At 39.6% G+C, this 513,941-nt stretch overlaps 4 protein-coding genes and 2 long non-coding RNA genes across 28 annotated transcripts; 3 read left to right on the top strand and 3 right to left on the bottom strand.

Moving 5' to 3' along the window:
• Positions 1-41,800: 41,800 nt before the first annotated feature.
• STAG2 (STAG2 cohesin complex component) lies at positions 41,801-123,421 on the bottom strand. Of its 4 annotated transcripts, none has more exons than XM_074835255.1 (34): positions 123,203-123,421; positions 84,492-84,636; positions 82,389-82,467; positions 81,122-81,283; positions 78,323-78,419; positions 76,912-76,988; positions 75,260-75,464; positions 72,833-72,984; positions 70,364-70,437; positions 70,126-70,249; positions 68,886-68,984; positions 68,709-68,788; positions 68,075-68,182; positions 67,118-67,229; positions 66,375-66,492; positions 65,535-65,638; positions 64,570-64,662; positions 64,298-64,387; positions 63,045-63,248; positions 61,439-61,509; positions 60,928-61,015; positions 60,744-60,824; positions 57,509-57,601; positions 54,801-54,975; positions 54,249-54,388; positions 53,017-53,118; positions 50,732-50,880; positions 50,056-50,184; positions 49,510-49,715; positions 48,892-49,081; positions 48,693-48,806; positions 46,960-47,086; positions 46,550-46,627; positions 41,801-43,707 (listed from the first exon to the last, which is right to left on the bottom strand). In XM_074835255.1, the coding sequence occupies exons 2-34, from the start codon at positions 84,533-84,535 to the stop codon at positions 43,684-43,686; spliced, it is 3,789 nt and encodes a 1,262-aa protein (XP_074691356.1). In that variant the 5' UTR covers positions 84,536-84,636; positions 123,203-123,421; the 3' UTR covers positions 41,801-43,683. The 4 variants fall into 4 exon arrangements, with proteins under 4 accessions (XP_074691356.1, XP_074691359.1, XP_074691357.1 ...); XM_074835258.1 differs by having other exon boundaries at positions 48,693-48,776; XM_074835256.1 differs by lacking the exon at positions 123,203-123,421 and adding an exon at positions 121,845-122,031.
• A 2,449-nt stretch (positions 123,422-125,870) lies between these two features.
• LOC141927887 (uncharacterized) lies at positions 125,871-152,644 on the top strand. 2 transcript variants are annotated; one of them, XR_012624615.1, is made up of 5 exons: positions 125,871-126,195; positions 136,308-136,362; positions 144,576-144,615; positions 151,678-151,720; positions 152,480-152,644. It is a non-coding gene; the product is annotated as an uncharacterized LOC141927887 (long non-coding RNA). The 2 variants fall into 2 exon arrangements; XR_012624614.1 differs by lacking the exons at positions 151,678-151,720; positions 152,480-152,644 and adding an exon at positions 139,192-139,367 and having other exon boundaries at positions 144,576-144,599.
• XIAP (X-linked inhibitor of apoptosis) lies at positions 133,417-154,382 on the bottom strand. 5 transcript variants are annotated; one of them, XM_074835250.1, is made up of 8 exons: positions 154,249-154,382; positions 152,002-152,126; positions 142,351-143,257; positions 140,693-140,792; positions 138,721-138,799; positions 138,032-138,065; positions 136,447-136,671; positions 133,417-135,022 (listed from the first exon to the last, which is right to left on the bottom strand). In XM_074835250.1, exons 3-8 carry the CDS (start codon positions 143,222-143,224, stop codon positions 134,829-134,831), a joined length of 1,506 nt encoding a protein of 501 aa, XP_074691351.1. In that variant the 5' UTR covers positions 143,225-143,257; positions 152,002-152,126; positions 154,249-154,382; the 3' UTR covers positions 133,417-134,828. The 5 variants fall into 5 exon arrangements, with proteins under 5 accessions (XP_074691351.1, XP_074691352.1, XP_074691353.1 ...); XM_074835251.1 differs by lacking the exon at positions 154,249-154,382 and adding an exon at positions 153,367-154,183; XM_074835252.1 differs by lacking the exon at positions 154,249-154,382 and adding an exon at positions 152,653-152,672.
• A 4,856-nt stretch (positions 154,383-159,238) lies between these two features.
• THOC2 (THO complex subunit 2) lies at positions 159,239-214,303 on the top strand. Of its 11 annotated transcripts, XR_012624609.1 has the most exons (41): positions 159,239-159,412; positions 166,315-166,373; positions 168,631-168,722; positions 169,967-170,018; positions 172,218-172,288; positions 173,054-173,175; positions 173,985-174,118; positions 175,778-175,944; positions 176,573-176,665; positions 179,101-179,256; positions 182,704-182,876; positions 183,013-183,208; positions 184,936-184,977; positions 185,688-185,729; positions 186,957-187,087; positions 187,175-187,276; positions 188,469-188,553; positions 189,550-189,643; positions 190,110-190,190; positions 190,456-190,552; positions 192,378-192,495; positions 193,234-193,413; positions 193,980-194,144; positions 194,816-195,091; positions 195,521-195,662; positions 198,066-198,223; positions 199,556-199,684; positions 200,205-200,336; positions 200,424-200,608; positions 201,352-201,536; positions 201,827-201,929; positions 202,308-202,744; positions 202,934-202,992; positions 204,432-204,548; positions 208,701-208,838; positions 209,188-209,257; positions 209,332-209,489; positions 210,126-210,202; positions 210,305-210,352; positions 211,050-211,089; positions 213,444-214,303. XR_012624609.1 is itself a non-coding variant. In XM_074835244.1 (40 exons), exons 1-39 carry the CDS (start codon positions 159,351-159,353, stop codon positions 210,330-210,332), a joined length of 4,827 nt encoding a protein of 1,608 aa, XP_074691345.1. In that variant the 5' UTR covers positions 159,239-159,350; the 3' UTR covers positions 210,333-210,352; positions 213,444-214,303. The 11 variants fall into 11 exon arrangements, 6 of the variants coding, with proteins under 6 accessions (XP_074691345.1, XP_074691343.1, XP_074691346.1 ...); XM_074835244.1 differs by lacking the exon at positions 211,050-211,089 and having other exon boundaries at positions 204,513-204,548; XM_074835242.1 differs by lacking the exon at positions 211,050-211,089.
• Positions 214,304-223,846: 9,543 nt separating this feature from the next.
• Positions 223,847-380,466, bottom strand: GRIA3 (glutamate ionotropic receptor AMPA type subunit 3). 5 transcript variants are annotated; one of them, XM_074835240.1, is made up of 16 exons: positions 380,191-380,466; positions 379,327-379,485; positions 345,738-345,977; positions 310,346-310,533; positions 292,144-292,197; positions 290,484-290,645; positions 286,638-286,805; positions 283,194-283,298; positions 281,746-281,853; positions 280,361-280,567; positions 270,159-270,535; positions 262,522-262,720; positions 247,108-247,355; positions 246,434-246,548; positions 227,091-227,338; positions 223,847-226,494 (listed from the first exon to the last, which is right to left on the bottom strand). In XM_074835240.1, exons 1-15 carry the CDS (start codon positions 380,279-380,281, stop codon positions 227,093-227,095), a joined length of 2,667 nt encoding a protein of 888 aa, XP_074691341.1. In that variant the 5' UTR covers positions 380,282-380,466; the 3' UTR covers positions 223,847-226,494; positions 227,091-227,092. The 5 variants fall into 5 exon arrangements, 4 of the variants coding, with proteins under 4 accessions (XP_074691341.1, XP_074691342.1, XP_074691338.1 ...); XM_074835241.1 differs by lacking the exon at positions 246,434-246,548 and adding an exon at positions 229,569-229,683; XM_074835237.1 differs by having other exon boundaries at positions 227,121-227,338; positions 380,191-380,444.
• Positions 380,325-382,549, top strand: LOC141927884 (uncharacterized). Its single transcript, XR_012624608.1, has 3 exons — positions 380,325-380,388; positions 381,787-381,894; positions 382,423-382,549. It is a non-coding gene; the product is annotated as an uncharacterized LOC141927884 (long non-coding RNA).
• The last annotated feature ends 131,392 nt before the right edge of the window (positions 382,550-513,941 follow it).

The raw sequence follows: 513,941 nt of genomic DNA, 5'->3' as shown, positions 1-513,941 counted from the left end.
TGGCTAATCATACTCACTATTAAAAATGTAGGTCATGTTTCCAATTTGATTTTGTCTGGCTCCAGATTCCATCCACTGGATCTCGTTTTACTTTTCAGAGTTAAGTTAAAAAGCCCTTTGGTACCCATTATTTTTTCCCTGTGTAAGTGTTTATTCTCTGGAGTCAAGTTGCCTCTCAAATATTTTGTTTTGTTTTTTCTAATAGGCTTCACTGAACTCTAAAAATTCACAGGGTAAATTGTTTTCTCCAGTCCTTCTTGTCTGTGTATTTTTATGCTACCTGATATCTATTCCAGCAGGGCCCAGCCCCTTCTCATGGTGCTGACAATGCATGCGAGGAGCACAGGGGTCTCCACTGCCCTGGAAGCACATACTGAATTGTTTTCCTGTTATGAACCTCTGGTCTGTAACGAAGTCTCTCCTTCCCAGTACACAACTGTAGGGTGAGGCAAACTACATTGTGCTGAAGTTTCATAAATACAGAATTCAGTATGTACCATTTGATCCCAGTGGAACCAGTTTATTGTATAATCCACATTTCTTTTATGACTGCGCTCACCTCATCATCCTATACTATCAATTTGTGGTGATGCTCAAACTGCTTCACCTGAAACCAGACATTGCTCATGGCAAAATAAAAATGCACTGTGTGCACATTCCTGTTTCTAGCTTGTTTCTAATATTGAGATTCCAATTATAAGTCTACCTATAAGAGCACGAAGGGAAAATATACAGATAGATTTTTGTAACAATTTTTAGGTTTTACGTGGTTTATTAACCAGGTTTAAACTAAATGTTAGACCAAGTAGTTCAGTACAGCCCTGCATGTATTCTTTCACTGCACTAAGGAGAGATTTGCAGTTTCATAAATCATTCAAAATCTATTGTGGCGATGTTACATTGGTCTCAGTACTGAGAAATAGACACACACTTCCATTCTGAGTATTTTGTATAGAGAGCACTCTGGCAGTGGACTTCACTGCATGCTCATTTCACAAGCCAGGCTGTCAGCAAACCAGACACAATCTCAGTAAGGAAAAAAGAACATGTTCTGGTTATACTAATTGTTCTTTGAAAGTTTGCACACACACCCCCACATATATGTGGTGCTTACGTATTTTAAAATACCTGTGCGTACTAAATTCCTTTTTTTTTTTCTGACAGATCCTGAAAAACGTCCTCATTAAGGTTTACCTCTCCCCATTGATGAAAGACTGCAATAGAGTTACTTTGCTTTAGCCCAGTAAAGAAAAATTGCATTGGACTCAATGCCAGACTGTACCATCAGATCATAAGCTACACTGATAGTAAGATGATGAGTAGTTCTGATCCTGTTCTGACTGAAATCAACAGCAGAGCTGTCCTGCTTGTAACGAAAGCGAGAGCAGGTGAAACATCTCTCAGCAGACAACAGGAAGCATGTGCTTTTGGAGAGCAGCAATCTTTAGGCAAAGAGCACCCAGCATTCAACTTCTGGTTAGACCCTTCCTGTGCTGCACTACACGTAGCACAGATTAGCACAACCCTGCACATCTGGCATCTCCAAGCCAAGGACTAAACCCACATCCTTTTCATTTCACTATTGATTGCAGACTAAATCAAATACAGTGAGAGAAAAGAGCAAATGAAATTGAGCTGGCCAAGACAATAACATTTACATGCCAAGAGAGGCTCTTATTCCTCATATCACTGTCACGGCTCTGTGCATTTAAGGCTGTTCCCTAAGGCAGATGTGGGTTTTTCAAAGGTTAGAAGCTAAGCAGATGAAGTCTGGGTGATGCAGAGGATCCACATAACTCTAGGTCACAGCTTTCAATCCATACCAGATGGGTACCCTCTGGGAGCCAGCACTCCCATGGAAGTGCCTGCAGAGAACCATTTTCCCCTTGGCTGGCATGCTTTGGCAAGTCCCAAGCGTGGCTGAACCCTCCATGTTAGGGTCAGGGTGAGCCAGGACAAGATGAGGAAGGCTGCATGTAGTGGCTTTCTACTCTATTTTAAGATAAATAAAAATGCCTCAGGCACCAAGACACAAAGTCTGCAAGGCTGAAAGGAAATCATGTGCCTTTGCCTCCCTTGATGGGTCATTGGACCATGGGTTACGCCCACTGGCAATGACCAGTGGGGAGCAGGAAAAAGCTTAACGCACCAAAGATGTCATCCTCTCTAGTGTCAAAGGGGAAGTTTTATCTGGAGATGAAACCTGCTGCTTGACTTGGCAATAACATACCCATGAAAGTTTGCTACCAGGTTTACGTGAGGTGGGTCCCAAGTCCCAGCCAGGGTAAAGATCTCCCCGCAAGGCTGCTACCCCTGTGGGACTGGATCCTAGAAAAAAAACTATAAAGTACTTCACATTTGAGTCTTGTTTTATTTGTATGTAGTCATTGTGGCTTCCACGGGGGTGGTGTCTAAGTATCCTGATGGTGTTTGGAGATAGCATCTTCATCCTGACCTCCTTGCCTGGGTGAGATCAGGCTCCCCTCTCCCTGGGACCTCATAACTGCAGGTACCAACAGTCTTTTTTCTGAGGAAACTGTCTTCTTAAATATAACTGAAAATCCTCGTTTCTAGTGGTACAAAGAAAATGCGTATGAAAAAATGGGAGACTAGATTGGTTAGATACATTTTTTTGCCCAGTGCTTATCACAAATCCCCTTACAGCAAAAATGTTAGCTGTGTCTGAAGAATTTGCACTCAGGCTTTCCAACCTGTAGTTCAAAAAATGTAAACATCAGGCCATTAAGATTTAATTGCTTTTTATATTCTCTGTGGAAGCTTTTACTATGAACTATTCATAAGCATGCTCAGGGCTGTCCAAAAAACGCATTAGGGCATTGCTTACAGAGGAATGAGCTCAGGAACATTTTCAGGCACCAGGTTGCAGTGACCTGCCTGCCAGAGAGACCCCAGCCCTCCGGAGAGACCCCAGACCTCCGGAGAGACCCCCAGCCCTCTGGAGAGACTCCAGCCCTCCAGAGAGACCCTAGCCTGTCAGAGAGACCTCAGCCCTCTGGAGAAACCCCAGTCCTCCAGAGGGACCCCAGCCTGATGGGCAGGAGCAATATAGTGGCAACAGGACAGTCAGGGACCACACTGGTGCCCGGTGAGGAAAAGATGCCATCCATCCCTTTGTCACTCGGACTATAGCAGGCACATTATTCTTTTGTTGCTAGACGTAGGTGTTTGACTTCAATTGTCCGCTCTTGTTTGACAGATAAAACAGGCAGAAATCTCCTGCCTGAAATTTTTTCCTACCTCAGAGAGCTCTACATCAAATATAAGGGTTTCCCCCCCCCCCCCCAAGATATCGCAGTGCAAATTTTAAAGCAAAATACAATTCTGATTTTACCTTCATTTAATTAAATTTTACATAAATAGTTCATAAGATACTTGCCTTTTTGTGTTGTTGAAACTCCTTCTTTACTGTTCTTCCTGCAGCATTCTCACCCATCAGTTCTAATAGACAGTAGCATAATTCTGGCAGATTTTAGGGCATCATAATTTTTTTTTTCATAACTTTTCCAAAATTTTCTGTTTTTACAAAAATTTCAGAGATGTAAACCTAACTTCTTTATGATAGCATGTATACCAACTGAGAAATTACTGAGAAAGGGAAAAGCAAATAAAAGTACAAGAAATGAGATAATTCTAGATAGCATGTCTCATTTAAGAGAAAAAGGGGAGAGTCACAGAAAAAGAAAAGAAAACCAACAAAATGTGTGCTTTTCCCTTGACTAAGCCATGTCCAGAATACAAGTCAGTGGAAATGCTCCTCTTAGCTTCCAGGTATTTGAGGTCAGATAACTTCATGGGGTATCACATTTTCAGCTCACGCCTCTTCTATCAGTTGTGCCCCCCTGAATGAGTCATGTCTTTCTTTTGTAAGAGTGTATAAATGCTCCCAATTTGACTAAGGTCAAAGTAATAACATAGTAAAATAGTAACATGGTAACACAGGCATGAAACCCCTTCCGATTCAGCATCTGTAACACACTCATGTGCCTTAATCTTCAAGAAGAAAGGACTGATACTTAAAAAAAGTCGCCATGTTCCTAACTAGTCACAAGGAGGTGAAAGTAACTTTTATGAAGATAAGATTATGTGCTTTCTTTACATGTGTTTAAATGTCATTCTTCATTTCCAATGGCAAAGGTATGTAGGGACAAAGTATTTATAGTATCACCATAAAAAAAAGAAGTATCTTAATCCATTTGTTCTACACAGTTGGTGCTCTATTAATGCAGTATATTCACTGCTGCCTTGATTGGGGGAAATCTAATAACATGAAACTAGAGCACTAATTTTTGACCTCTTCTCAGTTTCCTTCAAGGGGTAAAGAGCGGTTTTACTGAAGCCTTTTTAAATTACATTCACTGAAAATTATACAGTAAAACTCATTCAGAAGATTATTTCTTTATAGAGAAAATGTGAAATTACCTAAGCCTAGAGTAGCATCGGGAACAACATAATGAACCTTTAGTACCGCAATCCAGATCACCTACTAGTAGATATCACCATTTCTTCAGAAAATAGCACCCACTAGTATATAATGTGCATCCACCTTTTTACTGCCCAGAGGTAAGATTTGTTTCCTTCCCTTCAGCTCATTTTCCCTGTTAGTACAAACTCTACTTCTCCTCTGTCTCTCTTCCTCTCACTGAACATTACCTCCCACACCTTCGCTGTGCTGCCCTCAGCTTCAAAGAAACATAAACCTCCAGACAGCTATAAGAAATAAAGTCAGTTCTCCAGTAATAGCTCCTGATCTAGCTGAGATGGTGGCATTACTGTATTTTCTCACTGTATTTAGCTTCCCTGGCATTTCCCCCACGACAGGCAACATGTCCCCTTCCACTGTGATATACTGCAGTCAGGCTGAGCAGGCACAGGTACAGGAAAGGCACCATTGTTTTCTCTAGTCCTACCTATTTATCAAAGTACTTTTATGGTCCCTGTCCAAGCTCTATCTAACCACTACAGGCAATTAAAGGCTGGCTCTACGGGAGAAGGATTTAATTTTGCAAGAGAACAAGTAGAACATCGATACCTCTCATTGATTAAAACAAGCAACCAAGCCAATGCTGGGCACATGTCCCTCACCTTCCTGGGTATGCTTTGTCCAGTTAGACAAAACAGAGATCAAAACTGCATCCAGGTCAATGGATGAAGACTGCTGTATCACCACAAACTACAGAAGGAAAGCACTTTGGGTAAAACAATTCTGAGAAATAGGTATTTGTGAAAGAATTTAAGATCCCTCCATGTAACATGCAACACGTAGTCTTGCATATACATTTCTAAACAACTTGTATCTCGTATACAGATTTCAATCATTACACAGACTCATTTCCAGCATGCATTTGTATATGCAAGCCTATGGCATTTTCAGTTTGTTCTCCAGAGTCACAAGCTCGGACTGATTTTACAGCCTGATCTGTAATGATCACCCGGCAAACCATGTCATTTTATATGAAGACCAAGAAATTATTTTTGCTATCAAACAACTTTATAATCTTGTTTAAACCATTCTTTTGTTTCATTTCTTCATCTTCCCCTCAAGCAGTCTTTTGGTCCTTTTTTGTGTAGGCCTTTTATAGAGGTGAAATTAAACACAATGCTGGGGTTCAAACCCATAAGACTCATCTGCTGTGGCTGCTGAGAGATGTTCATCTAAAACATCCTCTTGATTGCCTGGGCAGGATGTGTGAGAAGAAAGGACCTAAGGTTCCAGATCAACTACCAAAAATTGAATAGTGGCCCAATTATGATCCAAAAATCAGAAAGGTCAACAGCCCCACCCTAAATGTGAGGGTTTTTTTTTTCTTGAAGTAGCAGTTCGGAACATAATTTGCTGACTGTCTTAACCATAATATTATTTAAATTGAGCTCCTTCTGAATGTAATTTACTACCAAAGTTTATTGAGCTTATTTTAACACCATAGTGGGAGATTAAAAATTAAACTATGATTTTAACTATTTTTATAAAGGTTACATTAGTACATTTCAATTCTTTATTGCTTTACTGAATGTCAAGGTGCTGAACACTCAGTGAAGCCTGACAGTGACTAAGAGATAGAAAGGTCATGTCGTGTACATTTGCTTCAAAAGTTCAACCTCTGTTTTACCTAGAAAATTATTCACAAATTACTGCCTACAACAAAAATTAATAAAAGAAGAGGTCATACACACCCAGAGCACCACAGCCACTACAGGAAATTCTGACATGGGGAAACCTGCCAGTCCCCGGGGCTGTCTTTCCATTTTAATTTCAGTGGTGGTTTAAGTTCACACACAAAGCTCACCTCTGCCTACGTGGAGTGATACGGTCATGCAGCAAGGTGCTTCACTGCCACTGCCTGAGCGCCTTCAAGTCGCAGCTGGAGTGTGAGGAGTGTGTCAGCACTCCCTTTGATCTCCAGAGCCCTGGAATCCGTCTGAGAGCCAGAGCAATAATAAATATTAATACACAAATTAACTATTAACAATAATAAAATACACAATTGGTGATAATATAGCAGGTGAAAACAGTAATAAATTAACATTGAAGAATGTGTCTGCCCTAGTCTTGCCCCAAGCACCCACACACATCTTTTCTTTGTCATTAGTGTATCTTAAGATAATCATTTAAAAATTAATTTAAAATATGCATCGTCAGTTGAAAATATTTTTTGTCCACTTCAAAAGAGCAAATTTGTCATAGCAGGGTTTAAATTGAATTAAGAAATGAAGTATTTGGTTAACAGGGCACTTGACTTTTATTACAGATGAGTATATCACTGTTATTGCAGTTTTAATCTTCCCAGGGTTCTTTTCAGGAGCAGCTCTGAAGTCATTAGCACTTGGGGATGTTTTCAAATTCAGGATGTCAGTAGAAGCAGTGCAGGGGGCTCATTTCTGACAGGAAAGGGAAAGAAGTGTTATGGGGTGAATCCACAGGCAGCTCAGGTTCCCCTGCACCTGTGGCAGCACTGGGGCTGCTGGGTTTCACTCCTGAGGCGCTGCTATGAGCTGTGCCAGCCAAGCTGCTCACCACTGCATCACAAGGCACCATGGGGTCTGATGGGGGGCTTCAGCTGAAGGAAGGAGTCATCTGCAATGGCTGTACAAACAAGTCTTCTGCCAAGAGAAAGATCATAGTCAATAGTTAATAGTCAATAGTTTCTGCCCTCCCTCCCCACCGAGTCCTGCGTCTTTGAGCCCTCTACCCCACTGTGGGTGGCTGAGGCATCAGGGCTGTCTTGCAGCCTGTCCTGTCCCTTTGGCACCCACCTGCACAAGGCACAAGGCTGGGTGCATGCAGGCAGCCCTCCTGCAAGCCCTGAGAGCAGAGGGGCCATCACTGCCAGACAGCTGCCCTTTGCATGGGGCACCGAGAGCCCGGGGCAACACCATGTGCCTGCAGCACCTTCAGCAACTGGAGCAACAACCTGCAAACAGAGTCCAGCAACATGCCACCTATGCAGAGCTTCCCAAGCCCTGGCTTTAAAAAAAAAATGCTTTAGTGATAGTGTTCATGCTATGGGAGCTGGGGCTCCTGGTAGGGTGAGCTTTTTGGTCACTTCTCCCCTCACACCATCACTATGGATATAAGGGAGAGAAGAAACCAGAAACCAAGGGAATTCAGCACAACTGGCTGAGAACACAGCTCAGCAAGACGTAAAAACCCACCCAGGGCCAGGCAGCGTTTTGGCTGTGCACTGTGATTGCCTGTCCACTCCACATCGTGTGCTCTGAGTGGTCCCCAGGAAGCAGTTGCTCACCTTGCTTTTTACAAAGTGTGGTTTACATTAGTTTATTTTTAATTCTGTTGTTATGAGGTTTGACACAAGGGCAAAGATGATCAACTGAAAATATGAAGTGTCGCACGTCCACACGATGGAGGATGCAGAGCTCAGGGCCTGTGAAAACCAGGGTACCGCAAGTTTCTAGCACGTTCTGCAGAAGACGGTACACGACCATCGCTGAATGCACTGAGCTTTGCTTTCAGCTAAACCAAAGCTGGGTTGCTCTTGTTATTTGAAACGGCGGTTTTCTCCAGTGAATGAGGAGTATATTGTTCTATATTTCTTATGATGCCTTTTTTTTGGCCATTTTGTTTCTATATCTGGCTTATCTTCCCATTTTTCCTGCCTAGTCTTCTACGTAAGTTTTCTAGGGCCCTGAACATTTCTGTACATTATCAGATACAATAGCCTGCTACTCTTGAATGCGCTTAAACTTGGGAAGTTTATTCTCAATTTGACATTGCAAGTGAATCAAGAAAATTTTTAGCTTGAGAAGTCTTTCTTTTTGAATTTCAAATATATAGAAGTCCTATCAGTGAAACACATAGGCCTCATGGAAATGCATGAGCCAAAAAGCTAAAATTCAGTAGGTGCTTTTTCTCCTGTAAAATTTGTTCTTCATTACAACAATGCAAAACACTGGAAATAAAAGTGAAGAAGAAAAATTAGAGTCTGGTTAGCAAGGGGGGATATAACGTAATACCAGTCACTATTATACTTCTGTATGCTGCTTAATGAATCAATGTTGGCAGGAGAAAAGATTGCTGGAGCCTGAGGCATTTAATAACAGCATGTAACATAACATGCATTTCCCTTTAGGTGTCACTCTAAAAAGTTGATATGAACAATTTCTAGTTCTAAAGTAATGAGAGTGGAGGGTGATGCTGTCAAGATGATAAATTTTGGCAGCACAGCGTGACGCTGCATGCAGACAGCCAGTTTGTTAGGCGGCTGGGCATGACGTCCCGGCGCAGCGCTGGGGGCAGGATGGGTGTCCCCAGGCTGTGTGCCCGGCGGTGAGGACAGGAGCGTCCTCCTCACCGTGGGCACTGCCGGAGACCCGCCACCACCGCCAGCTGAAGAGATGTCAGATGGGTTTAGAAGTGAGCATGTGAGCTCCTCATGCAAGATGTAACTGAAAGCACGTAAGCATCAGCTGCTCCCATCAGGGCCTGTACAGTCTAGATACAAAATGGGAATGGACATTAATAAAATGCAGTGCATGGAAATGCCTCCTGGTTAGCAGAGATGCTGCAGGTGCTGCATGGCACAACTAATACCATCTGCCTGAAAAAAACCCTTAATAGTTGGCCCCATCTTCATGATGTATCACAACTCACATATTCCTCCCATCCTGGGACTTTTGACTTTTGTTTGGCCTCCACCTGGCAGCTTCCCCTGTACAAATTCAGGACCCCATGGGTGCTGTGATCACCCCTGAGGTGCCATTGTTCCTCCCCATTTGTGGCTGCCTCCTGTATGTCTGGGTGTGCTCTCCAAAGCATCCACATTGGTATGTACAGCCTGTAATCAGCAGTGAAATACTTTAGGATTCATTTCAGTGAAGGATGTAAGGCTTGAATTTTATTATATTGTCTAGTAATTAATACTAAGAAGAGATCCTGCACAGTGTAACAATAGCTATGAAATTGCTTCAACTACATGGGATGCAGAGAGAATAAATGGGCATGATACAATCGTTATTATTATTTTTGCTTTTTTTACTTCTGCTCTGCTAAATCTTGTAACATCCTCATGAACTTATTTCCTTTCAAAATGACTTCTTGGCAGAGAATGGAACTAAATCTCTAAACGGGACATCACGTCATTTCAGAATGAGTCAAGGTCAGCTGGTTCATTTTTTCAGTACAGAACTCCTAACTGGTCCCTGCTAGCCAGGGAGAAGCTGCCTGTGCTGTTCAGTCTGCCAGATGCCATGTCTGTGCAAAGATGGAAAATAAACAGGCGCAAATGGGAGGGTGCAGTGCAGTACCAGAAATACCAAGTGACCTGGTGTTGCAGGGGGATCAGGTTTAAAGACTAATTTCTTATGAGCTGCAGTGAGAGAATCTTAATAATACTGTGATGGCAAAGGAGCATTGCCTTGCTACAAATCTCCTGTGCTCTTTCAAATACCAGTTCCACAGTGACAATAACCGCAGCCGCTGGTTTGTGTCCTTTGACTATGAGCCAGTTTATACAATTAATAACGCATCCCTGCCCAATCAACAGAACGATCCGTCCTTGCCCCCAGGTACTAATCATGTGTCAAGACAATTAATTGCAGCGATGTACTATGTGAGGAAGGTTGCCCTTAATGTAAAATGTGGCAATTTTTCTGAAGGGCCCAAGGCAACTATCATCTGAATATTCTCCCTTACAGTAACACTACGCTCATTAAATGAGAGAGGAGAACCTAGTCAACATGATACCTAAAGCCAAACCTCCCTCTGGGTTCAAGCCCATGAGATCCAGAGCACCCTGTCACCTCCCACCGAACAGAATCATGCTCTTCAGCAAAGGTTACAATTTTCCACTCAGATTGGATCAAAAGTCTCTGGATAGCTAAATTTAAAAGCTGATCACTGCAAAGGATTTTTAAGATTTTTTTTTTTTTTTCTCCCACCAACTTTGCTAGTTCACAAGAAGCATTTTTCTCACAGAAGCTTGGTCCTGCACCAGGGAAGGCTTCCCATTGATTTTCACAGAAATATGATCAGATCTTCCATTAGTCATCATCTTGGTGGGCATGTAATTGGGTGCAGATGAGGGGATCTAGCAGGGTGCCTGAGGACACAGACTTTGGGCATAAAAATGAGTGAATATGACAAGGTGCTTGTTGTTTCACTTTGTCTTCTCTTCCTCTTCTTTCTCAAAGTGAGAGGGGAAAATCAGACTGAGTCCACCCAAGAAGGGCAGAGCTGCTCCCAGCGACGCCCTCCCCACCACGATCGCCCATCATCAGCTTCTGGCACTGCTCTGTACTGCACACTGCAGCACAGGGACACTCCTTCTCAGGGCCAACTCACATGGTCGCAGTTAGGCAAGGAGCACCCACAAGCCCTTTGCCCCGTCTGCAACTGGGGCTACCTGGTCGTTGGCAGGATCCTGGGTGGCAGGATCTGGGTGGGAAGCACCCTGGCAACAAGAACCACGGCAGAGGGCTTGGGGACTGGGAAGTTGCTATCTCACCACTGCCTCACTTTGTATTTTGATTTTTCACTTTGACTCATCGCTCCCAGTCGTCATTGTCATCAATAATAAGAGTTGCTGGGGCACATTTTACAAACGCGTGTGCTTAATCATCTTGATATCTGAGAGGAGCCTTGTAGATAAGAAGGGCTGTTATCTCCATTTCACAGAAGCAACAAGAACTCTCCAGGGCTGCACAGAATGACTGCAGCTGCACAAGGCTCTGGCAGTGGTGTATAGATATCCCATTGTGCAAAACCGAGGGGAGAAAAGCCCCTCCAGTGCTGCAAGAGGTGGATTTAACCTCACATGCTGCTCCAGGACCTGGTGACTTCCACCAGGTCCTTCCACTACTGTAGACTCAGGATAACCTTTCCCTACTTTTTCATACCTTTCCATGGCTCATCCTCACCAGCAAATGACAGAGTCAACCTTCCTGGCTTCTTTGGTACATGCTATCGCAAGTCAGACCCTGCCTGAAAAGTGTTGCTCTCCTCCTTGTCCTGTTGTGAAAGGCCACCCATCCCCTAGTCATCGGTTTCTCTCACGTACAACAAATTGCACTCATAATGGGAGAGCCCAGGCAGAATTCCCCTGAGATTCTGAAATGACATTTTTCAGGATCTGACAATAAAACACCACTTGTGCTCTGCCTCTCATCTGTTCACCCTTTCAGTTAAGCTTTCACCCCGTGCATTAGAGAAATGAGTCATCTTTACCATCTCTCATGCACTCACATTCTCAGTACCTTGCCTTAATCTTCAGTTTTTCACTATCACCTGAAATATATGCTCCTTAATCTCTAATATTACTTTATGGGGAAAAACGACTGAAAAATAAATCACAGTTATAATGAGAAGCTTCCAAAGACTCTAATCCTAAAACGCACTCCTGTAATAACACAGGGGAATCTCCACGCTCAGTATTAAAAGGATAATTTTTCAGTGCATCCCCAGTTTCACAGGTACATACAGTTCTTCATTTTCACCTGCAAATGACTCCATAGATTAACAGGGAGACAAAACCCAATCAAGCATGTCTGTCATTGCGATTACGGCCTGGCTGTAAAGCAATTTCACAGAATGGGAGCGGACCATGATATACCTATCACAGCTTAAAAGCCTTCCTCATTGCACCAGATTTACATAACTTTATTGAGTGCTGTAGATTAAAGGTTCAAAAAAATCATATTTGCCCATAGGGATGGGAAATGAGCAAAGCACTGACACTGGAGGTAGTTCATCATTTGAATTGGGTTTTGCACCTGCAGAATTCCCCTCCTTCTATTTGGCAATACCCTGTGGCATGCACAGACCCAATGACTGTAGGGGACTATTTGTGTATTTGTATCTTATCAAATAAAAAATAAAAGTAAGTTGGAAAGGCTGAATTAGAGACCCCAATATTGCAGTCTGACTCAGGCTCTGGAGTTCGTGGGAAAAATGCAGCCCTTAACCAAGATCCACGCACTTCCCTCTGCCTGAAGATCTTCCAGAGTGACTTTAGCACACCTTCAAAAATCCCCCACAATGGCAGTTTTAAAGCAGGTTGCCATGTCCAGCCATTTTCAAATTCTGACATGGCCTCAAATCCTAAATCTGACTTAAATTTTTTTCAAGCATTTTCTGAAAGTTTAACGTAGAAACTTTGACTTTTTATATAAAAACTGAAATTTTTATTCCTATGAAAACACTAAAGGATATGAGAGTTGACCTGGCTCTGGAATAAGAGTTCCTGCTTATTTTACTAGGAAATTAGCAGGTGTCCAAAAGCTCCTGAAAGTGCTGCAGAGACCATGCAGCTGCAGGAAGCCCACCTCTCCTTCAGACACAAGAACCTGCCCCAGCTCCTTACTGCAGAGCCACTGGGTTTGGGCTGCTCCGGCCCAGGCAAAGCATGGTTGGGCAATGCTGTGCCGTGCTCCCAAAAAAGAAAGAAAACTGGGGCACGAGTCACAGCAGGAGTCTCTCCATACTGGCAAACTGAATGTTTTCCTTCAAAACTCCCAGAATAGCCACCCCGGATTTGGTCAAATCAATGCAGCTGAAGGCACTCTAGAGACTTTCAAAAAGCTGACCACATTTCATAAAGAATGGCTTAATCATGCCATTTGCAGAGAGAAAGACACAATTCTTGGTGGTGTGCAGCTTGTTCCCGTGAAGGCAGGGAAAAACCCAGGGCCAGGGCTGCCTCTCCAGTGTGGCTGCTCAGAGGTGCTGCTTTTTATTCCTTATTACGGAAATTCATTTTTGCCCTCTTCAATACAAAATGGAAATCTGATGCCATTTCATTTCGCCTTTTTCCAGGATCCTGATTCTGAAAGGCTAAAGCTGAGCTCCCTTGAATGACTCTGATGCTGAAACACGTACACAAGTACTTTGCTGAATCAGGCCCTCTTAAAGTATAAGGGGGAAGGTATTCAAGCTTTCTAATCCAGCAGCACAGCAGGGAAACTGCTTGTCTCTGCGTGATTGTGTAATTGCTTTTCAAAGAGAGAAGCAAGTTTCTCTATCCACGTAGCACTGCTAAACCTCAGAAGTCACTTTGGTCTCCTAGCCTAACTTTCAAGATTATTTGTTATGGATAAAAGGAAAGACACTTCTATTTCCATAGCTGACAAGTTTTGCTTCAGGGCATGCATTTATTTTCCATGCTGTTGATCTCTTCCTCCCTGTATCAGGCTAATTCATCAGATTAATAAAGGACGATTTAGCTTCCTGCAGGGTGTTATTGATCTCTCAGGGAATGTGGCAGTTGTTTGCCGTGCCACCTTTCCCCTGAGCAAAGAGGATGATTTTTAAACATTTCTAATGCTTGAAGGCTGCAGCTGGCTCTCACCAAGCAACTATGGAGGAGCAAAAGGCAGGAGGCAAACAGGAAATGCAAAATGTATCGCCTGGATCCCTCTGCTTTCCCCTGTCTCTTGTACTCATCGGTGTGTCCAGAGCACACAAAGCCACAGCAAGGAAGTGGGAGTGAGCAGCTCACTCCAACGCAGGGCTTTAGAGAGACAAAGCTCATTGGGCTGAGCTGTCACACACTTTTAATCCACCAGCACTATGGATTATTTGAACCATGCAGAGTAGTTCATAGATGATAAGGTCAGAAAGGACCCCTATAATCAGCTCCTGTCACACACCCCAGCCGGGTTGCTCCTGGCTCTGAGCCCCTGGCAGTACTTTGGCACGCTGTGCGGTGGCTGCCCCTGCTCACCAGGGCACCCTTCTTTGCTCCGCATTTGCCCACCTTCAGCTGTCTGAGACAGGATCTTCTTCTACCTCTGACAGCATCCACCAAAGCTGCATTCCCGTGCGCCTCAGAAGGCACCAGGGTTTCGGCAGAGGAGCCCCATCACGGTCAGGTGGAGTGAGGTGGAGTGAGGCCCAGGACACCTCGCCCTCAGCTGGCCCTGTGGTCAGCCAGGCACGGCGGCTGCACGGCTCCTTCCCTCTCTGCCAGGCAGAAGCCGCCATGCACGATGCTCTCCTATCTCCCCTCAGGCCCTGCCACAGCAGCAGCGGGTTTCTTAAGAGACCAGAAGAGGACATACATTTCAGAAATACTCACATGCCATCCAACACAGAAACAATAGCATCTCCTTCCCAGTGCTGCAATTACCCTCTTGACCCCACCAAAATTATTCCTATACCTTTAGGCTACAGTGCTGGATGAGGCGCTTTAATTCACCATAATCTCTCAGTCGTTCCCTGGTTTCCTGCTTGTCTGGGCAGAAATCCCTGTCCTGTGAACACAGCCTGGCTCTGGGCTTCCAGGGTACAGGGCTTGATGTTTGACCTTATCAAAAAACAAACACTATTGTGCCAAGCTACAAAGCCCAAATGATCAGCCTTGGTGACTTACTACCTCATTCTTCACCTTTCTTCTGGTTTAAGATCATCTAGGAATGTTCCATTTTCTCCCCAGTACCCTGACAGACATGTTACATCATGAAAGAGCCAGACCTGAGCCCCACCAGAGCTGGGCAGACACAAGCCTGCTTGCTCCCCCGTTTGCAGCTGTGTTGTGAGGCTTGTAAATCCGCTGGTTTGAAATCCACTCAGTATGTACTATATTAATTTTATATAATTCTAATTCCTTAATCAATAGCTTTGAAGAATCAAATATCTCTGTAAATTACAACAACATTATTACCTTTAGCAGTCTAATTTGCAATCTCATTAAAAAGATATCAAGTTCTTTTCTGTAACCCTACAGTGATGGAACAACTCTCCATCCTTCATTAGTCATACCCTTGGACACGCTGTTACATGTTTGTCTAGGACTGGTGTCAAGCTGGGCCGTCCCTGGCTGGTTTTCAAATCCTGGCACAGCAGCAGCTTGCTTGCTTTGCCGCCCAACCATGACGACCCAAGCACCACTGAAAATCCTTACAACCAGTTCAGAGACTGTGGGGCCAGTACTGGTGACCAGTCCCCTGGACCTCCTGGTGCAGAGCATGCAGTGGTGGCCTGTGCTGTGCTGCACGCGCAGGGTCACCATGGGACTCTCCATCTCATGGTTTGACTGCAGCTGAAACTTGTTTTCCCCAAACATGACACATTTATTGAATGTTTCTGCATGTATCGAGTGCCTTTTCTGCATTATCAATGGCTTTTCTGCAGAGTTTAGCTGGTACCTGACCAAATAAATGCCTTTTCTTCCCAATATATTCTGAAAATTACTGAGCTCTGCTTGTATCATTTTCCTTCCCATATGAAAGGAAAACCCATTTTCTCGAATATAGAAGAGTTTTGGAGCCAGAATTAGACAAGGAAATGTTTCAAAAGAAGGGGCTGGGGACTGCTTTCTCCCAGCAGCGGGGGCTCACTGGCAATCTGTGCAGTTAAGCCGGATGACTAAAGACTGGACCCACCCCAGAAAGCTGCCTGCATCTGACCACTGCCTGCACCCCCAGTTCAGGCACATTTCTCACCATTCCCTTAACCCGGCAGTTTCCAGTCCCACTTAATAAAGCTATGTTTATTTATCTGGCTTTTGGCATGACAGATAAAGCTATGCCAAATTTCAGTCCATAAATCTGAGTAAGTAGCTTGGATGGGCATAGATTATAAAGGAAAATAACTGCAGAGAACGTATTTTGGAAAAAAAATTAAGAGCCTTAAAACTGATTTGCTGACAGGGTAGACCTTGATGTCATCCTTCTATAAGTGGGTTATGATTGTTCTTGCAAAAGCAAAATGATATGCAAATATATCCATCGAGTCCTGCTGCTTCCAGTTTTATCTGACTTTTTCCTAGTCTTTTTTTCCCTTCCCCTGGAGTCTCCCAGAAGCTGACGAGATGTGTTTGTCCTGTGTACAAGGCCAGGGAAGAAGAGAGTAGAAAAGGAGAATATCCTGCACTATACCTCCTCTTGCAAGTTTCCTGATGGTTTATGTCTGTATCACGAGACATAGGGTTTCATTTCTGCCCTTGAAAAACAGATCAAAACCCATTGCCAGTATACATTCTTCCTTGACAATTTTTCACTGGATTTGGAAAATATGGAGAGTTTCTAGTCAGCCAGTGTCCCTCCTACAGTGACAACTTTACTGTCCCAGGTGGTTTGGATGGAGCTAGCAGGACTCACCAGGACTGCCAAAAAGCCTTCCTCAAACCCACAGTGATTTCTAGCATGCAAACCAGCAACGCTCTCCTACAGGAAGGAAAATATGGGTGGCTTTTTTTAAAACTATTTGTTATCTTTAGGGTCCCCAGAACAAGACTGTGCTCAAGCTGAACCTCAGTTCAAAAATCATGGGGTTTGTGCTTAGAGGTTGATCTGACAAATCTGTACCTGGCGAGGCACCAGAAGAACCTCGCAAGGGGCTGGGAGCCCTGTGCCAGGCCGCTCTCCCCACTCGGAGGGATTTTCAGTCACTGTGGGTGGGTGCGAGGCGGGGGCCCAGGCTGGTCCATGCCTTGCAGGGTGGCTGGCACTTGGGCTGCCTCTGGGCAATGTGCGAGTGGCTCTGTGGGAAGCGGCTGCTGCTCCTAATTAAATAGCACAGATCCATTCCTGCTCATCAGTCTGATGGCGGTAAGCCCTTCTCCCGCCTCAGGTGCTGGAATTAATGCTGCTGCGAGACAACATAAATTGCAGCTTGAAAATGGCAGATCAGGTGTACACTTACTGCCATTAAAAGGCTTTAAATTGGTTTAGAATTGAAAAAGAAAAAAAACAAACTACCATAAAAGATCCCAGTATGGTTGTAAAGGGCTGAATGCAAACGACAGAGCGAAGTTGAATTCAGCGTGAAGTTGCTTTAGGACTTTGCAATGCACACCCGCAACGCCAGCCCTCAGCAAGGGACACAGGGGCTGGCTCTGCTTAGCAGCCAAGTTTTAAAGCAGTGTTTAATTAAGAAACCTGGCTTTGAAATACTGGATGTCTCTTGCACTACTTTAAGCCTGATTTTGTAATGTAGGATCAAAGTATTTGAAGCCTTAAACAGGATCAAACTGCAGAAATTTTGGACACTCTCCACCCGGAAGGATCTAAGATCTGTGCTGTTAATAATTATTAATACATGAGTAACCTGTTACATGATGGCAAAGTGAATATACTGCATCCATATAGAAATACATACATTAGGTCTATGAGCTACAATAATGTTTAATAAAGGATTGACGAGCTTTTCTGAAGTTCCTAAAATTCAATCTACACTAAGAATATTTCTGTTTCAAAACCACCAAATAGTCATTAGGTAAAAATCTATAAATAATTTTGACATAGAAGTCAGAACCCAGACTTCCATTCTTCCAGAACAGCCTAGGCCCACCAGCCATGGTCGTCCCCTCCCAGTCCAGTGAACCTCCTCCTGCTGCCAACTGCGGTGGCTTAGATGGGAGCAGGGCGAGAGCTCATGCCCAGGGGAGCCCAGAGCCTGAGAGTGAGGGACATCGCCAAAAATGGGGGATGTGAAACTAGATCATCTTGGGCAGGAATAAACAATCAACTCTGGGTGTCTCACACCTGTTACAAACACCAGTTCATCATGAGAACGGGTGATGGACCAGTCTCATCTCCTCAGTCTTTCAAAGGAGGGCTGTACCCTTCACTGTGTTTTTACCCACTGTGTTTTAACCTGTTGATATCTGGGACATCAATGGTTTTTTACTATTTTGCATTTTGTGAACCCCTAAACATTTTCCAGCTGAAGAACAGACCAGCTCACAGGGAACACAACCCCAATGACCATTGATTTGCTCTCCTACCTACCTTTCATGGAAGGGTGGGATGAGAAGGTAGCACGGCGAACTTACAGCAGGAGGATGATGGAAGTCTGGAACACAATGCTGAAGCCATCCACTCTTTCTAGTGTCATGGAGAAACAGGAGAAATGTCTCTCAGCTGCTCAGCATTTCAGGTCAGTGCTTGGGACCCTCTCATATCGTGGCTGTGCCACCAGCTTTCCCCTCTCCAGGCTGGCCAGGGACACCCCTCCTTCCACCGTGGAGGCATTAGCACACACCTAACGCTGGAAAGCACATCCTAGGGAGGCCTTGGGGAGCACTGCAGGAATAGCTGTATTTTACTACAGAAACAGTGAGCAAAAGAGAATGACCAGAAAAACCCATGAGACATCAAGGGAGAGAAACAACAGTGTTATAGGCCCAGTTTAGCACCCATTAGCTGGACACTGGTGTAACAGGGACTGAATGATTCTCATATAACATTTTCTTCTGAAACATTAGCCGCAGACAAAGATCTTTCTCTGTATGAATTATGAAGTATTATTTCATGTTTAATTGCATTGATTTGCATTGAAAGCTTTAAACATCAGCCTAATAATTATCTTAAACCAATTTGTCATCCAGAATACAATAAACCATTATCTATGCTAGTGCTTACAAGGAGTTGATTGTCCTGCATCAGAGGAACTGGAAGAAAATAAACAGAAACACTTAAAATGCCAGAGTGTGTGTCCAGGTTGCTGCATTTAGGGAAAAAAATTGTGAGAATGATTGCCAGTAAAGATGATGGTAGAAAAAAAATTTCACAGCCAGTAATGGCACCTATTTATGGAGAAATGTCCAAACAGTGCTCAAGCACTGGTACCCGCCAGCACCGAGCTGCCCTGGCTGGAGCCATGGGGTCACCCTGCTGCCCTCTCAGTCACCACAGAGTTCTCCTGCAAGCCAACACAAGTGGAGTTGTGTCCCAAATCCTCCTCTGTGGAGCTGAAACCAGCCCTGAGTACAGTGGGTGTGTGGCGGTGGTTTGTGTTGTTGCTGGCAGCATCAAGACTGGCCGCCTTTCTGTCTTGTCACCCCCCTTTCCCTCACGCGCTGACCACGATGACATTTCTGCTTACAGAGAGAACATCAGAAAATATTTTTAATAAGGAAACTTCACACTGCTCCAACCCCTGCTCTTAGAAAAGATCTAACTATTTAAAACCAACACCAAAAAAACCTGGCTAAAGGCATGGAAAATTTTGAACAGAGCAATTATAGCCTCAGCAAGCTAGGAGACACCATGACAAGGAGACAACAATGCAAGACACATTATAGGAGAGCTGTTGGGTCAGGGTTACTGAACAGGGCTCCCCCCCAGCTGGGGGGGACAGGCTGTGAGTCCCTGCAGCCAGGAGAGGAGGTGAAAATGATGTGTGCTCTGAGCCCCCAAAATTCCTACAGGAGCAAGGAAGATGAAGCAACAGAGAGCTATAACAGGATTTGAATATTTTAAACTCCTTTGACAGCCACGAACTGTAGTGCAGCTTATCTGTGTGAAATCTTGCAGCAATTGAGCGCTTTACAGCTCCCGGCCCAGGGAGCAGACATTATGCAGTGCTTAGCTTGCAGCATCGCACCCAATTTTACTACCACTGCAAAACTTCCCACCCCGCAACCAGTTTCAGCGTAATGGTCTTTATTTTGCAGAGAGTGATCTTGAAACACACACAGCGGTTTTTAGGGGCAGAATGAAAGCCTGATGTGACTCACAGTGGTGTTCTCGGAGTGTGTTTCCAGGGCTGTCCTCCCCACCAGGAAAAGGCACGTCACGGGGCTGCCAGCTGGAGGGGCAGCCCTTGCCCTGCTGCCCCGGGAGCTCCAGATTTGCAGATTACAGGGGTGCTCGGCCCAGGGACAGGGCACACACCAAGGGTGACAGCCCCTGCCCTGGGTGCAGCCATCGTCACCCTCTGCTGTAGGTCTGAGCTTTCAGGTGGTGCTTCTTCCCCAGCCGGGAAGCCCTTTGCACTGCACAAATCCACTGATGCCTCGGGATTTTGAGTTGATTTCCTTGAGCCGCGCAGCCTGGCAGAAGGCACCACTCGCCCGATCGGCAGGCTGGGCAGCAGGGCTGTGCCGCGATGCGAGCGGGGTGGAAGCAACAGCGCAGGAGCGTCTTCCACTGGGCTAGGGCCTCCTGCTTTCAGCACAACATTCATTTCAGCCTACAGCCCTTCATATAAAGTATCATCAAATAATTTACAGTACGTGTCAGCTGCAAGCTACAGCCAAAGAGAAGGTTTATTTAAGATACCATGTGGATTGTTATACAAGATCCTGATGGATTATTCCTATCTGAGAATTTACAGATACTGCAGGAGCGTGGCCAACAATTTGGATTAGTTTAGATTAAACTCAGACTGGGTTGTCTTTTCTCCCTTAGGAAATCTCAGCCCTAGGTCTACAGACTTTTTTTAAAGGAAAGATATAGACAAAAACAACTTTTACGCTTTCCAGCAGGCACCTAAAGTGCTTTTTCCATCAATCACCTTTGATATATGGAGGCAGAAGTGCAAGTTAGTTCATTAAGAGCACTCACACATAACTGGGTACATTTACATATTAATCAGACAGCTGAGCTGCTAATCTTTCTATCTTATGTGCATCTGTAACCATTAGTCAGAGCTGGAGTGCTGTTAAATACTCCAGGTACCACCAAGTGCTCTAAAATCAAGATGAGTGCAGGTGACAGGGAAGGGCTCATATTTACAATGCTCCCATAGAGCCAAGCACTGTTAGCTCTGCAACAGTAATATAAATACATATATCTAACACTGGGAGCTTTAATCCAGCAGGAACCCTAAGTGAGGCGAGGCACTCCCACTGCCTAGAGACTTTAGTGATTTCCAGGGAAAAGGCTGGTTCCAGTTCAGCCTTCTCCAGGCTCTTCGCTGGTGTCTGAGCGGCACGGGGCACCCGGCCTATGATGCACCCTGGGCACCAGGAGACCCTGGCAGATGCTGTGCTTGGAGGTCCCCACGGGCACCAGGAGCTAATGGAGCAGCTGATGGGGGTTTCAGCCAATGCACTGCATGCACACATGGGCTTGTGACAAATTAAAAAGTGCCGGTTTAGGTGTGTGTTTCTGTGTTCCCCCCTTCCCTGTCTTTCTTAACACTGTTTTGTGAAACTTGTCCATGTGTAATGATGGTGAGCTTCACTGCACACTGCTGCTCATACCATCTGCCTCTTCCTCCTTTTCATTCTTTTTTATTTTGGAAAAGCTCCTCAGAAAAAAAGCAGCTCTCTGCAAGTAGTGTACCCACTTTAATGAAACTAACACTTCTCTGATCTGAAACCAGGAGACAAGGGAGCCATTCACACCAGCGCGAGGCAGAGGGCCAAGCAACCCCGGTCACTGCACCATTCTGCCTTTCCTGGGGCCACACAAAATGCTGCACAGCCCCACCAGATGGGGAGGAACCAGAGTGGACTTTTATTTGACCTATCAAAGGGACTAAAGGAAGACAGAGAAGTGGCTTCCCTCCACCCCTGACAGCCCACGGTCCAGCCCTGAGGGGGAGAGGGGCAGCAAGGGCCTGGGGCCACCCCCCTGCCCCAGCAGCTGCCCCTCACCCAACACCTTAACCCAGTGCTTGGTGGGGTGGGAGAGCGCAGCCCCAGTTCTTCTCACTGTCCTGAGTCTTTTGCAAATTCCAGCTGGTTTTCTGGACAAGATTTGGTCCCTGAGTAAAACAGTTGCAGCAAAAGGGGTTGAAACAATGAGGGCACGTGTGGAAATTATGCTCCAAATTCAGTAATTACTGAGATGAACAACTCACATAGAACTTGACTGAGGATGCGGTGACTCTACAATCAAGCTGTTGCTCACTGTGGCACACCCAGCACTTGTCTCAGGTACAGCGCAGCAGTTGCTCAGTTTTTTGTTTTACCTGTTCACTTGCCAGTCCAGGGTCTGCAAATCCACGTCCTCAGCTCCCCTGCTCCCTCCCTCTACCACCTCGCACGCAGGTCCCGACCTGGCTTGCATGGCACCAGGCTTTGAGCTGCTGCATTAACTTCTCTGCATCCTCCAAGAGCAGAGAGCCTCATGAGGTTTAAACTTTGGGCGAGAGCACACCGTCTGTTCCTTAGCACAACGCACCTCGCAGCCGCCTTCACCCCAGGGCCAGGTGCCCAGCAGCGAGGGTGCCTGGTGAGCAGGGGCAGCTGCTGCCCATCCGTTACGCACCTACAGCTGCAGACTAAAACAAAAAATACAAACATGTAAGAATTGCCCTTGCCGAGGAAGCGATCTGTGGTATCACTTCCTCTTTGCAGAACTGTCACAGTTTACGTTTCCTGGGCTTTAATTAAATAAAGGAAAAATAACGTGGGTGGCTGCAGCAGTAACACAGGCTCTGCAGAGCACTCTGACGTTCCCTGCTTTGGGGCTTCAAGTTTTCATTTGCCACTTTCTCCAGATTAAATGGACGTAAAGGTTAGCCAGACCCCAGGGAATGGCTTTCTGCTTTTGCCATGAGACATCACCAGAGTTACCTGCAGCTCTCAGCACTTGATACGGCACCGGGCTGGCTTTGCTGCCTGGCCCCAGGTGCAGTGACCCAGCTGCACTGACACTGCGCTCCCCGTTGCCACCCCAGCACCTCTCCCTCGTGTCCAAGCAGCACTAACCCTCAGACCAGTCCCCCAGACCACCACCAGCAAGCTCTGTGCTGCCCTCCCCACTCCCAGCCCACAAAGGCAGGAGGGTACCAAGGTGCTTGGGGATGCTTTGGAGACTGTGAGCCTCAGCACAGGCCCTGCCATCATTCTGGGCCCAAACCCAAGAGGTTTTGCAAATGGTTTTGGTTCTCAGAGGAGAGCCCAGACGCCCCACTGATGCCATTACAGCCCTACACACCCCATCCCAGCAGCTGGAGATGTTAAATGCTCCTATTCCTCACCCCATGGAAACAGGAGGATTTTGGAAACCGACAGCAATTCATGCTCCTTGTCTGGAGAGGCTGCATGCAGCAGTGGTGCTTTACAGCCAATGGATCTCTCCTCCATCTTTCACTGCTTTTTATAATGTTTTATTGATTGGTTTTGTCAAACTATTTTATCGATTGAAAGTATTTCCAACCTCTGCAGTCTGGACATAAATATTAAAGAGGCGATAAAGAAACACAGGCTTTACGATGGAGCCCTGGCTCAGCCAAATCTGGCTAGAAACCCAGGCCTGGCCCAGTGGCCTTGTTTGACCCAGGCCAAAAAGCGGGAGAAAGGCTGCCGGGACACACTAACATCCATGTCTATATTTCTACCTCCCAGACAGAGGCACAAGCACAGCAGCCTTGTTGAAGTCAGCTAAATGAAAGCCTCAGCCGTGACTAACCCTGCAGCAGGGACGCGTGCAGCAGATGGGGCCACCGCCGCTGTGGCTGGGGGACCCAGCAGGTGCCTGGGCTGTGACAGAGTGAGGCCATAGCCAGAAAACCCCCAACTGATAAACCCAACCTGCTCACCCCCTGGAAAGTCCAGGGGCAGTTTCTCAAGGATGCAGCACATGGTGCTCGCCCTGTAGCTGTGACACACTCATCCCCAGGCTCCCACACAGATCTGCAACCCACTTACACCTTTCTCCTGTGCAGAGGGAGAGGGAGGGAAGGCAGTGAGGAGCCAGCGCTGGCACCACGTGTTCCTACCCAGGACATTGCCTGTGCACCACAAAGCCAAATGCTCAGGGAGACATGGGGAACAACCAGGAGCCTTATGAAGCTTCAGAAGCAAGCGTAGCTCTGTCCCAGAACAGCCCAGCACCTGCTCAGCCACTGTCTGGGGATGGTCTCACTCACAGCTGTATGGGGTTAATTTGATGAAGAGGGACAGAGATTTCAGGGGAGGGACAGTCACGGGCAGGGTAGAGAGGAGAAGGCTGTGAGATGGTGCAGCGGGTCAGGCTGGGATGTCAGTGGAACGAGGGACCAGCTCCGAGAGCTGCCCCAGCCCGAGGGGTGATGTGTGGCCCCAGGGACAGCATGGAGCAGCACATCTCATGAACGTGAGCTCTCCTCATCACCTTGCAGTGGGGGCTTTTTCACCACCAGCTATTTCATCCATGGACTCCCCAAGGACAAGCCCCCTGCCCCTCATTGCTGCCATGTCGCTCTCCCCACACAGGCAGAACAGGGCCATGCGCAGACCGGATGCTGGCAGCTCCCAGCAGTGAGGGGGACATGGAGGTGAAAGCACAGTGAGGTTGCTGCCTGAAATACCACCCTGGCATATTATTCTTGTCACAGATCTCCTGCTCTCACCACAATGGCAGGTGGATGCTCTACCTGCTGACATGGCCACTGCCTTGCTACCCACCCTCGGTCACTTGCCTTGCTTGAACAGTCCCATGAGTGCCAAGGGTGACTTGGTGCTCTGTTAGACACAAAGGGTTCAGGCTGGCCTCTATATGGGATGCAGCCCATTAAATCCTGGTTTGTCTGGCTCAAAACCAAGAGGGACATGCCCAGGGTGAGATGTCACGCAGCTCACTTTTGAGTCAGGATTATTTATTCATCACATTGCTTTTAAAAATGAGCTTTACGGTTTGGTTTTGACTTCTAGCATTTGCCTCTCTTAAGAGCATGTGAAAGAGAAACACCACAACGAATGCAATGGGGCAAAACCTCCGGCCCCTGTAACACCAAACCACTGAAAGATGGTCACGTTTATCACATTAATGCAGGGAAGAATGTCTCTGCTCCTTCTAGAGTGGCAGGCATTACCATGAGGAAGAGCTGATTAAACCAGAGAGGAGAGTGTGCATGATATAAGGACTCCCATTTCATACATGAACCACCAACAAATAAATAAAACAGACCATAAAAAGCATATGACTACCCCACTTTCTCATGCAAACCCCCAGCTAGAAAGTTTTACCTTTGCTGTGGTTCAGCTGTTTGGTTTAAGCCGTGGAAACAACCTTTCTTCAGATGAGCCATGCCTCTGGCTGCTGCTTCATGCTAACAGCATATACTGGTATCTTTCTATAAAATCCCAGCTCACACAAGCAAGTCACTGGGGGTTTACCATGGGGTAAGCTAAGCATGGTCAGCCACAGGCAACGGCTGGCCCTTGGTCCTGCTTACCTGTCTCGTGGGAGAACTGAACACAGCTTGTTTCCACCTGGAAGCTACAGTGGGGATTTGGTGGCCTTTTCCACCCACCCGGCACAAACCCCCCTTTCCTGCAGAAAGGGGAAGCTTAGGCCCCTGCTCATATTGAGGAAACCTCAATTTCCATTACATTTCATCGGCTCTCCGCAGCCGCAGAGATTGGCATCCTCCTCCACCTGCCCGCGAGCCCCAGCAGTGCTCTGGGGGGAAGGAAAGGTCCAACCCTCACCTGCGTGAAGGAAATAGAGTTATTTTTTAATCATTGTTAAGCACAGTTATTTAATAGCTTCCAAAAGCTCCTAAGCTCTGGTCTTACTGCTGCCCCTCAGTCCTCAAATTAAATTTGCACTAGCCACTGCTGGGGAGGGTGGATGAAGCTCTTTTTTTTTTTCTTTTTATCAGGGAAGAACATACAGCCAGAAAATGTAGTGGCAAAGCCAGCTGTCCTTTAGGCAGCGATTTCACAGATAAGTTACTCCCCAGCTGCACACAGTATAGATCTGATCTTGCAAGTGGTCCCGTGGGGATGCGTCCCGCTCCTACGCAGAGCGGTGCTGGTAAGGACAAATCAATGCAATGCTACGGCAAACAAAACTCATCTTAACGCACACGTTTTTTAGCCTTGATTGAGCCTCTTGAAATCAATAGAAATACTTCCTCTGCCACGTGTGTCTGCATCACGCTGATCCCTGTGGCTTGCAGGGCGGCGCTGTGGGGTCCTCCGCTTCAGGCTGCACAAACCCAGGGGGTTCCAAAAGGCCCAATGCTGGGTATCGCCTCCAGGGGTGGCAGCAGAGCTGCTTTCTTGCCCAGCTCCTTTCTTCTACCTTTTCCATTTATTTCTATAAATGCTGCAAAGTCTCCTGCGGTTCTACCAAACTGTGACTTTATCCATGTGGAAAGCAGACACAGCGCTTCTCTTTCCCCTCCAGCATCCTCCTGTGCCCACGATGACCCAAAGCACAGAAGAAATGGTCCTATATGTTTCTGGTGGCTGTGGGTGCCTGGAAGGGCCCCGGGATGGGCAGGAGCCTGTGGGCTCTGGGGTGCAGGCTCTTAGCTCGAAGCAAATGCAAGATTGCGGATAACTTTTTCTCTGTAGCACGAGCTAAGTTGAACTTTACCACATTACTGCATGTTACTTCATTAGTTTTACTTAAATAATAAAAACCTAAGCATTCCGCCCAAAAGAAGGCTCCTGTGACCACTTTTAATTTCTTGTCAGGGCCAAAAGCTTCAAGCCCTGACACAAAGTGCGGGCAAAACAGATCTTTCCAAAAGCTCCCAGCCAGCTAAAATGCGCCTGGGCCTTCCCCAGAAAGCGCAAGGGCTGTATCCCTGACTCTATCCTCTGCCAGATTTCAGCAGAGTAAGAACCACTCTGTGACAAAAATGTGATTTTTGCCTCTTCTCTGAAGCAGCTCTCATTCCCCGAGGGCAGACGAGCAGCGGTGTTTCCACCTTTGGGAGAGGGGAGGTGGTCAGAGGCACTGCCCAGCACTGCAGCCCCATCGCAGCCCCACAAGCAATGGGCTGGGGAGCCTGCTAAGTTCCTAACAGGATGGAAATCTAAAAAAATACAAACAAAATAAATCACTGAACAATTTCAAAGCCCCAGATAGGGTTTCCAGGCTCTATCTTAGCCAGTTCAAAGTCCCTGTGCAGTTTGGGAGGGGGGAGCGGCAGGGGAAGGTGTGGGTTCCGTGGGGGTGAAAGTAAACCTTCAGAAAGTTAAACACTCTGGGGAAAGGATGGCACAGCTGATGTGCTGCTCTGGGCAGAGGGCTCAGGGCTGCTGCTGCCACGCCCAGACACTTCTTGCTCCTCCGTGCAAGCTTTGATGGCATCTGATGCTGCACCGTGCCTAAAATATTTTAAATGGCCCAGCCACGCCAAACGGCTTGGCAGGGAACAAGGGCCTTGCAGCACTGCAGATATATCATGTCGCTACTTCTGGGCCATTCTATAAATACGCTTTTTCTCTGGAAATAGACCTCAGCAGCACCGAGACCAAATCTCTTCCCAGCACTTCACCTCTCTCTTCCAGAGCCAGCCCCTCTGCTTCCCTAGAAGATCCTCTCCTGGATTAAAAGCTGGTTCTCCCCAAATACAGCTGTTGAGGGAGCTGGGGGCAGCCAGGACAGGGGTCCTTCCTTCCCAGTGAGCCCATTCCCCCAGCATCTGGCCTGCAGCAGTCACACACTGTGAGCTGAAATGAGATTTAGGCATATTTCCTAGCGAGAGGGGCCTTAATTTCAGGTATCCTTGGGGCAATTTTAGCACCTTTCCCAGTGCCAGAAGAGAAACAAAGCCCTTCTGGGGGGACAATGGGACTATTCCAGCATGGCTGCCCCCCTTGCTTTGGGAGTGTTGCTCTCAGGCCCTACCCAGGCCCCAATTGCTAGTCCCCGACACCCCAAAACACCCCTCTCCAAGTGCCAAGGGGACAAGGTAGGGCACACCGAGGAGAAGGCAGCAGGTTTTACGCCCCCTCCTCCTCCATACAAACTAAAGGCAGCTCAGAGCACAGCATGTCCTGAAGTGCACCAGCAGCCAGCTCACCACGGGCTCAACCTTGGTGCAGCACAGACACCACAAATGCAAAGAGGTGAAGCTCTCTCCTGGGGAGGTTTGGGTGTTCACTGCTTCCTTCCTTGCCTGACAGCTCTGCAGCAAGCCGAAGCCAAGAGAGCCTCCTGCCACCTCTTCCCTCTGGGACACAGGACACGGATTTACCACCAAGCAGCACCTAGTGCAGTGTCAGATTTATACAGCCTGAACCCTTATTTACACTTCAATTTTGTCACTGCTCGCCCGCAAACACAAATCACATTGCTTTCCCAAGACATTCTCAACAGCAAGGTTGCACACGTTTTCTCCCCTGGCATTTAAAGATGGAGTGCAGCCATACTAGCAGCTAGATATTAAAAATAAATAAATTGGGAAAAAACCAGGAGCTAGCAGCTCTGATTCAAGATGAACAGATATTTGGATTTTCAAAGAGATAATGCTTTGACTTCAGCACACAAATGACTGATCACATTTATAAGACTGTTCATCTGCTTTGTACTTGAATTAGATGATGCACTTTTAAAAACCCATCCCCAGGCAACTTCTGGGCCTTTTTGGAGATCTGGCATAAAAACACCAGACAGACGTGAGTCACGTGCCAAGCAATGAAATGCAGTAATCACTCACCAAGTGCCATCTCTCGTGCCTGGTGCTTTGAACAGTTTGAAACAGAAATGCAAATATATATTTTTTATTAGTGATCCAGCTCAAACCACTTCAGTTTAATCACAGAGATGCAGCGTGAGCAGTTCACCAGAACAAACGTTGACTCAGGTGCTTGAAAGGGTGCAGAAGCCTACAGCAAGAGGGAAACTTTTTTCCCCCCAGAATTGACACATTTTTTTCCTCCCCCTCCCAGAACTGTCAGGAAAAGCCATGAAATCTTTCCGCAGACTTTTCTCACAAACCCAGAGGACTGGGGGTTTCCTCGTGGGCCAGCAGTGCCCTGTGCTGAGATGATGGGAATATTCACAAGGGCACAAAAAGCAGGACAGATGGACAGTGGACCATGTGGGATGGACAGATGGACACCCCTAGGACTGAGCCAAGCCTGGCAGAGTATGAGTGTCAGGAGGTACGTGATGGGGACTTACCTGCCCATCCCCATCAAATACTTCTGCCCTGCGGACGGTGCCCTCCAGCCTTCCCCTCACTTGCAGCCTTTCTTCCACCAACCTGCAGCCCATTTCTCAGGACAGACCTAAATCCATTATCCCTCCTCCCGTGAGGTGGGTTGGAAATGGAGAGCTGCTGGCTGGGTGGAATTCCCCATGTTCCCTGGGGGGCCCTTGCCCACCTGGGGCAGCCCCAGGATGCTGTCAGGGAGAGAAAACACTGTTCTCCCCAGCAGAGAGAGACCTAATTGCTGGGCTGGAGATGCTTCACTAAATCAATTTTGAAATCATCTCACTTCTTTCTTAAAAAAAGCTCTTGGCAGTTTGCACAGCTCGTTACAGGTTTCAGGGCTTTGCAGAGGCGGAGGCCGCCTGTGTCTACATGGAAGAGCAAAGAGGAGGAGCAGGAGCCAAGAGACACTGCAAGGCGGGGGCACAAGTCCCTCCTGCTGCAAGCCCTGCACACTGGCAAGCTGCAAGCTCTGGTTTCCACCCAGGTCTCAGCTGTCCACCCACAGTCGTCTGGCTGCGATATCGGGGCCATCTGCACCCACTGCCCTCAGCCGCCCTCACCCGCACCCAGGGGCCTCCCAGGAATGGCTCCACATGCGCCGGGAGGCTCAAACCAGCCACACTCGCTTGCCGGAGGGGCAGTGCCCATGGTCCCTGCAACACCAGCAAGTGCATGTCGTGCTCGGGAAGGGCTGAGCATTCATCTACAGCATCGCACAGGGCTCGGGGGCCGTGAGCCTGGAGCAGAGCCAGAGCCTGGCACATTCATCGGACAAGCTTTTCTCTCGCCTGCTGGGGTTTGGACTAAGACCTACAACCAGTGAGACAGGGCCTCTCTCATTCATCGGATACAAGTGGGATTTTGTGATGGAAGAGCTTCAAAGAGCTGTAAGAGACCAACTGCGATAAGCGTTACAGCCCCGCTGCCGGGGAAAGCTTTCCCAGCCAAAGGGGCCCATTCCTGTGTGGGCAGGAGCTGCCTTTCCTGCCTTCATCACCTACCTGAGCAGGGCTCCTGCTGTCTCAGCATCAATGATCAGGTTTCTGCAGAGCTTTTTGCTTTCTGTGTAGCTCTGCAACTTCCTCTTCCCTTCTATTTTAGTGACTTCAGATTTTCCACCCAACACTAGTTTCCTTCAAAGCCCAGATTTTACAGAGCAGCACCAGCAGTTTCCTCCTCAGTCATCTCTCTCTCTACTTGCTGGCAGGTCCGTTTTCCTTAAGGGCTACTTTTCCTGGGACATGTACAAGTCCACCTAATTGCCAGATAACCAGCTTGACTGGTATCAACAAATTTCCCTTGTTTTGCCCCCTCTTACAGTAGGTTTTTTTTCCCCTAACCTGTATCTCGTTTTGTTCCCATCCCTCCTCTTTTCCACTTCCAGGTCTGTCCCCGCAAATGCAAGTATGAGACTCCAGCTCACTGCAACTGCACAGCCCAGCCCACAGCTCACCCCATGATGCCACACTTCGTACCACGTTGGTTTTTCAGGTGGATGCCCTGTACAACCTCTAGCACTCCCCACCTTCATTTATGGATGCAAGATGAACACAGAGCTCCACTGTGCTGCAGAAAAATAGCAAAAAAAGAGTGCAAAGGCTCTTAAATGAACAAAGCCAATTAGAGGTGAATCTGATACTGCCCCTCTACTCTCACCCTCTGTTTCTTTTCCATCTGTTCTGAGGTCATGCAGCTGTGGCACATCACTGCCTCTGGGCTAGGTGGGCTCCCAGAAGTTGGGGAGGCACGAGCAGGGGGCTGTAGCCTCTGCACCTGTCCATGGAGGGCACTCGGTACCATTGCGTGATGCTGCTTTTGTACAGATGTGCCTGGATGTTGTGAAATAACCCCCAAATTTAGAATGTCTGTGTTCTGCTCAACTGTGTGACATCACATTATTCGGGTGTACACATGCAGCACTTGTTCAAGAGGAAGGATGATTTTAATCTGCAGATAAACTTTGAAAAGTTTTAGAAGGCTTTTGTGATACACTGGAAGAGATGATTAGGAAATGACAATTTAGGTGAGAGGCTCCATGTGGCTTCCATCAGCCTTGCAGAGAAGCACAGACTTCACCAATACTGCAAGATACTGTAACGATTCCAGCAAATTTATCCAATGGCTTAGACACCATTCTGGCACCGGAGAAGACGTCTGTAAGTCAGATACCTGCTCAGCAGTCCCCGCAGCTCTGCCTTCTGTCGAGCAGTTGCAGTGACAGAGGATCCTGTTTTTGCTAAAATTCCGCTTTGGAGCGTACCGAGCAGCCGACATCACCTGCTGAGCAAGTAACCAACCCTCTCCGCACGCTAGTCTCCGATGTTCACATCCACAGTTCCCACACAGGAATGCTCTACCTGCTGTAAGATGGGGCAGCACCAGACCTGTGGTCCCACCAAGACAGCCCATGAAACCATTCACAGAAGTTCGAACCCCCACCTCTTCCTCCAGGGCCTCCATCTCTGCTGCACAACCTTTAATGTCCCGCTGTGAGAAACTGCCCCACTTAATGCACGACACCTCTTAAAACAACGTAAGCAGAAGCCTCTCCATCTCTGAATTGGATGTAATGGGGTGGTGAGAACTGATCTATACAGAAAGCTTCCAACACAAGCCCTTCCTGGAGCACTACCACTGTCTCGCACATCCTTTTGAGGAGGGCGGTAAGGAGCAGTTTGAAAACCCTCCGACCACCCCTGGAGTGAGAACCCACCGGCAGAGCCACCCTCTCTGGGACACAGCAGAGGCTCTTCTGGGTCCCACTTTCCTCCACTGATGAAGAGGACACCCACATGCTGCCACGGCTCCCCAGCCACTCCCAGCCCATCTCCAGTAAACTGCTCCCTCCTCCCCGGCTCCCCAACCCAGCGCTGGCCCCGGGGAGCACACGGATGCGGAGCCTCCAGCTCAGCTCCCATGGCCGCAACGCTCCACACAGCAGCACTGAAGAGATCCTGTAAAACATAAATCGAGGCTTACGGAGCCAGTTACATCAAGTGTAAAATGGAGGCAAAGGAAAACTGAGTCATCCAAGGTTTTATAATCATCCCTCAAGAAAAAAGAGGGGTTTGCTCCCAGTTCTTCTAACATTTCTTTTTATCGCTGTAACGATGCCTTGCTGATTGGAAGACCCTGCAGAATTTTAGCCTGGCTTAAAACAAATACATCTACAACACCGAGGAGACTTCAACTGCCACTGAGAGAGGATGGAGACAGAAAACATTCATTATTTAGTGGAAAGCATGCAACATATGATAGATCCTAAACTCCTTTTTAAATGACACTAATTAGTCCCAATCGGTGCAGGAGTCGGTAATACCTGGGTCCTGACACCAGCTCAGGACCTGCACGCAAAGTCAAATGAATTCCAGTTTAAAACCATTCAAATTTTAAATAAAAATTGTGGGGACTTTTTTGTCTTTCTCTACACCAAGAACACATTTGACAGTTACTTGTGCAAATGTCTAATGAGTTAAAAAACTGTAACAATATTAGAAGGTTGAAGTAAGGCAGTGAAAGAGTCAAGGACAGCACTTTGGATAGGCTGCCAATTTCATACCCAAGGCTGAAAAGAACTGATTAAGTTAACTGCTATTAATGAAACGATATATGTGTATATCTTATGTCATCATCTAATATATGGCAGTAGCCATGTAGTTTCATGTTACTGCTTTTATGCTTTACTGGTATCCACTTCACAGTGCCTGCTGCTTGAGACGCCAGTTGGGGCCAAGACAATGGGTACTAGCGGCAAGGGTGGGTGCTCCCCCATGACACCATACTGCAAGGCGTCTGCCCTACTGCTAAGTCAGGCAATCAGAAAAGGGGGAAAGAAAAAAAAAAATCAGTATTTTTCAGGCTGAAAAACTTTGCAGCCATGACAAATCCATTCAGAAGAGACACACAAAAAAAACAAAAGGAAGTTTGGAGAAAATACAGGAAGTTGGATGACTGGCTTCTGTGAAACTTCCATCCCAGATTCCTGCTGAACATGTTCAGACCTTTGAATTTTTTTGGTTTGGTTTTTTTTTTTTCCCCCCCTCTATCTGGAGGGCCACTGAGAGGACACAGTAAGACATGCTAGTAGGGAAAACACAGTCGAAGAGAGGTTGATGCATACCTCCTTTTCTTCCTAATGATTCGGGAAGAACCTCTTGCCAAAGCCCCAACTAGAGAGCACTCCACTATGGTGTTTTAACTGAGTATTATCTTGAGAAGGGCCCTACAGGAGAAATGGGGAAGAAAGAGTTGTCCCTGTGATGGAAATAGAATAACCAGCTTAGACAGCATTCAAACACCACTGATCCATAATGTGCATTACAAGAACCTGAAACAAGCCCAAATACCTCCCCAGAAGGCATTACGGTGAGAGTGGGGAATTCATGTCGTGGTTTGAGTCTCTTAAGGGAGCCCTTCTGCTGGCCAACATCTCTTGAAAACCAGCAAGATGACCACACTACTGGAGCAAGTAACTTTATGCTGTGGAAGCACAGGCGTCTATCGGGCTACTGGAGGATCTATAAATGGAGATAAAGAGTATCTGCACAGCATAATGCACCATGACTTACACTTCTGGGTTATTCTGTGTCCTAGAATAAATTTAGCTACATTTATGCTGCACTTAAGCCTGAACAAAAAGTAGTCTCTTCCCCAAATTTCTGGCCAAACGAAAGAATAATGAAGTCCTCTCCCCACGAGCTGAACATCACTTACCTGACCTTTTCTCTAGTGGTAAGTACAGCAATCTTCACCACAGTGATGCTCCAGCACTTAAAACATATTTTCCATTACACATCTAAACCAGAACATCTGTAAATCACATCCTGATGGTATTGAAAAGTACAGTCTGTTCTCAAATTTCTCAGCCACTAAAACCATGTAAACATCTCCTGTTTCACCTTTCTACTCTGCCGGCTCCTTTATTTCTATTAGAGGCTCCTGCAATTTAATACTTTCTTACATATTAATATTTTCCTAAGACAGAGAACTCGGCCCATTTTCATCTAGCAATTAATTCCTTTTAGCTCCAGAGGTACTTGCCATTTTGTTCATTAACACAGAGGTAATCCTCCATCTGCTGAAAGGTGAAAGCCTCTGCAGAGGCGAAGGCTGCTGGAGCACGCTGCAGAGCTGTTCTTGGGAGAGAGGAGCTTTAAGCACTTGGTACTGAAAACAGTGCTCCTGGGATCGGTCAGAGCCCTCCACACGCACCCTGCACAGTCCCCTCCGACAGCTCCCACCGCTCAAGTGACACGGGGGAAAGATAAGTCCACAGACATGCTCGGTAAAACATGGTGGGGAAGCCCGAGCGCTGCTCTCACAATACAAACCCTGAAGTATCCTTTAAGAAGGTTATTTTCTTCATCGCTATTCTTCTTCTCTATGAAGAGTCTTTTTAACCAATTTTATCTTCACCCTGAAATGGCTTATCATGACCTTCTTTCCTCGGAAAAAAGGATTTTTTTTGTTACCATAAAGCAACAAGAACAGCTCTGCTTATTTGTATGTTCTTGTAGAGATTTACAGTTTGTGAAGAGCTGTAGCTACAAAGCGATAGGAGGAAAAAAACAGAGAAAGGGAAAAAAAAAACCAAACCACAAAACCAAAAAACCATAGACCTTATTCCAGGCTGCAGACAGCTGTGACCAGGCATGGCAGCGACACTGACGTCAAGGGGATAGGATCAATTCTAGCCTCAAGAAACATCCAGGCTGTGTACGTGCAGATGGATGAGCCCTGCAGAAGGGGACATGCCCCACCACACCTTTTACACTCTGCTATTGTAAGGTGTGATACTTGGAGTTTACACACAAGTATAGAGTTAACTGGAAATATTTGAAAGAAAAAAGATCATTTTAATATATTTAAGTCTTCCTGTGCTCATTAGCATGATGGAAAGTGGGCTGCCTGCAGGGCCGGGGAGGCACCGACCGCACCTCGCCAGACCAGTGCCTCTCATTCCAGTAGAGTAAATACCTGCTCATGCAGATCAGGTGACCAAACAGGCATACATAAGATATTAAATACTCCCTCACGTAGTGATATATTAATATGGTGTACAGTAAAATATATTTGCCTCATAATTCTGGAAATGCCTGCTGAGAGTCAGTTGAATATGAAAACTGCTTGATCCTGGCTTAAGTAGATTAAAGATGATTCCATTTCTTCACAGCAGCCTGCCTGGCCAGCAGATGGAGATGGCACGGTCCTCTGCTCCTGCCATGCCTGGAGTTGCACGTCAACTGCTGGGCCCCCAGTTCAAGAGAAGTGTGAGGAACTGGGGAAGCCCAGCAGAGGCTACAGAAGGATCACGGCAAAGGGCACATGACCTACTTGCAGAGGGCAAGGTGGGCTGGCAAGCGGGGGCAGCCCCCTGGCAGCTCAGGTCCCAACAGTGGGGGCCAGGCTCCTCCTGGCTGGGGCAAGCAATAGAGGTGGGCAAAGAGCTGCAGCTCAGGGCGCTCTGCTGGGACATACACAGAACTTCAGAGCCAGGAAGGCAGTGCACAGGTTACTGCCATCCCTCACAGTGTTTAAGGCTCAGCTATGAAAAAATTGTTCTGTTTAGGCTGACTTCAACTGGCTGACTTAAACTTTCAGAGGGATGCTGGACTAGATGATCTCTACAGATCCTTTCCAAACAATATTTCTATGATTCTACAATCTTATTAAAAATTATAGCCCAGCTGGATGTTGTAACAAACATTTTGTTGCTCTAACAGTATTTTGGATGTCATCAACAAATACTTGCAACTTTTCCTCAATGTGGTTGGAGTCTAGGGGCTGTCTTAAAAGTCTCAAGTTCTCAATACTATGGTTATCTTCACTCAGTAATGTGCTAGGTGTTAAGCTATACTGAAGGAGCGTTAAAAAGCCTTGGTTCTCCAAACAGGATTTAAAAAAAAAAAAAAAAAAAAGGTATCAAAGATAACTAGAAAAGCTCCCAGTGTTTTGGAAGGGTGGCAGAATAAAATACCTGAATCTCAGCCAGGGATAGTAGCACCAGAAATAGAAGTAACTGAAAAAAACCACCCAATGTTTGAACAAATCAAAGAGGCCAAATTCAATGAATAAGTTACCACAAATTTTCTATCCAGATCTGATTCTCATACAAAGACAGGGAAATCTCACCCCTAAATGCTATGGTACTAGAATGAAAACAGAATTAATACCTTGACTCTTGCAAAAGCTACAAGGCATCACTTCGAAAATACCATGTTGATTTGAGCTGCATGGTATTACTAACCTGAGCTTTACTTTGCATAATTGCTAGCATCATCCTCGGAAAGCAGAATTCTTTGTAATCAGCTGTACCACGAACATATCTGCTTTGAAAGACAAGGCTCAGTTCCCCAAATCATTCAATCCAAATTCCAGTAACACGTACACTCCTTTGTACCTTAAAATTGTATAGAAAAAGTCTATCATTACAAGAAAGAATCACTGTTCTTAAATTCAGGAAATCGTCATAGTGTTCAACATATGCAGATGAGAGAGGGTATCTCTTGGTATCTGCTTGCCATTTCAGCACCCCTAGACACACACTTTTGCCTACAGCAGCACCTGAGGATGGAGACAGTAATGGACTCGTATTGCTCTCCTGACCAGTTACATACAGAGTAGAGTAAGAGGGGCCTTCTAAATTCAGGCCAAGAGTGCAGAAAGCAAGCAGTGACATTTTCAGTTCTCAGTTTTTGAAGAAGTCCTCCTGAAATAAGTAGGACTGAGTCTGATCTGAGCTTTTTGGGTAAAATGTTAGTAGTATAAACATCCCCAGTCCTCTCCCCCAGCAAGTCCTAAACAGGTAAGAAGTGTACTTTATGATGTGATGCAGAAAATAGTTTTATTCCTAGAATACAGTGGTCTGAAAGCCTTGGCCGAAAACCAAGCTGGTTTATTGCTCTAACATTTTTCTGATAAAAAATGAATTCTCTCACTCCCTAGGCAGGTGAGACATGACTGCATGTGCCCAGCTCAAGCTGACCACGCTAATCAATTTAGAATGAACTGGACAGCAAAACTTTTTTGGTATTCTTTTGGGTGGAGTCAGAAGGTGGCTGACCCAGGGTTACAGGACTGGCAAGGCCAACTGGCAGCTTTGTGACTAATAATTAATTACTCCTTTGGAGAGGAAACGGGCACCACACACGTCTGACACCATGGAGAAGGCAGAGCCCGAGGAGGAACCACACTGTGGCCGTCAGCCAGGGCCCAACATGCTGACCCGTCAAGAGTATCTTGTTCTCCAGATGTTGTTCTCTTGTTCTTCTGGTGTAAACTAGATCTGGTGCTGTGATTTGTGTGCTCATGTGTTTGTGTTCTGTAGAACAGGAGTCGCTATCCACCCACAAGATCTGTCCTGCCAAGTTACCACGTCTTTGATTATACATCACTGAGTGGTCTCGTTCTATGGATGACTCCACACACCATTCATTTCTGGTAAATGAGTAAGAGATGAACAGCAAATCAAAATTTAAAATAAAAGAAAAAAAAAAAGAAAAAACTGACTTTCCTTGAGGGTAGGGATTTAAGAAAGTCTAAAAGACATGTCTTTTGAACTTTAATAATGGATCAGGTGACCTAAATCTAATACTGGTAACTAAAGGAACTGGATGTGAAGAGACAATGCTTCTAAAACGTCTAAATCCACAAAACCTGTGGACCTGTCAAAATCTGTGACAAATCAGTACCATGCCACAACAAACAACCCATTCTCTTTGGTTAAACTCAGCACAAATCCCAGCAAAAGGAAGATAATGCAAACAGCTGAAATCACGTCCTCGGGAGTCTTTCTGTTCTGCAGGGCACCACTTCTTTCTATCAGATCTACAGATCCAACCCAGGTGAAGTAGAGAGCTATGCGAGTTAAAATTCATTCTGAAGCGGAAGATGAAGTGTTGCAAGGTTTAAAAAAAAAAAAAAAAGGAAAAAGAAAAAATTTGTAACGAAAGCAACTTTAAATAGAACATCTGTTCCTTTTAGCTTCATGGCACTTCAACCAAGCTGCTTTCACCAAGTACAAGCTACAGATATGAGCAAGAAAAAAAAAAAAATAGTTCCTGAACAAGGAAACCTACTGATAGTCCAAATGTGTAGGTTTCTCCAGTTACAAGCATTTACACAGTATGCCCTTAAACCATAACACCATGAGTACCTCAAACAGGATGAAAATGACAAGATAGTGTTTTCACTGACAAAGCCACTTCCCTAATCCACACTAAGTTTCATAGAGCACGGCTGTAATGGAAGACTTTGGTTTTAAAAAAAAAAAAAAGGCCCCAAAAATCCGCTTTTCAAGATTCAAAAGATTATAAAAGCCAGCAACAGGAATAATGAGAAGACAAGTTTTGTCAGTTGATACGCAAGAACAGTTGTGTAAAAGATAGCTTGGTATTTTAAGATGAAAAATACAAAAAGCAGGCTAAATATAAGATATGCCACATCTTTTAAGTGCTTTTGTGCATGATACGAAAAACAAGTGGATGTGGTTTGCTTTTTGCTTTTGGTGGAGTTCAACGGTCTAAAAAGAAGAAAACAGAATATAAACCTGTGAAAAGAGTGTATTAAAGTGAGTTAAACTGTGGTTTAACTGCTATTAAAAAAGCAACAGCAAATTGTGTAGCTTCCTGGAATGGCCGTATGGCGTGGTAGAGTAAGAGGTTTCACGTGGACCTGCCAACGTAGTACTCAAAGGCTGAAGCCCTCTACCAGGTAACTACTCAGGCTGAGCAGCGCAAGATCAGAAGGCTGAGATGAAGCCCTGTGACGTGTACCACAGCTCTGAGCCAACCCAAACCAACTCGGAACTGCATGTGCCATAGCACAGGTTGTATCAGCTCCCAAGGAAGCGCTGTCTTACAATGCCTGTTGACAGATGTTACAGGCAATTCCGAGAGAAAGGTACGTGGAAGAAAGTTTAAGGTAAGATCAAACGTATTGAATAAGCAGTCTAGAGAAGGACTAAGTAAGCACAAGGACACCATCCCTGCTAGAATTCTGACAAATAAATCACACAGTATTAGTATCCAGAAAAAAAACCACACCTCTCTCAAAGGCACTCTTAAAGAATAAACAGGACATTGGTCACTTATTCAAGAGAGCATTCCAGGTATGTCCCCAGGCTACCAAATCTGAAACAAACTGCTGCTGTTCACATTGATCTGACCTGTCATTACCCACCCCAACACATAGGAAACTGTCTTCATCAAACTAATTAATCAATTTCTCCAAAGTTGTGTTGTATTACTTGTATGCTTTCATAAAGTAGCTACCAACTTCACATCCCCTAATTTGAGATGTTCTAGGACCCCTAGAGGTTTTATCATTTTGATTTATAGTTTACTGGCTTTTTTAAATAGCTTTTCTAAAAGTAAAGAATTCAAGCTGTTATCAGCTGAACACAAATTTCAGTTTTAAAAATGGTAACTACAGCTTTTTCTTTGACAAAAATAGTTAATACAGGCAAAATATGATGGCCTTTCCTCTTCTTTTCCAATCAAAAAAATGCTCAGCAGAAACTGCACAATCAGTTTTGGGAAGCGTGATTACATTACAAAGAACTGTACATACTCTCCAGAAGAACAGGGCAGTTTTCACGCGGGGTTCTGTCAGCCATCCATCCAATCACTTTAACATGCTTTGGAGCATTTTTCTGGGCATGGTTACAGTTTCTTACCACTGTACTGCCATTATGATTTACATCTCTAAAATCTGGCAGTAGCTACAAAAAAATTAAACAAAAAAAGCAACTGAATCTCTAGTTGGAAGGCACACATTTACAAAGTCTGTAGTAACTCAAAGCCTAGCTGTTAAAAACTTTTTAAAAACATGAAAATTAAGATTTAATCAAAGAAATACACTCAAGAAAGCTCAGCACCATGAAGAAGGGATACAGGAGAGAAAGCTGAGGAAAATGACAGGCACAATTGACACTGAATTGTTACTTTTTTAATAGAGTTATTATTATAGATTAGCATTGTCCTACATACCTTGTTTTCCAAGTACATGTCATCACCTACCTCCAAAGATATGATCCCTTTTGGATGCCAATAAATATCAGAAATTAAACAATCTCAGTACTAGAGATTTCTTAGAATTATGAAAAATTAGAGAATGGCATAAGCTGCATCTCAGTATCATAAATTGATTAAAATTAAATTAAAGCAGTTAAGTAATTTTTAAAGAACAAATCTGTGTTTTATCAGAAGAATCCTGAAGCACAAATTGACAATTGTGACAAATGCTTCAAAGGATGAACAAGCCCATGACATTCATCAGGCTATTAAAAAAACCCCAAAACGGTAGCTATAGGTTGAAAAGCAGCAACACTATTGTGAATCAAAGCACCTCAAAAAACTCAGTAGACTTTTTATGGGTAGAAAGTTAAAGTTAATAGTACTGGTATCCTGAAATCTCATACTAGGACAAGTGTATATGTAAACTGTGAGGAAAACAGAGAGGAGTAAATTTTAATGAGGCAACTATTTAATTATACTGAGATTAGAGAAGGTGGGGATTTACTGGCTCTAACAAGCTACAGGAATCAGCACCACACCGTCCAAAGGAAAAAACAAACAACAGCAATCACTAACTTCTTACATATTATCTTTGGTTGTTTAATATCAAGAAATACTTTTTACAGAATATGTGAAGACTATTCCTTTGAATTTCATTCTGTGTCAGTATCTTCTCTGTGGCCTCTTTGGTAAACTAGAGGACAGGCTTTACTTTCTCAGAATTGTTTGCTGTTTTCTACATTTTTATCACATATCTCTTCAAAACCCAAGTTTCGATCATTTACAGGCTTCTGTACCAAAATGGTATAACTAGAACAGACTTTACATTGTATAGTGAAGGCATTTGTCTTGTGTTATAAACTTAGAACCTACTAAAACCATTTTCCACAAGATACTATTGAGCTTACAGCAGGATTTGGAGACAGGAATGAACATTTGTAATAATAATTAAAAAAACACATCCAAAGTTACATTAGCAAGAATTAGAAGTATAATATCTAAAACTTTAAAATTACTCCTTTAAAAAAACCTTATAACTGAAAGGAGTTTTCAACACAGCCAGAGCTGCTCAGTAGTTGAGGAGAGGGGAGGGGGAGGGGAAGAGATGTTTAGGGATTTTCCCCTCATTTCCTTGCTGTCTTGCCAATTAAGCTTAGAATGTTTATCACATGTATGATAAACGTAAGAAATGGAAAGTGGCATACACTTTTAGTGGTATTTCAATTGGACTATAAACAATATCTCCAATGTCTGAATCAAAAGCGTTCTGAATAATGTCAGATAAAAGTTAATAGGAAAAAGAAACCAACAGAAAGACTATTGATACACCTTTTAAAAACGTAACACAAAAATAATTAACCATTGATTTCTTGGCATGTAAAAGTTCTATACAAATTTTAAAAATTTTATTTGCAGGTACTAACGTCTTGAAAAGCTCACTCTGTATTTACACTAATTCTTTTAACAAGTTTATCTCAAATTAAAGCATATTTAAAACAATCATGATTGCATTAACTTTTCTACTTTAAATTATTACCCAATTAGTGCTTTATTCACATTTTAAAAACTTGTACAATTTATTACAAATATAAAACAGTGCAGTTTTTCATACATTATCCCAACTCTGAGACAAACACTTAAAAGACATGGAAAAAGATTTTGTTTTCTATAAACATAACATTTGCATTACTCATCCCCTTTCTTCACTGTCCTCCCCTAACCCCGATTTAAAAAGATCAAACATACAACATACTGTAGGTTTATTTTTATTCAAAAAGTTACTGTCTCAAGACATAAATACAAATCAGAAAACAGTACAATTAGGACAATAGAATGTGGAGGACAACAGGTTAAGGTAAATATATAAAACATTTTTAGCTGGTTGAAAACAAAGCTGTAAGAACTGCTTTCACAAAGAAACACTCCTTCAAGAGTAAGAAAAATCAACTTAAGTTTAAAATCATATATACAGTCCTCTCAGCAGTTCTATTAAATGCAGTGGTGTGAAAAACAATATAGGCAGTACTTTTAGACATGAGAGTATTTATTTATGTAAAATTAGTTAGGCAGATCTAGTTTTGAGTTTGTTGTTACCCCATGACTTAGTAAAATAATTATATTTTATCATGATCCTTTAGATAATCTATGGTTTTTGGCTACCACAGCCGAATGTTTAATTTCTGAGTCTAAAAACAGGAAGCCTTTTTGTATTCACCCATTTGGGGAGATTCTTGTATTGCAAGCATATTAAGGCATGGAATGATTAAAATAATATACCTCAAGAACTGAGAGACAACTGACAAAAAATATACATATGTAATATAAGTTAATATTTCCTTTAAAATGATGTCTAGCTGCCTAAGCCTTGCAAAATGAGTTGATGTCAAAATGGCATAGAACCACTTTCTGTTTTAGACCAAATTTAATTTATTTGTGAATGGACACAAAATGAAGTTTAAAGCTTAGCTTTCAAAGAATATTATGGGTTGTTTATGAATTTCTATTATCCAATCTAATTTACATACAGAGGAAATGTACTGTAACCTGTTAGAAGTATCTTTAACCTGAAGACTGCTTGCAAAGACAGATAGATAAAACAATATAAAATACAAATTTAAAAATCATTTTTAAAGCATGAATTCTCATGCTCTTCTATTTTTAAACATTGTTAAACTTTCAATATATTTCTGAAACCTCATAATTTTAAGTTGGAATTTAAAAGTAAGAAAAAACTAAACAAACTGCGCAATTATAAAATCAGCACCAATTTATATATATATATAATTTTATTTAAAATTTAGATCCCTATTCCCACACTCTAATAAGCTGTATAATTTTTGTTTAGAATTTTTCTGCAAACATACTACAATAAGCTTCTTTTATTTGGAGACAAAATACAGTGGCACTACTGGAAGGAATTTCACAACATTACATTTTTCTTAAAGGACAAGCAAACTTTCAGGGTTGGTAATGGGCAAGCATGACTGAGACCTGTTACTTTCTGGTAGTTCATAGTTTATGGACCTTTCTGAGAAGGCTAACATGAAGCTTTTGGAATAAAAGTGTGTTTTAGATTAAAAAGCTGTTAAAATTCTGTTTTATGTATTTTTTTCCATGATTAATTAACACAAACCTTCTGTTGCTGAAGTTTGCATTTAATTTAAAATACTGACACTTCTGGTTCTATCACTGTAAGAAAACCAATCCATCTATTATTTCAGTTCATGGATGTAAACAGCAATCCAGCAGAGCTCATGATTATTTAGTATAGCCAGCAAATGTATAGAGAGGGGCTCAAATCTGTACCAAACACCTCTCAGACTGTTAGATTAAAACTCAGAGGGAATACTTCTTATGATCCAGAAATAAACTGATAGCACATAAATAAAATATTGATTTTTTTTTCCCCGAACAAAAAGTGTAGCTTATCCTCAAATTGTTTACTTGTCCTTTACATTTCTTTTTTTTCAGGCAAACAAAACTGCCCCTTCAATGCACTTGATCTTGAAAGCATGTCATTCTCCTTAGAGAAAAATCTGTTCAGAATTTCACTGTATCTACCACAATTTTGTATTGAAAAACTTCCTCTTCCACTTAGAAAATGACTTCACCACTGATTTATTTGCTGCTCTGGTATTAAAACATTGACACCCCAAGAACCTAAAAAAAAAGTTAGAAATGGTGTCAATTTGTAGTCTACTACACATTTAATAAAAACAAAGCAATTAGTATATGATTTAAGATTAAGACACTTCAAGATATGTTAAGGCATCGTAAGTTTATTTTTCTTCCAAACCAGATTCACCACACTTCTGATTTGATACGAAAAGGGCACCTCATTCATTAGAAAATATTTTTCCCACACTTGGCATTAACTAGATCCAGGAGGAATGTGATAAAGGCTGTGCTTTAATTATTTTAGGTAATAATTGCAAAATAATTTTTAGTTAGTTGCCTAACTTAGACTTCTTTGACAATGGCATTCTATAGGCCTTAACTTGAAATCAAACGTGTACATTCCAGCAACTAAGTCTGGGACAAAACATTCTATACATTGGCTGCTGCTGTGTTCATAAAAACAAGAGGTCATTTCGCAGCAACTAGTCAGGACACAAACCTAATATTTCCTATTAAATATATCAAGTCTGTCAGGAAGACAGTGAAAAAAAAAAAATCAAACAATAATCAGGTAAAATCAAAATACTGTCCTTCAGGAGACTGTGTGATTAAGTGAAGAAAAACCTTTCCTGAAACAAAAAAAGCAGTTTCCACTTCCCATGTGGGAGCAAGCCATATCGTTTTCTATGTCCGTGGAAGTAGGTATCACCACTGATATGCCAAAAAAACCCCCCAGAAGATCCAGATCTCGTGACTGTCCTAGCTTCTATAGGACTTTATAGAATCAGGAAGAGCCATGAGAGACTTAGTTTTCCTGAACCTTAACACTGCTGTTCACATTTATCTGTTTACAAACCAGTTTTTACTGTTCTTGGTATTAAATTCACTTTAGATGCATCATACAATATAGCGCACCAAGACACAACTGCCTCTGGTGCCAGCAATAACTGGACACATCAAAAAAATGAGGAGACAGACTAAAATTTTGATCATAAACCGTGTGCATCTGAATAAATTAAACAGCTTTATTATGTCTAGGTCTATTAAAAACAAGTGCAACAACTCCAAGAATAATGGACCTCTGAAATAAATTACATGAATAAAGCAAATTAACTTTATTCAGAGAAGGTTTTTTGCATTTATGAAATTGAGTTTTTTACATTTAAAATACTGACTGATAGTCTGATTTAATACGGATTTGTGTTGTCTCCTAAACTATGAGCAGAGCTTTCCCTGTTTAGGCAGTTAAATTCATTTAGGTGGGATTTATGTTAAAGAGCAGCTGTGTTTTGTAATGCTGCTGTTTGCTGCAGTCCTGCTTCCAGGATCACCACCCTTACTGCGTCCTGCCCGGGAGAAATGTTTGCTAGATGGTGCCCCCTTGACCGGAGCAACTCATTTCAGTGCACCACTGCTCCCTCCTCGCAGAGGAGCGGTACACAGCTTGTTCTGCTGGCACAGAGGCCGCCCACCGCTGGGCGCCCCGAACGGGCTCCAAAGCTCGCAGGGCAACGCGGCTGTAAGCGGCTGCCATCATGTGGTGATACTCCCACACTGCAGCTAAGCAGTGCCTAGCTAATCCTGGGCTCACGGGGGATGATGAATGAGAAAGAAAGTAACAGGAAAGGAACCTAGCTAGCAGTAAACTTACTAAAACTATACTTCTTTAGTTTGAGGAACTGAAAAGCCGAAAGGTTTCTGAAATCAATGAAATACACCTGTAGAAGATCAAATTTTCAGCACTGTCAGAATAAAAAGTGACTGGTATTTCACAGATCAATCAATTAAAAATCAAGAAGGGGAGGGGAAGAACTATTTTAAAACAGAACGTCAGAAAACAGGTGATATACTTTCTTGGTGTTACTTCAAGAACAGAACACACAACAGCTAGATGCACAACCTAATCTGATTCATTACTAGTAAAGCAAAGGCCTACTGGTACAAAATATATGAATTTGCATTTAAAACAGTATTTAAGACTTCTTTCTCCCATAACAAGAACAGATTCACGCTGCAACAATACTGTAAAAAAAATACATAACCGTCTTCCAAATTCCACCAAGCTGTCCAAGATTCCCAGGAAGCCTTGTTGTACTGTCCTCTGCTGGCTTGCTGCAGCTTGTTATTTCCAGTGTAATTTTGTACCAGCTACACAAGGTCAAAAATGGCTGCATACATTACAAGTGGTTCAAGACAGAAGGAATCCCTCATGCAGATTTTTAAAAGAGAATAGAGACTGCAGATTTATCAAGTCGGAAAAAAGGGCAACTGCAAGCAGAAACTACAGACTTCGGATGTTTTGGACCTAAAACTTTATATGGAAAGAAAAAATACCTCTCATCTCTATAAACAGGTATCTGTATTATCTCTATTTTCTCCATTATCTTACTTATGCACAAAAGCAAATATGCCAATAAAAAAAAAAAAAAACAACAACAAAAAAACCCGCAAACCATCCAATGCTGACAATTGGTAATGACATCAGAGTCACTCAACTAAGCTCATCACAACAGGAAACTTGCCTTTAATATTGTGTATGCACAGTTCTGGTTTTTTTTAAAGCTCTCTGCCACCAAACCTCTGCAAGGGTCTTTTCCATACCAGATGTGTTTTCTTCTCAGATTCAAAGGCTTTTGATTTTTACATAGCAATATATAAAGTATTAAGAACAAAAATCCTATAAACTTGCAGAGAACATTGACTACTTTCAAATTTATGAAGCTGAATTACAGCATAAAATATTCCACTGACTGTACCAGTCTGCCAAAATAAGCTAATGAAGACAACCTAAAGATTGCATTCTTTCCATTTAAAATTTGAAGTAAGATAGTATTGTAACCTTAAGACTAACTTTACATTATTTTCCTTATGCAAGTTAACCTACCGATTCATCCATGATTGAAGCGGGGTCAAAGAAATCTGGTTTTAGTTCCGTTCTTTCTCTCCTGTTCTTTGATGGTGGCTTTAGAAAACAAGCAAATAAACACGTTAACTGTAATTTCATAAAGAATAGAGTTCTTAAAACTGTAATAAAGCTGAATTCTCAAGGGATAAGAATTTACATGGGATGAATGTTCATCTCACATTATTATTACAGGAAGGGTTCTTGCTTTTTGTACGGCAGTTTGAACAGATGACACTTGTATAAAGGTAGTGGCACAGCCATTTAAGAATCCAGAGATCAACAAGAATGACTTTTCTGTATCACCAAAAGGAAAATTTGATTCAAATATCCTACTTTAAAAGCATAAATACAAATCCAAAATCCACTGAAAAGACAAGTAAGGTTCTTACTAGGTCTATGTCCATGGTGTCAAAATCCATGCCTTCATTGAGATCTTCAATCCGCCCTTCTGATGACATCATCACATCTTCAACAATTGGCTCTTCATCATCTTCCATTAGACTTGTGCCACGTCGACTGAAATGAAAAGAAAAAGCATATTGTTTAGCAGTAAATCAAGTTAAGTTTTATCTGAATATTTAAAAAGATAACGTTCAGCAACAAACTCCCAACAAATGATAATTCCATTAGATAGAAAAGAAATTAACTAATTAAATAAATGCACAACTACTATTAAAGAAAGCTGTTATTTAACCAGCTAAAAGATACTAAGAGAGTGAGGGAGAAGGACTAACAGAGATCAACTTGTGGAACTCTCTGGTACATCTTTAAATGGGTATTCTGAGAGGCTGTGGGAATCGATAAGCAGATCAAACCCACACCTAATTCAGACATTTCTATGCAAGTATTTATGCTCAAGTAAGAAAGAAATTAAATTTTGCCACCTAAAGAAAAATTGTTCCTGCCTTATGACAAGGCAAGGAAGAACGTCTTTGCAGTAAGGTGGATGCATAAACCCATTTTCAGACATTCTCTCACAGTCCTTCATCCTCTTTCCTCACAACTTCTACAAGCAACATCAGACCTTATATGAGAAAATTAAGGAGTCATTCTAATTATACTAATTGGTGTCACTATATTGAAAAAAAAAAAAAGAAAACCCAACCCCTCCCAAAAACCTCCACTGAAACTATGTTACACAAAGTACTAATATTAAAGAGTTAAAAACAAGTAGGAGAAAGATGTAAAGCTCTTCAGTATGGCCATGGTTTTAGTTTACAACTTGTACTTTTCTTCTGTAGCGCCACACAGTCATTAAAGCAGACAGCTCCTAAAACTAGCCTTCCCCTCCAGCTCAGGAACATGATTTCATTAATGTGCATGTCAAAACGCATACGTGATGAATCACAATGACGTAAATGACACTGCAGTAAGAATGTATGACCTCTGAAGGACAACATTCGTTTAAGAAACATTTGACTGTCTTCATCTTTGTTCATTGTAAGGAGGACTTCACAAGGTTTTTGTGTGTTTGTGTTGGGAAGGTCTACACAAGAACTGGTACTACAAGACTCCTCTCAACTTTGGTGTCGGTTTAGGTCAGACTAAATCTGTACTGATCACAGACATGCTGAAGACAGCAGTTTCTTTAAAAGGAATGCTTTTTTCAAGTAAAAAAGCAGCTGAACTCTAAACTGACAACTCAGAAGTCAAAGGAGAAAGAAATAGAATTAAACTGAGCAGAAACTTTCTGCTTCACACACTGAACACCTATTTCAAACCTCATTTTTAAGGTTCTATTTCTAAATATGATTCTGCAGTTAGAAATACATAAAAAACATTTCACATGTTGCACTGGCGCTATATATATATATATATATATATATTTGCCACAGATAGCACTCAGTTCAACAACCAGTTCCCTTTGTTACAAAGCTCACTACTAATTTTTCTGGAATTTAAATTCAAAAATATGCAAGAAACCAAACTGATCTGTTCTGCTAAATGCATCACAGTGTACTTTTACTATTGCTTTTCTAAGGAAATTTAAAATTTTAAAACACAGGAAAACACTACTCAAGAACTAGAACATGTAACCCTCTTAAAAGATGCAGGAGTAATACTGCAATTAATAAACCCTCCCCTCTTCAAACGACTGAAGGAACATTTCGCTCTCACTCACATAGCGTGTTGCAAGTTGGTTCTCAGCTTGACGTAGTTCATCGCTGCCCTCTCCTGTTGTTGTCGCGCGGCTTCTTCCTGTTGCCTTTGAGCCAACATCCACGTTACTTGCGTGCTTAAAAAGACCATTATTCTATTTTAAACATGAACTGGGTTTGTGTATGAACACTAACACAAAGCAGACCTACTCATCTACGTACTTGTAATCGAGTGGAGCTTGATGGTGTTCAGGCTGCATAGGATAGACACCCATATAACTTTCTTCAGGTCGCAATCTCTTGGGCTCCCTCATTATTGTGGAAGTAAGCTGAGGTGTCTGCATCATGACCGGTGTGTGCATTGTCTGCTCCCTATTCAGCCACATACTGTCACTACTGCTGCTTTCTTCAGCTGGAAGGAAACACAGGACATCGGTACTTTTTTTCAAACTAGTCTAAAATGGAATGTTTAATCATGACTTAAATGCATGTACTTTCTGCTTACGGAGAATCAGTTTCTTTACTTTTTGCCACAAAGTCTTACGTGTGCCCCAGAAGGCCTGGATTTATAACCACTGGCTAGAGTACTTAAAATACTTTTATAGCCTGTGACTTAACGCAGCGTAGGGCCTTTATTTCCTTTTGTGAATCAGTGTTATGTTATTCAGGCTCTTCAAATGAATAGTTTTCCCACTAAGACATACACATGCACAGATGTTATCCTGTTTTAAAAAAATACATTAAAGCATACAAATTCACTCAAGCTAACAAATAGGAATCAACATGTGTAGTTTATATGAATATGTACTCTAGTAAATTTTAAGATAAGAAAAGTTCTACCTTCAGGGACTTTCCGTTTTCCTGTTGCTGGCTTTGTCTTCTTATTTCTTACTGTAGATCCTCGACTACTAATTCCACTAATCACTGACATAGTATCATCATCCCCACCAGCTAATAGAGAGTTTCTGTAGGACATGAGAGGAAGCCACACATCTTCTCTTCGTAGAGACATCTGAAAGGTCATAAACTTCTCCAAGTAAACATACCTTTAAATAGAAAAGATAATTACAAAGATGCAAAATACCTGTAACACTATGTTAACATCTCAAGATAAGTAACTACTGCAATTAATACCCAATGCCCCTCATCTAGTTAACAAAGAGGCCCGACAACAGCAAATCCAGAATATGACTTCTGTTTGTCCACCATAAAATAACAAAAGACAAATACAAGTTAAGCTTTGTGATTATACTTGACTGCATTAGTGTAAAATTATCTTGATGTGCCGGAGATTCCACTTTAGGTGACTGCAATACACATTAATACATATTTATTCAAACGCATCTCCTTTATTGTTATCATTATGAATATTAAGAAAATACTTACACTGTTCTTTTGTCTTGTCTGAGAAGTTTGGAGGAGAACTCGCTCAGAATATCAAGAAATGCCAAATTTAATGGTGGGTGGCTCTCACCTTGTGGATTAGGCTCCTTAAAAGCAAATTCTATACCATCCCTAAGAAAAAGTTAAAAATTAAGTCACATAAAGCACAAACTGAAGAAAAAGTTCTAAGCACTGGAAGCTATCAAAACTGAACCCCTTTCCTCTACATCAAGAAAGCAGTAATTCCATGTTTCCACATTCTGGTAAAAAAAGTGAACACTATTCATACTTTGAATCTGGATGCACTCTTTCTGTCATGATGTTTCTACTTTGCATTTAAAGTCTTCTGCATGAGGCCAACACGACCACCACTGACAATGAAGTGGATCAGTTCTTACTGTTATTCATAAGACATTAAAAATACTTTTTCATGACAGCATCAACACTACTATCATTTACAGGCTTATACAATGATGCTGAAGAACATGAACATTATTTAACATTTGGGTTTAATTCAGGGACAAAACTGCAGTCATCTCCTAATTTATAAATGGGCTATATAATCTCTAGTACTGATGCCTTTTGTATTAACAAGCTGATTTTGAAAGACTGAAAAGGTATTTTAATGTTAGTGAAAAAGCATTTACAAAAAGGAAAAGAATACAAAGCACACAATTACTTGTGTAACATAGCAATAGCTTCTCTTGTTTTCAACTGATCCAGTCCAAACGTTAAAGCAAAACGTCGAGCAAGTTCCTTTATGCCACTGAATGTCGGTGATGATCTGTCAAAATTATAACCATTTTCTTGAATCATTTCATTGAAAAGCTGTATGAAATAAAAAGGGAGAATTTCATTTATTAAAAGATTATGCCAAACTTTGGACCAACTGACACAGAGCTAAGTTTCAGTAAAGAAGTTTTTTATAGCTTTTTTTTCTTAATTCAACAACCCCAAAAGACAAACATGGAGGTTTAGGAAAGCCAAGTCAAAGCTGCTCTTGAATAGTCTGCACTTCAGAGTTAATCCTTGAAATGCACACTGTCCAAGCACACGTCAAACTGGATGGATGACAGATTTCAGCACTTCCCTAAATGAGGTGTTCTAGAGTTGAGAATACTAAAAATTAGTAGGATTCCCTACTAATTAATGATACACTAACAGAAATTAAATAAATGTGGTAAATTCTCACCTGGTCTTTACTATTACAGTTTGTCAAACTACTACTTTCTAATTCTTTTTTTTTGTATCTTTTCAAAAATATAAGTACAATGAAGAAATTCATGGAAATATCTCTTCAGAGAAGTTGCCAAAGACAGCAGAAACTCTGCAACTGAGGATCAGACTTTTCACTATTCATCAATAGCTGGCAAAGCTGAACACTCTGAACTTTAGTCTTTGCTCAATCCTTTTTTCATCCTACTGAATTTGACTGTAATTCTCTTCAACAGTCTATTTTTCTATTGTTTTCTAATTTTGTCTGACACATTCACCCTTCACTCTCTCATATAACACAGAATAAACCGAAACCAGACATACTCATGCTATAAACATTAACTTTTCATTTATAGATATGATTTGGCCCATAATTGCATACTTTTCTTTTGTGTTGTACAGCTCACTGCAACTTAGTTATTCCTTTTATCCACTATCACTTCTTGTCTTTCTTCTCCAATTAGTTTCTTTTTTAAGAAGTCTTCCTGGAAAAAATGCTAGTTACATGTTTAACTTTACATATGGGGTTTTTTTGTTTGTTTTATAATACTTGAGTCACCTCATGTTACTATTCTTATTTCCATAGTAGGATTGTGTAACTGCTTCCCCATTATGTGTGTAATTGTACTTACTGCATTCACTTCCTCTGTCTGCCCTTTAAAACATAAGGGGCTGGTTATTCATGAGACAGAAAAGACTAATAAGGATATCATTTACCCAATATCACAAAAATTTGTGAACTCTGGTGAAAAGTCAGCAAAAACTGCAGGAGTATTTAGTTGCATATTTTATGTTGCAGTTCCACCAGCTAAAGTCATGCTTCTATCAACAGAAAAGGCCTCATCTTCCCTTGTATTGGCAATATCCATACAGATAAACCAGTTTAGGGCCTTCATTAAGGACTTCTGGTTAGTTCTCAACCAGGATCAGTATCTAGATCTATATCCACTATTTGGCTCTATGATCTCTAGTCAGAAAAAAAAGGTGCGGGGAAGAGAGAGGACACATTGGGGTACATTTTTCCTTTCAACAACAGCAGAGATTTATGTTGGATTACAGTGGTTTGCAGAGATACGGCTTTATAGTTCTGACTCTGTAAATAAAGTTCATGCAGATGGTTCATGTGAGCAGATGAATCCGACTCTGACCTCGACTGAATTCATCAGGTCTCCACACAAACAAGCTCATTTACTGAAGAGAGCATTAAATCATGTTTTAATTTCAAAGATGGGTGAAGCCCCTACCAAACATTAAGAAATACTGAATTACTAAAACTTCCCATTACTTCTCAGAATAGTTTAAAAAAAAAAAATTCCCCAAAACACAAAAAAACCCGACAACAAAAAACCCCAAAGCAAAACAAAAAAAACTCCCCACAAACAAAAACACAAACCCCCACCACACAGGCAGGAAGTGTTTTCCCTTGTTTATCTGTTCATGAATAAGTAAACTAGCAGTTTCACAACACACTTCTGAGTACGTGACAAACTATTGTTTTAAGAGTTAAGAAGGTATCACAGAGTTACATTTATCAGCCTCTCACACTTTTTGTAGCAGAATACTGGTTAAGTACAGAAAGACTTCTGGCAGTTTTTCAAATAGTTGCAGAAAATATGTTTCAATTTAGATCTATTTATCCCTACTTTCCATAAGAATTTCTTCATTAATACCTCACACTAGATATTAAACAACAGGATGTGATCTACGCTATCGGATTTCATGCATAAAAGTATTGTAAATCATTCTTACCTGCTGCAAGCTAAGAATAAGCGTTTTAGCACACTGGATTTTGTCTATTTGTCTTGTTTTACTCATCGTTTCTTTAATAATGTCACCATAGTCATTGTAATACTATGAAAAATAAAAAAAAAGTTAACTTTTGATTTTAGTTGAAAACATTACAATTACTGAATTCTTCAGAAAACATCATCTAGGATTTGCTATTTTAAAAAAAATTTTGAACACTTCAAAAGGAAAAAACAAGTTCATGATTACATTATCAAAATTATATTCTAAAACACCTCCAAAATGATAAAAAAACCAAAACCTCAAATAAGAAAGAGTATATCCACTTCTTTTCATTCTTGTCATTAGTATTACTTTAGAGGCAGGATGACCTATTTATCTTCAAGGCCATGACACATTTGTTAATGACATGTGTTCACCCCTTCAGGGTGTAAGATTAGAATCTCATGTTTTTAGTAACTCCTATAACTTTGGTGCAGAGTCTTCTATTTTCTCTGCTGACAGGAAGCACTTAGGTATAGCATCATAGCTATAATTTTTCCAATGAAGACAGTTGCCTGTTCAGTTCTTTAAGTATTTCAGGTTCAATAAAGTCCCAATTAGTTACTTAGAGATTCAAAATATATGTAGGGCACTCAAGACAGAAGCAGGCTGCCCAAATTTTAAATTTTTTTTAAGGAAGTCACCAAGGAGCAAAGTTCTATCATGTTCACAAAATGAGAACTCGTATTACTGTGCAGCTGCGAATCCCAGGAGCCAAGAAGGCATTTTATATTTAAGAAAGATAGAAACAGGTATAAAGATCGCGGCGGGTAGGGGCTGCATTTTTTTTTTCTATTTGACAAAGTTTAAGCTGAAATTATTTGGTAAGGCTAGACATCATGGAGTTGATCTTTGTGAGAAGATTCTCAAAAAACCTGCTACACTAACAGCTGAATTAAAAATATACCATCAATCAGGATAAGAAAATTAATTAAAAACAATGTAAAAATAATTATTATGTTTCTTTCCTCCCTCCCTGCTACCCACACACTGGAACTGTGAAACTCATTTCAGTCACTTCTTCCCTTCTTACAGAAAAAGAACTTTAAAGACCTACAAACTACCAACTCTGGAGTTTTAAATTATTCACATTTTGAATCCGTTATCTGATAAGGTAAAAAATAAATAACAATTAAAAAATCCACAGCTACTGTATTCTATTATCAAGTGTCACTGCGAGGCTTCAGACTTACCTTCATATATTGCTTGAAAATGTCTGCAGCTGTATTCATTTCCACCACAGTATATACAATGAGTTTACAGAAAGCTGCAAGTAGATTTCTTCTTTTGTGCAATGCTTCAATTTTGCTAGCTTCGTCATCCTGCTGTCCATCTAGAAAGAGTTCAGAACATGAAAACTGTCGGGTTTACATACTTCATATATAAGCATTTATATATAAAGTGAGGTGTGCTAATGGTCAGGAATCAGAAAATCAAATCTCAATTCTGACAGCAGTGCACTTTATTGCCCACTGACAAGTCTCTTTTCCTGATACAGACACATATATATTTGTGCCTATTAAACCAAACCTTTACCACGATTATCCTACATGTCCCCAAAACATAAAATGCTTTAATTGACTGCTGATATTTTAGGGACAAACCTACCTCTGTGTCCATGCACACCTCTCAATGCCAGAAAAAAAGAAATACACACACACCCTCACCCCAAAAAAAAGCACAGGCAAACAAATACATTAGTTAGAAGGCAAATAATATAAAGGGAACATAAGTTTTGTACAAACCTGCACTATTGTTATCATCATCCTGATCAATGAAGACATGATCTAAAATAAAACTGAGTAGTTCAGATTGTAATGAAGAATCAGGAGTGTAAACAAGTGGCTCCAACATGTCACGTCCTCCTGTCATAATCTGATGACTGAAGATCATCAACACATCACACAGAATTGTGAAAGCCTATTAAAAGGAAACCTTAGTAAGTACTTGCTTGGAAACTGCCTTTTATTTAGAATAATATATTTCTACTTAAATTTCTTGGAGCCCAATGGTGTACCCAAGCCACTTAAGTCCTAAACAACTGTACAGGCCAACTGGAGGTCAAAACATGCATAGTTTCTTACAGGAGGTTGCTGTATGAAGACTGAGTCTCCAAAGAAAAACACTGCACAGATGAAGCCAACTAAACATCAAAACACTGTGAGATTAAAACATGAGGAGCCTCAAACTCCCAAATTCTGCTTGACAGATACTACAGTAGGTAACTAGAGAACTTTTAGATACCATCCATGGTATAGCCTCCTTTTTTAAGACTTTTCTTTTTCTAAAATTGTTTCAATCACATTTGTAAAACATCTAACAGATGAGGTCATTCAATCTCTTTATGTCTTGCTTCCAAAAAAGCAACCACCTCTTCATTTTGCTGGCTAAGTTGTGCATCTGACATCAGATTTAAATGTTTGTGCTCCACCTCCCTGGAAAGTTCAAATGTATCAGTACCTAGACTGACATTCTTCAAACTAACAGACCAAGGCAACACACTGCTTAGTGCCACACCTCATCTCTTTGACTCTGATCTCTTAAGTACTTCCATTTTGACAAACAGATCTGTTCTCGAACTTCTCAATGCAAGTATTGCTAACTTTCTGGTTACAAAAATATATACACTCCTCAAAAGTCCCTTTTAACCTTTCATGACATTAGAGAAGGAAAAGCAGAACCATGACTACTGTACCCTATGTGACTGAGGAAGTTCTAGTTTCTACAGCATTCACCTAAGAGTTATATAGCCTTTTAAAGAGACCTACTCAGAGCTTCAGTAATTTTTGTTACTTGCACTTTCCCACCCTACACCTTGTGATTTTGACACGAGATAGCTCTCCAACATAGAACATTGCCTATTCAGTTCCAGTATTCTTGTTATAGCAAGTTTCAAAAGCTGCAGTTGTGCGACTCAGTGGACCAGATTTTCAACTTCAAGGTCAACCATGCTATTATTACCTTTAGCAGCAAAACAGCTCCTGGCTTTTTATTTGTTTAATTAAAAAGTGTACCCAGAAGATAGTTTGGTCCTTCCCTCAGAGAGATACTTCAGTTTTTTCATTTTAGCATTCTGAAGGTTGTTAAGGCATTTATTTAGAATTAATCCTGCTATCAGTAACCTGTGCTCTTCACCGGAATCTGAAACTCCTGTGAGTGTCCCGGCTAGGGAACTATTTGACCACAGACTTGGCCCCTACAGTTTAACCTTTTCCTTTGACCCTGTTACCCTCAGAAGTCAAGACAAGTGTTTCCCAAGATGATTTCTATTCTTTCTGAAACAAAAGAAAAATTTTAAAAACAAGCAAACAAAAAAAGCCCCCACAACCCAAAACCTTCATCCCTGCATTTTTCTTCAAAAAAGCCAGGACTTTTGTCTCCTGCCTGAAATGTCAGGCACTACTTGCATGGACTAAATACCTACATATTTTATATCTACCAAAGACCTTAGTTCCAGCTAAAACTCTCCCCCAACAAAGAACAACTATAGGAGGGACTAACCGTAAAACTGGTGAAGTGAAAACTGCTTATATCTTTTCTGAGCAGTACATCATTGTTGAGGCTTCCAAGCATTTGCTAGAATGGTCTCCAAATATCTCTAAACAATACTGTTAACAACTGACCAGTGTTTGAGTGTACCTAGGAGCGACCACAAAAAAGAAACCCACTTCCCAGCAATAAAATCCCCTAGGTTACAGTGCATACGTGTGCATGCATAAACACACACATACACACACACTCATGTTAAGTAACCATTCTTTTTTTTCCTCATTCAGAGATCCCCAAAATCCTGGGACTCTGAAGAACTGAGGAATATATTCTGTATGCAGCATCATGGTGAAGGGGAACAGACAGAGAAGTTGCCCCTGTATGTCCTCACAGGCTTACAGCAAGAGGAGGAAAGCTGTTTTCACAGTTCTTGAGTGGATGGGCACATACATATCATAGTACAAATGTGGAAACATAAAAGCATTCAAAGATAGAACTAAAAAAAAAAAATAGTTTCTCTTTTAAATAGCTATTCCTAGCTCTTCCAGCTCGGAGTCTGTGAATCCACAACTGGCTCTATCAGAGATGTGTGTGCTTACCACATGGTAAGCAAGAGCTTTGAAATGGAACTCTCCCACCAAACTTACAAACCAGAAGGCTTCTACAGTGTGCCTACCCAGTCATTGCGTAAAGAAACAAAAACCCCCTTTGAACAGAAGTTTATGCTGCCTAAAATTACTAGAAAGAATCCAGTTTAAATTGATTCTGAAATCCTACCTAAATTATCTAAAGGAAGGCAAGCATACAAGTACAGTATGTATTCACACTCCAAGGGCATTCAGCCTAAACATCCAAGATACACCAGATTCCCACCTATGTGCTACAAATATTAGCAAGAGGAACTTTTCAAATGCTTTATAAGTACAATATTAGGAGACTACAAGAATAAACAACAGTCACTAACCTGTTCCTTAACAGCAGTGTTTACATTGGTCAGGTAGTGTTGGCAGATTTGACAGAACACTCTCATCTGCTTCTTTAGGCGTAGAAGATCCTCCTTTAAAGAGAAGGATTTCATGTAACAGTTTTGCTTGATTTTCAATTTTACAGTCACATTTAGCATATGTGTTTTCACAGAGCTATCCACCACAGACCTCATACATAGTCGTAACGTTCAAGTCCACTGCATTATTTAAGAATTACTATTACAAATAAAATTAGCAAGCAGCAACTTCCTCAATTTTGTCATTCTATGTACCGCAAAAAGAAATGGAAGCTGGGATGAAAATAGTGAAGTTATTTATTAAAAACATAGTAATAAAAAACCCCACCCCACCCCCCCAAAAAGAAAACCAAGCCAAACACACCAAAAAAACCCCAAACATCCCAGAGCATAAAGCATTTTTTCTTTAAAATACCTGTATTTTCAACCTAGAGGACAGATTAGGTAGCTGTTTCTAACTAAAACAGACAAGGCTATACAGTATTTTATTTCATTTTTTAACTCACTGCTTGGGCATAAAGTAAAATGTCACATGAGAGTTGGGGTTTTCCTCCCCTTTTCCATTGGGAAAAAAGAAAAAAAAAAAAGTAGCCTTGCAAGTGTTACAATAACTTCCAGAAAAGTAGATCATTGAGTCAATGAAGTACCAAAATGGTACAAAAACCATCCACATGTGTGGCATAGCTGGTGGTACTCAATCATGTGAAGATTCTAGCACATGTAGAACTGAGGAAGTCATTACAAAAGATCAACTGTGTAACCAGCATCAGTCCCAACAAAGAAGAAATACCCCTGAGAAGTTTAAAAACTATCCATGCAATCTAAATCAAACAAGTCTCTCCAAGAAAGCAGGTAACACACTGGTACAACGTGTCATTTAATCTCAACAGGAATCACAAAAGCAATAGCTGCCTCTTGACTATAAGTGTATGATTTTAGAACACCTTCACTATGTAAAACCTTTTCTCTCAACATTTACCATTCAGATTACTACACTGACATTAAGAGAATTAGATGGGAATGTCTTCTTTCCTTCATACAGAATTATTCATTTAAATTTTAATAAAAATCAAACTATTTACAAAGTCTTTTGTTTTAGCAGTCTATACTATGAAGCTCATTCCCATAGTCAACCTGTTCACAAAGAGCATGCAGTTCGCAGTTAATTTTGTCACAGATCAAAAAAACAAAACCCAAACAAAATCTTTAGGCACAGCATATTTCTGTCAGTTCTGGTCTGTACTTCAACTTCTTTGCTGTTACGTTCCATTGGCATTGAACAGAAATCAATGGAACTTCCGTACGTACCTGGTAGATTTGGCAGCAGTCAAGCAATTAAATATAATAAAATAGTTGCAGTTCAGAAGTTAAACTTAGGAAAGCTTTAATTTACCAAATTTTATTATACAGGAGCAGAAAATAATCCTAATAAAGGACCACTTTTCAAAAGTTCTTTTCATTCCTGCTGAAAGTATTACAAATTACATTTTACTGCAAAATAGCTAAAGTAATCTTAATTTCTAACCTAACTTTTCAGTATTTGGCTCAGTTTCTGCTGTCAGGCTTGTGATAAAGGTTTAATCACTATTACAGAAAATTCAAGACTGCTGTTTATCCTTGAAAGAATAAGCTAACAAAGCCTCCAAATCTTTCCCTCACATAAGTGGTTCTCAACAGTCTATGTATCCAGATCATATCTGATATTTTTGGTTTTGGAAATGTTAAAAGCCATTAAAACCTAGATGGCAAACTAGCTAGCCAGCTAGTCATGAAGACGTTCACATTTATTTAACACATCTTCAGATTGTAAGTACTGAATTAGTAAGGCCACAATTACTCACTGGACTAATGAAGTCTTAATATAATAGGAAAAAATGAAAAAAAAAAAGATTTAAAACCACCATGATCTCAAAGGTGTTCTGTTATAAAAACCGTTAGTACAAGTTGCATAGCATGCTTCTCCACTCCTGTATGTACCAGGAGCTCATACTACCACACCCTAAGAAGAAAGAAAAAAATTTATACATCCTCAAATTATAAGTTTATTGCAATAATGCACTATTAATTACAAATTATTGATTATAAATTATTAATGTCATGAGTTCCCCTTGTTTTCTCCCTAGTAAATTGTGACAGATGCCTACAACTTCTTTTTCTTAAATTAATTCTAAGTATGGCAATCAAAGTGTTTAAAAAACCTGAATAATTTACTTATTTCATCTGACATAAATAAAGGATGTGTTGTCAGTAACTCCAACAACAAAGTGCAACTCCAGCGTAGATTTCCAGCAAAAGAGCACAAAATGTACCCTTCTTACAGGAGAAGGCTTCCAGAAAAAGTGTGTTTATAATTTTGGGTTTTTTTAAAGAAATCAAAATATTTCAGTGCTTACAAACTTCATTCTAAATTGTCTAGCCTTTCAAAAACCATCTTTCATTAGGCTGTTCACACAGCCAACCACCTAATCACCCTCTTCAAGCAATGCTGTCCAGTGGATACAAGAAACCTTAATCCTTCCTCCAAGATTTTTCAAGAAGTGAAATTAGAAAGCTGACATTTGCCAGAGCTTTGCCCTTCAAGATTACTATACATAGAACCAGAACAGGCTCTCCATTATTCCCTATGAAAGTTTGTAATTTATCTTAATCTTTTCATGTCTTTATTTAACAACACATTTAAAAGACTGACAAAGAGCAAAGTATTACTGCTCAGTATGTTGCAGAGTACTACAACAGTATGCAAATTCTTATATCTCACAGACTTTGTCACTGATACTTCAGTTTGCAAATTCAAACCCACTACTTGAGAATAGTAAGACTGACTATACTTTTTTTTTTTTTATATAATTGGTATTCTAGCCTTCCTTATCATTGTCACTGTGCCAGACTAATACAGGCATTGCATTTATTTGCTACAATTACTTTAAAAATCTGTCAAATTAAACATAATATTGACATTTAAATAATAAAACCATAACAATTTAGATAAATACTAGGTTTAAAAGTCAAGCATTCCACTACTAAAACTATGACTTCTGAAGAACTTATTAGAAAAGCAGATTTAGGCAGGTATTGGTATAAAAAAAAAATTAAAAAAAAAATCTTAGTCTTAGTTAATTCCATTGCAGTTCCCACTTGATGACACTGCAGGCATGTACAAATGTTTATTTACTAATACAAGTGGAACAAGGCATACCTTTGTGGAACTGCTTTCAGTAATTTTTGCTAGCTGCCAAAGGATTACATAATGAGTACACTGCAGTGCATGAATAACAATCTGAAATCAAAAGAAAAAAATGCATTAGATGACAAAGACCAATAAAAGACAGCAATAAAAGCTATTTATTGTTGTACCTGAAGAAAACATTTTAACTACAGACCTGTTCTGGCATGTCTCCATTTTCAATGCCAGTTTTCAATAACTTGTAGTTGCAGCCAAACAAGTCCCATCTTGATAGGTCATGAGCACTGGAAGCATTAGAAATGTACCAAAGATGTAATTTAACTAACACCATTTCTGCAATTTGATATTAACAACTATTAAAAGCTTAACTGGTCTAAAAACTAACAAATAAATAAGCAAACAAATCCCTCACAAATGCCACCCCCCAAACCCCAACAAAAAACACTCCCAACTACACACACAACAAAAAACCCCCAAACCCAACACACACAAAAAAACCCCAAAGCAAAAAAACCCCAGATTTCAGTTTTGTATATATTTCTTCATATATTCAAAATGCATCATGTTTTGCACAACTCTCAGTCATTCCCACTAAACAAAAAAAACCTCCAAGTTGCATTAAAAAGTTAAGGGATATCAAATTAAGACAGACACACACACACACACACCCCCCAAACCCCAACAGATGTTCACAGACGCCTACTCACTTGTGAAAAGCAGTGATTCTCTTCAGTGTTGACAAGACTTGATATGCATCATCTTCATCAGGCTCCTCCCCCTATTTAATAATCATATAGTAAGATATCCCAAGCAATGTATGCTAGGCAATCTAGGGAATTTAAGATTAAAAAAACAAAACAAAACCAAAAAACACAACCATCCACTGAACCCAAAAACATATCCTCCCCCCCACCCCCAACCAACCAACAACCACCAAAAAAGAGAAAGAACTGCATCTAAATTATTTATCTATGACACATTTGTTTTTAGAAGAGTTAAAGAGTTTGAGAGAGAAGGTAGCAGTTCATGTTTAGAAACAGCAGCACAATGAGAAATAGGGGAGGGGGGCGGAAAGGAGGGAGAAGGAAAAAAAGAAAAAGTCTAGGATAGCAGAATACAATGTATTATGTAGGTGCTTCAATTTTCTCTGAAGAATCCAGCAGAGGCCACTGTCAGACAATAGATACTGGACTAGATGGGCCACAGGTCAGTACCTCAATCTTACTTTAATCACAGAAAAAAGTCTTTGAGAGAGGTAAGGGAAGTATTTTGTTCTAATCTTCCTACAAGTTCTGTCAAACTTGCATTTGGAGAAAGAAAAGGAGTAAAAAGGAAAGGGCCCAGAAAGTATCTATTTAAGTACATAGGATAAACCATCTAAGGTCACAGAAACTCCTCAGTGTATCAGAGATACTGCAAGTCCAATGTGTTTCACTGTTCTGCAGTTGCACAACCTTATCAAAGCACTATGGATTTCACCACTTCTACCAGAGCATTTGCCATTTTCCTTCAAGCCAACTGTCTTGACATTTCATTTCCTTCCTTTACCTCTCATTCTTTCTTTTTCTCACAAAGGGAGAAATAAACTGATTACCAGGCACACTTCTTACATAGTCCACGTGTGTCTAGGGTTTCTAGAGGGGAGTCTAGTTAGGACAATAAGCAAGAGGAACAGGAGCAAAGCTTGATAAATAAATCTGCATCTGAGAAGTGTGGAGACTAACATTGTCAAAGACACTTCCCATGCTCCTTATCACAGAAACAAGTTTTGTCTGAATGTCAGAGATCCCACATAGTGAAGTTAAATACTGGATCAGAAAATTCTCACTCTTCAGATTAGCACAGTGTGGGAACAAAGTGATTTTTAAGCTATTAACTGCATCTGCTTGCCTTCAGAAAGGGAGGGGGAGTGTTTTCTAGAGATTCTGGTATTTAACAACAGCAACATGCAATCACAGGCAAGACTAAAAACACTAGTATGTCTGAGGAGAATCCTAGTGGAATTACAATGCTACATCTCTCAAAAACATAAGCTTCAAAACCTAAAGGTGAAAAGCTCATATAATTTCGTAGTTTACCTTAAACAACTCAAATTCCCAAAAGACTCACTGTCCTAATATAAAAGAACAGTTGGAGTTCACACAATCACAGCACTGTTATATTATTGTGCTTGACTTAACAGTTTTGAAAGTCAGAGGGAAGTTCCTATCCCTAACTCATTGACTCACACAGGAAGGTAGAAAAACATACTGGAAATATTTACAAGGGCAGGAAAAGTTTATCTTGTACATTAAAGTTGATCTTGTACAATACCTCTTGCAGGAAGTCTTCAAGAAGTCGATTAAACTTGTCTGCCAATTCATCTATTAACTGACTTCTTGCAATGTCAACCCTGTTAAATATTGTGAATTCTTCATTACAGAGAGCGTGGTATGTTTTCGAACAGGCTTCCAAAACATCTATATCTGTGTGCTTCTCCACAATGTCTCGGATTTGTCGCAGTAAGGCATCCAAATGCTACAAGAAAGATGAAGCATGGGGAAAAAAAAGCATTCTTACATACATATACACACACACGTACTTTTTTTAATAAACATTAAGGAATTTTAAAAGATAAATTCAATTTATTACTTTTGTAACTATGATACAGAACACGAAACACTTCCAGAAAGATGGTGAAGCTTTTGAGTAGATTAAAAACCTATTTAGCAAAAATTAAGTAGGAGCTTGTCAAAGGCTAAAGATTCAATCCATTTTAAAAAGTCATTAAAAATTTGCAATTGTCAGTATGGTTTTACTGAACACTCAAATTTGCAATGACAACTGAACAACACTGAAGCATTTATCTCCCACTCACACAAGCATTTATACATGGTCTTAAAAGCTGTATAATTGAAGATTTAGTTTCATAACACTCAACTGTTGGCACTGAAACCAACTTCAGTTGTTCTTACATGTTTCCCCTCAACTCACTGCTAGGCTATGCTGTCAACTAAACATTTTATTGTTCTTTTGACCCTAATGATTTCCAGTTACTTGCTTCACAATACAACAAAATAGTGCATCTGAGAAGGAGAATAGAGAGATGAGAACAGCCTACACCAACTTCATCACTGTAGCAGATAAAACAAGAGCAGTAACTATGTAATTTGTGATCTGATAGTTTTCCCCTTTTTCATGAAAGGAAGACGGTGATTTATTAGTTTCAGTGATCACAAAACTCATCAAGCTCTTTCTACAGGCTTTATCTGTCAGGCAGCATACTTCAAACATAACCATAACTCAGCAATAAAGGCTCTTGCATAAAGTTCATCTAACCGGCAAGATTCTCTGTTAAAACTCACCAGACAGGCCTTAGAAACTCAAACTTTTAAGTATCTCCAAAACCAGCAGCCAGTCACAGCTCTGAAGTCCAAGTCTCATTCTCAATAGGGGTTATGATAAATAAAGTCTCACTTTCACAAAAAAACCCATACCTACAATGGCAACTGAAATTCCAGTAACGTAGCCTAAATTCTGGGTTTTCTCCTTTTGTGTTTGTTAAGTGTTATTGAATGTTACCTTACCTTTTCTAATCGCCCTGTTGTATAAATTTCCAAATCAAAATACTGTGGCAACTGCAATAAGTTGGTGACTTTTTCTGCATCTACAGAATACTGTAAAATTGACAGGGAAAAAAGTTTAAATGAAAAAGTCTTGGACAACACAATTCATTATAGAACAATCAAATATCACTAAAGACTAATAAAATAAAATGAAGACCTGTGAAAGCCATACAGTTAATTACCTGTTAACATTTCAACAACAGTTCAGCAGCAAGAAATGGAATTAAACCTACCTTTGCTAGCAACTGAGGAAGTGCCACTGCAAAAAGTTCAGTAATTTTTGTCCTATCATCCAACTGAGTTTTCTTTTCCTTTGCTGTCAGCACCTAAAATATTGGTATTGTGAGGATTTTACAACTAAAAGTTCTGGTGCAAAGTTTCATTGTCATTAATGAATTGACAATTAGCTACAAAGACCTTCTAATATCACTGTAAAGTATCAATGTAAAAAAAACCCAACCAACTCCAACCCAACCATTCTGCACTCAAAGAATGCAATTCAAAGTTACTAATACTATTAAGATGATATTGAAAACAGAAGAGACAAAGGTTTATCTTCACTGCAACAAAATACCATGATCATAATAATGCTTTTCTTGACAACACAAGAACAGCAAACCTTTCAGCTTACTCTAATTTTTTTAATGGTATTTAATCAAATCATATGTCAATCTGATCTTTATAAAAGTTTTCAATCTGTACTTAAATGGGTTTCTCACCAAAAGCTGGACCAGTCCTGAAAGCAAGTTCCCTTCCCTGCTTAATGTCCCAGTAAAAAGAGGGCTGCCTAAACTCTGTATCATCAAAGAAAAGCCAATTGGTGGACTCTGCTCCTTCCAAAGAGAGTATGAAGTATATGCCCTTCCCTCACTTTGCTCTTTCAAATTGAAAATAGTTTCAGCTTTTCCAGACATTGATTTTTGTTCTCCTTTCCAACCAACACTTCTTTCAAAATCAATTTTGTATTACCTTTAATAGTAAAAACAAATGCAGTAGCCCAAACAGTACTAAGCACGTGCTAAAGTCCAGAAAAAGTGAACTAGCCAGGGCAGCCAGATACTGGAAGCTGTGGAGATCGAAACTGAATTTCTGAATTCAGTCCCTTCAGCAGCAACAGCCTACAACCTTTTCCTTCTTCCCACACTGTCCCCACATAGCCATTCCCACATCTCTAGACAAGTAGCTTCTTGCTTCCTACCCTTTTCCCTGTTCCTCTTCCCACAGGAGGATGACATTCAGCTGCTTGCCGAATTGTACAAAGCATTATTTCAATCAGCGCGCTTTCCTGTCTATCCGTTAAAGCTGAAATTTAAGAAACAGATGTTACTACACAGCTTGATTTTTTGTTTTCCACAAGTATTAGTATCTAAGGATCAAGATATGTTTATTTTTTTTAAAAGGAAAAAAGAAAAGCATTTAGGTCAATAGCTCATTTCCAGGGGTGGGGGTGGCACAGGGGATAGAGAAGATAAGCACCTTATAAAACAAGACAAGAAAATATTTAAAATTGAGGGAGTATCACTGGATGAGTCACAGAACTGGATGAAACAAGTATCAAGTTTTATAATCATTTTAGTTCCTTTACATTTTTCAGAGGTCCATTTACTAGGACCTATGAATTACAAAATTATGCCATGGAGTTTGGTTTTACTGTCATTAAAGAAATGACGGTATTTTTCCATACAATAGTTTTAACACTCAATACACGAACCAGTTTCACAAGCAACTTAGTTTCTCTAATGCCAGAAATGCAGTCTGAACCTGTGGAACAACAAGGAACCTGGACATTGCATGCTTATTCCCTCTCTTCTCCCTCTTTTCTTCCCACCATTGTTCTTCTGTGTCTTATTTCCAAACCAGAAGTGACCTCTTTCTATTCTTCCTCACATTTTATAATTAGTATTAGTGATTTATTCCAGTCATGTAAAAATAAGAGAATATATGGGGACTCATAAATGTAATCGTCTTATTTCCTTATACATCACAACTAACAGAAACTACACAGCAATATAAAGAAAGATCTACAGAAATCTCTTACGTTCTTCTCCATTGAGAGGCTCCTCCAACAGAAGACTGTTCATACATTCCCAGTCCTTCAAGAGGTCTGTTGCACAGTCCCACATGCTGTCCACAAGATAAGCAGCATGTTCATGCAACTAAAATGAGAACAGATTAAGTATTTTTCTTTATCAGCAATAAAGTTCATTACAGAACTTTCTATGATACAAGGTATTTTTCTTGCTTGGCTCCTGTCTGTGGCAAAAACATTAAGAAAATTTTGCAAGCTTTCTGGTTCAACAGAAGCATCTCTTCCCCAACTGACTTAACTTGGGGGATAGGAGAGCGTGGACGGGGGGGGGGGTGTGTTGCTGCTTTCGGGGTTTTTTTTCCCCTCCCCCATTATAAGTCTCCTAAATCACCATTTCCTTCCACCTATATATTAGCATGAAGAATGACAGAAAAGTATTTGTCAGAGCAGAGCTCACAGCCTGTCTGAACACTGTGTACTGGACAGACCCTTCAAATAAACACAACCATACAAAATAGGCTTTCGACCCCCCGCCGGTTGCTCAAATAACAGAAAAACCAGGAGAGATTCGTGGTTATTAACCAATGAGTGGGGAAAAGGAAAACAACAATAAATTAAATTTTAAAAAACTAATTAAAACAAAAAAAACCTCAGTCATGCAAAAAACCCCCAAAACCAAGAACAAAACAAAAACCAAACCAAACCAAAACCACACACCACAAAACCAAGAATATCCCTGAAACTCAACTTACTTCACTCTCCAAAAAGAAAAACACTAATGTCTTCACAAGATTAGCATTCGGACTTTGTCTTCCCCTCCTTTTAAGTATTCCATCATCTTCAGGATCTCTGCGGCTGAAAAGCCTAAAAGAAGTATTATTTCAGGACAAGTTTCTTCTTCATTGCCATTGCCAGTCAATTCATACCAAGATACTGTTTTTTACAGATACACACTTAATAGCTTGCTGCCTGACTCCACATTTTATTTTGAAAGGAAGTAATTTGGGACAAGTATCATTTGAACAATTTCATATGTGCTGAGTTAGTATTTCACTGACTGTTTCCAGTGGAATGTATAATTAGAACAAAATACTTTACAAACATCAGTGATAATTGCAGGTGCTCGAGGTCCCATGCTCCTCCTTCAAACTACATTTTCTGAACCTTCCCACATGAGACTTTAAAGCAACAAAGAAATACTGGAAGAAGGTCTGAAAAGTATTAGATGGAAACTCTATTTTCTTTCCCTACACACCTGATAGATGTGTTGGATTATTTTTTTTGTTGTTGTTAAATAGAAAAATACTTTATGAATATGACCCAACTCTGGTGGGTGGGAACTACAAATGGGAAGATACTTGTTACGATGCAAGCACAAGTTTTAGGTACCAAACTACGTGAGCATTTTAAAATGTTTTACAGAACACAGGAAGGATGGGAAAGGAGAAGACAGAGGAATGTTTTTATTATATTCCCTGTAGGTACAAGCTTTTAAAGCACAGCTTCAAAATTACTCTCTATTTCCCATTCAGAAAAACTACAACAGTTCAAAAACTACAGTAGCGTTAAATTTTCTGTAAGTTATTTCTTAGGGCCACTTCATTATCCAGTTTTCCCTTTGCTAAATTAAAACTAACGAGAATCATAGTATTAACACACACACTAAAATCTACAGAAACAAGAAGTTACCTATAATTTCTCCATCTTACTTTTTATAAAGAAATTCCCCTGCAGCAACTGCTACTGGCCGATGAGCTGAATAAACCAGATGGTAGACATTTTCACAGTCTTCTGCAGTCAGAACTTCTTCACTACTCCTAGGGGTGGGGATGGGAAGAAGAAAGAAAAGAGTCTGAGTCAATAGAGTATGACCTCTAATGAGGGAGATGGAAATTAAGGAGAATCTAAACCTTTTCCTTCAATTTATCAACCTGAAACCCAAAACAAAATAGTTTACTTCTAAAGTCTTCCTAAACAAAAACTAATGATAAAGTGTGAGTGGTGGGTGTAAGGTTATGCTCAAAAGTTTAACTACTGTGTGATGTTCAATACAGCCAATATTTCTTCAGTTCAAATATTCCATGATAGCTTCAAATTAGGGAGGCTGAATTCTAAGTTTCTAGTGTTTACACTTACTTAATCGTGGTAGGTTAGTAACAGCATTGTTCTAGCCAGATTACTTTTGAAATTCCAATTTGTTCAAGTATAAAATGCGTAGACGTTTCTCTAGACTTTGGATTATCTGAATTCTGTCAAGCTGCTGTCCTAACCCACAGCTATAAGAAATACTTTTAAGCTTTAATATTTGTTATAGGTCAGATAAGGAGATATAAGGGTACTTACTGTAAAACAAGAGTGAGTAATTTTATTGCTTGGACTGCAACATCATATTCTTTGTCAAGAGTCATAGACACAATTCTATCCTAAGAACACAAAAGAAAGTATTTTCAAAGAGGAAAGAAGTGTAATACAACTTTAAAAAAAATTCACACATACTTAAGAATATGAAATTACACTAACCTTGAATCGACTGGTGAAGAGTTCCAATTTGGAATTAAGCTCTTTATTATAGTAAAGCCCTTGCAAAGCAGTTAGGCATTTGAGTCTTACTTCTCCTTGCTAAAATAAAATTAAGAACTGGATTAAAAGTCAAGTATAGAATACAATGTGATCTTCAAATCATACAAGACAAGCTTCTTTTGCAGTCTGAATTAATTCAAAAGAAAAGATTAAATGTTGTCAAGAATATGTCCTTGTTTGTAAGAAGGCAATGAAGGGGAAAAAAAAAACCCAAACACCCCCCCCAAAATCTCAGTGTCTTACTGAAGTTACTGTTAGTCAAAATACACTTGTTTCACTGTTTAAAGATGTATTTTAAATGCTCAAGACATTTCTAATTAGAATTCTATGTGTTTCCTTTCACTTAAAACTGGCAACATCTATATCATTAACAACCATCTCTTGTTAAGATTAGAATTACCAAGTAGATACAGAGAGAAATATTCCTCCAAAAGTACAAGATCTACTTTAGCAGAGAACATGTTCTAAAGCATAGATACAGAAATACTTTTCAAAAGTCTAGGCCAGCTGACTTCACACAGTTTATCATCACCCCAGTGCCAGAGGTTATTTTTTTTGGATGCCAAACCCATGAACAGCACGGCATGCAGGAGCATTCCTCATTTGTTTCACTTCAAATTCGATAACTTGAAGTCTCCAATGCAAGAACTCTGACAAGTGCAGACTCAACAATGAATCAAGGAGTTATTTGTAAGCTCTATCTGTTGACCACTCCAAGCAGAGAATAATCTCTAGCTGGTAGCTGATAAGTAACAGCTTGAGGCACTCATCAGCACAAAAGAGGACTTTTCCCATGCTTTTAACAGCTAGCTGAGAATGCTAACAAGTTTCTTAACCTGGCAAAACAAAGAAATTGTTAAGCTACAGGAGTGGACTACTCCATGTGAAATGCATAATAGTTAAGTATTATAAAGTAGAAGACTGTATCAGCATAAACAAACAGAAAAAGCCATTTCCTTACAAATCACAGTTCCTTAAAAATCTATGTATATTCTCTAAAATATTCAAAAGATTCAAGTCTATTTTATATGTATGTTGAAATGCCAGTGCTTCCGAGTGATAAGAAAAGCAGTGACCAATTAAACCAGTTACAAGATCAGAACTTAGTCTGGCAAGATCAACAACCAAAACCACGGAGTTATGCTTCACGATTCTGTTCCGTTTCTGCAGTGCAGCTTACCTTATCATGCATAGTCCACCCTACATATTTTAAGTAGCTGTCATTGAGAAAGGCGTCACTGTACATCTTCATCCATATTCCAATCTCTTCAATACAGATAGCTCTTATTTCAGCAATTGCATCTCTGTGGAGAGAAATGGGACAACAGAATCAAACAGATGAATAATTAGAACTAATTTGTCACCAGCTTCCAAAATAAATTAATGAAGCTACAAATTACTTACTAAGAGAAACTTACCGGTATCTATGCACAAAAACACCTTTAAATATTGCATTCATCATGTTTTCTATTTCATCCTGATTTTCCTGAAGCTGAAAGAGTGAACAGAGTACATAAACAATGAGCAACACTTTTACAGTCACATCAGATGGTGCTGATGTTAGACAAACTAAATTAAGTTAACACTTGCAAGTGTGGCCATTAAATCCTTTCCTGAAATATTCACAAATCTGTTTCACAGTACAGTATTCTATTAATTAAGGAATTGTATCTACCACAGCATAAAATTTTAGTAATTCTGACCACTGGAAAACTGTTCTTCAACTGTAACAGATATCTTAAGAAGGAGCTTGCAGAAACCCGAGTTATTTATAAGAAAACTTGATTTAACTTTCTAGTAACTTTTCAAGCCTGATGTTCAGTTCAATTTTTAATACTTACTAAGTTTTTATGTACATGTACTATTAGAACAATACCCAAATCATGTGAACTGCATTACAAGGAGTCTTTTCTGTACATTAAAGAATTTGTAATCTAAACAGACAAGATACAGATGAACAACTTTGCAAATTGCTACCTGAGCAGCATATACTCTGTTTTGAATACCTCTCCCCTCCTCAGCCATCACTTAATTATGAAGAAAAATATGCAGAAACTAAGTAAGGTATTGCAGAAAAAATTACTTTAAGAATATGGAGCTGAAAAATAACGGGGGAGACAAAACCACTCTCAGAGTAACAACACAAGAGCAAGCCATGCAAATCAGTTGAAAAGTGAAATATGCAGTGTTTTAAAACACAGAAAATTGTATTTGCTTTGAAAGTGCAAGAAAGTCAGTTAAAAGATTTGAAATAACTAAATATTATCAACAGATAAGCATATTCGTTTTGCAGTTTGAACTACAAAGGTAGGACAAATTGAGACGTTAATGAGAATAGTCAAGGACTGAGGAAGTCAACATTTTGGTGGATCAGACTGAAAAAAACCCAACCAAAGGCCCCACCACTGCCACATGCACCACCACCCCTCCTCCATCCACCCAGAAAACCCCACAAAGAAACCACCAGAGATACTACCCAGATGGGGGGGTGAGGGGGGGGTGCACTATGCACACATGGGAATGGATATAAAAGGTAAAGGACATCTCCTACAGAAGTTCAGGAAAACATAAGAACTAACAGAAGAACGAACAACTTCCATAAAGCTTTAGGAATCTATGGAAGAAAGGAAAAACTGTAAGAAAATACAGTAAAGAAAAACACTAAGCACCAGGAGAAAAGCACTAACAAAGCAAAACATTTAACATGTTCTGGGCCTAAATCTAACACCTGCCCACAGTAGCCTCTGAAGAAGAAAGAGGGGGTGAAAAATCCAAACTATTAAAAACAAAAGACATCTTAAAAGAATCAATTATTAATTTTAGTACCGGATAAGGTTGTATTATAAATGAAACAAAACCTGAAATCAAACAAACAACTGAATGTTACTTCAAATATTACTTTCATTTAGTACAAGAAAACCAGAAAAATCAAAACCAAAACTAGAAAAGCTGGCAAAAAATCCTAAAAGGCAATATAGGTAAGAGCAACTGAGATTGGGAAAAGTCTTGACTCTCACATCACTGCCTTTTCTGTATATCTATGTATTACTTATAATAGGACTGGTCCTGCATACGCACAACTACATTTAATGGGTGTTTAAGGGATCAATCTCAAATGGCAAGATCTTTGTGAGATGAACAGAAGACAAAGTTGTTAATTGTCAAGTAAAGTAAAAAGGTTAACAGGTAACGGCACAAAAGTTGAATAGCAAAGGTAAGATATTTCCTTTGATCAGGAGAAACTTATTTCTAGTATCTAAACCAAAAACCAAAACCAAACACTAGTTTCCCTAGAAAATAAAAACTTAAACCTGAATGAATTGGGGCTTTCAACAAGACAGCACTGTCAGCAATGAATCAGCAAGTCCCTTTTACACAAAAAGAAAGAAAATAGAAATAGACTGCATTTTCAATTTTGATAGTGTTCTCTGTAGAAGAAAAAACCTTATCTAAAGCCTTTAATGACACTTTCTACTGAGATCAGTATTGACATCATAAGAGCGCTATTTTGCCCCAAGATCATGGGGTTCTTCTCTAGAAGACAAAAACACTCAATGTATGGTAACTTTTGTTACATATTTGAGCTCACTTTAGGAAACCAGTCTAGAAATACAACAAAAAAAATATCTATTACTGATTGCAGTCTCTCTTAATAACTTTACTAAGACAGCACTGTCTGAAAATTTTTTTATGAGTCTACATTTATCGCTTCTTAGAGAAAACCAGACAGTAAGGAGCACCTTCAGAGTAATTTTTTCAAACATTAAACATAAACAACGAAACAGGACTAATAACTACCTTTACAAAAAAATCAAATTACAGAATGATATTATTGTCATTTATCAACACTCATACTATGCACACCAGCTACAGACAGTTGCACTAACCTCCTTTCTTTTCTGCAGTAGGAGTTCCAGCCTATCATTAGCTCTTTTTCCGATTATTTTATTTCGTTCTGCTTCATACTGCCGTTGTGTATTGTCCATGTTGATACTAAGATTTAATGCCACATTCACTAAAGCAGTCATCAGCTTCATGGCTACAAAAAAAGTGAAAATAGTAAGGATTATTTAAAAGGTTACCTGATCGAAGAAAAATGATAAACTAAAATCTTGACCCATCCCCTTCTGTCAACACTTTCTGTATTTGTGAAAATATATTCACTCTAAATTTCTTGATACGCAAACTTTAGCACTAAGCACTGGATCATTACTTATCAACACAACAGATAAAACACTGATGTTTTGTTCTTTTCTTTGTCAGTTTTTTAATACTGTAAGCAGTATTATTGAATTGAGATATACGATATGCTTCCCCCACCCCCAAAATGAAGGTGGAACATAAGATTTAGAAACATAGCACAGGAAATATTAAAAGGATTCCATTATTAAAATCAGTTAGTAAACGGATTATTACCAAATCATTCAACCTCAAACATACAAGAAGTTTTTCTTCAAAAAGAAATGTCTTAGACAACCAAGGCCACCATGTCACACCATTCTTTTTCCCTCAATTTAATTTTAATTTTCTTTAAATATTCCTTTATTTGCAGAAGCAGAGAAAGGATATTAGCCAATCAGAAGCCAGAGAACTGACCAAAATGTAAAATACACTTGGGTGGGATTTTTTGTGTGCTTCTATTTCTGAATCAACCTTTTTAAAAAGGGTGCACATGGATAAACGTAATTGCAGAAACCAGGAGGTGGTCACTAGTATACTTGCTTTTCTTATGAACTTTTGTAACAAGACGACATGAAAGGGCTTGCATTGGCAGAGCATACACAGGACGTTATTAAGCGTGTATCACTAGCATAAAGTTGATGAGCAAGGCATAAAGACATGCAGATACATTGAAATATCATCACACAGAGTGATCTCCAAGGATATCAGGACAAAAAGAACAAGTCTGAGCTAACCACAGAAGCCAAGATTACTGCAAATAACAGTAAATACGGATACAAGTATTTTGTTGGCTGCCTCTATCCTGTATAAAACACAATCTTCAAGAATACAAACTGTAGTCTCACATGAAATGCATAAGTAATTACACAAAATCAACTGAATTGACTACTGATGTGAACAAATGTCAACAGACTACTGATAAAAATTGTTTTGTGTGATGAAATTCACATGGAACTTCTGCAACTTTTATGCAGGCACAACTCAAATTAAAGAAAAAAAAGTATAAAAACTTGGGTTTTAAGAACTAAAAGTTGTGTTAGTCATATGGTACAACAGTCAAAATGATGATAGAGCAAAAATTGGTATATTCTCCTGAGGTAAAAGGTTTTGTTCCTCTCTCCATAATAAATGCCTTGGCTAGTGGGAGTCTCACAGCAGTAGCCTGATGCACAGTGTGCTAATGTATATTCAAGAGAGATGATCGATGAAACAGAACAACTGATCAGACAGTCAGAACCGAAGCTAGCTGTATATCAGCCAGTTCCAATGAAGCTAACAAGAACTGTTTCCAGTGTGGCAAAAACTCAGTTTCACATACAGTCTAACTTCACCTTGTTCAGACTAAAATTGCTATAATAAGTCTTACATAAGTGGACTGCTGCACAGTGCCATATGAGACCCTTCTTTATCAATCAACACAGGTTTAGGACTTCCTTATCCAAAAAGCTTATCCTCTGTCCCTATAAAGTATAATGATGTATTTATTTAAAACACTCCATACTTAAACTCATAACGGATTTCTTTGAAATTTAATGGATTGGGAAAAAAACAAATACGTAAAAAAGGACAATTACTTAAAACTATACAGAAATTTAGTGACTGTATCACTGATGAATCATTCTTTAAAATTACTTCTAATGCAATGAATGGAAATGGTAGTTTCAATTACATTGTGTCATGGTCTCAATATACAGTACAATTGGAATTTGTAGCAAAAATTGCATCCAATCTGATTCCTGTCTGACAATGCAGAGCATAAACAGGTTCAACTGCATTTGAGGTTAAAAAGATACCTACACCCTTACAATGACCACAGACAAACTTGTAGAATCAACTGAAAAGTTTCCTCATATTTACTTTTTCTACTGTTAACTATTGTTGAAGCTAACAAAAGTGAAGTTCTATACAGCTGGTAAAGAATGCTTTAAAATAATGCTGTGTTTTCAGTAATGAAAAACCTATAAAGACAAGATAAGAAAGCTGTACCAAAAAAAGTTGCATTAGACGAAAACTGTATCACACAATGAAACACAAGTTTAATGTCAAATACCAAGTTCAACCAGAACAATTCTTTCCTGTGCAACACAAAACATAAAATGGAAGCAATACACAGATAAAAATAATTCACTGACCTGCCAGTGTACTAGTGTGCCGAAATGCTCTGACTTGTGAGTCTGACAGCCCCGTAAGCAGTGAAATGACAGTATCCATCATATATTCATCATATATGATGCTATATTGACATTGTCGGACGAGTACTCCAATGAACTCACAAAAACTGGATTTGAACTTCTTCCACTGGGGACCAGCCATAGTTAGCGGGTAATCTCCACTATCCTATTAAAAAAAAAACCAAACAAAAAAAAAAACACAAACCAAAAAAGGGAAACAGGAAACTTTTTCAAATGTCTTAAAAATTATTTTATTAAGATTAAAAAGAGGTGAGTACAACTTTAAAGCCAAAATCTCCGATGCCATAAAAATGATACATCAGAAGAACATGATTCCACAAATACACATCTACTTTGCAGCTCGGGCTTATTATATGCAGAGGCAACATTCTACAAGTCCTACCACAAAAACCACACATAACCAGATATACTAACTACTAATTTCTTCTTTCTGTCCTACCCCATAAAAAAATCTAAAAGTAAGAATAAATTTTAAAAATTAAAAAAATTCATACCCCTTACAAATCTGCTTCAGGTTACACTAGAACAAAAGAACCATCAGATGAACAGTTGGCATGTTTAGGAACACTCAGTTCAGGACCATAACAAAGTTGACAGGGAGATGCTGACAGACTGAAATTCCTTAAGTCATAAAATGACCTGCTATAAAAACCTTTTAATATAACAAATGTGTGTTCCTCTCCTGATTTGGGAACCTTTACAAATAATGGTAAAATGCCCGGGGAAAAAAAATAACAAACATTTGTATTAGTGCTGCTGTGATCAACTTTAAGAAGATAAAGAACACTACAGGTCGAAGACAGAGAAAGTAACCATGAAAAGGGATTAGAAATCTGACAGTTGTTAATTGGATTTCTCTCACAAGAAAGAGTGAGCATAACATAGTAATAAAAAAACCCCGAAAAAACAGTCCCAGCCAAAGCATTATAAATTTCATACAATATTACCTTAAAATTATTTCCCTATTAGACAAGTTTTGGGAGGAGGTTTTAAAGCTACCTTTACGTTCTTTGGAACACAGATGGAAAGGAGTAACACTCAAAAATAAACCCCCAAAGAAGAACACGACCCAAAAAACCCAATGCATTTCATTTACCCCAACACTCAGAGGAACAGAAAGTGACAATTTAAAGGAAAAGAAAGTTATAATCCCCATGAAAAGCAAAGCGTTAGTCTTCAACTGGAGAATAATGAAATTCAAATCCCCACAATTTGTAGATTAATGAATGAACAGAAATAAATTTAGCAATCATTTTAAAAGCCAAAGACTTAAAGGCCTTACATACACAGCAGGAACAGGGAGGCATCCCACACAGCCCCACAGTAGTAGGAGTTCCCACTATTCAAAAACTGAAAGCCGATACTGATTTCTTAAACCATTAATAAAACAAGTTATATACATGCAGAGCTTACTTCCTAGTCTTACAAGTTCACTGAAATAAGGGAGTTCTATCTTCTCATTCATAAAAGTCCTGTCATTTTGCAGCTGACCTTACCCATGAAAGAAACCTGTAGCAACGTGATCCAGTAAGATTAGGACAGGTAAAATAAAAAGTTAATATCAATACATTATCAGAACTTCATTAAATTACCTCATCAAATTCTTCAGTCATTTTTCGGATTATTTCAGAATTCTGCATATGTCGGAACATCTCTGCTGTAACGACTCCTACAATTTAGATATTAGATTATTGGCACTTTCAGTATGAAAGAGGTAGATGGCAGATGACATGAGTCCTGCTACAATATAAAAATTAGCAATTTTCAGCTAACCTACAGATTATACATGTATTTTTTTAGGAAGTTACGCAGTTTTTATTTTAGCATCTATGTATAACAAGTGCTTGGCACCAAAACTTTTTTTTTTTTTAATATATAGATGGGTTTTATTATTATCCATCTTTAAAAGTGTGTTTGTGCGCGTGTGTACACAGACATCTAGAATTTACTCATTCACTCGTATTCAGAAGTCAAAGACACTTGTGCCAGACCTCTTCATCAGCCAAGAGACTACATTAATCTGAAGTGGCCTTTCAGGACTCAACATTGTAAATGGTATAAGACAATTTTGAACAGTTCTATTGCTACACATTATGGTCTGCACTGTAATAAAACACAGTGATTTCACGCAATTTCTATTTGTCTTAGTCTCAAATTGTTAGAGTAAATGGTGATATAAAACACAAATAGATCTAAAGTTTACTGCAACTATACTGCAAAATTCATGACAAAGATCATCTCAGAAAGCATTAAAAGATTCTGTAGTTTTATCTGGTAACAATAATCAAAAGGTCACTGCTCTTGAAAGCATGGATAACCTCTGAGGAATGCTGTTAGCTTTCTGGAGATTTATGCACATTAAAAGTTTATCAGAACAGAGAAACGCTTGAGCAGAACAAATGACATCCAGTCCTACTCTATCAAGCACAGTGACACTGCAGGGTAAGCTACCTTCTCTTCAAAAGGAGGTGAGGGGAAAAAGAATGGAGGACATGGAAATGAGGAAAGACAACCAGAATATAGAGAATAAAATAAAATATGGAAATACAATCTTACTGTAGACAGGCTACCATGAAGCTGTCCATAATCTCTTTTAAATCAAGTATCTCTACAAAAGCTATAAAACAACCTTAAAACACTTAATGATAAAAAGTAGATAAATCCAAACTAGAATTCTAAGACTGAACAAGCTAAATTATCAATGTTAGAGAGGTGGTTTTCTGAAATAATAGCAGTAGCAGAGGAAGATGAAGTGTTATGCACCAGTACTGCATTTTCTCTGGTGTGAATACAAAAGGCTTAATCTCCATTGTTAAATATAGTGTAGTATTTCTAAACCTCCTGCTCCCACCTTCACAAATACTAGCTTAACTACAAGACCCTAATAATGTAAACAAGTCGCAGGGATGGAACAGCCCTACAGCATATGTACTGTAAAAGCAAAGAATGAGAATCATACTACAGTATTACTTAAATGGATGAGTAAACATTCCAGTATCTTACCTTTGCAGCCTGAACACTGAATAAAGAAGTTAATGAGATCAAGAAGTGCTATATCTCTGTCATGTTTGTATGACTCTATCCAGTCATCCACCACAGACTGAAAAGAAACAAATATAAAGCCACTTTTTAGTTTTCATGAATTGAAAACAGTTCAGTGTTATTTAATTGCTTTCCAGTAAGTGGTTCTTGTTCCTTCCATAAATAACTTGAACTCTGTAGGTTTTTGATTATACAGAACAAAATGTTTGAATGATCCTCTACTGCCATAGCATCAGTTTTCAAGAAAATAACTTATTTTATTCTATAAACATATACAAGCACAAAACTGACACTTAAAGCACAGGAATACCATATAGTCCTACAGTAACTTTTCTTGAGGAAGAATGTAAAAATAATTGGTATATTTTACAGAAGCAGGTTTTATCTCCCACCCCCTCACCCCCAAACTAGTGATGCTTCTCTAAAAATACTATTTAGGTGTTCAGTTTCAAGAGCTACAACTCTCTGTACTCTTCAGAAATGTTGCCCCTCTGATGAAGTGTGCTCCACGCACATTAGCCATAACAGGATGAGCAGCACTGCCCTACACTGCATGGACATTAATCACTCTGTATTCACTAAACCAAATAGGAACAAGAGCATTTTACTGAAAAACCTTAAAGGGAAGCAAATTAATAGGAAACCTGGGATAATGTTTTGAGAAAACAGAATTTACATGGAATTATGTTTAAAACATCCATGTGTATTGTACAAACTGTCTACTGCAGAAGTCAAAACATACATCATACAATTAACACAGGCACAAGAGACTCAGTTTAGCATCAAGCTCTCAGTTTTGATTTTCTCAGTATGTTGATACCCTGCCCTAAAATCTAGGGTCATTCTAAATAAAGACAGATAATGCAATAGTTCAGAACTTCCAAAAGACAACTGGACTACGCAGCATCTCCAACGCTTCCTGTCTATACTCTTCTCAGTGCTTACTCTCACAGGCAATAATGCTGTGAGGACAAATAAAACATCACCATGCAGAAAAATTTCTGAACATTGATACAGCTAAATCCCTCTTCCTTAAATTTAAGGCTGTTTGTAGTATGATGCACAACTTCCGTCAGAAAGTCAAAAAGAATGAAAAAACTCAAAGTGAAACTGTCATAGTCTTCCCAGTAGGATCAGAACCTAGAGAAATAATTTAGGAAACATCTTAAATTAGGCTTATAAAGGTCACTGTGCAAGAACAGGACAATGCTAGCAATTAGACAAATATTTCAGACAGCCTTGTTTTCAGAATTTATTTATTTTAAAGAACCTCCAGCCAAACAGTAGTTTCTCGAAAAATTTTGTCTCAGTGGATTAACCAGCTGTTTTTGCCAGAGAATAGACACTAACTCAGAAGTGGATATGGAACAGTATTTAAAATAAAATAAAAATTATCATCAAAATGTTTTCAGGTAAGCAAGCTCTGAGGGCCACAGAGAAAACTTTACACTGAGTGCTGAAGTGGACTTTACTTTAGAAATACCTTGAGAATTTTTTTATGCCTTAATTTTGACAAAAAATATCGACTAAGATTCACTGCAGTACCTAGGTATCAATCCCCAACTCAACAGAGTAATCAGGCCTGGCAAAGGTCCATTTTGCTCTTGGAAAGCAAAAGAATTTGACTATATATCCTTTTAAACAGTTAAATTGTCATGAAGATACAACTGCTGATAATTGCCTGAAAATGTAGCACACAGAAACAGTTAGAAAAGTATAGTTTTTCCACCTGCTTTGAAATATGGCAGAACAAAACAAATGACGGATGTATCAGAATTTCTCTGTACAAAAACATCAAAGTAGTCTGTTCTTTTTTAAAAGTCTGAACTAAATTTCTGCCAATGTATTCAGGCTTCAAGGTTTCCAGCTCTAAATGCAGAAGGCCTGCAAATCTTGGGAGGACTGCATACAGACCCAGCTTTCTGCGTGTGTATCACAGAAGCTGTAAACTCTAGATTTTCAATCCCAAAGATAGTCTTTCTTCGAGGCTGCTGAGAAGTCACCAGTGAGTCAGCAGGAAGGCTTCATGGCTGACAGGCTTACACTTTAACCCTATCTCCACTGGAAGATTCACAGAGTCAAGAAAACGCTTTACTGATTTAAGTGAATCTAAAAAGAAAAAAAAAAGTAGTGCTGAATTTCTTACTAGACTGACTTCAGTCTTATTAGCGGAGACAGTGTCTAATGCCTAGACTTCTAACAGGTTAAAATTTCCTGACCCAAATTCCACCCAATTAGGTCTTGCAATATACATTAGCTAAGTCAACTTAGGGGAAGTTTCAAGAGTAGCCCCTAAACTGTAGCTAGTTGATTTTACTTTGGGTGACGTAAGAGAAATAATTATTTCTTTTCAGATAATCTGAGCTCTGGGAGGATCTACAAACTACAGATTCCTTGTTAAACCACATCTGATTTAGTTACAGCCACACAAAAAGAAGTTTAAAGTCATGTAATCTAAAATAACCTTTCTTCATTCAGGATACTGAAAATTCACTTTGAATCATCATTTGAATTTCTTTGTTATATATGTGATTATTCATGCCTGACATTTAGAAATGAAAAAAATCAGTTTGTTCAAATTTATACCTTAACAATGCAAAACCACTTTTTAAAAAAAAATCTTAATCTGGAACTAAAAACTACAAATTGAAGAAAACATATTTACTTTAGGCTTCATTTTATTAAATCATATGTACAGGAAAATATTGTTATATTTAAACTGTATATTCATCCAAGTCATAGAGATATCCCAAGTCTTACCTGCATAGCACTCTTGCCCATTTTAACTACCTCAAACAGCATCATGTTTTCCACACCATTCTGTTGGTGATGTCCATTCATCCGATTCGGACCACCAGGTTTCCCTCCCCCGTTTCCACTTTTCCCCTTCTCTGCTGGTCCTTTTTTTCCTTTTTTACAGGTCTGCAATCACACACATGCACAAGAAGCTTTAATTGGGTACTATGTAGCAATTTAAAAAACCCCAAATTACTATTCTTACCATGACAACTATACACAAGGCCTTTTGTTTTCAGGAACTAGAATTTAAAATCCAAAGTTGAGAATAATAGCTGATCCTGACTGATACAAAGACCAGCGAGAATTCTACAGGTTAGCAGCTAAAAATGCAATTAGTGATAGTGTATGACACAAAGATTCTTCTCACGTTTAAACTGTAAAACAGATTATACAGATTTTATTTAAAACATCTACAGGCACGTCCCTTAGCACACAGCACAAAGTCTCCTCTGCAATTTATTAACCTTTTGGTTTTTAATTTGAGCACATATTGGCAAGTTGGGGTGAAGAAGAACAGACAGGTGCCTTTGTATGTGATTTCCCAAATCAAGTATGACTTACAGAAAGGAGAAAGAAAAGAAATTTAAACAGAAATTAAATGACTGTTGTATAAAACTATTTATCACCACCTCTTAATAACGGGGCACTCTGCACTGGTACAGGTACACAGGGTGCCTGGCGAGGCAGCAGCCTGCCTGTGCCATGGCAGTGAAGGAGCTGAGGGCAGTGGGTACCAAGCCAGTGAGGGGGCAGAAGCCACCCAGGCAGGGCAGGGAGGACACCTGTCAGATGAGGGGAGAGAAGGGCTATTAACTGGGTTTAGACCTCCCCACCTGGGTAGTGTAACCTCCCATCTGCAACCTATTAAAAAACACTTTTAATTGAATTATTAGTTTCTGTTCACTTATCAAATTAAAAGAGAGCCAGAATTAACGACACTAACCAAAAGAGACTGTATTAGCACCGCATTTAAGTATAGGATGGAACACACACGGAGAGACTAATCAAATAAAAGCTAATCTTTTCCTCCCCCACCTCCCTCATGCCTTCATAGATCTACAGAAATATCATGCGAATACTCCAGATGAAGCATTTCCACACAAATACAAATATGAACTCTTCAGAGAACACTCGCATTTCCAGAAAATATTCCTAGCTCATTCAGCTTCAAAACAAGTCCAATTCATAACAGTAGAAGTGTTTCAGTATCCCTATAAACTGAACATACTTTTCCTTTGCCTTGTTTTTGGTTTTTTCCTTCAATATCCTCAAAGTCTGTATCAGAAGAGAAGTGTGTTTCAGACTCCCTGCAAGGATAAAAAGACAAAGCATTTAACATTTCATCAGGATCATTCTTAAATATAAAGTCACATTATGCTCTCAGTTCAGTAAGTCAACTCTAACAGTGAAACTGCTTTTTTCTTCTGTTTAAGTCTACTGTCGAGGAACAGATCAGAGTGTATCCTCACACTCACACCCTATCCCTTCCTCCTCCAAACAATTTAATTGCCAAGAAAGCCATACAGTAAGGCTAAAAGGCGTGACGGTGGGTAGAAAATAGCAACAGGTTGGGAAGGGAACCTTGCTTTGATTACACCATCTCAAAAAGCAAAGAGCACTATAAATACTTAAAATTAAAGAGGGGGGAGAAAAACAACAGCAAAAAAAAGAAACCACCACCTTCCCTTACAACCAAAATGTCTCAGCAGATCTCTTCATGCTGTTAGAAACCACGTAGTTAAGAGGTATGCACTTATGTTGAAAGGTACAGAAAAATCTTTAGGTGACATTTCTCCATCAGAAAGATAATCTGTAGTTCTATTTAGGTTTATAAGGTAAAAAGTTGTTAAACAATATATGAACTTTCTCATTTGTTTGATTTCCTACCTACATCATTAAAATATGCTGCATCAACATACAAATCCTTCATTGCCAACATTGAGGGGGAGCCCTGGGGGGTGGTGGTGAGAAATCACCTGAATTATTGATACAGAACGCTTAGCTTATATATTCTCTATTTCTACATTTCCTGTAGAATACAACTTAAGTGATGCTACTAGATCTTGTTTTAACACATGCACACAGGATGATGAATTTCAGCTGCTATCACAAATTTCTGATACACAATTCCAGATTCAATTAACAATGCAAACAAAGATGACCAGGGGGCACAGGAGACCCATTCCCATGTATTTATTTATAGCATTCTAAAACAATTCAGAAACTTCAGGTGTCTCACTATTGCAAGTGTCTGAAAGGAGCTTTCTGCCTTTTAACATGTATTTTGCTATTTCTGGTTTTGTTGACTATGTACTCTGATATTGACTGAAAAACTCTCCAACCTTGGGGGGAAAAGAAAAAAAAAATGAAAGGAAAAGGTGAGAAATATTTCTTCTTCAAAACTTCCTTGGTGTTCTTATTTTAACAGCATGGGACACAAATTTCAAAAATTTCGCTAAGCAGCAAACTTAGTGAACAGAGTAAAAAACCATTATAAACCATCTCCCAATTTACCTTTATTTCTCATTAAAAGGAAAAAAAACCCCACACAACCTCATTGATACAGAACCGAATCTATGTATTTTTTTAGATTTTATACCAATTTAATCAATTTCTACAGTCTGTTGAAAGGTATTTGTGCCAATTTCTTGCAAATTAAAAGGTGAGGTGCTTAAAATAATCACTTTACTTCTCTGTCCAAAATGTAATCAATACATGATTTTAAATCATGGAAATTCAAATGTCTGTTTCTTAAGAATTGTAGGAAAACTACAGAGGTAGTAAAATGTCAGAATCACCAAGGGACTGATGCCTCAGAAAAGCTAAGATTTGGCTTTAACTAAAGCATTTGGCATTAGGCATTTTAATATTAGGCGACCTGCGCCAGTTATTAAGGGGAAATACCTCAACTACTTCCTCTCCCTGGAAAGAGGCTTTAATGAAGGAAACTTTTTTTTGTAATCCTAATCAGAGTTTCTTATTCAAACATTTCAAAGACAAAATCCTGAGAAGTACATCACAAACAAAAAAGTGCCTGTCACAATGGCTTCCTACTAGCAAAGTTTAAAATAATTTAAAATAATCATTTCTAGAATATTTAATTACTGCTGAATGCTCAAGAAAGAATTCAAACAATGCTTTATCTAATTACTGCTGAATACTCAAGAAAGAATGCAAACAATGCTTTATCAACATCTCAATGGGAAAAAAATCGAGAACCCTATTCCATCATTTTGTATCCTTGTTTTCAAGAGAAAACCAACAGTATGTATTAACGCTAAAAAGAGCCAGTACATTTAAAAATGAAACTACAAATTCTTAAAACACTTACTGAAGGAGAGTAAAATCAGTTGGTATTTCTGGAGCTGCTATCATTTCTTTATCATCTTCTGGAACACCACTGTATTAGAAAGATATTCAAAAACCAGTCTGAAGTACAAGCTTACTTTTCTTTCTTCCTTTGTAGTGGACAACTTCTGTAATAAAATAAAATAGTAAATACAGTGAAAGTTTTTCCATATATGAAGGGATAAAGAAGTTGAAAACACAGAAAATTTAGATCACACCACCCTCTGTTTCCAACCAAGCTTTTTCCTGTTTAAAGATTTTATATATTTTGACTCCTCCCACAATCTTACTACTAAGTACCTCCACAAATGTTAAAAGCATCACAGTAAAATAAAACACAGAAACATTTGGCAAAAAAATATTTTCTGAATAGGATGAGTAAACTGGAATGGTTTTCAATTAACACCTTGCAAGTCATAGCTTTTATTTCTAACTCTATACTAGATTAAAGTTTGAACTGTAACACCATGCACCGCAGAGCCCAGACTTACCAACGCTAGGATATTTCTGGTTAGCCAAACCAAACCAGATTTGAAGTTAATTTAAAGCACAGTATGTGTACATCTAAGGACATTCTATATACCAACTCTGCATCTCCAATTTGTAAACTTCCAGGACATTTTCCATAAAGATAAGTTCTTATAACCAGCTGTTTCACAACTCCCTGTCTTCCAGAGTTGATAAACAAGGCTTACATCAGTTTTAACATTTAAAGCGTTTGGCAAGACTCTAAGAATATCAAGGAAGATAATACTATCCACATGTTATAACGAAAGCTATCAGAAACAGCAAAGTGTTTTATCAAGAAAACAACGATTGTGAAATACTTGTTTTTCAACTTAATTATTACATTGCTACCTATTCACAAATTTTGTTATTTATCTAATTTTCCTATGTTTAAGGGAGAAAAAACTCACTGGGTACTTCAAATGCAAGATTTAACCATGCAGGCTAAAGTCTTCTATGTCAATTGTCTGCCCCAGGCTAACTTTTATACAGTTAAATTAAGAAAGCATGATGTTCAGGTATTTTAAAGACACAATAGTAAGGAGAAAAACCTTCAGAGTCAAAGGCTGCTGACTCTACAGCTTGCTGGAGTGATTAGGTATTTGAGGGAAAGATTCAATTTTGGCATGCTAAGCACATGTTGCTTAATGCCTGGTAGCTATGCTTCAGAGACTGCATTTCAATCAAGGATGTAGATAGAGGCCATACATTTTTTTTTTTTTCCTGCAAGTGCTTATTCTGAATGCTAGGGGCCACTGTAGCTTCCAGAATTTAGAGAGCTGAGAGAAACCATAAACCTTGAACTTACTGTGTTCTCTTTCTTCACATTTCACACAATTACATAAAAGCAGAGAACCAGAGCGGAAATAAATAGTGGCAAAAAGGGAGGAGGTTCGAGATAGGCTGGTGAATCTCAAGATAGTCTACAACTACTACAGCACGTTCCATCCAGAACACAGCAGAAGATAAAAAGCTTCAAAAACACTGCTGCTGCTGCAGAATGGCAGCAACCTTTGTCACCCCATTCCTCCCTTCTCTAAAGCCACACAGGCACATGACTGGTGCGCTTCATCCTCTCCCGCTCCATTTACACACTCTCTTCAGCAATCATTCACAGGCAGGGTAACATCCCCTCCCCAGCCATTTATCTTTGTAGGCTCTCTCATTCAGTATCACCTGATTCAATTCCCCAATAAAATGGGCAAAAAATACCTCAAGATTTTTTTCCCCTGGGTTACCAAGTTAAACTGGTTCCACAGGAGGTAGCCAGAGCCAATGCATGGGAAACACAAGACTTCGTAGACATGAGCAGGGGAGGGAAGAGTAAAACTCCCTTCTTTAGTGGCAAGGAGCTACTACACCATCCAGGCTGCCTGTAAAACTATATGTTCAGTTGGTGACGTATCAAAATGCTCTAAGCTTTGGATTATATTACATATATATAGATATAATTTTATTTTTTAATATTTGCTCTGATTCCTGTCAGTAACTTGAACTTGCAAACATATCATAGCACACTTCAGTGCCTTGGCCATCAGGCTAGCACCTGCTCAGGGGTGTACCTCAGTAACAGGATGGGGGGAAGTAAAAGAAAACAGAAAAAAAATTTAAAAGAAAGACATCTAGCCACACAAGTCCTTTGCACTGGGACTGAATCACAAGCATGCCCCCAAAAAAGCAAAGATGCAAACTTCAATAAACAAAGTGCTCAGTTTCAAGTTCAACCTGTCTATCAACATGTAGTTGTTTGACTTTTTCTAGTTTACACTTTTCAATGTTGAGAAGCCACATATCTACTAAAGTGACAATCAGGATACTTACATGCAAACTTTGCATGACAGCTCATTAATACTACCTATTTACAATACTAAAAGCACCTATTCTGTAAAATTTGAAAGTAGTGAGAAACAGCAAGTTAACCACTTGCGCACAGAATTAACACATTTTTAGTTCCCTTCATGAAAAGCAAATCCATTGTCAATAAAGTTTCTTGCAATCACTGAAATATTTTAAAGAAAAAAATAGTAACAAAACTATGAAAAAGGATGGAAAATCATTAACATATATATCCTCTAAATCAAACAAGTCAAATAAATCACTTGACAAAACTAGCTGGCTGCAGTTCATACCAACTTGACCTTCCTGTAAGAATCGTTCATCTTAGTACAAACTACAAAACATGAAAGAAAACACGGCATTGTTTGGTCAGAATCACCTCATAAAATAGGCAAGAAATACCAAGTCCTTGCTAAACGCTGAAGCATTAAGCTACTAAAATTTATGTTCCAAGAATTGTTTTTCTTGAAGGAAAAAGAAACTTGGTCCTCACAAGTGCAACTATATACTGGTGTTATGGAAAACAGCAGCTGCAAGTGAATGCCTTGCAAGAATATATGAGGTAAGACTGTAAGGGATCTCCAGCGTCAAGCTCAAACTCCAGCAAAGACCAAAAAACCCCTTGCGTTTGTCCCAGTAAAGGATAATTTTAGAAGATTTACATACATCCAGAACATGACACAGACTTGATTCTCAACCAGCAGGGACAACCTAGCCCAGCAGGTCATCTCTGGCAGTGGCCAACAGAAGCTGCTCAAGGAGGAACATATTTGCTTTGTTCTTAGTAGCAATGTTTTCCCTGAACACCTTCCCAGCACCCAGAAATAACTCTGGAATTTTTTCAGCCAGAGAGGCTGTCCCTATACTTTATAACCCCTTATCAATAGTTTTGCATTAATATTTCCAATGACTCTTTGAACTCAATATTCAGCAGCTATAGTATTTCACACAAGAACTCCCACAGCCAAACCCCATACTACCAAGAAGCACGTTCTTTGCTTTGAATTTATCACTTTCCAATTTTATCTGATGTTCTCTTGTTTTGGTATGGGAAAAACTGGCACTGGTCTTTCCCTGTTATCCCTAATCTCAGTAAATGCCTTCTGGAAATTCAAGACTAGTGTCAGCCATGTTTTCTTCCCGCAGATGCCTGATGACTCACTCAAAGCACCTGGTTTGGGAAGTCAATGGGAAAGGAAAATGGCCCATATAAGCATCCTATCAGAACTTTTAAAGTACACCAAGTTCATCACAGTGCAATCTGACAAGAGGTAAGTGAAATTCATGCAGATGCCATTCCAAACAGTGAAAGTCTACCGTTATCTAGTAAATGTGCTCTCATAAACAGATTAGATTATTTTAGTAAGTTAAACCTAAACTGAAGTGTATCATAAAAAGCAGCTCCTCTTCAGTTTTTTGCATGTTCACTGATTGCCAACTCTAATTTTTCCAAGCAGATACTGAAATCTCTCAAGTCTGTGAAAACTTTCCAAAGTCACTCAACTTTGTGAAATCATAATTAAATTATTAACTATAAAAAGAAAATGTATCCTGCTGAAAGATCACAAGGTGGAGCTCTAGCCTAAAGCTAACTGAAGAAACTCCAAAAGACAGGTCATCCAGAGGTTGACCTAGTTATTTCTGTGCAATAAACTTTATAATAGATTGCTAAAACTGCAATAATACTGCAGCACATATCCTTTAGATTTATATTTAGATTACATAAAGACACTAGAAGATTCCTGCGTCTTTTCTGAAATATATGCATATACATGTTTGATTCAATGACTCTGTGAAAGATAGAAATGCATACAGCTGCTGTAGCACCACTAGTCTCAGTATTTAGTTTTTAAAAGTAAGCAGAAGAATTTCAAAACAAATTTTAATAGCAGAAATAATGTATCCCTTTATTGTACCTTGCCATTTAAAATTTTGCTAACAAAATGTTAATGAACTAAAAAAACACTGGAAGTATTCCAGGAATACTAATCATACCTAATGTTGCCAACTCTAGATGTAAGAGGAGTTTCTATTTAAAATAATTTGACTGATAAAAGCAAGAGCTAAACATGAAACACTATAAAGAACTCAAATGTATCTTCACTGAAAAACAGATTTAAATTTTAAATGGTTATTCGTCCCTAATACATGAATAATTAATTTAGGTACGGTTGTGATTAACTCAAATATACTGTCCAAATGTTGAGTTTTGGCAAAAGTTGACAAAATTCACCAGCACAATTCACACAACAACACATATGCTATCAGCAGCTGCTGAGTGCTACCTGTCCTCTCACAATTTGTGTTACATGCACAAACAGGCTAAACAAACATTAATGTAATTCAGCAGGCAGTCTCTGTTAAGAGTATATGCATAAATATAATACATACAAAATGCAAGGAATCACAAGATTTGTCCCAGAAGTTTGTGTTTCATACACTTGTGTAAACACAGTAACTAGGGTATTACTTAACGAGCTCACAGCAAGGTATTTCGGGATAGGTGGGTTTTGATTTGGGGTAGGTTCCCTACACATGCACTTTGTTGTTGCTTGGCGTCTATTATCTGGAAGTTTTATAAGGCAAATTAGTAAGTTGGTTATCATTTTTCTGAGAAAGCAGAGATGCAAAGTTTAAAAACGGTTATGTGGTCAGGACAAAGATTTTGGAAATCCGGGATGGCTGTTCAGAGAGGTATTGATTTTTCTCTTTAATTCAGTTAATCACCTGTAAAATCAAGGACCTCACTTTCTTAATTCAGAAAATTACAATTCCTAAAATTGTGATGCTGAACTGTGTGGCTAAAGTTCATCCCTGAATTATTTATCTATCCATGAATGAGAGATGCTGATGCTTCAGAACCAATTACACAGCAACAACAGTTAAAATGCTAGTCAGGTAAAATTTAAATAAAGAATCAGAAGTATGTCCAATACCTTGCCTTAACTATTTTAGAAGAGAAAGCTGTTATCAACTACATTGTGCCCTTCACCCCTTTTCTGAGAGACCAAACCTTTCATTTTATAAAATAAAGTTCGGTTGGTTGGGGTTTTTTCCCCTGAATAAGTATGCTTCTTCATATTACTTTTGTATTTATTTTCCTAAGTGCATTTTAAAGTAAGATTTTGAGCAATCGCATGACATTCCCTAGAGCCCTGAAAGAGTATGTTATTTCTGTGTGTATTATTTCTACTAATATTACACAATCTAATATTTTAGCTGCCAACAAGCTTTAAAGCAATTCTGTAATTTGAGTAAAATACAGAAAACATACTTCAAGTAGCATTCTGCATTGTAACAACTGTACTTTAACATGATTTAGTTGTAACTGTATCAGCAGTTTTGATCATATTATGATAGCATAATCAAGACTAAACTGAACAATAATGCAATGAATACCTTTAGATGTGTGGTTATTTTTGTGCTGTTTGCTTAATAAATTAGTTTTGTAATTCATTTACAAGAAGACCTGAACTAGACACCATCAATCGACATCCTTCCATGCTTACCAACAGAGACACGATCTGTGTACACAGTAACAGTCCATGCTTGCAAAGTCACTTAACAGTTAACACTCCAGCAAAGAACTTAAATGACCTAATTTATACAGGCTTATCTTTTCACTCTCTTTCTTCACAATTTTTTTTTCCTAAACTTCCAGTTCTTACACCCCCTCCACACCACTTCTATCCACACATCTCTCCTTCTCTTCATCTTTCAGAAAATGAAAAAGCAATGTCACAGTGACTGTTGATATTATGCCATCACACTGCCATTTTTATTCCCTGCCTGCTCTTTATTCAACTTTTATAATATTTGCTCTTTAGTTCATGCAACAAGTCTGCCGATTAAGTGGGAAAGAGCCATCTCAGAATATGCCTTTCTGACACCGTGGGCTGCTGCTGAAAGCAGTAGTCTTCTTCCCACTCCCCAAACACGCAGGGAAGTTTCTGCTCCCTTCCAGCACTCAAATGAACCAGCAGCAAGCAAATTATGAAAACAAAACCCATTTCCTCTGCCCATGATTAGCTCTCCATTGGATCAGCCAACTGAATCAACGCCTCCTGCAGCCCCACCAGTCATTAGATGCAGTACCCGAGGCAGCTGCGCTACCCCTTTACAAGGAAGCCAATGAGGAGCTTTGCCAATGGCAGCGCATCCCCAGCGGGGCCAGAGCTCTGCTGCACCGTGGGACCAGGTAGGTCGAAGAGAAAGGGCTAAGTGGGGTCCTTGCATAGCTACTGATAGCAGTCCTACCCTTCCCTTGGGAGGGGCCACAGCCAGCAGACTGCTGCTCTGTGGCTCCGGTGGGGCAAAGCAGGCAGTGAGGCCCAGATGCCCCACTGGGCTCCCACTCCTGCCCCCGGCGACCTGCCGAGGGGAGAGCAGCCCTGCAGGGAAGCACCTAACCTGGGACCGGCTTGGCGCAGGGAGACAGCATGTTCTACCTGTAATTTCATCACGCACCTGCCCAGTCTTAGCTGTCTCCTTCTCAAAGCATTCTCCTCATTCCTTTTTCATACGCATTTCCTGCATTTTGATTATATAGCAGACTGCACACACACCTACGGGACCATTCGCTTCTTGCCAGCCCAGCTATCAGCTGATAGTGCCCGCCAGAACCCGAGAAGACACCAGCCAGGAAACAGCCACGTGCATGGAAAACACAGGTCCCCAGAGGTAATGCACACATCAGTAAACAGAAAGCAAAATTCATTTTCACAGTTTAATGCTGTGAAAGCAAAAGCTTAAACCGGCTTTATTATGGGAAAAGAAAAAAAATATTTTAGAGGCATATGAAAAAAGTCAGGCTAAAACCTAAAGTGAAGGTTGAGACTTTATCCCAAGTTTAGAAACTTGAAAAGTGAGTAGCATACAACCACCTCTGCACCACCCTAATAACCCTGCCAACCTCAAATTCACCATCAAATAGCCCCCCTCTCATTAGAATTTTTTTTTTGGACTTCTGCTGTTTTTATTAAATAAATATGTGGAACAACTATTACGGAAGGAAAACAGCTTGCTACAGCGCTTCACAGTCATAGGATTACTCATTAAAGTACCATTAATATCATCAATACCTTTAATGCAGTAAGTTAAATACTATTCTGAAATATAAATACGCTGCTATGGTCTGAATCATATGAGGTTTTTGCAAGAAGTTGTTTAGTAATTTGCACTGTCCAGTAAAATGTGGGTTTAAAACACTTGATATAAGCATTACAAAATACTGAAAAATCAATCAACTGTGCAATAAATGCAACTATTGCCCTTATTAAAGGAAAAAATACCTGTATTACTCTCTAATGATTCTGCCCAACAGTATCCCTGAGCTTTGCTAAAACACACCTGAAATTCCCATACATCTTTAAAATGGTTTGGTTTTGGATCTCTTAAAAAAGGCAAAGGTAAGATAACAAAAGTAGAAGTTGCACCTCATTGTGTCTGTCACATCCTTCCCTGCCAAAGAAGAGATGGCTTCCAGATGTTGCAGTCTGACTGCGTGGAAAATGAGGCTCTTAGGAAGAATAAAAGCCAAGTCGGATGACAACCAAGATTTAATAAAAAAAGAAAAAAAAAAAAGCCACATATGCCTACTTAAAAAAGCTGAAAGGGTAGTACTAGTTCATTTGTGATACAAGGCAAGCACACCTCCCAGCTACCTAAATGCCCTAAATTTCCAAACTACAGAATAGATCAATATGCCCCTTCACACAATGATTTTTCCAAAATGTCGTCCTTTGCACATCCCCTCAAAATTTTGGCTCTTGTAAAAGCTAGGGATGAAGATGCACATACACTGTCCACAGCAGGCAGGTAACGAGCTACACAGTAAAGCCCAGAACAGAATTAGCATTGTTCAGATGTGCAGCCAACAGCGACGAATTACTTCAGTACACACGGCAGAGGCAGGGTTTTCCAACTGACAAGGTATCCCATCTGGCAGGCTCTATTTTTTGTTCTTCCACCGATCAATGTGAGCCTGCAAGTTGCCTCACTTTACAGAAGCCTAGGCTTCCCCTCCCACCATATAGGTTTTCCCCTTTGAAAAGTCCAGGTCATTAGGGCTTTGTGCCCAAAACTTTGCTTGGGCATTTCTAAGAACAACAAACAACAATTGCAAGTTCTGGAGGGGGGACTACACAGTACATACTGCAGTAGCATCAGCTTACTATAAGATACAGTCAATATTAGATGACTGAAATAAGGGAAAACCCCATAAAATAAAGCTACTGAAGAGTGGAAAGCAAAATCTCTCAAGCACATCTCCCAGAGTGAGCTCCTATCAGCCCAAGTCACAGCACACTTTGAAGAACCCCCTGTACTCCTCTGCACTGTGATCCCAAGCCTTCTAAGAAGAGGAGAACCAGCTCAGTTCTGTGTTTTGTCAGCTGAGATCCACCAGAGTTTATTAGCTGAAGCTTCACACTACATAAAAATGGCTGAACTGCTTCCAGACGACAACTCGAGAGTAAGTCCAGCACAGAAACAAACAGAAAAGAACATAAGCACAAGTCAAACTGCATTAGTCTTAACTGGATCTTTACAGTAATAAAAAGGTTTTTTTAAAAAAGGGGAGTGGGGGTGGTTGGTGTGCAAGAATGCTTCATGCCCCATTCCGTCCTGCTTGCTTTCGCCGAACCAGCCCAGCTTTTTTTGTAACAGGCCTGGACTACAGAAAGGGCATCACTTTCTCAGATTTGCTATGGGCCACCTGGAGGAATGCAGCTGCTCTGCACCCCAACGCGGTGTGCTCTCCTGTCACCCCTCAGTCAGATGACTACTGTCAACATCAGTCTCATAACAACAGTATAAAACTATTTATAGTGAAGCTCCAAAAACTACCATTACCTTGGCATTTGTGTAAACAATCAAGAGCACTCGTCCATCCTTCCCTGGCTCAAATGAAAATCTATGCCATCAGAAAGGAAAAGGACTATTTCAGAAAAAAAGGAATAAATATTGTGCCGCATCCAAACCAAGCAGTATGACAGCTAAAACCTAAGCCTTTCGTAAGTGGATTATTGCTCTTTCAACAATCAATCTAAATAATCATCCTTACAAAATAAAATTTGAGCAACTACTCATGTATGCAAAAGTTGGCTTCACCTCTAAAACAGAAGAAATAAAGATAAAACCCTTGTTATCTTTCATTAAAAAGTTATCTCTGCAATTCTGCCAACCTCAGAACATCTGTGCTCCATACATACTCAGTCATAACTTCAGGATTTTTAATACCCAACATTTTGTTCCTGTTCTCCCTCATAACATTTGGGCTAAAATCCCAATTGGTTTGTTCAGAGATTTGCAGCACTGAATACTAATTTCATATGAAACAGCAGTTGTGATGTGCATGGCTTTTCCACACAGAGAGAACTGAATATATCCACAATGTAGAATGCTAATAATTAATTAATGAATTCACTACCAGATAAATAAATACATATCATCATCACCCTCTCTTTCTTTATTTATCTTAAAACAGAGCCCTCTTAAAAGAATTTTGTGGGAGAGATGACTGGTGCCTCACGTATGGAGACCTAGAGTTAGCTACTGACATCCATTAAACATCCAGAGGAAGCCAGCACGGCCACTTGTATACATCTTAAGAACAGTGCAAAAATATTGGCATTATTCAAATCAATAACTTCTTTCAACTCTAATTGACTACTTGTGGCAGGTAACTAATGATGCCAACTGGGAGAGCTCTAACATACTATGCCTATTTCATGAAAGCTAATACAAAGAAAAAGTATCAAACCCAGTTTTTTTTTTTTAGAGACCAAACTCATTTTACTAAGTAAGCTGACAAATAGTGAGAAACTCTGGATGTGTATAAAATATTCTAAATCAAAGGTTAGTGAGACTTTTCCTTTTGAAATTATCTTCCTTTATAGGTCTCTCACATACTGTGCATTAGGCATCGCAGAGAGCATCCATTCCACACAGATCTAAAGTATGGAATGTACAGCTTGTTAAATCAACAAAAAATAAACCGTAGGTTTTGTCATTTAATCTAAAAAGAAAAAAATATTAAAAAGCTATACCCTTACATGTTTGTTCTTGAGTAAATTCATCATGTAAATAAAGCTACTAGCTCCCTCCTCCTTCAAAAGGCAGTTATAGCCTACAGCTGAATTTATATTTTGTTGAAAATTTACTGGTTGCGTTATGCAAGCATCATAATTTGTAGTAAATATTTTACCTGAGCAATGTTCAATACATAGAAAATATTTTTAAAACTACAACTATCACACTTATTAGCTCAGCAACACAGTAGAAGCTCTTGAGATAAGGTAGTTACTTTCATCCTTTTTCCTGTATTTTATTTTTATAAGAAGAGGAAAAAAAAAAAAAAAAAAAAGAGCAGTAGTGCCAGATGTCTCTTAAACAAGCTACATGTGCTATGATTCCTCCCCCTTCCCCCACTCCAAGAGAGGCATTCTGGAATGGGGTGTACCCTACAGCATCAGTGAGCTGAATGCAGAGAATTGCCCCGTACTCTTGGAATCACATGAAACTCACAGCAGATTTCCAGGGCTCCAAGGTACCAGCTGCTTACTAATATCCTCACCTCCAGCAGATAACAAGTCTCACATGCTAACTGCTGGGTTTTTTTCTTTTTCTTCCTACAGCTGGGACAAAAATGCAATCTTGGGCATAAGCGAAGAGTTTGAGCTACTGTTTTTACCGTATCTGAGCACAAAAAGAACCAACTTTTAGCCATCATAGTTTACTAGGTCCTTTAGTACAAGGCACAGCAAAACCCATTTTTCTCTGCTAAATGTTACTTGGTAAGTACATATAAAATGTGAAATAACGTTTTGTTGAAGTGTGGACTGTAGTTACAGTAACTACATTTTAATTCATGCAGTAGTTTAATACTTGCGATTTTGTGCAGCAAATCCATATAAATTTACTGCTGAATAACCCTTTCCTAGGACTCCTAACAGGCTGCTACCCAGGAGGGAAATGTAACTAGATCATATATTATCATTCCATTGAAAAAAAAAAAAAACCACACAACAAACCAACCAACCAAAAAAACAGATCAAGTTTTGACATTTCATACACTCTGGTTTACAGTCAGATCTATTAATGACAGCTCATCTTCACTGACAATTACAGTTAATGTTCTGAACTGCAGACACATAGGGAGAACTAAAAAGGTGACAAATCCCATTTTGCTGATTTTCGTAACATGGGTGGTAACCTCCAACAGCAGGATGAAAAACTCAACTGCCATGGCAGAAGTCACCAGAAGACAACTACCAAAACCTATAGTAGTCCAACAATAGCATGGAAAAATGCTTCAGTCACTCACTATAGTTTCAGCTTTTAATTTATTATCTGAACGGTATCATTTTATTGTGGTTTTCAGTTGATCATCATATTAGACTTATCAGTTTGAAATTACCTCTAATTATTAAAACAAGACTTGCTAGATTGCAAGCGCTGTATCTGTCACCACGCCTTCCCCAACAATTGTGGTTTCATAATTAACTGCATTCCTACTCTTAGCACAGGTTTCTCTTCCTCAGTGTTGTACCAAATACACATTCCTCATCTCCTCACACTCCAATCAGAAATGGGTAACTCAGCAGTTGGGAACACAACATACTGTTAAGTGTACAGGGCCTTTTCAGTCCTACTTTACTTTCTCTGACTTTTGTCAGTAAATAGTAATTCCAGCTATTTTAAACAGTTGGACAGAAGAGGTATTATTTAAAATAGGCAATACCTCTTTCAGATTTCTTTGATCTTTCTACTCCATTTTATGCTGTACAATGATGCAATTCTGAAATAAGTCAATATACTTTCTCTAAACCACATACTTAAATTTCTGAAATACAAAATTAAATCTGGTTGAATTCCCCATATTAAGTTATTCAGTCATCCTAGCTACTTATTTAAGAGCTGTGTTTCTTTGACTTAGTAAGTTAGCCATCAATTATGTAATTATTTATGGCTCCTGTGTTGAACTCTCCAGACTCTGCTCTTACTTATGGCTAACAGATTTTGTTCTCATACATTATTTTTACCAATGGCTTGTGATCACCACTCAGGATTCTAGCATCAAATCATAACATCCAATAGCAAATAAAGTCTTTCACCTGCAAAATCACTTACTACTTACAGCAAGTTCACAGCTCCTGAAACCAAGGTCTACTTAAAATAATTCAATTACATGTAGTTTGATATCACAGGGCTGGCTATTCATTATGGGAAAAAGGAAGAGACTAAAAATTAAGTAACTGGACTAGGATTCATGCATGTTTAAAATACCTTATACAAAAAATTATCTAGTATACTTAAGTACCATCAAGTAGCAAATTTCTTCAAGTCATGATTTAAATGCCCCAGGCACTGATTTCCTAAGAACACTGGATCGGCAATAAGCTATGTTATATTAATCTCTTTACATTGCTAATGCAAACTGCCAACTCTGTGTTCTGCTTACTCAAAATGCCACTTAATTTTTAGAATTGCTCTTACAATGAATAGGCAGCATAGAATTCTCGTGCTGTTGTGCCACTAATCAAGATATTACACATGTAATCCTGTTTCAAATAGGTTTGCACTCGTAATTTTCAAAAATTTAAAGGAAATTCCTATACAAGCATGCCACTGGAAATTAACATCACCTGACAAAAAAAGCTACACCTTTACAGTAACACAACGCTTTGACAGAAACACATTTACCATCTTTCCTTTACTTTTGTTCACCCATATACAGCTATATGTAATCCATTTTAATGTTTCAGAGTAAGGTTTAATAATTCCTCACGTAACCTATATGGAAAACCTCTCACTATTTCGGTCATGATCTATTACATAGGTGGCAAAACATAGGATACTAATAAATCCATTGATCTGAAGTACTATCTGTAATAATCCTACTGAAACACACTTATCAGATCTATCTTGGAAGACTCAAATGAAAATAATCAAAGGGGTTACCTCTTTCCAAGATTTTTTTTTCCCTCTTCCCACTGTTTTAGCATCATTGACCGCTGCTTTCTTGTGGACATCATATTAAGAAGAATTTATATATTAAGAAAACATTCTGTTCAGAGAAAGTCTCCTATCCCCCCCTCAACAAGCACACATGGGGCCATTAATATGTATACCCAATCCTGTGCAATTTCCTAAACTTCAAAGGTGAGACTAGCATTCCAGCCAGAGGATGCTTTCCTGGCATCAGACTGCCTTGGCCTTGAAACAATATAAACTGAGTTTTAGCAAAAGTTAGGGAAAGGGGTAGTAATATTCAATCTAATTGGTAGACAAGAACGTTTTTATCCAAGTGTAAATTAGGTCTGGTGGTTGTTCAGCTTGACCTCCACTTACTATAATCTTGCCCTAGGGTATGAAAATCCTAGATCATTAAATGCTATGAATTTAGTCTTGCAAGGAACCTAAAATGAACCTGCAATCAGAGGCACAGAGTTTTCAACTGCTGTTAAGAGTTGAAGAGACAACAGTCTTAATAAATAACACCATGTCAAGGTAGCTTTTTCTCTGGATGTTTGTCTTTTTGTTTGGGGTTTTTTTTCAAGAAACACAACTACTATATCTACTTTTAGCACATTATTTTTAATTTCAGGGTGTTTTTGAGATAAAGGGAAAGTAATTACCCTTTAAATTCAGAGATCAAGAGAAAAACAATCCACTTTTATATATTATTTCAGTTGGAAGTTTGGGAAGTTTTTCTGAGAAAAGATGGGTTAACGTAAGGCTGCCCACTTCTTTCAGTTATGAGAAACATTTTTAAATGCCAGCTTTCCTACAATTCCCTAGACAGTCAACAGACATTTTAGGAACTGCTACCAATTCATTACTGTGAAACAGATGCCTGCCAAAAAAAATTAATTACAGAACATAAATTTTATTACTATGTGAATTAACTTAAGACTTTATATGCTAAGCGTAAAAACTGCTCTAGAACCGCAGAATCTGGTATAATACACAGCCCACTGAGAAAACAAGGCATAAGAAAAAAAAAAAAAAAAAACACCACAAAAACAGAAAGGTATGTAAGCAGTTCTTGCAGCTGATCACAGCAAGATACACTTGCTAGGCCACAAACTAGGAAAACTCCTCTTCTGCAAGTCTTAGCTGCAGGGAAGGAACAAAGGTAAGAGCAGTAGACCAGCAGAGAAGCAGCCAGACAGCAACACAGAACCTTTAAAAAGGTCAGAGAAGACTGACGATGGACCACAGAACAAGCAGTAATTAGCTTCTTGTGAACTTAACTCACATGGTAAGGGAAGGTCTAAGAACATAGCTAGAGCATTTGAAGGACTAGAGCACAAGAATGGCAAAGTCATAGCTGTTGCAACAGCAAAAGAAAATGACAAGGTACAAACACCATCTGAGAAATTAAAAAAGCTTTAACAAGAACCAGAGATATCACTCAATTTACACTACTCTCCACAGGCTCCCAGGGAATGAACTCCAATTAAGATCCGTGTGTATTAATAAAAATAAGAAAGCATAGCATTAAAAACCAGATACAAGACTCAGCACTGAATTTGCACACACCACCAGTGACAAGCTCTGAAGAAGCTTTTTTACCCTGGTAGTAGTGATAAGGAGAAACAGAAAGTACTCCATCAGAATTGTTGTTCACATAGCTGTCTCCCAAATAAATGCAAAAACTCTTCACACCACATAGACATAGTTAAGGAAATAATTCTGGCATTTTACACTGACTACAAAAAAGCCAATCCACAAAGGACACCTCACCAGTTTAGGCATAACAGAATGTCATCAGGTTCTCTGTAGCATTTACAAATACTAGTCTCTTCTTCCCAAGCAAAATAATTGTATGTCATTCTCTATGAGACCATATAATGCTGTTATTAACTGTATGAGTATTACAGACTACAAGTTACATTCTACAGCAATGAAGGCTTAATCATTCTTTACAGTATTTCTGTATGTAATTCTGTATTACAGCCCAACTGAGTATACACATTTTAGAATTGCAATCACAGTTAGTCCCCTCAAACCCCCCAAGAAGAACACATTAGGGAGAAAATTAAGGTTGTTTTGACTCTGATAGGTGAAAAAACGTAGAGTATAAATTGAGCATTTTAATGATTTCAACATATCTTCACCCGACTTCCCCAAGAATCAATCTCCTTAAGTTTAAATAGAAGGGAAAAGATTATTTTGCAGAGAAAAAGACAATTGTCCAGCATTATTTCCAGAAGCAGATACCAAAATATTTTCACTTCCTCCAATAACCCTGAAGAAAGTGAAGTACTCATCAAGCAACTCACTTTACATACAAGGTGACTCCTTGGAGCAACACAAGCAGCAATTTCCAGCTCAAGGAATCTCCAAGTATTTGCTGGCTTGCGATATTTACAACCCTCAAGCACTAGCATAAAATGATGCCATTAAATACTTCCCCTTCACCAAAACAATATTCTTGTTCAAAATGGAAGCTAGTATTCATCAAGGGAGAGAAGACAAAGAAGTGCCCTGGCTGCCTGTTTAAACCAAATCTCTCACCAACTAACAAACACATCAAGGTTCACATACTATGGTGATTCCCTATCCCAAAATGAAAAGAAAGAATTTAAGTTCTGATACTTATCATTCCCCAAATTTACATTAAAATAACAGACTACGTAAATATTATTTATTTTTATAAATAAATCACCATTTTATATAAGCAGTAATGGTTTAAAACATGTCCATCTGCAGCACAGTAGTAGAATGCAAACAAAGTATGCCAATACGGATGTATGCTGTAAGTAACAAACAAAACCAAACAAATATAAAAAGATTGAAACCATGTTCTCATATATCACACAGTCTCTAATGTGCAATATGACATGCTACTCATTAACAGTTCTCATCTAGGCAACATGCATGCAAACCCCAGAAATTTTGGATGTGATTTTTTTTTAGTTTTCTGGAGCACACAAGACTGAAAGGGGGAGAAACAATACAAAGCACCTATCTTGGGTATCTTTTTTAAGAAACTGATCACTAGAAAAAATGAAGGAACTTTTATCTTGCCTAGGAAAAAGGAAGAAAAAGCATTTTGTAGAAAAATTCATTTTGTAAAAAATCTATCAACATTTCTGTCAGCAAGACTAACTACTATACAGAACTTATACTGCAATGACAATACAGGGAAAAAAAAAAACACAGCACATGAAAGAAGTCAACAAAAACTAAACACACTAGAGGGGCATCCTTAATAATGAACAGGACAGAAATAACAAATGAGAAGGGAAACACTATGTAGTGACCATGTTTAAATATTCAGTACTAATGGCTGTTAATCATATTCTGTAAGCAGCAGGATCAGAGGTGTGATGTTGCAAATGCAATAAATCCCCAAGGAAACAATATGTCTTCAAGATGTTCTCTAGAAACCGCTCATGGTTGATTAAAGCAGCATCAATAACACATATCTAGCTATGCACAGGCAGGTAACAATTGCTCCACACTGCTAGTGAGAGAGGAAAAAAAGTGAAAGACCACATGACTTGCGCTAACCTTAGCAATTAAAAGCAAACAAAAACCAAACCAGCAATACTGCAGTATTCTAGTCCACTCAATCACGTGAAAGAAGGGATGCACGTGCATTTTGTCATGAGTGAAGAGAACTTACTATTAAAAACATTTGTTAAGCCACAATTAGCAAAAACCGCCACTTGCACAGAAAATATCAATAATTCAGTATTTTTAATACAGACATAAAATCACTCATAAAGAGCAGTATTTTAAGAAAAATTCTAATATTTGCAATCTAACATATTAATTTCCAGTCATTTAAAACAAACCTTTCACTAACTTTTATACATGAGAAAGTTTTTATATTGGATACATGTTAACTGTTTTCCAATAAAACAGCTTGAAACCAGAAAGAATAATGAACACCCACAACCCAAAGCAAACTGCAGAGCTGGAATAAGAAGTATTCACCTTCCTGGTCTTCCCCCAGCCATTTTATAGCAGACAAAATTTCTGCGAAGTCTGCTCCAGTGCTGTCTGTATTTTCTTATGTGGGGAGAAAGAGGACAATGCATCATAACAGATGATGTCTAGTTCTCAAAACCTTCTTGAGTATTAACATACAGACAGCACTCACGCTTGCATCTCTAACAATCAATCTATCCGCCCCTGTAGCACATGTTCCCTACATCCTTTATGATCCCCTACCGATCAAAAGGAAATCATGAGCTATGCATTTTTACAAAATGATTTTTTTTTAGATTTAAGCCACTAAATCGCTAAGAATACTGCGGAATCCAAAACGTTTTTCTAGAGGCTACCTACATGAATCTCACATGCTTCAGTCATGTGAAAAAACATTAAGAACCCAAATACATACAATTTTTTTTCCCCATGATTGGACACTAGTGTGGTTTCCAGAAAAATGCCAGAACAAGTGCTACTGACAAGAGGATTTCTTGAAGGATAAGAGTTTTAAAATAGGTCTTTAGGCCGGGTATGCTGTGCACAGAAATGCAAAGTTGGCCAAAGCATAAGGAACTGGATGAACATCCACTGCAGTCAACCTATCAAGGTGGTTTTGGCTACTCTCAAGAACAACTGAAACATTATAGCACATACCAGTTTTAAGCTTCCCTCACTAAAACTACATAAACCAAACAGCAAAATCACCGACATTCACACATTCTTTTAAAATTCCTCCACTAGTTTTGCCCAAGTGCAGGAGCTACAACACTCATCTAACTTAACCCTAACGAACCCCACCTCCCTCAAGAGCTCAGCAACACGCCTGCTCACCAATTCATCTGTAGCCTTCAACAACCACTTTTCTAAGCTTGGGTTTTCACAGCACAGTTTATGTAGCACACATTATTGCACGTCCAAGTTAGATTAGAAGCAGTATGCATTACCAAAAAAGACAATTGGGTTAACAGAAAATTTCTTAGAAACATTTATTCAAGAGTAAAATACTGTACTTCTCGCTCTGAAATAATTAATCATTTCAATTGAAGTTGACTGGTCTAATGTGGAAACCTTTCCTCAGACAGTGAAAAAATTCATAGTTTTTATCCTCTCCATCAATACATATAAGAGCAAAGCAGAATTTTAGTCCAAGAACTGCTTTAAGAACTTGACTTTATGACGAAGTTGATTTTAGGCCTTCACATTTCTACGGGTAGGGAAATCTATAAAAGCCTAACTATGTATTTAAAAAACAAAACAAAACCAAACCTTTGTAATACTGCACAGGACATCTAATCAAGTATTAGTGAATGACAGAAAAGCAGGGAAAGCATTTTATTTCTCCCTTTCCAGCCTTTTGCCTTAACGTGTATTAAGTGATCAAGTCTACTTCCATAGATACAGATGGGTCCCTAAAAACCAGTGTGTCCCCCAGGCCTTCTTCAGTTGAGCATGTTTTTTAAAAGGTCCTGATGGAGTTTCCTATGCCTTGTCAGTGGTAGTTGTTAAAGTGGACCCATTAGCCTACATCTCCATTATTGGCAACTCCCTTGTTTCTACTGCTACACTGAAGACCACTTACCTCACAAGAAGAATTAGCAAACATCAATGCAAGAAAAAGATTATTTTTTTTAATGCAATTAAATAGGGCAGCACTACCATGTCTTTCACAGAATTCCAAAAGCCAGAGGAGTTAACAGTGTTAGAAGATAGATGCTATTCATAAATCTAAATATGTGGGGGCAGGAATGAGGGAGAAGGAGGAAACAGCTGAAAATGGCACGGATAAAGAATTACTTCAGGAAGGTCACTGCTATCAAATTAGAGTAAGATTAATATCAAGCCATTATGAAATGGACAGTGTTTACCTAGTATGTAATTTAGTCTTTATTAAGCAAAATTAGTAGTACTGACTTTTCTGCAATACCTTGCGCTGTTATTTTAATTAAGCTCTCAATGAAGAGAAGTTTAATATTCTAGTAATAATTCACAGTTATTGGAAATTTCAACAATAATATAACTTTTGAATTTCACTTTGTACCCCATAAAGCAATACAGGTAGATAACACACAACAAGAGGTATACTCACCTATACTGTCATCATAGAGACTCCACAAGGAACAATACTCAGGGGAAGAATAACCCAGTCTAAGTAACTGTATGGCATATTCAGAAAAAATAACCATCTTATTCCAAAATTAAGTCACCAAAGGAAGAGTCTAAGCACAGGAAAATCTAATTTACAGGACAGTCAAAAACTGCAGCATGATACTTAAACCACACCATCTTCCAGGTTTCTGAATAAACATCTGCCTCCTGTGCCAACAGGACACCAAAGTACACCAGGAGAGTCGTTTGACAGCGATACCACAATTGTTAATACTCGGACACAGTAGTACCACATTACCCAGTCACGAAAACTTGACATAGACTATGGCATACAAATACATTTCTGATAATTTTGCACAAACACATAATACCAGATCTGTTCTGGACAGAAGATACGCGATTCATCATTCTTTTTGAGAATCATAGGTTGATTTTACAAACAGGCAGAATAAGTTAGCGCCTTCCTAACATGTAGCTGTGGCATTTTTGATTCACTGACACTGAAGAGTGCTGCCAGGCCTTTTTCACAAAGGATGGGCACCAAAATATGATTGTTTTGTAAATTATAAAAACATTAACTGAAGCAATACTAAGACCATTATTACAGACAACAAAAGCCCTTACTTTATCAAGCACCAGTTCAATTTAGTGCTTTCTTTAAAAGAACACCTACACTGGAGGGGGGGGAAAAAAAAAGCCAAGAATGGAGAAAAGGGGGGAGGGGGGAGAAGAGATACAAAAAAAGGCACAGAGCACATAGCTTCAAACTTGGTATATTAAAAGGAAAATCAACCCTAACTTATGCAGCAGGAAAAAGTATCTCCAAGAGTAAAGATAAACACAGTATTTGTCCATTAAAACCAATACAGCAACTAACAAACCAAAATACTGTAGTATATACCCAACAGCAGTGCAAAATAGTATTTCTAATCATGTTCCCAAACACCACCTATATTTTCCTTAAAGACACTACTTAGTGCCTTAAGGTTGCATTTCCTTCGATGCTGATTTATCATTATACTACATCATTAAAATATTCTAAACAACTATTTTCTTACCATTTTTGACAGTTCTAATTTCTTGGTAATTTATATTTCTCTCAAACTAAACAACTTATTTTCCTCTCCTTTTGATCTCATTCCATGTATATCCATACAAAGATATTCCTTAGCATTGCTTTCTCAAGATTTGAGAATCTAGTAACAACACCGGTGAAATATATTTTTCAAGTAACTTTTTTTTCATGCCAGTAACGTTTTTTGCTTATTATCAAAAAATGATATTAACTGTTCTGATTTGCTATATCACTGCTGAACGTGACAGTTGCAACAGTTAAGTTTTTGTATGATGCCCAAAATAGCAGTATTTTTACAGCAATATGCAGCTTACACTGTTTGACATGTCTAACTGATTAATTCTATCATCTACGTGTTCCCTGAATAACCTGCAGAATCTTCCTCCATTTTATTTGGAGTACAATCTATTCACAGATTAGTGGCTCTGGAGAACCACTTAAATAGAACTAATATGGTAAAATTTTAGCAATCCAAGAACACAGATACCCCACATTTCTAACACTCTAGATAACAGAAACATAGAATCATTTAGGTTGGTAAAGACCCCTAAGATGATTGACCAACCATTAACCCAGCATTGCCAAGTTCACCACTAAACCATGTCCCTAAGTGCCATATCCAATCATTTTTTAACTACCTCCAGGAATGGTGACTCAACCACTTCCCTGGGCAGCCTGTTCCAGTGGTTGACAACCCTTTCAGTGAAGAAATTTTTCCTAATATCCAACCTAAATCCTGGCACAACTCGGGGCCATTTCCTCTCGTCCTATCACTTACTACTTGAGAGAAGAGACCAACTCCCACCTCACCTCAACCCCCTTCCAGGTAGTTGTAGAGAAGGATAAGGGCTCCCCGAGCCTCCTTTTCTCCAAGCTAAATAACCCCAGTTCCCTCAGCTGCTCCTCACAGGACTTGTGCTCTAGACCCTTCACCAGTTTTGTTACTCTGTACACGCTCCAGCACCTCGATGTCTCTTGTAGTGAGGGGCCCAAAACTGAACACAGCATTCGAGGTGCGGCCTCACCAGTGCTGAGTACAGGGGGACGATCTGTCCCTGTCCCTGCTGGCCACACTGACACAACCCAGGATGCTATTGGCCTTCTTGGCCACCTGGGCACACTGCTGGCTCATATTCAGTCAGGTGTTCACCAACACCCCCAGGCCCTTTTCCACCAGGCAGCTTTCCAGCCTCTCTTCCCCAAGCCTGCAGCGTGCATGGGGTGGTTGTGCCCCAAGTGCAGGACCTGGCACTGAGCCTTGTTGAACCTCATACAATTGGCCTCAGCCCATCGATCCAGCCTGTCCACATCCCTCTGTAGAGCCTTCCCACCCTCCAGCAGATCAACACTCCTGCCCAACTTGGTGTCTGAGGGTGAACTCAATCCCCTTGTCCAGATCACTGATAAAGACATTAAACAGAACTGGCCCCAGTACTGAGCCCTGGGGAACACCACTTGTGACCGGCCACCAACTGGATTTAACGCCATTCTCCAGCACTCTTTGGGGTCAGCCATCCAGCCAGTTTTTCACCCAGTGAAGAACACACCCATCCAAGCCCTGAGCAGCCAGTTTCTCCAGGAGAATGCTTTGGGAAATGGTGTCAAAGGCTTTACTAAAGTCTAAACAGACAACACATTCTACTATATTGTGATATATCCATGTTCTATATACTTATGTTCTACTATATTGTGATACACAAGTCCCAGTGTACAACCTGCAACACATACTCTTCAACTCTAAATGTCATTAAGTCTTTTGTGCAAAAATTACCAAATCCTAAAACTTAGGTACATATTTAAAACCATCATGCTCTACAGCCATTAAAGGTTTTACACTGTTATTATTGAAAACGTAGAATATAAAATGCATTACACATACATTATACAAACTCCCATTTTTAAAACTTGAGCACTTCCACTAGTTCCATTTACTTCCCTATTTCACAATCTTTGCCTTTTATATGCCTTTTCAAATTGTCATTCACCTTTAGAAAAGGAACCTGTTCAATGGCAACAACTTGGCCAAGTACTAGCGATTCCAAATTTTTTTCCAGTATTCCTTTCCATTATCAACTGAGAGCACTTTTTATATCAATTTGAACAGGCTGCATTAACTATAACTATCTTCTTTTTTGCTAAGTAATGAATGAAACTGCAAACAATAGCCACAGTAGTTTGATAAGGCAATAAAATAGATGGGTTGCTACCAAAAGGAACAGTCTCACCGCCCTCTTCTCCTTGCATTTACTTCTCGCCCCATCTCATAGTCAAGGGCACTTGTCAGACGCAACAATCTATTAACTTCTTTTTGAATGAATTAGCTTTCCAACAGTTTAGTAAGTTGAGCTGGCTCGACAAAAAGAGTCCTGTGGCTGGTGCAAGAAAACAACTTTTCAAAATCTGTGAGACACTACAGCAGACATGATCAACTGTCAAATTATGTCAAAGACAAAAAGAGATGTCCATACAGTTTTGGTAGGCTACAACTGCTTTAAAAGCTGTCACACAGTGCTCCAAATCTAGCTTATCCTCTCTGGCTATAGCACTATGATGCACACTTAGTACAGCACCCAAGTACCAAGTGTTATCTAGCCAGCTATGAAACATAGAAGCCTGGCCCCAACATGCTGCTTTTCCAACAATAACAAAAATTCGTAACTCTGTTTTGTGGTGTCTGAATAGATGTTCTCACAAGCCAGTAGTCAATCACCTTTGCCTAAACCCTATATAAAATGGCAATGAAAGCAGCGGAGATGTGACAGAAATAGAAAGACATTACATCCCTGCTGAACAAAGAACCACTAGCTCATTTTACCAAGTACAGCCAAGAGTGGTCTCATTTAGGTTCTATAATCCATTACTATTACAATGTTTCTTCAGCATATCAGACATGATTAAAATCTGCCATTACGCTGTATAAAGCCAGGACTAGCTTTATTCAATCACAGACAGCACTCACCACTGAGTAGCTTAATACTGTAAGGGTACATAATGAGAACTAGTTCTATTTCTAATGATTTTCTTCATTGATCTGTGTAGTTTCTAAAAGTCATACTATTACCAGAAAAAAAACAAAACCAAATTCTTTTTTACTGTCTTCATACGCGAGTTGATTTGACCAACATTTTATCACATGATAACCAAACAGAAATACAATTTTATTCCATTTTAACTAAGATCTGAAGAATTCTTAGAACAGTACTAGGCCTACATATGGGATATTTATGCACACCATTAATTTTTGTACAATACTTTTTTTAAAAAGTTAGCGACCTTTTAGATATTTAGTGAAGGTCAAAAGTCCCAGATCCATTTAATTTCTAAAACTACTCAACTGTACAACAAACAAAAAAAAGCCTAACTAAAACGCAAAACTTCATTAACTAAAACTCAACATCAAATTAATACATACCAACCAATTTAAAACTGATGAATTTGTTTGGTCAGAGACAAACTGCATCAGGAAGCAAAAAGAACTTCTACAGACTTTTTTTTCTCTGAAACTTACAGTCAGCTTTTGTGTTAGAAGTTACAATTCAAACTTGCTTACAGACTAATATAATATTGTTCTATAAATTCTGCAATCTATATATTCCCAGAGAGTAGACATCACTGTCAGACCAATTTTTTTACATTAATTAGGAAACTTCTCTTTCAACTCTCTGCTAAGTAAGACCAATATGGCCTATACACCACTTCGTTTTCCTTAGTGCTCTCTAAGTGTCTCAAGATGCAACACAATGCCACAGAAAAGTATCCAGGCCAGTCCTGGTGCAGAAAACAAGGGAACTGTTTTAGCACAGTACCCCACCTATAGCTGAGACAGCCCCGATCTCAACATTTCGTTTCTTCGTTACTAGTCCACACTGTTTCCAGCATGCAGTTTACTGAATAGACCTGTTCTTGCAAATTTTCATGTTTAACTCCCTAAGGAAAAGTTGGACAAATGACAAAATCTTGAAGCTTAAGTCAGAACTCCTGAAGTCTCTCTTTAAAAGGATGATTAACATGAGAACATATCCGATCCAATTTGCAAATACACACATTTCTAAATTAATGCATATTATTTGTAAACTACCTGAAGGAAAGAATATTTTACGATCTCTTCAAAAGAAAAACAAGCAGGAGAAAATCTGGGTAATACAAACTAAAACGTACAACTACATAACTTTCTGTAAAAACTGCCACTCAAAAGGCGCATTTTTATGAATTATAAATCTGTTTGTTTTAAATACATATGCTGATTTTTCAGACACTGCTGCAGAATAATACTTCCATACAACACACTGGTCATTTAAAGCTGATCAACAGCATAATAGTAATTTTCAAAGTAGACTATGGGATCCTCATAAAAATGTGCATAACTACTTTGGTTCTGGTGTTGTGAGAACGTTACTGTAATCAAAACACTAACAGCTTAACGAATTTGTCATACCAGTTATATTTAATAAATACCAGTTAACTGAAAACTGCCATTTATAATGCCAGAACACAGACAGGTAAAACCTTCATAACTTTTTAGTACAGGTATACAGTAATTAAAACAATTTCCAACTTAAGGCTACGTTTTAAGGTGAATGACAGACAGTTCTTCAGAAGTAAGCTCAGAATGAACATTATTCTCACAGCATTACTTGTTATGAATACACTATAGCTCTCCAGACTGGAAAGAAATAAGCTTTAATATAGCAGAAACAAAAACTAGCACAGAAAAGCTTGAAATACCACACACAAAATGAACGAAATGCCATTCTTTCCAGCAGTCAGCATCCTAGAACGCACAGACCTCCTGAAGAGTAGTACTATACTCTATTCATAACTTTTTTCTACACCACACTAAGCCAGAAGGGTAGAGTGACAAAAACGGTACATTAATAAGATGATAAAGATTATTCTTAACTACACCTAGTTAGAGCATTTCGTTCTTTTGATATCAAAAAAAAGTAGAGGTCATAACTGGCTGTTACTGATTTATACTGACAGAAATTGGGCTCAAATGTTAAATAAAGATTAGTTAATATTTGCAGAAGACTTTGAACATACAAAATGCTATGTAAGTAGCAAGTATTAAGTCTTCCCACACACTCATTTTGGCATGCCTCCAAGCAGGGAAGTCCCACAGAAACATTTCAACAGCAGTAAAGAGAAACAGAGCTCAGGCAATTGCAGCTATATTGACAACAGTCCTTCGAAGGAGCACCTGCAAAACTGCAGAGATCCAATGCCCACTAGCCATGCTCACTGTCTTTGAAAAATTCATCACCAAAAAAAGTAACTCCTGTTTCAACATGGCTTATATAAATGGATACTGAAAACCCCAAATCTATAATCCTCTGTGCAACCTAAAAAGATCTACAAATCTCCAAAAATTGTGTACATGTGGCTTTCCTGTTGTCTAGCATTTCTGACCAACTTCACAAAGCAAAATCACAGCCTACAGGGTAGCTGTCAAGATGGATTATTCACATAGAAGCTTATTTTTAACAAATCATAGCTTCTGCCTAGAGCAGACCAGTTTCCCCAGATCTAAATTCTAAAATGGTGAGGAATTAAGCAATGAATTACTATGTAATAGTTTCTGATCAATCAACAGTAAAACTCTTCCCGAACACCTAAAGAAGAAAGCCAGCGTCTTCTTAGCTAGTTTAAAAAAAAAAACAAAACAAAACAAAAAAAAACACAACACCACACCACAAAAACAGAGGATTCCACATTGTAAAAAACACTTGTTAGTTTTCTTCCAAGAGCAGAAGAAAACAAAGTGCTCTGAACTGAGACTAAAGTGAAGTAGAGAGAAGATGCAGGCAATGTGTTCAGGCATTATTTGGTCTATTTCTCAGTATTTCTGAAGGACAGTATCAATATTTTATGAGATTAAAAAAGGGTATGTCTGGTTTGATTATCAGGTACTCCCAGAGATGAGACCTGTAGCCTCAGCATGCCCGCAGAAACTCACAAGCCAGGAAGGAGATGAGTTGAGAGGGATGGGACTTAAGATCATTGCACAGGATGGTCCACATTCTGTAAAAAGACTGGAGACAGACCTCACATACAGAACTGGCACTGCAGCTTCCATAAACCACGGAAAACTCAAGAGTGCAAAGGCTCATAATAAGATCTAACCACAACAGGCTGGTAAGCATCCAACTGAAGGAGGAGGTCTAGCAGGGTTTTGACAACAGCATCTGATTAACCATGCTAAGGCTGGGAGAAAATCTTGAGGGGAGGAAACTCTTCTATAACCGTTCCTAAAATTTCTCTTACCCCTTCCATCTCATTCCAATACCTGCAGAACTTCTAACTAGCACGTAGCCTGAAACCAAAGAAAAATGTACATGATCTTCCTGTCTGCATAGATTAATGCAAATCAACAGCAATCCTGAATTTCCTCGCAGAGCTCTAATGGATCTACAACAGACTGTGTAACATTTCAGGGGAAAAAAAAAAGATAGATAAAACAGAGATCACTACAAAGATTAGAGGATTACTTTTGGAACTGGCATATCGCCCAAATGGTTTTTAAAAGTAAGATCAGGTAGAAAAGTAGCAGACAACGTAAAGTTTTCTTTTCCTGGTACTACAGTTACAGAAAATGTTGTCACTACTGTTGGACCAGGAAACTGATACGACACTTCAACTACTGAAAGGGGCAATCCCCCTCAATTCTGTTCTCCCTGGCCAAAAGCGCCAGTACCCTTTTCCATGCAGGAGCAGCACCCATTTGACTCCAGAGTTTGAACCCACAGACAACTACTCTTCACAGTTTAGCTCAAACCAGTACAGCTGTGGGGCTCAAATGGGCACAAGGCAAACAACAGAAGCACATGGTCGTGACACAGAGACAGGAGCACCCTGTGAGCGGCAGCTAGACACTGAACTGGCCTAGTTATGCAGCGAAGGCACATCTTCAGTAGCTTGAAGGGAACAAGTATGGAACGAAGCAGACTATGAAAGAGTGAGGAAACTCTGCATGTGGAGTTATGTTCAAAAATGCCTACCAGTGGCATAACTGCCCAATTCTTCTCTTTTACATCAGTTAAGTAACTAGCCTCTCCACCAACCACCCTCATAGTAAAGAGCAACTTTCCACTTTCAGTTGATTGCCAGCTTGATTTCTCTCTCCCAGATCCCCCCCGTAAAAGTCTTTAATGATTAATTTTTTCATTCCTAGCTTTATCAAACATTTAAGAGAAATTTGCAACTTCCACATCTGACAGGACAACGTATTCCAAGATGAAGATTCTACATAAAAACAGTTATTTATACTTTACGCAGCTAATAACTCAATGCCAACATATTACACAACAGAAGTAAAAAAGAGAAGGCGATGCAACTGGACACAGAACATACTCTTGAAATGGTTCGAGTAAGCATCAACATAAGCTTATACTTTCCTATCTTTCCCATCTTCCTTGGTATACTTTCCTTCATCCTGGTAATCCTACTTCATCTTCTAGAACGCTTAATTCCTGATATACTATCAAATTGTCCTTACTGTAAAGAAACTGAAAAACTTCAGTAAGTTTTTTAAATCCCCAAGTTACCAAGAACGTGGACTCAATCTTACATCCAAAAGAACTCTAAGAATTTTTCCATGCTTCTCTTCACTGGAGATAGGGGAAGATTAAGCCCATTTGTAGGATTATGCAAGAACGCATAAATCCTCTGTGTAAACAAAACTTCCCTAACCAGTTTGAATGCAAGTTACGCATCACATAGTTTATACCCCCTTCACACAAAAAGGAAAAAAATTGAAAATTCAGTTTTACTGATCCTTACTGCATTTGGGGGTGAATACGAAGAATCTTAATGCCTGATCTACTGTTTATGAAGAGGCTGACTTACTGCATTTTCTTCTATCCACAGTGTTACTGAACTGAAAGTTTCTAAAACTGTTTCTGACATTTTTATATCATACTGACATATACAACCTGTGTCTTGCCACCTTTGAAAATTTTTGCTTAGCAGCAACTACTGCTCTGAGGCACAAATATACTCTTGTCTAAGTACACAACTTTATTAACTTTCATAAAACCATTGCATTGCTGAATAGAAATTGAACAGTACAACGAGAAAGACAATGCAATGCAGCAAGAGAAATAAAATGCCTAAAGGCTGATTTTTCTGATTATTTTTCAACTGTCAAGCCACGGGTCTTCTAGTTTACAAAATCTGTTCTATTTCACAGTAGAGCAGTAATACAGCATACACACATTGTTACATCTACATTACTTTTTAATTCATAAACATTTTAAAAATTAAATACCAATATAAATGTGTCAGTTTTGAAAATACAGCTTATCAAAGTAAGTCAAATGGAAGCTCACTTAATAAAACAAGAGCAGCTTAATATGGAATATTGAAGACAAAAATGTAATCCAGCAGCACATGTGCGGAAAAAGCAAACATTTTTCCATTATCACTGAAGTATTTGCATTAATAAACCATTTCTATGTTTGGTAAATCAACATGCTGCAAAAGCCAGTTTCACCTTTTTTTGGCTTATTAGGCAAGTAACAACAGACCTATACCACAGATGCAAGAGAGATACTTGTGCAGCTTTCCCTTCTGGTTACCATAGTTTCAAATGAACTGTAGCTTTCTAGAAATAATACTTATAAGAAGGAATAAAAATATCACTGCTTAACTATGAAAACTGCAAGAAAAATAATTTTGATCGGTGTATGACAGACACTTAAGTGAAGAGGTAAATGCTTAGGAAAGGAAGTTTTATTTGCAAGACCTTGTCATAGACATAGTAGTGAAGCTTGAGCATGGACAGCAGAAGAATAAAAGAGAGTAAATGCGACCAAAGGGAAGAGGAAAGCAGGTACCAAAGAGTCATTCTGTAGGCATTCACCTCCCCCTCTCTTTTTCAATAACTCCCAATAAAAAACACAATCAGCTCTAAACTAGGTCATTAGCCTCCATCATCAAGGAATACTTTTGAAGCGCATACTAGGGGGTGGAAGGGCATGAATCTTCATGGGAATTTAAGATGACTGGAAGACCTGAAATAAAAAAAGCCCTTCCAATAAGAATAGCATAATATGTTGCCAGAGATACTGTGAAAACTCCATCCTCTGAGATATTCAAAACTTGACTGGACAAATTCCTGAGAAACCTGGTCTGACTGGACAAGTTTTAAGCAGGAGGTTGGACTAGACCTCCAGAGGGCCTTTCCCTCCTATGCAATTCTGTGACCTAGAACACAGCTTTTTCATTGTGGCATCATTTCCAGGAAGCAACTGCCCATCCACAATGCAAAGCTTTATTTTATGTGCAGTTAAAATAAAGTATTTTGGATATAGTTTTCAAACAGGTACATAAAGCAACAATAAAAATAAAACGGTATATGGCACCACACAAATTGGAACTTTCCTGTAAGAATATAGTTCCCATCCCAAAATCGTACAAAATAACAAAATTTTAGAAATACTTATGTTATTATCTTAAATTATGAATATCACACTCTTTCCTCTTCAGCTATATTTAAACTGTATTCTTTAACCTAAATCAAGATACAATAGTCCACGTCAATTCTACTTCCTACTCGTCTGCCACAAGCACAGCACTGCCATATGTAAACTGCAGCCACTGGTCATATTAGTTTTGAAAAAAAAAAAAGTCTTCATCAAGTTTCCCCAGCTTTGCCCTTAGAAAAACCATCATAATTAATCAGTTCTCTGTTTCTAAGAAGATTGGAAGAGAAATGAAAAATATTGCCAGCGGTCAGAGTGTACCACCTTATTACTCAAACTAAATTAGTTGGCCACTATATCCGTAACAGTAAAAAATATCTTATTCCAGGACTCGTCACATAAAACCACCTTCAAATTAAAAGCTAGGCACCTCAAATGCACGCTACATGAATTACAACACTGTGTTCCTGATACTTACTACTTACATTGGTTTTTTAGTAACTTCAGTTATCTATATATTCAACAGTCTACCTTAGATAATAAAGATAACATATAAAAAAAAAAAATGTGTCTTCAACATTCACACCCCTACTCCATACAAACTCTCCTCATACTGAACACTCCCTGCTGGAAATTTACACTCTGACAAATAAAATCAGCCAATAATATTACTTGCATATTATCTGCTTAAGACTTGATACGGTCCAAATTTCCAGAATTGATCCTTTTTAAGAGAATGAACTGGGAGTTTTACCTAAAGAAATAACAGGTAATTGCATGAAAGACAGCAATGCCTTATCTTGAACAGCTTATTTTTATTTGCAAACAAAGCCAAAGTCAATCTTTTATTCCCAGATAAGATGCTGCAAGGAAGACATTATTTCATAAAACTTAAGCTGAAATCCTAAGTAAAAAAAAAAAAAGCCATTCAGCCATAACCAAGAACTGCAACATTACCTCCAAATCAAAAATATTCATCTCCTTCTAGGCAGATAACATGTATTAAGCAAGAGGAAAATAACTACATTAAGTCCTCTTTGCTATGTGACTACATCACCATGCCTTCCCAGGAAGCACCAAATCGACACGCATGTACACTAAACGACGCCTGTCACTCAGTGGCAGTGGGGTACTACTGGGGAAGGGAGAAACTCAGGGGAAGCCTGCAGGTAAAGTTAGTTGTCCTGCAGATCACCCAAAGCTCAATCACTGGCCAGAAGTTGAGCAGCATTTCACCAACCCTTGGCAGCAACTTGAAGCCAATCTTGGAATGCAATCCCAACTAAATAAAACATGCATTCCTAAGGTTTGTTGTTTCTTTAAGTGGTAGGTAGTTTCGGAAATGTTTTCTGCTTTCTGAAATGTCAGTATATCTGATTTCTTTTCATTATTTTGCTAATAGAAAACCCTAAAATCTGAACTCCAGCTATAATTTTTCTTATCAATCTAGACCACTGCAGACATACCTATTACATGACAACATGCACCATCTGAGGCCTTTTTCAAAATATAAGCAAAAGTCATTGGTTTGCCCTGTGAACCCTAGAACAATGGGAACAGATGCAAAAATACTTTCCTAAGAGCCACACAGAAGCGCTAACAAAAAACTGCTGTAGAAAACAAATACTCTTTCATTGACTTCTAGCGCTATGCATATTCCCTCACTCTCCTTCAAAGACTAATCTTTACTCAAATAAAAGCACACAAAAGTAAAATTTTGTGTAAGAGCAGGACCAATATGCCATCAGATTCAGAGCTATAAGAAAATAAAATATTCATCTACCTAAAAGAAACCCAACCAAACAAAACCCAACCAACCAACACATGCTCTCATCTTTAGATCCTTGGTTTTGGGGGCTATTGTGATTAACTTCTCAATCACAGATCACAATCTACCCTCCAATATATGCCAATCTTCTTTACATGTACTCACTCTCCTGATTATATTCTTTTACAAAAATAAGCCCTCCAGAGGGGCAAGTTATAGCTAGTTACACAATCAAAAAAGCGTACGGAACAGACAGCAATACAGTACATACCTGGACATAGAGTTTGTACATGGATAAAGCAGTTACATGACAGCTAACGATTTCCCCCTGAAATCACAGTAAGACAAGAGGTAACTGCATATAAATGCAGTCCTATACATCCTTCATTTCTGCCTCAAATCGGGATAAAGAAATTTAAAACCAGCCTGTGCTCTTTCATACAACTCTGGAGCCAGTAAAGGCTAGGAAAAGCGAACTGTCATATGAAAGCCAAGGGGGCACCTTGGGGGATCAAATTTTCCAACATCCCTATCTCCAAAATTGGGTGCCAGATCTCTCCTCAGATCTGACCAGTTGAGGGAAACTGTGAGATGAAAGAAAAGAAACATCTTGCTTTCCCTTCTTCTCTACCCGAGATCTCACAGATCTGAGATTTTCTTAATAGTGCAACACTTGGTGATACAGAGATACTAAAAAGGGTTAGACTATACTGTGAAATATTGCAATGGCATAACCCATCAAATTTAGGACTCTGGTCTAGTCTTAGTGATCCCAGACATCAAGCTAAGGGGCTCAAGAAAAGAGAACACAGATTTAGTGTTGATACCTGAACAGCAAAACATCTTCCTTAAGATAGAAGCCAGTCAAACAACAGCCCCTCAAGCTTCCCAACTTGAACAAGTCAGCATTAGCCCTTCATTTGTCTGTGGTGATCAAAACGAGGACCACCTTCAGAAGTTTCCCTTATTTCATATTTATACTAAAAAAAAAAAATCCAACTTCACCAGATTTTTATGAACTGCATCATGAGGAACTTAAAGAAAATAAATTCTAATTAAAACAACATATGATTAAAAGTACATTTTAATGTACTCTCCAACTCTCAAAACAGAAGTTTTCACTGTATCACTCATAAGTAAATATCTGACCTTGTTAAGTCACATGAGATTTCAAGGCTTACCCTTAAACCACAAAGACACACAACTTTTGGAAAGCAGATTTTTTTCTTCTAATACAAAAAGCCCACTGAAGTCACTGGACTAATCTTTAAACATGAATCTGTTCACAGAATGGTGGGAGTTTAACTGGTTTACTCCAGAAAGCAGTCTTTTAGAAAAAACAAATGCTAGAGTAAGAGCCCCGTTATGCTGATGTAATACTGCAAAGGTTACCAAAAGGTTCTCCCTCCCTCCCAAGTTTCCTTTCCTCACACAAACCCCCAGTGCCCCTGCCCTTGCAGTCACCCCCCCAGCCCCCCCTTAGCCGGAGATGCACCCCCCGGCACACCCAGGTCCTACTGCCAGCCCAGACTGACTGTGACGAGTAACTCGGCACGCTGGGAACTTCCTCCTGGCAGGAAGGGCTCCGAGATCTTAACCAGGCCGTTTAACCTGCCTGTAGCCCCACTTGCTTCCACCTCTGTCTATAACCACCAGGACAGATGGGTCAGGAAGCAGAAGAGGGCCAGAGCCCATCAAACTGCAAGACTGCCAGGGCCAGAGACAGAAGAGCCATACGACCATGAAGAGCTCCCATTTTTACTTACCCCTTGACTTTAAAACTGGAGGCGATCTAAAACGTTGGATGGCGTTGAATCTAGACCAATGCAGTAAGCCTATATGTCACCATTTAAGTTTTTGTGATGCATGTGGAAAAGCGCTCTTTCCATTCCTCTGATTTGTTGTCTATAAGCTTCCTATTTTCCAACCTAAAAACTCCAATTTCCTGCTCACCCCAGTTTCCCAAGGACTGTTATCACTTCATTCTCTTTTCTTTGTCAATGATCCTCATATAAGGAAGCTGAAGTTTTCAGAATATGTTTTAAGTGATACTGAGAAAGTGAGCAGAGCTTATTTAAGAATATTAAACTGATATGTTGATGGCTGCTATCAATCACTTCTTTCGATTACAAGACAATTACTGAAGCAGATGAAGCTCTTGGAAATTCTAGCATCTAGCTGACAGAGACACAATCTACAACACATTCCTTTTCCAGTATGTTTTCTTAATTCCTCACACACACACACACAAAAAAAAACCACCCCAAACCAAAACACCCACCAAACCTACCATCAAAACCCAACAGTACCATTTTGGAAATTCATACCGACAATATTCCCCTGTTTTCAAACTAATCAGAGGAGAAATGGTCACACTGTAGGCAGAGATCACACCAAGTTCAAAACTTCATTTGCCAAAACACAGTACTCAAGTAACACAACCAAGAAGTAACCAGCAGAAATACCTGCTTACTTTTGGGGATTTATTTGGTGAAAATAAGCAACCAAAGTGTTTAAGGTTTCTGTACAATATACAACCTGTTTATGCTGGCACACAAGTTCCAGCAAACCTAATCTCTCCTATAGTATTTGCCTGCAGCAAAACAACCAAGACAGTAATGCCACAGATGAAAATGACAAATGAGGACTCTCACATCATTCTGAATTTGAACCATAAGTGACAAAGAGCAATCTAATTAAAAAGGTTCACTATGCTCTGATGTGCTACCATTATTTCATGATTTGACTAAGTCTAATGTAGTCTAAGTCCCACCACCAAGAGCACGCACTTTCAAGTGGTTTGTTGCCTGCAGCTATTTTCTACAGGAGACTGTAGCAGTATGCAATATTCAAGAGAGGCTGTCCACATTACTTTTTCTAAAAAATAATTCAGTTGCTGTTGATAAGTTATACCGAAACAAAATAAAACTAAAGAGACCACTTAACTGACAATTCTATTTACACTCCTTCCAAGTGGAAATTATTTCATTCTGCACATTTATGCCTTTAAAGACTTTAACACGTAAAGCTGGAATGCAATATATTTATGGAATTTAACTTAGATTAACAACCAGCTAATTGAATACTATTTCAAAAATGGAATGCTCTTCAAGTAGCATGATGCATTTTTAAACCAAATATTTTAATAAGCTATGAACCTATCAACATTTGTCATTTCACAAAACCCATTTTTTAAAAATATATTAAAATACCATTATTTCGAACCAACCTACTCAAACGAGTAATTTCAGCTTTTGGTTGCAAAACATCAAGACTTTTATGTCTAAAAGAAAAGATCTGTACATAAACTTTAACTATCTTCTTAAATACACGTTTAACAAACCCTTACAGTGGTTATTGACTTCAGTCAGTATTATCCTGCTGAAACACTAAATGGATGCAAAAGCTCCAAAAACATAACTCCAGTCCAAGTACATAAGTTGGGAGATATCTGAGCACTAGGAAGTTTCACTGGAAAATTAAAGTCTCTCCTATTCCCCAGTTCCATGCCTGAGTTTTTTGTCTGTTTCAATTTAAGCTTCTAGAACATCCAACCTTAAATTTACTACAGTTAATGTAATACAAACAACAGCAACAGAAATTCACAGATTTCTCTCACAGGTTGCATAAAACCCACCTGTAGATGACACCATAAAATGTAATTGGTTTTGCTAAGAAGGACCCACATGAGCCCCATCGGTTACACAGCAAGAGCTATCTGTTCGAGATGGGAATTAATTCGTATTTTTCTCCTTTGTATGTATTTGAAACTTTCTTAGTCTTTGCTTAATTAATCAGAACGGTATGGCGATTCCACCCCGCTCAGCTCCAGTGCTGAAAGCAGCGAGAAGGTGAAGGTTTATGCTACCAGCATGGCGGCTGTCTTCTCACACTTTGTTTCATTTTTGTAATGAAACTGTTATCACGGTTATAAGGGAAAAGAAACAGTGTTACCCAGCGAAGAGCCCCATACAAGACCGGTGGCATCGTGATTCTGCGACTAATCACCGCCAAGAGCTAGCCGCAAAATTAAGAGTTGGGGATAATGAGCTAGTAATACCAAGAAGACAGAGATTAACGTCTGACAATTGCACAATCACTCGTGGTATTTATTTACCTGCACAGGACCAGCCAGCATGCACATGGATATTGTGTAAGTCCTAGACAGTTCAACACCAGATAAACGCTCCAACAATAAATACATGAATAAACAATAGATTTAGGGAAAAGCGAATGTGAAAGGGGACAAAGGTGTTTCAAATGGCTGAGCATTATCACGGAGAAAGCAGTCATCAATCACAAACGAGGACCGAATTGCCAAGAGTGAGCAGCTAGACCCGTGCGTGGAGAACCCCTTCCTGCGGGGAACGCTCGGCACCCCGCTGTCTGGTCACGCGGGACAGGACTGAACACAACTCCCAGGCAGCGTAAAAACGGTCGTACAAGGGCTCCGAGGGAAGCGATCCAGAAGGCGTCTTCCTCCCCTTCCCCAAGACCCAACAGAACTGTGCAGACGTGGAAGCGGTCTACACGAGGTGACCTCTGCGCTGCCGCCAGCTCGCTGAGGCGCCCCCCGCGCCAGCCGCCACGGCCCCGCTCCCGGCGGAGGCGCCCGGGGGGGGGGGCGGCGGGGTCCGGCCGCGCTGCCCGCCGCGGGGCGCGGGAGGAAGCCACCGCCTCCCGCGCGGGCGCTGGCCAATGGGCGGCGGCGGCCCGAAGCGGCGGCGGAGCAGGCCCCGGCGGGGCCGCGCGTGACGCACTTCGGTAACCCGACTCCCCGCCCCCGGCGCGAACCGCCGCGCTGACACGGCCCCTCCTCGCCCCACCGGGGGCGACGGCAGCGGGGCGCGGCGCAACCTCGGCCGCCCCCGGTTACCTCCGGGCACTCCCGCGGCGGCGCGCAGCCGGGGCGGGCGGGGGGCGGGAGGGAAAACGCGGGGTCACACGGGCGGAGAAGGCGCCTAATGAGACCGGACACGCCAGGGTGTGGCTCCGGGCAGAGCACGGGAAGAGAGCGAGCGCTTACCCAGTGCGGCGGGGGGAGGCGGGGGGCAGCCGCGCTCCCCGGGCTGCCAAAAAAGTAATTAAAAACAAAACAAAAACAAGCCACCCACAGTAACTCCAGCACCGGACTCGACTCGGAGGTTATTGAAACTTTGTGCTAACTCCGAACACCGCATCCCGTGGGAAGACAACAACAGCGAGAGCCTAGCCGGGGCACTACGATAAATAAATAAAAGGCGGCGAAAGAGGGAGCCGAGCGCCTTTACTCCCCGTTCTCGGGGGTGAAAAGGAAACAAAAAAAAAAAATAGAGGTCGGTCGGTCCCGGATTTCACGGGCCGGACGGGTTATACAACACTACGAGCGAGAGGGGCAGGCGGGGAGGCAGGGCGGCGGGGGGCCGGGGCGCGGGCACCCAAAGCCACCGCAGCCAGGCACCGGGGGTGCGCTCAGGCAGGGGCAGAACACCCGAAAAACAGGGCCTCCCGGCCCAGCCGCTCTCCTCTCCACCGCCGCTCACTCCTCGCTCCCCTGTCCCTCCAAGCCTCTAGCCACGGCAACAACCACCGTATATATCTTTTTTAATTCGTGTAGAGAAAATAAGCGCCTAGGAAAAAAAAAAAAAAAAGGAAAAAAAAAAAAGAAACACTAGGAAAGCTCTCGCTTCCTACCTGGGCAGGGTTCAGCTCAGTTCAGTGCGTGCCGAGGAGGAGGGGGCAGAGGAGCACTGTCTAAAACAAAAGTGGCGCCAAAACCCCCCAGTAAGAAGCATTCTTCCTCCTCCTCCTCCTCCCCCCCTCCCCCACCAGGGCCGGCGAGAGCCCAGCGGGGTTCCTGCAACACGCGGCTCCCGGCATCGGGCGTCCCCGGCACAAGTTGGCAAGGGCCCTTTCTTTACAAAAAAAAAAAAAAAAAAAATAAAGCAAGCCGAACGGAAACTGCCACAACTCTTCCTCTTAGCGGGCAGCCGCCGAAGAGCTCGCCCAAAGTCACTCGGTGGGGAAAACTCGCCCCACAAAGGCCTTCCCCGAGCTAGGCGGGGGGGGGGGGGGTATCCGCCAGTTCTTTCGGAGGAGGCAGGGGGAAAGGCGCAGGTCAGTCCCCACGTCCTCACTTGGGCCGAGGCAACTCGCTCTCGCCAGCCCTCCAGCCCAGTCACTCGGGAACAGGCGGCCGGAGTTGCTCCAGCTCGGCCGAGCCAAGAAAGAGAGACCGAGGAGAGAAACCCCGCTCCTTCGGCACTTCCCTCCGCGGGGAAGACGCCGGGAGCGGGCTGGCAGGAAGAGCTCAGCTGCTGGGCGGCGGGAAGGAGGGGGAGCGCTGTCAGGGGTGGGAGTCCCCTCGCCCCGGCCGCCTCCGACACTCCACCCCGGGGCACCGGCAGCCGCCCCACCATTTTCTCCTGCGCGCCGCGCGGCCCAGCGCTCCCCCCCCCCCCCCCCCCCCCGCGCCCCGAGCGCGGCCCGCTCCGTCCGCAGCCGCTCCGACCCCCCTTCCCCTCCCTCCCCACCCCCGAACGGCCTGGCCCGGCTTGCCCACACACACCCCCCACACACACACAATGCCCGAGTCCTCCATCTTGCCAGCAGCCCCTGCTCGGCTCGGGAGAAGGGGGGAGGAGGAGGAGGAGAAGGTGGTTCTCCATTTTAGCTCGCCGAGCACTGGGCCCAGCCTGCCCGCGGCCGGCTCTGGGGAGGAGGCACGGGGGCTCCGGGCGGGCAGCGGGGGCCGCTTTCGGCGCCCTCTCGCTCTCTCACTCGCGCTCCCGCTCGCGTCCCCCCTCCCCGCCGAGGCGCGCTGGGAAGGGGGGGTGGGGAAGCGGGGGGCTGGAGTGTTTTCGCGGCTCGGCCCCGCCGTCCTCCATCTTGGCTGCGCGGAGTCCCTGTGGCCAGCCGGCCTAGCGCCCCGCGCCGTCCTCGCAGGCCCGGGGACCGCGGGCCCCGTCCCGGCCTCTCTCCGCAGCCACGCACCGCGATCCCGAGTCCCCCCTCCAAACTTCCAGAAGCTTCGCCGCCATTTTCTAACTTACCTTGCCCAGTGTCGGCGTAGGCAGCGAGAAGGCCCAGGCTCGTAGCTCCACTCCTATATCCCCGGCCCGGCTGCCGGTTGCGCGCCCGACCCGGCCCGGCCCGGCCCGGAGACTTGGCCGCGGAGGGGGGGTTTGGGGAGGGCGCGGGGCGCGGGCAGGTTATTTAATTTGGCGGCGGCGCTGGGGATTGTTTGGGGTGTTCGCTGCTCGGCGGCTCGCGAGCGAATGGAGGGCGCAGGCGCCACCTGGCGGCCACCGAGCGAGGCCCGCTCTCCTGGGCGTGGGGCGACACCTGCCGGCCGGCCGCGGCCGCGCCGCGCCGAGCGGGGTAAACAAGGTGCCGCGCATGCGCGCGCCGCCCGGCCGCTCCCCCGCCCCCGCCGGCTCGCGCGCGCGGGGCTCGGGGCGGGGGGGGCCGCGCGGCCCGGCGCGGGGCGGGGGGGGGGGGGGGAGCGGGGCCTCCGGGGACCGGCCTCGGCGGGGTTTGGCGGGGCGGCGGCCGCCGCCTCCCGGGCGACGCGGGCCCGGCCTCCTCCGTGCGCGACCGGTGGAGGAGGCCCGGCTGCCGGCTTCATTCTCGGGGCAGGATCGGGTAACCGAAACACGGCGACAGCCTAAAAAGGAGAGCGGCGGCCCGGCCCCGGCCCGCGCGGAGCCGCCGGGACGCGCCCGGCCTCGCACAGGCACACGCAGACGCGGGGCCTGGCGTCCTTCCCCACTGCGACACAGAAGTGATCGGGAAATAATTGTTCAGCTGAGGCAAAGTTCGGCCTTTCGAGAAATAATCCGTTAAGCGCTTGCCGTTTCTCCTCGCTAACCGGTGCCATTTCCCGCAGGCGCTCAGAGGCAGGAGCTGGCGGCAGGGGTGGGTGACGCCGAGGGGCCAACGTCCTCGCCCGTGCCAAGCCACCGCGGTCTTCTCCAAGCCAACCCCAGCCGATCGCTGGGTGTTGAGGAAGCGAAGCCGTGTGCAAGGGAGCCTCTGGTTGGGAGGGTAGATTGACGGTTGCCCACATGGATGCAGGGTGCCGTGCCCTGAGAACTCCCAGCCTGCGTGGCGATACAAACAGGCAACGTTTGCTGGCACTGATGGCATTTCTTGTGCTTAGGAGCATTCTCCTGAAACGTTTCCTGCTTCTGCCCATCGCTAAGTGCGTTCCCAGTTTAAATCTGAGCGCGATTCCTTGTTTCTCTGTGCGTGAAGATTCATGTGAACTTGATGACATATAAGCAGCACAGAATCTCTAAAGTAACCAGATACAAAATTTGCGATGCTTATTTTTCTATACACACAATTCAGTCGTTCCTTTACATTTTTTTCTCTGTATTGTGTAATGTTAAGCACATTACTCATGCTGAATAGTTGCACATAAGCTTATACTTAGTCAGCACAAAAATAGTTTTGTCCTGGTAATTAGTCTCTAATCATCCTCTTGTATTTATCTACTTCTAATTTTTGAGGAGAGGTTTAGCATAACCAAGCAGGCACTAAAGCTGGGTTACTTTGCTCACCTGCCTAACAAAGGCAGGACACTTAAGAGTATCCATCAGTTCCAGTCTTTTCAAAACTAAGATGAGACATTGCAGAGCAAATGACAATTATAATGGAAACTGTGATTAGACAAGGAGTTTTTAAAATATAAAACTAGTGTAATATGAGTTGATGTCACCGAGACATTCTAGATACAATCTGTCAGTACATGAGACACGTACAAAACATTATATTCTATAGCTTGAATTCACATTTCAGAATGTTTTTTTCACCTCCTGTCAGGCTGGGGAAAAACTAAGAAAATTAGGGGAAAGATTCCCTTTTAGAGAACACTTTAAAATAGTATCCTGAATGCCTAGTCGTAAAACTATGTTCAAGGTTTCAGTTACAGCTACAGGTGCTGCTACTGCTGATCTTTAATGTGAATCTGTTAATGTCTGTCTGGAAATTGTAGAAGAATTGTGAATAAAAGATAATTTGTTAAAGCAAACAACAAACAATCCCCCAACACACTAAATCTCAAGTAAGTTTTAAACTTGCCTATGATATATATGGTTGTTAAATTACACCTAGAAATAGATGGAAAGGAGCTGGATTGACTTGTGCCCTCCCTGTACAAAGGCAACTTCTGACAACTGCCAGATAGACAACTTTGCCATTAAAATAAACCACACACTTCCAAAACTAACATTTTGCCTACACGCAGAATTCCAGTAATGTATCCTTTGCTTGAGATACAATAGAGCTACTCATATTACAACTCAAATCCAAAACTTCGTAAGATTCTAGCAGTGTACTGTGAGAGCTGGCAGAAGCACAGCACTGAGGTAGCTTCAGAGTCAGCTGTGCATAAAAAGCCATGTATTAGCACAAGCATCAGATATTTGGTCTATTCTGAAAACACTGTAGTTCACAGTTGACCTCATAGCTGAGATTTTTTAGGTAACTGTTTAACAGAAGAAAATGTGACATAGTTTTTATGGTGTGTTTTTAAAGCAATGAGCGTGCAAGTGCTGACAATACCATGACAGAGAGTTCAGCCTGTTTCCAAAGCTGACCTGGACCTTGGAAGCTCAGATTCATAACAATCCTGGGTGTCCTGACTCACATGACAAAATCTGCTTTTTTAAACTTGTGACAACAAAACGTGGAAACACTCTGGAGACCAGACTCCAGGTGCAGCGGAATATTACGAACCGTTGGTCACAGAGCCTGTCTAAGAGGATTTTGCACTCTCCAGTTCATTTCCTCCCTCCCAGTTGTTCCATTCAGCTGCTTGCCTGGCCGCTGTCTAAGCAAAACTGTTGCCTCATCAGAGAAGGGGGGAGGGCCATTTGTTTTCTAAAGGGCTGGTTTATTTTTTTTTTTTTTCCCAAACCAGATCATTTCTTGGATGTTATTTAGAGTACAACTACATGAGCAATTCAGTCCACACAACTGAAGGTGCGGTGCACTCCTGTAGAGGCTGGGAATGTTTCTGCTCTGCTCCAGTGACCAGAAGGTAGGAATTTCTTAAGCCAGCTGTGTCCCGGGACAATTCCTAGCACAGCACCTCACTTGGATCATGCAAATAACCACCATAAACCAGTTTATATAGCACGCATCTAAGGGGAAAACGCATCAATCTCTTAAATGGGGGGTAGGAATACAGGGGGCAGAAAAGACAAGCTCTTAACCGTTGTATTTCTTGTCTTTATGGGGGACAAGATTGGCCCTCTGAAGAGCCTAACGTCTGCATTTCCCCATGAACTGATCATGCTTCTGGGACTGAGCCTTCCAGTGGGTACAACAGACGAGATGAAAAGCAGTTCCTCTGCTAGCACACTGCTTCTTTCTAAGCTAACAATTCCAGAATGGGCTTCTACCATCTGTTCAGACTTTGTGAAGAAATCAAAGAACATCCTGAAGTTTCTCTATAGTTTTAGCACTCCGGCATCCTTTCCAATACAATGAAAAAATTTAAAAGAAAAAGTGTTATCCAAGCATAAAAATGAAATAGAGATACTTTAAATTCTGACCTTCCTAGAAAGGATTTATATCTGATAGAAAAGTTCTGTGGAAAACTGTAGGAGAAAGTATTCTGCAGGACTATGCAATCTTTCTCATAAAAGCTACTCTTGAAGAGCTTCAAAGTCCACCATTTCTGATATTTAGCCCAATTTAGAGAGTATTTAACAAAGACTTTAGAACAGGGACTTTTACTATGCTTGATCCAGAGAGCGCTCTTGATCAGTCACCCAGTTAAGAAACTGAGCAAGGAGAGGGCAGATACCAATTCCATGTCTGAATTAATGGCCAGAGGTTCACCACTAGAGAAGATCAGAATAAACTCAAGCTGCCAGATGGCTGATTCATTCTTCCAGGCAGGAGATTCATGCTCATGCTGCTTTGTTTTCTTTGAGGGCAGTGGAATAGGAACCCCCTCTGCAGTTCCGTTTCCTCTTTTCTATTTAAAAAAAAAAAAAAAAAAAAAAAGCCACAATCCTTTACCATTCCTTTTATTTTTTAAATGGATTTGCTTATGAGAATTGGAAAACAAACCAGAATTTGAATATTGGATTCGTTCCAAGGTGAGGTTGTAACTTTGATGGCCTGTATTAAATAAGCCACAGTTATATTTTTATCTGTTTAGTTGGGTACAGAGGGGAAAGCAGTCTTCCCAATCAGATTTTGTTTCCCAGATTTTTGAAACTGGCTTAGTCACTCTAGGGAAATCTGCTCTAAATCCTTTTGGAGATGAGCTATTACATAAGAAACAAAAATAAAGACCACAAAATGGGTTACTTTCCCATAATTTGCAGAAGAGAGATTGCATATCGGTAGCTCCTTAGGCTTTTCCCTGTTCTGTGAATAGTTTCATCCTTTTGCAATTTACTAAGTCTCCCTTGTAAGCCCCTATTTCTTGCCAGGTCTTTCCAGAACACCTAACTCAATTCCGAATTTTCTTTGATTCAGTAAGTCTACCGTGCTCTCAGACCTGTAAAGGAGCACAGAATCACAGTTTGTCCCCTATCACTAAAAAAGGAAGTTTTAATGCCCCTTCGTTATCATCTCTAGAAATGAATAGAACCGCAGTGAGTCGCAAATGCCTAATTGCATTATCAGCAGATTTATTCAGTCGTCTGTGCCATGTGTTACCTGAAGCCCTGCGCTCATTCCCCTCTTTGAGGTGAGGTGCTCTTGCTGTATCTCATTCTTTGAGATAAAAATCCCTTAACCATGTTCTAAAGTTTTCATCACCAAACTGTGTAAAGGCCACACCAGTTATTGGTAAGAAATAATGAAAAGCCCTTCTCCTAGCTTCAGTCAAGAGAAGTCGCTTTCGTCTGAGGCGTCGCCTCACCCTATGTACAGGAAAGAATCACAGAATCATCTAGGTTGGAAAAGACCTTGAAGACCATCTAGTCCAACCATAAAAGAGTAAGCATTACCATTCAGGCCGCCTCTTCTGGATCCAGGACACAATCTGCTCCAGTTTCCAGGTGTAGGGAGGTTTTGGGAGACACAGCCAAGACATTCTTGTGTCCTCTAGCCAAGTCCAGGCAGGGTGGTCATGAATCAAGGACCAATTTATGAGTCAGGCACCATGACAGCATCACTGACAAAGTCTGTGGAAGAAGCACAGGAACCAGGGAAACATGTTTCAAATTGGGTAAGCTGGATAAGGGGCAGGGCATGGTTAAAGGCAGGAAAGAACAGCCTGTATGACAGAAAAAGGGCTGGGGTAAGAAGCAGACAAGAGCTGAAATAAGGTCAAGTGGGCCAAACAGCAGCAACTATCACTGAGCAGGGGAAGCAGCTTTGGCTAAGAGACAGCTAAAAAACAAACAGTGAAACTACACCGTGCTCTTGATGTGCAGGGCAACTCAGCCATCAGGAACAGAAAGCAGTTCTCAGATGGTCGGATTTCCTAGGGTCTCCAGCTCTGCTGAGACTCTGACATGGAACCAGGGGGTTTTGCCTGAAAAGGGAAGGAAGGAGGCTGGCTTGTGGTTAGATGAGATTAGAGTGAAACTGGAACAGAAACATTGTTATTCAGCTCAACCTCTGCCCAAGATCATAAAACAAAACAATTATAAACAATAAAGTCAAATACTTTTATGTTTAAGCTTTGAAGAAAATCCTCCATCAAATAAATGGGACAGCTCTCTTCTGTATTTGCAGGCAAAGACAGGTTTGGATGATGACAGTGGATTGGTTTATCTTGGTCTTTTCCCCACGAACTACTGAGGCTAAAACTTGGAGGGTTAAAGTAGGAGTATATAAAGTGGGTTGTTACGTGACAGGTAAGGTCAAGGAACAGATTACTCTTTCAGATAACAACCTTGCATGGTTTTCTGGGGCTGACCTACCACATTCCCAAGATCCTACATATATCCCTAACACGGTTTCCTTTTCTTTAGATTTCATCATCAACAAACTTTAAGGTCTCTTTCAGACAGTGCTTCTCAGAAGTCCCCTCCTTCCAATCATGTCTGGGGCTCAAGGCCATTCTTACTGCCTCGACTCTGACACAGTGGGAGCTGGAAGCAAAGCAAGTGTGATCTTGTCATTAGCTGTGACTTAGATTTTTTTGTAAGTGGCACAATGCATAACAAGTAGCAAGGAATACAACGGTTTACGACATCTTGGTGGCTTGCACAGATGTTCAAAACGGTTAAGATAAAAATACTTTAGACTGTAACTTCCTTTAGTATGATTCTGTAAGTCCTACAAAGCCTCAGTGCCAGCAGCTGTGACCAAAGTGTTTCCCCCCCATGGCAAAAGGACACTCGCCATAAGTGCGGAGGACAGCGACTCCCAGCCCCGCTCCCCCCGGGGTGTACCCTTATGGCCCTTCTCTGTACCACTGGTTCCAGCTGTGAGTCCAGCAGAGGTGAAGCTTGCAGCCTGGAACATGAGTCTCCCTTACAGAACCTTGCAATTGCTGATTAAGCCTTTACAAAGCAACTGTTATAACAAAGTTATAAAAGGGCTAAATTGTGATGCAGGGATAGGAGCCAAATTAATGTTACTTTTGGTACATTCTGTTTTGCAAAACACCAAAAGAGGCATTTGAAGCAACAGTTATTTTTCTGGTGGCTTGTACCCTACCAACAGAGCTCCCATACTGACTCCAATAACATCACACAGGTTGGATATGCAGGAAAGGGAGCTAAAGTCAATCCTAGACTCAGAAGCCTCTCTCTGTTATGCAAGAGTTAAAAGGAAGAGAATACTGTGGCTTGACACCCACTTTCGAAAAGCTTGTATTCAGAAGATTAACTGTTTGGCTTAAGTGATGACTCTCATACAAAACAAAGTAACATACAAGAAATTTCGTCAAGACTTTTACAGTGAGATCTAACTTCCTAAAATCAAAAAGACATAACATGAATACATTTAAATATCCTCTGTCTTGGTATTTTCTGGAAGTTAGATTAAATCCAAAATTTGCAGGTGACCATATGCGTTTCTACTAAACTTGGCTTTTCACCAATTATTGTAATGATTCTCCTAGATGTTTTCACAGTGAGACTCTGCAGAGGTGTTTTTCATTTTTTTGATAGTAAATGCCATTTTTTCAATCTAAGGACAAAACCCTAATTCAAGTATCTCTCCAATACATTTCCAGCAATTCTGACTTATCAAGAATTTTATCTCAGCCATCATCAATAGCTGTCCAGGCTATAAAACTGTACATTAATAATTATCCAAAAGCAACCAAGTAGTTTTCACCTGCCTTGAAATATTACATACTCGCAATATAATTAATACCATTTTTTCCCCAGACTTTCCTTAGGGTTTTGTTTATCCAAGTGATTTATAGCTGAATATATACTGACTTCTTGCTTGTCATAGGAAAAAGCAAGTTCTTTTGATAAGTTGGTCACAGAGCCATATTCTCTGAATTAATGTTCTCAGTTTTACTGTAATGTTGTCAGTATTGTTTAATCAGAATTCCTGGTTAAAAAAAAAAAAGATAAAATCTGAATTTCAGCAAAGGTTCTTTATTATCACAGGTCATTTGCCTCCTCACAGAAAGCCACATTATAATTATGGCACACTAATTGCTGTACAGCAGCACCAGTACATCTCTTGAAGCAATGTGACACAGGGGCACTCGCAGATGGCAAGATAGTTTCAACAACCTGAATCAGTGTGAAGGCATGGCAGGGTCACGGGGCAGAAAAGACTGTCTTGATCAAATTTCCAAACTACTCAGAAAAACTTACACATGTAAAACACGCAAAAAAATAGTAAGAGTATTCAGTTCCATGAGGGATGAAGGTGAACTCGGTAGACTGGCTCTTCCCATTCAACTATATGGAGAAGACGACCATCACCCTTCACAAAGCAGGTTCAAGAGCTAAGGCCGATCCGGCCGTTCTGCACAAGGCAGGCAATGAAAAGCCTCTGGGGCAGCAGCGGAGTCGCTTCCCGAGCCCACTCTTTGGCATCTAGCCTTCTGCTGACAGGAGTCAATTGTGCACAAAGCAGAGCGTGGAAAAGAACCCTGCGTAACAGCTCACTGCTCCCACACTTACTGCCGCAGAAAAACTCCACAAAAGCCAGAAAAATCTCCAACTCCTTCGGTCTATGAAGAGCCGACCTTCCCTTTGGGTAGGCCTTACACGTCATGTGCTAGAACTTGCACGCCTTGAAAGGCAGAACAGATTCTCCTCTGAGTAGTTACTAAATACTGTGGCAGCAAATGTCACCACCCCATTTAACATTTAATCCTAGTACACAACTCTTCATCTTGAAGCTTCACTTGAACATGGTAATTGAGTGTCTGCATTAACCTCCCACCCAGTTATAATCCAATTCTAACAACCCATTGTATTTAAATTTTTGTCAATTTCAAGCATAAAAGCTAACTTTAAAGACCCGTGTCTTCGGTTAACAACAATGCTTTGAAAACTTTTGACAATTTGTCCTATAGTATAGCTTCAGGCTGCACATCCAGCTAACAAAAATAAACATTGGAGCATTGTGGTCAAAACTAACTAGGCAATATTAAAAGAAGTGTTTAAATACTCTAATTTTTAAAAAAAAACTGTAATAATTGAAAATCTTTTTATTGTGCTATGAGCTTTGGATCAAGCCCCACAGCAAATTTAAAAAAGTAGACAGCTAAGTATCTGTAGAGATACAAGCGACAGCAACTAGTAGAGAAGTCAGTAGTATATTTCAAGCCCCATGTTTCAAGGCAGTGAGAAAAAGCTAAATGCATAACAAAAAAATTGTATCTATGCATTTTCCTTATTTTAGCCTTCTGTTCCTAAATTCAGCATGCAGTCTCCATGTTTTCTAAATGAAACATTTGCACAACACACTAAAAACCTTTGTAACTCTCCCACATATCTAGAGCAGCAAATAGTTCTGCCATTGCAAGTAAAATGAAAGTAAGAAAGATTTTACATAGAAACTACTAGAAGAAAGTTACCGAATACTGATACTTATACTCCATAGTTCTTCATTCCAGGTAACTCATAAAAATCAACTCCCAAGGCATCTTTGTTCTGCCACTAACCTCCTTTTCAAAGCACCTGTGCTTCTACTCCATTTATTTGCATCCTTCATTTCTCTCTTTAAACACTCAGCCCAGTATCAGTGTCCATAGAATTTCTTCTCTGCTTCTTTAAGATAATGAAAATCAAAGTAACCTGAAAAAACATCTTCCTAATTCAAGCTGTCAAAATTTGATGACTGTGCTAATTATTTTTTCACATTTAGTCTGAATAGAACTCTGATTATAGTTTTTTAAAAACCTAAACCTACAGAGCAGTTATTTTGTCTTCTTGCTTTTAAGGCTTTTAACCCTTTAATGTTCCTAAGTTATTAAAATCTGAATTGCCATTATAGCTGTATCCTTTATACCATTCATCAGAAAGTTACCATAAGGGACCCAGTATACCTTTTAATAGTTAACAAGCTTTAAGATCATGAAGCATTTTGCTATTTACTTGCATATTATTTGGACAACGTGTGTGTTCTCCATTTCAGTTCAGAAGGCACTACTGGTGATCTACTTCCAGGCCTTTCTTGGACAGTTTACATACTATGCTTAGATCAAAAATCGTCTCCTTACTAGAATTTAGTTCTGCAAGTTCTAAGTAAAATTTGGTCAGTCTCTTTCCCAGACAGGGCTTTGTCGAGCCACATGCCAAGTTCCGGAGCCTGGAAGTTGGATCCAGCTCACCCAGATAGTCTCTCTCACATGACTTGGGTCAAGGTTAGGTAACAAGCCATCTGCTTGAGCAAGTCAGCATAACACGCTTTGCAACATTAACTAAACAAGCTATTTCAGGCAAGATACACCAGCTCATAGGCAAACACCCCCCCCACCCCCCCCAATTTCCCTTGAAAAGTACAGAAAACCCTCCCTGCAAGTGAAAATGGGAGGTAGAAGAAAGCCTGTCAGAATTGTCAGTCCCTATCTGTCCTGAAAAATCCCCATACGCTTGAATTACCTGACACACTAAACTCTTCACAAAGGCACAAAAAGGCAAAATAAAACCTTTCTGGGCTGAATTCTTTATGTATTTCTAGTCATCAGGTATTCCTAAGAATGAAATCCTAATGTATTACAAAAAATAGCAAAATTAACATTTTAATTTTACCACTAATGAGCTTTAATTTATACAAACAATAGATTTTATTTCCTCTCAAATTAAAAACACTGAGGTTAAATTAATAAAAGTTGAGTTACAAAACAAAAAAGCAACAGAAAGCAACCTTCTGTTATGATTTTTTTTAATGTGAGAATCAAATATGTTGATCAAGGAACAACGGGGTTGGACTTTATTTTAAATATTTGTAACATTACACCACTATATAATCACAGTACTTATTTAAAAAAATATAAAAAGTAGACATTAAATTTCTGTGTACTGGATTTAAAACTTTCATGATGTGAAAAACTATATTCTGTATATTCTAAATCTCTTAGTGTTTAAGACTCAAAGATAAAAATATATACACAGAATATATTAGTAGCTCCACAAAAAAAGGAAGTCACATAATTAGAGTGATCGTAAACCAGCTGTAATTAAATACAAACCTGATACTTTTTAAACTGGAGAACTGAGCATCAGTCCAGTAAGAAATAGTTTAAGTATTTTAAGGTGACTAACTAGAAGAGTTCTGAACTTTTTAATTTAAATGCTGCAAACTGACAAGAAAAAATGGAAAGATTTCTACCATTACTGGTGAATTAAGAAAAAGAAAGAATTTTCATGGAGACAGAGTTTAATCTTCTCTTATGAAAAAACAGACCAACGAATAGAAACACTGCAAAGTTAGGATAATGCTAAATGTTAAAAAACACAAGAGAAAAAAAAATAAAATCAAACAACACCTTGTGTAGGGGGCAAGTTTAGAATGAGACTGACCACTCCTTTCTGGAAGGGCACAAGGTACGTAAAAACTCCTTCATTTCTGTTGAGTTCTCTTTTCAGGAATGAAATTAATGTGCATTTTATATACAGAGGTATTTTTGTGAAAAAAGGATGGCTAAAACCAGTTTACTGAAGCCAATTTATACATCTAAATCAGAAGACAGACATCGAGACAGAAATAGATCAAAACAAACTTACAAAGTATCAGTAGCAAACATAAGGAAATATTACAGCAGCAGGTTTACGCATATTCTCTGAATTATGTTACAACCAAAGTTACAGAAATAAGATAACATTTTCAACCTTACGTAATATTTTTGAGCAGATAAATTCTCAGATGTAATATACATGTATATAATAATTTTTTAAAAACACTTGTTATTTACAAATGTAATATAGGGCCAGACTCTTTATACAACTATATTTGCATACACTTCAGCATACAGAGTCCTACCAAAGTGAAGCAAAGGAATGATCAAATAAATAAAGCTTTGCATTACTTAGGCTTTCCCAAATCAGGTCAATGAATTGAGGTTACAGCATGTATATACTTGCCTTTCAATATTGATTTTTACATACAAAAAATTCACTTAAGGAAAATAATTTTAAAATGTATGTAGAGTTTGACAGCAGAAAAATCTCACTACTGCCATATGATTACATCCTGGAATTAAATGCATTTTTTACATTACATTACATATTTAAAGCAATAAAGCAGGAAACATTTGCATCCACAGTGCTGTTTATTTCACTAATACATAAAAATTTCCTGCCTTTTCATAATATTTGTACGACACAGAGGGCATTCATTAAGTGCTTCAGCACATTCCTTACAGGCAACTAGGTGACCACAGGGAATGAGAACAACTGATATGTCTTTAGCCATACAGATTTTACAAAGCTTTTCTTCCTGCAAGCGTCTTAACTTCTCTTCAGTACTGAGATCTAAGGAAAACAAACACATAAAAAGAAGTTAACATACTTAGTGACACTGATTTTTTTGTTTGTTTGTTTCTTTACACACAAGTACAATGTTTTCTTCGTATGATTTAGAGATCACACCTTTAAAAAGAAAAAAAAATTACAAGAGATAGGAAACCAAGCTGCAGCATGGAATCCTCTTTTTTTTTTTTTCCCCCCTCTCATCTCATTACATATCCCAGGCCAATGCAAGAAGGGAATTCAGCTATCTATATCTGCAAGAGCTTGAAATATCTATAGAATTTAGGATATGCATATTTCAATCAGGAACCATTCTTTTCACAGACTTCCCATTGATAACTTTCCCAAAACTTGTACAGAAGGTGAAAGAAAGGCTCGTTGATACTGATTAAGTAATTTGGATTTTTTTCCCCCCCCCGAGAGTTTCCCCAGTGAAAAGAATGAGGATGTGATTTCCTTCCTTGCCTCCATTTTCAAAATGCCCATACTTCAAAAGCTTAAAAATTTGTAATGCAGAAAGAATCAATTTTGCATTGTACATAAGCTCTTTTTATTCCAGTTATGCCCCATGTGAAAATGCAAACTTCAAACACCTTCCTCTGCCACTTGGGGAAAGCTCTGCACAGCCAGCCACAAAAATTATGTCCATCTTGATTGCAAGTTCTTTTTCCCCCATAATGTCCATTAAAAATCTTATTAAAAAGAGTGGGCTGGTAAGATCTCTGCCTATCATGCCAACCAGACAGTCTTTTCTCCTCCCTATGAATTCACTCATATGCTTGTCTTAAACTGCAAGTCTCCTGAGTCAGAGATCTTGGCTTGGGTCTATTTGCAGAGTGTGCCACACCAGCTTTCTGAGCATAACTTGCACGTCCCAGCATAGCTGGAATACAAATAATTGAAAAAACCCCACCATCTAGAAGTATACTTTTTCATACCGGCCAAGAAGGAAAGTGCTTCTATCCCATGCAAAATTTTATACTGAAAAATAAATAATCCCCTACTAAGATCTTTTTAATTTGAGCATACTGAGTATTGACAGTACGTTGCTGTGTCTATTTCATTTTGCCATCAGAGTCCCCACATCTACAGTTATTGTTTTTATTTTTAAATGATACTGTCATAATAAATTTGGCTTTTTAGTTAGCATGTATAACCTTTCCCAGAACCACACTAGACTATTAATACCTCAAAAGTGTGTAATACTGAAATAATTCTACTTATTTTAGAGATTATATTTACAAATGCTGCTGTGCTCAAATAACTTTGTTCAACTTTTTTTTTTTAGTGTCCAAAAAGAAATCTCTTGAATTTTAAGTTACAATACTGTAACTTCACCTCAGGTAAGACTTAGATCAGAGAGTAGAATAAACACATAACAATAAGCTGTATTTCACGGACTAAAAAGCTGATATGAAAGTACACACAGAGGTTTTGTAATTGAATAAGCTCATCTTGCTCAACTGGGATTTCAATTGATTCTTCTTCCCTTGTATTTTCTTTCTGAGCACTTAAGTCTGCTACCAGATCCTCAACAGATGTGTGACTTTCTCCAGACATCTGCAATTTCTTTTCCATGGTGTTTCTAATCTCAGACAAACTGAAACCCATGTCTATGGCACTTTGTACCAAAGGATTCTGTAAGAGATCAACTAAAACAAGAAATTAAAAAAAACAAAACAAAACAACAATTTAACAACGATTAATCTGATTATCAGACAGTATTCACTACAGTACTCTAAGACACCTTTGCAAATATCTAGCCAAAGGAACTGTGTTTCCAATTTGAGAATTTTGCTAGTTGTAAAAGCCGCATTGTCAAAACACCCAAAACTGTAGATTTGACATGTCTTCCACCCTAGCTTTCCCAGCCTCCCTTCATCTATTTATAATACAGTAATCCTCCAAGATTTGCTATTCAAATCAACTACTTCATCTTCTTAAATAAAATGTCTTATATAATTAACATCAGAAATTCCATAACTGAATGTTAACTGAAACTCATCCAAAATTCCAAGGCACAATAGATATGTAAGTATTTGGTAGCATTACATCAATTTTAATACAGTTCAGGGAAGGAAAAAAAAAAAAAAAGTCACACACATGTTTAGAGAAACCAATAAATAATTTGAATTTACAAAACCAAAACACAGCACCACCAGCAAGCAAGCAAGCCTATCCACATTAAGACACAACACTACTTTGGGAAACCATTTTTCAGTTTGCTAGACCTCCCCCTTCCTCTTCTCAATATAATTTTTTTAATAGATTTGTTAGAAGTACTGGAAATAAGGCACACTGCTATTACATGTAAATGACTAATTTCTTCTTTACTTCAGAAGATTGTTCAAAGAGCAAAACTTTTTAGCCTAATTTTCACTCTCATAAATGAGCAGTGTGTGAGAGATTTCTAAAATAGGTTTTGTGTAATCACTCCTATTAGCAACAGCTATCATTCCCTGGGATGAAGTTGCTTGACTGTTTTCCCACCACCCCTCTAACTGTCTTGTCTTTTTATTGCTTGGTATTTGCAAAAAACATTGCAGGAATGCGTAATACTGGAACACATAACAAGCTATTTAAGCTTTCTCAGCTTCCTAGTCCTTGCCATTTAACAGACCAACTCTTCCTGCCTCATGAAAGGCAACGATTGTTTCATTTCAGTATTCCTTAACATTCATCCCACAGCACTACTAATTCAATACTTGAGGCACACTTAGTAGCTATAAAAATAAGACTGCATCCTATACGCACTTCTTTCATGGTTTACAACCTTTACTTTACAATATTTATCCAACCATGATTAGATTTCCCCTAAGAGAAATAAAATTCACTCTGCAGTTCTTTAGAAGCAATGGAAGAGTATCGTCCAACAATTTGCCTGTCATGCTTTACTTAAAAATGTAATAGCATTTTTTTTTTAAATTAACCATTTCCTTTACTATACATGCAAATACAGATATTCCAAAATAGGGGGATTGTTTGTTTGGGTTTTTTTTTCTAAACAGATACCTTTAGGAAGTATTGTCCCTTCAGCAGCTTCTGTCTAAAAGTGAAATATAAACAGACAAAATTACAATTCTGGAGAAGGTAAAAGGAAACCTATACAGTTACAAGACAGAAAATAGCCATTTGATCTCAGTTATTTTATTGATTAAAACTATTAAATCTGCTCTGAACAACTGCAAAGGGATCAATGTTTTGTTATATCTTTCATATTGTTATAAGTTTTCATTTTAACTCATCTTTGCTATAATTGTATGATTTGATTGTTAGTCTATGGAAGAATTGTAAAATAACATCAGTTTTACTTTTTAGTAACTGCATACAAGTTTAACAATGCTCTACCAACAAGAAAAGAAAAATTATCTACTACACTTGCATGAGGAAATTATTAATCATAAACTTTAGGTTCCCAGGCTATATAAAACAAATAGTATTTGTTCAGTACCAAATACACAACATGTACAAGGGACCCTATCTGTGATCCATAACCCAACTAAGGAGAACTGCGAGGTCTATAAACCATGAGTGACAGAACCAAAACATACTCTGATGTCTTTCACTTTCTGCCAATGAAAGAAGCAGCAGGAGGATAAACGACATGCAGATAATTAGAAGAGTAACTTCATATGAAAGTTACATTAAGACTGTTTTCTATTTTAACAAAATGGTATTTGATTAATAAGCAAGACACTTACTGTTGAGTCCCTACATCCGTCTCTTAAATGAACATTATTTATAAATTCTAGCCCCTTTTCCTTTTTCACAAACGTGCACCTATAAATGAAAATATTTAGTTATAATAGAACTGCATAAGCAGCAAACAAAAATTGACTACATAACTTTGAAAAGCTTCGATACATTTCCTACATTATACAGAATGATTGCTTTTGAAATGTCTAAATGTTGAAACATCAGGAATGTCATCTGAATGTTTCTAAAAAACATCTTAATCACTTCAGCAGTACTTATTTTTTTAATATTTTTGGTGAAATGGAAAGCTAGAGTTGTGTGCCATGACAGTTGATGCCACAGGTTTATAAAAGTAAAGGCTTCAACAAAAAACAAACGTTAAAATGTTGGTTCTTTTAGTCTTTTACAATCAAAGAAAAGCAGTCACTGGTCAGACAGGTGTCTTACATGCTTTTTTTTCGTTATTTTCCAACCAGTCCTAGCCACTGGGCAGAGGTCTTCCCTACCAGAAGATATAACGAGTGCCATAACTCCTCGACAATAGTTCTCTAGCTTCAGCAGTTCCTTCACCTTCAGCAGTTCATGGACGCAGACATCCTGCTGCGAGACCGACACACTGCTGCTGAAGTTGATGTGCAAACAAAAACTCCATGTAAGACAGTTAATGATCTGAGAGGAACTAATCAAATCTGACATAATTTAAGCAATCTAAACCAAAATCAAACCTACATAAGGAGTGAAACATAGCAAGAAAATGCATCTTAACCATTCACTGCACCAAGGCAAAAGTTTGGAATGGCATCTCTTTCAAGTGGCAGAGACTAATAACTGGCTGCCAGCCACTACTGAAAAAAAAGTATCACCTAATGCATAAATACTAAATTCCAGCTTCTAGAGAGCCTTTCACCACAGGGACAAATTTGGCAGCTAATGCATAAAATACATTGACTTTATCAGTGTTATACAAGCAACAAAGTTTTTGTACTTGGACATCTTTTACCCACCTGTAAGAAACACTAAATCATATACCGTTCCTCCTCCTTTCCTCAAGACAGATCTTAGACAAAATTAGCAGTTTGTTTAAAAACTACTTCTGGGTCTGGAATCCTCAAGTCTTTAAAATTATGCAGAAGTATGTTTTGAATTCAATACCACTACTAACTTTTTTAGGTTTGTTTGCACCCTGACAGAAGTTTAATCATTTTGTATCCTAACATAAGTTACAAACTCTGGCATGTATGAAACTATTAAAATTACCATTAGAATGTAGCACTTGGATAATGAGGACAAAAAAAAAAAAGATCAGATAAGTATTCACAAAATTTCACGATTCTGCTAGCTGAGACATCAGTTAAGTCCAGACAGAAATCTTCTCTTCCCTTTAGTAATTCCTACAAACAAGCTGACATACAAATGATGCTGACTTAAAAGTAAAGTTATTCAGAAGGTACAGTTTCAGGGTAACTATTCAGACTGATCACTTTTAATGAGTTACTTGTGCCCTCAACCTCTTGAGGTTTACTTCTCTTTCCCAACCACTTTAGAAGAACTCCCTCCTACCTCTCAAAGAAGACATTAGGTTAATGTCCTCTTCTGAGGCCTCCAATATAACATTAAAGCCTATGTTGATGATTACACATATAATGGAAGGACTACAGAAGGTAGAACAGATGGAACAACAAAAATAAGGACCCCATGCAAAATATTCCTTAAAATCTTTTCTACTTATTGAAAAGGAAAAATATAAACCATGGAAGATAACTGATATTCCTTTGGTGCCTAAATGACAAAAATGAAAAAGGAGGAAGTGGAGGAGAGCAACTAAAAAAAAAATTCAGTTATTTTCATAAATTTAAACAACATTAAGCCATAGTCAACCTTCTAAAACCTTTATTAGTATGCTCTGTCATTAAAACATAACATACTGTAAATAAGACTCAGACACGCAACAAGAAAACAGTAAAAAAAATACCTTACCCAGGAAACCATTTGGCATGCTGATCCCATGGGTTTTCATTTTCCTTCCATTCTTGCAATCCTCCACCACAGTGGAAACACACAACATGATCACCATTACCTGAGGAAACACACAAGAATAAAGTTACATACTTCTAGTAGGCATAACAAGAAGTTTTCAACTAAAATGTTACATTGTTAAGTATCTGATTAGCAACTGTAACTAAAAATAATTCCATTTGCAAAGAGGACATAATACATATGATTTGAAACATGTTCAGGAGGGACTTGAGCTTAAAAAAATACAAAGGAAGAGGTATGTGCAATTTTTTAAATTTCATTTTAGCAAGTAATTATGCAGATAAAAAACGAAAGCTAAAAATAATCTATTATCAAGTAGCTCAATCCACTGGCAAACAAGCCATGAAGTAGTCTACCACAAAGAATTAAGGACATTTATGTGCCTTTTTGGTGCTCCACCATTAAGATTCACGGGCCCTACACAGCAGTAGCATAACCGACTGAGATGTTAGGAGAAATTGCATTCTCTCTGTTCTAGCACCACGCCTGCTGTAATCAAAGACTGTGCCAGAAACTGCTTAGATATTGTGTTTACTGAAATGAGAGGTGGTATGGACAGATTTTTCCTACTGAGCTAAATCATTCTAAGGCCACAGTAAACAATTTTCACAGAAGCCACTTGAGCAGCCATCAGGTCTGATAAGCTGGTGCCCATGTAGTGCCCCTCCACAATACAGATCTCACTTGGCTGTGAGAAGCTAGGTACTTTTAGGAATCCAAAAAGAAATCAATAAAAACAGTTCTACTGGGTAAAAATGTTGCACGTATATCACCCATACAAGAACATATCAAAGGTTTTAGTTATGGCCACAAGTAAAACAAATGGAACCAGATTAAAAAGTTCTTCTGAGAGCTACTAAGAGAGAAGCCAATTAAGATGAGAGCAAGAAATTATCCCGGATAATCCCCTTTTCTTTGTGACCTAGTAAGAGCAACATTTTGCACTCATACAGCATCTCTCAGTGAAGAATTTCAAAGAGCTTTAACAGCACTGTGCAATTCAATCTAATTGAGAAACCAATGCACAAAGACGTTGGAAGCTTATCCATGTCAAATACTACATGTCTAAAAGTAAAAGCCCTTCCACTGGAGTCACTGTCTTCATAAAGCTTTTACAGTAGTAGTAATGGTATTTGCTATTTTCGGGTGTCCCAATGCTATAATGCAAATGTGTTAACTAAATCAAATGTCAATGCATGGATTGTCTTGTTCCTAGGCTTCTGTACGGGCCCCAAGCCCACCAGCTAGACCTAAGGTAGATAGCTGGAGGACAGCATTTCATTTAAAAAAAAATACTAACTTCAGTAATTGTCATTGTGAAAGATGTATTATGAGGGTTTTAGCAGACAAGGAAAACACACTTTTATGTTTTACTACTAAAAATGAATTTATGACCAAGTTTATACTTAGATATTAAAAATACCTGATATAGTGTATATCATTTTACACAAGAACTACAAGAAGTAGTTTACAGAGTAAAGAAATTCTGACAAATCATTCCATATTAGAATAAAAAATGCTTTTTTTTTTTCCCCATAACAAGACACTCATATAAAATTTTTTGTAAAAGATACTAGGCATTTTAAGGTCCGGCTTACCTATGCTATAGAACCCAGCTTCAGCAAGTTGCTCCTTGTCAACAGGATATATCCAAGTTAAAAATGTTTGTAAACGTCTTCCATATTTTGCCATAGATGGATTCCTTGGATGCTGTGCATTGTTCAGACCACTTCTCCCAAGCTCAGCAGAAATAGATTCACTTGGAACATTTCCAATGTCCCGGCCCAGGACGAAAAAGCATTTGGGAAAATGCCTCTTGTGTTCTGACCAAGCTCTGTCACTGGGTTCCCAGTTTTTCAACTTTCCATCACAACAAAAACATGCCACTTGATCACCAACACCTGTATAATAGAATCCAGCATTAGCTAATTCCTGTGGTGTCAACTGGTCATTGAGGGGCCAGTTATAAAAAGACTTTAATCTTGTCTCTTCGCTGCACATAGCAGGGTTTTTCGGATACAAATTATCTGACATATCCACAACCTGCCTAGTTCTCAAAAGGTAATCTGCCTCCACATCAGCTGGGTCATCCAGAGCACACAGGAGGGCTGAATCGCTGGAACCATTTTCAGTTCTATGCTGGTGGTTCTGGGCAAGAGGATGTATGTTATTTTCCAGAAAAGTAGATTCAATAATAAATTTGCAATTTGGGGAAAGGTTTTTGTGTCTCTCAACTGCAGAATCCCCAGGTGCCCATCCTTCAACAGTTGTGCGGCAACTGAAGCACTTCACTTTGTCACCTTCTCCAGTATAAACAAAGCCAGCTCGTGCTAGTGCTAATGCTGAAACCGGGCAGCCAAGTGGAAATTCAACAAAAGTTCCTAGTCGGTAGTGTTCCTGTGCCCATTCCTGGCCATGGTCAGTGTCCGGAGTGGCACAAGCTTCCGAGTTACCTGGGACTTTACACGTCATCTCTTCATGAGTAGGGCTCCCCTTTCAGATTTCCTAAACAAAGAATAAATGTTTTCATTTCACAGACAGAAGAATAGATCATACCCGTAAGCAAGCCTGGAAACGGGCTGAATTAAACTACCCATCCTTTATGTATTAAAATAATGCCTCGTCCTCTTCCCTTCCATTTCACCCTTACTTGCCTCCCCTGCCATGCAGAGGCAACACCAGAACAAAATAAAAAATTCTGTAAAGAAAGGCAAGAAGATCACAAAGTTTTACAGGCCAATAAAAATTTACCTGGAAAACACACAGGTTTGTACTTTCAAAGCTTTAAAAGCATGGTGTACTTCTTAAAAAAACAAGCAAACATTGCAAGATTGAAATCAATAAAATATTTAACAAAAGCTCTGAGCAAAACCCTGTCAAAAGGCTTCTGAACCTGAAATAAGAAGTTACTGAATTTAAAATACTGATCTATCCCAGACCACACCTGCAAGATTTTACAGCCCAGTTCCGAAACACAGCTATCTTTATTTCTCCCTGTACGAAGGCCACGACCACCATGCCATGCCCATTACAGATGGGCATCAACTGGTATCAAAAAGATCAAAAAGAAATAAGCCTTTGGATTTATGTTATAAAGGCATACATCGTAGTTTTCCTTTTAGCAAAATATCTCACGAAATAAACTATCAGATGTTTCACTGGGGCATTTTACCAAAGTGCTTTGCTTTTAAGGTCAGCATCTCGGACTACCCAGCACCAGCGTTCATGCCCAGTACACAGCTTCCACTTTCCCATGCCCTGCCTACACTCTATATTAAAAGTTCCTGCGCCTCTGCCATCACCTCAGCTTTTTCTCCCTTCTCTCCCTGAAGGAACGTCGTCCTCCTTACCACCTGTCCCACACTCCTATTCCTGCCTACACTTTTCCAGTACCGACTGCTAGTCCTGCCCTGCGCCCTCCTGCACCAGAAGGCTGCTAAGAGCACCCAGACGAGCCCCTTCTTTCATAAGGATGAAAACAGGCTACTTGGTTCCTGCAGGTACTATGCAAGAACCACAAACTGACACAGTCATCACCTTCAGCCCAAGATGGATGAAGTCAAAGCACAGAAAAAATTCATCTCTGTCCTCACAAGTGCAGTGATATTATTGACTTAGAAAGTCTTGAGTAAAACACAGGCTACTGATGATACACATCTCAAACTTACTCCTTTATTGTTAAACTAAACTATTAAGAGACTGCCCAAATGGACTTCGTAGCACAAAGCAATAATAATTCAGCAATTAGCAAAAAGAAATGCATATAAGGAAGAACAGAATATGTATTTATTTGAACAACTGTCCTTTTCCATCTTCTACACAGATCCTGCAATGTATCTATTGCCAGTCCTCACCTGTATAAGGTAAGCTATCAGGCAAAAATCTAGCTCCCTCAATATGCTCCTCCCTCAACACCTGCATTAATATTGATTATACTTTCTGTAAGGTCAATGGAAATGTTATAATTGTAATAATTGCTTATATAATACCAGATTTAGCTTCTACAGGAAGGACAAAACCCTTTTTAAAGTTCAGAAGGGGGAGGGGAAAATTAAAATGACTACACATTGCAGGATCGCTCCATCCTTTGCCAAGATGACAAAGATAATTAACCTATAAGCAGGCTGAAAAACATGACATTAGACAGGCAGCATGCTTGCTTCACATAATCATGGATACAAAACTACTTCTGAGCACTAGCTTTAATTCCTTCTGGAAGTCAGTTCATGACTAATGTAATGACATCAGAAATTATACTGTGGTTTTCTGTTTTAGCTTAGCAAATTCAAAAATAGCTTCTGAATAAATTACATTGAATGACCTACAAATCTGACCTATATGCTTGTTTTGACTTTGAAGGGCAAAAAAAATCAGTAATTACAGGTAGTAATATGAAAGCTGTCACAATACATGTATTTAATATACATATGTATACTGAAAACAATCAGGTTTTATAACAAAAGTTTAAAAGTTCATGTTTATTTCCTTTTAAAGTCTTACTTTAAATCCTCTAGGACTGTTTCTGTAAAGATCTCAAGTGACCTCATAGATCTATCACCATTACTACTACACTGCACTCATAAAATACTTTGTATTACTCAAATACCATTAGCTGCATACTAATTTTTTTATCCACATGCCTAAAAGACTTTCTACAAGGCAAACAAAAGCCTACCACATATCCTTCATTGATTCCTTTTCAAAATGACCGTTGAAAGAATAAAAAATGCATATGCTTTCAATGTATGAATAGCAGTGTATCTTTACTATTTTACTTATATAGAAATGAGTTCAGAAACAGTGAAAAACCAACTTAAATTTTTACATATTAACTTTTCTGGTTTATATTTACTTTAAAATCAGCATAGAGCCTCCACATCCCTCTTTGATCTGCTGCAAATAATTGCAGCAAATCAAGAGACAAAGTACTCAGTCATCCTATGTAATTTGCCCTGCCTGTCCTTAGTGAAATCAGGGGTAAAGGCAGACCAAGGTTCAAGCCTGACAGATCTCAAGAATTTACTGGAGACAAAGATCACTCTTGGTTTGTGCTTTTTTGTTCCCTATGCCATGTGGGGTGACCACATATTACAATGACAACTACATGAAGTTAAAAAACAGTTAAGAGACAGAATTAATTATGCCCCCACTTCTTGTAAACCACCTACATGTTCCGTTTTAACCACCACTTAACTGCTCCATTATCAGAGCTCACCTTAAAATCTGTCATTCTTAAAAAGAAGTCTGATACAGCAGTATCATATGCATAAAGAATAAACAAGTTTAATATATATCAGATGCATATATATATATAAAAACTTAATTATAACATGAAGTCATTATTTTTCATAAGCTAAAGAAGATATTCTACCAAAGCAATTTGAACAAATATTGCATCTTAAGTAAGGCCCAGCTTCTCCAGTGCCCTCTGACAGGGATGATCTTCAAATCATACTTACACTGCATAAGCAAGCCTGGGTCTTGGAGTACTTTTCCAGACTCTTTCACTAAAACTCTCCACCTCCAACATCAGAAAACTTAAGAAAGCTCATAACATTTTCTTTTTTGGTAAATAAGCTGAAAATTCTGACAAACATCTACTTTTAGATAATTTCATTCCAAAACCCCACTTCTTTAAAGCAGGCTTCATTTTCAGAGTGCCTATAAACATACAATGTTTAATTGTACATTTTCTCCTCTTTCCCCAAACTAACTTCTCACCTTTAAAAATACAGGCTGCAGAACTCAAAATATCACGTAGGTGGTACGTCTCGTATACGACAGACTTTCCTAACGGAAATAACAGCATATGTTTTAACCTATTACTTAAATTAGTTTGTTACTAGTTTTACTCCATTTACTCTGTTGATCCTCTTGGTGTTTCCTGGAAAGATGCGTGTGTGTTTTAATGACACTAAGGAACTGCGAAGGAAACACCTGAGCAAAGACACAAAGAGGGAAGAAAGAGGATCAAGGACTAAACTGAAATACTAGAAATCAGGATGGAGATGATATTCAATTAACTGAGATGTTATTTTCCAGTTTTATTGATTACTTTTAATTAACTGTGAATGCTAGGCAAAAATAGACTAACAGAACTACCTAATATTCAGTATCTGTACCATCCTCAACTGCAATGGAAATCACAGGGTAATGCCTTTCAGTCAGATATAACAGCGGTATCTGAAGCAGGAAAAAAAAAAAAAATCTCTATGTACTGTACTGGAAGTTCTAACAATTGAGGGAAAATATAATTGGAAATAAGCATTAGGATAAAACTAAAAAAAAAAACCCCTATACATAATGCATCCATCACTCAGAACATTGAGATTAGTGGCTTTACTCTTTCAAAGAGTTTTTTCTACAGTGCTATGAATCCTTCAGTACTCCTTCTGCTAAGAGGATGAATAAAAAAAAATTATGTCCTCAACATGGTGGTAATCAAAATATCTGCCACATTTGGATTCTCTGGCAGTAAGCAATCTATCTTGATTCTCACAATGAAAACAGCATGAAAAGCACATACCAAAAGAGCAGTAAATACTGACAGAAGGTCCAATCACCACAGATCAATTCTTTAATAGGAAGTAACTGTTTCAAATTATAATCAACCACATTATTTAACCTCCATCTTTTGCAGCAGAAAGATTCAACCATCATTCTAGAAGTCTCTCAAAACCACGTATAAATACTACAGTGACAGAAAGCAGGACAAATCCCTTCCAGGTATCTGCTAGCTTTAACAATGCTCCATCCACATTTTGAAGCCTTTTCCTTACGACAGCCCCTCCAAACATAGCTAGTTTACATTTCAGTATAATTTTATCTAAGAGAAAAAGACATGAACATATTTACTAAGCATTGAGTCAAACTCTCCTCCTGTGTAACTACTGCTTTAAATACATTAGCACTATTTTAAATGCAACATCAAGTTTAACTATTTCTATTTCAAACAACTGTTAAAAGCAACTGTTCAAAGTGTAAAATTAAAACTAGCTTACAAATAGTATTTCTACACAGGTTTTCTAACAGTTGCCTTACTCCAACTAACTGGAGTAATGATTTAAAACAGCATCTTGCACCATAAGAGCAATTGGACAAACATTAACTGCAGAGGAAAAATAACTTAAGGTAGATTTTTGAATGGTTTACGGCAAAGAAACATAAATTCATAAAAAGCAACCAAGACGTGTACACAAGACTTCACGTATCAGCAGCAAACCCAAGTTCAGAGAATATACTTTATGTATACAGAAATTAATTAAGACCTTCTGAACAGATTATCACATATGAATTAAAAGTAGAAGGTCCAGAAGTGTCAAAAGTTCATCTTTACTTATAAAACTCAGGAGATTGTTTAAACTATTATTGAAGCATTAAATACCTTATACATGCAGTGAGTAAACAAAGCCTGTTTTAGCCTGAAAGACTTCCAGAAGCTCAGCCAAATTTAATCCTGCTTCTAAACATCTGAAGGTATTTCTCACAAGACACTTCCCACTTTCAAGCTGAAGTACCAATTTATATAGTCTATTGATTGTGTTTCAGAAGAAAAAGACAAGAACTTATACCAAAATGTTAACTTACTCAAAATGCAAAACTGTACACTGGTTTTGCAACAAACATGTTCAGTTCAGCTTTAAAAATATTAACAGGTATGATTTTAGGCAAAAATACAACATCATCACATTACCTAGATCTGAAATACTTCAAAGGAAAAGTACAGGACCTGCACTTCTCTTTCAAGTATATTTTATTAGGCATGACTATTTCCATCGTTAATCCTAAAACAGATTGGCATTATAAGGAGTTATTTTTAATTCTTCCGCATGACAAGAATGGCAGTAACCTCCAAGTCAGAAACCTACTTGCACAGCCTCGTGTTCCTGACCAAAGGGTACATAAACATGGAGCTTCTACTACTTGACATGCTGACTATGAGAGCAATGTCAGTGTTTATTGTTGACTGAATTTTGAAATGTGATAGTAGTGCACCAAGTAAATATCAAACAGAACATACTGTACCAGCTGACACCCAGATTATGCATATGTCACTTCACTGAATTTCACTTCGTGCCTGCTCAGCTGCAATTAGATCAAGGAAGGTGCATGTGCTAACTAGAAGGGTACTTATAAACACTAAAACCACAAGAAACGTAGGATTTATTTAAACAGTGCTTACAAAACTTAGTATATTTACATCTAATTATCAATAGCCATTAAAAAAAAAAATCTGCTTAGGGTTTTTTTTAACTTTCTTTTATAAAGAGGGTATGTATCTGTACAATGCCTTTTGATTCAATGCCAAAGCTTACATAAATCCATCAGCTCAGCTTCATTTGTCTGCTTTTCAAACAGGTCCTACTTAGCTACCCATCAGGGTTTATCATCATAGGAAGTCAGTCAGCTACTCAAGGTTATAGTAGGCTATTAGATCCTCCTAATTCTTGACTCTAGTCACAAAGACTTTTACAGTCTCTCCATTTTAGAAATAAACATAACCAGGCCAAAAGAAACACAGCATTTTGAGAATGATTTTCATATTGTATTCTTCTTCATGAAGAAGTCATATGGGTATGGAATAGACCAATAAACAAGAATGGATTCATGACAGTGCTCTCAGTAGATAAAAGTGGGACAAATTTGCATCTGCCAAGGGCAGAGAAAGAAAGAATTTTTTTTGGTGAACTTGCAAGACAAATGTCTTCAAAAGGACTTTAGCTGTATGTATGAGAAGGAAAGAGTAAATACCAGCTGCTATAGAAAAAACTTGCATGTTGTAGCCTAAGTAAATGGTCCTACAGAGATGTCAAAAGTCAAACATAAAACATAATCAATTAGAGCCATTAATAAATGTATAAATCAGTGTTATCTGAAGTGCCCAAGGAAGAGAAAGGACTAAAGGTCTGGAGAAAGCCATTTTAGATCTACCACACTTTGCTAAATGTTTAGTACAAAGCACAGTTGAAAGAGATGTTGGCATTTTTAATCTGGACACAGGAAAGCCTATCTAAAGCAAAGGTTTATTTCTGACAGCTGCTGCCCCTTAAATGAGTTGCCTACAGATGACCATACCTAAAAATAAGGGGGAGAAGGACAGACCAACCCAAAAAACCCCCCCCAAAACCACCAAAAAACCACCAAACTGACACAGAAAAAAATCTACCAAACCTCAAGCATACTGAGAAAGAGATGGAAAGATAAAAGGTAAAAGTAGAGATCAGGAGAGTCAACACCAAGAGCACAAGACTTCAAATAATCCCCCACCAAAGCAAACCAAACCAATTAAAAAGGAAGGAGCAAACCTGACAGTCTCAAGTTTCTCTGGCAGTTCCAGTAAGATGAATGTTTTATTCATGGCATAAGCAGGAATATAATGAAATATTTTTCAAGAAAGGCACTGTACTTGTGTAAATCGTACAGAAATCTGTGTATGGTTTAGCTATCAATTTTTAATTACAAGGTTGCTTGAATTGTATCATTTAATCTTATTGAGATTCTGGAAGTGTGTTTTCAGGCAAATCATAGGGAAAGAATAATTTTTTACATTTCTGACTTCCCCCCCCCCCCCGCACTTTTGAAAAATCAGATTATTAGTTTTTCCATCCTGTTTCGACATCCCCTACCAATATCTTCATTTGCTTAATTATTCTGTTCCCCTTCTTATAAAAGGTTTCTTACACAACTCACTGTGAAAATACACTTCCAGTTCAGTACTACAACACTACGATATATGTGGGGGGAATCAATTTTTTCAAAAGATTCATTTTTATATTGTACACTTACATTTTAGACTTACAATTCAAGCAGTATAAAAATCTACTTTCTACATTATTTTCACGTTTTAACTTTAGAACATTCAATTCATTAACTGCTGTATTATTAACAGGAATTTGATTCAGCTTCAAGTTCTTCCTCAAGAAGTTGAGACTAAACTTCTAGAACTTTTCCCTTTAATAGAAAACAGCTTGGAAGTTCTATTTTGTAAATTGAAGTGTACTTCCATCCATGAAAATCTACCAATACGTTTTGGGGGCTATGCAAGCTATGCAGTTCTTACCCCTGTAAAAGTAAAAATAGCAAGCTACTTTTGTCAACTATGAAGCAGATGAGTTAATAAATAAATAAATTAAAAGTTTAAATCTGTGATTATAAAGTGTACCACTATAGAAATGTGGTGAAATCTGAGTTATTGCTCTTTTGGCTAAGAAGCAAAAAATTACCTGGTCAATGGGAATGTATTAAGTAGAATAGCCAATAGTAAAAAATGCCTAGCAAAACCTGCAGTGCCCTTGGATGTATCTCCTTTCCTGGAGCTGTGCTCCAGCTTTTAGTGTTACATCCTTTTACAATTATAATTGAAGACAAAGATGTGAAAAGAAAGTGTCTTTTTTCAAGCAAACATAATGATACGAAGCTTCAGCTACAGCAACATGATTAATGCCACAGCAAAACTGCTGAGTCTTCTGGATTCTAAAGAAAAATTGTAAAACCACACAAGTACAGAGAACCCATCATTTCCTGCCTTGCCCACTGGTGAGGGTGTTCAGTTCCACCCAGTTAATACTAAGTGGCACTGGTGTGGTCAGGAGTTTATTATTCACATTCATTTAACTGCAGCCTGATGCAGAAGCAGCATTGTAATACTTTCTGGTATCACTAGCATGAATGTTTTGCCATCAAAGAGTGAGGTGAATTTGTATATATATTTTAATACACACACATATGTACATACACACACACACACACACACAACTCATTGTCTTGTAAACTTGGAAATTGCTCTTGAATTACCCTCTATATTTTAAGTTTGTCAGGAAATTGGGATGACTTGGGGATTAATTCTAGTTATAATATTGTACCAAAAGTGAAATACCAAAGTTGCACCTGTTGAAAACACTCTGCTTGCCTTTCTATTTAATAAGAAACTCTCTGAAACATAGAAGGGGAAGGACAACGAACTGCAAGGTATGTGTGGCTTCATTTTACATTTTATACGATAGGAGTGACATTCAGTTCAAGCTTTGCAGCATGCCTTCTTCAGTCTTAACATACTTTCAACCTTCACGCACAGCTACTTTTTTTCATGTACAAAAATCTTGCTATTTCTGGAGCCTGACTTTCAGTCATCATATTCAGAATATTTTGGATTAGAACCACAAGACAGACCACATGCTATGGCAAATAAAAAGCAGCAAAGGCCTGTACACTGTTAAGTCCTGAAACAAAAAAATGTAAAGGATACTTACAATAGTTTTTCCCTAAGAACTTAGTATCCAATCAGACCAAGTTTTGTAACAGATTAATCAGAGGAGATACTGGTTTCATCTCGATTTTCCACCAATCTTTAGAACAAATTCCAATATTTACATTCCTGTTGGTAGAAAAAACAAAGGTTAAACATCTTCCTTTTCACATAACCTTCAGCATAGTTTACTAAGGCACAACTCCAAAACTATGATTAAAAAACCCCCAACATATTAAAATTCTACTCCTTGGCCAACAAATCCAAATGAAAACATATTCTAAAGTTGAAAGAGTCTGAGGTCAGGGAATGTCTGAAATTCAGATGTTTTACTAAAACTATCATGGGATACAAGATTGGGGAGACTCCAGAAGATCCAAAGAGGGCAAAATACAATCCTTGAATTAAAAGTTAGAGGGCAGCAAAAAGGAGAAGCAGACAGAATAAGATTCAGTGATCCAGCATTCTCTTCCCTCTCCTAGGAAATTCTACATCTGATTGTAAACTGGATTTTCTGAAACTCTTCAGCTCCCTGCAGGTGCCTCACCCACCCCAGGAGGATAGCAACAGACATAGAAGCACTATCACAGGTATACAGAGGCCTGAAATGAAATCCATACTTCAGAAACCGAGATATGAACACACATTTCCTTACTGTTCTGATAACAAATGCAAGTCTGCCTCGTATCAGTGGGAGCAGTCAAAAAAAACCCACAACCAAACAACCCTCAACAGAATTCTTTCACTTTTGCTGCTGGTTACAAAGGGCAAGGTCAGAGGAGGTACAGAACAATCATTAACTTGTTCCTTTGCCCTTTTTGGCCAGTGCTGTAGGTGCCAAATTTTCTACAGAAAAAAGTAGTTGGGGGTTCTTTAAAGGGCCTCAAATAAAACCATAAAACAATTGAGTAGGTAGCAAAATGAAGCACTAAAGAAAATGAAAAATATCCAAATAAAAGTCTAATCAACAAATCCATCAAATGAAAATTTGCCTTCTTAGAATACTTCATTGTCTTCTCTGTTATGTGGTGATTTCACAATAGAGTACATTAATGTGTATCCTGCTACTCTTTGTTAAGGTATTAGATTAAAAAGAAGTATGACAAAAATGTTTTTTTTTTTTTTCTTCCCCCCACTTGGTTCCTTTTCCTTCCAAATTGGTCTACCATAAGATCTTGTAGCTTCTAATTATTTAAGAAACAAAAATCTTCCCACTTAGCTATATGAAGTACTAAAATCACAATGTAAGATTGTAGCAATGAAGGGATAATGAAAGAAGTTCTGGAAAAATACCTTAAAACAGTTACAAGAACAAATTTGTATTTTTAGCAGATGCAGATTAATAACAGTTAAAACTGACAGAAATTACCAAGACTAAAAATAGTTCTTGCATCCATTTATAGGGCTTCTATCAGGAAGACAGGAGCATCAGAGACAGTAGCGCAGAAGCAGAAATACACTGTTAAATATATCAGGGTTAACACATAGCCATTGTGCAAAAGAGAACTGCTTGAACTGGTTTGAATTGAACTGGTTTGAATTACAGCTGAAAAAAATATGTGAGTGAACTTCTTCCTGCAGAATTCTTTGTAAATACTGAATTCTTCCCGTAGAAAACGTAAACAAAACGGGATTTTTTATTAACAAGAAGCAGAAAGGGCGTTCTAGAAGGTGATGGGTCTATTAAAAAAAGGAAAAAAAAGAAAGAGTGGGCAATAGGAGACAATACTCAAAGATGTCAGAAGAACCAAAGACGGCCCCAAAAACGCAGACTAGCATGTCAAATTTTTCCTTATATAAGCAGAACAGAACACTAAACATTCTATTCAGAGGAAAGTCGCTTGTGGACCTCCAAGCCGGCAGCCGGGGCGCGGATCGCAGACCCGCCCGGAGGGGCTGCGGCTCCGGGACAGGGCCAGGCTGAGCCGGAGGGGCAGGCCCGGCCCAGCCCGGCCCGGCGGCGCGCCCCGTTGCCATGGCAACGCCTCCCCCGGCTGGCGACACTCCCCGCCGCCGCCCGGCAGAGGCCGGGGGCAGCGGCGTCCCCGCCAGCCCTCGGGACCGCCAGCATCATCTGCGGGAGGGCCCCGGGCAGCGCCGGGAGGGGTGAACCGAGCCCCCCGCCCCGCTCGGGGAGCTCCGCCGAGCTGCCCGGAGCAGCGAGAGCCGCCAGAGCGAGCAGCCGGAGAGCCCGGCCCGCCCACTGCCCCAGAACACCGACAGCCACAACCGTGCCCGCCTGACAACTCACCGCGCCGTGTCCCCCTCCCCGCCGGCACCGGCTGCCAGAGCCGCTCAGCAGCCAGCGCGCACCGAGAAAATGGCGGCTCCCGGCAGCCTCTCCGGCCCCTCTGCGCGCCTCGGAGGCGAGAAGGGAGCAGCGCCCCCTGGCGGGCTGGGGGGGCCGTGGCAGCCCGGCTCCCGCCGGCGGATGGCGGCACGTAGCGGCAGCAGCCTGGAAGCGCAGAGCGGCCGCGCCCGCCGCCGGCCCGCGCCTCACCGCCCCCCCCGCCCCACCGGCGGCCCGGCCCGCCCCACCCCGCCGGCCCGCCTCCGCGCCCGCCACCTCCCCGCCGCGCCTCAGCTCCTTCCGCTTGCCCGTCCCCTCCGCGCCTCAGCTTCCCCCGCGCCGCGGCGGGCCTGGCCAGGCCGGTGGCTGCCTCTCCGCCCTCAGCAGCTCGAGCATCATTTCACAGCCCCGTTCCCAGACGGTGTCTGGGGTGGAGCATGCGCATGCCAGCGCCCCCCTGCCCTCAGCGCTCGGCCCCGCAGTGACGGCTCGGTAGGACCCAGCTCTGTCAAACGCAGGGCAGTGCCGGGAGCGGAGCTCCCCCACGGCGGGGCACCACCTGCGGGGCCCTGGGACTCTCACGGGGGCTGTCGCTGGCCGGCTGACAAGATCGATACCAATAAAGTTACAAGTTTGACCTACATAAGGTGTGGTTCTTCAGAACCACCTTGGCTGAAATACCGCATGACAGTGCAGTTATTTATTCCGAAATTTATAGACTTCTCTTAACCGGCTGCATAAGGGAACTGAGAAATCCCCTACCAGACACTGATTTTCCAAGTACTCTCAGGAGACATGAGATTCCTACCAATGATACTTCTCGGTACATCTCGGGCTGTATTATAATTGTTCCTTAGTCTTTGCTCATAAATCATAGGGATAGTAAAGCAAAGCAGGCAGTGCTACTTATTAATAAGTTTGCCAGGGACTGGCCTTTTTTTTTCTTTGGATTGTGTTCTCACTAGCTATTATAAATCTAATGTATCTGGACTGGAATTTTCCAAATCAGCCAGAAACCTCAGGCTATTTTCTTTCGTAGTTGTAGGCAAAATCATCTAATTCTTTTCAAGATTAAGATCGTTGTTGTGCAACATTAAAATATTCCATTAACCTTTTTCTTCATTTTAGAAACCCAGGTGCCCTCATGATTGATTCAACAAATTGTAATGTAGCGAAGACACTTGGCTTGATGTAGGGGACCTGCATCCTGCTATCCTCAAGAAAAGTCAGCTACTTGGAGTAACGTTCTCAAACTTTGTTGGCTTTCTCATTGTGCCTATGATTAGTAGCAACTTTTCTCAAATCATGTGTCTCAGAAGACTTGAGACAGATAGTTTGGGACAATTTCAGGATAAGCAGTCTAATTATACAGTGTGCCAGATTGCTTGCATTGAAGCCCTTTTGGATAAGGATTGTTTCTCACTTTATGTTGTCCAGCACATACTAAGACACCAATTTGATTCAAACCTTCTAGTTATTTTAAGCACATATAGTAACTTCCATCCCTGTAAGTACTGAAATACTAACAAACTCCCTTTGGTCGATTAGGAAGAAATCATAATGAATATTCAGTAATCAAAAATAATCATTCAGTAATCAGGATGCAAGTCCTCATACTACTTGCTCTTCATTCAAAAAAGAATGGCCCACAACCTAAACCATAACATTTACTCATGCAGCCTAATGGTGATGCTGAGCCTATAAAAGATTTCCCTGAACTAAATGATAAATAGTTCAAAAGGTCGGAGACTTTTGAAATACATTGAGACTAATGAAAAACTATCAGAAAAGATACTACTACGGATAGGTTTTTGTTAATATTTCTCTTGAAGAAAACAATTTGACTGCAGTGCTATAAACCTTTTGTAATTTCATACTGCAAAGATGTGATAATGCCCATGATTAACTTTACACTAATTCATCTACTTAGTTTACAATCTAACTTAAGTCCTGCAGTTCTAATACTTACACTTGTCATTCTGCAAAAATTTTTTTTTTTTTTTTTTTACAGTGGCTCTTGAAAGTAATTGTATTCTTAGACTTGTTTCCATACCTCTGGTATCTGGTGAGGTTACTATGGCCCTCACTCCTTCATGAGAATAACATTTCCAGTCCCTCACTGGTAATGTGTGGGCCAATTTCTCAGGAGCTTGGCATTTCTCTCAATTTGAAATCTTCAGGGTATCTGTATAGAGTAAAACCAAGAAATGGAGTAATTTCTAAACAAGAAAACTGTACTGAAAATGCAGACCATTTTTCGGGGAAATACTACAAAAGTATTTCAGAGATGTTCTTTAACGTGAACAGAGATGGCCTCAAGAAATGTGCCATGGAAAAAAATCACTTTAATCACAGCTGACGGAAATTTTAAAACACACGTCAAATAAATTGTCTAAATCTCTTTGTCTCTTCTGTAATGTATGCACATACTATTTTTCTTTTTTCATTTGTATTCTTTATTTCCTTAAGAGAAAAAAAAAACAAATGTAAAAGGCTTGAGTATTACAGGCAATATTTGTGCAAGCCAGACAGAATTTGGTTGCCTAAAAATGCCAAGATGATAACAGTACATTTCACTATCTGAGAAATAGCTCTATTGCAGTAATGAAATTCACATCAATCTAAACTCATTTCACATCAGTCCAAAGCAAGATCATTTATTTAAGGATCTTTGGCATAATGTGACACAATAAGAGGTCTGTACCTTAACACTGCAATGTGAACGTGAATATTTAATCTTACAAATCCTTGTCATGCCACATTATTAATACATTCATTAGCAATGATTTTCACAAAGGCCATTGCTCTGTTGAGGTTTTGATATTTTTCCAAATGAAGCAGATTGTTTTTTAGAGGTTGCAAGATGTTTTTATAGTGACCCACTTACAGGTTTTGATGTCTAAATGGAAAAGTTTGGTAAAACAAACACAAAAAGCTCTATCACCAATACCTAGAAAACCTAGAAGGTAAGAAAACATAACAGAAAAGCATCAGCAATAAGGGCAGTAATGCTCATAAAACATTTATTTTCTAAGCAAGCTAGTTCTTTGTTTTCTGTTGAGTTTAATTACTTAAAGTTCAGTTTGAATAAAGTTTTGAATCAGTGAGTGAAAGCCAAAGAGTACAGTCGTACTGTAAAGCCAACACAAAGCCTTTGGTGACCCAACAGCATTAAAACTAATTATATTACTTCAAAGTACTTTTGATTGCAGATAGAATTGTACAATGGTGATACTTGAGCTACAGAAAGTAATTAAACTTTGAAGAATCTTTCAAGCAATATCTTTGTCAAGACAAACCGGATGTAGACAAATATTCATATTTACTGTATTCCCTCTTTCATTTGAAATGGAACAAAACTGTTGCTAAAATTTATTGAGTAGTCTGTATTAAAACAAACAAAAAAAATTAGTTTACCGACTTCACATATAGGTGTAGCCTCACTGAGTTTTCCTGCCTGCTTTTTTGTGGAAGGACTTGTAGCCAATACATTATGGACCTTAACTGACCACAGAGCAATTCCATACTTTGAGTATCTTTGTCTTAGTCTTGTATTTTATTCTCAGATAAATTGGGAAAAAAAAAAAAAGAGATTAAAAGAACCTTTAGTGAGATAAAGAAATACCTCTCTCAGTCTGATTTATATGCTTCATTAAATTATAATCCATGTGTTACCGTAAATTCAGTCTCAACCCTCTAAGACTTAGTTTGGAGTTTTTAGAAGGCACGCATTCTTTACTGCAGTGCTGGATGCACAGGGGATCATTCCACCTAACATGCATACACTAAACCAAAAGTTTATCCTTTATATACCTTAAAGACAGGAATATTCATCATTTTCCAAGAAGTCTCCACCTTTCTGCCTATCTATTACATTTACATAATGATGGCGTTGCAAAATTACACTACGCCTGTGTGGGAGTCTCAGGTGGTTGTCGGTGGTCGTTTGGGGAGTTAGCCCCCTACTCCCTTTTCCCTTTTATGGTCACGAGTCTTTCGAGGACAATTTCTTCTCCCTGGATGTTTCCCAGATCTGTTGTCCGGCCAAGATGTCCTTTCTTATTCACCTTGTTTGAGCATTTCTGCCAGGATGTATCTATTCTCAAGGTTAGGATATCTTCTCTGTACATTTCAATCACTCAGGCCTTGTTAAATACAAAGTTAAACATTGTTTGGTAAAAGAATTTCTTAATATTTAAGGCAAAATGGATCACTAATTGTTACAGGCCTCAACTTGCAGGCATCAACTAGCGGGCATCACCAGTTTTGCAGTTTTTTGGAGAATAACACTACAGGGTTTTGGGAAAGAGCAGAGCTTTATTCCCATTACAGAATTGGCTTTTAAAAAAAAAAACTCTCACTGTTTTCAAACAGTGAATCTGAATTTCGAGCTCTAGATTTGAAAAGTAACTTTTTAACTGTTCGTAACTGTCCACGTTCTTCTAGTGGATTGAGATGTAACTCGTGTTTTGTGTCACATACGCATTAAACACACCTAACACATTTTACCTATTTGCGTGTTTCCTGAACTACGTTTTTATATATTTACAAAGTCCTTGCTTGCACTATTTTTACAAATTTGGTGAAGCGAGCTGGGTGACGAGACCACACCCGGCTCTATGCTCCACCTCCCGTTACGAGGAGGTTCCCCCAACCCACAGGAATTTTAAGCGCAGGCCGGGCTGACCCCACTGGGGGCGCGGCCCCCGCCGGGCGGTGGTTGCTCGTCCGTGACTTGGGGGTGGCCTGAGGGGCCCTGCTGGCAGCCCGGCCGTAGCGGGGGCGAGGAGAAGGCCGAGGAGAGCGCCCGGCCTCAGGGGGGCGCGGTGCGGAGGGGCGGCGCTCCGGGAACGGGGGCCGCGGGGGGCGGGGCTAACGCGCAGGCGCATTGGGGCGGCACGCGCAGGCGCGTTGGGGCGGCAGGCGCAGGCGCGTTAGAGCGACGCGCGCCGTCTCCCAGGGTACGGCGCGTCCGCGTCCCGTGGTTCCTCGCGGGCCGTTGCGTCCCCTCTGACCCGGGCTCGTCGCTCCACCATCCGGGCTCTCGGCGCCACACGGGGAAGATGGCGACGCTGCTCCCTGCCGAGTGGATAAAGAACTGGGAGAAAGGGGGCAAGAGCGAGTTGTGAGTGCGGGGTCTTGGCGCGGGAAGGCGGTGGGGCGCTGCAGGCCGCCGGCCTGCGGGAGGGCGGGCGGGCGGGCTTGGGCTCCGCCGGCCGAGGGGAGCCGTTGGGGGGGCGGCGGAGAGGTGGGAGCGGGCGGGGAGGACGTTGCTCGGGGCTGCGTCCTTGCTGCTGCGGCTTAGGGACGAAACGCTGGTCGGGCGAAGGGCCCCGGACGCCCTCCTGTGCGGCTCGGCCTCCTTTGTCGGTTGCTAACGACCTCCGCCGAAACTCGTCCCCCGGAACCGGGCCTAGCTCTGCTGGCGGCCGTTGCCCGCGCCCCGAGCGCCCCCTTCCTGCCTCGGGGTCCGGTTTGTCGGGTGTCGGGCTCCTCTTTAGCCGCCCCCCCGGGGTAATACGGAGCCTGAAGCGTTCTGGTTTCGTTGGCTCCATGATGTTGACCTTTCTGGCAGAGGCCGCGGCCTCCGTGCCTGTCTTTCTACCTATTCCGAGGGGACTGGCGCTGTGTTCTTTGATTCGGGCAAGGTAGGATCAGCTAGTCGTTCCTGTTCATCTTACAAGGTAACCGCTATGCACCGAGGGGTCTGGTTGCAGCTTCCCAAAGCAATCCAGGTGTTCTAGGAGCTTTCCCTTGCAGGGCCTTCTGTGTATCTGCTTTAAGCAGTCTTAACTTGGCAGGTTCACTACCCGTGCTGTGTTTCAGGAGTACGTCTGTTCAGGGGTTTTTTAACCAGTTTGTCGATTTCACGTTACCGTGTTAGCTTGGACAAGGGTGTCCTGTGTACTAACTGTAGGTTTTTAAATGCCCTTATTTTAATTCTTCCATGCACTTCTGTTTTTTCCTGTAACTAAAAAACCTTACAGTTTCAAATATGGGTGTTTGGGGAATTCCTTTGAGAAATGCATCTTGATATTCACTCTTTTTGTTACTTTCTTTTGTTCATCTTTTTTTAAAAGGTTGTGCAACTATGGTAATGATCTTCACTGTGCATGAAGAAGAAGGTAGTGGGGTAGAGAATAGAGGACATAGAGCTTCCCTGCACAAAACACCATTCTCCCCAGACCCTCCATTTTGTAGTGAATGGGCCTCACTTTATAGCCATGTCATTTCTGACTCTTGAGTTGTGCTAGAACCATTATCCCATTAGCATGTAAGCTTGACATATTTTGATGTGAATGATACAAGGCCAATGAAAGTCTCTTCTGTACCTGCATTTCCAAAAAATAATAAAAGTGTTCCTGAGCCCCCAAACAATGCTGAGGTTTGCATTGCTTTTTTAATCTGCTGCTTAATATTTTATGGCCATAGCTGAATTTGCATTGAGCATGGCAATATTTATACAACAAGCACAGAGACCTTTTTATTGAACTTCGATGTTTAGAAACTTCTCTATGAATAACAAAGAATTAAATGTATACTGATACTTTTCAAAAATACACAAATGATTATAATGAAGCTGATTGCTTTTTTATACATAACATTATATGTAGATGCACTTGTTAGCTCTTCTGTAATTGTCATTAAGTCGTTTTTGCATGAAGTAGTCACATATGATTATGATTTTTATAACTTGCTCTGTTATGATCGCTCAGAATATATGGAGTTTGCGCAAGGACAGAAATTTCATAGTTGATCATACAATGGCAACTGCATTGTTTGCTTTGAATTCTCAGAACTTTTAACTAAGAGGCAAGTTACCTTAGCTTTTGACCACGATAAAACATTCTATGAATCTCCCCTCCCGCTAGAGCAGTACTTAACCCCAGTGGGAAGGAAGTGTTAAATCTGCTGTGGGACCAGTAAAACAAAATGATAGACTAAATTCCTGTATTTGTGACATTTACAATTCATTTGGAATACTGCTTAAATGCAGTTCCAGGCATCATTTAAAGAGTCGTTTGCAAAAGAGGCCATCCATTTTAAAAGAAATGTGATTGTGTCTGGAGAACTGTTATCAATTTTTGCAGTGATAGCTATATAAGCATGTGGAATATGTATGAGCTTACTTTCTAGAAGCAAAAGAATCTATCTGTAGCCCGCATCTAGAGAACTTTTTAGGAAACTAACTTTTTTTTTTAGGGTATCTTCAGTGTGTAACTTTGAATTTCTTTTTCCAAAACTTCCTGTCTCCTGTTTTACTGGAGGAAAATAAAATTATGATGCTCTCTTTCCAAAATGAAACACATTAAATATTTTTAAACATTATTTAAAGTAAAAGGGGAATAAATGTAATGAAATAATTAGTTTTACTGAATTACTTATCTAATGCAAATATGCCCAGAAATATAAATCAGGTCTAGGCAACAATTCTGGTCTCTGGGTTTGTGGTTCAAAGTTAAGACAATGCATTATAGCAAGTTAGAAAAGTAGGGAGGGGAAGGGTACTGTGAAAGGACAAAACGGACATTTCTAGCAAATACAGGATTTGCAAAAATTTTAGAAAGGGGTTTTTTTGGTATTTGTTTTTTTTTTTTTTTTTAACTCTATGGAAGCCTGGGCTAGTAAAGCCCATGTACGAAGTCAGAGAACATTCACTCTTGTATGGAGGGGTTTGTTTTGTTTTTAAACAAAATGGTGGGCTTATTCACAGGGAGACAAATACCAACTTTGTTGAAAAGTGAGGATTACAGCAAAAAAACTCCTCATAATCAGTAGAAAGAAAAGATAGGTCTTAATGGAAAAAAATATTTATTTGCTGGAGCATGAAATGGCTTACCTAATCGAATAGATCAGCCTGAGATGGTATTTTGGCAGTTACTAGTTACTTAAATAAAAACACAGATTTATGTTTTGGGGGAATATGAAACTGTATTGCAAGAAGTAAATGATTTGGTTTTATTTGGCATTTCAGCTTCTACTGTGATTAATAATAGATGCTTAAGATGATTGCTGTATGTTTTCTTATATTTTCTTTCTGAGTAGTATGGCGATGGTCTGCCTATACTTAAAAACATACAGGATTTGTAATATTGCTGTAGTCTATGGGAGATGCTGTTACGGGGGTGGGGGGAAGGAGAAAAAAAAAGAAAAGGATTGTTTTCTAAATAAATCAAAATATATCTAGAAATATATTCTAGAAATCTAGTAAGGAAATCAGTTTTAAACTGACTGATCTTTTGCTGTGAAAAATTTATATTGTAGAGCTTAGGTAGCAGTGACCACTTCCTAGAAATTATTCAGAGACCTTGTTCAAAGCTGTACATGCTTTGAATTTAATTAATCCAGCTACTGATGTATAATAATATATAATACAAATAAATAAACATACATCCTGTGGTAGTTTCATGTGTTCTGAGCTGCCAAAACTATAAATTGGTCAGAATGTGGTCATCTTATCTGTCATTTTCTATTTTGTTCAGACCTGTCTCTGTCTAAATACAATTTACTAAATTATGTGCATTTGTTTTGCTACTGCCAGATACTGTGTAGAAATCAAGTTGGGATCTGTGATTGCTTCTAATGCTGACCAGTCTAGACTCCTCGCAGACCTGTTTATGTGTACATGTACTGTCCTCCGTAGCGAAATTGTTTTGTGTAGTGTCTTCCACAGTAAGATGCTGTTCTATGGCTGTAGCCCACATGGACATTTATAATACACGTATAATGGCATGCGCTTGCTCTTAGACTGATACCTTGTTTTGTGATAGTTTAAACACATCAAGGGCCCTTTAGTGGGGAAATGGAGCTTTATTAATGTACTTGGCTGGCAGTTTATACAATATGTTAAGCCTCAAGATAAACTGAAGAAGCTTAACATTCTGTGAGTGTGAAATTTTAAGACTCGATCTTTCAAGCACTTCCAACACGTTTGTTACTTCACTTGCACGAGGAATGTCACAGTGTTGAGTTAAAGGGCTGAGAGCTAGGAAAACAGTTTAGTTGTAGTCTTGCCATCTTCACTGCAAAATGCAATCGATTGTACTTCAACTAGAGAACTACCCGCATCAGTTAAATCATGCATATACTTAAATGTTTGTAGGCACATGCACTTTGTGATAATTACTGTCATGTACTATGTGTGGGAGTGTAATTGAGGATGTTGCATAGGAGTTGGGAGGCTTAGGTCAGTTCCTAGCTCTGCCATGCAGACTTGCTTGGTAGGTGCTCAACACTGCTTCAGAGTTCGTTTAAGCAAATCTATCCCAATTTAGTCTAAAACATTTAGTTTTGAAACCTTAATTTTCAGAAGTGTTTCTGTGATTTTTTTTTAAAAAAAATATTTTACTATCTAGGTTATCCTATTTTTTTAATAGTATTTTACATGTATTTCACAGTTTTATCTTTGGATGAAGAGATGTAGGTTTTAGTAGAGTAGGGAAATTCTCCATCCTAAGCTTGGAGCAATGAACTACAATTAGGGTAATAAAAGTTTCAAATGAACTCTTAACAGACAGTTTGGGTCTGTTGAACTGAAAAGTGGACCTGATAAATTTCCGTTGTCCTGGGCATTAAGTGGGAAAGTATTGTGACTTTCTTCTGAGTTGATTAATTGGACTAATATTGACATTTTTATTATTGTGAAGATGCAAGAATTATGATTTTAATTTATGTTGCACTCAGTTGAGGCTGGATGAACTCATGTCACAGCTTGTTGGTACTGGAAGGGAGGGCTACTGCTTTGTCTTCCTTCACCAGGGCTGTCTTTACTCTGGTGCTTCTCTGACCTCCTGGTAAGCTGCTTCAACTTGCAAAGTTGGCAGAAGACTTGTTTTCTGACCACTTTCTGCCAGGTTTGTCAGTTTAACTGATTTAACTGACATGAGAGCTAGAGCTGTGTGGCCAAGAAGGGAAGAAGTATTGGTGAATGTGTCCATTTCTGCAGCAACAAGCCACTAAATCAGCTCAGCTGTACTGTCTGACAGCACCTTCAGAAAAGGTCATCCTTCTTTGGAGATAGAGTACCGGTATGAAAGAATATAAAGCATAATTATTAATGTAGATCCAAAGAGTAATACCAACATCTTCTTTTCTACTATCAAAATTTTCCCATGTAGACTTCCACAAAAAGAGAATTTTTACTTTTTTTTTCAATTTAATAATTCAGGGTTTTTTCATTAGAAATACAAAGCAAGTTGTTTTACAGACTGATTTTAAATAGGGTTTGTGTTACATTGATCAAACAGATTTGTGTCTTAAAGTAACGTGAAGTTGATAGTACTATTTTGGTATTGCTGGAAAGGGATTGGAAGATGTTAAAACTCTTATTTTTATATTAAGGTGTTCTTAAGTGAACTCTTCAACCAAGCAGACGGGCTTGTTGCTCATGTAACCTGGTTGATGATATCACCTCATGACACAGGGGTCAAAGTATGCATCTCAGTAGATAATTTTTTGGAATCAGACGTTTCACTTTACTGTTGCTTGTATACAGAGCTTAGAAATGAGTGCTTACAGGGTAACTTCTTTATGGAGGAGTAGTAAGTAAAAATTACAAAAATCTGACTTAGATCAACTTGATACACTCTGGAGACAGCTGGGGAAAAAAATCTATTGCTTCTTTAAAAAAAGTTGCACTTACCATTCATGAAAAATAAGAGAAATTACCTATTCCCCTATTTTGCTGTCTCTGTTCTGGTTATTTCCAAATATATTGCATTCTCTTCAGTAGCATTTAGAACATATTAGCCATACCATTGCTTTTAGCTGAGCTTGCATATTTCTGGTGATTACACTGTATGTGAAACCACCGGTTTTCCAGTTGTCTTTAAAGGGTTCATATACCTCGTATGTAGTAATTATAATACTTTGATTGCTGGAACAGCTGTTTAATCCTGATAGAGAGGTAATAATCTGTATAGGATACAAATAGAATGAGTAACGGATTGCTACAGAATCTTTTTTTTACTGTTTATTTTTCATGATAAGCCTCTAATAATTGTACATCCCTGCCTTTTTTGAGAACATGTTTAAAAATCACTCTCACAGGAAATTGTAGTCTTGCCATCTTATGTAGAAATACTGTGTGGCTTTGATACTGCCTTCAGTTTCTGCATGTGAAAGACTTTTTGATGAAAAATATGTGAAACTTTTGGTTAAAAATTTGCAAGTGTGAAGAAAATTCTTAAGATATTCATTGATGTCTGTTATAGGTAAATTGCTACATTTTTTAAAAATATTGTTAAATATTGTTGCTTTTGAAACTGCTTTTGAAGCCTCATGCCGAGGTGACAATAGTAGTAGAGGGAAAATCCTTGTAGCTCAGAAGCATGTCCATTTCTCCGCCCTCAGTATAGTGGAGAAGCATTTATTTTATGAAATGCACAGAACTATTATTTCATGGAAGAGTCTGTACAGTTTTTACATATGGCTGATGTGGCTGAGGGAGCCTCAGGAGTAACTAAAGATGATACGACAGAGCTTTGCATCCTATTGTGGATTCTCTTAGTGACTAGAATAGGTAAAATTCCATCTTACTATTGATAAAGCATTGCATCAAAAAACCATGCACATAGTTTAATGTTAAAATTTTTTTACAGGTCAGAGTTTGAAAACAATCAGAGTCATAGTATTTCTATGAAAACCAAGCATTTCCTCATTGGTTAGCAACAGTGAGTTAATGCTAGTACTTCCATGCTTCCTTTCACATACCAAAATTGACTAGTGTTCTCAGTTTTCTGGGTGTAAGCATGTGTGATGTTAGGAAGAATATTTTTTTAAAGTATATGAGATAGATATATATATATATGCGATCTATTGGGACACTTGTGTTTCTTTGCTGTGTAAATTCTGTGAATTAGTGTTTACTCCATGAAAAGTAAAATGTAGTCAGCCATTTAAACTGCCCAAATTTAAAGTTACTTCAGGTAGAACGACAACAAAAAAGGAGCCCCGAAACATTTGTGTGTGTATGCTAATATCTAACTTTTTACATTTTTTCATTTTTGTATGTTTCTTTTATTTCAGTGTGCAACTATGTCGCACTCTTGGTGAAAACAAAAGCCATGATAATACGGGTTTCAGAGGTAAGTTGTGTGGTTTTTTTGGTTGTTTTTAATTAAACAAAAAAAGCCTAGAAACAGTTGATCATGGTACCTCTGCATGTACCTGCTTGGAACATTTCATATATGGTGGCCATTAATGCTTGCTAAAGGTGGATACTACAAATAGTAAGGCAATATAATCGCCCATATTGAGGTTTGTCTTCAGACGTCCAGGTGAGAGATTTCTTAGACAGTAGTAAGTGATAGCAGGTAGTCCAGTATTTGGTCTGTGGTGTAGAAAATGAAAATCCATTTTGCAAACACAACATACAACTAGATTTTATTCTAAAAGTTAAATATGTGAACACTGATGTATGTGAGCGTGGTTGTATACTGTAAAAAGTTAGTTTTTACAATAGTACCTGAGTTACAGACTTTTTCTCCTTTGTTAGTGAAAGGCACTGCTCTCTTTGTTTTAAATTCTCACTTTAGGAAATCTTTGGTGATAAAAGAAAAATTAAATTTTTGTTTGTTTTGCTGAATCTGCTGGAAGAAAAGCTTCCATGTTACTAAGACCACAAATGTACTATGCTGTTTAGATGGTGTTTTGGGTTCTTGCTAAAATAATCATAATGGGCAATTATAATAGCAGAAAAGATAAACCAAAACATTTCATTGGAAGTTATAAATAATTTTATTAAGTAAGAAGAATTTATTATTCAACACAATAAAATCACTGTTCGCAAAGTTTTTGAAGAAAGGCCACTGGATGTTCTTTGTTCTAGGCAGGTTGAGAATTTCTATATGCTGTTTTTCTTAAGTTCTTGCTGTCAGGATCTAAAAGATCCAGTGGGAATGACTAGATAGATATATGCAGTGGCTGTATTGGAGGAATTCATAGGCAGTAGAAATAGTCCTTCTGGTGATGGAAAAACCCCTGAAAATGTGGATCATCTGGAGTGAGTACAGAGATGCTGACTGGTAAGAATTTATTTGAGTCCATGTGACCTGGAGCCAGTTCTGAAAACTGCACTGGCCCTTGCATTTCTGCCTTTTAGTTCCAGGAAAACATTTATTGAAGTCCAATATACCACAAGCTTACGGAGACAGGTCAGATTTGGCAGTGTACCTGTGTAACAATTCTCCACAATGCAGAGGCATGTCTGAGGCTACGCTTATGGCTGGTTTGGGTTCATCATAAATTATGAAACTGTGTGCTGCACCAAGCTGTACTCTTGAATTGGCCTTCAAAGTAGTAGAGTTATGTTTTACATAGGATTGCTTTAGGCATCAGTTCATCTGTATTCAAGTCTTTAGCAGTTAGTGTTCGTTGCCAGAAGCACTGTAATAGGTAAAATTAACCTGTCCAGTTAAATAAAGAAATAAATCTGCTTTTGATGCAGCTACAGTGGTCTGCAGTCACCAAGTTATTGAGTCCTTGGTTTAAGTCATTAAGATCTGTACCTTGTATACCCATTGTGTATATTGTTTATTGAGCAAACCGCATGGTACAAGTGCAGGGTGAAAGCATGGGGGTTTATTTTTCATATACTAAAAAGCATAACAACGTTGTGGTGTATTATTTAAGAACAAATCCTTACAAGTCTACCATAACTGTTTTTGCAACCACACATTGCAGGATTTTTCTTAATGTTTTTTTTTTCTTAGTGTTTCAGCTTAATATAAGATTTTTTTAAAACAGCATTCTGGAGTTATGGGAGACTTTCCTTAAAAAAATTAAAAAATCCTTGTTAAGCGTTTTTTTTTTTTTTTTTGCAATTAAATTTTACTTTGTCCTAGAGAAATGGTTTTTGAAAGCATATTTGTCATGAGATACAATTTGGGAAAAGTAGTGGAATGTTTTCTATGTATTATATTTTTAGATATATATGTGTATATATATGTATAATATGATATTTATGTGAATTATAAGTTAAAGGTGTCTTTGTTGAACCAACTGCCAAGACTAAAGTTATTATGTGCAGGATTTATGTGTAGTTTTTATGTCAAGTTATTATGTGCAGTTATTATGTGTAGTTTTTCATCCCATTTTATTGTTATTCCATAAACTCTCTAGGGAAAGTGGATCATCTCTTTCTGTGTGCTTGTGTGAAGTCTTAGATATTGATGCTTAAATTTAATCTATCAGCAGTAATAAGGTAATCCCCCTCATTGGTAAGAGAAGCATATCCTCTTTGCTTGCAGGGTGTCTGAAGTCTACAGCATTATTGTAAACATTTCTGTAAAAGTTAGACCAAGGATTACCTAACATGTTCCACAATCTGTTTTCTTTCAACAGATATCCAACAGGCTTTGTATGAGCTTGCATACCACGTTGTCAGAGGAAACTTAAAGCACGATCAAGCTTCTAATGTTCTTGGTGATGTCATAGTAAGTGTATATTTATAATAACCCCTTCCTTAGTAAACTTTTCGTTTCTTATAAAAGTCCAAATGAAAATCAAGCAGGGTAATATTCAACCGACTTGTTTTTCTGTGTCTAAAAAGTCATTCTTGTCAAGTCCTTTTTCTTGATTTGTGTGCACTTGAAATATATAGTCTGTCAGGGTTTTGTTTTTCCCCCCCTAGTTTTTGTGGTGAGGAATAGATATATTCATTTTAGCATAAATTAAAGGCTAAATAATTTTTAAAGGGCATATGAAGACTGGAAGTTTTTAATAAATGCTAGAAATAGATTTCACTTGCTTATGCAGGATGTCTGTAATGCCACCTACTGGTTTTTATAATTTATATCTTTCTTACAGCCTAACAAATGTGTCTGCCATTTTACTGTTGAGATGACTAAATCCCATGGCTGCCTTTAAAATAATGCAACAGAGTTATTTTTGTTTGAAAAACGCTTTTTGTAAAATGCTTTGAATAATGGAGAAAGTAGGGAAAAGAGTATTTTTCTCTAAACTTCTAAGGTTCCTAAATGTTGGTGTTAGTAAAAAAAAAAAAACCAAACAAAAAACAACCAAAAAAACCAAAACCTAAGTACAGCAAAAAACAACAGAAAAAAATCTGAAACAGCCCCTCCCCCAAAACCAACATTCAAAAAAACTTATGCAAATTATTTCTTATTCCTTTTAAGTTCTTAGATTGCTCTTTTGTCACGTATAGAACATTAAGAAAAAATAAGCTTTGCAGTAATCTATTTTAGGATAACCTTTTTAGGTTTTTTAGCTTCTGCATTGGGTTTGAGAGAAGTCAAGGCTGAAGTGTACCTTGCTGTTTGGGTAGCATGTGATAATGTTTGATCTTTAGTCACTGTAGGAAATTGTAATTTGTTTGGTGCCTGAGAAAGTATAGTTCACTGTACAGGCTTGTGCTGCTCTTGAGACAGGGTAGAGAAGTGGAGTAGTAACCAGAAAGTTTTGTCCTTGGCCACTAGGTACTCTTTTAAATTACATTGAAATGTTATTTCATTACATATCAATTATTAGTACAGCACTTATATATTAGTCAATAATTGAGCCTCTTCATTATTAACATGAATTATTATTATTATAATTAGTAAAAAAACAGTTCATCATAAAGTAAGTTCAGATTAATTGTTATTATGTAATGGAATAAAAACTTTCTAAGTGTATGTATTGGAGTTTCTGTATTCACCGTGATCTCTTTCCATTTTAGGAATTCCGGGAAGACATGCCTTCCATCCTAGCTGATGTATTCTGCATATTAGGTAAGCTGGGTTCCTTTCCTTTCATCATTGTAACAGATTTTGAGAAATAAATGCTTTGTGTGTTTGCTAGTTGACTTCTTCAGAAAATTTCCTTAAATCTGTAAAACATGACATTTCTTTACAAGATATGTGTTGATGCTTCCTCAGTGTATCTGTATCTCAGTTGTTAATGTCTTTTTGTTCTGCTTTGTTACAATTTCCAGAAGTTTACCTATTAAAGGCAGTGGAAATTGATCTCCAAGAATAGTTAAAGGAGCTAGCTTGTAAGAATGTTGGATGTTAGCTAATGGAATCAGTGACTTAGAGTTGTTATCGTTCTTGAAAATCGTCTTACTGGTGGGTAGATACTCTGCTCTTAGAATGTGTTCTGTAAATATTTTTATCTGTACAGTGACTGTAGTCACTGTGCATAGTGAAATGGAGTTTGCATTATTTGTCCAGAAATCTAAAGGCAAACGACATCATTTGCCAAGTTACTATCTGCCAACTAAGCTGGCTTTAAGGATGTGTACTTCTTATTCTGGTAATAACGTCTGGATTACTGTTGATCCAAAGCTGTTTCTTTCCTGTTTTTAGAATTTTAATCCTGTATACTTTTTCCCAGATCATAGTTTTAACTGCTTGCAGTTTCTATCTTGTTCTATGTGTGTCTGGTTTTTTTAAACAAATTTCAGCAAACACTTTTGACAGTCTGCCCATCACAGATCCTGGTTTGTTCTGTATACTGAAGGAGTGTGGCATCTTCTGTGCTGTGGCTGCCTGTGTGGAGAGGCACCTAATTAAGTTTGCATATGCAGTCTCGGTTCTGTAACATCTAAATGATGAATTTTGACTTTATTCATAGTGTTTCATTCTGTGCACTTGTATCATCTTTTTGTAATAACTAGTTTTTATAATGCAATATTACACTGATACTCCTTTGTTTTTTTAAGATGGGTTAGAAAACTTAGGTTAGTTGCTTCTTGAACTACTTGAATAACTGAAAGCAGTGTATCTGTGTCTGACTTTTTCCCTTCTTTTTTCTTTTTTATTTTTTTCTCCTTCCCCTCAAATTAGTATGTAGCCGAATGCTGTGCCTCCACTAGTAGCAGAGAAATAGTATGGCTAGGGAGCTAGGTTTCAAACTCTGAGGCAAAGGAGCATCTGACAATTTCTTCCTTGTTTTTAATGAGTTTCCTCTAGCACTTTTACCCTCTAAACAGTATTTGCTACTGTCAGGATTTTTTTTTTCTAATGTCATCATCTGGCATGTGTTTCAGTATCTTAGAATTTTGATTTATCCACTCTATCCCCTCACGCACATTCCCTGGACTAATTTTTTTCTGCAGATTGTTCTTTGGCTGACAGGCTTGGCTGCTAGGGACCAGACTGATCTTGCAAGTCTGCCTCCACTGCCACGCTGCTACATCACTGGTTTTCAGTTGTTTGGGGGCTTCTTTCTCAGATTTTTGTTGCTAATGTTTTCTCTATGGGTCTAGTTTATCTGTGGTTATGTGTGGGGTGGTTTTGGTGCGTTGTTTCTTTTTTTTTTTTTTGTAACAGCTGTCTTGCATTCTTTCATTGAGTTTTCAACTTCTTTTGGAGCTCCTTGCTTCCTGTAATGATGTGCTTTTTTAAACTACTTTAGACAGGTGTGCTTCCTTGGCCATTGTTTTATGGCCTGTTTTCCCACTTTTCCCACTTTTCCCGTTATGAATTGCATTCATAAATTGACAATGCAAAAGAAAAGAATGGAAATAGTCATACCTAGTGAAAGACTGCAGACCAGGCAGTAAATGGTAGTTACTCTGAAGACACAGGGTAAGAGGCTAGAACACTGCATTAAGGCTAGGATCATGCAGTTCTCTTCAGCAATTCGTATTTCTCTTATTTCGTGCTTATTATTGATTCTTAATACTAGCCATAAACCTTACTGCAGTAGAGAGAAGGACAAAAAAAGTTACGGCATTCCTCTGGTTTCTGTTTTACCTTTTCATGAGATTTGTGGGTATGTGAGAATTGTCATGAAAATATTATGTGGACCTCAAGGTGAATGAGTAGCTGGAAAGTGGCAAGAAGCTAGCGTGTTATAAACAAACTGCTTTGCATTGTGTTATCATTAGCATTTATTGGAATAGTTATAAAAAGAATAATAAATTATTATAAATTCCAGAAGTAATGATTTCTTTTTTTCTTCTTTTCCATTTCCCTTTATACTAGATATTGAAACAAGTTGTTTAGAAGAAAAAAGTAAGAGGGATCACTTTACCCAGCTGGTATTAGCCTGTTTGGTAAGTTGCACTTGGAAAGTCTTTTGGTAAAAGCATATGCCAAAATCTGACAAGAAAAATTAGAGAGTTTTGAAGCTTTTTTTTTTTAAGGAAGAAAAGACTATTAGAATGTTTTAACAAATTCCCAAATAATTTAAAAATGCATCTTCAAAGCATTATGGTAGAGTAATATAATATAGTTGTCCCTTGAATTCTTTAAAGAGTTTTGAGAGAACTTAAATTTTTCCCCTGTCAGTTCAACAGAAATTGTGCTTCTAAGGTGTGTTTTGAGTGGGGACTACTTCTTTATGCAACCTCCTCTGTCTTTAGAAGTGGCATGGAGTAGCCATGGAATAGGCAGTGGTGCTTTAGAAGAAGTGTGGAATAAGCTTGATTTGTAGGAAAATTCAGCATATGAAAATAAGGGTTTTCTTCCAGAATATGAGAGAAAGGGAATAAGCTTTGTAAATACAGAGTTCTTGGTAATAACATCCCTAGATGCTATGCAATGTATACTTTGTAATTGGCAGTTAGGCTCTAGGGCTTGTTTCTTCAAGGTGTTCTTGTATATAAAATCTACCACTGTAAAATTCCAATTTCAGTTAAATAGTTTCTCAGTTTTGTCCACTTCTGTGTTTGAAGCAGAATGCATTGGTATTGTGGTATATCATGATATTTGAACTTTTTTTTTGTAGTCAGAACACATATGTAGTCTGAAGTAATAATCAGATTGTTTCTAGGTCTTCGTAATTGACAAATCTGATGTATGGTTTTGGTGTTTTTCAGTATCTTGTATCTGACACTGTCCTAAAGGAGCGCTTAGATCCAGAGACACTGGAGTCATTAGGACTTATCAAGCAGTCTCAACAGTTCAATCAGAAATCTGTTAAAATAAAGACAAAACTATTGTAAGTTTTGGGGCAAGAGTTCTTTGGGAGTGGGTGGGGAGAGGCAATGGTAATTAGTCTGGTAACTATGTTTTCTAACAAAGTGTAGTGGTTCTTCTAATACTCCATTTTCTTTAGGAAATGTGTTTTGTTGCACTTTAACTTGTCATTGACAAAAGAGCCTCTTTAGCCCCCTTAGTTTTCAAACTTGAGAAATGTAAAATCTTCTTTCATGTCACCTATTGCTATGGCTTTTACTACAGTGATCCCATATGTGCAGATTAAACACTTAATATTTAATTTTATTTGTGACAAATGTGAATTTACAAAGTATAAGAAAACTAATAATTGTTGCATGAGTTAAGCATAAGCCTTTCTTTTCATAAATAAGCAAATGTAGTTATGTTAGTTTTGGGACCACAGGATATATTGGGTGTATGTTTGGTTTTTGTCTCTGCATCCAGTGTTTCAATCTCAAAAGAACACCACTTGAAACTAGAATAGGTCCTTAAGCACAGACTGTTACAGAGCAGTTCTCCAGTATAGTGTACAAGAACAAACTTTGCTGTTATGTATAAGCATAATCTTGCTTTTAGATCATTTGCATTTGAAATAAAAGAAGAGCTGGATTTGGAGAATGCTTGCTACCTTGCAGGTATTCATTGTATTGCATACTGTAATTTTTGCATTAGCTCAGGTAAATTACAAGTTCTTAAAAATATGTTCAAAACTACCATTTTGTATTACAAATTTAATATTGCTAAGAGCATAAATAAGCTTCACTGTGGACATGTGTTACACAATAGTGTTTAATTTCTGTTTATTTGCAGTTATAAGCAACAGAAGTTTAATTTGTTAAGAGAGGAGAATGAAGGTTACGCAAAGCTCATTGCAGAACTGGGACAAGACTTATCTGGAAATATCACTAGTGATTTAATCCTTGAAAATATCAAATCTTTAATAGGTAAGGAATTTGAAGGAATATGGGCACTGGTTTTCTGACAGAGGGTGTCTATAGACTATTGTTTGAGGTAACCTGTGGATCAAATAATACATCATACAGGCATGTAGTGTGATAGCAACACGGTAGATCACCTTGCATAGAATTATGACATTTGGAAGTTCCTGTTTCTGTGGTAAAATTAATTCTGGTAATGTTGTGTAGTTAAACTTAATTTAGATACTAAATTTACGGTACAGTCTCAGATATGCATGCTGTGATTTTGATTAATTTCAGCAGTATTTTCTGAGGATGCGCTTGTCATCTCTTAGCAGGCAGATTGGAGTGTAACAAAGTAATGCTTTTTGTTATTTTAAGGTACTCACTTCAATAAATGCATATGCTTTTAGTCTGAAAGAAGTTTAACAAGTGATTCCTTATGAAGAGAAATGAGAAGTAGTAAATGTTCTTCTTTTATCTAGTTCTGATTATGATTTGTCCGTATTTCTAAGTTGAGTCTTGGCGAAAGTGTCACAAAGAGCAAAATACATTAAAATCAGGAAATATCTGTAATTCCCTGTTTTACACTTCCTTTTTGAATAAAGAGTTATAGACAATATATTGATGTTTGCACCAGTGCCTGTTTCATATGGTGCCAGTGCAGTAAGGGTCAAAAGGCTACGCTACTATTTTATAAAAGATAATTTTTCATCTGTCACAGAGTTTTGCCTGAGACTGCCAAGTCCCTGTAATGATACTACTTGTTTCGGAAAAGAGCTAGACAAGAGGATGGTTTTGCTGGTTATTACAGTAAAAAAATACACACTCAGGTTGTGGAATTTTATTACAAAACATCTTTCTGTCTTCTGGAATTTTAAGAATTACAAATAGACTTCCTATAAATTGTCAATTCCTTCGAAGTACTGACTTGCAGTAGGTCCTGGTATAGTGGCAATGACTTTTGTGAAGGAAAGACATATCTCCGTAGTGGATGTGCCTGGATAAAACTTCTCATGGCACAATGAGGACAATAGTCTAGATGTGGATTCTCTTGATATAAGTAATATTTGTCTTGAGCGTGTCTCCTGGAGTTTTGGTGGAAAAGTTTATGTAGTAAAATACAGGTATGATTACAATACTGGCTTAAACTGATCTGTGTCCTTGCTCTTGCTTCCTTCAAAAAAACCAAACTGTTCTCTGTAATGGTAGCAATAACACTGAATTGACAGGAAAGTACAACCAGGTGGATCAGGGTCTAGCTCAAACGAGAACAATTTTTGGTATGTAAAATAATTTCTAGCTCGCTGATTAGTGTGACTGCATGAATATGTATGCCAGCACAAGGGGAGAGGAAGCAGGCAGTGCCTTTTGCTGGCACTGCAGTATTAGGGAGGTTGGGTTTTTACTTATTAAATGTTTGCTTTAAGATGGTAATTTCTAGTTCTTCTGTAATCTGAATTGGAAGTCCTGTTTTTTATCTTTGCATAGCTCAATATTCAACGTAAGTCAAAATGATCAGTGCTGTATTTACAGATGATACAGATTATTTTGCTGTAGATAAATCCTGGCTCAGTTTTAACTGAAAAGAATTAACTTAAAAAATGAATGCATTTGTGGTTTAGTAACAGAATGAAGATGAAAAATAGCAATGCTAAGCTTTTCTACTCTGTTCTTCTCCACTAGGATGTTTCAACCTTGATCCTAACAGAGTTTTGGATATTATCCTAGAAGTCTATGAGTGCAGGCCTGAATATGACGACTTCTTTGTACCACTGATAGAGTCTTACATGTACATGTGTGAACCTCAAACTCTATGCCATATCCTTGGGTTCAAATTCAAATTTTATCAGGTAATGTATTTCCATTCTTGATTTTTGTTTTTGATGGTTGGTTGTACTCGGTGTTAAACTGCAGTCAGTGATAACAGATTTTGCTGCAGATATTTATTTTTACATAGAAATTAATTTCTAAGTTGTAAAATTCCAGTATTAAAAGCAATTATTTCATGATTTGTGTGGAAGTCTCTAATGTATTTTAGAGGAGAACGCTTAGCATTTTCCAAAAGAGACAGCTGAAAACAATCTTGATACCTTTCATTTGAACTTCTGTGGTTATATAAGGACTGGCATTAACAAAGAGATTATACCTTCAAAATGAAAGACTTGTCCCCAGGAGTGAAGAGCATGCTTGCAGGGGAGTCATGGTTGACGTTTGATAAAATATTGAAGGGTTTTTTAAATGTGTGGCTGGGGATTGCATAAAAGCACCATAAGATATGAAGAAAATTGAATGGTTTTGTTTCTGAAAACTCTGATTGTCTGTTGCAGTTAAGTCTAGTGGCTTTGTAACAGCAGTTAAATAACAAGGAGAACTGTGGGTTAATATGTTTCATCTGAACTTTGAGTAACTTCTGTTTCATGACCACCTGCAGTGGCCTGTTTGCTTTTTTTCTTCAATTTGCAATCTTGTCCTTTTTAGGATCCAAGTGGTGAGACACCTTCCTCTTTATACAGAGTTGCTGCTGTCCTTTTGCAACATAATCTCATAGATTTGGAAGATCTTTATGTTCATGTAAGTGACAGTGCTACTCTGTTAAATGCCAAAACTAAGAACATTTTAACAAGGAAGCCAGATATTTTACCCTGTTCCTAAAGCTTCAGATTCAGGACATACTGTGTATATATACATTAATGTCTTTTAAAATTTCCAGAACTTTCTGATGCCACATATTCAAATAAATACACACTGAAATATGAATGCTGATAGATTTTCTTTTGAATTATCTGTGTAGTATCCTCCAGATTGTTTATCTCCTGCCTGAATAGGAGATAGGTAAAAGCCTGAGTTTGACTTAAATGCCTGAGTAACCTTCCTTAAGAACTAGACCCTCTTAAGTGTTTTTGAAAAAATAGTAGAACAATCAGCTCTTAATATTCTTTGTTTGGTTTAATAGTAGGATTTGGTTTTAAACTCTTACATATTCCTGAATTAGGCCTCTCATTCCATCTACAAGAATTCTGACCATTTGTTAGGGTGAGAAAGGAAAATGGAGTTACGTGTTCAAATATAATCAGAGCTATTTATCCTCTCCAGTCTGAGAGTCTTAACAAATAAACATACCAGTTTGGCAGATGGTAAACAGACTGTTTCAGTTGTCAACATAATTTTACATTATACACCAATTTTTAATTTCAGAATATCCATAGATATTTTAAGACTCTAAACTCTTCTGCTGAAACCAAGGAAATGAGCTCTAGCTAAAGTTATGGAAATTTTGGAATGTAGTCCTGCCATTAATTTGTGTGGCAGTTAATAGCATTAGTCACAATCTGACTTGTCAATAACTGTCTGTGGTTTCATGAGAGTATTTTGGCTAAAAATGTGTCGGATGGAGCAAGAGTAGGAGTGCAGGTCTCAGATAATTGGTGTGGAGGGAGGAGTGCATGATAATAATACTAGTTTGTTAAGGAATGCTTGTAAGCTTGCAAAACAAATGCTCAGACTCAGAATTACAGCGGCCTGTGCAATCTCAACTCAGACCTGTATAGGTATGGGGGTGTTTTCCTATAATCTCACAGCTAGAATGGTCACTGCATTCATTTGTACTGTTCACCTTTGTCATGTTGATTCTCAGTCTCATTTTTAATCTACTTGCACTCCAGAATCTCTCTGCCAGTCTCTGTCTTTGCATGTTTGGGATGGCATTTTTTTCCTCTTCTCAGTTCAGGCTTAATTTAACCTGCTATGGGAGTTTCAAGAAAATAATTAGCACGTAGGTGTTGAGTCTTAAGTTATATGTATTGTGTGGCTCCTATACAATAGCAGCTGTCAGGATTATCATTCATTCCAAGAATGTTCTCCCCACCTCTGCCCTCCCTCCCCATTCCAAGCCAGTAAGAACTGTCTTCTGTTTGTGTATGCATGCACACAGCCATATATAGTATGTATTGCATCCTGAAGATATGATTCACCCCTTGAAATTCCACACTAGGTATTTCTTGGTGAATCTTAGTAGGCTACCTGTGTTTTCAAATGAGATAAGTGTAGCTCTTTAAACATTTTACCTTTCCAAGTGGGATTCTGTTTTCCGCAAATTTCTATGAAATGAAGGAATTCTACTGTCTTTTCTCTGAAGGAGGTGATGCTTAGTCTTTCCTTCTACTGTCAGTTTGGGAAGAGAAAAAACCAAAATCTTCCCTTGTTAAAAACTGGAAGAAAAGGTTACTGTGTCAAAGAGGTCATCAGTCTGTAGTAAGTTTTGATTACTTATTTGCACTTAAAGTTTGAGTATGATTTTAGGAATGAAATTGAAGTTTGGCTTTGTCAGAAAAAGAGCTTTCCTTCTGTTTTGCAACTTGACCTTTTAATTTGAGTGTAGGGTTATTTATATTCCTCACCCTGATCATTCTCGAGTACAAGACTAGGCTGAGGTTTTATCATACTAGGCATCTCTTAATGTAAGATGGTTTTTAAGGAACAGATGTTACATGTGTTTAAGCCATATTGCCGATAAATAGGAAATTTGGTAAGTTTTAAATGGTATTCCTTTAAAATAAAGTGCAATCAAAATGTGTCTAAGTAGGTTACCTGATTTTTCGTGCTGAATTTTTGTTTTTTTGCATTTAGATGAGCAAGTGAAAATTTATGCTTTTGAATATTCACTTTGTTTTAAGGCACTGAATTTTGTAAATGTTATCATCAAGTATGTGTGTAACTGTCACCATATAGCTACAGCTGAATGGTAAATTGGAGAGGGGAAGGGCAATTTATACAACTAACAGTTGTGTGAAAGTAGAACAGTAGTATTTCCTATGAGTCCTTGATTTCAGAAGTCTGTTAATAGTGTACTTCCTTGTTGGAATGATGGTAGCAAGGAAAAGAATCTTTCAGGGAGTAAGTTTATCTGATTAGTAACAAGGAAGGACAAACTTCTGCTTCAGGCTCAAGTGATTGAAGTAGCAGTAGGTCACTGCTCTTCAGATACAACGTTTGTTCTGTTTTTTCAGCTTCTTCCAGGGGATAATGCTATCATTGAGGAACACAAGCGAGAGTTAGTGGAAGCTAAACAAATTGTCAGAAAACTTACTATGGTCGTCTTATCCTCTGAAAAGACTGAGGAAAAGGAGAAAGAAAAAGAGAAAGAGGAGGAGAAGACTGAAAAGGTGCGTGTCTGTGAATAGTTTCCTTTACAAGAAAATTATTTTAAATTAAACATAATAATTGTTATGAAAACTTTTTTGTATTTGAAACATAGGTATGTACTTAGAAGGCCTGTGTCTGTCCTGATTGCATTTCTGTAATATCACATGTGCAAAAATGTATGGTTTGGGGTTTGTTTAGGTTTAACGATCTTAGTTCAATGGCTGATTAACTTCTTCCCTCCCTTTTAATTTTACCAGCTCCGCTAAGTATGTCATTATATACAGCATTCATATACTTCAGTCTTCAACAATTGTGTTTTCTAGGACCGGTGATAGTATAATCCTAGTTGATTTCTTAAAAAGAAGGACGTTAGGAAGAGTTTGTTCCTTCTCTCAATCAAGAATTGGGACTTAAAGAATTGCTAGACTTATGCATACTGGTATAATTATTCTGCATTGTAGAAAAAGGTTTTAACAGAACCTTTTTAATTGTAACTGTCCTCTCTGCTTTCCATTAGATCTGTAATTTTGTATGTGTAAACATATACTCTTTATTTAAAGTGCTACTAGGTCATGTATTGTGCATGTTGCCCTTGATCTGATCTGTTTCAGTGTGTCCAAGCCTTACTTTAAAAACAAAATCTGTTAGCAGCCTTTCTGTTGTCATCTTCATTTGAGTGTCTAAGTACTGCTCAAACATCTTATTTAAAACAAAAAAAAATAAAAGCTTGGTATTTGCCTTAGTTGATACACTGGAGAAGGGGGAGAGGTCCACCAGTCTTGACAGTTTCTGTTCTTAATTTCTTGTATCATCCTGGATTCGTTATATCAATCTGTTTTGCCTACTTCTTCACATTTGTTCTACCCCACATTGATTCTGTACATCTCTGACCTTCCTTCCTCCTTCCATTTTTCTTGCCTAGCTTGAAAAAAATCTAATTTCATTTTCTTCCCTCAGGCAGCTGATCTAGTCACTGCTCTCTGGCTCTCAACTGCAGCCACATCTGCTGCTTAAACTGAGTCCTTTCACTAGATTTAAGTTTCTGAGCTCCCTCCCACTCATTATTTCAGTATCCCTTTTGATTATACCACATTGCTTTGGTCCACCTTCTCTGCAGTCAGATGAGGCTGCCTGGCGCACTCTGAAGCGTGTATGTTGCTGCGTTCTGATGCAGAACTAAACTCTCGATGGGACATGGGGAGTGTATATATTGCAAGTAATGTCAGAGGAATTAAGACAGTTTTTATGGCTAAGCTTTAGAATTAAGAACTAGGGAATTTTAAGCTCTAGCAGAAACTGCAACATTTTTCTGAAGGATTACAATGACAAGTAACAAAGCCTGAGCCTGTGTGATGAGAAAATGGAGAGCTGTACTTAAAAACAATTTCTGTGACTCTTTACACAGTTATGCAGTGCATGCTGTTTCTTGAAAAGCTTGTTGCTGTGTTGGTATTTTTGTATGTGATTAGCTGTGCAGTTCATAGCAATTAGTAACTACATGTAAAAGCTGTTGACAGTCTGAGTTACTTTGTATCCAGTATGCAGTTTTAATGTACAATTTTTGATACAGTACCATGGAATAAATACCTTGATAAATGATGTTTAATGATTAAGGACTTCTTTATTTTAAATCCATGAAGTGCTTGTTTTATGTGGTTAAAATTTATTGTCTCACGACATTAATGTGAATAATTTAGTATTGGCAAATGCATTATCAACTTTTGCCTTTTATGATGTATTTGACGTGGCAGAATAATAGGGAGATACTTGAGAGCTCACAGAACTCAGCAGTACTAGATTTGACAGCAGTTCCAGACTCCTCTCTGTGCTATCCATGCTTTCACTTCTGGAGAGTGTGTTTCAGAAGAGCTTGCTTACCTAGAGAGACCCAGTCCAGCAGCACGTGTGTGTGTGTGTGAGCAGCGATTGCTTTGGAAATGAAATAACGTACTAACACATAAAGCCTAGAAAGACTGTATGAGTGGAAACACGGATTCTGATATAGTTAGTAATCACCTGAAAAACCCAAATTGCCAAAAATTTGGTGTTTAGTATCAAACTTTAACTGGTATGTTCATACCAATTAAATAATTTTTATGAATTTTTTTTTTGGTAATAATACGGCTTTTAATTTAAGAAGTCTATTGTATTGAATATGGATTTCAGCCTTCCTACATATGCAGCATAAGTAAAGCTTTTAAACACACCGGTAAAGGATCAGCATACCATTTCATTAATGTGGTATATATTAACTTTGAAAGACAGTCCTTGGCATCAAAGGAACTTGAAGTAGTTACATGGTAAATAACGTTTGTGTGTGCATTTCTAATTGCACATGTATGTTTTTAATCTTTCGGAGGCTCATCTTGTTCTGATGTGCAGATATATATTTTCCCAAAGGAAAGGCTAAAATTTCATTACGACATAAGTTCAACATGAATATAGAGTAGATCTGTGCACTTTGTTTTGTTCTGAAACTGTTCTCTGCATGTTACTGTGTACTAGACTGTTTTCAAAACTGTCAGATGAATAGTTGCTGATGTTATAAAGAAGTTTTAAAAGGGGGGGAAAAAAAAATCCTTGCAAACTATAGAACCACAGAAGCATCTGCTTTGTAATTAATTTTTGTTCTTGTCAGTCTGCCTTGTCTGTTTGCATGATTTAAATAAAACTATTTTTTTACCTTAAAATGCTTAAATGTTTTGTCCTAGACTTGTACTCTTCCTTTGCTCAGTGTAAGCATCATTTTAGGCTTGGAGTTACATACAGTTAGTTTGCAGTGTACTATTCCTTACCGTTAGTCATTCACTGATAGACTTTTACCTTGGGGACCAGGGAAAACCAGTTTATTACGATAAAATATATCAATACCGTGCCCATGTAAAAATGCTTCAAGACATGATCTTAATTGTAATTAACTCCTGGTTTATGGCTATATTTGAAAGTGGGTATTTGGAAAACTTCCAGTAGTCTTGCACTTAAAACTAGACTCTCCTAGAGTTGATGCTAACGTGAAACTTATGATAAAGGTAAAGGTTTTGGGTTTGGTTTGGTGGTTTGTTTTTTTTAATAATTTGATTTTGCAAGAGAAATTTAAATCCAGAACAACACAACGGGTTCTTAAATGCTTGCATTGTTCTTAAAATGTCATGTAAAGAAACAAGCTGCAATAGATTGTGACATTTTGAAAAGTACACGATCAGATATATGTCAACTTCATAAACTTCTGGTTATAACTTTAACTTTTTCTTTGATCCAGATGTTAGATTCTATGTGGACTGGTTTATTATTGCTTTTGAAGTGTGCTTGTTGTCTAAATGCCTAGCTGAATTTTATTTTACATACTTTTTTATACATAGTTGAAATCCTAGGGTTTTATTCTAGCTGTGGATTACAGTGACATACTGCTTAAGGAGAAATATTAAGATGAGTATGAATACACTTTTTCATTGTTTGTTATCTTGCAGCCTCCTGATAATCAAAAGCTTGGTTTATTGGAAGCTTTATTAAAAATTGGTGATTGGCAGCATGCACAGAGTATTATGGATCAGATGCCTCCGTTTTATGCTACTTCACACAAGTCTATTGCAATTGCTCTTTGCCAGCTTGTACACGTGACAATTGAACCTCTGTACCGCAGGTAAAGTGAAAAGTAGAATTCTGTTGCTGCGTAGGGGAAAACTTAACTTATAAGCATGAATTCATGAATAAGCCTAACTGTATTGATACATTTATAAAATTTTCACTTCTGTTCCATGTGAAATCTTATTTTTCAGAGTTGGTGTACCTAAAGGAGCTAAAGGGTCACCAATTTCTTCTTTGCCAAACAAGAGAGCACCAAAACAAGCAGACAGCTTTGAGGACTTGAGAAAGGAAGTGTTCAACATGCTTTGTTACCTTGGTCCTCATCTCTCCCATGATCCCATTTTATTTGCGAAAGTGGTGCGCCTTGGAAAAGCATTTATGAAAGAGGTTGGTATGACACAACTGCTTGTCAAAACTTGAAAAATACCAATTCCTCTGATGTCAAAAAGTGCTCAAGTCTTACTAATTGTGTATATATTCAAATACTGAAACATAAAAAATTTCTCTGACTAAGGACAAATTTGGAGAATCTTACTTTAATTCTTGATCGTTTTTATGATCAATAAACATAAACATTTTAATGAACAACTTAAGGCACTTTAGCTTTATAACCAGGAGTATTTAGTGATAACTAATTTCTCATTATGGTCTTCCATCTGTTAAAACATTATCTGTGTATGGATATAATTTTTAAAAATGGACATATGATACTAATTGCATGGAAGCTTTTACATTATTAGAGTGACAGTGTAGACAGTGGGGAACAATAAACTAATACATATCCATTACTTAAAATAGTACTTTCTATTCCACCTGTTAGGTTCCTTGGGAAGTAGACGTTGTTGTATGTTTTTAATTAGTGGGGTGTCCCCCTGTCTGCCACTTAAAATGCTGCTATTCTTGAACAGTCTCTGGATGCCCACAAGGATGTGGAGATCTAAAACGCCCTATAAAGCCGGAAGTCACCAACTTTAGAAGTAAAATGGCCTCTTGGGATTTGTTGTTGTCTTTTGACCATATCTTTACCACGTATATGTTGACAGATTGGTAGCATGACCTGTTGCAGGTTGAATTTATATTCTGAACTCCCTTGGAATGTACTCAGTAGCTCAGACTGCTGAGGCTAGTGACTTCTTTTGCTACTTTTCTGGCAATTTGCTGTTTAACTAGCAATTCTTGTTTTATTTTCAAGGCAACAGTAGAGGTGTTGGGTTTTTTTTTTTAAATAGTAGCTCAGAGAAACTTTGGAATTCATAGTTTTTGAAATAATTTTTAAAATAATTATTAAAAACAAACGCACACCCCCCACCAACTTAAACATTTACAGCTGAAAGTTGGAGAGGTTGGTTGATCTAAATGATACTGGAAGGGAGATTTTTTCAGTTTTATAGATTTTTTTTTTTTTAATTTAAAGTATTTTTTTAATTTCAACTACAACTAACAAATACTGGCATGTTCAAAATTTACATACCACCTTAGGGGAAGCTTTCATGTCCAGCTGTTCTTGATGCAGAGCAAAGAACACAGATGATTCTTGGGATGGAAGATCTTTTTGTCTAAATTTAACAGATTTTGGAAAGAGTTTGCTTTCATCAGGTTCCAATATGTGATGATAGGGTAACAATAGCTACACTAAGTTTGGGTTCCAGGTAGTCTTTGTAATAAAATCATGGTAACTTCAAACATTTCCATCTTTCCCTACTTCCATATCTTTGTAGGAGTTATAATTTCTCAGCATCTTCTCACCCAGAATGATAAGATTTCCCAATGGTTAATACACTTGCTTTATAGCATGCTTATTTCTTGCTGGCCCATGAGTAAGACTGATATTTGAGTGATAGGCTGTGTTGCACTGACAGTGTAGCTAATTTGGAAATTATAATTTCAAGGGAGTAATTAATTTTACTGCTGTCAGCAGACTATTAGGACTACTTTGTAATTAAGTTCAAGTGCTGAAGTTTTGTGAGAAAGCCCTTGTTTCTTTGTGGATATGTACAGTAGAATGGAGATTACTTGGTTATAGGAATCTCGTGCAGTTTTACTGTAAATATATGGATATGATAGTTTAATGTGTTTCTGACAAGAATGAGCAACATTTTAGCTATTTGCTCTAGGTTGGAACTATGAAGAAATTCGTCAGTGACAGAGTGGTTAAGGTAACATAGGGAAAGTTACTTTTAATGCACTATTGCCATCAGCATGTTGTAGTTATGAAACTACATTTAACACACGGTAGAAATACTTATAACTGGAGATGATTTGACTGTAAGTTAACCCATACAGTAGTTTAAAAGTTAGACTACTAACATTGCACTGCAGCTTTCATGCTTAAGTGTACCTTTAAAATAATTGTGCACTTACTGGTGTGATAGCTTAATATGCTTTTCATGGTGAGTGAAACAAGAAGAGAGAAAAGAATGTAATTTAATAATGAAGACTAAAAGCTTAAGAAGGTATTATTGTAAGAGAAAGATGGGGAAAATAATCTATGGCTGTTGATAATTGGGTTGGATGTCCTGGGTGGTTTGTTTTTTAGGTAGAAGGTGAATGCTTAGGGCATTTTTTTTTTTCCTCTCTCCGGTAAGAAAATTCAGTATGTCATATATAATAGTAAGTTTCCTTGGTATTTTAGTTATTAGCTCTTTTTGAAGAAAAGTGTACAAAGCCCCTATATATGTAAGCAGTGCATTTCAGCTGTGCGTTTGAATTTCTGTTCAAAAATATCTTAATGCTGACAGATGTGGAAAATTAAACATCTACTAGGCATGTGGCCCTTCAGGTTTATGCTTTTGCTGAGGTAGCCTTGTTCTGAAACTAAGTGTTCGTGTTATTTATGCTACAATTGACATGATTGTCCTTGTTATAGTTTCAGTCTGATGGAAGCAAACAAGAAGATAAAGAGAAAATGGTGAGTTTAAAAGGTGTTAAATAACTGTACAGCTCTTCTTTCTCTGTAGAGTTTTATGCTTTAACAAATGTTATACACCTGTCTTGATTTTTATAGGCAAGTTTGAGCCAGAGTGAGGTTTTTGTATTCCTGTCCTTTTTTTTTTAAATTTTTTCTTTCTCTCCTGCATTCCTCAAACATGATCTTGTTCTTTTAGTCCAGTGCCTTCTACTTCTTATTTGCTCAGCTGGAGTACCTCCAGTTACTTATTCTATAAGTATTCTTTTCATGGTGGCACCTTGTGTTTTACAGAATTTAGGGGGGAAAAGCATAGAGAAGTAGAGAAATTAGAAGTAGGGGAGATGTTTAATAGTGCAATGGCCAGTTTTTCTTTACTGGCTAATTTATTTCTTTCTAAACTTTCAAGATTGGTCACAATGAAACCCAAGTGTTCAGTTGAGATCTAATTTATAAAAACAAGATTGCTTGTTTTGTTTTAATCAACAAGCAAGTTTTCAATATGAAGTTTGTGCAGTTTTCATTATTACTTATTACTCCTGTTTCTCACTTGTCATGATTTCGTGACTTCCTGAATCACAGAATTGTCTAGGTTGGAAAGACCTTGAAGATCATCCAGTCCAACCATCAACCCAACAATCATTGCAGAGAAAATGACTCTTCTGGTTTTGTGGGTTTTCTTGTTTTCCTGCTATGGTTTTTCTAACATAGCTCGATGAGAAAGAAAAATTTTTAAGGAAGGGGGAGAATAGGATGCTGAAAACATGGAAATTGGTACTGTGCCTTGGGAACATGTATAATGGCTTCAGGTTGTAATCTGGTATTTTGAAAATGGAAGTAGTGGCAAGGAATACCTTAATACACTGAAATCAATTGCCAAAATCTGTTTTCTCCTGTTGCACTTTGTGCAAGTCCACAGTATATCCATTTTTAAATGATTTATTTGATTTGAAAATATAAGTGCAACTTGCTGAAAACTTCAGCAGCTTTGCTCAAATATATAGGCAAATAAAATACTGACAGTGTATATGGTCCATAAATTATCTAATAAAAGATTTACAATGGGAGATATTTTTAAGTCCTTTTTAGATTGTTTGGTTTTGTTTAGGAAGTCTTAATCTTGTGCCAAACTTGTATTTTATCAGTCTACTGAGATGTGCATATCTGCATAGCATTGCTTCTGATCGTACTTACTTGATAGTTACCTCGAGTTCTTTGCCTTTATTTCAGGAGATACTGTTTAGCTGCTTGTTGAGTATTACCGATCAAGTCTTACTTCCATCTCTTTCTTTGATGGACTGCAATGCATGCATGTCTGAAGAATTATGGGGAATGTTCAAAACTTTTCCATACCAGTACCGGTGAGTAGGATAACTTGTTTCCATTCTTTGGAAGTGGTCTCTTGAACTGTCAGTACTAAAGATAGTTTTTCTTTACAATTTCTCAAGGTACCGTCTTTATGGGCAATGGAAGAATGAAACATACAACAGTCACCCACTTCTAGTGAAAGTTAAAGCTCAAACCATAGACCGAGCCAAATATATCATGAAGTAAGTTGTCTAATTCCATAAATAATTATCAACTGTGATACACTGTATTATTACATGTCACCAACTGAAGAAAAAAAGCCTTGACAAATACGTTCCCTTTCTAATGACTCAGTAATTTCACTGATAATACTTGTTCAGGAAGTATTTAAAGTCCTGTGATTAAAGACTGTCAAATAAGTAAGGATATAGACAGATTTGCCACCAACAAGGTTATTTAATCTGTGAAAAATGTCCCATTAAATTATTTAGAACATTTTCTATGGGTATGCTGTTGTTTGATAAATTGCTTTGCTTATGGAAATGTCAGTGTCCAGCGCATTTTCTCTAGGTATAGAGACTCTTTAATCTGAAGAGTTTCAAAAATCTTGTCATAGTTTCTGTATGTTTTAAAGTAGGGCAGTAAGTTGGATTGAATGGAATGATTCATTGTCATTTTCAAGCAGGCTTACAACAATTTCAGATTTACCTCAAATTTAACATCCCTGACATCACTGTCAGGGATTGGGGTTCTCTCTCCATTTGTTGTTGCCAAAAGCAAATGCTATGGTTTTATGATGTTGATAATTAGAACCTTCTACATAGTCAAGACAGAATAATTGCTATTGGGTAAAAGACTTGGACTTGCAGCTGTGAAAGCTAGAAACAATGATTTTGATTCTCTGCTGACTTCCTGCATAGCTGGCATAGACTGTAAAACATTACATCCCTTCTCTTGTGTGGTGGATTTCAGTTGTGCAGATGAGCCACACTGCTGTCAGTTGTTGAGATTGCTACGTGTACAATTTACTCTTGTGTATCAACTTCAGATTTGATATTAAGCTCGTATCTTCAGTAGGGAATGCTGTGGAAGTGTAACAGTGAAAAGGAGGTATTAACAGCATCACATGCTGGTTTTACATGGGGTATAGGTCCCACTGACAACTTCCAAATGCAAAGTGCTCAAAGCTGAGACTAGTGTACAATCCCTAGTAACACAGGGACAACTGGTGTGCTACTCTCTACATGTTACGGGATTATAAATTTCAGATTTCCAGAGGAGTGATATTTCTCTGCTTAAGATTTCTTAAAAATGCATCTGCAAGTGAGAATTTAATCTCTGCAACTAATAAAGGTGTTTCTTCACTGGAACTAACCTGTTGTTTTAATATTCTTTTAGCTTGTCTGTTGCAATAAAATATGTTCTGTTTTACAGGCGTTTAACTAAGGAAAATGTGAAACCCTCTGGAAGGCAAATTGGGAAGCTCAGCCACAGCAATCCTACAATTCTATTTGATTATGTATGTAGTTACATGTATTTGAATATAATCCTAAGAATAGGTATTAAAGTATAGGAAGGGACCTGCTGTCTTAGTGAGAGGGTACTTCTAATTTCATTATTTTATACTTTTGATGCAGATTTTAAAATATGGTAATTTGCTAGTAGTGAACAGGTCTGAGATTAAATATGACAGTAGCTCTTCAGTAACCACAACTGCACAGAAAATTGCATCCACTTATTAGGAGTAAAGTAATTAATTTGAGATAGCTGAGGTGGGTCTCTGAGGTACAGGGATGTGGTGATCAGGTTATGCAGAATGCAAATTCAAGTTAGGTTGCTTTGGGCAGTTGTATATGTATGTGATGAAGATATGTCAGGGTCATATAGAAGAAAACATAAAGCTTTGAAGTCTGAAACACACCTATGAAGTTGGGGAGGATTTTTAAGATTACTTGGTGCTTCAGAATGCTTGAGATGTAAAAGTATGTTGATGGACCTCCACCTTATTCATGACTGTGACTTAAAATTATTAATCTAACAGTTCTTAGATTTTTACTTGAAGAAATTAATACTGCACATGTGTGCCATGTATCAAAGAGAACATTCTAAAATTTGATTAATACATTTTACTTGTACTCTTTCATGACCTAACTTCATTTTTTTTTTAATAGTCATTATAAGTAGCAACAGAAGCTCTTACTGCTAAGGTTCAGGATTCTTAAGAAATCTTTGAAAAAAATGAGTGAAATGTTTTCACAATTTCATTTTCTGATAATTGAAAATAATTATACAGAATTTTACATGTTAGAGACATGTTTCACTGATATCTCTAAGGTCCTCGATAAATTAACGAGAGAGATTCTTTTGAAAGTGCTTTAGAACCTGCTGAAAAATTAATTGCAAAGCATGTTTTGTGTAGGTTTTGAAGATGAGCATTGTTAAATGGTTTTGATATATTATATGAAAGATAAGGAATACTGTTCCTGTTCAGCTGAATGTGTTTTGTAACTTTCAGATTTTATCACAAATACAAAAATATGATAATTTAATAACTCCGGTTGTTGATTCACTGAAATACCTCACTTCGCTGAACTATGATGTCTTGGCATGTATCCTTTTATTTAAATCAATACGTCTAGTTACTGATTGCAGTTGTAGCCAGATGAAATCTGTTGTCTGTGAGTAAATATTACTTCTTTTGTGTTCTATTCTTGCTGCTTTTTGCTGGAAATTTTTTAGTGAACTTTGCAAATACCTTTGCACTCTTAATGGGTTATAGAATTCTCTCTATTTTTCTTTCACACTATGAAAATTATACTTAATTTTTAAGGGTTTTTTACTGCTTTTCTGTTCTTGAAGGCATAGTGATCCTGGAAATAGTGAGGTACTGCTCTTGAAGTTACCATTTTTTTTTAATGATTTCTTATACCATAACTATGTTAGTGGGTCTGCTATATCATATTGCTATGCTTGCATATCATGTTCATATATTACAAATTGTGGAGCTGGAAGAGCAGGTCTGTGTAACTTGTTTTTACAAATTGAGGAAAAACATTCTCTTTAACTCCACTAAAGACTGTATCATTGAAGCTCTGGCAAACCCTGAGAAGGAGAGAATGAAGCATGATGACACTACAATCTCAAGCTGGTTGCAGAGTTAGTATTGTTTTATTTAATACATTAATGTTTAAAATACTTGACTTTCCCTATGATTTACTCTACTATTGATCATTATGATCAATATTTCACTTGGATCTACTAATTTTTTAAAGCCAGCAGAGAGCTGACAAGTTTAATCAATAGGAAATTTTTTTTCTTTTTATTACAAAAATTGCTATACATTCCACATGTACTTCATTAATGCTTATTGAATGATTAGTAACTCATGAGGTAGAGTCACAGCTGTTTCTCCTTGCTTTAGGTCTGGCTAGCTTTTGTGGTGCAGTTTTCCGAAAATACCCGATTGAACTTGCTGGCCTACTTCAATATGTAGCCAACCAACTGAAAGCTGGAAAAAGGCAAGTCTTGCACAAGTGATCTTTATAAGCTCTGTTTTTTTTTAAGGTATTATTTGAGCATTTGCTGATACATGGGCACTTGATGTAGTAGTTACTCTAGTAGTGGTAAAACTTCATTCATAATACCAGGAAGGTTAAGAAATTTAAATAGCAGAAAGAATAATATCCGCTTTAGTAAGTTATCTTTCCTCTAACTGTGTAGCTGTGACATATTATTTTTGAAGTACTGATTTTTCATCTGTAACTTAGTTTAATACAGCTTTCTTAACAGGTAACCAGATGGGGGGGGAAAAACCCTGCTGGTCTATAATATTGTCATAGAAACTATTGTACGTTATTTAAAAAATAAGTATCCGTGATATAAAAGGGTGTGACTTGCAGTTTTAGTTTTTTCTTTCTCATAGTGACTTCTCTGCAGGGATGGCTCTTTAACATTTTAATACTGTTTCAAATACTTTGTCCAATTTATTTAACGGCAGTTGAATTGCTTCTTGATACATCAGTGTTAATCATAACTCAAAAAAATTTTTTTAAACAAGGTTTGCCATTTGAATCTTCCTTTTGTCCTTCCATCATCATCACTTAGTATTATTATTTCATTTATTTATTTAATATTAGTATGTTATTTTTATCACATAGGTGAGTATCAACTTTTTTCTTTAATGAATGCCCATATGCGTACTGAAAGCTTACTAGTGGAGATAACTCCACATGTTATTTTGGGGTATTTATGTTGAGAAATCTAGTTTTTTCCCTTCCCTGCAATGTAGACACTCACTCTTATGTGCTCCCCTGTCCCAAATTTGTTTTGTAATCTGATGATGGTACAATCACATTGAGCTACAGAGGAAGGGTAAGTAATGTTTCTTGTATTTCCCCAGAATTAAGACTTTTGAGTGTTTTTGGGAAAAAAAAAATCAAATTATTTAGTAATTGGGATCATAGGAATAAAATGGATTTACCCCTATGACCAGTTTCATAGGACTGGAGTATTCAAGTAATTGAATTGGAGTATATGTTAAGGTTGCATAGTTCCTAGAGAGAAAACATACTTAGGGTTGGAAAAGCATAAACAAAAAGAAATAAAACCACCAAAATATAAATATGAACAATGTGAATTATTTAAATGTAAAACTTAGTTTTGGATGGCATGGATCAACACATTATAAGTAGGTCACAAACTTCCAAAGTTACTGGAAAACATTGCTGATTTGAGTGATCCATGGTACAATTTACTTCTGTTGAGGAAAAGTCATTGCCCATATAGAATTCAGGGCAGGAAGTAAAGCCTAGTCTCTGGATGGGATGATCATTGGGGTGTTTTGTATATTCTCTTTTAAGTATAAAATGTTTTCTGTGTTCCACCTCTCCAGACTAATTTTGCCAGTAAATTTCTAAGGTCATGTACTATTCTAGAAATTTTTAATAAAATTGAAACTATTCCATGTTCACTAAATAACTGTGGTGATAAGTATGAAGTATGCAAAACAACAAAAGGGAGCAATAAAATTCTATTAATTTGTTGATACTTAAAAGTTAATAGCACCACACTCACTATTATTTTCAAAAACAATGAAATTGTTGTGAAGGGGTTTTGAAATACAGCTGTTGAATGCCTGCATTGCTTTTAAATACTAACTTTTTATTTGCAATAAAGAAATCCTTGTGCACTCAGCATACTAGTTTCTTCTTCAAAAAAGAATTAAAATGTTATTTGTTTTAACGTCCATCACAGTGTTGCTTTGTACTGTGTATTGAATGTCATAGCTTCCACTTCTTAAACAAATTTTCTTGTTTTTACTCCACTTTTCTGTTTTCTGTGCAGCTTTGATCTGCTTATTTTAAAAGAGGTAGTACAGAAAATGGCAGGGATAGAAATTACAGAAGAAATGACAATGGAACAATTGGAAGCCATGACTGGTGGAGAACAACTGAAAGCTGAGGTGTGTTCATGTTAAATTTAATAATAGCTATTGCTTATTAATGGTGGTTCTAAAGACTCTGATTCATGAAATCTTGGCAGCATAGCTGAGGAGGGTGTTACCACTTTCATCAGCAAGCTTCCCACTCCACTGCACTTACAAGCATTGCAGACAGGCAGCCAAGACAGTCTATACATGAGCCTTAATTGTTGGGCTTCACAGCATCTCTCATTAACAAAAGCAGCCTTCGTTATCCAGTGTTATATGACAGACCTGTGGATTATAGCAGCCAGTGAGCTTGCATGTTGTGCAGTCCTGCTCTGGGGATAGCAGCTCCCTGTTGAATGGAGTAACATCTTAAACCATTTTAACTGCTAAAACTGTTGCATCCTTGGCATCAAAGACCTAGCTGAGTCTGACCTAGACTGAACTGTCTAGGAAGTTGAATAGCTGTATTCGGAAACAAAATCTAAAATTCCTGTACTGAACAGAGAAGAGACCTAGGTCTAAAATGCAGTGTCATGATGGCTGAGCTGAAATGTCACTTCTTGTTTACTGTGTAAAAGACTTAATTAATAACATGCAAGACCAGTTTCTGATTCTTACATCCTTTGGAGTACAGGAGCCAGAGAGTTTTATTGATGAACAAGAAACTGTATTGACATTAATTCATCAGTATTTTTGCAGTCAGAAGCACACATGGCTTCCATTTGTGATGCACTGTTTCCAAATTTGGGTAATGTTTTCTGTGTTATGCAGGGTGGATACTTTGGCCAAATCAGGAATACAAAAAAATCTTCTCAGAGATTGAAAGATGCATTATTGGACCATGATCTTGCCCTTCCACTGTGCCTGCTTATGGCTCAACAGAGAAATGGTGTGATCTTTCAAGAGGGAGGGGAAAAACATCTGAAGCTGGTGGGAAAACTGTATGACCAGGCAAGTAAAAACACTTGAATTTATAAGAACCCTTCCTTTCCTTTGGTAACTTCTAGTGTGTCAGCACAGTGTATAAGAATTCAGCATAATAAATATGAATATATAAGAATTTTCAAAATTAGTTGCAGTGATTTAATTGTTAAAATATATGGGTGTAGTCAATGTATATTATACTGACAAGTAACTTTTGAGTGAAAGATTAAAACATCCCTTGTCTTGAAAAGTTAAGTTCAAAGCAACCTGAAATTTTTTCCTGCCTTAGGCAATAGACACTAGTTTCATTTAACTCTGGTAGAACAGAATGCTCTTACAGTTCTGCTGGCTTTTGCAGGGTGTGCTTTTTTTTTTTGGAGTGGGGTGGAACACTGCTGATAGGGTTGAGTCAGCACTGAGTGACAGAATTATGTGGCGTGGAAAATGTACTATCTTCCCCCATGAGAAAATTCTTGCTGTACTATGTGGTGTTAACATTTTAAAAACAAAAAAGAAAGCTTTCAAGCTCTCCCTAACTTCACTTTTGAATGAAATCATACTGTTTGCTAACTTTCTGTATCTTTCACATGTAGTGCCATGACACCCTGGTACAATTTGGTGGGTTTTTAGCATCCAATCTAAGCACAGAGGATTACATTAAGCGAGTGCCTTCTATCGACGTTCTCTGTAATGAGTTTCACACACCTCACGATGCTGCATTTTTCCTCTCAAGACCCATGTATGCACACCATATTTCTGTAAGTAGAACTCTTCTGCTTGCCTGCTGTTAGTGCTGCTACACTGCATGTTATCAGTATGTGTGTTAGGTTCCTGCGAAAGTTTGTTTGCTAAATAAACCTTGGAGAAGCTTTATGAGTAGAGGTAGAAAGAGAAGCTGTGGGCTGGAACAGGTTATCCTTTATCTTCATAGAAAATATGGTCCATGCATCAGCTTTCACACAACTGACAGAAGTTGTGACTAATGAAGTCATCTCTTCTGATGATTTGGGTGATCAGTAGGAGTTCTCTCCTTCCCTGTTCCCCTGAATGTTTAAGTTCTGCAGTTGTTTTAGATGGATTTTTGCTGTGGAGGAAAATGTTGCAGCTGCCAGAAGGTGTGGTATCTCAGGAAGTGTCAGAATCAATTTGTCCCTGCATCTAAAATGTTAAATCAAGAGCAATTTTTACTTGGTGTAGTATAGCGCGTTACTGTAACAGGTAGCAGCATCAGTGAATACATATAAATTCATCCAATATGGATGAATGCTAAAAGTTCTGTGAGATGTTCTTCAGCGCTTTATGTACATAAATGATACTTCACATGTGCAAATGTTTGTTATGTAGAAGGGTTTTGGGGGAAAGTTAAATTATATTGTAGAAGTTAAATTATATTGTTTGTGTACAAAGTTTTCATTTTTTTTATCCACAGTCAAAGTATGATGAACTAAAAAAAGCTGAGAAGGGGAATAAACAGCAGCACAAAGTTCACAAATACATTACATCATGTGAGCTGGTGATGGCTCCTGTTCATGATGCTGTGATTTCTCTGCACCTTCCCAAGGTTTGGGATGACATCAGTCCTCAGTTTTATGCTACATTCTGGTCTTTGACAATGTATGACCTTGCCGTCCCACATAGTAGCTATGACAGAGAAGTCAATAAACTTAAAGTCCAGATGAAAGCCATAGATGACAATCAAGAAATGGTATGTTTATATAATTTTACAGTCCAGTTTAAACTTTCTAACCTTTAAAGACTTATTTTCGTAAAGCCGTATATTCAGGTTATTTAGATCTGGGAGGTTTTTTCTCTTGTTTCATCTGTTCTGATTTGTTACATTCACATAATTTTGATTGACTCTTCCTTATAATTCCCCTATTAAAAGTTATAGTGACTTCACTAAATCTGTTTCAGAAAGCAGTCTGACAGCTGGATCTGTCGTGTAGCTGTTCACTTTTGTCTTAACTCTAGTCAACCAGTGTTCATAAAATCAGTTGATTACTAGAGCAGAACATTTAGTGAAATAAAATGCTTTCAAGTGTTCTTTAGCATTATCAGGAATTTAACTGCTCTATGTATCTATGTATAGCAAGTGTTAGCATAATACTAAGTGAGTTGCACTGACATTTTATAGCCTCCAAATAAAAAGAAAAAAGAAAAAGAACGTTGCACAGCTCTTCAGGACAAGCTCCTTGAAGAGGAAAAGAAGCAGTTGGAGCATGTGCAGAGGGTTCTACAGAGACTGAAACTAGAGAAGGATAACTGGCTTCTGGCAAGTAAGTGTGTGTAGGGGAAACACTCTGGATGTTTTTGTAGTTACCACTGTCTCCAGAACTAAAAGTTCAGCCTGCACTAATACTCTTAATGTGGATTTTAAAATTTGATCTTTTTATATTTTGAGGGTTTTTAGCAAGGTAAACTTTTAATTAGAATGTAATATGTCTTTGCTGCAAATGCCAAGTAGTTGGTTTTCAGGGAGATGTTTTGTTTGTTTCCTGCAATGTCAAGACCTTTTAAATAATTGCACTAATTTAGAAAATAAGATATTGACCAATTGTTGTAATTGCAAGATGGCTTGCACTTATTTCCTGCAGTTAGAATGCTGCTAAGTTGGGATAATTGCTACACTGCAAGAAATGGACATGTAAATTCTCAATGAATGATTTGAGTTAACTTACTTTGAGTCCTGTGATTAGGAGCAATATGCCAGTATTTGGGCAGTAACATAAACCCTGTTCCAATGACAACATAAGTATAGTGCCAACCTGACAGCACCACGAAATGAAACAGCATGCAAAATGGTTCATGTGGCAGATATTCAGGAGACAGAGCAAACTTTTTTCTCTGACAAATCTTCTGTAATACTTCATACTGATTGTGAACTCTACTAGTACGGTTAATCTGAAATGTTTTTCTCTGGTCAGTTTTCTTCTCTGGAAGAACTTCCAGTTTGTAACTGGAAGTAGTTGTTCGTCTGTCCCAAGGAGCCTAGCATAATCCAGTGGAAAAGCGTTTTATTGTCCGACTCATGTAAGATACAGCCAACTGGTTTAATGAAGAAACGCTGACAGTTAAATCAAGAAAGGTTATTCCCTACAAATATTTAATGTACTGGTACAGACAGCTAATGAGCTACATGAAATTGCTGGTTGAAAAATTGCTACCTGACTGAAGTTTGGGCTAGAGCTGACCGATGAATTTGTCTGCTTAAGGAAGGACCAAAAGTGTGTAGAAGACTATTTGTGTAGATATGATTTATATATAAGCATGTACTCTTGATAATATGGGCATTTGTCGGGTAGAGGGAATAGCTTATTGTTGGCTCTTGAGTGCTCAGGCTTCAGCTGTAAGAAGTTTCCCAGCATTGCATCCGGAGACAAAGTTAACTTTTTCGGCAGTTTTCCTGTTAAAAGAAATTATCTGTAATTGTGCTATATGAGGAAATTGAACAGCACATCCACTGTAGTAGAATTTTTTACTACTATTTTTAAAAATATTAATATGTAATTTAGGTTAATTTTGTCAGTAGACTGGTAGTTTTAACAGCTGGAAACTGGCTATTCTGATTGGCTGCTCACTTGCTTTACTTTTACATTTTTGAACTAAAACTTACACTCTTGATTGTTCTGTGAGCTGTGATTCTCTTGGCTTGTTTTTTTTTTGTGTTTTTCGGGTTAAGTAGCAAAGGCTTGTTATATACTTTGAGGGGTGGATACTAAAATAAAATCATCACAAAAATTTTAATTAAGTAAAAGCTGACAGTCCTTTCTTGAACAAGCTTTATTCCATGAGCATCACAGAATCAAAGCAAGTAAATCCTGGGTCTTAGACTTGTGCCCTGCAGCCTGTGCAAGAATCCCAGTGCAAAACCACCAGTTGCCCTCATGAGGATCATGAATGTTCTTCCTCTGAAGGCATCCATTTGCAATCTTCAGTTCTGCGCTTTCATCCATATGTTTATTTTCTTTCTACCTTTTGTGCTGTACATCCCTCCCAGCTTGTTTTTATGTTCCTTGTTAACTGGACAGGTGCTGCCATGGGACCAGTTTGGGTATGTGTTTGGCTGTTACTCAATGGAATGAGTAACTGTTGAGCATACAGTGCAGTCTTTTACTCAGTGATAGAATTTCACAAAATGTGTGTGTATTGGGGTGGTGGTTTACTGAATACTGTTCCTCTGTTTAAATTCCTATAATTGTTTGGTTGATTGGAAAAATGATTGTTAAGGGATTGTATAGAGCCAGCATGTTCTTCCATTTCTAAGGAAACCAAGCTGAAAGTCAGCCCTATCTAGAAAGGAGAGAACAGGTGTTCTAGAGAAATAGCAGATGGTGTTCCTTTTGCTAATGTGCAGAATTTGAGCAGTTGGAGAGGTTTACCAAAGTTTTTTCTGAACCTGTTTTTTCCCCCATTGTGTAAGAGAAGAATTTTCCCAATAAGAAATAAAGATTTGCTACAACCACCCTCCTACCCTTCCCCCATCCTCAAAGTTAAGCCTATTTTGACTTTTTCTGAGCAGTGGCAAAGATATGTCTGGAATACATGCAGCCTAATGTACAAACTCAAGCATATGGATGTGTGATACTGGACTTCTGGGAAGAGAGCAGTTGAGTGTTAACCCATTAACTTACTTTTTTCCTTTTGTTTTTCTCCCAACCTCTTTTTTTTTTTTTTTGAAGAGTCTACCAAAAATGAGACTATCACAAAATTTTTGCAGTTATGTATATTTCCTCGATGCATTTTTTCGGCAATCGATGCAGTTTATTGTGCTCACTTTGTAGAACTGGTGCATCAACAGAAAACACCCAACTTCTCCACGCTTCTCTGCTATGACAGAGTAAGTAGCTAGAACTGTGTGTGTGCATGTAGTTGTTTTGCATGCTCATGATAATAATTTAGTATCCTCCCTGCCTCCCAAAAGAGCTAAACAAAATCATTACCTATATTTAATTCCAGAATCTGACAATCAAAAGTTCCCTTTTGTGCTTCATATTCTACAAACCCAAGTTTTCCTAGAGCTGTCAAGGTTTATTTTCAAGTTTTTGTTTTTTATTTATCTTAATGAGACTAGAATTTCAGAGCAAGGTCCTTAGCACTCATAGGAGTTGCAACCTTTCTGTGGCCTGCTTTGCTACGGCCTCATCTAACTCTCCCATCTTAGCTGTGTGGGCCCCACTGCTGTAGTACCAACCTTCCTATACTTGCCTCTCACAAGCAGCACCCTTAGGACCCTTCTGACCCTGGTGAATGGTACTACACAGTGGACTAATTTGTATCACTGCTGAGAGACAGACATGGGAAGGGGCTCCCATGGTCACATGAGGAGTACTTGTGATAGCAGTAGCAGCCTGACTTCCTTGGGTCAAACAGGACAGTTGGAGGAGGCAGTTGTTCAGGCTGTTTGCCGTTCGTATAGCCGTTCCTTTTTCTCCTGTGGAGGAAAAAGGTGGAGAACGTAGATGGAAGAATCTTGCAGCTGACTGTACTGTTCCGGGGTATCAGAACCGTTCTGGCACTTCCTGCTATAAGAAGTCAGATTATTAAATCAGTGTATCATCTGCACGGTTATAAGAGATTTGACTATGAGCTTTGATTAAAAGGATGTGTATGGGGCTGCATTTTAAAAAATGATGGTGAAAATTGTTTTCATATGAACATTCAATTAAGATTGTCTGGTTTTCTTTGAGCTCAGACATTAGAAGTAGGCATCTGCTTTGATTTCATGGGCCCAAAAGAGCATTCTTACTCAAATACTCAGTCTGTGTTCTAGGTGACAAAAGTAGGCAACTGCGTGAGCTCTATCTGATGGACCTGTGCAAGGCCAGGAAAAAAACACCTAGCCAAGCTGACGCAAAAGGATTTACCTGCTCAAATACATTATTAATTTGAAAACAAAACAGTTACATGATAATGAAGATACACTTTAACTGTGGAAAACTGTGTCAGCAGTAGCTATATGCAGTGCTTAGATTCTGGGCTAAATGTGAAGGACCAGCCGCTGGGTAGTAAGGTCTTGAAAAGAAGCTGAGAATATTTCATGAGAGCTCCTTTATATTTAGAGACCAACTTAACTGTGGTTTAGGTGAGAGAAATTTGGAATTCTTGTTGGTTCTTGTTCCTTTTGTAATTCAGTAAAATCATTTTAACTTTTTATTACTGCTCTTCACAGGTTTTCTCTGATATTATATATACAGTTGCAAGTTGCACTGAAAATGAAGCTAGTAGATATGGCAGGTTTTTATGCTGTATGCTGGAGACTGTAACTAGATGGCACAGTGACAGAGTCATATATGAAAAGGTACGTGAAGTTATTAAAACGAGTTTGCTCATGAGAATATATAAAGGCCACTTGTGTAATTCGGCCCAATAAAAATGGATTTAGTGGAATAAATTTAAAAACACTGATCTGAATTTTTCTGGTGGCTTAGTCTTAGAATTGAGTTTCTGTAACTTATGTAGTTTTAATATAAGTAATTTTGTATAGTGTCAAAAAAATTTTAGTAGCCAAAGAAATCTTACATTTCTGATTTCCTCATAGTTTGTCTTGCAGATAATTTAGAGAGCATATGGAAACTCTCATAATGCTCCTTGCAAAAGCCAGTTAAATTATGAATAACCTTATCTCTCACAACTAAGATTTCAGCACAAATAAGCTTTTAAAAAAAGTATGTGTGTAAGTCTTGTAAAGTGTGATTGTGTTTTAGTCTTTAGCAGAATTAGTGAAAAAGTGCTTCAGTTACTGTATTAACTTCTGCAAATCATTGTTTTCATGCTTCCTGAAAAATGTGTTTTTCTTTTTTTTTCTTATGCGCATGTAGGAATGTGGCAACTATCCAGGCTTCCTAACTATATTGCGGGCAACTGGATTTGATGGTGGAAATAAAGCTGATCAATTGGATTATGAGAATTTTAGACATGTGGTACACAAATGGCACTATAAATTAACTAAGGTAAAGAAAGATGCTGGAAAAACTTAAGGTTTTGGAAGCTTTAATTAAAAAAACCAACTTCATTAACTTTAACACTTTGTGTTCTAGGCTTCTGTGCACTGCCTTGAAACAGGTGAATATACACATATCAGAAATATCCTGATTGTGCTGACCAAAATCCTTCCGTGGTATCCAAAAGTGCTGAACCTGGGCCAAGCCTTGGAAAGAAGAGTACATAAGATATGTCAGGAAGAGAAAGAGAAGAGACCTGATCTATATGCATTGGCTATGGGGTAACAACACCTTACTTTAAGAAAGTGGTTAAAAGTGGATCATGAAAAGCTTCTAAAGACTTGGAACTGTTACAGTCCTAACGTTTGATTTTTACCTTATCACAGAAGATTTCGCTATCCTGCATTTCAGGGCTGGCAGTGTGAATGAAAACTTTCATTTTGTGCTGGATGATCACTAATTTTCTTTACAAGACTCTAGTAAAACACTTTAAATAGTAAAGATTACCACTCACAAGAGTGTAGCTTAATTTTAGAGAAATAGTATAGCAGCAAGTAGATAGGAAGGAGAGTAAAATGAAGAAAGCCAAGGGCTATTGATGCAAGACCACTTAGATTTTGGAAGTTTATATAATTCTAAAATGCTAAACTAAAATGCTTAGTTATGATTTACAACTTTCTGTGATGAATGCAGAATCATCCACGTGTGCTTGAGGGGCAATTCAGGTTGCCTTAACAGTTTTAAGTTTCGTAAGTAAGCTGTTTGTGTGTTTGGCAGGCGTGTGTTTGTGGTGTGGTGGTGGTGAAGAGGGTGTGGAGGTAGGGCTGCATCTGTGTCTAGTGGTTTGTTTGTTGTTTTCTTTTTTCCTTTTGAGCTCATCGATAAAGGGGAAAGAAACTGCATATCAGTTGGGAAAAACTGTGAAATAAATAACAGATGAACTGTTAGATTAGATCTTCATTTAAAATTCAACCCATGTTTTGCTTTATGTTTGTGCATGTTTAACAATCTGTGCGACTTGCAGCTATTCTGGGCAGTTGAAAAGTAGGAAGCCTTTCATGATACCTGAAAATGAATTCCACCACAAAGACCCACCTGCCAGGAATGCTGTAGCTGCAACAGTACAAAATGGGCCAGGTGGTGCTGGGATGCCTACATCTCTCACAATAAATACAGTTAGACTGGAAGAAGGCACTACTGAGGAGACTGGTAAACCTATGCTTATTATTTATTTATTTTTAAGTAGAATTCTGACAGACTACTGCTCAAAATTTGGCTTATTAAACTGAACAGAAAAAATTAAATGCGAGGCAAAATAGGGTCAGTGTGTGTTCTTTATTTGTAGTTGGTTTTGGAAGAGGGTGTTCGGCATTTAATTACTTATTTTAACTGTTAGCTACGCATGATCTTACATGAATATGCTTAGGTACTTGTTTTATTTTAACCAGTAGGATATATATTAACTTGTTGAAATAAAGCTGTTCTCTCTTTCTAAACAGATAAACTAAAGGAGAAGTCTCTGGGTGTGGTGAAAGTTATTAATAAAGCCGTCAACGCTACACCGAAGGTGACAACAAGCAATGGAAACAGTGCTTCTAATAGGTGAGAAACTACTCTTTGACATTCTCTATTTTCTTCCTTCCAAACCCCAGAATTACCCTTGGAACTGACCTGCCTTTTATTTTTTAATTTCAGATTCCCTATAAATTGTTTCTTCCAATTTTAATAAATGAGATTATTTCTTGCAAAATATACAGCTATACTGCTCTGACACTGTTGTTAAACACATTCCATTTTAGCTAAATAAAGATAAAACAAATGAGAATGTTTACTTGTTGCTTTTCTGGTAGAGAGAGCAAATCTGAAATCTGACAGTGACTGCTTCAGGAGGTTCTATCAAACCAATAGAAGTAAAAGTTCTGTGATAAAACGAGTTGGTTTTGTACGCATCCTAACTGGCCTTTTTAACTTTTGTTGCAGCAAAATTATTAAAGAGAAAGATGATAAAGAAAAAAGTGGGAAGGAAAAAGACAAAGAAAAAAAAGACAAGACTCCAGCTGCCACTCCAGAGATGAAGGCACTTGGGAAGGATGGGAAAGATAAACCAAAGGAAGAACGGGCAAACAAAGATGATAAAGCAAGAGAGATCAAGGAGAAAACACCAAAATCTGACAAAGAGAAGGAAAAAGTCAAGAAAGAAGAAAAAGCTTCAAAAGAAGAAAAATCCAAGACAGTTGTTACCATCATTGAGTCAAAGTCAACTGCAGAAAAGGAGAGAGAAAAGGAGCCGTCCAGAGAAAGAGATGTAGCAAAGGAAATGAAATCCAAGGAAAATGTTAAAGGAGGAGAAAAGGTGCCAGTAGCTGGGTCCTTGAAGTCACCCGTTCCCCGATCAGAAACATCAGAATCTGAAAGGGGTAAGTTTGCATATTTGATTTCTGCAACCTTTATAAAGAGGATCAAGATAGCTTAAGATAAACAAAATTTGCATAGTGGTAAAACTTGAATTCTAGCTTAAATTATTTTGGTACATCAGAAAGCCATATTATTAGATTATCCTCTTTTACATGTGTTTTAATAATGCTATTGTTCTTTTCTTTCCTCAGAACAAAAACGCCGCAAAGTTGATACACATTCTTCTCCATCACATTCCTCAACAGTAAAGGTTAGTATAGCCTGAGGAAGGCAGCACCCATGTTAGGCTCACAAGTTTGGGATGCCAATTTCGACTTCCTTCAAGTTTTGTGCCAAGTATACACTGGAACCACTGGAGGTTTTATGTTGCATTAGAAAATGCATTCCTTTTCTTTATTGGCGGACTGTCTTTTTTTCTATAAAAATATTTTTAATTAACCAAAATAATGCTTCAAGGACCTAGCACAAATTTTGTAAATAGTGTTTGGAAATTGCAAGAGAATTTTTACACAGAAGTGCCTCATTGTTTTAAGCAGTCAGTTTTTTTGGAGTGCAATGGTAGCTACAAGCAAATGAGTCTTTGCAGCAGAGTGGAGCATATTTTTCTGCACTTCTATTGAAGAATCTATAGCACTGAAGATTCCTGGATGATACGGGATGTACAATACCTCTGAATTCATCAGGCTTCTTGATGAGCATCATACCGATATGTGCCTTCTAAGGAGGAGTCTTGAAAGGAGTTCCATTTTAAAGTCTCCTTGGTGATCAGTTCTCCTGTAGTTGTGTATATTCAGTGCGCATGCAGCTTCTGTTGTACCTTCCCTTCGAGGTTTGTTTATTTCCAATGGGTTCCCACCATGTTGAGCCCTGCGTTACGATAAAACCAGATGTGGCAACCAAGCCTACTACCCAGCAAAGAGAAACCCCAAGCATTCAAGCGCAGCACAAAACCATGGGCGTAGCCTACTTGAAGACTCAGGGTAGCCATTCCTTGCTCCATATTTATTTTATTTCTAAACCATCTATGTTCATGGAATCTTTGAATTTGCAGTACGTTGAACATTTAAAACTGTAAGTTACTAATACTTCATCAAGAGCACTGTGATGGATTATGTGGGCCTTTAAACTTCACCATCTTACCAACTTTAGAACAAGCTTTTCTTTTTTTCTGTTTTTTCAGAGAGTACATCTTTTTCTACGTAAGATTTACTTGAAAGATTTAGGCTAATTTTGGAGAACTCAAATAGCTGTTACTAGTTTTGAGGAAGCAGGTGACAGTGATAACTACTCAAAATGATGAAGCTTTTCTTGCCTGGTTTTTGTAAATGGCAATGTAAAGTCATTCTAGAGTGACTTCTACCACATTTAACTGAAAGTGGAGAAGATAGAGGTTTAAAAACATTTTAAACCTTTCACCTGTGGTTCAGCTGTATTTAGAGTTAAGACTATTTTTTCTTTATATTTTGTCTTGGTGGGAGATTGTTTTTTCACGGTTTTAATGAAGAATTAGATATAAACACATTTTGTAGTTTACTTAATAATTGGGTCTAGAGAATAGATATGACTGTCTCTTTTTTTTTTTTCCCCTTCTTCTTTCTTTTTAAAGAATATTTCAGTTTCTAGCATTATTCAGTGTACAGTATTAACATAAAATTTATTCCAGAAGGAGTAGCTGTTCTTTGTTTCAAGGGTACGGCCATGCTTCCCAAAGTTCCTCTGGTTTCTGAAAACTATTCCAGCTTACGTGTCATCTCCATTCATTTTCTACAGGACAACCTCAACGAACTCAAGGACTCTTCAGCAAAGGTTTGAATCTTTTAGACACCACCAAAGTTTACTTTCATGTTTTGTTGCAGAGAGAACTTAATTTTTGGTCTTGTCACAAACCCCATCAGAAAATTCAAATTCTATTCCTGTAAGTGCTAGTGTAGTAACAGAGGGATTTTTTTCAGTCTGCTATATAGAATACAGGAGAGACAGATAGTTATGTGGAAGCAACATTACAAAAATCCCCTGAATTTACCATTCTGTCAATATTCTTAAGAGATTTTATCGTCAGTATCTTGTCTGGTCCTCTCTGAAACTTTTAAATTCATAGAAATGTCCTTATGATTAAGCATTTTATTTGACTGAAGAAGTAACAGAAGAGTTAAAACAATTCTTAGAATACTTAGTTCTTTTTTTTGATACCAATTAAAAAACAGTAGATACTTAAAACCAAAAATTTGAGACGTCTCCTGGAATATCAGTACTTTCCCCTTATACTGTTCTAGTCATGTTTTAGTGCTATGATACTACATTTCTGAACATCAGATAACCTAAATTACCATCTTTGTGAGTTTGCTTCCTGTAAATGCACTTCAGATTCAATAGCTGATGAGAATGTATGCTAAAGAATGCTTTCAAGAGTTCATAGAATCACAGAATCCCAGGTTGGAAAGGACCTGAAGGATCATCCGGCCCAACCTTCCTTGGCAAAAACATGGTCTAGACAAGACGGCCCAGCACCTGTCCAGCTGAATCTTAGAAGTGACCAATGGTGGGGAATCCACCACTTCCCTGAGGAGATAATTCCAGTGGCTGATTGTTCTCATTGTGAACAATTTTCCTCTTGTGTCCGGTCGGTATCTCCCCGGGAGTAACTTGTACCCATTTCCCCTCATCTTTTCCATGTGACTCCTTGTGAAAAGGGAGTCTCCACCTGCTTTGTAGCCACCCTTTCAATACTGGAACACAGTGATAAGGTCTCCCCTAAGCCTTCTCTTCCCAAGGCTGAACAAACCCAGTTCTCTCAGCCTTTTCTCACAGGGCAGGCTCCCAGTCCCCTGATGGTCTTTGTGGCCTGACAAGCACTGAGTAGAGTGGGATATGAGTTCAGTGACGTTTTGGAATATTGTATTTTAGACAGATTCTGCAGCTGTTATATTGCTTCCTTAAAATTCAACCACTTGCATAGTAACAGCCACTGTAAACTTGCTAATATATTAGGGTATGTGGCTAATAGGAAATGCATCAAATCTTTTAATGTTGCTATTAAGATTTTTTGATTGTGATCAGTTAACTAAATAGCACAAATGTTTATCACTTGGAAAATTCTGACCAGTTGGACTTTCTGGATAGCTTACGGGTTTGTCTAGGATCACTTACATTCACTTAATTTAAAAATGCATAATGGATTATCACTTCCTAGTCTACATTTAGACTGCTGTTTTACTTGTAGCTCTCTTTGTTTATACAAAGTCTTCAGAACACTTTATATGTTTTAATTCAAAATAGCTCAGATTTTATAATGGACACTTGCTGATGGGTTTTTTAATTGAATCTTTCCACTGCCAACCATACCTACTTATAGGGAGAGTGTATATAGGAAGCATCCTTTAATTCTTACAATTGATGAAATTAGTGTCTGTAGATTGAATACATACACTTTCAAAAAATTATTTATAAATAATTGTCATATCTTGTATACTTAATATTTTTGAAATTAGAAAACTGTAATATTTGTCTTGAGCTCACATCTATCTGAAGTGTGATATATGGTAGTCTGTATAATCTTGCTTTTCCCTCCCTTACTGTATTAGTCAAGGTTCAACTGGTTAATTGAAACTTCATTCAACTTTTCATTAGTTAAGCTAAATTTTTATTTAAAACTATTTGTTTTACTTATTAACATATTGACGTGGTAATCAAGCAGACAGTGGAGTTATTTGTAATTAAATGATCAACAAACAGCTTTATTTCTCTAGTCACTTGTAAAAGTGAAATTTTAGAACTAACTGTAATGTGCTTGTACAGACTTAGCTGGAAGTGTATGGCAGTTGTGTGACTTTTTCATGGATTTATTGTTTGCTAAGTGCTTGGGGGATGGGGGGTGTCCAACCCTTTCCTTCCTCTTAATGCTGTTTCCTATTCTTTACCACTTAATGAACTAATTTACATTCTTCAGTGCCATTCTAACAGACTTAAGGCAGTTCTTGACAATGTTCCCTATACATGGTGTAAGACAAGCTTGTCTTTTCTGCCATGTACTTGTTTGGGGAAAGGATATTCAGAAGCCTGTAAGATTTATGAGTTCAGCTTCCGCTGGAAGTTAGTACAAGTCTAGTGCTGTTACATACTTAGAGGCTTTCTTTTTTCCTGGTATTGCCCAGTTTCTGGGCTCAGACCACTGAAATGTTGGTTTGCATTGAAGGTTATAAAATAAATGGTGCCAGACTTGAGTTAGGTTTGTGTTTATTCTTTGGCCTTTGCCCAAGTTACACAAGATACAAGAGTGCCCAAAATTTGATACAGTTTCAGTTAGCAGCATTTCTAGAAGCAAGTTGATAAAGCCTGATGAGCTAAATCCAGCCTTTTTTTGCAAAGCGGGGTGAAGGAGACGTAGTTTTCTAAAACTCTGCGTTGGGATGATAGAAGAGCAGTGGAATCTGTTGTGAACAACCATATGAATTTAAGAACTGGAATAGGAGAAAGAAGAGCTACGTCTTTGCTTTCTCACGTGGAAAGCGTCTCTGGGAGACAGTTGAATGGGGCTGTGTAGAAAAAACAAGTCACTGTTAAAAGTTGACAGCAAAAAAGGGACCAAGGATAAACTTACTTGTGGAAAGGCAATGTAGGAGATAGAACAAGAAAAGAGGAGTGAAGGAAAAGAGCAGAAAGAAAAGTATCTAGTAAAAGGAGTGTTGAATGTTCAGGCTCTGGCATAGGAGAGTAACCTAACATTATCAGTGTGACTTTTAACATAGGACCAGTAACATCAAGTTTTGGTAAGTTAAACATTTACTGGAACTGGAGGAGGACAGGATTAATTTAATTAAAAGAATAAAATTATTTGAAATTATATTTGGTTTGATTCAAGCGATTTCTAGTTTGTTCTAAACTAATCTTCCACTTACTGCTTTCTCTGGTGTCCTTTTAAGTAAGATGTCTTTCTAAAAAGAAATACAGAGAACATTTTAATTAAAAGGTATATTTTTTTTCACAAATAAAATTGATAGCTTATGGAACTGGGGGAAAAAAATCAAAGTACACTGGTTTAAATCTGTGCTGTAACTTAAATATATAAAATACCATGGAAAGGTGTTTTTAATTTAAAATGTGCTCTTTTTGGTATTCTATGAAAAATATTTCTTAGAAAGATCTAACTATATAATTGTATTTGAAAAAGACAGAGTTAGTTATTGTAATGCATCAGTATTTATATAATACATGTGCTATCTTTTATATATATATACACACATGCAGTAGCATTTAGACTTTGTCAAGTGTCCTACCTGACATTACTGTGACTTTCTCTTCTCCTCCGACCCCAGTTTATATTAAAAATATTCAGCTTTGTGAAATTAGTATGTTACAGATCTTATCAAAATTGGTTAGAAGAGAGTGGAAAAACAACCTGGAACACATTACAGAGCAAAAAAAAATATATTCTATGTTCGGTTGCTTTTATCATTTGAAGTTTAGGCTTAAGGTGGAGTTTTGTATTATTTCAGATGAGAAAACACATTTTTCAAAGTATTGGCTTAAATACTTCATGGATTAAGATTATTCTTTAAAAATTAATTACAACCTATTTAAGCAGCTGATTCCTTTCATTAATTCTAGGCAACAGTGCAAGTGTTAAGTCAGTGCAGGAATCTGCATATCCTGTTTCAGTAGTACTGGTGTCTTGATTTGTTTTGATGCATCAATACTGGTGAACAACATTGTGTGTATTTAATATAAGTGTTTCAGTCAAGAGAAAGTGTTCTTGAATTTCCAGTGTTGAGAAAACAACGTTATAGGTTAAATTATAGTTGACAAGTTTGAAAGTGTCTTCAGTCACTTTTTTTTTTGGTAGTAAAGTATTAATGTTTTATTTTGCTCTTTGAGCTAGATCTCTTATGTTAGAGTAAGACTTTTTATTTACACATCTAGGAATACATATTAATAATTGGTGATATTGCCTTAATTTAACAGCACTACATTAACCACACTACTCCAACACTGTCCAAGAGTAAGGAGAGAGAAGTGGACAAGAAAGATTTGGACAAGTCAAGGGAAAGATCCAGAGAGAGAGAGAAGAAAGATGAAAAGGACAGGAAAGATCGAAAAAGGGTTGGTGAAATTTTTATGAACTAGTTTAGAAAGTTGGTATATACTTGGAAAGTTTTCTGTTCAAAGTCCTTGCAATAATAATTGGTTGCACAGCCTATCCAAGCGGAAGTGATTCATATCAGGGTTGGTTTTCTTCTGTTCTGCTACTTTTTCAAAGGTCGGTTTACAGTAGTGTATTCAAAACCTTTTCCTTTCAAAACCGATCTCAAGAAACTTTACCCAAGATGTAGTAACTCAGTTACATTTTCCATATTCAAAAATTAGTGCTCCAAAATAACGTTATAAGCAGGTGCTACTTCAGGAGTATGTTTTAATCTGCTAACATCTGCATAATTGTATTTGGTGCCAGGATCATTCAAACAGTGACCGAGAGGTACCACAGGATTCAACTAAACGACGCAAAGAGGAAAATGGGACAAGTACGTATTTTACTTTGTGTGTGGTTATTAGGCTTTTACTTGTTGTGAATTACAATTTTCTGTTGTGTTTTTAGCTGGTTCTTCAAAACATAGCAAAAGTGAAAGTCCTTCTGATTCCCCTCGCTTAAATGAAAAGGAGAAGGAGAAGAACAAATCAAAATCTTCAGGAAAAGAGAAAGGTGATTCAATTAAAGCAGAAAAGATGGAGAAGAGCTCCTCTGGTAGCAAAAAGGTAAAATAAGCTATTCTCATTTTGTTGATTTATTTGTTGTTGTTGTTGACAGAACAAGCTGATTCTTTCTTCCTAAATTTTATTGCTGCTTTATGGCCTAAATTAAACAGATATGCTGTGAATGTGTAGGAAAACACTTCTGGAAATTCTGTTAACTTGTGGCTCCAAATATTTCAGCAGTCACTCCTGGCAGGATAAATTGGAGGAATAGTTAATTTTGGCAGTAGGCTGGGAAATTAAGAACTTATACTTTAGGTTTTGAATAACCTAGAGTATTTGTAGACTGGTTTGGTGAGCAAGTATGTGAAAGCAGGGTTAATTTACATATCAATTAGTCTGCTTGTATTCAGATTTTCAAGTGCATGTGTCAGCGCAGCTTTTTTTTTGTGAAAACCGGTATGTTGTAGTCATATTTGTAAAACACCAAGTAATAGTTGCTGGTTGTAACTCTTTCATAATAGCGGTAAAACAGAGTTAGAATAAACTCAGAAATCATAGAATCTTTTTACCATCAATCTAAGTGATTTTTTTTTTTTAGCTGTGGCCAGTTACAACTTTAGATATGTATAATCCTTCTAATCAGACTGTACAAAGTATACTATAATAAACTATTTCCCATATGTGTATTTTTTAAAGGAATCAAGACATGATAAAGAAAAAGCAGAAAAGAAAGAAAAACGAGACGGTACTGGAGGGAAAGAAGAAAAGAAACAATATCCTTTTACACATTAACCTTTCAGAAAAATACAGAAAAAGAGATACCTTTTATTATATGTAGTAAAATTTATTTTTTTTTTCTTTAACATTGAATCTACTCATAAATCTTCAGACAAGCACAGATAATGAAGATTGTTCTAGTCAAGGTAAAATTTCTTATGATTTACTCTTGTTTGACTTGATGTATCTTGTGGCTCCTTTTGACTGGTAAAGGATATACAAACAAAACAGCTTGAGTGTGCAAGGGCTGAAATTACCCAGGGTGGGGTTTTGAGTGGTTTTTTGTTGTTTTGGGTGTGGTTGTTTTTGTTTTGTTGGGATTTTTTAATTCTATCCCAGTGAAAAAAAATTTTGCCCATCATCAGCTTATTGTATAGATGCTCAATTTTTTTTTTTAAAAAAAAAAGGGTGTATTGGGGGGTCAGCAGTGTTTGGTGTAGTTGCATGTTTGGCACTTTTTCCAACAAAGGTTGCCAAAGGTGAATCCATGTAATCCTGATGATTATCAAGACTGATGACTGACTTGTTAATTAAGAATATCTTGCCTAATACTTTGGAAACCCAATTTTTGTATCCTCTTCTTACTTTATCTTTAACAAAAGCACTAGCTTTTAAACTAAACTGCTATATAGTGTAGTAAGTCAGTTCACTATCTCTGCTTAATCTTTTATCTGATCAGATTTGAGAAGGAAGAAGCCAAAGGAAAACCTTAGTATGGAGACATTGACTATTTTCAAAAGAAAAGAAACCCTAGAGTATTTTGGTAACCCATGTTCAGACTGGAGCTTTTAGAAAAATAAATTGTTCTTTGAAGCTGATGGTGTTCTGAATTTTTTTTTTCAGACCTATGCAAATATGTGGAGACTTAAATTTAGTTTTACAGGTATGAGGGTGGGGTTTTTTTCTCCTCTGCAGCTAGCCTTTTTAAGACTTACGGAATGTTCCATTTTCAGTTATTTGGGAAGGAAAGTGTCTCAGTGAACTTAAATTAGTTAACCTGACCTACCCAACTTGAGTTACACCCCGCTGCCAGTCTTTCTACAAAGAGCAGTGGACAATTTTACATTTTAAAAAGTGTGTATATGTTGGGTAAATGTGAAAACAACTGATAGTATTCAACAAATATCAAAGAACATAGCTTCACTCTCTTTTTACAAATTGTCCAAGTGCTTTATAATTCTTATGTATGTTCTCTGTTTAGAATTGATGAATTGTTTGTTAAAACTTTGTAGATTCAGTGAGCACTCGAAGTGAACACAAGCAGAAATGAAGTAGAGACAATTTTTTTATTCAGTCACACATTTCTCACTGAGATTATTTCCTTTTCTAGAGTAATACTGTTCTGACTACTGAGCAACATGTAAGGCAGGCAGAGTTTTCCTCTCTATCAGACAAGCTGCTACTGTTACAGAAAGGGGGAAGACAACATTTTTGAATGCACAAGTCCTTTGTCTCAGATTTTAAAGAAGGATTGATAAGGCTGAAAATTTGTCTTGTTTCATGACTGTGTAGACTTTCATGTAGAAAGTGATGCTACCTTTCACAAATGCTACTTGTTGTGAATTCCATTTAAAGATGGGGGGAAATATTTTTATGGTGAGAGTACTATAACAGTTTGACCAGAGAGGTGACAGAACTGCCATCCTTAGGGTATTCAAAACCTCACTTGGCAGGCCACAGCCCTGAGCAGCCTGCCCTAGTTAATTCTTTTTGAGCAAGGGTGTTGAACTGGACAGTTTTCAGAGGTCCCTTCCAACCTCATTGTTTTTGAAATTCAGTTATATCATGTTTGAGAATACTTATGGTGATTTTATATAGCAAAACTTACTGGAGAGATTTCTTGGCTGTGGATTCTCAACTTAACATTGCTCCTTGTACTTTTGGGGTGGCCGAGGAAGACCATGACATAGTCCCAAGTTGTTCTGCTTGCCTCTCTCACAGGCACCAAATCTGAGAGGTGTAAATGCTTTGCTGTGGGGAATTCTTTTCCAAGAGGCCTAAGGTTTATAGGATGGTACACAACAGTTAGAGGAGTGTTTTGATGAGGGTCCAACAAAGCAAACAAAAACCAAAATTTGATTTCTGAAATCTGATCATCCGGAAGTGTTTTCTAAAAAAAGTGTCCACATGTGGATTGTGACCTCAAAGAGCAAAGGGGGGATTATTGGAAAAAGGGTCTCAAGAGTTTCATTTGGTGACATTGGTTGTTCAGCCACTGTACCTGAGGGCAAATATGTGGAGGGGTTTTGGGTAACAAAGTTCATGCTGATCTCATGTGCTCTTCGGAGGGTGTTGGTAGAAAAAAGGATAGGAGTTCAGGTTACTGCTGCTTTGTACCATTTATTTTTGTTTTATCTTCTTGAGATAATGGAAGATGCTTCTGTGAATAGCTTCCAAACTGAAAATTATGAGCATTCTTTTGAAATAATTTAATGGATTTTTTTTTTACTTATTGTCCTTCATAGCCATTATTATCTGATTACTATGGATGGATCCCAAGTTTTTTCCTATTTCTTTAAATGTTACTTTTGATAAAAAAGTCAATCTTGGTAGATGAAGTTCACTACTGAGGACTTGCAGCTTCTTTAATAATAGAGTATGTGAAGTTACATCTTGACCAGCAATTCAGTATAAAGTGAGGATTGTCATCAATGAAAAAAACACAACTGTGGTGTTATGACTGCATCATGATTTAAGCAGCAAGTGCTTGGGGTAAATGTCAGTTCCACAGTAAAATTCACATCCAGCTATGTAATGGGCTAAACTGGAGCACCTGGCCTAGAATACTGGCAACAGCCCATCATTTGCATAGTGAAGTATGAAAAAATCCTTTCATAGCAACACAGTTGTAGAATCTAATCCTGTGCTCCTGTTTGTAAAATTGTTTATAATGTTCTTCCTAACGGTTGATGTCTGATTGACTGCATTTATTTCTTGCCTAATTTAGAGATAGTAACATTTTGAGGGGGTTGTACTTCTAAAAGTTTCTACCTTCACAAGTGACTACTTTTCCCTTTTGTTTGTATCTTTAAATTAGCGTTTCACGACTTATATTGCAGTGCTCACATTAATATGGTTCTTGCTGTGGATTAAACAAGATAGGGAATGAAAGACTGATGAAAATAGCTTTATTTTCCCCCTCATTCTTTGAATGGTGAATGGAATAAAATGCTAAGTTGTGAGATCAGTATTCATTTGAACAACATCTAATTCCAACTACATATGCCTTCTTTGCAGGTGAGATTGGAATGGGAAGATATCCAGCTGTGACCAGAAATGTATTTTCCAGAGTATAGATTGCACAGAAACTTGTGAATGAAGAGGACCCATCTGCATCTCCTTAAATTATTCAGTTCTCTGCTTTATTTCCCCATGCTGAGGATTTAATTGTTGAGTTGTACATTACTGTATTTTAACTTGTTGCTTAGTTTCTTACACATTTATTTTCAGTACCTGGCTGAAAGTGTTACCTATTCCATATTTTAGCACAATGTGCTGCAAACAAACAGTTGCCATAGTGCAAATGAGGTTTCATGTGTACAGAGTTCCACTTTAGGTTGTCAAAAATACTGCCTGAGTTTAGTAATTCTTTCAATCTGAAATGCATTCTTTTAGATGTTTGAAAACCACAAATAAACAGTTATTTGAACCTTTTTGGATTTACCTCATTTAAACTCAGTTTTTATTTATTACTTGGCCTGTTTTTAATATCGGTGACTAAAAAAAAAAGTCAAGTGGGAGCACTGTTTTCATGCAATGCTTAGGGATTATTTGTATATTGTGTACAACGTTGACTTGTTGAAAGAAACAAAAGAATGAACCCTGTCCCTTCCAGCCCAACCTAAACCTGTGCTCAGCTGTCCCTTGCCACGCCTTTTGTTTGTCTTGTTGTTTTTAGATTGATTGGAAATGCTCTCTTCAAAACTGAACTAAATTAAGTTTCAATTACAGCTACAGGAGCTTTGTATTGCTGAACTTTAGTCTGGAAAGTTTCACAATGACATTTTTAAAAAAAAAAAAAAATTTTTTTATCTGCTGAATTCTACCAGTGTAACCTTTTTTCTAAATAAACAATAGTTTTCTCAATGGGTCGTAAATCATTCTCTGTGTGGTCACTTTATTGCTTTATGTATTGTTATAAAAATTTTATGTTAGTTGGAATTGTGGGAGGGTGTTTTCTGTCTTTGCTTGCGAGCCCCCTGCGCCTGCCTGCTGGTCAGCTGCAGAGGGTTAGTTATGTAGTGTGGTGCTTACTGTAAAGTGACAGATGGGTTACACTTCTCCAGTGGTTTCAAGAAACTCAGAGTTTGCCTTTCTCCATTCAGTCAAGTTTACATCTTGAGGCATTTGTCCCTCATCCAAAGCTGCTTAAAGTCTATGGCACTTTTTTTTTTCCCATTTCCTAGTTTAGTCAAATTAGATGGACTTAGAGTGTCTTGTAAATGTCTTAGTTTCGTTTAATGCCTGACAAAAAAGGGACTGCCTCGCTGCTGACGTGGCATGGTAGGTCACTTTGAAGCTGCTGTCTCAGATGTTCACCTGAGTAAGGAATCTTCAGATCTGGAAGTCCTGAAAGTCACATCAGTGATCAATTTCCAGCCCTGCTCCCTGCCAAGGTGTGAACTTCCTTCAGTAAAAATGATCACTAGTTTGTTTAAACTAGAAAATGTGAGTTGTGAAAGAATACCTGTTTGTGTTCTTTGGAAGAAAGGGGAGATTCCAATCTAGAGTCTAGAGACTTTGTTCACTGTTCGGTGATTAAAAAGGTATTATTGGAAGTTGAGCTTTTTTGGCCTGAGTACAGCAGTTTAAGCACCCAATGAATATGTATTCACTAAAAAGCAGGAGCTGCTGTTACAACTAGATTTGTGTTAAGTTTTGGAGATGGTGCATCACTTGTGCTCTTTCTCTACAGCCAGTTCTTTCTCCAGGGACTGCAGGACTGATTGAAACTTGGAGTGTGTTTGCTCCTTTGTTTGCCTGGAGCCCTGTGGGACAGGCAGCTTTCTGCAAACCCCAGCTGAGTCTTCCTTTGCCTCTGCAGTCAGCAGGTGGGATAGAAAAAGTGGTCACCTGGAGGGGGAGAGAAAACAACTTTTGGTGCCATTTACCTATCAAATCAGTTGAATTGTAATATCTGACCGCACGAGTAGTCCCTCTTCAGCCTTTGTGTTTATTGTATTTTCTCTCCTTTTTGAGTTCAAATTCAGTTCCTCATCCGTTTTGTAAGGACCTGCTTTCTATTCAAAATCAATGCAATAAAACTGTTGGGGTGTGGAGGAGAGGATCGGATGCCAGTCGGAGGCGTTTCACAATATTAAGACTGAAATATTAGCAGAACTGTAAAACCTCACATCCTTGGTTCTCACGTGGCTTCAGAAGTTTGTGAGCAGTAGCCGTGAGAGCTGTCACAGCTGCTGCCCAAAGACTGGCTTGAAGTTTTCCTCTTACTTTTAAAAGGCACAGCAAATACAAAGCTAATCATAGTCCCCTTAATCTGAATAATGATTTTAAAAGATGAAGTCATGCAAGTTAAGGACCAGTTTCTTGGAGGAGGTGTGGGATCTAAGTAGCTTGAAAGATTTAAGTGCTGCAAAGTGGTGATCTTGATAACCAAGACTTCTTGTAGGTACAACTTCTCCCAGTGTTCCAGTCCCCATGACACTGGAATTATTACATAAAGGAGTGTGTTCTTGTTTTTTACGATCTCTAACAGTAAAGGATGATCATGTTTTTCAAGGTTACACTTTCAGATTGACAAACAGAAAATTAATTCTGCCTGTTGGCCTGCTGTGGTCAGGATTACTACCATCAGTGCCATGCTGGTCTGTTGCCTTAACTCTGCTTACCTCTGCTAAGCATTACGGTTGTGGCAGCAATGATCCCCATAAATGCTTTCTGTTGGCTGTGTCTTCACAGAAAGAGGTTCACTGATGCTTGTTAGTGAAATTGGTGCAGATCAACTTAAGTTTACATGGGGAGATCAGTCCTTATTGAACAGGCTTGGGAATGGCGCTTGCTCATGGGGAAGTATATAAAATAGAGCAAACTAATTTTTAATGATTTTTCTGAGAAACATGCGTAATGGATTTAAATGGTCAATATTCTGTTTATGTGAACTTTTAAAAGCACACAAGGAAAAAAAGGTGGTGTTAAAAACTTAAATCCTATTTTAAATGGTAAGTTAATTGATGTATGCTGTGTTTAAACAACACTGGTTTGCTCTATATAGAGTGTCACATCTGTCCTGCTCTCCCCCCATGTCCAAAAAAAATCATATATGAGGAGCTTGAGTTTCTGAGGGTCATTTCTTTGTCAAGGAACTCTTTGGTGACAGACAGGAGTCTGTACATAAGTAGCAGATCAAGCTGAGGCAGGCTGTGGTTTGGCTCAAGAGTTGGTGTCTCTTTGAAGCTTGATGTTTGTTTAGAATTTGCCTATAATGACTACTTTAAAATAGTAAAATGTGTAAGGTACATTCTGTTCTAAACTCATAGTGTGTTTAAACAGCATTGAGCCTAATAAAACTTTATCATGAATTAGTTTTATCTGATGATTCACAAAATGTGACAAACAATGGGGAAAACATTATGCTGACAACATAAAGACTTTTTAAACAACTGCAATACAGCATTTTTTTTTCTCCTTTGAGAATTTTGTTTCTCTGTTTATAAAAATGTTTAACGTGCCCTTGTCTGTGCCTGCAGCGATGAGCCTGGGTGTTTTCAGAGGTGATGGGAATCTGGGCTATTGCCATGCCGGAGTGTGTGATACTGTTGCCACTAAAAGTAGATGATGGGACTGAGAGGAGATGAAGCACGTGCCTGCCTAAAATTACTGCCTTGTAAGGAGTTGTAACTTGACAGATTTTTAATTGCAGAAGATGATCTTGGCCCACAGGTACCGTCCACAAAGCAAAATAATTTGATTTATTCCCAGGAGTTTTTAGAAATAGATTTCTCGCATGGATTCAACATCAGCAAAAGCAAGCTATAGGTAATAGAATATTTGCTGAATGTAATGATAAAAACCTAAGTTTTTTATCAGGTATTAGTACTATTAAACACAGAGGCTTACTTGTTTTTTAAATATTGTGGGTTTTTGGTTTGTTGTTTTTTTGTTTTGTTTTGGTTTTTTTAATATAATCCAGAGAAAGGGAACTTGAACCAAAGTTGAGCGTCCCTGGTGCTCTCTGAAGTTCTGTTTGTGTCTTTAGTAATCTGGGGTTTGGGATGGAGGTATGTCATCTTGGTGTTTGAAAGTACTGAATATTAAGAAATTGTAGTGCTTACAGACTCAATCAGTAAAACTCTTCTGGTTAGCTTTATCCTTATTAGTTAGAGGTTATTTCGGAATGAATTAGAGAAGATTACAAACCCTTGTCCTGCAGTGCAAGAAAGACACAGACAAATTGGGAAGGGAATCAGGTAAGAGTTTACCCAGCTAATTAGAGGTGAGGGAGAATTACTAAAAAGGAGAGTAACCAAGCTAAATACTCAGGGACTTTTAATTAACTCATTAGGGCAGTCTAAAATGAAATGCTTCCATCAAAGTCACTCTAGTCCTTGGGATTTACTGGAGTGCGAATGAGCTTTGGCTGCCTGGCTGTGGGCATGGCAGCTGCCCGGGGCTGCAGCAGGGGAAGGCCGGGGCACAGGGCTGTTGCACTGAGGGGGGTAACCTGGGCAAAGACAAAGGCCACCCTGGGGTCTCGGAATATAGCATAATCTCCAAACAAAACAGGATCTGTCAGCCCAGGCACTTCAAGGTGAGTTGAAACAATCATCTAAAAGTCAACTTTGAGGAACAGTGTACCTGCCCTGGCAGGAGGGCTTGTCCCCCACCTGCGATGGCCACTGATGTGGCAGAAGCAGTGAGGTGCTTGCACGGGCCCCCTGAGAGGGGAAGGGACTGGGCTGCTTACGCTGACCCCATCACTGGGGTGGCAAGAGCAGAGATACACCAGCAGCAAACTGCAGCAGTCTGAAGGAAATGACTAAACTTTGTGAAAGCATGTGCTGTAGCTGAGATAACTCAGACGTGCTCTGCAATGTCCTGATTTCCCGAGGGAGCCATAGGAACAGTCTTTTGCCATGTTCATGCTTCTGGGAGGGTTTTCTCCCCCAAGAAGACTTTCCAAAAGAAAACTGGTCCTTCTTCCCTGTGTGGGTCTCTGCAGGGACTCAGCTGTGTGTGGAGACATCAGTGAGGTTTTAGGGGTGTTGGGTGATGGGAGTTGTATATAGAGTACAGCTCAGGGCAGGGGCAAGGCCAGAGGCCTTGAGTGGAAATAGGGGAGCCAGTGAGTCCTGGAGGGCTGGGGAAAGCACAGAAAGAAGGAGATTGTGTTTCCAGAGCTGCGTGGCTGTGAGGGCCACTGGTATGCTCATCAACCCCATCAAACCAAATTCGAGAGGGTTGTGGGCGAGCAGCCCCAGCAGTGCACCCTGCCTCTGTCCTGGCCCACAGCCCTGGGAAAAACCTGGTACAAGCTACCCTTTAATTGAAATACCCATTAATTAAGCCCTGTTTCTGGTGTGGCCTGTCTGATGTGATATTCTAATTCCTCTGTGTAATCTGCAGCATCTGTGATAGGTCACAGCTTCAGCTATTTTATAATCAGCTATTTTGCCCAAATATGGCAAACTTCCCTTGTTTAAAGGGCAGGGGAATATTAAATAAATACCATTTATATTTATTTGCCTTAGATCAAACTGTGGCTCTTACATTAATTTTGTAGGTTTTTGGTAATTAGCCTGCTCAGCCCATATTTGGAATTCAAATTCAATATTTGTTGAAAAGCTTCAAATGATTTTAAAATCTGCTCCCTGAACGCAGAGCAAACACCTCTCCCTTTCTGTAAACGCCAGCGCTGCACTGACAGCTGTCACGGCAGCATGGGCGGGAAAGAGTTGGTCAAATGGAGGTGGGCTTAAAAGGGTGCTGAACCAGGGTGCTGTTGAGCTAGAAGTGGGGGGCTGGCTGTCACCCGCCTCTCCTGGGGGGTCCTGCTGGGCTCGGGGCTCTGCCCGTGGGGGACACGTGCTGGGCTCCAGCTGGGTGAGGCTGGGGGGCACTGGGCTGGCTGGGGAGAGCCCTCAGCTCCTCGCAGGCCACACACGGGGTTAGGACGGGTGTGGGAAACCGCCGCTTCCCAGCCCGAGCAGCCGCTGCATGTCAGTGTTGCTCCGAACAACGGCAGCGTGAGGGGGACTGTGTCCTGCAGCTAAAGCCTGAGCTTTAGTACGGTGGGTTTTCTTGTGCTTTACGTAGATGGGCACCATTAAACTCATCGCCACAGCCATATGGCTGAACACAAACACGCTACTGGGCTCTTAAGGGCCAAAAGGGGGGATTTTCACACCAGAGAAATGGACTCCCAGACCCCCCCCCACCCAACCTGGCCCCTTGGCGTTCTGGCATTATCCCCTTTCCCTCACTGTCTGCTGTGCCCTGCTCTGTCTCTGCAGCGGGAACCAAGCCCTTGTCCCCGTCCTCCACTTGTGGTCTTGACCCCCAACCCACCATGCAGCAGCTCGCGGCCAGGGGCCAGGGCACAGGCACCGCTCCTGCTCTCCCCCACAGGCGCAGCTCTGCTTTTATATCCCTTTAATCAATTTCTTGTGTTATATCATACATTTCCCTGCTCATTACAGCATATCAAGCATCTGCCATGCACTCATTAATTGGTCAATTACTTTATTTATATGCTAAACATTATCTAAAGCAGCAGTCATTACCAGCGTCATGGCTGTGGTTTGTGTTGTGCATTTTTTATAGGTTTTATGTCCCTTACCCTCTCTTGCCAGCAAGGCCAGGGGTGCTTGTGTGGACCCCTGTTAACCCTTTGTGGCCCAGTCACCAGCTCAGCCCCATTCCTCGGCCCTGCGGTGCCTATGCAGGTCCCCACTCCTAGAGGGCAGTTCTGTAATCACCTGCCATGGTTCCCAGCCCTTCTGCAGAGCCATCTCCCTTTGGCTTTAGCTTGTTTTCTGCTTCTGCCTTCAGCTCCTCACTGCATCTTTCACACAGCCTAAAACTAGAATAAAGCAAGAAAGATGATGGGAGAATCCCCTGTAACTGTCTGCCGGGGCAGGCCAGGTGCCACTGTTCATCCTGGTTTCGATCCTTGTCTGCTGCTACAAATTGGCTCTGAGTTCACCTTTAGGTGTCAGTTCTGCCTGCTTGCTTGGAGATGTCAATAGCCTCTTCACCAGCTGGAAATAATGTGCTTCTGGAAGCTGGCTTGGCTCTCCCCCACCCCGTGCTCCATCGCTCTCATGGCGCCTTCCCTGCTCCTCCTGCCCCCTCCTGCTCTTCTGATTACAAGGTGCTGCGGAGAGGGATCTTGTCCTCTTGCTCTTCTGTAAGATGTCCTGTCAGGCTAAAATGCCATAACTGTCATAAATAATTTAAGGCTAACGCTTCAATGTTAGAAACTGCAATAAATAAATACTTGGTGTGTGCATGAAGGTTTCATTATCCTGCCTTTCCTGTCAGCCCGCGGAGGCACCGCCACCAGCACATCAGTCTGCCAGTGCCACGGCATCCAACAAACCCCGCGATGCAGGCGCTGCCAGCGAGCTGTCTCAGCTAGGCAGCAGCTAGGAGGGGGAAGCCTGCTAGCTGGGAAGGGCAGAGGTTTTGCTGTTAGGCTGGCTGTAAGGTGTGTACAGCAGCTCCTTTGCTCCGGCCCCTCTCTGGGTACCAGCACGGTGTCCAGCTGCTCCTCGCCTTGCGGGGTGGCTGATGCCTGTGGCTGCACCCAGGGGAAGCTGGAAAGCACTTTTGTTGCTGCTGTTGCAGTGATGCTACCACGTTACAACCCAGTCTCAGTAATTCCTCTATTGATGACTGATGAAATAAAAGACAAGAAAGCCAGAGCCAGAGCAGGACTGGGGTGTTGGTGAGGTGGGGTTTTAGCCAAGCCTGCCTCCCCACAGGGCACTGCACAGGATGGGGGGTCCCGCCATGGTGATGGGCTCCAGGGCTGAGCTGCCCTGACCCCGCCGGCATTACCCCATGGCGTAACGCCAGCCTGGGCCTCTCCTGCAGCCCCGGTGCCATGGGGACACTGAGCGCAGCTGCTGCTGCTGTGGGCACCGTCCTCCCTGATACCAAATTTTAGATGTATTATGTTCTGAGTTAATATTACTTTGAAATTTATGATATCCATGGAAATATTATCTCTATATTTAAGTCCTTTAGTTTAATTGAATAGAGCTATCATTAGCCAGAGCCTGTTTATGTATTGCTGCCTGCAAAATAGAGTCAATTTTCCAGACTGAGATGACGAATACGAGCACCAAAGACATTTTGTAATTTAATTTTAATAACCGTGACTTATTATTATTTTAATAACCATAAATAATAATTATTTATTTTTTTAAAAAAAATTGTTGCAGTGCTTTGCACAAAACCTTGGAATGAAAACTATGCCATAATAATACAGTGGGGGTTGTGTTAAACATTATTATTTTTTATTTTATTTTGTTGTTAGATCTTTGCTGTGCAGAGGACCTGCTATGGGATTGGGTTCTTTCAGGTCTGAATTTGAACACTGTTGAGCTACTTTTGCTACCACTGATGGCTCTGGAAACTGGATGAATTTGAATTTTTTTCCTTATATTATTTCCCCCAAAAGTCTAGAGGCAAAGTCACATTGAGGTGTGTTAGAGCACAGCGTTCCAAGGCTGTTGCACGAGCCCTGCTGCTTTCACTGCGATATGTGGTGGAAAGGTCAGGTTTTTGGCTCAACTGGGCCTCTGCAGCCCAGGGAGGCTCTGGGGTCCTGCCAGCCCCAGCCTGGCCTGGGTTTGGCATGACCCTCTCCTGTGCCTCATCTTCATGGCCATGACCCTGCGTGGGGGTGTCCCCCACCCTGTCCCTGTCCCAGCCAGACAGTCCCAGCCCTAATTGCCTTTTCCTGCCTGATGCATATTTATTAGCAAAACAACTCCTATTTTTCTAGCCTCTGGTGCTCGGTGTGACCCCAGCAGGGCAGCTGCTCAAGCAGGGCCAGGTTTGGCTATCAGTTTGGCATTGCTGTTCCCAGCAATGCTCAGTGCTGGGGCTCAGCAGACAAATCAATCCCTACTTGAGCATCGCTCGCCCCTGTGGCCAGCACAGGGCTGCAGGTTAAGACCACGCTCTACAAAAATGCCACACTGCCCATGTTGGCCTGGATGAGCGTGAAATGAAGGCTAAAGGGCAGAATAATATTTTTTTTTTCCCATGCCTCCCTGCATTCATTGTGTGGCCGCTTTACATATAAAGAGGCTCATTTCAGTGTGGGCTCCCCCAAGGCCAAGACGAGGGAGGTGCATGTCCCTGAGAGCACAGCACACTTCTCACCCCCAGAATAACCTGAAACCTTCAGCCTTGTGGGATGATTTAGGGTCAAATAATTTCTGCCTATTGCTCTTACTTAGCCCTTGCTTATTCCTGAGCTTATTTGGCTGTTGCTGAAGACTTGGCTGAAGACATGCAGGTGGGCTTGGTCCCCATGTCCCACCGCTGCGTCCACCTACAACGAGCACCAGTGGCTGTGACAGCTCTGTGGGGAGTGGGGCCAGGCTCAGCAGCCCCACAGCCAGGACCTGCCGTGTGCTGGACTGGGCAAGGTACCAATGCAATTGCCACACATGTTCTTCCCCACAGCTGGTGGCACTGCCATGGGGACACCCCATGCAGCTCGTCTGGTTGGGTTTCAGGGGGTGATTGGGCCAGCAGGTACCAAACTGGTCACTCAGGCCCCCATGCCCGCTGGCTCTGCGGCAGCACCACCTGCCTAGGACCTTCATGGCTGGATTTTTCTTTTTCAGGAGATGATCATTACATCCCTGGTCATCTGAGTGAAGTCTTGTGCTGCTCCAGCTCAACCCTCAGCCTGCACTGGGCACTCACAGGGCAGCATCACCCATGGGTGCCCCAGAGGGAGCCCAGTGGGAGCTGGTTACTGATGGGGCCACCAGTGTGGTTGGGCCAGGGGGTCCTCCAGAGGGGCTGCCCCTGCTCGGGTGTGATTTGGGTGCACACCAACTGTTTAATACCAAGATTACTTCTTATGGTTCATAGTTTGTGGTGACTTGGAAAAAACAGTCAGTGAGGTAAACTCAACAAATTAACAGTTGAGATTAGCTGCAATGTTGGGTGAAGGTTTTTTTTTTTTTTGTTGCTTTGTTTTGTTTTGAAAAGCATTGCTGAAAATGTGGGAACTGCAGGAGAATACATCTGTATAGGCAACACTTGAGGAATTTATCTGTCTATGCTGCTGCCCACTCCAGGGGCAGGGTGTAGCATCTCCCACCCTGGCCGCAGCCCCGGGGACTCTCCTCTGCCCCTTCCTCCCTCCCCGCAGGGTGCCCTTTGGGCCTGGCCAAAATCAACCATCACTCATCAAGAAAAAAAAAATTAGTTTGTTTGCAGGGTACCAAACCAGAAATACGCATTTCTCAGCAGCATCCTGGGTTCAGTGTTGTGGGTAAAGAATCAGCGGCACCTCTGGGGCCTGAGGCACTGCTTGGCTCCAAACTAAATACCTGTGGGGCATCCCAAATAGAGAGCACCAGGCTTGCCTGGCCGAAAGGCCATCAGTAGGTAGGAACTTTCTCTTCTTCAGTGAAAAGATCAGCAGGCTCTTTTATTTTTTTTTTCTTTACAGTTTTATTTACAAAATGTATTAAAACTCTTTGTACAACACCTCATTAAAATGAGGCTCAGTAATTGATGCCCACACATGCAGTTTATGCTTTTACAGCCATTAGTTTGCTTGGCAATTTTTCTGCTCACTGAAGTGCAGTTTCAACGACCAAAAATAGGAACTTAAATTACAAAAACAAAAAAAAAAAAAAGGAGGAAAGAAAAAAAAAGAAAAAGGAAAGAACCCCAAAATTCCCCAAAGCAAAACAAATGAAAAAAGTATACTGAAACAAATCATCGTGAGACTACTGCCGACCTTCCGATAGCTTGAAGTCGGTAGCCTGAATTGGTAAGCACTCAACACATTTTGTTTTAGCTTTACATGCAAGTTTAAAAAATATCGAACCATTTACCAAACTCCCTTCACTGGTGTGAAGCCTCCACTCTTAAAAAATGATCTCATAAACATACATCTTTTATACAGCTTTTAAGAAAAATGTTTGTTTTAAATACAACTCATAACCGCACAGCTTTAGCTCGCCCTTGCTGGGGACGTGATCGCGTTCAGAAGTTGAAAAAAAAATCACAGTTTCATGAAAAGAAAATGGAAACAAACCAACAAGTTTTTGTCAATATCTTGTTAAAAACTTGAACAATAAATTATTCTCCTATGAGCTTTTAAAATGATTTTATATTACATTTTGTTGGAAATACTTATTTTTAACAAGACTTTCCCCATATAATCTTTTTCTTTTTTTTTAAATCCTATTAAAAGTTCAAATCTATCATCAGCAAACTAAATGCCTAAGGGTCAGACTGGTTTAAATGAGTTTCTTTTTCATTGTATGTTACTGATGAAATAAAACTCTATAGTAAACTACAGAAAATACATATTGTCGATTAGAGGTAATTAGTATGCAGATATTCCATTGAACATTTCCCATGTGATTGACAATATGTTTAAAGGTGGTTTTTTTTTTTGTCTTTTACTTTTTTTTTTTTTTAAGATGAAGTTAAGTAGTTTCCAGGCAGAGGTTCAAGGCTGAAACGCTGCTGCTGTCTAAGACATTGGATGTGAGTACTAGTGAGCCCCTACCTGTAGCAGTGTCGGCTGGAGCGCGGCGTCCTCTTTACAGAGAGGGCAAGGACAGGAGCATCCTTTCACCAGTAGCCATGAAACAAGAGTTGGCAGGAGCTGATATAATATAACAGTACTAGCAGGAGTCATGTTAGATCGTATAATATTATTCTGGAACTGCAGCTCTAATTTGAGTTACTATCCTCTTTCCTTATTTCTGTTTTAAGATGACCATTACCAAGAAGCTTTAGCTGAGCACAGTGCTAGCTGTGAGAGAACTGGGGTGAAGCGAAAGCAGGCCTGGGAAAAACTAACCTGCACTTATCTTGCTTCATTGCTTGATATTAAACAGTGAATTAAAATGCAAATGCACAGCAAGAAAAGAGATATATGGTCTGAACCTAAACAGCAGGTAGCTTTTTTTTTTTTTTTTTTTTTTAAAAGCCACCCAATGTCATTTTAATAAAGCACCTGTAGGTATGCCTGATGATAGAAAAAAAAAAAAAAGTAATGCAATATTTTCTGCCCACATTTTAGCTACATTGTCAAGAAATTAATTTACTGATCTGGAAGCAAGACATGCAGTTCCACAAATTATTTTCTTTTGGATTTACAGATTCACAGTCATTGACCTTAACTGTTTTTTTGAATGAACAGATTATTTTCTTCAGGTGTTACACCTTTTACTGCTATACAGAATTGCTCAAATTAGCTGGAGAGTTTAAAGTGGCTTGGAAAAAAAAATAAATCACACCACTGGTAAGTAAATACTGAAACATCTTGACATCAGCTCATACAAGCAGTGACAGGCCAGTCCATGTTCGCGCGCAGCAGATTTCTGAGGCTTTGTGTCAGGAGGAGTTTCATAATTTGATACGATTGGGGTGGCTGATGAAACCGGCTGCGGTTTGCTTTCAGGACACAAGTTCATTTACTGTGCAGTGGTATCAAAGAATGGCTTTTGTTGCACTGATTTTTTTACAAGATTTTTTTTTTCACATACTTGAAACATCTAGTTACCAGTCTTTTCCTTTTTTCTTTTTCTATTTTCCTCTTTTCCTTTTATCTTTTTCTTTTATTTTCCTTTTTTCTTTTCTTTTTTCTTTTCTATTTTCTTTTTTCTTCTCTTTTCTTTTTTCCTTTTTTCCTCTTTTCCTTTTTTTAGTTTTATCTTTTTACCTTTTTACTTCTTTTCTCTTTTCTTTTCTTTTCTTTTCTTTTCTTTTCTTTTCTTTTCTTTTCTTTTCTTTTCTTTTCTTTTCTTTTCTTTTCTTTTCTTTTCTTTTCTTTTCTTTTCTTTTCTTTTTTCTTTTCTCTTTTCTCCTTTTCTTCTTTCAAGCAAAGCAAGAATATTTCGGTGATGGTTTGCATTGTTGTGAGTCTCAGAGTCTTCCATAAGGCACTGAAGGAAAAAATATCAGTTTTTCCTATTAAAAGTACATTGCACCATCATCAATGCGTGTCATGCCTGACACCTCGGAGAGAGTATGACTGGCTCAGGTGGTCCGAATCCGTGAAGTAGCCACATTCTCTGCTGCTTCTCCTCTTGCATGCTGTCAGGGTGAGGATCTATAATAAAATCAGAAAGATTTCATCACTGCCCAGCAGCGAGGGGCAGGGAAGCTCAGCCTGGGGAGAGGCACAGTTTGTGGGTGATGGGCTAACCAGGCTTTTCCAGAGTCGTTTTTGCAGCAACTGAACTCTACTTTTCACGCTTTAGAAATCATGATTTCTAGTGTAGACTTTTTGTTCTATTGTAGATTTTTTTGAGACTTCCTAAAAGCACTTACCTGACCTGATTATAGCTTAATAAATAAAGGGGAAGAGGTCACTAGCAAGAGAGATGCGCATTTTCATTACACTAATTTTTGAAGCAATTAACAAAATACTTTTATATGTACTGAACTAGCACAATGCTGGAGAGAGGAATTACTCACTTCAGCATGAAGCCAGCTATTGCTGTTTGTAATATAGGATGGTACCAAGCTTACTTCTGTTCAGGGAAGAAATTTAAATCACTTATACTCTGAGACTGCCACCAGATGATGTTTCAAAAGCACTTTTGCAGCAGTCCACTGATGCATACACAAAAATATCACACAGAGCTTAAAAAAAAAAAAAGCAAGAAAACCCAGAGGGTTTTAGTTCCCGGCCCGTAGCCGTACCCCTAGATTTTCACACTTTCTGTGCCGTACACATTGTAGCCTTCTCTGTACGTAGCGTAATTCTGGGTGTTGGTGGCAGGAGCAGGTTTGAAGTTCTGCGTGTTCTTGGTGAGTTTCATTCGCTTGGACTCGGCCCGAGACTTGTAGCAGAACTCGATCAGTGCCACCATCATGGCCAGCCCGAGGCCTCCAACAAGGATATAGAAAACCCCAGCAACATTGCTCAGGCTCAGAGCGCTCGTCTTGTCCTAAGAGAAACCAGCCATGCCGTTAGTTTTGCTGTGAGGAGCAGACAGACAGACAGACAGACAACAGGCTACTTTGCACTTAGTCCTAGCTGGATTAACTACACTCATGGCATTTAGTGTCCCACTCACAGATCAGAGCTGTCCCCCCCCGTCCCCGGCAGCCCGGGGCTGCACAGCAGTGACTGCTCTGTCTCCCACCCTTCGGTGGGGAAACCCTGGCTGACTCCAAGGCAACGAGAATTTTTTTGGCCACTGACTTCCCTGGGCCTTTGCTGTCCCAGAGCAAATCTATCTATGGCTGAGCATCTCTGGTGGCAAAGGCACCTTGGGAAAGCTCTGATGGGGAAAGCAGTGGCTGCGTAAAACAGCAGGTTTTACAGATGGCCATCATAAAACTAGAACAAGAAAAACCCAAAACACTACACACTTGGTTTTGGTGAATGTAGATACAATTATTGAGATGCTGCTAAACTTATCTACCTTTTTTCCAACAGTTAGGAAAAAAAACACCCTAGGAAGATGGTCAGTTACTTTAAGGTCAAGCAGCTGAGCCCTAAGCTAAACTAGCACCTTCAGCAATGGAGGGAGAGTGAGTTACTGAATAAAACCAGTCACTGTAACACAAAAAATGCTGGCCAGGGTTTATCTTCCTTCAATACATGTCAGATGGGCGAGAAGGCTTGCATTTTTAAAACCAGGATTCTGTAATCAGATTAAATAGAGCTGCAACCCTTTTGCTGCTGTGCGGGCTGGCTGGCTGCATGCAGGACTCGATGCTGGCAGGCATGGCCCCTGGCTGGGTGGCCACGCCAGCCACCCCAGTGGGACGGGCTGATGCCAGAGCAGCCTGCAGCAAGGGGCTGTGCCCAGGGCAGACACTTGCTGACGGAGCTCGGTTTGCAAGTATCTCCAGGGACAGCAAAGCTTGCATATAGTGAGAATAGTGTATGATCTACCTTGTAAGTGTCTGTGCTTTTCACAGGGAGTTTGGATAGATGCAGTTGTAGCAAACAGCCTGCCATTTAAACTAAAGATACTACTCATTTATACCCCTTTTCAATTACAGTTTCCTTCTGCAGCTGCTGTGGATTTGGATGTCCCATGATCCCAAATTTATCTCATACAACAGCTACAGGGTTGTGCCCTAAGCAACTTCCAGTCCGGTTGAAATCAATGAATTTTTATTATTGGCTTCAATGGAACTTGAAATTGTCCTCCGACACTGAGAGGGTGCTTCTAAATTATAGTTTTCTGTTTCAATGATTATAGAGAGCACCTCCAAAGGCACCAGGGGAGTTAGGCACTTGACTGCGACTGATTTCATCTGGAGCTGGATTTCTCCTCCTCTTGGTGCCTTTGAAATGTCCTTTACTCCAACAAGCCCAGCACTTCTACAGTGTTTTTCTCCTCAATGGCATTAAAGCATTAACAAAAAAAAAAAAAAAAAATCCGCTGTGTTATAACTATATGGTGTAAACAAATATTTCCTGCAATTTAAATATGCAGCTATGGGGTTGATCCACCTGTCACCTCAGGGGTGGGATCTCCACTGGGGTCTACAGCGGTCCTACACGAGGAGCTGCTGGAAGCTGGCTGGCCCTGCGGCATGGCTGGTGTGGGACAGGGCAGTACAGCAGCAAAATGGTTCAAAGCAGAATAAAAAAGAATATGCAATATTGATGTAATGAATTACCAATAGTATTTCTAGATTTTTTTGGTTTTTTTAAATCAAACCAATTTCAAACTGAATTGGGAAATAGGGCAGGAAGGGTGTTTTTCCTTATCATGGGTCTGTCCTGAAACTGTCCACCCTTAGCAAGCATGTGACTGTTTCCCAAACTGACATGTAGAGAATCTAAGTCACAATTTTGAAAGAAAAATGTGTTTTTTCAAGCTAAAAATAAGAAAAGATGCTGGCCTGAATAATACACATTGACTGTGCTGAAACTTGCACATTTAAATGAAGATACCAGCTTGGGAGACTTTGGGGGCATCTCTTTCCATGTTTTTCTAGCAAAATGCTCAAGTAGTAAAACATACTTACAACTACAGTCTGTTACTGCATAAAAAGAAAAATGCTGTCATGTTCAGAGACTTAATTATTTTTTCTATTCTTTTCTTTCAACCTTCAAAATGTAAATATCAACTTTTGAAAGTCATTCTTTGTATAAACAAACAGTGGGTCAAAATGTGATTGCTAATCAGTACAAAAAGACCTTCAGCGACTGACCTTACTTCCGGAGTCCTTGGCTCCACATTCACCCTTATCGTACCACCATTTGTTTTTCAGCTTGTCTAAGATGCCTTGTTCACTGAGTTTCAATACTGCAAGGTTTACAGGAGTTCTTCACGTGGGAAATAACATAAATAACATTATATTATGTTATTTTATGTTATTCAATCTTTAAACTACTTTAAAACTATACAAAGCGATAAAGCAGGGTTCCTGGCCACAAAGTATTTACACTGCAGGCAACTGGATCATCCCCTTAAGTTAACGCTAGAGCAACGCTATTACCAGGTCCTGCCCATATCGCTTTGAGTAATCGGCACTCACTGTTAAATGAAGGTAGTAGAAACAAAGCAAGTCCAATTTCCCAGTTTGGTACCATCACAGGCATTCACAGTAGCTTTACAGCTTATGGTGGGTTTGATCTAGCAGGACCCCTCATATTGCACTAACAGACAGCAAGCCCCACAAACGAGAAATTGTGGCTTCCTACAGTAAAACAGCACTTGGGGCTCCAGGCCCCTGGGCAGCCCCCCGCACCCGGGGCAGGGTGTGTGTGTGTGTGTGTGCACATCTGCAAAGCAAAAATCCCCGGGGTGGATGTCACGAGGGGAGATTTTGCCGGCCGGCACGGCTGTTTCCCTGCCGGCGGTGGCTTCTCCAGCTCCTGCAGCTGCCGCTGCCGGGACCATGCTCGGAGGCACCGCGCGGGCGGCTGCTCTCCCCTGGAGCTGCTGCATCTCCAACTCCGACGGTCCAGGGAGCTGCAGCAGAAAATAAGCAAATGCAGACCTTTATGAAACAAATTAGTGAACGTGGAAACACTGGCTGAAAGTGCCCAGGGTGGGAAATGTTGGCAGGATGAAGGGAGCTGCTGACACTGTGGTGCTGCCAAGAGCCTACAAGCCCAGGGGGACCTGAGCTCGCCCATCCCTTCCCTGTCAGAAAGCAGTGCCTGAGGAGCCCTCAGTTGAGTTTTGTCATTTCCATTTCCTCCTTGTGGGATGTCTTGGGGTTTTTCCTGTCTGTTTCCATGAGACAGGCTCCCTGCGTTAGGGACATCTTCAGTTCCTGCTCCTGCTTGAACAGCTTTGATGCCCGCTCCGTGGCTGTGCGGGGCAGACAGTGGGGAGGAAAGGGATGGGTCCTAATCTTCAATGATGCAGTGGCACTTTGCATGCGATAACTGCAGGCAGACACAGGCATGGCTGCCCTCAACATCCCCCGCTGTGGGTCCATCCACGCCTGTTGTCAGAGAGAAGACGCAGGAGCTCAGCCCATGTCTGCCCCTGTACTGGCCTCACTTCTCGCGCTCGCTGCTGCCTGCCTTTCTCGCACCCCTGCCCAAAGTGCAAGACTCTCTGCAGAGTGGAAGAGACTGAGGAGAAAGAGCAGCACAACCTATACAAAACACCTTAATTACAAGCTTAATTACATGGCAACATTTAGGGAACTGTCCACATGCCTCAAGCAGCAGGAGCGGCTGAGCCCTGCCACGCCTGGGGTGGATAGACACTGGAAGAAGCAGCTGGTGAAGAAAAGCCCTGTTCCCTCATCTGCCGAGAAACTGCCTCCAAGACGGCTGTGAGACCTGTCTGATCTGTGTTGAAAAGTGCTGCCCTTGGAGGTGGCATGTACGCTTCGGGAGGAGAGGGGGCTGAAGGTGCTGCCCTGGGGGCAGGCGGCAGCTTGGTTGGGACAGGCTGCGCTTGGCTGAGCCCAGGCAGGTTGTGGGGTACCATGAGAAAAATGAGCACGTCCAAGAGCTCCTGAGCTGAATGCCCCATGGGCTGCACCAACGTGACCAAACATGGCGTTACCGAGGCCTGTGGGGAGGGCAAAAGCAGGGAAAAGCCATCGAGGTGGGGAGAACCGCTGGTCCCTGGTCCCAGCAGCAGTGATGCCGGCTGGCCAGGCTGAGGCAGCACCACTCCTCCTGGTCTGCTGGTCTGACATCAGCCAAGACTTTATTTTTGTAAAATGGCTATTTTTAAGCTGCAGCTGTAATCTAATTAAGCATCAATCAGGGAAGGCTGTATGCATGCAGCCGGACACAGCTGACGGGCGGCGGTGACAAGCCCGCAGGAGACAGACCGTGTTTGCTGGCTCGGCCCTGGCAGCAGGCACGGAGCCCCACCATCAGGAGCCGTCGGCATCGTAAAAAGCCAGCTGTATCGCAGCTATGTTTGCATCCACCTATAGGTAGGGCTATAAAATATCAGCGCTCCACAGATACTGCAGCACCCTGGGTGCCGCAGGTAATGCACCTGCCCCATTGCTTTATGCCAGGTCCTGGCCAAGGCACCCCGGTGACAACCAGGCAAATACGCTACAAGAAGCCGTGAATGATTGCAATGCAAGTCAGTGAAAGCTGAGTGCCTTTACCTACCCATTACAAGCCCCAGAAGAAAGAGTGGTGTGGATTATTGCTTAGAGAACAGTGCTCTCATTTTAAATTTAATTTAAAAACTATCCAATCTGGAGAGATTTTATGCAATACATCTCTTCGCTTTGAAAAGCATTGTGCAGCTGAGAATACACGAACAATAGGGAGAAGGTTATAAACACCTTTTCTCCTATCTGCATATTTTATTGTGCAAATTTTCCCCTCACCCCAGTCCTATTCCAAACACTATTTTTAATTTGCATGCCTTTATAAACCCCCTATGGAGCACAGAGAATTTGCATAACATCCAATACATTATAGATTAGCTTTCACAACATTATACAGTATTGGGAAATGAGGAGGCTTAACATGCTAATTAGGGTGCTTTATTTTTTTTCAAAGCCAAGATTGCAGTTAATTGTGCACATGCAACTACCAAAAAGAAAAAAAAAAGAGTAGTAAACTAAAATTATCTTAACTAAACAGATGGGAATTTGCCTAAACTGGGGTTTTTACTATAGTTTGTCATGGCCCTATTTGTCAGGTGAGGTACTGCAGTACCTCAGCCTGGGGAGGAAAGCAGTGATTTGCTCTGTCCATCTGTCCTGGTGCGAGGAGCAAAGTGAGATGGGTGAACAAGTGCTGAGCAGCCGCTGCATGGTTAAGGCCCAGTGACCGGTGGAGCTGACGCCGTGCCAGGGTGCTCCTGTGCTGGGGGGCTGTAAGCCATCCTGCCTGCCATGGGGGCTGACTGCAGGTGGCTGCTACAAGATGGGTAAGTCATGAAAGGAGGGGCTGGGGGGGGGGAAAGTCTGACATGAAGCAGTAGCTGGTGCTTGTGTTCCCCAGCCTTAGCCTGTCCCATCTGCCCAGCACGCAGATGACCTGGAGGTTTGCCTGGGTGAGCTCCCGGCCTCCCTCGGCTCTGCTATTTTGCTGGCCAGGGCACTGGGATGAACAGCGTGTACCTGAGCGAAGAAACCCTCTCAATGTGCTAGAAAAGGCACTAATTTGTGGAGCATGAAATGAGGCTTGTTTGATCAAAGTCCCAAGGAACAATTTTGTCTGCTTCCAGGAAATTAATCCCAAGACCTCTTAATGCATGAACTGCTCCCCTAAGCAGCAGGATTTGAGTGACCTGTGGTGGGAGAAAGCGTGACACCTCTGTGGCCCCCAGTTCAGTGCTTTACCTGCTGGGATGCAATGTGAGCCGGTGCAGGATGGACTCTTCAGCTCCCAAATTCCCGAGATAACTAAATATATTGAAAAGTGACCCTGGCCGCTGGTACATTTTCTGATTGCTCATCTCTGAGTAGCTGTCTAGCCTTGTTCAATTTAATAGTCAGAGTCAGGCATGGCTTTGGCCGAGATCCCGACAGAGGTGCAGAAGGGCATGTCTGGATCGTGGTATTTTTCTTGCCGAGCACTCAGCAGTGCATGTTGAATGTGAATCCTCCACACTGCACCTCAGCTTGCAACGCAGCCCATCCCAAAAAAGGCCCTTGGGCAGCGCCAGCACCCTGCCCATGCTGGCAGGTCGAAGGCTATCAACTTGTAAAGTGTTTTGTTAGCTATTACACAGAGAAGCGTAGGGCTCTTCTGGGAGCGAGGGCCATTAGCTGTAGGAAGAGGATTTATCATAGCTTGCCCTGGCACTGTTTGTTTGAGGGGGGATTTTTTTAAATTGCCTTAGAGGCAGAGGAACGGAAAGACTAAATGACGTGTCTGGGTCCCATGGGAAGGCTGTGTGCCAGCCACCCACCTGCCTCCCTGGCCAGCTGCACCACCCCAAAACCAGCTCAGAGGATCATTTGCTCAGTTTCTGGGCCTCTCTCAAAAAAGACTTCCATTTCCTCATCTTTTTCCTGGGATAATTTTGTGCTTTCCAGATGCTTTTTTAATTGGATTGCTCTTGTTGGGCTGTACAGGATATCCTATGAGGTCCTCAGCCCTTTCCCGGGTGGCTTCAGCTGTTTTTCCTCTGCCTTTAATTTATGATGGGATTCTTTTTCACCTTCCCTGTGTGGTTTCCAGTCCAGCTCTCTAGTAGTTTTGTTGCTTTTATCAAAGTAAAATGTTCAGAGGTTTGAGAGCTTGTGCTCTCTTGTTGCGCTCTGCACACCCAAGAAAACGAGCTGAGGTAATTAGGATCAGGATGTCAGGGTTTTGGATGTTGTAAGATGGTATTCTTGGGCAGAAACTTGCAGTGTTTTTCTTCCTCACCACAATGGAAGGATTTTTTTGTTTGTTTTCTTGTGCTTTTCATCCAGATGTAGTAGGTTTGGCTGATCCAGGCTTAACCACATGAAGTTTGATCTGTTGGACAGCTTTACCAAACCCCACTAAGACTTTTTTTTACTGACATCTATAAATGATGGGAAGACTTGAGTCTAGAGAAACGGTACCAGGAGCCTCATACTGAATAGTATTGCCCCCAGTGGCAAATTAAGCCATTTGCTATGGTTAATTTATTTAAGAGAGGCATGACTTTATGAAGATCAGTGCCCATCTATTCTCACAGGCTTCACTTTATTGGAGTCTTCTGCAAACATGATTTTACACCTGGGACAGAGGTGGGTTTTATTGGTGTTTCAGCAGTTTGGTTTCTCTGCTCCCCTGGTAGAAGATCCCGCTCGGGTGCTGGCAGCATTACCTTCCCCTCTTCAGCCATCAGTTACTGCTAGAAAACAAGCTGTGCCAGTCTTTTTCCAAACGCAACATGACACCATCTGAAAGGGACCCAGCTCCTCTTCCCTTTGCTGTGTGGCCCTGGGGCCTCCTCCCTGCTGCATTTCAGCCCCTCTTGGCTCAGGATGCCAGCCCCAGAAGTCCTGCTGTACCCCTTGTTGCTGGTGGCTCCAGGTGACAAGACGATGCTGAGTGAACTGATTTTTGAGAAACAGCATGCATTCACTCATTAAAATGTCACCCCTGAACTAGGTCCCCAAAGCTTTGGGTTCAGTTTAAAAATCCTGGCCACCTCTCCCTTCAAATCCAGGAATCGCTACAGCACTTCTTTGTCAGGAAGGTTGGTCTTGCATAAAATACGGCATTGCTTCCAGGCTGAGTATGTTCACCATGCCGACGCATGAGATCATCCCTCAGAAGAGAGAGCTGCGATATGCTCTTTGTAGAGCATCTATGACATTTCTATTTCATTATTGCCTATTTTCCATCCATGCCATTACTATGGAAAAGAGGGAACACGATGATGCAGAGGCCATCTGCTCTCTTCTTACTTCTCTTTGAGACACCCTCACCCCGAGGGACTTCTTGCCCTGCCTCCTCTCACCACGGCACCTATTTCAGGTTAGTTGCAGTAATTTTTATCTCCATTGAGAAAACTGGTGGCATTGTAATATTTCTTTCTGGCCAGAAGAAGTTTGAAGTAGAAGAAAAGTAAATTAATCATCAAAGAAATAGTTCTTTATCAGTCCCAAATGTGAGAGGATACAACTTCTGCACCTCTCAAATTATAAATCATAACAGATTTTTCATTTGATTAATGACCTTTTAGGCTCATTTTCATGATTTCATTAGCACCTATAAAAAGTAGGTAATCCCCAAACAGATATTTTACCTAGTGCCATCACTCTAACTTCTACCGGCTTAAGAAAGAGACCCAGCAAGCTGAAGCCTCACATACAACTGCAAAACCTGGCCAGGCTGCTCTTTTGGCAACCTGATTCCAGTTACTGGCCACTGTGTTTATGTGCTGATGCTGCAAGCAGGACCCTTCCCTGAACAAATTCGGACTGCGGAGATCTGAGCAGCTTCTTGGAAAAGTGCTGTTAATTTATGAAAAGAACATCCCAATCTTGCCAATAAAGGGCCATTTTCCAGGAACAAGCGATGAGATGTATGGATGCTAGCAGCTTTGGGTGTTGGGGTTGGTCCTCACAAGTTGCAGGCGATACAGAGAAAGAGCTGGTGACCACAACAGGTGAGTTTTAGGAGAAAAAGTCACTTTGGGACTCAAAAATCTCACTCAATAATCTCTAGACTTTCGTTGGCTGCATGTAACCAGTGTTTGAGTGGCATAAAGTCTCAGCAACACCGTAGTTATGTTTATTACTTGCAATCAATAAAGATTTAAGTGGTGATTGGAACAGCTTTGGATAATTCACATCCCATTCTATGCTCTAATGGATGTAATATAAATGTTATACCCAAAAATGATCATTGCCAAGGAGAGCAAATGAACATGGCAGACAGCACACTGTTCCCTCAAACCAGATGAACCATTGCTCAGAATGAATTTAGAATTTTTAGATGCAATCTTTCAGAAAATGGAACTGCAGAGAAAAGGCGTAATAAGTAAAGGCTCTCCAAAGTACTACTTAAAGGGCTTCCTCAGAGTTATGCAGGATGGGGTGGGATGTGCATGGGTTGCACTGAATCTCTCAGGCAGTGAGGCTGCCTGTGGTCTGGCACCTTTCACCACACTGGTTTTACAAACTGTAGGTGTTCCTCCACCCAATCATCAGCTGGTTTCTGATGTTCTGTAGAATATCTGGGGTACAGGGTACAGTGTGGCATTTTCTCAGCACTATTGCTTGCAGCATCTTGAGAGTCCAAACGTAGCTTTTTTGGGGGTAGAGGGTGAAGAAATCACCCACGAGCTTGAAGGAAGACCAGAATAACATCAGCAGTGAGAGCTCCTCTCTGATCTTGAAAATGTCCTTTCTCCGCTTGTGCCCAGGGCTGAGGCTCAGGATAGCAGAGAAGAAGCTGCAGAAGAGCTGATCAGTGTTCCAGCCCAGGGAGGGATGCCTGGCTGCCTGGCCAGCTCTGGAGGATGCCAACTGCTGGCCAAGAGCTCCAACCATGCAGCTCCACTGCTCTTATGAGCAGGCCCCGCACAGGAGGGCTCAGTGGCTTCTGCAGTGCTACCCAGGCAGGACGTCTGTGTCCCCAGTGGCACCGGGGAGGGATGTGTGCCATCTCACCCAGGGACAGAGTTCACTCAGTGATGAATCTAACAAATTTAAAACCAGTGGCAACGGGGATCCTTCTCACAAGGCAGATGGATGCTGGGTCCAAACATATGGTAAACACGGCCAGCAGAAGCCTTGTCCATTGCTAACAGGTCTGGCTAAAATGCCAGAGATGCGACTTCCCCATGTACTTATTACTGCATCTGCCACAACACGAGATCCTGCGTGGTCACTAACATGCCCTTTTTCATTATTTCCCAGCAGTACAACATCAGATGGCAAATAACTCTGGTTGGAGAAGTGATGTGGAAATGCAGGCGCGCATCACTAGGGATGCGGTATTTACAGCAAAGCTGTTTGCGTTTTAATGTACCCTGGCACTGGCCATTTGGGTATGTCAGGGGAGGCAAAATCACAGCGCCAAAGACACCCCTGGGCTCCGGCTGTGTCACACCGCACGGGCGCGGAACAGCTGTAAATCTGGTCTAATATCTGGCTAGGCCACGTTTATTGCTGATTTGTGGGATCAGAGCAACAAAAAGCCACAGGAGGTTTCTGGCAATTCCGGCCCTCTGAAGATTGCAAGATTAATGAAGCGTGATGTCCTCCCTCCGAGTCGGTGTGTGGCCCTTGCCGAGCTGTGCAGTCAGACCATGAGCTGCATCCCTGCAAAGGCCTCTTCACCCTCCCATCCAAACTCCAGTGATGTGAAGGAGGCGAAAGTCCACGGTGGTACCAGGTCTTGGTTAGTACATTACAAAGTGATTTTTGACTTGTTTTATTGTTAATGCCTGTTATTTTTACCTAATCCCTTTATTTTAGAAATCTGACATATTTAGAGCACTCTCACCTCTGCAGCAGGAATTGTTTTTCTCTTGTTTCTTATGACCAAAGCTGTCCTTGCTGGCTGGAGCATCCCTGGGATTGCTGATGTCAGCACAACCCAACTAACAATGTTGTAATGTCAAAGAGTTTAGACGTTAAATGCTTGGATTTCTAAAATCCACCTCATAGTGTCAGAGGAAAGGCAAGTGCACTAAGGCACAAACAAACAAGCATTTTTTAAATTCAAAATGCTTCCTAAAATCCTTTAGGGTAAAACTAGTGAAAGCACTGAAATAATTGTTCCTGTTGGCATCACTGGCAAATCTCCACTAACTTCAGGGAAAGCAGAGTGGGAAGCTTGTTGCGGTCATGTGGGAAGTGTCACCTTCACCATGCTCTGAGAGGTAAATATCTGAAGGGGACAGGGAGAATGAACTTGAACAACTGCACCATTGCTTTGCACCGAGATTTCAGCCCCACGCATCCACGCAGAGAAACCCCTCAAAGCTACACATCCTTGAGCCGGCCTGCGTGGGCACACGTCAGCACCAGGCGCTGACAAATGCAGAAATCAAGCCCGGGTACTCTGCTTAATTTGACAGGATACCATAAAAATCTCACTAACAACCATCTTGGTATCATTAAAATGTAAAGATAGAAACAATCCAGGAAGAGATACCAAATCCAGCATTATTCTCTAGAGGACATTGCTTGAGGTTAAAGACCCATCTAAATCAAATAAGGCACTTTATTCCCCCAAGCTCTACAAATCCCAGCCTGATCTGTAACTATTGAATGGACTTTTTGTCAGATCTTGTTACTGAAATAACTTCTGACTAGATACAAAACCTGCGGGTGAATGCATTGTCCAAGTGCTCTGCTCTTTCCGAGATCAAATGTACCTGCCTGTCATAATTTACCAGTTTAGCAGTGTCTCCATACCACAGCTTCATGTTTTGCTATGCACTCACGCATGAGGGATGGGAAGATTTCGGATGGGTATGGGTTCAGTATTAAAACCCACTATGTTTGTTTAAAGACTACAGTTACCTGGTACTTCAAGCAGGAGTGAACAGAGCCCTGAAAATACGGGAATAAAAACATATGGACACTCACTATTCCTATTTGTTACCTTCTTCTCAAAATTGATCTCCTGTATTTCACACCCAACATTTAATATTCATGGAGAAAGCACCAGGCATTTCTTCTTTAAGAAATGAAAACTTGGTTGCTCTTTGCTGCCATTTCAGACCTGCACCATTTTTTCCCTGCCCTGGGTTACCAGCAGTTGCACATCTACAAGATTTAATATTTGAGGGACTGAAATGCTTTATGGATGGGCATAGGCAGGGATAAAAGCAAAAGCCATCTAGTTTGAAAAGACAAAGAGCTTTCAAAATTAGAAGATTAAAACTCAGCACCTCAAGCCCCATATATCCCCCAGCCACATAAGAAATACACTATGTGTTGATGGCTGGGATAGTGCTCAGAGGCATAGGGCAGAGAGATAAATCCCCCAGCAGGAGGACATTGATTTTCCTCAATAGCAGAGCCAGAAGCAGTTCCCATTGCTGGAGGTGCCAAGGTCCCGGGTGCCAGTGAGCAGCACCCCAGAACTGCAGCTCCCCAGCTGCCAGCGCTGGCCCTGGGCTCGTCTGTGGCCATCACCGACAGCTGGGCTGGGACCCTCCTTCAGGAGGTCACTGCACATTTCACCTCTTTTGTGCCTGTTGGTACTGAACGGTGTCATGGGGTGACAAAAATCTATGAAATAGCACACAAAGTAGTTTTTAAAATTTGTTCGTGCTGTGATATTGCCAGCAACAGAGCCAGCCACTGTGGGCAGTGGAGACAGGCAGTGGCTTCTCCTGCTGTACTGACAGGGTGCGTCACCTGTGAGGATTGTTTCTCTTCGAAGGGCATCAGTGACCCCTGCACAGGCACACCGGCTTTCGGTTCTGCTCTGATGGCAAATGCCTGGAAAGGAGAGGCTCTGCAAAGGGTGCTGCACACAGGTTTTGCAATGGCCATTTGAATTCTATGCAAACGACCTATCAGGGGATGGGGTTTTTTAGTTACAGCTGAGTATTTAATAGCTGCAATAATTCTCCATAACAGAACTTTGTTCTAGTCTTCATTACTGTGTTTTTCCATAAACAGTGTTCTTTTGGTCATTTCAAGGTTTCTTGCCTTTTCTTTTAGAGGCAGGTTGGAGCAACCACTGTATCCTTGTGGAATCTGCAGGGTTTCTCCTTGCAGTACGCATTTTAAATTCAGGTGTTTTAACTGATCCTGTATTTGCTGCAACGTGGAAGACATACACAGATGCACGATGCTATCGTATCATCTACACACATTCCAAATACACTTGCACGGAGCCAGATGTGTTACCAGCTGAGACTGCAGGTTCCTCCACTCTTCACAGAGAGTTTGCAGCCTGTGTTTGGAAGCAGCAACTGTCTCTAGGAAAGTGTATTTGTACGTTTCATAAATGTGGCTCAAACAAATTAAACTCTGTACTAACAGGATCATAATTTAATAGAAATGCCAAGTGCTAATGCAATAATACATGCCTATTGGATTAGGAAACACAAGCCGTATCAAGTCACTGTAGTTCATTTACAGCGGTGTCTGAGACTTGAGGTACAGATGTGGTGAGGGGGTGAGAGGAAGAGCTACCCAAACAGGGAGGCGTAATAAGGGAGGGCAGATGCTTAATGTCACACTCAAACCTACAACATGGATCTTTCCTGTCATTGCCTGGATCCTTTCTAACCTGGATGGATACGAGCAAGAGACTCAACTTACCTTGTGTGTGGGCTATCCCCTCACCTTCTCTTTCTCTTGCCTCTAGACACATCCATTATTCCCCCCGTCTTCTATGATTTATTTTCCTTCTGGGATGGCTTCTTCTGCGACTCCTGCTCTCAGGCTCTTCAGCAGGCTGCAGGTAGGTGCTGCTTAGTCCAAAGGCTACACAAGATATTCAAAGAACAGCTACGTTGCTTGTATAAAGCTAGAGGTGTCCGAGCCATGATTACAGTGCTGGCGAGCACAGAGAAATCCACCAGAGCAGCACAAGTGCCTGTGTCCACGTGAGCTCAATGCTGAAACATTAGAATTACTTTGAAGAAGAAGAAGAAAGGCATTTACTTTTCCCGTTGTACGTTAAGTGACAGCAGTTACCATTAAAGAGGAAACAGCCAAGCCCAGACCCCCAGGGAGATGTTCAAAGGGAGGGCCCTGCTCCTGCTGCTGGGAGCCCCACTTCAAGCTGCTGGTTTTCCTTTTTCAGTCCCAAGGAGCTCTGCCTTGGCTTTTCCCACACTGATGCCTACAATGCAGGATAAATGAATGACTCATGCAAGCAATTTATGGAAATTAACTATTAAGCACCACAGGTATTATCAAAATGAGTGCATGAGTCACAAGTCTTTCTCTAAGATTTCTTGCAGCCGTAAAGGCAGGATGTAGTGTCACTGCACGAGGCCCAGCTCTACTGCATTAACACGGCACAAGCATGTTTCCTTGTACACTCAGATCCAGCTTCGTCAGGGCAGAACAGCTAGTCCCCACAACACTAAAGGTTACACAGGCAAAACAAAATGGTTCTCATTTCTTAGATGCCAGCCCTGACTCCAACAGCTCCTTCCCAGCCTGGGCAACCTGCTCATCCCAAATTCTCGTTCGGAGTCTCCTAGTTACATTCCCAGGAAAATACCCTCAAACAATCTGCAAAACAGCACAGACATTTCTGCAAACCAGAGCAGGCTCTCTGCCCTTCTTGGCAATGCTCTAAGTGAGATGCTCTGATGAACTCCTAGAGCATTAAGACTTCATTATTGGCACAAAACATACACAGTATTATTTCCTAATATGCTATAAAGTAATAGCTGTCAATTAAACAAATATTCTGATGTCTTCCTTTTCAAGTATTATTTTGCTTTGTCACTAATTTGCACAATGCAATAATTTCATATTACTTTCCTAGCTCTGATCATGAATTAGCTCTGTGCTACTATCACTGGCTCTGACCAGCCATTTTATCTTTTTCCAGCTCATAACCCAGGCCTATAGAATGAGTGGCAAGTAAATTCATGCTGATGAACATAATTTCAAACAAATTGCTCAAATAAATTGTGCTGCTTCTTTTTAAGATAGCCATTTCCCCAAATGTTCTCTTTAAAGCACAACACGTTTGGCAATGGTGCTCTCTAGATGTCAGGTATCATCTAAAATAATGCATAACAGATTTCTTCTAAAAATATGCCACTTAAAAAAATTATGCTGCAAATGCTAACGGCTGTGCTGAAAATGTATCAAAGCAAAATAGCACAGAGAAATGGGGGAACAAATCCCATCTGTTAATGGCCACACTCACAGCTCAGAAGGGTTTGGGAATGTGATGCTTTATGGAGCATGGCTCTGAGGGCAGAACTCAACTAGCATGCCAGAAAAGTAATCCTACGATTAAAAAGAAACAACTGAAAATTGAAGTAGTATTACATCGCATGTCATTTCACAGATGTACTCCAAAAGAGATATCAGCCTAAAAAAGAATATATTAAAGAAATTAAGTCAAATAATTAGCAAGGAATCTTGGCATGTGAAGTTGGCGAGATGCTGCATTCAAACATTCTCCTTCTGTGTTGGTTGTCCTTAAATGTTACCGTGAAGGTATAAGAATACAAGAAATGTATCAACAGCAGAACTACAGAAATTCATTTTAGCAGAAAATTGTTCCTATGCAACTGAATAATTAGTTTCACTTAAGTCACTCAGCCTGCCACTGCCGTCTGCATCCCTTTTTGTCTATTTCTTGTTAAATTCCTATTCAGCCATCACTCAGCTCTGAGATGATAGGACTGTATAATAAACAAAATAATTAGTTTCCAAACTCATAATACACTGTAACATATTCCCTGGAATATGTTTTTTTTATAACTGCTATTTTGCATTCTCTCATGATTAAGAACTCAGCTCACATGTATAAGAGAATTTGAAGACGGTATAATTTTGCCATGAATCCAATGGATGAAACTAAATTCACACTCATTTAGGAGAGCTAAGTGAACAAATTTTGATGCACATACCAGGATGTCTGCACCAGCCAAGTCAGCCCACATGTACTGACATGCATCACAGACAAATTACGTATGGATGGAGCACGTTCCCCTTCAGACTTCTTAAATAAAGACCACTACCGAAATGGGGTAACTCCCTTCGCCAGGGCAGTACCGACAGCCAAGATACTGCAGGGCAGACTGGCACCCTCTGCTCCACACCAGCGCTGGCATATACCGGTAGCACTGAAAATGAGACATATGTCAGCCAAGGCCTTTAAAACAATCTTGTTAAAACAGCACAATCTCTTTAGTCTTAAATTACAAGTGGACCCCAGGAGCATGGGATGCTCACAAGACTAACCTTACAGTCTGTGTAACCAAATAGATTAAAAAAGTTGCAGAAAGTCAGTTGAACACCGTTTATTCCTCCTGCTGTAAGACTCAAAATCCTGGTGAAATTTAAAGTCACTGTTTAATTTTCCAATGGCGATGAAGATACGATAACAAGAGGTGCAGTCACAACTCAGAATCATTCATCACCAAGCACAGGTGAACCACATGCTAAACCGCAGGGAGGAAGAGGATGGGAGGGTATTTTCTGGGTGACTGGGTTCTTTGCGGTACAATGATGGGCACTGGCACAAGCAAACAGGCTGCATACTTACCTCTGGCTTTCAGCGCAAGCTAGAATATCAGATTGCACAGAGGAATTCAGCTTAAGAAACTGGCACCATCAGTCTGCAAGGATGCACAGCTACACACAACTCATTAGCAGTAGGCAGGAAGCGGCTGATTACAAACTCGAGGCGGCAGTTTCCCAAGCCTGGGTCTCTACTGGTGAAGCTGAGAAGTGGTCTGTCAGCTTAGCCGGTAGAGAGAGCTGCCCCGAGTGAGTAACGGTCCCTGTGCCGCCTTCTGTGACGGGGTGTGAGGTCTGCATCTCCACCTGAGGCACCTCCATCACCCCGTCCTCTCCGATTCCCCCCCAGCTACTGCCTCCTTTAAAGGAAAAGGGGAAAAAAAGAACAGTTTTGAAGCAACTCCTCTGAAATGCTCTATAAATGAAGCCGTGTTCATATAAACAATTAATCAGAGAGATGGAATGAGATGATGAGGGAAACTCAGGCTTCTGGTGGGAGGACGGAGAGGAGGAGAGAGAGGCCAGCGAAACTGTCAGGGCCGTAGCACCTGGGGGGCAGCCCTGGTGCTCAGCTACCCCGAGAGGGCAGCGGGCTCCCACGGGGCTGGGGCACAGCCTGAACTCAGCGTTAGTGGCCGATGATGGGGGTGAGCATTGCCAGGAAGGCATCTGCCTGTCTGCCGCAACGCCGTGGCATCACAGCCTGCAGCATTCAGTGCCTACAAAATGCTACCTCAAAAGCAAAACCACTTCGTAACAAAAAAAGCCCTTTGATTCACAACATCTCTAGAAACAACAGCTAACCCCTTCCCTGCCTCCCCTAGCTTAGCCTTCTGCAGGAGGTCTTCTCTGACCCACGTTCTCCTCCCTGGGGACTTCTGCCAGTTGAGCCGTGCCCCCGAGAGTCAACGTCTGTAGCTCAAACAAACAAGCAGTCCTTCATCACAGCGTGTTATGACAAACTGCAGAAAGACAGCGTTTTGTGATTTACGGATTAAAGCAGCAAAACACGCGTCATCATGTTTGCTCCCCTTCCCTCCTCACCGGACACCTCTCCGTGGCATCACAGCACACCTGACATTCACTGACCAGGGCCAAGGGCTTGCTAATGGATGGTATCGCTCTTTGTAAAAGGTCTTTCAGCACAAGCAAAAATAGAAGGATGGCTCTGCCCTAATTATGGCCATTTAAAAATCCTTTTTTAGTTTCCTTAGGGCTGTAAGCATTAGTTGGCTGGGTTTAATTCAATGAACTTGAAGCAATGAAGTTCATTGAAGCTGGTTTGTACAAAGAATTTTCTTTCATGGAGGCAGCATTAGACGATGCAGTGCTGAATCCCAGGAGAATATTAAACATTTAATATACTGGCAAGTGTAACATTATATAAAAATGTTGTGTGAAGGATGAGCAGCAGAGCTAAAAAGCATAAAAAAGCTCATGCTCGTTTCCAGGCTGCTGCTGAGCACTGCAGACCTCCAGTTATTGAACAAACACGAATTCCAGAGCTTTTCCTTCCTTTATTATTACACAGTGGCTTTGGCTAACATCAGAGATGAGCAGCCGAGTAATTTTCTACGTAGCCAAGTGTAAGCAACTCTTATTAACAGAATGCAGCAGTAATTTGCAGTAATTGTCCGAAACTGCAGTTTACTGAAAATACTGTTATTATTGATTTTGGACCAAAGCTGAAGCATTTTTATAAGGAGTTATTGTTCCTTAAGGAACTGGTTTTACTAGCTGTAGGAGAGTGTCACTATGAAGATTTATCTCAGTACTTTTCAGCATAACAATGTATTTTAAATTAATTTTCTTGGTAATTCCTGTACTCAGGGTGACCAATAGTACCCAGTCTACTCTAGCTACAGCTTCCCCTCACCAGGTTAAAGACTGCAGAAATTGCCAGTTTTACAGGGTAAGGTTGGCAATATGAAAGCACACTAGTTAACTTTTGCAATACAGAAGCTCATTGAAGCAACTTTGAGAGCCTTGCTACTGTACAGGCTGCTTGAAAGACTGGGGGAAGCCTCAGCTCAGCAGAAGGCAGTGACAGTTTTGCCACTGCTGTCACTGGAGCTAGGATTTTAATCCACATCTGTTTCAAAAGCACAGCAAACAGACTCTCCTGCACAGGTGTGCGCAGAGACTGGTCAGTGGCATACAAAAGGTGACGTTTGAATATTCTAGGCAAAACTACCAAAACTTCTTTCCTTAAGATTCATTTCCAGTTTAGTGCATCGATACACTTTCCTGTTGCAAGCAACCTACCTCTTGTTTCAGCTTCACCTATTGCAAGCTCTAGCATTAATGGGTGACTACCACCTCTGCTTAACATCATGTCTTTGCTGTGATTGTTGCTTGACTCATCTCTTGAGCCCATGCTGCAATTAGATGAGCAGCCACCCTTTCTCTCCCTGAGCTACAGACCCACCCAAGCAGCTCTTCTCCCAAGACCAGACTTTCTCCCAGGGGCTCTGGTGGCACCAATTCCAGTTCCAGACAGCAAAGCAGCACGTGCTGGTACTGGTTTCCTTGACCCCTCCCCAAAAGAGCAAAGGAGAAGGGAGCCCTCTTGCCTCCAGGTATGTGCTGGCAGGCTGATCCTGGAGAAAAAAGCCTCTCAAAAACCACTCTAGATCACAGCTAAACCGTGGAGAAGGACCGGAGCCTTGCCCTCAGGGGTTAGTACGGCGGCCAAATGTGATCACTGGTTTCTTGTACAGTTACAAGTACTGATTTGCTCTGCGTAGGTCCCACCAATACTGGACTTTCTATCTGTTAGTTAAATAAGGTTTCCAAGCTTGACCAAGCCTGCTGATGATATTAAATAAGACCATTTCTTTGAAAGAGCTACTGGGCAAGCAAATGGCTTTTTTTTTCCCCACCACAATTATTCAAATGGTATTAATCCGTATTTTTGTTGTTTTTCTTTTTTTTTTCCTTGAGAAGTAAAATAACAGCCTTGCCGATTACTCTTTGCTAAGGTACCCGATTGTGGTGACATTGAGGCTGACCTTGGAGTCACCTCCCCCGCTGCCGCACTCTCCTTTGTCGTACCACCATTTGTTTTTCAATTTGTCCAAGAGGCCTTGCTCATTCAGTTTTAATACTGCCAGGTTAACAGCATTTCTTGAAACGATAAAACATAACTTGTAAGAAAAAATGCACAAATGCTTAGGAAATCGTAACGTATAAAAAAAGGAGCACAAGAGGACAAATTGGCTAAAATTTCACAGAACGTGGAGCTATCAAAATGTCTGTACAGCAAATACAGGGTTAAATATTGGAAGGTGGCATGGAGGATAACATTTGCTCAAAACTGAAGTGTGCGGGATGGGGAAATCGTCTTTGAGAAAAAAAGTAACAAGAACACCACATCATGCAGTTAACATTCGTCACATATGGCAGGTTAACTCGGCTTTTACCATTTAAATTGAAAAAGCCATTGAACTGTAAAATTAAAACAGCAACAAACAATCAGAAAGGACAACACGAAGAGAACACTAAAAAAATGGATGCATTAAATAAACGAAACCATAATTTACCGTCTTATTTAACTCCATGGAATATTGAAGATTTTAAACTTTAAAGTTACCTCAAAATCCACAAGAAAGAAAATGACAACACAATACATCAGGGTAGGTGGAATACTATAACAACATGGATATTGTTATATTATTCCACCCACCTTAATGCTGAGCCTTTGGGTGTTGCTACACCATAGCCCTTGGAATCCAGGTTGCCTCCAACTTTCATGGTGTCGCAGGGCTTGCGCTGCTCGATGTACTCGTTCATCGTTGACTCCAGCAGGAAGGCAAACTTCCCCTTCGACTTCCGCACCCTCGCCACCCCGTCTGCTGTCGTTTTGGTGAACACCGAGGGCTCGGCCGACTTCATGTACGACCACATTTTCTCATAGACGGCTATTTTTGACCTCTGGGAGAGACGAAAGGAGGGAAATGAAGAGCCATGTTGGCAAGGGCACAAGACTGAGCTCCTTGGGCTTAGAGGTATAATTAACACCCTTTAACTGATTAAGGCTAACAAATAAAAAAGTCAAGGTAGCTTGGAGAGAGACATATTGCCCCCTGAACAATGACCAAACCATAAAATAGTTGGGGAGGGGGAAACATATCTCAGACATTTATTCTACTAATTGCCATGTAATTGGCAGCCCGGCACTCAGAATGAGAAATGGCGCGTGCCTGTCCTGGTGCCTCTGTTCCTGCTCTGCGATGGGTTTAGCCGCCTGCATGCTGCTCTGCTGCTGAACCAGAGGGAGGATGTTAAATCCTAGCTCATCCATCACGGCCAACAGATGCAAAAGAAGCCTCTCCTATTCGCACAAATCCTCAGCATTGGTTTTTGTGCTAACTCGCAGCTAGGAAGCACCAACATTTGCTTATTACAAGTTCCCAGCAAGGCAGGAGTCTGTTTTCACAGCAGCAATGGCAGGTCTATGATATAGGAGACCAGGGCAGCTCTAGTGGCTTCTAATAGTGATGCTCATATGAGGGATATAAATAGTAATTACAAAATCCTTTATAAATCAATAGTCAGACTTCCAAAATTCAGTTTCACATTTTCCTAAAGATAGCAAACACAAATATTAACAGTAAACTGAAAAAAATTGCTGGTTAGCTGCTTGTATGTCATGTATATATATATTCTTTTCCTGTTTTCCTCATTTTGAGCCTGAGCCAATCCTAACAGCCTCTAGCTCAGCATACAGGTTTTGTGAACCTGGAAATGTTGAGAAATGTGTTACTTCCCCTTCTCCCTCTTCCCCATCAGTAACATTTAAACCACCCTCAGATCTTAAAGCCACCTCCAGACTCTTAAGCATTTGTATCCTGGGCTACTGGTTAAACTTTCCTGCTTGGTCGACAGAAGGCAGTAATGCCAACTGTATTTCTCTAAAGTCTAGAAATCCGAAGGATTTATATAAGGCTTTCGGTCGAAGCTGTGGGTATCTCGAATTTATGCCTCCTACTCCTTGCCAGTTTCCTGTCCACAGCTTTCCTTGCAGAATGGGAATGAGGCAGGCAGTAGCTAAATCTAGTTCAAATTTAACAAACTTGTGGCAGAAGACTGTTAATGTCCGTCAGCTTGATGATCGAGACATGTTTCCTCCTCATTCAGGACAATTTAATGTGTTTTGAATAATGTAATGCTTAACAACCAGTCTCCAAATATTTCACAGGGAGTAAGACCTGACTTTACCATTCTTCAGATTAACGTGCTCAGCTAGTGTCGCTATGATGGATGGAGGGGAGCACGGAAGGGAAGATTTTATTTTAATTATCCTTCCTGATGAGCTGAAAAACAACTAAAAATGCAAACCAATTAAAATCAGCCCAATCGACAATAGGAAATCAGAGAGACAATAATACAGTGCAGCTTTGTAAGGAGCTGACTGGGTGGTGGGGTGTGAAAAACCAGCAAGGATTTCAACTGAGAGCACTTCTTGGCTAAAGATGGGCTGTACAGCTTCGTTCATCCAGCATCAGGAGTGAAGAAGCAGTGGGAGGAAGTGGGATATAAATGGGGCCTGAAATGGTCCTTACACAGGTAAAAGAAGGAATCAGGGGATTTGCCTGGCTTCTCCCTGCAATAGCAAACACTGAATAACCCAAGATGAGGCCTGTGGCTCTGAAGCCACGGGGGGAAGCGCAGCAGCCAGCTCCTGGTGGGAGCGGGTCCCCGCTGCCCTGCGCCCACACCACCTGGCACTGCCTCACTGCCTCTGCCAGCCCCCGATAGCTGGGGTGGGACAGGGCAGCTCCGAGCCCCAGCCGACGGCGGGACCGCGGGCTCTGCCCAAGGAGAGACGTCTCGCTGGGGCTCTCGGGCCGGCACCCACGGGCCAGCAGCTAAAACACGCTGGTAGCTGCTTTATCACCCATTACCTGAGGCGCCTCTCTGAGCATGCTGACCTGGGTCTCCTGCTTTTCCAACAACCCCCTTGATGCAGGTGGGCATTTTCCCATCTCCTTCCCTGCTGGGAGCTGCCGAGGGCATGGTAGTGCTCCGAGGCACCCATCACCTGCCGGAGGGGCCATGGGGACCCCAGGGCCACCAGAGATGCTGGGAGGTGGTGGCTGCCACCGGCTCAGTGGCTGCCACTGTCCTTGTGCCCTGTGGGCAGCAGAGCCCACACCTGTGCAAGCAGCAGCTCAGGCAGAGCACGCCTTGGCCCAAGGCACAGCATTGCCCACGGCTGACCTGCCTGCTCTTCTTGTGCAGCTCCCTCACACAGAAAGGGAACAGAAACAGCCTGGCTGGCCAACGCAGAGACCGCGTGAGCAAGGGCAATTCTGGCATGTCCTAGTTTCAAGGTGCTTGTTGTCCTCACAACCTTCGTTTTCTTTTAACATGAATAATACAAATGCACCTGCCCATTTATATTTGCAAATGGGCATCTAAGGGACAAAAGGAAGGTAAAAATACAGCTTTACTCTTTCTCTTTATATCTCTTAGCAAGGTAAAGTGGCCTTCAAAAATTGTGCATGCACTACGCATGCTTTTGCTTGTTTTCCTCTGCAGTGTGCCTTTAATTACACAGATAAACCAGAATTTCTTTTCCTTTTCATCTTCTAACTCACACCGGAATATCTGTCTTTAATAAGTTCTTTCATACTCTTTCCAGCTGGCCTGACTACCTAAAAGCAATTGCCAATACATCTGTGCATTGTTAATAATAACAGTTATCTGATGAGTGCCAGCAGCATGCTCAGGGCTGCAAATGGTCCAAACAAAGCACGTTCCCTGCTCCAAGGGCGAAGGGTGAATATCATCATTCATGCTTCAAAAAGCTGAATTCCACAACTCAAAACCGGATCTCTTTTCAGCTTTAACAAATAGCCTAAGCTTTATAGTTTGCTCCCTTCATTTAACTCTTTTGGATGATGTGGTTAATAAAAATCACTACATTGCTATATGATCATTGCCCACCTCTTCTTCTGCCAAGTGGTATTTTCATAATATCTTGTTATTATCAAATTAACGAAATTAGTATAGCAGTCTAGTAGAAATAGACAAAAATGCAAGCTAGAAATGAACACAGCAGGTATTGACTGGGAAAGGTTAAAATAAAATGCATCAGGTACGTGTTGGTTTTGGAGTGGCCAGAGCCTAGTGGGGGAGTCTGGGTGAGGACCCACGGATGGCCTGGGAGCGGGGACTGGGGAGGTGATGGGCTCCGGCCACTGCATCCTGCTCAGTTAGTGCTGCTCTTTGCAGCCATTCCCCTAAATTCAGAGTGAGGCCAAAATAACGATTTATGAGGAGGCTTCCAGATGAGCTGGGAACCCTGCAAACCCACTCGGAAATGCTTGAGGGCATTTTCTGCCCCAGGAGCCATATTTTATACCTGGTCAACAACATGAAACAACCAGTTGACAAAAGGTGGTCAAAGACACAATGAGATGAAATGAAAGACAGTATTTTGAGTAAATATTTTCCTTTTTCCAATTTTCTAATTGCCTCAAAAAAACCCACAGAAACCCCGAAAAGACTTTCTGAAAAGGAAAATTTCTTCCCTTTCTCAAGCTGCAAATCCTGTGCTGAAAGAACATTTTCACCCATCTGTCCTCCTCTGCAGACACTCCCAGCCCCTGCCAGAGCCTGCGTGCCCCCCCTGGAGTCTGACACCTGCGAGAGGGGCCAGGCAGCAGGAGCAACTATAGAGAAAGGATTTATACTCCAAAATAAGCTAAGGTCTGACAGAACTGCACTGCTGCTAGAGTTCAGCGACAGTAAAACATTCTCCCTCTCATTAAAGTGTTACTTTTAAAAAGATATTTAGAAAAAAAGCTTAAAAGCAAAGATTTAAACCAATTCAAACCCCATAACTGCAGTAACTCCCTGTGCTCTGCAACTCCTACTGCATTTCTTTGATATTGCTCTCAAGAAGTCTGTCACACACATTTCCTCGGGATTTCAAGGGGATATTATTATCATTTTTTTCTTAAAAGCAACATTTTCAGTGTTTCATCTAGGCCTTGGGACACATTAAAGTGTCTTTTCATTACTGCAGCCTTACTGCAGATATAAATAGAGCTGGCCTTTGCTTTGTCAATAGTGCTGGCTTTTTTCTTTATTTAGAGATGTTTATGCAGAAGAATGAGCCACACACACCTCAGCACAAGGGTGTAGGCAGCTCCCTTTCGTGTCAGCAGAGCCAGCAGCTCTCATGCTGAGGAGTCACTTCACTTGGCCCATTACTAACTAGTACTTAAATACACATTGCTTCTGGGTAGCAATGCGTTCATTTTAAAAGAAGGTGCCAATTCAATCAGTCCAGAATTTTAACACCATCTTTCATTCTAATTCTCTTAGTTTTGATGCGTGGTTGGCTCCAGCGCTGAAATGAAAAGTCAAGCAAACCCAGAGTGTGCCAGAGCATCAAAAAGCGCACCCGGATGGGGCTGGGCATGCGTTACCAGCAGCAGGAAGGGGGCAGGTTTACCTCTCAATTGCGGTTATTTCTTCAATCCATTCAACGACGACAAAAACCCAGCACCCGCAAACCTGGCTCCAGCTGAGCACAACCAGATGCCTTGGTTTCACTTTTGCACATTCCAAACCGCCTAGAGATATACTGCAAAACCCAGCACATCTTAGATGATTCCTTGACATTGGTTAAATTTAGCTCTAAAATATCTTTGTGACTGAAGCCTTCTCCCATTGACCGAATTACCTTTCCCCTTCTGCAGACATCTGTCTCACACTTCTGCTAGAAGTGACATTGTGTCACCTCCTCCACCACTGAGTAGTGGTGAAGCTATTATATTTGAAAGAAACAGCATTTTCCCTCTATAGTTAAAGGATGTTACAGGGATGTCCTTTGCCTATTTTAGAACATTTTGCCCTCTCTGCCACCTTCCCTGCAACCTGTAGGTCTTCTTCAAAATGCTCTCATGCACCCCATTGGGCTATTTTACTAAAATGACCAAAATGGTCCTTTGTTTCTTCTGACAGGCACCAGGAAATTATTTCCTAGCCATCAAGCTCAAAATGTTCTCTTACAGGTGATTATTGTTGATCATCCAGTCACCCAAATCAATTTTACTTTTAAAATTAATCTATGTATTCTCCCTTTTTTACTCTATGTTTAAAATTTTAGATTATACTCATGTTAATTTTTTTACCTCTGTCTTCAAATCTAGAAGAGTGATAAACAAGCTTAAAAAAAAGGAGGAGAGAAAGAGATAAGATCCCCCCAGTAATTCAGGTGCTGGGCTATAAGGAAGGACAGGAGAATGTTTCATGCTGGGCAGTATCAGTGTAAGAAATGGAACAGGCACACTGGAGAGGGAGAAGACCCAGAAGGAAGCCAGTTACAGCTGCCTGATCTCTCTCAGGGATGGGTCCAGACTATGTAAACTTTAATATACTTTGGAGTAGGTCAGTATACATTGAAATGCAGTAAATCCAACAGGGAAGAGCAGCAAATGGGAGACAAGTGCAAAGCGTACGGAGCCCCTGACCACGGCACGCATACAAAGGTAGGCAGAGACATCGATAAATGACCTAAAGCAGCAGAGTTAACACACTCCTCTGCTACACCAGCCCTATGACACTTTATAGCTCTTTAACAAGGGAAATTTATAGCCCTAAGTCAGACAGATGTTGCTGATACAAAACACAAAGGTCCGTACTAAAAACAGTGCAGGTATTTAATCTGAATAATACATGCTGCCTTTATATAGATGCACACCTCACTGATATGAACTTAGGTAGTTAAGTTTGAACCTCAGCTTCATTATCATCACTCATCGCTTTTCTTCCGCATGTGCAATTAGCTCTTCTACAGCAGCTAATGAATCCAGTAGCTTATGAACCATTAAAAAGCAAGTTACTAAACAGGAGTGAAAAAATCCTAGAAGACTGCCTTGGTACCACTGCTGTTGCCTGGCTTGGGGATCACTTTGAGATCCAGCGGTTTTAGGCAGTTGCTTTCTTGGGCTTTCAATATGGCAAACTGCAATGGAGTGTCTTGGTCTTTTGGAGAAGGCTTTGATTTGATGCCTTTCCGCTCCCCTGCAAGCTTGACGTCAAGTCACCCCTGCCACAGCTGCTTCTGGGAGGAGCGAGGGACAGTGGTTGGAGCCCCTAGACCAATATCAGCTCTGGAGCACATGGAGGCTGGCCTAATGATGCTACATTAATAATAAGAACATGATAAATATTATTAGTAAGGTCCCTCTGCCTGAGATTTCCAAGCTCTTTACTGAGAAGGTAAAAATAGATCTCATGAAGGCCAGAGGGCACCATTAGTCCCCTTTCCCAAGTGCAGACATGAAAGCAGAGATGTCATTTACTGAAGGTCATAGGGCAAAGTCTAATAGATCAATGTCACAGCTTTTAGCCACAGATAACTTGTGATGCCAGCAATTTACTTACCTATATGGACAGAAAAATCAATCCCATCATTACATGAACCTCTTGTTTTTATTACATTCTCACAGAAGAAAGTAGGTCAGATGCCATGAGCATGCACAGGGCATTTCTCTTTTAGCAAGATAACCCCCAAACCTACCAAACTCTACCCATGGTTTATGAATTTGTGGGATGCCACAGATAATCAAGGTTCAAGCATGAGTATGTAAACTAGTCTGCATATTTGCAGGAATACACAAATCTTTGGTAACATATGCATAAATGGAAAAGAAAGCGTGAACTGGTGAAAAATAGTAATATCCCAGAGCAAGGACGGGAGTCCAGCCAGCAGCTCATGGAGGAGGCGGTGGTGGGGAAGGAGGGTCAATGGCAGTGCTGCACACACAGGCAGCTGGGGAAGCAGCCTGCAAAAAAACCCTCCAGGCTTCAGCAACACTGCAGTTTTCTACACCTGACATATATAGTGGCCCAATTACAAAAGAAACTTTATCTTACAAAAATAATACAATATTGTAGGAGTTTTCTTTTGAGACTTTCTTCCTGTGTGTGATGGTCATTTTGAAAATGTGAGCATCGGCAGCAGGCAGGTAACGCGCTGTAGCTGCTTTAACAGACATCTTTTGTGGAGTGAGCTCTGCTCACACAAACAGACAAGCAAAGAGTCACTCTGGCTGTAACTAGACGTGGCTGACATGTCAGTAACAGTCTGAGCAGCAGAATGTAAATCAAGAATTTAAGACATCCTTTCCTGGCACAACATTGAACTTCAGACTACGTGTATATTCATCTCCTCACTTTATTGCTGCCATCCATTCCTCCCCGTTGCAGTACTGATGGGGAAATTAAAATGGAAGTTTTTACCAAGAGACAAGCTGCCTTTGTAAATCCTCTGTGATTCACGGCCAGAGCCGGCGCTCGGCCAGCGCTCAGCCCAAGGAAGCGCACTGCGAGCGCTGGGAGACAACCGGGGCTGGGTGGCAGCGCTGGGGATCAGGACGGCTGTGCTCTGCGAGCGTGTCTGTCTGTCTGTCTGTCTGTCTGCCTGCCTGCCTGGGGAGCAGGAGGCAGCAGGCACCCAAGCCTGCCGGAGGGAGGGATTACGTCAGCCTTCAGGCTAAGGGGCATCTTTCCAGCAGTGACATATTTAGTAGAGTAGGCTTGTCTGGGCAACTGAGCGGCACACCAGCCCTGCTCTGGATTTGGTCCGTAATAAATTAACAGAGAACGGCGTTTCCAGCACACGATCTGAACGCTGTCAGGTCTAATGAGTTTTCAGCTCCAGACAGAATAGGCCAATATAGAGGCAATGATGGAGAAATCCCAGTGGACTGCAAGAGGGGATGTTTCATATTCACATCATTAGTTTCTAAACCTTCATGTATTTTCTAATTATGCAACAGTAACAGTAGCAGCACTGTGAGTAATTTATCAGCACCCATGTATTTTAAATGAATCCCTAACAAGCATGTATTAATGTGACACAGCAGTATTACGTAAAGTAGGAGAGACTTGAAAAACCAGGGTCCTTGCTGTCTTGAGCAATGTCATTATCATTATCATAGAGCTGCTCTCCAAAAAGTAGAACATTCAAACAGCAAGTGATTTTCCCCTAGGCGCTCTCTGCTTGGCCTCTGTGGTGCAGACACAGTTACGGCGTTAACCCACTGCTAGCTGCTGTGCCAGGCTCCCCAGGGGCTGCACCCACCCGCCCTGCCTCACCCAGGGAATCCATTCACCCCTGTCGCGCAGCCGGCAACCCTGCTCTTACGGAGATCCACCTCTGAGCAGCATCCACACACAGGTGAGCTGGAAAGCCTAAACCACAAACATAAGTAGAGCTGATAGACAAATGCCATCTGTTATTGAACATAAAGGAGAGATTTATTCAAATATTTGTTATTAAGTGTTGACCGAAAGCTTCGTTAAATCCTGGCTTGATTGCTGAAATTAGTAAAATGGTTCAGCCACCTTAACCCCAGTACCATCCAAACATTTCCTTTCTAAGGAGCGGATGATAGATGAGCTGTTAATTTTAGTTCCCGTAAGGATACATTCTCCTCTCCAATCTATAGGCTTAAAGACATTAGATCACTTCATGGGAAACCATTTCTTTTGTAATTATGTCACATTTGATTTCCTGCTGTCTTTAAAACTGCCTGTTAGCCATGTGGCAAAAAGGAGGTTCAACAGATTAAGAGAAAAAACCACCCACAAATAGACCATCCCTCATTCATGCAACAGAGATGGCTGTGATCCCTCTGCACACATACATTCACAATTTAATATTTGTGCAGATCCCCACCTATATCAAACAGGGAAGGGAGAGAGAATATATGGGTGAATAAGTTTTTCACACTTTCTACGTTGAAAAACAGTTAAAACACATTACTTTCTCTGATTAATCGCTGCCACATTCCCTACCAAAGATCTATACAGCTCATATTTGAAACTATCACTTTTCTGTGATGTTCTGTTCTTTAAAGTCCATAAATACAATCACACTTCAATATTTTTGTCAAGCGTTTATGATGACTGTGTTGTTTTGCTCGATGCCAAGAACACAGAAAGCTTAACACTGCTAATCATAGTTTTATCCAAAGGCAAAAGCAAAGCATTTGTATGAATGCTGTGCTAGAAACAAGTCCTTCATCTTCACTAGCAAAGTAATTTTGAAATTAAAAATCAAAGTGTTTAACTACAGATGAAACCCTTAATGTTGCATGCAGAGAGTTCACTATGGTGTTTTTAATAGGCTCTAATGATGATCTCAATATCGTTTGATTGCACAGAATGCATAAAAATTGCACAGCAGCTATTGGTTCATAATTCAAGCCTTTTCCTTACCTAAACTGCTTGCCAGTAGAATTTATTTCCCTTACTTCTTGTCTTCACACAACCTTATCATCAGAGGAAAGCAAGGAGCTCTTTACCTTCTAACTGGGTGTAACACGCTAGTGCTTCAGAACGCATTACGGTCTTTATTTCTCCCTCCCTCCACCCTGTCTGTGTCCTATGGGCCTGTCTGCCGCAGCCTGCCCATACCGAGGGCCCCTGGGAGGGGCCGCAATGGGGAGTCCTCCCTGCACGCTGCCTGCCGCGGCGGGATCCGGCGGCCGTTTGCTTACTGGGGCCAGGAGGGACCAGGAGGTCACCAGTGTCACTGCAGCCCCACCTCGTACAGCCCGTGCAAAGCACTGTCTGAACATGAGTGGAGGTTTTAGTTATCCCAAGTGCTTTTAGTGGAAGGTATTTCAAAATCCTCTTGATGGGTTTTAGGAACTTTTTTAATTTCCAAGGAATTTGAGGTCAATCCATTCATTTGTTCTTTCATTCCTTTTTCAGATAAATGTTTATTTCCTGCTTTCGTGCTAATCCGTCTGGTGTTTTTTTCTTTTCGTCTGAGCAAACTGTTTTCTGTATCGGCTTTAGTTTTACCAGCTAAACAAGTTGTACTTAAAATTCTTTTCAAGAGATACCTCATCAGTCCTCTTACCATATTGACATACTTCTTCTGGTACCCATTGCCATGTCAAAGCACCTTTCCTCAGCATGGGCAACCAGAGATGCAGACAGAAACCCAAAGCCTCTTGCCAGAGCATACCATGCTTTTCTCTCTGCTCTTGCTGAACTATTCAGACTTGATGAAACCAAGAAAAGAGAAAAAGGGGGATTGTCTTAGGGGCCATCCTTAACATGACATCCTGTGTCCTAAAAATTGTAGTTCTATATCAGATTTTATGTATCTATGAAGTCCAGAAAGGCCTCATATCTGGACCTGGTTTGGAAAGAACTACTTTTTGAGAAAACTGATGAAGAGGAATTTCAAGTGTTGAAAGTGCCCACAAAGGTGTAAAAGAACAGTACTGCCTTCTTGCAAAACATTAATTAAGAGCAAAATATTACTGAAGTGTCTGGGCAGGCCATCCACATGCAAAAAGAAGTGAAGTCTTCACTCAGGAGGCACAAGGAAAGCATGTGCAGACTCCTCGGTACCCTCAAGTCAGCTATCACTCCCCTGTGTCCTGAAGCAATGGAGACTTTAGCCTTAGCTGTGAATTTCATGCTGTTTTGCAAAAAATTCCTAAAAATACTATCTGAAGTATCTAAGTTGTGCTTGAAGGCTGTCAGCCTGTTTGACTCCTCCAGGCACTGAGCCTAAAGTCTTTATCAACAGCAGGAGCAATGTCAGTGTCAAACTCTCTACCCAATACTCATGAACATCAGTGCCAGGTAGGAGTAACCAACTGTAAGAGCAGGAACCATTATGTCCAAAGGATCTTTGGCCTTTCTACTGAACCTCCTAACAGGCCTGGCAATCAATGCCATTTCCACCAGAAAAAATTGGGAACTGACTTCAGAGCAGCAAGTCATTTCATCTGAGGCACGGGGGAGCCATTGGATAGCGGAGTCATTTTGTCAGGGACACCCTTGAAACTATTGCTGAGAAAAATACATCATTCTACAATAAAATAGCGGTCCTTTGAGGCCTCCTTTTTCCTTAGTTTTAGTTAACAGTGATTAACTACATTGGTAATGGTGTGGTATGAGCCGCCTTCAATTTCTCACAAAAGGGAGAAGGGCCTAATGCAAGATCTTGCTACATGTTACCTGCCTCAATATTTCAACCTGTAAAGCCTTGTCACATCAGATCCATTTTGAGGACACCTTCTAAAATTTCAGGTTTTTGGTAAAGTGTACTTAGTGTGTCAGCTGTGTTTGTCAATGATCAAACACATACTTTGCAAGTTATTTTACAGAAGCCTCTTAACACAGATACCTGCTAACAATTAAAAGAAACCATCATAAATTCAAGAGCAATTTATATTTCTAAATGTCTAGAAACACGTTCTGCTTCTACGGAAGTTTAAACACAGCCAAGTTTACAAAAGAATTACTAATTGGTTGTAAAGGTCATGCCTTTCGAATATGTGCATATTGAAGGTGTGAAACCTATTAGACTCTGGTATTATACTTAGGCTCAGTGCTGAATTTGGATTAAATGGTGTTATATTGATTTGATGAGCTGCTCAGATATGCTGAAGCTTTAATTGAATGTATTAGAAGATGTTAATTCTAACACATACACCCTTGAAAGTAGTAGCTTAGTGATTTGAAATTGCTTTCTAGTACAGGCCTTTGCCAGTTTTCAAGAAAGAGAAAGAGGTATTTTGGAGTCCTTCATCTGAAGCGGTATGTTAGTAACTATCCAAGGAGAGGTTCTTTTCTTTTTCAGTATGGATGAGTGCCCTTTGAAAGCCAAAAGGGAATTGATGCAATCTATTGATTGCCATTTAAATGCCTTTATAAGCTAATTAGTGCAAAATGTAAAATGTTTCTGAGCAGAAACAAGCAACAACCATGAAAATACAGGAGGGCTCATTTGGTTCTTAGATATACTGGGGGGATGCAGAGAGTCATAGTGCCTGCTGTGAAACTCCTATAAAAAACAGGCTCTCACGTTGCAACTGTGAGAGCAATGTCACACTGACAGGAGTCATCGTGCACGCTTGAAACAGCAATGGTGTATCTAGCTTTAACCTACATAGATGGGATAGCGTCTATCTGGGAGACATTGTGATGTTTAGGGAAACATCCAAGGCTATAAAATAGGTCACTAGCTGGAGTCTGCCCAGGTCTGAAGTGGCTGAAAGTCATTACCATCTGTTCATCTGAAATGAGGTGCTGGTATCAGTCCAGTTCCTAGCAGATAGGTATCCACACCGTAAAAGAAACCTTCACAAGTGATCCTACTTGGAAATGGGGTTGGCAGAAAGGAGCCATGGACTGAAGGCTCTAAAGGAGCTCCTTCTAGCACATGCAGACAAGATGGAAACTCATTTATGTGTTGTGCCTCTATGATGCATTAGGAGGCAATTTTTCCTTGCTGTTGTCAGTCTGGCACATTTCACTGCACAAGAGCAGCCATCAATTCCTGACCAATATCTTCATTTGAGAAACATTTTAGCTTTATCTCTAAGAAGAGATATGCCCATACAAGCTTCTTTATGGGATCTTAGAGAGACTGTCCTGTGCCTTCTGTGTGAAGTCATTGCACAGCTACAAAGCCAAGTTACGGTTCTCGGTGCCTCTGCACACGTGCTGACCTCCTGCTCACAGCCAGGTAACTTCTCTAGGGAAGATTTAGCTACCTCTCACATGCCACAGCCAGAGTGTGTGTACGTACGCATGGGCAACCAGTGCAAGTAAGGATTGCACTCATTTGCTCATGTAGTCATCCCCGCAGTTAGAAGCTTCCTTTCTCACTGGGTAGATGATCCTGACCCACTCAGCCAACTGCTGCTTAAATTGGTTAAATGCTGGTGGGGAATAGGTAGAGGATGATATCCCCCTCACAGAGGAAATAAGCACCACACTGTACCCGGGAGGACTCACAGCTTTTTCTGACTCAGACCACTGTCACTCCCACTAATGCTCTGGTAGTAGTGAGAAAAGAGCTTACAGGGAGAAAAGTATCCCAAACCACAGAGCATGCATAGTCTGTGCAGGAGGCGCTCAGAAACCAAAGTGTCCTCTAAGAATTATTTGATGTTTCAGCCATCATCATCATCTTATTAAGTAGCTAATAAAGACTGTACAATGAAGTATTTATGTGAACACATGCATTTCATAGAATCACAGAATCCCAGCTTGGAAGGGACCTCAAGGATCATCTGGTCCAACCTTCCCTGGCAAAAGCACAGTCTAGGCAAGACGGCCCAGCACCTGTCCAGCTGAATCTTAGAAGTGTCCAGTGTTGGACACTTAATCTAAGAAAAAGATTTTGCCCTTCTCAAATCAACTAAAGAAGACTCTAATTACAACAGTTCCATGGCTGCATCACTCTATTCAAATTAATTACTCTGCAAAAGTTAATACAACTGAAATTATGTTGTGTTGAGCTTGAGAACGCTGAGGAGAGAAGCACCACCTAGGGCCCATTCTCCTTCCCACTTGGGCCATCCGGATCACCCAGAGCTGCTGTTACACCCTGCTCCACCACTATCAGGGCTCTGCTGACTCCTCTCCCTGCCTGATGGAGCTGGCAGCTCCTGACAGATCATCCTCATTTACAGCCCTGCTTTCTCCAGCACCAGGAGGAGTCACAGCTCATCTCAGGACTATTAACAGCGCAACAAGTATTCATACATTTACTAGACTTTGTATCCTTTCACACAAAACACTCATTCCTTTGAACTCTCCCTAAGAAGGGATTTCCTTGTTATGTCAAACTATTAAGGAAATGAAGAAACACCCCCATACAATCCCTCTTTCTGTATTAATGGTAACAAGATATTCAAAAGAAGATATTTTTCCCCCTAAGAACAGTATAGTGACTGTAAACAGCACCAGTATTTCTAATCAAGTTGTACTACCTCTTCTGACAGGTCCACTCAACTCATTTTTGCTGTGCAGATAATACTGTCTGAGGCTGATAATTAAACGGAATACAAATTTTTACACACTCATGTCACCCTTAGAAGGTCAATGTTTATCTTACAGAATTTTAATACAAACAGAAGCCTTTGTAACGTACCAGCTACTACAGTTAATTAACTACTAAGTATCTATTTTTATATAAAGACATTACATGTAAGTAAGGCAGAGTACAAAAGCTTCATAAAATACCTTTGCATTCACTTCCAGCTTTACATCAGATTTATACATAGATGTATCTGTGTGTGTGGTCGTGTATTGAAATTTTAAGTACATTCAAGGAGCCCTCAGTATTCATCAGCCTACAGCAGCAAGGTTTTTTTTGTCTCCCTCCTTCCTCACACTTGCATCTGACCAGTATGCATGACAGGCAGTACTGACCACTTTTCTATACAAAAAAATGTTGGTTTGAATGGCATCTGATTGGCACTGCTGAGAGAGAACCAAGAGCTCCCTGAAAAGGCTGAGCATTTCAGTTCACCCTTGGAAAGGCCAGAAATAAGAGCTTTTCAGGTCGCAACATTTTAAGATACATAAAAGTGGTCTGAGGTCATATTTAGACTTTTTAATGACCCTCACCAAACTCTCTGCAGTTCAGCTTGTGGCTTGGCAAGTGGAGAAAGAAAGGATGATCTTAAATGAAAGTGTATACTCCCCCCTACCCCCAAATACTGCAAACCCAGCATTTCCCTAACCAAGGTGAATACACACCAGTGTTCTGGGGTACAGAAATTTCACCCCTGACTGCTTGATACAGCCACAGCCAGATGCTGGCGAGCAATGAAGACACAGCAACAACTGCGTCAATCAATGTACCATACAGAAATGAATGGCAACACATGTCTCCCATCCCCCTTCTCATTCTGGCCAGTGAACACCGATGTAGGATGGCATTAACGGCTGCCAGCTGGGCAAACAGAGCAAGTAGGTCAAGAGCATCACTCCTCCAAGAGTTTTCTTTGATAAATATTGTGCTAACGACTGCATTATTGCTCATCAGATCAAGGTTCTGAAACTGGTGTTAAAAAAACCTTTCCCATGGCAGCAGAGGTCAGGTTTTACATCTTGAGATGTTTCAGGCTGAGCAAAACCACTCATTTTTGATAAAATGCCTTTTGATATTAAAATCTGCAGGCCTGTCCTGATTGCACAGAACAACTTTCACCTGAACAGCTATTACAGCTGGGTAAAAACAAATGACTGAATTCCATATATTAGGCACTTACAGTTTAGAAGAGCTCTAATGGAGATTTAACAGACTTACTCTGAAGAATTCTTTGGTTGAGCCTGAGTCCAAAGTGCCATAGGCTATTTCGGTTTGTTTAGCCAGGTCCTCTGCACTCTCTATGGGAGAAACCATCCTTTCCACCGTAAGGAAGGCAGCAAGATTAGCAGTGTAGGAAGAGATAATGATGAGAGTGAAGAACCACCAGACTCCTCCAACAATTCGCCCTGAGAGAGATCTATGGAAAAACACACATCATCAAATTGCTTTGAAGACATTCCTTGGCTTTTTTTTTCATTGAAAAGAAATTCACATGCACAACCCTTTTGCCCAGATCGTTCAGGCATCTGTGAACAGGCAGAATGTGAGCCAGTTCCTGATACCCTTCCTCACGAGAGCAAACTCAGTGTGCACCTAGTCTTGCCTAGTTAAACTCTCTCTCCAGTCTTTCAGTGAAAACAAGGACAATCAATTAAGAACTAATTCATCTGAGCCAACCCCATTGGAGTCTTGGAGAGGAACAAGCTCCCCTGGCTTCCACAGACCCTTTGCTGGAGAAGTCTTTTGCCAGAAGACTTTTGTCTCCTCTGCTTGCCCAGACTTTCCCTGAGGCTGGATTTGCCTGCTGTGATCTGCCAGCTTTGTGTCTCTTCGGGGGCTGCCCGGCCTGGAGGACACGAATGTACCTTTTACTGCACTGACCCTCAAAATGTTAAGATGTAGTAAACTGCAAAAAGGAATCTGAGTAAACATGCAAAGGGATAAAACAAAAGTGATCCAGTATCCTTCCCTCATCACAACCTAGCAGGAATTACAGACTGAATCTGCATACTGAAGTGAGGAAAGAGGCCTATTTGTTTTATGTTTTATGATAATTAAAATTTGCATGTTGCATTGTTCCAAGTCAAGCATATTCCTGCTTTACAACCACCAGAGCAACAGAAAGAAGCAGAAAAAAAATCCATGTTCTGTTTCCGTTGTGGTTTTTGTTTTATGAAAGGACACACCATAAGGACTATAAAAAAGCCTATTTGTAAATATATAATCACAAAACGCCTAATGGTCAGGAGGTCTAGATCCTGTCAGTAAGAGCTCTTAATGCTTTAAAGCAATTGAACATCAGACTCAAAATATTTGTTCAGGGCTGAAGGATGTCAGTGCCATGCCACTCAGCTGGGCGGGGAATTTCACTGCCGTGTACAGTGCTCATTCTTCAAACACAGCTTGTTGACCAGGAATCATTTCAGGAGCTGACACAAAGCTATTTCATATATTTTCCCTTAACTCTACTGATACCAGTGGAAGGAAGAATTAATCCCAGACACATTAAATCCGTGGAACCTGTGTGCTGTGGTCCTCAATTTGTGTGAAGGGAAGAAACAGAAAGCGAGAAACCTCTTACCTGCTTGTTTGTTTCCTTCAAGCCCCTCAGTGCCATCCCCAGACAGTGGGTACAAGTTGTCCTACCAACGGATGGAGACAGGAAAAAAACCAAAATTCTTGTGACATGCCCCCACCCCACCCACACTCGGGGTTATCTGGTAAACTGCCTAGTCTTGGCCAGAGCCTGATATTGCCTGAGCCATTAAAAAAATCCCATTAAATTATTAAGAAAAAAAGAAAAAATCCATCCAACATTAAAGAACACACCAAAGAAAAAAAATTGCCAACACAATAAAAACAGAGAGCGCAATCTGGAATAGGTGAGAGGAATGTGGAGAAACAAACGAAGAGGTGAAGTGCTGCTATTCTCCACTCTCTGCCCAAGAAACTGAAGCAGTAGCTCCCACTGAGAGGGCAGATGCAGGCTGTTTTCTATGGATTACAGCACGCACCACTTGCCAGCACAGTTAGCACCCCAGGGACTGCTGCATCAAAGTCTGTGCAATGTGCAAGGCGGTTCAGGTGGTTACAAAGCTTAGGGAAGCTTGAGGAGTGAAGCTTCACCTCTCTGTCCATCAGGAAGCAATGACTTTCCAGGTGTGAACTCTGAGAGACACCACCGTCTCTCTGGCCTGTGTGTGCCTCCTCAGGGCAGGCACACATCCGCTGGATCACCGACAAGCAGAGGAGGCTTCCCTGCCTTTCTTGAGGGCCTCCCAAGAGGAAAAAAGGCTTCCAGGTTTCAAACTGGGCTGTGCTGCAGCTGTGCTCACTAACAGAAGGCTACTGTGTAGCTGCAAAGGTAAGTTACAGAAATATAAATCCAGAACAAATCTCTCTACCTTGGTCTACGTTCTTTGTAGATATCAAGTGATTCTACAGACGGCTAAGGTCCTTTCTGGCCAGCTCCCTTACCAGTTAGGGTCTTGGTTTTAGCTACTTTGTAGAACTCGATACCCTACACAGCTCTTATACACAGCCTCTTATAAGGGCTGATGTAATTTTAGCCAGCTACAAAGCAGTGCCTGATGAACTTGTTGCGTAAAGCTCCCTTTGGAGCCAGCAGAGAGAAAGAGAGGAGACAGTCACCCTCAGAAAGAGATTTATCTCACTTGCTGTAGTGTGGGATAAGTCTGAAGGTGCCCATCTGTCTCATGACGTTGGAGGGAACAGAGACGCCTAACTAAAATGCAACTTATTGCTTTTAGATGGCTACATCAGGTGAAATTCATCTCCCTTTTGTTCATTCCTTCACTACAGACTTTCCATCTTCAGAGATGACCTGGAGTTGAATTCCTCCTCCCTGCAGCGAGGTGGACAGTTTCAGAGCCACACTGAGCAGAGGTCTGGCTAGCAGGTTCAGTGGATGAAACATCCACTTGTATACAGTAGGACCAGCTTTATCTGTGGTTTCCAGGCTCCCACGGCCCTTTTGCTTTACAGTAGGTCTTGAAATAGGATGACGAAAAAAAGACTTGCCAGGGTGTTTAGATACATTCAGTGGAACTATTGGGAACAAAATAGTATACGTTCATTCTTCCTGTAGTTTCCCATACGAAATGTCTTACTTGCGTTGGTAGCTGCCCCTTCTATTAGCAGGACAGATGGGTTGCTGGGAGGAAGATGTGCAGAAGACAAGCATTTTCCAAACCAGTGAAACCTCAAGCTCACACTGCTGTAACAATAAAAAGTCTGTGTCGAGCTGCATGCTCATGCAGAGAAAGGTAAAAATATCTTGCCCCAGAGATCTCGCAACCTGCATGAACCAAGTCAGACAGATACAGAACAAAAAATGGAGAACAGCTGAAAGGCAGGGGAAGGTGGGCATGGCTGGATGTCTTGATGAAAAAGGCACTCCCCAAAGGTCCTACATGCAAGAGAGGGGTCTTGCTAGATGAGGACCAGAGCTGTTCTCAGAAGAGTTGAGGTCACTTGAAGGAAAACTGGATGTCACTAGAGTTGTTTCTCCCAGAGTCTTCCAGTGAGCATGAAAAGGAAGATTAAACGGCTGCTGCTACAAAGCAGACTGGGCTGACATAGCTGTAATTGGTGGTAACACAGGATGGGGCAAAAGAAAAACAAAACAAACCACAAAGCTGACACTGAAGGAAAGAAAGACAGAGAGCCAAAAAACAAGAACATGGACAAGCATGGCCTGGCAGCCTCTTTGTCCAAAGGACCCCAGCCACCCCTAGTCCATCTGCTGATATGGAGACTCCTTATACCCACTGCAGGGGCTGGTGTAGAGGGATGCGGGAGAAAAAGGGTTAGTACATAAACACTGGGCTGGTAATAAGAGAATACTTGTATGGTTTGTACTGTGAACCACAGAAATGTTTGTCCATTACTGAGATAATAATTATAAAAAAATCGATCACAGCTTTTAATACCATGACCACTTTTTCTGATGAAGACATACCTGTCCAAGTGTGCAGTGTTGTAATTTAAAAACAAACGACTAATGCTTTATCCCAAGATGTCATTTTCCAAATTATCTCAACAAATACATACTTTGCATGACATTATTTTAAAGTGAATTACCGTGTTAACAAATGAGAGGAATAACAAAGACCTGGAATAACAGAATTATAACTCAATTATCAAAACAAGGTCAGATGGTGTTTTCAAAAGAAAGTAAACAGGAAGAATGCATACCTTGAGAGGAAATTTAAAAGGAAGCATGGAGTCAAATGAAAGCAAGTTAGTAACCAGAGAAAAACAAAATAAATATTCAAATTCACATTCAGTTTCCACGAGAATAATACATTCAAACAAAACTTCATCCATTTATCAAAATAGTTTGAATTTTGTTTCTACTCATGGCCATAAACCATATGTGGTTTCTTATAGTACACAGAAATAATAAGCTTCTCACACTACTCAATTTTTAATTGGGCTCTTCTGATCAATACAAGATGGCTGTTCTATTGACAAATAACCCTGAACAGCTTCGGTGTAAACTCTCCTTTTCTAGAACCCCTTCATATTCTGAGGACATGTTATCTGGTACCCGCTGAGCTGCGAGCTCAGTCCTGCCTCACACCCAGCCAGCCCTCCTCTACCTCTCCTGCCAGCCTCATGCGGCCCGGCAGCCCTCGCCTCAGCTACTCTACAGAGACAGAACACAATAAATAATAGCATCTAAAGTGCTGACTTGAGATGCTTCTATCATAGGAACTGGCAGTGGGAGTTTCAGAAATATCTAGTTACCCAGCTCATTGCTATTTTGAAAGTCCCACAAAGTCATTCCCATGGCCTTTAATAGGAGTCTCTTGATTCTTCTGCTGTGCAAATAGGGACCTAGAAATACACCCTCTTAAATGACCAACCTCAAAAGATAATTTTTAATGAACCCCCTGTCTTTTTCCATCAGCAATTAATTAATCTAGCCTCTTTGTTCCACATGAATAAAGAGCAAAATGGAAATACATGCTCTCATTGAGATTTCAAAGATACTTTTGCTCAGAACAGTGTTACAAATTTGACTGTTTTCTCCTGATTCCATTTGCTGTACACATCTTACATTAAAGCAAGTTTAATAATTTACTTTTGATCCATCAAAAGTGAATTTTCAATGCTTTAGCTCACTATGCAGAAAACACAGCAGCCTTTGATAGCAGAACAAAACTGCTGGCACAAATGTTGATTCCATCAAGGGATGCACTAACCCCCATCCTTTGGCTGCTATCTGATTCCGTTTAGATGACTCCTATTAAATACAGAGAGGAGAGTATAGGGATATATCCTCTGGAATATCCACACAGCATACTCACCGAGGATAGATCTAACTAGTCATTAGATGTCACAGCTGTTCCACACAAAGGCAGCTGAAAGAGCCTTTATCAGCAAGTACAAAAGTGATCTCTCCAGACTGCTTGTCGGCATCTCTACAAGTGCTGTACGCTCTCATATAAGAAATTTATTCAGACAAAACTCACAATGGAAGAATGAAGCCCCTTTTAATGGCAATAAAATAGTATGAAACATTCATATAGTCAATGTACTGTGAATGGTGTAACCTTACAAAGATACGTATTAAGATTTAAATACTTGGGAATAGTCCCTTGTACGGAAAAGAAATTTGACATTTAATCAACTTAAATCAACATGTCGGTCAAAGGAACAATGTTTCTAGAATTTAAACCAAGGTATTAAATTTATCTTTTTTTTCAGTAACAATGCATGTAACTGCCTGGAATCTGTTATCATGAAAGATAACAAAATAACTGGACAACGTCTTCAAATGAGGGCCATGTATTAATACTGAGCTAATAGCTTCTGATGGGCAAATCATCAGATAAAATAAATAGGTTTACTGCAGTCTCTTTTTTTTTGTAGGTATTTCCAAGGCACTTATCATGGTAGCATTGAAAAAAAATAGAATATGTTCCACTCGTTATATAAGGTAAATGGCTGAACATGTCAAAGAGTCACATGAGAGCTTAACAAAAATCCTATGCACTTCTATTTAACTGTCAATAAACAGAACTAGCGTAAACAGTGCAATGCCTGCAGCTTTCCATGTGATGTCCCAGTGCTTATTTCCCGGTCCTTTACATTGGGCACATACATGGTCAACAGCAATTTAAATGTTATCACTACTCATCATCTTTAACAACAAGCAGAGAGGCAAAGTTTCAGTACAGAATTTAGGTGTAAAGCAGAAACACAACGTACAAACAGGAGGAGAAGGCTAACAGCTATAACCATACAGCAAGGCAGCACACGCAAACACTGGTAACTGTGAAAACTAACGCATGGTCATATCCAGGCAAAAATGTGTGCGTGTTTTATGTAGGGCATACATGTGCATCTGTCGGTAAGTATGAAATCTAATTGCTGCTGTCAAGACTTAAAACATATGCATGACTTGAATCAAATAGCAACAGGCATAAACCAGTATCTCTGAAAGTCCTGGATTTTGCTGCGATCATTAGGAGATTTGAATGTGCAATGACTGTGAACTTAAAGGATCATTATCACATTACAGGTAAAATCATGATCCTTTCCATGAAACTTCACAGAAGTTTTATCACTTGCTTCAGCGAGGCTACTCCTATATGTACCAGGAATGTACTATATGTACCAGGAAAACCTGGTAACTTTTCAACGATTCAGGTATTGAAAAAGGTACACAAAGGTACACAAATATGGGGATTGACAAGGTGTATTTCAAATAAAAGTACTTAGTTAGAAAAGATCTGTCTCTCTTGCTTTAATTAGCAACCTTGTTAAAGGGAAAACTGCATTCTCTTTGTACTAAGCAGGTATTTTTAATAATTAAAATAGCTGTAAACTGGTTATTAAACTATTTTCACACCAAATATAACTAGTGCTCCATCACTAAGAAAGTAGTTAATTTTACTACTTATCACAGGCACATTACCAAAGTATTTTACCAGTGCAAATGTGGAAACATTATATATATTATTCAAAAAACATTTGTGGTATGCATTGTTCAATCAGAGAGAACTTCACTATTCTCAGGTTTTCAAAATGCTTCTTTAAAAAAAAAAATAAATTCTGTAGTAGTTAATACCAGTGCTCTCTGTTAAATTGGAACTAATATCAAACATGTTTTACTACAGCCTTATTCAGAAAGACTGTCTTCATGAATAAGAAAAATCTTTATGGAAAATGGCAATGCTTATTAGACCATATTGACTATGAACACAGGGACAACAGATTAGACTGGATTGAAATAAGAATACACATACAGGGTGGTACGCAATAACTGTTAGAAGGGCACATATGGAGACCTGAACATATGAAAGACAGTAGTAAGCAAATTAGTAATAGATGAAAGGATGGTTCAAGAACAAAACTAGATAAATTAGGCACAAAAGAAAGTAAAAAGAATAGCAGAAGCCATGACAGGAGTGGAGGTGTTTTAAAGTGCTGTTGCATGTGACTTTTTAAAATAACCAATTCTTATTTTGCAAAGCAGAATGTTATATGCACCAAGGAGATGACCGTAAAATGAGATATGCAGCAAAAACACGGTAGCCCTCCAAGCATTGCTGAAAACAGAAAACCCTATGCATTTTACAGCCTCAACATGGTGTATATAAGTTTGGCAGAAATGCATAGATGGCATTATAAGGCAATGCCACTCGCTCTGGAAGTGAATGTTAGCAAGCATGGTGGCTTGATGATGATGCTTAGCATTGAATGGAATGTCAACATAAAAAATTTGGAATTAAAAAGAAATTTGAAAAAGTAACATATATGCACCATGGCATCCGAAAATGACCATAAAATGCAAAAAGGTGATGGAGTGATATGGAACAAACCTTGGAGAAATATCGCATCCTTGCTGCATAAAGGCACCCAGGGAAAACCAAAGGCTGTTAAATATTCCAAACTCATTTGGAGGGTCGGGAGGATTCTGTGGGTCACGTGGTTCTTCACTGCTGTCTTCCAAGTGCCATTCATAAGGGCTGAATCTGCTGACTAGGAAAAGAACTACGCTGACGCCAATGTAAGCAAAGACTATACACATCCAAATTTCATAAGCCAAAGGATCCAGGAAAGAGAATACACCCGGTTTAGATTTCTGAGGCTTCTTGATCATGATGGAGATGCCCAGGCTCATAAAGGGTTTGGAAAAGTCTATGACTTCTTCTCGCACCAGTGTTATGGTGAGGGGGGCAACAGCTATATCTGCTCTCTGAAAAGGGAAAAGAAACCCAAGTTAGTTACAAAACAGTTGCAACATAATCACAATCTAGAGTCTCAGGCTAATGAATCAGATGATAAATTACAAGAGGGAGTAGGAAACATTTTCTTTGCAGCCTATTTTGCAGTCACTGAAGTTAAGGACTGCATCATATTTATCGAAAATTATTAACAAGAAAAATTACAATCAAATCAGTGCAAGGGCCTCATGACAGAGGCAGATATGTACCAACATACATTTATGTTTCTATAAGGTTAAAATGGATGAATAAACACTATGCAACCTGGACAATCAGATGGCAACTAAAATGATGTCATTTTCTAGTAATCGTCTGTATCCATCCACCTGTCTTGAAGACTTTGGGCAAATTGTGTGTTTGTAATATTTTCATTTTCTCCTTTCCATTCTTTCAGCAAGTTCTCTTGCCTTACTAATCTTTAAAAGGAACCTAAGAGAAGTAATCAGTCACTGAATTTCAGCTGCATTTGGGTGCTACCGCTCATATACTCCTTTGACACCCCACTGCAATAAGGGATAGCAGATGGTAAAATAGTGGGGTGATAGGAACTAGACAGCCCACCCTTTCTGTGGTCACTGAAGAACAATAATACAGATTTGTGAGTCCCTAAGAAGTAAAGAGCCTGGGTTATCTGAGAAGAATGCAAAGCAGTATTTTTCAGTACAATGTATGCCATCCTATTTTACAGAACTTGGCTCTATAGATCAGTGACACAGACCATGCTCTGGGGCTGGGTCATCTGGAAGCACAGTCTCATCTCATCTCATCTCATCTGTCATTCACCAGCATGTTTGCGTACCCTGAACCAATACCCTTCCCTTCAATCAATACAACTTTGCTGGATTCCATGCAAGCATAAGAATGTGAAGTAAAAATATTACTTAGTTACCTGATTAAAAATAACATTCCAGAATAGATTTTCAACACATTTAATTGTATCTGTATTTCTATGCCAGAAAGATTCAAGTCATGCTGTTTAGATAACCTAGCCTTGATTTAGCCAAGTACTCAAGTAGGTGTCAGCATTTGCAAAGGAGGGGACTACAATATTAAAAAAAAGCCCTTTTCATTTAAAAATTATTATGTGAGTCTACATACCTACACTTTTTTGTAATCTTCTGTTTTAAACACTCTTAACTATTCATGTTACTGATACTTTTAAAGATGCCCTTTCATTGGCAATGAAGAATTTCAGTAAGAAAAAATGATTCTTAGCGAAAGTTTAACTAGTAGTACCTAAACTGTGCACCTTTTAAATCAGGTTTTTGTTTCCCACTAGTAAGTATGTATCTCTTTCTGGTGGAAAAATAAAACCTGATTAAGTAGAAGTTTGAATAAAAGCTAATAGGAAATGTTAATAAAAAGTAATTAAAATCTGTGCCATAAAATAACTGAATATGCCTTTATGTAAATCTGATGGTGATGTATGTGACTTTCATTAATATCTGATTTGTTCTTCCTCCTAGATAGTTGGTTTGTTGTGGTTTTTTTTTTTTTTTTTAACTTTAATAAGCAGAAATGGCAAAGGCTTCTCATAAATTTAATCTCTGTATCACAGGCTCTGTGCCAGCTGGTGCCTCAGTGGCACTGTGCAGCCATGCTCAAGGCACTTTCTCGGTGTTTTACGGCTGAGGCTAATGGCAGAGCTGTTGGACAGAGGGGTGGCCCTCTGCGGCCCTTCCCACAGCAAGCCTTCCTCCGTGAAGGACCTGTCTGCACACACAACCTCTAGATTCGCTCCAGCCACTCAGGAATATCTTCCAACAGTTCGTACTGGCATGTGCAACTACAAGGTATGGGTACAAGCTCACTGCTCGGAATAATCAGACAAAGCATGCCTGTGCATGCAAGGACACCATGTGGAAATCATGGCCCTTGGTGTACCCTCTCACAGCCCTCCTCAGCCCCTCTAGACATTCATGTATACTAGGACATTGCCCTTCCCCTTGAGGAGAAAACCCTCACCTGATTTGTGGTCACGTACAGCAAAAATCTAGCTTAACGTGGCTTGAATATAAAAACTGAAAGCACCGGCTGCCTTTGCATGCCTGGGTATTTACTGGCTTTGCAGATGAATGTGTTAATCACATAAGTAACAGAGAGACTTGGGGGGACAGAAGTAAAGTGTGGTAAAGGGACAGAATGATGCTGGGACTTGTTCACCGATGAAGTCCCCTGAAACATATACTTGTCCTGTAGCTCCTGCTTGTTGAGCTACTTTTAAATATTAGATGTCTGCAGTCAGTAAGTATGAGATGCACACAGAATATCAGTTTTAAATGTAGTGAGAGTCCATGGCTGGCTGGAAGACTAAGCACTTTGACCATGGCTACTGTATTTCATGTTGAACTAATGAGGTACTTACAAATTAATCCTTATTAGAGCAAGCTTAATGGATCAGGGCTCCTGCAGAGACCTAGCAGTGATGCCACAGAAGTGAAGCTTAGGTGGGAGGCAGGTGCCTGACTGCGTGGCACTTCTGCACTTGGACAGCCTTGGAACAGCTCGTCAAGGTAGGAAAAGGCTGGTTCAGCTATAAGAGCACTTAGTTTCTGAAGTGTTTTCCTAGACTTGGGAGAAATTTAATTCTCCCAAAGTAATATTTTAATTGTCAAAGTAGACATGGTGGAGCTCTTCCTAAGCGCTGATGCAGCGTGCAATAAAGTCTGTATCTCCTTCATGAGCAGCTGAGTTCATGCAGAATGTTCCTGTGGGGTCTTTGGGGGGATGAAACTGATGCTGTGTTGAAGCCCAGATGAATCAGTTTTTAAAGGCTTGACTGTTACCATGTGCTCATTCATATCATACAGTACCGATTGCTTTGTAAATGTCTTAAAATTGCATTTTAATATTACAAGGGATACAAATATTTATTTTTCTGACACATTTCTGTCTTCCTGTTTTCCTAGCATTTTTGATAGGCATTCAATATATCGGAAACACAAACAAACACCCTCATGCCTTAAATGAATATGGCAGCAATTGTTCTCTGTAGAGGGAACAAGTGTGGGTTCAGACACAGGGTCTCAGGAAACCACCAACAATCAGGGCACTGAGAGTGGACCAGCTACAATCCAGCACCCGAGCCTGGTTCCCCACCATTTCCCTGAATCTTAATTGCGCTAGACAGGTTAAAAAACAGACTGATCTTTGCTTATTTATTTAGAGATACAGTATTTGAAATTGAGAGCTTATGGAGGGCTCTAAGCACCCTAAAGGAACATTAATAATTGCAGCACAGTTGTGAATCTCCCTGTTATGGCTGCAGATAAGCAGAACCCATAAAAATGGAGCTTGATTAAGAAGAACACAACCACAACCATGCCCTTCCCTGTGCAGAACTGAAGCGGGGTTTAAGAACCTCAACAACTAAGCTTCGCTAATCACTCATGACTAACGGCATTTCAAACATCATCTTCACTGCATTTGAGCCAGGCGAGAAATGTCATGGATTCCTCTGAGGCTTGTTCTGTCTTTGCCTACTAGCGTGGGAGGGACGGATTTAGAGAGGACATTCAGCACAGAGGCGCTACCCACTCTGTTCAAAGCTGACCCCAGGGGGCTGCAAACCTCAAGACTCTTTAAGGGGAGGGAGAAAAAAAGAGCAAATGGAAATATCCCTCTACATGGAGAAATTAAAAATGTTAAGATGTTCCACCTCTATAATCCAAAAGGAGGGATCGAATTCTTCTGCTTACAGACCTAAAGATGAGTCTTCCTAACTTCAAAGCCGTGCACTAGAGACAGCAAGAGATACCGGCTATGCTCCTGTCTGTACATGCTTCTGGTCATTCACGCTTGCAGAACTGAACAATTTCTTTGCTCGTGTGTTGCTCTTCAAGAAGTGGGTCTAGGCTACAGTCTCTTTGCGTGACGGGAAGCCAGCCAGCACTCAGGCTATGTGCAGACCGAAGCAGAGGAACACTGTCTGATTTCCACCGGGAGCCAAACCTCCAGGCACCCCAGAAGTGCTGAAGGCAGGTACACAGCAGCGTCAGAAGAGACTGCGTGGGAATGAGAACTGACTCTGAGCACATTTTAGGACTTCTCAGTGCAGTCTGAGGTTTCCAGGTATCAGAAAAGGGTGTCAGACAGAGCAACACTTCACCTGTAGTATCTGCTGGCAAAAGCTACCTTGTAAAGAGAGGCCAGTATATCCAAGGTATCGGGGTGTGTTGAGAGGCCAGGTTCTGGAGGCAATGTGTTTTTAACACATTAGCTCACACTTATTTAAAAACAACAGCTGATAGCTGACTAGCAACAAGCTGCATCAAAGCCTTAATGTGTATTAGCTGAGCAGTGTAAAAAGGTATTAAGGTGTTAAAACTGCAGTTGGCCCTGTCTGCTGTAGTTTGTCAATGTTAAGTCCATGCATGCTTTATGTGGATGCCCACAGTTCCTTCTGAGACACTACTACTGTATGCAGATGGAGAAATTAAGGGTACATCTGCTTTTTGACCTGTGGACATACATGTGCTTCCTCTGTCTGTGCTCGGACGCAGGTCAGCCAAAGCCTGGGGCCGTGTCAGCGTGGCTCTGTGCCAGGGCTGTGGTCCTGTCCCCCCGCACGGCGCTGTGCCACCTGGGCAGGGACCCTGCATCTGCCCGTGCGTGGACAGGATGAGGGTCAGTCTGAGCCGCAGGGCAGCGGCATCGCATGGCAGACTCTGGGCACTGGTACCTGGGCTTCCCTCCTGTAGGAACCAGGAGTGCGGGGCGAAGGACGAGCTTCTCCTGCTCACGGCACAGTCAGGCTCTGCCACAGACTAAAAGCACATGGGACATTTTGAGCAGAATTAGGAATCACATTAGTCTTCCTCTCCGCTACGATTCAAAGGCTGTATATGCCATCTGTAGTCTTTCTGCTGCTGCGGGGAGAGCCGGAGAGGCCACTGCCATGGGAGGCTGGTTAGTCTGTTAAAGGCAGGGAGATGTGTAGGTGGTCCCACTCTGACAGACTGCGGAGGCTGCCTGTGTTCAGGGAACTGTCTGTCCTTTACATCCTGCTTCATTCCTTTACGCTATTTTACATATTGAAAGTTTTTTTATAAAGACCTTTTTTTACCTGAGGAGAGTTTTAAAGGCTGTAAGGTCTGGCTGCTCTTTCCGCTCCCAAAGCATTTGTAGCTACAATTAAGATCTGTGTTAAACCTACTATCAATTAGCCTCAGCGATGTGAAAAGCATCAGGCCCGGGGAGGGCAGGCTTTCCCTGGCTGAACAGTGAAGGAAGAACAGCAGCCTGCTTCAAAAGGGAAAGAAGAAATAAAAGCCTACAGAAAGAGGCTTACCCTACAGAAGAGAAAAGACGATTGTCTAGTGCTCAGCAGCTGGTGGGTACAAAGCCCTGAGCACCGGCCTCGCGGGGTGTGTGCAGTGGGAGACGCTGCTGCTCATCAGCCTGAGCAGAGGGCATGCTGTTAGTCGGTGGGTGGGTCACTGGAGAACAGCACTTGCCTTGCTGGTTTGCTTTGCTGGTTAGATTTAAATAGTGATTCAGTCTCTCAGACCAAGAATGATTTAGCTACTTCCCTCTTCTAAAATGTCCAGGAAAAAAACTTTACCTATTTGCTATTTTTATTCTGTCAAAAGTTTCTATTACATTTTAGAAATTTCTCTTAGTTGAAATAATAATAGTGCTTGAATTGGTAGGATTTTTTTCTGGTAGGAAGAAGAGTCTTATTTTGACACCATCAGAGTGAAAGAGCAAAATTAAGGTTTTCTTCAACCTAAACTGACATTTTTTGATTTATTAAAAAATCAAATACATTTCATTTTTATGTCAAATTTTATTATTATCATAATTAATTATTATTACTACTACTACTACCACCACCATTTGAAAATTGCTAATAAACCACAAGGCCCTTTTGGCTCCTCTCTAACAAGACTTCTGGTTTCTCCTGTCTGAAATAAAAGAGTTTGGGAATAATATCTGCTCGGCCAGAATTCCCTGCCTCCAGGGCAACCATCCCTACACTGCCAGAAAGCAAGCCCTTCTCTGAGACCAGGTTCATTTGTACAGCCACAAGGAAAGGTCCAAGAGGGCCAGCTGAGACTGTCCTCAACTTTGGGGGGCCCTACAGCACAGCGGACTTTTATGCCCTCCAACCAGCCCTGATGTGGTATGCGACAGGGCAGGGAGAATTTCTAATGGGAAGTATTTTAGTGTGTCTATCCCCAGGTAATGTGTAACTCTCGGGACTGCTCCTGTTAGCCTAGCTAATGCTAGTCTTACCCTGGAGCCGGGGTCAGCCTCAGGACCCGCAGCGCTGTGACACAGCACCCCCGTTGCTTTGGGTACAGCTCACTACACGCTGAGCCCCCTCCCATCCCTCCCCTCTCCTCGCCATTCGGAGCCCTCCAATGCAGTGGTCTGGAGGCTGCAAGGACCCGGCTGCACTTTCTCTCCTGACTACGCTGCATCCCACAGGAAGCAAGGGCGACAGTATCAACGAACTGGCACAAACTAAGCATTAATTACAGCTAATTAAGGTTTTGGCATTAAATGACAAGCCATTCACTTCCTATGACTGTCCTAAGAGCAATTTTAGAAAAGAGTTGTATGCATGGGGCTATGCAGAAAAGGGCACAGTATTCAAAAAGCTGGGTAAGACTTCCCAGCAGTGCCAGGTGGTGGTGAGAAGCTTGCTGGGTCAGGAATATGCTGTATTTGACAAATGACTAGTCGCTGTTTATCACTTGAGACAAATGCAATCTAAAAGATTGTGTTTTCTGCCACAGCTCAGTTCAGCTGCTGGATAACTGGTACCAAAACCAATCAGGTCCCTTTTATCCCCCCATGCCTGTCTTCCATACATGCTAATAAAGGCATTTAAAATCTAATCTCCCTCTTGTCTTCCCAAAATGGAATCCAGAGGAGCCAAATATGACACTCATTTTGCAGACAGGGCTCACAGGAGCATTAGGGGTAACATACAGTTTTAGTTCCCTAATAGAGTTTTAAGCCCCTGAGAGATAAAGTCAGCACATAAATGAGGCACTTGCTCCAAATAATTAGCACTTCTAGAGAACTTCTCATCTTCAAAGGGCCCCATGCACACCCTTGTGAATGTGGTACACAGCCCACTCTCAACAGATGGAGAAAGAGGCCAAGGGTATTTCATGATGTTTGCAAACAGGGCTGGGAAAGGGTCTGGAGGGCTGGTGAGGTTTGTACTCAGAGTTCAGGGGCTGTTTTCCCTGCTTGCAGAAAGCCAGGTGGATTTCTGCACAGCTTGCCAGCTCAGAAGTTCATCTCGGCAGGACGGGGAGCTAGCTCAGCAGCGCTGGGCTGCAAGCATTAACCTGGGTCTACAGTCAAACCTCAAGGGACGCATCTGACCTTTGAATAATTGAGCACTGCAGTGAAGAGGCTTCAGTAACTGAGCTCGCAGCGTGAGAAGAGGAGCTGTTGGGGGTCAGGGAGGGAAACATTCCTCCATTTTTCATTAATGAGAAAACACAGATGAAAACTGTGCTTCAGAATACAAAGGAACAGACCTTTTTGCAGGGGAAAATTACAATGGCGGCATGGGTTTGGGGTTGTTTTAAGGTATCATCTACAGTGCCTGTGAGGCTGTTTTTTTGCTGGTGTGGAAAGGTCACAAGTATAGTCAGGTCAAGGGGAAGTGGCTAGGGTGCAGTTCGATGCTAAGGAGGCATAGCTCTCTGAGCTAGGCTTGTCCCAAGGGGTTGTGGAAAAGGCAGCTGCAGCCAACCTGTTTATCATAGAATCACAGCATGGTTTGGGTTGGAAAGGACCTTTAAAGGTCATCAGGTTGCTCAAAGCCCCGTCCAACCTGACCTTGAACATTTCCAGGGATGGGGCATCTACCACCTCCCTGGGCAACCTGTTCCAGTGTTTCACTACCCTCACTTGTAAAAAATGTCTTCCTTTTATCCAGTCTGAATTTACCCTCTTTTAGTTGAAAACCATTACCCCTTGTCCTATTGCAACAGGCCCTGCTAAAAAGTTTGTCCCCATCTTTCTTAAAAGCTCCATTTAAGTACAGGAAGGCCACTCTAAGGTCTCCCCAGAGCCTTCTCTTCTCCAGGCTGAACAACCCCAACTCTCTCAGCCTGTCCTCACAGGAGAGGTGCTCCAGCCCCCTGATCGTTTCTGTGGCTCTTTATCCAGGTGGACCTTGCATCGTACAGCGGCTGTACAGGCTAATCTTACTTGGCTCAAGTTCCAGAGGCAGTGGCCCATATCACACCTTTCCTCCTCTGGTGTAGATGGTCCCTGTGCCCTGGCTGTTAACAGCAATTTCAGGTTCTCTTTTGTCATGCCTTTTGCATATGGTATGGTTATTTTTTTCAGTGAATAAACTGTTTCATTGCTTGTCAATTGCAAATATATCAAAAGGACCCAATTACAGCTAATACTCTTGATATTTCTTGAACCACACACAGGGAAACTGAGGGTTTAGGTTTCCACTGCAATGTAATTATGCTTGGAACTAAACTAAACCTTTGCTTCAGAGGTTCTCAATGTACTTGTACTCTCTAAGAGAGGTAACACCAGTTTCCCAAATTGCATAACTGAGGCATGGGGAGTTCAGAAGATTTTCATAATGTCAAACCTCAATGTAACAGGGAAGTGAAGACATAACCCAGGGGTCCAGACCCATTTACTTTCTCTAATCAGTAGATTTCCCTCCCTCCCCTTAATACAATACTATAAAAACATTGTTGCTTATGAAATATTTTGAAGTCAAATAGGCTACCAAGTATAATAAGGCATTAAGACTGACTGCTCCAGAATAAGAAAACGTTTACAAATCTAGCAATTACTTTAAAAAGACTGATTCATTTGAAAAGAATTATCTCACTAAACATTTTGCAAGAATGATGATATGTTATCCCAAGGAAATTTTGAGGTGACTTTTAGAAATCACACTCAGCCATGGAACAAAAGGAGGCAATGGAAATACTTGCTTCTGCTCAGATATTTTTAATAAAGGAAAGCTTGTTAAAAATAAACTGTAAAGAAGATTTGGGTGGAATCACAAATCATCTCATTAGCATTTGGGGAAAAAAAAAAAAGCAAAGATGAAATATCAGCTTGTAAAGTCTTTTCTGCAAAGCCAATTTTCTCCCCCTTCCATCTGGTTTATCTGTATTCCAAAATTCTCATTTTCAAAGAAGTTTCTAAAATGGCAATTCCGGACTGTTTTTGTTCTTACTAAACAAAGCAATGTACACCCAATATAGAAATATAAAGAAGAATGCAATGAATTAGACTCTTTTTTTTTTTTTTGTCTGACAGTTGATTTTTAAAGCCAAACCCAGGCTTTAAAAAGAAAAAAGATGTGGGTGATTTCACACCTGCATTTCTTCTTACCCTGAAAAGCAACTATGGGGCTAACAGAGTCTTTAGTCTCTGGTCAAACTGACATCAGTGATCCAACGAGGGCCAGCATCATAGTATCAGACCTTTAACGGGAGAGGCACCCTCCCAGCACTTACAAGACTGATAGAGAAAAAGGAGACATGGCAAATGCAAAAGCACCCTATGATGGGCAAACTGGAAATTCTGCTGTAGACAAGAATTTGAAATTTGCCTAATGCCACTTCTCAACATTTTGTGAACTCTGGTTTGGAGAACAGCAGTAAAAAAGTGATACTTTCCTGAAACGAAACAATTAGAAAAGCAGACTATAAAAATAGCACTACAAAGAAATATCTAGAATTTTAAAGGTGGTATTCAAACAGAAGATCTTTATTTTGCAGTTTATTAACTTTGAGCATAACTTTTTATAAAGAACATTAAAATGAAGGTTAAGAGAAACTTACCCCATAGACCAGTTCACCCACCATGCCATTCCATATCTTAGTCTCAGGGTCCCTAGCTCCATATTTCCCATCTCCAACAATTGACAGTTTGTATTTTATTCCAACATGTTTTGCTATTTCAGAAGCTAAGTCTACACAATATCCTTCATATCTCTCATTCCCTTCTAGTTGTTCATGGTTTTTCTTATACATTACATATGGTGATTCCTTTGAAACAAAAGTAAAGATCAAAAGTCTATGAATGTAAAATACAGCTTTAAAACATACAAAATGAGAGCTGTTATTATCCTTTATATTACTGGCAAGTATTTACAATATTTCCTGCTTTGGTACAGAAATTAGAATGACAGACTTTTGCAGTTTAAAAATCCTTGGCTGATCCTACAGCCACACATGCTATTGATTGTATCCCTAGTATGGACCCATTGAAGACAACAGGACTATTCTGCTTTAACAAAGTCACACTTTTGTTTGCTGGGTTAGGCCTGATTAGACAGTCAAAAAGCATCACTGTAGTAATAAATCAGGTTTTAGTGTTTAAAGAACTGATGTATCCAACACCTGTACCATCAAAATAATTTCCTAAGGCCCCAGTGGCCTAGAATGGAGCTCTGATGGAGGTATTTTCAAAGCAGCCTAAGGGAAGGCAGGCTAAAATACTCAGCAGCAATTTTTGTCATGAAATTCCCTTAGCCTTCTTGGAAAATTCTAGCTGAAATGCAGATTATATCTCACTAAATCCATAGGAGTATAAAATACAATGCTTCAGGAAATAGCATAAAATTGGCTCATACTTAGTAGAATTGCAACAGGCATAAAAGTCACAAACAATACTGTACAGAGCACATCTGCTAGAGGCATTGGGACTGACACAGGTGTTGCTGTTTATAAGACACAGGAAGAGCTTTACTTCTCTGGAATTGCATGGGTATAGGTCGCTTTTCACCCCGTGCTAGAGCAGTTCCAGTTCTCTACAGGCTTCATTGTGCCACCCTTACTCAGTCCACAGGGGTTGAGTTTACAGGAGCTGTACCTGAGTGAGGGGTGCAAGATTTGACCCTGCAGCATGAAGGCCAGATCCTGCAGTCATTTACATACATGCATAATAACTTCACTTATGTGAGGCATTCAATTGAGTTCAAGTGTCTGAGAAGCAGCAAAGCGCAATGATGAGCTCAGTGAGCTTCTTCTGTGAGTAAACTTACTGATGTACATAGAAGTTTGCAGGATCAAGCCCTCAGTACATCTCTGGAAGATACTGAACTTTTCAGTCACTTGAAGTCACATAGTATCCAACAGTTGTCTCCTGGCAAGGTGTCTAACACACCTCAGGAGCCATGTGTCTTGTTTCCTAAACACAAACACACTAAGCACATAAAACTTACCAAGATGGTAGTGACTACTATAGTTCTGTTCTCCACAGATGAAGTGTCATTAGAGGGCAGCTGATCTAATGCTGGCACAAATCTTTCATATTCGTTCCAATAACCAGCCTATAAAAATGGAAATGGTTACCTCATTATATATGTTTACAAGGACTCTGGTGCACGAACTTATAACAGGTACTGTCAAAACATATGGCTTTGTAACACACATGCAACATTTTTGCCGTTAAAGGACTACATTAGCTTTAATATATTTTCCTTAAAGAAACAATGTTCTCAAGTCCACATGCAAATAAATACAATACAAATCTAAGTGAAAATACGTATCAAATTCTCCCTATCTAAATTCACATCATCATGGTCCCTGTGGAATAAAGTCCCATGTATTCACAGCACGAGACTATAGTATAGACAAGAAAATAAACTGCACAGCACTCTGAGTAAAAGTCTTTGATTTTTTAATTTTTATCCATATTCTGCTGCAGTTCAGACAGTGAATACAGTCCCTGCAGACATGCCTGAGCTAGCTTTAGAGTAGCTGCACAGACATCGTTAGCAATGCAGGCACAGTAGCATTATCTTCAGCACGGGATGCAAAACCCTCTGTGAGCACGGGGTGACTATCTGTCAGCTGGCTTGTGCTGACCTTCATGGTGCTGTGGCTACATTGCTATGCTATTACGCTAGGCTTTTGTATTTCTGCATAACACAGAAGTAACACTTTTGTCTACGCTGTAAGCCTAGCTGGATGGCTGGGCCATGTCCAGAGGTGTTTTGTTATCAAATATGTGCAGAAGAGTTGAAGGAGTCTCAGCTGTGACTAAGCAGGTAAGGTACCTATCGGCAGGTGGAATCAGGGATTTAGGTGATTCTTCTCTCGATACTCCTGAGACCCTCTCTACCTAATTATTTTTGAAAATCTGCCCTAAATTTCTTTTATAACAGGGATCTAGGCAACTATTCCACCTAGGATCTATACTTTATTTAGGAGACAAGAGAATGAGTAGCAAATCCTAATTAAAACCAAACTAATTTTTCTGTTAATTTTGGAAGGTTTCTAAAATACACTGGCTCCAGCTTCACTATGGCTCCGAAGCCTGTTACGGAGAGGAAGGGAAAGATGGAGAGGAATTTAGAAGATAGGGCTGAGCACAGAACCATGACAGCAGGTATTATGCTTGCCAGTGGAAAAGCTCCAGAAGGGTTTTAAAGGCAAAAAGTGGGCTCTAAAGTTGACATGGAAACCAATCAATATATTACGCAGGGGAAGTGGTTTGGTCCAAGAACAGAATAGAACAAGGTTCCTGGGATAGGAAAGACAGCAAAAAGGTGGGGTTTCCTCAGGGCCCTATTATTACAGAGCCTGTGCGGTATTTTTGAGTTTCACTGGTTTGTTGGAATAAATATTTGTGAAGATGCGAAATCTGGATGCATATCTCGAAACTCACCTTCCGTGATCCAGCAGCTTTCATTTCATACACATCAATTGTGTAATTTGTTCTCCGCCCATAGGTGTCGAATTGGATGTTTCCTGTCATTCCTTGAACTTGCACCTTAAGGGAATAAACAGAAAAAACATTTTAATAAAAGATTCACTTTATTTTTCCCTCCATTACATTTTGCAGGAACCACCAGCTCTAGCACAATTTTTATCTACGTAAGAGAGTTGCAGCACTTTTGACACAGTCAGTTATACTCTTCATAACAAAACCAATCCCAATTCTCTCAGTTTCAGCTGTACATATTCTTTGTTAGTTAGTACTCAGCTGGTGACTCACTACTGCAGTGAGCTGCATTTAAGTGTAAGTGAAATTAGCCCTGCACGTACGTTAAATGTAAGAAAGACTGATTCTGCCACACTTAGTCACACTGGGTCCACTGATACAGCATGGAGTATCAGCGACGCACATGCAACAATTCAGTGCCATTAAACCCCTCACAATATGGTACAGTGATTTGCAACACGGACCAGAATCCCATATCATTGCTCATTCTGGGAAGTGCTTTATTTTAAGATCAGTCCCAGTGTAGGAGAAAGGAATGAATGTCTTCTCTGAATGAGCACAGAAAATCGTCTCTACTGCTTATGGAGTTTTGGTCTCAATGTGGATGGATGGGTGTATAGACGGTAAGTCATTATCATTACCTACTCACATGAATCATCTTAAGAGGAAGTATAAAGTACTTTGTTTCAAAGAAAAAAATCTTTCTTATTTCCCTGTATGAAAGGGTGAGATATTTCCATCTATCACTTATCAACACTGACAAGCTGTCAGCTCAGACAGAAATCTGAAACTTCAGTAGGGGTAAATTAGCTGAATATTTAGCAAAAAGCTGTACAAGTTACGGGAAGAGGTGATGGAAGATTAGTCAAAAGGAAACTGTTCAGGGCTGGTGACTGATCTGCTATTTATGGTTTAGAGAGCGGGCAATCAAACTTACTATGGTGGACAAGGCTACATAAGCCAGCCAAATTCCTTGGACCCCAAATTATCCAGTGAGCCAAATTCAGACTGACATATAAGGAGTGTTATTTTTTAATCCGTAAGTGGATCTGAACCTTTCTTAAAATAGTTTATATAATTCAGGGGTCTGGAACAACATGCGAGTTATTCCAGTCTCCGGAAAGCTGGAGAGGTGAATGGGACTTTGAAAGCCAAATTTGCCCCTAAGAGGTCTTATCAACTGTGGACTGAGCAAATGTATTTGTAGGGTAGTTGACAGATGTGGTTGCTGTGCCTGCTTTTGGCACTTGCTGGAAGCTGTCTGGCTACCTTAGCACAGCAGTGGCTATAAGTCTCAGCAGAGCTTGTCAGGTTGGCTTCATCCTGATGCGTACTGAGACACGAGCATTGTGCACTTGACACCTTTTGACTTCAAATTTAATTTGTTTCCACCTTTGGTGGGAAAACTCAGCACTTTTCAAAATGTGGCTGCACTGAGGAAGGAAGACTCACCAGGACTCAGAATGCTTCTGGTAGCAGCATGTGGAGGCAATCACAAATGGAGTGACTATTTATAACTGCCCGGATCTGTTCAGGTAAACTGTCTGCCCCTGATCTGATGTCTCTGAATCAGCTTTAGAAATACAAACATGCACAGTTTTCAAGGCTGTAGGGAAGCAGACTCAGGTAATGCCCATTTCCCTCCTGCCAGCAGGATGACTATAGTGTGGCACCAAACCTCCTGCCAGCACAGGATATTTCATGGATGTCTCGGAAAAAATATTCTTATCTGAGTTGTTGCTACAGAGTGGAGAGGAAACATTGTTAAATCAAAGGTTTTTTCCTGACGCAAAGATTCAAGAACATTTTCTGAATAGAGGGAGAGAGTGTGATGGACAGGATGAGGTCTGGAAGGCAGTGTGGGATGATCTTGGGTAACACTTGTTGGAGGTGTATATAAACCTCACTTAGATGACTTTCAATAGCTAAAACAACACAAGGCAAACAGCTGACAGTCAAACTTCTGCATGTTTTGCCAATCATAAGCTTGGCTTTGTATATTTTATGAATTTTTTTTTTTTTAAATAAATTCTCCTGAATAAGGGAGTGTCCTGTAGCAGTGTTGGTTTTCTTTGTTGTCATGAATACCTCATATCTAACTCAGAGGAGTTTTCTGTTTTGTTTGTAATTAAGTTCAAATGGATAGTACAAATTCTTTAACTATTGTGAAGGTTGAATTTAATTAATTTTTCTTCAAAAGTGTGTAATGCTACATTAGTGAATGGGTACTTAGGGCATTTGTTAGGAAGTGACACAATGGCATAAAAAGAACTCTGGCAATGTGACCAAACCATCTCTCTCAATCTTAAGAGTGACATAATCTGATTATAACCTTCTGTAACTCATTATAACCTTCTGATATAATCCTTCCAAGTTGGTAATTGAGAAAACGCAGTAATTAAGCTAAGTGTATGAAGTCTGACCTAGGATTTGTTTATACCTAACATGACCTTAGTTTTGATCTCACTCACTCCAGTTCTATGCCTGCATTAATATAATTGATTCTAATAGGTTTGGTTTAGAGTTATTTGAGCCAGATCAAAAGCAGACCATATTCTTGTCTATCTACAAAAATGTTATCCAATTTTTCCTGTTGTCACTTGCTTTAACACACATAGCAGTCTAAAAAGAGTTAAAAATCAACAAAATTAGAGATGTAAGTGAGGTAGGATCCCATGCAGTAACTAGTATTAGGGATAAAAACCAGGCCGTGCAGAAGGTAATCAGGCTGAGTGCAAAGTTATGCCAGGAATCAGAACTGGTTTGAGGCTAAACCGTGTCAAGGTTCAGGCTGGTGCTGAAATCCAGCAGTATTTCTATGACTGACAACATTTTTTCCCCTGCTTTAAACCAATCTGAGGTGACTTTTTGCTGGCAAATTACCACAATTGCGTACATGTGTTTAAGTTCATAAATAATATATTCCTGCAAGATTTACAATAGACATGCTGAGGACCCAGTCTAGTTCTGTTAGTCAGATTTGCAGCCTCAGCCAGACTTTAGAAACTCCCAATGCATGTTCATTTGCAAAATGGCTTATACTCACTCTCATGGGAAGCTTGGGTGTTACAGGGAGTCAGACTGTAGGTGCTCTGGTGTGGACAATCAGTCAACTGCTGCACTGGTGCCAGAGGATGTGATTTTGGCCAAAGATCTGAGAGCTAATTTGTTATGCCTTGCCCTCTATTGAATATATTCTAGCCATTCTTTGGAGTTTGTCATTAAGTTTGTTTTTTTCTTTCTTTTTTTTTTTTTCCTGAGGAGCTGTAGCTGTTTGTGTGAGTACAGAAACTCTTGTGTACATGGAATAGGATGCAAGTTTGGTCCCAGCAAAATTGCTGCTGTTGTGGAATATACACATTCATTAGCTGGTGTGTTTGCCCTTACCATTTTCAGTGCTCTTTCTATATCAATTCCTTGGCTCCACGGTACTGCAGGGTTAGCCAGGCAGTCTCCAGCACTACCTCTCCTGGAGACATCCACACGCTGTCTTCGGAGGTAACGGAAAGCCTCTGCTATGACTAGGACTGCATCATGGGTCAGTGCAGATGTATACTAAAATGGATGTAAATAAAATATGGTGACACACCGCAGTCTTAGAATTGCTCCAGGTTTATCAGGTCTAGTCCTTCTCTTTGTTAAAATACTCTTAGAAGAATCATGCTTTGCAAGTCCTTTTGCTTGCTCTCTGTCTTGCCGCAGATGCTTTATGTGGTTTAACAACTCTATCTATTTCAATTAACAAATTTAAAATATATTCATTTTGTACAGCATATAGCAGCAAAATCAAAAAAACCTAGTTTATAGTTTCATAAAGTTTAAATTTAATTGGAAGCTTGCTCATATAAATGAGGTCACTACAAAGGTCTGCAATTCCATGCTGGCCCATACTGCTACCAATAGCAAAGAATAGCTCATATTTGGGTTTTGCTTGGAGTATTCTTTTTCTTTTTAACAAGATTGCCAAGACAGGCAGTTTTGAATTGAGGTTAACATAAATCATTTCTGTTTGGACCACAATCCTGATTAGGTAGCATCTGTGGCAAGGAATAGATCAGATTACTTTTCTTAGAAGACAGCTATACAAGCAAGTAATCACAAAATACACTTTAGGCATTATATCTCCTTGGTAATTGCCCATCTGCCTTCTCTTACTCCACGGTAAATCTGAGGAGGGTGGTAAGCTTTGTGTAACAGCAACTCTTCAACAAAACCCCCAGACTCCTTAACTACTTGTTCATGTTGCTGTCAACTTCATCCGTTGCTTGTTGCATGTATCTGGTGACACTCCCCAATGCTATAAACTTAGTATCACCTATGAAATATCATGAAGCTGTTTTTTTTCACATTTCTTCCATATTTATGTGTTTGTCTGAAAGTTCTTCCCACCTACAATGGCCCAGGCTTTGCATATGACACCACTGGTTTTCACTGGCACTACAGCATACCTGTAATTTAGGGGTCTGTGTGCATGAGGGCATTTCGACATGTACATACTGGGAGCAACTGAACGTGCTCGGTGTGTAAGACCAGTTTTCGTGTAACTGACCCTTCGTATTTCCACAGTGCAAGAGAATGAAGAGAATTAAAAAAGAATGTAAGGGGTATCTGCACGTACTGGTGTGTCTGCCCTTCTTTTGCCTGTCTGTGTGACACTGTAGAGCTCCTGGCTCCCCATGAACCTTACCTTGGAGTTAGTGCCAGAAGACATGCTGACCATGTATGAATTAGAAAGGAGGAAATCTATGTTTCAACTGCACGTTCGGCTACTCTCTGCGTGGATAAGACTTATTAAATTCAGAAGAATTAATTCTATGCTGTAGGACAGGATAGCACAATTGGTGGTCTGTATTTCTTAAAAATATGTATTATCTTATTGCAAGCTCTTCAGTTTGCTATAAAGCCTTAGGAAATCTGCACAGAACGAGGCGTGTCTGCATGTGCAGATCAAGAGAATTGTATCTGATAAAAAAGAGTGCAAAGGCAGGATTGTGAAGAAGGTTATACAGCAGCCGTTCTTACTGAGTTCTAAATGACAGCACTTTATAAACTCTTACTGAGTGCACGTGAGGTGGTTCCTGCTCTGACTGCGTCTAGGTACAGGCGCTCTTCTGATCCTGCCCACCTTTACCTCTTCCTGTGATGTGTTGCAATGACCACCCTCTCCTCTTTTAGTAAGCTAACAAAGGTTATACGTCACATTCCACACAACAATATAGAATCAGATAGTAATTTTAAGGTATTTGTTCTTGGGTTAAAAAAGCCTTGTAATAGCTATCCAATCTAGCACTACATAAAACTTACACGCTGATAATTTTTTCAGCAGACTGCATCAATTGTCAGTAACCTTAATGCAGTCCCTTCCAAGTCATGCCAAGAGAGCGATCTAATTTTCTACTTTATTTGAATTCTACTTATAAATGCATGAGCATGCAAAGAGAAAAAAGAGAGAGAGAAGGGAAAGGCTGATAAAATACAGAATAAATTAAACATCAGGGCTTTAATCTCTAGGCAATTTTATTTCCTAATCAAAAAATATTGTACATCAATTTTTAAGTATGCTTTTTGTCTGATTGACAAATACTGTGCACATTTCTATAATGAGCAGTACATTTGTGGAAAGGTAATGTAATCTTTGTGTTTGTACCATATAGTTAAGATTCTTTTTTAAGAATGGAGAATAATTTTTCCCTCAAGGTAAATTGCTTTCAAGTGGAATAAAATCTTCCCAGGTTAACTTTATATATTTCAGAGCTTTCAAGATTAGTATGATACTTATCTTCACTTCTGCATCACTGCCAGGAAGCTTTAGAAAGCAGGTCTAGCTCCTAATCAACAGGGAACAATACACTAATCCGAGTTTTGTGGGCCTATGCTTGCCTTTCTCTGCTTCCTCTGAAATGCCAGCAAGGCTATGGGATGATGTGGGATTAAGAAAATTTTCCTTCCCCACAGAAATCACATGATCCCAAGGATGGAAAAGTACTTCTCTGAAAGGCATCAGCCTTCTGGCACCAGAACCTCATAACTGGTTCCTATTATCTTATTTTATTGCAAATCTGTAGTCCAACACAGTGCTAACACCTGCCCTGGTATACCCCCACACACTGGAGTGGACTAGATTTTTCCCTCCTAGCTAGTATTTTAGGCTTTCCTGAATTCTGTCTTACTAATATCAAGACATTACTCCAGTTTATTTGAGTTATTTTGAATTTGAAATGTGTTCATCAATTTGCATGTGTCCCTCCCAAATCAAGCAGGAAAGACATGAACTGTCTCATCATGGCTTCTTAGATAGGTCTGGTTTCCCTGAGAGAGTCAGTATACATGATGTGGAGAAGTGGACTCCCGGGAGACACAGAATTTAAGGTCCTCTCATCCACCAAGAGTCCCAGGTTTTACTCACCTCTGTGTACTGATGAAAAAGAACAGGCCTCACCAAAAGAGGGAGAGAAAGAAGGAACGTAATAGGAATATTAAGAATATGCAGTGGTCCTAGAAGATTTTATGACTTCCATCACTGGACCAAGTATCCTTGATGCACTCCCCGACTAGACAGTGAATAGCATCCCCCTCTACTATAGAGATGCTGAGGCAGAAAAAAATCTGGGGGAGATACTAGCAGGTTGCAAGTCTTCTAATAACAGCAGCTTTCAGTTCACCCAATCTATGACAGTTTTGGTGAACCTGGACTTCCATTCAAAAAAATTTGGAAATTTTATTGGTTGCAGATAATATCCAGAGCGTTTAAGTAAAGGACAGTGGTGCAAAATACAGGGTTCGATTATGAGGGCAATGGTCAGCAGTGACTAGGAGGTGGCAGTGGCTCCTCTGTGAATCCAGAGCTACTCTATTTTGCACATGAAATTCTCTATTAGCATTAAAATGGACTAGTAACCCAGAGTTTGCATCTAAAATTTAACCTAAGTAGTCCCCACACCCACCCCAAGACTAACTCAAGAAGTTCAAGTTAAAAGTGCATTGTCCACTGCACAATGACACCATTTGCAAGACCAAGTCTTTGCCTCTGAGGAACCCTCACCATAGTGGGCACTTGCATCCAACTAACAGCCTCTGCCTCTTTCTCTCTTCTGGAAGGGCAGTGAATGCTGCGAGGCATTCTCATCGGGGATCTATATAACACACATGCACACACCTGGGGTTAAAGTCCCCCCAAATAATTGTTAAAAGCAACTCATATAATCTCCATCACTGTTAGGGTAAAATAAATACCTTTAATGGTGAGTTTTTGGCTTCAGGGAATTCCCTTTCATCGAGTCTCACCCAGCGTTGTAGAAACTGTTGAACCATTGGGTTTTCGTTATTAACAATCTGAAATCCAGTAACGTTGGCACCTCCATGCATTACTCTCTCCAGAACAATGTCTGTGAAACCCTGGGAGGACACATGTAGAACACAGGAATCATTGCCATCCAAAGTCCCTTTTCTTTGGCTCAGTTTTACCTGCTACAAGTGTAGCACAAAAGAAACAGATTAATTTCCCTCTTGTTAGCTGAAAATATTCTACCAAGGAGACAATTACTATCACAATTGGGATTGTGATAGTGGCATTGGATAGAATTTAAAATGTCTTCTTGTTCAGACCTTTGCGATAGAAAACTGCCCTGTTGTGTTGTGGCAATGCCGTACATAATATTCACCGGTCAGAACGAAAACAGTGGTGAAGCTTGAAGTACTATTTCCTCTTTTCTCCTCATCATGACGAAAATGGGTCAAAGACCTCAATCCCACTTGTACAGCAAAGTGCGCACAAAGGTTCAGGGCTGGGAGCAGAAAACCACTTAACACCCATATTGTGCTGTGGAGGCAAAGAGTACACCTCTTGCTAGGCAGTTCTCTGTCACAGCATTGCTTAACATTACACTTGCAAACAGAACGGTATGATTCTCTCCCACTCTGTTGTTATTTATACCTGAGGCAGTAAATTGGTGTCTTTTTGATTAGTATGACTTGATTGCAGCCATGTTTATCTGAATGTCAATGGTTACACATGCTAAAAGGTAACCCAGAATAAGAACCCCTGTATTTCTATGCACACGCTAATCAGCGAGATCATAACTGGTTCTTATAATGCAAAATGACACATCCTAAAGTCATACAGTACTTATACCAAGCAAGGGTATTTTGAAATTTGTCTTTTCTGCTTTAATCACCCCAAAACATGGATACAGAGAATATTCTACTAAGTGGGATTGCTAATTTGAAAGTCTGAGTTTTGGAAAAACATTTTTCCACTCACAGTAGACACAGAACCCCAAAATTAGTCTTGCTGCAGGATCAGTTACAATATAACATCTTTTCTAAGGAACTCTAGCAGATGGTGCTTCAGAGGCATCATAAACATCCCTGAAAGTCAATTTTAGAACCCAGAAGAAGCTCAGATAAAAATGTACTGCCTTGTCCTGGTAGGTCAACACATACACAGGTACCACTCTACACTCTGAAATACAAAAGAACAGCTAAACAGCCTGGCTGGTTTACTTGATGGAATTGTTCTAATTTGCAGGTTTTGACCACTTATTTTATACACAAATATGCTACAATTATTTTTCCTGGAGTGCTTAAATTTCGAATATGTTACATAGAAGATTACAGTTATTAAGTGTCTTATTTATGAGGATACAAATTAGTGGAAAACATATAATTAAATTATTAATTCAAAATTAGTAATGAGCTTCTTAGACAAAAGAAAGACCATAATTGAGTACAAATGACTATAACATACCAGTTCTATTATTTACTGAAGTAATTTCTCAAAATCCAAGAACCCATCCATGCATTTCCTCTTTTGCTGATTAAAGTTGCCACAATCTGAACAGAATATATTACCCTCTAAACCTTAGCTATACTTGTAATGAAAAAAAGTTCTTACCAGGTTAGCTAACATGTAGTGATAGCCTCTAGAATGTTTGCCAAGAATTACAACCTGTGTAAAGAAAAAAATCATGTATTATTCAGTCGGGAAAACACCAGAGAATGAACATTTTGGTACCCCTCTATGCCCAATCCACGGGCAACTTGAGTATTACAGACCTGTGGCTTTATAGACACGATGCAGTCATTTGTGTTTTTAAAACACGTGGGCAGAGCACAAAGAAGAGTAACTCAAAGGCTGAGAAAACTCTGCTTGCAGAGATGACCCTACCTGGCAAACTTGCCCTTGTGATCACTGTCTCCCCTGCTGACCAGGTTAATTTTAGTTATGAGTTTAAGTATTTCTGCTCTGAAATGAGGTAAAATCGTAACTATTTACTTTGTTCCTTGGTTGTGGAGTGCATGAGAGGCGGGTGACACAGCCCTGCCACTCTGTTTGTTAAACTGTACCAGCACATTGGAGCTCAGCAGGCTCCAAGTCGTTCAGGGGGTTTCCTGCCATGAGCACCCTGGCCAAGCCTTGTCATATATGAATGCTTAAATTCCTGAAGTTATAAGCAGTGACCTTCATTGCCTTTTGACAGCTTTCAAAAGGCCTGAAAACTCGTCGCTTCCAGTGCATCTAAACAGACACATCTGACCTTACATGTTTCACCAAAATTTATACTAAATGTGATGTTGCACATTCCACTAAACCAACATCTCCTGCCCTTCCTGATGCCACTTGGGCATCCCTCTGTACAAATGGAATCATTAAATGGAATCGCTGAGAGACAAAAAAGCAGGAGGATGAACTGAGCAGCTGGATTCTGTAAGGGTAACGGGGAGGAGTGGAGGCAGCACTGCCTGGCAAGCCTGAATTCTGCCATCCTGTGTGCTCATCCCCATTCCAGTAATATTCTGCTTTCACAGAAAGGAGGGAAAAACACAGTTTCCATGTCTCTGCAGCTGGCTGCCAGCTCACCAGCAATACCCTCTTGTGCAAGACTGTGTCACTTCATTTAGCGTTATTCCCTTGCCTTCAGATTATAATCTCAGTAACATCCATCCAGTCCCACAGCCATCAGGTGGAACAATGTCCAGCAGTAAGAATTTAATTAATAGTTGTGGTGATTATGTGTGTGTGTCACTGACTATACCCTATGAGCAGCTCAAGTGAACAGATGATGCTTTTTGATGGAGAATCATCTGAAAATCTATACATACCATACTAACGTACTTCTCCATGGTCACAGATAAACACTCCAAATGCCATACTCTGAAACACATCTTTTCAACATGACCACTTACGTCTTTGCTAAAAACAGATGACATTTGAGTCATTGACTTTAGATATACTGCTGAGACTGTTAAAGTTCTTGATTAAATTATTAAGTTCCCAATTGCCTCTTTGGGTTGTCTTGTCCTTAATAGATGCCATTTCTTTTAAATTTACATTTAATTCTGTAGGAATCTGCATACTTCCAGCAGGCTGAAAATAAATTGCTGTTCGGGTCCTCTTGAGAACTGTATGTACACTCTGTTGGTAGGAAGCATCTGCTTTCCTACACTCACATTTGTTTTCTATGAAAATGTGCAGGCTTCCTTCAGATCATCTGGTGTGCATGCTATTTGCATACTGAATTCTCTGTATGTTTTAATTTCACCTTAAAGGCAACGATTTACTTTTAAAAGGTTAGAAACAAAGAACTTATTTAACAACAATACTCTTTGTTGGTTTAACCTTAATAACAAGTAAGAAAGCTTTTACATTTCTATCCAGAAATGTGTTTATTTAAGAGAAAAATACCACAACAGATGAAGTCGCAGGCTCTAAGAAAAACATACATGGAGCTGCTACAGGCATCAGGAGCGATACTGCAAATAGGAAATGTAGGATTCATTAGCATAGATCAGACTCAACTTTCATCTCATCTGTTGTCATGTCTCCAAAATGACCAGAATAATTCTGTTTAGTCCCTTAGAGAGATCCAACATACTACAGTCAAGACTTAATTCATAAAGCACCTTTCAGAAGTGGCCTGCCAGTATATCTACCCACATGATCAACCATGTTAGTTCATAAATATTTAACTGGATCTTAACAATGTTTTCAAAATTCACTACACTTGCCGTCCTATATCTTAACAAGCACAACTCTCCTCCTCCCTCTCTCCCTTTCCACCCTCTACCAACTGTCCAGCATCTTGAATGGAGCTGCCAGATTAGCAAACCCAGCAGAAACAATCACAGACATCAGTGTTACTCCTAGGGGAGTAAAGGGATGGATAAAGCTTTTTTTATGAAGAAGGAAAACAGGAGTATAACAAATAAATCTCATCAACTGCTTATATATTGTGAAGCTTATATAGAAAGTGGGATATTGAATAGTGGTGCTGAATAGAAAGCCAGGATTACAGGACAAGGATTTCACAGAGCTACATGTCTTTGGTAAGTTTCACTTCCGAGACTTAATATTGCTTTCACCTTGACTGAAAGAAAAGCTTATAAGATTTTATACTGAACAAAGGAAGAGGGAAAAAATGGCTGGAAACTATCATGAATAATTCAGACTTCTGATCCTACATAATTCTTGCCTTGTAGATAAAAAGATCATAATGTCAGGTTTGATACAGAATCAAATAAAGTTTGTATTTTTAATTAACTCTTCAGATATTTCCAATTAATTAAGAGAAAATCTAGAGGGAACATAATTTAAATGTATCTGGTTTTAAAATGAAAGTCAAATCTGCTGGCCAGCACCAGGTTTACGGGAAGTACAGACTTATATGCCAGATCTGAGAAATCAAGTCAGCATTGCCAATTTTAGTTTTTCATTTGCCTGGAGAAGTTATTTTCTGACTGAAAGCATAAAGACAACTCGGTTTCCACTGCATCAGTCATCATGATAATAAATAGGCAACTACAGTTTTTTGCCTTAGCTTTTACATTTTTTCTTACAGTTTTAGAACATAGCATTATAGAAATTAACTGGCTATTATTAAATTGGTATGGAGCATCATGATATTTCTAAAGCAATAATGATGATTCTCTCATGATGTAGTTCAAAGTCTACAGAATACCTAAGAGGAAGGACAGTGAACGGGAAGCAAAATAACTTCAATACTACCCTCACAATTACTGTTACCGTTTGACTTATTCCCTACTCAAATTACAACCACAGCTACTTCCTGGTCTAGAACATGGATCTGTTTTTTTGTCCATGAAAATTAAACACTGGAGTTAAGGGTAAGGGGAACATTATGAGAAGACAGGTTAACTCTCAGAGGAAAGTCAAGGCAGGGAAGCCATTTTAAACAGTAGTGATGGAGACAGATCCGGAGGTTTCACTGGAACATTTCTCCGAGGACTTGACGATGAACTAGAATGGTAAGAACAGAATGTGTAGGTGAACAGTAGTAACAGACCAGAGGCAAGGAAAGAATGACAAGACTCTGTAGGCTCAAAAGAAATCAAGCGATGGAAGAATAGTATAAGTTTGATAGGTGGGACTGAGCAGTCATATTTTGTCTTTTAAAAATACCAATGGCTTGTCTCTGATTCGTAACAGGGAAAGATAATTCTTCTTTTATGGATGGAGGAAATCACAGAACAGATGAGGTTGGCAGAGGCCTCTAGAGATTGTCTATTCCAACCCCCTAGTTCAAAGCAGAGGCAGCTAGAGCAGGCTGCTCAGGACCGTGTCCAGTCAGGTTTTGAATATCCCCAAAGACAGAGATTCCACAAGCTCTTTAGGCAGCCTGTTCCAGTGTCTGACCACCCTCACAGTAAAAATTATTTTTCTTATGCATTTCCTGCATTTCAGCTTGTGCCCTTGACTCTTGTCTTGTCACTGGGCACTGCTGAGACTCTGAAACTCAGTGAGACTCTCCGAGAAGAGTCTGGCTCCATCTTCTTCATTCCTTCCCAGCAGGTATTTGCAGACAGTATGAATATCCCCCCTGAGCTTTCTCCTCTCCAGGCTACACAACCCAAGTTCTCTCAGACTTTCCTTTTACATCAGGTGCTCCAGTCCCTTAATCATCGTAGGGCCCCTTCACCGGACTTGCTCCAGGATGTCCACATCTCTCCTATACTAGTGAGCCCAGAACTGTACACGGCACTTCAGATGCAGCCTCAGCAGTGCTGAGTAGAGGGGAAGGATCACTTCTATTGACTTGCTGACCATGATAATCCTATGCAGCCCAGGATGCTGTTGGTCTTTGTTGTGAGAGTGCAGTGCTGGCTTGTGCTCAACTTGTCTGCCAGGACCCCGAGATCCTTCTCTACAGAGCTGCTTTCCAGCCAGGAAGCTTCTACCCAGTCTGTACTGGTGCATGGGGTTATTCTTCCCCAGGTGCAGGGCTTTGCATTTCCCTTTGTTGAACTTCATGAGGTTCCCCTGCATCCACTTCATCAGCCTGTCAAAGCATGGCAGCACAACCACCTGGTGTATCAAACACTCCTCCTAATTTGGTATCTGCAAACTTGCTGAGAGTGCACTCCATCCCATAACCTTCAGATCATTAATACAGAGGTTAAACAGTATTAGCCCAAAGTACCCTTAGGGTACTCCAAATAGTAACTAGCCTCCAGCTGGCTTTTGTGTTGCTGATCACAACTGTCTAAGCCCAGCAGTTCAGTCACTTTTAAATCCACCTTACTGCCTCTGTGAGCTTTGATTTAAAGAGTCATTGAAAAATACAAGCTAAGAGGATATGCTTGCACTTTTGCCTAGAGAAGTAGCTATCGCAATTTTGGCAGAAGTGAAAAGAAAACTACCATGTCCAATTAATACCTGTTTGGAGCTCATCTTTCCTTCATTTGAATCCACTGCCATCTGGTCAGTCTAGTCTGTTTAATCACAGTTATTTATCATATTTTATTTACAAACGAAAAAAGAAAGAAAAAAAATCAGATCACAAAAGTACAGACTACCTATCCACAGCTCAAACCCCCGATATTTTACGAGTCTATTAGATCTTTCCATAACATAAAATACTGATGCTGACAGGCAGTATTGCCACAAAGAAGGTCTAAAGATTTTTACTGTGCTTTTCATACCTGACAAGTGGCAGAAATATGCCACTTAAATGGAATGACAGGCAGAGATCTGACCTGCTGTAATGTGTCTTTCCATTTCAACCATATCTGGGAACAATGAGGCAGCTTAACTATAGAACTCTTCTTTCCTAGGTTTTAAAAAGACAGCAAGAAAAATGAGATTTCCTATAAGCTCAGAGTAAAAAAGGATTTTGTTGTCTTTGTTGAGGTTATTCATGCATTAATTTTGGTTCCAATTTTGCCAAAAGCCCACACTTCAAGCATTTCTACTGATTTTTAAGTATACGTGTAAGTTTCTGAGGACAGGAGAGCTTAGCCACCTCCAGTTGAGCAGTAATGTGCCTTTATACCTTTCTATAGAAATACAATTATGACACCTTTGCCTTTAAAGCAGTGTGCAAATGTCAGAAGTGATGGCACAATTCTTTCTTTTCGCAGCAAACAAGCGGAACATATAAATGGACTCAGGTCTAAAAAAAATTCAACAGCATCGTCAGGATCAGCTATCAGTGTTGATTGCACTTTGTGGAAAAGCACTGATATCAAGCACAAGCAACAACTGTCTGGCAAGCTTAAATTGTTGTGGAGCACACTCTCTTCTCTCCTGGGTATCAGGTCAGGCGTTTTCTAGTTTCCATCCCTATTGATAGCAGTTCTGTTCTGAGCTTATCTTATCTGAGCAAGTCCTACCTGATATTGGACTGAATGATTGAAAAGTTGTGCCCTGTGATGCAGCACCCTACTGGACCAGTGGCACTGTTGGTCTTCACGACACACTTAAGAAACGAGAGGAACAGAGTATCAGGGTGACAATCTAATTAGTTCAATAAAAGCTGAAGTCAAGGCCCCAAAAGTTCGTCAGTATGTTAGCAAGGATGTTTAGCTTATCCTGAGTGGCATCTGCAATGTACTGCATCTCAGCTCTGTTTCTACCACTCAGGAAAACGAGAGACCGAAGAAGCCCTTCCTTCAGCTGGGAAACAAAGTCCTCTCCCTGGCCTCCCTCCCACTCCTGTAGACCCCTGCTGCAGTAGGGGAGCTGCCCACGGGGCTTGCAGCCACTGCACTTCAGTTCTCTGGGGTCAGCGCACTGTTGACCGCAATGCAGTTACCTTCTACGGGGTTATTATGTGTGCAAAGGTGCAACAGCATTTGACAGCCATACATAATCATTCCTCTCTGTTTACTTTGCACAGGTCACCCCTTGTCATGTAAATTTTCCAGGTACGAGTAGGATAAATATGAGGAGAACATAAAATAAAAGCTCTCCTGAAATGTGAACAGGATTTTCCTCATCTAACCAGATGCCACAGTAAATATAAGATCCTTTGTAACCTCAGTAGATCCATTTGACTGTAAGTTTGAAGAGCCCACTCCCGTTTTCCAATTTACACACATGCTCCTGCAGAAAGAGTGAGTTCCCTTTGAGGATTATAAACACTAGACAAGGCTCAATCTTCTCTCAGTAAATTTATAAAAAAATGGCTTTTTTGGTGTCATGATTGTGCCTCTTTCTATTACACCAACAAAACCAGTACCAATATATGAGGTTCCAAAGGAACCTCAATCCTACGGTGGCAAAAGATACATCACAGCTAGTGGTGGTCTGTCACAGCCAAACAAGTGACACTTGTCCTGCCTTAATTTCACGGAAATAAAGCCATTTCCACGTTCCGTAGAAGCGGCTTCCCTCCTACACAGGGTCAAAACCTCATGATTGTAACTGTAGTGAAACCCAGGGAAGGTGATTTATTTCTTCACTTAGTATTAACAGGATGGGAATCTGGCCACCAGGGATTGTGATGCTGCAAAATATGCAGTAAACAATGATTTCATTTATATGAAGAATGAGTTCTATATTAATTTGACTTAAATATTAAAGGAAGAATGTATTAAATATTAAGATAAATATTCCACACAGGTATTATTTGTTGCAGATAAAAATAACTGCATATATAGTTGAGATTAATTAATTCACCATTTCAGAGGCTTCATGTCCTTTAGGGAATGTCACAAATCCATACACAGTCCCAATTGCTGGATTTTGTAGTGCAGTAAAAACGTTTGTGACTACACCTCATAACCAAAATTCTACTTTCCTTTATAGCACAGTATCAAGATCATTTACTTGGGCTTATAAAATGTTCTTCAGACAGCTTTTGGCTCTTCTGCAATGTATCTCTCATGGGAGATAATCTCCTAGAGAAGAAGAATCTCCTAGAAGAAGGGGACAAAAATACGCATGGTGGAAGCAGGGATCTGAGATGCCTCTGAAGCATTTTATTAAAGTTACTCCCTCTCTGGCCCCATTCTTGTGCCCTTCTTTCCCTTGCCTCTCTTCTTGATGACAGTCACATCAAGAGTGAAATTTTACTTTTAGGCCATCTCCAGATAGATGATGGCTGTGCATGTTAGTCCTTGGAGGGTAATTAAATGCAACATCTGAAAGCGGTATTGTACTTCGTTCTCCCTCCATATGGCTAAACTTTCTTTTCCCATAACTAATCTGACATTTGCTGATTGAAGATTTTGTAGTGGAATATGCATTCAATTTGTGCATAAAAGCTTACATTAGAAATTACTTAGGAAAAAAATTACAAACTGCAACATAGGTTCTGAGGGCATGATACTTTCTCGTAATTTCTTTCAGTGTGATGACAAAGTTTTCTGTGAATTTTCTGTGCCCTGAAACAATTTTCCTAAATTCATTTTCCTTGGTGTGACTTAGTAATATTGTCAGATTAACTAATCTGATGGCACACTTATTGTTAAAGGACGTATTCTACTGCAAAACATCAGGCCCTGGAGGACACTGAGATGAAGAGTTTTATGATCCCTGGTAACTGACATTCATAATCACAATTATTTACTCTTTAAGCTGAACAAAATTCATTAAATAAACTTTTCTTTATATCAAAATCTTTTCTTTGTTCAGACAGATGAAAGCAGTGTTATATCTCTCAGGATTGCATCTCTCTTCACAAGTCATGTCCTTCAATACAGAGACCTTCACATCAAAATCAATCAAAACTTAAGCTACCCTACATCACTTGAAGCTATTTCACTAAAAATAAGATCAGATATGGGGGGCTGTTACAATCATAACAAAAATTCTTCATAGCGTATGAAATGGATACTCAAAATTGCCAAGATCTTTGCCCCTCATTTTGCCAAGATATTCTCAAGAGAAGATGCTCGTTCCCAGAGATCTTCCTTGAAAAGATGTGTTGTAGAAATTTTTCATTAATGAATTCTTTAGCTTCTTGAGTGAGACTAATAAAGCAAAAGTTGTGTTCTTGTCATGGTTTAAACCCAGCTGGCAACTAAGCTCCACACAGCCGCTCGCTCCCTCCCCTCTGGTGGGATGGGGAGGAGAATCAGAAGGGTAAAAGCGAGAAAACTTGTGGGTTGAGATAAAGACAATTAATAGGTAAATAGATAATTTGTTAATAGTAAAACAAAAGCCGTGCACAACCAAAGCAGAACAAGGAATTCACAGAATCACAGAATCATTCAGGGTGGAAAAGACCCTTGGGATCATCGAGTCCAACCATCAGCCCTACTCTACAAAGTTCTCCCCTACACCATATCCCCCAGCATCTCATCTAAACAACCCTTAAACACATCCAGGGATGGTGACTCCACCACCTCCCTGGGCAGCCTATTCCACTGTCTATCCACTCTTTCTGTGAAAAATTTTTTCCTAATGTCCAGTCTGAACCTCCCCTGTTGGAGTTTAAAGCCGTTCCCCCTCGTTCTGTCACTAATCACGTGTGAGAAGAGACCAGCACCAACCTCTCTACAATGTCCTTTCAGGTAGCTGTAGAGAGTGATGAGGTCTCCCCTCAGCCTTCTCCTCCTCAAACTGAACAGCCCCAGCTCCTTCAATCTCTCCTCATAGGATTTGTTCTCCAGGCCCTTCACCAGCTTCGTTGCCCTCCTCTGCACTTGCTCCAGCACCTCCATATCCCTCTCGTATTGAGGTGCCCAAAACTGGACACAACACTCCAGGTGTGGCCTCACCAGTGCAGAGTACAGGGGGACTATCACCTCCCTACTTCTGCTGGTCACACTATTTCTAATACAAGCCAGGATGCCGTTGGCTTTCTTGGCCACCTGGGCACACTGCTGGCTCATGTTCAGCTGCTTGTCAATTAGAACCCCCAGATCCTTCTCTTCCACACAGCTCCAGCCACACCTCCCCAAGCCTGGAGCCATGCAGGGGGTTGTTGTGGGCCAAGTGCAGGACCTGGCACTTGTCCTTGTTGAAACTCATCCTGTTAACGTTGGCCCACTGATCCAATCTCTCCAAGTCCCTCTGTAGTGTCTCCCTATCTTTATGCAGATCGACACTCCCGCTCAACTTGGTGTCATCTGCGAATTTACTGATGATACACTCTGTGTCCTTATCAAGATCATCAATAGAGATGTTGAACAGAAATGGTCCCAACACCGAGCCCTGAGAAATTAGGTAAACTGAGGCACACAGTTTTCATTGTAACATACATAAATTTCCCATTTTCTCCATACCTCCCATCAGCATGTCTGAGTAAAATCCCAGTATTTTTCCCTGGAATTGAACAAGAGTCCTTGGAAACAGAATTCTGCTTATATAAACCATTACTGCATGTCAGGATCACTTCAAACTATTATTTGGATATAACCCAGAAGTGTCGCAGTAATTCAGTCCCAATGCTCACATGAGAATCTTTTGGAAGGGATTTTGTACTGCAGAGCACTGCCTTCAAGCAGCCCGAAAAATACTGAATAATAATAATTCTTTTTTTTTTTCTCTGTTTTGAGCATTTTCTTTCCTTTCTAATGCCCTTAATTAATGAAATTAAGAAAAATAATAAATCAGTGCAACCTCCTCTAGGAAAAACAAGGTTACTTTTTCTCATATTTTTTTATTATAAATGGAATTTTACAGTGACTAGAATTGCAATCAATTTGCTCTTTTCACTGCTCTGAAGGAGTTTGAAAGGTTTACTCCGCTTCACTCTAAACAGCACTCTGCAATATTCTCCATATAACTTGGTGCATAAACCATGAACTGAGATTACGAAGAGTTAATTTATTTTTACTAGACTTAGTTTATGCAGCAGGGGAGGCTGTTTTACTCATATGAGGTAATAAAGTTACAGCAATATTTTTCTCTTCTGATTCTTTACATGCGTTCTCCCAGGATAGAAGATACTCAGGGTACTTTTAAGGGTCTATGTATATTGTTGATAATCTTATTCATTACATGCCTTGGAAGAACCAGCTTCCAGTAGTACATACACCATTATACCTATATATGCACGCCCATGGTGTGACATGAACAAATTTAATTTAGTAACATAAGCTTTTTTAAGCCCGGGAACACTAACTTCCTCTAAAATTGTTATGCTGTTTTCCATCTTACTGGCTGAATACTGTGGGATGAGTTGTATCTGAGGTTTAGCTGATGACTTATCAGGCCTGATTCTTTATAAATTTAGCCCAGGCTGCCCTTGGTCGCTTTAATCTGCTCCACAGAGGCCGGTGGCATTGCACCGGTATGAAGGTGGGATGAGATAGGAATCACGTATGAATGTATAATTACAAGCAGTGAGTGATCTGCACTGGGATGGTACTTTGCCATATTACGGCCTGATCCAAACCCATCTGTAGCCCAGAGCAAGTGCACCATAGCTCTGGATCACACCTAGGTACCTCCTATTGAGGGACTTCCCCCTGCAAGGCTGCAGCTATCAGTTGTTAGTGTCTTATATACTGCACCACCAGCATCTGGGCTAAAAAAGTCCAGTGAGGTGTTCCCACTCTGGATATCTTGCTATTTGAACACTGCCTTATGAAATGCACTTGGGAACATCTTGGTGCATGAGGGGCCCTGAAAAGCACCAGTAGTTCTCTTCTTCCCTCAGATTCATATCACACCAAAGCCATTAATCCTGGCTTAGTCAGCTGTGAAAAAAAGACATACGCTCTTGTGCGGCTTTTCTCTTACTGAGTTAGGACTTCTCCCCTTTGTAAATGAACTTATGAGACACCAGAACTATCACGCTGTCTCTGGTGATGTACAACGCCTGTTTGCACAGTGGTATTGTGCTATTACTATTCATTTTGATAGTGTGTTTCCTTCCTCTCCCTGCAGTTGGTTCATCTGAATTGTCGCCAAGATGGTTGCCTTGGAAACTAATTAAGGAAAGCCTTTGGTTAGAAGCAGAGTTTCAAGCATTAAACTATTTGAGAGACAGATGCAGAAATTAAGGTAATGTCTGCTAAGATGAAAGGGTTTATCCTTTATATGGAGAAGAAAGAACCACATTAAATGCTAGGACTGTAACAAAGCAACTTCTCTACAACACTGACTTTTAAAACCTGGAAGAGATGTGTGAGCGAGGGATTTTAAAATCAGCCAGGGGCTTAGAAGAGGTGACAAAGATCCCAGAGCTATTAGGGATGGGGAGATGGACAAATCCAGTGGGACAAAAAACTCAGGAGATCACATGTTGAGCAAATTCTAGCCAGCTCTCCCTTTCCCTCTGTATCTTTAAAATACTTTTGGCGAATGCTGTTTTCGAAAAATACCAGTACAGCTAATGAAAGACCAAATCCTCTCCCCACAGTCCAGGTAGGGCATGAGAAGCATCAGTGTGTACATTTGCTTCCAAAGTACATCAAATACAGGAGTGAGAGGCTACTGCAAATGGCCCCGAGGCTCAACTTTTCTACTGAGACTGTCAACAAGGGTAACAATTAGTGCCAGCTGCAGAAGCAGCTCATACAATGTGGACACAGGCCAAATAACCAGTGGGACCCTCAGAGGGCTTTCTAATGGCAAACACACATGCACAAACCTGTGGACTGAAAAGCTGCAAAGAAAGGTGAACTATGCGGCAAATTGTGCTTTTACAGCTGCCTATTAACTGAAGTTCAAAGCAAATACAATCTCTCCATGAGCACAATGGTATCAATTTAAATATTGTCTCCAGGATAACGGTTGACTCTATACTTGCAGCAGTGTAACTGAGAAAAGATTTTGGTTCTTTGTACATTTAATGGCAATGCAGAGGTTGCCATACAAATATGCTTGTAACTGCATAAAAACGTACTACAAATGTTGTGGTAAAAATATGCAAAATATCAAAAGCAGATGCACGTGTGTGCATTGGTGTGTGCATTTATATCCCATGAATTATCATAAAACATAAAATGAGTAATTGCTACTATCACAGAAAAATAAAAACTCTAATGGTGACTTCAGGTTCATATGCCTCTGGCATAAGAAACCAGAGTTGCTTGGCAGTGGTCTTCTATATACAGCAGCTTGCACATTTACGGTGAGACATTTTGTATTAATTATTATTATTACTAATCAGATACCTTTAAAACTGTGCTTTAATGTCTTTTGAACACTTTTAAGCTTTGTGTGCCATTACCTCAGTCATTCTGCAGGATGACTAATACTTTGTTAAATTCCTGTCATTTGGAACCTGCCCTGCTTTATGAAGTCTGGATGACGGCTTTGGAGAGACATTACTATTTAGAAGCTAGAAATTCTCTCCTCAGGTATGACCGAAATGCGCTATACATGGGGTAGATTAATCCAAGATGTTACTTCTCTCTGCTTTAGCAATCCATCTCTGACCCTTTATTAGTTTTACAGCCGATAGGAGCAGGCCCTTTAAGGCAGATACAGCTGTCGCTTTTGACATATGCCCATTTTTTACTTACTTTCTGCTAGCTACGGTCCTGAGGGTGACTGACCTAAGTAATTCCCCTTTCCTCCCCACATGACCCTATGGACCTGTGAGCTGCTGAAACTCTCTGGATGTGAAAGAAAAGAAGTGACCTTTCATTCTGCTTTAGATCATGGTTTCAACAATACTCATGGGCAACTAATGAAGAAATGTCCTAAATTTTAAGTTTCTAGTTCATTGGAAACGTAAAAATGAACTGTACCAGTTTCTGAGTGACATTACACAGCACTATACATATCAGATACTCAGCTGAACCCCCTCCCTCTGCTCCCTGTCCAGCTCCACACAGAGGATAAAATCAGGCTGACACAGCCGTGGCACCGAGCCCTGGAGAAGGTGGCAGGGACACAGAGCTCTGGAGGCTGTGCTCCATGCAGCGCAGCCCCTTCAGAGGACACGGCACCACTGGGGTTCAGAAGCAAAGCAGAAGCTGAAGCTACCCATAGCTCTGCTCCTCCTTCAAGCATACCACAGTGTTTATAGGCAGTTATTATATTTTCAATTGCTACAGAAAACACAGGCAAACCCTCACCAGACTACCTGTTTATAATGTAACATATAAACCAAGAAGCTTACATGAAAGTGGTGTTGATTTTCTTCACTTACACTCTTCCTTCTTGTTTTTTGAAATGATTATTGATCAACCGAATACTGCAGTTTTGTATTTATACTTATGACCCCCCAAATGTGGAAGCTGTTGTGCAGCGAGCACACTCCCCTGAGATCCGAACAGCTCTGCAGAGGGATGCAGCTGTGGCTTTACTGAAAACCTCCAGACCCATTTTTCTAATATCAAAATTTCAGACCCAAAGGTCAAGTCCACAGTCAGTGCTTGCACCAGACAGAGTTCAGTCAATCAGATTACCCTTCTTAATCCTAGGGATGCTTTACTTCAAGTCTTCTGTGACTGTTTGACTGTCATTGTAAAATTTTGGGGACTGTAATATTGCTTCTGCTTTGTGAGATGCCTCCACTCAATACAGACATTGCCTTGAAACCTAACTTTTATGACTATGTTTGGAGATAGTGTCCTTTTGATAAAAGCATGCAGCCTCTGGAATAAACTGGTCTTTTGTAAAGTTTCACCATTATGATCCTGAATGGAGTTTCTTCCTCCTTATTTTCCCTCAGGAGATTTTCTTCTAAATGGACATAAAGCCACTCTAGTCTGAAATACAGCTTGTTATCTTGGGAATAAGAAAAACCTATTTCTTAACTCAAAAACATGTCTCTAAATACACGGTTGAACAGGCTAAAGCTTACTGTTAGTTCTCAGAAGAAAATGTTCTTCTGTTTATGAGAACAAAATTTTATATCTATCTGTGAAGGAATATTTTAGCATCAAGGGACAAGAAGTGTGGGGAGCTTATGAATTTCACATGATGTAAGTGTTGCTATCTATGTGCTTGAGAGGCCACTAGATGATTAAATTGGATATAGTTTTGTTGTGCAAGGAGAGATATGGATCCACATACTCAGTGGTTATAGAACTATAGGGTAAGTGAACAAACAGATGGTAACTTACAGAATGACTATTAATCTCTCTGCTTCCCCTTACTCTGCAGCTGAAGAGATAGGGCCAGAGGTGATTTGGGCAGGGTATCCACCCCTAGGACACAATATGGGGTCCATCACAAGATTCTGTGGAAGGGGAATGAAACCAGATGTGCTGCAGAGTGAAACCTGGCACAAAATAGGTTACCCAGGCAGAGTAGGAGCTGAGGTGTCCTCTTTCCCCTACCTTACATTTACATACCAGGGGGAGAGAGCTGGGAGAGATCCCTTCCTGGGTACCAGCCAGCCCTGAGAAGAGAAATACTTCATACGACAGGTTTCAGATCGTGGAAACACAGGGATATACAGATGTGCCAGATGTTAAAGGCATATGGAATACTCAAGGTCACTGACTCACATGTCTGTATGTTGCTGGAGGAAAGTACAGAATATTCCAGCAGAACCTGAGGTCTCTGAAGAAAATCCTCAGATGCATAATTGTCTTTAGATAAGCCTACCCTTTTGGAAGAGAGGTATACCCTGGTTTGACCTGGCTGAAAAAAAGCATCAAAGGAAGAGAACTGCACACACTTACCAGCCTGATACAGGAGAATAGGTCACTCTTACTTAATCCAAGCACTAATACAAAGGCACGATATGCAGTTTCTGAAGCAGAGAACTGACAAGCTTGCCGAATGGCCTGGCCAAGAGCCCAAAAGTCTTATAGCAAACTCAGCACGTGTGTAGACTATTTAGTGGTTTACAGTCTGTTTATTTCTACTATGACACTTGTTCTTGAGTAAGTCCTGTTTAAGCTTCTGAAATCCAGGGTCACTGGCAAATGCTGCTGTTGTCCCTGGGAAAATGAAAGGCAGGTGACACACATCCCCACAGTGACCGCAGTAAACCCCATCTCTGGAGGGAGGCATCTCTCCCAGAAGATGATGGGAGGGTTGACCTTTGAAGATGTGCTCCTGAGGAGGCCAAAAAAAGGAGAGGGATGGAAAGGCAGCTGGGCTGAGGCAGCCTATGCCAGCCCTCTGTGGGACAGAGTTTGTTCATCAGTACTCTGCTGTAACAGGTATAGAGTCTTGGCTTCCCTTTGCTCTCACTGGGAAAAAGCTCTTCAGAGCCACCTGCAGCTGTGCAGTCAGCATGCTGTTAACGCGCTCTTAGCTGAGCAGGCTTTCTAGACTCTGCACAAAGCACCGATTTGACTTTCTAAACTGCAATAAACCCCTAGATTTGAAATATGCAAATCCAGAGTTATCTTTCCCCTCAACGGTATGCTATCAGCAAACAGTTGGCTAAAAAGAAGACAACTCACCACTTGCTTGAATAAACTGGCTAGCTGGATTAAACACCACACATATTTGTGAGGCTTTTTTAACTCCTTTATGGGAAGATAATAAGGTGAGCAGAGGAGATGGAAGGAAAAGCCTAAAACCAGTAATTGTTCAGCTATCAACCTGGGGTCCACCATTACTGACTTTCCCTGCAGAAACATAAGTCATTGCTTTTGAGTATCAGATAACAATACCTCAGGAAATTGTTGCCAGAAGAGATTTTTAGCACCAGACTAGGATCTTCTTGGGCAACTCTTTGTCAAGTGAATGGTTCTGATAAAATAAATGGGACAATACTCATAAAAAAGTGCTGTATAACCGGACTCCTCTTGTTAGACTGCTAAAAAGACATGATTAGCATTAGAGTATTTATCTCAGAAGGTATGTTTAGTTTGCTTTACTATCTAGCTTGGTTTCCTAAACAAAAAGTTTTAAATCCGTTTTTGATATTGCAAATTCAAACAATTTTGCTCATGAGTATCTTCAACGAAATTAAGTGGAAATAGTGATATTACAGCAATACAGTGAGATATATGTCACAGTATTTATGTGTGAAAATGTCTGCAGGGATTTGATTGAAAAATAATAGATAGTGTTCAACTGATTGGCTAAAACTGGTTGATACGCTCCTAAAATCCAACTCCAAGAAAATTTGAGGATCTTTTAGAAAAATTTGAGATAATTTGGGTAAGTATTTCATGGAAATGCCACAATTTTGTGGAAATAAAGTTCAAAAGATGGACAGCGGGCATAACACAGAGAAAGAGCCATTTCACAGTACAGAGATGGGCTATACACAATACAACAATGACAACAAAAAGGCTCTGATTATCCAAAAGTGTGAGTACTCTACAGCGTACTGTAGAGTCCAGAGAAACCTGGAGGGCCCAATAGCAAATCTTTAGTTACACAGATGCAAGTCACATTGATAGAAAGCTGAATCAAACATTTAATAAAATTACAACCTCACTAGATTTGAATTTAGAATGCTTGCAGAAGAAAAGAGTTCACCAGTTTTTTGCTATATGGTTTGCTTGGTATACATCTTTCATTTTAGGCACTGGAATGGTTTGATTATTTTTTTTCTCTCACTTGCACAATATAAGGAAAAGAGAGAATCAAATGTAAATGGAGTTAGAAAGAGCAAACAAAAGGCCTGTTCCTCAGTTGAGAGTGGGCTCAAAGAGCTATTCAAGGTTGGCTCAGGAGTGCTCTCCTGCATCATTTTCAGAAGTGTGGGCTGTGGGTATGGTGTTCTGCATATTCTGCAAGAACGTGAGCAAACTAAAGAAAAAAAAGAAAAAAAAAAAGCTTACACTTTGCTGTATGAATTTCCCCACAGAGACCACTCATCACATTGACTAAAAATACAGTTTAAAATGCAGTGCTATGTATTAGTATCACAACCACACTAGCTGTCAAGAGTTACAGATCAGCATTGGCCCATGCTATGTTCGCTTGAGCACCTTTCCTTCCTGCAAGGAACCTTGCAACCAGCAGCTATGGGACCTGGCCGTGACTCAGTCCCCACAGACTGGCCCTCAGGGATACACCTCAAGGCTTGACAGGAACTGAATATTTTGAGAAGGAACTCAGTAAATAGAGCTTTTGCATTTCCCAGGGTTTATGGCAGTGAGGTCAGTTTCCTACTAGTTTACAATACAACATTTCTAAGAGATATGCTAATGCTTCATGAAATTTAAATGTTACTTTTGATCTATTCCATACTATAAACCCACAGTTAAATTTATGAAGTGGCAATAATCAGAGACTTTTTCAGTCTTAATGTAGGTGAATTCCCACATGCCTATGAATAAACAAGCAGCATGGATTTGGTTCCACACCAACACCAGGTTTGCTGTGAGCCCAGGCGGCAGGGAACTGTCCTGCTTCTGCTCCCTGTGTTGTGTATCTGTTAGCACACCCCTTCAAGCACACTGCACAGCACAGGCATTCTGCATAGCACCCTGGGATGGCCACAGGGTATGGCCATTCCTCTGAGAACACTGGGAAGGCCACGCAATAGCAAAACACTCAAGTGAAGGTGCTTAGACTCTAGCACAATTCAAGCCATCAACTGTATCGGCAGAGGGAAGGGCTTTATGTACCAAAAAGTGCTAATGAGCTATTTGGACTTCTAGCTGAATTTTTCATTAGCAGTATTTCCATGTGGGCATTCTTTAAGATGATTCAAAACTACTTCACTGGCTTTTTATTTCTTGTTTCATGTTCCACTTAACAAACTGCACCTGTCTTGCAATCCCTGCAAGTAGCCCTGATGCCAGTAACATTACTCTGGCAGCTGAGGTTTTAGGTTCTTAACCTACTTAAAAATAATTCATTATTAACATCTGGGAAAAAATATCACAGAGACATTTCCTGGTAGGTTACATGTAAGTGCTGCCACCAACTATGAGCATCACTGAGGCATTTTAATTTCACTAGGTAACTGGCCAGTTGTTTGGACTCTCATCTCAATGGATATTTAATTAATTTCTAGAAACAGACAGTTCTGGAAACATTAATGATGTCTGTCACAGAGAGATCACAGTATCAGAAAAGCATATACCTGTTCCAAAATGGTGTTGATTCTGTCTACTTCACAGTCAATTAAGTATCTTTTTTCTTGCCGCCTGTCCATCTCCTCTATAATTCTTCTGAACTCTTGAACATCCTTTATGCTTCCTACAGATCTGGCTGTCACTTGCCAGTTGTTCTGTACTGCTGCTTCCATAATCGCTTGAAGAATGGAAAATCCTGTATGGGGAAGAGACGATACAACCATTTAAAAACAGAACAAAAATAAAAACTATTTTCAATATTTGACAAAGGGTTCACAAAAACTTGTATCATCTAAAGGGACACAGACTAGCTAACGGCCTGCAAGTGCTTCATCACTTGAGAAAGCAACAGTGTAGGGACCAGTTTCTTTCTTCAGCTACGCCACCGCCAAAGTCACTGACTTCAGCAGAACTGCTTGGCGGTATATTACTGTGAGGCGTATCAGAATCTGTCCAATATATCATATTATGATCCTCTCGGGGATGTTTATGGTCATGCTGGGGTCTGTGCCAGCTGAGAATAGGAGCCTGCAGCCATTACTTGGGCAAAAGTCCATCAGCCTGAAGAGCCGGACAGAAGGGGTAATTTGCCTGTGCAGACTGCAGCAATGGGTCATTAACTGGCAAAGATCCAAGCACTGCACAAGAATGCCAATTAAGTCATTGTACTGGTTATCAGAGCCACGAACCACAGGAGAATATTTTACTGATACTCACTTTGATTTCAAAAAATGTTTTTAAATATGGAGCCTAGCAGCATTAACCACACTTTCAATGCTTTCATTAAGGTAATACCAACTCATTTAGCAGCCTCAACAGGAGAGAAGCAGCACAGAATGACCAAAGACTGCACAGTGGGAAATTATACAAGCAAACAGCATTTAATTTCTTGTGAACAGCCGTGTCTCGGCGGCAGACAGAACTCAAGTCCCTAAGTGAAAAGTGGTGGAACTGGGAACAGTAATCTCCTTCAAGTCATGCTATGTAGAGGCCATCGGACATTGATTTGTATACCTCCATTATAGTATGTAGCTGGGAATTTGGCAAATTACCGGTTTTGATTCAGGAAATTAAAATTTTTGCATACTCCTAATTGTTTCGAATCTGGGTGGATGCCAAAGACAGAGGTCATCTACTTCAAGCACACACAGTGGTTTCCAGTAGATTTCCTTGTACAGAAGCATCCATATGAGCGGTGTTTCTGTCCAGATACTTTATTTGCAAAACTTTCAGTCCAACCATTTAGTTATACTGTGCATTTCTTACCCACAGCAAGATCTGAGAGGCTCAGAATGTGTTCACACACACAAACACATAAACATACAGGTTCAACAATCAATTAATTGTGCTCTGTGATAACCCGTCCCCTATGCTTCTGAAACTGAAAGGAGTTTGAGCTAGAGAAGAACAACATGTTCACTGCTTCAAATTATACCAACAGCTATTCTGAACTCAGATATCATTGTTGCGGTATACTGCTAACAAAGAACTTGTGCTGCAGTCTGATCTTCTGTAGCCTGCTGTAAATCTGTAGTGGCTGTCTGAAGCCAGAGGAGCTGCATCATTACCTCATTACAGACACAAACAAGGGAAGAGTGTGATTTTCTAGACTGCAGTTAGATTATTATAATTTACCATGTGACTTCCTTAAGTCTCACTCAAATGCCCTCACTTTCCTTGTGCAGCCTCCTTGATTCTTAATGCTTTTCTTTGTATGAATGCGCTTTACTATCCCATGAAAGGTGGTGACAATTAGTATGTACGCTGGTTGGGAATTCTTTCTGGCATCTTCTTTCCCCTGAGACTATTGAAAGAGAGGCATTTACATATGTATAGTACAATGAACTCAGTCTTCCTTAACATCATATTTTACAAAAATGGCTGTGATGTCTGTGACAGCATTGTGATTCCATTACATGTAGGAGGAAGATCTAAGCCTAAGATATCTGGCTGGCTGCAAACGAGGCATTTTGATGTGGGAACATAAATACCACTAATGGGGATTTACAAATGCTTTGTGTACAATGATGTGCTTTTAAAAAAAATATGATTCCACTAAGTAATGAATATTTACAACTTTGTTTCATCATTCATATAATGTCTAGGTATGAACCTTGAGCTTGCTGTAAACAACAGAAAACAGTCCATAAATTAATTTTTTTCACTCCAAATTGAATAAAATGGTTCAACATATTATAAAAAAAAAGACACTTAAAAAAAATCTGTAGCTCTACTTTTTGCTAATAACACATACAAAACTTATGAATTGTCTCAGGGAAAGAAGTGAAAATGAACATGCTGGAGAGCAGATGCCATTGGTTGACTGCCATGCACTCGGTTTAGTTAACACTGAGTCAGAGCTCGCTTTGTCAAACCTTGAGTATCTCAGAAGAAAGCTGGACAATTTCCTGATTTTGTGCAATTGCATGTTTGTGTGGGTGTGAGTGTGTGTGTTTTTGCATGTGTCTGTACTAGTCAGTGGTTACCATTTCAAGAAAGAGAAGAGCAAGGTTACTTGGCAGCCTTTCTCCTATGCATGGAAAGACAATTACAGTAATCTTAGTGTGAAAAAGTTCCAGAGCTTCATCATTTCTGTCTTCTCTACCTCCTGTTTCTCCTTGTCACACCAAGTCTTTACAGTCACAGTTCCCTCTAACCTTGCCAGTTTTTGAAATCCTCCCTATGGCCACTCTCTGTGCTGTGCCAGCTTGTCTCTCTTGGGCCGTCTCCCTCTCCTGTCCTTGCTTTGAGAAGTACCATTTGCCCTTCCCGTGACAGCTCGTTAGGCCAGTCCTCTGATGACCTTTACAAAGCCCATGCCCTTTGCTTTACAAAAGCATGGTTCAAACCTCCTGCTTTCAGGAAGGCAGCACACTCACATGCATTCGCTGTTCCCAACCTCCTATCTCTCTCCATGCCTATTGCCTTCAGCACCATTTACTATATTTTACATTGTTACCCATTATGTGATATTTCTGTAAACAACATGTTCCAGGCTTCAGCTGTACTTACCATTAAGAGAGCTGTTACATAAACAATGTGACTGTTTAAATAAAAAGACCATTTTATCTTCAAATATGAACTTTTCTTTCTCCTTAGCATACCAATGCAAGCTGTGACAGTTCAGGGGTACTGCCTGGGTAATGAATGGGAAAATGATTTTCCCTGTTCTGTGCGTGTCAGTGACCAGTCCTGCACCCGAGCTTTTCCATTCCTTGCCCTCCAGTAAACGTGCTGTGTGAATGCTTCACAAGAGATGCTTGCCCCTGAGCACCCTGGAGGTGCTGAACTCTTGTGGGTGCCTCTCATCTCATTCACCCTAAAGGAAACCAGCCAGCCTTGACAACTGTCCATATTTTGCAGTTTTTCTATGGTCTGCACCAGATCTATCCCAAAAAACTAAAGGACCGATAATTCACCACAGGTCTGTGAAGAAGCCATGCAGGAAAGGCTTTTGTTAATACTGTTGGTGGTTTATACTCCTTCAATTGATAAAGGCAAAAAATATTGGATAAGACAAAAAAATCTGACATCCTCCTAGAAGACGACAGCAATGAGATCATCTCAAAACAGGTTTATAATATCATTACTAAAATTCAGAGGTCGTTCATTCTATAGCCATTAACACAAATACAGACAAGAAGAAAAATTCATTCAGACCCCAAACCTGATCTTTCAATCTGTTTTTTCTTAGTCATACCTCGGATGTGAAAAAGCAGCAGGACGGAAGGCATGTATTTTTCTGGAAGCACTGCTTCTGAGGCTAGCTCATATGACGGCACCACATCCCTTCACTACGTTATTAACAGGCTGGCATTACTGATTTACAAGTATGTCTGGTCACACGATGGTGATGTCCACGCTTGCCAGGAGTGCTGGGTTTCTGTGCGTGGTGGGTTTTTGGTCGTAGGGGAGGGGGCTACAGCGGTGGCTCCTATGAGAAGCTTCTCAACGCTCCCTGGGCTCCAAGTCGGACCTGCCTCTGGCCAAGGCCGAGCTAATTAGTGACAGTGGCTGCGCCTCTGTGATAACATATTTAAGAAGGGGAACCTGACAGGAGTTGGAGTTTTGAGGGAAATACCTGTGCAAACACCGAGGTCTGTTGAAGAAAGGAGGGGGAGGGCAGGGTGGGAGGAGATGCACCAGCACAGAGACTCCCCTGCAGCCGGTGGTGAGAGGGCTGGCTGTGCCCCTGCACCCATGGGGGTCACCGGTGGACAGATGCTCCCCTGCAGCCCCGGGGGATCCCACGCCAGAGCAGGGGGCTGCTCCCAAAGAAAGCCGGGGCTCTGAGGGAAGCCCCCACTGGAGCAGTCTGTGCCTGAAGAGCTGCAGCCTGCGGCTGGGACCCACGCTGGGGCAGCTCGGGAAGAGATGCAGCCCGTGTGTGGGAAGGACTCACGTTGGAGAAGTTTGTGGAGGACTGTCTCCTGTGGGAGGGACCCCACGCTGGAGCAGGGGAAGAGTGTGAGGAGTCCTGCCTCTCAGGGGGAAGGAGTGGCAAAGACGACGGGTGATGAACTGAACACAACCCTCATCTCCTGCCCCTGCACTGCTGGCGGAGAGGAGGTAGAGAAATTGGGGGCAAAGCTGAGCCCGGGAAGAAGGGAGGGGTGGGGGAAAGTTGTTTTTAAGATGTAGCTGTATTTCTCACAGTCTTACTCTGATTTGATTGGTAAATCAGTGGTGGTAGCATCCAAATTTAACTGGATGTTCTTTTTTTTCCCCCAAATCGAGTCTTTTGCCCGTGATGTGAGTGGTGAGTCATCCCTCCCTGTCCTTGTCTCCATCCCTGAGTCTTTTGTTATATTTTCTCCTCCCCAGGGGGAAGGAGTGAGTGGGTGGCCACGTGGTGCTCAGTTGCCCTCTGGACTTAAACCACTACACCAGGTCATGTAACAGACCCATACTACATTTTGGTTTCTTTACGCCATGTACTGGGGTGGGATGTGCCTGTGATCTTTGAATGCAATCTCACAAGTCAATCTCATCCACACCTACTAAAAGCTTACACAATCCTGGCCTTAATATTCAAATATGTCATTGTCTGGCTTATTCTTAAAATATTGATGATTTAAAAGAGCTAACCCTCATCTAAACAGTCTACAAAATGATTGGGCTGGAGGTAGATATAGTAATAAAGCTAGAACAAAACAAATGCCCAACTTACGTCTCAGTGAGCTGAAGCAAGTATTTTGAGTTTTGCTGAGTGAAGCTTGAAAAGAGGGGAAAATATTCAATATAAATCTCCCTCAAAGCAGGGAAAATATTACTTGTTGCAATGCCATCTCTGTAGTTTAAACAACCCATACAGAATTACATTCTAGGCAGCCCTCCCTGCAGCTGGACTAAGACACAAATTTGCCCAGAATCTTCAGACTCCTGCCAGGCCTTTCATATCATCCCTTTGATACAAGCATCTCTCAACTGACCCTACTAACACAGAGGAAGAGGAAATTTCACTCTTTTGCATCTATGAAAGTTCATGAAACTCTTCCCACATCCACATAAGCAAAATTCATCTGAGCAGTTTGCTCAGCCATATGAAACTCTATGTACTACATCACTGAACTTACTCTGGTTTAAATAACAGCAATCAGTAATGTGTCATGAGTAAACGACCACACTGGAACATCTGTAGCATCATGTGAGCCCTCGCAGTTGGCACCAAAGTACTTACCGAGAAAAAATTACCACTTATGTAAATCACTCTTTTCCTGAACGTTCCTGATAAGATCTTGGACGTTAGCCTCCTGTTAGAAATGAAAGAGCATTTGCTTGCAGTCCCTCTTTTGCCTTGCTGAGTACCAAAGATCTTTGAGGGGTATATTTTCCTGGCATGCAGCATGCTTGTGCCAGCTGAATGAGCATCAGCTCTGATCTAAATACTTGTGTTTTGAACTATGTATCTGGGACATGATACAAAGAACTAAGCTTCTGGCCTATGAGTGAACTTCAAGGATTTAAGTGTCAAGCCACGTTTGACAAGGGCACAATGAACTTACCAAAAAGGAGGCCATCAAGGCAAATGTTTCCCCAAGACAAATACAAATTCTATGACGCCAGCTTACATTTCAAGCGTACCAGAGGTCTGTAAGTTGAGATATACTTGGATATTCTCTGTGTTTGGCACTGAGCCTAGCACTAATTTAAAAGCAAACAGATCAACGTGTTAGGCATAGGTAAAAAACAACTAGCCAACCCAAAACACTCCCCATCATTCAAAAACCAAATGCATCAGTTAGGCAAGTATGCTTTGCACAACCTATGTCTGCTTAATAATTTTATAACAGGGGAAGAAGCAAGGAACAAACTACTAAATTAGTCACCAGTAGGAGATGCAGCAAATGACTAGTACACTGGAATGCCCTTTCAGTCTAACGCATGTAAGTTCAAATTATTAAATAAAAGTAAAATAACTACATTCCATCTGTTTTTGACCTGATCGCTTGTATCTGGTAACCAGGACGTAAAGTGTTACACTCTGCTCTTCTGGTAGCAGACAACCTTCTAGACGAAGTAGCAAACGCATTCTAACCTTATCTTTTTCTTCTGCTTTTTCTATTCAGCAAACCTCTAGTTTCCCCTGTACATACATTACAATATTGCAACCTGTCATCCATAAACAGAGGATCTACACAAATAGATATGTCAGCTTGGTTGAGAGAATGTGAACTTGCCTGGCTCTAAAGGAGAATTTACAGGAACCATCTGGTCTGCATTTGCTTGGGATGGGATACAGCTAAACATGCAGGAATTCAGATCTGCTGAATGTAAGTGAAAGACTTTTTTTTTAAATGGCTCTTTCTGAATGCATTTCACCTTGATATGCTTTTTCATAACAACCTTGCATCTAACTCACCCCTCATTTTACTCAAGTTTTAGATCAGTGCAACTCCAGTGTTTTTGAATGAAGCTGCGCCAGTGTAAAATGAGAGTAATGTAGTAAGGGATCAAAGCGTACAATAACCAAGGGCAGACATAAGGATGCCACAAGCACTGCTGTCACTTCCGTAAGGGGACATATTCATATGACTTTCACAATGATGTGGGCAAGCCTCCTGGTGTAGGACTGATAAATATACCTCAATACAACAATACGATCCAAAGTTTATCAGAAGAGCTGTGTTCTAGTTTTAGCTTTGCTATGCAAATCTTTATTTAAATAATTTCCAAGGGAATAATAATTGAGTGATTATAGCTTCTGGATGCAGATGGGTAGCAAAACAGATGAGATGGGAACACTTTAAAACCAGAGTATGTTCTGCTTGAGGAAAATATAACAGGTAAACAATTGTGCAGAGAAGGCAGACGAACTAGCACAGAAAATCAGAGAAAGGAATAATGTATTCTGAGAAGTGACAGAAGGTGAAGAGCACTGTGTTGTCCAGTGGGCATGGGCTGTAGGGTATCCTCTGTGTACTTATTACTAAGATCTCTTGATACTGATGCTATCAGAAAGCTGACTGAGGTAATAGCGAGGGCATTCTGTCACCAGAGGATGCTGGGATCTGGGAGACATGGGCCTAGGAGTACTGGAGAGCTCTCCCAAAGGGAAAACCTTTTTACATGCAAATGACAAAATTGTAAACTACATTAGCATTAAAAATAATTAACTTCCAAGCTTTAGGAGCTCTGAATTAAAAAAATAATTAAACTGCTTAAGTATAGAGAGATTTCATCTGTGAGTCTCTCACTGAGTCCAGGGTTTTCTCTGTCCAGCAGAGCCCAAAACCTAAAACTATGCAGTAAGCACAGTACTGTTACACATACAGTGGGATTCAAATCTAAGGAGTTCAATTCCAATGAGATTCCTGCCCAACACCGATTTCCCTGAATGCCCTGAATTCTCCAGCAAGGACATGTTCTAAGTGACATTGGCAAATTCAAAATAAACCATTTGCTTAGTACAGTCCTGCATCCTACTGGTCTTGGGAAGCTAATGCCATAACCTGAGCACAGTATCATAGCCTTGCCTAGATGCAGCCTTCTGTAGTGGCTTCCTTCCCTTCTATTTACCCTTGAGCACTTCTATCCCACGACCACACTGTTTTGCAGTGTTTCTGCTTCTTATATGGAGCAAGCTAGAATGAGCCCACATCAAGCCCAGCTGCTTGCAACAGGCCAGCCTTCAGCTGAAAAGCCTTTGAATGATATAATCAAAATACAAGTTTCTTTGGGTAAAAAAGAAGAAACCAAGATACACAGATAAAACCAACCACTTCCTTCAGACCATCAGAGCTGGGTTTTTTCATTACTCCTGTGAATTGGTTACTGAAGAAACCAGATCTAGCCACCATGAATAGAAAATATCACAGCCACAATCCTCTTTATGTCAGATACCATAAAGTTGACCATAGTTGACGCCTAAGTGAGAACCTTCGGCCTTAGTTTGTCCTTAACTTCATGCACGTTTGGATGACAGTCTCTACGGTTCTTGTTCTAGTCGAGAGAGGGAGATGCCGTGTAATTTTTTTGTGTTTGCAACATGAGTAGAAATCAGCGGAAGAAAATACATAAAAGAACGAAGTCGTGTAAGGCATCATCATAGAGCTATCACTCACAACCTTTACCTGCAATTGAGAAACTAAAAGAGAACAAAAATCCCAATGCGTTGACTAGAACTCAACTGATGAGGCTAATTGCTGCGCGTTAAAAATACATATCTAATTGTGTTTATATATTTATCTCAGCAAAAAGATTCTAATTAGGAATCTCAGAGCTAGCAATTATCAGGCTGGAAAAGAAAACCTAAACTGTCTGCAAAACAACTGTAGCACATTCCATGTGAAGCCAGTTCTCAAAGGGAAAGCTTACAAAAACCAAAATCGGAACATGAGCAGATGTTGCAAGATGTGGAGAATTTAACTCATCTTTTGGTGACAATACTGACTTGGAGGAGATGTATTTGGCCTATCATATGATCTGGAGAAGAACAGAAAATGAAAAGCCACCCAATAATGCAACAGTGTGCTGCTTCTCAGTGATGAGCCAAGCTGTTGAACTACGTTTCTCAAGGCTTGACTGTGGCTGACCTGAGTGAGGTGGTGCAATGCACACAGCCTTTGTTTCAGAAACTAAAGGTCTGCTCCTGTATAACGCTAATGCTGGCCTTCCCACTGGCACTGATACAGCTATATGGGTATCCTTCTCCCTTCAATGAGCCTGCAAAGCTCCTGATGTATCTCTGCCTTAAGGACACATTTTAGCCCAGCTTCATTGTTTCAGAAGTACATCGTACCTGGGCCTGTATCTCCCACAGAATAGGGTCTACACTGAACGCAAAGCAGTGCACTTCACACAAGATGTTTTTGCATCATTCAGCTTTCAGAAAATTCTTACAAAAACATTAATAATATTAACAACAATGCTAAATATCGCTTAAAGCACTGCAAATTAACATATTTATTGTCAACATTCCCATATGTAATAGGCAAATAAAATATTTGACATAGAATAAACCCAATGTTTTGGCCTATCCTACACATAGAGTTAGTAATAGAGCCAATTTTCAAATTTAGGTTCTGATTCATATTTAGATTTATTTTTATTTCAAGCTGTAACAAAGTTTCCTGCACTGCCTACAAACACACTAGCCACTGGAATTATACAGTAAAAACATCAGTATGGTATCTCAGAATACATTTTCCTTGTATCTTATTTGCTAGAGAAAACTGAATAGCTATCTAGCCCCCAGCGAACTGGGATACTGATGGAAAGCGTTATTTATTATTCCAGGTAAAGTTCCACAACTGTGATACAATTACAAATAGAGTTAAAAAGGAAAGTATAGCATGGCATTATTATCTGAGAAAGGAAATACAAATGAATTCTTTTTTAAGCTTAAATAACTTCTTTAGCCAAAAGAGAATATTAGTGCATTTATTCTGTTATAGGCAATAAATGTTCTGGAAGAAGGAAATTTATCTACTTATCAATAGCAGAGGATTTTGAAAATAGCTAAAACTTGGCCTCACATATCACTACATTCATCTGAAGAGTTAAAAATGTAATTTCAATATGCTGCAAACTTAAAATTATTAATAACACAAGTTAATTGTTTGCCATGATATGTATAGGGTTTTTAGCATGAGCATGCAAGAGTATTGCTGACTGCCTTCTCTTAAAAACATGTCAGCAACTGCTGAGTCTAAAAAATTATAAATATTATTCCTTTGAAGAAACAACCACAGGAGTTTATGGTAATCAGACTATGAATTGAAATACATATTCATCACAAAAAAACCTGGATTCACCTCAGATAAATGTCTTGGAAAAAAATTATGCTAGTTGAATTGTCCTCAAACATAGTAAAATTATTCTTTCTATCTGACCTTCAGTCAATCATGTTAGAAAAATATTTATTTCTCTCCCTCACCTTTATCTACACTTTCTGTTTCTCAAACTACCTGAGCAAACAAATCTTTTGCCTCTGAGAATTTTCATTAACAGATGCTATCAGCCTTTCAAAGTCTCTCTTCATCAACATCTCACCCTTTGGTATCCAGCATTTTAATTGCCCTTGCAGCTGGAATGTGTCTCATGTCTCAACCCGTAAGTTAATTTCCTTTTATTTATTCTGAACACCAAAAAAAAATAGCAATCAAAGGGTGAGTACCGATTTTAAAAATATTCTGAAATTTAAATGAGTTTTTATGATAATATAAATGATAATTTATGGATCCATACTCACAGTCTGCGTGTGTGTTTCTTTTTAGTCACTCAGTTATTTCTGCTTTTTTTTTGCCAGTGGTTAGTAACAAGGAGCTTTTATATAGCACTTATCTATATTTTTTCAGTACAAGCATTTATCTTCATAACAATGATGTATTCATTAATTACAAGGCCTCATATTAATTCGAAATGGGTCTGTACACCTCCTAGACTACTTGGCAATACAGATTTGGTCTGAATTGGGCATGAACATACAAGTGTAGTTCTATTGCATTGACCAGAGCACAGAATATATAATCTAACCTGCTTTATACTGATTCTTCCTGTAGTGAGGCCACAGGACAACAATTTACAAAGTTAGCAGAGAATTAGCTTGACATCAATAGACACCACCTGACCCAGCATAAAGCTTGGGGGTAAGAAGTTACCTTTCAAAACATTTCACACAGATGAGGGGGCAGAATTAGAATGTACTGGTTCAGTGCTCTGGATCAGTGGCCTAACTCCATTACTTCTTGCAGCATTATGATCTGTGTATCAAAAAGACTGGTTTATTCTGCAGGGTGGTGACATACAACAGGCTCACATAACCTACGGAGTAGAGACTACACATTACCAGCCAGGGAATTCCTGGGTCTTTCCCTGCTATTGAAGAAAGAGACTAACGGTGAAACAATGTCTTGCTTTTATTATCCAACCTTATAATCATATTTGAATATTAGAGGTCTCTTTCATTGCATCAAAAATCTTTTAAGAATTTTAGCATTAACTATCCCTTCTCTGGTAACACACAGAGTACTTTTTGGCTGCTGCCTTATCTTTTGCAACTTCTAAATACAGGGATTGGAGACAGTAACCTTAGATGAGTGAAAAAAACCCACATTTAAGCATCTGTGGTCAGTTACTGAATACACTCTTCCTGATTTAGCTCAGAAAGGCAGCTCAAATGATATATTAGGCTGGATTATATAGAAATGTGCAAACGTTTCAGCATAAATATTCACTAAGTAGAGACAGGAATGTGATTCAAAAGTTTAGCTCTGGCTTCATCTCACCAGGTTTTGATGTGCTCAGACAGATAAGGAAGGAGAGGGAGAGCATTCTTGGAGTTGGCTCTGCACATCATCAAGGGTTGGGCTTCAGATCCGGACTCTTCTACAGCATCCAAGATAGTTTGTGACTCCAGCACTCTCCCTTCCAGGGAATTTTTTCCATGGATTGGATTTTCCCCCCACCTATGGTGCCATCCCATTTATTTTTGTGCTCCACAAATGGAATTTGCACAGGAAGACATAACGCAATTTTGATCTATCAAAAAAAAGAAGGTAAAATTACCTATGCATGGGCAGAGTTTGTCTAATTTACTGCTCTGATAACTGATGGTTCAGAAACACCGGTATGATGGGCTTAACAGAGAAACCAGACTCAGGAATAGCCTATATGACTTCAAAGGCAATTTCAGCAGAGGCTCAACCTTACCATACTTGACCACCTTGGGCAAAAACTGGTACTGTATATAAAGGACTGGCTGATAGACAGGCATATACCCTCAATATTTGTCCCAAAACTAGAGTAATGGAAGTGTACACTGCTGGATCACCATGAACATGGAACAGTATCAATAAAAGTTTCCACATCCTTTAAGAACTAATGGCCACTAGGTCTTCATTAACTGCTGCTGGACTAATCATCCATCTATATCCATGGTAATAATAAGAGTATTTGAAACAACTAATACTTTTGCCTGTGATCCTCTCAGAAACAGGCTCACTTCACAGAGCAGCATAGGTAAAATTTTCACAGGTATCTGTCCCTCACTTTCAAAAGTGACGTGGGTAGGATGGTAGGAGTAGGTTTTCAGAGGCAATTAAGATGCAGATGCTGAAGAATCTCAGCAGGTAGGGTACCTTCACTCCACTGACTTAAACGGCAATGAGGCATAGATCTCATTGAGGTGCTTTTCACAATGTGACTGTGTGTATGTTGAAACCCTAAACACCTCTGAAAGACCTGTCCTATGTGCCTTTGGAAATCACTTACGAAAATAGGGTATGTGCTTCTCACAGCATGTACTCCGTGGCCTGCTTAAAAAGTGGCACAGAATTCTCTACAGAATACACTGTTAATTAGTTATTTCATTGCAACATGTTCAACAAGTGCACAGATAAGGAATGCCCAACTAAATGGGATGCACACATATCTGAGTCCGACTATCAGTTCTTAGCTGGAAGAAGAAAAGGGAGATAGTAAATTCCCCTCCAATGTTACAGAGTAGTAGAGTATCTATTACAAAAGGAAGGGGTTGCATGTGAACTGCAAACTCCCTGTTTTCATAGTTTCAAACCAAATTTTCTTAATGCTTTCTCAGAGTTGTTTTGTAAAATTAGGAAGCTGTAACAAACACATCCTTGGGACCAGCGAGCCTCAGTACTCCAATTATGTTGGGCTTTGCACCCAGTTATGCTGCCAAGTGTTTACTATTATTTAAAATGTTTATATCCTATTTGAATATCCAATCCAATATTCAGTGAAACAAAAGAACTCTTCTATTCCATTTGTTTTGATATATACTGATGCACGACTACTCTTCCATGACGCCAAAGCATCACAAATCTGATTGCATGGTTAGCAAACTACAATGATAAAATATGCAAAAAGTTCAGTATTATCTAATCTGAAGGAGAAAATATACAGTGAATGGTACACACAGCTAGAAGCACAAGCACTGATAGTTCTGATCACTTGGTTTACCATTACTGTAGTCATTCAGGCAGGAAAAGATTCCACAGAATAAGGGAGGTCCCTGGTATACAGAGTGGAAAGGTTGTAAGTGTTCTGTGCACATCAATACTTTAAAACAAAAGGTTCTCATTCCATCACTGCCCTCCTTCAGTAGGGTGGCACTTATTGTTTAGTCTTTTTTTTTTTTTTTCCCCAAGTAAACTAAATAAGATTTCTTTATTTTAACACTTTCTGCCACTGTCATAATCTCTGTGCAGGTATGAAAAGCAAGGGAAAACCAGGTCAGTTGCGCCTGTGAGCAACTGGAGTTGACTTCAATAAAAAATTTCCATCTAACCTTACTAATTATTAATGTACAGATGTTCTAGGCTCAAAATATAATGCCTGTGCTTACTCCAGGGAGCTGGTCCCCTCTGATTGTACTCAATACTAACTAACCCTCCCCCTGCAGTGAAATATCAAGCCAACACCTTTCTTTTTACAGCAAAAAGTTCTATTATTGTTGTTTCTAAAAAAACCCAACAAATATTTAGAAAGTATATTCTTTAAACACTGGATTATTATGACTGTGCTATATACCATAGCATATCAGGAGGTCACAAATCACATTCTAACTGTACTGCTACACTTAACAGCTCTCACTGAGGTCTTAGCTCTCAATGCCAGATTTTCTTGCCCGCTGTTTGAAGTATGTCCCATCACTTCACTGATTCCTTTTCTTTTTATTTTTTATTTTTTTTATGCAGCAGAAGTTTTGTCCCTGTTTTAAAAGGTCTACACCATGCATCTCTGTTCTCATTCTCTGGATAGCCCTTTTGTCTCTGCCTGTAATGAGAGTCTTGGTGACTTCATTCCTATCTTTCAGAAACAGCGCTGTTGTCTCCCATGCTACATTCACGGCTTCTGCTCATTTACTCCCCCCATTGTGATTCACCTCTATCATTTTGGACAACGTGGAACTGAGGGAGGATTAAAAATAAAAGCATGTTGGAAGAACAGGGCTGAGACCATGGTCCTACTACCATTCAGTTAAGCACGTCTCATCCATGCCTCCATTGTTGCACTAGTGGTTCAGGTACTCTAGGACAAACCACTTCAGACCTTCAGCCTAACTTAAGCACGCTCCCAAATGTCCTCAGGACTCTGGAGAGGAGTGGATTGATGCCATTATCTATCCTGAACAACAGAAGAGAAACAAGTTGACTTTCCAGTTCTTCAGCTTTCCACATAACACCACCATCTCATTTTCCACATACAGTAATATTTTATTCTCCCTCTTACATCCTGGAACTATATAACACCCTGGGAGTGAAGGGGAAAGAGATAAATTAACTGTGTATGTTCCAGATGAGCTCTTTTCCATTCCCTGAAAAGTTTTAAAACACTGGCAATCAACATCAGCCTAAATCTGCTTCGGCTAAAGCCATGTGGAATTTCTGTGGGAATTCAGAGATCACTTGCAACTATTCCAGTCATATTCCTGAAGAGATTAGTATGTGTTATTCCTAGAGTTTACAGAAAGACTGAGTTTAGACCTAAGCGTATAAACCTGAATGACAAGGAAGACCCCAAGCCATTCAGAACTTAAAAGCCAACAATTTGCAATATTTTCCATATAATTTTTTGGCTCAGAGATCAGGCCATGGCCACAGAGCCTGTCAACAACTATAAGAAGCCTTATTTACAGTCTAGAACTGCAAATGCTTCTTTTGAAGCTATGTAATCACAAAGTAGTTCACGTAATCCAAACCACTGAATGCTTCTCCAACACCACAGAGTTCCAAGGAGTTTTGCCATTCGCTGTGGAAGGAACAGTATCATGTGCTATATCAAACTAGTTACATGGTTAAACACACATCAGCAAGGTGATTCTGTGATTTAGCACTGCACGCACTACAGTTTTTTCCACTGTGCTGAAGGCTTATTATTTCTGGTTGAACACAATAATAAGGCTCATCTCTTCAAGTTAAAAATTAACTTGTAGTGGCCAACCGTAGTAAACTGTTAAAGATAAAGCAAACCAGTATTTTATTACGTTATACATAAAAAAACTGGAAACGATGTCTCTTCAGCTCTATTTGTCAGCTTTACATACTTCAATTTATCTTTCTTAGTTTCTTTCTGATGGATGTCTTCAGCCACCAGGACTCTATTTCTTAACAGTAGCACTTACCAAAGTGGAAACTCATGTCTGTTGACAAGAAATGAATATGCAGCTCTCAGAGCACATCAGGAGTAACTTAGATATTTTAAAGGAGTTGATTTTATCATGGCCAAAGAAGAGAGAAAGGGTAAATTTGACCCCAAATTATTATCTTTTACGAAGTCACAGAGACCAATTCATGGCCAACAGACATGAGATTCAAGCATTATGGAAAAGTCTAATACACTAGATATACCACCTCCCATTGACTTCTCTAGGAATTCTGCATGGAGCTGAACATCTGGTGTGGCACAGGAAAGCTCTTCCTTGCTATCAGACATTCGTATTTTCTTGCCTCATTCTTCTCTAAATAAGCATTCGTTATTGACAACGTGAGAAAGGTTCCGCTCCCTACGGAAGCCTCAGCTCCTGTATCCTTCACAGAGTTCCTCAGAACAACAATACAGAGCGTGATCTTCAAACACACACTGGATGCACCTTTAACACCCTGGTGTCATGGGACTGCCTTGGGATACTCAGTGAGCTTTTGCACCAGCAGTTGTCTTTAAAAGAATGACTTAAATGTTCTTCTTGGCATGTGAAGACCAAAACTGAGTCTTCTTTCCCAAGTGTTCCAGAATGCCATTACTAGCACAAGGGAAGGTGGGAGATGAAGCCTCTGATGTGGCAGCACCCAGACTGTGTTAAAGCAGTTGTTCCACACTCAGGTGGAATGTGGTGGCCAGCTTTTCCTTATTTTGCTGGATATACAGACTGCATCCCTCTACACTGCATAGTAAATAAAAGTGCAACACCTGTATCTGACATACTGGCCTCAGTGATGTGTTGCTAAAAGGCTATTTCAAATATTCTTTCTCCCAAAAGTCACATGGATAATACACCTCATTTCTTTGGAAAGAATCCCAAGGAAAAAAAGGAGAAATCTGAAAAGACAAAATATTGCTATGGCGCCCTTACTCTCTCTCTTTTTTTTTTTTTTTGGCCAGAAGCCATGTAATTCTCTTCTAGCTGGCTTGTTCTGTCACAAACAGAATGACCTTTATTGAGTGGTCAGCAAACGTGATGGCTTTAACAGAACCACTGCTGCAGTGAAACTGATGCACCATGATTGCACCCTTGTCCACAGAAGGTAGAGGCTCCACTGGGTATTGTCAAAGCAACTCAGAGCAGCTGAATGCAACAATCCAATTCGTGAAACAAGCACAGTTCACGCATAAAGTCACTTTCAGGCACGGCCAGAAAATAAAACCCCAATGTACAGAGGCTCACCTTTTAAACTACACGTTTCTATTAACTGCAGAAGAAAAAAGTTGGCATTATCTTGCAATTTGACTTTATCTAAAAAGACCAGGGGCCTGGAAGGGGCCACTTCCCCTTATAACACTGTGGCAGAGCTGGTTGCTAAGAACACAACAGTATGCAGTGGTCCTTTATGATCAGGGCCACAGCTGATGGAAGAGACACCAACTTCTCCGTCCTCCACAAGGAGTACAAAAAAGCCTGCTTTCCTGGCAGGGTAATTTTTTGTTACCTAGCATAATGGATTTTGGAGCCTTTATCCTGTTGCTTAGGATTTTTGCTTTGTAAACTGCATAGGACAAAGGAAAAGCTCTCATCAGCTTTAATGGGATTTTTATCATGGTATTTGTAAGGACTAGTGTGAGAATGAATGACACATGTCATCAGGACTAAAAGATAAGACAGTCTCAACATCAGATTTTGTCTAGGTTCATCCACTGCATCCACAAAAATACTCTCACCACTAGAAGATGCAACTATGTACCATGGCTTCATTTGACTCCTGTGATGTCACAGCACTATTTGTCTTCTGTATGAGACAAGACAAAAATAACAGAGATTAGGCTGACTGTCTGGAAAGTATGATGCAAGAAATATGACAGCAAGCAAACCTGACTGCTTCTTGTTTGATGATTCTTGCATCTCAGTAAAAACTTTCAATAGCCTTAGCTCTTAAATAGCTCCTCACAATAGCCACAATTCAGACATCTGGTTTTGATAATCATTCTTAATGTAGATACAAACTAACACCTGGCGCAAAGGGAAAGCATCTCTCATTTACTTCAATAAAATAATATGTTATTATTCACTTTGCTAACTTGTTGCTTAAGTGAACAATGTTTTAGAAGTCTACAAAGATAACGCATGATCAACACTACACAACAGTATGCAAAAGTCATGGGTACAAGACTACACTGAGCAGAAAATACAATAAACATAAAAAAGTTTGCTCTGCACCTGAACAATTTTAATCAAAACCTGTTATATTTGTCTTAGCAAAATCTGTTAATGATAATTTCATGCTTTTTATTTAGGACATGTTTATAAATATCTATAAACGATCAAAGAATGCTGAATAATTTTATATAATGCAGCAGAAGGGCAATAATACCATAGTTTAAGGATTTAAAAATCCTTGCTAAATATCCATTTTGCTTTTGACGAAATTTAATACAGGATCATATTTATAACATGTTTACAGTGTCTTAACTGTGATTTATTATTTCTAAAATAGTTATTAATAAAATAAAACAAAGTATGGATGATAACAATTGAAGGCAGGTATGCAAATAATTCTAGTCTCACTAAAATGATATCCTTGTACAGAATACTATGATATAATATTTAACTGACATGTGGAGATTGCTAAAATAATGTCCCGATACATTTCTTTCCGTCAAAAAGCAGCGTGTTTATTGCTGGCTGGTTTTCCTCTGTAAAGTGTGGCCATTGGCCACTCCCAAATAAATGAAAAATGCTCTTTGATGCCCCGCATGAGTCATATATGGGCATATAACTTCATTTACCATTTAGGGAAGTGTCCTGTTAGAAGTTACAGCTGCATTAATTCAGTTTTTTCAATTAATATTACATTTACTGAAGAATAGTCCTTTAGGAGAGGAGGGGACTGTAGATACAGGTTAATTTAGGCCAAGCTGAATTTATAACTCTGGCTGAATAAAATGAAGGAAAATATTTTTCAAATGAAATTTAATGGCTTACTTTCAGAATCTGAACAAAGGTTAAACTAAAGGTTAGTCTTGAAATAACGTTGACTAGATTTTTTGCAGATAAACTAACATTTTTCAGCTTGGTCCAAAATTAATCTTGTAATTTCTCCTTCACTCAACATTTTCCACTCCTCCTCAGGTTCCATGTGACTTTAACTTGAACAAAATTTTCTTTCTAAGATTTAATTCTGTCAAGCAGGAGAGAAAATATACATTTGTTACTTATGTTGAAGAAATTAGTGCTATTATCAAAGAATAAAGTAGAAAGCCCTGGAAAGTAAATGAGAAAAGGCTGTGAATAGCAACTTGAGAAGAAGGCACCACACCAAGGAATATTCTGTAAAGTCATTAAAAAAAAGACCTCAACTAGGGAAATACAACAGCTTTCTGCTTTTCTTCAACAAGTACGTCCCTAAAAATCCCTGAAGGATCACACAGAAATCATTAGAACATCATTTTTATTAGTTTACAGAAACTAGTTTCCCTTGTGACACAGCGATTTCCGTTTTATTGCTTCTAGACTCTGGTCTCTGTATGACAATTGAGGCTGCTATTTGTCATACCGTAACTCATATAAATACACCTCAAGTAATAAAACTGAAGCTAATTCTCAATTTTCTAGCACAATGTCCACTGAAGCCTCTCCGTTTCCCTTCATTCTAGTGTAATAATAAGCAATTATTGGTTTAAAGTAGTTCTCAAGAACCCCCATTGTGGCACATGCTGTAGAAACAAAGCAAAAATGTATTCCCTCCTCACCTTCAGTAACGACTGCGGGTTAAATACAACAATTAAGGGGATTTCTACCATCTGACCTCAAGAGTGGTATAAAACATGACAATCAAAATACTACAAAGTGGCCAACAATAAAACTTTTCATTATTGGTACAATGAACTCATTGTTCTTAAGCAAACATTTTAAATAGCATCTATTATTCATGTGAAGTCCTAAAAACTACCTATCTGGGATTTGGAAAAAAGAACACATTTGAGTATCAAAACATGGGACAATTTTTCAGCTTCTTGTACAAGTTTTTATCTCTGCGTTACAATTTTGTTGCTTCAAATGGACCTGTTAAGAACTTATTTTTAAACACATAAGGTCAAATCTTCACCTGTGCAAATCTGCATTGCTTCACTTCAAAGAAATGCAATGAATGGCTTCTGCTATGCTCTGAGGCATATTCTGATTTATACACAACCAAACCAACTCGGTTACATTCAGTAGCAGTCTGAATTCCCTGTTTTAATGTTAAAAACATTTTGACAAAATCCAGCTTTATAGTCACAAGAAGGTCACTAAAGTCACAAAAACACTATCTGCAGAAAAATGCAAATGAATATCCCATAAACCAAGACCATATCTATGCAAAATGAATAGCACTTAAGAACAAATAACATCATTGCTCCGGTTATCTTTTTATCCATAATTTTCATAGGAGACCCAATAAAGTGTTATGAAGATGCAGCTTGCATCTAAAATTCACTACAAGACAGACTATGATGTGTTTATATTGCCTGCTGTGGCTAGTTTTTGAAGACGGTCAATCCAGAGATTACTTAAATTAAATCTAAATTGTAATGGTCTACAGCTGCTTGCACTTAATATGTTTGCCTTCATATATATTATTAATGAAAACTCAGTGTAATTCTATACACTTCAAACTTTTGAAGCTACTGTTCTTATGTATGCATTTCACAATTATTGTTAGAGTAATGGAAATTGCTGCCATAAAAATGGGAATTCATAATCAAACAGCCAAGCTGAATACTTCCTTGTAAGGAAATGGTGCTTTAATGCACAAATATTATTATATGGTTCATGTCAAAAGGAAAGTGTTGTTTGGTCTTATATGTTATGGATGCTGTGTGCAGCTAGACTTTCCTCTGATTTGTAGCATAAGTAAAACATGCAAACCAAAATGGTCATTACTCAAATGTATGCCATTCACATCCATTTTGTTGCTTTCTTTGAGAAGTGGAGCTAAATGGTTCCAGAGAGGACAACTACCATAATAACTACACTAATACACTACACATGCATCATCTGAAGCTACAACTTTTACTTTTGTCAACATACACTAAAAACAGACAAATAAGCAATGAAACAACCCTGAAAAATCCTTCAGGGTACCCAAATTCATGCTGAAATGTGGAAAACAACTATCCTTTTTATATTATTAGTTTTTTTCTTACTGAAACAGGACAACTGCCACACTGTAATGAAACACGTCATGATGAAATGATGAAACACATTTGTTTCAAATGTTTGTGTTCAAACTGTCTCTGTGATGTGGAATATCTCTAAAACCAACACATACACTAATGTAACAGAGACATTTACTTTGTAAGGCTTTTTTAAAATAGCCTAGCATGAAACTCAAACTGTCAGTGCATAAATTACTGCTGCCTTGAGGCTGCAATAACTTATGCATCCTTGTATTCACGCCCTCATATTCCTCCCCCTTTCAAAGAAAAGCTCAGATCTCCCCTTCCGCCCCCATCTCCCCACCTCTTTGTGGCACCCGTTACAATGTCATTAAAAATACCGTAGGCTTGCCCATTGTGTGTGTAGGTGAGAGAAGGAGACAACTGCTTAACAAATGACAGAAAAAACAAACAGGAGGGTTTGGGGTTTTATTTTCAAGAAATCTCTGCAAGAAGTGCTACTGCAATAATTATGTGTTCATGTAACTCATTAGTATATGTCTACAGCCAGGCATAATTTGATTTTATTTCTTTAATAAAAACTTGATCTAATTTGAGGTTATCATTGTCAGTTCATGGACAAAAACAACTGATCGATAATGCTAGTACTACTAAGCAATAGGCAATTCTATCTACAGAGCAATTACTGACACGGGTGTAGTCAGCTGAAAGGTTTGATCTTGCTGAGCCAAACAATGTCATAAGACTGGCTTCTTTAGCTTTCATTTCCCTCTTTTATGTCCTTCCCACCCCCTCCCCCCTCCTCCCCCCCCAAAGTATAAAGCCTTATCTTGCTAATAAAAGATATGCTAAACTACACAAACTGAAGACTAATATTTGCTCCTAAAATCATAATTTCCCCTTTTTTAAGCAGGGGGGAAAAAGCCAGTAAGAAATAAGACTGCAGCAAATAGCACTCTTTGATCTAGAAGCATATTTACAATATCTTTAGTCTTAGGAGCAGATCATTACACAATCCAGTCTAGACTACGATGGTGTTATGTGTATATAATGCTAGCAAAATAATTAAACTGCACTGAAAGGATTTTATACTGCAGTTCTGACTTAAACTCATCAAATTAAATTCTTTATGAATTAATGCACATAGATTGAGGTCAATGTAGTATATGACTTTGACATTTCATAAAGATGAGTAACAATTATGGATTCTTTCATATATTTTAGATGGCTCAGCAGGACATAATGGCAACTGCAAATTACGTCCAATAGAGGAAATACATTGTTTATATCATAACTTTGTCCAACATTTTATAGTTTATTTGATGTATTCACCCATTAGAACTACCCGTACTTGGGTATTAACTGGACCACCTGTACTGAATTGAAGGCACCCAAGAGCTGCAATGTTTTCCCATGTTAATTCTGAGACTACATCATTATTTTTATATCACCAAGAAGATCATGGTATAAATTTACAAGGCCATATATAGCCGTTGCTACAAAAATGAGAATATTATGCCCTAAGAATGACCAGAATGAAACACCTTGCTAAAAAAGACACCTGAAAATGTCTGCAATTATTTGCAATATTTATCTGATGGCTTCAGAGCGTTTGAAATATTCTAAAGTACTCTCAGAAAATCTTTAATGACCACTGTCATGCATTTTCTTCTCTGGAAAAGTCTCCTTAACAAAAGAAGAAAATAAAAGCTCAAAGCCATTGTCTCTGAGGCTGCTTGGCACACCATGCCATAAGAAGAACATGAAAGGAACGAAAAGCCTTTTCAGCGATCAGTGGCCATTTCGTTAGGCTAAACTAGAATAGCCAGAAGTGGCTTTCACTTTACCAAGGAGCCTCAGTTAAATGCTCACAACACATAAGTGATGATTAAAAAAAGGCCACAACTGAACAAAGCAATTTGGATCTGTCTTTGGCCTGGGGCAGAATAGTTCAATGCAGTGTATGGAGTGGCCACACTGCTTTATAAACCCATTCTCAAGTACAGTTGGGCAGATTATCAAAATGTGAGTTATCAAAAATGAATTAGTGCTCTCCTGAACATGAATAGAGAGTGGAGAAATAACTCACAACTTCATAAGCAGCAGAAGAAATGCTATAAAAATATTCGCACTTTATGCAAATAACAGTAGTCCTCTTCTATCTGGTACGTGCACAGCCCTGCCAATTCACTGCATATTATTATTATCAGCATTGACAAAATGTCCCCAAAGGAAACAACACCTCAGGAGCTCCTAAGAAACCTTAACAACCACTGCTTGGTATCTGTTAACCTTTGCAGGCTGATGCTGTTTTCTCATGTCAGCATGGAACCACGACGCTCACAGCTCACCGAGCGTTCGCAGATCTAGCACAGATCACTGCACTGGGCAGAGAACACAACTGGAGTTGTGTTTCCAGTAGTCACAGTTCTGGCTTACAAAATTCTTCAGTTTCAGATATGATGCATTAGCTCACACTGCTCACTAAACTACTACTACCTTGGCAAAAGCACCTCACCTTACTTAGGCTCTACCCATTCACCTGGAGGGAGCACAGTCGTACTTCACACACAAATCCAGACTCTGTGGCACACCGGCTTCACAGAGCAGTGCCTGAGGAATCTGGCCCTAAAACTGGAGGAGAAACACTTCAGTAGTAAAGGGGATACTCTGCTGTTGTAAGAGATGACAACTCTGTGCTTAATCACTTTAACAAACTGAAGAGAGGCCCTGACTAAATGCTGCTATGCTGTGCAAATCATTGACTGGTGATTTGTTTCTTTGGGCTGCTGGCAAACAAGGAAAGTCAGAAATACTTTTAAGTGCAAAGCAACAAGCTGTGAACATGATGAGCTCAGGATCATGAGGAATAAAACCTTAGGTCACCTTTCTCTCACAATGATTCTTTACATCACGAATCAAAGCAAAAGAGGTGGCCGGGAAAAGCTATGCATCTAGAGCTGAAGAAATGAATAATTACTTGTTACTGAGTACAAGATTCATGTCAGGGACTTTTCACTTTTTTTTCCTTTAAAGATTAATACTTAATCATTTTATGGAGGTATTTTTCATTCCACTGTACTACAGTAGTACCTGTCTATATACCTTCTGAAATGCATGCTCACAGTGCTGTCTTACTGTGAATTGCAAGTAGGAGAGTTTAAAAAAAAAAGAAAAAGAAAAAGGTGCGGTTTTAAATGTCTCATGAGAAACCAGTGAAAAATCTATCTCCATGAGAGAAAAATCCTTTAAAAACTCCTTAACCTAAATACAATATGAGGTCATTTTACCTGCCAGCTGAGTGGGTTTGTCATAAGTGCAGTCACATTTATTTTTCCTCTACAAAGCATTCGAGTCATCTTTATGCTTACTGAGACAGCTGATATTTTCTGGGAAGAAAAAGGCATGTGGTCAAACTAGTTTGGTAAATTCTCTGAAGCCTGAAAGAAAAAGCTACATCTAAAAGGGTCAAGTGTCATAGATGAAGGAAGATATTGAATTCCTTCATATACACTCCATGACAAACACCATTTAATTAACTACCTTAAGTGCAAAGCTTCTTTTATAGAGTAATACATTATGACTTTCTTCAAAGGCTCAAGTTTTTTTACTAGGTGAGAAGGGAAATTCATGGTAAAATTTAAGGGAATTCTTGTGTAGGAATATGAAAAACTGTTTTTCATTAGTAACCATGGCCATTGACTTCCAGTATGACATTCTGCACATCTCAAGTCAAAGCTCAGTGTGCTTTCAACTCAACAAAGGTCTTTAAACGTAAGTAGAAGAAGATCAGGTTGTTAACCTGCTGATCAGTACATCAAATCTTCCATCTGAAAAACAGGACTGAAAACCCTTGCATGCCCCATACAGATATTGTTGATCTTCATTCATTGTTGTTTGAGACCATCAAATGAAAATCACTTCAAAAGCACAAAGCCTTTAACAAAGCTAAGTTTTTACACACTATTCACCCGGCATGCCATATAGTCCTGTATCAAAAGAAATTCAAACTGCATATGAAGCCTCTCTTTTGGTAGTGAGAAAAGAACATATCATTGCTTAGCTGAGAACCTGCTTTGGAGTATCTGAGGCCGCTCTATGAAAGCAGCTTTGATTAACTAACTTGTTGAGATACTTCATTTTACTCATATATTCCTCAAGCATTGGAGAATTCTTTGTGTTCGGCAGTTTTTATTAGAGCCATTCCACAATAGTTTGTGCTCATTCCACAGAATTTCTTCACCTGCCTGAGCTGAACCTGCAGTTTATTTGCCTGAGCTGAAGATCATCATCTCGCTATTGCATCATGCCCACAAAAGTGTGAGGTCTCTCATAGCGTATATAGGGATTCTGTTCCCTCATTGTGAATAAGAAACAACCATCCTTCCACAAAAAACCACGTGCCACCAATAATAGCTGTCACTCAGGTTAAGAATGAACAATTTCTAGGTGAAGAAAGATGCACAGGAAGAGTAAGCACACAGTCAAGATCCAGTAAAGGGTGACAAAATTTGCAAACTTGTAAGAATATTAACATGCTAAATACTGCCACCTTAGCTACATTAAGGTATAGGATGTCAAAATGTCCTTCCTTTGGAAAACACGAGATAACCAGAACACATGCCACTCCACTGAAATATGAAGTAAGGTTCACATACTAATGCAATGTTATAGATCTCTCTTTTTGATACATACCTGAAAATTGCTTCACCTTGATTCCATTACTAAATAGTGCTACTTTCTTCATTCTCACTCAAAGTACCAACTCCCTTACACAGATTTCAAGTCACCAAGGCAGTGCACTTCCATGAACAGAATCAGCACAACTCCCCAGGTGAAGCTAGCCTAACTTGCTCTGAGCATCCAGATGCCAAGGACACCAAAGGCTTCTAGTCTTTAAAGCTATGCTGCATATACAGATGCAAAATAATCAACTCAAAGTAACTTTAAGTAAACTCCTAGATCTGTTGCATGAGATGCGTTAAATAAATAGGTTTGATAAAAATTTACTCGCAGTCCTTTGCATATAGGTATTCTTTTCTACAGCCTTCCTTTCTAGTCTAAAATGTCCCATCTCCACGTTGAGATCAACAAATCCCACCTCATCTCCTCTGGTTCCAAGCGAAGCCTTTCCATCACCTCTAAGGTTTGGCTTTGTGTCAAGTCATTGCCCTTGTCTCAGAGCAAAAGGGCCAACAACACCTCTCATGTATCTTTTCAGCCCTTCCCCTCCTCCACCTGCACTTGGAAATGGTCTTGAACTTTAGCTATGTTTCTAGAAATCTGGAAATGTGAGATTCTGACCATTTAAGCCTTGCCGATACACATAAAATCAACTGAGAACAAAAGCTTCTGTCAAATTACTTGCACATACTATAAAAAAAATTAAATGTTATGGCTATACCAAAAGTTGATAAAACATGCATATTTATGAAAAGCTAAATATTTAAATGCATGCATTTACACAACTCAGTTTATAAATACATTCGTTTGCAGACTTCACCTCTAAGGCATGGATGAGTGGCAAAGCTGCTAGTTCTCCTGTTTACTACTAAGATACTCAGGGCCTCAGCTCATGTTCCTGAGAGTTCCAGTTGCTTTTATTATGACCACAAGGGTAGCACACATCGTGCTTTAGGCTTCCAGAAATTATTTCTCCAGGACGTTCCCGTTCATACTCTGTACCCTGAATGTTCTGACTCTGTGTGTTACAAGCTGATCTCGCATAAAGCAAGGTCAGATTCTGAAGCTCTCTCAGCCACAACTGGACTCACACTCAGTGTGAGTGAGGCTACCATAACACCCTATCACAACACCATTATGTGTGGATGGGAGAATGGATGATGTCACATCATCACCGCATGAGCAGTATCGAGGCTCTGTTACACCATGCTGTTGCTCTGGTGTTCCTGTATTTCTTCATGAATGGACTGACACACTTATGTATTCTCAGGGGCTCCATGAAACAAGACACAAATTTGTTGCACGTGTGCAATTACTTCACTTGTTGGAAAATGCTGCTGACAGTAGTGTCTGTTCCAACAGATTCAAGGGATGTTAAGGCATTTTGCCTGAGCATCTCAACACCAAACTGAACCCACTGTGCATACACAAAACTCGTAGAGGCACAAAGATGCAGTACAGAATACCACCACGAACTCTATGTTGTTAGTCTTCAGCTGCATCTTAGTCTTGCCTGTATGACATCTCATGCTGGATGACTTTCAAAATTGATTCACTCCTCTTGTTCATAAGCTAGAAAAACGGTTTAAGTGATTACCAGAGTAAGCTAAACAAATAGCAGCTAATGGGAAAGATCAGGAGAAAAATGCTTAAGGCTCTCAGTCTACCTAAAAATCAGCCAACATCCATTCTCCTACACAGGGTCTCAATGTTTGTTTGGGGAAGGATCAGTAAAAGGGCCGCCTTCTGTATCTGTGTACCACAGAGACCAAGATAAAAGGAGTCTGTATGAGACTTTAGAGATTTCAGAGAAAATAAATGGGGAGTGATTATCAAAAGCTAAATTTAACTGTTCAGGCTCAGATTATTCCCAAACACATTTCGGCAGTAAAGTCAAACAGTAAAGCAATCCTGGAATATTTCAGTTAAGGTTCTGGCATGCTTCCTGAACAGTGCCTTAGTTCATACATTGTACTGCTGAAAGCAACGGAGCAGTGTGCCCTAAATAAGAATGTCAAGATTTGTCTCTCTGTCAGGGTAAATTACTTATATTTCATACAAACATCGCTAAGCAGTATCTATGACTTTCCATTCTATATAAATACAAATTCTAGGCATTACAAAATGGTAAAATCCCTCATTCCCAAAAGGTTGATAGTGAAAGAAACAGATCATTTTCTTATTGCACATAACTATATGAAGTATGATTGTTCTTTAAATCTAAATAATGGATTTTCTACCATGAGGGGCTTTATACTGTGTGCGTTCTCTATTGTACAAGAGCTTGAAAACTCGAACCTGCATCACAACGTTTCAAGTAAAGTCATGCAAAAGATGCAACGTTTTGTGGCCATGCTGCAAGTCGCCTTCTGCTGACATCATGACTTAGAAGAAAATTTCTGGATGGCAGTTACCAGGGCACGTGATTCTTCAAATGTACAGACCTGTGATGCCTGTTCCTGTGAGATGGAGGCCGAGCCTCAGCTTAGGAGGTCTTGCCAAGATTTATTCCTTGCTGTGCATTTCCCAGTATATAAAGAAGTGAGAAAGGAGAATGAGACAGCTCATCTACATAGGTACCTAAATGCTAGCAATTGGTATTGTCTACATGTCATCCCCATGATCCTGGGCTGCTGTCCAAAACACTTCTGCAGAAGAGACAAAAGACTTGGAAGAATCAAGGTTTGCAGTGATTCTTCCCTGTTTTGTCACCTTTGGTGTTTTATAGGCTTCCAATCATGCTTTATTCTTCACCACAGACTGATATTTACAGAAGATAATGTCAAGATTTTAAATTCTTTCATACTTTTGAAAGTGTAAGCAAAATACATGTCATAAACACTACAGGTGCAACCGAGAAGAATTAAACAGGTATAAACATACTGGCAAACAAGAATTGTAATTTTAAAATGGAACAAGCCTGTGTTTCATTCTGAGAAAACTGTGAGCCAGCCTTAAATCCTTTTTCCTTCATGCGATGGATTCAGACCAGTTCTTCAGCTAGTGGAATAACTTCCCTGCTCTGAGAATAAAGATGTTAATGAACAGCTCAGTTATTGATTCTTTTGCCATTTGACTGTTCAGCAGGTGCTGAATTCAGGGTTTACTAATGCTGATGTAGCTGCTACCACCAGTTTCATTTTTCCCCTTTATTGAAGAACGATCTTTAGAAATGAAGGTAAAAGTTCCTGACATGCAGAAAGACAATACAGAGTTTAACAAGTGAGCTATGTGGTAGGAGGAGCTCTTTTGCACCTGTCTGCTGGTAGAAGGTGTTTATAAACAGGAGTCAGTCATTCTGTGTTGGATTACATTTTTCATTGTTGTTTTCAGCAGAGACTCAGTCCACCAGAAACCGACATTCCAAAACCACTGGGAATCCACCAGGTACTAAAGCAAGAGTCTTTTTAGATTCTACAAAAATTATCTTACCCTAGATGTTTTGCAAAAAATGTTATGCTCTACATATCGGTAATTTTCAGTGGAAAAAAAAAAATCCATCAGTTTAATTTTGTGGAAGATATAATGAGCCTGGTTCAACATACCGCTTCTTTTATCAGCTCCAATCTCTCATTCTCCAGGGAAAGTGGTACAGAAGTGTCTTGTCCTTTGATAGCAATAGATAACTAACCTCATTTTGTAAAAGCAGAACTAAACGGAAGAGTTATTCTTTGTCTTCAGCAGAAGCAGTGAATCAGACCTCATTGCCTTGTACTGAACCCAGTTTAAGGCAATTCAATGTCTTATGCATACCATCAAGCTTACAGTTGTACCTTATTTTTTTCCTCTTTACCTGATATTTCTTTATGCAACAGGGTACCAGAAGGCTTTATATTTAAAAGGAATAGGACAGTTCATATTTTCTGAAGCTGTATTTTCAGGCCTTCTGCATCCTTACGCATCCATTAAATTCAGATCAAATATTTGTGTTTCTGTGGCAGTAAGGATTAAAGATGTAACTGCTTTTAAAGCAGGTATTTTCAACTCTTCTTAGCCACATAACCTGGCTTTAGACAAACACTTCCATGCCTCAGCCTTCATCTAGCCAGTGTTAACCAAAACCAAATGACAGAAGAATTTCAGATTTGGTTACAATGCCATAAAGACTGTGATCTATCTGTACCTCTGTCTAGAGTGAGCTGCCACCGTGTAGGTATGCACTACACAAAGTCACCTTCCTGTCCTGTGATGACTCCTATGATCTGAAGGAAAAGGAAGAAGACTTGATGCACATCACAGAAATCACTTGGTGTGATTCTGTTTAAATGATCTACATGACAGAAATCAATGTCTTTGTGCACAGTAGGTATGACAAATCAAAGTAACTCAGGACAAAGTGCCTGTGTTGTACTGACAGATGGAAAATGAACAATCTGTACAAAACAGTGTTTCTCAGGCAAAAATAAACGTTACTTAAGAAACATTATGGAAATTTAAATAAACAAAAGCTTCAGTATTACAATCTACCATACCATTTCTATAATTAAATGAGAAGTACTTCACACTTTCACGCAACATTAAGATGACTATGAAAACCACAAGCTTACCTCTCCACACATTCATACTAGTGTTACTCTGGTCCACTGACTTCAGTGGAATAACATCTGATTTACAGTAAAGTAAAGCAAGAGGAGAAACAGACCTGAAGACTGGAAATAAACCTGAGGTTTTTCATAAAACATAATCCTCAGCATGAGATGCAAAAGGTGACTTTCCTGACAAGTACTACCCAAATTCTTAATAGCTTTCTGTATGTAACCCCATCTCATTTCATCCTGACATAATCTTAATTAGTCTTAGTTTTACTGCAGAGAAGCCTACCGAGGCAGTTAGCACCATATAATTAATCAGATATTTTGCACGCATCACAGCAACCAACAGTGTCAACTTACTGATGTGAGTTAATACAAACAGAAATCAACCCTGCCTTTCCCTTTCACATGAACTAAAAGCATGTGCAATGAACATATGACTATTTCTTCTATACACTGCTTAATGTCCTTTCTTCCCTTAGCAGCCATTTCCTAATGCATCATTACTCTCTGCAAAGTATAATTTATTTCTTCTGCTGGTACTAGGAGAAGAACATGCAATTTGATATTTCTCTTAAATTTCAGTTTCTTCACAGAAGAGTAAGTCCAGCAACTGCAATAAGCAATGATAAGACATAGTTCTTGCTGCTGGAATTAATAAATCTCACATTTTATTTTTCTTTCTGTGTGCTTTAGCAGTTTTTAAGAAACTGAATTTTGCACCTGCACATAAATATACATTTGAGAGCACAATCTGCAACACTCAGTCATCTCATAGCAACAGAAAATAATGTACTTACAAATATAAACATATACAACGTACACACTAACTCACTGGATTAAAAGCTTCACAACCTATCTATGTAATTGTATATCTTAACTTTATTCTATTGTTTGAGATTTATCTCTTGTCTTCATTGCAGGAGCCAAACATCACAGTATTGTGCCTAATGTCACCCAGAGGGAAAACCATATGATTACACGATTTGATGGCAAAGAAGAAAAAAGCCACTGCTTAAGGAAAACAGTTTTATAAAGCTGATTCTCCATTCTCCTAAGCTTAAACTGAAACAGTTCAACAAGCAGTATAAAACCACAAGGTTTATTCAGTTTTGTATGGCATCTGTAATATGGTGCAGTATTTATTAATAGTAAATGCAATGTTTACTACATGGCAGTGTTTTGCTTCAGCAGAACACTGTAAAACTGCTTGCAAGAATTTGGTCCATAACTAATATTCAATGTAAGAAAGAGTAGTCTAATGTTTTGCCATTTCTCAGATTCTCAGAACAAACCAGTGAGATAATAATCTTCATAGAAAGGCAGTATTTAAATGATAGTTTATTTCAGGAACTGACAGTAAACTGCTTAACACCATCTCTCTACAGTGTTTGTGCCCCAAAGCAGTTAAGTATCTAAGATAGGAATTATTAAAAATTGTGACAGCTCTAGTGTTGTTATTTCCAATGGTATCTCAGCATAGGAACATGTACAGCCTATTCACTACCTGACACAAGAAGTCACTCACCATTATTACTGTTCAACCTTTTGGGATTTTTTTTTTTTTTGTATTTTAAGGCCTATCACAAGAAATTTGCCCAGTGAAGTTCCCATTGACTGGAAAAGGGGAAACATAACTCCCATTATTAAAAAGGGAAAAAAAGGAAGACCCAGGGAGCTACAGTCAGTCAGTCACACCTCTGTGCCCAGCGGCACATGGAGTGGACCCTCATGGAAATAATGCTAGGGTACATGGAAAATAAGGAGGTGATTGGTGACAGCCAACATGGCTTCACTAAGGGCAAATCATGCCTGACAAATTTGGTGGCCTTCTACAACGGGGTTACAGCACTGGTGGATGAGGGAAGAGCAACTGATGTCATCTACTTGGACTTGTGCAAAGCATTTGAGGCTGTCCCGCACGACATCCTTGTCTCTAAATTAGAGAGATGGATTTGATGGATGGACCACTCAGTGGATAAGGAATTGGCTGGATGGTCGCACTCAGAGTTGCGGTCAACAGCTCGATGTCCAAGTGGAGAGCAGTGATGAGTGGCGTCCTCAGGGGTCGGTGTTGGGACCGGCGCTGTTTAACATCTTTGTCAGCGACACGGACAGTGGGATCAAGGCACCCTCAGCAAGTTCACCAACAACACCAAGCTGTGTGGTGCGGTCACACGCTGGAGGGAAGGGATGTGCCATCCAGAGGGACCTGGACAGGCTGGAGAGGTGGGACCCTGCAAACCTCATGAAGTTCAACAAGGCCAAGTGCAAGGTCCTGCACGTGCATTGGGGCAATCCCAAGCACAAATCCAGGCTGGGCAAGGAGTGGATTGAGAGCAGCCCTGCGGAGAAGGACTTGGGGGTATTGGTGGATGGAAAACTGACTATGAGCCAGCAATGTGCGCTCGCAGCCCAGAAAGCCAACTGTGTCCTGGGCTGCATCAAGAGAAGTGTGGCCAGCAGGTCAAGGAAGGGGATTCTCCCCCTCTGCTCTGCTCTCGTGAGACCCCACCTGCAGTGCTGTGCCCAGCTCTGGGACCCCCAACATCAGAAGGACATGGAGCTGCTCGAGTGGGTCCAGAGGAGGCCACGAAGATGATCAGGGGGCTGGAGCACCTCCCCTGTGAGGACAGGCTGAGAGAGTTGGGGGTGCTCAGCCTGGAGAAGAGAAGGCTCTGGGGAGACCCTATAGCGGCCTTCCTGTACTTAAAGGGGGCTGCAGGAAAGATGGGGAGGACTGTTGATAAGGGAGTGCAGGGATAGGATGAAGGGTAAAGGTTTTAAACTGAAAGAGGGTAGATTTAGATTAAATATAAGGAAGAAGGGTGGTGAGGCAGTGGCACAGGTTGCCCAGAGAAGCTGTGGCTGCCCCCTCCCTGGAAGGGTTCAAGGCCAGGTTGGACGGGGCTTTGAGCAACCTGGTCTAGTGGAAGGTATCCCTGCCCATGGCAGGGGGGGTGGAACTGGATGATCTTTAAGGTCCTTTCTAACCCAAACCATTCTATCATTCCATGGTTCTATGAAATTAGGCAGCCTACTGGAATTGCCAAATGTTTCAGGTGCGGCCATCCACAATTACTGCTCATCAAACAAAGGAATCTAATGTCTATTTCTCAGTACCTAACTGCCCTGCCTCTCCCTCCTATATGAATCTTCTTAATTTTAGTGTTGGAAAAATACAGCAATGATAACTCTGGTAAGACTGCTATCAAGTTTGTTTTAACCTAACTAAACCAGCAGTAACTGAAGATAATCAATTACTTGGTTTTGTTCTTGTTTTAAGAGATGGCAAAGATGTTATCAAACAACAGCAGTGAGGATATATGTATAGTAAGGAAAGATAAGATGTCGTAAGTCCCAAGCAACTCAAAGCCTATCAAGCTATCTAGATGCACTGATGCCTCTTCCATCCTCAAGACACAGTGTCCTTCTAACCCTGAGCTACTTTTTATAATCCTAGTCACCTGTGCTTTCATCTAATTCAGATTTCACACTCTGACACTTAGTCTGAATGTCTGACATAACATACAGCTAGCATAACATGCATGTGAGCCACAGTAGGTTCACAATACGATTTTAATTAGTAATTTTAAGACTGTGAGTAGGATGTGAATGGAGGTCAAGAAAAGGGGCAGAAGGCAACAGAGGTAAAGTCAGATTCCTGGGGCTAATTTTGCCAGCTAGAGCTGTGTTTTAATCTGGGATTAAAATCTTAATATGAACACGGCAAAATGAAGCCTAGACACAACCTCAACTGTTCAAAGGGATAAGTCATCATAATAAACTCATGATTAGACTGTGTCTACCTAAAGATTGTACACACTGAGAAGTGTAAATAAATGCAAGTCTGAGTCTGCAAGCCTTCCCTCATGACTTCCGTTACTATCTCAGTCTGACAGTCATATCATCTAGACAAGTTTTAGTGAAACTCCCACTGTTTTGGATGATTTTTCCAGTCTGAAGTGCCAAATTTCTTATTAGGCATGATCTTGGATGACTGATGCATCCCCTCTTTCCAAAGCACTTTAATAGCCTTAAGCATGGTAAGTTTCATCAGTCCTGGAACATATGACATTTTACTTTATCACATGCTGTAAATTTATCGCATTTGGTCACATCAAACCTTTCTTACTCAGGCAAATGGCATATTCACAGTAACTTTCATTTAAAAGTGGACTAAACTAGAAATATGGATGTTTGGGTAGTGGTTTTAAAAGATTTAAAAACTAATGGCATTCTTAACCTCTACATAACTTTCCTACTTGATTTCATAGCAAGCGTTTTTCAACACTAGAAATATTTAACATCTCCCAAATCATTCAGAAAATTCTGAACTCTTGGCATTCATCTAAAATCAGGTTAAAAATTACTTTCTTTCAACACACGGTATGTCCTTAGTTCGGTGATGCTATTAATCTTCAGTGTGAAAAGCATAGCCACAGAAGACTTGATCTTTATCAATATCAAGTAGACTAGGGTATCCAAATTTTGTCATGGGAGCCGGGAATGGAATCTAAGCTTCTTTAGCTCTATCCAGACCCCTTTGATCTGAAGAAGGTCTTGGAATTGTTAATCATGAAGCTGGTGAGAAGGGCAGTGGCACATCTACCTGATGCAAAAAATGCTACCCAGGTGAAATCTGTAACCAAGCAAATTCTGTACACTCAGAGCGGGTGGCAACAGCTGCTTCACAGAAATATGCAAGATTCCTCACAAAAAAATGGTTTCTGATGCTTAGATCTCTTTTTGATAGGATTTGCTACCTTTGGTGCTTCTTAGTAGCTAACAATTGGCTTAATCATGAAAACACTGGGTTTTATGTTTTCATTTCTTGTCATGTATCTACATTAATCTATGGATATCCATGTGACATATCTAGAGCATCTTTTCTCCAGCAGAGCCCTAGAGCATCTTATGCATTATATTCTTAGACCGTTATTGATGCCTAGACATCTCCAGAGTGTATCTTAGCATGGATTGTCTTTGTTCAGTAACAGGAGAAATGCGCATTTATGTGAAGTGGTGTGGATTTGCAATGTCACGCACAGTGGAAGGTCTTGCCTAACAGCATACTTCATAATGGCGACTTTATTTATTTTGCAAGGACTCAAAAACCCTGGCAAGTGTTGAGTCTGCGGTTCCATGGAAACCAGGTATTCCAAATTGAATGCTTACACTGCTAACACTATCCTCCAGAAAGTCGCTTTACAAATAATCAGAAATATGAAGATGACTTCTTTTCATTTACTCATTCATTTTAGTTCAGAATAAACTTGTTTTCCAGGGCCGTTAGAATGGGCTACCTGCATCCAGAAGAAAATTGGGATGGGCTGCACATACCAATTCTGGTAATACTTATAGCAAGTTATGAAATAGAAAAATCACTTAACATGATGGTGCTTACCCCGTTCTGTGTCATAGAGGTACACAAACTTTTCCCACTTGTAATGAGTCAAGAGACTCAAGATGGCTCCTTTTAATGCTGGCCGCATCTGGATGACAAACTGCACATCTGCATCTGTTGGGAAGCTGGGTGTGACGAAAGATGTGTGAAGGGCTCCACAAAATGACGTCAGTGTGTTCATTGACATCTGGTCATAGAATCCAAAGATGGCGTAAACTCCTCTGGAAAACTGTGAACAGACTAACAGAGACAGACAGGGGTGTTAAAATATGACATATAATGAATGCAAACAAACTTTCAAAGTATATTTGAAGTAAGCCTTCTAAACAATCCTGAAATTATTCTGTATGATGCAGCAGATGTAATGAATTAATGAGATAATATATACTAATTTCAGTGTAGCTTTGAGTCGTACCAACTTCATCACAATTAAACTGGCCTGAGCACATTTTTTTATTGCAATTTGGCCTGCTATATTGTTATAATCCACTAATCTCCCCATATTCTTTAAAAACAAATGTGATTACGTTGCTTTTCTGCAAAATACATTCCCTCCCTTGAGTAGCACCTTGAGGGCTCTGTCAGCAGCTATGTAACAAATGTTAGGTCTGCCTAAAAGTCAAAATGTTAAGATGTAGATTTTTCCCGTTATCCCACCTTGATTCTGATCTGATTCAAAGAAATCTGGATGTTTTATTCCCTTATAGACTGCAACTCTGAAACCTCCATATGAAATCTGGGTGTGGCCTTTTTCAGTGAGAAATTATGGTGGCTTCTTAACTTAAGTGTTAAAATCTTTCAGAAGCAATTTGGAAAGTGTATTAACAACACGACAAATGAGGAATACGTATTGTTGCTTCACGGGATGAAAGTTGATATTTCTTAACCTGGAGGCTTTTAGTCATTATCCATTCTGGAGTCCTGAGGAACTCATCTAAGCACCAGAAAATAATCAAAATGCAGTCAAAGATGTTTTGTTTCACATGTACTTATCTGGGGAATCACTTCACTTCCCATACTTTATAGAGATTGAACAATGACCATTTTGGACAAAAATGAAAGTATTTCAATTTACAAATGTGGTCAACTTCATTGGAGTTGCAGAGAAAAGAGTTTGTTGTTCAACTCTGTAGGAACAGAGTAAACTTCTTGCGACTGTGGGTTCTTTCCATGGAGGGAGGCGGGTATGTGAGATGCTGGGTCTCTGGTCCATAATAAAGATGGTATAACTGAAATACACTACAGCATAGTAGCACTTATAAATCAAAATATTTCTGGACTGAGGTGAACAAATCCCATTTATAATGAAAATAAAGTTTCCCAGAAAAATGTTCATTCAACATTAACAATTTCACTTGTCAAGAACTGGATTTAACAACAATTTTCAGCTTGCCCCATTAACCACTTTTACCAAAACACTGCATATTTAACTTTGCAAAAAGTGAGGGGAAGCAATTACCAGTAAAGAAGACATGACTTCTACACAGAAATATACAGCATCGTTACTTCCGAAAGTACCATCATGAAACATTTCCTACCATAAATGCTACCATTCAGAATCACTAAAGCCTGTTAAAGTAATTTTAAAAAGGATTCTCCACAATATCAGCTCATTGACACAGCATCAGGGATAACACCTCAAATAGGCAGCCAGGTGTGAAAATTCGATTTTCTTCCTTGAGATCCAGATGTAAAAATAGAAATGCTATTAAGGAATTTCTTTAAGTGTTTAAACCACTGTAACAGGACATGACCAGTCATGGTTACCAGCAGCAAATAACAGCTGGTGTAGACAGAAAATAGACACACGAGGCACAGAGAGGGAATAAGAAGTAGTGATTTCTGAAATAAAAAGTTTGTGGAAGTTTTCAACCACAGTAAAGAAAAGATATAAAAGAAGTTATAATACAGCAAGAATTTATTCCCAGAGGCATGACTGAGGAATTAATACACTGTTTCAAAAGGCATTTTGTTAAACTATATACCAGCAGGATATAAAGTAGAAAAGCTACCATAAAAATTATCTGCTGAAGTAACAAATAAAAGGCATTAACTTACAGGTGAAAAAAACGGAAAAATAAAGACTACAGTAGTAAGTCTGGCAGTCTCCAAATCATTTCAATGGCGTGTAAACCCTCTAATTCCATGAGAATAATCACTGAACTCAGGTTAGCAGAGCTAGGTGTCCTCACATACACTGAGTGAGTACCTCACATATCAAGCTTCTTTTACATATTTATTAATGACCTAGTTTACCAGTTTTGTCATGTAGATTCTGTACTGCAGAGAAGAGCAAGTATTCCAGGAAACATCCCTTGCAATGCAAACAAAACATATTCTCAAATGTCTCCTGACCCTAAAACCCCAGAGTATTTCAAATGATCTTGGGTTCACCCGTTACTTCTTATCAGGTATAAGGTTCAGGAATATTTCTGAACTGTAACTCCACTGAAATGTCTTAGATTTACAGGGACACAGTATCTGAAAAAGAGAGTCACAGGGGGGGTGAGAAAGCCTAACGTGCTATCTAAGTGTAGGACTACAATGGAGAATACAGATTAGTTCTTATTAGCACTGCCAGTTCCTACACTCCATAGTCAGCAGAGAGAATAGGTGCAGTGCTAAAGGTAACTGACTGCAGCTGGCTCCAGCATGGACCAGTGCCTCTGGGAACCAGCTGAGAACTGGTCCAGTCTGTGCTCTTTCTTGTTCTTAGAGATAGGCACTGTGGTCAACTGTTTGAAAACGGTTCAAGGTCTTTGTCCTTTGGACAAAATTCTGTCTTGCATGGCTGTTTTAAAACAACGAATTAAGGTATATCTATTTTCATAGCAGATTGTGCTCATTTATGCGAAGAGTTCATTTGTGAGTAATCTGAGGGGAAAAAAAAAAAAAAAAATCAGAGTCTGTGAACAACCTGACGGTAAGCAGGACCTTCTCCAAACAATACCTAACAGCCAACATGGAGCTGCTGCCTGCATGGAGCACCCAGTGCAGGTAAGAGCTTCTGATTTGGCCTTTCAGATATTTGCAACTTTTTTCCTGAAAATTCTGGAGGATAACCAACAAAATCTTCTAACAAGTGCACCTCCCTGCCCAGTCTTACTTCCCCTGATTCAGGCTTGTATTCAGATCTTTAAGATTTAACACTTTTACAGACTGTCTTAGTTTTGAAAAATCTTCATCTCTTAAACTCCCCTGCTTATTTCTTATAGCTTATTCTTCTTGACTATCTATTCTGCATGCACTGTAGGGTGCCAATTCAATTTTATTGGCCCATTTAAAAGGCAAAATAAACCTTTGCTTTTATAAGGAGAAGCTGAAAGACCAATTATCTTGGTCTTCAATATACATTTGCATTTTTGAACTCACAATGTTGTTTCAATTTTGTAGCATTTGGTCTTTTGTTTAGTTTGTGACTTAATCTCCTAAGTGATCAGATGAACCTATTGAACACCTATGTAGCCACAGCCATATTGTTACCTTTTTTCCAAAAAACCAAACATGTAATTATATTCATATTAATTACATTATTATTCTAATATCACTGAGCCATAAGCAAAATTTTAAAAAGACTAGCTGAACCTCAGCTTTAAGCTCTTTTTACAAAATACTTTCTACTGACAATCAGAACAATCCTCCTGTTAGAGTAAGAATTTTGGTATTTTTCCTTAATTAATCACAGTTGACTGATGTTTGTTTTTCCCTATCTGAAAAATGCAGACGGCGAAACACATATTTTGGCTGTTAAAGAAGTGATTTGGACAAATCCTGATGCAACCTCATTCCTCAAACAAAAAGTAATTTTTTTTTGCTGAGCTATGCCTTTATGAAACTGCTCTTAATTGTAGTCAGTAATACTGCGGATTCGCATCTGTTTCCCAGGACAGCATAACCAAGCTGCTTTATAACCTGATCTGAAAAAGTTGCAACCTCCACAAACAAGGGACAGAGGTCCTGAGCAGCAGTTATCCAACAAGGGATCATAATATACCATTACTTTGGCATTAGGTGCAAGGTGAGTATTCATTAACGGAGACTTAACTCTGGGCTTGTTCTCAGAACAAGTTAGCTGCCACATACCATCATTTTCAGGAGAGGACAGGATGGTATGACAGAAGCCTATGAATTCTGAAGCATGTCAAGACAAGATAAGGAACTTTCAGGTCATGACAGACTGGTGTTTCCTGCCAAGGAAGGAAAATGCTCAGAGCCAGAATGATCACAGTGGTAAGCAGAATTTGCTTTAAAAAAAAAAAAAAAAAAAGACGACAACCAAAAAACCCCACCCAAACCCAAATAAATAAAAATATCGTTTCTGCACTGAACAACAGCTGAGCCATCCTAAAAGTCAGTGTAACTCAATGAATCCCAGCCTTCTGGTTTACTAGCAGTTCTACTCTCCCTCCAGTCAAAGCAGCCCCACTACAAAACTTGCTAAGATTAACCAGTGTTAACCTAACCAGTCACCAGTCTGAGTGGATTTTTTTTCACTCAGACCCCCAGAAGGCTCCAGGCCAGAACCTCAAAAGATACCCTATTTCACACAAGTTATTAGATGTTTTGTGTCTTTTTACAATTTTTTTTTTTGCTTTCTGATGGTATTTAGTTCTATCTTTCAGTGACTGTGAGTATTCCTGACACAGCAAGGTTGTGTATGCTCTGACATTTCTACTATCTATTGCCTGGCAGCTAAAGTCAAAAGTTCTCTGACACTTTTTTTTTTTTCTTTCTTTTTTTTTTTTTTACTTCCAGTTGTTAGTATAAACAACTGAAGCGTTACTAGGAACATTCACAAGTAGGTTTGGATTTTGCTTGTTTAAGGAAAAGATGTATAAAGCCATCAGAAGAAATACATTAATGGATGGATATTAATATACCATTTCTACTAGATGATTTCATTAACAACTGACTTGCAAAAGTCAGCAGGATCCTCCCAACCATGGCATACAGTGCACTTCTGCCCGGGGTGTAACAGTCTCGTAGTTTTGGAGTCAGGGGTTGGAGGTTACAATACCTCAGACACTATCCCCTCTTTATTACTGTTTGTAGGGACAAGTAATTCCTCCTTTGTTCATATCGATTTCTTATAAAGTAGGTCTGACAAAATTAACCTGTGTCAAAGGGGCACTGTAAGACCTGCCTTACTGATAATCATACAGCTCTTTGGGATGAAAAGCACTGCAGGAGCACAATCACAACTGACATTATTGCGTGTTGCTCATACCAGTTTCTTGGTTTTGTGTTCTGTGTTTCCCTCAGCTGTGAAATAATTTTATTCCCTCCACTTTCTTCTGCCAATTGTCTTGGATTCCAGACAATTCTCACTGCCATCCTCTGCCAACAGACTAATGGGACTACTTTATAATGGAATAATATACAGCATATCTCAGAGCAGTTGCTATTTTCTATCTAAGGCTCCATCCTATGACTTCCTTGCTGTAATAATGCAAGGGTTATCATTAACGTCACTTCATACAGTAAGCATGCAGGCTCTCAGAGAGACCAACAATGCCTCTACTGCTTTCTTCCCCTTTCGTTTTAATACACTGAATGAAAAGGCACACACTCTCCACCTTGAGCCCTGAGGAGATCAGCACAGCAGTGCCCCTAAATGCAGAATAAGCTACTTTTGGAGGGCTCCAGGGATTCAGACTTGAGCGCTTCCTTTAAAGACAAACTCGTCATACTAAAAATTAAAAATGAAGTGAACCACATTTACCTATGGCCAATAAAACTAGCTTTTACATTTAAATTGTTAAGACACTGAATTCTGTCAAGAAGAAAATATTCCACCGAGTTGTTTAAAACTCAGCTGAGAAAAGAAGCATCTCTGAAAACATCCATTTCTGAAAGAGTTAATAGTGAATATTCCTGGGGGTGGGAGGGAACCAAGGAAGTTACAATTTGGAATTAGATACAAATCCTCCTGAGATACTGGCTGTAACATCACTTCTCATCCTACCTAATAAAGGATGTGTTTTTACAAACATAAAAAAATCCCCCCAAAACAAACAAAAAAACCCAAACCCAAAACCTCACAGCAGAGGACAAAACAAGCTTATGATTTACTCTTGTTACATCATTTATGGCAACAGTTTTCTCAGTGATTTAACTGCACTGTGTTCTAGCTAGTTCTCTTTATAAAGAACTACTCAGCTTGTTTCATTCTATCTAGTGCCTTCTTCAAACATATACACTTGTTCATTTTGCATTTCTTTTGAGAAGAGCCAATAAAATAAAAACAGTACATTTGGGCACTGGGAGGGGGGTATTATTACATTGCAAATGAAAGGCATAAGGATTAATCCATTCATATCTTACAAACCATTTACTGGAAAGCAATCCAAAACAAATGTCCAGATCCAAGCATCTTGACTCTCTGGTCCAGGTCCCATGCAAGATGACTTTTGTCACCCTATCACAACTCTATTACACGTTATTAAAGGAGTCTTTGTTTCTTACCTTCTTTTCAGGATGACTTTGGAAGCCTGATGACAATTACAGCTCCTGGGTGCTGGGTGCCATACAAATACATCAACACAACCTTAGTTTTCTTCAGTATGCCCAATTATTTATGATATATATGACTCGACTCATTAAACTTTACACATTTTGGCCTTTATATATACTGCTACAGTCAAATAAAACCCTAACAATGTACATGAATTTGTTGTGTGCTGCATCTTCTCTTCACACTGAAACATTTGTGTGGATTTTATGAGTGCATGAAAAATGCCAGCTTGCAACAATAAAAATAGGCCACTCAGGCTGTAACAGTGCTAGCAGGAACACCAGCAGCACAGTGTCTCATGCACACCATGATGCCAATAGGTGCCTATCGAGACCTGCAATGACTGCTCACGAGAAATAAGTGCATTATCTGAAGTCAGATCCTTTTAGACAGAAAGGCTGACGAAAGGCACAGTTTCAGAAAGCACTCAGAGAAAGGTAGCTGAAGTTCATTCAGGTCTGATGTACTTTGTCCATTAGTGTAACTTTACTCAGACAAAGGTAAACCAGGACCAAAACCTCTCTGACCCCAAACTGCCAATTTGATGTATGTGCAAATAAAAGCTTTGGTATTTAAAAAAAACTAGCTAATATATTTAAAATGTCAATAACAAGGACATCCTTGAGCACTCAACTGTAAGACAGACTGAAAGTCAGGCTGAACATGACCTTGATTGTCCGGAGAAAGCTATGCTTAGCTTTCTCAAAGGTGTTCTTCATCTAGTCAGAGAACATACCCCAGGTGTCTGAGTGGCCTGGAACAGGCTATGCTACTTGGGCTGGTATTACCTACTCAATTTCCATTTCATTCGAAGCTGCCTCCAAACCTAGCAGTATGTAGAGTCTGAGTTACCCCTATTTTCAGATTACTGGCCACAAAGCTAAAAAAAACCCCAAAAGCTTAGTAGAACCTTGATGAAACTCAAACACAAAACAAGTATCTTGTCCTGCAAACCTACCAAATTACAATGTATGTTTCACTTTTCATTAAAAAAAGAAAAAAAAAAAAATCGCTTGCCATTCACAATCTCTGTATTTACAACACATTTCTGATGGTGGAAGAAACTCCGTTTCCAGGAAGAGTGTCGGCCTCTTATCAGTAGGTCCAAACTATAAAAAGATTTTAACTGGGATCACTATGACACACTGATTTTTTAAAAACACCAAGCATTCAAGTTCTATGAGAACATTCCTTTTGAAAGGCTATGAATCAGATTATCATGGCTCAATTTGAAGCGTACTCTATTGGAGTTTGAGGGAAGCAAAATAGGGGTTTAAAGCTTAAAATGTATTAAAGATGAGAGGAGAGATATACGTGCCATACAAATCAACTGATTTTTTTGGGAGGATGATTTAAAAAATGTTAGGTATTTGAGGACTATACTGAAGTATGTGCTGATCAGAAAACTAGATTATCTTGCTTCTGTCTTTACAAAATGGAGTTCAAGCTCCCAGAGCAGGCATCACAAACTATAGGCAAGTTTTCTATTTCTAAATCCATTCTGGCAATCCATGATCTTCTACTGTTAACACACCACCTTCCATCCTGATCCCACCACCCACACAAGCTGCTCACAGGGGAGAATTCCTTTTAGTTTTGAAGGGAAGACATCCAATACATACCAGACAGTTTAAAACAAAAAGCTCTTAGAAAGAAGACTTTGTAACATTTTTGCAGAACCCAGGTTTAAATGTTGTGTTATTTGTGATCTCTTCCGCTTACTGCCTATGCTGGTCCTGACACCGGAGGAGATACTTGTAGGAGGAGCAGCAAGTAGCTTCTCTTTGTAGACAGTTAAACTCACTGCTGGAAAGAAATGGAAAGGCATCAGTATCTGCCTTTTGTGCTTTGATGAAGAGATGTTTCTGCTCAGTTTCTCCAGGATAATCAATGCCTTGCCAACAACAGCAGTATGTGCAATGCCAACACTCCGCTCCTGACAGGCAGCTCCACAATCCTGGATGCTTAAGAGTTCAGGCACCGGCCTCAAGTTCGGGGAGTGTCAGAGACTTAACATGTGGATGTAAAGCAGTTCATCGAGCTTTTGCCCTTTGAGAAAAGCTTAGTGTATCCTATACACAGAACCACACACCCCTTTCTCCCTGAAGTGTGAAGATGAGCTAACACTTGTATGAGGAAGCCAGAGGACATGGCGAAGTTTTCCACAGGAGAGTCTAAATATATTCACAGCAAACAATGATCACTTGTGTTCTTCACATCCGACACCCAACTGTTTCATGACTAATTGCTGCAGAAACATGGACAGTGTGCATGCAACACAAACATGTAGCACACACTTGAGTTAAATAACTTGTTTCCATCTGTTCCACCATTTGAAATGCTTTTCATTTTAATCTAGTATGTTATGCCAGCATGCTATGATCACTTTGGATTGTAACTGTATCTCTTATTTTCTGAAGCAATTTTTCTAAAAATGTTGGTCAGAGCAAAAATATGAAAAACCCTATTCTTGCAAAAGTTATTCTGTTATAAAACACAAGCAGATTTAGCAGCCATTTACTTACAGGCAGCCAATATACTCTATTAATATGCATATTCTAATAAACATAGTAACATTTAATAGTTTAACATAAAATCATGAACATTTATATAATTTTATTCAAAGAAGTAAGAGTTCCACAAGCCACTAAGCACTCTGCCTTGGAAAAAAAAAGACATGTTCAAAAAAGTGTTTTTAATGTGGATTTGACAAGATGTTGCAGACCAGGGAATATCCGAGTTGTTACTGTTACCATCTTCAGACACAATTTATCTCACATACTTTATCAATACTTAAACAAGAGACTAAGAGAAAACCAAGCGCTTTGTGATATAAAGAAAAAATAAGTCACACCCATCAGAAAACAGCAGCATTTCGCAGTTGAGGACGTTAGGCGGAACACAGGGCTGAATCTAAGTGCAGCAGTTAAAGGCAATGCTGTGCCTCAGAACATCAGCAGCAGCTATCTCCAGCACGCCAATACTCTGAAGTGATTTCTTATTTCATTGGAACATCCCAGTATGGAGGAAGTAAAAAGGTGGAGGCATATTATTAAATGTATGCTTGTTCAGCAGATTCTTCCCTGAGTGATTTCAGAAGTTGACTTCATTCTGGGCCACTGTGGTGAAAGGCAATAAATCAAAACAAGGCTTTGGCAGTGTGATGAAAGATGAGCTGAGTCTGCTGAGGTGGTGCCATTTATAGGCCTGTGGGGATATATTACAGAGGAGGAGATAGAAGAGGCAAAATGGCACACACACCTGGAATCACTGAACTGGGTAAAATTCACCATGAGGTAAAGGCCAGGATTAAGGTTGTCCAAGGAGAAAGGGGATGCGATCACCAAAACAGCAGCTGTGCAAGCAGCCTCCAGCTCTGGAGGGTTTCCAGCTGGCTCTACGTATGCAGAGCATGGTGCTGGCTGACAGACAGCCCAGTTTACCCAAAGCAACAGTCCCTAACACTTTCCTGGAGGCTCTGCAACAGTATTCCAGCAAACAGTGTCACTGAGAGTACATCTTGGACCAGTGGACTGGATTTCACATTACTGTATCTCCTCCCCCTGTTTACTCAAGGTTCATGGGGCTACGCAATTCTCATCCACTCCTTGTGTCCCACTACTGTCATCTTATCAGTCTGAGAGACTTCAGATCAGTTAACACAGAAAAGGAAACAGAAAGGCTGTGAAAACCTGGCTTCAGCAGTCAGGGAAATCATTTGAAGATGCTCCTTAAGGGTCCAATAAAGTACCCACCAAGGTCATTGGAGAAGCTTCTATGGACTTGAGTGAGCTGGACTAGAACTGAGAGGCCTATTCAGTACATTGAAAGAGCAAACTACAGAACCGCAAAACCAAAATCCCAACTCCCCTTACAAAAACAAAAGCATCCACCCCATCTAGTTTTATTCTTGGTATCATTTCTGTCTGCCTTACAGTCCAAAGAGTCCTTCTTGCTACCAGCCTCTTGGACCTTCACAATCACATCTGACAGCAATTCACAGACCAGTACCCTCAGCTAAGCCAGTGCCTTATTTACAGGGAACAAGAAGAATATTATTCTGTATAAATTATGCATAATCACTATTTATCAAGCTGGGTTAATTGGCACATAACAAAAGAGTTGTCTGGTGCACAGCTGAATATTGTGGAAGCCAAAATTGATGGAAATGGTACAGCAAAAGCCTGATTGTGAAGGAAGAGTCACATTGCTACATGCTAATTCTTAACTGACTGCTGCTCTTTCAGAGGAAGAGAGGGCGGTCAAGTGAGGCAGGCCTAGTTTGAAATTATTTGTTAATCTCAGAGGGTTTGAACAGACTATTGTAGCTTTAAATACTGCTTCAAAGTCTGCTCTCAGCCAGATGCATAGTGTAATGTTAACCTGGTGCAAATCCATTGGTTTTTTGTGCTCCATGAGACTCTGCTGAATTCATAAGCAAAAATCAATCTTGTTAATCATCAACAGCATGAGACTGACCTGTAGGGGTACTTGTGATGGGGATAGAGAAGTGGGACTCTTCTCACATCTCTTACCAGAGAAGAGCTAAATGCCTCACACCAAAGCCAGACTAGCAGCCCAAGAGGTCCTAGAAGTCCTCATCAGAAACACGTCATGACGCAGCGGCAGTGTGAGGCAGCCCTTGAATTTCTCTAGAACTGCACAAACCTGAAGAACCACAGCTTCATCAACCTTATTCTACATGCACACAATCGCTTTGAGATTGAGAGCAAGGTTTTACTCAATATCCTAGATCCCAAAGATGTGTGCACAAATTTAAGCACATGCTTAGGTGTTTTGATGAATAGACACAGATTGAAGTATGTGCTCAAGACACTGAATCAGAGCTGAGGGTCAAATTATGAAGATGCTCACTCTAGTATGAGGTCTCCCTTCAGTGATGCATTACAATCTAGCTGTACTAGGGGTATTCAGATGATTTATTCTGATTTACACCATGGCACTTCCACACTTCCCTATTCTCTTCTCTACTAACACCTACTAAAAATCTCTCCTAGCAGGAAAACACCTGCAAATCGATGACTTCAAAGAACAGCTCTTTCTCCCCACTCTCTCTCTCAAACTTGCTAGTAGAGTTAACAGAAAATGAGAAGACTCAGGTAACTTCCACTGCTGTAAGTTAGAAGCTCTTTTATTCACAACCACCATCCAGGCCAGAGAATATTGCTGTGATCCCATCATGTTTGTGGTCTCAACAGCATAAATGCAAATGAACACAGAACCACAGGTATTTTTAACAGATTTTGGATTATGTTATCTCCATTACAGCACTTCTATATTGGAAACATGGTTAACAAACATTAGCTTTCCTTGAAAATTGTGTGACATTTACCAAAGCTTTCAAGCTACACACATTGTTCACACCATGGCTTATCATCAGTGGGTTACAAATCCACGCTTTGCATCTGCATCCTCCTGTCCAAGAAGCTCATAAGCCTGAATTCTTGGTGCCCCCTGGAAAGTCTGAAAGTGACTCAAGGAAGAGAAGTTTTATGCGCAAAAGCACCTTCATTGTGTTTTTGAATCTTTACTGCAAACATCTGAAGTCGCTGGCAGTTCTTTTGACTGAAAAGTGGAATTTGATAGGTGAGGCTGTGTGTGCTGCGTATCAAATAACTCACAAAGGTTAGTATCAGTGATGTCACGAAATTTTGTTCTTTTGTATGTACAGCTAACCAGTCTGCTCACTGCAAACTTTAGTATTTTCACATTATGAGTTTCTGGTACATGATTGGATTTAATAATTTGTACTGCATTTCAAACATAGGCCTGTTTTTATGTAATGTTTCTTTGCATGTAAATAAAATACATACTTAAGCAACCTTGTTGTTATTGAAGTAAATACTTTTTCAGCCTACTCTTTAATCAGCTATATCAGGCCTACTTTCCAACTCATTCCTTGGCCTCTTGGTTCACAGATGTGCTCCATCCTCAGAGACACATTAGCAACCTTAATCCAAATCCCTCTGTGATAGTAGCGTTTATATTAGAAGTATCTAAAAAATTCTCCTCTCTAGCTTTTCACAAGAATCACTAAATTTGCTAACACCTTCTTGTACATCAACAAATTTCAAGCATCCTGCAAAAATACTGTAAACTTAGGAAGGAGAGGAAAACTGAGGCAGGGGGAAGTCCAAAACAACAAAGGAACCACAATGCTATCCAAGTCTTTTCTGGTCTTGGGAACAAAATCTCTAATCCTTACGGCAGAGGATAAGTATGAATTTCTGAAGAGCAATGCACTGTGCATCCTTCCCTCAGTAAGTCACTTCAGTGAACCTCCCACGGCTCTCAATCAGTCCCTGCCACACCATAAGGAATTAGCCCATTCAGGGGTTTTATTCACCCAAGGAACAAGCAGATGAGTCTCACCACCAGTGTCTCAACCACAACTGTACAATACTCAGATGAGTACAAAGTTGGGGGAAACAGCCTTAAAAGTGGGTATCTATATGACAGTAGTCCCTAAAAGCAAATCTATGAGCAAACAGCTTAACTGTAGCAGTCTGGATAATAGGTGGCAATAAATTTCTCTGTCCTAAGGAAAGCCCTCACACAGCTGTACCATAGCTCTAGTTCTGCAGTAAGGTGCAGGATGAGCTCTTTCAAGAAGACCATCATCACCCTGAAGGCCTGTCCCCATTGCTGGTTATCCCTTGTTTGCAGTACCACCTCTTCTGGGAGGTCAACCACTGAACAAAACTGCACTAAGGACAGGAAGGATCTTACCAAGAGATGACAAACTGGAGAGAAGCGCTGCCAGTTCTGGATGACACAACTACGCTCTGCAGGTAGGGAAGCCCTTATTCACAGCAGGCACAGACTGAACCATGGGAGGAACTGTTTCATGAACTCAGTGAACTCGATTAATTCTTCATCTCCCTTTCAATTAAGCTTTAAAAAAAAAAAAATCAGCTTGCTATGCACAACAGAATAGAAACTGATACATGACTCCAGTTAGAGACTGTAAATAACACCTTACTTTAAATGTACCTGTGTCCTACCAAATATAAATGTATTAAATTTCTGCTTTACTAATTTCTTATAAATTAATTCACAGCATCTTCCAGGTTTTATAGATTAATGACTGAATTTTAACTTGCAAATGTCAGTGCCAATTTCACTTTAAATTTACAATAAATATTTTTCTTTTATTAAAACCAGTGTAACAGTCATCAAGAGAAGCATTCATGTCATTCAGTGAGAAGCAGCTCATCACAAACTTACATTTCAAAACAGGAAATCTCTCTCTATATACCCCCCCCCCCTTATGTAATTCTGTACTGCCTATCAAAATAGCAGACAACAGAAAGGACTATGATAATGTGTCTTTGTTTAAACTAATACATCATATGGAGCTAATGTTAGGCTATTGTTAGTGAATCTTCCTAGTCTGATTTTCAAACAGACTGACAGCATCAAACTTTTCAAAGCAGACCATCAACAGATTATTTTTGGACTTGAAAATTCTGTTGGCCTTGTAACAGATTTATTTGGTGAACTCAGGTAGTAAAGCTTTTTAGATAGATTAATGGACTAAGTGGAGTGTCTCTCCAGACTATAATAGAAGGCATAAGAGACCTCATTTTCCAAGAAATGTCAGTTATAGGCACAGAAGACGTCTTTGTACTCTGATTTTCTCCATATATTTTCCATTTACGTGAGCCAGTCCAAGCCCTTCTTCTCACTGGCAATGTTATCAGTGAGACAATACCTTTCTATAACAAAAATAGCATAGAAACTTGCATAAGAAAAATGAATTTGATAACAATAGAATGACTTTCTCATAAGAATTTAATAAATTGAAGACATGAAGATTTAAATCCTCCAGTAGAGCTGCATAAAAAGGACTGATGAATTCATCAGCTCTTCCAAGCTTCCCAAAGAAGCCCAGACAATATTTCTTACCTCCTGTTCTGCAGAGATCACCTATAAAAGAAAAACAGGCATTCAAGTCCCTGTATTATGCCATTCTTTGCCTCTGGGACTAAACTCACTGTTGAATCCGCAGTAAGTAAATGTGAAGCATTTAAAAATACTCTCGATTTGTTTCTAATCTTTCTCATTAGAGTAATACACTTGTAATAGCCCTTCTGGTTAGGAGCATGGTTGTGAACCCTGAAGTTACTGTGTTAAACGTATAGCAAGCTACTGACCTTTACAGTTTTCCACTAAACCAAGAAAAGTCTGGAAAAACATGCCAAAAATGCAAACAGAGTTAGGATGTCAGTCCAATATTTCAAGAAGTCTTGTGACCTACAGAAACCACATCAAACCAACCAAATGACAAACTCCATGAACTAAAAATTCCCAGATTATTTTGTAACCATCAAAATAATTGAAAAACAAACAAAACCAGCCCTTCCTGGCTACCCATTTTTCCATAGCTTAGTGCAACTAGTCCTAAATTAAATCCTATTGAAGCCATCCTATTTCAGGAAAGCAACCAGGATTTGAGTTACTGTATTGGAACAGTTTATTTTTCTTTGTTCAAGCAGAAAATCTGTGTTACCCCAGCTTCTTTTTCTCATCCTCTTAAAATGTATTTGTTCCATCCTCAGCTGGATACAAAATCAGTTTTTAAAGATAATTTTCAAGGCAGTTTCAGGCCTTGCGCTCAGCCCAGCTCTCAAAAATTGTTATGGATTTAACAGCATACTTTTATATACAGTTCTTCCTCTTTTTCTTGTTACTGTATAAAAAATGAAGACAGAAAGTGATGGGACTAATTAACACAGGGACGTAATCCTGCAACAAGTCAGAAATTGCTGTGACTTGCAAAAATAAGTGAGAAAAAAATAACTGTTTTTTCCCCTCTAGTTTATTCCAGTGACAGTCATGTTGGTGCTATGAGTAAGGACAACAGGAAACAATTTTACACAGTGTGTATGTAATCCATAAATTCACAGCACCTCTTTAAGTACAAAACCTTTGTGATTTTATTCTGGTTTAATCTATATTTGATAAAAATCTTTCATCCCATCAAAATTTTCAGGTTATACATGGATTCAGATGATGGCCAGCTGATAGGAGCCTCCTCTTTACTCTGGAGGAATCAAAATACTCTGAATCTGTCCTTTTATTGTGTTGAGGGACTATGGGAACAGAAAGAGAGATTGATAGAAACAGGATAATTCAGTAGCCATGAATATATGGATACACACTACACATTAGTTCCAAAAGAAGCAAGTATGATTTAATTTCTGTTCTTCAGAAAGAAAACTCTTCCATAAAATCTACCCATGATACAGTAATTGAAAATCTTTCAAAACAGCACCAGCAAACACGCCAAGGTCGTGCCCTAGAAGGGAGTACTTTCAAGCAATTTCACATCTTAGAAAGAAGCACAATTTAACTCTCTTGGCTCTGGATCCTTTCCAAAGCTGTGGCTTCCCTTCACTTTCTTGGTTCTCTTCTTCCTCCTTCCCAGCCCCCCAAACAATTCTCAAATAAAAAATATCCTGCTATCACACAATTAACTTTGAATAAAAACATAGAATAGAGTATATTACTAGGGAATGAAGAGAAACCATCAAACTACCACAATAAAAATATTTTCTTTTACCAAAAGGACAGTTGAAACAAAGGTAAGTAAGTACAGTATCTAGGATTTTCATGACTTCAGCTAAGCAGAATAAACGTGCTGGGTCAAGCCAGTAAGTGAAACTAATCATGCTGTACAGAGCTGTAGTCTTCTGACAAGCCACATTCTGAAGTCTCTTTCTAAAAGCGTTGTATCCACAGAGTCCACTCCAACTTCCCAAATGAGGGAGAGAATCCAAAGCACAGTCAGTTAATTAGAGGCAATGATGTGGGAAATGCAAGATAATTAAATTCTTCTCCTAAAAGATTTATTTCTGAGTATCAGTTTTGGGAGACCAGAGGGAGCAAGTGAGAAATTCATCTCACCCTGTAAAACTTAACTCGCCTTTATGAGGCTCTTCTCAGAAATCAAGCAATCATACTGTTGCATAGCTTATTAAGAGACATTTACAGTAATATTACACAACAATGCTGCTGTATATATAATTTTAAAATTTTTGTCCTTGATATAAGCAGATGTTGTCGGCACAAACAGGAGATGTGCATTTAATCCATGATGCAATTGCAGTGGAAAAGAATAAAAAAGCCAAGTTTGATCCAAAAGAAAAAAAAAATTATAAAAAAAATCGAGACTTTTTTAAAATGAGGAAAAATCAACCACAAGAGGAAATATGATTTAGAAGGTAAGGGTTCTTCTTCTGAAAGAGCATAATCGGGGTTTCTGTGTTTAAAAAGTTAAATTATGCCTAAGGCTAGAAAAAGCTACTTGAATAGATGACCCTGGAAAGATTGCTCAGGTGAAAAACTTGTGCTCGTGATTAGATCTGAAAAATAACCAGTTATTTAAGCTAAGCAAGCCCATTTGTCTTTCAAGACAAAAAAACCATCCAGATGCAGAGATTTGACTGACATCTAATGGAAGATCACGGTGGAGACTACACACTGGCACACTGGCTCTTACAATGGATATTGCTACTAATGAAGAACAAAGTAGAGGCCTGAATTAGAATATCCACCTAGCATTTTATACGGCTGAGCAGACTGTTGAAAAGCAAGTCTGGATATTAGAGTATCCAGTTTCAACATCTGAGTTCTCCAACAAGCTGTTAACGTCTTTATGGAGAAGTGCACAGAATACTGAAGAATATCATACATAAAGACTTTTAGCTACAAGCTATATACAAGCATCCTCTCAAATGACAATACTGCCCTTCCCTATTTCCTCCTCTGTCATTGTTTTCTTAAGAATTCAGATAACCATCACATGTAATCCTTATTATCATAATCGATCCTGTATCTTTAAAAGACAAGCAGGACAGAATCAGTCATATTGCAGCTCCACAGAAGAATGAGAAAATACCACTTAGGGAAGGCCACCTTTCCCTGTAGGATTCAGAAAATAGAAACATCACCATTTTCCACAATTAAAAACAAACAAACACAGAAATTCACCACTATACATTTTTTCACCCTCAAGCTGTCCCTTCTGCCAAGGAAGCCAGAAAAGCAAAGGTATTGAGAATTTGTATCAAGCAAAAATACTTGCTTTTCAACTCCCAAGTGAGCTTTTTGAGTAACTTGATGCTGCAGCTGAATAGTCAAACTTGCATCTATGCTTCAATTAGAGATACGGGGAGCACCTACTGTTTGCACTTACAGTGTATCCGGTTCATGAGCAGCAGGAGCAAGTTCAGCCATCACAACTCCTCAGTTTGTGCAGCTCTGATGCATTATCTCAGCAGCGGAGGCTTCGGTAACAATTAAGCAGAGCCATTCACAGCTGAAGAGACCCCTAAATTTCATCAAGTGCGGTTGTTAGTGTTTTATCCTTGCTACTGTATCTTGTCAGCCACTGCACCGCACAAATTATCAACAGAATCCATCTTTCTCTACGCTGACAGCATGGGGGTGGGGGTGTCTGTTCTCCCATAAATGTGTAGGATATTTATTCCGCTAACTCATCCACTTTCATAGAGGATGAGCATGTAAATAGCCTGTCTCATAACAGGAGATTAAATTTTTAGAGAAAGAATTTAAAAATAAACCACCATCAATTAATGTGGTTGTATTGCAACATCTTCATTGCGGAGACTGATACAAAGGAAAAGAAAGCAGAAGTGTTGAGCAGAATGAAGCTGATAGATAAAAAGTGGCTTGCTAGGATCTGAAAATCCAATGACAACAGATCCTCAAATGAAGCTTTTTCATGGTTACAAATGTATTACTGGTAAAGAAAAATCTCAGACTATGAAGAAAAAACAAGAGAAAAAAATTATTTTCCTATTCAGGAAATTGATAGTTTATGCCATGGAAAATTGAAATGATAAAAAAATACTCCATTTGAAAGCTATCATAGGTAACGCAAGCTGAAGAAGAATATGATCCTTTGGCAACTGAACAACACAAATTTGTAAAGATTTCTATCCCCTATACACCAAAATGAACTGTTAAATACCATTTTAAGAATCACGGTGATATAAATCTGCTTCCATCCACTTACATCAGACATCCTAAGTCAATCTACTCCAGCTGTGATCCAGACTACATATTTTATGAAACCTTAAATGCAGATATTTAACAGATTTGCTACTATGTTAAAACACACCCAAGCATTCTACAGTTACATCTGTCACCACTGTGATGGCCGAAGTTATGTTCAATGTACCAATCAGTTCAGGTAAATATGGGCAAAGTCTGCTCTCGGGGCAGCTACTGGAAACAATGGTGTTATTTCAGATATAAACAAGTAGGCATTAATAAAACTTGAAAAAAATGCTCTCAGGACTTTAATCTGTTTTTGATCACTCATGACTACAGAGCAAGACAATGGAAGTTTTCAAGCACATTACTTAAAAATCCATCTAATCTTTATTTAATGATCACAGTTTTTCAAAATATGAATCCTTCAAATATACAGCAATACATCAATGGAAGATCACATCCTCTCAGACGCGAGAGGGGCTTTTATTTCAACTTTTGGGGTTTGTTCTAACTCATTTTGAGTTAGAATGACAGATTGTTCCAGTGAAAAGACAGAAGCTGCAGCCAAAAGGCCATCTGCTGAGCTTCCCTCCAGTGAATCCCACAGCAAAAGGCGATGTGATGGAGCAACCCAGGCAACTGGGATACACACCATTAAGTAAGCGACAGAATGAAGGATGGAAAACTTTTGAGAGTAAGTGTAGATGAACGCGATCACTGCATCACTGCATTTTTTTTTAAATAAAAAAAATCAGAAAGATGAAGGTATTTGCTATGAAGCCAGGAAACTACTACTGTATGCACTGCAAACAGGGCTTGCCTCAAGGTTTTCTTTGATTTAAAAAAAAACCCTGCAGTAATAAGAGTAGATTTAAATGGTCTCTTTTGTATCTCCCTCTTCTAAGAAATCCTTTACTCATTTAATAAAATTTTCTCCACTTCCACAGCAGAATATTATTTAGACCAGTTAGCACCCATTGGGGTTTCATTGTGTCAGCTCATTTCAACATAAATTTGTTAACTGGTTGTTTCTAACAAAGTTACTGCAATACTCTTCAGAGTCTCATACTCCATTCTGTATTCTTTCAAGTAACTTTTAATACTTTTGAATTAGGATTAAGAAAAGTCTATGTATACACTGCCTATAAGGACATAAAATTCAGTGTATCATTTCATAACCCAGCTGTCAACAGAGACAGCATTTTTATAATACATGTATTGTATGCGTGCCAGTAGGAGATGAATAGTCCTGTAACTGTAATCAATACCGTTCATTCAAACAACTGGCAGTAGCATTTCAGACAACTGGCAATTTCATCAGTTTCACTGGGCTGCCCAAAAATAAACAGCTTGAGAGGAATGAATGATCTCTGTGGTTATCTATAAATAATACTAATCTCAGTCATTTGTTTTAGGGGGTTCATCATTGGGAGCTGCAGAAGTCTCATATCAGTGCAAAAGGCATGGCAGGCTTCAAGAAACTAAAGAAACGCTGAAAAATTATGCTGTTGGTTTTTCATCCACCCAGTTACTGTATTTACATACAGGCTCTGCAGACAGCACCAGGATCCCTCCAGTGTTACAGCAGTTCCAGCTCTGCAAGAAATTCACACGATCTCAAGGATTTGTAACCATCTCAAAACTCAAACTGGATTCAGAGAAAGCTCCAGTGATCTGAGCAGACCTACCCTGGGAATAACTAATGTCACTTCTGAGGAAACGTGAGCAAGTCTGGGATTTTTAACTACTTCAGTGTGAAACTTGCCCACTCTTTCAAAAGAGTTTTTGAGAGTGAAACAAACCTAACAGCTCAATGTGAATGAGACTAACGCTGAGGCTGATGGGTGCGAGGTGAACCCAGGCAGACGGGGAACAGAAGGTGCCATTCACAGGCCTGTTCACTGTCTCTGGGAAGTGAAATAGCTCCTTTTTTTTTTTTTAATTATGGTCTATCTGCTCCTATCTGTCAAAGCAAGGTAAGAACAGAGAACAGAGGAAAAGGAATAAAGACAGCTGACTAAAGGGAAAAAACACATCTCCGCAGAGTACAGATCCCAAAGAAAACTTTCAAAGCCCTGAAGTGAAAAAAGATCCAATTGCCGTCGAAGTGACTCTCTCTCCCTGGCAGCCTTGCTGGGCTGTGGGCTAGTACAGCAACATCACTGCTGCCCAGCCTGCAAGCCTGCAGATTGGTGGGTCACTGGCCCTGAGGCTCTGAACATAGCTCCTGCAGGAAAATCTTGGGAATTATTATTAGGTTTTCTACCCTATTTCATTGGTTAGGAATCACAAAACACCGGGTGTGTACTCTGGGGAAAACAGAGGAATGATTAGTTCTCCCGAAGACCTAGAGGTTGGCACTCATCTGCTTCCAGGCAGGATTTGCGCTGCCATGAGACATCACTGCAGAGAGCTCAATACACCCCCAGACTGCAGCAATTTCTTTCTTGCTGATACCATGAATGGCAGCCAAAGCCATCACCTCAGCTCCTTCACACAGAGTGTAATGCTCCAAAGGAACTCCATCAGATGAGCTCCGCAGAAATGCCCAAGCCCTCTGAAGGGACTACTGAGCAGGAAACAACTGCATACATCCAGGTAACCAAACCACTGCTGGACCAAGTTTAAAAAGCCACATTGTTCCATCTATAGCCATAGACTATCACTTTTCAGTCCTAAAGCCTGTTGCTCAGATAATTTATATCCTGGCAATTAAAATAATCTTCAAGTTGTAGAATTATCCAATTTACAAGCTTATTCCTAGTGTAATACGAAGGACAAGTAGCACACCCAGCCACACCAAGAAAGCATTTCAGTGGGATGTTTCTAGCATAATGGCCAACAGCCAAAAGATTAATGGCACCAACTTCTTCAGAAAAGAGAACACCCGCTTTCCAGTGGGCAAAGAGGGGAAGCTCACAACCCAGTCGGTGCCTCTACACATCTGAGAGATAAGACAGGCTGCACTGTGGAATTTGCCTTTGCAAACAGAAAGTTGCTGGCTGTTTTAAAATTAAAGCCTTTATTATATTGTTAAAGTAAAATGGTCTGCAGGACATTAATAGAGAAAAGTCAGCTTTTAAGAATGGGTGAATTTATCAAACTGCAGATCCTTATCGCTTTGATCATCAATTTTCAAGTTATTACTTTTTATTCCATATTGGCAATAAATCTCTATACACTTGAACTGTAATCATCACGGCACAACGTGATACACTTCTCTCAGAGATTTAAAGTTGGACTCAGTCACAAAAAACCACCCCAGACAAACTGGGTAGAAGCATGGCTAAACTGGTAAAATAAAGTCTCTCAGTTTCAGGTAAATGATTAGGTAGCAGCATACACTGCTATTAACCTAAAGTCCATAATGAGAGCTTAAATGAACAGTTCTATGTGGACACAGGCCTTTGTAACGGAGCTGCACTCCTGCAGTTGGCACTAATTGACCCTTTTGCTGGCAGGCTCAGCAGAGAAGGCAGTCAGCAGCGTCTGAACCGCAGGCCTTTCTCTGTCATACAGAACAAAGTCACAGTCCTGATTATCCAGGAGGTTTGATCTTAACGCGTTACACTTCTATAGCATCTTTCATCCAGGAATGAGGCAGGCAGGATATCAGGGGAGAATCTTAAACTACTGTTGCCCTTCCCACACCCATTTTGCGGAAGGAGGTCTCCCGTCTTTGGAGCTTTCCGATACTTTTCGTAAGTGTACTCCACATGCACTGAATTACGCAGCTGAATTTCTGAGAAACTGAAATGACAGATTCATATTTCACAGATAGCTTCACCCAGGCTTCTTGAAAACACAATTAATAATCGATTTTGATTAAGTTATTTCCAAGAAGATTTTAATCCCCTTACAGAAAATGTTGCAATAGATTGAATTCAACCCAGCACACACGAGAAATACACAGAGCTGATAGGAGCATTTTTAGACACCACACAGTAGAAAGGAAGAATCATATTAATCCTGCTGGCAATTTTGTCCAGAAAGATGCCATTTTTAAATTCACGTGAAGATCCTGATTAAAGCTGACAATTCCAGAGCAGCAGATTCTGGAATCAATTAACAAAACAATTCTTATTAACACAGGGAATCTCCAGACATTACCAAGGAAGCAGAGAATCTCCTCAGAAAAGCCCTCAAGGAAAATATACTTTAATATCAAATTGTATCCTCCAGCGTATGCAGTGATTGCCTCAAATCTCAGATGCATCTTATGTGAAACAGGGGCTAGCACTGCAGAACAACACAATAAGAATTTAAGACAGGAAGTGCAGATAATTTATCTGAATAAAGCTTCCAGGAGAATAACTGATTTATGTTGATAATGATCCAAGCTGGAACCTGACCAGGATGCAGAAGTTAGCAGCATCACTACCCACAATCGGTTCACTATTCATGAAAAATAACAGTGTTTTTACAGATAAAAATAGGTTAAAATATTAAGCTTTATGCTTCAGCCAAAAGATCCTGTTTTGCCAGAGATCTGTTCTTGAATTACCTCTAGAATGACTCACAAAAAGGCGCCATGTTTTTCAGCCAGAACCATCACTATTCATGCAAGCACATAAGAGACACAATGAGTTAAATTTCACAGAAGTCTATGGTCTTTAATGTTACACAGCCTCTATTCATACAAGAATTGCAAAATCCATAAACTGAAGCAGAGCGAGAGAAAAGGAGTGAAAGGTTCACAGCTACAAAAATACATATATGGGGGGAAAGGAGGAAACAAAAAAGAAAATCTAGAAGTAGAGACAGTGTAAGTGATTCCTGCTAAAAGCAAGGTCAGCACTTTCCACTGGAGACTATTTGATTTACACTATTTTGTTTCAACTGAAAAACAAAATCTTTCCTTGGCAGATTCTGCTCTACACAGTCTGTTACAGATACTTCTGAGATACCCAGCATCATTTATAAAGGGACACTTATTACTGCTGAACGTGAACATTTTGTTAAATTTCCCAAAGTTCTAAGAGGAAATATGTGCAACGCTACACAAGGGTGTATTCAGTTAGTTGTTGAAGTCAAGAGCCTGGACAACCTGGGTAAGTCCTGGAGGAGAGGTGCGCTACTGATTAAGATGCTCCGAGTCTCCCTCAAATAATCCATTGGCTGGAATCCCACATCCCCCACTTATCCAGAGGCTTAAAGCCAGGAATACTCCATGAAGGACCACTCTGGTTTTACCGTTTACTGGCTTCCCTCCTTCAAACTCCCCAAATTTACCCTGGTGTAAATCAGATTAGAGGAAGACTCCATTATGTACCTTGACTGCCCCTGTTTATCTAATGGGATATAAAAAGGCTTTTTAAAATTTCTGTTAGAGTAGCACAATGAAGCACTAAACCATTTAGGTTCCAGTGGTTGTCGCAGATATGCACAACTAAGTATCGCTGCTTGCAATTTCTTTTTGTGTTACATAGCACAAAACAACTGGCAGTAAAGCACATCATGTGTGTTTTTGAAACAGGACATTACGGTTGTAGAAACCATCACTACATTTACTACGCTCTGCGTGTAGTAAAGCTATACTGGTTCAGGCTTTAAACAAGGCAACTTCTGCACCTGGAGTGCCAAACTGGAGCGGTGGAAAACCTCAGGAAGGTTAACTGGTCTCATTCTGATCCATTTTGGGCTTATCTCGCTGCCTCTCCAGGTAATAAAGTAAGTTACCTGTAGATGGTGTGGAAAGACACGCTATACATGCATTAACAAGAATTGTCTATCCAGAAAATCCATCACAAGCAGCTTGAACTATATACCCTGAAAAAAGCAGACAATTTCTTCCAAAACACACACAATTTTTTTTTTACATCCTTCATTTATCTGTCATTATAAAAATTGGACAGAACAGGTGTTTTTACATCGAAAAAGGCAGATTCTTGTCTGCAGAAGCATCTTGCTAACTCAGATAGTCTTCACCAAATTGTTTCAGTCAAGAAAAAAAATGTACGAAACCCAGAAATCATCATTGCCAAAACAAAACACATGGCTTCAACTGAAACCAAGTCAAATTTTGGAAGTCTGAAACTATTTGAAAAGCTTTTAATTCTCTAATTTTCGTGTTGATCCCAATCTAATCTTTAAAACCGTTTTGGAACTACATCCAAACTAAAAGATTAGCAAGTCACACAGCTCCCACCACTTCCTATCGTATGTGTTTTTGAAGTCATGCAGCATGATGTTCTGGGATATATAATCCATTTCTGAGATGCACAGAACAGCAGTGGGATACTGGTTCTGTGGAGGAACTCGGTCTGAGCTGGCTGAAGCATTCAGTATAAATATATGAAAACTACCATTAGTCATGAGAATCGCTCTGCTGACGACTGAAATAGGAAACAAATAGGATTAGCTATCATAGGTTGATCACGTACATTTTTTTCTCTTATTATTTTACATTCATCAAGAAGTTATAAGTGAATATGTACAAAAACCAGTGCTTTAAAAAAGAAATTCAAAGTAGGACAGCAGATATTATGCTGTCTGCTCACTCATTCAGCATTTCCTTACGTCCAACTTCTTTTGACATACTCCACAATGGTAGTGAAGCCACACTGGAGATTCTACCTGACCACTGCACAAACACTTTGGAGAAAGATTGTAGAGTACATTAAACTTTGCTTGACAATTTATAATCCCCCTAACAGTTTTGATTCAATACAGGGTTAGACCCTGGGTCAGTCCTTTGCAAATCAATGGACACTAATTAGCTCTCATCTAACTGCTGGGAAAAAAAAGAATGCACATGAACTTGAGTTTTCTGACCATCAGACTTCATTAGAATCCAAACTTGGTGATACAAGTGGTAAAGCCTAAGATGACAAAACCCCTGTAATCAATAAAAAAACCAATGTCTTACCATGTTCTCCTATAGAGAAGACTATGAAAAGTTCAACACCTGAAAAAACTTACCAATTACCATTTCTCCCCCAGCCATCTCTCATCCTGCACCTCTCCCTCAGAAGAAATACCCAAACAACAACAATGACAATCACCAAAAAGTTAAGGAATTTAGCACACACAGAAGGGTACAAACACCAATCAAGACGTGTGCCATGATGCAGCCATGCTGTGATTCACAAAATCTGATCCATGTTCACTAAGTGGGCTGCAGCCATGTATCTCAGACCCTGAAATCCATTTCTATCTCTGAAATGGAAATCAAAGAAATCACGGAAGGCACCAACCCCTGAAACGCCCTGCCGCACATCTCCTGGAAAAGCTGGCAGCTGTGAGATACCGATTACAGCACATTCTACAGACCTCACTGGGAGAAATCAACTGCTTCTAGTAAGGACAGTTCTTTCTCCCACCACTCAAATAAGCAGCCTGAGTGTGGGTCAGGTAGGTGAGAATTGGGCACATGTGCTGTAGAAGCATGGACCACACTTAAAACAAAGATCCAGGGTGTCCAGAAGACAAAGAACCTTCCAATATTAAGCTTGCTTGTTTCAGGTAAAGAGATGAAAATTTCTCCTTTGTGAAGTGATAGATTGGCTTGCTGTACAGCAGCAACACATGTTCTCCTAGGTCCATCAGTGGGAATGTATGTCTTCTTCTGGCAAGGACAGCAAATTCGTAAGTGCTAATTTCAATTTATTTTTCAGAAGCATGGAGAGGAGGCTGGGTTTTGGTGTGGGTTTTTTGCTTGTGGGGTTGGTTTTCTTTTTTTGTTTAGGAAGGGAAGTGGAAGAAGTGCTCAATAAAATGAAAAAGGCACTGTTAGCCAAAGCTCTCCAAGTTTTTCACTGCAAATAGCCCTGCAATACCTGTCTCGTACAGGCAAATTGTACTACCCTTGTACAAGAGATAGCAAAACCGTGCTACCAAAAGTACAAATTGACTTCAAATCATGATAAGAGCCAGCAGAAGACTCCACAATTTCCCAAGTTCAGTCCCTTTACCACATGGGCTGGGCCCAAATGCTTAATGTTTGCATATGGCAAAACTACTGATAGGGAAATCACCACCTTTACACACACCACTCCAGCAGAAAGAGGTGTGAAAATAACAAAGTATACATGGAATGAAGTAAGTATGCATGGACCGTATACCATCAGAGGGCAGATAATACTTTTCCGTGATAGCTGCATATCATTTTAAAGACAATTCTTCTATTAAAAACAACTCAAGACAGTGAAGTCACCATGCAGCCCTGCATTTATTTTTTAAAATTCATGATCAGAATTTCAAACATCACATTTGAATAAACTCCAACAAATACAAGCCCAACACAAGGGCAGGACCAAGTATCTAAAGGCAATCACAGAACTTACAAGTGGTCTGAAAGTGAATGTGTTGTAAATTGTGTTTGAAAAAAACAAACAAAAAACTTTCAGTGTATCTGAAATGTCCAAATACTCTAGCAAAATAATTACATACAAGTGACCAGATAGGTCGCTCCATTTCAGCGGAAGAGTGCTCACCTGGGCTATTATCCAATTCTAGGAGAGCAATTCACCCTTTTTACAAGTGCCTGGGCAAGTCATCCGCAGTGCAGTGTCCCTGCATTGATCCTCAAGCATAAGAGCTTCTCCTGTGCAGTGTATGTGAGGGCTACACATTGCCACTCGCTATTTTAGAAGCGGTTAAGATGATAAAACAGGTCCAGCGCCTCAGACACCATGAGGAGGTTACGCAGGAACAACTGCTAGGTGGATTCATTGACATAACTCCTTCCTATATTCACTCTTCCTCTTTACACGGAAACCTTATCACCCGTTTCTCTCTTGCTCTGTGTATATATATGGTAGTTTTACCCCTAATAGTTACATCTTGGTGAGGTGAACTAAAAAGGCACGCACTGCCTTTGAATGTTTCACATATAGCTATACGCTGATAAATAAACTCTGCGTATCTGGTGCTAAAGAAATATCTCCAAACTCCCCAACAGAGTCAGGCCAGAGTACACAGCACGAAGCTGCCTGACAGTGTCCAGACAGCAACGACTACAAACAGCCAAACATGAGCGTCTACTTTGGAGTCTTCACCAGATGTACATAAAAAACCCCAAGATGTTTTCAAGTTTGAGGTTTCTAGGGCATCTGACACTCTGAAGATCCACAATAATATAAAGCAGGTGATATAATGGAGGGAAGCATGCCTCTGCCAGGAAAGGTAACACATACACATTTAGAAGGAAAAGAATCCCCACGGATGAAATCTGGAAATTGCTTCACTGCCGTGATCATCACACAGTTTCACAGAATCTCGTTTGATCTAGATCAATCATTTTCATATTTCTATTTTTAGATTGCCACATTGTTCCAGTTGAGGTACAAGCCCCTGCACAGCAAACCTCACAACAACAGGTATAGAGTTTTTAGGCTGCCTTATGAGCTCCCTTGGAAAGGAAGCCATGGCCTTCCAGTAATCTATACTTTACAGCAGCATGGAAAGTACTGATCTTAGGATGTAACTCAAATGCCAAACAGGAATTCAACATAAGCATCTTTCTCAAAATAAACGAACACAAGTTTTCAATTATATGGTTTGGCTTGGTTTGAAACTGAACTATGAAACCAAACTGTTGCTACTTTAAAAATAACATATTCTAAAACATTTTAAGGATGCCTAACTAAATCAAAATTAGCATTCCAAAATCGGTAATGACAAAATATGTACTTTAAATGGAAAAATGTTATATCACTGGATTGTGACAACAAAGAACTATTGAAGATACATCAGCTCCCTCATTTCACACCTTCTTGCATAACAGTCCTACACTAGCAGTAGGACGGCCTCCCACCTCCCAGACACTGAACACAGTGAACCCAGAGGAAAGAAACCCACTGTTTCTGTGGCTCTTGGACAAGCTCCCAAGTCAGCCTTCAACAAAACTGTGGTTTTTGTGTTGTTGTTAAAAGCTACTGTCACATGCTTGTTTCCCATCATGGCATCTCCATTTCCTCCCAGAGATAAACTACAGCTGTTACACATTTTATTGGAATGTGCAGTTAATCAGTAGCATTCCAACCCATGCCAATAGTCTCATGGGTCCTCCAGGCCCAGTGCTATATAGGAAAAGTGAAGCATTTCATCTCTGCATCTGCACAAAATCTTTCCGAAACTGAACAAGTAAATGGTGCTCTTCATTGTGCTTTACTCTTTATTCATTTGGTGAATTCAGAGTTTCTCAAAGAAGCGTCCATTCATATAAGATTTTTTTCCATCTCTACAGTGTGAGTTAAGTGCAACCCTAACATCTAACCGGCATGTAAATACTATGTATGCAGCGCAGGAGGAGAGAAAGGACAGTCTTCTTATTTTAAGATTAATTTAAGAAATAATATAACATACTTGAAAGTGGTATGGTTTCTTCTGCTTACACTGAGATCACATTAAGGTTCATGACAAATCATCTGCTTTGCCATGAAGTGGAAACAAACTTTAGTTGGAACACACCCTTCACCTTCTGACCTAGCCCAATCTTGCAAAAGCTCTGACCCCTAAACTAAAGCCAGCTGATTTGCTTTGTCACACAGCAGTAACATACAATGCTTGAGCACATTCCACAGCGTAAAAGGCATTTTCAGGGATGGGTAATAAGTAGACTTGTAGAGAAAGCACCTTTCCAGGTGTTTTACAACAGAATGCTGGGAGAAACAACAGTGCATTCCTTATCAGGAGAGCAAGGCACCTACCCTGTGGTCTCTACTCACACAAAACCACCAGTACACGGCCCAAACTTGGCAAGACTTTCAGCGAGACATGCTTATGCTTTTGGCAGAAGGGAGCTGACCACTTTCAGCATCAGTGTCCTTTGCCAGCTGGCCAAAGAGTACACAGATGAAAGGGAAGCAAATTATCTGCCCACTGGCAAAAAGAAATGCTGAGCAGCACCTAAGGAAAAAGTGTGTGTGTGTGTGCGCGCGTGTGCACGTGTGCGAGTGAGTATGCATGTGAGCATATATATATGCACCTGTGCTTTGGGAAAGGGAGCAATACAGTTACACTGGAAAAACTGTCTGCTGCTAGCCCTGTGGTATCATTTTCTGCAACGTTCTCACAACAACAAACAGACGCTTTTTCCATTAAAATCTTCCAAGCTGAATTTTAAAGATTAAACACAAGGACTGCAAGGATGCTACAGCAAAATTTTCTAAGGAAGTCTGAAATCAGACCCCTTCAGTAAAGTGTCCATACAAGCACGCACAGGATTTTAGCAACTTAAAGTAAGCATGTCATTGTATCTTCCCTCTTTTTTATGTCTCTTAAAGAACGAGTGCCTGTAGAAAAAACACTACACATCAACATTTTGTAAAATATAAAAAGCCTTCTCAGTTCAGAAGATATATTAGAAATCACTGAGAAAAATAAACAGGACAAGAATTTGCAGCTGATAGGCTAGGTTTAGCTGAGAGAGGGAATCTGCCTGTAGATTGATTCTGCAATCACAGCCCCTTTTCACCCGTACACATCGTACCACTATCATTACATGATCAACAGATTTTAATGAAAACTAATGCTTTCTTTTGATAAATTCCATGGGGACTATGTATAAGGTTGAGTTTACTTCTCTAAACATTTCTTGAAAATCATACATAACACAAGTGCACATTTGTTGGCTGTAAAGGTGTACAACAGCAATTTTTTGCAATGACAGTGCAGAGAGGGAATATGAGATCTGTGTGCTAATGAGCTGACACTGCAGAGGCTAGAGCAGTGTTAGTATAGTGCACTACAAGTGCAGAGCAGAAAGACATACGCCGGTTATTTCTAGGGAATATGATCTACAGAACTGCACGCATAATTCAACATTAATACTAACATCCTTCATCAGAGGTTATAAGAAAAGCATGAAAGATGCTTCAGTGATTACTTTATACATTTGAGTTGCTATGTTCATATTACTCTGAAAAAGCCAGCTCACTCCCTACGTGAGCATGTTTGAAGAAAATACAACATCCGTGTTTTACTTGATTTTATTCATTCACAGGTCAAGCTAACTTTCTTCCTTTATGTTTTTTCCGATGGCAAAAAGCTGCATATTTTAATGTAATAAATCCCCCCAGAGCCAGCTGATAAACTTCAATTCACCTTTAAACACACTCGGAATTTTCATCTGTGTTTGCATTTGCTCTCTGTTAAGATATCATACAGCTAAATAAATCGGTGGGCAGATAAATAGAGTGGATGAATGCTGTATGCATGTGTGTAAATTAAATACACAGAGAGGGACTCGGTGCTAGCAGTGAAGCAGGGAATACATGTACCTAGATCAGATTATGCATCATTTAACTGAAAAAGGAATGAGAAGGAGGGGCTTAGGGCAGGAATTTTCTTTTGCTTCCAAAGAAGTTTGTTCCCATGTTGGGATATTGCCAAATCAGCCCTACCAGAGGTGGGCTTTTTATCTCTGGCTCACGAGGATACTTCAGAAGAGATTTTTTTTTTTTCCTCCTGCCTCTGGAATGCACCAGATTGCACCAAGCAGGATGTGCAGCTGTACAGTAAGAACGCAAGTCTTTCCTGAGCAGAGCCCCCCTCAATTCCTGCACACACGAACACTTACTACAGTCACCATCATATAAATCAAAGGAGAATGAAAAGTATTATTTTATGGATGCTGACTAGTACAGGCATGAGGCTCAAGCTACACATGCTACTTTCTCTGTTTTCCCTTCAGTTTCTTTACCTATCCCACCACAAAGTCAGTCACAGTCTCCCTCTCCAGTGAAGGCAATCAGAGTCACTGCAGGTTTCTCTCCTATGGATCCCTGCCAATTGCAAATATTGATCAAACGGCTGTGTGACAGCACTAGAGACGATTTATGCTTATCTCCAAGAGAAGTAAAAATGTTGTGGAAAGAATTCCTTCATGAATACGGCAGCACCCTGAAATTATCTGCCACTCCACTGGGAAGTGAAGATGTGATTAAGGGTACTTAGGCCAGAATATTTTACTCCTTAGCCAGGTAGTGTGAGGAGCTATTAGTTCATCCTAATGCATTAATAGGTATGAGCATTCTGACTTTCAAAGATAACTGTTTCCAGATACAAAATGAGTGACTGTTCTTCTATTTTATTTATTTTTTACTTTGAGTTACTGAGACCTGTATGACTGGTGACTTGGACTCACCATATTCTTTTCCTACCAACAATATTACCAGATGGTTGACATAGCTATGGACAAGGTCACCTTTTCATTTTCTTTCTTCTGCTTCTTTTTTCGCATCTTCTATTTTTAAATAGGTTACTGTAGGTTGGTATTCTTTGGTCTGCAGTTTCTCCAGAGATTTAAGTTTTCCCAATTTTATTACACCGGTAATACGTGTGTTGGAACATGCAGCCCTATACTACAGAAAACCATCTCACCTTACTGAAATTGCCACAGCTTTCACTAAACAATGACAAAAATCATTAGATGTCAGTCAACGTACTTTTCATCTTCTAAGTAATACATTGACTGCCTCTGAATAAGTGTGTGGTTCACTTGTCTTGGTGGGATCTGTAAAGAAGTGCTGGCAGAACTTTTTTAAAAAATTAATAATTAATCACCCAAGCAGTTTAATGTATTTAGTTTAAATCCATATAACTAATATTTAGGAAACTACGTTTGAGATACAGCCTTTTGAAGGGATTACACTGATTAAGGATTGATAGCCTGATGTTTGTTGCAAGAGCTGTTAAGGCTGGGTAGGAATAGTAAATAAGATGCAAAGTACAGGCATGCTTTTATTTACCACTTTTTTCCAATTATTTTTATTGGATATTACATAATTAACCCCCCTGCAAAAGTTTTAAAGATTGTAATTCAAAGCCCTTTAAAAAGAGTAACACTGCACTAGCAAGAAGCAGTCACATGGGGGATATGTTAGAGAATCAACCTAAAATTTGTCCAAATATTTCCTTATTGTATATTTTCTAACCATCAACTTTCTCAGAAAATACTTGAAATCCGAGGAGAATGAAATACTACTTGTCCAGCCTTTCGATTATACAGTGTGGGACAGGAATAAGAACTATTCTATCCTCAACAAACAGAAAATTTAAAAAATAAGATATTCAAAACACGAAATTGTTTTAAAGCAAGAGATACTAGTTTTCTGTATCCCAAAACTTCATTATTTTAGTACAATGCTTCCTCTGTGGATATTTTATACTGTGAGTATATGAACAGGATTCCTGTTCATAACGCAAAGTTAGTACCTTGCATTCAGAGGTCCTTTAGATCATGTACAGACATATTTCTGTATACTGCAAAGTGCATGCAACTACCTTGCAAGAAGACTCCATTCATTTTCAGAGATTTACAATAAAAACTGTATAAAACTGAAGTTGGACACCTGAATAAAAGATATTCAGGAATTACTATTGGTAAAGGAATGCCTTTTTAAATGCACAACACGCACCAGTCTTTCAGAAAGAGATTTTGCATTTTAACACCACATCAACACTACTCAAAGTTCTATTTTGCTTCTTCGGTTAATAAAGGTTCAAATGATACATGTGCACTGATTGTGCAGAGCTATTTCTCATAATGCTAAGCGTTCTGATTCCATTTTCTCTCCCCTCAGCTCTAACGGCATTTGCCAGTTTACAGTCTCCTCAGCTTTTAACAGGACTTTCACTGTAGGAACACAACCCAGTATTTCAGGGCAGAGGAGGCAAGTAAGCCCCTCTAGCTTTGTCCCCTCAAAGTCACTTGTAAACAGGTGTTTCTGTTTTATTCCTACATGGCGTTATTTGCAAATTACACTGTTTCACATAGCTATGTTGTAGCCTCAACAGAAAAGGGATGTTGCTTCAGCGGCAATTCACTGATCACAGCTACACAGTGCTGCTATATAAATAACATGGTTGTTTTTCTGGAAAACAGAACTAAAGGGGTGAAAATAACTGGTAAGAGAACTTTCCCTAAGGTATTATTCAAGCATATAATGCTGCAAATCTACTAAACCTCACGCCAGTACACACATTTGTTGCACTACATCGTATGAACACGAAATCTAAGCTACTAGGAAGAAACTGAATGTAAGGATAGATAAATATTTTTTTAGAAGGAACGTGTTTACTTACAAGCATTTGTCACTGAAAAGCTGTTGGAAGAATCCAAGTGATCTACGTGATAGTTCAAATGGAAGGGCTTTTCTGTGGTATTTTGGTTTGTGTTGTATAACTGCACAGCAAATCGAAATGCACTGTGCTCCTGAACAGTGTTCCTCATGAAAAGTCCACCTAGGATGGAGAAAAAAAGAAAGGGAAAAGATATTTCAGAATGAATTTTGAGGAGAAACAGTGGCAGTGAGTTACATTTCCATACTGCCCATCTCAGGAAAGAATGAACACGAGCGGGCTGAGCCCGAGCGCGTAATTCTGACGGAGCGCCTACACGAACTACACCCGCCGAGTCCGGAGTCCGGCTGCCCGAGCCAGACACCCCCCCGCGGTGCCCCCCTCAGCGGCGCAGAGTCACCGGGGGCTGCAGGTGCCCCCTGCGAACAGGCCACTGCCCCGATTGAAAAACCCCCCTCGGGGAAGCGCGGCTCCCCCCAGCCCCCAGCTGGACGCCCCTGCGGAGCTCCCCCGCCCTGGCAAACGGGCGGCTCTGGGACCGCGGGGCGCAGGGGGCCGGCAGGGGAGACCCCCAAGTTGCCCCCCACGCCCGCAGCCCCAGGTCTGGGGCAGGTGCTACAGCCCCGCGGTGCCGCCGCTCGGGGGACGGTTCCGCGGCAGCACGGACCGAGCCCTCCCGACGCCCCTCGCAGCCGCCCTCCGACGCAGCCCGGGCACCGTCCCCGCCCTCTCGCTCACCACAACGGGCAGGAGCCGGAGCGGGGCTGGCCCCGAGAGCCGCCGGGGCCGCCCGGGCTCGCCCCCCGCACAACTTCCCCGCGGCTGGCGGGGGAAGGAGCGGGTCGCGCTGCCGCGGCGGGCGCTTACCTATACTGATGGTGTTGGGGAACCCTGCCAGAGCCTCCCCCAGCAGCCCCGCCAGCAGCAGCAGCAGGGTCCGGGGCGCGCTCTGCCCCATTTTCTTCAGCCCCTGCGGTTCAGCCCCTAAAACGAAACCGGCGGCACAGGCATGGGCGCAACTGGAGACTCGGAGTGGTGTCAATGGTGGTGGCGATGCTGGCGGAGGTAGTGGGGATGATGGTCCCTCTCCTTTCTTCCCTTTTTTTTTTTTTTCTTCTCCAAATCCCTCTCCCCTTGTCTTCACCCCAGCCTGGGAGGGCTCATTGGCTGCGAGCTTGCCTTTCTCCCCCCGTCTCCAGCAGCCCCCCCCCCCAGCACAGGGACTTCCCCCAAAGATGGTGGGTAGCGGGAGCCGGCGAGGCTGCTCCGCCCGGGCCGGGAGGGGGTTATCGATCAAACTTGGCGTGAGGCGGGCTGACAGCCGCCCGCCGCGCCGCTCGGCCCGCCCAGCCCCGGCGCTGGCGTCTCCCGGCGGCGGCGGCGGCGCTCGGGGCTGCGGGCGCTCACCGGCCTCACGTGGGCCGGCCCCAGGCTGCGGCTGCCCCTTTAAAGCCGCATCGCCCCGGCGCGCCTGTGAGTGCGGTGCGAGCGCGGGCGCGCCGGCCTGCGGGCGGGGCGGAGGAGGAGGAGGAGGAGGAGTGGGAGTGGGAGTGGGAGTGGGAGTGGGCGGGGTGTGAGGGGGATGCGGCCGGGGTCCGGCCCGCGGCGGGGCGGGGCAGGGCGGGCGCCGACCGGCTGCCGGGGCGGCTCAGGGCCGGGGGCGAACGGCCCCGCGAGCGCTGGGGCAGGCGGTGCCGCCGGGCCTGTCCCTCGGCGGGCGGAGGACAGCGCCCCAGGGCGGGCGAGGGCGCCCGCGGCCTCGCCTGAGGGGAGAGGGCTGGCGGGAGCGCGGGGGCCGCCGGAGGGAGGGCAGGGGAAGGGCGCGGGGCAGCTGGCGGGGGGCGAAGGGAGGATGCGCTTCCCCAGAGGGGCTGCCCGCCCGCGGCCCGGTGCTCCCCATCCCGCCTCCGGAGCTAACGCCTGAGGGGGAGCCTCCCGCATTCACCCGCCCCCAGTGCCACGAAGTGAAGAAAGACGAGTTTATCCCGCAGAAGGGAATATTAGGTCCTTCCCAACCTCCTCTAAAGGAAGGAAATCCAACAAAGTCTCCCAGTTTCATCCCTTATGCTGGAAAAAGACAGGGAACGTCTCTGTCCGATGCCGTGTTGCCCCAGCACAGAGCACGGCCGCCCCGCAGGGGAGCAGCCGGGGGGGTGCCAGACCCCCCGCGTCCTCCTGCCACCCACCTCTTGGCTGGTCTCCACACCTACGCCCCTGGCCTGCACGTCCATGGGGAGCTATTGTGCGCCTTGACACCTCGCTATGAGGATCCTGCAGCTCTTTTTTGGCTGCTTTGAGGCTCGCAACACAGTGCAAAATGGAGATGGAAAAAAAATACTAGGTCACCTAGTCCATCTCACAGGCTCAGGGAAGGCTGTTCTTCACTTAATGTTAGCTTTTCCTCTGATTTCAGCAGGTCACTTTCTCTTGGTCCTCCTCTGCTTTCTTCTTTCTTAATCTCAGGCTCTGGTGTTCTTTGGATCTACGTTCAGCTGATTTAGGAATGATATCAAAAGCAGTTGGCTTTGCATTTGCAAAATAATCAACCAGTGTCACTGCCTGTAGCTTCGTGTAAGTACTCGAGATGTAAGATGCTACTCATGTTACTCGTATTACTCAAGATGTAAGATGGTGGCAGATTACTGCACATATGCTAACGAATAACATCAGAGATTCAAACAACTACTCTTGAAGGAATCCGAAGGCACAGGTGAAGAACAGGGCATCACGTTCATGATGCAGGAGCATAATATATGCCTTTGGCAGCATATATGTGACTCCTGCTTACTCCTAGATGCGTGCATTGGCTGCTACATGTTGGGTGTTCCTTTATGAAAATCAGGCCCAGAAGATGGGAGTCCATTCCAGTTCAGGCAGAAGTAGGGATCAGGCTGTGGGGTGGCTGGTAATGTTCCCTGTTTAGATTGGGATGGCAGTTATCACTTTATCTCTCTATTTAAATAAATGGTTATCTGTATGGATAGGTGGGGTATAAAGTCCATCTTTATAGCACTCTTCAAGCTCAAAGCACTCTGCAAATATTACCTATTAATTCCTGTAAACATCCCCATGAAGCAGAATTGTATTCTTCTCTTACAGATGTAAAACTTAAAAATCGAGGCAAGCAACTGGCCCAGCTCACCTGGGCAGGAAATTTCAGACCCAGAATTAAGATCACAAGCAACAGTCCAGCTTCACTGTAGAGCAGCGCTCTTCTCTCAGATGTCTTTTGGTAAGCATAGCAGATCTGAAAGCTACAGACAGGTATGTGAAGTTTAGACATTCAAGATAGCTGTGAGAAGCATGTTCCTATGGGCAAATAATTTCTGGTTGCAAACTACTTCTCTTTCCCCATTCTACCCACGTCCAGCCCTTTCTAACACATTCTCCACAAAGTCCCGCTGTCCTCTTTTTTGTTTCCTTTCCTAGTGGCCCTACTTTCTTCCTGTTCACTTGCTCTCACAAAGTTCTCTCCAGCCTTGCAGCTGTGTATTCCAGGCTGACTGCCACCTGCCACACTGACAGCTGGTGAGGTACTGAAAAAATTAAGAAAGAAATTATGTTTAACATTATAGATGTTAGAACAAGAGAAGAGATAAAATAGCCATGAATGAAGGTGGCATGTGTCAGAATCTCATTTTCATACACAGCCGGTAGGGTGGGTACCTCATCTCAAATAAAATGGTGCTTCACAGCCTCATCTCAAAATGGAGAGTCTTGTTATAATCCAAAATATATCTGTGCTAAGAGACAAATAAATTTTCATTATCATCCACATTTTTCCTCCTGAAGCCCTTAATATACATGTTGTTATTATTATTATCAGCATTTTCAATACGCACTTTGCTTTTTTGCTTAGGCAATTAGTCTCTTGGTACTATCTGCAGATACAAATGCTACCACAGCTGTCCCATACAGATTTTGGAGAAACCCAAAGAGACCCCATCCCAGTTTATCTTTCTTACAGCAAACCCAGTGTGTCCTAGGACAAAATGGTAGGAGATTATTTGGCTTTATGTGGATATTAATGCCATGCAAAGAGTTTATATACTTTGCTAGGGATGCTCAGTGACTTGAGTTAATGAGTTCCATGGTAACTGAGGTCATACCAGATGCTTTCCCAAACTAAATACAACCAAGATTTTGCAGGATAATCAGAGCTTCATGTTTAGATGATTTATAGTGTTCTCGGACACAAGGGGATTCTGAGTACTATCTACCTGAGCAGGAGGAGGTAATGATTTATAATTAGCTAATGTGTTCTCATTGTAATATCTAATAGTGGATTAGAGAAATGCTATGGAATATGGGACACGGCGTTCTCACTGAGCTTTCTGATGTTACTAGGCTAAACCCATAGTGTTAGCATAAAGTCATGGCAAAATCTACACCAAGACTCTGTGGCTCAAGCTTCATCCTAATTGCACTAAGCTGACTTTATCACTTTTGTTATTCTTACTTCTAATTGGAAGAGAGAAGCTCAGGCAGCAAGTTTCTAGAAATCATTGTGCTTCTCCCAATACCAACCAAATCAGGTTATAATTGCCAATAGATGTATTACCAATTCTGTCTTACAGCCTTTTTTTGTTTGTTTTAAACTGGTTATTTCTTCATAAAAACAAAGGGCACGCAATTAACTGAACTTTATGTTAATATCGGCATTTTGATTAGCTAAATGGATTAATTTTCCAATAGACGGTGAACAGGTAGAGTGATAGTGGGGAGAGACAGAAGCAAAGATTAAAAGAGATTCAGGGAGAAGATGAAAGTACAGCTAGAAGGAGTCAAGGAGAAAGTACAGTGTCAAAACAGGGAAAATGAGTACAGACATTACGGCTTCATACATTTTGGACAACAGGTCAAAAGGACATCTAGTTAAGGTATGATTATATTATGAGTGGGCATAGAACAAACTATTGAGTCTCTCCTGTTTACTTTTCATTACTGTGCAATAACGAGACATAAAATGAAATTAAAAGGTAGCAGACAAGAGACAGTTTAACAGAAATATTCTGCTACGCAGTTTATAGCTAATCTATAAAGCTGTCTTCTACACAGTATTCTTGGCAAAAGTAATTATTTTTTAAAGTTTCAAATTTTATATGAATCAGCAGAGTAAATGCATATTCAGAATTCATGGGAAAAAGGTAGCTCCTGGATGCCTCAAGAAAGACCTATTCTTCTTCTGCGTGATGAGGGTTTACAGTATGTCTGACATTCCCTGGAAGTTTTTGTGCTGGTCAGCATTAGAGACAGGATAAGAGACTACCCAAATCATTGATTTGTTGTTACTCATTTTTTCTAAGAACAGTTAACAGGTGAGATCCTGGGACCACAGCAATGTATGATAGGTTTATTACCCCTATCATCAGAGCTAGGATTTTACCTAGTACATCCTGGCAGAATAATACGGTCTGGCTCATAGGAATATCTTCTAGTACATGATCAAGATGATCAAGATTTCTATAGGAACAGGGTCAAAGAAGAAAGTGGTCGATAAATAAAAGTCCATTACTCCATTACTGGTGTCTAATTCAACTTTAGGTAGCAGAAGCAAATTCATGCAGCAACTTTTATCAGAACTGAACATGGACTGTTACAGTAATAACCTATATATATTACAATGGCACAACTAAGACACAAATGTGGAAACAGTCAGCATGTACAAATGTCTTAATTTTTCTTGGGTTTGTGGTATCTTCAGGATACATACTTCTAATTCTTCTTAAGAGCTACGGGGCTGGTGGAAATGTAGTGTTATTATAGTCCCATAATGTCAGAAACAATTTATATTACCTTCTGCTTTCTGATTAACTGTACACTAGGCACTGCTGGCATAACACAGCCCTGCAGTTCTTATTTAAACCTGTACTTTTTGCTGTGCTCATCTATATTTATTACTTAAGGAAACAGTAAATCAAATTAAAAAGTAATGGTATCCCCTGTATACCGCTAAGAAGGTGAATCCTCTCTTTTTGTTTTACACCTATGAATACAGTTTTCAAGCAATCTTGGGAGTTATATCCAGTTCATACCCACTCCACTGTGCAGGATCTGACCACTGAATATTTAATTTCCATATATAATTACTGAAATATATTCTACTTAAAGACAGTCTCTTTCAGCTCTAAGTAGTGAATAATCACTTCAAATGATTGTTTGCCAATCAGAAGTCTCTTTTCCTCCCAGTGTGTGTTTGTATATTACCATAACTTCCCTCATCTCAGTTCAAATCTGCAGTAGTGCCTTTTAATGAAAATGCCGTTGGAAAACAGCACATAGATTCTTAGAAATGGACATTTAGACAAAAAGAATTTACATTTTTCACTGAAGATTTAAGGATTTCAGATTCATTCTGTTCCCCTTGATCAGGCAGAGGTTCCTACCCTCCCCTAAACCAGCAGTCTGGTAGTTACAGAGTTTTAAGACTTATGCAGAAAACTGACATTCAGTTCTCTGCTAATTTCAAAGAACCTGTTCTACTTCTGGAGTGAGCCTTTGCAGCACTAGCATATGGAATCGACTCACTTTCTTTTTTTAGAGTTCATTCAGTTCATCTAAATAAGGTATTACTTAATATGGGAAGGACATCAGACAGAAAAGGAACTTCAAGCTGTGTCTCCCTTAGCCCTGGGGAATATATTGTCTGTGAAGTGTTTGTCTCCCTTGCTTTGTCACTATCCAAGAAACGTCACCTTGAATGTGAAAAGATTTCCTCATGCATCTTCCCATGGTAAGAAGGCATTTCCTTAGAAGAAAGAGGCCTATACAGCATACATGGTGAGAATGAGCAGCTCTGGTACTTTAAGACCTTTTTTTTCCCTCTCACTTAGAGACCTACCGAACCTACCACCCAATTCCAACAGCATCTCAAGGTCTAACAAGACAATAAATGGAAGAAAAACACCAAGGATGCTAGCAAACTGTCAATATAGGGAATTTACAGAACAGTCCAGCATCTGAGAAGGCAGTAGAGAAAAATCACTGGAAGAGAGAGATACTGCAACATCGCAGTCTAACCCATAGGCTGGGGATTTTGATCCCTGTATACTAAAAGATCTAATACAGAGTCTTTAAATCATATTTTGTCATATTGTGAAGGACTTGCATTGTCCATCTGCACAGAGATTAATTTCACCCAGCATGATTTGTTGTATTGATTTCAGTGGGATTAGCCGAGAGTACAAAGATGACTACGGTTGTACACGTACGTTGATGTGAATAACACAATGCGGTTCTGGTAATCTGCCGTGTTTGGGGGACAAGCAAATCCTTCAGCAACCGAGTGGCTTATTTAAAAAGATCTGATATTAACCACATACCCAATGTTAACAGAAGTGTTTTCATGATTTATGAAACTTCCATTCCTAATTAAAAGTTGTTTGGCTTTGTAAGTCACACCTTGTAGCAATGTGCTGGATCTTATTACAGTATAAAACTGACTGTTTGCTTGCTCTTTCAGCACAACAGAAGGCATAAGATATGAAAGGACAATTGCAGAAGGGGTTTGTAATTGCAATTCTCACCTTATAACAATTTGAAGAGTCTTAAGCATTTTGCAGTAGATCTGCAGTGGTCCTTATACAGCAAAATGAAGTCGACTGACAATAGATTTACTCTTCTTAATTACCTTTTGCAGACTCTTCAGAAGTAGCCCGTGAGTCCCAAGGAGTCCACAGACCTGATTTGCAGGAAAAAGAGATACTTATTTATTATCATCTGTAAACGTTGTTTCAGTATCATCTTATCTTGAAACTGCTCTTGCACATGTAAACTGCTAGGATTCTGTTTTCAGTTCTGCTGTGTCCTCATAACCACTCAATAATAACTAAGCACTCGAGCACTAATGTGAAGGTAAGATCACTGCTATCACTGAACGCCTGTTTTTGGGAACTTTGTCTAACCCATGATGTTGCTAGAGCATCCTACTTTTGCTGCTGAAGCTCTGTGTTGTATACACAACCATTACATTCAGTAAGTTTGAAAGCAGACTTCACAGTGTAACTGACTCAGTCACGGAAGAGGCACCCATCTATCTGGTGTTTGCAGTCCCTCAGTTCTTAGTGTTACTTTTCAAAATACACCGGACCAAATCCTCATCCAGTGTAACGCACCTTGGATCAATGAAATAAATTCTACTGTGCAGGATAAATGGGCTCTATTTGACTTTTCTGCAATGTAAATGCAGTTACCATATTTTGCATGGCACAAAGATTCTGATCAATGCCTGCACACCAGTGAATGATCTATATATTTGATTTCACTGTTTTCATCCTTCCATGTCTATTATTTAGGAACTAGGTAGCAGACCCCACAATCCTTTCAGGCATCCCTTAAGACTAAAGTTTAGGCAGAAATTTCTTTTCATTTAAAAATGATTCTATAATCCTGAATTTAAAATTTGTTTTTACTGTTTAGCTTAGCTGCATACATACCCCCTGAAGAATCATGTTTCAAGAGTGCAAAATTAACTGCAAAAAGAAGCACTCTGATTTTGCTTGCTTCAAATTATGTAAAGAAATCTTGAAAGATTTTTTTTTTACTCTTAAATTATTTTATCTTTTGTATTGCTTTCCAAATATTAGGGATATCAAATGTGATTGTTCCCCTTTCTACTGGAGGCCCTTCTGGTAATACAGAGAACTATTTAAAACATCAAAGCACAACTGGACACTCAATCTCAGATAATAATTTGTGTATCTTAACAAATGCAAAACAATAAATGTAAATCAAGTCAAATCCTTCCTTTCCATGAGTCAGATGCTATTTCCTTGGTACTTATGATGCAGCAGCCTAGAGTTTAATCTAAAAACCATTACATTCATTAAGCATCATTCTGTTGACTTCAATGGTCTTTGAATAAAGCTAATAGCCTATTTTGTTCCTACATATCCAGTGTTGAGGTGCAAAGGAGGCTAGGGAACAACAGGAAAGGCAGGACTAGAATTTTTTTATTTAAAATATCTTATAAGCTATTTGTTCATACATCAGAAAGTATAAAATAAAAGAGCATGGAGGGTTTGTTTTTTTTTTTTTTTGAAGAATAAGGTGGCAGAGAGGGAGAAGGTGGCAGAGAGGTCATGTTATAGTTCTACTTTGAAACCTGTTTACATAAAAATCACTTTTTCAGAAACAGTTGCTCTGCCTCCTGTACCTAGGTTATGACACTGACTCTGAGCAGCATCCAACTCCACAATTACTTTCATGGTGATTAACCAGTTAATTAAATCTCTAAAAGCAAGACAATTTAGAATTGTCCTCAACACCTTTGTGTTAATCAGCTGTACACAGTTATCAGAAGGGTTATCTAAGTGGTGGCCAGTCTTACAGTAGGTTTCTCTGGGGCTATAATACTTTAAGTGTGATGTAGTGGGTTAAAGAGGAAATGCAAACGTGTAATTTTAGACTTAACTTTGAAATTTCTCACTTTTGTGTTGCAAGGCAGACCTTACACATTACTTTGACATACTGTTGTTATTTGCAATGTAATCTTGTATAATAATTAACTCCAACTGATCCACTGCAGTGCTTTAGCAAAGTATTGGCGCCTATTAAATTGGAGCATGAATACACAGTTGCTTTCCTTATTTCTAGCATAATTATGCCGTTGAAGAGAAAAAAAAGCAGATTAATGAAAAGGCGTTGCTAAATAGAGCTCCTTGGTGCTGTAGATTTCTGGAGTGCTAATATAAGGTTTTGAAGTATTAAGTATATATGAAAAGTGACATGCTGGAAATCTTTTGGAAGGCACTTGCTTCTGTTATTCTTTAGGGAAACATTATGCTGTCAAAGGTGAAATCCAATGACAGCAGCACCAAAGGGTATGTTTTCACTGCAAGCTTATTCATAGCTTTAGGGCCACCCCATTCCACCCAGCATCACACAATCCCTTATGCCTAGATATACATGAACTTTGAACCTGGTTTGCCGATAGAGCTGAATTAAACTCCTAAGTAGAACAGCACTCCTAAAGTTTTCATTGAGGAGTTTGGCTTTAGGGCACACATGAAGTCATGTGTTTGCTATATACATCTGTTTGGATTATGGATTCAGTTTGGAGGGTAAATATGTTTTTTATGGACTTACTAATGTATTGAGAGCATGAAAAGCAAATAAAATATCTGTGGTAAGAAAGAAGGAGACAGGGCATTATTGTAATTCTGTATGAATTGGACCATAATGACCACAGTTTTTCAAGCTTTGCATCTCCTGGACCCTGTAGTTTCTGAATCATTTGTCTCCCACAGGGCTCTTACTAGAAGCTACCTGCCAGTTCACATACCTCTACTCAGCATTTGACCCTTCGTTCCACATGCTCTGTCTCTTTCTGCAGAAGAATGCTGAAAGATGTCACCTCAGCAGGCTGCATTGTTGTGAATACAACAATGGCTAGCTGTAAAATACGGCGCAGAGTACCAGGAGCCCTCTCAGCTCCTGTTCAGTCACCAGTCAACGGCAAATCTGTGTGCAGCTAAATGAGAATTACCAGCCCAGTGATGTTGCTCTAACAGGTCAGTTCACATACAGTTTTTGGGGAGAGGACCCTGCCTGATTAGGAAAAAGAGGTTCGGCGGTGACACTAATTCAGAGGAGGAAACTAATTCAGAAAAGGCAGAAATTGTTCTAGAACACTTCCTGAGTCAATATATTAAGAAACTCAAGTCGGTGACAATTAGCAGCCTGAGAAATGCCCCTGCAGACCTACTGTCAAACCCAAGTAAATGTCAGGCCTTGATGGACATGTCTCCACACAGGCACAGAACTGTGTGAGTATGGTCATCTACTCCAGATATATTCTGCTGGTTTAGCTCAGGCCGCAGCCTCCTCGACTGCAGCATGAGCTTTGCCCAAGCTAAACCAGTTATTTCACATTGGAGATGACATTGGGAACTTATTAAGTGCTGAGATTTGTATTTAAAACAAGACCAGAATCCAGCTGTTTTACTTGTTCTCAGTGAATGCATTTTCCGTACTTTGCACAATAATGAACCGAAAGTCAACTCATTTCTGCATATTTTCTGTAGGCAATATATATACCAGGTTTTTCATAAGAGATTATTCCTGTAGCTCTCATATTTACAGAGTCATTTGGTCAAATAGCAGAGTCCCCATAACTTTACACTCACATATGCCTTCATTATGATACATTTCAAATAAGCTGATAGTGATCTTCTAAAATAGATACATGAAAATCATTTTCTCAGAACTATATCTGTAAGCTAAAAACGCAAAGTTCAGCTGACAGCACTTCTCACATCTGTCAGCAGAGTTCATTTTTGATGACAAAACATAACTAAGATTTCTAAAATTGTTTCGTCAGGGAAGATCTACTCTCTCAATTTAGTTGGTGTTCATCAAAAGGCTTTTGCTGAATTAGTGAGGTTTTGGAACATACAAAACCACTTAGGCTACTCAGGCCAAAGGGAAGATGAATGGCAGCTCTTAGAAGCAACAGCTTTTTTCAGAGTTCACAGACTGCCTCAAGGTCATCAGACCATTAAGCCTAGAAACATAAAGATGTAACCTTGAGATAAAGTTCTGGTCCATGCACAGTGAATAAGAAACCCTCACTGACATCAGTCGTTGCCAGACTGGACTCCAAGTCATCAGATAACAAATGCAAAAAGGAGGAAAAAATACTATTCTAATTTTATTTTGATTAGGCCATGATTGTCACATCTTAAAAACATGCAGTACATATATTTATATATTCCCCATAAGAGGAAATATATTTCTGATTCAGAAGGTTGAATGCTTCCAACTGACCCAGAAATTCAATACTTCACAGCAGCTTTGTAAAAACAGCATTGTGGAGTCCTATGTATCTCTTGATTACTTGTACCAAACATACTCCTTTTAAGATTAAAAATGCACTTTCAAGCTATCAGTTCTGCAAACTCATTTGGGGCCCTGAGAGTCAAGTTGTGTTCTCTGCCTTCCCAATCTCACAACCAAATACAGTCTTTAAAGGCTAAACAAGGCCTTCAATGGTTTCGGTGTGATACCACTGCCTTCTAATCGCACCCCCAGTGATGTCCTTGTAGCCTGAAGCTTGGCAGTGGGATTTATCAACACACTCAAACTTCTGAAACTTTCAGTCCTGTTGAAGCTGCTCATAGGAATCCAGCCTGCATGCACAAGCCATATTGGCTCTTTCTGAAAAACTGAGGCAAGAGAGCAGTGAAAACCTATTTTTCACACGAAAGCCAGCATAACTGATTCTTAAAAATGTGAGCAGGACTGCTGAGTGAGAATGTGCAATAAACAGATTCCCCACTCTGGGCAAAACTGCTCAGGTAAGGGTTAGCATGTATTTCAGCTCTATGGCTTCTCCTTCTGTTCTGCAGAGAACATGATTTCTACTCTAGCCCCAAGAATGATTTGGAGATGAGAGGTAGTTTGGTCACAAAAGCAGCTCTGTTATTCGAAGAGCAGCATGGAAAGAAAAGCTGTTTCACACAAACATGATTATGTTCCCTACTTCTGGATTTAGATTATTAGAAAACTGTCTATATTCTCCCCAACCCTCCCCCTGCTTGACTAACGTTTTTCAGTATTTCAAAGACATCAGTAGGTATTCTCTAAATAGGCTGTTTTCTTAAAAAAGGAGATTGAGCCAAATAACCTTGCAAATTTTGAGAGTGTACTTCTATCTTCAGTAGATTTTTCTGCCAAAGAAGGGATTACAGACGTCAGGATCTGGCCTTACAGTTCGTATGCTGAGTACTGAAATCATACTATAACAATTTAGGAAGCCAAAAAGAATATAGACACAAGAAAAGGTTAGTTAATATTTAAATATTTTGGTTGTTCAGCTATAAATTCAGACACTAAGCACAGATTAACTGGATTTGGAGCTATAGAAATGACTGTAACACAGCAAGGTCAGGGCTGAATGAAATGACTAGAAATCGATCAAATGTGTGAAGTACTATGGGCAAACAGGGCAGTTAATCGTTTCAAAACTTTACTCTGCAAAATGTACTGTACATGATCAATGACAGAGGAGATAATAAAACAAGCAGACTATACCTCTGTTCCATACATAAATATTCTGGAATTGTGTTTGCTCTGATTAATTCAGCAAAATTTGGGTTGCTAATTAATGATGCTTTAATCTGAAGGTAGAAAAGTTACCTCAGGGAGCTTAGGGAGGGACCGTAACTCATTTAGACTTCTAAAAACCTATATGGATATGAAGTGCATATGCTTTGGGTGCAAGAAATGCTAACTGCTTGGCATCCACTTATTGGCAGTGGGACATGCATTTACAAGCCCCTTTTGCCTGCTAGGGATTAACAATGCACCAATTCTTTGAGCCTCAGGGCCTGATTCTGTATCACTGAAGTCAATAGAAGCTTTGTCATTGACCTCAATGGGCACAGGCTCAAACCCTCAAAGAACACATTATGTGACACACATTTTTTAAAAAAGGGCTTAGCAGTTTTGTGTTTGCAGAACCCGGGATGACTGACTGACTGATACAAAGAAAGTGAAACGGAGAGATGAAAAACAAACTCTGATTCCCCAGTTAGGCAACTGACTCTACATCTGAGCACAGTTTAAAAGCAGACAGAATAACCACACTGACTAGCTGCATTTTGCGTTACATTTAAACTGTGAATAATACCTTCTGAAATCAAGTCTCTAATTTAGGTACCTGAAAACGATATAAATTAGTGAAAGCAGCAGAAGCTCTGTAACTCTGAGAAGCCTGGTTACTTTGTGGTGAAATATAGGTGCAGAAGCCTATATGTAAGCGGGTCTAGATGAGGGGATTTTGACTATGTATACTCAGAGTAGCTCTTCTCATTTCTCTGTCATCTGCCTCCAGGAGTCCATCTCTTAATTACGTGGTCACAAAGACATGAAAAACTTTGCTAAGAGCTACTGTTTATCAGTATATTCAGAGATGTAAGCAAGTTAATGACTGCATGTAATAAAATACATACCTTGTAACGACATATAGTTAATGGCTGCATTTTTGCCTTCTAGCTTCAGCATTAATAAGAAACTCTTTCAGTTTTCCAAAACTTAATCTATAAACGGAACAGCAGGGCCTGCATATACATATTCATGTGAAAAACCCTCCAGAGGAATTAAAAGCAATAGCACTGTTCATCTTCCTTACATATTAAATGAATGAAGTATCGGCTCTCTAGGTTTTTTTAAGTGTTATTGGTCAAGCTCAGTCACATACCATTGTTTCTGACCCCTATCTGGATGATTTGCAAACACATCAGCTCTTTCAAAACAGCTTTGTGAATACTTCCAGGGAGAATGCTTATTCGCTCAAATCCTTATGATCCCTTATTTACCAAAACAGTCTTGGGGGAAAGAAAATTTTTTTTGTCACCAGCATGTGTAAAAAGGGAAAGGAAGCCTTCACTAGCATTTCCAGACAAAAGCTGAGCACATCAGCAAGTACACTATTTAGGGAGGGGGGGAATGCTGCATAAGTCTTCTCATACTAGTAGGGGTTAGAGCATCAACTCCCAGACACAAAGACCTTTTGTAATACCAAACCCCAAAACATTTTCTCAAAAGTCCGTACGATTATTACATCCTAGTGGTGCAGAATTTTTAATGCTGAGCTGCTAGTACATTTTATGAATTCATCACTTTGCTGTTGAACACTGGCATGCACTGATAGCTAGGCACAAAAAGCTCCAGTGCTGTACAGAAGTGGCATTCAGCCTTTGACAAGCGAAGAGCTACTTTGTCATCAGAGGCTCACAAAACCATGAAAGAATGAACCGCATTTAAAATAGAGAAATGTGTGCAGGCAGTTTATGCGAGAGTTAATACACTGCTCCAAACAAGTCAGCAAAATCTACAGTCAGAACAGTGCTTTTCAGAGCACAGCCGAAGACCTAGACTCATTGGCTATCTGTCACCAGTCTCAGAAGACCGGTTCTGTATAAGTCAATACAGTCCATATGTGCGTGGGTGCACTCACACCTCTATTTTTTGTTTCAAATTGCCTGGGGGCAGCTGCCATATCACCTTCAAGACACCATGTGATGTCTTAATCAAATGTTAGCGAGGAGCTTGAAGCAGCTTAGAAGCCACAAATGGGATACAAAATACTGGGGCACTGAAATATGACATCACCAACATAGCAATGATTAACTTCAGTTTTTCTTGCCCTTTGCATGATTTTCTTAGGTAGGATGGTCTCTTTATTGCTTATTTCTTCTGAACTGATATGAAAAGAAAGAACAAAGAAGTACCTGTTAAACAAGATTGTGGTTTTAATAGGAAAGTTTTGGTCTATTTTATATGTCTTCATGCTGTCCAGCTGCCTGGATTAGAATAGCAACTGAACAGAAACACGGGATTGCTGCATTCCAATCATCTCTAAAGCTTACAGCATAAGCTTTTGCCATTTTTCAAATATGAATTTTGGTTACAACCCAACCTTGTCATCCTTTCATATGCAAACTTCCCACTGTGATCAGTGGGACTTCTGAATATTTAAGGCATACATGGGAACTTGTTATTTTTTCTCTTCAGTTTCTAAACTGCTAGTGGAAAATTGTGTCAACCAGGGAGCAAGAGAGGGAAGGAGGAGAATATGAGGGAGTGTGAACAGAGCTAGATAATGCTGTGCGCCAAACGCTTCCCAATCAGCCCCTTGGCATGCTGCTAGAATGTTGGAACTGCAGCCAGAAGCATTACATTTGCAAGTGCAATATCTGCAGTCCCTTGTGAGTAAGTTTTCAAAGACAAATCCCATTCACAAACACCATTACCAATAACAAATACTGTTGCAATATCTGAGCGTATTCACACAAAGAATTTTTCTTCCTCTTCTTCAAAAAATGGAATGAAGTATGTTCAGAATTCTCTTTACTGAAATATTTATGCCCAGTCTGAAAGGGTAAAGGGCACATTTTTAGTACCCACGGTCTCTATAAGATAAACATGAAACTAGCACAGCTGGTGCTCGACAGTGGATGTATTTGTCTCAGAATTTTGTGCTAAGGAGATTCCTTCATTAGTAAAAGAACCTTTTTAGTATTCACTCTCAGATTGCATTTATTACTTCTTGGTTCAAGGCAGTGCTTATTACTAAGTATGTTAACATAGTAAGTTTCACCAAATCTTAATTGTTAGCAGTGAAAGCTATAAATATTTGTTCTCAGAGTTAGTCAGAAAGTAACAATGCATTTATTAGTGTTTCTTTTAGACTACTGAACATATTGACTTAATATTTACTTTTTTTTAACGCACATTCTACATTCACACATTTTTTTCTATTTGTACTTCATCTCCGAAGCAATGAGGCTTTCAAACATTATGATTTCACCTTTTGAGCCTAGAAGAGAATTTGTTCTGGAAAAGGGAAACTATATACTAAAGGACTTTTAGAACTCGACTGGAACAGACTGATTTGTCTGCCTTATTGTTATCATTATAGTTTCCATAAAATAAGATTTTTTTCCTAGCTAAAAATGCATGGTTTTATTCTATAACAAAGCTGCATATGTTACCTGTTCCAATACATACAGTCTGATACTTCTAGCTTCATGCCAACTATTTTCATTTGATTACTGTCTAAATGACACATGACAAGACAGAAGTGCCACTTAAAAAAGAGTTCCCTAACTAGCTTTGAGATATATTACTGTGCTGAGTGAGATTGCATTTTTAGTAACAACACTGCAAAGGACTCTGAAAGATTTGAAGGAATAGTCAGTTTATAGAGGTGAAGCATGCATTACTGTGAGTGTGGGAAAGAATAACTGAACTTGTATCATCAACCCATATTTTTAGAACCATTTCACAATGAGACAGAATTTAGGCTCTTTTGGTATGGAGATAAATAATTCATATAGCCAAAATGTTACTGTTCTCTGCTACAGGGAGAAGTCTGTCACATACTTCAACTAGTCTTTTTCATTATTGCAGCCATTATTTCATACAGAATCAAATACCTTTCATGGCTTAAGTGATGACAGTTTCTAGTAATATTGAGAGAATACATTTGGTACTCTCTTGGTATAGTAAGAGTTGCAAAATTCGAATGTTCTCTGGAAACTTCAACTAAATAAAGCAGGCATAGAGCTGCTGAAGTAAAAGGACCTTTGGTCATTCAGTAATTGTTTAACACGTGGTTTTACCTGGTGCCGTCTTTCCTTTTTTCATAGCATCTCCCTTCTCCCCAGCCCAAAGCCAAACAAAAGAACACTTATAACTTGTCTGTTTTTGCACTGACATTGTTCACTTTGTGTGTTGTGCCTTTACTTTTTTCCAATTTGTCTTGCCTACTCTTATATGTATCTCTCTGTTTTCAAGAGGCTAGCAAAAGAGGACCTTATTTCTAGTTGGTCCTGGAGGTCCTACCATACTTAATACAATTAACAGTAATCTGATGAGACTGTTTTCTGTAGTCGGTGAAGGCTTGCAAACATTTTAGGAACCACATTTAGGAACCAATTGAATCTCACTAATGTAACCTTAAATTAGAACATGAAATACATGGCACTAAAAGCATGTGATCAAACCTTCACTTTGCTGCAAGAACACCAACAAGCTGCTTTTACTCTTCAGGAGCAAAGGGAAAGATGAGCATGCTTTCCTTCCTCTTTCAGTTAGATGAGGCATCATGCACCAGGAAGCAGGAATTGTTCTTTTTCATCTGTCCTGGCTCTGGATTGTCCACCTACTCTGACAGTATGTCTACCAGACCCGAGCAGCTGGCCTGACAGCTTGGTGAAAGTTCTTCTGCTTGGTAACAAAATGGAATTGGTCTCCTTGTGAAAAGCTGCTACAAACCCCCTCGAATCCAGTCTAGATATGTTTCATTTTATTATGTCAGGAGATAATAAAATTTTTACTTACGTTAATTTGAGCTGGTTTATTTTCTGAGTCCTTTGGAGTGAGTTCCTTTCTGCTTTTCTGAGCAAGCTCACATGGTTCATTCCTCAGGGTTGCTTGGTGTAGTGAGGTGAGGAGTTTTCTCAATATCATTCACACAAGGTAACGCACTGCACTTGCATGGTTGAGACTGGTTCCTAACTAAGATGTTTCATGAGATTCAAGCATGTAGAAGCTTAGGTCAGATGACAAGGTTGAAGACTGTGATGATAGTCTTGAATGAGTGATGCTGGAAGCTGGTTCACCTTTGGTCAAACTTTTTACAGGCAAGAAGCTTTTCGAACCTCTCTATTACTGAACCCACAAGCAACTTCAGCAGTCCAGAACAGTTTCTGCATCTACAAGATATTTATGGCTTAGCCCTGTTATAGGTTGTACACTCAGTTTGTTTTAGAGGATTTTTTATGCTGCCTCTGCAAAACAATTTCTTGCTCCAGCAGTTCCCAAACTTAAAATTTTAGCCTACAGCACTCAGTCCACAAAACACAGGACTAGCGTGCAACTCTGAAGAAGATCAAAACAACAGTAATTTGGGATTAATTCACAATTATTTTAGGCTCTTACAGGCAATGGGACTTAATATTACTTTAAAACTGTAGAAAAGGGCTCTTGGGAGGACAATTTTAATACATCCCAGGTGTAACAGCATTGAAGTCAACAGTCATAACATTTTTGAACTGACTACAGTATGTTTATTCTGTAGAGAAAGTTTTCTCACACTGTAAATCGTTGTAAGATTAGTGTTAATCTGACCAAAATGTCCTGAGCCATCCAATTCTCTGGTTAATTCTATTAGGCAGAATTTTCCACATGCTAGTTTGAAATGTTATCATATGATGACAAATGTAAGCTTTTTTATTGGATTTATGTAAATCCTTTCTTCACTGAAGCTGTTGGAAGGGTTCGCAGTTGCTTATAGAATCCACACACTGGAAAGCCTCACAAACACCTTGTAGGAGACCGGCTTTTCTTCAGAAAGTCCAAGCTTTAGAACAACTGTTTTGGGCCCACTGAAGGCTTCTAACCCTTTTTCCTATTACAGTATCACAAGATGTCAGAAAGCTTTCTACCTGAGCACCATCTTTAGCACTGTCCACTCTTAAGAAAGGGTTCTCATCCAAATGGCTTTCATTTGTTGTAGTTTCTATTTGAGAATTGGCAGATTAAAAAACTCAGTCCTTCCAGTTATACAGGTAAGCATGAGAGACAGAAGGAACAGGGAATTTCTTTCTGGATGCCACTTTCCATACCCGGAGACCAGAGCAATTAGATTCTTTGATCTCAGAAAGGTCTTAAAAAAACCCCAACACTGAAGTTGCCAGCCTTTTAGCATAGTCCATTGGTTTTGTTTTTTTTTAGTTCATTACACAGCAGGGCTGTGCTCCAGTTCAACATCCCAGGGCTCAACTACAATACCTATAATAAAGAACTAGTGCTGCTTGCCTTCAAGCACAGGAGTAGACCCATTGGCTGCAGAGGGGCTACTCACACTTAGTCAGTCATATACTAAACTGCTTTGCTGGACTGGGGCCTCCATATCTCAGATGAACAAGCTTTTCTTCAATGAATTTGCCAAGTCTCCTTCCTAAAGGTCAAAGAAAAAGCCTATTCTGTTTCCTGCTGAACTTGGTGGACCTTTTAAAACACACTGTATTCATTCTTTGTATATGTACTATAGATATTGAACATTAGTTGACCTTAGTCACAGGAAACTCAAAAATAGTCCTAAGGAAGTATAAAACATAAGGGTTAATTACAACACCTTAGATCCAGACAATTTTTTAAAATTTCTTTGTTCTTATATATTTAGCTGTTTTTAATTCAAAGGCAATGTTCTATTTGGATGTGGAGATTCTAGTAACACTTTCCAAAATATGAAAGGCTAAATGCCACATTTACAATTGTTTCTGAAAAGGGTTGACCTTTATTAAAGTTACTGAGTAAATACAATTCCGAAGGTTTTGTTTCTCTTGTAAATTAAATGGTATGTTTGTAGAGGGAAAGGTCAATTTCCAGTAAAGCTGAGTTTCAGAAAACATCACCTTTCTCAGCTAAATCAAAGGAGTTAATTAGTTTTACAGATGGAATACATAATATATAATTCTCTTATCTTTTCTTGAAAATCAATTGTTTATGGCATAAAGAGGATACACTTGTCATCATTAGGTGTAAATGTTTGTTTGCTGCAGCAGCAAATACGGATTCAGTCTACCCCATGCAGCTTCATAAATGTGAGACACTGAGGTCCTCTGAGAGGTTGTGTGTAGGGGAGTGTGTATCCAAAATTTACCTCATACCAGATTTCACATATTTAGTAAATTTATTCCATTTTATGAAACTATCATAGTTTCTGTTAACAAAAGATGCACTAGGAAAATATTACTAGGCATTGAGAACTCTGCAGTTTAATCCCTTTCCTCCTACGCTGTCCTTAATTCAAATCAGTTTTTTATATTTAGTAATTTTCACAACAATTTCAACATGAGACCACAAGTAAACATTAATAAACATCATCTGAACCAGTTAAACACCTGGGTGTGTTAGCTAGAAGGAGACTGGAAGGCCTGGATTTTCCTGCCTAGGTTTGCGATAGGTCTCATACCAGTGTCTGGAGCCCTGTGGGAAGTACTGAGCACCACACTGTTGTCTTAGCTGTTCATTACAGAGAATATTGTTTGGGCAGAAAATTGTTGGATTAAGAGGCAGCACCTCCTGACTCTGTAACAGCCTTCAGCCTTCCTCTTTGTATGGCTTTCCACAATCAAGGAAGAGAAGGGAACAACGTTTTTGCTATCTCTAGTGTCTGTTTAAACCAACATGTTATGCAAAGCTGAACTTTCCAGCAAGTTTTGTGGTTGTCACCAGAAGGAAGACATTTCAAGTCAGATATGTAGAAGGTGCTGGAAGAATTCAGGTCTTTGTAGAGATGTACCACCACAGCAGAGTGACTGCAAGTTGAGTTTAGTCTCCCATGTCTACTGGGGATGTCCAGAGGTTTCTTATGGACCTTATTCTCCTTGATTTGGGCTGATCTTGTAATTGTTTCATACTGTGCTCTAAGTTAAGTGCTGTTTAGGGACTGTTATTATTTACAACTAGATCTTATTTACAGCCTGTTTATATAAATCTTATCTGATAAACTTCTCCATAAAATGGATTCTTTAGGACAAATTTCATATACCCCTGCCTTGTCTGAAGTAGCAGTACTAGCTTTATTTAAGAGTCATTTAAGTATCATTATACCTCTCTCCTCTGTACAAGCAGAAACCATCTAATGTTGATATTTGTTCTCACAGAAGGGTACTGTATAGGAAAGAAAGAAGAGACACTATCATGAAAATGACTGAAGAGACAAGTGAAAATAAAACAGCTTATGTCAAGCACTGAGGTTTGTAATAAGTGATGTGTCGACAACAGAGACCTTCACTAAGGGAAAGGGAAACCTAAAAGATAAACATAAAAAAAGTACAGGCAGATTTTCCAAGCTGCTTCATTTTTTCTTTCTTTTAAAGGAAGCTAGGTGACCCAATCCTTCACAGTGCTTTTGCCACACTTAAACCTTGCAGCTGTTACATATAATCTAACCTTTAATTTTCTATTGTATTGAACAATATTAAACTAAAGTCTTCTTGCTCTAGCAGAGAGCTGGGTCAAAGTGGTTCCACTGCTAAGTGTAGACTAGGTAATTTGCACTCTGGCACAGAAGTTCAATCAAGGCTTCAGCAGCAATAGCAAACCCACATTACTACCTTGCAGCAGCAGGCTCTTAACATGATTCCAGTAGTGCCAGAGGAACCAAAATGGGGTTTTGTAACAGTCAAATTATTTATTAACCATTTTTAATGTCCCGCTGTTCTGTTTGATTTTCTGGTGTGGTGCATTCTCCATATCCAAGCAATTTTGAAGCAAATAGTCAAAACTAATTATTGAGTTCATCTAGGATGAAAATAAAATGGCATATTCCGTACTCTCAACAGATGCTTTCTGTTTAAAAACATCTGCAGCCAGCATGTATACAGAAGGTACATGAACAGTATGGTATGAGGGCTTAGATATTACACGTGGATTTTATAGAGAACTCTAAAGTATAGAGGGAAAACAGAAAAGTTGTATGAAATCTATAGGTACTGGGTTTAAAGCAGGAGACATTAGGTCATAATTTTTCTGATATTCTCAGTACTGCTGTTCCCAGTCTACTCTTCCAACACACAGGTAGCCTGCTCACTGCAAATTCGCAGTGAGACTCTTAACTACACTGTGCTCTCCTTGTGCCTCTCTTTACCTATCTAGAGCAGCTCTATAGCAAACCTGTGCCCTCCAGCTTATTAAATCACTCATTTAAAAAGTACAGCCCCTCAGGTGATATTACAGATGTTGAAACAGATACAGAGGTTGTAAAGGATACTAGAATTTTGGGACTGCTGTGGGCATTCAATTGAAGAAAATAATCAGTGGGCTCAAGCAGCTACACTCTGCCGGTACAGCCAATATATCATAGCAAAACACTGAGCCGTATGAATGCTGGGCTCTTCAATCAGATATTGCTCATTTAAAAATGGAGCTGTGCAACAGTGGCCCTATCTCTTGTAGTCATTTTTCTTGGAGCAGAAGTCTGACATTTCAAAAGATGAGAAGCACCTTTCAGCTTGAATAAACTCAGAAATCTATCTGTAAACACATTTGGCTTCATCTTGAGAAATGTCAGATTTCTGGAATGAACAGCATGGGTACAATATTTGTGTCAGCATTTAGACAGCCACATGTAAGAGAGCAGGCATGGTTGCAACATTTTATACTGCACTTTTTTGAGAGTACAATAGCTATAGGAAGAAATGCACATTACACCTAACATCTTTGTCCTACTGTACCAATAAAATAGTCACAAAAATAAGTAAATGACTGAGTCAGTAGTGGGAGGGAAAACTTCTTTCACCTCCTCCTCTGCCTCATTGTAATCAAGTCTCTTGCTGGGTTTCTGTGGAGGAATCCTTCAATCACTGTGTTCATTCATTATTGTTATTAGACGATGGGGCTCCAGTATTGTCACCTGAAATCAAGTCCTTACTGTGTTGAACATTATGCACAGAAAATGGCAGTTCCTGCCCTGAAAAGCTTGCAGTCCAGAGAGACAAAACAAATGTGAAGTGAACAACAGCCTGCAAACAGCATCAGTGCCAGTGCTTGATTTGTGTGTGTGTTTACAGCAGTGGTTTTCAGCCTATGGTTTGTGAGCCCCAGAGGGTAGCGGTCTATAAGGGATTCAAGAAAGGTAAGTAAGGAAAAAAAAAGGTTTAACTTCACTTCACACAAATCTCTGCTTCCTCTGGGAAGTGTTTAGGGCCTCTACACTGAAAAAGCCTGAAAATCATTGTATACGGGTTGCCACAATCAAGCCTGTCATTTATAACGCCCTGAGACACATCAGCTTACACATCTGGCTATTGCTTTAGAGGCTCACACACCAGTCTCACCTCAGCCTGTTTCCACTCCAAGTGGTGTAGCATGGAGCAGAGAAGACCCAGCAATGTGCTGTACCTCCAGGCTTGTCACACCATGAAATCCCATGCTTAGAGAAGCCTTGCACAGATTTCAGAGCAGCACACTCACGCTACAGCCCCTCAATCTGCCATTAACGCCCTCATCTCCCTTCTCCCTGTTATGGAGGCTTTAGACCTGCACATCTTGAGTCTTCAAATGGAAAGGACTTAAACTCTCCTTTGTACTTGCTTTTCTCCTTCCTCTGATGGAGGTACCAGGCAGGGAAATACCTGCCAAGGAATAGCAGTTTACCTAGCAATAGCTACCAAGTTAACCTGCTTGAAAAATACTCAATTGCAGAAGAACATATCTGTCTTAAGCCTCCTAGAGACCATGAACTTCGGCAACAGGTCTGACAGCATTACCAGAGATGGCATTCCCTGGCTACTGCATACAAGGGAGCCACCCAGACACAGAGGAGGAGCACTTGGCTTCTGAACTCAGGTTGTTTAAAGCCAGGGAATCTCACTGGTTGTGGATTAGCCCTCCAAACTGCACATGGTACTATGCTGTATTTTTCATAAAGCAATTCATTCTCTTACAATCTTTCAGAGAATAAAATTTTCACTGACCCAATAAAATATGCCAAAATTGCTTATAATGGCACTGTTTAGGATTAGGTAGGAAGCCATTATATCATAGTTTACAGAGCTAATGGCCAGTATTGAGTGTGCATATTGTAAACTACAATGAAATGGGAAAAAATTACTTTCAGATGTATTTTCCCTCTCTATTTTGTAATAACAACAATATATCAACCTTTCTAATATTCTTTTCTCATGATTGAATGGACCTATGTGGTTTGTTATTGTACACATGTAAATCTTACAATATAATTTGGTAACTGTTATGTTCAAGTGGGAATGCTCTTGCTTCTGATCTCTCTGCTTCCTCCCCTAAAATATCACCTTGTGCTAAGGCTGAGGAGCAATAAGGATGACACATGAGAAATCTGGATCCACTCTGAGAACGTGAGAATATTCCTACTTCCTCAAAACACCTGCTTTGCCTTATGGCCATAGTCATTGGGCTATTTATTCTGCAAAAATGTCCTGATGTGGAATGGAATTATGATTCATTTTCCATTTCTCTTTTTAAAATTTCTGATCATCCCCAGAATTCCCCAATTTATTTTGGCCAATGCTTCTGTCTCCTCTTCTTTGTTGCTTTGGTTTCTGAAGTACATATATATATATATGTATATACACTCATACATTATTTTCCTGCAGAGCAGATAAGAACAGAGCGCCAGTAAGGTCTTTGTTGTTGGTACAAATTAAAATTTGGCCTTGCTCAAAAATATTCATATTTAAGGAAGATCAGATACTAAAATGAATAGTATAACCCATCTGTATCAGTATGATATCAGATCAAAGCCCTGTGTATATGCATCTATATATTTGGAGATAGCTCACAGATAAACCACGTCCAACTTTTCTAACTCGGTACTATTTGTTCTGGAAATGCAACCTGAAGTCTTGATCAAATGTTTCTCATATTTCTGCTCTTATTTCACTTAAATGGAATTACCACAGCGAGGAAGGCAAACAATGTGCAGGATTACAGGATTTCGTAAGGAAGGACTCAAAATACATCTTCTGGTATCAAGTAAGACAGCAATACCTCACACAATATGCTTAAAAACCTTAAACATTCAGAAAAGTTTATCAAATGAAACAAACCAAAATGTGAAACTACATCTGTTAAATCTTCAAACCAGAAATGTTTCCAGAACAATATACATAGATAGCTCCACCCCAGGAGTCTTAAAGTGAATGAGTTCTCTCACAACTAGTAATATTAATTTTAACACACTTTGGCTATCTGAGAAAATGTCAAACAGCTGGTGATTGCCATCACAATCCCAATATATTAGAAGGATGATGTAAAGAATAGAAGATTTTTTAGTCTGATATCAATACTGGCTGAAATAATAAACAGTTCATTCAGGACTGTGTCAGCAAAGCATCCAAACCTAAAGACGTAATGAATGCCAGTTTGCATTCCTAGAAGGCAGATCTTGTTATTTTGGCAGGAGTGTGTGCCTGGTTGATAATGGCAACTCTCTTGAGGTGGAGTACTGAATTCTTCAAGCCATTTGACTTAGTACCACATCAAATTTTGTTTTAAAAATGCTTATAACAGCAACATAAAATGGGACATCTTAGATTGATTACTGGCCCACTGACAGACCACTGAATCTAGTTGTTGCTGAGGAGACATCAACTTTCTTGGTTCTACTGGTAACACTTAAGGACTAATTTGTGTTCCAACAAAGTCCAGTATTTTTATTAACACCAAAGTTGGCAGTAAGGAGAGGCTGCTGTTGCAGTGCGATCCGAGTCACCTGATAAAATGATCACAAGCCAAGACAATATTTTTAGTTTTATACAAATATGCAGCAATCTATCCAGAACATGGATACCTAAGGATTAGGAACTTCATCTCTGTCCACCTGACGCAGAGGAGCTCTTGAGTTATCTCAAATGAGCTCTCACTGCAGTTCTGTAGCAGTACTGTCTAATGTGATCCTTGGATGAATAAAAGGAGAAGGAGTTATCAAACTATCTTATACTTCTTAACAGCAGTGGCAAGAACAGTATTAGAGCGTGGCATCTACATTTGAGAAAAGATACGAAATGCTAAAACCACTTAAGAAAGTGAAGGGAAGCCATGGGAGGAGGACACCACCCCCCCATACCCCCCTCTCTTATTACAGGGGTAATTAAATACTGGAACAGATGGTAGACTCACTATCTCTGGAGTCTTCAAAACAAGATTAACTGCTTCTTTAAGAACATGATTTATTCCAATTGTCTTTCCTAAAGTGCTACACTATATGCTAGTCTGTGGGTTGTCTAGGATATGGAAACTCTTCAACATGTGTATGCAGAATGTTAGACCAGATAGCATCAGACTGTTCAAAAAGTTTCTGAGTCTTCTCCTTCCTCCCTAGCTTGTGAGGAGAATTCCTCTTCATAAAGATGAGTAAAATTGGATATGATGTGATCTGATGTGCCCAACACATCTGAAGGGATCAGGAAGGCCACAATCACCAATTCACATTGCCAAATGTGTGTTTAGCTTATCTGCTTCTTCTGAATCATTCTGTGCTCTGCACATGGCAGCTCTCTGAAGGACAAGAAATAATTGTGGGAAAGTCCGGCTCAGACCCAGGGCTGCCTGCTTGGGACAGCTACAGATGGTGTTCAGAGAAGGTGAAGGAACTAATTAGATGGAGGTGCTACAGACATGGATTCTTTGGAGACTTTAATATCACAAGTAGTCCCTATGGAATGTGTGAAAGAGTGAGACTGATAGAAAGCAATTCCCAGCCTGTAGGCCATCTCCCAGGGCAAATTTTAAAGCTATAATTCATCTCACCCAGTGTTAGACATCTAAAAGATCGGCAATAGTCAAAGATAAATTATCTGATGCTCTGCTCTGTACATTGCCAGGAGATAGGCACCACCAAAAGGCAATCCATATTGCCCTAAATTAAGAGTCCAAAAAAGATGTAATGAATGATTTTGTGATACCTCATGGCTATATGGAAGCCTAGGTGAGTTTAGACTAGATATCTAGTTTCTGGATGGATAAAGTCAAGTGAGATGAACCCCATGCTAAATATCTTCTTCAAAGCATGGAATTAGTAGTTTTTCTCAATGAAATGGCCACAAATATGTTTACATTAGCAAATGAACTAATTTTCCTCTCCTGTTATGCTTCTCTGAGACACATTCATACTGTTTTAGTGGAAAGGTCCCAAAATCCCATCAGCCTGGAGCAGATATTCTCTACAGTTTGGTTTTGGTTCTTTTTTTTTTTAACCTTTTTTTTACACTCAGTAATTTAAGATTGTCAAACTAAAGAACAGGAAAAATATTCCAGCAGAAAATGATATATCTAATGCTATATATTCCATACAGCTGCAAGGGAGTGGATCTGAGAACTGCACACCATGATGCAGCCTTGCTACAGTAAAGCACTACTGGGTGCAGCTGAGCACTGCAAGAGGGAAGAGCGCCCACATACTCAGTGTGGGTTGCACAACCATGAGTGCTGACACTTCTCACGAATTTAATGAAATTCATCTTGGCTTGGAACTAAAGAAGCCTCTTGTTCATGTGCACTGAAAAATAAACTTTGTAGGCCATAGAGGTGGAGCGTGGATTTAATTTCAGTGAGGTGAATGCATTTTGACAGTATTTACCTACCTCTAACATAATACAATTTTTTTTTTTAGCCTTTAGATACACTTCATTTTGAATCTAAGATTTCAGTTACCCTGATTTATTGGGCTTATTTGGTAATGAAACTTCTTTGATCCTTTAAACCAAAGTGAAATGGAAGACAGATTTGGAAAGCGCTACCCCAGATGAGATTTGGCAAGGAATCAATATTTTACAGTTTAAATATGTATTAATCCATGGCAGAACTAAACCGTTTTAACTTTTTATACAGACAGTATTTTACCGTTGTGAAAGTGTATGAAAAGTGTATAAAAAGTGCGTATTATGGAGTTATTTTGCTGAATGTTATTTATGATACACTTATCTCACTGGGGAAAAGCAAGAGCTAGTGATATCTGCCCAGGGAAAAATTATTGGGTGGTAGTTTCAAAAGAGCTTGAAAGATTTAGACAGTCAATTCCCAGTGAATTGGGAGTTATGACAGGAGTTATGGCTCTAAATCATATAAGCAGTTTTGAAAATCCAGCTTCTCCTTCCCCCTTTGTCTTTAATTGAGTTCATTTGTCTTTCATTTGCTTATTGTGACATTCTCAGGCAATTTGAATCTTCGGAAACAATAACAGGCAAAATATATACATACAGCCTTGTGCTGTTAAGAGGTACTGCATTGTGGACTAGAGTTGGGCTGATGGCTGCCTCTCTAATTTACTCCCTTGTTGAACACACAGAGGAAGCAGCACTTTCATGTTGTGGGCCATCAGGTGCAGAAGTGGAGGGGATAGAGAATGTCACCGACAGAAGCTGGAGTGTGAGACAGCAGCACTAACAACTAAGCAAAGACACTCCTGAGCTCCCAGCCGATGCCTGGTGTGGCTCCCCGCCTTCCACCCACAGAGGCTGCGGGTCCCTCGGAGCACTTTCTGGTGACCACCAGCAGGACTTCACTCTTGCTCAGCTTTAGAACAAACCAGCTCCTTCCTAAACTAAGTTCTAAGCACTGGCCTGATAAAAAACCACCAAAATTACCCTTAGTCTCTGAAGGGCTTTTGTAAATGACAAAACCCCCAACCAGAAATACTCTTAATACCTGAAAGGCTTTTGTAACAAAGCCAATTAAAAAGTAACAAAAAACATTACGGTGGTACTTTCTCTGGTACCTCTTACTTTAACAGTGCTCATAGTATTGATAAAATGATAAATGATGTGGTTATATCTTGAGGATAACTGAAACCGAACACGGATCTTTCATTTAACCACTCTGCTTTGAGCCAGCCAGTTCAATTTCCTTTTAGTAAAGAGTTCTAAAATCAGAAATTTACAAATAACTGCAGCATATCCTTTTCTTTACTTCTTTTGGACAATCCAGAACAACCATCCATAACATACTCCTAACACAGTAGAAAAAATAAGAGATTTTTAATGAGAAGAGCCAAGACCATACAACTGTGACATGCAGAAAGAGCTGATGTAATTTCAAATTAAGTCCTAGTTCAAATTAGAACCAACAAAATTGAAACTAACTGGAAGTTTTCAAGGCAAGGTGATAAACAGGTAAATCAGACACCAGAGAAATGCATAACTTATGTCTATAAGTTAATTTTAGACACTGTTTTTTCTGCAGTGCTGAAACATAAGCCTGGCTTACTGTATTTGTTTCATCTTTAACTTTCCCTCAGAAAACAACTTTCCTTTTGTGGATATCTTTATTAAGGACTCATTTGCACGCTGACTTTATACAATTATCAACATTATTATTTAACATTTATATATTAGCTGTATGGTTGTAGGAAAGATCTAGGAAAATGGATCTACAGTACATCCTGAAAGAAAATAAATACATCCCCAAAGAAGGTATCAAGGCTCGTATCTTACTGTTTATAATATATATCAGGTTTTAAAAAAAAGTCAGAAGTCTGTGCATATGATATGAAGAGATATGAGTAGCTGAGACAAGCAAAGGTATGATCACTGCTATTCCCATTTTACAGGTGAAAAGCTGAGACTGAAAAATAGACTTGCCCCAAATCACAGAGAGAGTACGTGACAGGAGCTGGTAGTTCACCTGGCTGAATCCTAATCCAAGACAGTCCTAAAATTAGGGTGAAGAATTTCTGTAATAAAATGTAACATTAATATACATAAGTCTGAAAAGATCTAAAGTTATTAAGAAAATCACACATTTGCAACAAATATTGACTAATATATGAACTTTCTCAATGAAAATTAACCCTAAAATTACTATTTGTGGTTACCAGAAAAAAAGTATGCCTTCCAATTCATGTGTATCCTAAACAAATGTATTCTTTTTGTTCTACTTGACTTAGGGTCGGTCTTTAGTTTTGGAAAACAAAATTCTGAATCACTGATCCCATCTTCTCCTTTAACCGACACGGGCTGTCTTTCTACTAAATATTCTCCCATTCCTGTCTCCTTGCTGGGGTGGTTCTTCCAACCAGGGTACAGTCTTGTCTGGGGGTGTTACACAGCGTGCACACAACCTGGCTGATTTTCTCAGTAGGGAGCTGTGTAATATGCTACGTACAAATGCTGTATAATAGGCAAGCTTGTCAACCCTGCTGCAGAGGGGATTATGTCTGCATCAAATTATGAAGTCTACTTTGTGTCTGGGCTAAAATATCAATACTGTGGCTTCATTAGTTCTTACTTGCCTCAGGGCAGCCTGCTATGCTATTATATTCTCTGATAAGCCTTATTAGATCTCTTGTTCTGAAATCTTAGGATTTAAACTAGATATATTTTGTAATATATCTAGAAGCAGCTTCTCTCATCTGTGCATCATCAATACACATAACTCTATTGAAATTACATGACTTCAGGAAAATAAGTAATGTAGAAATGATCTTAACGTTGTTATATAGAATACCTGCCAAAGGTACAGCAGATAGGTGGGGTTCTGCATCCATCACATATGGTGATATTTTACATTTTAAGATACAGTACATGAAATCTTGATCACAGTGTAGTGACTGGCAAAGCTCCCACCCATTTCAATGAGGTTAGGATTTCAGTCCATATGTGCACCAGCATGTAAAGCTAGTAATATTTATAACATCCATGGTAAACTATACTAGCTGATTGTTCATCCTCGCATATGATATATTCCTTCAAATACCTTTTAGGGTTCTTGGCACTGAATATTGCTGCTAGAAAGGGGAAAGTGGCACGAATCACCCCCTTGGTAAGATGGAAAAAAGCCTTTGCCTGACTTTTGGTACCTAATGTGAAAGTGTTAGCACCTGCATGCAACTCTCTAATATGTGCCAGGCAGAAACTAAGAGCCCCCCTTGACACAGCAGTGAACTTCTCTATGTGCTGTCTTGTGGAAAGATGGGGTCCGGTTTTATCCCTTCCTGAGACAGGCAAATCTACACAGAGCAATAGATGGAGCCAATGTCCCTTCTAATCTCAGGTGAAGGGACACCTGACTGAGTGTAGAAGAGTTTTTAGGGCTGCTGTAACTTGGGATCAGCTGAGGGGCAAGACTACACACGTATCTTGGCATGTTGTGCTCTTAGGAGTACCTCCGCAGAGCAGCTTAGGGCTGGAGAAGTCAAGTTTCATCTTCATAGCTCAGTATGAGAGCATTTGCTGTACACAAGAGAGTTAATCCATGCAACTGTTTGTGTGCAAGCTGGAGCTAAAGGCCCACCACGAATTGAGCTTCCTTGGTCTATGTAGAAATATGAGATATTTTGTTATGTTTTGTTTATGTGGTAGGTTATATTTATTTGTTTATTGTGTTTTGTCATATTTGTATGTGACATTCATCTATATACTTTTATTTTATTTTTATATTTAAATATGTTTAAGAAAGAGATATTTATATAAATATCAATTCTTTATTTATTTTCTTAGTCATTTGTAATTACTGTTATATTTCTTATTTATCTGTTATACTTCTTATTCATTGCAGTGAAGCACAATACCAGACAGAAATACCAAATGGGCATCTTGGTCCTTGCTCGGAACAGGCTTCGTACTGCCTGTCTCTGTGGCTGATGACTTTAGTTCTTTCCAGTCTCTGAAAGTTGATGTGCATGCCTGTGCCTAGAAAATGCTGTTGTTTTTTCAGTTGAAAGCATACTGAAAGAAACCAAGTGCAACAGTGACTGTACTGAAAATTACAGATTTGGTATAGTACTATTTTCTTAACAGTTATTATGCTATCTCTAAATGCTATATATAAATGAGCTATATCTAAGACAACTTGAAGGCCAACATATAATTATAATACCTTGGCAGGTAACCATTGGTGGTTTTTCTTAATACTTGCTTGTTCCATAACAGCAAAACAGCAGCTGTCTGAAATTTCCTAGTGATTAATGACAAGTCTTCTCCCCTCCCCCCATCTAATACTTATTTAAGCAGTGATGACTGACAGGGAGGACTCTTCCAGCAGTTAATTACCAGATAAGCTAAGTCTTGGCACACTTAGCTGAAAAGAAACAGCCTCTCCATCATTCATTATTGCTTAAATATAGCCCAAATTGGTGCATTTTCAATTCTTGGGTAACACCTGCAGGCAATATTCCTTTAAAATGTACATATAATAGGACGTTTATATATATATAGAATAGCAGGCATATTTATGTGAATACTATCCCTCTGTGAAATCAGTTGAAGGATCTTGTATGTATTACCAACATAGGGAGGTAGAAGAGTGAAAAGAAAAACCACATGCTGATCCATCAAGAAGTTTTCCCAGAAGCCTTTTTGTTTGATGGAGTCTGGGGAAGATTGCTGCTTTCTACAGGTTGAGATGCTAATGGGATATTCAAACATCTAGGGTTAGGTAACCCTGGGATGATGCTAAGTATTAAAATTAATAATATTAATAATATTAGTATAAATATTAAGTATTAAAAACAGGCAATGACATGAGCTCTGGATATTTTTTTTGTATCACTTTAAGAAAGTATTTTTCCCAGCAGTCCACTCATGGTATTTTTCTGATAGATAATACCCTCATAGTAGTCAGCTGATGACACACATGTTCCAGTTCAGATCTGGCCAACTTGGTCCGTTTCCACTTGTGTTAAGGTTAATCTAAGACACTTCATTAGGCACTGGCGAGGCCAAGGCCCTGGCAGATGCTCCCTCTGTATTTTTCTAAGGAAGTGGTAACTTGTAGTGATGGCACACCAAAACCAACAGTAATTTTAACTGCTACATCAACATGTGTCAGATTTCTCTCATTATTCAGAGAGTACTTCAGTTTTGAAGGCTTCAAAGTACAGATCCTTGCTATGAGAAAGGAAGTTAATTAATTAGATAATTTGCTATGAATCTCAGCCAGTCAGGAGCTTAACCAAATACTATTTTATATGCTCACTTTTGTCTCAAGCTGAACACTGAAAGTTGAGGCACTAATTTGAACATCTTCCTCATTTTATATTAACTACAGGATCAAGCTCAGGTAACTCACTGTCAGTTTTTACTTAGATCTTTGTTCTCAATGCTTCTGTTTAATGGGATGGGAATTAAAGTCTTCAATCAGAACTAGGTCAAGGAAAAATCTTATGTTTCTATTTGCCATTTGTCAAGATGCAGAAGTTATTAATCTTCCTTTTTTTTTTTTTTTTTTTAACAGTTTTGCCTGGTGTCATTTTTCCATAAACTCAGATTTAAACAGCACTATTAGAGGTACTTTACTCTAGGACTCTTACAGTACTTTTAATATTTTATGCGGCTTCAGCAGTAGGCAGAATCTGCTAAACTTCATGGCTTCCCCTTAAATTTTCCACTCACTCTTGTCCTTGGTATGCCTTTTTTTAAGAATGAAGATGACAGTACCTACAAAGGCATTGAAATCTACTGCTCCCCCCCACTCCAGTTTTTCATACTTTAACAGGAAAATACCTAGCAAATGTCACTTTCAGGATCCTTCTCCAGACAAAGAGCACAGCCAGAGCCATCTGTAGCACACAGTGAATGCCCAGCTGTGTGTTTGGATGATAAATACCAGTGACATTAGGGATTCTATGACTGGCTACCTATTTGAAGCAAATTGTACCATTGCAACATCTAAAGAAACTAATGTGGAACAAAAACTCAGCAATGACAGCAATCAATCCTCTGCCATGAATACGTACAGGCAGTTTCTAGTAGTTTTATAACCGTAGAAAATTTTTTTGCTTTCAAAAAAAGATCAGAGTAATGAAGAAAACTCTCCTTTGCTTATAATAAGAAAAAAGTGCAAGACTAAATCAAGCCTTCTTATTGCCAAGAGAGATTTGTCTTAGATAACACATGCACATTTCCTTTGGTTGTATCAGAGCTGACAAACTAAGCAAGTACTGCTTATCCTTTGATCTTCAGCTGTGTGGACACCCTGGACTCACAGTCATCCCCCGCAGGAATGGCACTGAAGATCTGGTAGCTGTCCCTCGTCTCTCCAAATTACTGCTGTGCTGACACCCCAAGACCGTGTTGAACAGACTACTGATACAAGTACTGTTGCAACTAGCTTGCAAAGCTGGCATCGTTACTCATGAGAACAGTGGTACGCTTACACTCTGGAGAATAACTAGATTGATTCAAGGAAATTGGCTCAAAGTCTCTTACACATTCACTGGTTAATCTCTAGACCAGCAAAGTTAGGCTGAATCATTTTCCCACAGCAAAAAAACCCTTGGTGTTCCAGAACAACCTTAAGCTGCTAAGAAAAGGACTGATACTCTATTTGTTTTACGGCTAAAAGCCTTTTGAACGCTAAGAGTAGATGTTAATTAACTTGAGTATCAGAGTTGTTTGTAGGCCATTTTGTGCCAGACATCCTTGTCGCAGTTTCTTAAAATTTATATACTATCTCTGCTTTACAAGTGTGCACTTCTGAGGGGATCATATTGAAGGAGTCAAAGATTTTTGAAAGACCATCTCACTATATTGTGGCAGCCCACCTCAGTATTAATTGCACTTCAGTTGTTTCTTGGGACCAATCTGATGAAGAAAACTCAGTTGAATTGCTTATTTTAAATATATAGGTTATAATCCCTAGTATATAACACTGACTGTTACTTCTAAATTGGCTGATAGATGTGGGAGAAGGACTACATAAATAATGACTGGTGGTGAAAATATTTTCTCTAGACTCTTGAAGAGGATGTGTGACAGACCTCTAGCTAGACATCAGTGCAGGCTGCCTGGTATGAGAAGTATCCGGTATATAATAGCCCATTTTTACTTTTATATTCTGTTTCTATTAGAAAATAAAAATTCCAACTTGTACTTTAGGACGAGGAAAGCAGCAGAGCTATTCTTAAAAGCTGGTCATCAATGGGCTTTTGATATGAATGAATACATATAGTTTATCTCTTCTTATCTCACAAGAATTATTAAAGCAGATTTCAACTCTAAATGAAATTGGCATATTTGCATATCCTTTGCTGTATTATTAAAAGGCTGCACGTAAATTATGCATATTATCAGTGTCTGATGACTTAGAGTCCTGACTGGCTTTCCTCACTGTAAAAAAAAAAAAAGCTTGATGTCAGCAAGCCTTCTGGCTAACAGCTTTTAAATCAATAATAAAGAAACCTACAAGTAAAAATATCTAATAACCTCTACAAATTTTATGACTGTACCCTGCAGTATGTGAATGTTGGGTTAAAATTTACAATGATCCTACTTTGTAGTATGTGTGAGTATTGAAATTTTCATTTAAAACAATGGATTTCATAACAAACAAGTATAGAGCTTAATACTGGTATTTACTTATTGCATTGATTTTCAGAGCTCCTTTCAAAGTGATGTGATCAGTCAAATTCAAGCCCAAAATGAATGAACATGCTGAAACAGGTGCCACTGAATTGCTATTCATTCCTGAAATGCTGGCCACTGCTGCTGATCAAAATTTGCAAATTTAGTTTACGTGCAAAAAATTGCCTTAAGTTGGGAGAAGATGAAAATGGTAGATTTACAGCTATCTAGTAGTCGGTCAATGGTCCCATGGTTACAACAAAGCACTGGGGATATGGGACCCCGGAGGGCATTTCTACCTGGCTGCTTTCCTAGTCTGTCCTAAACTGTGCTGTGTTTGCTGGGCTGGAGCAGCATCCTCAGCCTTCCCTCTGGAGGAGGAGCTCTACCCACTACTCACTGACCTGGAAGAGTTAAACAAGAGAAGCTTCAGACCTGGGAGATTAGGGTATTCATCCAGACTGTGGGGCCAAGCCCCTTTCAAGGGATTTGAAACAGGTCTTCCATATTCAGCCGAAATGCTGGAACGAGCGAATTACCAGATGTAAGAGACAAGAAGTGATTAGTAACTCTGGTAATGCCTCATTTCCTTTGCTTGTCTCATAATGGCTTGACAGGAAATGAAACTTTCCAGGTCAGACTTTTTCACTGAGCTTGGTGTGGCAAGTACACTTTAAAATTCAATTCTGATCTAAGAAATAGCCCCATGTCTTCTCAGATATTTTAGTCTAACAGCCCTACTGAAATACAGTTCATTCACTGGCAGTTGAGATAAATGAACAAACCTATTTCGTGTCACGTTATTTCACACATTTTGAACTCTAGAGGACCATGCAGACAGATCAGGCTAAGCAACAAGGAAGAGCAGTTCCAATCCTTGTCATGTCTTGAGAGGGATTTATAGCACTAATATCTCAGTGCCATAGGTACTGAATCTGGTGGTCCTCTGCTCTTGTCCTTCTCTCTTGCCAGTGGTCTTTGTAATCCCCTAAGGAAGGGCTTCCCTCCCTTAAAGGGATCTTGGTAAGGAGATCAGATGACATAATTCTCTAGAAACCTGAAGGATCGGGCCTTTGGATTTACAGAATATACCTGGGATATTACAATCAGTGTGTTCACATCTTTTAAGATGGAGCCTTCAGGTACAAATAGTTCTCTATGCTTTTAAATCACCTTGCAGAAATTTCTCATTACATATGGTATATTAAATTTCCAAGATGTATGCATCTGCAAATGAAAGAGGAAGCCTTTGCAATTGGACACCCTGTTTTATCAAATTGACATGGCTTGTTAAAATATTTAAGTTTTTAAAAAATATTTCCATTAAAACAGAACCAAGTCAATTGACTTACATTTTGAGGGGTCAGATTTCAACAGAAATTAATTGTGCTTAGGCTAGGCTAGGTTTTCATTAGTAATCATTTAATTGATATTCATTGCTCATTACAGTTAAGCAATTTCAGGCCAACTGTGCAAATACCGAATTTAGTGAGCTCTTATAAAAGCTGAATTGATCACAAACATGTAAGGTCTTTCCAATAACATGGAAGATATTTGCTCTGTTGTAGTTCATACTCGGGAAAACTACTTGCAAAACCTGATCATCTTGGGAGGCAATTTTGCCAGCCTAGGCATTGATATCCTTGAAAGTGCCATGCTGTATGAAGTGAGATAGAAAACAGAGGTCAGAAATCATGTTAGTAATGGAACTAATCCTGATGAAAACAAATTTTATCTAGGATAACGCTATTTATGGAGATATCCAGGAAAAATGGAGCTGAACCATGATTGCAGCTATAGGAGCTGAATACAGAAATGACTGTAACCTGGTTTATTTCATTTTCTGTGTATTCTGTAAAGATCTACTATGCACTGCTGTTTTTCACGTTTGGTCAGAGATAAATCTGACTTGGCCCCTTTTTAGTCTATCTTTTTCTGGCATGACATATGCTATTAACTGTTCTTTTTTGGATTCCCAGGTCTCTTTCTATAAAAACATGGTAAACAACCTTCCCAAATCTCTAGCTCTTGTTAGCTACAGCTGTGCTGAATCCTTTACCAAATAATATTTTGTAGTTTTACATTCATGATCCTAGCAAATTTCAGTGTTCATTGATAATATCTATCATTCAATACTACCGTTATTAAGTATTATTACACTCACCATGATGTGGTATAAATGGTTTTAGTGTCCCAGTGATAGTCTGATATACAGTGAGTAGGAAATTAGGAATTCTGAGTCCTGGATTCTTGGCAGCAGCTTCCCTAGAGACCTTGGCCAGTTCTCTCAGAGAAGAGATATTAAAACAAGCCTAGAAAACACAACCTGTGAGCAAAGAGAAAAAAACAGAGACTGTGGAACGGAGACGTGAAACCAAGTTCAGAAACATGAGAGGGAACTGAAAGAAGGGAGTAATCACAGAATCACAAAATAGTTTGTGCTGGAAGGGACCTTTAAAGGTCATCTAGTCCAACCCCCCTGCCATGAGCAGGGACAATCTCTTCAGCATAGTGAACGGGATGAAAAAAGAATAAGTTTATATTACAGGATTCATATATAATATTTTTCACCAACATTAGGTGGGCTGAGTGGATACTGGGCCTCAGAGCAACAGGAAAGCTTGGTACTGACAGAGATATGTACTTTCTGGACCAAACCCCAAGTAAGCATAACTGTTCCTGACTCTCAAAAATGTCTGCCTGAAGGATAAATGAGCACATCTATTCTGGTCAGCAGAACTCATTGAATATTTATATGCAAGTTTTCATTTAAGTGAAATATTTCAAGACATTTACTAGAACTGAAGAATATGGATCTTTGAAAATAAGTCAGGAATTTACATATTCTGCAGCTAAGAAAAGCTTGTTTAAAAACTATAAATAGACACAAAACCAATAACAATAATAATAATAAAACAGTACAGTCTAATGGTTACAGCAGTGTTGGGTAACTGGTATCTTTGCTCCCACTTGTCTCTGATACATTGTCTAGCATTGGCTATCTCTATTTCCCTGCCAGCTCTGAGCCTGTGAATCTTTCAGTCTGAAACATTTAGTCTGAAATTCTCGGTCCTCCTGTTCTGCAGAGAGATCTGCACACCCAGGAGGTGAGTAACAGGAGGAAGGATGGTCTAGTGACCAGGTCTCTCACAGGAGACACGGATTTGTTTCTGTGTAACCTTAGAGAAGTCCTATTCAGCATGTCCATACTTGGTGATGCCATGCCCTGCAGAAATCCTAGAGCGGCTGCTGAACCAGCTGGCTCTGAAACACGTAGCATTTCAGTCCTTCTACTTGCACCTGAGCCTGTGCTGCTGTACTGTACCATGTGGATCCAGCAATTTCCTTGACGCTAGCTCCAGTATCTCTGCATTGGTCTGCAACGTAAAGCTGTCTTTTTTCTTCCTGTGCCTTAGCTCTCCAAATCTAAATTGGGAACAACAGCACTTCAAAGTGATCTACTCTGAATATGTGCATGCACGGTCAGGAGCAGTAAAATACTATAGCATGTAAACACCTCAGAGACAAGAGGTGTTCTTCTAAAACAAACAAACAAGAATAACAGGTAGCAGATGCTTCTTTGCTTAATTTGTTTAATATCTGAGAAACAGGCTTAGGAAGCAACAACTAGACATGTAATTCTCCTCCTATAATGATAAAAATATAGCATTTACGAGGCACATGTTGCTTATAAAACTTGCATCTGTAGAATATTTACTTAAAAAGATGTATAGTGGTTCCACCAAATGTCCTCATGAGCACATATTTTTGTTAAAATATTGGTATTAAGCTTCTGTTGGAGTTCTGACTATTTAAGAAAAATCACAGCGCAGGCAAGATTAATTCCATGCAGTGAAAAAAACTTTTTTTGAGACTTTAATTTCAGTAACATACTACAGGAATAAATTCTACAGGAAAACAAAACCTCGAAACTGAATTCTGAACTAGAAATCTAGATAGAAATTTTGGAGAAAATTATGAAATAGCTCCTCTTATAACATGTTCCTAGTTTGCCAGAGCAAACAAGAATACTGTTCAGTTTTCATTTGAGCTGGATAAAAGTCTCTAAGATTGATGTTTATGAGGCTTAACAGGTCAGATTTGTGAAGGCTGGCTTCTAGTTTGAGTTCCTTTGATAACAACAAGGAGAAAGCAAACTTTGAATGGAGCCACAGGAGCACGCAAAAAACAGGGAGAAGACAAGGTTCAAATCCAGTTTGGTACAGACTTTGTTGCCTGCAGTTTGGGTTTGGCCTGAGGCAGAACACCTAAAAGACTGACCAAATAGAAAGTGCTAAGGACGTCCTCACGTAGATTTAATTTAGCGGACTTAGAGTGATACTAGGGCAACAGATCAGACATCCTAAAATGGACAGACTAAGAGAACATCTGGTAATGGCCTTCAGGGAGTGAGCTAAATGGCTCACTGGGATGCTATACCTTTGCAGGTATTTAGTGGGCCATGCAGCCCTAGGAAGAATGCGAGGTTTCTTATTTATGAGCAGAAGCAAGATCTATACCCATAAATCACTGTGCAAGACATGCAACTCTAAAGTACATTTTAACAAGCACAATTAAGAAAAACTACCCAGAAGCACAGAACTCAGCACTATGTAATTTAACACAAAGCTCTGCTATGATTTAAGAGTCTCTGCCACTGTTGCCTTAATAATCCCTAAATCACATGCTGCCGTAAAAAAGCCAGCTCCCACCCCCCAAAATATAGATCTCTGTTGAACACAAAGGTTATTTAAATGTTTTTTGTCAAGTGGGGCTTTAAAGCCAACCAAGCAACAGAAGAGACTTAACAGGACTCTGTGAAGGATCAGTGCAATGGGGAAACCTCATCTATCTCCTGCTTTGACTCCCTGTTTCCACACTACATTCTTGTTGCAGCTGACCTTCTATTCTAGCAATTGACCTCATGAAATGTTGACAGACAAGAACATTTATGGTCAGAAAACATTTAAAATTGATAAATACACCAGAAAAGTCTTATTTCACTTTTTTTTTTTTGGCCTAGAGCCAATGAGCTTCTCATCAGATTATCCAGAATACTGTTATGACATTTGCACAGCGCTAATGAAAAATTAGCAAAGACCTGAATCCTTAAAATCAGCTATTTGCATAGGAATGACTTTCAGCCACAGGTTTAAAAGTCTACGTGAAAAGGAGTTGCCTGCAAGCAACCTTCACAGAGAATAGCTTGGAAGCAAGTTAACATTAAACAGAAGAATAGATGATGTGCCAAGAAAGCTATTATCGATTTCAGTCAAAGCGCTAAACTCTAGTAGCTAAAATAAACATAAAATCTTTTCTTCAGTCTTTGTTACTCAGTGGACCAATGAGCTGCACACTGATATGGGTGATCACTACACGTAATGAATTGTTTCTTGAAATGAAAAAAGTAATCACAAAGCATAGATCACTTAATATTATACACTAAAAAGTTTCTAAATACAGTTGAAAATATGCATTCAGCCCTGAGGCTTGGCTGGTCATTTACTGATTTCAGAGTTTGGGAATTAGACGTGCTGAAGGACTTTTCTATAAAGCACAGGTGGTTTGAGGTTCTTCCTGAAAGAGCAGAACCAGCTGCGAGACACTATGTCTGAGATAAGCTGACGCTGCTTTTTAAGATAGATTTAACACAATATATTTAATATAGATAATGAAACTTTCTGTGAATATCAGGGCAATTTTGTTGTGGCTTCTCTTCTCCCTTGCTGTGATAGCTAATCAAGAGTGACACTAACAGAGCAAGTAGTGAGGTTATTCCTTTACCCCAAATATTTGACATCCAGGATGGAGTAGGCACTAATGGCCAGTGATGAACTTCACAAATACACCTTCCTCTATTTTCTTATAATTTCATGCTAGAAGAAAGCAAGTAATTATATTCAGAGACGTTTTTTTTCCACACAGCTGGAACTAGCAGTCAGACGGTGCAGCACAGGACACAAATACACACCTCCCTATGCTGGCTAGAAAACAAGGAAGAAAACTTGTGAGAAACTAAGCAGAAAGACCATTCTTTTGGTCACAGCATCTCTACAATACATATAATCTTGCTTCTTGATTAAGAAAATACCAAGTAAATGTTGCACACTTTTAACTGTTGTAAGGCTTGTGCCTTAATTGTTAACTCTGAAAACTGTGACTCCTTAGCAAGTATCTTCAGGGACTAGGACCACATCTTTGGACAGTTAAGACTTAATAAAAAATGAATACACTGTAATGGTGATTAAAAGTGCAGTGGAAATAACTTGCTGATATAAAGTGTAAATAGATTACTTATTTGAGAGTGCTAGGTCGCATCCTAGGATGTCCAAAGATTCACAAAAAATATAACATAAACAGAAGTCAAGTTCTACATATACAGTCAAGCCGTATTTACAAGATAAAAGACCAACATGGAAGCACTGACTGTAAAAAAGCTGGCTGATCCTGGTAGATAACCATCAGAGTGTGATGCTGAGGCCAAATGGATTATGAGATCTTTGACTATATAAATAGGGAAGTACTGATTAAGAGGAAATATTATTTCTCTATTTGATACTGGTGAGATCTGTACTGGAAAATTACAATTCAAAAAGCTTTTGCTAAATTGTATTGAGAGACACAGGAATACTTAGAAGACTGGAGAATGTACAGGCACCTGGAACTCAGTCTGTTTACTTTTCCAGTGAGAAGATGATGGGGAAAGAGGGCAACTGTATATAAAGACCAGTGTGGAGAACATAACTGTTATAATGGTATCGTCAGTCTGCAAACAGCTTTAACAAAGGCTTAGTGGCTAGATACGGATGCCAGACACATTCAGACTAAAAATAGGATTCACAGTTTTAACAGCATGAGTTATTAGATCTTGCAACAATTTAATCAAGGTTGTGAATAATTCTATCAATGGTAATTTGAAAAACAAAAGTAGATGTTTTTCTTAGAACTCCAGTTCAAACAAGAATAACTTCATAGATGTTTATCACAGCTAGATAATAAAAGCACCGAGGTTTCTCTTGGCCTTGTAGTCTATGACCTTATTAACTAGATGGCACATTAGTACCCAGGTGTCTCTGGGGAGGAGTGCAGGTTACATATGTTTTGGATGCAATGCTTACATCTCTTTTGTGCACTTGTACAAACAGAGGGATTATCTTATTTACCACTCAAAGAAGCAAGTGCTGCTGAATCAGCTTCAGAACACTCTTCGCCTTCCTATTGCTTCTGAATTTTAGAGCACTAAGAGGACAATGAGGTGAAGATGAGGGACACCTTCCACCAGCCATGACATTTGTAAAGTGTTGATCCATCCAACAGCAGTCTCTGCAGAAAATGCTCTTCAGCTTATTTACAACCACATTGTTATATGCAACAGCTTTGTTGTCTCAGGTTGGGCTTTGGGATGTTCAGCTGAGCAGATTAATTTCCAGATTCTGTTTGACTAACCTACAGATACTTTCAGTTAATTTTCCTCTTTCTCTAACTGTCTTCATTTGCACATAGAGTTAGTATATGAAATAACAGTATTGCAGCAAGACACTTATTTTTCAGACTCCTGTACCTGTCCCAGAATACAGAAAAATCCCAATGAATTTTCTGTTACAAAGCAGGCTCTTAAATCAAAATGAATAGTTTCAAATAAAAAGCTCAACAAAAGCTCCCTCTGCCCTGGCTCCCACGTAATGAACTGGGATCATTCAAAAGAAAAGAACATAAATTCTAGGACTAATAGAGCAGAGTGTGAAGTGTTTTTAATATCATGGCAGATGTAATTATTGTGTGTTTCATTTTATTATTATTATTAAACATTGAAGTACCTAGGAGGGAAAATCAAAACAATGCACCATCTTCGACACTGCGTGTATATGTACCCATAACTAAGGATTCACAGCCTATGTTTTATCGTGCTGGATGTATTTGAATGGGAAGGTAAAGATCTGGTGGAAGGAGATGTATCTCACTGAAAATGGTCTACTGCTTTATGCCTTACATTGAAATGACTGGCATTAACATTAGAATAGGTGTACTTTGCATTCCAGTTTGTGTACTGGGGGGACCTCTCTGGCCATTCTGGATCTAACATGTTGCTTTATTTCTTTGCCTGCTTTACTAAATAATAGTTTGATCACTACATGAGAACTATTACGGGTAATAATGCACTTAGACTACTAAGGGCAATAATGCACTTACACTACTGTTTGTTTTCTTCAGCCTGGCATAGCTGTGATTTGTTTTGGTTCATTACTAACCTATTTGGAATTATAGCAAAATAAGTAGGTCTTCTCTCTAATTGCAAATAAAATATTTCCATTATAATGGTAGAAGTTCAATGACTTTGTTACCCTAACTCTTCACATTTTATTGTGTACTTTATCACTTATCCCATTTAGCAGTGCTGCTGCAAGTTTCCTGGCCTTTGATCTTTCTTTCTTTTTCCTTCCTTTCTTTCTCTCATTCAGAGGAACGTTATAGGCTTATTTAGGCTAATGAGGAGATTGCATGTCTAGTAAATGTGCACAGCAAATAAAAATAAATACATCTCAGTAATACAGACATACTTCAAACATCACTGAAGTTCCACAGTGAAGAATATTGTAGTCAAAGGAAGGGCTCCTACTGATTTCATTGCTTTTTAGTCCTGGCTTCTCCTGAAGTCAGCAAGCTGAGTAAAACCATGTCCTGGTTCATCACTAGGTTCTCCTCACTGCAGGCAGTTAGGGCAAATTCTGTAGCTCAGCAAAACTAATTTTTTAAGAGAATCAAGTTACAGTTTGATAATTACTATATATCATACACCAATAATGGTAATTTCTAATGCTTTGTTTACAACAGGAAAAAAGTATCTTTACAAAATGTCAATTAATGTGGGATACCCATAATTGTGTAAAACCTTGTGGCTAGGACATAGGTGCTTTCATATCAGCTGAGCTATCCAAGATGAAAGTTTGCTGATACTCTTTCACTCTAATGCAAATGCACTCAGAGGCTGCCCTGCTGTTCATATTCCTAATGTTGTTTATCAGGGAAAAACTGATAAACCAGGACAGGAAGTCCTCTTGTGAATTTTAAGCAAAATCTTTATACTGTAGACAAAGACCCTCGTTACATTAGGAATCATTTAACATTGTATTATTTTGGTAAGTGATCAGCTGTGTTAGCCAACAATTTGATATATAGCAGGTAAAGCAATATCTGATTTTAAAAACACAATGGCAACATAGGCCACCCTCATGATGAGTGAAACAGATCTTTTCTAGTTTGCAAGTACCTTTTCTACCTAACACAAATATACAATATTTGCACAGCCAACAACAGGATAATACATCCTCCTGTTTTCATTGAAAAAAGAGAATAACTAGTTGTTATTGTCAAATTTTCCTCTGTGCTGTTACAGAGCACTGGCCCAACAGTATTTGCAAAGGTGTGGAAAGCAGTGAACTACATGCTCCAGTTCACCTTTTGCCGTGTTAACAGGGAGTTGCACTAGCTGGGAGGTCCCCTGTGCATGCCCAGCATTGTCGGCTGCCCCGCTGAGGCCTCAGGCAGGGGGAAGAGCTGCACTGCTGCATCCAGCCCCAAAGCCCTGCGCCTGGACTGCGGGCCCCCCGGCATGCAGAGCAAACACCACCTGATCTGCTCACTTTGCATTAGCTCTGGGAAAGGCAGAGAATCAGTGGTAGTTCATCGGAAATCAGGTAACGACTTCTGCGCTTGTAGGCAACCATAGTGGATCTCAATCATCTCTGCACTTGTCTGGACAAATTTTCCAGCTCTTTAGGCAGCTGTTGTTTGATCTCCACACATGACAAATATGTCAGTCAGATGTTCCTATTTTTGTTAACCTATAGAAAGGAAATTATTTCCCTGATGCACCAGCACTTAGACATACGACAGACAGCGTTAGCTCTGCTAGAGAGAAAGCTGACAATTCTTTTCTTCTTCAGGCTGTTTCTCCAGGTGTTTGAAAATCTGTATGTTTAGTGAGTTTGCCCTCAAATCTGATGAATTTCGTGGGGCACAGGTTGGTGTCTGTGCTTCATGCTGGACCTCCTTTGAGCAAGAGAGAAGGAGACACCTTCTCCCCCTGGCTCCTTCTGTGTCACAGGCTTCCATAAGCTGATAGTGACTGACCTTCCCTCTTCACCCTTGTGTGAGAGATGTGGGGATCAAACCAAGGCCCTGATCACATCCCAGACGGTCTCAACGTACACACCAGCTGATGCCTGGCACCCTCTCTCCTCTCAAGGAAAAGACATCTGTGATCCTTTTCACAAACCCTGTTTGCTACTATCTACTCCAGGCTCTACAGAGAGCCATCCTACTTCCCGCTTAATGTGCATGGGAATAAGGAAGGAAACTCGGGGATCAAAGTCTTTCACTTTGTTGTACTCTTACTTGCTCTCTCTTAAAAATCTTTCAAAAGTAGCTTTTTGTGGAAGCCCTGCATTTTAATCTAACAATGACTGTAAAGCTGTCTCAAGACAACACTTGCAGTATTTTCCAAGCATCAACTGATCATCAGATAATGCAGTCTTGGAAGAGTAAGGCTCAATACAGACGAGAGTTGTACATTTATATTTGAGAAAAACTTATTTAGAGGGTTGTATTCAAATGCCTCTTAAAAAAAAATTACATTAATGCAAAATTTACTTAGATTATTTTTTATTTGTATGCATGAGATCAACTATAATGGAATAGTATTGCTAATATAATTACAACAGCCTGTTTCCAGAGGAGGAGATATTATGCAACATATTCTCTGCTCTATGTATTCTGAGCATAGGTACCAAAAAATAAATGAGCAAAATCATTATTTCATCTGATGGGAGTTTTGACAGATTTATTCCTACTCTAAATTTCTTCCAGAGGAACAGAAAGGTGGAGAGGTCTTCCAATTATACCCAAGAGTAGTTAGGTTTGGAAAAGAGGAAGAGAACACAGGACAAAGGAGAGATTTCTCAACTGTTGTGTTGGTATAAAGGAACTTTTAAAACTAGAAATAAGATGACTTCACAGATATGTAAAGCACATAATCATATTCAAACTGCAATAATGAAAGAATTAAACTCCACAGATCTGAAAATCCATCCTCTAATTGAAGAAAAAAAGAGCAGAAATTTCCATTGTCATGAAGTTGATCTAGGTTCAACTGTTGACCTCTTTTCACTCTCTCCTTGTTAGACTACTAAATACCAGGAAGTTATAACTATACTAAAATAAAGTACTGGATCAAAATCATTTTTTAAAAGTACTTTTTCAAAAGTAGTTTTTATGGTTGAGGAGGATATTTGATCATTTTGCGGAAATGTTCTATTTCCTTAGGTATTCAGCTTTTAAGAAAGGCCAGTAAAAAAGCACAGAGATTATGCAATGTTACAATGCTGGTGCTCATTCACAGTAATTGGAGATTTCTGAAAAGGAGAGATAATTTGTCTAAATGTACAGACTCAGTAATATGCCTGAAATATCAGTTAAGACCTGAGAGGATCTTTAGAGAACTACCTAGTATGTGCATGAATTCATTCATGCCCAAGTGATTTCCAATAATTCTATTAGCTCCTCTTTAAATACTAACCCAAAAGTCCAAAAGAAAATTTTAAGTGCAGTATGTTTTTAAATGAACATATTTTTATAATTTACAAAGTAGATACACAGAAATAGAAAACTGAAACAACTTTCTTGAGTACAAAGTAAACTAGTATTGCAATAAGAGCACAATTTCAAAAATGAATCAAGCAAAATTAGACATCCAAACTGGGTATACAGGAATTTTAAAAATCTGTATTTGTATATAATCAGGCTAGAGCATTACAGTGCATTTGGTAATAGACAGAAGCAAGCTTGGGCTGTGGGTCATAGGTACATATACCCATTTCATCAGTATTCTAAAACCTCATGCACCACCCCAGATTACCATAACTCATTATGATAAACTGATATTTGTTCCAGAGATTTTACTTTGAGACAATAAATAAAAGAACAAAGAGAAACTTGTATTATTCATCTTACTTATAGATGAGCTCTGAGTGGCTAGTTTATAATTTCACAGCCCATAGGGTTGCTTTAAAGTTTCATCAAAGAAAGACTTTCTTGAAGACGCGTTGGCAAAAGATAATTAGAGTCCATACTCTGCTTTGTCAAATACCTTTGTAACATTCATCTAGGTTACAGCAGCGATCTCAAGTGAGATTGTAGTAGCACTGAAATGAAAAGGGAAGCCCATAAATCACTCAGTCTGTACCTTCAAATTATCTATCTCCTTGCTAATTTCAAGGTGACAGTTAATGTCTAGTATAGAAGTACAAAGGTTTGTCAGTTAACATAAGCAGGCTTTTTCAAGTATTTTAACTTTTAAAATATTATTTCAATTAAAACTGAGGTTTAGGGCTATTCAGACATTTGGCAGAGAGACATACAAAATCAGCACCATCATTTTTAAGCTACTGACCCTTCTGGGACTCTTTTTCCTTTACTGTTGTGATTCAAAACAGCAATCCCAATAACTCAGGAAATGCTTATGGAAAAGACTGAAAAACTTTAGAGGATTTGGGAATATGCATTTTTGGCCCTAATCTCCTAAAGTGGTCTAATCTCCTAAAAGGATAGTGAGGTGGCAACCATGCAGCTGCTTTTCTAGGAAGAGACTGAAATGCAGGAAGAAGTGCAAAGACAGAATCGTGATGGACGTTTCAGTTGTGAAGAAGACTAATGAAGCAAAATCTGTGGGATGACTAGAAAACTGAAGAAGCAGAAGATGTGTTTGGTGCTAAATGCATTAATGTTAGAAGAATCCCCAGGGGAATGTGGTTCTAAGAACCAATACACTGCATCCTAATTAACTCCTAACTGACCTTTCTGGTTATTTGGTGCCCAGAATTAAATACAATATTACATTTCATCCTGATCTCACGTGATGTTCCATATCCTGCCCCAAATTGCATTTGTCTTTAGTGCTGCCATATCAATTACAAATGCAAATCTAATTTGCTGTTTGCCTTCTCCAGCAGGTCTCCCCCAGCATTAGTACCTTCCAGTTCCTCACTGCTGCCTAATCTATTTATTACGGATTATTTTTTCCTCTGCATTTTTTAGGTTGGTGATTCACAAACATCATTCAGAAGACAGAACTAATACAGAGATTCAAAAATAGAAAAGTTGAAAATTAAAACAGACTCCCTCATATCCCCAACAAGTTCAGAATAATTGTCCTGAATGAAGTAATTTTGTATTCAGAGCAACTGTTTGTTTGTTTGCTTGTTTTAAAAAGAAGGAGCACTAAGAATAAATGTGCACAGAGCAGAAAATTTGAGGAAAACTTTAGTTTTCATAGCATCTCTGCTTTCCTCCGTGGGGCTGCTTTGGCACTGGCTTTAGCAGGAAACTCATTCCTACACGTACACTCTGCTTTCATTCACCTGATGAGAGCTCCAGTGCTCAGGGAGCTGGCAAGCCTTGGACTGGATCAGGCCAGAACTACCGTTCTACTCTACTGCATGGAGGTGCAGGACCCAATTCATTCTCTGGCCACTTGTGCTCATAGAAGTTTCCCTGCCAAGGGACCTACTTGGTTCATGCCGAAGAGGAGGCAGTGCACCAGCTGCCACCTATACCGTGTGCACTAAAAGCAGGGTCTCTCCAAACACAGCTGCACCGGGCACTTCGAATAACACATTGTCTGAATTTATGTTCTACTGTTGTTTGCCGCCTTCATCTCCCTCACAGACCTCATCCCCTTTGTTTTAAATCTCTAGGAATTTTCACGATATGATAAGGGCTTTGGATCAGAGGAAGGGTCATTATTGATCTCACTTACTTTGATCGGTTTAGTGAAGGGAGACACTGACCTACATAAATATTTAATGGTTCTGAGGAATAGCCAAAAACAGCGTTGCAAATGTTTTACGGACTAACAGAAGTTTCTGAGACCACTCCACTGCCTTTGCTACTGCGATTAAATTCAGTACTGAAGCATCTATGCCCCTGTATTAGTAAGTTTAATTTTGTACTCCGCAGTTAATTTGGTATAGCCAACGCCTGCTCCCCAGGTTTTGTTAAAACATCAACTATTAAAAATATGTATGTTCATGAAAAAAAACAGGCTCTTTTTGTAGCTAAATAAGGAAAACAGAGGTTTGCAAAAGCACATACATGGCTGAGCTGATTTAAAGTTTCCTGTCTGCGCATTTCCATGACAATGAGGCTACATAAATACATTCCAAACTGAAGGGTTAGCAATGATAAAAGTGGGCAAAATATCAATACCATCTGCTCTCTCCTAATGCTCAAAAAGAGTGAAAACCTAAAATTAACCAAAGAAAATGAGCTGCTAAATAACCTCTCTCCCCTTCCCAAATTTTAAGAGTCCTGTACATATCAGCAAAGAATTTGACCTTTAGTTCTTCATTGTTCTGCATTGTAATATTTATATTTCAAATGTTTCCTTAAGTTTAACTCAAACTATTGTGCTAGCATGGTTAAAAGGACTGTAACTTAATAAAAGTACAGTAAAATTCTGCTACTATTAGTAGTCTCCAGTACTGAGACTGTTGTAACTGAGGAGACTAAACAACCTCATTATCAACAATTTCTCAAGATTTTTAGCCTGAATTTTGCATATCCACTTTCACTTTTCCTGTCTAAAATAAGCTACTCTATGCTGAAAAGATTCCCACCAGAGGAGAAGAAATAATATATTTGTGTTACTTTTAAAAATTTTTTCAAGTCCAGGCATTAAACCAAAAATTAGTTCTGTTTCTAAAACTGGAATTTTCAATTATTTGTTTGTATTTTGAATCATGGACATTGATTCCTTACTTTCAATCACCAAAAGGAAAAAACCCAACCAAAGAAACCCCAAGTCTTTAAGCTTTGTCCTACAAGGAGATCTATGTAGATCTCAACGCGATTTAGTTTCTTTGTGTATATTATACATTTTATGTTTTCTGAAATCATGCCACAAAGAGCCAGGTGGCACAAGCAGATAATGCACTGAGACTACTTGTATTCAGAAAGGAATATTTTACAGTGGCTTGATTGGACTTCACATGGAGACTCCCGATACCAACGGTCAATAAGCTTCTGCTACCAGTTCCTCTGGTGCTCTTGCACCTATAAGCTATGGATATGGTTTGGGTTTTAGTATCACCCCAAAAGCAGCTGATAACACTGAGGAAAAAATTTAAAACCCAAAGCTATTAGAAATAATACAGTTGCTGATATTTCTTTTTGATGCTGGCAGGGAGTGTTATGTCTTTCTACACACCCAGAGTGAAAAAAGATCCAATTCTGAAACAGCTCACCGTGACCCCATCCACTCTCAGCAAGGTTGCTTACAAATGACAAAATCTATGAGATACCTGCTCACCCAGATTCTCAGTACTTGAGAAAGGATTGTTCTGGGAAAGGCAGGTCAGGAGAGTACAGGCAGCTTTTGTGTCTTTTCACAGCACCAAAAAATGAAGATGATGTCAAAGAGTGAACTTCCAGTTTGCTGCTACTTAGACTCAGGGGATGGAGGGGGGCAAGGCTGAACCTCAAAAATTAAAGACATAGGGACATGGATGTAAGACTTGGATCAAAGGTCAAACCAATCAAAAGAAAATGGTAAGAGAGGAACCAGAGATTTTGGAAAAAAGAATTAATCTATGACCAGAAACTAGAATTTCCTCTCATTTTTGCAGACATGCTTAGGTGATTTTACACAGTAAGAGCCTGAAAACATACAGCTATGTGTGAATTTTATTTATATAAATTATCTCACTGATGGCAATGGAATTATTCATATGAGGAATATATGCTTAGTTTTAGAGTCTGAGCCAGCACGTAGTGAATAAATTTCTAGTTACTAGCTGAGCTAAGCATTACAGCCCTCATTGTTCAGTAGGACCCTGGTAAAGATACTTGTTACCAGGAGCTCCATCCCCTTCCTTTTCAGTATATAAATCTAGTGTTAATGTTACTGATGGTAATCAAGTAGTACTGCTCTTGCTGCTACATTTACAAAGTAAGAACAACAGATAATTATACCTAAAAAATACTTTTATTTGAGAATTCTTAATAAATTTCATATGAAGAGAGATTTTGAAGCCTCAGTGAAAATGAAAAGCTAATACCATTAAATGGCTGAGGGTGATTATTTTTGTAAAGAATGTGGATTATGCTAGTTCTCAGTATAAAAATAAAGAGAATAAAACCATGGTTGTAATTTCATCTTGGCAATATAAATAGGATAGACAGATGCTTGATATTGTACAGTAATTATAGATGGCTGAACTGAGAATAAACCTTTTTTGTAGATAATGGTTTCTGATTTTGAAGGCCATTTTTAAATCTATGGTTAGGGTTTTGTCTTCCTGCCAAGGACATGAGTTAAATATTTAGTATAAAGTATAGTGGTGGTTTCTGAGCTTGACTTTTAATTATAATATGCAAGCAGGCTGGTAAGTCATGGGTCAAACAACATGACATTCACGAAATTGAAAGAGATAGGGGTGGGGGGTGTAATGAGATTATAAATTTATCTGATAATCAGAATCATGTAATGTAACTAAAAGGAAAAGCGACCACAGCATCTTTGTGAGTATTCTGTGCTGTGAAAGGACAAAAATGAAGGAAAAGACCTTTGACACATTCCTGAAACTCAAAGCTGTCTAGTGTGGTATCTTTGTGAAGCTGTAGGCTCTGCAATCGATATGCCATAGCTCTCTTAACAGGTACAAGAAAAAAGGAAATGTAGTACTACATAAAAGTGGGAGGAAAGAGACAGAGTGGCATGGATGTGATCAGCTTTAAGGGCATTTCACCTGAAAGAACACCTGAGGAAACAGAAGCAGAAGGAGCAATAAATAATTCAGCAAGAAAATTATATTTCAAAACAATGAAGTTGTCTTTCCCTTTCCCCTCTCAACGAAAACCATTTTCAAAGAACTTGCTGCAGAAACTTCTGCTGAGAAACACTCTCATCAACTTATATTTGGTGAAAAGATACAATCCTCCTCATGCAAAAAGCTGCCCACTGAAAGGACAGGACTCTAGACCAAATCTAGCTTCACGAGAAATTAAGGTGTTGGACACAACCCAATGTTCTCAGGCAGACCTCAGCTGGTAGAAATTGTCATAAGTTGTCTGACTTCAGTGGAGCTCTGAGCAGTTACATCAGGGAGAGGTTGTCCCTAGAGGGTTGTGAAAAGTTTTGTTAAAGTCAAGTTAATGAAAATGTAAGTTCAGCACACTGCAAACTGACACGCAGGAGAAGGGAAAGCATGTTTATCAGCTTGACTTGGCTGCACTGGGAGTGGAAAGTACAGCATTTTCAATCACTGGAGAATGTATGTATCAGATAAGTCTGTACTGTATGGAAAGCCGGAGGAAGCGTGTGGAGGATTTTAAATAGGACACAGAAAAATTTAATTTAAAAGACAAAAATAATTTAAATTAAAAAAGGAATGGCTGGATCCTTGCCAGGTTTTACACTGATTTAAACAGAACTTAGGTATATGGCAAATGAACAGGACTGCATAACTTTTATTTATAGCGTGTGAAATAGCCCATGGTAAGGTACATCTGCCCTTAACTAGGGCTAAGCACTGAGCACTGCAGGGTGACATCCTTCCTAATGAAATGGGGTAAATCCACTTGTATTTACTGCAGCATGGGACACGCCCTAAGTGGGTCCTGTGGAATAGCTCGCAGACTGTAAGGTCCCACCTAACTTACTCAGCTGTCAGTTGTCTTTGGACCCATGCTCTCAATTGTGGCATCACAACATCAGGATTTCACTGGTGGCAAAGGTCAGCATTGGAAGTATTTGGCCTCTCTTGGCCGCTGCTGCTCACCACTGTCCTCTACTGCTCCCTTTTGCTGGGCTGATGCAACTATTAGTGGGGTCAAGCTCTAAACAGGACTATTTTAGCTTTCAGGGACAAGCTACGAACTAGATCCCTGACCCAAACTATGGAAAAAAACCAAACCAACCACCAAATCCTGCACTATTTTATTCTCAATCCTCATTTTTAAGTCCTACAGGCAAGGCCCTACAGACAGATGAATCATCATATCTGGTTGGATAGTAACATAGAGGAGGTGGAAGAGCAAGAAGCAGAATGGAATAGGGGACAGAACAGCATGAGAATTATTTAATGTGGCTTTGTTGCCAGAGAAAGCATAGCGAAGACCACCACTGCAGTCTTGGTGCTTAGCACACATGTACCAAGTATGAATTTACCAGGCTTTGGGAGGCCTTTGGAAGGATCTCAGTGGAATTGCAGATGGATAGAGAGAAAAATAAAATAAGAGAAGATGGAGATAATCAGAAAAACACACCAGATTCCCATTTCTAAAGTTAAGACATGTTGAAGGTTTTCTACTTTTGCTATGCACAGTCTGCTAGGAAAGAGGCTGCTCTTATCTATCTGAAAATGTCTTAAAATTGAACTATGCTTTCAAATTAATATTATGTATTTTTCAGGCACACATTCCAGCACATACCTAGTGTGATGCTTTCTTATATCTCATGTGAACAAAGGTCCCAAAGATCCTCTGAGTATTTCCCTGTGTAATTTTAAAGAAAGCATAAAAGAGGAGAAAAAAACCAACTCAGTAAGCTTTTTAAGAAACAAATTCACTTAACTTGTTCCTGATAAAGTGACCAAAAGAGGCAATGCCCAGGAGGTTTCCTAATGTTTCTCCTATCTTTAAGGAATACAGTATTCTGGGTTGAAGTGGAAGAAAATCTCCCGGCAAAATTCTCCTTTCTGGGGAGTATCTACTGATTTTTATGGTACCATAATCCTAAGAAACTATAATGGGCTTTTGTCATCAACTAGTTTCTATCCATTAACGGATTCTTTTCACCCTTATTTGGGGATTCATTATCATTTTCATGTACTAGGTGAACTGTATTTAATAGAGGAGATGACAGATAACAGTACAAGGAAAAAGTGAGTAAAAGAGGATGAAACATTTAAACCCTTGTAGAATTCCTGCTGATGTCAATAGGAGTCTTTCCACAGGTTTAGTGGAGTGTGAGCTATGCCCTTATTTATCTGACATTATCTTTGAGCTGCACAAATTCCTGTAGTTACAGATATTCACTAAAAGTCTGCCTACGAAGAACAAAGAGTGAATGAAGGATTATATAGTTATATTTCCAAAAGAAGATAAGTACTATTTCATGCATATTATGATTGTGGGAAATAAAATGAATTATTGATACTTGAAGAGGTTTGAATACAATGATTTACTGTTGAAGATAGGTGCTCATGCAGTTGCTAGAACAACAGAGCTTTCCTACACTAAGCAGTCTAAGCTCCTAAAAATAAACTCCAGCTCATTACAATTAATAGCTGAGATTTCACTTCATTCCATTTAGTGGAATCAAGTCCATATTGTTCACGAGGTGAGCAGAAGTTACACGTGACATACGGTTAAACACTGAAATCCACTGAAGTATGTCTCTGAATATGACACAGGAAGGATTCTGCTGGATAACTAAAAGCCTCCTTTTTCTAAAGGCAAATTGACATGGCTGTGAAGCCTGGAAGGTGAGTTGCCCTGTTAGATGCACATACTGAATATACAACAAGAGAGCAAGCCTGCTTGCTAACCTCACACAAATCCCTAAATCCTTCTTCAGTCAGCAAGGCTGTGTTTAGACTCCGTGGCAGGGGCGTTCTGTGGTGCATCCAGCTGCCAGGGCGCTTTGACTGCCCCGTATCCCAACTTACAGACATAGCCCAAGTCCCCTGCTGCTGCGTGAGTAAGGCGATAGAGAATGCGACCAGCCCAAATGTCACAGCAGTACATTCATTCACGCTCAAGCTATGAGCTGCTTTCAGCTCTCGGAAATTCTGTTTGTGGCTGGGAGGAGGATGCTAATTCCACAGCATCCTTTGAGTAGGTTTTGCCATTCTCGTGACAACTGTGCTATGAAATGCCAGGTGGTATTCACCTCCCACCCCATCTCTCAGTTCTGCCCACCACAGAAATGAAAACGCTTTCATGGCACAGGATCCTTATGTGAAAACTAATGCTGTATAAAGCAGCTGGGCTAGTTCTAGGCAAGTTCCAGCTTCAGTGAGTGCCTGTAGGATATTGCAAAACAAGCAAGCAATTAAATACTAATATTCTCCACATATTGGTAAGGCTATCCTTTGTAAACTGATCCCCACATTTACTCTCACTCTCATTGCAGTATACTTCAACCAGCATTACCTGTTTCCAAGTTAAGTATCTTTCTACATGTCTAGTCAAGGAAGAAAGAACAGACTCTCCAGACAGCAATCCCTTCCTTCCTTAGGCAGCTAACTGGGAGTGTTAAACAAACATTTCCCATAGAGACCTTTCTCCGTGCACTTGAAAATCACTTGAATACACAAAGAGGTGAGCAGGACAGCTGAAGAAATAATACTTTTTATATAGTTGCTTTTCAGAGTGTAATGGATTTTTATTATTATTTAACGTTTGTTCTGCGGTCATGTTTACAATCCATAAAGAAGGCACTGCCCTCTTTGCTAGGTATTGTGCAAATACATAATAAATTAGCCTCCTTAAAACTCTCCTTGTGTGAAAATCTAAGTGGCCTAGAAACCTAGAGTATGAATGCCCAATATAACAACTGCAGGAGCCAAAGGACTGAGTTAGAGTTAGGGTAAAATAATAGGAAGTGAACAATTCTTAGCTGGTCTGGAGTAAGGATTAACATAGCCAGTTGTTACAAGGTGGTGTGCCCCTGTATGAATCATGGAAATGGAGGCTGGCTTCTTTAAGAAGTAGCAATGAGACTTGAAGTTTTCCATCCAGTTAAAAAAATTAAAATCTGTAACAACTGAATGAAAATTTTTGTTTCACAGGTGAAATGAGTTTCCATACCCTTGTCCAACTGCATGCAAGAATCAGCAGTTATTGCAGATTGCTTTGCCTAAATAAGTATAATCCTTGATTGTCTATCTTTACAGGAATAGAAAGAAAGGAAGGAAGGAAGACCATAATATCATATTATATATATATCTCCATCCTTAAAGATTTTCAGAACTTGAGTAGACAAAGCCCTAAGTAACTGGATCTAACTTTGAAATTAACCCTGCTTTGAATAGAAGGCTGGAACAAATAATCTCCAGAGGTCCCTTCCAGGTTTATTTTCGGTTTCTATGGTCTATGAAGACCTTTTACAATGAACTACATAATTTTGCAAAATAAGTGTCTTAATCAAACACGGTACAAGATATCAACAGAGCCCAAAAAAATAAGCAACCTTGTGTCAGGAAATTGAGTACCTTTCAACCATAGAAGCTACAGTTCAAGATGGGAATTGAGACCTATTACCAAGATAAGAAAAGGAACCTTATACTGCCACCTTCCAAGTGGCATATGTCACTGAAACAATAAAGTTTGGACATAAGCATAAAACCGAGAAAGAAACAAGATTTAGTCAGAGCGAGCAAATTTCTGCTACTGCACAAAGTACTGTGGGATCACGGAAAACAAGTTCTTAGCATTTATGCCCCCTCCCTGGAAGAGTTCAAAGCCAGGTTGGATGGGGCTTTGAGTAACCTGGTCTAGTGGAAGGTGTCCCTGTCCATGGCAGGGGGGCTGGAACTGGATGATCTTTAAGGTCCCTTCCAACCCAAACCATTCTATCATTCTATGGTTCTGTGGCTGCTTTGCAACCCCATGCCAAAAACAACAACTTGTTTGATACATCTACTCTGAAAACCTGAAGAGATGATTTGTAGTTGTAGTAAGTGATTGAATACTTGCTTCCTGAGCCTTAGCCAAACTTTACACTAAGCACAGTGTAACTGCACAGTTTTCAGTGCAGCACCATTATGTTAAGCTAGGGGTTAACACAGCCAGCTCTTAACACGGTGGTTGGTCAGTCAGGCATCTGAGGTGGTTTTCCAGTAGTGAATATAGGATACTGCAAAAGACCTTCCAGAGATGGCTTTAAAAAGTTAAACAACCTCACATCTGAAAAGTTTATATCAGGTGTGTTAATGCAGCCCACTGAATCACCATAGTATATATGCAGCGTGTATTGATTTAGACTGGCACCATCTCAGCCAGACGTATTGCAGACTGCCAAACAAATTGTCCGTTGGAAGATGAAGAGACGAGGGCTATGGAAAAGTTACTGTTAAATGTAGTTTAAACAATTTCACTCCATTCTAAATGTCAGCCTGAAATTTTCCAGAGTTTTAATCTGCCAAGTGTATGCAGGCTGGTGATTTCAGCTGAATGATCCCCAAGCTTTATTGTCCCAATCTTATTTTAAAGCATGCACCTTGCTGGAACAGGCCAAGAACACCCACATGGATAAGGTGGGCTGGTGCTTCTCTTTTGCTAGCTAAAAACTGACAAATAAGTTTTATTTCATTTGATGCTCTACTTGTATTATTGAAAATCCCACTCAGCTTTGGAAAAGAAAAAAAAGAGAATAGCACAATTATGACTTCTTCTAAAAGAGTAGGGATCTGATAGGGAATTTTGTACAACTGTGGGAGTCCAAGTACATCAAAATATTCTCTATGAGGCTGATAGATTGCTGTACTGAAAAGGTAATGTCTGGATGAATGTATCTGTAGGTAGCCATAAAAATGCTGTGAAGACCAGGGAAGGGAATTAAAGGAGCTGAAATGTCACCTGGCAAAACAGCAGTGATTCTGGAAACAAATGCTGACACTTGGGAACACAGATCCTTTGGGAGTGAAACTCTAAGCTCTATGGCATTTTGCAGGAGGCCATGGAAATTAACATGAGAACCCCACAGTTGGGTCTTGAGTGATAGGCCTTCTTGCTTCCTCCATACAATGAGAGAAATATCTATTTTATATATGTCAATCTTGGCAAGTTCAGGAAGGAAGAAATTCCAACACATCTGAAAGAGGGATTTCTCCCCACAGAGGGCAGCTGCCGTTTGCCCTGCTTCCTTCTAGGTGGGCGTAATCACATTAGGCACCGTAACTTTAAATAAAAGCTCTGGAGTACCTGGGAGGGTGAACCTTTTGGGGGACCTGCACATCTATGTAGTGACATCCCCTGGCTATGTTCCTTTCTCAGCATCACTGCCTACTGCTCAAGATTCAACTGTTCCTTGGAGGCCTCATTGCTGGCTGGAAGGTACTGATACTTCAGGGAAGATTTGCTCCCTTTCCAAACTTTGCTAAATACATATATCTAAAAACATAAATTAGACTTGAAGCTATTCTTTTTTTCCAGATGCCACTGCAGAGATTTTCCAGAATCAAAGCACAAGGTCTTGAAAACAAAAAAAAAAGGCCAACAGAGAGCTGTGTGAGTCAGAGAACTGGCAGCACGATGTGAGGCTGTTCAGTTCCAGCCCACGGGGCCAAACCAAATTGAGAATACCTGAAGGTCATCTCCATCTGCTGGCTCTCAGCTGACCTATGTGAAATGAATCTTTGGTCTCAGTCCATGGCTCAGGTGAAGAAGGCTATCCAGAAACAACCAACAGTTCTTGAACCTAGCAGTGTCCTGCATGAGGTATCTTTTCTGTGTTCTTTTTTATACAGGCTCAGCTTCCCAGCACTATTTGTCTGTCACCTTCTCCTCATCCAAAGCTACAGCAGAGCCACAGCAATCTTCAGGAAGGGATATTGAAGGCTGGATCCAGCCCTGCTGGCTGTGGGGTATGCCAAACAGTTAAACAATTTCTAAATTACTGTCTCCAAGTTGTTCTGTTACTCTTTCTCCATCACTTCCCATTCCACCTCCTTAATTTATGCTCACTATTGTTACTTGTTATAGCAGGAAGTACGACATCCTGGCACACAGCTGCTGTCTCTCTTAGCTGGAACAGAGTCCGCTGCTTCTCCTAGTTCCTTGAATGTTTTTATAGACTGTCCCAGCCTTTGATGGAGTACAGCAGGCTCCCCTTGCTAGTGCAGACACATGCTGTTGATAAGCTGTGCCAGCACTGAATAAAACATCTTCTCTTTTCTTTATATACTCCCCAGTAGCTGTTAGCAATGGACTTAAATTCACCTTAATATGGATAGTAAATTTTGCCTTATATTTTTTATGAGACTGGATTTCTTTCTATCATCAAGGAAATTAAATGAAGGTATGCATTAACACTTAAACTAACAATATGAAAGCTGAAATTCTCTTCATGCATTAGCTTACTCTACCTGAAATAATCAGCCCTGATAGTATGATACCGAATCACTTGGGGTGTCCTTTTTTTAAATTTTAAAGGACAGAAGAGAGGATCCTCTTACAGTCCTCTTACAGTGCTGTGTAATACTCTCCTCTGCAGGTAATTTCCTGATTTCTCAGTATGAGTAACAGTAGCAAAATCTGCATGATGAAGTAAGGTCTGTGTCTTCTTGTGTATCTGTACTAAGCCTTGTAACATCAGGCTCCAATCTTCAGCTGAGTCTTTGGGTACTACTGGAAAATGATGGCAGTGCTTATTAGCAGTGATGGAATGTGGATTTTTGCCTTTAATTTAGGCTGTAACCACTCAGGGAAATGTGAAAATGTTTATGTGATGCAACTGATGAGCTGGGTAAATGCAATCCTGAAAAAAATCCTCTGGATTACTGTTCTGCAATTCCTAATATGCTTTCATCTTCTAAACATGGAGATAAAAAATATTTCACAGATAGTAGTTAGTATCTATAACAGAAAGGAATTTAATAAAATAGTATAGAAAATGTATTATTGCACCTGAAGACCTCAGTATGTCATATACAAAGTGGGCAAATGTCACCAACTGGCAATATAGAGAAATGGTATGGGAAATCTCTCAATGACAAAACAGAACACACTATAATGACTGAGAGGAAGACAGTGTTTGATGTGGGCTGAACTAGACTCTTAAAAGTATTGACATTAATACAACTTTCACTGACAAAACCACGAATCTTCAACTACAGAATATAGCAAGCAGTATTTGTAGATAGTACAGAATGAGCTGGTAAAGTTTTCAAGTAGGGGCTAAATTTCCTAAAATTCCTTGTCCTAAATTTCCTAGTCTCAAGAATGAAGAACACTGCTGTGGGAGATTCCGAGTGCTCTTACATGTCTAGGAAATGAGCTCACTGGTTTCCCCAATTGAATCCATACTGAAGAGAGTATCAAAGGAAAGATTCAGGTTTGCTCCTGATCACAAGCCTCAAGGAAAGTTAATGTTACAGAAGTTCAGATCCAGATGCTACTGTGCTTCGTAAGGCAACCTCCACACCATTTCTGACTCTTGCTTCTGTGGCTTGCAAAAGCCACCTGAGAAAAGTGATTTTTCATGATGCCCAAATTCAGAGAGAGAGGATTCTCAAATGAGAATGACTAAGCCTCATTTAGGGCACTTTTAAAATAAAAGAAAGTTAATGCTAAAACACCCCTAAGAACCTCTTGCTCTTTTAAATTAAGGACTAAAATAAAGGACAAAATTAGTTCATTATAGAACTGAAAAATTTGCATGATCTTTTAAACTTGGTGGAGTGTTCTTATGATTTACGAAGTTATATAACAGATTCTGTGCTATGCAAAATATACAACAAGAGAAACAATAGAAATAACTAAGATGCACATCCCTAGGAGCATACTGATCCTAACTCACATTGCCTTGCGTCTTGAGTTACCACCTAAGCCTGTGGAAAATGAGTTCACGTGCTGCTCTGAGTGGGCATCATTTTACGCTTCCTTTGCAAAGTTGACAGTCACCACATCATCTGATAACAGCAAATTGAACTGAACATATTTATCATAGGAATGTTTTCCATTAGCCCATCCTCCAAGAGACAAACACAATTACACATATTGAACATCAGCATTTTGAGGTCAACACAATTTAGCAAGAGTGAAAATAAATCATCATTGTTCTGGTAGGGAAATGAACACCTTGTCTTGCCAACAGCATGACTATAGAAGTGAGAAGATGTGATTTGTCCTGTTGGGTCCAACTTTATCTGATGTGTAACCACACACACTTCAGTTAAACTAGATCAGGAATTAATTCAGCAATCTCGAATAAGATCGGCCTAGTTTTTTCCAATGGGTAGTTTGATGCCTCCAGAATAGTTGACCAGGAATTTATATGGACCCTTCACACATTACCAGGTCCTCTGTGCCCAATAGAAGTGTGTACTGTTGATTATTTGTGTAATTTTGCACCTTACAGGCCAGAAATAGAACCAATATTATTATTGAAGCCGTATGTGTGATTCCAGTTACCATGAATAACGTGGTAATTTATCCATCATGATACTTTAACAAGCATACATTTAATGGATGATATGACTTATTATACACATTATAAACTCTTAATCATATTTCACACATCCTCTGTCTGGAATTCTATGACAATCTAACTTATAGCTATGATTAGAAAATGCTGCATCAGGAAGAGCCCTAGAAACACAATTTATCACACGCAGATCATTTATTCTCTTTAAAATTTTCACAAAAATGGGTTCAACTTACACAGTTTCTCTTTTTGTTATGCATTTTGATGTGATCGTGAAACTGGCAATATACTGAAGACTGAAATTCTGTGATGACTCATAACTGCTACAAAGATTAAAAGAGAACAGAAAATAGAATAATTCTTATAACATTCTTCTAACAATCTTTTAGCGGTGATACTAACAGAGTTCGAACAAAATTCTCATGATACAAATTGTAATGAACATCTGTAGCTATTACAAAATTAACCTATTTCCACATCTCTGAGTGGTTTCACTGTTTTTACTCAACAGTGACTAACTTTCCAAAATTGTCTTCTTTTTGAGTTACCTGCATTTTCTCTGCTAAGTTGATAAATCAGCAACTGTATATGACTCGCTGACTGTATCATTAACATTTTAGTATAATAATTGGCATGGTGATTGAAGAAAGAAGAACTGTGTGGTGTGAAACTCTACGCATATCAATCACAAGTGGCAATCCCAGCTTTTTCAATGCTGTAAAAATCCCCCTCATTAGTGTCAATTTCCTTATGTTTATCACATTTAAATAATTTTGTTACAAGCAAGTGAGAACTGCTTTGTACGTAGAAAGCTATTACTGCAGAGAGCAAAGCAGATGTCTAACGGTTCAAGGACAATGCAAAATGGCAGAGCTGCATCTATGCTAGTGAAAACTTTATCAGGTGATCATAAAAAGTTAAAAATTGTTGGAAAACGAATGAAGGAGCTCAGAAGGTGTGCTGAAAAGTAACAATTTTGTTTATGCATGGACAGTTCCCAGAATCATCCTTATGGAATAAAATTCTACCATACACAATGTTTTCCCCAAACTGGTCGGAACAGGTCTTTGACAAACTGGAAAGTGAACGCAGTATGGGTTTGGATTAATCAGGAATGAGGAGAAGTGAACTGAAAAATATTTGGGGTCAAAACCCAAAGGTGAGAACAGGGAAATGATAAACAAAGGTTAATGTAGCTAAGCAAATGATCTTTTTCATTCTCTTTGCTTCAATGCATTTTCTTCCTGCAATGGGTATTTGAAGTTCAAGAGAAGGTGAGCTGCAGGCAGCAGGCACAATAGCACCATCACTACCATCTTCTCCATTTCATCTTGTTTATATATTATGCTCCTTTTCCTGTGTGTTTGCAGCTGGTAGGTAGTTGCTTGCACGGATTTAAATCACCCCTGCTTGCTAAGGGAGCTCAGCATCAATCAGCTTCTTCATCTATAGGCCAGCTTAAGTCCGTTCACTGATGCATGTTAGCACTAAAAGATGGAGAACTGGTACCACAGATGGTGTAACTCATGAGGCAAAGCCAAAATAAATAAAAAAGTACACAGAGAGGTAGCAATGCTGTTGCATCAGTGAAAAAAGTACTTAAGCAACGTGATGTTCAGAATCACACAGAAGACAGTCTAAAGATGAGCCCAGGATAGTTCTGTTGTCTACTAAAGGAAACAATTCAGAAGAAAAAAACAGAAAACAACTTAGTCTACCATAGACTCTGTTTGTAGGCAACTGAAAGTATCTCAGTAGGGGTTAAACATGGAAATGGAGATGTTAGGATGGGGACTCTGCTGAAAATTCTCTCCTCAGCTGTTGATGGGAGACTTACCAACCAAAATAGAGAATGTTTTCAGAAGAGCTTTCACCTCTGTAGTCTAGGCAACAATAAAGTTGTAATCTGGAAACTTAAGTAAAAAATTCATTGCAGCTTTACTGGTTATAGGCAAGAAAAAAGTCTGAACAAAAATAGTATTTCACTATACAACTACGTCATCTAAAAGGGTAATTTCTTACCACAACTTACATTTTCTTTCTGTGCCTCAGCATGTATGCTACATTAAAAGACTCAAATTTTCACCTATATGACTAAGTGGGCAGATCAGCAAGTCCTGGGGAAGTTAACAGAATTCACATTACTACAATTTACTCTAAATTTGATTCAAAACTTAAAAACACATCTTCTATGTGCTATGCTTAAGAGCCAAGTGCAAGAACAAGTGTGTATTGAATCACAAACTTAATGAAAGAGCCGTTTGTTTTTCTGAATTGTACATGAGTGGGTAATTATCTCCAGCAAGCAATTTTTGTCTGCTTGTATACAGAACAATACTGCAACACTACAATACTTCTCCATCTCTAGTATCAATTTATGTACATAATAAGAAGCAGGAAAACAGTCATTGTGACTGGTGTCTTTTACAAAAACAGTTGGCTCATTAACCTTAAGTAGATCTTTCTGACTTAGAACGAGTGAAAAAAAGGCAAACTAGACTGACAATGTATGCGTAGATCCTGTACCAGGAAACACACAGGACTTCACTACCATCTTGCCATACATCCCATGCTCTACCAACTGCTCTGGAACAAGACTGAACAGCAAAACAGTTTAGCTGACACCAAACACAGCCTGACTGGATGGAAACCAGACCATGCCCACAACAGTAATGTGCCAAGCATAACAGCAAATAGGCAAAAGCAAAGTGTTTTTCTGATAAACTCTCTACTATGATGTTTCTTCAGACTCACAGCTATAATAGGAAATAAGTTGCTCACAGCCATGCCCTTAAGTACAGGTTTGGTATCAACCTCAAACAGTTGGCATTGGTCTGTTAGCAGGGTCACTCTGCTGCTGCTATTGACTATTTAAATAGTGATGGAGAGGTAAGATTACTGGGGCTTATTACTGTGGCAGGAAGACAAGAACACTACAGTAGTGCAATAAAAGCCTTTGTTTGTAGAAAAATATCACAAGGTACTGCCTATACCTAGTAAGTAGCTTTGAGAAATGAGGATGGGACCAAATTTTTAAATTTCCTGCAGGTTAAGGAAAAGACATTCTGAAATCTTTGTCTCCATGGTTCTGATTTGAACACCCTTTCTGAAAACACAAATATTTTGAAAAAAAAAGCCCCACACCAAAAACATAAGAGGACCTGAATTATTTTAAAAAGGTTTGTGAAGCAGATGTTTAAAACTGAAAAGGCAAGAAAATGCAATGGGACACAAGCAAGAAGCATTTCCTCAGAAATGCCATTATAGCAACTGGAAACACAAATGGTGGAAAATCCTACTGAGATATGCACATTAGGGAAATGTTTAACAGTTCCCAGAGTTAATAAGAAGTAGCTGTAGTGAGCTAGTGCATAAATGGAAATAACGCCTAAGATGATCATTTTTACAGATAAGATTTTTCCTATGCTATTTTTGGATGAATTGGTAAATTGCTTTTCACTATGAGTAATAACTGCTCATGCCATATCATATCACAGATTAATTGTAGTGCAGCTTGATTAATTTTTTTTCCTCTTTACCAACCAAGCAGTAACTAAAGCAGATGAAACTGAAATAATGACCTGCCTGAAACCTGTCCTCAAGTATGAAATGAACTACCCTTGATACTGGCATTGTTTCATTTAGGAACATGTAACTTTCAGTAATACGCATCTACTTCATTACATTTTTGAAACGTCGTTTCTCCCGGTTGAGGGATCACTCATTCAACCAAAACACTGAGCTGCTACACCTGACTGGCATGCACAAATGCGTTGCTCTTGCAGCACCAAGGATTCCTTGCCCAGTCTCTCCCTTATGCCTCTGACTTCAATTATATTAGCATCAAGCCCCAAGGTTATTTGATGGATGCATTAACTGGCAGTTAGACAATAAGAAACAGGTTCTATGTAATTCTACAGAAATGACCTGCCAGCTAGGCTAGAGGGGACTATTGAAGAAAGCAACATTTGAGAAAAAGCCTTCCACAGTTACTAAGAATTTTGTCATGAACTTTCATATTTTGCTTATTATATTAGAAAGTGTAAGGTTTAGATTTTGCTATGATTTGGATGATATTTGTAGGTACAGCTAAGTCACACAAATCTTTATATAACCCTTATGTATCCATGAGGAGGAGGAATTTTACATATTGTTCATAGTGTTAACACGATAACTCTGTCAATGCAGTATATATATACACACACTCATCTGTTGAAAATACTCAGGGCACTTGGCAGTTGCTGAAAGTATATAAGAACACAAGTGAATAAGTACTATCTGTAGGTTAAGTTTTCACCGATTTGTACAAGCCTGTGCATCTCCAGCCTGACTGTTTACATGCTTACGCACAGGGCACTAAGAATCATCTACTGCAAAACTGAAGATAAATGGCATCTTTGTGACTGAATCTTAATTCATTCTGTGATTCAAAGTCATGAGCAAAATTATGCTTGCAATTCATTAATCTGAAGGCTGGCAAGTATTATTAAGCAGAAATTTGCATACAAAAGGTGGTACTTTTTAAATACTTGTGACAGAAAAAATAATGAGTATACAAATAACAAATCTTGCATGAATATGTATATGGCTTAATGGAACCACTACTTAATCATTTCCCCAAATTTATCTAAACCAAGGAGGCTTACAGGTGACTCTCAGTAGGCTGTGGTGTCACCTAAATCAGCAGATTTAAATTTTGTTGTACAGACTTTAAGATGTTTGATAGTCCATGCTGAATTACTTGTTAACCAGTTTTTCTAAGAGATAGCTCTGGAAAGTCTGACTGTAGCGGGTCTGTCAGAGCAGCATCAGGAATCTCCAGAACAGCGACAAAGCAGCTGCAAGAAGCAGCTGAAAGAAAGAAAGGGTGTGAGCAAAGGCACTCGCGGGCACCTCCAACCAATTTGCAGATACACCCAATTTCACTGCAGCCAAACCCAGATGTGCACCTCCCATGCAGTCGCAGGATACACGCCTTCTGCAACTACAAATTTTTTTTTTCATGCTGCAGGTTGATGAGTTTCCAGAAAAGCTGCACACCTACAGAGGAGTATAGGCTACAGTATTAAGACCAGGGGTAACTTTTGAAACCAAAGTGAAAAAGAAACAGAAATTTTCTCTAAGGCAATATAAGTATACATTTCCTTTTAAACTTGTTCTGCTTATTTCCAGGATTTGTTCAGTAACTACCATAAAAATTGACTTTATCCTGCATAAAAAATGACTTGGTGATTGTGCATGACATGATCTCTAAGTCGCATGACACCAAAGCCAACACATATCAGCCTGTTTCTTGTCAACTCTGCTGCACTATGTGTGTATGGAGAACACTCTAGTTTTAGCAGTTCCTATAATGCAGTTTACATAATCTGGCTGTTTAAAGTTTGGCTTGGGTGGTCTGTTGGCAATTTCCAAAAGGCAGATCCCCCAAAATCAGTAAATAAATAGGGCAACATCATTGTCATGGGATGGTAGGAAAATCCCATGAGATTCCTCTAAAAGCAGGAGAATCATCTGGAGTAGTTATTATTTAGCTTGCAGTGCTCCTACAGGCTCTCCAAAAACAAATGGAAAAATACAGTGTCTGGTCCAAAGTGTTTTCAAGACACAGCTGCATGTAATAGAGCTAAAGACAGGCTCAGTAAGGACGTTTTAATCCTGACCTTGTACGTACATACTCTAGTACATCCTTAGGGATGACTGTATTTTGATGGCCTAGAAAACTTACATAACTATCAATTATTGTTTCTGCAAAAGCTATATCTAGAAGACAAGTCCCAAGCTTGATCTCTTTACATTTGTATATTAATTATAAAATATGTTTACTACGGCTTCCTTTTCATCAGGCCAGGATTAGAGCAACAAAACATCCAGGACGCATATTACATTACTGCCTTAACAGGATTTTCACATGATTATGAAGCACTAATTAGGTGTTGGCCTATGTTGTTAAACAAAATTGCATGCCAGAGGTATTGATTTGTAAATTACTGGGATGGGAAAAGTATTTAAAAGCGTATAAACAAATGTGTTAATTTAATCAGGCAAAGCTGATGGAAGAAGTATTTTTATCTAAAACCCTTACATTATTTACAAGGCTGTAATACAGCATTTTAAAAAACATGAATAACTGTGAATGTAGAAACTGCAGTTACAGGTAGAATCCATTATGTGAGAGATGCCAATAGGCCAGCACAGCTTTCAGCGCAAACTCTATGGTCTTAGACACTGCTAAGACCAGAGCTAGGACTGGCAGATGGAGTAGAGATGACAGTAAATTTATTTTCACAAATTTACCAGAATCCAGGGCTGAACCACAACATGGGGGGTACCAAGAATATCTGGCATTAGAATAGTTAATATAAACAAACCTTACAAGGAATGTAAAAAACCTCATGCTTTAGGGATTAAACTGTTATGCAAATAGCAGAGACCAAGATGAGAGCTTCACAGGGATGTATTATCCCATGTCTACAATAAAAGTTTTAACACATTTCTGAGTGATGCCAAGTTTTAACACATTTCTTCACTTTGATGCCAAGCTACCAACCTGGGTGGTACCTCCACCTGAACCTCAGACATTTTAAATTTCCTCCTTTCTCTGATGCTTGGGCCACACAAAAAAAAAAAAAAAAAAAAAAAAAAAAATATCCCAGTAACTTCTGTTTGCTGTGCTGGGCAGTGGAGCTGAGACTGTGTCTGGGAGGCAGAGAGTTCCTTCTCACACTCCTGGAGGAGATTCACAATTCAGCACAGCGTTAGCTGCCAGGCTAGCTTGGCCCAAGGCCAGGCTGTCTCTTCTTGCATTCACTGAATTCAGTAAAAAAAAAGCTTTTATTACCAAGATCTCTGATCATTTCTTTCTTCCTTGTGGCTACCCGGAATTGGTACCCTTGCACTTAGGGCTGCAGTACTGAAGCCAGGAGAGAGACAGGTAGAGTCTGACCTTTTTACTGATCTGTTTTTGCTCTCCTGTCTTTTTCAACTATATCATAAGGAATCTTCTGTTTCTCCATTAATATTTAAACAATAGTTAAAGTATTCCAGCCAGGAACAAAATGAGCTATACAGCCACTGGTGGAGTAATGAAAAGAGCACCCACAAGCCACATAGACTGTGGGGGAATATCACATGAAAGGGCACAAACAGAAGACAAATCTCTCTAGGTGGAGGCTTAATCTGTGAAACTGCAGGTATTGGTGCTGCCTGTATTGGCTGCAAAGCCTCTGAGCTCTTGCTTATGAGGTTGCTAAACTCTTTACAAACAAGCTTAACACTAGCTGTCCTAAACACACCCTGAACTCTCGCCAAACGAGCTTGGGGACTTGCACTCCTGCGTTCTAGGGCTGTGGGTACTCTACTAGCTGTGGTCTGGGTAGATCAGCAAAGGTTACATTGAGTTACAGCAAGTGAGAGTGGGAACTGTTATCCTCATCCTTCAACTGGGGATGCCACAACACAGAGAGGTTGAGGGCTTTAGTCAAAATAAACCAGCATGCCAAGGCAGGGACAAATTCATGTTGGTCTTGATTCTGCAAACAGAACTATTTGCTCCCCAAGCCAATGTTAGCATCTTTCTGTCATTCACCTTTGTCATTCCTATTTTATTAATTTCTTATAAGACTACTTTTCAAGGAAGAAAAATTATTCCTAAATTTTATCAGTAGCAGAGACATTAAATTCCTGAACAAACTGCACAAAATCTGCAGAACATATAAATCCTCAATTAAGATAGATACACATTGATACAATTTGTCAGCTTTGAACAGGGCTATTAACCTGTGCTCAACCTGGAAGCTGCTTCACAGGCAAACAGAGAAGGCCCTGGTTGTTTCTGTATGATGTCGACTTGTGGGCATCTGACAAAATATTTGTCACATTCTGAAGAATATTAGGCTTCCCCTGTGATACAAAAGTAGGACTTTAGGTAGTAAAGTGAAAATGATGGTAAAATGTTAACTGTAGGTCTTAGCACTCTTCACTTATCCTGGTCAGCACAGGGAATTAACAGCACCAGCGCTGGCTGTTAAGGATTCAATAGGTTTATTCATGTAGGTAAGCACCATTTAATGGGAGAAAGGGTTGTGAGTCAGACCATAAAGCAGTACAGAAAACATTCTGTCTTTCAGTTTGATTACTCAGTGAGTGACCAGATTAGGAAAGAGTATTTCGTAACTATGTTTTTTCTTGCAGCTCCATCTTCAAATCCAAATATAAACCAAGGTGGTTTTTTTTTTCCCAAGAAAAGTCAAAGGAGATGCAAACAAGGAAGTCTTTATAGCTGTGTGGGACTTCTGGGCAAGTTTCAAAGGAATTACCCTGCTTTCTCTCATGCTCTCCTTGTTTATTTTTCAGAATGTATCTCTGTTGGTACCTCAGCTTGATTCAGTTCTGGTTAGATTATTATACTTTACACTGTTTTGCACTATTTAGCAAAATTAACATGACTAAACATGAAGCCACCATCTTTCTCTAAGGAGTTGCAGACTTGGGCATATTTCAGTGTTAGAAAATTTGGGGGAAGAGTTTAAGACTTAATAGGAAATGAGGTGATTCTGATGATCTGAGTTCTAGTGAAGTACCACCTTCTTATCAGCACCACAATAACCTTTGTGCAGTTTTGAGTGTTACTCAGTTACAGAAACATATTCCCAAACTCAAAAGTCCCATAAGCTCTGGTCAAATATATTGTGTTAGTGGAAATCAAAACTGTCAAATAATCAGTTTAGAAATTTTTTAATAATTGGACTTAAATTCTTTGCAATCTGGGTCATACAGAAAGACAAGGTATAGTAAGGTTCAGGCACTTGAAATGTGTGGCCATTAATTTGTAGCTTTTATCTAATAATTGAAACATTTCAAAGGTAAGTGTTGCTAGTATCATAAACTCATCAAAGAAGAGGGGACTGTTAAAAGGTACCAACCTTTTGGCATGACTGTCTTATGATCTAAACATATGAAGTAAATCAATATGGAAATATATGTTGTATTTTTTAAATACCACTAAATAGGAAAACATTTCCACTTGTATCTTTATACACAAAACCTGGTTTTAGGAATGCTTTTGGGGTGCATGTTTTTAGGGACACAAGATGACTATTTTGTGTATGTCTAAGTTCATTCAGTGAGTGCAATGGCAGAGCTTAAAAAGTCATAGCACTTTATTATTTTTTAGTAACACACATCTGATTCAAGATGATTTTCCACTATGGGAGAAAAGACATAGGAAAAAATAAAGTATTGACTCTGGGACATATGTTGCCCTTAATATTTGCACATAGCTTTCATTGACGTCAATGGGAAGTCTGTAAAAACTAAAGGCAGAACGTGCCCCAAAGAGGAAATTAGAGACAGTTATTTTGAGATGCCTGAAACACTCAGATGTGGGAATAGTGTCATAAGATAGCATGTGTGCTTGCAAGAAAAGGGGAATCAGAGTTAAAGAGTAAAGTCTCTACTCCTTGGGGATCATTTATGGTCTCTAAAGAGGTTAATGTGTGTCCCGCAATCTGTTCTCATATGTAAGTTACTTTAGTCATGCTGAGAAGAAAAAAAGAGTAGAGCAGATGGCCATGACAGATGAAGACAGCAGCCAACACTTCTCTTCAGGCAGAAGGGCCATTTAAACCTAAATGAACTAGTCACTTGAGTGATGTAGAGTGATATCAGGTAGAAGATCTGGCCTCATTAGAAAGGGAAAACTACAGCATGTTGTCCTTGGCATAGAGGACTCGGGTGCTGCAGTGCACAACTTCCCTGTGCGGTGCACTGTGGCCAAGGAGAGCCTAGACCTTGTTTTAGGCAGAATATGATCTACAAGAGCCTGCAAGAGTCACCTCATGTAGAAAAATAGGGAATCCAGCCTCAGCTGAGAACAGGCCATGTGTCTTAAATCTGTGTAGCCTTTCCTCACTACAGCTTTAGTATTTCAATTCCAATAAGATCCCTGTCCTAAGTCCTTCCTTGAAGACAGACAGGTAAGAAAGACCTCCTTTTAAAAACTGAGTAGGATTAAGAGTTACTAGCTGTTGCTTGCCATTGAACCTGGCCCTCCAAAACTACTCTGCTGCCAGGTAGTTCATTCCTCTTTGCCTTGTTTCTTAGCAGGAGCGGGCTATGGGTGATGTTTTTTTCTTGCCCTGACATTCTATATTTATTTACTTATTTATTTTTGTCTCGGCCACTCTGATAACATGTAAGAAGACTTGCTTCAGTTAACCGTGAAAGAAGGGAGAGTCCCATATTTAACTCTCTTGTTTCCTTATGTGCTTTCAAAGCTATGCCTTTGAGTTTGAAAGAAAAAAGACCTCTTACAGGTTGTAGATTATTCCAGGTGAGAGAATTTTTTGTTTTAATTGAAAAGACCAATAACTTGAAGGTTATCATAGCATAAGCTTTTGTCTTATTGGAGTGTATTGATTTATCTCACAAGATGTTTCATATTCGCATCTGAGCTAAAAACTAGGTATTACTGAACAATCTTGCATTATTTCATATTTATTGACATCATCTGCTGTGCATCGAAGCATGATCTCTAGAATTTGTTGACTGAATTTTTGTCTTTGCTGCTTGACCAGGTGTAAATAAGATTGATTTATGCACAAGGAAGGGCAAAGTATCTTCTGTAATGCTGTAATCCCTTGCTAACATTCATTTGGCTAGGACAGAGAATTTTGCATTTAAAAGTAGTTGAGATTTGCTTTTCTGAATAATTACTGTGATTGCCTGAGGCTCCTTTGTTGAAATATCAGAGAGGAGATGGTTTCAGCAGCTTGATGATAAACTGGACAACTTCTGGCATTTTAATTCTGTTCCCAATCAATACTGACAAAGACTGACCTTGTGCAGAACTTATAAGTACACATTTGTGATGGAATCACTTCACACATTCATTAAGATCTTATGAACATTATATGTGAATCTCTCAAACCTATTTTTACCATTCCAGGATAAAATTACATGAGCTGAATACAAATAAGAGGAACGATGAGTTTTCTTTGTTGATGTGACTCCATGATTTGTATTACAGAAAACATTCGAGTTATCAGAAAACGCATACTGACATTCCACGATATAAAACCAAAACTTAAAAAAGCACTATGAGAAATAAATATACATATAATAAAATGCAAAATCAACATGTGTTTCATTTCAAAATTCAGAGAAGCTGAAGGACTTGGGCTACTTTGCTGTAACCAACATAGCTTTTCAGAATGCCAAAACTATTCTAGTTGTGTTTTAAAACATGTACACAGCCTGACATACAAAATCAACCAAGCTCATAGCTCCTACTATTGCCTGGCTCGAAGGGAAGTTTGGCTATTGATATATTACCACCCCACCCTGGTAATATATTGGTGGTGTCATGATATGTTAAGAAGTGCATAAACTCTTCTTCCAGTAACCACCAGGTGCCATTGCCATCTAAATAGAGCTATAATTTAACACTGGTTGGGGCTTCCTAGAAATAGCAAGGTATTTCTTAGATGGTATTCCTAAGTGGAAAAACACAGCATCATAAATAAATACACCAGCTCCAGTCTTCTGTTTACCCACTGTGTGGTGCAGGACAGAATGTCCTATTCATGTGGGAGCTCAGCTCCTGTAATACCCAAACTGGAGGGCTCCAGTGAGTACTGAGAAGAAAACTGACTGCGATATATCAACATATCACCCCAATGCAATAGGGAAATCAGAAGGAATATGGACCATTAAAATCCTGCCTGTCTGGGTGGCTTCAGCCTCACTTACCCATCTGGAGGAACGTTCAAGCACTTAGTCATGAACTAGAGGAGCAACTGTGCAGACTAGGGTGACAGCACTGCTTCTGGTAACCATTGAAAAGGCAGGGAGAAGGACTCGAGTTTCTCACTGACAAAACTGGATGGACCTTGCAGAGCAAAGAGCAGAGGGAACTGGAGCCAGGCAGAACTCAGCTGAGCATTTCTGAGCATTAACACCTAATTTTAACAGTGTCATCCAGTTTAATTGTTAGGAAAGAAGGAATTCCTTGGATTCTCACACATTAGACACAGGCTCAACGTTTCCTGGTATGGGAAGGTTCTTTACTCACTACCAGTCTAGAGTTTGCTGTCTGGAAAACATGCTGCCCAGCATGGCCTTTGTGCAGGTCTTTTGCCCCCCAGACTCTGAGCTTCTCTGTCAATGCCCACAGGAACTGGAGAGCTCACACACACAGGGCTAGCCCAGTGGGGCTGAGTGTGCCATACCCCCAGGCAAGCAGAAGTTTCAAATGCTGCCATGTGTGCAGGGAGACATAAGCCTGCAGAAGGCCTGGCATTGCCTTCTCAGACCCCATTTCATGGATGAAGATAGCTGATTACACTGTGCTGGGAGGGACATAGGATGCCCCAGCTCTACAGCTCATCTGAGTTTTTTACACTCTTGAAAGAGCTGAAAATGCTTTTCCTCAACCCACCATCCCTGCAATTCTGTTGGGTTCTATGCCCAGTATATGCTCAAGAGGAGATAGCGTTTATGTGCTTTCAACCTCTAGCACAGGGGGACTGAACCTTTATTCACCCTCAGGAGCAACACAATGACATATACAGAACCTAAAAGCAGGCAAAGTAAAGTAAAAATACATTAAGAAAAACACTACATATGGGGGAAGTTCACCAGTTCTTTCAAATAGCTATTACCATTTTTGCACCTTTCATTGACTATATCTTCCTCTCTGCTGAATCTTTCGAACTAATGTAATGGCCCATCTAAGAGTCGGACAGCACTGACAGTCCCCTTTGAAGAGTAGCTGTCTAGCCTCAAGAGGTCCTTGAAACCTCCTGAAAAACACTGTCCCAAACTCCCACTAATGTTAACTTTAGTTTTACTGCATCAGTATCATGCAACACTACATCTTTGTGCCATTGACAATATTCTAAACTTCTTGTAGGTATCCTCTGACATTCAGCTAGACTTTTGCAATTACTTCTCTTATACCCCAGACCATCATGGCCACACCACCGTTAATATGTTCTGTAAAAGCAAGGAAAGTGTCTGGCATACAGGTCTGAAAGCCAGCACAAAGACTTAAGTTTGTGGTTCAGTTAATTTCTGAATAAACAGGATTTTGAAATGTATATATGTCAAATAATAATAGCTGTCAATGTCTTTGGAGATGGCACAGATGATGTAAAGTTATTAAACTAATTTCACATGTTCTTACAACTTATTTCACTTGATTCACGTTCGCTATGTATTTCAATTACCTTATTTTCTAGACAGATAAATGAGAACTAAAGATTAAATGAATAATTTGCAAAATTAAATTCAGTTCTAATTGGTTCTATCAAGCATGGCACCTCTCCTACAAAGGTAAAAATGATCCAATGACAAGAATAAAGTAATCTTGTGATGCTTTCCTATTCAATTAAACCTTAACTGTTTCAAGAATTAATTGCATTAGAGGAAAAGTTAGCTTTTCATTTTCCAGTGCCCAGGTGTCGGCTATTTTTCTTATCTGGGTTATATTCATACAATTGACTGTTGCTTGATGCTCTTATCACACCGAGAATGCATTTACTAGGAAAGGATAATAGAGAATTCATTACTTTAATGTTTCTCAAGTTGTTAAATGAAAAATCATAATAGTTACGACTTACTTTGTGGCTACTGATGACCTTTTTTCTATACGCTTAACCTTTCAGCCATTTTCCAGACAGTTGAAGTCAACAAGAATTTTGAATGTAAGACCACCAGGGACAATGCCCTCTTATTTAGAGAGGGACCATATTTACAGTGTGTGTATTTCAGTGGGAGTGAAGGATTCTTGAAGCATAAGTATTTGCCTGTCATTTATTTTTAATTACCCCAGTAATTTTCTTGCACTAGAAAAACCCCGAGCCCAGAATAAACTTTGTGTACTCATGTCCACTTTATGTTCACTTTCCATAAATAAATTTATTAGTTATTATATTGGCAGGAAAAGGAAGAAGCCATGAAACACAAGTGAATCAATAAATAGCCATAGGAAGTAAAATATGTATTCATAAGGGATGAAGATCACATCAAGAGTCCTGCTCATCCAGTTAAAGACCCATGTGACTAATCCAAATAAAATTACACAGCTCTCATATTTATGAGGAAGTACTATCTGCAAACAGCTTGCAAATGATATAAAACCCAAGAACCATTGGTAAAGCAATTTGGCAAACAATTACAAATAATACATATACTTAGAGAAGTCTAAATGCTTTGGACAATTTATAAAGAAAAAATGTAGGCTAAGTTCATCAGATAAATTGTTAGAGCCAAGAAAATAATCTATCACAATTAGTTCCACTAGAGCACCTCTCAGTCATTAGAAATAAATAACTTTCTCATAAACATATACCAAGTAGATATCTAAATATTGTACTGATTAAAATGTACATTTTGCATTTTATGTCATTGGAGATTTGTTCTACTTATTTATTCATATGGTAAATCGTTAGGAATATACATACGGCACTGAAGTGGAACATGGTGAGTAATTACACACTGGTGCAGAAAGACACAGACTGTTGTAAGGAGGTGAGGGTGTGCTGTGAGCTCGGCTGCAGGAAGTCCGTCTGCCTCTTTCAAAGGTCTGACTCACACCTATTACTGCTACATAAGTATGTACCTAGCAAGGCATACCTGCAGCGATTAAAGAAAGATCCATTGTCCTGATTGCAATAAAGGAATAACATATCACCCCAGCACAGAACTGTAGCTTCTATTAGGGGGAAGTTGCTATTGATCTGTTAATTGCAGCTCACATCATTGTAGGTGATTGGTTTCCTTCCACTGCATTGTAAACAAGAAAAGGACACAATTGCTTTTCTTAAACTGGATGAAATGAAATTGAGCTATCAAGATGGATGATTTCTGATTAGGATTCTTTTTTTTTTTTTTTTTTTTTTGCAAGTCAAGTGTGAATTTCTATTTGAACACTAAGCACATTTTTCTTTTATATCACATTAAAATTGAGCTATCTGGGCACATGCAGTGTCAGATTTTGCAATCCTTCAGAAATCACTCACTATGATGGAGATCTGACCCTGTGTGTTAAAACGAGTTAAGTCAGTGTCCTCACTCTGCATTTACCCTTATGGATTTCTTCACTGTCCCTCCAAATTTAAGTCAAAAGCACAATGGAAAGGAGGCAGCACGAGAGCCACACAGGAGCAGAGCAGAAATTTAGAGAAGAGCATTAAAAAAAATGGAGGGTAGGAGATAAATTGAACTTTTGGGAGACCATGATCAACTCAGAGGAGTTTCAGTTCTGCCTCTTCAAGAAAGGAAGGGCTTCAAGATAACCTGGAATATGCAAACAATGGTTTTTTTCCTAGGAAAGGAAAAAAGGTTTTTTCTGAACAACTGGAGCCATTTTATTCAACACAAAATAAAATGCATCACTTTACTTTTGTTTTCCTCCAATCACTCGGAGAAAGTGAAAGAAGTGAAGGAGGGAGGGGGTGGCATTTTACTTTCGATAAATGTAAAATTCCTTTTCCTTTGTAGTGAGTCCATTGCTGGGCCTCTCAGACAAACAGCTCCAGAGAATACATTTTTCTGGTCCTCTCTCCACACACCATTGCTCTTGGTACCTTTGAGTCTGTAACAGATGATGGCTGAAAAGTTCCCCTTCCGTCATGCTCTGATGCTAACTACAAGTTACCAGTGTGTGCTCATGTCAGAATACATGACCCCTGCCATAAATACCAGATATGCATCTGTCACATATCAAGGGTGCTCAGTAAGAAACACCAGCTACTAAATTAATAAGACATTTGAATGAAATGTTGCCCTGTTGAAGTGGGTAATTATTTTCTCTCTAACTTAGAGTAGAAGTCAGGATTTTAACCTCAGCACTGCATGTATTCAAGAGAGGCAAACAGAGATGCCTTCAAACCCCCATTGATTTGGGAGGGGGACACGCACCATGTGGACTGGAGTGAAACCCCATGGGACTGACTGCTATTAATGCTGCCCTTAAAATTTTGCCAACCCCCTTGCTCAGACATCTTGCCACACATGTATGGATGGGGTCTTTTATGTTCCAGCTTTTTTCCCATGCCCCATGTTACTTTTAAACACAGTAAAGGCTTGCCTTAGCTGAAAAAAATTATGAAGGTTCATTGAATGGTGACTGTTTACTGGAAATGGAAAGTTTTGGACATAAAGGAGTGAAGTTAGAAACTCAAGTCATTAGTGTTTACTCTTCCCATCAGCATTTTATTTATTGTTGCTGCTACGGTGAAATAGGTACAGCTAGAGCTTCGGGAAACCCATATGTCAGGCCATATCCTCCAGGCCTTCAGGCTAATCTTGACAGCTGCTGAGCCTTATGTTAGACAAGCCTGTCATTTCGTGTATCCAATATATAAATTTTTTTTCCCCAAAGGTGACCTACAAGCAAAAAGGGAAAAATGGGTTTTTGCCCATATTTTCCTGTTCATCCTGACAGAAAAGAACCTATGGGATCTGCACTGTATTTATTGCTGTTAGTTTGTTCTCAGACCGGGAAGGAAGGTTTTCTATACTTTTAGCAGGCGAACAGGAGTCTGCAGAGACAACACGAGACATCAGAGAAATGAAGGAACTACAAGTAGATTCAGGGATTTGTTATCTCATGAAATGCAAAGGGTTGTGAATTAAGACTTCGACTTTCATTCACTACTGAAACAACAGTAGAGGCAAAACTTATGTCCCAGAAGCAGCCTCCATTTTATTTTCTTAAGTTTCCTGTCTTACCAGGATTTCTAAATACAGCAGAAATAATCAGTGAAATAATTACAATTTATAAAACCATAACAGTAAAATCAAAATTAGGTTTTTTTAGAAGGAAGATGAAACATCTTCTGATATAACACAGAAAACTAGTAAAGATTGGGAAACAAGGCTAAGAGTAAATGGAAAATACATTTCCTAAAGTATTTTATTCTTCAGAAGCTCCTTGTTCCTGATTAAGGGCTATTTCAAATGAAAGGAAACTTCCAAGTTTCCAGAAGATTACTCCGCAGTTCTGTGGTACCCAGAAAGACAAAGCAATGTGCAATCCTATGTCACAGCTAGCTGCGGTCACATGAACTCTAGAACCTGGCAGACACAGTCGACAGGTGCCTGTCCCACTTGCACTCTGAATAATGGTCCCTTCCATCCTTCTTTCTCTCTCCTCCCTTTTTGCAAAATTTCTCCCAGATTTGGTTTCATGGCAGAGGTCAAAGAACAGCATGCTTGCCTGTGACAGAGAGAGACTACAGCTAGGTAATTCAAATGCATCTATATGTTACTTTGTACATGTTGGGTTTATGAAATTCTGTGGCAAGAAAAATATTGATCTGAGCTATGATATGATGTAAGAAATGTATTTATTAATGCCAGAGGATGCAATTTTATTAAGCCTAAATATTCCACACCTGAGCATTTTCCTGGAGGATGACACAGAAAATATCATATAGCACTGGATGAGTTCTATTAGTACTGATGAATATATTACTTTTTAAGGAGACACTGTTAATTACAGTAGTGCAATGTTACAGCTGATTCTCTAGCAGGTTATCTGCCTCGGGAGAATCCAAGACAGCTCTTTGGTACTTCAATGAATTGTAACAAATACAGCTTCTGCCACAGCAGCATGTAACACGCAGCATTGCCTCTCACCAGCTGACTTAGTGTTTCTTGCTGAATAGAGGAGTAAGGGGATGTAATACACCTTAAGTGTAAATGCTCACTGCAAGTAGAATTCAGAATGCATTTAAGAAAATGTTAGTACCAACCATTCCTGAGGGGCGCTAAGTGGTAAGGGCTGGACCATCAAAGCCAGAGGCATCACTAGTGGTGGAAGAAATGCCACTCAGATACCGATGGCAGAGAAACAGAGGCAGAAATTTGGACTGCAATAGTGTGGGACATGAAAGGAGTTGTAGGTCTTCCTGCAGCACTGAAGAAAACGTTGGCAATGTCAGTGCCAAAGGACATGAAGAGCATTAAGTCCTCCAGAAAGAATAGGTCAGGCCTATCTGACACCTGGCTCAGAGCACCAGCCCTGCAGCCATCACCTTGCTTCCCTGAGCACTGCTGGAGCTTTGAGCCTGCTCGTCAGGCAAATTGCTTGTGATTGGTGACAAAAGGCCACCTTGTCCCCCCATTGCCCATGCAGCCTGGGTTGGATTCAGCTTACAGATACAAGGCTGATCCTGGTCCCCAGCCACTGCTTTGCACAGCCACTGCTCGGTAATCTCTGTGGTGAAGCAATTAGAAGGGATAGCAACTCTACCATTTTAGCAAGGGGAAACACAATTTGAATACTGTAACTGAGAAAGGGCAGACGTGTGGCTGGTTTATAAGCGTTTTTAAATGGTTGTCTGACTGGGTTTCTTGCTCTCAGGATAGCATTCTGTTCTCAGTTTGGACTAAAGAGATTTCACAGGCTGTGAATGATAGGACAAAGTGTCATTTGTTTTCTCTACAGACATAACTGCTTCCTACTCAGCCTTTGCCTCTGAGGTATAATCATGGAAAGACAGAGAACTTGAGCATTTCTGCAGTTGCAGATTGACAACGTTGAAACATAGTCTTGGCCCTTTCAAATGCCATCTGTCTAATGAGAGCAAGGTCTTTTCTTCCCCTCACAAGAATTCAATTTATTTTGTTGTGTAAGAGAGGAGAAATATAAAAATATGCAGTACTTAATTCAGGGAGAGTGGGCATGACAGAAGAAAATAGTAAGATAAATGTGGGGCTCCTATCTACCTTTTACTAAAACAAGAATAAGGGAACAAACAAGTGAAGTTGAAGTGCAATAACGTTTAAAGAGAATAAATACTTTTTTTCCACATCACTTACAATTAACCTGTCAAGTCAGTACCGCAATAAGCCACTGAGACCAAGCACTTAGTATTCACAAAAAGATTAGACAAATGTGGCCCAGTTCTCTTCTCCATCCAAGGTGAACTTAGACACTGAGGGAGACACAGGGGTAACATGCAGCTCCCTGATTTAGAGATGCCAGGTTCCGAAACAAGTTAGATATGTGCCTGAACAGGTATAAGTTAAATCAATAGTGTGCTGTCTCTCCAATTTCTGCCACAAACTGCTGCAGGCCAGGAATACACTTCTCCTACAGCAAATGATTCAGTGAGTACGTGCTAGAAAGCCTTGTGAAGTGTCCTACCAGTACTGACATGTCTCCAAAGATCTGGATTCTCTGTCCAGTGCAGCTTCTTGGCTGCTGGGTGGTGTCCCAAATGTCATTTCAGGTCCCTATCCTGTGCTTTTCCCATCTCCAGCTAGAGGCAGAAATACTGATCTCTTCAATAAGCTGCCCTGAGATTTACTTGTGAAGTGTAGTAGGCGTTATTGTTGTATCATCCAAGACAGGATACGGTGCTGACCGCTTTCAGAAATGATTTATGCAATCCCCATGTACCTATGAAAACCAAGTGTTTTAAATTGTAAGCCATATGGTTTGTACTTTTGTATGCTCTTTCAATTTCCCTTTTTTATCCACTCAAAAAATTCTGTTTCAAATAATCTCCCCAAATTCAGGTACATCATAGTCAGGGGTTCAGGATTCAGTTTCAAACTCTCAGATAACAGCTACAAACTCCTCACAGAATTAATACATTAAGAAAACCCATATACAATTGAGTTGAGAGGCCAAAAATTTCATCCCACTTTAATATTACCCAAATAATTAACTGTAGCAATGTGCCAAGTCTTTTTAATGACATGTAGAAATAACTTATGCCCTTGAAATGCGTCTCAAGCAGAACTTAAATAGATCAATTATTTCAATGATTCATTTCAGATTTTTTTTTTTGGTAAGGCTAAACACATTTCTGTGTTATGGTATCAGATAATTAAAGAATGTCTTCTGAACTAGTCTAAATTAGGCTAAGTAGAAAAAATACTAGGGAATTACTTTTTATGTTCTATCTTAGATTTATCTGTTCTTTGTTAAATATTTCCTGAAACTAGACTCTGTCAGTGAAGGAAACAACTTGCTGGTAAACTTAAGATGATCATTTGCTATCTATGTTTCCACGAATTTAGCATCCTTTTAGGGGGAAATGCAGTTCTTCAAAGGTAAGAAATATTTGCCTCAAATGTCTATATTGGCATGGGTTTCTGAAGTGAAAAGTGGCAGATGGCAATATGACTAGCTGCTTGCTAGTTTACAAGGACAGAGCTGAGTGCCTCTCCCTTTGACCCTTTATTTTGTCTATATTTTTCAATCTACTTTCTGTTGTCCCGGTAACCAATTCAACAAGCAATACATAAAGCCTCAATGTATAAAACAATGTTCAAGTTTTGCCGTGTTGTTCTGCACTATACTAATCTATTTTATTTGTCTTTCAAGATCCATGAGTTCAATGGAACTTGTCTGAGGTCACTGTTTTTTTAATTTTTCCGCATAAAGTCAGCTGTGCTACATAACAGTTTTCAGAGCCAGCAGCCCTTACAGCAAATAATGTTTGGCGTAAGCACATCAGTATGTAGGACAGGACACAGCATACAGTGGGGGAAAAGCCTCTAATGTGGCAGGGTGACCAGTGACGTACAAGAGCCGTTCTCAGCCAGAGTGAACGTGGCGGATGCACAGGTCACTTTCCTCACCTCAGACTTCCCATAGACACTTTTATCTGTTGCACAATTCTTCTACAATTAAAAGGCCATATGCATGAAATAACATACTTGGATATACTATATAGAGTGTAAAATTCTGCATTCATCTTGCTTCCATCTCCACAGGCTATTAAAAAGACCATCTCCTTATGTGCCTTACGACCAGCCTCTCCACCTTCCTGAAACTTTCTCATTTTTAGAGCATGTTTAGAAGAACTGTACCAAGGCACTGACTCCTTGTCGATGCTAAAACAGGCAGTGGTGGGAGAGGACAAATAATCTGTGCTCAGACTTCACATTCCCAATATAATAAAATGGATAATATCTACTGATGATTCAGCATGAAAAACACTAATACACTAAATCTTGCAGTCTCAAGACACACAAGTAACATTGAGTCTAATCTAAATTCAGTGAAATTATTTCAGCTGACTTACTGGGCCAGTCTACTGGCCACACGCAGAGTTTAGCCTGACTAACAGCTTTCAGCTTCTCTATTGGCATTCTATTACAGTAAATTAGCAAAACAAAGTCTCTATTTTTTCCCAGTCTAATTGTTAAGATTGGTTTTACTATTTTAGAGAAGCACCCAAAAGCCTCCACCTGTTGATAATATTCCATTACTTGTATCACATAGAGAAGCAGAACTGAGCTGAACAGCAAAAACGTTTGACTAAGTGATATAAACCAAAATGCCTCCAATATTAAAAGTAAGCAAAGCTGTGCCCTGATAAACAGTGGCCTTGTTTTTTAAATACAGCATAATACATCTGAGACTTGATTGCAGAAGGCAACACATACTGAAGAGATATGAGATCTGCAAAACCAAACATTGCATGCAATATGCTTCTCCATGGTTTAAAAGGAGGAGAAACTTTACTTCTATCAGATGCTCTTCGGTTTCATGACAAATACAACTAATGGCCTGAAGATAAAGGAGGGCATTAGAGCATGGCATAGAAATATGCTCAGCATGAAAAGCTTAAGCACAGAAAAAAAGACAAAAGACCTGTAAAATTTCTCTCCATATAGAATAATTCAAACAGATTTGAACAAAAATAAGACACAATTAAGCATCTGAAGTGAAATAATACAAAGAAATTACTCACAGGTATGAAAAATTAGCATATCACAGCTTCAGAATGTCATACAGATGCTATTAACCCTTCCAACATCTCTGTGCTGTTATTTCAACGAAGACAAAAGTGACCATTCTGTGTCTACTGGACTTTCTGCATGGTTGAACAGGTGAAATACCTCATCATTGCCTCTTAAGTGCGTTCAGATTCATGCTGTATGAAACTGCAAGATATTACTCTTATTCCAGATGCAGGAACGGGGACAAAAAGATGTCACTGAAGACAACCAAATGAATCTGAGTTACAGCCTCAGTAGTGTCTGAGCTATCTTCCACCATTCATGTTCACTATACTCTAAGGCAACTGTATTAAGAGTGAACATTAAAAGCTCATTAAAACATATATAAACAGAGGAAGCTCTAGTGTTCTCTAAAGTAGGCCACAGATCCTACAGCAATTCTAGTAGAAGTGGTGTTTTCATCTATTATGATAAAGTGTTTGTGTGGGAAGACAGGTTTGCTAGGCAGAGATTTCTGTTGAGTATCCCCTTCATGTTAGAGTATATTACAATTTATTTGTATCTTCAAAAACAGAACACTTTTCTTTCATGGTAGATATCATACCATAATACCTTTCACTGGATTTTCTATTTGTTTCATATCGTATCTCCATTAGATAACAAACTTCCCTGGGAAGAGGATACATCTTTCAGTGACTTGTGAATTGACTGTTCTCACACTATATTCTGTAAATAACGCTGATGCCCACGCCGGACGCCAGAAGCCTATTTCACAAAGGGGCATAGAACATCTTATCAGGTAGGAAGCAAGTTTAGGGGATTAAGTAATAATTTGTCCTGCCTGGGCTAAATAACCACACCAAAAAAGTACAACATGACTTAAACATGACTCATTCCCCTAGTAGAGCTTTCATTTGGCACAGACAGGTTAGATGATTTGTTTCCACAGTCCTTCTAGGAGATAGAAAGGGAGCCAGAGAAGAGGGGTGCCAGGATATCACCTGACCACGTAGAAAATCTGGCTGTAGTTTTTAACTTCTGAATACATAAATATCTATTTGAAGGGTTTCACGATTGAGATTTAAAAGAACAAATTGAATTTTTCTGCTCTATTCCATTCTGCACTGAACTTTATCTCTCTGTTTTCTTTTTAAGTGATTAGTTACTGCCACACATAGCAGGTAGGCTGAAATCCTTTTTCATCCCTGCTTAGCGTCTCCCTACACGGCTTACTTCCAAAATGATTGAAGACAAGAGTTCAGAAACAACAGACGCTGGCAGCCTGCCAGTCACATGCACCCACACCGATGCAAAGTTAAAAATATATCAATTCACACCTCATACAAGTGGGTACATAGGATAGAGAGGGCTGATAGAACAGATTGAGAGGAGAAGTGTATATTCACAAAGGGCAGTACACATGTATCTGTCAAGCAAAAGGCCATGAGGAAAGAACAGGAGCTTCTGGTACTGCTGTGCTATGGACAGGATGCCTTAGACAAAACCTTTATTTGCTGGGGTTATTTATGCTTAGAAATTTGTACTTGGGCTGGGATTCTCATCCCTCCTTCCTTCTCTCTGTTAAAGTGCCAGGACTTCCTACCAAAGAATACTAGGGCATACTACTAATGACATGACATAAATAGCGCTGATAGGAGAATCTTTGGTTTCAGCTGATCTTCTAGGGTTAGATTTGACTAAGGGATCAATGTGACAGACTTATTTTCTGTCATCACCTGTGTCTCTGCTGGGCTTCAATGAATGATTTCTACTTCTTCTTTCACTGTGGCTGATCTGTGCCTCGAAGGTGGCACATTCTTCCTACAGAATTCAAGCTGAATTGAAGTCCTCGTCAGTCTAAAAATAGTTAACTATTTTTACCAAAACTCCAACCTTAATTTCGGAGAGTTTGAGTTTTTCCCATTTGTTTGATTTTAGTTTGATGATTAACTTCTGCTCCAAATTCCCTAATTTGAGCAAAACCATTCTTTTCAGTATTAAATGGGAAGAAAGTTCTGAGTGAGCATTTGGCTCCAGTCTGAAAGATGCTCCTTCCCAAGGAGGACTGATGGTTCAGGCTCAGTCAATATCAAACAGTGAGGAATAGATCTCCCCTATTGTTCTCTTAAGCATCACACTTTTCCTGGCTCTTGTTCTGTCTCCTTTTAAGAGACTTTTATTCCAAAGATACAAAGTGAGCTGCCCTTTTTAAGAGTTTAAATCAAGATTTTCATGTATTCTAAAGGCAGTACTTTGAATTGTGTACTGAACCCATTATCAAAGATAGACTATGGAAATTAGTTGCATGATTAATTGTGTCAAACCAGGTGTGCTTTCCTGAATGCACCCTACTAAGCAGGGGTGACTCTTCTGCAAAAAGTTATTAGGATTTGCTAATCCAGGAGCTTCTCCCCAGACCCCAGGTCAGCAAAGCTGACAGTGTGCAAGCTAAGCACTCTCAGGGTAGCAACTGTACAAGCAGTCACAGAAAGTATGGGTTTAATTTTATGTTGTCTTAGAACCTGTTTTTGTAATAATAAAGTCAAGCCCCAGGAAAAATGTGAGGCTTTGAGGCAAGCAACTCTGAGGACTGGACAGGGCTAAGGTTAGCAGAAGGGTATGTTTATAATGCTAATAAACTAGATTCTGATTTCTAGCATGAAGGGGGTAAATTACAAACTGATGAAGCTTCTCCATAAATGTGTCTTCTATTAACATTAAAGCAGCCATGGGCATATACTGAGGGGAGAATCGGTCTCTAGAGTTTTCTATTTTAACCATCAGTCATATAGCACAATTGCTGGAAGAAAATAAACGATATAGCAATAGCAACTCTAAAGGCAGACAGAAGACAGGAGAAGGAAAATATTAAATAAGAACAGTCACTATGGAAACAGTTGGATTTTTAGTATTTTAATACCTGGGTGACTCAGAGGAGTGTCAATAAGACATGGAGTCTTTTGCATTTGGAGGAGATATCAGTTCAAATTTTGTCCAAGCTAGGGCCATTTCAAAGATCGTCCTCATAAGAGTTTATGTAAAATGACTTCACAGTTTTGGTTCATTTTCAAGAGTTAGTATCTAGCTAGGAAATATCTCCACCATGAAAATACCCTGGTTAGAAGGCCCAGCAGAAGTCCTGAAAACCTGATTGGAGAAGCAGCGTTTTCTCACTGCTTTTACAACAAGGTTGGGACTTGAGGAATTTTGTTTTGCTGCTGCTGCTGCTAGTGCACTGCCTGTGAGTATTAAGATTTCAGTCTTCAGGCCTTGCAACTCTGTTCATTTTCAATTTCAATTAAAGAAAAGTCTACACTGTGTTTGCAAAATGGAGAAAGGATGGGGTTAATGAATTGCAGAAGAGAAACAAGATCAGAAACTAAATCTAAACTATTGCTAAATTTGGGAATTCTTCTAGATTAGTTTGTTCAAGTTACAGTTTCCACTTATGCTGTCTCACCTAAAGCCATCCAGCATAGTCCAGGTAACTTAAATGCATCAGTCTCTGTAAAAGACAGAGACATTGCTGTAGGAATGACTGTAACACATTTTCATTCACTGTTCGGATAATTTTGTTAAAGAGCTAAATTGCATGAGATTTATTTAGTTTTTAATACTGGAGATATACAATAAAGGACTACTTGATCAATTACCTAGAAAAATGTCTCTGATATATTTTCAGTCACACACAAGTGCAATGCTTTCTAATGTGCTTTTAAGGTGCCCTACTTGCTTGCACAGAGACGAGAGGAAATCTAGCACTCCTTCCTCCGTTTCTTTCCTTTAATGCCTACACACTAGACACAATGCAAATCTGGACTGCTGCCTTGGTAGTCTCACTACCAACTGCTACTGGATCTTGGAGAACATAAAGCAGATGGAGCACATTACCAACAACTTGTTTTGCCAGCTAGTCAATCAGCTGAAAACATCCATGATCAAGCCATATTTTTTAGGAGAAAGTTGCACAGGACAGCCTTAAATCTTATTAGTAGACCTAAGACATGAAAGTACAGGTGAGAAAACCAGAGATAATTTCACCAGATTCCTGTTCTGCACAAGTAACGTTCACAGAAAGGGACTCCATGTGTTTTTTAAAAAAGTAATTGCTAAAAATAAGCCAAAGCGCGGTTCGACTTCACTCATCTAACTTACCAGGTGTTCTTAATTATGATGTGAATATTTTCAGGGCAATACCACTGATTTCTATACCATACTTGTGAAGTACTAAGATGATGACTGAAACAATTCAAACAAAATAACAAAAAGTAAGAAAGTAGAAGCTGTGTGGGACAGTATGATAATTCCAACCCAATCAATAATTTTCTGAGTTTTTACAAACAGAAGCTTCATGGGGAGACCAAGCCGCACTGAGAAGCAGCTGTGCAGGACAGTCCATATATATGAGTTATATATAGGCTACCAAAGCAAGACCTATAAAAATGGGCTGTTCCTCTGAGGCCCTCCACAACTAGAAAGCCACAGCATTAGGAAGAAATGTCTAAATTTTCACTCACCTGTGGGTCTGTAGAAGATGTTTCATTAGCAGCAATTAAGATTTGGTTTATGAGAAGAAACCACACACTTGTTGGAAGTCTGCTCCCCCATGAACCATCACGCAGCATTAGCTTCAAAGGCAAAAGAGAGTTCCGGCACCAAATTCACTTATGATTACGATCTAGTACAGATAATTTGGGTTCTTGTCTAGTCTTGGTCATAAATATTTATTTTCAATAGATGGAATATAGAATCACATTTCATGTAATGATACTGCTGGATCTGATACACAAAAGCTCTACCAGTTGTTGCAACTGTCCTCAATTTTACAAGACACACAGCAGTACTTGCTAACAAAGGGAAGGCAGCTTCACACCCTTGTGCTTTGATTAAATAGCAATCATGTTATTTTGCTGTTTTGCTCACCATGTATCATACACATCTGTTATTTCAAAGAAAATTTATGTCTACACAAAGGCTCAAATAGGACTTGAAGGAGAAGGGGGGGTATGGGTGCAAGATTTCTAATCTCATCATAGTTTAATTTCTGGAAAGACAAAATTCCCTTTTCAGCTAAATAAATTTTGTTTAAAAGCACGTGCACAAACACAAAACCCAAACAGTATTTCAGCTTTTTAAAATGCATGCAATGAACTGAAATCAGAATAATTCTGGTATTTTGAAATTTGGCTTGTAATTAACAAAAAAGATCAATCAGCAGCAAAGCGAATGGAAAGGAAAATTAGCATCTTCAAATTGTTCATTAGCCCAGACTAGTAACAAATATTTTTGTGCTTTCTGCACTGGCCTCCATTTTCATTTAGGCTCAGAGCAAGTTTTACAAATGTGTTGTGATCAACAAAATGTATCATTTTTTGTAAAACCCAGACATGATTCAGATGCCAGGTTTCTTTCTTGAGGTTCTTTTAATCTGCTCTCCAGGTCCTTATTTATGCTCTCGCTTAGATAGATGTGCCTCTTAGCAAAAAGCAAAATTTCCTATCATGTCCTGCCTGGGTCAGAAAATATTAAATTCATTCCTTATCACAAACCATGCGTTAACTTAGGCATTTAAAATGTTTATGAAAAAGTGCTGTGAATTCCTTCTTTTTGTGCATCAGTCAAACTCCAAACCCACTGCATTTCTGTGGGTGTACAAGCAATTTAAATTTCAGCAATTTTCTGTTAGTCAGTATTACCTTTTATTTCCAAGTAGTGGGGAACTCAACTAAAAATTACGATGGGCAAACTTCAAAGGCTTTTGAGCTTGAATTTGGTTTGGATGTTGATTCATATGCTGTTAAACACTGCTGTAGAAGTAATGTTCTCCATTGCATCAGACCATTTTTTTTCTAAGCCTTTGATAACTGCAGAAACATAAGACCTGTTGCAGTGTCCCTGCCCTTGTACGTGGGTCTGCAGAAGGTCTGCAGAAGCCACAGGTGGTCTCCTTGCTGCATTCCTGAAGCCCAGCCAGTCTCATGTTAGCACAGATGATATCTGACCACAACAGAATGCTACAGAAAACTGTGCTTCTGATTTCAGATTTTGATACACACTTCTCTAAATGAGGCTGGAGTGATTGAGGGGTTTCTTTTCACTCCCCTCATTCGAGTTACTTGTCCATAGTACTGACACATGTGAAAGTGTGTGCTTTTTTAATCTACAGAGTGACTCTCTGATTAAGAATGCTATAGCCCAGCAGGAGATTATCATCATTCCTATCTTTCAATGAGGAATAAATGTTGTAATCAGGAAATTTACACTGTAATACACTCCAGCTTTGTGGTGCTGTGTGTATGAAGATACCAGGTTTGCAAATGCCCCTTTAAACAAGCTGAAATTGAGCCAGGTACCCACAGCTAGCCACTAACGAAAATATAATAAAGTGCCCATCTGAGCTACTGGATGATGAAATTAAGTATCAAATTAAAATGAGAAGAAGGCTCTAGCATAAAATTAATGACTTTTGTGATGTCTCTGGTGAAGCATAGCTGTTTGTCAGATGTTATCTAAGGTGGTCATTTTAAATGAGCTGGGGCAGGTCCATTACTTACAGTTAGCCCTATGCAAAAGGAATTCCCTTTTTTTGTAGCTTAATTTTCAGCTTTAGTGCAATATCAGATCACCAGTTTCAACTCCCCAGATATAATTTCTGGAAGGGGCAGACACACTCCGCACCATTCCACTACAGAATTTTCTGCAAAGAAAGAAGATCTGAAGCCACCACATACTGTATTCCAACAAGGCATTAGATATATTGGCTCACTTAGTTCAGACCTTGGTTTTGTTCAAAAGACGGAATTAAAATACATGAGCTCACTGACAGAGAAGGTGAGCATGAGAGCAAGTTTGCCCACTAGAAATACCATTAAGGTTACTCCTAACTATCACGAATGGAGAGACACTGAAACAGCCCACATAAATCCCCTGCAGCTGAACAAATCAGGAATGCATGTAAGAGAATTAAAAGCTTTTCATTCCTCTTTCTTTCAGGAAATGCTACAGCCCTGTTGTTAAAGATCTTCAATGGATAGGAAAAACCCCAACCATCTCAGAGTTTAGAGAGGGAAGATTATAAAAAAAACATTTTCAGTGAATTCACAGATTCCCAGGCTGTGCACAAGCTGCAGGATACAGCCCAGTTAGCCTGGCACACCTCAACTTTCTGGAGAATTTTGATTTCATTTACAAATTATCAAGGAGGATTCTCTGAACCAAAAACCAGAACAGAGAGAATCTGAAATAGCTCTGCTCTCTTAAAACGCCTTAGAGGAAGCTTTTAAAATGCTTCACACAGTCATATGAACAAACGTCCTTATTTAGGAAAAATGTGGTGGAACAAACTACAGGGATAGAATTATGATCCTGAAGAAATCAGTTGTGAAGAGAGATAAGCAGAAGGAGCAAGACTCACCTTTTGGTGATTGACAGTGACTTTTAACAGCTTGAATCTTGACACAAGCACCTCAGCTAAATGCTTGTCGCTCATGATGCTTCAAAGGAATGACCTGTCGTAACCAGACTAATGACCAGAATTGGAGAGGAAGGAAGATAAAACTTGCTCTTAGAGAAGTGCTCTTTATTGACATACTGTTGGTATATTATCAGCTAAAGACTGAAAATATGCAGGAGGTCTGAATGTTGTCCTAGCTGAAGTGGAAATTTGAGTACACCAAGACAGTAATCCAAAGCTTTCCATCAGGGTGCAACACTCTGGGGACATTTCCCAAGCTGACTTACTGCGAGTTCCTTTAGTTTTATTGTGGAAAGCATTTCAAGGAGAAAACTTACTGGTTTACACTTTGTGTTGGGCTTACTATGACTGGACCACTAGGATTAGATTCAGAACTAACATAAAAATGTCATCTGAAGTCACTGCAAAGTAGGAGCCCTTACACTAGTACCACATTGCTAAACAAGAAGGTAGAGGAGACTGTACACACTGGATTTCATTCACCGTCACTAACGTCACTTCTTAAGTGGCCAAACTCTTTTATGCTTGCCCGTCAGAGATGGGCTACGTGGTTGCTTTGTTTATTCCATTTAGCAAGCCAAAGGCAAGTGGTCTTCTGGCAGCTTTCCACAACAGCTTTATAATCTGTTACAGTAGCTTTCTTCATCTTCCTGTTTTACTCGATGCCATAATTATTTTCCCATTTCTAAATTCACTATTAATTTTAATTAAGCTCATCTACACTCATTAGTTTAGCTAATCTATCTTCACTTTTAAACACACACACATACACCAGTCTTCATTCTGATGTAGCATTGGTGTGGAAAGTTTTAAGTGGAGAGGCAGAAAGACCCACGTATGTAATGAAATAAAAGGGCTTATAACTGCAGCTGGTGGGAGATTTTTTAATTAAGATTTTTCTATCCAAAAAAAGCCAATTAGTTGGGATTGAAAGTTTCCAGAGAACTACATCCTGTTTAATAAAATTTTAATCTGAACTTTTCTCTGGTGAAAAGTCGAGAATAATCACTAGCTAATACAAATCAAACTTAGAGGTCAAATCTCATCTACAACAGAGGAGGTACTGAACATGCTGCATTTGATTATAAGAACAGCTCTGAATCCACAAATGCCAGGCTCACAAGTCCTTCACCATGAAGCTGCTCAAGTGATCTCGTTTTCGTAAAATACTCTGAATTTCATTCAGCACTAGGGCACAAATTTCAAATCTCTGAATTTTTTCACGTAGCTGAAGTTTTGTCCTGAGTCATCCCTCCATTTTCTCACAGTTATGTTATTATGGAAGATTAAATGAGAAAGTAGATAAAATGCATTACTGATATTATTACTACTATTATTATTACTATTATTTTCTGAGCTCTCCTGCTCACAGATTTTAAGCGATGATTCAATGTTTGAGTAGGCCATAAAGTTTAGCAAGGAAGTTCTAAACTTGTCTGTGTCCTGCGTATAAAACCAAGTATTCTTGTTTAACTAACAATGCGATTGATACCAATTAACCACTTCACAAGCTGCTGAATCAGAGAATATTTTCCATGGATTGCATCAGTCCATTGTTTACTCTTCTACTTTGCTACTTCAGCTTCTCCTCCAAGGCACAAAAATTATTTTATGCTTGTGCCACCCCTGTCAGACTCTTCTATTTACAATATTCTGCAGAGAAACAAGGAGTTGCCAAGGTGGACTATATTCACAGTATGTTATCATTCAATATCCTAACAGTTGTTGGTAACAGATGTTTCAGAAGATGATAAAAGACCCTACAGGAAGCAGATGTGACACAATCTGCTCTGCCTAACTCACATGCAGAACTATATGCAGTCCACAAAGTTCCTCTATATTCTCAGAACTTGAAAAAATAAGGCATATTTCCAGTACCAGAACTTAATCACACGTAGCCTTGCCAGTCATATCCTGTGAGTAAGCTTTTCCGTCTTTCACCTTTTCTCCCAGCTATTTCCAATGTCCATCCCCGGAACTCATTTTACCTACAAACAACTCTTCAGATATTCAGAAGAATATGCAAGCATCAAAAAAGGTCTAGAAAGCTTTAAAGCATTCAGTTTATCTGTGTACGTACCTTTAGCAAAGATAAGAGATTACCCAAAAAGAAAGTTACCATGTTATTTAGTGAAGCAAGGTAGAGGCAAATTGGTGTGATTGTTTTCATTATTATAGGGAAGTAATGTCTGTAATCTTGGACTAACAGGTCATCTTCAGGTCTTCTGGGTGAATCAGTGAAGCTGCACGAAATAGACATTTTCATAAATGTTACTGTTTACGATGATTCCATGTTTCACTTTCTATGGCTTCCCCTTACTGTGGACTTAAAATAATTCTCTAGGAATTGTTACAATTAGAATTCAACATCACCTATTCTCTTTGGGGAGGGAGGAAATATGTGGATTGCATCTGAATACCCCAAGGACTCTAGGATTCACATATTCATGTATTCAATTTTATGAACATCTCCAGAGGATAATAAGATAAAATAGAATTTACTTACTTTTACAGCCTGTTCTAGGTCTTCTATACTTTCAAGTTCATCATAGACTTTTTTCTTTGGTAACATATTTTGGAACAGACCCAAGACTGCTTGAATGTGAGTTCCAGCACAGATATTTGGTTGAGAGACAATTTAGATGTGTTTTGGTGATATAGAAAATGCCCTTGTATTTGTACATCTTTGAATTATGTTACAGATGTTGGTACAATAGTATCCCCAAGCTTTAAAATGATTATCCACTTACACAGACGCACAAACACAGAAAAAGAAAAATATGTCAATCAGCCTTTTCTGGCCCTCAAATCCATCTCTCTGTTGTAGACTTACATTTCTGTGCAGAGACCCTCAGAACTGTCCAAGAAGGGAGGAGTGAGCAGAGGGTGCATTATGAACACTGGGAGAAATGTCAGCATTTCAACCTAAGAGCATATTCTGTTGTCATGACAACATAATGTAAAGTGTTTTCTTAAAGAAAAAGATTTCAGTGTAAATGGAAAAAAAACCCTCTGTAATACAGTAAATTCAGATGATGTGTTTCATGAGGTTGTGACATGGATTAATACACATATATTACCATAAACAGATCTTTTAAGGAATCCCATACAGAACAAATACTTGCTTCACAGAAATTCTATATTCTGTGAATTCTATAGAAATCTCATTTATCATTAGAAATTAAGTTTAGAAACTACACTTTAAAAAAAATTCAAATTAATTTAATATATTTTCTACCAGATATTCAGAAAATAAATGATGGTTTGCTCCCTCATTTTTTATGTAAACTGCTGATTTAAAGTAGGTTGATATTTTATACAACACCAAGGATCTGTTAAGTGCTGTAGAAACACTTAATGTGCCACTGGCCTCCAACCCTATAATTGCAGCAGTCAAAGGGTAGAGAAAGGGAATATCATTATCCCATTTCAAACTAGGAGCAGAGGCACAGGGCATGTGAAGTCAGAGGCCCAAAAATCACATGAAAAGCTTCCAGCCGTGTTGGGAACTACATCAAGATTGCTGTAGCCCCGTTATGTAGTTCACAATGTCATTCTCATCTTCTCATGCAAAGAGAGAAATTGGTGACTATTTTCCTTTAAACACTTACTGAGGTTTACAGTTATTAAAGCCTTCATCACTTAGTCCTGCCTAAAATGTTAAAATTTTTGTCATTGCTTGGAAGCGTGACCCATGCCTTGGGGCGTGCACTGGAACAGCAGCAACAGAAATACTGAGGTGGCCCTTGCGGCCCTTTCTCACTGGCCATTAAAATGAATAGATTGCAACTCACACAGTGGCAAGAGAGGATGTATTTTTATGTCAGTCTAAGTGACCTTTTATCACTTAGATGGAGCTGGAGAATTTCTCCCTGAACCCCACACCTCCACAACACAGACAGATACTAAAAGAAAAAAGGAAAAAAAAATCTTGAGAAATGTCTCAAACTGGCTTTCTTTTCTCCTTTGCCAATACAGTCTGCTGTACACAAAGAGCTAAAATATTTAAGAACTAATGAATTAGAAAACCTGGATTTGAAATTTTACTTGACAGCTCCCACACAGGATGGTTCTTCAAGAATAAATAGAGAAATATGCCCCTAACCTGCCTGCTGCTTCTTTAGAAAAAGATCTCAGCAACCAAAGATTCATCTTGCCTACAGCTGGCCACTAGAAGTATGTGCCCTGGCATTTGGTATTACAATGATTTCAAATTACAATGGTTTCTGGGAGTCAACAGAGAATGGGGTCCCACAAGGGTGGACACCACCTGGGCACAGACGAGGAGATGCCACCAGTCCTTGGAGAGCACAAAGAGAGCGATGCAGAGGAAAGCAGCGCACCATAAAAGCAGGTCTTGGCTTGCAAAAGTCATGCTAGTGTCACCGTGTTACACCCTTTCTGGTGGGATTTAGCTAGAATGGAATCTGGAGAAGCAGGAACATCAAAGAAGGAAGGGGGAAACCAAAGAGATCATGTTCATGTTGGAAAGTGCAGAAAGCAGTTTGAGACCACTGTTGTGTGACAAGCATCAAGTTGTGGGACACACTGAGCACTAAGTGCTGACAATGACTTTGCACTGGGATTTGAGGGGCTTCAGCATTCTACAAGATCAAACTCAATGCGTTAAATAAACTGCAACATTTAGATCTGAAGGCTCCTAGAGAAGGAGGGCTGAATTCAGTTCTGTTTAAAAGGGGTAATAAAAGCAATTTACTGGAAAGGTACATTCTGAGTAGATACTATAGCAATTCTGATATAAAAGATTACTTGTCTTGTTAAAAGCTTACAAGCTATTTGTCATCTCAATGCTCTGCTCCCTACAATGTCAGGTTCTGGAAAGCTGTGAACTCCCAGGTGATGAAATAACTCAGTTTGTGCTCAGAAATGTATCTTGTATGCAGAATTATGGCTTTGCAGCCACTTCTAGAAGGTGGTGATCATAGTCTCCTTACCTCTTTCAAAAATATGTCTGTGAGCTCTGTATTATCTGAGATATGAAAGAAGTGGGATGTTGAGACTCCTGTGAGACACCTTTCCCTTTGCAGCGAAGGGAACTGCGAGCGAAGCACAGCAGGATTGCCACCCACCCTGGAGCCCTGAAAAGGCAGCATGAGTTTAGAAAAGCTTCCTAGGTGTGCAGCATAGGAAATTTGCATTGAAGTTGCCCGTATGTCAGGTGTGGCTTGTTCTAGACCTATCAATCTGGAAATCTTTCTGGGTGATACCTTCACCGAATGGCCAAAATAACACTGCATTAACTCTGACACTGCTCAGGCTTCTCTTTAGCAGGAAGACTGCTGTGCGCCATGGCCTCTGTACTACGATAAAGAAAATCACAGCTCATTTCTTACTCTTCTGCCGTCACCCATATGAGCTTAACCCAGTTCCAGTTTTGTCATCCAATTCTCCTCCTGAGTGAAAAGGGCCATATTTACCTTCTTCTACCCTTTGGTTACCTTATGTTATGAGGATTATAAGCTCCATCATGTGGAAATACTGCTTCACCCATGTTTGTGCAGCACTTAGCACAAAGGGACTTTGAGGCAGGTGGTGTCTCTAATATAATATAATAATAAACATGTGAAGCGTGCCTCCACACACACTACTGAGACTAACAAAATGATTTTAAGAAATCCCAGAAAATTCTTAGTCAAAGACATGTTCCTCACATGAGTTTGGAGTCTGGTATCTAGGATGTTTAAAAAGGAAGTTTTAGTGCTACTTCCTCTTTGGAGTATTTCAGAGATAACATAATTCAGGGAACATTGCTGGAGCCTACCCATGTTTCTTGACCTAGAAACAAGATTGCAGAATAAGAACCCGCTCTTCCATCTGGTGTATACACTAATAATCCTCCCCAAAGGAGCAATTCAGTTAACTGAACTGATCCCTATACCATTATTGCGATGATGGGCCTCTACAGGTAGTCCTCTAGATCACATCAAATACAGCCTGATTTTCATATGCAAGCATAAGGTTGGATCAAACTGGCAGGTAGAAAACTACATCTTTGTATTTGTAAATTCAGCCAATTTGATCAGGACTTGCTGAGAAACAACCCCATGACACCATTTTAGAAAGGAAAATAGAAAGAAAACACAGATTCACTGTTCTATTTAGTAGAGATTTGAACTTTTAAAAGCATAACTGTGAGGAAAAAAAAAAGGAGAGGACACAAAATAGACTCAAAATTATCATCTTATCTCTATGGTCACACCTGTGGCTTTGTTGACACAAGGCTACATTACAAGAGATTATCAAAGTTGGAGCTAACCTTCATATCTTTGTAGCATCAAGTGAATGTCAAAGTCAGCATCACAGACACAGAAGATCCTATTTGCTCTGTTAACTGCATCAGTAACATCTTTTCAACATATGTCTGTGAAATACAGCTTGTGAGAAGGACGACTGCTCATTGGAACAAGTAAAGAAGCACAGAGATACTTTGCTAAAAATAGAGAACTTCAGTTATGCCATTGAGATCAATGGAAATTCAGAGGAAAGCTTAGATAAGAAGTCTGTGATTTGACCCTAAATCAGCTTACACAATTTTCAACAAATTGAGTTTTTACAATCTGGTGGAAGCTCTAATTATGTTGTCATAAAAATCTCAGCACTGTTGAAATCTCATTTCTGAAGGCTTCCAAAGAGGCATCTAAAAAGGATTTCCTCTCCCATTTTGTTCTGATAATGGACAATATGTGAAGTGTCAGATTAGAGAGTGCAATGTGGGACATGTCACCTCCATCACCTCTCTGACAAGGAAGCCAATAAACAATTGCTTGGCTTTTATAAAGTTATATTAAGGACCAAAGTCTCAAGCTCTGACTCTTCATTTAGACAAAGTTCCCACAGAAAAGGACAATTAGAGGATATATTTCATACAATGGTAAAATGACTCCCCTCTCCAAAGATGAAACATGGTTTTAAATGCCTTAATTCATGCGATTACATAAGTAGGTGTCTAAAGGCAGCTGTCACAAACATCAGACTTTCTTTCATCTTGTGTACCAGAAACACACAGAGCTTCAGGAAAACAGTGCAGAAAATTTCAAGGAGGCAAGAAAAAATTTTCACTAGTACACTGAGAACAGATGTTTTATAGAAATAGTTCAGCTTTAGCAAACTTCTGCCAAAGCACTGGGAATTTCCATCAGAAACCCATCAACTTCCTGGCACCTCACTTGATGCCTTTTGGCAAAACTGGCCTTCACAGGCCTGCTGCTGGGGATGGCCCATGCACACAGACCGTACCTGAATTACAGCTGCCACTCCATGGCCTCCAGCAGCCACGCAGCTGGGTGGGCACGTCGAGGTTTGCAGGTGGTAACTTGGGGTGCTGCAAGGCAGCCCAGAGGGCAAAATGGGGCAGCCCCCAGCAGTCCGGACAGCTGGCTACTCCAATTATGAAAAGAGTGAAAAAGGGTAAGTTACGTTTCCAGTTCAAAAATTTCAAAGTGCTCAACCTTCCAATTAAGTGGAAATTGTCACCTGAACAAATCTGTTCAAAGCCTACTGGCATAACTCTGGTCTCTAACATTTAAACTATCAGGAAACCTTTATTACTAGTACTATCCACTGTGGCATCAAAAAGACAGCACTTTTATATGCTACATTTAGAGCAATATAGCATAAAAGTAAAAATCATACAGGAGAGGTAACACCTGATAGGTGTTGCCTGACCCTCCAAAAAGCTGGCGTTACAGATGCTGTCTTCAACCAGGAAATAATTCCTTTCCAAGACTTGCTTTAGTTTGTGAAAAACATTAACATTCATATGAAATATTTTCTTTTATGATTTTCTCAATTATTTTTTTTTAAAGGAAAACATGTATTTCTGGCCTGATCTACCCAAGAAATTCCTTTAAAATTAGAATGAAATAGACTTTCATTTCAGATGTGTTTTAATGAAATGATATTACAGAGTTGTCTGCTATGGAGAAGGTAATCAGTATTCATTGCCGGCTGAAAGGTGTCGGCTAGGCTGACATGTTGACAATGCTGTATTTCCACACATCTAGTTTTAATTCCAAAGCACAGATTGGTAATGTAAAACCATATATTCCTAAGGCTTTACTCTCACTCAAAACTGGCCATATTTGGCCAGAATAAATTTCTTTTGCCCAGTATCTTCAGATGCCTAACAAAAAGCATAGGAATTTAACAAACCAAAGCTTTTTTGGTACATTCTTCCACCAGCATGGTTTCCTGACCAGAGGCTGTAGCACAGAATGCTTTTTTGCAGCAGAGCCTGGGTGCAGAGTACACCTGTAATTTGGGTTTACATTGCTATTTCAAACATGAATTCTTCACACAAACTGGGAGCAGAACCCGGCTGTTCGCCCTGAAGCTTACAATACATGGACAGAATTTAGTGTAACAAGTTTATATAAAAAAGCACAAGTCATCCATTGACTTTAACATTAAACATTTGCATAATAGTCTCTGTATTTCAGCTCTTACACAGTGGATGATAAAAGTACCACAACAGCAGAGCGGGGAACATGCAGAAGTTGGAAGTTTTAAAGGAAAAATCAAACATTACATTTAGCTGTTGACCAAGTTCTTAGGTATATACTATTTATCTATTTGTACTAATATATTTTAAAGTCAAATCACTGAGAGAAAGAGAAACATGCAGCCAGCCAAGAACCATGCACAGGATAAGCCTTACACCTTAATTACATGGAGGAAAGTGCTATGGGAGGAACAGCTTACTGAGAGGAAAAATGAACAGAGAAAGAATAAGCAAGAAGCAAGTTTTGAGGTCATATTATGTTATGGGGACTGCAGTGTTTAAACACAAAAGAAATCACAGAACACCCCAACTCATTTGTAGTAATTTGCATAGTCTGCCCCAGCTCTGTCTGCTCCCAGGCAAAGGGCAAGAATCATCCCTCCGCCCCAGTTACTCCCCAGCTGCATAAAGCACCACGGGCTGGAAATGTGCGGTGCCAACCATCCTGTCAGGCATGACCAGGGTCTCTCCAAGGGCTGCAGCCTCTCCCAGCAAAGAGAAGGGCTGAGCATCAGCTTCCTTCACTATTGGTAACCCCATCTCATCCGCCTTCCTCCTGAATAACCAAGCAGCCACTTGGGCATGCCACGTCCATGCACTTGTACCTGATGGTGTGCTCTCTAGAACAAAAATCCTGCTCATCTTTTAAGTGCTACCATTTCTCAATGTGCCAACGCACTTTATTTTTGGTAATAGCCCTTCACCTAGCACAATAAGACAAGTGTACTCACTCAGTCCCTAGATACTGTTTAAATAGCATTCCTAGCAACAAGCATCCTTTGCCAGGAATGCAGAAAAGTGCTACCTGCTCACCACACTCCTCCCTGTTTAGCTGTCAGGCTCACAAGGGTGCTGTGCACATCCTCTTGCTCACTGCACCAGCACCATGGCAGCATGGGAGGCAGAAGCAAAAGAACTTCCCCTGCCATCTTAGTATGCACTGAGGAGCGAAAGGCCCGAGCCTCTGGTAGGCCATCACTGCAGCGGGCATTTCCCCTCCTCACTTAATACCTGACCGTGATGTTCATGCAGCCCCCAACCACTATTTCCAGACTCCGTCCTCTCCGCCCAGCAGATCTCTCTTGCCCATGTACCTGCTAACACAAGGTTTTGCCCTTTTTATTGCAGTTCAGTTCAAAATAAACATGAAATTCCCCAGTATGTTTGACTCCGGATCAGCAATTTGTTTCATGTGACAAGACTGCTGCTCCCAGGCCGTCTCATTATCTACAGCAGAGATCAATGCAATATTCTACTTACCTGTGATAAGCTGCATCTTCAGGCCATAACAAAACCTATTTTATAAGGGATTTCTTGACGTTGTCTATATATCTAGCAGGTATAGACCTCTCATAAAATTAAAGTAACCTTTATACTTCAAAAATAAACCTAATATACAGTTGTATATACATAATGCCATCATAGATTTCATACCATTTATGGATTGCTCTTTCAGCTTTTTTATTTTAGTAGTGATAGCATGCTTAGCTATGTCCTGTATTTGTCCAATGTATGTAGCTCTAGCTGCACCATCAGATCTAACATGGTTCAATTTTCACATCCTGTATGGCTAAAACCTTACCAGCCAAACTCTCACAGAAGTCCTGTCCTTTTTAGAAAACACCCTTAACTCCAGGTAGAGACAAACTCATTGAAATTATGAAACACAAGCCTCAGCACCTTCAGGCAATTGTATGAAAAATAAAAACACTGCCTATAGAAATGCTGTATAGGGAAACAAACATCTGTTGTCTAAATCCTACTATTTTGCTGAAGTGCTCTCAGAACAGGTTTCTACAGTTAACATACATTCTTCAGCATTCAGGAGTGGAGGTACTCAAAAGAAGGAAATTATGCATTCTCTTTCCTTCCTTTTTATAGAAACTTCTCCACTTCAAATGTTAAATTGCTCATTTTTTCAGTGAAAATGTCAGTGGAAAACTTCACATGCACTTGCACAGGTGGTCAGAGAAGGCGGGGGACTGAGAGTTGGCCAAGGCTCCAAACTCTGTTAATTCTGGCAGATTCTAACCCTGGAGGGACTGGACTGAAACCCACAAACAGTTAAGCAGACTAGCAGAGCAAGTGGACATCAGAAGAAAGGCTGTGCAGTGCCTCTGTAAGGGACAAGCTACCTGTCAGCACAGCCCATCAGCCTCAGCAGGGGGATGTAACAGCTCTTTTCCAGGGAGGGGGGGGAAATCCCTGAACTACTCAGAGATGAAAAAATCTACCAGTTAAATAAGCTAGGGCTTATTTATACATTTTTACAGCAAAGCAGCTTGGAAAACATGTTGCTTTTGTCTGGTAATTAAGAAAAGCAGTTTTTACGACTCAAGCGGATTATCAGAGAATGTAAGGCCAGACCTTTTAAATGTCAGCATTGTTCTACCCCCCCCTGCATTTTAACAAAGTCACAGTGTAAAAAGGACTAATTAGTATGTTATGAAAAGGCACACTTCCAAAGATGATATTTGATGCATTTCTGTACTGGAACCTGAAATTAATTACTTTGTGCTGAAGTTCAGATATGTGTATTGAAAAAAAAAAAGACTTGATTAACCTGCCTGCTTGTGAGTTCTTTAGGGGTCACTAGTAATACTTTTTGTTATTTTGATTGATATTTCACTTTCTCTTAAGTGCATTGTAATTTTGCTTTAAGGAAAAATAAACTATATGGAATGTTTTATTTAAAATCTTCAAAGTATTTTCTAATTCTTTCCTCTTCACAACACACCTCTTGTTCTGAAAGCCCTTTTATAACATGGAAATTAAAAACAGTAAAGATATAAGAGCATTCATAATGCATCATTTAGGTAATATGTTTAATTAATGTGAACAGATTCATCATTTTATTCTGGTTATCAAGATAGTTTAAGCAATGTAAGATTTTCATCAAGCATGAAATTGGTGCCATGGCCTACCGAGCTCTGTTAGAAACATACTTCAGATGCTTTTTTGCACCACAGGTTACCCTACATTTTCATCCATATGTGCTGGTTTATACATACACTTATTAGAAAGATAAAGTTGTAACAGGTATCACGAGAGCATATACATACTTCTCAGATTAATTATTTGGACAGAAATGACAAATTGTGCTTTAAAAAGGAAAGTGGCATTGCCAGAGTTCCTAATGCAAAGAAAGTACAGTTAAATTGAACAATTTCCTACCTCATCCTATCCCAATAACCTGTCCTGGTATTCTGAAATATTTGTGAAAGAATAATTATTGCCATTTATGGTCAAAATAAAACGCTGTTAATGGCACATGATTTTATAGCAGTTCCTAATATTTTCCCTTAGCAATTGCCCATTTATTTGACTTGCACTTGGCTGCAGTTTATTATTGGCCTCAGTGTTACCAGAAGGGCACATTTAAAGAGAAAAAATATGTCATTAGAATCAAAATTAATCATAGGAACATTGATTTTTTAAAATAAACAGAGAAAAACATTTTTGGTGGAAAATACATTATCTAACACTATGTCTGAACAGCCTGAGATCATGTTTATCCAAATCAACATTGGATATTGCACAACATTTATTAAACAGATTTCACAGGGAGCTCATGACAATCCTGCCCGGACTCTCTCCACAGCTGGACTCCCAAGCTGCTGGCCAGCAGGGAAGTATCTTTTGTAGAGATTATCTGTCAGCAGCAAAATGATGTTTAACTCACAGCAAGATATTCAGACATTACAGTGCACTGACTGTAGCAGACACCAAAGAATGACAATTTCCCTCATCCCTTTGCCTGGTAATTTTGTTCTTTTAACTTTTAACTCTTCAATGATAGCCCCATTCTAACCTTACTAGGAAGTGGCACCAGTTACTCACCAAGGCTTTGATGAGGTGCCTGAGGCCATGCGCTCAGATGCAATTGTAGTAACAGGACCAAGTCAAAAGGAAAGTGAGGTAAAGATGCGGTGATATTCTCTTTGCTTTAAGCTTTTTTGTCTGAATTAAAACTAAACATCCTTTCCCCCCCAAGAAAAAGTCCTACTTGAAATTTTAAAACCCTTGAGTGTTGCTGGGCTTGTCCGTACTCCTGTTCTCAAGCCTTGAAACCTTTTGAAGATTGCTTGGCATTATATATAGAAAAAATGTTACATGAATAGAAACTTGATCTAGCTAAACTTTTTCAATTACTTCCTCTAAGTGTGGTCTTAGTTCAAATGGGTTTTTTGCTATTAGAACAGGGAAATGTAAACTCCATGTATTTACTCACGATAGCTTAATTGTAGCATTTGTGCATCAATTCCCAGAAAAATAATTTGCGGTTAAATGTGACTGTAGAAAAAAATCTTGTATTGGACACATTATTATGAAACAGGGCATTAATATTCTCCTTTTGACATTTTGCTCAGTGTTTCTTTCCATTAGAAACAGACAAAATTCACGATGATCCTGAGGTTCTGCATTAAAACCAGAGACCATCCTCAAACTCTTCACCAGTGTAGGGTTTGTAACCCACAGCTAACACAGATGCATGAAGGATGCAAGGACTGTCATGAAATCCCACCCTCTGTTTTATATTCTCAGAAATTTTTTTTTTTTTGCTATAGTAGGGTCACCCTCAAAATATACAGACAATTCCTCCTGCACAGGATAAGCTTAGAAGAGAGAACCTTTCTTGTTTAAACAGGCAAGCCATATAGTAACACCATCATTCTTTCTCACTTCTCTTATAGAATGAACAGTCAGACAAGAGTGGATTTTTTCCAGGGTAATCTCCACAGCACGACTTTGCATATATATATTTCTAAGAGTAATATACACTCCTCACTCACGTGAGTGATTTCAGCAAGACTCACTTCATCGTCATTGCCTGACAACTCAGTAAGACATAGCAAGTAACAAAAGCCATCAATTTTCGATATCATGCAAGTTCACTCCAGCATCCTTATCCCCTCCAACATCCCTAATTTTTAATGCACCCTACCCTTGAGCACAACTATTTGCTATTACAGCTGAGGCTGCGCAAGCATATGGTGAGTGGAGGCCCAGTGAGCTGGAACGTCCTGTTTCAGCTGATACTCTGCAGAACTGTTTGGCTATGGGAGCTCAGCAATATATTTTGATAGGCTTGACTATGCAGCTATAGATCTAGTTTGCTTCCCACTCGGATATTGTTCATGCTTCAGTTATCATGCACAAAATTAGTGATAAGCAATATTAAGCAGAGCACTCTGTATTGCAGTTCTGCCCAAGAGGGCTGATAACAGATCCCAGTCTCTTTATGCTTTTTTCCTTTAGAGGAAGCTGAGTGACTGCTTCCCTGGGAAGCAGAAGCAGATAAGTATTCTGAGCTTTATGTTAATGCAATGTCTGTCACATCCCTCTTGCACCTTCACTGGGAGCTTTCAGAGTCTTGGTGGAAATACTAAAATGGAAGACCTTTCTGCTAGTGCTTTTTCAGTGTGGATGCTATGATGCAGAAATAAGTTGTAAGGATATTTTAGCAGCTTGCCATGCATAAAAAATGCATGATCTTCAGAACACGACCGCTGATAGCAATTAGCATGTATTTATAATACATCTATGAGTAACTGCATTCTTACCTGATTATTGCAGAATACATAAATAACCTTTCATCTTGATGTGCTACAAGCCCACAGATTTCTTAATTTAATGCATGCTCAGTCTATTAAGAACAGTAAGAATCACATACAGCTATTCCATCTTTTATAGCACATGGTTCAGAATATCACTCGGGAGCCTACATCCTGGCTTTTCTGCCCTTGTCCTATTCTATCAGAAGCAGATTTTCCTAGAAAAGTCTTAATAAGCTATCTCCCATACTGTTTGAATATGCTATTTGCAGGCTTGGTGTTCTTTCCCTTACAAATTTAATTCATGTGGCCTGATATTTTCTTTAAAATATCTAGAGGTTGTACTTGTCCCCACACTGTCCACCCTATGATGCTGGTGCCACCCTATGACCATTGCTACACAAGCCCTTTGGTTGTAAACAGGCTGCCCTTTTGTTCCTTCCAGATGATTCAAGATCACATGAATAAAGCTCTGAATCAAAACAGTATATCCAAAGAACTGCAACATGACATGGATCCCTGGTCCCTTTGGCAATAAAAGTGTACAAAATTTCAAAATTCCCCAAGAGCCACAGCAGGTGACAAAGGTTTTCTTGAGCATTGTCTTTCCACCTTCAATCTTTGACACTCTTGTATATTTTGCCTTTAGGGCCAATATTTCAAAGATTTGCATATTTTTTGCTGCCGTTCCTTAGTATTTTACTCTCCAGTTTCAGATTTGCCAGGGCTAAAACTTTTTCATTGGAAGGATTTGCTTTCAGGTCTAAAATTACTGGGCATTTCAGAGGGGAAGAATCAAATGCACGTTCAGATAAGAGACTGAAGATAAGAAACCAAAGATAAGGAAGCACAGGAGAACAACACTATTTGTATTACTATGCATAGATATATTTTATAAAATTAAGGAGGGTATCTGATTAAGACTGATAAGGTGAACGAATTTTTATGTTACCTATACTTCAGCCTACAGCATGACCTGGGAAACCATTTCTCACAATGCCAAAGGAGCTCATTTTCCAAACCTTTACCCTCATCAAAGCAACAGCAACATCAAATGGAAGCATTTCCAATGGTTGATTTACATTAGAGCACATCTGCCCTGTTGCAAATGAACACAGAACACCATTCACTTTTGCGTGCACCTCTATCTATCCAGCAAATTACAAACTGTTGAATCCATTAGGGATGTAGAACAAGAACCTCAGCAGATGCAGGTATGCTGACTTACCATAAATGAAGATCTAGTTCCTGCTAGGAAATAAAAACTATCTAAATCATTCAAGTGTACTCGCTAAGTCTCATAAAAATATTCTGAGTCATCGGACTGATAAACTATGCTAATTAAGCCTGATTGTTCTATTTAATCTTAACGATTGCCTGGAAACCTCGGAGGATATTTTGTTTGGCATCAAGAGAACAGCATACTCACATGAATGCCAGTTGCCTGTGTGGTTGGTTGTCCTGTTTGAGCCTCAGAAACCCGCGTCAGTGCCACTGAAAAATCCTGAATTCCTGTACAAGGAAAAATAGACAAAACGTTCACATGGTGGACTTACCTACTTCAACTGACTATATTTTTTATAGTCTCCTTAGTATTTTAGATACTACAGCGTCCTACGTGGGCTATTAGAACAATATGCTTTAAGATAAGAACCAGTAATTTAAAATGAACCACCACTCAAATCTGTCACAACAGATTAATAAAAAAAAAAATCTATGAAAAAATTGTTGGAAGGGTATTATTTGTACAATATTTTCTTTAAACTTTGGCCACCTTATAAGCAAGCATCCTCTAATTTTCATCTGGATTAGCACCAGTTCCCCAGTGAGAGAACTGCATAGTCACTTATTTGAAACCCATGCAAGAATTGTGAGAAACTTAAGGGCATCAAGCTCTGGGGACATGCGGTCTATTGTCTTGTAAAAGCCTCTGGGGTTTCTTAAAAAGATTTTAATGGGATCCAACAAGGGCAACTTTGATTATCCCATGCTGTTTCAAAGATGTAACAACCAAACCACAGAGACCATGAATCTGAAAGGCAGCTGACAAATCTAGAAGAGGAAGTAGAATTTGCTAAGATTCAGAAGGAAGATTTATATGTCAGATGAGTGACTGTATTTCAGAAGCTGTCATTTGTAGGAATGTCAGTTGGAGATATTATTATTTATTACTAGCTATACAGAGGCTCACACATGTTACAACATATGTGTAGACATTAAAGTCAGCAGCAAAAAAAAAGACAGAAAGAAGGGAAGTAGGAGGGAAGGGAGAGCAGTTTCTTATATATAAACAAGATGTTTTCTTAAGACTTAATTTGAATATGTATCACCTTTGAAAGTTTGGGTTTATTTTTCCACCTCAGCTCACAGGTTAATTAATTTTGCCCATGAGTTTCTATGAACTATTCTTGGGAATATATTTTTTTGGATGAGAGTCATGCTATCCTGAAGCAGTTACTAACTTAATTTATAGTAAATTTGTTACGAATAAATTCTGGAGTTGTTCTTGAGGGTCTTCCAGGAATCCTGCTATCCCAAATTCCCTTCTGTCAGTACAGCCTGTTGCTCAGAGCCTCTCAAGACCCATGGTTTCTTTCCTCCTCACAGAAATAATGGTATAAGTTATTGAACATGCCATAGCAGAAATATTATTTTGTTACCACACTGCTTAATGACATTCAAATATAATTTTGTAAACATATCAATCTTGAAAAGACATTAAAAATTCAAAGAATACTATATTACACCATGTGGTGATCTAGAGTGATTATAAATTAATAACCATGAAGAAAGTTGAAATTCAAAAGTTCTGAACAGGTAATTTAAACATCTGAAAACTTCTGTAAAACACTGGGAGACGAGAGTCTCTAATGTCACCATTTTATCTCATCGTTGCTGAGTACTACTACATGGTTTTATCAAAAAAATATATATCCAGAAGATTTCAGAGAGAATTACTTCTCTGCAGCCCTAGCTTTGTTTCTCTAATCATTCAACTCTTTTGTAAGCTGCCATAACTCTGTAAAAATCACCCCTTTCTCAGTTTATATCGGACCACTGAAACCAAGAAAATGGTTTCCTAGGCTAGAGGAAACTCAAACTATCTAGCTTCTGCTTCCTCAGCAATTCCATGTGCTGGGGTTTGCAACAGATTTCATTTTGCCTCAGGTCTTGAATATGCCAGTTCCTTGTCGAGGGAGTAATCAAGCAATCAAAAAAGGGTCTCTCCCATTGATGTCTGTTGAGAACATTGCAGCTAGAAAGCAGTAATTGTGACCTTTTCATTATGCGTTTGGGGTTTTTTTGGCAGATGGGTGTGTGGATGACACTTATGGCAGCACCCCCTCTTGCATCCTCCTCCCCGCCGCACCACAGACGGATCTAGTTCTCAACTGACTCCCCCTTTTGCACTTGAGGTGAGCAGGAAATAAAGCTATTAGCTAGAGCACAAGCAAAGAGCTTTGATTTTGATGTAGTTCTACATACACAAAGGTAAACATGCAAACTGAGTACAATGGGACCTTTATCACCAAAACTGATGCACGTTACAATAAATAAACGGCACAGACTGTTGTGTCGTAATAATGACTTTCCACTTATTGTGCCTTAAGATTCAAAATACACAACAAACTCCAAGTGTTGTATATAGGATTGTGCCCAGCATTCCTTGGAGAGGTTAAAAATTAATATCCATTTCTTTCATGGTGACTAAGATGCATTTTTCTTACTATAACAGCTTTCAAATTCAGATATAATTTTGGCCAATTTCTAGCAGAATGTCCTTGGTGAGCAAGGCATTCACACACAGATTTTAAACCATCATCAGGATTTAGCAGCATGCAATCCATTGATTTTAGCAGACAACAGGGTGTTTGCTATGAATATTCTGCCAAGCCTTATGTATCAATGGGACATTGACATGTAACCTGGATGCACACACAGGTTTAGCAATAGCACTGTTATTGCTATATCAGTCTAAGATAGGAAGCAAGGCAAGGTTCGAACAGAGGCGATACAATTGAGGGGGAAAGAAAAAAGATAAGCTTTCAAGCACATAAGTTATTCTTTAGGTCTCTTCTTTAGAGACACTGATTCCAAGAAGTAGAAGAAGCCGTGTGCAAACGTTATTTCTAACCACAACAGTTAGGTAAGTTAAATACATGGCATTCTCTCAACAAACCCTGCTTTGCAGGTTGCTTTCAACTTTAAAAATGTGATCTCTGTCTTCTGCAGTGCCAAAATATTTCACACTGGGACAGGTTATTAATTTGTGTGTTGCCTAATAAATTATGCTAAACTAACTGGATTAATGAATTCCAGTAATATTCATTGGTCAGGATGCCTTGTTATACTGAAGTCTGTGTGCTGAAAACAGCAGCTGAAGAGTTACAACATTGTAGATCTACTACTCAACGGCTGTAAATATCTAACCAGTGCACAAGGCAGAAAACAACTGGGCGAGCAAAGGCAATCCAATCTTGCTTTGCTTGATTCTGCAATAATAGTAGTTATGATCAATGGTGATTATGAAGTATAAATATAATGTTGATTTCTTATGAAAAAATCTGTACCTATTAAATTAACGAACACACCCGTTTCATTAGTCTTTGCTAGTCATCACCAAAAAGGAAATCTTACCATTCCAAAAATCTAAAATCTGTGCATTTCCAGCTACATCAACATGCTTTGAAATATTTTTAATTGAAAGTAACTGATAGAATATAATGCATCATTTATCTTGCTGCAGGTGACACAAGGCATATAGCGGAATGTTTTAACAAATGTTTTATTTAAAGACAGACTTGAAAAGTCTGTGGGAGTAATTGCCAGTTTGTCAGCTGAATCACTTTATCCTTTGGAAGAGCTTTTTGTCATTATATTAGATGATTCCCTATGTCAGTGCAGGCCAATTTATAGGATAAACGCACCTCAGTGTCACTGCATTTCATTAATGAATATTAAAATATTATTGGAGGGCTTGCTTTTAAAAAATTGTTATCCTTCCTGTTTTGATGGGCATGCTATCAAATGACATGCATTGAAAACCTGTGTTTCTACAACAAAAAGAACAAATGTCTCTTTTTATAATTCTCCCTCTTTTCCATACATTAAAAAAAATAGTCTAGTCATTAAATTCTTAGTATGAGAAAATATTTATGTATAGTGTAGTGAAGTCTTAATCCTGCCTGAAAATTTTTATTTATCTTAATGGGATTGTCTGAATGGAAAAGCTGTCAGAACTGGACCCTTTGTGCTCAGTACGCAATATTTACAAAACACATACTCCACCAGTACATTGTCAAAAACCAGGCTACATGAACAGCATTTCTAATCACTGTAAATCAATCCAGGACACTCTGGTATTTTTAAAATGCTTACATTCCCTTGATAGAGAAAGACATTCTGCTTACATTTAAGAGACTGACATGTACTAATCCTCAAAATGTGGCACAACACTAACATTTTTGAACATGAGAATAAAATAATCTCAAGGATGTTGTATGAGTTCTTGGGTTTAACTGAGCAGGAATGTAAAAGATTTACTGGATCAATTAAAATACTATGAACTTTATTCTTCGCTAAACTATTTTAATCCATATATATCTGGATTATTCACCTATCTGTCTACAGGAAGAAAATGTGTGTGAGACTGACTTGCACAGATATCTGTAGGAGATACTGCGTCTTGTATTTTCTGTAGGAGGGAAGCAGTTGGGAGATGAGCAAGAAATATATGAATCATCTTAGACTACAGTCTATATATGACTTCCTCCTCACAGGAAATAAAGTTACCTGACAATTTAACCAGTAGCGTGGGTTTCTGACAACTTTGCATAAAGTTTGTTTGAAGAACCCTCATATTTATAAACCTCTGTAAGAACATTTTTCCTAAATATATTCTAAACATTGATCTGAACAAAATTAAAGCTGAAGAATTAAAAAAGACAAAAGGTAAAAAAGGTATAGTTTGCAAATCAGAGTTATAGTCCAAAACAAAACTTCAGCAAAGTTGCCATCTGGTTCTGATTTACAGGTTGGTCACTGTTTCTACAATCTGCACAGGTGATTTCACTTTTACAGCCCCCTTACCTTCCTGCTTTTAAATTTATGTGGATCTGATTTTAAAGTCCCTAAATTAATTCTTCCTTTCCCACACTCTTTGGGTGGTACCCACTAACTGATGAATGAAAAGCTTCTCCCACCTTTACATTTTCAAATGATTAGGGAAACATAACAGACATTTTGGTAGAAGTTTTGCTTGGACTCTTACAACTGTCCTTGGATCTCCATCCCAAGACGTGCTGCCTTCCTCCACCATCACAAATGCTGGTGAAGTCAGCAGGAGCAGGCGGTTCCATGGCACGCTCAAGCATGTGTTTAGCTTTGAGAATCAAGACAATGTTATTCCCCTTGAGGTTTAATATCTACCACTTAGGCTCTAAGGACTATGCCACTGTTCCCCATTTCATACATAGCTAAGAGCTATGCTAGCTCAGGATCTTTCCAGCATCAAGTGAATTGGTTTACTAGGAAGGATTTAAATTTTTGCAAGTCACTATTATTTTCAATATTGTATATTTATTTTAACTATATTTTTATCTTTGCTACCTCAGTTTTATGCAGTTTTCAATACATAAAAAAGATAAATGTTATAGAAAGAATAACTGCGCAAGCAATACAGTTTTGGTGGCAAAATGAATCAGTAGTTTGGCTCTGGGTGCTAACAATGAAGTTACAGTCAATCTCTCCCATGCAGTTTATAATAGCTTCTGTCCAATGATTTTTAGATGTTTCCTTATTATCAATGAATTAATTTCCCATGACTCAGTGCTTACATTAGACAAAGAAATATTGTCTCCATTTTATAGGGAAGTTGAATTTTACAACCTGAAAAGAGACCAAACCCTGTTTACAAATGTGCTAAAACCTTTTTCCAAAGAGTACTGAGCATTTCTGAAAACAGGTCTCCTCAGTTAGAAATATGTTTGTATTTAAAAGACAACAAAGCCTGAAAAATTTGACTTGAGGTACCCCAGAATTTTAGTACTTTCAGAAGAAGAGCAAGTCTTGATCAAAGACAGGAACTAAAGGAATCCCTGGTTCTCTATCTTTAGGAAGAAAAACAAGAGAGAACACAAAAAGCAGAGCAGCACAAACTCTCACCTTCATTGACTTGGAATACTTTAATGTAGAAAACAGGAAAAAAAAAAGTTCAAAAGCATTATTCATCATGTTTAAGGCCCTCCTTACAATATAATAAATGCTTTAACAAATAAATCCTGGTTTTTTTTAAATCCACTTGAATCAAGGACTGTGTAACCAAAGCTTCTGATCAAAAAATATTTTTTATATTGTTCAAATGCCCACTTCTTCCTTGGGTTAACAGGAGGCATACTAACAAGCTTTTTCAGCCATTCCTCTGAATTTCTGTTTGTCAGCTCAGTTCTGGATTTATGCTGACAACTGCAAAAATCATTACATTTCTACCTAGTGTAGGTTCCAGTTGCAAATGTCAAATGAATATTGATTTTCTTTTTACAACTGAGAAAGCTTTAACAGACATAGCAATAGGAATTCCTGGTAGATAAACTTGGAGCTGGGACAAAGTGCTAATGTTATCATCATCGTTAGTACTGCTGGAAATGAGAAACGGAAGAGAGCTGAATAGACAAGTGATTCACAGTACACTTTTACCTGTGCATACATGGGTTGAAATCATTTGGGTGGCAACTAAAGTAAAATCTCTTTCGGAAAGTTCTTGCACCTCAAAAATACTCCAGAATGATACATGACAGGCAGGTCTGTCTAGCAGCAGCAAACGAGAACTAGAAGTAAATAACAGACCAGATGAATGCATTTGCTTTGACTATTTCCATCCTAAAACAAATGAAGTCACTTAAAGAAGATCTTTAACCGACGGTTCAGAGGTTCTACATGACATTTTTCACACATTTTGTTTTCACTTGTTCCTGTGTCAGAGTGAAAACAAAGCAAAAAATACATAGGATACTTTTAAGGTCGCAAAAAATCTGGTATATCAGAATTTCAGCTTTCATTAAAAAAAAAAAGGGGTTTGATTCCTTGTGGTTGTGAAACATCATCTGAATTCTTGCATAACCTTGTCTCAGTTTTGTATCTAAAGAAACTCCCCAAATACTTTGATTGTTTTTCAAGAGAAATTAGAAAAAACTCCTTAAAGACACTCTTACTTCCTATTCAACACTACCTCTGTATTTCGTGCTTAGTAAGGAAAACTGATGAAACTAAAGGTAACACATCCAAATCTTTTTTAACACAGGTCTGTAATTAACCTACCTATCACACAATACTAGACAAAGAGCACGTGATGATTCATGTAAGAACTACACAATTACAGGAATAAGACAGCTGTCTTCTGTAGTCTTGCTAAGAGGAAAGTTAAGAGATTTCTCCCAAGGCCGATCCATATGACTTTATATTACAAAACCTCCCTTCTCTATACCTTTCTCTAGCCTTTTTTACTCATGCTTTCAAACACAGCTAATATTACTTGACATGAAACTTTACAACTGAGGTCATTATTCTTAGACCATGGGAGAAATCAACCGCTTCTCTACGGAATAGTTCTGCTACTTAATCAAATAAGCCACAGGTAACTAGGAAGGTGTTTAGGTGTCTCGTTTATCTTAAGTGTTGTCTAGTTAATCAGAACTCTTGGGGTCTATTTCTAACTCAACTGTTGACTTCGTAGATCATTTTGAACAAGTTTAAAATTTATAATGACTGGGTCTCTTGACAGGTGTTGCAAGGCTTTGTTAATTTAAACACATAAAACATGTGCTTACAATTTAGCAGAACTTTTCTCTATAGTCCTATAAGTATTGTAATTCTAATGAACTTGAAATAATAGATTCAACACTAATTGACTTATTTTTATTTTCAATAAAGGACAAATCAATTTTCTCAATTAAAAGATGTTACATAAATTATTTGAGTTGAACATTATTTCTAGAAGCTAAGAGGTTCATCAGCTTTAATTTCTCCATTGGCCCTGGTTGACAACCCTGCTGAGCCCACCAGGACATTTGTCTGATCTTTAAGATGTCGCACTGAATATTCTGAAAATCAAATTCAAGAAACCACCAACTAGAAGCATCCCAAAACTTGTATTTCCTCCCAGCCAAAGACACTGTTTAATTGAACTGCAGGAAGAGTTATGCAAATGTTGCAGGCAATATAGCTCCTCTGTGTACCAGGCCTCCACAGACTTTTTATGCAACTCCTTGGAGACGCGTGTTCTTTTGTACCATCTGGTCCAGGCTCAGAGAGGAACTAAACAAGAACTGTTTGGTCCTGAGACTTATCTAGCTCCTTTAGGGGGAACATAAGAAGTAAAATCAGAAAGCTTATGCTGAGATTACAGGGGTAAAAGTGAAATGGGTGGGTGGGGAAATAAGGATACATATGCTTGAAAATATTGTAGCTCTACTGATTTAAAAAGGAATCATAATTGTTTTTAATGACATCAGCATGCTGGTACAAAATAGGTGAAATGTCCCCTGATGTCACATAACCAAATTGACATTTAGTCACCTAAGCAGCCTTATTTTCGGAGTAGCTGTGCAACTTCACTTCTCATTCATATCAGTTGGATTAACAGGTACTGAGTCATCCAAATAATGAAATTAAATACATAATACATTTTTATCACTTATTATAAAGCTGTAGACTGATGTCTGAAGCTGAACAAATAAAATAAAAGGACCATATATGCAAAACTCTGTAAGTTAGTCTCCCAGTATTTATCTAGAGCACTTCATAAAGATTTTGATACTAGAACAGAAAACATTTATTATTAAAATATAAGGATAAATAATAGTGAAAATGTACTACGAACACTATGATAAAGTGGTGTCTCCGTGACTGAAGCATTGTCCAGCAATGAAAAAACATGGGACTTGTGCTGTACCACTGCACCAACCAGATATGGAGCACACGGCTGGCCCTTCTGAAGATATATTTTACATGTAAAGATTACTGTCTTCTGACTTTATGGCACAAATCCCTGCATCAGTGTAACTTACTGTTGTTTTAACAGACTGACAGATCTCAAGCGTTTATATTACTTTATTGCTCATAAGCACAGTTTGGGGCTACATCAGCACTAATTGAGTTTCTTTTAACATGGATACAGTGTACGCATGTAAACAAATGGTGTTTGAGGTTTAAAGATCGTTTTACTTTGCTCACAGACTATGGGAAATATAATGGAGGAAGAAAAAGCAAGGAAGCTCTCTCCTTATTTGTTTGTTACTGATCTGTACAACGTGAATGGATCAGTACATAAAGTACTAAATTCAGCCATATATATGTTTGTATTATGTTTGTTACTCTGCCCATCCAAATAAAGAATAGCATAGTGCTATGATAATAACAACATCTTTGCCACCAAAATGTAGTGAAGATTTCAATGGCTGCGAAAACCAGCCCCTATTACTGACTTCAGAATGAACCAAAGACCTTCAACAGCTCCAGCACAGTCAGGATGAGTTTAACAAAATGGTAATATTCCAAACAACACAGTAATATTTTCCTAAAAAGTTATTTACCCATAAATTTACTCTCCTTCCTACTTACAGGACTAGCCCATGGGTTTCACTGAACCTAGTTTTCTGACAATATGATGGCAGAACCAAGTCTTAGTGCTTTAGCAGGTCACTGCTTTTCTCCATCAGCAGCACAGCTGAGAGGAGCCCAGACCACCAGCTGCAGGGCCAGCAAGTGGCTGGAAGTGAATGAGAAATCTTTATGGTCTACTGTCTATTCTCCACGTACTGGCAAATAACTGAAACCCAGATGTTCCTAACAAAAATCTGTGATTTGGGATTTAGCTCTTGCTGTCCCATGAACGAGAAAAGTGTTCAAATATTTAGTGGTCTCTGACAGTAGCAACACCTGAACACACACGCATTATTGCAAATTAATTGGAAAAAAATAATTATCTTTCTACTAAAAAATGAAATTGCAATTACTAGACATTTTAATTTAAGGAACCAACTGTTCCTACTTGCAGCAAGACTGCATTATTGTCCTTCCAAAATTACATTGGAAGGTCAGATGTGAGAATTTAAAGTGTAATCTTGCAGATGCTCTCACAGATGTGGAAACAACTTTTCATTGTTCAAATTCTCTTGAAATCTAGAAACACCATCAGCTTCAGGTCCCACCCAGAATCCTATAGACAACTAAATATCTTCTTTATGTTCCCACTATAAAGAAGACATCTCCTCTTAAAAGCACCAAATCCTGGTTAAGGGAAAATGAAACAAAATATACAAATGAAACGTGGCTCATATTTTCCCAAAGTGTCAGTTCAGTAGCTGATGGTCACAAAGGGTTGCTTTCCACTACAACTTCAAGCAGTAGATATTGGGTAGAAAAAAAAATCAGCTATTATATAGAATGGCCTCCAAATGCCTAGCAAACACTGACCAACAATCACTCAGGAAGTCTGAGTATTGAAAATCCCAGATTATGTGACACTAAAGACAAATCATATTTCTGTATATTCAGACAGGTTTTAGTACCACAGGAGGTGCCACATGTAATATCCAGTATGCAGGATTACGGACAATGAAATTTCTAGTCCGCGAGGAATTTCAAGATGTTAACTTTTAAGGGGTCCAAAATGGAATGAACACAAGTAATGAAAAGGATCAAAAGTACCAGTCAGTAGTACTGAAACAAGTTATACAAATTTTAGTGAAAATGCTTCATTTTGAGGTGTTGACATTCTTAGTTTCAAAATACTGAATTTGAAACTGAACTGTTCAGTTAATATGCATATATTGCAGAAATTAAAAGGTCAACATTAGAATGCTATTTTAATAATTTAAATTTGGACAAAATACCAATTTTTCTCCTGGGTTTTTGCTTTCATTGACACTGTTCATGTACTCCAAATATCTACTACATATTCTAACATTTTCAAAATTTATCTTTTGCACCTATAATTTTGTGCATGACAATTACATATTTTAGTTGTTTATTTGTTCCTCAGGACCAGGAACAAAGAGGCCTGCAGTGCAGCATCCTAGTTGTGCAAAGCAGAAGAACTATTTTGATGGCAAAGGGTTCCCTGTCATTATCCCGGGGGGGGGGGTGGAGGGAGAGATACCCTCCAAGACTTGATGTAAAACCAGAACTCCCCTTCCTTAGAGCAAGAAGCCCAAGCAAAACATATCAGCTTCCTTCCAAGTGCAAGTCAGTCAATCTGTTTGTTTACCTATCTATCGACCTATTGTTTCATTAATTTTCTACAGTCACTGATATATTCTGGCAATGATGTTGCTTTACCACATGGTAGTCCAGCTAGCACAAGTGACAACATACAACCAGCAGATGTTGCAGTTATTGTTTAATTACAATATTTTGAGAACGATTGAAACATTATTCCCACTTGATAACTTTTTCTTATCATCTGACAATAAATGTCCCAGGTCCCTTGTCTCTAGCCACTCAGAGGGAACACGATTGGTATGCCTCTGCATTATTACCTGTGAGTCTTCTGTGAATGACATTATCATTAACAACATATTAATAAGAGTCATGTTTGAAAAAAATGGAAAAGTGGTCGTTTGAAGAACAGACTTTAGATTCTAAAGACTGATTTAAAATAGCAACATTGAAGTTCAAGCAACAGTGCCCAAAGCCAAGGCGGAAAGGGCAGAACTAGAGCAAGGGCACACTTATCTCCTTAAAGGATGTTTATTCGTAGCCACGTTTCTTACTCCTATAAATCCATATGATGTTGGTCATACGCCAGTCCAAGCTTGTCACTATTTCTTTGTCTCATGAATTCCTTAATTTGGATTTATGCTAAGCATTGCTGCCAGCACAGAGGATATTAATGACGTAGTTAATGTATACGGAAAACAGAATTCAGGCAAAGAAAGAAGTTTTACTGGTCTGTCTGTTTCCAGTTTATCACGTTATCAAGCTGTTAAAGGTTGCCCTAAGCTGTAGATACTCTAGTTCTAATTTAATCGGTAAAAGCACTATTGCTTGACTTCTTCAGCTCCCATCACTTATATGATAAAAATAAGACAAAATAAGTACAAATAAAGGAAAAAAATATTTCATGATGTAGAGGAGGGCCAACTAGGATTTGAAAATAGAATGAAGAGGAAGAAATTATGTTAGGGAATATAATTTAGTTTAGTGAAGGACAAAGGCGGCCACAACAAATGCTGGTATCATGCCCCGGGGAAAAAGAAGCAAGGGGCTTTCTTTGAGGCAAGATTGGAGTGCAAGAGAATCATGACCGAGTGAAGTTGCTATTTCTAGTGACTCTGAAGTTTTGGTCAATCAAAAGTTGGTCAGACATGGTCAGAAAAGGAAACAATATCTCTATGACCACAATGAAGGCTCCTAGCCTCAATGCTTAGGTTAAAGCTCTGTCCAGGAGAGAGGAAATGCTGTGAAACCCATATTTCTAGACTGATAACATTTGGAAGAAAGCATTTTAAAACTGATGTCACAGTCAGTTGAATTGTAGGAAAATCACTAAGAGGAGGAAACTGTAATCACTATAATTAAGTGAATGGTTAATTAGTGCATTTCATGAATAACAAGGCATGTTTGCAATGAAAGCCTAAGGCAAAGGATAACTCCTCACATGAGGGTGTCCACTGCTCAGTGATGCATGGATGGCCATATGCTATATGGGGTAAAGCCCACAGAAAGGGCTTAGGTGACCAACAGCTGCTCTCTCAACATTATTATTCGCCAGTCAGCAGCACCTCCGCAACACTACTGTGGAGCAAGCCCGCACTGCAACACATGTTATCCAAACCTTAGAACAAAACGATTCCCCATGACAGTCGGGCACTGCCCTCACCTATAGCTGTGTAGGACTGCTAATGTGCAGCAATGGGCTGTGGCCACATGTAAATTCAAGGGCCAAAATGCAGCACACAAAGTGGAATATAGGATCATGTGTACACAGCATGTGCATTGTCTTCTGATACAATTCTCCAATGTAACTTTCATTACACTGGCAAGGCACAGCGTGTTACATGTGTCTCTGTAGGTGTTAAAAGACTAATTACATCAATATGATACATTAATATGGTTTATGATGGAAGGAGACTAACAGATGAGAAGTAGTGATGTGCACTTTGAGAAATCAATTGCTGGGAATTAGACTCTTATTTTCAGTGTAGGAGCAATTTTATTTCATTTTGAGAAGATTTGGGGATTAATGATGGAAAAGCAAAGACCTTTTTCTCCTTTGGTGAAAGGCAAAGGATGCACATTCCTGACCAGCAAAGTTGCAATGAGCTGAAACATTGCTTGCTAGAAGATCAGCTGAAATGGACATGCAAACTTAATTCTGGAATTCTTGTTGCAGAACTTTGCCTACCGAAACATACTATAAATCAATGACTGATTACAATATAACTCTATCTTTTATTTCTCAGGAACTGCCAAACTGAGAACAGGATATTATCATGCTAAAAGCTTTAGATCGGTTTTATCTCTCTCTGACAGCACAAGTGTTCATTTGAGATTTCAATGATTTTCTAAAGACAGATGAAAAACAACTACCATAACAAAAGCTACAGTCACAGTTAGAACAAAAATTTAATTGTTTTCCTACAAACCAGAAATCTCCTGAACTTGATGTTTTCACTAGCCCTTGATGATAACATGATAGACGAAAGGGAACGCTTGTGATAAACTAACAGAAGCATAAAATTTGAAGTCTCATCTGATCGAAAATCCAATTCAGACCTAAATTTTGACTGTTCAGAGTTCCTTCTCTTACATATCATGGCCTTGGGAAAACTTTTATGACTGCCTTAAAGAAATCAGTCACTGTATCATACATTTAAGTAATTGAGAGTACAGGAAAATGAGTAACAAAAGGACATATTCACAAAGCAAAGTTCACCCGCATGCTACTGAAATCATGCCTCAAACACTGAGTCAACCCCATCCAATGAAAGATTTCACAGATCTTGCCACTCGATGATACTTATTGCCTAGCAATGGAATAAAACCACACACACTTAGGAAAGGTTATGTTTAATATTTCGTATATGCCCAACCAGTCAGAAATCATTAACTCATTTGCTCATGAATACTTGTCTGCTCTGAGCTCTATTTTAAACTTGTCTGCATTAGGACATATTTTTAGTTCTGTTTTATATCTGGGGAGAGTGTAAGAAGCAGAACATTTTATCTCCTGTTCATAAAGGAGATATAAATCATCCCATTCTAAAAAGGTGGAGCAATTTTAGCTCTAGTTCTTTTGCAATCAATTTGATCTAGCCTAAAAAAGAGGGCCCATCCTGCTCCTAAGCTGGCTCTTCTTATCTAACTCAGAAGATTGTAAGTGTTCAGCAATTTGCTTGCACTAAGAGAAATAAGGGGGTTTTGCTACTTGAATTACTGCTCGGCTGTAGAAAATGGAAGCATTAATACAAAAAGGCAGGAGCTGCAGTATGCTGGAATAATCTACTTGCAAAGAGATCAGCTGTACTCACTCGTGATCCAGCTTCCTACACCAGATCGCTTGGGGTCTGCTTTGCTCAAGCACTTACACACAGGCACTACTGAAAGTACCCAAGTAACACCAGGAAATTACTCAGGGCCTTCAGGATAGGACTCCTTGCTGAACCTGGAGCTAGAGAGTTTGAGCCTGACCAATAAATACCAATCATGGTAGATTTAGAAGAGAATTTCATTCACCATTGAGTGTAATTGGAATAAATAATCCAGCCTTCAGAAACGCACAGTGTTTTCAAAATTTGGCTAGTTGATGTTCTGACTTATTGCAATCACCAACAGAAAATCATCTTATGGCAGCTAGTGCCTACATCATAAATAAATTCTGAAATTTTAATTTGTTTTTATTTTGATACTGATTGCACTTAAGCATGCTAATTATCAGAATAATGATTTTTTTCACATAAAAGAAGGCAAAGAGTATCAAGATTTGTGGGAAGAAAGTACTTTGAAAAGAGCAATAACCATTTGATAGAATGCACAATTTTTTAAAAAAATAACTGAGGTAGAGGGCTCCCTTTATATAATTATAAAATTATTGTTGGTATGACTGATTTAATTTGAATAGTATTCCCTGGGGAAATATACTGTGCTATCAACTTGAAAAGATTATGATTATTTGGCCTTCAGCAGTAGTGGGATAAAGTCAACAGCAGAGAGGGATGGCAGTATGCCCACAGCTACACCTAATGAAACGAAGCACATCTGTGACTCTGACAGGAGGAAATTCCAGGGAACGAGCTAATCTCAGGGCAACTCATTCCACGCCTGATGCCAGCAGAGTCTCCAAGCACCCACAGGCTATACCCCAAGGTCCTTTTACTCAGCTTCTACTCAGAATTGAGGGAATTTTGATCATAGCCTGAAAACCAAGAGGGGCAGATGTTATGTAAAAAATATTAATATATAGGGGTGGCTGAATCACTGCCTCGCTCGATTTGGCAAGAGATGCTGAGAGGGGTCTTCTGTGAGCATGGACTGCAAGAGTGCGAGGTGACCCTCAGTAAGTCATTTCTCCTTACAAACAGGGATGGTCAAATATGAAAACTGATACTTTTACAAGTTACATGGCATTGAACTTCATCAAACTGGCAACAACTGCTTTATTTTAAGCTGCTCTCCTAAGATCAGCAGGCTAATTTCATACCCTGCAACATTTGTGTGGGAAGCCTTAGCAGTATCTTGCTCTGACATAAAATAGGGGAACAGCCCCAGAGAGCTGGTTCTTGGAGGACTTCTCCAGTGAATAAACCCTCAGAGACAATTTAGAATATGGCTTTTTAAATTGCACTGACAGCTTGCACAATGTTTCTCTGCTGCTCTTGACTAACAATCTAGCAGGCAGATTAAAAGGCAAACCTCTGCCTTTGTCAGATTTGCTGGCACTCTACTGTGGGAGATCAAAGCAGGTGCTTAGAAGGAAAGAGAGCCAGTATGTAGCCAAATGGTGGTTCAAGACAAAGGAACAGCCCGCTTGAGGTCATAAATGGAAGGAAAAAGCCTGATAGAAAAAGGAAAAAAGAATCCCTGAACATATGCTGTGCAGGGAGAACACAATTTGCCATCCCTCTCCGTGGAGACTAAGCTAGACTTTGCTTTCACAATTCATCTGGCCTCCAAGAGTAAAGAGCTGCCTGTCCAGAGGCTCTGAACCATCTCTGCCCTTGATTTTGTCAATGGTAGCAAACGGGAAGGCAGCATGGCTTCCCTGTTGACTACTGTCTACAAAATGCCAGTTCCTTAGAGGAAAAGGTAATAATGCCAGAAAAAGTAAATGGGTTGTTTTCCATGTAAGAGCACAATAGAGTTCTGACCACAGTAAGCAGTTTTCCCTCCTTCCACACAGGGCAAAAGAGGTCAGTGCAAAACTAATCTTCTCTGTCACAGGATAAAAGGTATACATAGTGTAAGAATGACTTAAGCTTTCCTGGGGACTTTATCCTGGGACATAAAATGATGTATTTGACTTGTGCTGGACCTGTGCAGCAGCCAGTTTCCCTGGGGCTCTTAGGAAGCATCTGGGCCCAATACATTAGCTTATTGTTCAGCTTTTTCATTTTCAGAAATCTGGTTCCCAATTCCCCCCCTGCCCCGCCCCGGAATGAGGTGCCGGTAAGAGACACAATTGGGATGGGTAGAGCAATCCAATTAAAATGAGAAATCTGCCTGGAGCAGGAATAAAAGCCAAGAAATGAAGGAAATGATAAGAAAGGTGAAAACCGAAATAATTTTCAAAAAATCTTTTTGATTTTTCTGTAATCCCCTTATTCCAATGGCACCAAAACAAGAAAAGCAGCTTTTACATTATTCTTCTGGCTGGAGAGGAGGCAAAAATGATGTAATATTAATAATCACCATTTTGCTAACTTGACAGAGTCCCATAAATGTTTCTGAGAACACACAAAAACACCAGATAAAATATACCATCTGTCCTCAAGTTCTGCAGAAGCTGGTGCCAGCAGGATAAAAACGGAGCGCCAGTTCAGGCAAAGGTGGGTGTACAGTACTCATTGGCAAGGAAACTACTGCAGGGAAGACTGAAAAAAGAATGTTTGATTGGAGGTAATGAGAAGTATGAAATAGCAAGTACTTCTTTTCCAGGAGAAGGGAATCATGAAAAAAGCTTTGAAGGCAGAAGTTGGTGAAGGATTAAATAGGCAGGATCAGAATTTCTACAGGAAAGTTCTTATCTATAGCTAATATAAACAGGCATAACATATCATTAAATCTGTTAAAGTAAAAACTACAGTACTAATGAAATTTGCCAAAGCATGACATTTTAAACTTCTGGGCCTCAGGCTGCCCACTGGACACATACAGCTTAAGCACCAGCCCAAGGTTTCTGCATGCTCAGTGCAACACGTCTCCCTTTGCAGTATCGAAAGGACATAAACATTCATCCCAGAAGGCTACAAAGTGCACTTTACAACACAAGCACAATGGCATAGCATGACTTAGCCTACTTCAGAAACAATAAGAACATCTTGAAAAGTGGGGGGAAAAAACCCAACACCACCGTTTTTTCTTGAGAGGAACGTTGCTGATGTATTTTCTTGACTAGTCAAATTGGCATGTTTTAACTGTGGCCATTTGCACAAATTCCATAGGCTGAAAAGATATAAAATAAGCTACTGCTTCTCTAAAATCCCCTCTGAGTAGGGTATATCAACTGCACTCCTACGTACACATAATGCTGCTACCCAGGATAACACCTTGCTGCATTCAGGTGAATTTGCCTGACCCAACATTCCTCTTTGCCATATGAATCAAAACTTCAAAGGATCTTTTGAGTATGTATCCTCTCTGCTACAGAGGCATTCTGGTAGATTTTTTGTAGAAACACTGTCTGTCCTTGCTTAGAGTTAAATGAGAACCTTTAATGTAATATTAGACTGATTTAGGTATCATTAGACAGATTTATTTATCTTGATGTAGCACCATTTTTTTAAAAATTCCTCTCAAAGGAATTTTTTTTTTTTAAAGGAAGTAGTATTCTTGCTATGGAAGAAAAATATATAGCTAACTTCTTTATTATAAACTGTTTTTAACTGAAAATTTAAGGACATATTTGTAAAGGCTTACACACTTAGAAAGGCGAAAGCTTGGCTAAAATCTAAAATCCTTTTAAGCAGCTCGGCTTTCATAGCATGCTACAAATTCATGAAGAAAGGAATACAGGAGGATTTTAAAATTTCATGCCTGACACTTGCATGTTATCTTTGGGAATCCAGCCTGAACAGAACAGGCATAAAAGGAAAATATAAGCTTGCATATCTCCAATATGGTATTATATTTCAGAAATTCTGCAAACCAAGATCAATAAGATAGGTGTCTCAGCGTTTGACATGTGTCCATCTAAATACAAGTTAATTGTTTCCAATATTGTCTTGTATACTGAAGGATGCAATTTGGGTTTAAAAATAAATTCAATAGTACATATATGCTGATCAGTAACATACATATGCATGGCTAGATACAGACATAGCAACTTGAAAGGATAATTAAGATTCAGAATCTCTATAGAACAAAAGTGAAGCAGATTCATTGTCTTTAAATGTGAAGGCTGGAGTGAGCACAGGATGATATTAGTTTGTAGTGAAAGAAGATATAACTCATTACAAAGATGTGTTCTTTTTCATTATAAATAATATGCGAGATACAAGAAAAATGAAATAATAAAATGAAAGGACAGAAGCTACAATGTAGGAAGTGATGAACAAAAAATATGTTCTAAGCCACTGGGACATGTATTTTTGCTAAAGAAGTAAATGAAAAGGACTGAAGAGATAAAAAAAATCTATAAAGACACAAGACAAAATAACAGGAATTCTGGTAGTACAAGTGTTTTCTCTTTAACTTCTTACAATACAAATATGAGCCACTTTTTCTTTGCAAAACAATCCAATAGCTACCATTATTTCACAACTGTTAAATTAAGGAAATCTGTAACGTTCAGGGAAGTCCACTTTTTATTGTTGATAATTAAGGATTTTTAAATGAATACAAAGTTATTTTGAGAGAGTAACAGCTATTCTGAAAGAGAGGTGTAAAGAAACTTAATTTTCCATTTTCTTAAATCCCTCATTATAATGTTAATAATAATGAGATAAAGTAAAGTTAAATGATTCAATGACTCAATTTACATTTCAAAACATTAAATTTGTAGAGCAGAGCTTTTTGGATCTGATATTAGGATTAGCTCTTTGAAACATCCCTGGAGAAAACTGGTAGGCAGTTTTTTGTTTGTTAGCATGGTACCTTTATATCCAGTTTTCTATAGAACAGTCAGGAAAACATACGGCAAAAATATTTCAAGATATTTCAGAAGGGAGAGATTAGACTGCTTTCTACTTTTCTTTTAATTGATTTACAAAGAGCTGTAGAATGCCACTGAAAACTCCCTATTGCAACTTGTTCACAGAATCTCAACTGCACTGCACTACTTCAAATCCTTTTTTTCAAGAAGAGGGCTGCTGCTAGGCTTACAGAAAGTGTTGAGCACTCTCTCTACTCTTTGAGAATTCACAGCTTCTGTTCAGAGACATTTCCTTCTCTTCGTCAAATGTGAGTGGTTTTTGCATAACACAGAAGTTCCATTTGGTTTTGTTGCCTCTTCTTCACAAACTTGATACGAATATCAGTGATCAGCAAGAATTAGTCAAAGTGCGGTTGAGATACTCATGTAGTTTTTTATGTGGAGATGCTAATAAGGATGCTTTTAATATGAACTTTCAGTTGGGGAAGGAAACGTGGGCAGACCAAGCTATCACTGATTGTTTAATACTTGCTAACAGAAAAAAGCATCCTTCAGGTTAGATATAATTCAGAGAAAACACATTCAATGTGGCTATAAAGTGATGCATCAACAACAATTTTGCCATTTAGATGCAAAATGCAAAAAAGAATTGAAACTCACTGTTAATATTCTTTGCTTTAGTGAGCTGACCTTCTGCATATTGGTGATACAGTTCATACATGGAGAAAAGATGCATGGAAATTGAATCAGTCAATGCTGCTGGAATGAGGAAGGTTTTGCTGACTCCAAACTACAGACACTGACAAGAAACAGCAATGGGAAATTTGTTCCAGCCTTTCATCTAACCATGAAGCAACCACATTTAAGAACATTATGATAAGGTGAAAACAAAATAAGAGGCACTGTATAAAGTGTAAATAAAACAGAAAACCAGAGATAAAAGGGATAAAAATATGCAAAATGTGACTGAAGATTTTTTTAATCTTTTGGATATATATTGGTAGGGTAGCTGAATTTTTCACATTTCTTTGACAGTTTTCCAGGCTAGCTACCATTTTACAGCATGTGAAGTTGTCTTATCATAACACACCACCATAAATGCTGTTCTTTCCTGTACAATGAGACTGCATTGCAGAAGGAATGAAAAAAGATCTTTTGTTTCTCTTCCAAAAAATAAACATCAGGAAAACTAAAAATGGTTTTATATCACTGTCAATATTCTTTTTCTTCTCTCCATTATCTAAGGGACTTGGTAAGCTCAGCAATGACCATTTAAATTACTTTTATGTCATTTATGTCATAATGGCCATCAACAGCAATATACTTGACCTAAAAATCTGAATGATGAAACTGATTTTTCCCTGCTTTTCTTGGTACCTTCCTTTATCAAGAGAACCTACAAGGCTAAATGCAGCCAGGTTGTCCACTGCCCTTTCATTGAAACAGACTCCTAGTTCAGAAACTTCTTTTTAGGACCAATGAGCATCTGTGGAAAATTTCCATTGGTGTTTTTTGGCTCTGCACACTTAGCTGATAGTGTGATCCAGATTTTCCAAGCCCACACTACACAAGGACACTGGCTATTTGTGTACTGCCTGTGCCCTCACTGACTTAAAATAACTCTGAAAATGCTTCTTCCTCCCCATGTCCATTGGTATTATTTACAATACTTTTTGGCCATGGCTTCCTGTACCACAGTTTTATTCAGCCTATCTTTTAACCTCTTAATGTCTTAGACACCTTATTTGTGAAAAAGAACAAATTGTAACTTTCGGATAGCTCAGCCTTCCACAGTGCAAATGTGATTAAGACCTCCACAGCTAGCAAACTGGCAGTCAGCTCCTTTTGCAAACACAGAACTTAAGCAAACAAGAGTGCAAAACAGTCCATGACTAGAAGTCCTTCTTACATGATTGAGCCTGTCCTTTGGAGTGAAGCACCACATCTCGCATAGCTTGCTACCAGCCACTAGCAATTAGGTAGTCACAGACCCAAAAATATGGATATTTCTACAAGCAAGAGTAACAATAAAACAGCTTTCAGAGCAAAAACTGCTGGTACCTAATATAGTCTGAAGGGAAAATAGGTATTTCACCTACCTCTCACTAGCCCCAAGTACAAGTTTTATTCACTGATACATCACTAACCTAGAAGTATGTTGTGGTGGGTTAATAAAGAAGCTGGTGAGCAGACTCATGAAGAAAAAAAACCCCAACCAAACATACAGGTGGATAACAGAAAACATTAGGAACTACTGCAAGTAAGAGATGTGGATTAAGTCCAGATGACAGAGCCCTGAACAGGAGATGCAGCAGACACACCACTGAGTGATGATCCTCTCAAAATATGTTCAGCACAGAACTGGACCACCCATTTCTGAGTAGACAGATGGTATCTTCAATGTATTATTGAATCATAATGTTGCACAAATGATGCCTACATATGTAAATAGACATAGAGAGTAAAAGTTAAATTCAGTTTTTTTGAACAATATGAAAGCCTGAGAATATGAAGGTCTGCAGAATGAAGGCAGAATAATTCACAATGGTCATCATATCACAAGAAAGGACATCACAGAAATGCATATAGTATAGCTGCTGGCAACCTGAACAGGAGCTTCAGGATTTTAGAACCAGAAAGGCTAGGGAAACTGAGAAATCAATGCTCCCACTGGCATAGCAGGGACTTACATGTTTAACTTCTATTAATGCTAATGGGATTTATGTCCATCACTATCCCATACATCAAGAGAAGAATTAACAGCTGGGTCTATCTTGTTTAGAAAAGGAGGGGATTAGCTGTATGTTTCTGCCTCCCAGTACAAGACTTTCAAGCTTCACAGCTTAGGAAATTATCTACTGTGCAGCAGCTATAAAGTATAGATATTACTGCTTCAGAAAGAGTCCATGGGAAATTTCAAATGGCAAATGTCAACTTTAGAGACCTGAGGTATCTATGGGAAGAATAGACATTTCCACAGATAACAGGAAGAGGAATTCCTCATTCCTCAGCAGAGTGAGGCAGTAACCAGTACGTTGGTGTATGACTGAGAGCTGCAGACCCCACACCAGGAATAGTTGCCTGCACTCACACACTCACCTGGCCAGGAAAGCAGAGAGGGTACCTAGCAGGCCACTAGCAAGAACTCAACAGACTGGTAAGACACAGCTGTAGGATTTATATTTCAGCAGATATTCAAAGCCTAATTAGCTCCCCTTTGGGCTGCACTAGTACAGAGAGGATTTAAAATTGCTTTGAATTTCCTCAGTGTGTAGAAGCAGACTGGCTCAAGGAAAAGGGTATTTGGGTGATGCAGCAAAACATCAGCAGTCCTAGACCTACATAGCTTGCCATAGCCTTGAGGAACACTGCACTAAAAGTGCCTTAAAACAACCTTCGCTTCACAGAAAAATAGTGTGTTCTGGTCAATGAACCAGCACAGGCTTTATCCTGCATAAAATGTGCATGTTGAGGTTCTTTACATTAAGGCAGATGCACCATTAAATACAGCATATCACTGCTCCTCATACTTGCAAGTGCTTAGAGAAACAGTGTTTTCTCGTCCCCTGAGAAAATGTCACTTCCTCCATGCAAAACACAATTTAAAACAGTATTTGACGTTTTCCAGGAAATAGTCTTTGCACTTTAGAAAGGTTCAAGTTAGGACATCATTCCACCCTCTGGTAGAGAAACACTTGCTCTGATCTCACTTGGGTATGGGTACTGTAACTGCCAAAATTTGCACTTTCACCTAACTCTTTGGCCCAGCACCTAACTCAGCTAGGAAATGAGATCAGATGTAGGCACCTGCTTCCAGTCCTGCCAACAGGAGAACAATATTTCAGGCCAGAAGTGTTTTACTTAACATGCTCTCAAATTGCTTACTGTTTGCATCAACTAACACAACAATGTGTTTTACTCACCTTTTCAGAAGACATTATTTACATTGTTGCAGCTACTGCTTTGCAGAAATATAATTAAACTAAATTGAAATAAGCAGGCTCCTCTCATCAGTGTTCTTTCAGTGCTTTTACATCTCAGTATACACTAAGGGAATCCATATTAAGAGCTAGAGAAGAGCTATGCAGTCACACCTCTGTTTACCATATAGCAGCTTCTCTGTAAGGACTGAGCTGCAAAGATGTCATATGGCTCCATCCCACGTGCATGATCTCAGTGGCTTTACCTGAATCAGTCAGGTAGAAGGTGAAACATAGGTAAGAATGGCCCAATGATACAGTGAAAAACTTTCACTGGGCATCATCAAAACACTATTATTTGGGCTAGCTAAGATTCCCAGATTCTTCAGAAAAAAAGGGGGCCAAAAGGCTTGGGTGGTAGGAGTTTTGCCATTTCTGTCAGCCTTGAATAAGAGCCAGAAATGCATGTCTTGTCTGGAACTGCTCCCATACTGGGGAAAAACCTCTATTCCTGTGAAAACTAGATCGAGGCATATCTTTGAATAGTTTATGCAAGAAGAAGAAAAACCAAATGTGGAGTCCCATTCACAGCTATCTCCACCCTGTATCTCTTTACACATCCAGGCACACAAATACTGAAGTGAAGAGGATAATTCAAGATCTGCAAATGCAGAAATTAATATAGTCCTGGACTAACATTTTTACACTTGTTCTTAATCTATCCGCAAATACAATATGTGCACTTATTAATGGTAACAACAGAAGAGAAAAAGAGAAAAGATGTTCTTTCCACATCCAAATTCTTTTATTCCACTCCAGCTCTCTTTGATATTGATACAGAGCTCCTGCTCCATTTGAATATCCATGCACAAACTGCAAGCCACCCCTTCATGTTTTCCAAGCACAGTTAAGGAATATTAACAACTGCTCTTTGTTGGCATTAGCACGTGATATATAAAGGCATTGATAATTATTTATTAAAAGACATTAAGACATGCATGCAGACTCTTCAAATGTTTGAAATGCCAACTTCAGTTAAGAACTAGGTTTCACTAAGTATATTTTAAACAGCTGGAACTAAGAGCCAAGATTCAAAAGACCACTGATCAACGAGCTGTTTAGGGCCTGGATCCCAGTTCTGTAGCATGAACCACCTTGCAGGAACAAAGTGGCTGTTGGCAAGGAAAAAAAACACTCTTGTGCAATTTTCTGTTATTTTAATGTATATAGGTCATCTTTAGCTAAACGACTTCACTGAAATCAATGGAGTTCCTCCAGCTCTGGTCTATTAATATCAGGAATAGTTAGTGTGTATTATTTGACTGGCAGTAGGGCTGGAATGCTGCCCATCCATTTAAATTCTAGAAGCAGAACTAAGTTTTTTATGCTTTTCTGAATATCTAGAAATTTAAAATAGTTCATAGCATTCTGCAGGACACTAACTCTACAAGATGCAAGGAATAATAGCTACTGGTTTATCTGCAGCTCTTAACACTCCCTTGTTAGAATAATGGTTGAGAACTATAATATAATAAAGAATTTCTTAATTTCAATTTTACAGTTTTAAGTACTGAGAGTGGTAAGATCTCCCAGAAACTTGCACAGTTCTCAAAGCAAATATCCATGAGCAGATTCCGCTTGTAAAAATCAGTGTAGATCCTCCACTAACTACTGGAGAAGCCCTTGGCTTAACATCACTTCAGGCTAAAAGCAAGTTCCTGTCTATGGGTATATTTTTGGTTTTTTGTCATTTTTGTTCATTTCTGGGCAAGTAGGTTTTTTTGCCCAGCTGTGGTTAAAGTCAACAAAGCATCATACCTGTGTGCTCAAAAATCAAGGAACAAACAGACTTCTCAGAACAAACAACTCATGACTAAATGAAATTGTGCACTATAGTTTTGCAGAACTGCCAGCCTGGATACATTAAGAAAAGGCAGGGTAGATTTGGAGTAAAGCACAGTTGATTGACAAATAGCACTGAGTAGTTAAAATTATAAAGAACGCTAAACCCTTTAGGTTCCTTCAAAAATTCAAACCTTGGCTCAGGTATTTTCATACTGAAGCTGGGGTTCATGCCCCAAGATACAGTCAGCTCCATTTCTGGATTTGAGAAATCAACAGAATGTACTTTGGAATGTGCAGAAAAGAATTTTACTGTACACACCACTCTCTTGCATATTAGTAAACCAACATTTTATTATAGCAAGTTTATTTTTTAAAAGCTACATTTATTCCACAAGTTTTCAAAACTTAAGTTATATAATTTGGTGGAATTATCTCAAACTTTTAAATAGCAACCTAATTAGTTTAGCACAGATTTGGAAATCAGAACTTCAATTAATATTCACATTTTCAGGTCCTTAATTTCTGCTAAACTAACTGCATTACTTCAGTTAATAGCTTTTCCTTCCTGCAGTATACAGTTTAACATCCCTAAACATTTCTGTATCAATTACTAAATCTAAATTAAATGTTTATTGGAGTTATTTACTTTTCAGCATTCCCAGGCATGGCTATGGTCCATGACTCACAAGCTACGTTTTGAAGACTTCTTATGGTACAATGACTATTAATTACACGTAAAGGTTTGAAAATGAGCGAACAGTTTCAAAAGAGTTTGGATACAACTTAATTTTACCTATCAGTATAGAACAACACTGATGAGGAAACGTGTACTGAAGATAAATTGCACTGATGTTGTTGTCAACTGAAAACGGCTAATGTGCTGTAGGAAAGTTATTCTAATGAATTTCTGTTTTAAAAGCCAAGCTTGGATGTACAGAAAATTAAAGGAAAAGAGTAGTCCAAACTGGTAATTTCATACAGTACAACCTCTATCAGTAGTATGATCAGTTTAGTTCAGGAAGTACATACATGGTCCTTTGAAATTATTTCTCCCTTGCTGGGTTTACACAGGGGTTTAAATCAATTTCCAGTGACTAAGGAGTCTCCCTCCCCATATGAGAAGGTGAAGGGTTACGATAAGCTTCAATGCAGTACAAGGCAAGGGGAAGGCAGCTAATTTTTTAGTTCCATTATTACACATAATGTTTTACAGAGATGCATATGAATCACAATAACATATGGTAAAGAACAAATACTTTTTACCTCATATGGACAAGTTGCATATAAATCACACCAAGATGTTCAAGTAATTCATAATCATTTTTACCATATTTAGTATCAATTTTTACCACTAGTTTGGACCTCACCCTGCTATGTGCTAATGCCTTCTGGAGTTTGTGGACTATAGGAATCTCATACTCCTCACCAGACGTCGGTAAAGGAATCATAGTTTGAGGACAACACCATTTATTATTTCATTTTTAACATCTCTTCCTGTGCATCATGCCCTACTTTATGTGACAATTGCTGGGATGATTGACATGAGCCACCAATACCAACGGGGTACAATACAGTGAACATGTCAGTGGAAAAATGTCATTTTGCAAAGCTATAATTTTGAAGGCTAACCTCCAATTTCAGAAAAACATCTTCCAATAACAAAGCCATTACTGCAGGTTATACTGTTTATGAGCTGAAATTTGTACATTAAATTAAACAATCGTCCATGACTGGCAGCAATGTTCAGATTCATACTGACAGCACATACAACTTATTTCCTGTATCTCCATGCTCTAAATTTCTGAAACATCTTAATACTTTAATATCATCCCATGTGAATTTTCAAGGTTTTAAACACTGCAATATTTATTTTTCCAGATGAAATATGGGGCAAAAGTACTGTAACATTTTTCAACATGTGCCATTTCAGCACAGCACCAAGCCAATATCATTGCTTTCAGGTTTAGTGTAGCTTAACTTGGGTAGTACAGACAAGATCTTCCTAGAGGTCACTTAGCAAGTGCTACACGTATGCTGCTGGTTGTAACTACAGAAATTCCAACCAGTGTGTGCTCTGCGAATTTAACACGGTGCTTCATCCAATAAACTGTGTGGTGCTTGGCACTATGGCAAGGGGCACTCTGCAGAAACCAGATTCATACAAGTGAATTCAGGAAGGACCAACAGTGCACTTATGGTGGGACTAGAGCAAGAAGTAGCTAGTGCAAAATGGGCAAACCGCAGTCCCACTGAGTATCTAGACCTAAAAGTTTACTTCAAACATGCCTTTGCCACTGTTGCCATTAAAACTCCTTTATACTGGCCCCAGAAACATTCAGCTTCAGCCCAGAGAACCTTCTGAACATCAGAGCCTGAACTGAACCCATTTCTCAGCACACCCCTCCAGGCAGCCCTCACACACAAACATTTTCCTGCTCCTCCTCTCCTGCATCCCTCCTAGACAACTAACTGATGAAAATTATTCATTTGATTTGCTCCTTCAGGTGGCCACCTATCCTCTATTTTGTTGCAAGAGTTTGAGTCTATCAATCAAACCTCTGCAGAGCAACAAAAAGCAGTACATGTATTAATTAAAATTTGTTATTTTCAGTATAGAATTCAGCTTGAAGTAATCCAGTCTTTTAAAGGAACTGAAAAGTTCAAAAAACAATAAATTCAAAAAGTCTCTCTTGTTGCATTGTTAAAGACTGCATTAAATTGAACACCTAAAATAATCAAGGAAGTGGGCTTTGACTTCCAAAACCTGAAAATAGCCCAGATCACTGCTTTTGTACTTGCAAGCTCAGTAAAGAAACAGCATGAGAGGAAGAAAGCTTCTGGAAAGGTTTTACTGGATATGCCAACAGCAACGGTTTGTCAGTTATAGGCACCCATGCTACAAAGCTCGGTATTGCAAAGCAAAGGACCCGGAAACATGGTAGCAGGACAATTGTTTTTGACAGAATTATAGTTTTGAGGTAAAACCTTGCTAGAATTTCATGATATCCAGAATCTCCTTCAGATTTACACTGCTGTTGAAAAAACTGTATTCTCTTTGGAGCTTTACTGTACTGGGTTAATTGTACAGTTTAAGTTGAAAAGACTGCAGAAGGATGTGAGAGACAGACAAAATTGAAAGGAAAATAAGATAGTTTCCTTTAAGTTTCAGAGAAAGCCTAGATGAAAGCTTTAGGAGAGATCCAAAAGGGAAGAGTTCCTCAAAAGAGCCATGAAGACATTTCCTGCCATTCGACACAGAGGCCACTGTGTCAAAATGCAGAATTTGCAGGCATATGGTAAAGACAACAGGAAAAGTTATTCTTCAAGAGGAGTGGAGGTCTGCGCAGAAGGTGATGAGCTACATTTACAGATAATTATTTAGTTTTCTAAGCTTTCTCACTGTTTCAGATGAGACCCTGTATATCTAGTCTCAGACAATGACTGTGTGACTTCCTGTAACATTTCCAAAACCAAAATGGAGAATTAAAGTAATTCTAACAGTGACTAAAAACAAAGCTCTTGAAGCTATTCTAGTGTCAAGAAGCATGTTAATATAGACAATTAGAAGGACACGGCTATGGAAAAAAACAGAGACCAATAGAGAATTATCTAGTTATTCATATAGGTCTCCTGACTGTAAAAGAAAATTAAACAATGTTATATTTCAAGATTCCCCTTGAAGTCATACAGCTTTGATTAAAAGGCTTCTATGGACACCAACAGTAAGTTAGCTTCTCTTTCAACT

The sequence above is a fragment of the Strix aluco genome, chromosome 10, assembly GCF_031877795.1.
Source record: "Strix aluco isolate bStrAlu1 chromosome 10, bStrAlu1.hap1, whole genome shotgun sequence".
Lineage (NCBI taxonomy): Eukaryota > Metazoa > Chordata > Aves > Strigiformes > Strigidae > Strix > Strix aluco.
The sequence above is the reverse complement of the archived record's forward strand: the minus strand, read 5'-3'. Positions and strand labels throughout refer to the sequence as shown.

What these genes read in the sequence shown, in the direction of transcription:
- XIAP (XM_074835250.1), bottom strand. Translation starts at nt 143,224, where the DNA reads ATGACGTGTAAAGTCCCAGGTAACTCGGAAGCTTGTGCCACTCCGGAC. An exon ending in AGGGACAATACTTCCTAAAG is followed by an intron (nt 136,672 to 138,031) that starts GTATCTGTTTAG and finishes TTCTTGTTTTAG; the next exon opens with TTGATCTCTTACAGAATCCT. An exon ending in TATTCAATTACAAAACCTCT is followed by an intron (nt 135,023 to 136,446) that starts GTGTGTACTTTC and finishes TGTTTTCCTTAG; the next exon opens with ATCTCAGTACTGAAGAGAAG.
- THOC2 (XM_074835242.1), top strand. Translation starts at nt 159,351, where the DNA reads ATGGCGACGCTGCTCCCTGCCGAGTGGATAAAGAACTGGGAGAAAGGG. An exon ending in AATCTCAAGCTGGTTGCAGA is followed by an intron (nt 190,191 to 190,455) that starts GTTAGTATTGTT and finishes TCCTTGCTTTAG; the next exon opens with GTCTGGCTAGCTTTTGTGGT. An exon ending in CGCTTCTCTGCTATGACAGA is followed by an intron (nt 198,224 to 199,555) that starts GTAAGTAGCTAG and finishes TGCTCTTCACAG; the next exon opens with GTTTTCTCTGATATTATATA.
- STAG2 (XM_074835255.1), bottom strand. Translation starts at nt 84,535, where the DNA reads ATGATAGCAGCTCCAGAAATACCAACTGATTTTACTCTCCTTCA. An exon ending in CAACAGGGCGATTAGAAAAG is followed by an intron (nt 63,249 to 64,297) that starts GTAAGGTAACAT and finishes TCTTTCTTGTAG; the next exon opens with CATTTGGATGCCTTACTGCG. An exon ending in AAAACGGAAAGTCCCTGAAG is followed by an intron (nt 49,082 to 49,509) that starts GTAGAACTTTTC and finishes GTTTCCTTCCAG; the next exon opens with CTGAAGAAAGCAGCAGTAGT.
- GRIA3 (XM_074835240.1), bottom strand. Translation starts at nt 380,281, where the DNA reads ATGGGGCAGAGCGCGCCCCGGACCCTGCTGCTGCTGCTGGCGGGGCTG. An exon ending in CTTTTCAGTGACAAATGCTT is followed by an intron (nt 345,978 to 379,326) that starts GTAAGTAAACAC and finishes TGTCTCTGTTAG; the next exon opens with TCTGTTCACAGTTTTCCAGA. An exon ending in GGATGCGATATTTCTCCAAG is followed by an intron (nt 262,721 to 270,158) that starts GTTTGTTCCATA and finishes GTTTTTCCATAG; the next exon opens with ATCTCTCTCAGGGCGAATTG.